Source organism: Monomorium pharaonis, chromosome 2 (assembly GCF_013373865.1).
Source record: "Monomorium pharaonis isolate MP-MQ-018 chromosome 2, ASM1337386v2, whole genome shotgun sequence".
In the NCBI taxonomy this organism is placed as follows: Eukaryota; Metazoa; Arthropoda; class Insecta; order Hymenoptera; family Formicidae; genus Monomorium; species Monomorium pharaonis.
Genome location: NC_050468.1, coordinates 12640496 through 13160495, shown reverse-complemented (window position 1 = coordinate 13160495; position 520000 = coordinate 12640496). Strand labels below are relative to the sequence as shown.

The following is a 520000-nucleotide window of genomic DNA, read 5'->3' as shown; positions in this document are numbered from 1 at the left end:
CGTTAAACTATAAATTCCGTTTATCTACGTATGTATGTACAATCTACGTGCGCATCACTAGAAAGTGTAAAAAAAAAGGCCCGGGTCCAATTTAGATCGTAGTGTTATTGAAATTAGAATTAAAATAGAAATACCGTTATATATATGTATTGCGTACCAGAAAGAAACTGATTTATGAAATTTCAAAAAGTAATCCTTAAAAGAGAGTGAAAGAAATATATCTTTATGAAAAAATCTCTTATTATTTGAGGTTTTAATCTTTGAAGAATACCTTAAATATATAAAATGCCTTGATAAAATGTAGGCGGATCTTTATTGCGTGTATTAAAGAAAAAAGATACCACGAAGCTGATGAATGGGTAGTTGACATTTTTGAGGATCTTGTATTAATTTTTTCATTGTTAAAAAAAAGGAAAAAAGGAAATTTAAAGAGTATTGGGACATTTGTCTTATATTATATTAATGTACAGATTTGTCAAAATGAGATAATATTTTCACTTGCATTTAAGAGGGCATATGCATATAATTAAATGAAATCTAATTTTGTAAATTTTTTGTGAAAGAAGATCCATTTAAATAGAGAAGTGCATGATCTTTACAATGAAATAAATATAGAATCACTTTTTAATTTTTTTCCGTTTTATTTTTACAAAATATTCGCCTAATTAGACCTCGTTTTAACTCGTGTATATGTTTCTCTTCTCTTCTTAAATTTTGAATAAACTCTTCTTTCTTAAATTGATTTAACATAGAAAAATATTTTCTACTTCTATTTAGAGTATTCTCATTTTTTTTGTAATTATGACTAATTATTGTCAAAAATTTTGAAAATGCTCCTTTTTTTAACAAATATTCTATAATTGATATAGAAATTATAAATACGAAAATCTTGCCATAGTTGATGCACAGTTGTAAAAATACTCTCGAAGGTGGGAATAGAGCAGGCGTCGCGTTGACAATAAATTTTACGATAACGTCTTCGATGCGAAATGACGCGATTACGTCATTGCCGAATGACAGGGCGAGGATGCACAAGATAATGAGGCTCATCCCGATCGCGCCTATCTTCGCTAAGCGACTGCGGAGGTTCTTCGGGATCATAGACAAAATTGATTATTCGTGCATCGTTTATTGTACCATAATATGTTATTCTTACGTTCTTACGTTCGTGATTACATAGCGATTCTGTGTAATTCCGCACATTGTAGAATCGCGAATCCGTGAAAAAATGACAGGCAATCAAGATAACGAGCGTTATTATGAATGAAATATTCAAGATAGATGACGGACGCTGGTTAACGTCTGTCAACAGATTATATACTTCGCGGGTGGTTCCCGAGACATGATTTCGCCAGCTTTCCTCGTTCTCACAAATGCTTTTTCATCCCTCCGAATGCACTATTTGAGATGATAATGGCAGTGTAAAGCATTGCGAATCCGCGAAGAAAGACAGCTGGAAGGCCTAGTTTGCCTTCAATGTCACATGAATAGCTTTCGAGGAATTATCTTGTCCGTTTTCTTATCGTGAAACAAAGGTTTGCACTCTGAGTACCTCTGCGCATTTCTGGCGCACATGTCTGACGCACATGTTTGACGCACATGTTCTCGTGTTCAGGGAACGCGATTATCGTATCGGACATTTATTTCACATTAAGCTAAACGCTATATTTTAATTAAATACGATGTTAAACAGAGTTGGAAAAAGAAGTATTGAAAAAACTGTTATAGAAGAATTATTGTTTATGTTTGTGATTATTTAATATATCAGTTGGAAAATAAGACGGTTTTAACCGAAATGCTGACTGGACGAGGAAAATAAAAAAAATGTTTTATTAGAAAAATTCTTCTAATTTTAGAGAAGAGTTCTTTTAATATTTCTTTCTTTTGCAATTATTTTTATCGAGTATCGATGGTCATATTTATTTATTTATTATTTTTTTTATAACTCTGGAATTTTTTAAAATAGAAAAAGAGGTCATATTATTTCTAAAATAAGTATAATAATGTACAATAATAGGTATAATAGGTAATAGGCAATAGCAACAATAATTATAATAATAACAATTATAATAATTAATACCGAATTTAATATAAATTATAATGTCTAAGGTTTATTTAATTTAAAGCAGCAATATTATATGTTTTGTTAGGTCTGTGTGATTTTTATTTTGTTATATCTATCTAATTTCGTAAGTTGAAGATAATCTTTGCAAATCCTTTCAAAGCCGAAGAGAGAAAAATATTTATATATTTATTGTTTTACATTCACATGTTAACAATTAAATGTTATGACGCACAATAAAACTTGTATCATACGAATTGAGAGCTTAAAGCTTTTTCACGAAACATGATGCTTTAGTGTAAGAGTTTCCATTTGAAGTGGAGGAAAATTTGTGTAAATATTCCGTCTCTCGAAACATTCAGTAGAAGGCTCGTCGTCTGCAATGAACGTGCAAAATGATAACTGCTGTCTTAAGTCAGTCTGTACACATATGCTGACAACATGATATCGTAAAGCGATAAAACTCGATATCATATATATAATCGATTCTGAAAAACTCCTGTCCCACGTGGATCCAACATGGTCCAATAGCGTTGAGTTAATCTTTCAAAATCTCCCGTCATATAATGACGAAGTTTATTCGTTTTATTTCTAATTGTGTATGATTGCGCACGATGTATAGTCGTATGTATTTACACATCTGCGTTTATATTTAAAAGAAAGGTAAACATTGCACATTAAATATTATCAAAGTTTACATGTTAATTGAATACTTTCAGAAACAAAATTATGAGAATTATTATTTAATGAGAATTAATTACCTTAATGAGAATTCGACAGTGAGCTGTAAGTTGACCAGCACTTTTTAACATGTTAATTATTATAAATTCTCAATCAACAAGAGAAAACACGCGCGAGAGAAAACTTTTCTTGAACATTTCACTTGTATGCGAAATCGTGCTTATCGAGAAGATATCGTCGTTGTCATCTCCGCAATTAAAGCGAAGTACCGTAATTAGCGAACGAATCATCGTCCAATCAAGCAAGAGATACGCGATAATCGTATTGCAACATTTCAAGTAGACAAGAAATGATTGTACAATTATTCAATTTGTAACATAAAGCAGACTCATTAAAAAATTGTATTACGTGACTTCAAAATTTTTACATTTATAATATTTTCTTTGAGTTTAAAAAGTAAAGAAATGAAACAAAGAAACGAATCTAAAAAATGAGAAAATGCATGAATAAATGACAAAAATCTTTTTTAATTTATTGCGAGTCTGCGTTACGACAAACTCGACAGTTACCGTAATGTTTTTTTAATTACGAGAAAGTTTCATAGATTGCCTTGGCAATAAAATTTCTCGAATAATACATAAGTCGATTATTATATCGTACGAAGCTTTTTTTATTGTTATCTTTGTACTTATTTGTTGAAATTAATGAAATTAATGAATAAAATTAATAAATTTGTTGACGTTTTCATAATAATTAATTAATAAATGCTTCGTATTTTTGTGAATCACGGAATTATTCTTGGATATGTTACGAGACCTTGTTTGCCGCTCGCATCAGCGGCTCGCGTGATTAGCTAGTGATCGACACGTGAGACGAGCCTTCCGACTTTTTCTTATCAGCTTTTATTCACGAGATCAGTAGATCGGCATGGGCAAACATCGAATCGCACGTGCTCAGAGTTAATCTCGTAATACGCGGGAGTGCGATTTAACAACCAGTTTTATTGCCAGTCTTTAATATCTCTGCACGAGATGTATGGCTCTTGGCGCAAGATAAAACTTTGTGGAAGTGATTGCAAATTTTCTCTATCGCCGAGAGTGGTTGTGTTTGATTCTTACTCGTATAAACAATTATATTTACGACGTTATATATATGTATATATATGAACAATGAAAGTGTTAGCTAACATTAGTTAATGTTGAGACGTGAAATAAGACTCCCATATAATCTAAGAGTTTTATAAAATCTAAATGTTGCAATTAAAGTTCAGGTAGTGTTATCTTCCCACACACAGAAAAATATTTATTCTTCTACTAAGAAAATCGATTACTCAATTTAATTTTTTCCTTGTAATAAGTAACGATTATCTTTAATAAAGAATATTTTCTTGATAATAATCTTGAAATATACTTATCACAAGTTTTAGAAAAACTCATTAGTATATACCTAAAGAAAGAATTTATATTTTTTCGAAGACTATTATAAAATTAAATTGAAAAAAAGTAAAAATAATGAGTAAATCGAATTTTTAATTTATTATTTTTAATTTTTAATTTTAAAGTATTAAATTACTCGAGATTTTTGTCATTATTTTTAAAATTTTAATATAATAAAAATATATAAAGTAAGTAAAATTAGAAACATTTATGTAATGTTATTACTTACATTTTTAATAAATTTATATATATATATATATAATTTATTTAAAATATAAATAATAACACATTTGTAAAAATAAGTGTAAGAGGATATTCTAGTAATCTAGTATAAAAGATTAAAATTTTTTCTTTGTATTTTCTCAAAGTATTTGATGTACTCTCTAAATGGTAATTGATGTATTATCACTGATGGTATATTTATAGCTGTGATAATTAGAAAGAGAAAGAGTGAGATTCACTGTCTTTTAGTGATTTTCACTTTAAAATTGTGCATTATCACTGAAAGATCAGTATATTTTTACTGATTTCAACGATTTTCCATCGATTGTAATTTAAAGAGTAGAAATATGTGTATGCAAGAAAATTTACTTAAAGTCATAAAATTAATAAAAGTTATACCAATTTGAAGAAAGACGCTTAATGTAGTTTTAATTTAACGTTATGTGCCCTATCTTAAATTATGTTTAAAAATAATATGATAAAGTAATTCATAAAATTTTTCTTTTTTATATTACTTTTTGTGAACATTTTAACGTTTTCACAACGTTGTAGGAACATTATGTTCTATACATATTTTGAGTTTACTTGTAAAAGCAATTTGGTTTTATTTATAAAAGTCACTCGACGGAATTAATTTAAAGAGTAATTATTGCATTATAAGTTTTATTATTTACTCGTTATTATCTTAACAGAATGTACAGACTACTTCAAAACAATCTGAAACAATCTTAATCACGATATTGACAATGGCGGGGAATCCCCGGGAAATTAATAAACATTTATCAAATATTTATTAATATAATTAATTTTATCGAGGCACTTATAACTCCTGTTTTGAATGTATCGAATCTGTATCGACACATCGATTTTTGTGATCACGCGATTAATTGATAATCAGTTGGTTCTCTCTCGATTACGTATTACTTTGACCGTGACTTTTGTTTCGAAAACGAAATCGCAAGAAAGTCCATGTTCACCGGCCGGAAAGAAACTTCGCTATGCGCGTGTTGGGCTTGATAAAATAGTTAGGCTACACAGTTCGTTTACTGACAAAAAGAAAAAGGACGGCAATACGTCGCGACGCTACACTTTCTCGTCGTTCGAAATGCCGATCCGATAACATTACGAACGCGCTTTCGCCGTGGAAACTTTTTTTATGGCACTACAAAAGTTTCCGTAAAACACGCCGTGAATATTTCCACAAAATACGCCGAGATGTTACATACATATATAGTCAGTATCAGTGTAACCTAATAATACACACGCGAAATCGCGTTGTACCGAGTTTATTGCATGAATCACGGAATTAACATTATGATTATAACACTGATAAAAATATTACATGCTGTGGTTATTTTTGACAATTTTTATTGGAGATACCAAGACGAGCAATTATGAACAAGATATCTATAAATAATAATATTAATGCGATTCTTACATTTACAAAATAAAGTTAGAAATTTCATTATTACAATTGAAGTACAATTTTCTACAAAAATTAAACAAGTCTGAAAATTTGAATATTCCGGAAACAAAAAACTTTTTATTTTTAAATCGTTTATGATGTAATTATGATAATTTTCTCGAGACGTATAAGATATGAGAAAAAAGTCGTAAATTTTAATTAATATTTTAAGAACCCATTTAAAAAAGCAATTAAAGAGAATCTCTAAATCTTGTTTGATTTTTGCAAAAATTTTCTATTTACTAGCTATTTATATTTCTCGTTTTTTTTATTATTATTAAATTGTTCACAATGTGATGCTAATGATAGAAAATAATTTGACATCATAATTAATAATAAAATTTTTTTAATGAATTCTGATTTGTAGAAAATGGTTTAATCCTCCATTGCTTTCGTGATAAATGCTTAATTCACATTTTGATTTTTTTAAATTGGATAAATGTGATATAAATGTTAAAAATCTGAAATTTTTTACTTACAATATTTTAGATTATATTTATATTTATTCGTTTAGTAAAATTTTTGTTAATAATGTAAAAAATGTGTGTTTGTTGAATAAGACCAATGATTAATTGTTTCACATTATTCCCGTTAACTGATATATTTACAAAGTTCAAATACATAAATTTGTCACATTGTAAACGTTAAAAAAAAAAAACTTAATCTTTGAATATGCACAGTGCCAATGTTATTGCATAATTAACTAATCATTCCATTGCGAAGAATGTAGGTACACGCTATCTTTATCACACTCAATGTATTCAATCTCTTTATCGTCACTTGAATAGGTAACAATGTTAAGAACCGGGATTGACGGAAGTGGAAGGGACGAATGGGATTGGTATAACTTGCTACCGGCAACAGCTCGGTCTCGTTGCTCGGACGTGCCAGTTTGTCGTGCCCGCTAATGAGGCCGCCGTGATGGGGTCTGTGGGTCACTTTGTGGCCCACCGTTGATGACGATGACGATGACGGTGACGCGCCGCGAATAAGAGGCTCCGAGAACGTCGCGAGTCATTACCTCGTGAACGAGTCTTCGTGCCGGGAATGAGTTACGATTCCGGTGTGGAGAAGTTGTTCTCGTTAAGAGAGGAGATACGTCCGCTTCGGAATTTCTGCGATTTAGCAAACTCACGCATGCAATTATCTTTCTGCGGAACCAGTAGCACATTGTGTTAGAACCCGGGATTTTCCATAAATGCTCTCTTGCACGTTTCACTGTGCACTTCTAAAAAAAACGTGCAACGTAACTTTAATAATTATCTTTTGTAATATTTTTTAATATTCTTTTTCGATCGACTATAACAGCGCGCGCGATATTAGAACAAAATTTTTTTATCGAGTAAGATAATATAACAGGATACGTCGGATTAATTCGACTATTCAGTGATTATTTAATTTATATCAGCCATATCTATCTGTCTGATATTCTCTTGTCCGATAAAAATTACGATTATTAATTATTTGCGATAAATATTGGCATAACTGTCTTGATGTCTTGCTTAGAATTGATCGCATTCCCGAAATACATTCGATGTTGATTTATTTAACAGTAAGGAATTATACAGCAGGAATTATAAAAAGTTATGTTAGCTTCAGTCTCTCATTTACATATGTAGAAAAAAATTATCTAATATAGCGGTGATCGATTTTTGGACTACATTAAATAAGGCAAGATTAATTACATCCAGTGTCATCACAAGTTTCAACTGAGTACAGAATTGTAACTTTAATAGCAGTCATTAATAATCATCCTAGTAGTTCTTCACATCAACGATAATTTATTTAGAAAAATGCAAAAAATCTACAGCCAACAAAAACGCAGTAGTTTTTTTTTTCTCAAGCCACATGTAATTGCGAGCTGAATTTTTTCGCCATACTGGTTTTCAGCCTTGGATTGGCACTATGAGTAGATTTGGCGATACGCATCGTTGGCAACGATGTCTACTGAGAAATGACTAACATTATTCTTTTTTTCACATTTCAATAATTATTTTACATAATTTCAAATAGCACAGAATGTCCTATGAAAGTTCATTTTATGTTTATTTTATCGCGGATATTTATAATGTCCCGTTTTGGTTATCCATCAATATTTAGTGAATTCATCTATTGAATATCCGGATTATTTTCATATTGAGGTTTCTACTCATATGGACCACTGCCGCTAGGTAGTTATATAGCTGGACCGCTAATAATTTGTATGCAAAATTCAGCACACTGTTAAGCCAAGCGGCGCAAACTACAGTAACTGTTTACGGCTCGATCGCAATGGTTAACACCCATTTAATACTAATATTTGTAATTTCTACATACATGGAATTAATGAATGAATTAAGGAAAAATGTTTAATGTTATAAATTTTTTATTTAAATAATATAATATACTTTCATTGAATTGTAACAATCTTATATTATCTTAAAACATTCCACAGAATATTTAAAACATATATAAAATTATGAGATTATATTAAAATACATAATAACTTCTCTCTTAATTTCATGTAAATCTGATCACGTATGAAAATTTTATACAAGAATTTGTGGCATATTATATTTTATGACAAATATATGAATTAATCCTGCATTTCATATTTATTACTCGTTTAATTTATATATATATATATATATTTTTGAACGTCTTTTTCAGCAATTAATAACTACAAATGCACTGGAAATTATGTTTATTTTAGGTTTTTGTTTTGATATTCTGTGAAGTTTGTGACAAAGTCTGAAGTTATGACATGAAAAAAAAACGTCTATTGGATGTTTATTGCATTTTATTTGGTTACTTAATAAATGTTCCAATATTAGAATTAAAACGTCTAAGGAACATTCAATAGTTATTTATGTGCTATCTGAAATATTTTATATGCCATAGATTATTTAAAGTTAACTTGTTTTACTGCATGAATTATTACTAATACACTCTTGCATTTTAGTAATAAAAAATTGATAGCGAAAATGTTGATAATAATAATGTGGCGCAATTGATAAACAATATGTTAGAAACGCATGTGGAATATTATCTTTAGCAATTGTGTAGAATAATTTCTAAGTAAGTACAAAATTTAAGAAAATATTTTCTGGGTTATTTTCTGTAACTGAGAAATGTAAAAATTTTGGAAATCTAGAAAATTCTTAGAAATATTTTAAATATTTAAATAAGATATTTAAATTTGGTATATACATATACCATGGTACACTAATGAATGGCGCGCGCCACACGCACACGCACGCACACACACACACACACGCGCGCGGAGTTTATTCAAGTTTAACATTTTTCTTTAAATTTTTAATTTCTGCAAAAACACTACTTATATTTTTTGATACGGTCAATCATTTTTTAGTTAATATAACTATTATTTATAGTTTAAAACATGATAATTGATTATTTTTTAGATTTCTGAAATTTTTATTTTTTTTTTAATTTTTATTTTTTTGTCATATTTCCTGTATTTTAAAAACACTTAAAAGTACTTTAGAATATATGTTTATGATTTTTTTTCATAAAATAAATCAAGGAATATTACATTTTTGTACTTTTGTACTGATTTAAGAATTACTTTATGTAATCTACATTGTCGTGCTTATTGTTAGTACTTGATCAATTTTACTGATGTTACATTTATTTAAATGATCTTGGTGCTGAAGTATTATTAATCATGATATTTTCGCAGAAACCTATTTTGAAGTCCTATTATAATATAAAAGCTAGCTTTAGAGAGCATACGATATCTTTGCAGGAAAAATTAATGTTGATAACCGTATTAATCTTATTTTAAGAGATGTGAAAGCTAAGTATTTCATATCAAAATTAATTCAGCGATAATCAATCAAATACTTGATTTTCTTTTTTTCATTTTTGATAATAATTTTATTTTTGGAAATTAGTATTAAGATTAAGATAATTTTAATTGAGCACTTTAAAAAAATGCTCAGGTATTTGATTAAAGTAATATGTATTATCTAGTCTTTAGTCAATTTGAAGTACAACAATCTATAGACAAATATCATACCTGCTGTTTTATTATCATTGATAACCTGCTAAAAATATCGAAATATTGACTGTATCTGAGGACGTTAGAACTACTTTTTTTCGACACTGTAAACGTGAAAGCGTCAATTAAAGCGTTTAATCAATGGAACAGATAATAAGCCAATAATTCAAAGGTGTTGTCACACGCATGTGACATACTTATTTTCTTCTTGTTTAAACAACATGACATACTATTCGTAATTATTTTTATATTTTGCTGCAATTATAAATTATACTTTAAGAGTCTCGATTGATTAGTATTAATAATATTAATACTAAATAATTAGTATTGATTTGTATTAATAATATTAATAATTTATTTTTATCTTTAAGTAATTATTAATCTTTTTTTTTATATATCCCCAATTTTTCAGTTATTAAATTAAGTGAGTTAATAGAATATTGATAATGAATTAATAATATTAATAAACAGCAATAATAAATTATTATTTTTATCTATTACATTCTTATATTTAGAATTTGGATTTGATATATAGAGTATTCAATTTTGACAATTAATATAATTTTTTTTTGTTTATCATCTTGATAACACACAATCATATCTTATGATATGTTATTCTTATTGAAGCTAGTTTTTCATCAAAAATTAAAATATATATGATTATATATGATATATATAATTTATTATATATAATTTTTATTAATTTTGTGACATTTTTTAATTTCCTCAGTTACTTCTAAAAGTATTGATGTTTCGTAACTTTATTGTTTAATCTCAAGTATATATTTTAATATTTTTTTATTTATTGTAACAAATATTTTATGTTACAGATTTAAAACTTATGGCAATTTATTCGATAATTTTATTTAAAAAACCAACTTAGATTGTTTGAAGATAAAGAAAGAATAATCTAAGAAGATGATCAAACAATTTTAATTCGTGAATAAACATGTCATATTTTTATAAGATACGAGGTGCATTCCTTGCGGGAGAATAGCCTGCTTCGCACCACTTGAAGATTCATGAATAAAGGAAATAGTCTTGAGACATTTTAATATATGTGCTGAGGACATGCACTTGTTTGCACGTCGCGAATGGTTCTGAATCTGTCTTTCTTGAGATATTCCACCATTGACACGGTTTATTTAAGACAACTTCTATTCTTCGTGTGCAGACTAGACTCTGAAGAGAATTTTATTTTTCCGTTTTACCTTTTCGGCTCACTGGTAGACAGGTGCGATTCAGGAAAAGCGCGTTGTGCGCGTGGGAGAAGAGTTGGAAGTTCCACCGGTGGGGCTCCAACGGCGTGGTCTAATTGGCCAACATGCGAGGTGTTCGCCTCTAAGTGTCGCGAGTACGTCCGTGTTTGTAACAGTGTCAGAGTGACCGTCGCACTGGTTGTTACACGCGGAACAGGACAGACGCCGATTTTTCGGACGGAGCTTTCTTCTTTGGAAACCCTTCAGTGCCGGCAGACTTCCTCGCCGATTGACCCTTCGTCATAAGTGGCAACATGGTCGAGAATGCTATGACTCTGGATCGAAAAAAATCGGAGATCAAGAAACCCGAGGTCTTCGATGTGGAAATTCCAGCTTCTACAGGTAGGAGCGTTTTATGATTACACCTTTCATGACCACGAGTTAACTTCGTAGCGGAAGTGCAGCTTCTAAATGGCCTTTCAAATATATAACATCAAGTATAAATAGGCAAATATATATAAGTTGTCTCGGTGAATTTTCGATCTTTGATTCGATGCATAAAATATACTTATATTTTGTGTTTCTATTATTATAAATAAATAAAGATCTTTGTATGTATCTAAAGAATTAAAATTTAAACTCGTTGAAATTACAAGATTTAAGTTACTATTGATTTTAATTTTATATGTATAAAAATAAACAATTTCTTGATATTATTTATTTAATATAAATAGCTTTAGGTATTTTAGAGTCTTTTTAGAAAGAAGATATTGCGTAGTATTGATGTGACTTAACTTTCGATGCGTGTAAAAGTAGGTTTATGTGGTAGAAATAGGACTATTAGAATGACAAAGTTTTGTCTATCTGTTTTAACAAAAACGTGCTATTTTGATAATAGTACATGCAAAATTTTAATATTCCGTGTAACGTAATACAATTATTTTTGCTTTACATGGAAATTTAGCCACATATTCTCTTTTTAAATAAATGTATAGGAAAGCTAAATAAAAAATAAGAAAATATTGATGACTCAAAAAAAACTATAAAACTTGCGAAAATTATATATTACGCAGCGCGTCTCACAATTACCGTTAGTTATTGTTACTTTTTTTACTTTTTATATCTTAAGAAGAGTAAAATTGTGTGATTATAATAATACAAGAAAATAAGATTAAATTGTTAATAATTTTTCCAACAGTTTAAATTGTTATTTAAATTACACAATTTTACTTCTTGACATAAAAAGCTCTCTTTCCAAAACATAAAAAGTAAAAAAAATATTATATTAATTTTATAATTTTATGCCAAAAATATAGATAAATTTTGTTTTTTAAATTTTAATGTAAAATTAGATTTAATAATTCTAATGATAGTAATTATTAATGCTATCATTAATTATTTACGTAGTAAAAGTCAGTATTAACTGTGAAAATCAATAACAAATGACAGATCGATACGCGCCTGTATGTAACTATCTAAGGTTTAAGTGTGCGAATTCTAAGAAATATTGAAAATAAGAACTACAAGAAGTATTCTAAGAAATATTATCTTTTATCAGTATAGTTTAAAAACTATTATAATCTCGAGACATTTTTGGATTAGGATTTTTTACTCTAGAATATCTGATGAAATATTTAATGATGATTATAAAATACTGTATGTACATGTACATAAATATATGTACATATATTTATGTACCTGTACACATTCTGTATGCACATGTACATAAATATATGTACATATATTTATGTACCTGTACACATACCCACACACGCACACCCGAGTGCACGCATACGTGCGCACGCGCGCACATGTATATATGTAATTTTCGCATGTTTGTATGGTTTTGTTTAATTTACATATATGAGAATTATTTTACCAGATCTATTACCCCTTTCCTCCAATTAAAATTAAATTTAATTAATTAATTGTAACCAATAATATTTAGATTGTGTAAAAAATAAATAAGATTGCGCCTTTTAATTATAGCAACTTTTTTGCAAATAGATGTTTAGTTTTTATCAATATCCATTTCTGAAAGATAAAAATAGTTATTTTTAAGGAAGCTTTTTTTCTCTTTTTAATAAAGGAAAGTTAATGTTAACATCTTACTTCGTTTTCTAATAGTATTTTTTAAACAGGAGCTAAAAATAAAATATTGCATATGTGAAAACATTTGTAAATTTGAAAGTGTTTTCTATTAGAGGGTATATTAGTTTTTATAATACTTTTTCACATTTTGTAACAATTAATTTTTGCAATATAACAAAAAATAAGCATCTAAAAAATTGAATATTAAAACATAATAAGTTACATTCTTTTTTTTCCAACATAAATTATTTGAAAAAAAACATTTACAAATTTAGATGAAAACTTCTAGAAGTTTTTTACTTTAATGTAAAACTCTTTTTCTTGATTATACAAATATCTTATATTATTCAGCAATTTGTAATACAGCGCGACTATACATAAAGATTAGATTAAGTTAGTTTCTAATAAATTTATTATAGAAAAAAGCCATGAATGTATGATTTATAAATTTTCATTTTTTAATTATCCAAGGTCCAGTTTCACAATTAACACTGGAGTTTAATTAACTGTATTCAGTAGCAACATTTGTTTTATATAAATCATCTATTAGACATTGTTAATTAAACACTTCCTTCCTTTGGTTAAAATAGTTGTAGAACTAAACTTGAACAGATCATGTTTTTAACAGTATTAGTATTAATATTAATATAGTGTGATGTTTATTTTTTGATAAATAAAGACGTATCGCTTTAGGAGGCGTATGTCAGTATTAGTAATTTTCCTCTATGAAATACAGTGAGAAATTTATCGCTATTACTTCAGGCGATCGTATTTCTCGATTTTATCATTATTTTCAACGGATGAAATCGAATCTTTTCATTAATTATTATAATTTGTTACGTAGTCTAAAAACGCTATTCTCACTTCTGTAAGGTCAATGTTAATGATCGTGTTGGAATAATTAATTAGCAAGTTGTCAATAGTTGAATAACTTTCGAGTTTCACAGTGTACATTCGAAAATTCCGTAGAATCGTGTGAATTGTATTTTGTCAATTTCGCATAGTTATCGCAATATATATTCACACGATTTGATACTGACGATTCAATTTATCCTACATTATCTATTCATTATAACTGACACGTTGTAAAATACGTATATTAAGTCAAATTGGTTATAATTTAAACTCGCAACTAATACGAAGAAATGATGGTTCTACATAACGAGGTCGGGAATGCTCCCAGATCTAAAAATATATTTCAAATTGATTTTACAATTTAACACTCCTCAAAAAACTATTTTACGTTTAAAATGATTTTTCCCATAATCTCATATTCTACATTTAATGTTTTACAACAAACATATTCCTCTTTCAATAAAATAAAGGATTCATCACAAATTTAGGATATATTATTTTGTTTTTTTTTCTTGTATTAAGAGAAATGTGTCTTATATAAAAAAATAGGTTAATTTAAAACAGAGGGCTTCTACGTGCAGCATAAAAGAAGCAACAAGTAGTGGATTCCTCTATTTGTGAATATTATGTTAATACTATCTTTCTCTTGATTTTGGGAGGGAAATTCTTTTGAGGCATAAATAAGAGTAAAATTATCTCAGATTTAGATAATTCCACGTTTACCGAAATTTTTTTGATGAATAAAGCTTATTTACTATATTTACTATATTTATATATTTTTCAAAATGTTCTCTTAAATTGTCAATTCATAACTTCATTCCTTGATGAGAATTAAAAAGAATGCAAACATATTTCTTGCTAGCGTTAGACTTTACGGAAAGGTGAGCATTATTTGCAGTTACTAATGATATGGTGTAAGACCTTGCATTTCACATTTGCGAAATGAACAATGATGCATGGTAAAATCGAGTTCATTCACGCTCATTACATTGGTACTTTTACATCGATCGATGCGAATCACTCAGTGGCACTTAGATGCATTCGCGCGTATCTGATCCGACCAGGAAGTAATAAGAGCACGTGATTTTGTTGGCATTCTCTCTTCACCTAGTGGAATTGCCTGGAAAAAACGATTTGAAGTCACCGGCAGTTTTACGTAATGTTAAATAAACTATGCTGGGGACAATTACGGGGGACTCTAATTAACTCGCCTTCGCTATGCAACCTCTCGTGCTGTTTTGCGGCTTACAGTGAAAATGTATAAACACTGCCTTATGTAATTTTAATTTTACCGCGCGGTTTTTCAAAGCGTTATCGCGAGCTCGAATAAACTGCATCGCGAATGAAAGCGAATACATAAACTTGGACGGTAAAAAGATAAAATATTATACTCGTGATAGATTATTATCGATTTACTGCGTTATTATTTTGTTAAAAAAAGTACTTTTAATAAAATTTACAAAAACCAAAATTATTAAACTATTTCTGTATCCATATAAATAATTTATTTCTTATAACTCTTAATAACTAAGACTTATTTAAAATCTTTAATTTTAAATTCATGGATTTTATTGATTTATTATTTGAAAACATTTTTTTTTATTTAATCGAAATCTATGATTATAAAATGTTTTATTTTATTTAACAAAGACATGTTGAAGAGCATTTTTACAAAATATATTCGTAATTATAGTGCAACTTTGTGAGTTTAATGCAATTTTTCAATAAGAAGAATAAAGAACTAACAGCCGTGACGGTTGGCGGACAGTAATCATAACATTAGGAAAACTGTAATTAAAATATGGTTAATAATAATAATATCAGATTTAAGGTGGAATAGCGAAATTCATAAGCTCGTGATGCAAATCTGCAAAGTCCATAGAAACTTCTGTTTTCTACTTAATATGTTTTCCGCGGTTCACTGAGCTGTCACGCCGACATTCCTGTAACCTCCTAAATCTATTATTACTTCTTCTTTTTCCTTTGTACCAAGACAATTCTGGATTTCTTTTCATTCCTTGTTATAACAACCAACAAGGTCCCGACAATACTCATGTACACTTTTCAAGCGATCATTATCATACGTTATCACTCATTTAATCTGTTATAACTACATATTTGACAATATTTAAATGATGAATTTATTGTTGAAAAATTTAAGACGATGTTCAGTTGGGGAAAAAGATAATTCTCTCAATTTTCAAAAGATTAATATTTTATTATTAGATTTTATATGATAAATATCTTCTGTATCTCTTATACATTTCCCTTTATATTTTTAATCAAACGTCCAAAGATTGGCTTGTTATTGTTTTCTCTGCTTTCATTCCTTTGTAAATCTTTTAAAGAAAAAGTAAATTGCTAACTGACATTATGTATTGAAAGTAGTCGCATTTCACACAAATTCTTCTCAATTGCACTGACAATAAAAGAATAGTATTTGGTATTTATCACCATAACATAATTATGGCTATAACATGTATTACATTAACAAAAAAATTGTTGCAATAATTTAAAGGATTACATTCTTAACTAAAAAAAATAAAAAAAACATTTCTTGTATTAAAAATTATTATTTACAATTTTTAAGTATGAAACCAAAAGAATTAAAAACAACAAAAATGGCAAAGTTGTGAGTAATAATGTACATAAATAATCACTTGAGAAATCACTATATTTTTTATCAATGTTGGAGATAACTTAAATAGTTTTCAATATTTTTCGATGAAAATTTGTATGTTTATTGTAACATATTTGTTTATTCTGTATATATTTGTAAAAAAAAAATCTTTTTTTTAATATTAAATTTATTTTATTTTCTTTAAAAAATGTATAGAAATTAATCATTTTTTGACGTCAAAAAGCTTCTTAAATAACTTGCAATCCATTTTCGATACCAAGCATATTTCAATTATAGTAATTGCAACATTTTTTAAAATGTAACATATTGTATGTTGAACTATTTTACCAATATAATAATAATAATTACAAAAATGGAACTCCTAATCATAATTATGTTACATTTAATTATATTTACAAATACTAAATATTTTTCTCTTAGTGTAAAAATAAGTCGAAATAATAAGTAGAAAAATAAGTGGAACAACTGTCAAAATTGAAAAGTAAAAAATGACAACTATTAATTAATTTGCTGTAAATTGAATTGGTTGTGCCTTTCAAATAATTCTTCAGAATTTTAATTGCTTGCTTATTGTAAAGAAAATATACGTATTTAAAAGTGCAAAAAATATTTTTTAGCTAATATGTATTATATATATTAGCTATTATCTTATATATATAATATATATATAAGAAATAGCAAGAGAAAACGCATAATTCTCTTTATTTGCTATAAAGACGATTAAAAAATCTCGTTTGGAGAGAAATATCTTTGAAATTTTAGTTATTTATAAATAAAGAAGAAAATTGATTGAACTTCTAATCAGGTATCCTAATAGACTATATAGTAGTATTCGTCAATAACCAAAAAATCTTCATCGCCCATGCTAATATTTATTTTTGCACTTTACTTTGCGGCTCTCACATACTTGCATGCTCTTATATACTTGGTGCTCGGTTTTTTAAATGAGTTTCTCATCGACTACATAATAGTATCGGTAGAATATTTTATCAATTTTAATGTCTAATGTTTCAAGCATTCATGAGAGATTCATGAGAAATCGATTAATCTGTAGATATTTTTCAGAGCTCTCTACACTTGTTTACAAATACACAAAACCGGTTTTGTTTTTTCTTACTAGTTTGCATGTGAGAAATATTTTTTAAGAATTCTAGGATCCGTACAGTGCACAAAAAGCTGATAGAATACAAAAAGATTGACTACTACAAATAAATCATATATCTGCCTCTGAATACAGTGTTTGATACTTTATGTAAAATACTATATTATCTCTTCCTCTCTCTGTCAATTTTGCTAAAACTTGAAAAAAAGCATTCTTGAAACATATCTCTCAAAAAAACTTAAAAAAATCGACATTTTTTCATAATTTTATAGTGGTTTTCCTTCTTAAATACAATGCTTTTGAAGTTAATTAATCGTGTGACAAAACCCTCGAAACCCTTGGTTTCAAAACAGCTAACGGTTGAAATTTAGACCTGAGTCAGATTCATTCCCCTTTTCAGGAATCAAGTTAATCATATCGAAAGAATTTCAATGTAACATTAATACACAAAAATCCAATTACTTGGCATGTAGATATGATAGAGTGCTGTAAACTTTGGAAGGCTTTGTGTAACATATTATCGAGTGTATGTCTGCGACAACTTCTTTGATAATGAATCAGTCATTGTCATTGGCAAGTATGTCACGTGAACCACGTGAAGGTTTCAAATCATTACAATATACTCTCATGTTTAGTAATCAAGCTAACGGCTCTTTGATCGTGTGTATCTTGCGAAAGACTCCATTTCTAATGTAGATTACGAATTAAGTTAGATCATAGGTCGACTTGTTAGATACGTATAGGATACATATCAATTATTAATCGCACTTTATTGTTAGATAAGCTCTCATAATCTCATATTATGCAATGTTTATACCGACTTGCTTATGTTTGGGTAATCAAGATAATTAATAAAAAATACTTTAGAGAAAAGTATCAAAACCTTCCCCTGAAAAGATAAATGTTGATGACGTTTTACATATAAATGATAACAAAAAATATAACATTTTAATTAATTAAATAAAAAAAATTTTTTTAATTACATCAGTCATCAAATAACTTTTTGTAAAACTCTTATAGAATGTTTGTCATTATTTAGTGACATAATCATAATAGTTAAATAGTTAAGTTTCATTATTGATTTTCTTCATTTTGTCATATTGATTATTTTCATTGTCAGCAGACTCTAAATGTCTCATAAACACTGTGTAGCGATTTTTTGCCATTCAACGTAATACGATGTTTTGTTTTATCTTCATAACCTTGAGACTAAATAAGAATGTTAATATATGCGTAGTCACATAAATGTTTGAATAAAGATTTTACTTAAATATAGTTTAACAAAAAATCCGGTTCCAGTTCTTATTTTAATGTGTATTTCCGTGGCGCAATAGAATAATTTATTTCCAAGTTTATTTTGTTTTTCTATGCACTTTTATGCACTTTATTCTTTTTGAAATTTGAAAATTTATATAATTCAACGTAGTTCGATTTTTGGTAAAATCGGTTTCTTAATATTGTAACGTACTAATAACAATCTTATATGTCTGAGTAAAATATATTATTAAACTTTGGAGGATCCGAGACTCCTTTAAGGATTTTTGCTCTATCGATTTTTGTTTTATAATTGTAGTATATAAATGTTTTTACATATGTTATTTCAGAAATTTTTACTCTATAATGACGAATTTTTACTCTATAATGACGTTAGACAATCATTCTAACAATATCTAATAGTATTTAGTTAAATAAACACAATCAAGGGATGTCATTCTTTCCAGACCGAAGATTTATTTATTCGACAGTGGTACAACCTTTTTCGCCACTCAATCCCATGACATTGACAAAAAAATTCTAGCTCTTAAATTAAAAAAGTCGAACAAAAACATGCCGGTCCTCAGAAGGTTAATAAAGGAATATATTGTTATATAAATTGTAAGTGTAGATTTCTTAATAATATTATTCAAATATAAAATTGTCTACAATTTTGTTAATTAATAATAAAATTGGTTATTTTGAATCACATGATTTAATGGATGTCTTGAAATTTGATGTTTGAATTACATGTTTAGCAAGAAATAGTAATACACGATAGAAAATCATTTTGTATTTATGTTAGCAAAACTGATAAAAAATATTCTCGTTTCGAATAAGACAAAATATGGACGAGCAATCAGATTGTTATCACATATAGATTAAGTTTATCATCGATAAATTTAAAATTATTTATCTTAAAATGTGTGGAGTTGTTTTCAACAAATGATTTATAAAACAGAAAATTCGCTAGTAAATTAAAAAGTGGACCTATATACATGGCGGTTGAAAAATCTAAACTGTCCTTCTATTAATAACTTATAGTAGAGACTACTAATGGGACTACTAATTACAAGGATATATATTATTATGTTTCGCATTAGACGCCTGTTTTATATTTAATATCTTTTCCGTATTAGTTTTTATATATATATACATACAAATTTTGCTTTATGCATATCTGCCAAATGTTCCTTGAATACAGTTATCCATTATTTAGTAATAATAAAACGACAAAAATGCAGAATTGACATTTTTATTTTAATCAAAAATATATATCCATATGTCTATTTTAAAAAATGAAAAAATGAAAACGCGTTCTAAGGGCTGTCTCAGATCCGTACGCGTCTCTAGATATGCGTATATCGGTCATAACTCTTCATTATTTTTCTGTTCGTCGATCAAGTGGCCGGCTCTCATTTATTTAATTGCATTTACATGTGCGTGAATCTTGATAGCAAGCTTTTTATACATTTAATTAATAAAATAATAATGATAAAGAGCGATTAATTAATATATTATTCAGAGCTATGCAAAAGTATGATATGGCGGCTGTAATATTAAAATATTTCAAAATTTAGATTAAGCTGTAATTTTTTTATTTCTAATTTATTTCCAATTTCCAATTTGTTTTTATTTCCAATTTAATTTTGTAATCAAATTGTATTTATATTTTGTAAAATAATTTAAATTTAATAAAATTTTTATTTTTATATTTAACTTTTTTGATATAATACTTACACGGTCTATAATTATTATTATCTATTTCTCTGTAATTTTTTAAATTATAATTTGTTTATTATAGTTTTGTATTCTATAATCTATATTTATAATTTTTAAAATGCAAATAGATTCTTTGCTGAATGAATTATCAATTATAGAAATAATGAAAATATACTAATGTTTGCATCAGTTCGATTATATCACACTATGAATAATGCATTGAGTTTTATGTTGTATATAAATCAACGAAATAAATTAAACTTTCAACAATATAAACTTTTCATGACATACTTTGAATGTCTTGAGTTATTAATATTTATATGGATAAAATTGTATTATGTGTTGTATTGTGAGATTTACTTTTGTTTTTACAAGATTATATTTTGAAACATAAAGATTTCTTGAAGTTAAATCTTTAAAATTGAGTTTCAAAATAAAAATAAATAACATATTTTGATAAAAGTAAAATTTACTTTATATAATTATATTTAAAAATTAATAAAAAATGTTGATATTTTTTGGAGATAAGTATATTAAAATATATAAATACATTATATAACATATAAATATATTATTCAATTGATTTTTAATGTTTTTAATGCATAATGATAATATGCATGTTTAAAAAACATAAAAATGTTTTCAAAATGTTTTTGAGTTATACACTTTTACATTTTAATGACGTTTATTAGACGTTTTGAAAGGTACATTATACATAGAAAACATATTTTAATGACATCTTCGAATTATGTTCGGTACATTAATGTCCATTATATATCGATGTCCATGCATAGTACATCATAGAAGAATAGTACATCATTTAAACGACCATACAACGTCAAATTATTGCTTGAGAAGTATACTTCTATTATATCTTCCTTTAATTAGCCGTTTACGTCACAGCATTTATCTGCTATATATCTCCTGCAGTTATAAATAATTTATCTCTCTTTTCCTGCGTAGCATTCTTTCCTCGTTTTAAAACAGCCTATCTTGTTGTATGCATCAGTTAATCGATCGTGTTGTTACCGATTGTTAGGTATAACACATTGTCTGCCGACATGTACTAAAATAAAAAATATTACACGTACTAGTAAGCTTTTTTGAGAGATAAAAATTGCATGTAAATAAAAAGTTATTTAGCAATTTGTATTTTAGTAATTTAATAATTTGGTAATTATTGTAATTTTTTCACTGATAATAAAATAGCTCAACTATGAACTCATTAAAAGTTAAAGTTAATTTGATAACCGATTATGGATTCAACAGAAATATAATTACATTCAAAAAATTTATTACATAATTATATAAATTAAAATGTAACTATGTAATGTAATATATTTATATAGACCAACTGCAATTTATGTAAACAATATTTCGCGCATAAATTGTATGTAATAAAACTGTTTTAATTCCGTCTGTTAAAATTATATATGATTTTATGTAGATAAATTAAAATTGAAAATTTTACCTTTATTTTATCTGAGATACATTTATATGTAATTGATTTGATCTTTAATTAGATACTTTTACGTTATCTAAGCATAATACATTATACTTGATAAACTATCAGTCGCAGTGCTCTAATATCTAGCTTGTATTAATGATGAAGAAAGTGTCAATGAAGTTTATGTGTCAGTTTTATACTCACGCAAATTAATTGTACTTCTTACAAGCTTATAGTTTTAAACAATTGTGTATAATCACTGCTACTATACTGAGTGCCGCTTACATAATTAATTGCAATTAATGGCAAGCGTGAATAACCGGTATCGACGGCAATTTTTACGTTGAACTAGTTACTATTCTGGTCTTTTTGTGTTCCAAGAATATTATAGCACGATCAGAGTGAATTTGCGACATATCACTAATGATATGTTTATAGAAATTTTCGGTGTACAGTTTTTGCGCCATATTTTATTAACAAGAATTATCCCAAGTAGCACGTAAAGTTGTAAAACGGCTGCGATAATGTTGTTGCAGTTTAAATCACAGCATTTTTGTCCAGCACAGCTACTGCCACAACATCATTATAACGTTTTGACAATATTGTAGCAGTAAAAATGGGATAACATTTTTAGGTTTTCAAAATGTTGTTGCTGCTATTTGGCTACAACCAAATTATGATAATCTCTTCACAGCAAAATGGTATCTGTCATAATAATGATTTCACAGCTATCAAAATAGCTGAAATAGCTGTTGCAGTATTTTGTCTTTTTTATTAGCTGTTGTAGCGCTTTTGCAGCTAAAAATTTAGCAAAATAGCATTTGCTGTCGTCAAATAGCTGTAAATTAAAGCTGGCCGAACGTTATAACATTGTTATAACCACTTTTTTGCTGTCGCAGCTAATATAGTTAGACTGCGTTACTTGGGATTGTACTGTTTCTAAGTTCTTCGTTCTTTCAGATATTTCTACGGAAAATATTATTAGGTTTTTTTCACATCTCAAGACTACTTCTTGAACGATTTATTTTTTCTCTTTTAATGTGAAAAAAAAAGGAAGATAAATTGCGTGCAAAAAATTCAATCTTGAGATCTAGGAAAAGAACAAGTTTGTGTCATGAAAATGAATGTACGTAAGAGAAGGAAATATTTTGTCGACGGAAAACCATTTTTCAAGATTTTCTCGTATTAAAACGACTTGACCGCAAAATATTCGTGGAGAAGAACACGTTATTTATGAGAATTGTTACAAAATCATGAAACACAATTGCAAGAAATCTTATCACAGCGCAATATCAAGTAGTGACGTTAGACATTTAATTCAGGATGGATATTGCATTGTTAACATAATTCTTATTATAATATTTATTTATGAGTATTTTTTGAGCAACATGGTATTATTATTTAAAAAATATATGAAAGATTAATTAACACATATTAATTCTTCTTCTCTCTCTTTCTCTCTTTTTTCTCTCATAAAAAATTTTATAGTTTTTTTATATTTATGATATTTCTTTAAAATGATTAATTCATTTTTTTGCATTCATTTTTTTGCATCCTTTATCCAATTATTTATTTTTATTAATTAACGATACAATAATTTATTAGGTATCAAATAGTTGTTTTTAATATCAAAAAATGTGTAATCTTGAGCATTTTTAATTAAATTATATGCAACTAGTTTCTCTTCACAGTAATACGTGTATAATATTGACGCGCAATATGCATTTGTGTGTATTTTTTTCTTTTGCTGCTATAATATTAATCAATTCCACTTGCTCATAATTCCGTGTTTTTCCATCGTATATTTAACTATATTTAACATTATGCTCGACATTAACCGCAATTTGATGAATAATCGACTATTACATATTTGATTACATATATAGCTTAACTATTAATAGATTATAGAACTTTACATTACTATATTCAGTGACTCATAATTCCGTGTTTTTCCATCGTATATTTAACTATATTTAACATTATGCTCGACATTAACCGCAATTTGATGAATAATCGACTATTACATATTTGATTACATATATAGTTTAACTATTAATAGATTATAGAACTTTACATTACTATATTCAGTGATTCAAAATTATTGTATTTCTTAAATTTTAACTAGAAAATTATTAGTGATAAAAAAATGACAAAGTGACATTTTTTGCGGACTTGATCTCGGGATTAATGGTACCGATTTTATTCGGACTGATCGCAATCAAAAGTTCGTATCAATATCATATAATAAAAGCATTATTATATTTTTCATAACAATTTTTATTTTTGTGATATATTTAAATCGAAAATCTGATAACAAAAACTTAGGCTAAAGTTATGCGCTTTACTAATGCTAGTAACGTAGACACAGAATGTTTCTTTCGATTTAATTATTTAATAATATTTTTGGCGTGTCGCAAGCGCTATTACGTCACTTGATAGTATATAATGGAAACTATAAATTAGTAGAATTGTAGCACTTTAACAAATAATTATTTTGATATGAAAATTTTAAAAAAGGAGCCGTGGTAGGTCTATTTAGACAATAGCATTCTTAAAAGAGTATAGCAAAATTTTATGCTATTGTTTAACTTTACATAACAAAATGCGTACAACCAAAAACATAAATAATAAAAAAGCATTCAAGTATACATACATACATTAATAATGCACCAAAGTTTAAAAAGAATGAGGAAGTAAGTAATGAATAATTCAAGGTTAGGAAAAATATACCTTCAAAACTTTCAAAATGCTCAAAAGTAAAATGTCTGAACAAATAGCAGTTGTTATGTACTAACATATTAGCGCCACCACATAATTGCGAGCTATTAAATAAGTGATTTCATAAGTAATCATTAAAATTCCTCACCTAATAACAGAAATATTACAAGTAATATATTACCTAAGTAATACCTATAAGTAACCAAATACCTGCTATAATATCACCTTTTTCTTTATCTTCTATCACCTTCTTTAATTGCACAAAATAGATAGTATTATTAAAATACATATTTATTATCGAGAGAGAAAAGATAATATTTTTGAAATTATTTTTAAAATTTTATACACACGTACACAATCATATAAGAAATTATACGATTATTTGATTTCTCTTCGAAAAGGACAAGATTGATCTGCAATGAGTTATCGCGTCGCGATATTAAAATGATATTTTATCGAAACAAAACAGATTTGCAACTTATTGCGACATATGCAAAAAGCAGTAATATTGCGCGATTTTTTGAAACAGGAAGAAACTCTTTAAAGGCAATTTTAAGAGGTATGATAAAGCTTATATCTCATAATAATATTCCTTTTAAAAACAATTTCACAAGAGGTTTGATATAAATTTCATATTATAGTAATATTCTTTGAACACGCACTAGCTTGTCAAATTAAAAATTATATACTTTATAAGTATCAGATTATACTCAGACAAATGATTAATTTCACAAGTATCTCTTCAAGACTTGGCTTACTGATTACGTGATTACTATGATGTCAATAAATAATTAAACAAACAAATTATTACAAAGAAACGATAGATATATTCTAAACTTATGCGTTAGATTTATTGTCTTTTGTCATTTTCATTATATTATTTGTAATCTTTTAATCTTTAAACTTAATAATCAATTTGTAATAAAAATTACAGCTAATTAACATTATTAATTTATGAAAACTTAAATTTTTGTATATATATAACATAAATTTCTGTATATATACATATATATATATATATATATATATATATATATAAATAACATTAATTCTGATGCAAAAGAATTCTTTTTGCATCTCAAAAAAAATTCATAATTTAGAGACATACAATTGAGTTCTTTTTGAACTCTGTGCTATCTGGAAAATTATCTCAAAAGCACTGAAATTTAAGTTTTCATAATTTTAATTAGCTATAATTCAAACTTATTAAGCAGTTATGTTGTTCAATGTGCATTAATGGAAACTTGAAGAGGATCAAAATCAAGGTTGATTGGTTTTATAATAAAAACGGAATTTGTCAGAACGTTGACTAATTATCATTTATTTATCGTTCATTATTACTGGCGACTATAAGTTTATCTTTATATATAATTAATATAAAAACCTGATAAAAATATCATCAACATTTGAGAACTATTTTAATTTGTCAACAAATCTTAATATCGTTGAATTAGAATCACGTGCTTCTCTTGAAACCTGAAATTTGCTTCAAGTAAAAATTATTTTAATATCGTTGAATTAGAATCACGTGCTTTGCTTGAAATCCCAAATTCGCTTTAAGTAAAAATGAATACCCAATCAATCATTGTTATCAATCAATTATGACATTAGTATTAATATTTATCAATATCGTAGCGATAAAGCATTCTTACGATAAAGATGCTATGTTAAAATTAATCAATGTAAAATACATTGAGATTTCTTAACGTTATTTAGTCTCTAAAAATTCTCGAAGCTATTTAAATCCCTGTAAGTTGCACTTAATATTGTTGAAATCGCGGAAAATGAAAGTAGAAAGTGTCGAAACTCTATGCTGTTTCACAGTTCTTAGTGCATCTAATTATATTTCTGAACATTGCAGTCTGTCTTTTTTGCGGTTGTAATTCTATTTGAAATACGTTTCTTAAATACTATGGAATAAAATATGATTTGCGTGAAGTAAAATAAATCTTTTATTTCATTAAAATAGAATTAAATAAATTAGAAAATCGTAATTAAATAAAATTTTCGCAAAATATCCAGATTTTTTCACATTTTACAAATCTGCAAAAAAATAGATGAAAAGAAAAGAAATTTAATGGAAAAATTTTTCAGACGTTTATTGTGTGTGTGTGTGTGTGTGTGTGTGTGTGTGTGTGTGTGTGTGTGTGTGTGTGTGTGTGTGTGTGTGTGTGTGTGTGTGTGTGTGTGTGTGTGTGTGTGTGTGTGTGTGTGTGTGTATAGCCTACTATACCAGAATTAATTATAAAATAAATAAATTAATTAATACAATTGTATAATTAAATATATTTCTATTTTAAACAACAAAATTTACAAAATGCAAAAATAGAATTAAACATTTGAAAAATAAAAGCAATTTAAAGATTAAAAAATTATATATATATACATATAATTATAATAAATATATAGTATAAATATATAATAGTAAATATATAAATATGTAATAGAATATTGTATACATGTATGTTCGAGTATTTTATTAACAATTAAGTTACTTTGTATTCGAAAGGTGCGAGGACGAATTCTGAAAACCCAAGCCGCGCCCTTGGATACGACCTCGCGCAAGGATCGCAGATATAGTATGACGAATTATTGATGCCGCACCTTGACATGAATCGTTTGTGCAGTTAATGAACCGTCTACATGAAATGAATAAGATGCAACATGCAAATTATTTTTTTTTAATGATTTTTATTCGCTTACCCTTCAAAAATATTTATACGCAAATTGTGCATCTCTTCTTATGAAGCAGTGCATTCACGACTGCGTGTTCTGCGCGCTACAATTTATTTTAAAAAAGAACAAATAGTTATTTAAATATATTAGAATATTTTGTGCTGTACAAAGGACTGTTTAGTGTAAAAGGAATTTTTGTGAAAAATTGTCAAAAAATTTCTAATAAAATAACCTCACAATTAAAAAAATATATAAAGATACTTAAACAATTAAAACAATTTGAAATAATTTGAAATAATGAAATAAGAAAGATAATTTTAATGTTGTCCTTCACTTAAAAAACAAAACTTTAAATATAAGAGAAAGTCTCATTTCTCGGTTGAAACCGGATTTTAGTATTTAATAGATATCTAATCTTTTTATAGCAATTATTAAATATCTTTGTTAAGTATAAGACGAAGGATTCGTATGCTCTTCAGCTTCCTATGCTTTGTAGACGTCTTCCTTGTGGCGTGATCGACGCTATTTTCCACTTAACCATAGTAGATAATGAATTTGAGGGCTTTTACGTTTCCTGTTGACGTTTTGAAACTGATGCAATCGTCATCCGGGTATTAAATAATGTAAAGGCCGCATTTAAACCGTCCACGTGTTATATTCACGTAAGAGTGAGTATAATCAGAAAATCGTCGACATCCTACTTCTACATTTTCAATATAATCTTCTATGGGAAACGTCGCTCTGCAGAAATTTCTGCGTTAAAAGAAAATAATACTTTTTGTTATTTGAACAAATCTTTGACTGTGGAACAATGTTTTCTATACTTTTTAATTGAGAATAAAAGTTGATATATTTTATATTTAAAGCTTTTACGACCATTGACGTTGCTTCCAATAGAAAGGGCTTCCGGAGCACATACACCGAAAAAAAAGTAATATATCCAATAAGATATGTAGTTGCGGTCTGCGAACTATAGATATACTCAATACAATAATATATGCTATTGCAGTATCAACATTGTACCTGCATTAACAGCAAATATTATTGTATTGAGTATTATATGTAGTATTATATGTTAGCAGTCCGCAACTACATATATTATTGGCAAAATTACTTTTTTTGCGTATATGCTGCGTCTTAGTACAACGTTACGTCAAGTTGCAATGTTATTATCTTATATTATTTTATAGTTTAGATATTATAATAAAGTATATTATCATTAAAAGGATGAAAATGATAGAAGCAGATAAAATAATGGTTATTGTACTAATGATTATGAAGAAATATGGTAATAATTTAAGAATCTTCTACCTTGTCATTTATCTTGATTATTTTTAAAAATTAGCATAGCAAAATAGAAAATGTTTCTGAATCTGAAACATAATAATTATATATAAATAACATTAATGAAATAGGAAACACGAGCGCGGTGGGAAACAAGACGATCGTCGCCCGCCGCGAGGCGAGGGGAGCGCAAACAAAATTCATTGCTATTCGCAACGTTGTTCGTAGCGATAAGCGATGGGGACTAAGGATGGTCGACGATAGCTCATAACTAAAATTTTTCACATAAATTTTTAAACTGTACTACATAAATTGCGAAGCTAAAAAATTAAAAGTTGATTGAAAACATTAAGAGAATCATTTCATAGTATTTTCATTGATATACTTGAATTTTAAATCAATGAAAGAGAATAATTCGTTGGAAATCCACTACAGCTTATGCTCTTTCGTAATTTTGCAAGCTTATCAGAACTGTTGCGTACATTGGCAATATTTCACTATTTTCCGACAATAATTATAAGAAATGTACGCATGGAATCGAAAAATTTTGGAGAGCTTTTCGTCTTCGATTTTCATGGGCAACACGATGGTATAAATATTATGCGAAGGTTTATTAACATCCTGTATACATTTGTTAAGAGAATAAGAGATTTATTTTACCGACCGAATTAATCTGCGTGTGTACGATAATATTAATTAATATAGTAAATATCGATATATTATTTCTATAAATTTAATATATTAATAATACATATGCAAAATTTTTTAATTTTTTTTTTTGTACTAAACTTATTATTAAAAACAGATCGAGTATCGTTTTATATAAAAATTTTATTTATTTATATTATACAATACATAAACAAGTATTATGACAACTCGACACGCCAGACATTGATAATAAAACTGTAATTTTTCTTTTTTTTATAAAGTCGGTGTGTGCGTGCGTGCGTGAGACTTGACTCTACATTATTGTCTATACTATAAAGTAGAGTTTATACTAAGTCTATACTATTGTCTATACTAACAATAAGAATAGGATTTTTAATTTTGTGTTAACAACAAAAAGATATACTTTGTAAAAACTATATTACACTTAATCGGTAAAATAGGTCTCTTACTGCACGTCAATTCTTACTGCACGTCAATTTTACCGACAGAAAAACTTACACACATGCATATATGTAATAATGATTTAAATAAAATAATATCAATATGATATAATTATTATATATATTTTCTATTTTGTGTAAGTATATGGCAGAATTTTGTATAAAGTAAATTTTGAACACCTTAACAACTCTAGACGTCTAGAAATAAATAAAACAAAACTAAATTTTTTAATTTTTTTCAGTATGATGTCGATTAGGTTTTGAACTATATTAATATATGCCTCATTAATTATGAAAAAAAATTGTTCGATTAATGTGATTATTTTCAATTCACTATATATAATCTTTTAACTGGCTTTTACAGAATTAAAAAATCCTTTTCCACAATTAAAGTACAGACAATAACGCAATGTGCACATAATAATTATAAAAACAAAAAGAAAAAATATGTATAAATATTTTTTTTCCGAAAACGTTACATACGCATTGTGTTGTCTGTACTTTAATTGTGAAAAAGGATTTTCAATCTTTTGTAAGTGAATCGAAAATAATCAATATATTAATCGGTAAAACAGAATCACGTTTAGTTAATAAAACAGATGAACGATTTTAGAATCCCTTTAAAACAATCTCGATCGGCATAATTTTAATATATGTCCTCAATAATATATGTATATTACACCCACACACACACACACACGCGCGCGCGCGTGTGTGTGTATGTATAATATGTATATATATTGTACTTAACAAATAATGCAGACAGCATTTCAATAATCAATTAAACGTCCTAGCACGATTGCAGACGTCCTACTCAGCATTATGTTTTATTGATCTATAAAATTAGCATAGTGATAGCATATAGTATGTTTTCATGCTGAGTACAGCATGTATTGTCGTGCTAGCATGCTTATCGGATTATAAACAAAAATTTCTCTCGATTCTATTTTATCATTGAAGACACTTTTATTGCAGGGATCTGTTTTACTACAGGAAAAATTCTGATAAATCTCAAATCGATAAATAATTAACTACAATTAAGAACGCAGATAGATAACTATGCGTAGTAGATTTTATGTCTTTTTTATCGACATAAACTGTAATCTACGTGATGCTTGTATTAATTGTATCATCTGCATTATGTGTTCGTTAGTTAGGCAGCATAATTAAATAATCACTATTACTTATACCGGTTAATATCTTTCAAGAAAATATTAAAACTTTTTGTTCAATATACTCGAATTATATTAAAATTTATTAGGAATATCCTTATACATTACGGTCTCAAATTGTTACCACTTCCGATTTTCACAATCATTATCACATATGACATTTATAAAGAAATCATATCATTTTTAACACATTTATATTTGTCACAATATTATTCGCAGATATGAATAAAAGTAAAAATTTAATTATATTTATTTTTATAAAATTTTGTATATAGATATTCAATCAGTTTTATATCGCGTACGTTTTTAATTTGTATTAAACGACATTTGTGCCACACCTGATATGCAATTATGCACATTGTAAATGTAATCGCTATTTTACGACCGTGCAACAAAATCATACAATATGTAAATCACAAACACAAGAGAATGCGCTGCGTCACAATCGCCAAACAAGTTATCGATTGTGCAATTACTCAACCTCTGATCACGTTTCGCGGAAACTGCCGCTGAGATAAAAATTAAATTAAAAAATTAGAAAGAAAAGAACTTCCGTGAATCCGTGCCTTTCGGAATTTACGGCTCACGCGTTCGCATAGATCCATGTTCGATAATTACGCAGTTCGCATCTTTTGAATGATCGGAAACATATGATTAATGTGTCCATTCAGTTGGATTGGAAGTGTATTCGCTTCTCGTAAATTACGTCGCACACTACTCGCTGATAAGAAATCGTTATAAAGGGAGCTCGATAGCTTAGTTGTCCGATAAGAGTAATAATTATTTATTAGATCTTTTAATTTTTTTATTTCCATCGATTTCTCTGAATTGCTTCGACATATGAAAACACTTATTTATGTATCAAGTATTTAATTTCAAAGAATTGTCATGTACAACATGTATATATGTACATACAACGTGATTTACGAATAAGCGGATATAGAAAGCCATGAAAACATGGTGTCAATTTATTTAGCTGTGGATTGTTTTAATTTTCAAGATTTTTTAGTTTAGGCTTCTTGATTAAGATTTCATCTAAAAGTTCTTTTTTAAATATGAAAGTTATAAATTTGAAAATTGATACATTTATTCTTTGATAATTGAATGTCTTCACAAATTTTTTTAAAATATATTTTTGACCATTATTTGCAAATCTGTATGAGCATATAAAAAAATACTGGCGCGCTACTGTTCCTAATTTAAAGTACAGAAATTATCCAAAACAAAAAATTAAAAAAATTCTTAATGTAGTTCTTGCAGTATAATTCTGACCTACAATCAAATTAAAATAATGATTTTGCAAATGTAGTTTAAATAAATGAATTTATAAAATATTAATGAGAGGTATGATTTAGGCGATTGGTACACATTTAGCAACTTTTCATTGTTTTCAATTAAGATTTAATTGCGGTATAGTAAGATTATTACGTGTCAGTTTATTTCCTAATCTACTATTACCTGCAGTTTTTCTGAATTTTTTCTTAACAGTTTTGAAAGCTTATACTCATTCTTTTTTAAATCTAATTTATAGGCTATAAGATCATAAATTTATTATACAACTTCAAGGACAAGCACCTAAGACACTTAAATATTTATTATCCAACAGACTATAAAAAAAAACATTGATCACAACATTCTTTTTCAATTTATGTTCTGAACGAATATGCTATTGAGCGCGTTTGAGCAATTTAAGGCGTTCTTTAAAAAATTTAACCAAACAATTGATCTTTGATATAATGCAAAACAAGATATTAAAATAAAAAAGTAAAAAATTACTGACATTGCAGGATACAAAATTTTCCGAATTGACTTTACAAAACTGAAAGTTAATTTCTTTACATAAAGTAAAGTATATGTAAGAATAAATAATGGAAGTAAGAGTAAAGTAAGTAATAAAACACTCGATTTAATCTTAAGAACAAAATTTATGTTCCATCGGTATAAAATTTAAAAAAGTAAAACATTAAAATAAATAGAAGAGTTATAGAAACTTACATTTTTAATAAATTTAGAAAATGAACATTGAGTTAAGTAATTAAGTAAATAAAAGGATTTAAACTTAAGGATTAAAATTTAATCGTATAATTTGATACAATTTTTTTTAATTATTTTTATTTTTATTATTTTAATTTTCAAAGTAGTGATGATATTTTTGATATTTTTTTTACATATTTTATCGATCCTTGCGTATAATTGCTTTGTCGAGAGGCTATTCTGCTTGGCCCGATTTATATAAGAGAGAGATCGGCAAGGAATGACAAGATAATTGCTAATTAACGTTAGATTCGACTTAAATTACTTAATACTTGATTAGAGGAAACGCATTTACGCGCTTGGCGACAACCCGCGATTTTGTCTGATTTGCGCGAATCGCACATTCCTGCACCGATGGCTTTGAACATTACATACATGGCAATCAAATCAATTATAGGCTGCAAAGACGACGATGACGACGATTCACGCATACAACGGCAAGCTACAAATTAACTCTGCTTGGAATCCCGTGGGGGTATACTCTTTGCGAGAACGTTAGCAACGGCGCGAATCCTGGGGTCAGACAAATATTTGCTCGTTACGTGTCTTCGCAATTTCCACTCTGGAAAGTCCCCGCATGCGTATCTATAGGTTTGTTTTTTATTCCTGCACTCCTGCACTGGTGCAATAAGTTAGAATAAGAAAAATATATTTTTTCTCATTCTAACTTATTACACTAGGGCAGCAGTGTAGGAATAAAAAACAAACCTTTTGTTACCCTGTTCGTAATTCTAAATCGGAAGTCCCGCAGTCGCGGAAAAACTTCGACTAATCCTTTGGCCCGACAATACTTTCAAAATATCGTCTGAAATTCCGCGAAATCTTTATTATTACCATTTCAATTTCTTTTATTATTATTTTCTTTTATATATTAATTTTGCGGTATGTGGAGGGCATTTCCTTAAAAAATATCTCTAAGTGTTAGCTTTGAAATTTTTTCGCTATTTAATTTTTAAACCGCTAGACAATTAATAAATATCGTACAATAATATTGTATAACATTTTTCTAGACAATTCAAAACAAACTCAATATAATCTCCAGACGATCAATAATATTGTGCAATAACATTGAGTGTCTAGAAGCTGATTTATGTATATAATATCAGAAAGTGTTGTGCAGTCTACGTTATCAAGCATAATATTAATATTAGCGTTTAAGAATGGGTTCTTCACGATAAAGGCAAATATATGCCGGAAAGTTATTCTCGATACCGCTATTATTGATATATCAGAAACGGCGTTTATAAACAGAAGAATTTTCGATTGCGCCCATCAATCGTTGATTGAAATCGCATATTTGAACGTGGCAAAGAATCTTATAATCGCCATCGGACAATCAGACTCTCAAAATAAAGTCCTCCGCGAAACATAAATACAACATCGGATTATTGACAATACTTTAATTAACATGTGCCGCATAAACTGATGAGCCATCTGTATTTTCTATTCTGACCATTTGGCGTTCTGAATATAAAAGAAATATAAGTCATGAGTGAAATACTTTCTGATATCATGCATGAATATCTAATTATGATGCATGGTGCAATATTACCGCTAACGGCGATTCACATGACATTGCAATCATTTCTTTGAAATATCGAATAACATAATTATAAATTCTCGTTAATCTTTTGCTTGATATAAAAATTATCAATTGATATTAGATACGTGCACTAGTCTGTACAATTTTTTAATAAATTAAAACATTTATAAGAATAAATTGCAAAATAAAAGTTGCATTGTTATAACTGAGTTTTTGCAGGCAAGATCTGTAGCACTTTATTATCGGTTTTTCTGAGGTGATCTGACCTCGGTTGATTATTAAAATCGAAATGATTGCTCCAGAAGCATCTATATTATTTTTCATATTTACTGATACGACTTTGTTACAGTATGTGTACACCAATTTTTATAAAATTTTCTTGTTATTCAATTTCATTTAAGGAAAGAAATATACAATAGCAAAAGTAAATTTTATCAAAACTTACTTAAAAACAAAAGCATAACTAGTAAACATCTGAACTAACGAAACTCAGAAAATTCTTTGCGTGCACTAACCAGATACTGAATAAATTACGTACACACATAGGCACACGTACGCGCACACACATACACACACACGTGCGCACGTGAAAGGAGGAGCATATGTATTTTCAAGTTATTGCTGTGCAAACTTTAACCATACGAATTTATGTATACTTACATATCTTAATAAGGATGTTATAACAAGCCAGTAAAATAATTGAAAAAAATTTATTTATAAAAATTGAAATATTTTGTAAGTACTGTCCCAACAAATTATATCTATATTTTAAAACAACAAAATGCCATCATGTTACTTTAATTATAAACTGAGTCTTAATTAAATAATTAACAAGTTTACTACAGAAACTAAATAAGTCTATTTTTATTATTTTTTATTCTAGGTTGTAGCGATAAATCATTCTCTGTTAGTAGCGCCACATTAAACAATATTGTTCCGACAAGAATTAAACAAAAGATTGAAAATATAAAAGTATACATGAAGAAAAGAATACGTAAATATAAAATATAGTATAGTAAATATACAACTTCCGCAAAAAAATTAAATAAATCCAGAGATTTTTATGTTTTTTAATAAGTCCTAAAAAAATCCGCAAGTTGTTAATATATTTACTATATTAATTTAATGATATCATACCTAGCGAGACTAGTTTTGATTTTATTTATTAGTCTCATAGTCTGTTTTAATCGTATTCCAAATTCTACTATAAATCAATAAAAATTTTGTTTTGTATTTTTGTTTTGTTCTGTATTACGTTTTGTACATTATAAGCATTTTTATGGTAATAATTTTTGTAGTTTTTTAATCATTATGAAATACATTTTATATTTTACAAATAATTATTTATAATGATCCATACAATGGACGATAAATCACATAAAATTAATATCGCTTAAAATGTTAATGCAATTTGATGCAATCGCGAATGCGATCGAATACCGATCGTAGCTCCAATATCGAAGTCTGCTAGCGCGTTTATTTTGCTGTCACAAAAATGACAGCCGGAAATACAACTGTTCTAAATAGAGTTCTAAATAGTTGATTTGAAAGTGCCAAAATTCACCATGCGACGTGTGTTGATTATTCCTTCTCATAATCGATCCGCTTATCTAATCCGTACTCTTCCGCGTGACGCAAGCTCAAATTGAAAATAAAAACGTATGAGATAAAGCGATTGTTAACATTTACTGCGATTAGCTATATTTTCCTATTAGATATGAGGACAGATGTTCATTGGATAAAATGATATAAGCTGTATTTTCCACTATTTCGAAAACTTTATCTTGAAAAGAACGTGAAATTTTGTTGCAATATTATGCAACTTTCGTGTTGCTAGCGCAAAGTATTAATAAAAAATAAAAATTCTAAAGAGTAAAAATAGAAAATTATGATATATAATTAATGTGTGTGAAATAATTACGCACCTGTGACCTAAATTATAAATAATACAATATTTATCCTACTCGATCGCTTATCTGATTAACAATTTTAATCAGTTTAGGAGTAACGATAATGATTTGCGTCATTCAGTAAAATACTTTGCCACCTTTTTGTTCGTGTAAGTAATTTATTTTGATCTGTTTGAAGATGAGTGGTGAAGACAAAGCGAGATAGAAAATTCCAATTAAGCATACAAGACGCAAAGATATTATTTTCGCAGTGACGCAATTTTTCCTACTTACTATATACGATGTAATTAGAACTGTTACGTACAACAATGAGATTGACAAATTCTACTGCAATAGCACATAATTAGTAATATTTTTTAGATCAGTCTTAGAAAAAGATTTAATATAATAATATAATAATTTTGGTCTAATTCATGCTTACATTTTTGTTTCATATTTTGCGAATCTTGATTCAATATATATTTCATAATGCGCATTTTTTCATAAAAAATATACAGATAAATAAAAATAAATTTAACGTACTGAACAAAAACTAAATTTTTTTATTGCTTACCCTTAAAAATGTAATATTAAGCAGTATTAAATTGGCTAGTAATTAATACATATTTTAAATATTAAAATCACTGCTGTTAGTACATTTAATATTCAAAATAAGTAATAATTTCTGGCCAATTTAATTGCCAATCTTACTGTCCAGTATTACATTTTTAGAAGGATAATTTTCTAAAAACAGATTTTATCTTCAACAAAGTTTCACGAAACACATCTACAAAATAATATAATTTACTTTTCTGACTTTTACACGGTTAAATGACACATTCTGTTTGAAATTGGCATTTTATTCTACTTAATGACCGGGATGTATGGCAAACAACTTTTGCGAAGCAAACGACATGCCGTATCCACGGCAATAATCCACTTAACTTTTGAGTCCAAAGGTCAGAAATGTAAATCATATGGTTTCGGATGTGTACTTCATTGTTGTGAAGCCTGATAGGTATTCATTTTTCTCATAATTGTAATTGTTCCTCAAATAGCATCCCTATTTATCACAATTACTGAATCACTGAATTATTTTCAATGACTTGTTAAAAAATAATGAATTGTCAATTTAACACTTATTAAAGCATATCTGAAGAAAGCTAATAAAAGTCAGTAAAATAAGAATAATACACCTTTTTTTAGTATTAACGCAAGGTAACTGCAATTTGTAATCGAATATTTTCTCTGTTATTTTCCCCAAACCCTTATTTTAGATGTAAAATTAAACAATTTCCACTTAAACTTCTTTTGCAGCTATAATTATTTTTCAAAGTGATTTTTAGAAAGTTTAAAGACATATTACTTTCAAAATAATAAACAATTAAGTCTCAATACTTGATTGAATATAACCTAATATCTACCAAAGATATGATTTTTTTAAAGACATTAAATGAATTGGATGACTAGTTCTGAATATTTTATAGCAACCAAGTCAAAAAATATCATTTCGAAAAGAACGCTGAAAAAAAAAACTTTTAAAGTACTTTTCTTTTCTAATAAAGTAAAAGTTTTGAATTATACTTTTTGCTACTCTGATCCATAGTTTATACAACAATTCCTTTGCTTCAGAAAAAAACTGTCGACTGCTTTTCATGAATCATTCTAAGCATTTGGCGGCTATTTTATTACTCACTTGTTGCAACGATACTTTGCCGTCCGTTTATTTCGTAGAAATTATAACTGTTTGATTCAATATTTAGATGCATCATTAATAAAATATTGTTATAGTCGTTGTGTCAGAGGCTGTATAAGCAACGTCATATCTTGTCGCTGAACATCGTTTCTTTCGGAGTTATTGACTAAATAACGGAATTCAAGTCTTCGTTATTATTTTTTGAGTAAATTCACCTTCGACCTCAGTCGTCTAAGAATGAGAGAGATTCCTTCATGGCAGTTTTTTTAAAAAGATAGTTTTATTAAGAATCTTATCGTATATTTTAGAAATAAAATTTTAACGAAAGTGGATTTGTCCCAAAAATAATAACAAAAGCTTTTATTAAGCGTTATTTGATCGATAAGCTTAGAAAACAATGATCGGCGGTAAAAGCAAAAGTCTTTAGTTTAATCTTAATCTTAAGTTAAGAGCACGTAAAAAATGATTGTCACATTGTAAAATATTAATTTGTCTTTATTGCGAATATATGCCTGTAGATTTGACTATCAAAATTCTATATTTCTAAGAAAAATAGGATTTTATTACAGATTATATGTTTTTATCGAAAATATAGAATTTTTCAGTGTCGTTAGGCAAGTTTTGAATTTAAAATTTATGATTAAATTGGACATTTTTTGCTTGACTTTTACTCCTTTGATAATCTTTTAATATTATATTTGACTTTTGATTTTCGGACTTTCTCTATTGTTTGGAAGAGACATCGGACTATTTTTACTTTATTTTAATTTCATTTCTATACTTTTTTAATGGTCGTACATGTATATACGTACTGAAAGGCATCCGAGCCTAGGATCGAGATGTTTACGGCAATATGTTTATTCAACCTTGTCAAATCGTTGATAAACTATTTTGCAAATATTTTCCAATGCCACGCACTGACATCTGCGGTGACTCACATTGATAAGAAAAAGAAAAATTGTCTGCTGATAAAGTCTTCTGTATATCTGAAAAGAGAAGAGGGATTTCCGTCCCTTGCTTGTCAGACTTTAAAAGCCACGCTAAACCATATAGCACGCTACTCCCATGCTCGCAATTCAAAATACGCGCCGCCAAGAGTAACTTTTGCCGCGCTGCGTTTTGATTAGCCGGACGCTCGACGTAGCTGGCTCCGGCTGCCAATCGGGAACGCGCATCGGCCGCTCGGCCCGCTCGTCCGTCGTTATCGGCGCGGCGCCGGCGAGAGCAGCCGGTCAATTACACAAGTCCCGGCATAACCAGTGCGCTTCGTGCCACACGGGGACTTAACCTTGCCTTCCCGGCCGCTGATACAATATTTGCCGTCGTGTGTCGCGTCCGCGAACGTCGTCCGCTAACGTTGCCTCGTGTGCGCCGTCGTCTTCCCCCGACGTCATCGTCGTCGCCGTCGCGGCGACGTGAGAGAGGAGAACGCAGGCGCGTATCACCGTGGCTCATTTCGGCGCCTGAACGAAACGAGAGCATTCGGAGGAGCGGCAACGGAGTGGGTGCGCGCGCGCGAACGAACACTTGGCGTTATCGCGCCAAACGCCGTCACCGTACGTCGTCGTCGTCGTCGTTGTCATTGTCATCGGGGGTATTGTGAATCGCGTTTGCCCCGTCACCCTTTTGTGTCTCTCACGTCCCGCGTGCTTTCCGTGCGATGAACAGCGCCGAGAACAGGGGACGAAATGGCCACGTGCTCGTGTGGGATCAGCCCGGGCTCGAGGAGGACGAGCGGGAAAGAAGAAGAAAACGAGGTACGTGCCACAGCGGATTCGCCAAATTTATTCGCGGAGCGAGCGAGCGTTGAAATCGAGGAGGAAGAGACGTTTCTCTGTCTCTCTCTCGCTCTCTCTTTCTCTTACGAGCGCAACTCGACCGATATTCTCGTCGCGCGAGCTGGAGTTTTCGGGCAGCTTCTGCTCGAGAGGCGACGAACGTCTCCGTCGTGACTTCGCCGTTGACATCAGTCTGCGTAAAAATAGCCAGACAGACGTGCGTACGAAATGGAACAGTACAGGGGAGATTGCGAGATTCCTCGGGCGGGAGGGAGGAAAAGAAGTGCCTTCATTCAGCGAATCTCGAAATTGGATGCCACGTCGGGCGAAATGTATATGTACTACAGAAGGATGGCGTGGCTCCGTGCGACGAGGTAATCCATACGGCTTCGCCGTAATAATTTTTTGCGCCGCGAAATGCCGTAATTCGAGACGAGGTACACTCGCGCCGCGCCGCGCCGCAACACGACGACGTCCCGACAGCGGCAGACCACGTGTTCGGTTATACATGTCGCGTGCTCCTTCATTTTCTTTCTCTCTCTCTATCTTTCTCTCTCTCTCTCTCTCTCTCTCTCTCTCTCTCTCTCTCTCTCTCTCTCTCTCTCTCTCTCTTTTCTGGCGAAGGGTTTTTTTCTGCTCTTCAACACGTGGGAGTGCTATAGTGATTTCCTACTGCTGAGTTAAATAGAATGTGACTTCGGACAAATTCCGATTACTTAATCGGCGATTACTTCGAACGACAGAGAGTTAACTTAAATCAAAGTTTTCCACTTGCAATCTGTTGTTGCCTGATCTGATCTTTCTTTTGTATATTGAATATAACAAAAAATTAATTCTCTTCATTTTTATGTGTATAATGAATTACTAATTACTCTATTCATGTCAGCGATTGCTTAAAGCAAAAAAAATTAATTACATTTTATCTTTTATAATTAAATTTTTTTCTCCAATCTCTTTCTTTCTTTGATCTTTTTTTTTAAATATAGTGTATAAACTATTTTTAAACAAATAGTTAAGTAAGTTAATTTTACTGGTACTTATATCCGTGGTAATTAATTATAAAGTATAAATTATTAATTTATCCAGTTGAGAATTGTTTACAACAAATTAAATATAATTCATTGTCCCTAACATAATTTTTTAATATAGTGATTTACTACTAATAATTGTAGCCTTATAAAAAAATGCATATTATCCGATGAAATTAAATTAATCGGAATTTGCTCGAAATCGAGCGCATTTAAAAAAGAAAGACTAATAATTTTTTGTCTTGTTATTTTGCTATTTAATTCCAGTTTCATACATGCTAAAATAGATAATTACATCGTATAATATTTCTCAGCAAATGCATTATAATTTTTCGCGATATATATCTGAAATTTACCGGAGGAATATCATAAATCTGCTATATTGTCGAGAGATTAACGTGAGAAACTAAGAACACATACACGTATAATTGAAGATTGCATTGTGCACTTTAGATGCACGAGATATCTTAAATAGGTAAATTTCCAAGAATGTTTAACCATACGGTTTTTTTTTTATTTTGCAAGGACATCGAATTATGCTGACTTTGTATATCTTGCAACGATTGTTTCACAGATAGTGCTTCATTCTCCATAATGTTTACGCAATTGTAATACATGACAATCAGCTACTTGTCAAGTTTCACGAGTCTCAAAAAAGCTGAGAATCTTTTTTTTTTTTTTTTAATCTTTTCGTCACCTAAGTACTTATTTCACAGATTTTATCGCACGCATCAGAGTGAAACTGCAAATATTTAAATAACTGCTGCTAAAATTGAATACGTATATTTTAAAATTTGTATCTAATTACATTGTTAAATCGCTCGTGACCTTCCAAAATGTTATTCATATTAAATTTTAAATTGAAAAACATTTCGGAAGATACAATTGAAATAAGGTAATGGTTTCAGCTAAATTTCATACTCTTTTTTTTTCTTTTTTTTCGTGGAAAATGGGGAAAGGACGAATTGCATAAGAAGTTTTTTAGTTAAAAAATAGACCTTTTGTGTAACAATAACTCTTAGAGAAATATATAAAATAAACTTCATATCAAATGCACCTAAAGCTATATTCTTTTTCAGTATAGAAAACCTTATAAAGAAACATTCATTATTGGGAAACAAAAAATTGATCAAATTTTGTTGTTTAATAGCCAATGAAATGGTAGCAAAATATAGCAAAAAATATTCTACACAGAACTCGCATTATCACAAAAGTCTAATCTAAGTCTGCGCACGATGAAAGAATAGATATTAGGAATAGAAATGAGAATTTTAGAGTCAATTTCCTCAATGAACATTAAACGTAACACACAATGGGTATGAATAAAATATAAGACATAAATGTGTCAGTATATAATTTATTACTTATCTGTAGTGTTCAATGAGGAAACTGATTCTAATATTCTAATTCCTATTCTTAATATCTAACCTTTCATCATTGTGTGCAAGGCCTAAAGAGTACATATTTTTCCGCATAAACCATATCGGAAAAATAGTGTGGGTGCACGCGACGGCAGGCACTTGACGAAGACGCATCGTGAAAACCGCCGCGATCTGGATAAAAGTATAGATAAGAAACGTCCGTTCTTCAGCGGAAACGGCTTTACCGCTTGCGTTATACATTTGATCCGAAGAATCGCTCGTTACGATCACAGAGGGAAATCACCGCGGGCGATTTTTCGGCGGGTGCGCAGACGTCAAAGAAACGTTCGAGAACAAAGTGCGTTTTTCTCGCGATACGACGCCAAGGTCGCCGAATGACTCGTGCATTTAGTCGTTATTGCGAAAATATTGTACAGCGTGCTGCACATTCGGCATGCGTAAGATGCCGTAAGTTCCCGCGGGGGGCTCGTCACTTTTTATCCTGTAAACACGCGCGTAACGATCAAACTTATCCTGACGCGAGATATAAATTTACTACTTAAATATATACGTGAAACACGATTTTTATAAGAATAAAATTTTTTTTTCAATTTCCAATGTTTGAAAATAATAATTTTATGTTTAAAACATGTTTCAATTTATCAATCACTCATAAAGGACAAAAATGCTTCACGTCAAAAACGTCACGAGTGCTTATCCGCGAGGGGTTATCCGCGAATTTCTTGATCAGAGATGTTGACTTGCTCTTTTTCTAACGGAAAAACTTCTAAAACAGATAGAAGCAACGGACAATCAGAAGTTTCACCGAAATGAGAAATTTCAAAAAGACAAAAACACAAAAAGCTTTATTTTTCATGTATCTTTAAATAGATTTTACTCTTTCGCGGAATTAAAAAAATTAATTAAAAGAAGAATGAAAAGAATTAAAAGTTTAATTTTGCAATAATACGTTACAATAGAGATTTTCACCGTAGGAACATTATGTAAATTTAGATTTGAAGAATCCGTGAATAAAAACGTTTGCAAATGTTTTAGAATGCTCCATATATGTATATTAATTGAAATTAACATATATGCTGTCTGTGCTCATGATTATGATAACTTATTATCGAATTTAGTTATCTTTGTAAATGCAATGAAGGAATGATACGTGACCATAAATCACTTCTGACGATAACAAAGTTTAAAACTGACGGTATTTTGACCAGATCGAAGTACAATCTTCGCTGAGACAAATTCTAATGTGAGAAATCGATAATGTTGTATTTTTTACTTCTTTATATATATAATTTTTATCTAATTCGATAGATTTTTATTTCGAAAAATTTTGACGAAAAAATATTTTGTGTAAGAAAGAAAATGTAATTTTTAATTTTTTTTGTATAGAGATGTATTATATATTATCACCCAAATATATTTCTACCGGCATGCTGTCATTTTGTTTTTTTATAATCACGTTGTAGATATTTTATTTGTCAGTTTATTTATTATTTTAAATATTCCCTGTCGCTATATTTTCGACAGAGAGATAACTCTTTAGGAAGTAAATTTTATTCTTCTCATACGTGACAAACTATTGTATCGTCTGATTGTGTTGAAACTTCTTGTACCATCATTGATTGCATAGTACTAATGCTTGCATGATATAAAAATTGTTTTGATTTCCACCTAATAGGTTTTCTATATTTATCTTTATTAATAATAGCGCTTCAGTAATGGCAAAGATTCATTTAGAAATTGCTTTATCTTGGATCATTAGGTCGAAAATAGTGAAGTAAACACTGTTCAATTAGTAAAAACAAAACTTTTTATATATAATAGACATATTACTATAAATAAATATGAACGATATTAATTGGAATTGCTAAAGATATATTGATTTCCATTAAATGTCTCGTAAACACTTTCAGCAATGCTTTGGCACATTTAACGTCAGAACAATCATTTTTAGGATTAATTTGATTTGACGGTAAGATAGCATATGACAGTAAGATGTATCATACATCAAAAATTTCATTCAATGATGAAAACTTCTTTACAAGATACCATATCTTTATTTTAAAAGCTCGCGTAATCATCACGCTGATGTGCGTGACGTGCAAACGCGCGTCATATTTATATTACCATTTCTCTCGAGGGATGCATAAAATGTATATTTTGGTTACTCGCGTTTTTTTGTAATAAATTATACAGTGTTGCTTATTACAATATGATACACTACGTACAAAAGTTTTAATTAAATATGTTACCAAATACCATATTCAATGCGTTTAATCAAATTTTTGTTGAGTGAAAAGTATAAAAATATTAATTATATATGTGTGTTACACATATTATTAATCTATATATATATTATTAATTGTTTTTATGTAAATGTATATATATAAGTAGTATTAGATAAATACATAGTTTTTAAAAATATCATGAATTATGATATATATGTGTAATGTATATGTGCAAAAGGATAACTATCAATTTAAATATGTATAAACTTATAGTCATTCTTTTATTAGGAAATAAATACTCTATTTTACTTTATAATGATTTATTATCATTGCAAAATTATTATGCTACTCTCGTTAACTCAACGAGTTCGATTACTTCGCTAGGTTCGCTCTTCATCTTTTCATCACTTTTCCAGTCTGATTTTCGTTCATCCGTATGCACCGCGCGACGCGTCGTACACGCAATGCGTCCTGATGTTCACGTATGTCGCAAGTAATCGTAAGAACGCGTGTTCACGTGCACGAGACACGGCTGTCCCCCTCTTTCTCTGCCAATTCTCGCGTTCGCTTCTTCTGCGACGACGACTCCCGTCTGACCTCTCTTCCGTCTCTTCCGTCTCATCTCTTCCAATCGTTCTTTCGGCGCTGTGCTTCTCTGTATTTCGCAACACAATGAAGACACACCACGATATCCTCTATAGGATTTTTAAAAAGTAAAGGTCATCGCTCGGAATTGGGAATTCAGAAACAAGAAAAAAGAGTTTGCATGAATATAGGTTGAGAAATACGTTTTTCTTTTAGTTATCGCCATTTTTATCCTTTATTTGTAAAGGTGATTAAGTAGACTGTACATACACTGATAGAAAAATATGATTTTTTGACTATAATTGCATAATAAGATTATTATAATCAGGAATATTATTTTTATAATAATTATTAGAATAATATTAGTAATAATAACTATATACTTATAGTGATATCAACTACGATATTATACAGCTTTAAAATATAATATATTATTGTTATTATATAGAATTATAGTCACAAATACAACACAATTTTTTATCAGTGTACCTCTACGCGGATAGTAAAGCAATCCGCAACTTTCATTTCACTTTAATTATGTTACAAAATTCATAAAAACTATACCTGCTTTAAGTTTGACAAAAAAATTCGAAAGCAAAACAATTTTTAATTTTAATATAAAAATGGCGGTCACTCTAAAATAACAGCCATTTCCAAATTTATATTCATATTTATATTCATAACTTTTTTTCGTTTTTGGATCTTTAATCACCTAAGCGATTGTCCTATACTTTTGGAACATCTTGTATATCGCGGTATGCCGGAGCTATTTCTACCGAACCCGACCACGTGCTCGACGGCTGGTGATGACGACGGACGATGCCGTAGGTGCTCGATGACGGTTGTCTTGGAAATGACCGACCGTGCATACGGACTCGACACACTTATAAACGATAATTGATTGATCGATTAATTCCCTGTCTCTTCCTCAGAATCTTCTCTCCTTAACTGGTGCCATTAGATTGTATATGTAACAATACACAGAAATAGCATAATAAATTATTTGAATTAAATATATTTGATTTAAATAAATATATTTGAATTAAGTAAATATATATCTCTTATTAAATTTAATAACTAGTAATTTAATACTTCAATTAATAACAATAAATTAAAATCAAAATATGATTTGTTTATTAGTCTCTTAGATTTTTTTCGATAAAATTTCTTTATGATCTTAAAATGAGTATTTTTTTTAAATACATGTGAATTTTTCTCAAATTTGTGATAAATATATTTTAACATTTAAAATTTTATCAAGCAAATAATTTTTCTTAAAGATAATCCTTAGTTAAGAAAAGAAAAGTAAATTGAGTAATATATTACTTTTCAGCAGAATTGACGTTTCTATGTGTATGGAAAATTTGTTGCAAAGTTATTTTCGGAAATATGAGTCTTAAGTGATAACTTAGATTATTTGCAGAATTTTTGATTAAAAAGCATTCTACTCATCAGGTAAATTTTCCAATGGCAAGAAAAATAATTTATCAGATTATTTAACGATCATTTAATAAAATAATCACACGCCTACAGATTATCTCTTTCGTGGAGGTATAAATTTCTATATTTATAAAAGTTTATCGTTGATAATACATTATTTATTAGATAATATCCTATATAGATATTTATTAGATAATATCCTATATTTTGAAATTATCGATAGTATTTTTTCAACGTATCGGTGATAATTCTCTTTTTTGTGTGTGACGCAATTAGACATATTTTGAATGCGCTGAGAACGGAAAATAAATTTAAATGACGCATCGAATATCGTCGAATTTGCTGAAACATTCGGATACCTTTGGCAGATTGTTTAGGTTAACGTAGCGATGAACGCCACTCGTAATTGTTATGTCTTAGTAATTTTTTTGCATTTGGTTCAATTTAAGCTGACATTGCGCATTTCTCGACATATCGAGATGCACGCGAGTGTAAGATGAAGTGCATCGCGGAATCTAGGCAGAAACTCATGCCCTAACTGTGAAAATGACATATCAGAGTTAGGTTGCGTGCAAGAATAGATGCAGACCTAATAATATCGAATAATCCATGACATCTATTTTCGTCATATGGTTTCTTTTACGCGATCTTTTTTATAACTCTTTTTTATAACATTATTAATGATATCTGGTATTTTATTTTGACTCGTCAATGTGTCGACATTTTTTCACATTGTGACTAATCATATAATTCTGAAATAATTGCGAAGAATGAGAACAAAACGAATAAAACTATAAAAACATTATATGTGATTAATAATATAGTATAAATTCTTTTAATTTGGTTTTTTATTTATAGATTTTTTTAAATAGTTGAAACACAATTAAAAGGAACTTATGCATTATTGAACATGTATAGCCGCATAAACACATAAATGGACTAACGTCAGCATTCGCCAAGCGTTAGCATTCATTAACTTATCTGCGCACTTATCGCTATATAAATATTAAGAATAGATATTACGGATTCGCGATTTTCTTTTTTGTAAGCAATCGATTATTATTTTATTTCGCAAAATTGATTTTATAAGCTCTATTTATAACTTATAATAACCTGCTAATTTTATTGCTCAACTTTATTTTAAGTATATTTTTGAAATATAAAAAGTTTAAAATATAATGATTTACATGACGAATTGTAAATCATTAAAAACTCTTAAAATTATATCTATAAATGGTTTATTTAACATTTTTTTGTCGGTAATAAAATTTAATGAAAAATAATTCCCTGTATAAACAAAAATAATTTTTAATCCCAAAAATTGCAACATTACAAAAATATTTCGTCGTAAGACTTCAAGCAGTATCTACAGTACTACTATAGCAGTATCTACTATATTGTATAGTGAACCAATTAAATAAGAATACCGCTACATTTTCTAACATTTTCGAGCTAATTAATGGCATTTTAGTAATGATTTGGTGTCATAAATCATTTAAATTTTGAGGTTTGATTCTATAAACTTGATTTTAAGAAACTCCTAAAAGCAAAAAATCAAAAGTTATCCAGGTGATTACTCAATTGCTTCTTGTCAATTTTTCAGGAAGTGTTAAAAAATCTCGTGCTTCCTTTTCTGAAACATGGAAGGATACTATCTTGCTAAAACAAAATTATATCAAAATTTAAATGAAAATATGGTTTGTTTTAGATCCAATATTTAGTTTTTTTCAGCCATTTTAAAGTCAAGTAAATGGTGATTAAACAGTATATACATACGTGATATGTTATATGAGATTATGTGATTTCCGTTACTAGTATTAATGACGGAATCTCACATACGTAGTAAGGATGTACTTAACGCTTGCAATGATAGAATTTTATCCTTATTTTATCTTCTTCGTTTAAATATTATAAATAAAATAAACAAGAAGAAAACGTTAGCAAGCGTTGCAAATGTTAAGTGGAAAAATGCCTTAATAATATCTGTAGTTGCCCATCTACATGTAAAATGGACTGCTGATTGCAAGAAGACGTAATACGTGTAGAGTGAGAGGCAGATAAGTTGATGTCACGTTCCGTCTCTTTTTGCGACTACAACCAATCAAATGTTTCATCTTTTTACTAGAAAGAGATGAAAATAACATCGACTTATCTGTCTCTCACTCTTTATACGCCTTGCTTCTCCTTTCACTGCAATCAGCGATCCAATCTACATGTCGATGTCACCGCCATTTGTTTAACTCTAAAAATACGGCTCTACTATTCTCTTATAAGTTGTAAATTAGCGATTTAATTATATAGATTTATTTAATTATATAGATATTTGTGCAGATCACATCTTATTAAGTATTCATGATGAAACAGGCAATATAAAATAACTGTTTTACATTCTTGTTTCCATTTCATGATTTGAATATATAAAAGAAAATCTATCAACTATCGAGTATGAAGCACTTTTGATTATTTCTAAAAAAAATGTGTTATTTTTTTCAATCAATATTTAACAAATATACTTAATACATTTTAAAATATAATATAATATAATTACATTTTAAATTTATAATTTTTTAAGTATATAAAAATGAAAAAAATTGTATTATATTTACAAAATACTTATAAAAGTTTAATTTTTTTGTGATCTCGGTGTGCTCGGATTTTCCCTATCTTAGAAGATAAGAAAGTATGAAGTATCTAGAAAATATATCTTTTATTTAAACATAAATAATTTATGCGTAACCTTTTTGATATTACATTTTGCGGCATTTTTGAAATAACCGATCGATACTGCTGTTTGTACTGTATGTTACAAGATATTTAAAAACCTTATGAAGCAGCGCGCACAAGGATCATTCGGTGGTGCAGTCATGGATAAAACGCGATTGGATCCGGGCCAATAAACCTTCCGCGTCTTAGCCTTCATTTTCACTTATCAGCGAATGTGCTTTGCTCTCGTCTCAATGGTTATTTTATCAATGATTCGCCCGTGGATTTTGATCCAAGCGAAGAAAATTCTCGCATTTACGTAAATATTGACCGTCAATTGGTACATTTTAATTCTGATGTATTTAAATCCTCACTCAATAATCTTCTTAATTATATAATCTTTATGAAGTGAATTCTAAACTTATGCAAGTTCAAATGACAATGATATTAAACCATCAATCATATCGCAGTCGTACTATGTATGAGATTATTTTCTTCTAATTAAAGGGTCTCTCGGAAAAATGACAATAAGAAGTAAAATGATAATTTTTACGTAACAATCTCTGTATCGAATGTCTGTAGAAATTGAAATTGATATATCTAATTTTGGAGTTGTTTAAAAAGAAATAAAATTTTTTATTTAATTTCTGGAATTAAAAATTAATAAGATATTTAATATTAGAAATCCGAAACTTACGAAGAAAAGACAATTATTTAAGCAGTTATTATAAAAGAAGTGGTTTTAAAATTGTATTAGAAAGATATTCTTACTATTATTACATGTTTGTACGATATATTATTTGTATCATAGATTCTATTATATTAATGATTCATAAAGCACAAACATTTACTTTTCAGATTTTTATATCTTAATAATTTACTTATATCTTCTAATTTTTTATATTTGATATATTATTGACGTCTGTTAAAGATTTCAAATTCAAATTTTACTCATTGTTACATCCCCAAGTTTTGATGTTGGAAGAAAGATGAAACGGCTATTTAGTCATTTCTACTACGATTATTACTAAATATATAATATCAAAAGAATTAGATAAAAAAATCTTATTATTAGGGTTAATTACAATTTCTATAATGATGATTTTTAATTTAAAGATTATAATTTAAAACAGTGATTTATAAATTTTAGATAATATAAGTAAACGAGATATTAATAAATATAATTATTGCGCATGTGTGTGTGGTTCTAAGAAAAATTAAAATATATTTGAAAATTAATAATTTTACGCAATGATAATAAAAGGAAAATAAATAAAATTTATGTAATATATGAACGTTATAGAAAATTTTTGTCGAATATTTTTGATACATTTAAAAGTTTGTTGGGTCAAAAAATCTATTTTTTTAAATTGCATTTTTGTAAAGTTGGCAATGGAAATATATTGTCAAAAACACTCATAGAAATACTGTAAAATAACGGAATTGTTTACCGAAATGATACGCAAGTAAAAATTAGGTGCGCCAAAGTATACAGGAGATGGTAATCTTAAGGCAATTCTTGATTTAACTTTTGTCATAAAAACGAATGAGTGCTTAAATCATGTCAAAAGCAAGTGATTAGACTTATTGTTAGAAACGTAAGAAAAAATTTAAAACTCGAAGGAAAATTCACAAAGAAGCTGATACAAGATGTTTCAAGCTATGGCTTAACAATAACCAGATATCTATTTTATATGTAAATAATATCTAAAAAAAAGATTAAAATTAATATATTAATTTATTTCTTTTAAACAAAATTCTTAAAAAATCGTGTAATTTTCTAGAACTGTTCCTTTATAAGACAATTATGGAAAGTTATAGCAATAGCTATAACTTTCCATAATTATAGCAATATATAGCAATAGCTATTTTTAAACTTTATCTTCGTGATTAATCAACCCTTAGCTAATAATCCTACAATCATATTGACGTAATTGTAAGGTCAAATTGGCTTGATCTCAGATAATGAGAGATCGCTTTCGAACAACGTAATGATTGATACTATAATTGGTTCCAATTTAGTAAACGATGTGCAACAACAAATGCGAGAGCGCCATAACTACAAATAAAGGTAATGTTCACACTTTTCGACCGCGTTTGTGCAATTTTTTCTTGTAAACTTGCTAATTGTAAACCACGTCGAGTATATAGATAGAAATCCGACAAAAATGTTTCTTTTTCTTTTTTTAACGTTTGGTAAAAAAATAAAAATATACATATTTTAAGTAATTATTCTTATTATATGCGTATAATAACTTAAAGATATTTTTCATTATTACATAAACCATTTAAACAATATATCATGTACATGTTTAAATACTTTGCAACATTTAAAATGAAATGTATGACATTATGAGAGCAATATATTTTATGATTATTGCCTGTGAAATTGTAAATGTGTTCTCTTTCATAATAAGTATATGTACGCGAATTTTTTAATTTTAGCCGCGGAGTGAGAGAAAAGACTTGAAAGAAGAAGAAACAAATGTGGTTTTGAATAATTTATGTGTGGGCCAGAGGTTGGTTAATTTAAACATCAACGAGAACGTCGTTCGATGTCAATTGACTTAAGCTGGTTTGGCAAGTAGGCGTCGAAATTTATTCCTAGAAACACTGCGCAAATTGAAACGAATCAATTCGATGCGGCGTTTCGCTGATCCTTCGATGTTCGTCTCCTATCTTATTTTCCTCCGTTTACTTTTCTTTTTGTTTGCTCTCTGTCGGCGATGTCTAGGAGAGTACGGTGCGACGTTAATCTGAGCGTGATAAGAGAAATACAAGTTGAGTGTAATCGGTCGTAAAGTTTTGTAACATCGACCGAGAGGAAATGAAAGGAAAAAAACAGAAGGAGTCGTTTGTTCTGTGCGATGATCATTTTCTGAGCGAATAACTAAAGGCTACGATAAAGTATTTATGTACATAAAGAAGCATAACAGGTATATAAAGATGATGATTCAAGATATAAAATCTAGAAATAATTATCTACACATAGAAAAATACATAAATTGTGTAAATATTGCTTATTATTTAATTGTTACTTAAATGATTAAATAAATATTACTTATTTCAAATATTTTATATATTCGCATATATGGAGTTCATATATTCACAAATCTAAATTTATCAGGAGCATCAAATTTATTTAGAATATCTTTTGAGTTCTAGTAATTTAATACTTCAATTAATAAAGCAATCAATTAATCAATCAAAAGAGTAAGAGTGAGAGAGAGAGAGAAAATGTTAAATTAAAAAATCAATTTACTTATTTTGGCTTTTTTTTAATAAGATTTTATAATATACCCTGAGAGAGTATAGATTCTTCTTGAGTACACATAGCAATGAGTTCATAAAATTTATGCTGAATATATTTTATATTCACCGCTTTATATGTATATATATTTTTATTTTTCTTAATATATTGTAAGACTATTATCAAAAAATATTCTTTGTTAAAGATAAAGTTAAAAAAGATAAGTATAACTGGGTAATTGCTTTTTCCTGTAGTAATAGAATATTTTTCTGCCTGTAGAAATGAGAAAAAAGTTCATCGAAGCATTAATTGTTTTCAGACCCTTGAAAAAATCTTAGAAAATTTTCCTTAAATTAATCATTTTTGTTATTTTTTTAAATACTTAAGTTTTGTTATAATGTTGTAGTTTTGTTGTAATGTAAGGACTCGCTTAATTACAAAGATATGTGGAATTAAATGAGATTTTTTTTTAATTACAAAGAAAAAGAGAGATGCTGCGTCAGATTTTTATATAAATATAAATCTACAGATTTCTATTTATATAAAAGCTTGACTTATCAAGTTAACCGACTACGTTATCGATTATGTGCATGTAGTATGACTCATGCCTAAATCACCGATGATAAATATCACTTGAACGGCGGTCTCTTTGAAACAGAGTACTTGTCATTCCTTGCTAATATCATTAACTTCGTTAAAAACCGACGATGATTCGCGTATCTTCAAAAGATTTCTCGGTCAAGTAAAACCGATTGTATTTAAACTTTGGGTACTCTTATTTAAAATTAATTAGATAATACTAGATGAATTCTGATTCACATAACTGTTAATCGCTGCCGTTTCCTCAAAACAGCAATCTTTAAATAGCACATGATCTAGCGACTGTATATTTCGTACGACAATTTATAAGATATAGATAAAATAATCGTTTACTAAGTTAATTTTAACTTGGTTTTTTTTTATATTTGATATCTAATAAAAATTTTTGAATATTGAAAATTGTGTATAAATTAACTCATATCTCTTACTTATTCATTATCTCTAACACTCATTATCTTTTTATCTAAAAATATATAAAAGCTTATATTAAAAGCAGATTTGTTTGATATTAATAATGACACCGATAACACGCAATGCAAAATATATATGAAAATACCGTTGCAAATTTGAGAGAAATGGCACTCCATATACTATAGCATTGCTGATGCAATTTCGATTATGGAATATTACCCAAAGCTTTTTATATACTTTATACAATGAAATCGTACAGTGTCTCCACATTTTTTTACGGATATTTGTCGCGACACTTGAATACACTAAATTACACGCACGAGCAATTCACTCGACATCTTTTTCACTTTCTCGTATCTCTGTGCCATACCATTAATCGGTGGTCGTCGATCAATTAACAGTAATACGATGACAAATTCGATCTTTCTATGTCGACTTTGATCAAGTGCAGTGCATAGCTCGTAACTTATCGATGTTACGAAATATTATGAAACTTCTGTACTTCGTAATTCGTACGAATTCTTGATAATTGTCAATAATAAAACCATCAGAATTATTACGCACGACGGCGGCGTTTACACATGCCTTACACAACTGATTACGATCTATGACTCACCTTCCATTGATTACCGTGCAAAGCTCGACAATTCTATTGTGAAATGATGAAAATTCTCGAGAAGCTTACCCGAAATTTGCACGAACTTAGACAATACAATTGATTTTGATTTTGCAATTTGGAAAAGAGTATTATATTTTCAATAAACTATTTTTTTGTCAAGCTGCAGAATGACTTTTTTTTAGATTTCGAAAGAATTTTGATTACGGCTTCAAAATACTAAATTTAAATCAAAAGTTTTGAACGAAAAATTGTTTACTCTTAAAATAATTTTATTTATTATTAATAATTTATAAAACAATACTAAATAAAATGTATTCTAAGTATAAAACTACTTATTGAAACATAAGAATTTTATAACGCTTTATATCACTTTTTACGTATATTGTTAATATTCTGTTAATAGCTCTCAATTAACTCGTGTCATAATCTTTTTTGGCGTAACCCTCACCTCGGCATTGGTCCCACGATTTGTCCTTCGGTTATTTCCGTGAAAGTTTGGCAGACTATCTGCTAATACACATTAGCAGTTACAGGACATGCTTTGGCAAATATTTCAGGAGCGTCAATTAATGATTGCGTTACTATTGCGTCTTTATTTGATTATCACGGTAATATTTAAATGATACACACATTATAGCGCTATGAAACATAATATAACATATATATATATATATATATATATATATACACACAATGCTTTTAGGAACATTTGCGCTTAAATAACATTTCAGGTAATATAATAGAATAATGTTAAATTTAACTCTATTTTCTGCATTTCTTCACACAATGTTTAACAGACACTAATGTCATGCCTCTTCTATCATAATAATGGCTATGTTCAGAAAACACAACCGTTGCACAACAGTTGAGTAATTTGCTAATATAATTGGTCTAAATTTAGAGATATAACAGTAAGGATAATCACTGACTGCTTGTGTTTTCTGAACGTAACCATTGACATAGCATAATTTGTTCAGTATCACATCTGCACTTAATTGCATTTAGTGCAAGTACATATGTGTATGTGCAAGGTTATGAACATGTCTCTCAATAATGTAATATAATATTATAATTTCCTACTCACTTAATGTAATTGACCCCTATATAGTGGCACGTATAACATTGCAGTAAGACTATTACTGAGTAAGATTATACTATTAAGGTCAACTTACTATTAATGAGATTTGCAATAGTTACTTGCGTGCGCTGTAATCTTAACAGTTACAAGTGAACAGAAATGTCTAGCTATACTAACTGCATTAGTTCAGAATGTGTCTTTTTTCCAACATAGAAACATGTGGCAAGAGAAAGATACATTTTAAATTAATGCAGTTAATACGGCCATGCGTTTTTGTTTGCGAGTGTACGCAATTGCGAATCGTGCAAATACGGGGATTGATAAGCTTGTACCAGCGCTGCTAATTTTGAAGATTTGTACCTGTACCTTTAACAACCCACGGCTGTGGAGGGAAAATGGAACTAAAGGCAAGAATTAATCATATTAAAGACTCGATAAGCGCTCAGTGATTCTTTAATATTATTGGTTTTTGCCTTTAATTTTTTTTTCTTCTCCACAGCCTTGGTTCAGTGGTAGATCCTTAAAATTAAAATATATTATACGTAGCTTTTAACGAAAAGATACAAATGTTTGAGTTGTCCTACTATTAATATTTTTAAAAATAATTTGTACAATGAAATTCAGATTTCTAATTCATGATTAAAATTAAGAATGCAGACTTTAGATGTTCTTATTGAGTTCTTATAATATAATACAAAATGTGTTATATAACTGTCTCACTTATATTGATATCACAATATATCTTTCTTTTTTTTTAGTTCGATTTGGGAAACGTCACATGGTGACTTTTATGATATTCCTTGGTATGGCAAACGCCTACATAATGAGAACCAATATGTCTGTGGCTATCGTTGCAATGGTTAATCATACAGCTATCAAGAGCAATGATGGAGAGATACAAGTCGAGAATGAATGCGGAGAATATGTCTCCAATGAAACTGAAGCTGCTAAGCGCGTAAGTATAATTCTACAATTTCTTTTTTCTAGGAGATTGCAAGTTTATACAACACGAAAAGATTGCAGAAACATTGCAAATGTATTTCAATGTAACAATGCAGCATTACAAAAACTTTGCAATGTTGCTGTAAGATTGCAGCAATATAATAAAACATTTACTTTTAAATATTGCAATACAATATTATATTAGCGCAAATTAATTCAATAACTTTACATTCAGTATTTTATAATTCCGGTTTAAAATTAAATATTTTTTTGCCTTTTTGCGAATTGTAAGTCCATATCACCAAATTCTTAAAATACTATTCACTTTAGCGGCGACATGAAAGTAGAACGACGCCGGTCAAAAAAGGCAACATTTGAGGCATTACATTCTTTTCGCATTTTAATTGAAAAAAATAAAGCTACAAAAATTATTTGTTCCACTTTGGGTCGACCATATACTGCAAAAGGGACTCAGGCTCTATTATAGATTGGACTGGAAAATTTTTCCTCATTCAGTTCATTCACCAAATCTAATTCTGTTCGATTACCATCGATTTCAGTCATTACTTGGCAGATACGCACTTTAAAACAATTAAAAAGGTCTAAAAAAAGAAGGTTATCTTGCACACCTTGTATAATATGTACTTTGATATGCGTTGATACATTATCAGGGAACTTTTTATATCAAGCAAAAACGCGAATTTTGCCAAAATACAATAAAATTTTTATATGTGCTAACATTTTTTGAGCAGCATTTTATGTCACGACGAAATGCGAAATTGTTCTCAAATCAAAACTTTTATCCCAAATTTTCGTTTTTTGCTTAATTTTTGTATTATTTCGTTCATTTAAATGCATATCCAAGTACATAAGGCACCAGCATTAAACTATAATATATTTGGAACAAACTCTGCCTTGTAAAGTAATTGTTATTGATGTCTTTGTCAGCTCATCGGACAGAAATAGTGAGCAACGCTCGTTCTTATTTGTTATAGCAGAGTTCAACAGACATCGATAAGAAAGCGTAGATAGTAATGATCATAGGCGCACGTTTTTGAATGATTTGCGTGGAATAAAATGCCACCAGTTTTCATAACAGCAAAAGAATATGAAAATGAAGAAATATTGTAGACAAAAAATTTAATGTAGTTTTGTTCAATGTTTGAAATTTAATAGGTAGGGAAAAGTTTAATAATCTTTTTTTCTTCTACATTAACATGTTACACTTTAAAGAATTTTTGTTTTTTATATTTTTTCAAGTTACATTGTTATTAATAAGAATTATTTTTTGAAAACCTTTCTCCCTCCCCCAAAAAACCTGTGCGCTAGTCATAAGTATCAGAAATCAATTATTCTTTTCGAACAAAATTTAAATCAAAATAATCAAATCGTGCGACACGCACGTAACAAAACGTAAAATTTTAGGTTTAAAATATGAAAAACGACATAACGCGAAAAGTTAAGTTTCTTGTACATTATTAATAGTGTAATTATTTTTTGTTTAAATAATGTAATATTTAGAATCACATTAAAATTGAATATTACTGTAAATATAACATTATGAAATAAAATTTGTTTTAAAAATTATGTTTAATTTTGTAGAAATTCTTACTATTAAAAAATTTTATAATTAGTTTTACCTAACTAATCATGATAAATTCAAAATTAAATGCAGTGTAAAACTCTTATATAAAATTGTTTATAAAATTAATGACAATAATATGAACGCGTACATAATCTTTATAAAATTTTAGCCAGTTATTTTTATTCTTACAATGTATTTAAAATATTGCTACAATGATTAAAATTACATTGCATATTTACAATATATTTTAAGAATATTTTTCAAATATTGCATTGCAATATATAGAATGTCCAAAAATGTACACATTTGGAGTACATAACGTCATGATACTATTAAAAGAAAGAACTTTTTCCTTCAGCAAAATTGCGTCTGACAAATTATTTTCGCAGGAAAACAGGTTAAAGCTAAAAAATTTACAAAATCACCGCGCACTTCTTATTCACTTATTTATTTGAAAATAAAGACAAATGTAAATTGTAATATGCTATATGAGCTGAGCGTTCTATTATTCTAAATATTGCACAATTACATATGGTAATTAAATATTACATTAAACGTATTAAAAGTAAAAAATAGTTTAATAATTAAATGACAATAACATTTACAAATGCCGAAAAATTAATTTATTGTGTAACGTTAGTGATTAAACAAAAATTTTTTTACATTTAAAAGAATTATCAGCAAAGTGTTGGAAACATAATTACAAAAAAATTTTTTATGTAAATTTTCTTATTTTTTGTACCAAAGTAATTTTTATCTTTTTATAATTTTTTAAAATTCTCTTGATACTTCGTAAATTATTGTTTTAGAAATATGTGATAAATTTTCAGATATCGATACATTTATTACTGAGATTTTATGTAATTATGTAATGTAATTACCATAACATTTTAAAAATTAAAGAAGTTTTATTTTTAAAGAAGTTATATTTTTATTGTTTAAAAATATAAAAATGAAGAGATAATTATCTCTTATAATATTACCTCAAATATTTTACTTTATTATTAATTATTATTACACACTAAATCAATTTTTTGGCATATATACAAGTTATATATTCTTATTTACCTAATAAACTTTCTTTATGTTTCATGATATTTAGTAAAATGATATTTAATTACTAATTATCATACACAATTGTACACTTTAGAATAATAAAACGTTTAGTTCATAAAGCATATATACATTTATTTTTATTTTCAGATAAACAAGTAAGTAAGAAACACGCGCCGATCCTGAGTAGAATATAGATAAGAGTATTTATTCATTAATTTCAATCTGTTCTCCTGATATTTTTGGACGTAATTTTGCTAAAGACAGAAAATAACGAAAATACACGAATTTCTGGACATTCTAATAGGATTGCAATGTTGCTACAATGTAATCTGTGTCATATAAAAGGAAATTATGGGAAAAAGCTGAAAAATGCATTTTTACAGAGCGCTGATGGACCATTTGTGTGGGACAACAAAGAACAAGGCTATCTCTTAAGTTCATTCTTCTGGGGTTATGTTATAACACAGATACCATTCGGTATACTTGCCAAACGTTACGGTGCCAAATACTTCCTTGGGATCGGCATGCTGATAAATTCAGTTTTTGGATTGCTTGTTCCAATATCTGCATACTGGGGATATTGGCCGCTGGTAGTTGTTCGTTTCATTCAGGGTTTAGGAGAGGTAAGTAATATCTTGAAACTTTTTTTATCATCTTAACATAATTGTTTGATTGAAACTCGAGAAGAGCGAGCGAAGATGAGTATGTGTGATGTTTCGGGATCGGTTATCTGTTGTCCAAATTCAAACTTTGGTACTTACAAACAACTTTTATTCGTTCGTAAGTATAACGTTTAGGAATTAACATTAAACAAAATTTGATAAAAATATATACATTACAAAATCATTATTATTACTTCTTTTATTTCAGTTTTTGTCTTATGCATATATAATAATTAATATTGAAAAACTTTGATTAATAAAATAAAAATATCTGTGTATTTGCAGAGACAGATTTATTACATTAGTGTTAACATTACTTTTTTACTTTTTTATTTTTAGCATAATTTTAGCATTATTATTAACATACAATAATATAAGAATATAAGTAATTATAGTCATAAGCTTAAAGGATTACTGATCCGTTTGAGTGAACGTTTTTTGATTGTACGGGTGTATTTCCTTCCCCCTAGGAATGGATTAATCCCTATTGCAGGGTCCTATTGTGCCTTGCACGCACGCATTGCTGGCGAAGTGGATACCACCTAACGAACGGAGCAGGATGGGTGCCTTTGTCTATGCCGGTAAGCTCGTTCAGTGCGATTTCTTTCTTTATGTAGCAATTTATCGCGTATTCAACCGAGAGCTAGTTTGCCGCGCGAGAATCCTCCTCTCTGTCTCTGGGGCATTTTGATGCATCAAATTGCTACTGTGTGTACACGCGCTTGTTGCTGCGACCGGATTCGTGGACCGTGGACCGTGGACCTTTACAATTTCTTGAGTTATCTTCTTTTTTTTACCATTTATGGAAACACATACATGGTTTTTTGTTCGTTGGTAAAAAAAGAAAGAGCATGAGGAGGATTGAACGCCTGATGACGATTACTAATCATTTTTTGCATTTTTCTCTCTTTTCCCATCAATAGGTGCACAATTCGGCACAGTAATATCTATGCCGTTAAGCGGTTTATTGGCCGATTGGGAATTAGTAGGTGGCTGGCCATCTATTTTCTACGTGTTTGGTATTATCGGTACCATCTGGTGCATAGCGTTTCTCATATGGGTCTATGAGGATCCGGAGCAACATCCAAGCATCACAGAAGACGAGAAGAAACTCATACTCAGTTCTCTTTGGGGTAGTACCGGCATATCTGTGAGTTTCTTCCGTGTTTTTTAATTTAATTTTCTCTCAAGTCAATCCTTGAACTCAAGATCATGATCTCCACTTGATGCATGCTTTCATATATGCTTTATAATAGTCTTATAATATCTTAGCAAAAATACTTTTGATGGTTTGCCATTGTCTGCATTTCGAAAAATGGTAGTTAATTAAAAATTTGATGTTCTGAGTAGATTTGAACCTGGATCTTTAACACAGAGAGTAGAACTCTTTCAATTAGTGTAACCCTTATGTTATAATTACTATATACTGTTGATTAAGCGAACATTTACTACATTTATTGCATTTAGCGATTGTAACACAGTGTTTATGCGTCTGCCACGTCAGAAATTCGGGTTCAAATCCAACGGGTTCAGATCAGAAACACCTGATTTTTATTGGATCGCTGCCTTTCGAAAGACAATAACCAATCACTGAGAATCATTTTGTCATGAACGCTCTTCTAAGGCCATTTAAAACCGGCGTTTGAACTAGATTGTAGATCCTGTATATATGTTTGTGTAATTGTAATAAAAGCGCATATCACAGAAATACGTTGATGAGTTACTACTCTTCTGACAAGAAGCTAAGGGCTAAGCAGATTATATTTATTACATTTTTATTTATTATATTAATTAGATTTTTATTTTAAGGAGGTATATACATCTATATAGACGAGTTAAAACAAGATTTAATTGTTTAATTTTTTAAAAAAAAACAAACAGGTAGAGAAGTCATGTTTATTCCATTATAAAGATCATATTTTTTCTATTGGATATTTGATTAAATTTTTTTAATTTTATTAAAAGATGATATAAAATGACTATTTAATCGCTATTTAACTTTTTCTAAATTACGTTTTCGAAAACACGTGATCACTATATCTTAAATCGACAACTCAATTAATTAATTTGCACGTTAACATTTTTTTACCACTAAAAACTAGTGGTTATGGAATTTGTTAATAGTACTTCATTTTTGTCACAACCAAATTGCAACGAGCAAAAATTTAATTTAAAAACCGTTATGCTGACTATGACTAGCTACCATTTTATTTAGATTGCAATGTTGCAATATGGCCGATATTATATGTATGAAAGGAAATAATAAGAAAGAGCTAAAAAATGCATTTTAACAGAATGCCAATGAACTATTTGTGTAAAACAACAAAGAACATAAATGCGATATGATTAAACAGCTATATGAACATTTATGTTTCAAGTTTGCATTATGAAAAGTATTTTCCTTTCTTATGAGTCCTATAACCAGCAATGCTTACCGCAACTTAAATAAAGATGCATCTTACATTATTTTTTAATAAAATTTAGTTTGTCATACATAGAGAAAAAAGTGATTTTTATGATGAAATAAACAACCTCTTTATTCCATTTCGTTTCTACACAAAAAATTCATAAAGTTAGGTTTTTTTTACTTGTTTATACTCTGTACAGCGAGAGAATTAGAGTTAACGAAACTTCTCTGCGCAAGGAAACTCACTTCCATACTTATTTGTGTTCCGTTTGTATTGTCTCGCTGGACAGAGATATATCTAAATTCTAAATCTATCTTTTCTTATAACAGATTACTTTTAATAACAGAGCTGAATAAGCTAATAGTCTTTCTTCTTTTAGTCATCACCTCCTGTACCATGGAAAGCGATTGCAACTTCGCTATCATTTTGGGCTATCTTGATGGCACATATGGGTCAGAATTATGGATATGAAACATTGATGACTCAGCTTCCAACATTTATGAAACAGATTCTCCACTTTAGTATCCAAGCAGTGAGTAATATTATTTATGGTGATATATTTAAATTGGAGAAAAAGTTGAATGGTTTTCTGTACGATACTAATCTATCTATATTTCAGAATGGCCTCTATTCGGCACTTCCATATTTAGCCATGTGGATTTTTTCCATGCTTATCTCTCACATCGCCGATTGGATGATCTCTTCAGAAAGATTTACCCACACTACGACTCGTAAAATTGTTAACAGCATTGGCCAGTTTGGACCAGCCTTGGCATTGATTGGTGCCTCGTATACCGGTTGCAATGCTTTAGTAACAGTAATCGTCATTACAATAGGAGTGGGTCTAAATGGTGCTATTTATTCCGGTTTTAAAGTAAATCATCTCGACATCTCTCCAAGGTTTGCTGGGATTTTAATGTCCTTTACAAATTGTATCGCCAATCTCGCTGGACTTCTCGCACCAATTACCGTTGGAGAAGTTATTGCTACATCGGTAAATATAATGTCTTTTAAAATGCTAAATGATTAAGTCAGAATTAAATTTACAATGTATTTACATCTGTGATACTTTTTTTTAGCCATCGCAAGCAAAATGGAGAATTGTGTTTATGATCTGCGCTGGTATTTATATCTTTTGTGCAACATTTTATATAATTTTTGGTTCTGGTCAAAGACAAAAATGGGACAATCCAGATAAGGATGACGATAAGAACGAGAAAAATCAACTGGACAGTGTAAGAATCGTGAACGAGACTCAACATTGACAATTGAATATTTTTATCGATAAGATCAGTGATGCGAAGAAATCGACACTGACGACGTGACGATTGTATTGGTCATTTCATTTATGCACATTCATTCCCTCCCTATATTATTTAGTCATTTGAAACAAGCAAGTACATTAAGACATTTAAATTAATCTTACAATTATATTTGTATTTTTTTTTTTTAGGTGAAGATGTAAAATTTTTCATGATAATTGTCACGATTCGCATTGTAGCTCTTCATATTTTTGTACTGAATTGCAAAAGTTGTAAATTAATTAATCAAAACAATTGTAAATTAATTGCTTTAATATTAAATCGTGTGTTTTGTGTGAAAGACAATTTGTAAGCGTGTAAGAGAATGAAAGAGAGGGAGGGAGAGAAAAATATATGTAGAATATACTCATATCCAAGCTATTGTTATAAGCTTCGGTCGCGTCACACACACATTTATTGTATTTTATAATTTACCAATTTTTACATAATAATTTCGCGTATTATGTAAAATTAGAAAGTCGCACTTTAAAAACTAGCATGTTGGAGAAACGATGGAAAAGTTGATTCTCAAAAGGAATTTAAAAAAATGAAAACTATTACTTGCAGATAAAAATTTTCATAAACTTGCCGAAAATGTCATGACAACAATTAAAGTAGATATGATTTTAACATATAAAAACCGTTTACAAAATTGTTTTTTAATTGCATATCAAAATTATCTATATGATTAAGTTACTAAATTACATATTGCTATTTCTCAAATATGTGGATTGTTTGATAAATTTAATAAATTTTTTGTGAAATAATACCATCATTTATTTGTTGATGTGACATAGAAAGTTCTATTCTTCAAACTCCCTAGATCAAATTTCAACCAAAAGTAGTAATGCGTGGTTTACGTTCGGTAATTTTTTGAAGCAAATGGTTGCCACAAAAATGGAATTTCTTTCCATTCGAACCAAGTCCGATTTTCAAATTTGGGAACAAGAAGAAATCGCACGAGATTAAATCTAGGGAATAGTAGATAAGAAATTAATCAGAAATCCAATTCATATAATTATTAACCATTGTGAGGGTTAGAATTCGTTTTTTCTATTTTCGTGGCAACTATTAAACTGCTCGCTTCAAATGGTTACCGAAACAATGCGTCATGTTTTACTGAAATTTGGTCTGGGGAGTCTGAAGAGTGAAACTTTCCAGACATTATATCAACAAATATATGCTCGCGCCATTGTGTATAAATTTACCGATCTATCAAACGACCTTCGTATACAATTGAGAGAGAAACAGATTAAAATTCTTAGACGCGATGTCAAATTGATTTGTAATATGCAATATTGCTATTCGCGTAATTCTAATTTTAATAGTATACTATTGAACTTTCTATTAATTCAAACATCTTTGCAGTTGTTTCACATTCGAATAAAATTTATTAAGTCGGTTTTCCACTTTATTTTTAATTACACTTTTTGCTATTTTTGTAAAATAGGATATGAATGTAAAATTTGTACAATTTTACATTTTAATTTAATTAGATTTATTATGATCATGCTAGAAAAGGATATGTTGTAGTTTCCTAATGCTTATTTTCAAGACAGATTTCATATTTGTCACTTGATAAACTTGTGGCAGCAGTATTAGAGCAAAGATCCTCATTCATTTTTCTTTAATACATCACTTTTTATTACAACTACTGCCATTTTGTATTGTGTGTGTGTGTGTGTGTGTGGTCTGGGCAAAATAGGTGATCGTAACGACAAATCCAAGTCGTGACTAAGATTAAATCAAAGATCTTCACCTATAATCCAGGCGTTGTAAACAGCGATATATACAATACAACAATGGTGTTTATATATATTGTAGATATTCGCATGTAAGAACCCTATTAAGTTATAGATATTAGATGAGTTATTGCTCGTAGTTATTTATATAGCGTTCATGAAGAACAGATCATTACCTCCATCCTACTAAAATAGAAATTGTCAAACTGAATGGTTTCGTTCTTGTGTAGTAGAATGCATTTTTTTCATAATTTATAAGTCTCTCTTTTTTTTAAGCTGCACAAACTAAATAATAATTCTAACGACAATTGTAGCTTCTTTCTCTGCACAGTCTCAAGTATCGAGGCCATTTATTTTGTAATCTACATTATTGTTGATTACTATCTGATGAAATACGCACAAGACACTTGTGAGCATAAGTCTGAAACAATTGTCTGAATTAAATTAGAGGAATTATTATAATAAATAACAGTGTAGTGAAAACATTTGTTAGATCATTCATCTTGCGATTTTATACAAAAACTTTAGAAGTAAGTTTAGATAACAGCGTACATTAGTAGAAGAGATGAAAATCTATGCAGGCGTTCTGTAATCGTGTATCTAAATGTGCCTTTGATAAGTAGCGCGTTTGTTTTCCTTTTTATAAACAATATCCTAAAATAAATCCTCACATTACTCTAACAAGAAAAATACTAAAATTTGCGAACATTATTTGTAACTCTTACAAGTATGCAAATAAATTGCACAAATATAAACTTGAAAAATGTCAATCAAAAATATCAATTGCAAATTACTTTGTAACGCGATTAATACAATTATGAATGTAAACCGTTTAGAAAATAAATTTGACAGAAAATATAACGAGGAAGTTAACCAGGATAAAAACGCTAGATGATAAACTAATTTAACACAAAATTTCACAAACCTATATTTTTATACAAATATTTATACATAATGTATATAAGACGATACACGATGTTACAACATTAAACATATTTTTATTGTTGGGATTGTAAAACATGTGATAATAGAACTGCAAGTAAATAAAAAATAAGATAAAGGCGTTATAAATTGTTATTTATTATATAAGTAACATTATAGTTTTATTAATATTACTTTTTTTAAACAAGATATTTGTATTTTCCTTGTAACCAAAATATTAATAGTATATTAATTTTGCAACAAATTCATTCGGCAACAGTTTGGTATAACCTGCGTCCACATTAAGTTCACGTTTTACAATTTAATGAATAAATTTATTAGATGTAATTTTATTATCGCAAATTGGCAGCAAATCTTAAACAAATGTATTATAATTCTATTACACCAAGAGAAAAAAATGGTTGTATTGGTATAATTATAATATCACTATAACTTATAGTCACTTTTGGACTCAATATTTTTATAGTTATTTGACAATATATTATGCTATTTCATTCTTTATACTATTTTTTATCGTTTTCTTTCTTATCTTTCTTATTTTAATGAAGTTTTACATTAAAGAATAATAATCAGAAATTATATGTTTCGATTTAAAAATAAATTGTATAAAAATATATATCAAAAAATTTTAAACGTTTCTGCATGTAAATTTCTGAAATTGCGATTCTTAAATTTTTTATGCCTTGTAATTTGAAGATGTTTTTATTTTTTTGTGTTCTTGTTATTGTAAAATTTAAATTCTCTAACACACACATAAAGTCAGCAATATAATTGAGTATAAAAAGGGGCATAAAAATTCAAGAACTGTAATTTCAGAAATTGTAAATTTTACAATTCGAATTAAAAATCTGAATTATTGAAGATGAGCAAGATATATGTATATATTAGAAGAATTAACATAATTTAATGTGCACATTTTGTGCACATAGAGGTACTGATAAATAAAAATACCTAAAACGACGCGATGACCGCTCTCAGGTTTTTCTCTGATATAATTGTTAATAATTATATGTAGTACTGATAGAAAAGATTGAGACATCCGAGAAGTTAGGAATGAAATTTTATCCTAGTTTTACTTAAAGATAAAAAAATTTAGTTTAATATCTTTTAGGATTAAATATTAGGGAAAAGCATATATGACTAGTCAAATATCTATGAATCCCGTAGGTTAATGTGCATGACTTTTCAGGTCTCTTTTACGCTATGTCCACGTTTATTTGGTTCTGTTTCATCTATACCCGTAAATTTTACAATTGTATGCATTCATATTTTAAATCTGTTTTATGCAAATGTGCATAATCGTGTTCTATAAATGTGCAATACCACATATATACATGATATAAATTTAATTAATTGATTTGATAAAAATTCACTCACCGATTGCTGTCGCTGCTCCTGCTGCTGATGCTGCTGCTGCTACTGCTACATTCCCTTTCCGGTTTTGATTCTGAAAATGTGATAAATGATTATTCCTAAGCTCAAACACAAAAGCAGATAAAGAAAATGTCACTTGAAATTAATAGTATATTTACCGAGTCGCTCCATGGATGCCGCTTTCTGCTGACATCATCCTGCTATTCTCGAACCACTTTTTACCACTCGAACCAACCATTATTCGGCACTCCCGATATTACGGAATATATCACACACGAGTAAAACGTAAACCGCGCGCGAGAATTTCACTTGGCGCGACCGTTACATTTGAAAAAGTGAAAAGGACGGCTTGTCTGATTGGCGGCGAAAATCAACCTGGCACGAAAGTGGCGTGACGTCACGTAACTTCGTAGAAACACAGGCCGAGGAAAACCGTTTGAATGAAAATTACGCGCCGAGATACAACGAACGGAGACAAATTCGTTTAGAGAATTTCGTATGCTCGCACGACAACTAGTAGCACTTTAATTGGCACTCGCGATATTCTACCGAACGTATCCTTTTCACACTTTAGGCCGAAGGCAGAGAACGAGACGTAGGTGTCGCAGTCGTAGTCGTAGGAAAAACATAAAGCCTCGTCTACAGAAGTCGCAAGCAGCCAGTTGCGACTTGCGACAGCCAATGAGCGCCTAGTTTCTAGTTAAAGCTCGACAATCATTGGCTGTCGCAAGTCGCAACTGGCTGCTTGCGACTTCTGTAGACGAGGCTTAAAGCCTCGTCTACATTCCAGAAGTCGCAAACAGCCAGTTGCGACTTGCGATAGCCAATGAGCGCCTAGTTTCTAGTTAAAGCTCGACAATCATTGGCTGTCGCAAGTCACTGCCGCGCTTTACACATGAATACGACCTCTGCTACATACGATCTCACATGGCTCGCGTATTGTTTGCTAGCACGACGGCACTCTCAACACATCACACAATTCAATTCTAAACACGCGAGACACGCACGGAGTCGACAGAACGTCTGATCGGCGCTGGAGTGGCGTACGTGACTGGAGCGCGGAGCAACATGGCGGCAGCGGCGCGGCGTGCGCAGGCGCGGCGCGCCGCTGCCGCCTTGTTGCTCCGCGCTCCAGTCACATACGCCATTCCAGCGGCGGCGGTCGGTCAGATGTTCCGTCGACTCCGTGCGTGTCTCGCGTATTCAGAATTGAATTATGCGATGTTGTGCAGGTACGGTGTTATGTTGAGAGTGTCGTCGTGCTAGCAAATGATACGCGAGCCATGTGAGATCGTACGTAGCAGAGGTCGTATTCAATGTGTAAAGCGCAGCATCGTTCTCTATATTATTATCTAAGGAGAGACAGAAAATCTATTAACCTCATCCCGTTAGCAGTTAACCGTGAGTTGTGGAACCGGGCCTAAGCAAATTAAAGTTTGCATAGAGGTTCAGAAGAAATCTTCCCTCCCTCGGGTACGACCTTGTCGTGGTGGGAGGGCTCAGTACCCCGAGGTCTTGAATGCCTGTGGGGGAAGCTAACTGTACCCATTGCACTTATTAAGTTTGTTTTTTATTCCTGCCCTGCTACACTAGTGCAATAAGTAAGAATGAGAAAAAATATATTTGTCTTATTCTAACTTATTGCACCAGTGCAGTAGTGCAGGAATAAAAAACAAACCTATTACGTCGTCGATCGTAAAATTGTAGTTCGTCGCGCCGTGTTAACGCGGTTCGGGAGTGCCGACCGATTGAATGGAAAACGAACCGTAGCCGGCTCGTCGTGTCGCGCGTTTGCTTCGGGAGTGTCGTTCAAGTAAATGGACTAAAAGGGCTGTCTAGTCTAATTAGTTCTACGCGCGATCGTAGTATATTCGGTTATTCGCGAGTGTCCTGTGCAACGAGAGGAGAAGGAGGCCTGGAAAAGGCATTGGGCCCCGGCAGAGCAACCTTGGGGTGAGTATGATTATTATTTGCATAGAATTATTAGTTTTCTTTCTATTCGGGTTTTCCTTGATAAATTATAAAGAAGATAACGTCACGTAAAGTTTTACCCAATTTTAATTATATAACCTTCTTTTCTTTCGAAAAATATTGATTATACGATGATTACATAAATAATTGAAAAAATAAAATGTTTAATCCGTAACAATTACTTCTCATCTAATATTAATAGTCGCGAGCTCTGTTTTAATTTGAATTTAATTTTGAATTACTTAATAAACACAAGTACAGAGTTGCAAACCGTTTTTTTTTTCAATATTAAATGTTCTTTCTGTCGTGCTTTAATTTGGACTTTGCATTTGTTTGTTACAGAATCACCACAGCAAGTGTTCAGTTGTGCAACGAGAGGAGGAGGAGGTCCAGGAAGGGCATCGGGCATCAGCGGAGCAACCTTGGGGTAAATATTTTTTATTTGCACAAATGATTTTTATTGTTTATTCATCTTAATATATAATATAATATTTAATATACAAATTATAAAATTTTCAAAAATATTTATTATTTTAAGCACTGTTTTAATTTGGAACTTATATTTGTGTGTTACAGTATCATCGCAGCTTCGTGGCCGAATAACTCCGCTCGTTGCGCATCGGATCGGTGAGTGACGATTTTTTTTATAAAACAACGAATCTATGAAATTTATATTAAATCTTTTTATTTATTATGTTTTATAAATAATACAGATAAATACGACTTTTCATAGATTCGTTGTTCTAAATGTTTTTTGTTTGCATTTTTTAAAAATAATATACTTGATCATAATGTATGTACGTGTTACTCGGTAATATTTTTTGTTAAAACATTTTTATTTAAAACAAGTATAAATGTATATACTTGTTTAATTCGCCATTACTTAAATGTCTTAAATTATCTGGCTGTCATGCAGCTAGAATGGATTTGGCCAGGATCAACGAAAGGTGAGTCCAATCTGGCCGGAAAAAAGAAGACATTTATCAAAAGGGTGTCAAAAATTAACGTAGGTAGGTAGGGATACGGGTAGGTAGGAATGTGTGAATAGGTAAACGAATAAATGGAAATACGGTTAGGCAGGAAAATAAATCTAGGGTTGTAGGGCTCGCAAATGTGTTGTTTACCACCTGTTTCAGACTTTTCCCGTTAGGTCATGTTATAGGAAAGAGGAGGTTTTAGTGGGTAGGCGGCGGTGAGGCTTTTCGTCCGACGTGCCTTCCGTTGAATCCCACACTCTCCTGGTCTTTCGGGGAGTCTTTTGAAGATTTCCTCCTCTATAAAAAAAAAAAAGACAGGCAAATACACAGTTAAAAAATATGTACAACTAAGCGGGGACAAGGAGACATAATTCGATAGTTCAAGTTATTAAACAGAATATATACCGTAAGTTTAATAATAATAAAGTTAATTACATTTTTTATGTATAATTTTTTAAATCTGTATTACAATATATAAACGTAATAATAATCCGAACAAAATTATCTTTTTTAAAAAAGGTAAAAAAAAACGCCAAGTGTGCGCGCCCCTAAAAAATCTATTATATTAAGTAAATTGTCTTACTGTTCTATTGTTTTATTGTCTTCTCTACACAAATAATAATATAAAGTAAATGCGTCAATTATAAGAATATTTATACAAAATTATTTGTTATAATTTTTTATTAAAATATTTACCAATAAATGGACTTGATGATTAAATAATTGAATGATTAAAATCAACTAACGGGATTATAGTGAAGCAAAAACTGGGCGTGCCCGGGTCGCATTTTTTCAATATTTAAAAGACTATGTTATTGATTTCAATAAGTATATATACAAGAATGCGATTAATGTAGCTTGGGTTTTGTTTTACTATCTATCAGTTTTTGCTTGATTATCTGTTATTATTGATAATATTTCCATTTTTTAAATAACTTTTTGATAGATTTTTATAAGATTTTTTAAGTCTTTTTATCAAATATATTTGGCTAATTGATCTCGTCTCATTTTTAAAAGTGTTTATGTAAAATTTTTGATGCATTATTATTTTTATTATTTTATTTGTACAAATAATTTAAATAATTTTTTAATAGATTTTATAAGATTTTTCTAAGTCTTTTTTTCAAATATACTTGTCTAATTGTATCGATCTTGTCCTATTCTTGAATGCGTTTATGTACTTGACATATTTTCTTTGTAAAATTTTTGATGGGTTATCATTTTTTCATTATTTTATTTCTACAAATAATTTCCATATTTTTATTGTTTAACATTGATAGTTCATTGCGTTTTAACGACACGCCGGACACGCCAAGTTTTTGCTTTACTATAATCCTGTTAGTTGATTTTTTTAATTACATCGTAATTAAAAGATGCGACATTGTCTTGCGCCTAATGTAGAAAGACACGCGAGATCCTTTTCAGCGAGTTAAGTTATTTTTTTAACACACAATTAAATAAATATATAATTATACATATATAATTTATATATGATAAAGAGCAATATATAATTTAAAAAATTATTATAAGTTTCTAATCGTCGGTCTTTAAATACAGTTATATGAGCGAACGGAAAGGGTATAAGAACGAGGGAATGATAACGCGACAATTTTTATATGAGAACGAGCGAGAAAGTAATGAGAGCGAGCGAGATGATTACGAAAGCCAGGAGATCGAGCGAAACAGTAATAGGAAGGAGCGAGATGAGAATAACAGCATGGAAAGAAGACTTCGAGGCTCGAGCGGCCCGAGCTCGAGCCAGCTAGAGTCTTTTTTCTCCTTCTTTGTATTGTTATTCTCATCTCGCTCATTCCTATTATTGTCTCGCTCGCTCTCCAGGCTCTCTTGTTGTTATCTCGCTCGCTCTCATTACCTTCTCACTCACTCTCATATAGCCATCGCTTCGTGTACATAGCACGGAACGCAACCAGAATTGTGCACATATGAGTTAGGGCCACCGCACAAACTCTTCCATAACGCGTTACGTTACGTTAAGTACTCCATACGAACCTAAGTTGTACTTAAAATTTAACTTAAATCAACGCACAAAGAAATCCTTAACGTAAGAACTTAAGAACTTACGTTAAAAGTTTCTTTGTGCGTTGATGTAAGTTTAATTTTAAGTACGAACTTAGATTTATGGAGCACTTAACGTAACGTAACGTGTTACGAAAAAGCTTGTGCGGTGGCCCTTACCCGCTCGCCCAAATGTGGACATTGGCTACGTTCATGTCCATTTTATTTAAAAGGCCCAGATGGCATATCGCGTTCGCGGATAACCTAAAAGGCGGCTGTATCGTCTCTCAGTCTTCTCTCTAATATATATAATACATCGCAATAACTTTTACAGTCTCAAGATCATAAATATCGTGTCTTCGTTTTATTGTCGCATAAAGTTTGGCGTTTTCAAACATTATTGACGTATATATGTACAAAACATACCTAACTTTTCATGCTAGTTACTTGCTGTTTAAAGAAAAATGACGGACGTGAGAATACCTACTTTTCTAGTGCTCTAACCCAACCATAGCCTAAGTTGGCAATACTGCATGTTTATGGCTGTCAGACACCATCAGATATGTCAGACAGAGTGAACTGGTGTATCGCACAGCAGTTGATAACAGCGTAGTATGTTTCTTAGGTATATTTATTGTTAAATCCGTCACATTTTTCGATATTATAATTTATGAACAAATATTGCAGGACAAAATTAATTTCGTTTCTTGCATCTTCTACTTTGCATTTTTTACTATGATTATTCTTAGGTTAAGTCACAGATAAAAAAATGATGTCGCTCGTTTAATACTTTATTACTCATCGCAATTACAGGATTGCGGGCAAAATATTTTCATACATTCCTCTTGATTATATTTGAAACAGTTACTATAAATTAAATACAATATTTGTTCTAATTTTATAAAATTCAATTCGTACGAAAGAAGTGATATGGGAAGTACGGGAACACTGTGCTTTTCAATAATCACCCACTTTCTGCAGTATTGTTAGAAACAAATTAAAAACATTTTTGCCATTTTTGTTATCTTTAATAGATTAAAATTTTTCGAAAACAAAACTAATTTACGTTATCTGTTGCAATGCAGAAAGCTGTGGTACACATTAATTGTATATTGAAGAATGTGGAAAAATATTTTGGATAAATGTTCATATTCGATAAGAATTTTGCTGTACGATTAATTTATTTTTTCAATTTTTATTATTATTTGAACAAGAAATAATAAATTAGAACTTTTTCACAATTTTTATTTTTCTTATCACATTGCAACATTATTAATGCAAACAAACTTTAATGATGACAATTTCCATATATATATGCATGCTTTTACTATTTACTGCCTTTTGTGGCTTATACACTTATTAAACAATGTAATTTAATTTATGTTTATGTAACTGAGGAAGATTGTAAAGTCGCAAATGTTATTCTATAAAGGTTTTATGTTATATTAAATATATAACTTTATTAAACTAACTTCAATTTTTATCAGTTTTATTGACTCATTATCAGTTTTATGACATTGTCATAAAAAATGCCTTAATGCCTCAATGCTGTATCAAAGTAACCTGAGAAATTAGGAAAGTTACTTTGTGATAAAATCATAAACTAATGGTTTAAGTCTTGTTTTAAATAATAAAGTTTCATAGAAAGAAACAAAATTAAGTTATAATTATTGAAAAAAGTAATTTAACTAACTCCATTACAAGTTAGTTCATTATGAGTTACTTTCCAACCCTGAAAGTAATATTTATTTTATTATTTTGTTTTCTTAAGATACACAACTATTACAGATTATTCGTTGGAATGTGAATTATGCTGTGGATTCGAATATTCGTCCATCTCGTTGCGCTCATTTCGGCGACGAGATGCAGCGACATAACATCCACTGTGTTTGGCAATGTGTTGGATGGCATGCCGGCAGCATTTGGTGATTTCAATTCCGATGAGTTAACAGATGTGTTCATGCTGCGCCAGACCAAGGATAACCAGACAGTGGAGATCTTCTTGGCGGCTGAGCAGGAGCCCCTGCTGCGAAATAAGTCAGATCTGAGTTGTCCATTCAAGGACCATGTGACTAGCGTGGTACCGGGTGATTTCGATGGCGACGTCTTCATGGACATCCTAGTGACAACATTCAATCGCGAAGAGAAGGTCACTTACGCGCACATACTGTGGGGTGGTAATGGTCATCTGAATTGCAGCAATCAATGGAACCCCCTTATAGAAATGCGCGATCAGCCATTGGCGTTGGATTATAATCAAGATATGATAATTGACCTCTTTGGAGTGGACAAACATGGCAGAAGGATGTTCTGGATATTTAATGAGAATAGGACTACTCCACGTACTGTCGAAATGCACGATGCTGATTTGATGCCGTTAGAGCCCATGAGAAACCCACACTCTAACGCCTTCCTGGATTTGAACAGTGACTTTTTACCAGATATCGTGGTAACTACGAAAAAGTCCTTCGAGATATGGCTTGGCACAGAACAGGGATTTGAATTTTCCCATCAGATCTACCTTCCATATAGTATATCAAGCGATAAGAATTTTAAAGGAGAATTTGGACAAACTCTCTATTTGGATGTCGAGTTAACCGGCAAGATGGCTCTCCTTCTACCACTGTGCTTCGATGAGGCCTGTACTAATTGTACAATAATGATGTACTTGAATGGTTGGCACAATTTGCGAGTGAACTTCCACGATCCCAACAACGTCTTGTGGGGTTTTGTAAAACCCAACGGTCATCGTTACACGGAGACTATCACTTTACGCGGCGGCGATTTCAACATGGATGGCTACCCAGATTTGTTGGCTACTTTACAGTCTGCAAAACAGGCGCAATCATTTTTATTGCAGAATGTGGCATGTAATAATAATTGTGCCGGCTTTAATCGCACTTTCGAAATCAGGTGGCAGGCGTTGAATCCGTTCTACAACGAGACCGCGATGGCAGTATTTTATGACTTTTATCAAGATGGTATCCTGGATGTGATCCTGGTTGAATTCGACAAGACGAATAACTTCTATCGTACCGCGGCATTTAAAAACAGTTTGGATTACGACGCAAATTTTGTCAAGGTGATGGTGCTCACTGGACGCACTAACAGCATGTATCCTATTTCACCGGGTTCGCTCGGTAAGAAAAAGAGAACTTATGGTACTAACTTGCCGGGACCATCAATTGCGTACAGAACCACCACACAGGATGGTAGCCCTCGTAATGCGATTGCCGCTCAGTTACCCCAGAGCGCACATTTCTCGCTTAACTTGCCATACACTACCTTCGGTTTGGGAAGAACGCCTAATTTTGTGGACGCTCTCACGATAGGGGTACGTAAAAATGTAGAAAAATTTTAATTAAATTTTGATGAAATTTCAATAAGTATGACATTTCCTTAAATTTGATGAAACCTATGTATGTATATGTAACAAAATTTTATAATTATAATTTAATGAAAAGATAATTTTTTGTGTCTAATGAAAAACAGGTGACATTGATCATTTCAACGAAAGTATAATGACATTTTAATGAAAAATTATTAATTCGATTTGAAAAAAAAGGAAATTGTATTGAAATTCTAATAATTTTTTAATGAAAGTACAACAAAAATTATAGATATTTTGTAGTAACGAATTAACATCTCATTAAAATTTTAATAATTTATCATTATTTTTCAATTGAAATTGATCGACTTTTTCATAAAATTTTACTGAAATTTTGATGAAACCATTGTCAAAATATTCCAAAATAAACATAAATTGAATAAATTCAATGAAATGATACCAAATTTCATCAAAATTATATTAAAATTTTTTAATTAGGGATAAGTACTTCATATTTCAGATTATTATTATTTACACTAATGGATGTATCAGGATATATCACAACTAATCAAAAATATAAAAATTTTATACATTGTTCTATTATTACGTTAGACTATTCGTCTAAAGTCTGACCATAATTCTCTTATTGGTTTAAGTTATTTAATTTTTTCTTTATTTTTTTTATTGATTCTTATGTAAAATAGCATTTTGTAGTAGCAATTTGTAAATTTGATGAGTAAGCATTATGAACGAGATCAAAATTTTTTACATATATTATTAAAACTAATAAATTCATATATTTGATAGTTTATTTAGTTTTATTCTTTGTAATTGGGTTTAAGGCTAAAATTCATGATCAAACATTTTGTTATTGACTGCAATCAGAAAAAAAATAATTTTGCCACTGTTGTAAGATTTCTTTAATATGATTGATTTATATTATATATTTAGATTTCGCAAGAAATAAGGGCAAGAATCAATCATATTCAAAAATTTTACATTAATTGAAAAATTACTTTTTTTGCTGAACGCAACCATTGATTGGAAAAAATCTAAAAAAATTGCAATTTTTAATTTCGATAACTTTTAGCTGCTATTGAATAGCTAAAACATTCATAAAATTCATAGATGTGACATTAGAGAGGTTTCGTTTTTATTTTACAAGCGAGATCACATAATATGACTACTTAAAAAATATTTTTTTTTCGTTTTCAGGTTGGCGGTAAGTCACGAGAATGGCCACAGATTATTCCCAATTCCCAAATGGTCGTGATACCAAATCCGATTGCCGAACCATCGAGATGGAAGGCCCAACTATTTGTTACACCCAGCAAGTTAATCTTATTAAGTGCGGCTGCCTTATCCGGTACTTGCGTGTTTATTACATCTCTAATTCTCGGTTTGTATTGGAAAGAAAGGAGAGAAGACAAAATCGAGAAGCTCCAAGAAGCGCACAGATTTCACTTTGACGCGATGTAGAAAAATGAATATAATAGGAGGAAAGGAAAAAAATAAGATCAATAATTAAAGTTTCTTTAAGATATAAGTTTATTGATATAATAATTTAGTAATAAATAAATCGCGCTTAATATTCTATTCAAACTCGCATAAAATCCTCATTCATCAGTCGCAACTTTGACAGCATATGAAATGTCATGTTTTTTCTTTCCATCGATCATAGAATTTTTACTTTCGATACAAGAAATTGTGCCGTTAAAGAATAAAATTAACGATTTATCGATTCTTCCTTGGCATTATTACAAAAACGACAAGACTCGTCGGTGTCTTCTTCTTGTCGTGGGGGAGAGGGAATTATCTCGTCCAAGCGCCATATATATATGTGTGTGTGTATGTGTATGTACACGGACGATTATTGCTAGAGCTTTTTCTTTTCATTTTTTGTTCGCTGCGAATCGTACGCGCCGTAATATGCTTTTGATCAGTTTAAGCTAAGAGCGATGACTCGCTATTGGCATCGATCGTTTTTTATGGCAGGGTTCAAGTCGTTGAAATACGGATGTGTCATTGCTTCCTCCGCCGACAGCCGTAGAGCCGGATTACACACTAATAATCTCTGTCAATCAGAACATCATACATTCAAGAATGACCCAAGACTTGAAATAAAAGTGCTTGTTATAATGTTATAACGATAAAAAAATTTTTTAATGATGTAACTTTTTTATTTCTATTTAAAAAAAAAGTGAAATTTAGAGAAACGATTTTCTTTTTAGATTTTAACTTGTTATAGTTCTTTTTAGTTCTTTAAGGCCCGTTTCTACCAACGTAGATTAACTTTAATCTCGGTTTAATTTACTTGTTATCTCATTCTAGTTCCAAAAATTAGAAAGAGATAAAGAGTAAGTTAATCCGAGATTAAAGTTAATCTACGTTGGTAAAAATGGGCTTAAAACTTGAATCGCAACATTTTCTTTGTGTGATGCGTGTGCGTGTATACGTCTGCATGTGCGTGTCTCTTTTTCTCTCTCTGGGTGCGTGTGTGTGTGTGCGCGCGCGCGCGCAATTGAAATTAGTTTTTCTTCATTACTTGTTTCTTCACTACTACGCTTTTGATGCTGTTCTAAATATTTGCATTCGCTAGTCCCATTCTATTTTTTATTTCGCATTTTTCTTTATTAAATTATTAGATTATTACATTATATTTATTAATATCAAATTTAATTGCTTATTGTTGAATATATATCTTCTATACATCAGAAATGTTAAATAACTATATTTGTTTCACAATTTTATTGTTTTAATGATTAAAATAAACGATAATTTACCTGGAGTAAGTCTTTGCCTCTTGAAGGTAGTTTGGGTGTAACCTGTGCTAATCCTTGCGTAGGATGATATTGTGGGAATGGTTTGTAATCGGGAAGTGTTGTTAAGTCTGGCCACGTCTCTTCAGTCGGTGTGCCCAGCATTTTAAATATTCTTTTTAATTGATCGTCTACATCCGATCCAGGAAAAAGCGGTCTACCGGCGTTTGCTAATTCTGTGACATATTAAAATAAAATATCGATATTTTATTCAGTACTTTCTAAAAATACATTATAAAAAATTAAGGCCTTGTTTTGAGAAAGAATTACATTTTTTTAATATTTATGCCTATACTAATATATAACATAAAATTTTTTGCTAATAAATGATTTCTTTAGATCAATTTTTTAGAAAAAAATCACAGAACAATTACCAGCGAATATGCATCCTGCACTCCACATATCAATGGACGTTGTATATAGTTTTGCTCCGAAAAGAACATCCGGGGGACGGTACCATAATGTAACAACTTCCGCCGAGTAGCATTTTACAGGGATACCAAATGCCCTTGCTAATCCAAAATCAGCGAGCTTCAGCTCCCCGTTCTGTAAACAATCCTCTATTTTACTCAGTAATATAATACGGACTTACACGATTAATAATATTGATTAATAATATTAAATCAACTGCATGCATTAATATTTATAACGATCCAGTACTATTGATATTTCAGCTCAGTTATATTATTTATTATAGAAACCTTACATGGTCAATAGCGTAAGTATCAACAAGTGCTGACAATATTATTAATCGTTTATGATTATAATATTAATGGATTGATAAAATATTGATGATAATTCGCATTTCTTGATTTTTAAATATCAGTATTTTTATCACATCGCGATATTAATGTTTAAGAACTCCAGATCATCATCAATATTTTACAACAATTCATTAGTGAATATTTATTAGAGGGACATATACACCTAACTTGTGCGATTTTTTTATATAAAAGAACTAGATCAACTTATATAATTATACACACTTTTTTAGATTTTAAAAATTAATTGTGGAGAATTTCTTTACAATACTTAGTTTTTTTATTACCAAAAATCGAACAAAATTTATAGTGAAAGACCGCGCTACATTGACAAACCAGCTGCCATTTTGTTCAAGTATAATAATTTCGAAAATCACAATGTCAAGCATTCTAAATTTATGCTTTAGTAATAAAGTTCATGTTCTATTTTGCTTTCTGATGAGTAGAATAGTGATTTTCGTAAACATTGTTTAAGAATGTTGGACAAATAATCTCACAAAGTGATGCAAATTGAGAGTATAAGAACTTTGGCATTTTTAACATGTATTTATGTTTCATAAAATTGACTTTAACTGCATAAATTAAACTAATAAAATTTTTGATAATTGTTGATAACATGTATTTTATGCAAATATTTTTAATTTCACTGTTAAAAATATCAAGTGTGACTGTATATTAAATTCAACTTAAAAAAATAAAAATTGTAAATTTAAAATAAAGAAATTATCAACGAATAATTAATTACAAAATGTGACAAACTCTATCGAAAATTTTTGTCAGAATTTTTAATATAATTTTTCAGAATTTTAAAATTTAAAATATTTTTGTATAGTTTTATAACTTTTTAGAAAATTTTTTCTCTTTTTTCATAATCTCTTGGAACTGTTTAGTTTTTAATTAGTATTTATCTTTGTAACAAGTACACAGTATTTATCTTTGTAATAAGTACTAATAAGTACACAGTTTTTTTCTAAATTGTTTTAAAATCTTTGATAATCAATTTAAAAAAATTTTAAAAATCAGTCGCCATTTTATTATTTTTTAGTGACTAAATTTAATGTCGTTTTTCACGAATTTTCATAAGAAAGAATAGCGACTTATAATTACAACAACTTTTTAAAGATTGTTTTTCTATCTATATATATAGCTAATACGTCTTTAAAACCATAATTTAAGAAAATTTGAATAACGATGCTATTTGATACAATTCTTTAAAAAAATTTAAAATATCAAAGAAAAGTACAATCTTTATAATGTTATAACAATGAAACAAACATGATATTTCTATCTCTTTCCATTTATGTATAAAAAATTTATAAAATTAAGCCTTGTTTTGATTCCTGTAATTTAGATATATGTTCTCCTAACACACAATCAATAATATTATCACTGTTAATACTGACATTAATATTCACTGTATAAAATCCATATAAGAAATATGGTTAGGTATAAGAAGATATTTTTTTCTTTTACAAAGAAATATTTATCTAAATTTATACAAATATCTTTGTACATAATGTAAACATCCTTGCATTTTTACCTTGTTGATGAGCAAGTTTTGTGGTTTGAGGTCTCTGTGCAGAACATTACGACTGTGACAGAATGCTAGTCCTCTTAATAATTGATATCTGAAAAAAGGTATCTGTGAATTTGTATCAATCTTCCTTCTAATAATAGTGGGATAAAATTGTTGAATTGGGAATATTATGGGATAAAAGTAATGCATTACCGTTACAATTACTTAAAAAGTATAATGATTTGTTACTTTTTTAGTTACTTTTTATGTCAAGCTAAAATAAAATTAATTTCAGTAAGAGATTGTGAAATTACACTATTTAATAATTAATATTAAAAAATTAAATCATTATTAAAACTTAAAGAACTGTCTAGCAAGTTTTTGTTTATATTAAACTTATCTAATTATTTTCCTTTTTATTTTTTTAAGTATACCTTTCGTTATAGAAATGTAAATAAAAATTCACAATTCTATTGTAATTTTATGTGTAATTTACATGTAAATATTTCATTGAATATTATTTTTATATTTTAATGTTATTAAGAATATATTTCAATGTTCACTGCCAGTACTAAAAATCTATATAGTAACACATGTACAGTATACTTTCAATACTGCATAGTAATGATAATCAGAATGCAGTCTAAAGTACAAATTATTTTTTAATATTTAAAATATAAAAATAAAATATATGTAATTGCATTTATAGCATGTAACTTTTGATATGTCATCGATTATTGTATCTTTTACTTACTAAAGTATGGAAATTTATTGAATAAGTATAAAAATAACAGGAAACTAAATAAGATAGAAGAAAAGTAATAGATGAATTTGTTATTTCAAAAATATAATCATTACAGACAAAAAAAAGTAACGGTCACAAGTTACATGTAATATTTTCAATTATGCAAATTTCTCCAAAATAAGTGCATCTTACAGAAATGATTTGACGATGTCCAGGTCGATCTCTCCATTTAAACTGTCAAAATACTTCTTGAGATCTTGATCACAGTGCTCAAACACCAAGGTGAGCTTCTTATCGCTATGCAGCACATCATAGAGACGCACTATATTCTTGTGTTTAAGTTCCTTCAGAAGACAGATCTCTCGTAGAGCTGACGATGGTACACCCTTGAGCAATGTAAAAAGCACACGAGCGATAAGACGTTGATATCAAGGAGACTGCGCCGGCCTTCGTCGTAGGGATTATTTTCGACGCGACACGAGGCGAGTGTTATAAATAAAGCGCACGAGCGATCGATTAATTAGATTAATCGGAACGCCGGTGTCGCGGCAAAACAGCAGGTGGGGATTGTAATAAGGGAGACACACAAGAGGGAGAAAAAAAGAGAAGGAAAGAAAATGACCGATCAACAAGCACTACCTACTTCATCATCATCGTCCAGTCGCACCCGCTTCAGCGCGACGATTTCGTGTGTCTCGCGATTCTTGGCTTTGAACACGGTGCCATAAGTGCCTGGAAATAAAAAAAGCGAGTCGGAAAGGAGTAGTTAGCGTATGGAGTACGGCACGGTATTGTGTTGACAGAATAAAGGGAGGGAAGGAGGAGAACAACACACACTAGGGGGATAACGTGTCACCGGACAGCGTCTCTCCCCCACAACTCTAACCACAAACAGCTCACCTTCTCCTATTTTCTCGAGCTTCTCATATTTTTGCATATTTTTGCTGATACCACGGGCGGAACGCGCACGCACGCACTGTTGCGCACAGTGTTTCACTACTGTGCGTTCGCGGCACAACGAACACTCAAATATGCTTTGACGTACAGTACCGCCAACCTAAGATCTACGTTACCAAGTGTTTCCGTCCACCAACGCCTCGACGTGCATAAAACGGGCACTTCGAATTACGCCAATGTCCACCGAAAGTCTGTAGATAATGTGTACAATTGTCTGGGTCTTTTCCGTGCTATGTTCACACTTACTTTTGATTCTGTTCCATGCTATATACATAAAGTGTAAATACTTGTAATGCATACTTGTAAAGAAGCTAAACAGCTATATGAAAAGGTTGAAACCAAACTATTCTTGCAAAAGTGTTTTACAAAATTATAGTAAGAATAGTATACTATATATCATGTGCGCGCAAATGTTTATATATCGAAGCGCAACCTAGACTGCTTTTGGTTATTTTTGTCAAACTTCAGATGGATATAGAATTTTTGGCATATTTATTATGTGTGCGGAGAGAGAGAAAAAATTTTAATTTGCCATTACTCTTATATTATCAAAATATGATTTAAATAATATTTAAGTTACGTGTTTGCTTGAAATTGTTAATCAAGATTTCGTAAAGATAATCATGTATCTAATATATCGCTTCTTTACTAGCATAATTTTCACGATGATAAATGCGATTATTGTATTATATATGTGTCAACGCGTAAGTTACAACTATTTTATGTTAAAATTTTTAACATATATATGAAAATATATATATTATATTCACCTTTTTTTATTAGAAAGTACTAATCATTACAAGTTGTAGACAAATAATATATGTTTTTTATTACAATGTTATAATTGTCATTTATTTAATAAATTACACATGTACATAATATCGTAATATTTCAGTTCTTTCGTGTGATGAGAGCTCATTATCAAATTATAGCTGAAGCTGAGAGATTTAATTCAATTGTAATACATATTTCTTACAAGGACAATCAATACATTCAGTTTTCTTTAGTTTACAAAATGCATATATTAATAACATTTTTATTTTGTATGAAATTAAGAGTATTAACATTATATATTGTTATTCAATTAGATTTCTGAATCACGTGCAAGTCTCAGTTACATTGGCTCGAAGGTATCCGAAGGAATGGAACAGGTATTTTAATTAAATTATCTTTACAATTAACTAACACAGTAAAATACATTAATTTTTTAATAATCTTTAATAAAATTATTTGTATAGATGAAAGAAGATATTTCCAGAGAATTGTTTATAACTGATCATTTAACGAATCTTAGTTCGAAAATAAGTCTGTTGCTGCATCATTATTCTGAATTGGAGGAAGGATTGATTGAGGTATAATTATATAAACGATAAAAAATTAAATGACTATGCTTTTACTTTTCCCATTAATTTAAGAAATAAAGTAACTTTAATATAATTTAATTAACTTTGATTTAAGTTAACTTTGAATAATTTGACAATGAATAATTTCATAATAAAATAATAATACGTAATACGTTACAAATATTAATGATTTATCTGTATACAATAGGTAGAAAAAGCCTTATGCCGTAAGAAATTGTCTAATTATAATCGATTATTTTTCTTACATTTTGTTGTAATTTGTTAATTCTTACGGCTACTATACGTCTTACTACATCTATTGTAGATAAACTTTAATGGTGTTATCTGACAAAACATATGTATATACATTGTTATTTGCACGTTGCTTCAATGTTGATATATTCGAAATTGTTGAAGACAAATATACAAGTTGCTTGCATTATAAACAATTATAGATTTGCGCGATTTTGTTCAGACACAGTTTGTTATTAAAATCGCTTGATGAGATCTAAGTAAAAGTATTATATTCTCTTATCAGCTGGTAAGAATGAACTATAATACAAAGAGTGTGCGAATCGAGACACCATCTGACCTTAACGAAGAAGTTAAGTGCATCCTTGCAGCGGCAAAAAAAAGGCAGTCGCAACAACAGCAGCAGTCAGATCGCCCGCGAACGCCGAGAAAGTTGCGAATGTTAACTAATATTTCCACGGAAGCAAAAGATTCTCAACCGCATAATTCCATTGTGAATTCGAAGTTTCCTACGTCACAATCATATGATACTGATCTCTCAAACGTAACAACGCCTGATAAACAAGAAAGGCCACGTACGTTTGTATATCCGGAAGTCCAGCTGTTGAACAATCCGAGATCAGTAAATAATGCAAAATCCATCGGTTTTCGACCATTTTAAAAATGCGAACCTAAAAATCGGATAGATAAAAATCGGACAGATTTGTTTTCGTATCTCTTTCTTTTTTGTTTTCCTTGTTTGTAAAAATACAGAAAAAATTGTAACTATGAAATAAATAGAGGCAAAGTTTTTTTTATATTTGAGCAGTTTTATTTTTGTACAATAAAAATATACACTGCAGGCCAAAAATTTGGAAGCGTTTGCAATTTTCTTGCATCTCACGAAAAGTTCAATATTTCGGTGATAAAAAACATACAGAAATTTTTTTAAACGCATTTTATAGAGCAAAAATAGAGTTTTAAAATAATATCTTTTAATTACGTTTCTGCGATATTTTATTCCTAAATTACATAAAATAAAAAATTGATATTTTTATATATATTTTACTTTGGAGCATTGTAGCTTGATAAAATATATCATCGGACATAATCTAACATAAAAGTATTTTAAGGATATTTTGGCTATTCAACTAAAAGTTATCAAAATTAAAAAACTGCAAACTCCTTGGTTTTATTTCTTTTTTCTTACTAACGAAAGAAGTTTTGCCCGAAATGCTCGAATTTTGATGAAACCTACATAGCCATGTCATTTGCAAACATTTACTTATATTTTACAATGCCATTGTAACAACGTGAAATTGCAACATCTATCTGGACCAATGCTTTAATAATAATAGATTAATTGCGTTTTGCTTCTGGCAAAGTAAACAGTATATGCATACAGCAACTTTTTCAGCTGGTCGGTTACATGCCTTTGAATGTCCTCTTTTTATCGGGTGTGTTGGAGCGTCTGTTTGCCTGCATTTGACAAGTTTGCATCGACCTTTCTCGCAATTTCTACCTTCTACATGGTAACGTGTCAACTCATTCGGCAGCAATAATTCGTCAGTTTCTGGCTCAAAAACACAATTGAGAACATTTAAAAGGTAGTGACCGACCAGCTGAAGAAGATTCTCGCAGAAGACTTTTTTAACGCTATGAAGAGGTTGAAAACACGTGTTCACTAATGTATTGCTTCAGAAGGAGTCTTTATTGAGTAAATAACCAGTGAAACTGCACCTGCTGTTGCTTATTTCTTTTTATCTTAATCTGGAAATTTATGTGTATTGTCACAATTTTTTTAGCATCAGAAGACCTTTTTCATTAGTTGATATCATACATGTCGTATGAGGATGCCTCTTTGAGTATATGTATATGCCATTATTTTCAATCTTCAAATTTTGTCACTATACAGAAAAATATATCGAAATATATCTGTTGGGTAGCTGTAAAAAAACAAAATAATGAAAAAATTGACTTTTAATAACTTGTGCAGCAAATCTGTTCATATTTTGTTATTTAAAAAAGTAAAAACTTTTAAATGAATAAATGAATTTAAAGAAACTTTTGTACAACCATTTATTAGAGTTATATATATATATATATATATATATATATATATGTACATATATATATACACACACACACATATATATATATATATATATAAATTTGACTTAATTTAATTGTAAATGCTACTTTTGCATTAAATTTGCAAGTAAGTTTTATAAAACGTGATTTTTACATGAGAATCAAGAGAGTAAACAAAAAATTAAATAACTTTTAAACCAATGAAAGAATTGTACTTAAATTTTACATAAATACTCAAATTTAACTTTTATAAAACGTAATACCGAGTAGTATTAAATTGGCCAGTAATTATTATTTATTTTGAGTATTAAAAGTATTAACAACAGTGCTTTAAATAGTTAAAATAAGTATTAATTATTGGCCAATTTTTTAAATACTGCCCAGTATTAAATATTTTTATAAGGACGCTAGCTATGTCTAATTTGAAAATAACTGTTAGAAACAATTTTTTTATTTCTGATGAAATGATTTTTTTTAGTACTTTTTTGTTCATAGTTTTGACGTGTGTATTCTGAAATGTCATACTAATTAATAAAATTTCTTTTACTTATAATGTATTCGATCAAAAATGACGTTTTTTAGATGAAATTAAACGTCTTTAATATGTATCATTTTGATATTTTTACGTTCTATTGATATTATGTTTTAATCAATAATGATATATCTAACGACGAGAAATTTACAATAAATCAACGTCATCGTATTAATTAAATAATTATTATTAATTTTTGTTAGTAAGTAATTTTTTGTTTTAATTAATGAATAACCTTGTTTTATATTTTGTTTATCTACGTTTTGATCAATACATTTTAAAGCCTAGTATGTAAAAAATACCTCAAGGGCGTAATTTCATTTTTTATGTCAAAATAACACTACTGCATGATATAATTATACTTTAAGAAAATAAATTCACATACTTAACCCTAATCCTACACACTATCAAATAATTCGGTATTCTAGGGGTGTAATACGTCCCAATCTCTTTAAATGATTATTACTCGTATATTATTAAACATTTTTGCTCAAAAAAAAAAAGTTTAATATTTTTTAAACTTCTAAAAATTATTTTGGGGCAATTTAAATTTTAAAACAGTGAAAAAAATTCAGCTAAGCAAAAAACTAAATCTAAAACTAAAGCCAAAAACCAGTGCGGTTTATTATACTCCAGGTGTAGAATTAGGGTTAAACGTGCAGCTTAACATATTTGACTGTTATTTTTATGTGAAAAACTAAATTGCATACATAAATGAGGCATTTTTTATATACTTGAATTTGCAGTGTTTTCTAGTTTTTTTGATTCGTTGTGTGTGTGTGTGTGTGTGTGTGTGTGTGTGTGTGTGTGTGTGTGTGTGTGTGTGTGTGTGTGTGTCGTAAAAAAAGTACTACATTGTATTAAAAAATTTCAAATTTTGCAGCTGTGTGTGTATATAGGAATTTTATACACACACACACACACACACACACACAGAGATATTGGAATAATACAAAGGAATGAAAATAATTAAAGATGACAAAAAAGGCCGCAAATATCATATTTTTAGAAAATAATTTATTAAAATATATAATATTACAAATACATGTAATATTTATAGAATAAAACATTACCGTCTGTAAAAAAAATTTTTATATAAATTTAATATAGATTAATATAAATTTTATTAAAATTAAATAAGATACTAATAAGATTTTAATAAGAACTTGGTTTTTAATTAAAACTTTATAAATATTTAATTTTGATTATGTACAGATCTATATTAAGTATTACATAGTCTTATTAAATGTCTTTATAAGAATTAAACAAAATAAATATGTATATTAAACTATATAAAATTCTTATTAAACTCTTATAAATTTTTATAAAGTTTTTATTAAAATCTTATTAGTATCTTATTTAATAAAATTTATATTAAATCTATATTAAATCTATATAAAAATTTCTTTTCACAGGCGTGTTTCTAAGAAAAGGCTTTAATTTCCTTATTTCAAATAATGTCATTTAAAGAAATAGGATTTTTTAACATTTTTATACTTGCGTGACATTTGCAACCATTTCATGTCATTTCTGCATTAGCCAGCGATTTATTATTGTTCCTTTTATTTAGACAGTACACTTTTGTATAATGATAGCACACACGAGTAGAGAGAACAAACCGTGATACAATTTATTGGATTTCTGATCGACCAAATTTCGTCAATGAGACGAAAATTTTAAATCATTTATGAGTTACAAAGAGAAGAGAAATATCTTTGCCAGATTTTGCTTTGGACATAAAGATATATTTGAGTATTTTGCTCAATAGAAACTCTATCATTTAATTAAAGAGGAACGACACACCATAATGTTTGTACTTGTCACTTCCTTCCTAAGATTTAGTTGTATTGAATATTCAATTTTGCACCATAATTCTGAGATTCACACACTGAGCTGAGTTAATATATACAATTACACATTAACAAATGTATATACGCCGTTCATATTTAGATGTAGTTAATTATTTTTATGATACAGCGTGTTTTGAAAAATCGTTGAAGACATAGCGAGAGTAAGAGCTTCTTTAAAAATTAAATTTACTTTATTTAAGAACTGTACTTTAAAGTAAATAATAATTAATTTGTTTTTTATTATTCTAGATATCTTTATCCAGAGAATCTTTTAATCAAATTAAATAATTTTAATGGCTCAATCAAGCAGAAGTAATTTTTGTGTATTCCTAAATTTTGTTTAATTTATACCAGGATGAACTAACAAATTTTGCCTGCCACAAATTATATTATTGTACCAAATTTTTTTTTTTATAGAAATGCAAATGTTTAATTTTTGCCATTAAATATTAAAAGAAATGTTATAGCTAAAAATTTTTATTAAAAAAATCTACCTTAAATGTAATTAATACGCGAGATAGTTTCTTTCCATTTCCAAACAAAAATTCTGCAGTTTTTTTATATTAAATACTTATATAATGTTACGAGTGAAACAATTATTTTTAATTACAATTACTTTCTTTCTTAGTTTATTCCTTAGAATTTGAAAGAGATATATTTAAAAGTTTTCTGTGTATCGAAAAAAGTAAAGATGTTAAATAATTTAGTCAAAAAATGATTTACAATTTTGCTTAAAAAATAATATAACGATTGCGCGATGTAATAAAAATTTGACGTAATAAGTTTGGTTTTTAATTTGGAGTCAGGGAACAGTAATGGCAGAAAGATAATTATAATTTGTGTCAAATATTTTTTGAAATATTTTTACGTAGATTAAAGTTTTTTTTCGTAAATAGAACAAATGTATGCAATTCGTGTATTTTGCGATGTTTCTCGCTGCGCTTCTCTTTGCCCTTCGCCCTTTTCATGCCCTTTATCTCGCTATTCTCACTCCTTCTATTCTGTGCAATTAACGTCGCTGCCTGTCTGTCAGATAATTATTGAACCTCTTGACGAATCCATCCCAACTAGCTCGATCAATCTCATCAAAGTTCCGTTTGAAGAAACTGTCGAATGCAGTATCAATTTCGTCGATGTTCCTTTTTGAGAAACGATCAAATCCCGATTGGTCGCTCTCATCGAAATTGATAGGCCGTACGTTCATCATGTTGGGTCGTCTGTAATAATAGATACGATCTGTAAAAGAATCTCGTTTACTCTTGTATATTTTATTTAAAAATAAAATGTTATATGAAATAATAAATAACATTTGTGTATGTGTGTGTTTTAAATTTACTTTTTCAATTATATAGAAAAATATCAGTTTTAGTTCATAGTTTTTACAAACTTTTTAAAACTTAAAACTGATTATTTTTATGTGTATATGACTGCATTATATTAATAAAAATTGTAATAAAAAAAATACTACATAAATACAATATATAAGTAATTTTAGACTAAACTGTCAAAAAGAAGGAGTTATCAGTGAAATTAGTCAGACGCAATGAAGAAACTGTGAATGCTTATAGCCAAACTAGTCAGAAGCGATTTATAGATATCCTTTTTTTTCGTTCAGCGAGCTTGAATAGCCGTAATTGAATATCCGTAACGATATCTGACATTTAGCGCTTATAAAAAGTGGCGTTGAAACGAAAAGATACAATAAACATACAGAAAATGTTTTATTGAATCACGGTGTGAAATAACAATCGTACAAATATCGGAGACACTTTATTCTGTCGTGTTCCTCATCGCATTCTTTCAATATTATGTTTTACAAAATTCATTTTTTAAAATGTTACTTATAAATAGTTTTATTAATACAATAAATCACAGTTACATTGAACAAATTCGGTTTGAGGAGGGAAGGTAAAGAAATATATATCGTTCATAAGTTTGTAAACGCTTGAGATTTTCCTACATTTTATGAAAAGTCAAGTACTTAGCTTACATATATAAAAAACTTACTCAAGCTTGCATATATTTAAAAAATCTTTAAAAATTTGAAAGTTTATGTAAATCAAGTATTATAACAAACATTTTCATCTTTTTCTTCTTTTTCCGTAAACTCTTTAATTTTAAAGTTAAACAATATTCTATGAGAGATGTGTTTTACATAAAAAGTTTGATACTATTGCAAGAAATCAGCGTACCAATTTTTTAAAAATTATTTTAAAGAAAACGTTTTCTTTAAAATATATTAAAAAATTTTTGTTTGTAAATGTTTTATTAGATTACAAAATAAAATAGCTTCAAAGTAAAATAAATTGGAAAAACTGACATTTGTGAAAAGTTAAGTGAATAGACGACGATCGAAGTCGTGTTTATGACCAAGTTAACAATGAAAACACAATAAAAAGAGCGAATATATCAAATTTGGTAAAAAAATCAATCTCTTTGTGTGTGATTGTTTAGTAAACGACATATGGCGATTTTCGTTGGAACAGGTAAAAGAATATGTATAAAAGTGACGAGATTGCGAGAGAAGAAATAAAATACGCAACAAGTTGTATATATTGTATAATTGACAATTTTTTTCTTTTTCTTAGAGAGAATAATATTATTCAAACGTGTGGAGAAATTGCGTTATAATTGTTTTGAAGATAAAATTAAACCAAAATATCGTTTACATTAAATAAATTCTAGCTACATGTTTTTCATTCAGACACGAAAAGTAATTTTAAAGCAGGTTTGAAGAGATCTCGTTATATCAGTCAAGAAAAATTAAATTACTTTGAAGGTAAATTAAATATTTGTGTATATGCAGAGCTGGAAGTAAAATGTAGCGAACGAGATACTTGACTTACATATATATAAAATGAGGTTGAAAGGACACAGAAATAACAATATAAATTTAAGAGATGTAATATATACACGTCATTATAAATATATGTGGTTCTATTAAATTAAATAGAATCAAATTAAATATTAATACTATGTATATATGTGCATATGTACACACACACACACACACACACACACACACACACACACACACACACACACACACACACACACACACACACACGTCTTGTGGCAAAAGTAACAAATTATTACTTTTGAGTAATAGTAATGATAACACATTTTTATATAGTACATTTCCAACTCTGTATAGTATATGCAATGTTTAATGGAAAATATTCCGATAAAAAGTTTATTTAATGGAATATGAGAGCTTTTAAGTTGGCTTTAATATTTTATTATCAGAGGTTATTTTATTATCGAACATATCGATAACAATTTAGTGAGGGAGATTACCTGAAAGGTATAAACCTCTTGCTTTCACCAAAGGTGGCTCCAGATAACGAATCCAACCCTCGACGTTCTTGTCGCAACAGATGGCCTCCGCCAACACCGTTTATCTTGTGGTTGCCCATACCTTGAAAATTTCAGAAAGCTGTATGTACTATGTTTACATTAATTTTAATAGGAGACTGGAGACAATATTATGAAAATTTCAAGATAATTGGAGAATAAATTCGTTTAGAAAGAATAAATGCATTAAAGAAAATTTTATTATCTTTTCATTTAATATAATGAAAACGGCAAAAAAAGCAATAGAATCACAATGTTTAAGTTGTCGCTTTCTTATAAGATAATTAAGTATTTGACAATTATTGTAATAAGTCAATGCTAGTTAGTTAAATTAAGCGTATTACGAATGAGTATTTTGGGAATTAAGAAGATTCTTTTATAGTGGAAAACATTTTTATATTTTAAGAATAATATATTTAAACAATTTTTAAAAGACATATGTTTAAAATTATTTGAACTTTTTTTCATTTTAATTTAAATAATAACATAAAACATATTTGTTCAATTTAATGTACATATATATATATATATATATATATATATATATGCTGTCATTATTTATATATTTTCTATATTGTCTTTTTCAGCTAAATTCCTCCATTTAAATGCGATGGATCTAATTTTAATTAAATCAAAATTATTATTTGCATGTTTATTAAATATAATAATGTTTAATTCTAATTCCTTACATAGTACATATCAGGTAATTACAATTCAGAAAGAACTACATTTACTGCAAAATTAAAATATATTATTTAGAATAATATAGAAGTCTTTCTTCATATACAATCACTTCTAAGATGTTCTACATTTGTTTCCTTATCCAGTACTAATCCACCATAATTAGACACTGACTAGATTTCTGGCAAAGTTATTTCAAGCTTCTCACAAGATTTCCACCACCGATCTGATCCAAATTTCGCACAAGATTTCCACCTCCAATTTCTAAATTTCTCAAGAGATTCCCTCCTCCAATCTGGTCCAAATTTCGCGTGAAGTGTAGCTTATCAGAGGTGCTTTCCGATTGATCAACACGATGTTTCGTCTCTGTATTCGGATAAATGAGGCTTCTAATCAAATTTCCGCCGCCAATCTGATCTAAATTTCTCAATAAATGTCCACCGCCAATCTGATCTAGATTCCTCACCAGATGCCCACCGCCAATATGATCTAGATTTCTGACCAGATGCCCACCGCCAATCTGATCCAGATTTCTGACCAGATGCCCACCGCCAATCTGATCCAGATTTCTGACTAGATGCCCACCGCCGATATGATCTAGATTTCTAACCAAATGTCCACCGCCGATTTGATCTAGATTTCTGATCAAATACCCGTCATTGGTTTGATCTAAGGTTCTCACGAGATGGCCACCACCGATCTGATCTAAATTTTTAACGATTCGTTTAATAGCCTCTCGCGCGTTTGGAACATCACGTTTGACAAGTTGATCCATAAATAACTGATTATTTGCTTGACCGGAACTGTATGGATGACTTATTGTATCTGCGAACGCTAGGGAGTTGATCGAAGAATTAATGAGATTTTCATTACGAAATTGATTAGCAAGTCCCTCTTGATGAATTGTATCGAATATTTGCTTGTCACCGGCAGAATTTAAATATTGAGTTAGGCCACTCTCTTCTTCGTTTAATAAACCTTTGAATTGCTTGTCCGTATTCCTGACAAGATGTCCGCTACCAATTTGATCCAAGTTTCGATTTGCGTCCTGGATTGTTCCTACAATAAAAGAAAGAAATTATCATAGCTTTCTTTCAAGGGTTAAAATTTCATTTTGGTGAATATTTATTACATATTGTTATAGTAATCGAAATATTCATATTGAATTTGCATTAGACTGAATAAATTAATAAACATGCAGAGTATAATAAATATGGAGGAATCAATTTAGCGCCAAAATCTAAATTCATTGAAATCGCGATACATGCTTCAGTGGTTCTAATTTTCATATTACGTTTATTTGCAATGTCAATTTGTGATTCATGTGATTACTCATGCCATGCATTGTAAATTATAATACTTATAAATAGAAAAAGATTACCAATACTAGAATAAGCCAGCTAAAGTGGGAGCTCTTTATGTCTTGGTACATAAATATAGTTACACTGTATTAATACTAATAGAATATATTTAGATAATTAAATAAATAAAAATCTATAATTCTTACATTCATGATTTTTTTCTACATAAAATATAAATCCAAATCTAATTTAATCTAATCTTTATGTATATTTGCCTTACATGTTACGTCTTGTAGAATAGCATAAAGTATTTGTATAATCGATAAAAGAAATATTTTACATTGACGCAAAAGGCTTCTAGGAATTCTCGTATATTAATTTATAAATATTTTTGTACAAATGATTCATATTAAATGAAAAGAAAAGAAATATGTAACCTATTATATTAGTTTTAGAACTAAATGTCTTATTTTTAATTATGTTGCAAAAATGTTAATTATTATAAAATATAAATAGTACTATAAAAACTGTTATATTATTGAATAAAAGACATTAGTTTATATTTATATTTTTAAAGTTTTATTTTTAGGTATTGTTTAAGAAATAAATAGCCAAAAACAAAATGTGAGTGTATTAGTAAACTTCCTTTATTTAATATTACCAAAATAGTCTTTTCATTTAATTTTAATTGCTGTTTTTTTTATTAAGAGAAAAATAGAATTTTATAGAATTTTATTATGTAAATATTGTTGATGTAACGAAAAAATAAAAATAGTGTTTATAAATACAATAAACGCATGCAAAATCGTGTCACATACCTAATATATGTATATGTAATCATCTCACAAGACATTTTTAATTATTATTAAAAAATATATAGAGGAGCAGATGGTAATACAATACCTATTTATATTTTGTACAATAATATTGTTAATAATTTGTATTTTTAGAAACGAGTTTAAAAAACGGTTTTATTTAAAAAATATAATTTATTAAAATTTATTGAAAAATTATAAATTAAAAAATTTATTCAAAATAAAAAGATATTGTAAATTACGCCTAATCTTTTATATAAACTGCAATACTTAAAATTTATAATATATGTAATATAAACTATATAAATTTGCAGTAAAATTACAATAAATTTATTATAAATAACAATTTTAATGTGAAAATCTCAAAGAAAGGGCTATATTAGACTTGTTGAGATATTAGTATGCTTAGTACGCTTAAGGGATTACATTAACAAAATTCCATTTTGTGTAACTTTACATAAATTGGAATGTATACAGTCAAATAAAATATTAAATAACAAAAAGAATATTTAAGTGTACATATATTTATGTGGTTATACGTTAAAAAAATAAAGAAATATATGTAATTTAATGCTAAAGTATACATTGAAAAGTTTTCAAAATGCTTAAAAATAAAAATGCTTTGTAATGTTGGTTGTTATGTAGCCTATTATTAGAGACTACTAAATGATTCCATAAATAATTATTAAAATTTCTTACTTAATAACGGAGATACCACGAGTGGCTATAATATCTATAAAGACCATAATACCACCTTTTTCTTTATTAAAAAAGTAATGAGAATATATTCTTCTTAATAAAACTATACAAAATTTCTTTATGTGAGCAAATTAATCTGTTTAATTAGTTATTTGTAAGCAAATTAGTTTGTTTAATTTAATACTATATAATCTCTTTTAATATTTAACTTTAATTTAATACTTAATATTTTGTAAGTAAAGATATTCAAAACAAAAATTTCTTTTTTTGTGTCAGTTTCTTATTATGTGCATAAGTTAATACGATGCATATAAACATGCATATAAAATTTATGCGTGCTATCAAAGTCGTCAAGGAATTGCGTGAGGTGAATTTTATCATGCAGTGGAGGTTTGGATAAAAGTCACAGGAGGATTTGTATCCACAGGTACAATAAAACTATACAACGATGAACAAGTAACATGCGAATCTTTACACCATGTTATCACGCTTACCTCCGTTGACAGCAACCGCGTGATTTTATGAACAATCCGTGCACAACATTTGCGTGTGGCAATTTTTCAGGAGAATTTTCCACACTCACACATAAAATTTCTTTCACGAAAATTACAAAGACGAACCAGCTAATTTCCCAGGTGTATTGTTTAAGCTTGGCCGTTAGGCGAACTTTTTGTTTGACACGAGATGATTATTCTGGAACCGTTGGACGCACACGTGCTCCAAGTGAATAATTAATCGCATGATTTAATATGGAAATACACAATGAATGATGAACGTATGTATACAGTATAAGAAAGATAGGAGTCGAAAGGGCGAAATAACAATGTGAATAAATGATACGAATTATTAAGTTTGGAATAGCGATTTGGTCATATCCAGGACTTTTTCAGGCAAGGTTTTCATCAATTCTTTGTTTGTAGTTGTTACATAAATAGCAATTTTTAGCGTTAACAATATATAATATTGATTTTTTCAATATTTTAATGCTTAGAATTTTTCCGTGTTTCTCTTTTTAAAAGTTCAAAATTTTCTCTTTAAATAAATTTTTTTTGGCAAAACTTGATACTATAATTTTTTTATTTAATTATACCAATCTAAGAAAAAGTTGTTTTTTTATACAAAATAATGATAAATTATCCATCGTAAATGAAAACAATATTAAGTTTTATAAATTATATCTTTTATTTTTTTTCTTGAAAAAATATCTATAAAATATAGTACTCAGTTAAAAAAAAAAACAGTACAATAAGAAAATAAAAAAATATTAACCAAAGTTTAATTTTTGTAACGCAGTAAATAATTATGATACAGATGTGTTTAAAGAACTAAAATAAATCTTCAAGTCTATACTTTGAGAAACTTTTAATGAGAGTTGAGTGGCATAATTAATTTTCTAATGACCAGTAAAAGAATAAAAACCTGCAAAATTGATAAGTAGAACGTTCACTTTTCAGAATTACACGAAGCGAAGCAGTTGATATAGCTCAATGGGATAAAAAGCACGTGAAAGTTTAAAGTCTTATCTTTAAATGATTTTTTTTGGCGGAACTCGATACCATAATTTTTTTATTTAATTATGTCAATCTAAGGAAAGTTGTTTTTTAATACAAAATAATGATGAATTATCCATACTCTCTAAATTACTATCAGTGAAAAATTACTGAAATCAGTGTAAATATACTTATAACTTGAATATACTTATATAACTTACCTATCAGTGAAATAAATACACTGATTTTTCAATTATACACTAATTCTAAAGTAAAATCAGTGAATACTCACTAATTATCACAGTTATAAGTATACCACTTCAAATCAGTGAAAACACACTGATTGCAATTTAGAGAGTATGCTACCGTTATATGTTTAAACTGCAATTCTGTTCAAGACGTATTGCATTGAATGTAAAATCGTATCTATGTGTATGTGTAAGTATGTGCATGCGTGCACACATGTGTGTACCGTAGAAGAGATAAAGATTCCACTGTTAGGCATTGTTGCAGTATGTAGTGGTTTGAACTGATAACGATGGCATTGCAATTGACAATTCATCATTATTTTGCATAAAAACAAAAACAACTTTTCTTTAGATTGACACAATTTAATGAAAAATTACTGTATTGAATTCCGTCAAAATGCATTTTGAAGAGAAGACTTTGAATACATGCTTTTTATTTCATTGAGTTACGTCAACTACTTCGCTCAATGCAATTCTGAAAAGTGAACATTTTATTTATTTATTTTGCAAATTTTCCCTCTCTTATTAGTGACTGGAAAATTAATCATGTCACTCAATTGGCATTGAAAATTTCTAAAAATACAGACGTCATATTTTATTTTTAGCTTTTAACATTTTAACTTTTTAGCTCTTTTAGCTTTGTTGACTTTGAAAAATTTTTTTATTTTCTTATTGTTTCTTTTTTTTACTAAATGTAGTTATATTAAAAATGTATACTTTTCATATTGTTATTGTATATGCCTCGATAGTGAAATTGTTAAACATCCGTACGAAATGTATAAAGAAACTCCACTTTTTAAATTACAATCAGTTTATTATCACTGATTTGCAATGGTATATTTATAGCTGTAATTATTAGTGAGTATTTATTGTCTTTTAGTAATTTTCATTTCAGTATTAGTATATATAATCACTGAAAAAACAATGTATTTATTTTATTGATTGACGAAGTATAAGTGTATCACTGAACATCAGTGCATTTTCATTGATTTCAATGATTTTTTACTGATTGTAATTTAGAGGGCAGGTTTGAATTTTGGATAAAGTATTATAATAAATTATTATAATAAACTTTTTATAATAAATTCTTTACAAGTTTTTTGAGAAAGCGATCTTATAAACGCTTCAGACCTTCAAAGTATTAATATAATTAAACTCGTTAATTTAATTTGTGAAGTTACGCATTTTAGTTTCACGGGATTCGCAGTGTTTTAAGCCCGACAAGAATTTAAACACACAGTTTATACCCAGACAGCACAATGTTTAAAATCGGGACATAAGATATTTTAAAGACATCTTTAAGATGTTTTTTAGTGATGTTTTAATTAGTTCCTAAAAGATATCTAACAGACATCTAAAAAACGTCTATTAGATATTTTCAGGAATTACAGAAACGTGAATTAATATAAGACCATGTCAGTCATATGATTTTCTGCTATTGTATTGCTTAATAATTTGTTAATTGTCTAATTTTAATTGGAATTAAAAGTAAAGATGTATTTTTTATAATTAAAAATAGAAAATTTAAAAATTGAAGGAATTTGTGTCCGCTAATTCTATTTTCGAATACGCTAACGGCGAATAATATTATTTTACTGTGATTGATTACATAACAAATAAATTGGATATTGTTCGATAGAAAATGTACAACTCTATTGTTGAGTTTAATTTATTATTTATATCTACATACACGTGCCTTCAGTCAAGTAAAAAAATATATTATATTATAATGCTACGTGAAATATTGCAACATGGTAATTCTGAAAAATTGATTTCCATCGACAAGTAATCCATATATCAATCAACAATCATATATAATACACACAATTTCTAATCTTTGAAGTAATAATCTTTTCAGAAAATTCTTATTTAAGCTCTTATTTAAATTGCTTTTTTTATTTAAAAATTTCCATTTGTTTGCCAGTGTTCAAAAATGTAAACGTTAGACATGATTACTTTATTATATATATGTGTATATATATATATATATATATATATATATATATATATATATATATAATATTCACGTCAGTAATTCATGTTTATACACTTTTCAAGTTGATTAAAGTTAAGAGCTAATCAAATTATTGACAATGGCTAAATTAACTGTTACGGTTTCTAAATAAGTGTGGGCGTTTTGTAGAAGTGTGTTTATAGTCTTTGAATCGCTGATCGTAATACACTCTAATCGAGCTATAAAATGCATTTAGAAAGATACACCATAATAAGCATCGTAAACTTTTATATACTTTTATCTATCAGGACAATATTTCTTGTGTACGTGTGTGTATTCTGATCTATTTTATACACGCATCATTTTTCAATTTAATTTTAATTATCTAATAAACCTGATGTATTAATGATTTCAAAAGTTTTTTTTTATAATTTACAATTTAAGTCTTTTTTTACTGGTTTTAATGTCATCTTAATTTTGTTCTATTATTACGTTTATATATCATTTCAGATAAGTCATGTGTAGTGATGTAATTTGCATAACATCACATAGCTTGTTATAATATTTATTCAAAAATAACGTCAGATGAATTGAAATGTCATCAGTGATATTTCGATGTTATTTTTACGTTTTATTGATGTTATGCTTTGATTATTACTGATATTACAACTATAATGAAATATTCAACGTCACTATTTGCTTAATTTTGTAAGATGGTTTATTCTATGATTGAATGTTCTAACAACTCTAAAATAATATTTAATTTTTATGTTATTTATTTAAAAAAACATATTATTCATAAACAACAATTTGTAGAAAAAATTCTAATTTCTAAATTAAAGAATTGTAATTCTATTCCATTTTAAAAATTCTAGAGAAATATTTTAGATTTTATTTTTTACATATCTATATTTTTTTCCTTTAATTTGCTAGTGTGTTTTCATATTTTTTAAACTTTTTTAAATACGCACAGGTCAAGGAAATTATTATTTTTTATTTTCTTGGAAAATATTGTACGTATCAGATTTAAAAATACGCAATGACAAAAAATAAAGATTATATTTTATATTCATATATAAAAAAAATTATGATTATATTTTATATTTATAGATATAAAATTTAACATTCAAGAATGGCAAAACTTTTCTTTGTTTTTAACAAGTTTTATTTTTTAATATGTTTCCATTCTGCAAAAACGTATTTATTTTATAAATTTTATTAATTTTAATTTTTTTATTTTAAAGGATTTTGATTAAAACAATTAGTTGACACTCCTATAAATAATTAATTGAAACGTGTGGTAAATATTGTGTGTATTCGTATTAGACCAACTACTTGACATGCAATTTCGATGACATCAAAGGGCAAAGGAATATGGTTTATGTATAGTAGCCTCGGTGCGCGGTATCGATCTCACATCGTTTTCTCTTCCGCGACAATACATAGTCCACTATAATTAGATGATGCGCCAGTATGTGTTTAAGATAAAAGTTAAAGTGGAGAATTGTCCCATGCATTAATCGCGTATAATTGCAAAAAAATTAGCAGCAAATTAATTTATAGAATAGAATGACTTGTGTGCGCGTTTTTTTTCATTTACGTAACGTAACAAATTAAACACAATTTATTTAAGTATTTATTAATTATTCATATTAAATTGATTCCAATTTAGTATAGTATAAATAGTATAGTATTCAATTTACTATAGTATAAATATTATTCAACAATGCAACAAAAATGCAAATGTGTTTATTGATATTTTCATGTGCTCTTATTTCAAATTTTATCATCGGTTATACTTATAAATATATAATCTGTCTCTATTGTCTATATTAAAAGAAATAAAAACATACAAAAGAGAAGAATTAAAAAATTTTAAAATAAAAATAATTTAGTTATAAATTATAAATGTATTAATGAATTGCATCTTACATTGTATATAATACACACATGTATCTTTACACTTTACATAATATACATAAATTACATAATATATATTCTGTTATAAATCTTGTATAATTTAAAATCTACTTGTAATAATTTATGAAGATTTTGTGTGTGTAATTTTATAATTAACATTTATTTGATAAAAGTTAATATTTGTAGTATACTATATATTAGTTATCTCTCTTTGGACATTTTCTCCTTTTCCATAATAAGTATAAAGTTGTCCTTTTTTTAAACTTACTTCGATCCTCCCAGTATCTTGCCAAGAGATCTGCCAATCCTCCATATTCATTCTGTTGCAGTGTGTTCGGTCCAGCCTGTAACCGTATAAAGAAAGAAACTTTTTAATTGTAGCCACAGGCTTTTTATATATATTTATTACAGGCATCTTGTTTGTGTTATACCAATAACTACATTGTTCGTTAATTATTACACGTTGCGTTATCTATGCTTCATTATATTAAAAAACATGGCAATAAAGTTTCTACATGACTTTAACTTTATTATTAATATTTTTTATTAAAATTAGGTAGAAATGTCATATGAGTTTTGTATCAAAAAATATTTTCGATTTTTATTAAAAGTAAAAATTAAAAAATGTAAAATGTAATTAAAATAAAAATCAATTTATTATATTTAATAGTAATATATAATATTTTAATATTAAAATATTTAATAATTATATAAATTACATAATTACATAAGTTACATAAACTTATATTTACATATCTTACATTCCTCTATATTTTTCTTTATAATTAGATTTTTGATAATAATTTCTATGGTGATAATTAGTTCTTCATATTCTTAATTATCTAAAAGGATACTAATAAAATTATCACAAAATTTAAAACTTCTATTTGTTTCTCTCCTTGTTATTATAAATAATTTAAATAAAATTGTTGCATAGAGAATTCTTTGAAATACGTACATGCTACATCACAAAGAGATGTTTATCTATTTATGTTTTTTAATTAAAATTGCAGAATGCATTACGTGGTTTTGTTTTATATGTTCTATTTGAACGTCAGATTATGAGTTCGCGTTGTATCTTTAACACAAGTTTGACGTACAGACTCAAATCTATCACAATAAACTATTTATTCTCATCGGAAATTTAATTATTTATTTCAGCTCTGTCTATTTGACATTAGGAGATCAATCATGTAACTTCGTGGAACTTTTCATTTTTCACTTAACTTCTTCACATATTAACTTTTCTTTATTATGTACGCAATTTTATTATTCATCACATGTAACTTCGTACAGGAAAAATACAAATCACTAAATATGATTAGTAAATGAAAATTAAAGAAAATTATTAGTATCGCGTGAATAGTAAAAGTTTTTGCGGAATAAATACAGCGAAAAATAAAAAGTTTTATAAAGTTACATGATCGATCCTTTGCACGATTGAATGAGCATTGCAGTGTAATCCATGTAGTAAGAAAAATATAATAAATATAAAAATCAACTTTCTCGAGTACGCATAATGCAAACCTTAAGATCGCGTGTAAGAACCATATGTTAAGTGCTCGACGTGACGACGGCACGTGTTTGTCGTTCTTATTGCAGATAGCTTATCGCACACTTGCCACGAGGTTGCGAGCATTATACTAATTAAAACTCATTCGTCGTACAGTGTTTGCCCTTACATCTATCTATTTCTTTACGCATCAATTGCATATTATAAATTATATATTATCTTACAGTTATATTCTGCAGTTTCAGTCAATTAAAAAGTGTATTATAATGGTTATGCATATTCAACGCATTTTTTGACTTAATATATTATTTCGCTATTGTAATACAAGCATAATGTTTTTTTTACATTTTCTCTTGCAAATATACTATTCTTTGTATACAATATTTTAAAAAATCAAAATTTGTATTGCTTTAATATTAGATACTTAATGTGTAATTTGAGATTTATTGGAAACTTTTATCTTTAAAATTGTGAAAAATTAATTTGTCAATTAAATTGTCATTCAGTTAAGTTTCATGAAAACGTTGAAAGACTTTTAATGAAAGTCATAACATTTCTGCTTATAATTGTTTTGTTTAATATTAATATCGTCGTCTGTGTAGAACTTAAGCGTCCTTTATTAGACTTGTAAGGCGAAGTAACCCGTCAAAATCGATTCTGAATGCACCATCTGCAAACTAAAGGTCGATATATTACTGTAGCTACAGCTCGTCATTACATCATTTACTTGACTCACACGACTAATTATGAAGGTTAAGGCCAACGTTGTATCGGAGATCTTGCATTTTTACTCAACGAATCGCCTTTTTCCCCTCAATCGAAAAGCATTCTTTTATTCTCGTCTAAGTACTTATCGTCCACTGGTGAATATTATTGGTGAATATTCGACAAAATCAAAAGCGTTATATAAACGATTAATATTCTCTTTCTCTTTCTCTCTGATTCTTTATCTATCCATCTTTTTTCTTTCTTTCTTTTTCTTCGTCAATAAACTGATGACATTTTAGCAATTTAATTGAATTTTACGAAAAAAACTTTTCGCTTCAAGATTTTCCGGAGCAGTTGCAATTTTCTATAACGTACCGGGAATGGTAAGCAAAAAGAAGAGAAATGAAATTTTGTGTACATTGCAAAACGCTGGAGAATGGAAAATTTTACAGATTTAATTTCGCTCTTAAAACCAAACGTCGCCGACGTCGACGGTGCAGCTTCGATCGTACTGATGAAATCTCATCACGCACCGTTACTTATTGTAACAACGTGAGCTGTTATTACAGCAGTTATTACCAGCGAGTATTACGGGTAACAGTTAAGTTGACAAAGTTAATGAAGTTTCGATTTATTTTAAATAAATGATTGACAATCAATCAAGAAAGTTTTTTTTTTTCAGAAATAATGCTAAAACTTTAGTTGAAAAATTTTTAAACATGAGATTAAGAAGATTGAAAATTAGAATTATAAGAACATTAAAATGTACTTCATTAAGAGTAAAGATTGCAATTATATGAAATATGATACTATTATTTATATATGTATCTAATATATACGTATACACTATAGTCTTGCGAAGTATCCGTTTTACATAATTCTTTTTACGTGGTTGAAAGTTGCAAGAAATAAAATCTGCTGGTAAAAGATATGTAAGAAAAAATGCTATATATATTTAAAAATATTTGTTTTATATAAATATATATATATATATATATATATATTTGCACGAAGAAATATTAAGTTAAAAAACAAATTTAATTTTTTTTAATATACCCCAAAACAATCAACTAATCCAAAAAGGGATATAATAAAAACCATTAAGTAAGAAATTTTAGCTCACATTAATATAAACCCATATATATATCGAGTACAGAAAGTTTTCAAAAGAATTAATCTTTCACATTTTATATTCTGAAAAAATTTGTAAAATGTTACAACAGAAATGTTTCTAAAATTCTGATGATTTGATAGAATACAGAATGGTTGTAATACAGAAAATTTTTTAATATTATTAAGTATATAATAAATGTGAAAACACACATGCATACACATATTTAATAAAATTTTCATGATATTAAAATGACGCCAAAAAGATACTAAAATAATTAGAAATCTTCTTTCAATCATGCACGATTTATTTTTATGTTATTTTGACGTATTTTGACGTTTCTGTAACTTATTGTTCTTGGGTATATACATGGCTTGTGATAATTCCAAAACAATAGATTAATACAATTACTTGTATTTTATATAATTGGACTATGAAACGGCAATACTAATAGATTAGATAGTATATAATAATACGTTAAAAAGCAAATAACATTTGTTGTAATATTTTAAACTTATATCTTTTTAATTTAGAAAGTTAATTTGAGTTTTCCAAAGAAAAAATAAATGTTATCCAAATATGGATTAAAAAATTTTATGTTATGTATAATAAAGTACAGGTACAAAAATTTTACGAAATTACATTCTAGAAACAATGCACATTTATTTCCCACACAGCACACATCTTTCAGAAAGCTTTCTGTAAGATATCGGAAAGATATCTTCTGTCAGATATCTTTTAGAAACCTTTCTGAAAGATGTTGTGCTGTATGGGTTAAAATTAATGAAAGAAAATTAATACAAAATTGTATTTGAGCGCGTGCAATTGTGCGAATATGTTTGTGCTCAATATTTTATCATTCAATTCACTTCTTTTTTTCATTCAACATATCAGATTAAATAAAAAAAACATTAACATTTCGATATGTTCAATAGCGCATTGCCACGAGATTGTTAGATGAAAATTACCTTGGAAATTAGGAAAATAATAATATCCTCGTTGCAATTACGATTTTTTACAACATAATTCTGATTGCTATCCCTGATATGTATCACACAGTTGCATTATAGATATCATTAGTATGCATGGGAAAACTTTTCGTGAAGGAAAATACGCGCAACCGCACGTATATCGTCCGAGCTTTAACAAATTCGGTTATCGCCGAGCCATGCGCGAACATCTCCCCGTCATCTGAAAGCCAACTACTCGCGAATGTCCTTGCAAATTACAATCTCGCGTGTATGCCCTACGTACCTGCTTCAAGTTTTTCATTACAGACAGCTGATAGTATCATCAGACATGAAATATGAAGAGGAAAGCGTTCTATGAGAAATACGTTATTCCCTCCAAAAGTCAACTGGTTGTATCTTACGCTCTCCTTCACATCTCCTTAAGATGAATGTCGTAGAAATGAAGATGATTCTTACTACGACAAAATTCTAAATGAAGTGACAGATAAAGTTAAAGTTAAAAGCTACTTTCTCTCAAGAAGAAGAAGACACGGACTGTAAAGTAAATTTTATTACTGATATTTTATTTGAAGTTTTAGGATAATAATATATAGGAATAATAATAGTATAATATATAATATACAGAGATATTAATAGGATAACAATACGATAATAATATACAGAGCAGGATAAATCATTAAAGATATCATGGATGTAATTTTGTTTAAAAGCAACGTATTAATTTTTACACGTTTCCTTTATTAATTTATCTCATAATTTTGTGCACGAAAGTTATAAGATATTATTATCATGAAGTTAATAGTTTACAAGATATTTTATATTTTATTACAAAATATGCCAACATAAAGTATAACTGTTTCATAATTATTGACTTTTATATATTTTTTTATATGGAGTGTTAGAGAAATCGTATTCTATAAAAAATTATATAATCTTATTTAAAAAATACAAAGATAGTTTTCAAAGCTATTCTATCTAGACAAAAATTAACTTCATCAAATAATGTTATCCTCAATACTAAACGATTAATAGAAAACAAAACACTCATATTTTGGTTAATTTTAAAAATAATAGCTTGTAGAATCTTTAGTGGTTTACCCTGCTAATGTAACTAAATACGTTATTTCAATACGCTATTTAATTTTTTTTTACTTTGTCTTTTTCGTATAAAATTTTTTTTCTTTTATCGAGAAATTCAATAAAATAGCTAAATACATTACATTTGCGTATTCTTTCTATATTAATTCTATTCAATTTGTTTTACGGCATGTCAGAAATATTAAAATACAAGACAATCATATTTTACAATCTCCGTCCGGTAATTTCGGAAAGCACTTCTAAAGTCGATCTTCACTTTAATCTGCATAAAATGACATGGTAAAATGATGTCTGTTTCGATATATCTCGTAATATGATCACGGCTTATCCAGCGGAAAGCTAGCTAGAGTCATTGAGCAGCCTTGTGTCAAGATAATGTCTCGACAAGAGCAAAAAGGTCGAGGCACGAGACTGGCAAGCAAAAATATACTATTTGGCATTGCATGACGCGCACCTTCAGAGAAACGTTGCGCGCGATTTGATGCAACAAGTTGCGAATGCAACGAGGTACATCGTGCTCCCTTCTCACGATGGATTATCAAGTAAAACGCACGACAAACAACTAACGAAAGTCCTTGAAGACTTAAGGGAGGATTAATATAAAACGAGATTGCTCTCGAACAGATTTTCAAAGTGAAGGCTGTAATTACACCGTAGGCATTGTAAAACGTTCCTTTTGTCACTCTTCTCTATAAAGAAGTTACCTGCAAAAAAAAAGTGTTCTATGCCGGCTCTTTATTTTAGCAGATTTCAATTCAAATAGCACATGAACGTCCATTAGACATCCACCAGATGTCGAGTTTAGACATCGACCTTTAAGTAATCAATTAAAATCTGATGTACATTTTATAAATGTGATTTTTTCACAACTTTTAATATCTATTGAATATTCAAAAAAGAATCTAAAATAAACATAATTTCCAATGCTTTACTATTCGTAATTGTTATTGTTGAAACTAGTAATTTATTAAAAATATTAGTTTTCAACTACCGAAAAAAAAAGATCAGGTAGAACGAACCAAGCCTTCGGGTTGAGTAAATTTGATTACGTTCAATTACAATCGAATAAAATTAGAAAAAAATTTAGTCTATTCAACAAAGCATAAGAGTACCAACTGAAAAATTTAATCAAAAATAAAGGTTAAAACAACTAAATTGTAGTTATATGGACATTAGATGTTTCAATTACCGTGAAGATTGATATAACTGCATAATAGGAGTAATTTTATTTCTGAAATAGTAATCTATCAATTCAATTAAATTTTTGTTTAATATAACTGTATTTTCAATTTATTTGACATAAATAAGATGTTACAAAAACCTAAAAATTATGTTGCACAAATTAAAATAGCTAATACACCATATACAACTTTAAAATTGCGTTCATTTAACTCAATTTCAGTTGCTAATACCGATCTCTTTTTATAGTGTAAGTGAAATTAGTACCAATACTTATAAGTTATATTATAAATAAGTATTAATACCTCATGAGTTTGCAAATACTGAGGCTAATTGATATTATTATAACTGCACAGTAATCAATAATCAATAATTTTAATTTGTAAACGTTATATTGTGTCAGAGAAAAATAACAGTCATTTTTTTCAACTTTTAATTTAATATTTCTTATTTAATTAAATTTTAATTAGAAGTAAAAAAGAAATATAAGCCTGTATTCAGAATACACTTATAACGATGTTAGCGCGACATTGCGTCATTCTATCTTTGTTTTATGTATAACGAACAATGAAGATAGACTAACGTAATAACGCATCACAATCTTTATTTTGAATATGGCTTAAATTTTTTTGAAGTTTTTATATTTGACTTTTTTTATATTTTTTTACATTTGAAGATGAGTTAAAATATTAAGGATATATATTATTCATTCATATGAATTCAGGACACAAGAGACTGTTCCAGTTAGTCTGAAATTGGATATTCCTTGAAAGTTTATTATGAGACACATGAAATGGTTTGTATCATTTTGACAGTATGAGGAGGATGGAACACTGTAAAGATGGCACAAAATTGAATCAAATGTCTGGAAATAATACATATTTAAGTATTAAAGTATTACATTATTTAAAAGAAATCTTGCGCACTTATTGCAATGTCTACTCTTAATTGCCCATTAAACTTTTTACAACTAATTAAAATTTTCAGGAGTCCTAATATATTGTTATTATTTTCTGATACAATAATTAAATTAATCATAAAAAAATTTTTTATTAAGTTATTTTAAATTGTTCCAAATAAATAATTAATATAACGTTACATTAATATATTGAATAAATGTAAAAAATAAATACTTGTTTTAAATTATTATTTTAATTTAAATTAAAATTAATATTAAATTAATATTGAATACATTAAAAAATATCTATCTATTTCTTCAAAGCATTATTTCTCAAATAAATAATTAATCTAGACTTTAGAGCAAATATTAAATTAATGTTGTATAAATGTAAAATAAATTTTTTTCCTTGTTTTTTTAAATAAATAATTAATATTATTTTTTATAATAAAACTGTAAAATTTATAATTCATGAAGAATAAATATTAAAAAAAGCATTTTAAAAAGTCATATTTACTCATTGTAAAAACTATTAAAACACTTCTATTAATTTTTCTCAAAACTTGTAATTTTATATTGCTATGAATTGGTCTGCTTAAATTCTTGAACAAAACTATTGCCAATTATTAGAGAATTAGACAATTATTAGAGAAGAAAATGATATTATAGGTCACGTAGGTATTACGACTATACAGAGAGAATTTTCTCTTAAAATTTACCCTCAAAATCTAGTAATTGTGGGATAATGTGTGACCTCGAGGAATTTTACTATACTTTTTAGTAAAATTTACTATACTTTTAGTAAATTTTATTAAAAAGTATATTAAAATTTCTCGAGGTCACACATTATCCCACAATTACTAGATTTTGAGGATAAATTTTAAGAGAAAATTCTCTCTGTGTACTGATACCATTTCTATTAGTAGCCTGTTGTTATGTAGTGGTGTCAATATACAACAGCCAATAATTGTTATATGATATTTTTATTTTTAAACATTTCAACACTTTATTATAATATACTTTAATATTTAATATTTAATTACAGACACACACACACACACACACACACACACACACACACACACACACATTCGTATTCTTTCTAAACTTAAGCGTATTAGCACACAAATGTATGAGTGTCTTTTTGTTAGGTAATTTTTTATTTGTTTGTACATTTTAAATTATGTAAAGTTAAATAATAACTTAGCGCATACTAATGTGTCAATGATTTGGCTAATATGATCTTTTTTTGAAGTTTTTATCAAAATAGTTATTCGATAAGTTGTAATTTTACTATTAATCTATAATTTTACTATTAATCTATAATTTTACTATTAATCTATAATTTACATTACATCTATTATATGGATACTCAGCATTGTAATCTATATGCTAAAGATTTATGTATACGTACATACTTTTTGCAGGTATTTTGTAATATTTTCTCTTTATTTTGAATGAATAAAGATTTGATAACAAAACATTGTATTTTTAGAATAAAAGTAAAATTTTTAATTCTTAATTTTTGTTCTTATTTTTATTTATTCACGTGAGCCTCTGTTCTCTTTTAATTTATTATGCACTATTACTACATTTTTATAAATGTTATTTAGTATAATAAGTATGTCATAACTTTGCATTTAAAATATTAAAAAACTTTTTGATAAATGTAATCGTTAAGTTTTTAATTTAAAACACTAATTTAAAATAGTAATTATTAACAAATTTATTACATAAAACGTAAATGATAGAAAGCATCATATACTATCTTCTTTTCTATACATAGTCTAAACATTTTCATGTCTGATTACATACAGTATACTACAAGGAAATGCCACAATTGAAATGTTTTTATAAATTTTTATAATTCTTTTAACATTTGGTTTGAAGTCTAAAAATTAAACTATACATTTTCATAAATATAATTCAAATCACACATTTTACAAAAACATAAACATAAGTTTTGGTTTTTATGAATTAAGAAGTTATCAATAATTGATAAATTTTGAAAAACTTGTGTAGACAACTTACAACATTAAATACAAATTTTAATTAGCCATAATATACAATAGTTGTAAAAACAAATTGGTTTTTGTTGCTACGTAAAAAGTTGTAATATTTTATGGAAAAAACAAGTTTAGATTTAAAGTTCTATAATTTTAAGACATAAATTCTAATAAATTTTTATATATAAATAATTGTAATATTCTAAATAAATAGATATTTTATAATTACTTAAGATCTTGTTGCTTTTCAAATTTTTTAAGTTAAATTTTTATGAAATATTATTTTTATCAATTTTGTGATTTTTTCTAAAATGTTGTAATTTGTGATACTTACTGTTATACTTTTACAAAGACATAAATATCAACGAAAAAATAAAAAATTTTTATAAATTTCTACTTTTAGAATTTTATACTTATTCATAGAAAATTTTCGTATAATTTTATACAAAATATAACGTCTCTAAAAAAAGACGTTCTCTCCATACTGATTATTATGATAAATATCTATATGTTCTAATAATTAAATTGCTAACACCATTACGGAATGAGAAAATTACAAAATAATTATAAATTTTTAAATATTATAGGTTAAAAAAGTACTATTTTTTTTGCTCCCTGGAAAAATACCAAACATAGACAACTAAACCAAAAAGTTTGTATGTAAAATAAATTTAAAAATGAGCGAAAATATATGTTAGAATGTACACAAGTCTTTAATTATACAAAAATAAAAGAACTAAAATTAAAACTAAAACTAAAACAGTGCGTATACGTAATGCATTAGATATTTTATACAATATTATATTGTTTAGCAAATTTTCCAACACTTCCCGACATAATAAATATTTTCTTTTTTTATATATGTCAATGAACACTGAGAATTAATTTTTTAGATGTCAATTCGGCGTCATTTTTGGATTCTCTTTTTTGCTGCTGTAATGCTTAAATGAATTTAACTAAACTGTACCACATTTCTAGAAAAAAAAAAACAGCGATTATAAATTTTGTAAGTTATCTTAATTTTATATGGTCATGTTCAATCAATTTACTAGAGTTTAAATTTATAACGTTTAATAAGTCGAGAATAATGATTTAATAATATGATTTATAATATTTATACTAAATTTCGTGTGAAATTGGAAATAAATATCATTCTTGCACGATCTACATTTTTATATAATATTCTTTCTTTAAAAAATTTTGTTTTAAATTAATAATTGAATTTATTATTGCCTTTATTACGCGATGTCGATTTTGGTTGTCCTAAATCAGTCACCTAGCGTGCGCTACTTCGTATCGCAAGTAAATCTCGTCGTACATACATATATCACTATAATTTAAAATTATTTTTGGATCTAATCATATTTTTATAGTTATTTAAAAATAAAATTTGTAGTCTGTTTTTAACTAAGGTACCTTTACCCAATATGCCAAATTGGGTACATGGTCATATTGGGTACAGGTACCTTATATTAAAGTTCTCATTAACACAATATTTAATCTATGCAATTTATGATATAATTGCTATAATTGGAGATTTTAATATAATAAGTTGTATCATAAAATAATCAAATATAAGCATCATTACAAGTATCTAGTTATTATTACCAATATATAGTAACAATTACTATAAAAATGTTTGTAACTGTAATTATTTTATTATGCAATTATATAATTGCAAATATTACACATTTTTTCAGCGTATCACTTTTTGTGTTACGAAATGTTTTTTTAGAGTTAAGATCAGAAAATAACGAGTGTTATCTGTTTTCCTAAATAAAAAAAAACTGTGTATTAAATCAATAGTCAAATTTATTGTTACTTCTATTACGCAATGTCGATTGATTGTTCGGAGCTTGGTTGCGTCGTGTACGCAACTTTGTGTCAAAATGTCGTCGTGCACTTTAACAGTTAATGTAATATTAACGTATTATTTATAAAGTTTTATATTGTAGGTTTTTTATATATTATGAAGTGCTTCTAATTTTAGAGTTAGGATTAAAAAATAGCATGTGCATCTGTGTTGCCTATTAATAAATTGATTTATATTGAATTTTTAGAAACAAATTGCATAGCTTGTAATTTTAAAAGACAATGATATGATGTTCATAAATAATAAATTTGGCAATTGAGTTAATTATACTAAAAGCAGAGTGTAGTCTTGTGCACTTTGTCACTCAATTACATTTGTTTTAGTGTGACGGACATGTTACAACGAAATTAATTACGTATCAATGGTGTATGTAGAGTCGAGTGAAATTCAATCTTTGCATATAACGCAGAATTGTCGAAATTGACAAATAAACAGTCTATCGACCGTGGCGCCTCGTTATTTGGAATTATAATGATCGGTAGAGTAAACACGAGCCTGTTGCATACGTATGTTGGAAATTAAAGCATACAAGCGTAATATACAATTTAATTACCAAGCTCAACAATTCACATTTAACGCGTGACACAATAAAAAATTTTATTTATATAACGCAGCAAAAATTGCATATGTTTATTTATTATGAATGACTTCCTTTGACCGTGCCTCAAGCTATTAATTTTACATTTGACAAAATGACGCAAAAAGCTTTTTTATGCGATGTTTGCACGAATTGCTCGTATAGTATAATATCATTTACGTGAAGGTTGTTCAATCTCTGTGCATTTAGCTTTTCGCAATATTGCACCGCTACGCATCGTTGTTTGCGAGAAAAGCAAAAATCTCATATTTTGACGTTCAATTCCTACGCATATGCATCAAATTTTGTGGCACAAAATAAAAAGGTATTGGGATTCAAAACTTCATCTATATGTACGCCCAAAATGTGACCAGTGTTTGATACGAAATTCATATATAAAATTGGAAAGAAATATTTTTTATATTTTTACATAATCTACATTTTTACATGATTAAATAACACTTTATTCTCTAAAATACCGATTACATTTAAAATTTCCAGTTGCGACAATTTTTACTTATTAAACGTTTAATGTAGGAATAAGAATCCGAAGTAGTAGCAGGTAAAAAATTCAATAATATATTAATAATGGTAATATGCAATAATAAAATTTTACTATTATGTATACTCATATACGTTGATTAAAAAATATGTGATATTTGCGACTATAATTGCATAATAAAATATTTATAGTCAGGAATATAATTTTTATAGTATAATATAATATAATATTATAATAATAATATAATAATAATAATCATATGTGCATAGTAAATACTTATAATGATTATTTTACAACTTATTCTTAAAAAATCTCTATTTTGATTGTGGCAACCATATCACAAGTTGCATAGATCAGTTATTATTATTATGAAAACTTTAATAGAGTTTAAATAGTCTATATTATTTTAATTTATATTTTTGAATAACTATAAAAACATGACTGGGTCCAAAAATGACTATAAGTTATAGTAATATTATGATTATACCAACGTAACTATTTTTTTTCTCTTGGTGTAATAGAATTTAAAAAATTACATATATGTATAAGAAACTTTCATAAATAAAAGTACAACTATATTTTAAATTAAGAATTTGAACGCATCAATATACATGTTTGTGAGGTTTGAAGTAAATCCCATTTAAATACTTAGCAAAGGAATTAATTAATAAAATACAATTAAAAGGCAAAAATCTTTTTTTTATATATAAAATTAATTATAAATAAATTTGTATCTTTACAATTTTTAACATAATTTTACAACAAATCAAAATTTTACAATAAAACGAAGTGTTTTTGTGAAAGTTTTTATAAAAGAAATATAACTAAAGTTATGACTGTGACATGTAAATAAAAAATATGTTTTACCTGAACAGGTCCAGCCGCCGCATAAGCGGCCACGCCAATGAAAACGATCACGATCGATGAACCGGAAAGTGCCATTACGCCACGACGTTTAAATAATGCTTGATACCAACGGATGCTGAGGACTCGTTCTTAAGAGAGAAACCGATCGGCTGCGGTTTCCGCAGGTTTGTGACGAACACGTCGTGAAAAACGCGTGGAGTGCTCCGAGTCTCGTGCTCCCGTGAAATATATAGAGGGCTGTATTCTCCCTCTGCTTAGGAAGGGATGCAAACGTCGCGCAGACGCGGCGTATCGCTGGTTTTCGTCGGCGATTAGACACATCTTTGCGAAATTCAACGCACACATCAATATCTGTCGCTGCAAGCATAAAAAACGAGATTAAAATGTAATCGTATTAAGGATATATTACGATTTTTTAAATAATTAAAAAATAATGAAAACATTACAGATCAGTTAATATTGCACATTTAAAAGGTTACATAAAAAATATATAATAAAATAAAAATATGTAATATAATATTAAAAATATTTGAAAGGTAATATAAAAAATACAGTAGCAATATTCTACTTAAATCATATACTTAAAAATTATTTTAATAAGAAATAGGATAATAGAAATGTAAGAAACAAAAATCTGCTTTTTTATATAAACATATTAAATATTTAAGATGATTATATAAAGTTTTATTGTGCTGCAGAGTTTAGTTGTATTCTCTGTAACTAAAAAAATTTATATTATATTTATTTACAAAACAACAGTTTAAAATTGCAATAAAATATAAATATTTAACAAATTTGTAGAAATATGTATGATCCTTAACTATAACGTTGAACAAATAGTAAATATATTGTTTAATGAAAACAAAATATTATAAACATAACTTTTATATTTACATTTATGTAGTTTAATTAATAAAATTGAAATGTTGATACATTTGTAGAAATGTATGTAATCCTCAACTATAACGACGGTTGAAAAAATAAATAGCAAATGAGTTTACATCTCCGCGAGATGTATATTCATGTTTAATAAAATTAATTTTGCTTGTGACAATGAAATGCGATAATTTAAAAACAAGTTATTTCCTCAATTATAACAATTTCAATTAGTATACAAATAAAGTACACAATTTTAGGCTTTAATAAATTTAATTAATTCTTGTTATATATTTTTAAATAACGGTAATTTGGTGAAATAGCAAATTTGTTATTTTATTGTGGATAAAGTGATAGTACTTTAATTAACTTGTCAGAAATCGCTCTTTAAAAAAACGAACATTCATCATGTCGTTATTCGTTATAATCTAAATGCTCAACAATCTAGACGAGATAAATGAGTAATAAACGTTTAATCCATCAAATCAAACATGTTTTCTGACCATTAGCAATTTTTGTTAAATAAAATGTAAGTATTTTTCAATAGCGCTTCAATTAACGTCAAGCTTCGACATTACAGTAAAATGCTGGGAAGACTGGAAGAAGAAGATTAATATCAGGCGATAAGCGCAAGATATACACAAGTTAATATCTTAAAGTAATATCACTTAAAAGCGAGATGATCAGGTGTTCGAAGTAGCTGAGATCTGCTGGTTTTTATTCTTTCAAGGACTCCAGAACAAAATTTTTAATAATCCTCAAGTAAAATATTTTAATGTATTTCTCTCGAGAAATCGCGAAATCAGATGAACGGTTAGGTCCTGAAAAAATAATTCTTGTTTTCCAACGGTACATAAATTTCTGAATTGTAGTTATAATTATTTCATATACACTAAAAGAAAAATATCAAAGTATTGAGAATCAAATACTTCTTATGACGTTTTCTTCGCTATTTATTTGTTATACAAAATTTATTTGTAAAAACAAATTTACATTTCATTTTTTTTGTTAATTTATTTCTTAGGAATACAATTTTTTAATGAAATATATATTGTTTCTCATAAAAAAAGTCTTTTTTTCTAATAAATGATTTATTTCAAAAGAACAAAAAAAAAGTTTCATAATACTTCTAATAAATAATTGATTTTTACAATTTGGGTGTTATCTCTTTATTAATAAGATATATTAAGAAATATATACGAATGGTATATTTTTAAGAATTATATTTCAGAAGCATATTTCACAAAATATTTTCTAGAAATGTATATTTTTCTATCACAAATAAATTTTTTTATTTAATAAATATCAAAAAAATGTCACCAGAAATATTTAGTTCTCAATATTTCGACATTTCTCTCTCAATGTAAGTATTCATTGTAAAATCTTGATAATTAGCTGGATTTTTAAAGAATTCTTTATTAATAATAAACATATTCTTAAAATAATAATTTTCTTTATATTTGTAATCCATTGTGCTTTGCATTTAACATTAATATACAATAATATATATTCTTTCTTCCTTTTGCTTGCTGTTTTTCTAAAAATCTTAAAACGTTTATTAAATCTTATATAAATCCTAAATAATGAATTTCAAATACTGTCTGTGTGCGACTTCTAAAAAAATCATGTTGACTCGATATTCAAATATGTCAAAATCCTTTCAAAGATCTCAAAGTTGTCAGCTTCTTTCCCGCAAAGCTGATTATAAAAGTTCTTTCGTCGCACTAATTTTGTGAACGGCTATCATCACATTTTAATTAAGTATATGTATTTGTGCGTGCGTGCGCGCGCGCGTGTGTGTGTGCGTGTGTGTATGTGTAGAGTTATTTTTGTAAGAGTAAGAGAGAATGAGTCTATGTAATATTATAATTTAAAAAAATTATTTAAAAAATTTGTGTTATATTTTGAATTATACAAAGTTAAACAATGACATAGAATTTTGTTAATATAGCCACCTAAACGTACTAGTAATATGGTCACTTTCGACCATCTTCATATAAAAAAAAATTTCTTGCTAAATCGATTGTCGCTCTATTGTTAATCATTAATTCGTGACATGTATAAATTATTATCGCGACAAAAAAAAGGTTACGTATAAACTTAAAAATCCTACCTTATTAAGTAAGTCTATCTACTACGTTTATCTTTCTTCACGATTGTACTATAATATTTTTCTAACCCAACAATTTATTTTATATAAATATATAATTTTGTAACAAAATATTGTGACTTTTTTAAACAAAACTAATTTCATACATTTATTTTTGTGGTGATCATTTAACTATTCCTGTTTCTCTTCAACCTATTATGCAGTGTCGTTACATTTATATAAATAATATGTAATATAATAAATATTTCATAAACTTTGAATCTAAAATCTAATGAACAATATTTTGATGAATAACCGTTAACGTTGAATTTACAACATTAATTATTAACAAAGTTATTGTTTAAAATATAAATGGGTGGCCATATCACCACCTTGTTCTGTATGATTAATTTTAATAATAGAGGAGAAGGTGGTATTATGGCCACTTGTATTATCTTCGTTATTAGCGGATGAATTTTAGTAATTACTTATGAAATCATTTGTTTAGCAGCCTACCGTTATGAAGTGACGCTAATATGACAATACACAATAGCCAACGTTTATCATAAAGCATTTTTAGTTTTGAGCATTTCTAAAATCTAATGAATAACACTTTGATGAATATAATCGTCAAGTTTCAATTTAAAATATTGATTATTAATAAAGTTATTGTATAAAATATAAATGGGTAACCATATTATCATTTTTCTTCTCTACTGATATTAAAACTAGCGTCTATGTATATACTCTTATCCTAAAGTAAAGAATTTGTTGTGAAAAATATTACTTTTCAGTCAAACTTTGAACTTGAATGTATATTCCGCGCAAGTGTCTTGGTTTGATCATCGAAGCATATGTTAATTTTCTTCATAATAAACATGTTAGGAAAATATTGATCAACGTAAGAACAACGTGCAAGAACAATAATTGTATATAAGATAGTGTATGTGTTTAACACAATTCAAATCGAGACGGGTAAATAAACAGTTTTATATAACATGTATATATTATTGTCCTTGTTAGCCGTATGCAGCATTCTATTACCGTTGTTTATTGCGAAGAATATTGCTATTTGCTTCGGTGATCTAATTGGCTAAGACATCCACAAAGAAAGGGAGATCCTTTCAAATCCTGAATAAGAGGTAATAATCTATAATAAATTTATTATTACTTTAAAGTGGAGGAATATAACACATACTATATTACTATGTATAGATGTTAATATAATTAGTATCAATATTATTAAAATTAATAATGTTTTTAATATTATAATATTATTAATCTCATTTTATATAATGTGATTACGTTTTAAGTCCAAAGTAACGGTGCGCAATTAAAATATAAAATGTATAAATACAATAAATATGATAACTCAAATTATTATTAAAACGCTTTATAATTAACATTTCTATATTAAAGCAAGCTACATTTAAAACATTTGTTTTTTTTTTGTAACAATATTTTGCTATTTAATTTTTACAAAATAACTTTTACAGATACAATTTTTTTTATTAAAAAATATGTATCTATTATTTGCTCTTTTATTTCTATTTTTATATTTTTGTTAATTTAATATTGAGTTTACTGTACGGGCAACTTATACTATGATGTATCAATTTACCCAGAAATTGAAGCTGGTTACAATGCTGTATGTTCATATTTTTCTTATTAAAAAAATTATACAATATATAAAATTGTTTTTGGTATGAAAATGTAAAAAAAATTCTCTCTACCATAAATATAGCTTATTCATAATTAACATCAATTTAATATTTACACCCATTCAAATTAAAAAGAAAAGATTTTGCTACAAAATACAAGTAACATAACTTTTTTCCAATTTTTTACACGCTAAATGTAATAAAGTCATACTAAAAATTATTTTGATAGCTCAAGATTAATCATTGTGTCATTTTATAAAAGAAAAAGACAATTAAAATCTGCAAAAAAACATTTAAAAGAAGAGGTTTCAAAATAATTTTTTCGTCAAGTTTAAGCGATTTAAAAGTAAATTTTTAGCACTTTGAAAGTGATCTCTATATAAGTGATCTCTTTCCATTTTTTAATATAATGTGTAATGCTATTTTTATTAAGAAATTATATGAAATCTCTATTTGTACATATAATAAATGCATAATTAATATTAATTAATATTATAAATCTAGATAATTATTTTTGACATAGAAAGAATTGTTAAATATGTTGATATGAAGAAGTGAAATAGATTAAAATATTATTAAATATTTCACACTAATGCCAATGTACACATTTCTTATTATTCTTGATTATTCTAATAAAACGTTACAAAAATTAGTATTTATATAAAATTGATGTTATTAAAACCCATATGCAAAGAGTTAAAATTTATTGAGAAAATAAATCGATATAATTATTATTTACAATTAAAATATAAGCTTATAAATTCTTCAGATACTTTTACATTTTATATTTTTCTCAAAGTTTAACTTTTTATTAAGTTATTATTATTATATAATTAAAATAAATTAATAAATTAGGATTTATTTTATTAATTTTAATTTCTTAGTTTTCATTAAATTTACAATACACAGTTTTATTAACAATTTCTACAAAATGTGTTCAAAATGATCACCATTGCATTTAATGTATAATCTTGCGCGTCAAGAAAGATCAAACATTGCATTACTGATAATTTTAGGCGTTACAAACGCAGTCTTCATAATTTAGCTTTTATATCTTATTAAGATATTTATACTTCATTATACAAGTATTTTTTTATGTGACCTCATGATAAATAGTAACAATTAAAATTAGCTCTAACATTGCAAGTGCGCTGATAAGCTTATATTTTGACCCGTAAACAAAGTTTACGGTCAAATAAGCTGTTTTAATTGCACATTTATTTTAATTTAGAGCAAAATTAAATTATAACTTACAAACCTTTCTGGAAATTTTTTTGTTAACATTAACCATACAAGTTGCGAATTATGTAGTGTTTTTGTGAAATATTATTTCTTACGTATATTTCATGGAAAATCTTTTAGTAACCCTGGTAACTTGTTTATTAAATTAATATAATGTATGAAGCTTGATAGGTCTTGTCTGTAATTTAATATTAAAAATATTTGTACATAAATATACTTGTGTATACATACATAAATATTATTTTTAAAAAGTACTAGAATATAAACATAAAATTACTATTGAATTGTGCAGTATTTTGGGCTATAAATTTATATTAAAACGATGTCTAATAGTATACTTTAAAATTCTTATTATTTTAAATATGCAAATTATATAAATTAAATAAATTAAATAACCACCTCGCGTGAAATAAAGATCATAAATAAATAGAATCTTTTGTGGAAAACCAGGCTTTATACTTTTTCACGTACTAACAACCGTGTATAAAAGATTATCTTTTCTACATAATTTTTAAATAATAGATTCTGCATTTTTGTAAAATGATAAGCATATGCATTTTGTTATCTTTTAGAATACGTTGTATTGTGTTCTTCGACAAACATCAACAGTTTGTTATGTATATATGTTATATGTGTATATGTAACCTAAGATGGATCTTCCTCTGGGTCCAATAAACGTGTCACTTTATTTTCATTTGTACAAACGTGTCACTCACGACTGCCGCCAATATATTTTCTCATAAATATCACCAACCTTGTTTCTTGCAACTGATTAATTAAACGTAAAAACGTTTACATTTGGCTCTACGATTTGGAAAACCTATACTATATTCCTGTATGGCACCAGCTGCAAATTTTAATCACATTTAAAATATATTTTTAATATATTATAACATTGGCAAGTGTAAACTTAAAAAAAATTATTCTATTCTTATTTATCAATTATCTAATTATTTGTTTCATGATCTAAATGCATTATTTTACAATTAAAATTGAAATTGGTTAAGCTTCTTACGTATATTGTATACAAATATAGAATAAAATACATTTTTTTTAATAAATAAGAATATTTTCATTGTAAAATTTTTGTATAAATAATTGTTTAATGTTTTGGTTTGTTTATACAATATATTTGAAAAAAATATTTTTATTTTAAAAAATAATTTCATCTTTTAAATGATTTTTAGACTGTAAATAAAATTTTCTACATTTTTTGTATTTATTTGTGTACATACTCCCCTTACATTTGTAATGTTTCATCAAAATCTGAATTGTAACAGTTAATCTTTCGTATAGATTACAAAGAAAGTAAATAAAAAAAAAATTTTTTTTTGTAAAATAATTAATCAAATAGGGATACTGTTATAAACTTCCACATAAAATATTTTTTTGATATTTTATTTAATTTATAAGATATATTTTTAAGAAATCAAAAGCTCTTTATCTTTGGGAGTAGTTTCGCTCGTTTAAATCATTTTTGAGTCATTATAGAAATTTTCATTGAAAAATATATTGTAAATTTTTCACAAACTGTACAATCAATTAAAAAAAAATTATCAAAATGAATTTAACTCACTTGCAGTATACTTTATTTAAGGGATGTACTAGATACGTCCTTAGGATCTTCATAGATGTTTTCTAGTCCTTGTAGAACGTCTCTCAAAGGTGCTATATAAAAATGTTCATTTTATAATTAGAATTTATTTTTAACTTTCCGTCTCATACGTAAACATTTTAAATTAAGAGAGAATATCTACAAAATAAGATTTTGCACATTTCTAATATATAAAATATGCACGTTTAAAATTATATATGTATTTTTAAAACGGTACAATAAAAATTAATATAAATGTTTTCCAGATATTGTTAAATAAATTTGTTCCAAATATAACTACCTCTCATATTGTATAGTTATACAGACCATTTTATATTGCATCAAACGTTAGAACTTCTTTAAGAATTCAAGAAAGAAACATTTCATACTAACTTTTTTGTAAAGAAAATGATATTGTAACATATGACAACTTTGGAATAGATATTGGAACATTCTCGTGTGTCATTAGAGCATGATTAACCTAATCCAATGATCCTGTGCACGCACATAAATGCAAAAACCGCAAACTGCGTGCAAGGATGAGGAATGACTGCCCGCAATCGATTCTGCTTTCTGGTGCAGAAAATAATTCTTGACCCTGAAAATCGCGTCTATGTGCATCATTTATCGTTAATATTTGTCGCGCGTAAGCAGTGCGGAAATGATGCAATAGCAAACGCAAATGGGAGGAAATATGAAACGAAATTGAAATACGAAAGTATTTAGTACCTCGAAAATGGCACACTAAAATGCAAAAGCAAAAAAATATTTGTGTTTTCTCTTTACAAAAATATTCAATTCACATTTCAATTATTTTAGATTGTTTATGTAAAAAATTCTATGTTAAATTATATCGTTTTTATTAAATGAAGAGCCTAAACAAAATAATCTAAATACATAGAAAGTATTACTATTTATTTTATTAATAACAGTTTAATTTTTAATTTTTAATTATAACTAATTACTTTTAAAATAAACTTTTATTTATTAAATTTTTTCTAAGTTAAAAGTTTATCTATGTAAAATTATAAAAGAAAGAAATTATAAAAGAAAAACAACTTTTACATACAAAATAATATTTTTTTTAAAAATAGAATTTGACAAAATTGTCAATGTACTTACATATAAGAAGTGCCAATGCCAGTCTTGTAGTAATTCTGCGGCGTATCTTGATGCATAATAATAATTTCTCTGAATTTTATCTCCAACCCTCCATAAAGTGTGTGCCGTATTTTTGTCGATCTTGAAACACAGTCAGTGATGCATGAAGTCAGAATATGTAATTTTACCAATTAAATTAACAAACAGTTTAATATTTTTAATACTAACATCTATAAGATTTTCCCTTCACGAAAAACTGTAAATAATTTATTGCAAAAAATAACTTTATTGGCAATTCTTATACAAAAAAATTTAATTTTTTATTGTTTTATATGTAAACTTAATTTTAAAATATAATATCAAATTTACTTGATATTCTATATTATAATTGTTTTAAGTAATAGTCTAACTTTTAAGAATACAAATACAACTTTTTGATTTAGTATAGAATTACAGCACCAGTGAACAAATATAATAATTTATGATACATATTTATCTATAAATTAAATAAGAATAGTAATATTAAATTGATATTTAATAATGTTTAGTATTTTAATAAAAGAATATAAAAGCTTGTAAATATCTGTCTATATTTTTTTATTAATATAGGCAGATGCTTCACAAGTTTCTATATTCTTTTATTATTAAAAAAATAATAACTTTGATTTAAAAAATGAAAATGATAAAAACTACCAATAAATGACCGATAAGCTAATGCATTTAGTAAATGACCATCGTGCAAGTTTTTATTTAAAAAAAAAAAAGAATACATATACAAAAAAATATTTTAATTAAAAAATAACTTTATAATAATAATAATAATTACGACAATAATAATTTTTAAAAGTTAATCAAAATTATAACAATTAATATTTAGCTATGTGAATATAATTAAAATATAACTTATAATCTGTTGACACTTGAACGTGAATGATCGTTCACTGTTGAAGCGCTTTCGCTAGTGAATGATCGTTGAAATGTAATGAATGCTTCCTTATTGTATTATATTACATTTTCAAATAAAAATAAATTAAATTTATATAAAAATTATATAAAAATTATTATTTTGATTATTATTGCTTTACTATTTTGATATTTGTCTTATTATTTTAATATTTTTTTTAAATAGTCATTTATTGATGACTAACAATTGGTATAAAGACCTCAAATAATGCTTTTTAAAGTAACATTTAATTTAAATTATATTAATTTAATCTTAACGTATCTTTTAACTAAATTAATTTTTTGTTCTTGTAACGTTTAACATAATTAATTTTGTAAGCTATTAACTTTAACTTTTAGTTAAAAAAATATTAACTTACCAAGTCTAAATACACACACACACACACACACACACACACACACACACACACACACACACACACACACACACACACACCATTTTTCGGAATATCTTTTGACAGAAACTGTTTACAATTCTTCACAATAATATTTAAATTAATTAATTACGTTGGTCAAAAAAACGTTAAAGTTTTCAATACTGAAATTTTAAAAGCCAGTACAACAAGTAAATTTCTTCTTCTAAATATTACTTATATAAGTATTAAAAGATGTTTTGCTTAAAAAAAAAATAGTACAACCAATAGTTTTTTAGGAAGCCCTTTCTGGAAGCAGAAATGGTACAACATTTTATGATAAGTATTCAAGCATCGTATGATCTTATTCCAAAAATGGAATTGTCTGTATTAAAAACAAATAATTAATCTCTCATTAATCAAAAAGTAAGATATTTCTAGATATTTATTATTTTTTCCATCTTCTATATACATATTTACAAAAAAATATGATGGAAAGATATAATTAACATTAAAACACGATGTAAACAGCTAGTGCTGTATCTTTAATCTTGATTTTTAATCACATGTAATGTCGAGGGGGTCGAGGGTGAAACATAGATGGTAAGATGATAAAATACAAAGTTGTGCAGTGCATCTGATACTCACGAATTATGCACGATATTCTCTAAAGAATGCTTTCTATCTTCAATATTGTTTTAGCTACGATCAATTTCTTTTAGCCGGATCAATCATTTCGTACACTAAAAAAAAATGCAATATATCCAGTAAGATATGTTGCGGACTGCCAACTATAGATATACTCAATACAATAATATATGCGATTGCAGTATCAACATTGTACTTGCATTAACAGTAAATATTAGTGTATTGAGTATTTTATGTATATAGTTGGCAGCCCGCAATTACAAATGTTCTTGGCTATATTACTTTTTTTTTCTGTGTATAATTTAAATGATTATTATTTTTAATTTATCATGTGTATTATTGTTAATGCATCAAAGACAGTGCTGTCTATTAGATATTAGATATTATAAATTATTATTAGATAATAATTTATTAGATTATTATTATTAGATATTATATAATCTTTTCATAAGTTTTTTAATTCGACATAATCTCGTGCAACGAGAAGCATTTAATAGAGAACATTGGAAAGCATTCCTACGATGGTTACGCAATTTGACGCACGTCGCAATTTGGCTTGCATGACTCCAAAATGCGTTGCGTAGTTTCATCGCACGCGAATCCCGTGAGCGGTAATGAGAAGAGGACCTATATGTTTTCATTACCTCTGTGTACGCATGTGTGTATGTGTGTGTACATTACCGCAAGGTGGAAACGATATCTCGCGCTTGGTTAACTCATACTAATATCACTCTGGAGACAGCGATCCCTGCAAATTCTGATGTTCCATTGTTAAAACTTACGACGTGCTCGTTAAAGACAAGCTTCAATACTCATGTATCGGTGCACGAAAAGAACAATTTTGATGCCAGAGAGAAAGTAAAATAATTTAAAAATTTAGCTAGATACAAATCTTAAAATAATTTTGTTGAATTACCAAAATAATTCTGGTCATTTAAATTAATTGCTAAAAAATGTTAAAACTCAAGTTTAAATAAATTAATATTTTCTTAACTAAATCAAGTTAAAGTTAATGGCTTATAAATTTAATTTAGTTATGTTAAAAATTACAGGAATAAGAAACTACTATAAATTAAAAGTCACGTTAAGATTAAATTAAATCAAGTTAAATCAAAAGTTTGAAAAACACATTATATATATTAAATTAGAAAATTATAATTTAATCAGATTACAAAACAATTTTATGATTATTTGTTGGTCCAATATTTCTCTACAGGTTCCATAACTGCAATTTTTTTTTCTTTTTCAGTAAATTGTTAATTATATTCGTTACATATACTTAAAGAATTGATAACTTATAACATGATTTGTACTCTATGAAGAACTCTATGAATAACAACTTGTATCAATAAAAATTATGTCACACATAAATATTTACTGAATTATTTAAATAAAACGAAAAGGTACTTCATAACCGCTTTCTCTCCTTCGATGATATAAATTTTAATAAATAAATATTTCCAATAGAACTTCCAATATAAATTTAATAGTAATTTTAAATAAATGTTTATAATAAATATATGTAGTTTAATACATTATACGTACCAGTAAATGTACTAGACCAAAATCGAGATACCGCGAAAATATCTCACATTTTGCGAGCGAAAACTCTGTTATATAGCTTGTTTGAAAACTGCAGGTATGAGCTTTACCTCGAGAGTCATTCTGCATCACTTGCATTTCCGAACGCATTTGTCAATTTGCTGGTACACATAGTTTTACGTCACGGTAGTAAATAGCGGACAGGTATCGTGAAATTGGAGTTTTATATATGCCGACTTTACAACCACATTGCAACGTTATCCAGCAGTAGCATTGGAGCAAATGTTTCGAATAAAATAGGTGGACGCCCTTATATGTACTGTGACCTATTGTCGGTCGTAAGGGCCGAAGATTCGAACTCTCTCAAGGAAACTGGTACTGTTACTTATTGTTAGTGTTGGAGGTGAATAGAGACGAGAGAAACAAAAGACAAATAGATGCTGCGTAGCTCAAACAAAGGCTGCTTGAAATTTACGCATCCCCCTCGGACAGATATCGAGTAGCATTAATGGCATCTTGACGATGATGTAATAGAATCTTACCTATCATTGAAATATGGGGCTATTTTATTTTCATAATTTCGTATATAAAAGACGGATATTAAAAACAAGTCTCCAGTATACGGTGATAACTCGTGCGAAACGTGTCCTGGAAAGAGGATGAAGCTTCTTATTTTTTTTGTAAGCATTAGATACGATTGCGTTGCGATCCTCCTGTAATTTATTATATTTTACTTGTGTTTGTATAAACATAATACTTAATAATACTGCTTAACATCAATTTAAAATACATAGAACATTAAATAGAAAAATTCTTTTTTCATTTCAACATTTTAGACAATAGATTTTGATAAATTAATGATTTTTTAAATAATTTTTCTTTAGGCAAAAATTTGGTTTTCTTTGGCAAAATTTTAGTAAAACTGTATAAAATTTTAATAGTTTAACACTATATAGCAAAATTTTTCAAAGTTTATGCTGACCTACTATCAATTTTGAGAGCAAATTCTAAAAGAAAAGTTTCTCAGTACATAATTCGAATCTATTTCTTAATATTTTAATTAAGAAAAATTTGATTTTATTTCTATAAAAATTTTATCATTAAAGTTAAATTTATTCCTATAAAAGAAAAACAATTTGCATGTGCTATTAAGATTAGATACATAATTCCAATAAAAAAATATTACACACGCAATATAAATAAATCTTACCCTAACTAATTATTTTAATTACAACGTATTTAAATGATTAATCAAATCAGGTAATGATCCACGGTTTGTCGGCGAAGAGCACGGAGGAAGTCTTATCAATTGGCCGGTGGAAGGAGCAGGTTATCGCACCGGAGTTTCTATTAAACACTCGCGAAGATGTCTCCGAGAGCAACCGGAACGCATTTTTTTACGAGGACAAGCGTAACTTTCGTCCTGAGGGACTCGGTGAGGTTAAACGAATCACCGGTGCCGAGGACATCGATCTACAACCACGTCTTGTAACGAGAGTACGTTTGCATAATTCGTAAGAATTTTTCTTCTTTCTTTTGCGAACAAGTGGCATCGTTACGCGACACGCATCTCACGCGATACACTTCAGCCAAGTTTAGATTACGAATTCATCATTTATACCCGAGAAAGTTGAGTGCTCGCTTCCACTGTGACACCAGACTGTCAACCGAAGTTGTTTCTTTATTTAAATAATTCAGAAGAGAATAAAAGGATGATGTACAGATATTTTGGTTCTACTGCTAAAAGTATTAAAGTTATCGAAATTCAAAAACTCAAAGCTTTTTAAATTTATTGTTTTTTTTTATTTTTCAGTTAATAAAAAAAACACTCAAATTTTTTATCACAAATATCTGGTTTTCTACTCTAGCTGCAAAGAGAACAACAAAAAATTTGATATTAATATATTTAGATTTAACTTATAATAGTTATATATATATATATATATATATATATAGTACAGGAAAATAACTCTATTCTGCTGCAGTTTTAAATAAATGACTTAAACAAGTCAGAATCAAAAGGTAGAACCAAAAGGTTTATTAAACGTCGCGTAAAGTTTATTAAATGTGTATAATAATTTTCTAAATAAAAGTTTTTCGCATGGGCCGTCAACATTAATGGTAAAGGGTATCCAGATTTATGTAGAAATAACATCTACAAATAAAATGACTTTTTATGCTGGATGAAAAATTCTATTTACTTTTTGCAAGTCTAATATGACATTAAATATGTTCTGAACTTCATAAAAGGTGATCATCACTTTTTTCCATTTAGTTATCCATTTAGTTTTAGCTTCGTGTAACTTGCTTTGCAATTGGTTGAAGGCAATAATAAAATAACGAAAAGCGTAACATTCACTTTACATACACATGTTGCATATCATATGGAAATTCATCTCGTAGAAAAGTCAAAAGTAAGCTCATTACAAAAGCTATCAACTAACGCATGGTAAACACTGTACATCTCTTCGTGTATTTAATTAATTACTTTCATCCTAACGAGCTGTTATCTTGATATTTTTGTATTGCAGCATTCCACTATTTGTACGTGTGCAACATAAAAGATATTAACCCCGCACATTATGGCGGAAAATATAATTTAACTCGATGACAAATTGATTTAATTTAACATATAATTCTCAACGTATAATTTTCACGATATTAAAGAAATACTTTAGAGCGAAAACAATTTTTTAACATGTACATACTGCACATACTCTTTTATGTATTTACACATCTACTTATATAAATTTAATATCTACAAATTTTACGTAAATTTAAAATTGAGAAAAGATTTGCCATTGATTGCCTTCCATCTTAATTGAAACTAAAAAGTTGAGAAAATTTTTTAACTATTATAAATGGCTATAGTTTAAATGGCTATAGCTAAAATAAATAAAAAATATTGCAAGTTAAAATGAGATGGTTAAAATAAAATATAAATTTTTTAATCAAAATCTTTTAGTTTAATTTTTGAAAAAAAGTTATTTTATAGACATTGCAATAATCTTACTGTTAGTACACGCAACAAACAGACACATATATTTTACATAAACGTAAAAACTAAAATTGTTCAGTAATGGTTAAAAGATTATGTTAATCAAGTTAAAAAACGTGTTTATTTTTAAATTTGTGTATAAAAACTAATAAACATTTAGCCAAAATTTATATTAAATATGTACAAATATATACATAAATGCAGAGAAAAATATTTGCAGCAGTTTTCTTTTAAAAAATTTCTAAAAATAGGCCTCTCTCTTTCTTTTGCGCGCGCGCTGAAAATTAAAATATTTTTTATTATTATATTATTATTTATTAGAATATTATTCTTATTGTTATTATTATGATTATGATTATTATTATTATTATTATTATAACATGTAATCATCACTTGACACATTGCATTCACAGTCTCTGTCATGCATCTGCGAAGCGCAATATGAAATAAGGGATCTGGGCGAAGGACACTATCCGAGATACCTGACCGCGTCAAGCTGCAAACAGAAAGCCTGTTTGAACAAGTTTAATTCCTGCCGACTGCTGCACTACATGGTAAGATCGCATGACAATCGATAATCTATGGTAAGAAATAGCGAAGCTTGTTCGCCGCCCGTAAGTGCGCCCAAGTGGATGTCGAGTATTGTGCAAGTATACACAACTTTAATTACCGCCGACCGCGTAAACTCTCAGCTTATTGATCACCGGACGTCCCATCGCCATCCGGATAAACATTGTCATCCGTCGCGGTGGTGAGTCGCGCCGCCTCGATCGCGATATCAAACAAGTGTGCACGTTACAATTATATAATAGACGTACGTTTAATTAAGGTTTACGCGTTTAATCTAACACGTTTTGATTATGCAATATTAATCTTATATCAAATACAACTATATCAAATACATCTAAATCCTATTTTTATTTCACTAGAAAGGTAATGTAAAGTAAATATCGATACCTGTTTGCTGTTTCTGTTACTTTCTAATAACGTCATTGTATAATGTGAATTTAATTGTTATTGACATTTGCAAAAAAGTATACTTGCTAAGGTATAAATAAAGTCTTAATTTTTAAAAAATCTATTAAAATATAAAAATATATAACACAGTTTTTATTAAAAAACACAGAGATGTGTAGTTTGTAACGAAAAAGACAACATTACAATGCGTAATGTATATTATTTTCTGCGCCGTCTATTTTTATCTATCAGAGACAGGGGAAGATGCTGAACAGAGTACAACATTCAGTAGTAGCAGTTTCACTCGCCCAGAGCAATACGCATTTGTAATTGCATTATTTGCAAGAAATGCCGTTAAAATCGTTAATATTAAAGATTAATTAATTTCAGTGCAGTGTTAATATTAAAGGTTAATTTATCTCAGTGCGATGTCCGTTACATTCATAATAAGAATTTATCTGCCAGTCAATTCTAATTAATAGTATTAATTTACATGTGATTACTCATCCGAGACTTGTTATGGATAACGAAACAGTAAATGACAGAACAACATGGTATAACAGCTAACAACTAGTCCTTCATATCATTAATTATTTTTCACGAGAGATCAGTCACAATTGTCTGGAACTAGTTTTTTTTTATCGTATTGTTGGACATAAAAATCTGAGAAACACGTATTTTTTTTTATATTGGTCCAATTTGAAATTTAACACAGACTATTCTAAAGTATTTATAGTCGAATTTTGTTTCAATAACTTCTTAAGTAATATCTTAAGATTCAATTCCAATCTTAATTGATATCTTAAAACGGTACTTAAGACACTCATAAATATAAAAATTGATTATGAATACCGATTTAAATTTTATTACGTACATCATCTAAATTTAACAGGAATGGCTATGTTTCAAAGGATTTTTAGCCTGCAAAAGAATCTGAAAGAATCTTGATAGACTCTTTCAGTATTAAGGAATACGTGTTGTACAATTATCTTACCTCAACGTTTTTTACTTTTTGTGTATATATCTGAATTTAAGTCAAAATTAGAGGGTAATTTAAAGTTTGGTTCTTTACATCCCCATATGATTTGCGAAGAATTAAAAGATGAAATAACTCCTCAAAGCTAAAGAAGACGGGAGTATTTTGAAAAATATTAAATTTTTGACAAATTTAAATATATAGTTATAAAGTATTTAAAAAGTTGTGAGTTTTGTTTAAAATATTTACTACTATATAACCATAGCCGATTGAATCGAGTACGTAGATTAAAATCTTATTTATTACAACTTAGGGAAAATGTGTGTTCTCGGTCTCAACAACATATTTCATGGAATCAAATCAGTTTTGAACAATTGAAACTATTTCCTTGTCAGAAATACAATAAATTTTGAAATTATTATCGCAGTATTTACAATAAATTTGTAAATATTTGCACAATAAAAAGCTATTTATAAAATTAAAATTTTTATAATATATGTATATAATGCCCAAAAATTTAATAAAACCAGTAATCGGGATTTTGTTGTTTTTATACAGGTTCACGTGTTAAGTCAACGCGATTTGAGCGAGTTAAGTGACGATCGTTATTCGGACGATAATGAATTTCCGGAAACACCACTTCCAGAAGCTCTCCGTCATAGGTGGCAACTGAAGCCGATGAGAATCCCAGTTGCGTGTGTGCCGGCGACAGGTAGAAGAAAATAATATATGATTAGAGCTTGGACGTATAAACCGACGGAAGAGATAGAATTTAACAGCTTTTATCAAACACGTTAAAGATTAATAAGTATTTGGCAAATAGATTCGTACGATATATTGAATTTTACGCTTCTGCTTGCGTACAATACACGGCTTACAATACAAAATGTAAAATATAAAAGTGATAAATAAATAACTAGATTGTGGATTTTGATTGTGTAATTTTTTTCTTATTAATCTTAATACTTAAAACTTATGTTTAGCAAAATTACAATATTTCTACTGTTAACAACAAACGAGATAAAGGAAGTTTATCAGAAAAATAATTAATTACAATATAATGTAAAACAATTGATTTTCCAATCTCTCACAATTTTTCCATTGCATCAAATCGGATTATATCAAATTTAAAAATAAATTACTATTAATTCAATAATTTTTCATGTTTTTACAAAATAAAAATCTTTAATAAAGTATCATTAAACTAACAGAAATCAATGTTATGATAGAACATCTAATAAAATCAATAATATGATATTCTATAGTGTACTTTTGAGAAAATACAATTTAATTCTCACTCTGTTTATAAATACTATATAAATAATATATATATTTTTTTTTAACATCGGAGTGTAGTTCACAGTTTTATGTTATATAAAGAGACTGAATATCAGCAACTTACGCAAAACGAATGAAACAATTTTATGATGCAATTTACGGTTACGGTTAGAGCATCAAGAAGATAAAGAACTAAATCCAATTGAAACGTTAATGCTGCAATCCATTTCACAAATTTGCTACAAAAACTGTGCTTTTTAATATATTAATCTATTATTCATTTGACATTTTAATCTATTATTCATTTGACAAATAAATCATTTCATTTTTTTTTCCAAAAATGCAATATTAAAATTAATTTAAATTTAATTTGGTGCTCTCTAAATCAAAACCAGTAAAATCTTATCGATTTGCAGTGTCAAAGAAGAAGGTAGGTTAATTATGGTCTTTATAGATGGCTAATACCTGTGTTATAATTATATACAAATTCCAGTAATATTATTTATAATTTTGTAGAATTATTTGTTTAGTAATCCGCAGTTGTGCAATAGCGCTATGCTATACAACATTTATAATAAATCTTTTTTACTTTTGAGCATTTTAAAACTTTTTCCATATATGTTTTATATGTGTGTTGAATTACACACATACTATCTCATCCATTTTAAACTTGGGCATGTTATATTGCGCAAATATATGTACAATATATACAAATATACTCGTAAATGTTTTTTTTTATTTAACATTTTATTCATCATTCAAATTATACTTTGTAGTTTAGCACTTTATTTACCCAGATAGCCAAATCTACGAAAGCACAGCATGTCTATTATCAACTGTTAGCGAAAAAATAAATTGTACAGACCGAGTTTATAATATCAAAAAATGTCGGCCAATTGCAGTCATTTAAAATACGACAAAGCTTGTTTATTATGTTATGCCAACAGATTTTTGGTAGTAATCGAGCAAGATTTGCGATTTCTGTTCGATTTGTGCTGTCAATCTGCCATCAAATTGCTCGCACATGTAGATTCTTTTCGATTTCTGCTACCAAACTGCTATCAGATTCTGTGAGCAGGTTCTGCTCACAGTAAATTGTAAACATAATGTTGAAATAACAGACGCCATCAACTTTTCAAGAAATTTATTGCCAATCTGCTAGTATATTGCGTGCGTTTTGCTTACAAAGTTAAGTACGCAATGAAAGTTTAATGCACAAAAAACATTACTGTTTACATTTATTTCTATTTTGAAATAAATAAGTGAGAATTCAATCTTAAGCCATATAGACAGAAACGCTTATTCGCTTAAACGTTTATTAACTTAAACCAGTTTATTGGACACAATTTTACCAAGGAAAGAAATTATTTCTTTTAGCATAAGTAAGTATCACATCTTGTACACCGATCGGTAGGAAATTGTGTCCCTTGTCAAACTTCACACAGTACCCGGCAGTAGTAGGAAACACGCCGATATTGCATCCTTAGCAAGGAAGGAGAGTGAAGTTTGGGAAGCGACATTCCTGCCAGTTAGTGAACTCATTATGCATGAATTTCCGAACACCCTGTATAATTTTATTAACAAAACACTGTATTTTTTAAAACAAAATCTATTTTTTAAATATATTGTAATTAAAAAGTCACGTTATTATTAACTTTTTTATTTTACTAGACAACACAGACGCGTGCTAATTAACTTTTTATTTTTTAAAAATAAATTGCAACAATAATTATATAGATAAGATCTATACAAATCTGACAGCTGTCAGAATTTAATTGCAATGACAGTTACTCTTGCAACACGAAGTAAACGCAGCAAGAAAACCAATCAACATTGCTGTCAACAATAAAATCACTTACATGGATTTTTTAAAGAGGATTATGCAGTATTGTTATATTTTTATATATAAATAATATCTTAAGTTTAGATTTGATTATTTGAATCTAAAATCAATTAAACAACATATTAACAGAAATATTAAGTTTTTAATTTAAAATATTGTCAACACTTTATTAAGTCATTGTATAACATCTAAATAGAAGAGGAGGTCATAATATCATCTCTGCCTCTATATTTATAATTGCAATTATCTATTCAAAATTTCTCAATGATTATAATTAAAAGAAGATTTACTGGAATAGTATTATCAGTGTATTATCATTGAAAGACAAAGAATATATTGTATTACTAATTGATATACTGATATTTGTAAGGATAGCACTGAAATCAGACTATTCATTATTTTTCAGTGAATAACACAAATTCCGGTTTAAAGAATAGAATTTTTTGCAATATATCGAACGTATGTATGCAACAAGTTATATTCAGCACGCGACATAATTGAACAGGCAAGATCGATCGTTCGCTTGCTAGCTAGGGGCTCGGCTCGCATAATAAAAACCTTCCTGTGTTTCCGGTCGTTCTAAAGTTACCGAAGTAATCAACGCGGCAGCACGAATAGCAACGCGCAATGAAATCTGCGCCGTAGAGGTCCAATTCCGCACAATTAATCGTGCGGTAAAATACCCGATTAAAAGGAAGTACAGGAGCGTGTTAACGACAGCCTCTGTCTTTACCGATAGATTTAATTTTAGCTATACTTCACGGCAGATTTTTTTGCATCTCGTAATTTTGATTCCTTCGCGCTTATAGGAAGAAATTATTCTAAAATTACATATAATTTTGATACCACGAGAACATATTCATTCTCTCTCTCTCTCTCTCTCTCTCTCTCTCTCTCTCTCTCTCTCTCTCTCTCTCTCTCTCTCTCTCTCTCTCTCTCTCTCTCTCTCTCTCTCTCTCTCTCTCTCTCTCTTTCTCTGTTAATAAAGACAATATTACTAATGTACCATAAAATTATTGTGTTATTTAACGAACGTTTTTTTATTGATTGTTTTATATACTATTTACATATACAATATATGTACATGACATTAATTTTAAGTAGCATTGCTTGTCTTATATAAAATGTTATTAATAATAATAATAATAATTTATAATTAATATAATTTTTCTTAGTTTTTATAATAAATGTCATAGAAGGAACATAAAGGTATAATAGAAAAAAATTGTTAATTATTATATTATATTTATGTTTATATATATTATACATATTAAAAATGAATTATAGAAAAAATAATTTAACATTAAACATTCAACGTTACTATTTTTTTAAAAATACTTCTAATTAAAGTATTTTTAAACTTAATTAATAGTTAATTAAAAGACGAAAAAGATTTAAAATATTAAAAAAATAAATTTTTTATTTTTCGCTTTTTTAAAAGTATTGTTAAAAGTATTTTCTCATTAATAAAAATAAAAACATTTTTTAACTTAAAATTAGAAAAGCAGAAAACGTAAATTGGTGTGTAGCGAAAGATATGAAGGTAATCATGCTGTGGTGGCGCACAGCTATAAGTAATAAAATAAAACTAAAACGCTGAAATATAATCACCTCATAATTTTGTTCATAAGATGTGATAAAACTGATCTTTCATGCTTTTTCCGAGGGTAAACTGTAGTCGAGATGTACGAAAATTTTAATAAAAATGTTAACGAAAGTTTTTCTTTTAATTTTATTAAAAAATAGATTTAAAAAATTGTTTGTTTAGAGCTGAAATTATTACTATTGTCAGTGCAATATTTAATGATACAAAAATATGATAACTTGATATACTGAGCTTTCTATTAATTAAAGGTGAACCTTATGTCACGTAGATAATAAGCACATAAAAAACAGAGATCGACGTACTATGTAAAAAAAGTCAAAGTCGCAGAAAAACTTTACTGCTACTGACGAAAAGATATAATTAGAAATTTTACAAAGCAGACAATTTTTGATTAACGTAACGTTAAATACATTTCACATACATTCTGAGGAATTATATCAATGCTTTAAACGCGATTTTCTCTCAAAATTGCGTTTTTCAATGATTTTACAGGAATAAGTCAAGTGAATAAAGATATTATTTCTTTTTTTTATTGAAGGACGTTACATTTTCAATAGAACTATGCGCGCAGAACAATCGTATAATTTTTATTACAGAAATTTTCATACTTATATATTTCACATACCTATAGTCTTTCTTTTGTCAATACAATTTCAAAAAGAATTCTTGTTAGCATTGCATTGATAAAAAAATTATATATATGTATATATATGTATAAAATATAAAATGTTTCATGTATTGTAAAATTACATAATTGATTTCGTGACTACAGTCAACTACATACTATTATTTATTAACATTTTATGGCAATTAAAAACACTCGATTCTTTATTCTAAAATATTTTAAATTTTCTTATATAGTAGAAAACTTTTAAAACACAATGCCGTTTGATTTGATTAACTATTTTAATCATTGTAACTAAATTAGTTACAATTTCTGCAAAACCACAATTCTGTGCAATTTACATTGCGCAATGAGTTATACTGCAGCAGTTTCATAAATTAGTATTCTGTAACTTGCTAAATAGTCTTTTATTATTAATATATAGTAGAACAAGCTTCTAAAAAAGATTTCGTATTCAATTCATTATGTGTGTATTGAGTCAAAGTTTACCGAGTTTTCGCGCATTTAAATCTTTCTATTCCTCTTAAGCTATGTCGGTGTGTTATTAATTTTATATTAAATTTAAAAGTAAATCGTGTAATAATAAAGATATAGAAGATGTGAATAGTACAAAATCGATTAAACTTGTCAAGATATTAGAAATGGGTGAATTTTAATTTAATAGAACAAAGTCGACTGCGTTTCAATGAGATTGTTCCTTTGGTAATAAATTGTCCTTTGCATGAGAGTTGCTTAAGTATGGCAATTTTCACGTCAACTACATGGAATTTCTAGAAGCTTCTAGAAATGAAAGAGAAGTTTCTCTTTGTGAATCTCAAGTATCTATTTACTTCAGTAACAAACTGTAAAGGAGCAATTGACATACTCTTAAGATTAAAGACGTTCGGTTTACAGATTCGGAATATCGCAAGTATCACGTGTTCTATGAATTTATTAGATGAGCAATTTCTTTTACGCAAATATTCGAACATTGGAAATAAATTACACTTGTCTGAAGCCGTTATTGTCATCGTTTCAATCACAAACAGATAAATTACAATATTGAAACATTTTAAAATTGTATTTCTCTTTTATAATAACATCAATATGATATGAAAAATGTAAACGATATTAAATCTAAATCAAATTTTAAATAACACATTGCAAACGCATAAGAAGAATGTTACATCTGTGTTATTTATTAAATGTTGCATTATATTAAAAAAATTAATTAAAAAATAAAACAATTTCAAATGCAAAAGGCCGCACCAGAAATACGACTATTGCATGTGTTTATCGTTTCATTTTGTTTTTCGAATATTTAAAAGAATTTTTAATTAAATAGGTCACTCTTCTCGCAGATTGATCGTATTGATCCTATAGGAATAAGAGTATATTCACACCAAACTTAGTGAAACCACCAAGCGTCTTAAAGCGGAGTCTAGTTTACCATTTTTGGAAACCGCTGCATTATGTGCCTATAAACCCCTAAAGAAATACAAGCTATATCCATAAAAAGGACAAGCCACCGAGTCTGTGGGTGTCCATGATGTGTTACGCACCGTGGCTTGCGTACACGAAAAGCCAATACTGCCAAGTCGGTCAAAGCTCAGTCTTGAAAGCCAACAAGCTCGAATGCGCACCTAATTTCATTAGGTACGTACATGTATATCGTTACAACAGTTAGATGTACCATTTAACGATGAACCTCACGTAATAAAGTAACTCCGAAGTACAAGTAGTTAGCTCTTTCTTACGACGATTGGTAGTTTCGATAAAAACTACCAATCGTCGTAAGAAAGAGCTATCATCATTGACCGTACGTTTGAAGTCGTATACCATTAAAAATTGCGCTCTTTAAAAAAAAAATACACCGTTGTAAATGAACAAATACGGGATCTTATTTTTCATTTAATTTATTAAACGTAAAAAAATTTTTACTTTACTTGCGTCACAATAATTAAACGTTCATTGAAAAAAAGAGAAATAATTTGAAAAGATCAGAACCAATCATAGATTAAAAGTAACAAGATAGATCTCGTATAAAACAATTCTAGTGTTTAATAAAATATCAGAGTTAAATTTTTGCTACTTCTGTTTATTGAGTATTGGCAAGTGTTTTATTATCGCGTGAATATTTTTTCATGAGAATCTCTTGTAAAATTATTTTGCACACCATGGATTTGCGTATCGCGATTCCAAATAACATCTCTATCTCTTTTGCAAGAGAGTTTGCAAAAATAAAAAAATATAGATGATCAAGTGCATGCGATCCGCTTATAGCAAAGTCATCTTTTACAATATCGCGCGTGCGACGCAGTTTTTTCAAACTTTACAGGGAATTTATTCCGGCCGACTGTGCCGAACGGCCCGTTCATCACGTCACGTAAATTACGCGTGCATTCGTCGGTCGATGAAGCGTGGTTAAAACCTCGCTTCGAGAGCGTTAACGGTTTCCAGGAGCAAACACTCGAACGCTGTTTGCCCTCTTGCCTCGATAATATTGGCCGCCACTTGGTATCGGTTCGGTGCCTGCATTCGTCTTTACTTTGCTCTCTAACCGCACGAGATCACGCATAAACCATATGGGAGAAAAGCAGATGAAGCATATATTATCCAAATTATATCAACTAGAGATGGAATTAAGCTCAATGTATACTTAAAAATCCTAATCAAATCCAGTAAGTTTTATTTTTTCAAAAATTCGAGTATATATAAAAAAATATAATATTTCATACATCATACTTGCAAAGTAATCAATATCAATTAGTTATTTTCAAATTTTAGAATAAATATATAAGGATTTAAAATTTATTTATAAGTAGCGTAAAGAATCGAATCTTTTACGAGTAATACTCGAATCTTAAGAATAAAATTGCTAGTTAACATTATATAATTATTACATTGTAACGTTATATCGTAAGATACTCAGAATTAAATTATTTATGCAAAGAAAGAACTAGCAAAATAATATCTCAAATGAAAATATAATATTTAATATAATATAATAAAAACAAGCATAATAAAATTAAGCATAAATAAAAATGATAAATACATTCAAAATAAATTAAAAACATATTAAAAACTATGCAAAGTTATTTAAAATGTTCCACAGTAAAAGACAAATTATAAAAAGATTTGTTTGTTATAAAGATATAATAGAAAATTTTTTTGATTTATATATCTGTTACAAATTTTGCAAATCAAAAATTTAATTAAATTATCCTTAACTTGTAATGCATTTGAAATATTTGCGGTCTACTCCACATGAGTAACCAGTGAATCAACGTACATAAATATTTACGCAACGCATACGTTTACAAGTACGCATTGCAGATACATAACTAACAGTTGATGGACAATGATGCCAAAAGCAATACATATATGCAATGTACATGAGAATATTATACATGTAGTAACTATGAAAATTGCGGAAACTGTGTCGTTAAGAGTCTAAGGAGATAACCATTAGCTATATTTATTTTTAATCATATATTTAAATTTATTTAATATATTTATTATTTAATATTGTTTAAATTTATTTAATAATATTTAACACGTCCGGCACGGCGTCAGTACCAGGGGACGATTTCATTGAACTTTTCGTTTGGATGGCGTCAGTCCCTGAAACTGACATTATACTTTTCGTTTAGCCGGCATGGATCCCTGGCGACTGACAGTGTCAAACTTATAAAATAAATTTGATAATTTATACAATATATAAAAATGCTTATTTTTTAATGTAGTTTGAAACATTCTAAACATAGATGCTCTCAAATTATGTCTTTACTTTTTCGTTGTTTTGCTCACAACTGATCCCTTGGCCATTGCTTTTTTACTGTTTTTAATCTTGTTATCTTTTGTTCATTTATTTTTAATGTTTATGCAGTGACTGCACCTCCTGTCCATGGTTTAAACGGAAAGTGGAACAAAAGTGTTATCGCATTACCTTCTGTTTATACATACTCGTATGTCCTAGCATCCGCTGAACGCTGTCCGACGGCTGAACGTAAAGCATATCAAAATCAGCTCCGTGCCAAAGGCGTTAAAGTTAAATTATTGTATATTATAGTATATCTTACAAATTTTATTCTATTTAAATATTAATCCCTCTAAATGATCAAGTGAATAAAAGACACTGTAAACGGCATATTTTTGGAAAATTGTTTTTTCCTCTCAATAAGCTTTTTTATATGTCAAAGTCAAAGATACCATGGTGGAAGATTTAATAACTCATTTATTAGAACAGCATAACAAATAATCATATTAACCTTTTATATGGCTTTTTTTGTAAAACAAGACGAAGAGTGCGAAGAGAATCCTTTTTTTTCGAATGTCCTCAAAATGAATTTGATGTCATTAACAGAACCAGCTGAAAATTTTGTTTCTGGCATTACGGCGAGGACCCTTTAAGGGATATTTCAAAATAAATACGCGCGTGGTTACGGTTGGCTACTTTTCTTGTTTATTCTGACCCTTTTCTGCGCTCACGCACGCACTGGCTATATCACCACTTCGAATGACATTCCGGCCCTCGAGCGCGGATATAGCCACTCGAGCTACTGTTTGCGCTCCGGCTGATCTTTCATTTACCCTACAGGTAGGCGTGTTGCCGGCGGCTTAGCCGTACTTCGCTTCCACTATCTATCTAAACATCGTATTATTCGATAAAAGTGACGGTGACGCGCGTCGCGTCTGACACGGAGCGTGGATCGAATCGTACTACTCATTTGGCGATCGATAATCGACTCTGGACGTGTTAGTTTACTGAATATAATAATTCAGAGGCAAAAAGTATGCAAAATTAATTTGAAATTATAAAAAGCATAAAGTTAATTAATTGATGCGAATATTATTACAGTTATTGTGATATCTTCAATATAAACATGTTTGCATTTTATTTCATTTATAAAATAAAACCAATACTGCAATTTAAAAATTATACATAAATTCTTATTGAACATTTAAACAATAAAAAATGATAAAAAGTTAATTTTATCAACATTGATATATATTTATTACACGTTTAATATCAAAAAAAAGTTAAAATATTTATAAATGTTTTTAGAAATATAAACTTAAAATTCAAAATAAAAAATATATATATTTAATATCGCCGCTACAAGCCAACATTAGACGTTTGCGTGTATGATTAATTGTTTAAATTTATAATCACCAGCATATACTACGCGCCGATAAATTTATTAGTCTTGAAACATAGTTCTTAGCCGGAGAATATAATATTACAAATTAAATTGACTGGCAATGCTTGTTAGCATCAAAGATATTAAATTGCTCCAAGTAAAACTGGGTTAGTTTTTTAAAGTGAAACCCCTAGCTTGCCTCTCATTTTTAAAGTGCTTTTTTAATCTCTAAAGAACCGGCCCTTTTTTGGACGACTAACAAATTTATTATTACATAATAATTATAATTTCAGTGTTAATTTATGATATTTCATTTACCATAAGATTAAAAAAAAATATTTAGACATAAAAAATTTCTTTAATCTCCTTCTATATTGTTTAAAAGAGGTACCGTTAACAAAAATAAATTACCTTGAAATGCCTATCTCACTTCAGCCTGCAAATAATAAAATTTGTAATATAAAACCTAAAAAAGATGAAGAAGCTCTTGATAAATAAAGAAATATTATATGTTTTTGATTATCTTATATCTTTAATTACATATTTCTTCAAAGTTAATTATGAATTTCTTTGAAGCATGTAAAATACAACGTTTTATTATTATATATATATACAATAAAACGTAATAAAAAATTTTATTGTAATAAGATTTTTGTAATTATTAATTTTAATTAGAGAAAATTTTATATCAAAATTTATTATGTACGCCAAAGTAACTGCCATAAAAAAGACCATGAAGAAATTATTAAAATTATACAAAGTTTATTATGATTTCTCATTCAAAACGTAGTAAAAATATTTAATAGTTTTTGTATCCGTGATTGCTGCTATACAGTAATTTTTAATATAAAATAATTGTTTTCATGCAAACTTAAAGTAAACTTTAGTTAACTTAAAGTAATCTTTAAAACATATTACTTATATACTTAAAGTTTTGTTCAAAATCACAACTAATTTAGTAATTTTTTGGATAAACTTGTAGTTTTATTTTGAGTTTTTTAAAATAGATTTTTCTAAAGGGATATCATTTCTGCACATAAAATATCGTCCAGCAGATTTGTTAATCTTCTGATGGTAAGTTTGAAAAGGAAAGCTGGCAGTAATTCCTATAATAATTCCTACGTAACATGAAAAATATTTTGAGTTAAGTATCAATTCATCAATCCTATTTGATGAATTCTATTATCTAATCGAGTATTTTTTGTCTCTTTTTTACCTTTGCTTGGTATCACGTTTGGAATATATGTATATATTATTACGTGAATTAATCATTTTTCTTTTGTTTACACAGCTATTAACTTTTATACAATTGCAAAAGATTAGATAAATGTTTCAACGTAGACAAAATTTTTATTACAGATCAAATAACGTAATAAATTCTCTTTAAACTTTCCTCGACTAAATAAATAATTTCGTTATCTTATGTTTTATAAAGATATTTAAAAAAATGTAAATTTTATATCTATAGTAGATACCACAGACGCACGCTTCGTGCGCGTTATTTGATTATTATTTTTCAAAAATAAATTACAATAATAATTGTATAGATAACCATCAATTTTGTCGATATAAATATTTTGTTATTCATTTTATTTAAAATTAATAATTACAATCAAAAGGTATAGTAATTAAAATTAAACAAAAATGTTTAATTGTTGCAAACGTAATTTCCTTCAAAACACAACGATCGTATGATTCGTGTGACAAATAAACTCAGTATTCGTTACACAATTGCACACATAACACTTCTGCGCGAAATACATCAAAAAATCACCACCAATCCAGTACGCGGAAAGCCGTTAACAATACGTGCGATATATTTGACTCCGAACATCCACTTCAGGGCCAAAATGAATTTTTTTTATTATGGATTATGACATATTAATATCTTTCTGCGTATGATTAATAATTAAAAAAAAATTGATCCTATAGCATCTATTATTAGTCAATTGATAATTTTTCGAATTTTCACTATATGTATGCTCTTCTTTTTTTATATGTCTTTATTCATTTTATTTACAGTGTCTTTTTTCATGCAGATAATTGTGTTTATTACACGTAATTAAAACTCGCTGATGCATTTCGCAACCTCGCTTTTGCGAAGGTTGTTCCACATGATTTCAATTGTAATGATACTGCACATCGTGGGTGTGCGCGAATCTCATCCTTTCACAGACATTCGGATTTCGAAAATCGAGGTCTCGTGCAAGCAATTATGCAGCTTCGACAATTATTAACGAACGATGTTTATAAATGCATGATGCGTTTATACGAAAGGTCGGACAGGACGTAAATCCTAAGCTACATTGACAAAAGTTTTCTCGTCTATTTTGGTGCCTGTGTGATCATGAATATTAACTGATTCTCTACACCCACGATATAATTTTACTGCTTCGCATCAATTATTAGTATTGTAACATAAAATAGACGTATATTTACATGTATATGTATGTGTGTGTGTAACAGACACATACATATACATGTAAAAGAGTATAACTTAATACTTTTATTAAGCAATATATATTTTATTAAAGCATGCAAAATATATATCATTGCCTGACAATGATTCATTTTTGGACATCTTTTCTCGATCTAGCGACTATTTCGTAGCGATCAATAATTAAATTGATAAATATGCCCAGTTAGCCGCTGTTGGATAATTGCGCCATGACTATAACTTTTTACGTTCCCCTTACACCGTGAAGGGTATAAACCTATGAATGAATCATTGTCGGGCAGCAAAAAAAAATGTATATATATATATATATATATATGTATAAATCGAACAGATTATGTTGCTTTATAAATTTTAATTTTGATATTATTGTTATAAACATTTTTTTGAAATTAACACTTGTTCTTTTTTTATTTTTATTCTAAGAAAATGATTATTAATTGTTTTATCAATAGAAATTAATATTTAAAAAATATATATATATTCAATTAAATATCTTCTAAATTCTGCTTTTTGCAAAATGTCAATATTTTTTAATTTTTTTCAATCAGACGTTTTATACAGGGTATTTAAATATAAGTATATATAAACAATAAAATCCATACAGCACAATTAAATTATAAAAATATCCCACATGTTTTCTAGGCTGTACAAACTCTAGTAATCATTTTTTATATAACTAATATTCGTTAGTTTTTTTAGTGCAAATAGATAATCATGTCTCGCTAAGTGGACGCATAAATGCAATAGAAATAATTATTGTCATTAAAGAGGAACCTGAGAGTGATCATCCTGTCGTTTCAAATGTTTCCGTCCACCACGTGCGCCTCAACGTGCATAAAATGTGCACTTCGAATTACGTAACAAAGGTTCGTAGATAATGTGTACAATTGTCTGGGTCTTTTCCGTGCTATGTTCACACTTACTTGGTTCTGTTCCATGCTGTAAATATTTGTAATGCATACTTGTAAAAAACATGGTCGATTAATATGCAAGATGATTAATATTGAAGCTAAACTGCTGTATAAAAGTTGGTTGAAACCAAACTGTTCTTGCAAAAGTGTTTTGTAGTATATTAATTATACCATAATTATTAATGTGCGCGCGGATGCTTTGGAGAATACATAATTATTATCTACGATTTTAAACCAAAGGAAAGGAATATGAAAGAATGTAAAAAAATTGTCAACATATAATCATATTCCAGAATATATATTTTTTATAGCTTTTTTAAAAAGAAGCAATGCGAAAATTATTTTTTAAATTAATTTCTATCTTTTCAGTATAACTATTATTTTTTTATATCAAACATAAATTTTATAAAAGAAAGGAAACTAATATAAACATGTATGAACATATTTTATATATTTATATATGTTTTATATAAAACATTTTTCCCCGGGAGTCTATGAACCATATGAGTATTATACATCACTGGATTTCATTATGCCGCATTGCACATGCGCAAAAAAGCGTGATCCGAGATCAACACTGACGGCGTGACGGCAAATGTCAAATGACTTGGTGCGACTAAAATATTTGATATTTATCACGTTTGCAGCGGTTGGAGCACGATGTCCCGACTGGTCTTTAGCTTCCTAATTTGCGTTTTCGTAACAGCTAGCTTCGTGGATATATACGGATATAATGGTATTATAAAATATTTTTTTAATCTCCTGTTTTCATGTTCGCATTTCTAACCTTGAAATAATGACTAATTGTAAGTCCCGGAAATTTAAGCACGATCCCGTGTTTGCATGCTTGGTATGGCTGCGTGAAGCGTACATTTTCTGATATACATTATGTGCACATTATGTGTTACGTTCAGCAAACCGCGCACCATATTGATAAACATATATACACACATACTTGCAAGCAATAATACTCAGCGCACTACCTAATAGGATCTTGTACAAATTTCTGGATCCTAAATAATGACAGTTCAATATTTTTTACGCCTTTCTATCAATGTATTTTGATAAATTTTGTTCTAAAATTAAAGTTTTTTATGTTAAAAATAAAATTAGTTATAAACCTTTAACTAGAAGCTTATCTATAATGTCACTTTTTTCGAAAATAGTATACATTTGTGATGTTAACAAATAATTCAACTTTTATATTTAAATAAAACAATATTAAGTTGCATGCTTTATTTTTTTTTGAAAAATATTTTAAAATAACATTTATCTTTTAAATGTGATTATCTTTGATTATCTTTGAATAAGCTAAATTAATTTCTCGATTATAAAATAATTATCTTATTATAATTTATTTTGCAGACTATGATGTGCGGGAACAAAATGTTATGCAAAAATTGCTGCGTATATTAGACAATAATGAATATAAGGAAAAACGTAGGAATATTGAAGACAAGTTTGAGAATTGGAATGGACGTTGGATGCCTGACAGACCAGGTGACCCAAAACCACCACCTAAAATATTGCCAATGAATCAGCCGCAATATGAGTATGAATCTATGATAGATTTTCCTCACGAGATGTTTATGGGTCATGTGTCACCAGAATGTGATGATGCTAAGGTTATTATAATCTTCATATGCATAAATTGTCTTAACCCTTCATTGCTTTTGATGAAATTTATGAGGCAAATGTTCGGTTTACATTAAAATTTTTTTTAATTGCACAGACATATACAACATAAAAGTTAACTTAAATTTTCTAACTTTTTATTTACAACTTCTAGAGTGTATTTGTATGATTATTTTCTCAATTTCTTTTCTCAATTTCATTCTCAATTTCATACAGTTTTTGTTAAAGACTTAAAAAATATTCGTTTATTAAATGAGGGCAATGGATGATTAATTGAAAAATACATTTAAATATTTCTTATCAAAACGTAGCAAGTGTTTTAATAATAATAAAATTTCAGACAAACTTAACTATTGATTGGGATTATAGCCCATCAGCATATACGTGTTATGGTCATAATATCATACCAAATAAAATTACACCAAAGATTTATTGTGAGAACATCCCAAAGACATATAAGGTAAAAATATCTCATATTGTTATTAAATACTAATATTCAATAGTACACATTTTTAACAAAGTATTTTTTCAGGCTGCTCATAAATGTATGACCCACAGAATTGAATATGATGATGATATTCCTCTTTAGTAAGTATATGTAATATTATACGTATAAACAATCCTTAATAATCAATAATAATAATTTTATATAAATTGCTTAAGTAAATTACACAAGTATATAGAGAAGGGCCAACATTATATATATAGTTGAAATTTTATTGCTTCATTATATAGAATATTCCAAAAAATTGGGACTAAACTTTTACATTATCTTAATAAAATCGAATAGATAAAAAAAGTTCATATAAATTTATCTAAAAATGCTTTATTGAAAGGGTAATGATATTTAAAGATTTTTATCAATTGTTATAATAAATATAATAAATATTTAAGAAATATTTTGAAAGAATTCGATAATCAATTTAATGATTAGAAGCATGCATCTAGGAAGAATTTTCAAATATTATAACTATAACAATTGATAAAAATCTTTCAACATTTATAACTTTTTAATAAAGCATTTTCAAACATAAGTTTATATGTTTATATATTTTTCATCTACTCGATCTTATGATATATAACTCCAACTTTTCCGTATCCTAAAATTTATATATAAAGAAGGATGTCCAAATTGATTCTCGAGTGGACACGAATTTAACCAAGATGAAAAGATAATATTCTTTTAAAGATTCCTCGAATACTCCAAATTTGTCCCTGAGCACATCTCTAATTTTAGTCTGATACTTGCCCTATCTTAGAAACCAGATTACAATCGATGTGTGTGCGCAGCACCTGACTATCCTCTTTTATTGATAGCAATACCTATAAAGAAAAATTAGTAAAAAATTCATTAAACAATTTAAAAATCGAAATAACCTATCATGTCACAATACCACATAAGTTCATATCAACCTCACCACCTTATTTTTCTTTCAAAGCCACACTTTTGTCTGAAATTTTTCGAAAATGCATTATTTACTATATATTTTATTTAGGACACTAGATAGAAAAAAAACTTATTGACAAAATTGAATTACAAGTTAGGAACCATGATTTGGCATATGTTTGACCGCTATTCACAGGAGACATTCTTATTTTGGACATCTATCTTTAAATATCTTTTCGGTTCTAAACTACGTACTGATTACCATTAAAACTTGAAATTGGAGTTGAAATGTAATTATAATTGAAGCTGAAAATAATATCTTAAATTAAGTTAATTGTCAATTTGGAAATGTCCCGATTGATCACGTTGCAATTGACCACAATCATTTACAGTAATAAATGCTTAGAGTTTTTCTGTTAGACTGCTAATTAGAAAAGTTATGTCAATTGGGACGTGGTCAATCGGGGCGCTCCTGTCAATTTTAATAACGATGCTCTAAGTATCTTAAAACACTGTAAAGTATTTATAAATCCTTAATAATGTTTATTTGCAGTGGCCCACATAGACCTTTGTGGCCAGTTTATGGAGAATACAAATACCTACCTAAACAGAGATGGCTGCATAGTCTTGAGGTAATTCTAATATCAACACAATTTATTATCTATAAATTTTACATCAAAATTTTTTACATTTTTTATGTTATTGTTAAAAGCATGGTGCAATCGTCATGTTGTATCATCCATGCGCAAATCCATTAGAAGTAGAACGTCTGAGAAATCTCGTTAGTAAATGTCTTTGGCGACATATCATTACACCATACAGTTATTTGGATGAAGAACGAGTAAGTATACAAAATTATGGATAGTTTATGTCAATACACGTTTTTTTCAAAAATTTTAAAAATATTTTAATATATCTATATTTATTATGAGATTAGAATCATTATCAGAACTTTTATGACACTCAAAAATCTGGATTGATCCAGAACCAAAACTAATATGCGTTCCATAACCTTTCTTTAATCGGCTTAAAGTCATAAACCATATAAAAATTCGATCAAGTTTATGATACTGAAATCATAACTGAACTTTAAAGGAGATACCAGATTCTCTCCTTAAACCAAACTATAAATCGTATTAAAATATAGCAAAGTTTATGAGAAATCATGACTAGATTGATAAAATTGTTCTTGCTTTGTGGTTTTTTTCAGTTCTTTAAGATTCTCGAACTTAAATAATGAACGAGAGTCATATGATTTTTTTCTACTTTTTAATAAAGGAAAGAAAAGGAAAGTCATTTATGGCAATATTGCCATTTTCTACAAAATAAATAATAAGCAAAATTTAAACACTAAAATTTAAACCCATATTCAGAACGCGCTAACAACAATACAATGAATCACTTCTTTATTTAACATTGACAACATGGATGAAATAATTTACTGTGTGACACTGTTTTTTACTGAAAAATGTCTATAACTATTACGGAATTATATATTAATCCAAAAACATTAATATCATTTACATAAAGTATCAAGACCAAGTAACAAGACCAGTTTAAATTCTGATAATAAAGAAGCATCGGCAAGTTAATTTAGCAAAACAATGAAAAAATGTAAGACAAAAATAATTGTAGAAGAGCATAACTGAAAATATCGTGATTTAAACTTTAAAATTTTCCTTATTAGCTAAGAAATCGAAACTGAAATAGTTATTGTATTTTTTATGAAATCATAATTGTAACTAAAATATTCTATTGATCTAGATTCTTGATTACACTTGGTATTTAAAAAAATTTAAGTAGAAGAACAACGCAAATACCTTTGGTAATTGTCTTTCGTTTCGTTTGAACAGCCCTTGGCACTTCTATCCTGGGGATGCAGATTGACCATGTCTTATGTGAATCCTACAGTGGTGAGTCGTTTTATACAGAAAAGGGCTCTTCGTGGTCCGGAAAAGATTGCTACAGATGGTCAATTCGAGGTCGGTCTGCTAAGTCGGTCGAACATAGTAACGGATGAAACTGATTCCACACTTTGTCCTAATACGTAAATGAATGTATATAATGAAATAGCGTAATATCTTCCTCATTTACTTGCAATTTACGTTTATATTTTGTACATATTATTTATTAAACACATGTAATTATCGTTGATTTTTTATTATGTGTAATGTTTAGTGAGCGTAATTTTATTTGTGATTTTAAAGTTACTCAATAATAAGTGAGTGTTTCCTACATATTGTGTAAATTAAGCCTTACAAAATATAACAATAAATTGTATGAGAGTACAAAAACAAGCCCTTTTTTTATGACAACGTTATTTTCGTCCATCATGATACATCTCGCAAAAAAGGACAGGAGATGCTGAAAGGATCCAAGAAATCAAGTTACTCCTTTTTTTTCTTCTTTTTTTATTCCCTATATATTCATATATTCTTCACCCTTCGAAGAAGATCATAAATACATTGAACATCGTGTCGGTTTTTTGAATTTTCCTTGCGGATCGCTTATCTACAGATGTATAATAACTTCACTGCAGTGCTGGTTATAATCTTTATTCTTGCGAATTACTTATCTCCAATGATATATAAAATTAGGAGTTAAAACGAGTGACACGCTACTGTTGTTATCGGTAATGCAAAATATGCTACCCGACTATTCAATTGCAAGTCGTTATAACGTAAAAGAATATAATTGTACAGTGAACGCTTGACTTTTCGCCTCCTTTCTCTTCTTTTTCCGTTTTTACGGATGAGTGTGTGAATCGAATATCGAGAATCATTATTCTTATATCGTTGATGTTTTTTTTAATGCGGCACGAGCGGAAGCTGGCGATTCGCGCCAAAAGAAGCGGAGATCGCGTCTTGCCGAATTGGGACTCTTTCCATGAGAAATCTGTTATCAGTCAGATAGCTCAAATGCTTAAAATACTGATTGTAAATTAGTGTTTTTAGACGACTTTTTTTTAATATCCCAATTCTTCAGATGCTTTACTTTTTTTAGGCAGTCTAAGTTGTTTTCTGATGTCGTTTGGACGTCTCTTAGATATCTTCCGAGTTCACAAGCCACCGTGATATAAGACCGCGATCTCGAGGCCAAAAGTTGCTTCTTCCTGACACAAGCCGCTACTTCGAGTCTCGTTGGTCGAGAGTAAACGCATTTTTATTTTATTTTTTTTTTACTTTTCGTAGTGTAATCCGGATTTCAATTTCTAACTGCATTCGATACACCGAATTTTGCGATAAATTTTCTTTTGTCAATCATATCTAAGAATTATCAGAGTTATGTACATACACATTCCGAAATGATGAGAGCTGTAACGATAATAGTACTAATTTTCATATAGCAAAAATTGTACTGCGAAAGCCACAAGCGAATATTTTTTGTACAGCTAGCAAGATGAAATTATAGTTTTGAAACGATGTTGTCGAAAGCAGTTAGATTTCTTTGCCGGACGCATAGCTATAAGAGGCCTACTGCTACGCTCGTAAGGAAATTTTATCTTTGTGCTTAATTACACGACAAAAGGGCACATTCACTTGATCACGATTCTCTTTACTAAATTAATCCCCATTACATTCGAACAACGTGAAAGTCCGAGAAATATCTTCGCTGCTTGACTTCATCAATATTAGTTGATTCTAAATGATAATATAAACGATCATTATCTTTTCTTTGATTTCATGATGCTAGAAATAGAATAATTACTTGAAATACGATCAAAACCAATCAACAATTTTTTGACGAATTGTCGAAATCTTAAAAGTGAACTTGTCGAGACAAGAAAAATGACAAGAATAGTGTTTGTAGATTATGTCATTTAATCTGCGAGTGATCATATTACAGAAAAAAATATTTTAAATTAAAAGCACAATAAATTATTTTAATAACTGAATAAATATATAAAATATTTAAATATATATGCTTTTTGTGCTTATACATTTTTTATAATCAAAGTTTATATAAATTTACGTATTCTATTTAATTGGCATTTTAATTTTATTTTTATGTATATTACTGTATTGTTTATTTTACTGAACTTCTTTAAGCTGTTCTGATACTTTCTTCGATTGTTTATTTTTATTTTTTACTTTCGTAATTTTTGTAATCGTTATGTAATAAAACCGATAATAAAATAGATATCAATAATAATAACCACTCGTAGATAAAATATTTCTAGTTTCTCGGATATTTCTTAGATGTTTTCATTGTCAGAATGTTAATTTTATTTTCTTCAACTCGTAAGATTTAGCCCTTTCTGGCTGTAAAACCAGAAAGAAAGACTCCTTCGGAGCCGATTAAGTGGAGCCTTTCCACCTTATTCGTACCTGAACGAATGGTTACATAAGATAATGATTTTAGGGGCGGGTCTCTTAAAATTATTGCCGACTTTATACAATGTTAATGATGATAATGATGATGATAATGATGATGATGATAATAATAGTAATAGTAATAATTAATCATTAGTCAGAGACAAAACGCAAAATTCGAGACAAATGCCAGATTTATATTGATGTGTCTGCTGTCATTTTTATGCCCTTTTTTGCGACTTTTTGTTTAACATTAAAGTGTCTTATACGCGAAGAGAAATTACATAGCGCTCGCGAGACGTCGGATATATGTATAGGCAGAAAAAACACCGTTGACCTTAAAGTTTCTTTTTCAATAAGTGTTCCTGTTAATACGGTATGTTTTTTTTTATTTTTACGAATCTCATCTATATGAAATAACTACAATAAAAAGTATCCATTATCTCTGTTACTCCTGCACGTGCTACGATTTAGTTCTAACTTTTTTACCTTTTTTATTTTTTATTTTAACATCTTTTTCTCATTCATTTCTTCTCGCGCATACATTCTTTTCTATTTCTCTCTCACTCATTCTCTCTCTCTCTCTCTCTCTCTTTCTCTTTCAAACACATGCTCTCTTTCACTCCTAATATTTTTTATCAGTTTCGATAAATTAAGTTTATCAATAATCTCACTTTGCCACGCGCGTGATACGCGCGTGCGAATCTTATTTTTTATTTTAAACTTTTTAAGATTCTTCTCATTCGCGTTTGACGTTACATTACTTCTCTCCCTCTCTTTTTCCGTTTTTTTTTTTCATTCTTTTCTCTTATGATTCTCACAAAATTTACACTTGAAATTGGAATTGACACTTATAAGGTTATTGAAGTAGCTTTTCGTATTTAATAATTGCACCAACATGACCTACATGTTCACGGATACAGATTCTTCTGTGCTCATTGTTTCTTTTTCTTCTTCTCTCTCTTCCGCGTATGTTTGGAAATGTATCGCACGTTTGAAGATCCCTACGTAGATCAATCTGCATAATCTTTTCTATCCTATTCTACGTACAAATGCAATGAGATAGCATTAGACTTAATGAGTAAACAATATTCTTTTCCTTCTCTTTCTCTCTCTCTCTCTCTCTCTTTCTATTTCTTTTCTATTCGAACTCCTGCAATATATACTCCGACTAATCACAATGAATAAATATAATTCACGGAAATTGTATGACTGGATTTGTCATTCGTTATGTTTCTCATAGTTCGTCCCTCTCGACACGTTTGCTGTGCTTTAAATGCCGCAATCTTGCATGCACCTAAGACAAAAAACTCTATTCTCAAGGAAGACGTGTCAGCTTCCGCAATTAACTACCTAATGAGATGTTCGCAGGGGAAACATTCACATTATGCTCGTGACGTTAAAATCCGACATTCACCAATGCGGTACTGAAATGTGTCCCGAATAACGACAGAGCTACGAACGTTATTTCAGTTCGTTGCTTTTTATGTCGCCAAGTAAAAAGAAAAATGCTTTTTCTCATGCTTTAACTGATAATAGTAACAATGAAATTGCGATCATGAAAAGAATTCCGAGTGAGATCGAAAGCAATAAAAGTGAACAAAAAATTAAACAGAAAGATTAAAAACAGCAAGATTAACCCTCCATTGTTTTCGTTCAACAAACGAATATTGTACTCTCGAATAATCGCCGCCTACATGTGTATCACTGTATTAGTGCGATGTCATCACATAATTTTCTGAGATTACATAAAAATAATCGTTAAGAGGAAAAAAGAAAATAACAAAAGTAAACAGTAAAATATTAAAATACAGCCTGTACATAAATGCATTAATGCAGTCTTGTAAAAACAAAAGGATGAGATATCGACCGCTTCGTCGACTCATCGCAGTAAATTAATAATAAAGTTAAACATCAGCGCGTCGACTCTGCATAATTGTTCTTGCCATGTGAGCATCAAGCTCAGATAAATACATCATGGCCGTTCTACAATAAATTGTTAGTTATTAGTCAAATGTCGGAAACAAATTGGAAACGTGCTATAACTTAATTGGTCAGTCATATCCTAATCCTAAATCGTAAGTCATAAGAAACTGACATTTGCCAATCACTTATGATCGCCGACTTGTGATTGATTATGACACGGTTGCAATTCGTTTCTGACATCTGATTAACAACTCACAATTCATTATAAAACGGCCATTACATAGGGTGCGTTTTTAAATTCGCAACGAATGCACTGGAGTGTCATTCTATCTTTGTTCAACTTTCCGTAAGTAACAAAGATGAAATGACATTCTGGTGTATCTAGCTGCATCCGTTGCGAATTTAAAAACGCACCCATATTGACACTTTCAAAGTCTTCGACAAAAATTGTATGAAATAAAATAGAAAAAAAAGTCAAAAAGTTTCGGAGTTAATTTTATCACTATAAAAAAAATTAAACCTGAATTAAGCATTTGTAATACAAAAGCAATAGAGAGTTAATACATTTTAACAGATATCCTTAGTCTAAGGAGACTAGAACAGTCTCGGATGAGACAAGGATGAACGTTGATTGATGATAATGAGGAGACGCGACGTTTCTTAAACCTTTAGGCCAAATTCGTTTAATAATATCGTCAACTGTTATGCATCGACGACGTTAGATTCTCTTAAACACTCTCTTTCTCTCTCTCTTTATCTATCTATCTATCTAGCGATAAGAAATTGACGACGATAGGTTTTCTTTCTCTCAATTCCTATCGCGAGGAATTTTGCTATAAAGTTAAAGTTACGAGATCTGAGGCTGCGTTGTGGATTTCTGCGAAAGTGGATACATCGAGTGGTCCGAAAACTCGTCACAATCTATTATGAAAATCAATTGATTTCAGAAAGCAATCATACGCAAACAAGATTGCGCGAAAGATTGATATTGAAAGATGAGAAGAAAGGAAACTCTTGCGTTTGCCTTGCAAGGCATCACGCGATACGTTCAGTTAGGCGACTTGATGGAACAAGAAAATATGAATACGCTACCGAAAGTGGATATAGTTTGAAAAAAGACCCAGTATAAACATCAATTGATAATAAGTTATAATATAACATTAATGTTATAATTTTCATATTCAACAATATAAATGTAATACAACATGTATGTAATGATTACAATAGGTCTGTTCGCAAAGTTTGCACCTTTTTGCACTTAAAATCTTCGTTTCCTTTTCCTCCGACGTTCAAATGTATATTTATCTCACTTCAAGTGCAAAAATTTATGAAGAAATTTTAAGTAACGCAGATTTATTCTTGAGTATGAAATTATAATATTGTTGATGTTATATTACTATTAGTAGTATTTACTAACGAAAAAGAAGTGCCTTCGTGCGTTTTTTATTTGTCTTCACCCCTCCTTCGATGACCGAAAGAATTTCTCTTTCTTTTCTTTTAAGTAACAGCCTTTCGACACGAATAAAGCATCCTCTCTTCAACGAAATCCATTGATCAGCCAGATAATTAATATTAGATAGTAGTGTACCTATCAACGACCGCGTGGTAACTCATGATAAAGGGCGATTAAATCTTAACTATCTTAATCATACTAGATTGTAATTAGATAGTAATGTATGTAATGTATATAAGTAGATCGTAATGTTTGTTCTACCTAAACTAACAATTATTATGCTTTCTGTACAATGCAAGGTGTGATCTTAATATCTTCTTAACCATCGTTATTATTATTTAACGTTAATTATTACAGCAACGCACAAATCGTTATATCATTTTCCTCCTTTTCTCTCTTTCCCTCCATTTTCTCCTTTTGTTTAAACATTAACTCATAATCTTCTGTAGAATGTCCGCACCTCTCAACGTTCGTAATAATTATAATATACTCAACAAAACATTAACATTAACGCTGCCAGCACTTCGCCTGATATATTAATTTGTCAAGGAATATATATAGGCGGTGCCAATAATAATAATTATTAAGACCCAAGCAACAATTTGACGTCGTACGAATATCCAAACAACATCCCGTTCTCTATGCGCGATGTCCATTTCACGGAGGTTTTTTTTATGTACAATAATTCGTCTAAAAATGTCCACTAAAACATCGTTAGAATGTAAGAGTGTCAAGATGTCTTCACGATGTCTTTTAGACATGCATTTTATTGTTATTACGTTAAAAAATACAATTAGATAATAATTATATTAATACATTTTGATATATATATTTATTAGAATATCGAATTAATTTTTAAGTAGTACTAAAAAAATTTATTATTAAAGTACATTAATAAATAACTTCCCTTAGAGCCGAATTTCGAGGAAAGATTTCGAGAAGAACTCAATTTTTTTTTAATCTTTCTGTTTCAAAACATACTTTTGTTAAAACAAGAGCGAAAAATCCTGATATTGCCTTTTGTTCTTCTATATATGTATTTTATTCACGAAAAGTACAACTTTGTCGTAGCCATGTTAATTGTACGTGCTGCTATAAACGAGACATCATTTGAATGTCCTTTAAATGTTCTAATCTATTGTATAACATTAAAAATATCATATTTTATAAGTATTACCGAAACATTTATAGGCCAAATATAAAATAAACTTATCCAATATTATTGAATAAAATTAAAATTCACTAAAATGTAATTTTCACGAATTAAAAAATCAAACCTATTAACAATTTTGGATCTAAAAGGTCTAAATATTTTTATTATAGGACGTCCAAACGACGTCCTTAGGACATATTTTAAATCAGTCCAATCTTTTAATGACAAAAATGGAACTTTTCATGAATACTTCGAACGTCCTGGGACGTCGAATTATTGCTTAGGTAATATTTTCTTCTTCCTCTTCTCATGATACTTCTTTCTACCTACCTATCTACCTATCTATCTATTTATATGTATATATATATATATAATTTTTTATGTATATGTGTATACATCGGTGTACATACAGTATCCTTCATTCTTTTCCTTTCCGTCAATGGGACTATCCTTTAATTTTTTTTTTTTCCATAACACCTATAATTATATTATTGCTGCAGCTTAGTGGCTCCTTTTCTCTGTTTCTCATGTATACGCACACATACATACACATGCATTCGCACGTTCTCTCATTCTCACGCAACTCTCTTGCTATCTCTGCACTCATTATGCCCTCTGTTACTTCGTCCACATGTTGGGGTTAATCGTTTTGAAGATAATGTACCTTTCGCGTCGGTTTTAAGAATCCACGTAATTCAATAAAGAAAATTTAAGAAAATTTCGTGCGCAGGAAAACTTAGAATTATGATTATAGTACTATAGTTAAGGACATGTTTTTAATAGCGTCAGAATTCATATGCTAAATTATAAAGAAAAATAAGAAACTGTATGAAAGTAATGAATGAAAATTTACCAATTACAGATATAATTCAAAATCGAATCGATCATTCGCGCAACCGTGATATATTCCCATACGGCACAGGACCTTGCAATTAAATTGCAATCTTGCATATCGCAATCTAACGTTTTAGAAACTCTGTTAAAATATAGATGTGCAATATGATTTTTTACTAATGTCATAAGATTAATTATGTTACAGCAATATTTTAAACATATTAAAATAAACTGCTGAAATCTTATGTGTATTTATATATACGTGCATATTTTTTCTGATCAACCTTATAAACAATTTCATACAAGAATTTTGTATTGCACTTAAGCAAAATCTACCGTGATTAATCACGTGTAGCTATTTTTGAAAATGCTTGGTAGTAACAATTTCCATAATAAAAGAAATTTTTTTAAATCAAAATATAATTTAAGTTTTGTATTCACAGCAAAGTTTTAATATTAAATTTTAATGTGATTCTAAGGTGTTCTAAAAATTAAAACGTTATTTAAATCATAAACAATCTATGAAACATATATACAAATGCTGAAAATTAAGAAAACAATTATATAAATATGAATTTGCAAGTACGCTAGTAATTAGTAATACGTTATTAATATAGCGCATTTCAAATTTATTTATAATAATGATTTACTTAATTTTTCTACTCGTATACATATCCCATAGATTATTTAATTAAAAACACTTTAATTATATACATATATATATATATATATGTATATATGTATGTATATATATACACACACACACCACACACACATATATATATATGTATATATGTATATATATATATATATATACACATATATTGTAATATTGCTGCAATATTATATCGCAATATTTTTAAAAGAGAACATTTTACTTTACTGTATATTTTAGCAGTAATGTTAATGTCTAATTAACAATGTAGCAACATTTTGTATCATTTTTGTAATGTTGCAATGTTGCAGTGAAATAATTTTGCAATCTTTCTGAGCTATATGGGTTTCCATAACTAGCGAAATTCAAAGAAGAATTTGTTAAACGAAAATGCGCGAGAAGGGACACCGGGCAAATTACTTTTGCCGAATGTCCACCAAAATTAAAAAAAACAAACAATTCTCGTTCAAGACAAGAATCACAGTTAAGGATAGTCATCATACCCAACACCTAATGGTGCGTACCATATGTATTATATTAAAACGAAATCGAAGACTGCAAATCTATGGATTAATGATGAAACAAAAAACATTGACTAATTAATGATAAAAGCAAAAACCAATCTGTTTAAGTATCTTGCATACTGTACAATTAAGTTATTATTACTTTACAATATTTGTGACGGACTTGAGCGTTTATCGTCGCTTCTGCTGGTCACATTCTGTAACGACGTCTCATTCTATGTCTACGTAGAAAAATACAATCGCTTCGTCTACACCTCACTATATCGCGATTAATATCGCATTAATTACAGCTAAATAGAAATACTGGAAGAAATTGATTGCTTCTCTCACTGAACACCTATTGGTCGAGATACCTTTTCGAGTGAGCTATCGTTAGAACAAACAAGACACAGTGAGTGTAAACATTTTACTAAGTAAAATACCCGTTATAAAAATTACATTGCTCACATTAAGGCCTTTATGCTCATAAATCAAACAAGAGCTGATTGTGCCGACAGTATTGATTAATCAACAGCGAGTAATACCAAGTTTAAGGAGGCTGCTCATTTATGTGCATTGAAATAGAGGACTTTACCAACCATGATTATCCAACATCGACCGCACAATCTACTCTAAGTTACTTTTTCAAATTTGATCTTCAAAATACGTATTCGACATGCCATTTTCGGCGAAGAAGAAACATCACCTAGCTAATTTCTCATAACCGTCCAGATATAGAGAGGTGTAGTGTAGAGATGTCGAAAACATTACTCAAAACTGGTGTGATATGTATAGTCGAGAGTTAAATCGCTGGTCGAGGTAGAACTTTACGAGCATTATTTAGCTGCTGTTAATTCTTCGACTTAAGTAATATTTGTTGAATTCTTGATAAATGTGATTTAGTCGCTGAATATTTTAACTTTTCAATTTCGGAAAGGTTCGTAAACTTTGTTTAAAACTTGGAACAGTCTCTGCGCAAAGTGTACCGTAGAAATCGCTAAAAATTATTTATCAATATAATTATTAATATCAATTAGTACTATTTATCTAATATACCACCGTGAAAGGGTTTACTAGCGAGAGTTACAAACTATCTGGACGATGCAAATTTGGCGTACAAATTTTTAGTCAGCGGTTTATCTCTCGTATGTATGAGCGGATATACAGATCGAATCAATGGGCGGGACGCATTTTCAGAATGTGACTTAGCTCGTCCAAGGTTTATGCTTGCAAATCACAGTCGAAAATAGCTTTGCGAACGGCACCGTGCATGCGTCGTTATTTGCATTGTCATGACGAAGAAAATGATAACCGCGAGTTATCGTCTTCGCTTTTAGAAGCACCATTGTGTGTTGGGCTTTGATCGGGAACGAGGCGGACGTCGCTTGCGAAGATCGCATTGCACGGATTGCCGATTCCCGGCGACAATGTGCAATAGATATTATAATGACATCTCGTAGGATTCAACGGAGACGTTTATGCACGCGCGGGAAAAGGGAAAGAGAGGAAACACCGGCAGTGTCCTCGTGTTAATGATCGTCCTGCTGATAATAGGACGACGTTGTGTTACAGTGTCAATCGGGAATGTCGCTTAGCTGATGATGCATGTATATCTCTGATCAATAGTTCTAGTCGTATTCTAAAGAAACGAGAGCGCTTCTCGGTTTTCTGTTCTATACGCAAGCCGTCCTGTCGTCTATTGTATTGCCGTGTGATCCATGAGAAGAGAACGGGCAAGAGGATGCAGGAAAGGGAGAAAAAAGACCGATCAAGACGCACGCATCGAAAGAGTTAACATTTAAAACTTTGTCGTAACGAGCGGAACAATTAAGAGCAGAAGATATCAATATGAACTGAAAAACTGCTAAAAACGAATCTATCAGAAAATTATCGAATTAATTATATTTGAATAAAAAATGAGGGATAATTATTTTTTCCTCCCTTCTTTTAATACTATTTTTTCGACCAAACGTGACTTAGCGCAATAGCTCAGAAGATTTTTAAGACAAAGATGACGCAAATGCAGCGGTGATGACGACGACGATGACAACGACGATACACAATAATGAAAATAATGATGACGACGTCGATGATGGCGATGATTCTTGACGGCGATGATTTATCTCTTTGGTTTTCTTCATGTCGAGCTGGAGAACGCACGTAATAGAGTGATCTAGAGTCTAGCGATGGATGTTACGACAGAAATGCGGCCGATGATAGCACCTTCGACAATGACGATCTCCTTTTGTCCGATGGCAATCAGCTTCACGTATCGAAGTGATATGAGTGAATGCTGACGCTGCCGGCGGTTCGAAATTAGGTACACGATGCTGCTGATGTCTTTGAACTTTTCTGAACAAAAAGATCCGTGTTTGTATAGTAACTAGACAATTGTAGATACAAAAATCTTATCTATTTAGCATTAGAACCGTAATGCGTCACTTTATGTTAGAGGAAAGGTACCAATATTATAAGTTCTTAAAGCGGCTTCCGTTCATTTCTCCAAAATTAAACATTACACTGTATAAATGACAATAAAATGAGCTGCTTAGATAAAGAAAGAAAACGCAATAATTCAAGATAATTGAAGGAAACCTAATAATTTATTCATTATTTTTTTCTACCTAAAATCTGCTAAAAACAAAATCTTCAAAAGTGAGAATAAAATTTGTACACTTTTCTTTTTGTAAATTGCATAGTTTAAATAATAATAAATAAATTATTGATAACATTAAATCATGTTTGTAGCTTTGTTTATATTTTTTGTTATAACCCCCCCTTTCTCCTCTATTCATTTGATAACGTTCATTCTCTATCTATTGCTGTAAATTTGATTAAAACCAATAAAGACCTCCTCTTGTAAATAAAAACAATGCAAAAATAAACATTATAGAAATTATTATTGTTTGAAGAAACTTTTTTCATTTTGTATTTGTATTTTTAAATATTTATTTTTAGCATATTTATTTTTGTTTGAGAAATACCATCCTGAAATAAAATGGTATGCTGATATTGATATCTTTCCTCTACTATTAGCAATAGTGAGTAAATTTGTCATTTGAAATGGTGAAATGCAATAAAAAGTGAATTTTAAGAAACTTAAGAGAATAAACTGGAGTGACAGTCAAACTTGATCAGGGTCGATAATATAGAATCATTAATGCACATCATTAACTAGATTATGTACGTATTTCTTTTATAGATTTGAAAATTCTTCTTTACAATTAAAGTATACATATTAATATTAATCTGTAAACTGGATTTTATAACAAAAAAAGTCCAAACTTATAAAAGAAATATATATAAAATCTTGTAATATATACAAAAATTACTGTTTAATCGGTAAAACAAACTGTCTCCAGCATCCGTTTAATTTTTGAATTTCAAATTGGACATATTGTTACTCTGGAATAGCAGCAAGCAATCAAATTACAATTACAACGTGCGCTGTTTACCATTAATGAACCGCAATTCACCTGCGGTATATTCTTATCGTTATCTGGACATTCTCGATATGATAAAATGTCAAATGTCACGTAACGTTACGCGTCGTACTGGAACGTACCTGTTTTTGGCGTTCACAGTCCGAAGTATCCACCGATGGTGGTAGCGACGACAACGCCCAATACAGCAAGGCAAATCATGATCATAATCTTCTTCTACACTCGGCATTAACAGAGATCGATAAAAGTTTAATAATATATTACAAAGCATTCTCTCCTTCTCGATTCTCTCCCCTAAATCTCTCTATCCTTGTGTATTTCTCTCTCCCTCTATTTTCAATTCTGTCTCTTAAACTCGAATTGCTTGTGTGCTCTCGATACCTCTGTTCAATATTATTACACTACATATTACAATTTGTTACTTATCGATCTACCATGTCGTAGAGCACCTGAAAGAAATTGGATCTTGCTTGTTGCCGGCAAAGGTGATGTACGTAGTAGCCTGCATAAAAAATAATGCATAAGTATATATATGTAACTGTAATACACATGTGGCAGAAATTACATCTGAACAAAAGCTAATTCTCGTAACACATAAACTACTGATCTTAAAGTTGAATTGTGTCTAATCAGAATATAATGTTGAATTATAATAAATATACTGTTGCTCAAAAGTATTTGCTTATCTTGATTTTTACATATATTTCTTTGCTACTAATTCCAGTCTAAATTTATTATATTTTCTTTATTGATAGTATGAAAATCAAGTACATTTAAGATCATCAGTATGTCTTATCCTACAATTTTGATAATATAAATATGTCTTCCCTCTATTTCGAATAATTCGAGAAAAACGTTTTATCAGATTGATCTTGTAACATATAAAATTTTCAAGATTGTATTAAGTTCAACATATAGAAGATTAAAAAAAAAGATTGAACTTTCACTTTTCTTCAAAATTCCTATCGTTTAAGATTATAATTAAGAAAGACAAAGTAAACAAATACTTTTGAAAGTGTATCTTTAACTTGTTATATGCTGTTGATTTTAATAATTTTATTTTTAATATACATTTGGCAGAATGTCCTATAGCCGTAACAACGGTTCAAGAGTAGATTCCTGAAATAATTTTGAAATAAAAATCTGAATACAAAAATATCGAAGCTACAAAAAATTTATTTAGAATTAAAAGTTGTATTTTTTATAATCAAAAATAAAAAAATAAAAAAAAATTTCGAAAAAAAAAAGAGTTCGAACTCACGAATAGGCATAAAATTTGGTGACAATATTTTTTCAATGTTTATTTATTCAACTTACATAAATAAACATTTAAAAAAATTATGATTTTATATATATATAAAACAATGTACAGTCAATAAAAAACTTTTAATATCAGAAATAATTAAAAAATTCAGAAATGATAAATGCAAGAAATCTGGAATGCCTGACTAAGAAAAAGAAATGTAATTCATCGCAAAGTTAATTTATGTTTGTTGTTTGTGTTTTCTGTATTTAGAATGTAAAAATATTTATCTCAATATTTTATTATAGTAATAATAAAAATCTCGTAGCCTTTCCTACAACGTACTTTTAGAAGATAAAAATAAAATAATGGGAATCGAAAGGGGCAAAAAAAATCAGCATCAATCGGAAAAAATACAGACCTTTATTAATCGACACCATTTTCTTCAGAGTTTCCTCTTGTTGCTGTGCAGGTTCAACGGTGCATTCTTAACTCGGTTCGCTCCTAATTTGTCTTATTTCGTGTGCCCCTCTCTTATTCTTCGCAGCAGTGTAGTACTCCGCCAAGGAAATTTACACCTAGCTGGTGTCTACCGTGAATCGATCATCACGAGCGATTGGACGCGCTACCGTTGCTTCTCTCTTGTATAAAACGCGACGCGAATTATCTTTTATTATCTTCGCGATTCTCATTTCGTACGATCTCAACGCTAATTATTATTATATCTCATTTTACTTGTGCCTGGTTTGTTACTAGCAAACAATTTCTTTTTTTTTCCTCCTCTTCCTTTCGTCGCATCCTCCGCGAGGCAGCAAGTACAATGAAGATGACAGAGAAAAAAAGGCAGCGTGCCATGAACAATGCTGCCACTTTCTTACCTAACAGTTTCTTTTTTTTTTTCTTACGCTGAATACATATCCGAAGAGAAGAAAATTCCTACTACACTATCGGCATCAATGATTAATATTGTTAATGTTTCTTTGCACGTTACTCGTCATTATTATTATTGTTATTATTATCATCTGCTCTATACAAATTGCGATTATTTACATGTACAATGCGGGCGCCGCGCCGCGCCGTACCGTGTCGCGCGGTCTGCACTGCGACGACGGTGATTATTAGAGTTCGGGCGATCGATATCTGTTCATCGGAGCATGTGTATACGTATCGCGAGATACGTCGTCATCGCGCGGATTAACATCCCCGAGAGCGGAAAACTCTCACGTCGTACTAAAGCACGCAGCGCGAGGAAGGTGGCGACTGTCTTTGTTGCGCATTTTCGCGCACGAAACGATCGATCAGTTTTGGGATAAATCCGGAAACGTCCCCGCGAGCTTTAACTCGCGACGCCGGTTCAGCCTGTCGCCGTGCCGCGCCAGTTCAGATTGCTCTCTTTTTCCGTCTCTCTCTCTCTTTCTGTTATCTAGAGAATATTGCTCAGACTTTATAATATTAAACGAATCTGCGGCGACAACAAACATCAACTTTCGACGAGAACGAAGATTGATAATGCGAAGTTGAATATCTTCGCACTGCGTTGTGCTATTTCAAAACCGTCATCCTCGAAGATACGCTCGAGCCTTAGATGATATATTGGATCTTCGCAAAGCTTGTGTCACACTACGTATTGTGGACGTGGATCCGATTGGGATCATGGATCAGAATTTAGCCAATCAAAGTGAGGCAGCTTCGGACCTGGATTGCAGATCACAGAATATGCGGGTTTCTATTTTTGCGATACAAATCCGCGATCCGAACCAATAAAATACCGAGTTTCAATCACATGACCTGTTGTCACGACCTATACACTTTGCTTATACGATTCGTGGTCAGCAATTTTTAAAAATAAAAGACAAATAGGCCGGTATTCATAGTCGAATCTTATTTCAAAATCATCTTAGGTAATGCCTTAAGATGCTAATACGCTGGCTCTGTAATTGGTTGATATCTTAAGACAGTACTTAAGACGACCTTAAATATAAAACTCAATTATGAATAGTTTTCTTTTTCCATGTACTAATTAAAATTATAATTTTGTAAGCTATACATTGTTATACATATCAGACGAAAGTGCACATATTGCAATCTGAATCCATAATATGAATAATAAATCCAAATCCAGTAATTCGCAATCCCAATCCAATCCGCGCATTCGTAATACGAAGTATTGACATGGACTTAATGGAGCAGGATTTGAGATTTTGTGCCTTCTTCTTCTTCTTGTATATTGGTTCTCATTCCCTGATGAACGGAGAACGATTCGATCACGAGACAAATCACAAAAAATATGTTGCATCGAATAACTTTGTTTTAATAATTAAATGGCACACATAGTTTCTTATAATTTCTAAGATATTTAAAGTTAAAAATATGTAATCAAAATTGAAATCAAGCATTATAAAGTGTCTTAAAATGTTATTTTCTTATAATATACACATTATATTCAAAAACAGTGAAAAGTAAATGTTATTTATGTTCCTTTGCTATAATTGCTATTCTTTGAGAGAGATAAACAAGTGGATCTTGTTCTATTTTTAAAAACTGTTTGGAAAACAACAATTTTATGATATTACTTCTGTTCGGTCTTGTATCAGTTAAGTTTTATTATAAAAGAGGAAAAATATTTAATTTTTAAAAATATTAAACATTTAGATTTTTTTATCTAACGGCAATACATATTAGATTAAGATTATCCTAATATGTTTCTTAATGTAATGATTTATCACCATAAACTTTAACTTCAAATATCAAAAATTAGTAACTATATGATACTACCTTCTAATTATTAAAAAGGCAAAATTATTTAGAAATGAATTGAATATATGTCAAGATTAAGACCGAAATGTGCAAGTTTTTTCTAAAGACTTACTAAATTTAACTTTTTGAACTTATTTAATTTGTATAGATCTCCTAATTTAATAAATAACTGTGTGCCATATTTAGAGATATGTCTTTAAATTAATTCTAAGTTTAATGTGATAATTTTTGCTGACTTTACTCAATTCAAATAATTGCACTAATTTTTCGCTAATAAGCGGACGAGATTGAAAATTTCGACGTAAAATATTTTAACGTCTCATTTTAGTAATTCTGACTATTACATGTATTACTGATTTATTTAGCGATGATACTTGAAATCGATTATCAATATTCGTTGGTAATAAACATAGAAAAAAACATGAAATAAAAAGTCACGAATAGTTTCAGCTTGCTGTCGCTGCACTTTGTATTGAATAATACGAGAATTTTTCGTCAGAAATTAACGAGCTTCGTCTGCGAACGATTTGAAAAAAGGTGCACGTGTTCGAACTCGCGTGTCGCGCATGATTTACGATTTGTGCAATCGTCGCCTTCGTTATTTGCTTGCTTTGGAACTGGAACTACGAACGGTGAAGCGGCAAAAATAATGAAAGTAAAAAAAAAGGCAGTGCGAGGGTGCGCCCGAATACGAGGAAAGGCGGCTATGCTTATTCGTTATAAAGAAAATACCAACCTCGATAATTTTTCTCGGTTTTTTTTTACCCCCACATCTACGCAAACTTATGGTACACGACAGCGCATTTTAAGCAAACACAGTGCTTTTGTGTACGAGCACCATATTTTCTTGAACATTTCAAGAACCATCGCTCCACAAGTTTATAAATTGTTGTATCAATTTTTTCTTAGCAAAAGACAGTTCCTTCAACAAAGTTTAATAGAAATTAACATCGTGATTTTGCGCGCTTTCTGACGTATCGAGGCGCAATAGAAAAAAAACATTCCGTTGCGAGTCTTCACTAAATGATAATTTGCTTAGTATAACCGAGACTCGCAACACACGTGTCATCACCGTTCCCAGTTTTCACTTCCCGTTACGACGTTCACGATACCTACGAGACACATTCTCCGGGAAGTCATGTTCGCACGATGGATTCTGAGCATCGCCATACTCGATATACAATTAATTAATCCGAGGTTAAAATAAGCGTGAGAGATCGCAAAAAAAATTAAGAATTCATTACGACTGACAATAAATAAACGTATAAATACGTAAAATTTATTAAGAATCAATAATAAATAAACGTAACGGTCTTGTGCGGGATATATCGGCGATATCTCGGGAACCGAATGCGTGTCCGAACTTCCCGACAAAGATTTAAGATTGATGCGATCAACGTCAATCTCCATTACGATCCTGACTTGTTATCAGAGGGACAAGACAAGAGTGAGGTATGGCGGGCATTTCAGCAATCTAAATACCTGTCTCATCCCCGATTCGATCGATCCATTTTGCTCCGTTAAATTCTGCGAATGTGTTTATTTCTTTTTTTTTTCTGTCGCCAATGTCGCGCGCGCACGCTTAAACTAACGTAAAGAAACTGCCAGAATGATAATCAGAATGATGACCGCTATTATCACGCAGATCGCTATCAGGAACAATTTCTGCAAAATAAAATAATTCCGTGACCGCTTGGAAAAACAAGGAGAAAAGAAAAGAGAAACGGAATGATAGCTCTGTGTGACTGAAACCTATGCGGATGAACGTTCGAGATGAAATGACAGTTCCGACTTCGAGCGTTTAATTAATATTATTAGATACTTAATTAAAAAGTGTCTATAAAAGCTACTATTACGCTCGTGTTTATCCAGCTAGCACATTTGTCTCCCAAATCTGTGCTGATAATATTCTTCCGCTATCTCCTCCACGTTTTATTGCTTTGATTCAATGACTAATAGATATTATATTATACAGAACGTTCCATATTTATCTTTGCAATCTTTGGATCTCTTACTCGATATGGAACGAATATCCTGACAAAAATTTTATTAAATTTTTTAGTTTTTAAACATTATATCGTTATCGATAAATGGCAGATTTTGGAATTGCCTTAACATTCGGATTATTCACAGAATTTATAGATAAAAAAAATGTAACAAATGTAGCAAACTTGGAGACGAGATCTAATTAATCTAATAGATTTACACGTGTACGCGCCTCATCGACGAATTTTGATAAGTATTAGCATTATATGCGTATACACACACATACACACACATTACAAGTATGTAAATATACTCGACAAATAGAAAGGACTTGAATCAAAGTGCTGCTAAATACATTATCCTTCGCCAATTAATTTCGTATATCTCGAAGTACGGAACGAAATTTTCGTTACTTTGTCAAATAAATGGCAAATGACGAATGTGTATGACGATAAACGATTTTCGACGATAATCTCGAGTTTCCTTCAGAAATCGGGCCATTTCCACGTCTTTACAGTTTCTATTTGCAGTTAGTCACAAGCACAATTATCGATTATTCGCACAAATAAAACTGATAAGACGGGGAATGCCCGGGAATCGAAAATTGTCACTTCTCGGCGAGATCGCATTGCCATTTCAATATATCCACGATCCGAAGGAACGTCGAGCGTTGTAATGAAGTGTACTTACTGTTAACGAAATGAGCGGATGCGATGAGTGCGAATTATTATACGTTAATTAGTCGTTCATTACAGAGATTAGTCGGAGAATTATCATCGTAAGATTACGGAAAGACGTGTGTTATTAGGATCAGCGCGGGACATTCGTTTTATTATTTGCATTTCTATTTCCCTTTGTTTCTTTCGGCTTAGCGCACGTGCGATCTTAAGGACGTTCACAGCTCTCATAGGCGACCGCCACCACAATTATTCCAACATCTAGCGTTTCCCTCCTACCCCGAAACTTCTGATCACACTGCACATCCGATCGATCTCGCATATTTTCCCCCAAGTTAATCGCAATTAAATTTCTGCATTATTATTGTTATTTTACTATTATTATATTATTACTATTATTAATATTACTCTTAAGACGTTTTTGCTGCCGCGTTGCATTTATTTTTCTTTTCTCTCTCTGCCTTCTTCGAAATTTCGAAATCTCCCGCGTTTGCCTCCCCCCTCCCCCCTCCGTACCCTTCCTTCTCCCACAGAAAAAACACCCCCCTCGGCCGTTTAGCTTCCCGGAAGGCACCCTATTATTATGGCGACTAATATAACCGCCGATATTAGGACGCAGATTATGATGAAGATCATTTTCTGTGGACATAAAAGCAGAATAGGCCATGTATAAGGTACACAAGTATGCACCTCGTCTATAAAGAATTGAAAAAATTGACAAGAGAGAAAAAGATGGTGAGAGGATGTAACGAAATAACGTTACGCGGCGTGCTTCGTGAGCAAATTGAAGAAGTTGAAAAAGCCGAACACGTAAATACGTATCTTAGAAAAATCGAGAAAGTAAGAAGAGAAAAAGATTTTCGAAAATGGCGAAAAGATAAAATAAGAGAGAAAGAAGAAAAAATCTTGCAATTGTACGAATGCAGTGGATCGAAAATCAAACTCGAAACTCACGGGAGAAGCGGTGGGAAAAAGCGTGTGAAAAGCGAGCATGTGATTCACGTATTCGCTCATGCTGACTTGCATATGTATGTATTTATGTATTTATATTGTATGTGTGTGTGTTTTACCTTCCTTTGTATGTATAACGTTTTTCCATAGTATTTTATATTTAATGTGTAATTTTAATTTATGTTAAAAGGAAGAAATAGAGAGAAAAGGAAGAAGTGAAAAGATTATAATTAAGTAACTAACATTACTAATATTAATATTTAAACCTAAAGAAGAAATAAAGAATAACCAAATGTAAAATAAAGAGTAAAAAAGGACACTTTGTTTGAAGTTAAAGAAAAATAAATAAAAGAAAGAAAAAAATGCAGTAAGTAGTAACACCCATTAACACAACATTATTACAATAATAAAATTTTATAACATTTAATATTTTTGAAAATGTATTTCTTAATTTTTATATAACGTTATTATAAAAAAACATTTTAGTAAGACATTAAAAATGATATATTTTTCACTGTAATTGTAATATTTAAGAACATTACGTTATTCCACTCTTAAAAAATAAATAAAATTGATAGTCATATCTATCAAAATGTCGTCATCGCTTTTCTGCGACGCTGATTGGTTTTCTTACTGCAATAATTTCGTAAAAAATTGCCATCACGGAGTTAGTAAAAGTTAATTTGTATAAATGATTATCTATATAATTATCATTGTAATTTCTTTTTAAAAAGTAAAAAATGAAAAGCTAAATAGCGCGCGCGACTGGGATCTAGTAAAAATTAATTTAGAATCAAGCAACGATAATAATTTCCTTGTAACGCAAAATAAAATATTTTTTGTGCAAAAATTTATAGTAAAATTTAAATTAAGAAGAAAAAGAATTGAACGTTTGATTAATAAAAACAATTTCTAATTTTAATAAAATACATATTTTTATACCATCATTTATACGTACACTGATCTCATTTAAGTATAACAGTAAAATGCAAATATTTTGAATAATAAAATATATATTAACCAGCACAATAAATTATATTAAGGATTAAATACATTTGCCGTTTAATATTTATGTTGTTTATATATTTGTATTGGACACACATTTTTACGCAAATTTTGTTGTGTTTAATGTTTAGCTCCAATATTGTAACGATAAAATTGCCATAATAGTATAATAATTAAATTTTCTAAATTTAAAATCGAAGCTACTAAACTTTTGTGTCCTTTATTCTTTTTAGAATTAAAAAAAATAAATATTTAGATTAAATTTTTAAATTAAAATGGAGCAAGAATAACATATATTACTTAAAAATAATCATTACTAATATATAAAGCATATTAAAAATGAAAACTTTTAGGAAAGAGAAGGCAGTTGTCAATTATAATCAAGCACATTCCTCATACAGCTAATGGTGCGGGTGCGTTCGCAAATTAGTTAATCACAAACACCAAACCATTCTACCAGACTACAAAGACTCGTTTGCCGCTATCTACTTCATTACATCGTCTTTGTGCAAATAACAGTGCATTCGTCTATCGTTGTACTATTAGTATTCTACTTGACATTGACTACACTTCATCTCTTTTACCGCGAGCCCACGATGGACTTTGATCGCGAAACTCGCAAAACGTAACACAAAAAACAGTAATGATTAGCACAAGTGCACTATACACACTAAACACAAGAGATTGAAGGTCAATCACAAGGGTCGGATCCCACTCGATGCGAGGTGCCTGATCGTAGGTAGTATCAGAGACGAAGGAAATTATTCCAGGAGCAAAAAGAAATTTCAGCAAATTAATTCGCCTTGGATCGAGGATCTTTAAAATCAAATGTTTAAGACAAATATTTGCTAAATTTGTTGTTTCATCAAGATCATGTTACATCAAGATTGACATTAAAATTTTTTATTTTCTTTTACATTCCGTATATTATAATTTAAAATAAATTTTGATAAAATTTTGTTCTTCGTACATGTAAAAATTCATACTTTCTTGAACAAAATTCTTAAATCGTGAACTAGTAAGTTTTTTTTAATATTTTTAACATCTATTCTCTAGGCAAGCGGGTTTCAATTGAAACGTATCCAAGTGAAAATGTTCACTTTGAGGATCACAATAGATATAGAGAGGTCTAAATTCTACGCGAAAAGCGCGCGGCATGGAAAGGAGAAAATAACAATGCGAGAAAAGAATGTCACTCCGCGATAATGTTTTGAAGTCCGCTGTCGCACTTGATAAAACTTGAAATGAATCTCGAATCCCCATTGAATAAGCACTTATTTTCTTTTTGCTCCTTTTTGTCGGGCTTCATTCGCGATGTCGTCTTTTGATGAACGTCGCCAAGTGAAACGATTTCTTATCGCAAGAACCGTACTTTAGAGGCGTTCAGTAAATCCTCTGAGTCAACTCGTGGGAAAAGACCACACTTCAATGGAGTCTAAAGAAATTATTATCTTACGACTCAAAATTTACGATGCCGGCGAACAAGAGAAAGGGTGAAAAGAAAACGCATTTCTTCAATGACGGTATTTTCAAATGAAGAATCAATAAACTTCTCTCTAAATTTAATCACGAATTAGCAACGTTCATGTCAGCCGAGCTGATCCGAAACTCGTAGAATCTGTTTCTTGTCTTGGAAAAACCTTTCGTTTCTCCATATTATGCGAGAAACAGATTTGCCCAGTTTCGGCCCGAGTCCTGCCCGTGTGCTTGTGTTTGGTGTTTGATGTTCTTTACCTTACGAGCCTTGGTTCGATACTCTTCGGCTTTGATCAGCTCGCCCCGGGCCTGGCCTACGTGGTCGCCGGTCTGATTCACGCAGTATTCAATGCTGTCCATCATCTCACCCTGCCGTATCGCATGTGGAACGAAGGACAGGATTCCAAGGATCGGGACGGAAGAGAAAGGAGGATTTCGAGGTGGAACCAGGTTCGCTTGTCGAGGGGAACAACCTCGGGTGCACCCAGGGTTACATTTATGTACACATAAACGGCGAGTATGGAGAGAGAGAGAGAGAGAAGCAGCATCCCCATGGCAAGAGAATGCCAGAACCCCAGCGTCGTACGTGCGTGTTGTATGCGCAGGCACGTACACGTCGTGTTTTCACATCGACACACAGTAATACACGCATCCGTATAGTATCGACAGCATAGAGATTAATACGCAGGGTTAGTAGTATGAGTAATAATAGTAAACAGAGCAGTTGATGGGCAGAGGCACACAATTAGCACACCCATGTTTCGACAAAGTACAGAGAGCGATACACAAGTATATGTATTGGGGGAGAAAAAGAGAAAAAAAGAGAGATTATAACACGCACACATATAATGGTATATATGTATATAATATAATATAGATATATACAGTTACGCATAATTTATGATCGAGCGCGAATTGACACGAATATGAACGATCGACAAAAGTAAAATGTAAAAAAATATACAAGAGACCCACAAAGCACCGTCGTCAGTTGCTCACGCGTCATAGAAGGACGGGTAATAATGTAGAGCAGATGTACACCGAGTAATATAGATTAATACAGAATTACAGCGAGATACGTATTAAAATAGAAGCGTAATAATTAAACAGCGGATAACATAAATGGAGTAGGTAGAGAGGGTTCGAGAGGAACGAAATTAAAAATGGGAAACATTGATGACAATAGGTTGAGGATAGGGGATGCGGGAACGATAGGGAAAAAAACAAGAGTGACCAATTAGACGCGAACGAAATGGTTTCGGCGGATGATATCTGGGGAGGACTCACCCGTCGGGCTTTGCTTTGATACTTGAGTGCTTTTTTGGTGTCCTGCGTGGCTGTCTGCACGTAGTCCACCGCGTGTTCCACATGGTACTCTATGCGATCTATCATCTCGCCCTAATGTAGGTAGAAGGCGCGGCGCGAATCCACACAGCGTAACACAGGGGAAGAGAGAGTGTTAGTCCTCAAGAGTAAGGCAAGGCCAGTAATTAAACTGTTCGCCAATTTTTCTTTTCTTATTTTCATGCATCAGCTCATACACCGACATCTAACGAGAAAAGTAATTCGCCAAAAATCGACGGCGTTTAAAGTTACGCCCGATTTATAAAAGAAACAAATAATAATTACGAAAAAAATGCAATAATGATCATAAATTTTTTTGAAATAATTTTATTTAAAATAATAATAATTTTTTTCCCGTTATTGATTATTAATAATCCAATAATAGAATTGTCTCGAGGCATTTGTGATTCTCAATTGAACAGTATAAAATATTTTTCTATATAGAAGTAAATTATAAATTATCGGGAGTTATTATAAGGAAGAAAGGTAATTACTTTGTCTCGTACGAAAAAAAGATATCGAATTTGGACAAACTTGTACCATGATGAATTATAATTATTTTTGTTATTAATTATTATTAATTAATTATTATCATGCAGAGAAAGAAAGCAATGAACCAAAATCTCAAGTTTTTCGCGGAAAATAAAAAGTTTTAAGCAAACAATGAAGAGAAAAACAAATAATAGTTATAATAATAAAATAGATAAATCAAATAAATAATTAAATTTCCACGAGAAAACTTGAAACATTAGTATATTTCCCTTTAATTAGCAGATAGTACACGTGTCGCATAATGCGACTTGCTAAGAAACATTGCTGAAGAGAAAAGGATTGTTACACTGCGTCGCGCTACGCTCCTAATTTCTTATGGATCATCGTTGTAAACTAAAGCAATCGCGGGCAACCAATACAAAAATAATAATTGAGACGAGAGTACTCTTCAAATTATAATATCAATTAAAATCAGCAAAACGAATTACTTAAATGTAACCTCTTATACAACCTATTACAAGGAACGATGCTGCTCAAGCATTTCGATATAAAGCATCTCATTCGTTTGTCAAATCGATAGTTGTGAGTCGAAAAATAAATTGAAACGTGCATTTGACAAAGCAATCAAAATAATTTTTCTAAATAAATAATTAAACACATTTATTTGCTTAGAATATTTTAAAAAACTAAAATTATATAAAAGTATTGTTATTGAAAATATTGTCAGCATTTTAATTTTTATTTTACCATAAAAATTAAAATTAAGTTGTTCAATGCGGGTCTTTCTTTCTAATGTTCTAAAGTTTTTAACATTTAAATTAAATTTCTTCTCTTTATTAATTATCTCTTCAAATGCATGTATCAATAAACTTATATTACTATTAGATACTACTATTTAAAAATGTCGTGTTTTTATTAATTTTTTAATTGTTTAAAAATTCATAATAAATTCATAGTAAAATTCATAAATTTTTTATGTAAACGATTGTAACCTTACACAAATTAATCCAGCTCTACCAGCAATGTATGTTTAATTACTGTTACAATTAGGTTTTTATCTGTATATGCCATGTAACAGCACATTAATATTCATAATAAGTATCTTTAAGATATTTACGATATTTTCACAATATATAAAATATACAATTTACATGTAAGTATCTCGCGACAGAGTATCCGTTCTGTCGTACATATCACAAATAAAGATAGAAAGCTTTTATGTCAAAATAATAATAAAAAAGCAGAAAATCATTTACATACAATATCGATCTTGTTACATTTCGTAGAAAAAACCTTTTACGCAAAAAAAAGAGAACTGATTTAATTATCCTTTGCTGTTTAGATAAAGTGTTTCGGTGGTAAATTTGCATGAAGCTACTCAACCTTACCTGACTCTCCACCAACATGGCCATGTCCATGAACATGTCGTGCAACTCTCTGATGGAGTTTTCGAGTTTAATGATGTCAGCGTGACGCGCCTCGATGTCCGCAAGGGTTTGTTTTGCTTGTTGCGTTTCCATGATGATCTGTGATAAGATTAATCATGTAGGAAAGGCGATTATTAACACTTCTCACTTAGTTAGTATACGCGAGAGTAGAATCATGAAAGATGTACCCCTTGCGTAAAGACGGCTGGATTTCCTTGTTCCAGCATCTCCTCGAGTTCCTCATTGGTGGTCGTTCTCCCCGCTGTAAAAGAAACAAATTTCATTTTGCAAACAGATGCGATTCAAATGCGGATGAAAGCAATTGCTTGAGTTGTAAATATCGATAGCGATCACAAACACTAATTTCATTATTAGTCATAATTATTATGTTTACAAGCTTATTTCACGCGTTTGTATTACAGCATGTAAAAAATTTAAGAAAATTATAAATATAATAAATATAAGCTTTTGTGTGTGTGTGTGTGTGTGTGTGTGTGTGTGTGTGTGTGTGTGTGTGTGTGTGTGTGTAAATCGAAAATTCGCAATAATAATAAGAAAATTAAGTTTAAAATAAAATATTAATAACAACTGCACTTAGCGCTCTTCCAATTTTTCTTCAAATAGAAACAAATACAAGCATTAAATTGATGAACGCGTACTTCGAGGTGGACTCGACGTAACAACAGATTGGAAATGGTTCTTTTGCTCGAATAGACATTCAGATTGCAATGCGGCTATTCACGGCACATATAACTTTACTCACTGATCTCGAGCTGTCGTTGTATTCTCCCCTTACACCGCTCCCTGTAATCGGTCTGTGTCCGATTATACTCCGTCATTACCTCGACAAACTTCCTGGACAACGTCGAGTGTTGAGTTTTGCGTATCCTCAGATCCGCCGATGATTTGTTCGTGTGCTCCTCTTGCTCGATATTCTGCTCTATTACTAAACACACAGGAAACAAGACTCGGGTGTCGTAAATGTGAAACTCTCGACAATTTTATTAATTGCGGATTGATCAATAAAAGTCGTTCAAAAGTATTTGCCCACTCTGAGTTTTATGTGTATATTTCTTTTATGCGTAATTTTGTTCAAATTCTATTATATTTTCATTAAATATGTAGAATGTAATATTTTTAATCACCAAGATAATTAAATTCAATAGATAAGATTCTAAAAAGAGAATTTAAATTAACTCTTCTTAAAAATTTCATCATTTAATTAAGAAAAACAAATACTTTTAAGCGATAGTGTACACCGCGTCACGTGGATAAACATCTCTGCGAGTACTTACCCTTTAATTTGGCTCTCACTTTGTTAGCGGTTTTCTTAATGTCAGACATCAGGTCTTCGAGTTCTAGTTTCACCTCTGAAATTGAGAAATCGAAAAGTTATTTATATGTAATGTGTCTCGGGTTCAAAGATCCATTATTTTCTAATACGTTAAAGCAGGTTAGAGGCTTTATTTAAAATCTAGAACAAGTCATAAATGTTATTTTGAAGTTTTGGAGATAGTGATACAAAAGTGAGTGATGCAACGCATTTTTCATCAAACATATAACTTTCAATAGTACTATATAATATTTATACGTAAATACGTATAACTCTCAAGATAAAATAAATAGAAATATATTAGTTTGCTTTTATCGATCGCGTAAGCTCATCAATAAATTTATGCATCTTTTATAAAATTCATTAATTCGTCAAATTGAACATTAGCCTTCCATTTCTTCAAATACGGTTAGAGCAAGAAGTACGCACATTCGAAAAGCACATTCTACGGTACAGACTTATATTGATCGACGAATAGTCCGTGCACTCTGGTCGAAGCCACCGCTACATGTGCAAACTTCCAAATTCCCATAAGACAGTACTGGTTGCCACTATCTGTTGTTTTTTGCAATAATTTACAACTCGCTTTGTTTCTCCGTTTCAATAATTCTTATTTCGTTTATATATGTATTTATTATCTTGTAACTTTTTCCTGCTTTCGATACTTGCTTTAAATTACTTTAATCGCCAAATTTGCGATTTATTGTGGCTATATTTTGTATCCAAGATCATCACAAGAATACTCTCTGACCGGAATAATTGTGAGACATCTGTTATGATCCATACAAATTCTATAATGCTGTCAATTCTCAGTTATGCTGCCAATTTGTAATTTTTAATCCTACATTGCTCTCGTTTGACATGTAAGAGCTCTCATATGAGCGCATTGCGCTTATATATGTATATAGATGTATCATATGTTGTTTAGAGAGAGAGTGCGACGTTGCTAAATAGTTTTTTGTGATCACATGGGGATAATCATCGAGAGAAAAAAAGAAGTTAATAAAAGAAAAAAGTAAAACACAGTCACGCGCGTGCGTCGTACCCTTTACAAGGCAAAATATTATAAGGTTTATATTGTAATTGTACTGTTCTACATGGATTTCAACTTTCCACGCGAAGTGAGACTCATCTGATACCCTTCTGCTTATAAGATGAAACAAGAATTAGTTTTGAAGTAGCATACCGTCATAATTTCGTATATATATACTGTTTCACATCGTACACTTTTTAAATTCCTTTTTTTAAAACAATTTTTGATTTATAATTAAAAGAGAATGTTAAAAATGGTATGATTTTTGCACCGAAAGGTGTAGGTAAAAGGTATAGTATTTTTTATAGATTTTGACCTCCTAAATACATTAATATAAAGTTAATATCGTCAACTTTCTTGTTGATAACTTTTTAACGAATAATGGGCGATAATTGAAATCTAAAGATTTTATTACATTATATGTTAAGCTCATTGAAAGTGGGTGTTTTTTTATACTAAATAATTATTAAAAAAATAAAAGTCTTTTTTTTAATGTAATAAAATATTATAGAATACCTCCTTAATATACCTATTACACATTAATAAAAATTACATAAACTAAACGTTTTTCATGTTATATTTGCTCAGATCTACGTTTAAAAATAATTACAAAAGTGTCATTAAAAAAAATTTTTTTTTCCAAGATCTTTTAGTTCAGAATTTAACTATCTTTTTTTATGCAAGCTGTTTCGTAATTTTCCCGCTAGACGTAATTCTGGATTGTCGTAACCAATTAGCGTGCCCATTGATTCCGACACGGATCTCCGATATCTAATTACGGACGAGTAGAAGAGAGGTCATAATCCTCCTTGTAATATCAAGTTCCAACATTCCGTAAAGGCATCCCACGCATATACGCGTTTATTCATGTCCTACGCAACTAATGCCACGTTTCGAATCTCTCTAAACTTGTAAAAGATTCTCTCTTTCGATAGGCATTTATATGAGCCACTTTTCTATTTTTTGTGTAAAACTAGAACACAACATTGCGCGCGCTTCGCGCGCGCCACTTAGCATTTTTATATTGAACATTGCACTTTTTTTTCTTCTGTAATATTACTCTCACACACTTTATCATATTTAATGCTCTTCTCTATCTCACGCTCTTTCTCCCACTCTCTAAATTATTAATTATAATATTAATGATATTAATTATATTATTTTCATATTGTTCAATATTACTCTTACACTTTACTTTCTTATTTAATCCTCTTCTTTATCTCTCACGCTCTCCCACTCTCCCCCCTCCGCCCCTCTCTCACTCACTAAACACAAATTAGTGATTATATTATATTTTCATGTTTCTTCATATCACTCTTACATACTTTATCTCCATACTTAATCCCCTTTAAATAAATTAAAAATTATAATATATTATATGTAATGTTACCTGTTAATTTTCAATCAATTTTCAAAACTTTCACTTTCTGGCGAACTCTTTAGAAAATTATTCTACGCGTCCGGAACGATAAGAAAACTGTGTTAAAATAAATAGAATTCTCGATATTCGATTAGCATTTCCCGTCAACCCTCAAAATTCAAGTTTTCCGGAAAATATAATTGTTTAAAAAATGTTTTAATTAATTATATCACCTGAATTCTATAGCAAATTATTGTACGCGTCCGGAACTATATGAGAATTACGTTAAAATAAATAGATCAGTCGATATTTGATTAGCATTTCAGGTCTAGCTTTAAAAATTCAAGTTTTCCGGGCAAAATAATTGTTTAAAAAATGTTTTAATTAATTATAACACCGTAACTTTCCAAAAACTATTGTACGCGTCCAGAACTATATGAAAACTGCGTTAAAATAAATAGAACTGTTGATATTCGATTTGCATTTCACGTCTAGCCCTCAAAATTCAAGTTTTTCGGGCAAAATAATTGTTTAAAAGATGTTTTAATTAATTATATTACCAAAACTCTTTAGAAAATTATTGTACGCGTCTGAAACTATATGAGAACTGCGTTAAAATAAATAAAACTGTCGATATTCGATTAGCATTTCACGTCTAGTCCTCAAAAATCAAGTTTTCCGGGAAAAATAACTGTTTAAACAATGTTTTAATTAATTATAACACCGTATCTTTTTAAAAAACTATTGTACGCGTCCAAAACTATATGAAAAATGCGTTTAAATAAATAGAACTGTTGATATTCGATTAGCATTTCACGTCTAGCTCTCAAAATTCAAGTTTTTCGGGTGAAATAATTGTTTAAAAAATGTTTTAATTAATTATATTACCGGAACTCTTTAGAAACTTATTGTACGCGTCCGGAACTATATGAGAATTACGTTAAAATAATTAGATCTGTCGATATTCAATTAGCACTTGTCGTGTAGCCTTAGAAATTCAATTTTTTCAAGCAAAATAATTGTTTAAAAAATGTTTTAATTAATTATAACACCGTAACTTTTTAAAAAACTCTTGTAGGCGTCCAGAACTATATGAGCATTACGTTAAAATACATAGATCTGTTGATATTCGATTAGAATTTCAGGCCTAGCCCTAAAATACAAGTTTTTCGGGCAAAATAATTGTTTAAAAAATGTTCTAATTAATTATTTCACCTGAACTTTATAAAAACATATTGTACGCGTCCCGAACTATATGAGAATTACGTTCAAATAAATAGATCTGTCGATATTCGATTAGCACTTGCCGTGCAGCCTTAGAAATTCAAGTTTTTCAGGCAAAATAATTGTTTAAAAAATGTTTTAATTAATTATATCACCTGAACTTTATAGAAACATATTGTAAGCGTCCCGAACTATATGAGAATTACGTTCAAATAAATAGATCTGTCGATATTCGATTAGCACTTGTCGTGTAGCCTTAGAAATTCAAGTTTTTCGGTCAAAATAATTGTTTAAAAAATGTTTTAATTAATTATATTATCTGAACTTTATAGAAACATATTGTAAGCGTCCCGAACTATATGAAAATTACGTTAAAATAATTAGATCTGTCGATATTCGATTAGCACTTGTCGTGTAGCCTTAGAAATTCAAGTTTTTCAAGCATAATAATTGTTTAAAAAATGTTCTAATTAATTATATCACCGGAACTTTACAGAAACATATTGTACGCGTCCCGAACTATATGAGAATTACGTTAAAATAATTAGATCTGTCGATATTCGATTAGCACTTGTCGTGTAGCCTTAGAAATTCAAGATTTTCGGGCAAAATAATTGTTTAAAAAATGTTCTAATTAATTATATCACCTGAACTTTATAGAAACATATTGTACGCGTCCCGAACTATATGAGAATTACGTTAAAATAATTAGATCTGTCGATATTCGATTAGCACTTGTCGTGTAGCCTTAGAAATTCAAGTTTTTCAAGCAAAATAATTGTTTAAAAAATGTTCTAATTAATTATATCACCGGAACTTTATAAAAACATATTGTAAGCGTCCCGAACTATATGAGAATTACGTTAAAATAATTAGATCTGTCGATATTCGATTAGCACTTGTCGTGTAGCCTTAGAAATTCAAGTTTTTCAAGCATAATAATTGTTTAAAAAATGTTCTAATTAATTATATCACCAGAACTTTATAGAAACATATTGTGCGCGTCCCGAACTATATAAGAATTACGTTAAAATAAATAGATCTGTCGATATTCAAATAGCACTTGACGTGTAGCCTTAGAAATTCAAGATTTTCGGGCAAAATAATTGTTTAAAAAATGTTCTAATTAATTATATCACCTGAACTTTATAGAAACATATTGTACGCGTCCCGAACTATATGAGAATTACGTTAAAATAATTAGATCTGTCGATATTCGATTAGCACTTGTCGTGTAGCCTTAGAAATTCAAGTTTTTCAAGCAAACTAATTGTTTAAAAAATGTTCTAATTAATTATATCACCGGAACTTTACAGAAACATATTGTACGCGTCCCGAACTATATGAGAATTACGTTAAAATAATTAGATCTGTCGATATTCGATTAGCACTTGTCGTGTAGCCTTAGAAATTCAAGTTTTTCGGGCAAAATAATTGTTTAAAAAATGTTTTAATTAATTATATCACCTGAACTTTATAGAAACATATTGTACGCGTCCCGAACTATATGAAAATTACGTTAAAATAAATAGATCTGTCGATATTCAAATAGCACTTGACGTGTAGCCTTAGAAATTCAAGTTTTTCGGGCAAAATAATTGTTTAAAAAATGTTCTAATTAATTATATCATCTGAACTTTATAGAAACATATTGTACGCGTCCCGATCTATATGAGAATTACGTTAAAATAATTAGATCTGTCGATATTCGATTAGCACTTGTCGTGTAGCCTTAGAAATTCAAGTTTTTCAAGCAAAATAATTGTTTAAAAAATGTTTTAATTAATTATATCACCTGAACTTTATAGAAACATAATGTACGCGTCCCGAACTATATGAGAATTACGTTAAAATACATAGATCTGTCGATATTCGATTAGCACTTGTCGTGTAGCCTTAGAAATTCAAGTTTTTTGGGCAAAATAATTGTTTAAAAAATGTTTTAATTAATTATATCACCTGAACTTTATAGAAACATATTGTAAGCGTCCCGAACTATATGAGAATTACGTTAAAATAATTAGATCTGTCGATATTCGATTAGCACTTGTCGTGTAGCCTTAGAAATTCAAGTTTTTCAAGCATAATAATTGTTTAAAAAATGTTTTAATTAATTATATCACCTGAACTTTATAGAAACATAATGTACGCGTCCCGAACTATATGAGAATTACGTTAAAATACATAGATCTGTCGATATTCGATTAGCACTTGTCGTGTAGCCTCAAAAATTCAAGTTTTTTGGGCAAAATAATTGTTTAAAAAATGTTCTAATTAATTATATCACCTGAACTTTATAGAAACATATTGTAAGCGTCCCGAACTATATGAGAATTACGTTAAAATGAATAGATCTGTCGATATTCGATTAGCACTTGTCGTGTAGCCTCAAAAATTCAAGTTTTTCGGGCAAAATAATTGTTTAAAAAATGTTCTAATTAATTATATCACCGGAACTTTACAGAAACATATTGTACGCGTCCCGAACTATATAAGAATTACGTTAAAATAATTAGATCTGTCGATATTCGATTAGCACTTGTCGTGTAGCCTTAAAAATTCAAGTTTTTCAAGCATAATAATTGTTTAAAAAATGTTCTAATTAATTATATCACCAGAACTTTATAGAAACATATTGTGCGCGTCCCGAACTATATGAGAATTACGTTAAAATAAATAGATCTGTCGATATTCAAATAGCACTTGACGTGTAGCCTTAGAAATTCAAGATTTTCGGGCAAAATAATTGTTTAAAAAATGTTCTAATTAATTATATCACCTGAACTTTATAGAAACATATTGTACGCGTCCCGAACTATATGAGAATTACGTTAAAATAATTAGATCTGTCGATATTCGATTAGCACTTGTCGTGTAGCCTTAGAAATTCAAGTTTTTCAAGCAAAATAATTGTTTAAAAAATGTTCTAATTAATTATATCACCGGAACTTTATAAAAACATATTGTAAGCGTCCCGAACTATATGAGAATTACGTTAAAATAATTAGATCTGTCGATATTCGATTAGCACTTGTCGTGTAGCCTTAGAAATTCAAGTTTTTCAAGCATAATAATTGTTTAAAAAATGTTCTAATTAATTATATCACCAGAACTTTATAGAAACATATTGTGCGCGTCCCGAACTATATGAGAATTACGTTAAAATAAATAGATCTGTCGATATTCAAATAGCACTTGACGTGTAGCCTTAGAAATTCAAGATTTTCGGGCAAAATAATTGTTTAAAAAATGTTCTAATTAATTATATCACCTGAACTTTATAGAAACATATTGTACGCGTCCCGAACTATATGAGAATTACGTTAAAATAATTAGATCTGTCGATATTCGATTAGCACTTGTCGTGTAGCCTTAGAAATTCAAGTTTTTCAAGCAAAATAATTGTTTAAAAAATGTTCTAATTAATTATATCACCGGAACTTTACAGAAACATATTGTACGCGTCCCGAACTATATGAGAATTACGTTAAAATAATTAGATCTGTCGATATTCGATTAGCACTTGTCGTGTAGCCTTAGAAATTCAAGTTTTTCGGGCAAAATAATTGTTTAAAAAATGTTTTAATTAATTATATCACCTGAACTTTATAGAAACATATTGTACGCGTCCCGAACTATATGAAAATTACGTTAAAATAAATAGATCTGTCGATATTCAAATAGCACTTGACGTGTAGCCTTAGAAATTCAAGTTTTTCGGGCAAAATAATTGTTTAAAAAATGTTCTAATTAATTATATCATCTGAACTTTATAGAAACATATTGTACGCGTCCCGATCTATATGAGAATTACGTTAAAATAATTAGATCTGTCGATATTCGATTAGCACTTGTCGTGTAGCCTTAGAAATTCAAGTTTTTCAAGCAAAATAATTGTTTAAAAAATGTTCTAATTAATTATATCACCGGAACTTTACAGAAACATATTGTACGCGTCCCGAACTATATGAGAATTACGTTCAAATACATAGATCTGTCGATATTCGATTAGCACTTGTCGTGTAGCCTTAGAAATTCAAGTTTTTCAAGCAAAATAATTGTTTAAAAAATGTTTTAATTAATTATATCACCTGAACTTTATAGAAACATAAAGTACGCGTCCCGAACTATATGAGAATTACGTTAAAATACATAGATCTGTCGATATTCGATTAGCACTTGTCGTGTAGCCTCAAAAATTCAAGTTTTTTGGGCAAAATAATTGTTTAAAAAATGTTTTAATTAATTATATCACATGAACTTTATAGAAACATATTGTAAGCGTCCCGAACTATATGAGAATTACGTTAAAATAATTAGATCTGTCGATATTCGATTAGCACTTGTCGTGTAGCCTTAGAAATTCAAGTTTTTCAAGCATAATAATTGTTTAAAAAATGTTTTAATTAATTATATCACCTGAACTTTATAGAAACATAATGTACGCGTCCCAAACTATATGAGAATTACGTTAAAATACATAGATCTGTCGATATTCGATTAGCACTTGTCGTGTAGCCTCAAAAATTCAAGTTTTTTGGGCAAAATAATTGTTTAAAAAATGTTTTAATTAATTATATCACCTGAACTTTATAGAAACATATTGTAAGCGTCCCGAATTATATGAGAATTACGTTAAAATAAATAGATCTGTCGATATTCGATTAGCACTTGTCGTGTAGCCTCAAAAATTCAAGTTTTTCGAGCAAAATAATTGTTTAAAAAATGTTTTAATTAATTATAACACCGTAACTTTTTAAAAAACTCTTGTAGGCGTCCAGAACTATATGAGCATTACGTTAAAATACATAGATCTGTCGATATTCGATTAGAATTTCAGGCCTAGCCCTAAAATACAAGTTTTTCGGGCAAAATAATTGTTTAAAAAATGTTCTAATTAATTATTTCACCTGAACTTTATAAAAACATATTGTACGCGTCCCGAACTATATGAGAATTACGTTCAAATAAATAGATCTGTCGATATTCGATTAGCACTTGCCGTGCAGCCTTAGAAATTCAAGTTTTTCAGGCAAAATAATTGTTTAAAAAATGTTTTAATTAATTATATCACCTGAACTTTATAGAAACATATTGTAAGCGTCCCGAACTATATGAGAATTACGTTCAAATAAATAGATCTGTCGATATTCGATTAGCACTTGTCGTGTAGCCTTAGAAATTCAAGTTTTTCGGTCAAAATAATTGTTTAAAAAATGTTTTAATTAATTATATTATCTGAACTTTATAGAAACATATTGTAAGCGTCCCGAACTATATGAAAATTACGTTAAAATAATTAGATCTGTCGATATTCGATTAGCACTTGTCGTGTAGCCTTAGAAATTCAAGTTTTTCAAGCATAATAATTGTTTAAAAAATGTTTTAATTAATTATAACACCGTAACTTTTTAAAAAACTCTTGTAGGCGTCCAGAACTATATGAGCATTACGTTAAAATACATAGATCTGTCGATATTCGATTAGAATTTCAGGCCTAGCCCTAAAATACAAGTTTTTCGGGCAAAATAATTGTTTAAAAAATGTTCTAATTAATTATTTCACCTGAACTTTATAAAAACATATTGTACGCGTCCCGAACTATATGAGAATTACGTTCAAATAAATAGATCTGTCGATATTCGATTAGCACTTGCCGTGCAGCCTTAGAAATTCAAGTTTTTCAGGCAAAATAATTGTTTAAAAAATGTTTTAATTAATTATATCACCTGAACTTTATAGAAACATATTGTAAGCGTCCCGAACTATATGAGAATTACGTTCAAATAAATAGATCTGTCGATATTCGATTAGCACTTGTCGTGTAGCCTTAGAAATTCAAGTTTTTCGGTCAAAATAATTGTTTAAAAAATGTTTTAATTAATTATATTATCTGAACTTTATAGAAACATATTGTAAGCGTCCCGAACTATATGAAAATTACGTTAAAATAATTAGATCTGTCGATATTCGATTAGCACTTGTCGTGTAGCCTTAGAAATTCAAGTTTTTCAAGCATAATAATTGTTTAAAAAATGTTCTAATTAATTATATCACCGGAACTTTACAGAAACATATTGTACGCGTCCCGAACTATATGAGAATTACGTTAAAATAATTAGATCTGTCGATATTCGATTAGCACTTGTCGTGTAGCCTTAGAAATTCAAGATTTTCGGGCAAAATAATTGTTTAAAAAATGTTCTAATTAATTATATCACCTGAACTTTATAGAAACATATTGTACGCGTCCCGAACTATATGAGAATTACGTTAAAATAATTAGATCTGTCGATATTCGATTAGCACTTGTCGTGTAGCCTTAGAAATTCAAGTTTTTCAAGCATAATAATTGTTTAAAAAATGTTCTAATGAATTATATCACCGGAACTTTATAGAAACATATTGTACGCGTCCCGAACTATATGAGAATTACGTTCAAATAAATAGATCTGTCGATATTCGATTAGCATTTGTCGTGTAGCCTTAGAAATTCAAGTTTTTCAAACAAAATAATTGTTTAAAAAATGTTTTAATTAATTATATCACCGGAACTTTACAGAAACATATTGTACGCGTCCCGAACTATATGAGAATTTCGTTAAAATAAATAGATCTGTCAATATTCGAATAGCACTTGACGTGTAGCCTTAGAAATTCAAGTTTTTCGGGCAAAAGAATTGTTTAAAAAATGTTTTAATTAATTATAACGCCGTAACTCTTTAAAAAACCATTATACGCGTACAGAACTATATGAAAACTGCGTTGAAATAGACAGAATTGTCAATATTCGATTTGCATTTCACGTCTAGCCCAAAAATTCAAGTTTTTCGGGCAAAATAATTGTTAAAAAAATGTTTTAATTAATTATATTACCGGAACTCTTTAGAAATTTATTGTACGCGTCCGGAACTATATAAGAATTCCGTTAAAATAAATAGAACTGTCGATATTTGAACAGCATCTCACCTTTAGCCCTCAAAAGTCAAGTTTTTCGGACAAAATAATTGTTTAAAAAATGTTTTAATTAATTATATCACTGGAACTCTTTAGAAAATTATTGGACGCGTCCGGAACTATATGAAAACTGCGTTAAAATAAATAAATCTGTCGATATTCAATTAGCACTTCACGTCCAGCTTTCAAAATTCAAGTTTTCCGGGCAAAATAATTTAAAAAAAAATGTTTTTATTAATTACAACACCATAACTTTTTTAAAAACTATTGACACACGTTTAATCGGCATCGCGGAAAAGCGACAACAATACTTCGAGAGATGCGAGTATCGATGCCATGCCCTTTTTTAGAAAGGATTCTTACTTCTCCCCCCCCCCTTTCTCTCTTTCTCTCTCTCTCTCTTTCTCTTCCTCTCGTATATTTTTTATTTGGCTCTTTTTTCTTTTTCCCTGATTTCTTGTAATTATTTCAATCAGCTATCAAAAGTGACAGTTTGACAGCTGAAAATGACACGAAGTAGTTTGACAGCTGGAAATGACACGAAGTGAAGACAGTCACAACGCACTTAACAACTTTATAGCGAGACAGCCAATCAGCATCTCGGAAAAGCAGCAACAATAAATTCGATTCGATTTAACATCTCCTTTTTTAGATAGGATAAGATGTATCACGCTTCATGAAGAAGATAACGAGCAAGAAAGAAAAGGTCAGAGGATTCCCTCTTTCGATCGATTATTTCTTAACCTTTTATTATATAGTGTCACATACATATACATATGTGATACCTAGAGCTTCATAATTTTTTTTATATTTTTAAGTATTTTATCATTGATTTATGTAATATATTTTGTTATGTTCCTAAAACTTGTACAAGAAACATAAACATATAATTATTTTATACTAACAATAAATTATAAGCAAAAGATTAATTAAAATTGGTGTTCTTTTACCATAAATTTATGCTGAAATTAAAATAATAATATACATGTTTTGAAAATTTCTACGTTAATATTTTTGGGGTCGCTGATTTCATATCTGCACTTATAATAAGAAAACTTTTTAATGTAAATCCAATATTTAATCAAAGTAATTATCAAAAAAAATATTAAAATTTGATTTTAATAAAACTTCATATACTTTTAAAATTATTATTTTTAAGATTTACAATCAACGATCACGGAAACTTCCATATACTAAAATTCGGCAAAATATGTTTAACATAAAAATTTGCGCAACAAAGGATTAATATCAAACTATTCAAGATAAGTAGGATTGCACAATAAAAAAAATTAGGAAAAATAAAAATCTCTTTCAGTGAAAGAAATATTGTAATGTTTGAATATGTAGCATGCTCATGATGTACGCTATTATTGCAAATATTATTAATATGTTTTGAATGTAAATCTCATATATGTACCAAGCAGGTTTGTATTATCCATCTATGCCACATATTTCCTGTGTGTGTTGGAATCACTGACTGTGCCAAAGCACCCTCAAGTGCTTCAAATCTAGTTGCTGTGAGATTTAGTGTTCACCATCGGAACGATGTCGCGTTTCCCTTGGGAGCTCTCGAAAACGTGAGTAATAAGACGTTTCTTCGAAATATACGTTCATCTTTATTTTTTGCGTAAATGATTTAAGTAACGTAATCAAAGCTTAGCTTTTACCAAATACAAAATATTAGTTTTGTTAGTTTTAAAAGTTAATTCTGGTTTTTGTATTAACTTTTAATCTGGCATAACTTGATTTTGTAAAATATAGCATTTCTTAAAAATCTAATTATCATATTATACTTTTATTCACATTTCTTTATATTAAAAGTATATATTACATTACGTATGTTAAAAATTTCTCCTTTGTTACGTAAGCTAGTATTTGCTTATGCTAAGTTTTTATTTTTTATTTTTTGCTTAATTCTGTTCAAATTTTACTATAACTATCCTTCCTTACGTATATAGAATTTTTGCCATTAAAATTATTATAAAGTCAATATCTAAGAGATTATAAAAAAAGATTGGAATTCACTCTTCCTTAAAATTTCCAAAATTTAATTTTAAAAAATTGAGTATATATTTTTGAATAATTTGTAGATAATATTAGAAAAAAATTAACGCTTCGGGATTTAACTAAAAATATTACTTATTATTAGGTTGCATAATGCTACATGTTATAATTCATATTTAAGAAGTTAACAATTTTTATCAAAATCTGTTATGGCAGAAAGGCTCTTGGGATAAAATTTAACTATGTAGTTAATTTATGTACAACTAACCCTGTAATTTACTATTACCTCACGTGCAACGTTCTGAATATTCGCTTTTCGACGAAATTTCTTGACTCTGCTTAAAATGCAAATTTGTCTTAGGTGTATTCTTCGCGCTTTTATCACACCTATCGCATCTAGATTTACTAACATCACGCCGTAAGCGCTGTAAAAGTCAAATAAGACCGAATAAGAACGAAAGTGTTTGAAAAATCTGCCCTCACGCGTGTCTTTCCAGTCACAATCGGACATTTAGTCGCAACGTGATTTAATGGTCGTTATCAAACGCGTGTAAAGGGCATCTTTATTGCATCAGATAAAAAGAAACGAAGAAACAGGAGCCTGTTTAGTTTGATCGATGTTGTATGAAGAACATAAGGGAACAGTTCCGCTTGCTAGTTTCGCTTTATAGCTATTTTATCTGCACATTTTATATATTTCTTTTTAAAAAATACGTTTGTTTTATCTAATTCGTCACTTCCAATCAAAGTTTAATACTAAAAAGAGAAGTTACATCCATTACATATTGATGGATAAATTTGCGGATAAAGAAATGCACGTATCTAAACACACCAAAGACAACTGTATTGAATCGAGATAAACGCAATAAATCGATTCGCCATAAATCACAAAATCACTAGATAAGTAAACATATAGTAATAATAAATTAATTATTTAATCAATAAATGTTTTAAGCATAAAGATAAAGTTAAGATTGTCTGTTTCGGTTTGCAGCAAATCTTGGTGCTAAATATAATTTTTCTATTATTTTAATATTCTTAACTTATGTAATATAATTGTAGTAAACATACAATTTGATTCTTCGTAGATCACAAAATAAGCAATCAGAAAAATAAGCATAGAGAGAGAGATTTCACACACGCCAACACGCCTCTTTAAAACGCGACTCGAGAAGCATAATATTTTACAATGGAATCGTTCGTGTTTATCGCTTTAACATTACATGCATGTTTGGTTTTGTAGGTATATAGGCTAGCATTTCATTTGAGAGAACATGTGTTATTTCGATATAATCTGTTTCGGTGTTCTCACAAATAAAATGGTATCTCACACGTCTTATACCTGCTTAGTACACTGACTAGTTATCGCGTTTTTGACAAAACACAATCCTATTATTCCAGAATAAATTTATTTACTTGCTCTTGACTCAGTCTTTAATATTTTCAATTTACGTAACCATACCGCCTCTTGACAACTACTTGATAGTACAAAATACTCTGGTTCCACAATAGATAGTACTATCGTACTGTTTTTTGCTTAACCAAGATATTGGTCCCTCGCTTCTTAAAAATATGTAATTACGGAGAGTATCTAGTTTCCGGGTCGTTAGCCCAATTGCCATCATGTAACTCTATTTTATTTCTCGAAACTTGACTTTATTTTAAGCTTTTATCTATAGTTTTTTCAAGTACCGCATTATTCTTTTCATTGCATTCCATTCAGTGGAACCGCGAGGATTCTTACAAAATCTGCTTACAACTTGTACTGCAAATGAATGCTACGAATGAATAAATTCGATCGCGTGATTTAACTTAAATATAATAAACTTCTTATCGCCTCTTTGTATAGTTATTTATTGTATTTCTTATTTTTTTAGTTAATTTAACATTGAGGTTCACAGAAGTGGCTGTGGGATTTACAATCTTTTCCATACCGAATTTCTATATAACTTCCTACATATTTTCTTTATTTTATATTTATTGAATTATTACATTTATCCCTTTCGATACATACAGACAATTTTGTACCCCACCTAAGTCTTTCATTTTAAAGTTACTTTCTAATACTTGTTTTGCTCTTTTAATTTTTATTATTTAAAAAATAAGTAAATTACTTACATAAGTAGCATTTATCAGATTCAGCTCCCTTTTGCTATAATATGTACAGGGGTCTGCTTCAGATTTAAAATTCATACCTCGTAATATAATTTTCTATTTCAGACTCTGTTTTAAATCATTCATAACCTCTTTTAGCTTCCTACACCTTTCATTCTTGTTTGGTAATTCTCTTGAGAGAAAAATGTATATGTCTCTTTGTTTAATTCACCATTTAAATGTCGTACTAACATCCACATGATGGATTTCAAGATTCTTTTCTACCGCTGCTCTTCTACTGATAAGATGTGTCTTATCAAACTGTTTTTACAACCAGCGAATAAGTTTCTTCATAATTTATACTTTTTATTTGCGCGAATCTTTTCTTTACTAACCTAGCTTTGTATAACTCTCCGTTTTCACTTTTGTTTAATTTAAAGATTCATTTAGTGTTAAGGACATCTGCTTGTTTTCGTCTACTTATGTATTTCCACGTGTAGTTCCTTTAGAACGTTTTATATTCATCTTGTACCGCTTTGAGTTAATTATCCGTATTTGTATTATTCAAAGCTTCTTTTGCGTCTTTTATGCTTATTATTTGATGATTCTGCGATACAGTAACTTACATATCATTTTCTAATTACAGGTTTTCAATGTCTAAAAATGAATTCAGCGATCCCTATTTTCCTTAAATCATATGAAATGTATATTTATCTTTCTGATTACTTGTTTTAATCAAAAGATAAGAATATAAGGAAGGGAAAAAATTATTTAAGAAAAATGGGTTAAATTCTGTGATTTCGCGCCAATTCCTTGAGATTGAAAGCTAAGGTAAAGTGAAATTTTCTTGCTGCATATATACGCAGAAGAAAGTAACAATCAAGGCTGTTTACACTGAACATCGATTATAAGAAAAAGCTAGCAAGTAGTAACCACATGCAACAACCTGGGGATATATAAATTCACCCTTGCGGTGGAAGCAATGCTCATAACGAGTTTACAACATATAAAAACTTCATGTATAATAAAAGCCACCTGAATTTCTGGTCTAGTTTTGCAACGTAATTCAATACTAAAACATATTTTTGTATGGTATCTAGGATTATCTGTAATTATATATCTATTTTTGTGAACCTCGTGTATCTCTAATATCCCAACATGTTAGGCTGGCATATTTTTAAATCCTTCATTTTTTCTATCGCCAACTTTTTGTAATTTTCTCTTCTGCCAAATAGTCACACTAAAAACTTTTCTTTCTTTAATTCGCAGAATCGAGCTCTCTTCCAGATCTTGACAACAATGTATTTGTGTAAAAGGATTTTTTTATTGAAATGTTTCCAATATGATAAAGAAGAGCGCAGTGGTAATGTCCGTGAATAGTCAATTCGAATAAATGTGATTTATGGCATCATATATACACATATACAATATTATATACAAAACTGTGACTAGTACTTGTAATCCAAGTGTGTGTGTGATTTACTTTCAGTTTTACAAATCGGAAAGCTCACAGTTTCAAATATAAAATCTTTCTGCCAATGACCTTTTCATCACAAAGTTTGGGAGATTCTTTTGGGCGCTAAACTTTTCATTTTTAGCTTAAAAATAATGAATTCATAATAATATTCATTACCGTCCGAATACTATAGGTGAAAAGAATTAAACAAAATTTCAGCTGTTACAAAAATTAAATAACGCATGTTACAAAAAAAAAATTGTAAGTTTTTCAAATAATAATTTATGAAAACACAAAACACAAATTTATGAATCTGATACAAAACACACTAAAAATTAAAAATAATATACGATTACTTTTGACCGCAAATACTATTTTTGACATATAATATCATAACTTAATTTTGTATTTATCTTAAAACTCGATCAGTGAAACCAGCCAACTGATATGCGTCGCGTGCGATTCCACCGCGTTTGATTTAACAAAGGTTTGGCTTAAGCAACTCTATATCTATATATGGAGAGGATAATCCGACCTATCTCGGCTTTTTGCCTCCTTCGTTTCAGCTCACGCCAAGATTCTATTCTCTTGCACGTGCCCCGGCACGAAACTAGTTTCTCCCGCCGACGATCGTAGCCGCGATAATTTCGACGATTCCGAAAATCATTTGCTGGAAAGCTTTTTTTGTTGTAGTCGACGGCAGATATAAAAGATTATAGAAATGAAGAAATTCTGGACGAGGAGGGTGAACGTAAGTAATAAAAAGATATATGGGAAAGTTGGCCGTCCGCCAATTGCGAGAGAAAGAAGTGTCGTTAACCCTTTATTGCGGCTATGACCATGACGATAAAGTTTTGGAGCGTAAAGTAGCGAGAAAGCACCTATTTAGAGATGTAATATATAAAGTTCTGCTTAAGTTACTGTGTCGTGATATAAGACGGTTTTAAATATGCTATTATGTTTGATACACGTGCACACTTGTACACATAGAAAAATAGTTTTAACTAGAGTAATTGTGACTAAAAGGTACACTAAAAAAAAATTGCTAGATACAAATAAATATTTTTTTGAATAGTGCTAAGAATATATTTTATAGAAAATTAATAATATTTATTTCAAACAAGTAATATTTTCTAAATTATAGAAAACTAGTACTTGTTTCAAATAAATATTATTGATTTTCTATAAAATATGTTCTTAGTACTATTCAAAGAAATATTTATTTGAATCTAGAATTTTTTTTTCAGTGTAACTTCGTATGTATGTATTATATTAAAAAAAAAAACTATATATACTTTATATTATCTACTACTATAAAAAATAGAAACGTGAAATATTTATTCTTTTATATGTAAAAAACTTTTAAAAACTTTCGCATAGATCCTGTAGAAGTAGAATATATGATCACTCATATGTGAGACATACTTATAAAGTATTTATAAAATTCATTGGGAAATAAAAACAATAAATATATGTACCAAATAATAATAAAATATTTAAAAAATTGATCCGCACAAATAACAGTACAGAGTTACAAATATGTGCCTTTTATATGCTCCGCACAAGTGTTGCTTCCCAATCACAAAACGTCTATGCTAAATAATAAAAATACATTAAAAAATTTTTTTTTAATATTAATATTTATTAATATTATAAAATAATCTTAAAATCATTCAACTTTAAAAAAAACTTTAAAAAATGTATTATTTGATTAATGATTGTTATTTTTTCACAACAAAATTATTTACAATATTTGGATGGAAAAGGTAACAGATGCTTGTTAGCATCATTATTACTAAATTAAAATTATCAATTTAATTTCGTAATATTGGTATTTTTGTTCATCTTATAACTATGTTTCTAAAGATCGAAAATTTATTTAGAGCGGAGTTCGATGAACTCGGAAAGAGGTACATATATAAAGTCACACAAGAAATATCAGCTACGAAAATCTAGCTACGACCATGTAAAGCTTTATTAGTTTTATGATATTAATTATTATATTCTGCATACTTTCTTATTATTAGTATTTAAAAAAATTTTCCTTAACTTTCTCCTATTTTTTGAACGATATTTACTTTGAAGGAAAATAACCCATTTTTCAAAATAGTGTTTTATCCTCTAAGAATACATAAGTGGCACGTATAAAAAATTTTGATACAAAATACATCTTAATGTCTATTTTCACCAATACAAATTAACTTTAATCTTGATTTCTTAGAAAAATAAATAAACAATACATTAAATCGAGATCAGAATTAATTTACATTGGAGGAACATCGACATAAAAGCTCAAAATTGGATTGAAGTATTTCTGTTTGTTTCCTTTGTAAGATATAATTTAATAATTCTTTTAATTATTTATGAAACACTACAAGAATAATCAGAACATAATCTAACGAACCAAAAACTTGAAACGCAAGAACCAACGTTTCGTTATTATCATGAATCGTGTTTAGTAAAGTAGGCCAAATTTCTCATTAAGTTTTAATTAGCACGCGTGATTCTTTGGGGAATTGAGACGTTAGTTTGCAATCTCGTTCGGTACATGCCGTTTTTTGCAAGAAAGTTCTCGTATGCAAATCCGTCGCGTATAATTTTGACATCGGGAACGTCGCAAGCAGGATGGAACATCATCGCGAGCACGGCGGAGCAATTAGCAATTAGCAATTAGGAAACTCCCTTTAATTGCCCTCGACACTCCCGTAGAATCGTGATCTTCCGAGAACGAAGAATGACGTTCTATCCGTTTCCAAGAGAAATTTCTTGAGCGAATACTGACGATTAATGTCATCCATCAGTATATTTAGAGGCATCCGTTATTCCTTCGATTTACCCTGATTTCGCCTTTAAATTGACTTCGCATACAGCCAAAGTAATCTAATCGATTTTGCCGAGAAAGTAAATTAACTTGCTCATGCGATCTAATCAAGAATTCACACTAATGCGATATCCTTTTCTTTCTTCCTATTCTCGTTATATATGGAATTATCGCGAGTGGTGCTTGCGAAAAGAATAGAACAGATAACAAAGACTGTCAAGAAAACCGTAAATCAGATAAGATTAAAAATTGGTGATTTAATTAAAGAAGAATGGACTGTGAGTAATTAATATTTGTTTCTTTCTCGACGCGTGTTTAATTTACGATGTCGTTAACGAGTTATTTAACATTCAAAAGAGTTTACCCTGAGTTTTTAATTAAGCTCTGAAAACCTTGCCCGAGACGTTATTACTTTTACGATAACACGAAGTGGACTTAAACAAAAATTTCATTTGAAACTTAATTGGTGGTATACTTGTGTAATATCGAGATTGAAAAGATGCAAAAGCAAATGCCACGCGACGCATAATTCGCGATTTTCATTTAAACTTGCAATTTTTCTTTGTAATTTATAATATTCCTTTGCTGAATTTTCCCATTGACAAGCATCTTAGGATAAACCGGCGGCTTTGCAATTTTACAATCCCGAGGTACACGCAATTACGATCCACAAATTCACTTGCGGTATCTCTGAAAACCAATTTCGTAAAACGCCAAGTGAAAACGCATAAAATGCAACGTAATAGCGAAACGAGTTTCTTCTCGGTTTACGAGATCTCTCCATAGTTGAAAACTTAAAATACAAAGTGAAGAGAAGCATTAATACTTACGAGCGGCGAGCGCAACTTTTTTAATGCGGGTAAAAATGGAAGTTTATGATGGCTCAGAAGATGTATCAATATGTTAAGTGTTAATCCGTTTATCCGGCAATGCCTCTATTGATTTTTTCAACGCTACTGTTCAACGTTTGATCGTTGGTCATCAGTTATAAATGCATTACATGACAATTAGCAGGCATTACACACGGAACACAGATAATAAAGCCACATCGCGTATTATTAGCGGACTCAAAGCAAAGTGGCCGAAATTGCGGGCATTAAATAACGGCGATTAACATTTCCTCTTCCCTTTATGCTACCGCACGACATTGGTTCCAAAAGCAATCTGATCGAAATCGCTTTCCGCAGAAATGCAGCAAATATTCCATCACGTTCGCGTAACCGCTTCGCTATTGTTGTCAACAAGTAATTTTGCAAATTAAAATGCCTCTAAAGTTTCGCGGCATCAGAAAGGCCAATTAGAAGCTATAAATTGAAATGCATAAAATAATTATTTTTTGGAAAAAAAAAATCTTTTAATAAACTAAAAAAAATGTTACAAAATAATTATTTTTGGAAAAAAAAATTTTTAATAAACTAAAAACAAATACGTTATACTGTGCAACATAAAATTTGACTTAAAGTTTAACAAGTCATTTTTTTATATATGTTTAGTTGTTAAACACGAATCTCCATCATAAAATATCTCTTATCATATAAAAATTTTGAGAAATCTGCTACAAAAATTATTTAAAAAATTACAATATTTTTCAATAAGTAATAACTCTAGACTGGAATGTGCTTCAAAATTTAAACCTTAAAATGGAATAAATTACTGTTAAAAAATAAAAAAAATAGATTAAATAAAGATAGAAATTCTTTTAAAGTTATATCTAGTTTTCATTAAAATTGAATTTTTAGAATTTAAATTTGAATTCGTGTTCAGCAACCTTAAAATTAAAGCTTCACCCATTCTGATTGATGAAAACAGGCAAGCTTCAAGAGAAAGTATAACTTCTGTAAAAAATAATCATAATAAAATATTCCAGAAAATATTTTACAGCTAAAAACTTTTACTTTAATTTTAATTTTTAATTTATTTTAATTAAATAACTTAGTAATTTTTTATAAATTGCTAAGTTCCAAAACACGTAAAAATCGTGCATAAATGCAGCTTAAAAATTTTGAAACCATAAATCTTTATCTTTAATTTGTATTCTTTGGTAAGTGTTACAATTTTTTTTTTCGACTTATTCAATATTGAATTGAAGAATACCATTCTTGCTTCAATGTTGAATAATTTTGTGACTTCAAAGAGGGATATATCTTCCGGAGAGACTGCCACTAAAACGTCCTGTGTATAGTGTATAGTGTTCTTGGCAAGAAAAATATCGCGACAAGGAAACTGGGAGTCAACCTTAAGAAAGTAGAACTTTCTGCTTGCCGAGCGACTGCTTTTTCAACTGAGCAGTCCAAGGCGATACTTCTCTCGTTTGTTTACTTATTATTTTGAGAAAATAAATATTTAAAAAATTTTGAAATTTAACGCATCTCATTTGTATCTATGTAGCTTCGTAAAAAATCAATAAATAGTTTATCAATGTACCAATCTCAAAAATAAATTTCAAGCTGTAAAATGTTTTTTGAAACATTTTATTATGGTCAACTTTTATAAAATTATACTCTCTTAAAGTTTGCCAATTTTTGAAATTCAGAATAAATAGTGCTTTAATTTTGTGTTGTGTATATAATAAAGAACTTGTATATATTGTGGTTCGTCCTTTAGTATTAAATATGCCCTTAAACAAATTCTTAAATTAATAAGTTATTATAGGTTTAATAGATTCAAATAGACCAACTTAAATGATATTAAGTATAAAACTATTTAGAATTTAAATAACTCTAACATTTTGTTCAGTCTATTTTTTATGTTACAGTAATTTAAATCTTTTATTTTAAACCTTGAATAAATTTATAGCTTCTAGTTCAGAATTAATTATTAACAAATAACAAAACTAGGATTTTTTGAAACTTTTGTGGTAAATTTCTCAAAATTCTGATATTTAGCAGTTAAAATCTTACAGATTAAATCAAAGTTCTTTTTACTACAATACTACATTAAAACAGTTATATGTATCACCATTTTCATTTTATAAAATTAGAATATTCTTTTAACAAATTTTTAAGAGTTTGCTCGAGTACTTTGTTTACAAGTCGATCGTCACCACAGTCTAGAAATTTTGATTAAATCTTGATTCTCGAGTCGAGAACGAAAAAATTTTGTTCATTCTTTTTCTTCCACCTTGAAAGAAACAGGAAGCTGAGAAAATGTAAAGAATAATAGATAAAAAAGGATAGAATGAGAAACCAAAGAGGAGAGAGAGAAAGAGAGAGGCTATTCCCAGAGGAACTCTACAAAACACACGTCGCACACTTTCAGGTGTCTTGGGCCTCTTTCTAGATATCTCGACGTGTTATCGACTTCGGCTGACCTCACCACTTTTGACCTCGACGGTATCGCAATCTATCCTGCCCTCATTCTCACCCCTTCATCTTTTAGTCGATCCAATTCTACGGTCCACATCCGCAATCAACTGAATCGAAAGAATTGACGTAGCCGACACGACATGATGCTCAAGTCACTTCCGATTCTTTTCACGTTTCCGGAAATAACCCTTTCGAGACGCAGAAGATAGCACAAAACACAGCTTTTTTTTACAATGAACTGGACAATCGTTCCGTATTAAATATCGAGATGATTAACCGGTCATCGACAACTCTAGGTTTAGAATTCCGTTGCGGGCATTCATTCATTCATTCGTTTGTTCTTTCGATCAAGTTCAGTCGACGCTCGCGTGATTACAACTGTGAATGTGTAAATTGGGTTAATACCACATGGAAACATGCCAGACCTTCCGGTTATTTGACCAACCGACCGACCAGAAGGATGGGATGTCGAACTTTAATGAATTCGAAAGTAACATAATGTTGTTAGAAACACTGACCATGATTTTGCAATGCTCCGATAAATTTTCGATCATCTTCACTTTTTGTCACGTTTACCTCGTAAACCTTTCTTGCAAACAGTTCGTTAATAATGTAAGTTCTTACATAAAGAATGTTGAAAGAAAGTCGCAAAGCGTCAACATGCATTAAACAGTTATGTTATTAATCCGTAAATACACTCGCACGGGATCAAATAGAGACGATTGGGTCACTGGTGAGAAAATTTTCTTTTATTAATTATTGAAGTGCATAATTTGTAGATAAAGTAGGTATGTATAATTATTTATTTGAAAATGTTAATTTTTGTATATATTATTACAAAAACAATTTGGGGTCTAGAGAACACCCCGCGCAAGTAATTACGTTACAAAAATCAGCGCGAGTACTTACAGGTTAAACAAACTACTGACGAAATTTTGTAGAGCAATATATAAAATATAGAATATTTCTTCTACAGTTAATTATAGTTAAAACTTGTAAAAACTTTTTTACAAGTATAGGACAGAGTTGCTAAAATTCTATTGAAAATATGTTGTATTATATTTCTCATTTAATACTAATTTGCATATGAATTAATATTAAAAATAGCAGCTTGATGTTTCTAAATAAAATCTATTCATGTTTAATTTTTTGCCAAAAATAAATCAATTTGTTATCAATCTTTTTATAACATATACAAAAGATACGATTTAAACAACTAGTCTTTAAAAAAAATCAAATCTATTGATTTCACACCTAAAAACGCACCTCTTTTAACATGTTATATGCCACGTCAATCATCGGTGACCAACGATGAACTTTCCGTTTAGGCCATGTCAATCACCGGTGACCAACGATATAATGTTAGTATCGTATGGCATAAATGAAAAAATATATAGAAGAATTCGGCGCTTAACGTGTTATAAATAATAATTCTCAAATAAAAATAGTAAAAAATATAATAAATAAGAAACACAACACACACACAAAAGTTCAATAAAAATAAAATTCAAAAAAATAAAAAATGATTAACGAACCGTAATAAGATCCGGATTAATAAATAATTGAATATCATTGTAAATTGATTTTTATTAATTCAAATTATATGTAACTGTGGCCCTTTTATATATGTAACTAATTGTTCTATTTAACTGCGTTCTATTTAATTGTGCGATTTAATTATTTTATTTTTTATTTTTATCACTAATAATAAATCAGAATGGTCAAAATCTTTGATTTTTGTAACATATCAATTAATTCGATATCAATTTAAAAAAAATAGAGTTGAAAAATTTGTACATATTAATATGTTTTAATATGTATATATGTATTAAAACTTTTATAATAATTATATATATAATAAAATTAATATAAAATGTTCTTCAATAAATCTATTTTCAGGATTGAAAAGTAACGCATTACTTGTAACGTCGTTACTATTACTTTTCTTTAAGTAATGGTCGTTACCTTTTTTCCATCTGTAATGATTAACATTGTAATATTTTTTCAATAAGGGTAACAAATTTCATCGTTATTTTATAAAAACATACGATACATGCGTATACCATGTTGCGATTAAACAAAATCTATAAACGTATTAAACTGATCAAAGAGTGACATAAATAATTGGATGTTTAAAAAAAAAATCATCTCTCTAATATTGAATTTAATTTAATAAAAATTACATATTACTTCTTACATTGATTTATGTATGGCTTTAACTGGTGCATCTTATTTTATTTATTATAGATAACGGTAACGGTAAGTTGTTTTATAAAGTTTACGGCATTATATTATACATATATTTTATATATAAAGTAATGATTTTCTGCGATCCTGTCTATTGTTAGATTAAAAACGTAACATTGCAAAATACATATAAAACCATATTCTTAAATTACTATAGGCATTGATTCGACAACAATAAAAAAATATAATTTAGATTTTTTAAACATTTGTATCATGCATAAATTTACCTAAGAATTTTTCTATCTATTTCTCATTATTTATTTCATATTTTATTTTTAATAATAAATTTATCCTTCAACCAATAAATGTTTAAATATAAAGTTAAGATCGCTAATTTCGGTCTGCAGCGAATCTTGGTGCTGAATATAATTTTTCTATTAATTTAATATTTTTAGTTCATATCAACTGCGTGCCGACAATTTTGTCAGTTTTAAAACACAGTTACTAGCTAGATATCAATGCCCTCTATCTATTGCCATATTTCTAAAATCCTTCTTTTCCTTAAAAAAAAAGAAACTAAATAATTCATTGCACAAAATAATTTTATCTTTAAATATCACTTGTATTAAATAATAAAAAATTTTTTTGAGATACGTTTGAGGTAAACTATACCACATTAGCACAACTCTCATTTATATAGCATGTGATAGATGCAAGATTCTTCAACATCGGAAAAAGTAAACATTTATTTAAAAAATATGATTCTTGCATATTAACCAAAACAAAATAAAGTACAACGTGTACAAAGGTTCTTGATCTTTCGATCACTCGATTAACTTGTTATACTATTCTCGACAACCATGTATTGTTATAGTAGAGTAAACTCGGGTAAGATGGTCATAGTTTTTTTAAGTGCAAAAAACATACTTTTATTTTTATTATTTTTTAATAGCGTTTGGTATATTACTTCACTGAAGCTTTAAGTATGTAAAACTATCGACTTTAAAGAGAAAATACTTAATAAAATTTTTTTATTATCAAAATATTTAAACATGAACATTGGCCTTCTTTCACAACTTTTAGGGAAAGGATGGCCATAGTATTATAGAACAGTTGGCTATACATTTTTTATGTACTTAACATTTACAGAATAATAAAAAAACTTATAATTTTACATATTTAGTTTTATTGCCACATAATATCACATATTTAATTTTATTTTTAAACATTTTTAATATTAAATGTTCACATAAGTTTAGGATCAATTTAACTCATTGTCACTATTAAAAAAAAAAAAAATGTATATATATATATCAAATTAAAATATTAGGTGCACAACTTATAATTTTTGTCTTTTTTAATAAAATATATACGTAAGCACCCCGAAATGTCATGGGCTATCTTGCCCAAAACTGTGAAAGAAAAATAATCATAGACTTTATTTAAAAAATAAAAAAGGAAATAACAAATATAATTACATATTACAATTTACATACTTTTGTTACGTGGGTAACGTTCATTGCGACAGCACAACTGTAATTTATTCGACATTGTGGCAATTTTTAATGAACACGTAAAAAGTTTTGCAGACAGTCCAAAGTAAAAACGTGATATAATATCCACAATATCGTTATTTCGAATAGCATACGCACATAAACTGCAGTAAATATTGATTATCTTTGAAAATAATTACAAGAACACTTTATTTAGCAATTATTAGAAAAATTATAGCCATTGACCATCTCTTCCTATGGCCATCTCATATCCTTACTTACTCTAAGGCTTATTAAATTATCAGTGTTCTCAATCGCGGGCGGCCACCAACGGAACAGTTGGCTTGGTCGCACGGCAAACACGATCGACGCGATTGTAAACCAACACGGATACTTTCGATCTACCAAAGGGAAAAGGTCCATGGCGCGTCCGTCCTTCGTGCAGGTGTTCATGAATATGTATTGTATAGCCAGGGCAAAATTACAGAGCTTCTGTATGGGCATAAATTGAACGGAGCGATACCTTTGACCTCCGTTAACTGGCTCTAACGTAGAAGACAGAGATGGTGAAAGAGAACGCGGGGATGCGTGCATCCTGATTGCTGTCCGCTTGTTTTTCGTGTCAATGTGCCAGGAAATGGAAGTTAACGCGCGTTACAGATACAAGAGAAACAATATACGAATTATAAAACAGTCTCTTGCAGAATTTTTAATTTTCACGGTCATCACAGATTTTTTAATTCGCGTCTTTGTTAGAAGAAGCATTGAGAGGGAAAAACACTGGACAAAGTACTTCTTCTTTATCGTCTTTAATCACGTAAAAGTGTCGTGTTATCGCGGTTATAACGATGGATGTCGAGAGTGCAAGGTATTTATTTCCCTAGAATGAGAACAAGCTTCGCTCGCCATAAAAGCGGAATACAAACTTTTATGGTCTCATAATCGAGAAGAGATGCGTCCGGCCATTCAATCGTAAGATCATACGTACGTAATCCGATAGTTTTTCGTTCTAACGTCGATAAACGGCATGCAATTCCAATCATAAGACTAATCAAATCACAGTACACACAGGGCAATGAGGAAATTGAGATTTATGGCTCTAACTGTAGTTGTATTTTGATTAATACACCAGAATCATATTTTTGAGAGAAAATTCTCGTTAATGTCATTTCATTTTATTTTTAAAAAGTATGGTAATTGTTACGCAAAATTTGTTTCAATTGATTTAATAAAAAATTGTATCATTCAATTGTTACTCAATCGATCAATTTCTATTTATTCATCTGTGATGGATGTCTAATCGCTTTGTCCTATTAGAATAATTTTATTTATTGCAATGTATTTACTCGCCAATAGATGCACAGAAGGACGGTACTTTTCAATATTTATGCTTTATTTAATTCTCATGTCACGTAAGTTAATTGGATTGTATGAGAGTGTCTGCATAAAGTTGTACAAAAAAAATCACAAAGAGATGTGAACCGCATAGAAAATTAAATGCATCCAGGGCTTCGCTTGGCGGCAATGAGAAAAAAAAAACTAACATCGGTTCTCCTTTGAGTCCTAGGAAACTCGCCTATACACGGTGTCGTAGAAGAAAGGTCATAGTTCGGCAAGTAATAGAATACGTACGAGTAAAGAATCTTCTATGTGAGCGATCGATTCATATATATAAACAAGTAGGAAATACTTCTTTTCGTTTGACGCAGTCCAACAGTTACAGCTATTTCTTAAGACTGGGGAAATTGTGTAGTTTAAATCTAATAACACATAAGCTTTTTAAGTGCTTTGCAATTTTATAAAAGTATGTTTACATGAGAAATTTTTTATCAACTATAACCTCTTGAAGGATTGACCTTTCCTGCCAGAGCACGGTGTATGTAAATGGATCGAAAGAGAAGCGTCGGCGGGAAAATATCGGGTGTGCATCTTTCTTACGCGGAAAAATAGTAAAAGTGCCTGGAAAAGAAGCACGTGACCGCAATAAAAGCGACGAGGTCGCCTACGCGACTTAGAGGCACGATCAATTTGTATTCCGCGGCGGAAGAAAACCCAACTGTGCACCGCAAGTTACTGCAAGAGAAAGACATGCGAGAAGGGTCCATCTCTCTTTCTCAATTGCCGAACGAAAGCCCGGCACGATTTCAATTTTGACTCGTTAAGAAAAATTGCAACTTCTCTTCGTCGCTTCGCGAGTAACGCAATTTTCGTGCATTTGCATTTGGCATAAATGCACAACACACTCTCAAAATTGTCACCACACACTTCGATCACATCACTGCCATTCATGTGAAGTTCCAAATTACTGATAAAAATTAAGTGAAAATAAATCTGTTCGCGTTATTAAAAAGCCAAGACGTTTTTGGTCTTAGTGTATCATAATTTGCATTATTTTTACATAACATGTGCTTTATGAGTTACGTTCAGAAGAATAAACTTACGGAAGATTGGCTTCTAAAACATTATTTTAAGTAATATTAATTTTCATTTCTAGGAAGTATGATTAATGACATGTCAGCGAATGCATTTTGTAAATTATTGTTTGAAGAATCTATCATAATTTGAAATTCATAGCGTGTGACGGATAACAAATTCTTGTTTCAAGCGTGTTTTTAAAGAACAGAGCATAAATATAAAATCATTTTTTTGTGTGATGATAAATTAGTGCGAACGACGTAAATGGAATGAGTTTATTGCCTCGATAGAGTTCATGAATCACACCTGATTTATGCGCGGTTAGTCGTTAGCCTAAAAGCAAAGACGAATGCTGCGCTGAATATCTGCAATGAACATCGATCCGCTTTTTCTGTTGATGTAAAACTGTTAATCGATATTTTGATATTTCTGACTACCAATCGTATACAACTCCATTTCAAAAAGTTTCTTTACGATTTCGCATGTGTGTGTGTGTGTGTACGTTTAAATTAAAAAAAATTAAATATTATACAAACGAAATAAAAATTAAACGCTAAAATATAAAATGTATTGTAATATTTCTTAATATATACAAATTCAAAATTGAATTCAATATTAAAACTTCGACTTTAAAATTGTTATTTCAATTTATAAAATGTAATTATATTGAATTACATTTTCATCTTTTTCTAAAGAAAATTTTCAATCCTTTCTAGCACATTTTCTTTTTAATTGAATTTAATTATTCAAGCGTATTCAAAGAAAATCTTTTTACGCTCGTTAACATCTTTTCTCGAATTCTCTTCACATACTTCGATAATTCATATCTACTTTAAAATACCGGTAGCAAATGTAGGATTGAATAATAACCAATTAAAAAGTTAAAAATTAATAACTTTAACTTAACTTTTAACTTAATTTAGATAATTTTAAATAATTTAACTTTAACCTTCAACAAATTATTTTTAAAACACTATGTATGTATAAATTCTAGTTTATTAACCTTCTTTTAAATTAAATATTTATGTTTAAAAATTATGAAAAACACATTTTTATATAAAAACAATATTTTTTCGTTATTTTATATAAACTTAATTTACATTCAAATAAAATATTAAATTTATTTAATAATTTATATTATATATATAATTGTGTGTTATAAATAATGTAATTTTAAAAAATTACAACTTTCTAATTTAATATATATAAATAATTTCAAAATTATTTTTCAATTTAATTTAATCTTAACTCATCTTTTAACCAAGTTAGTTTTTTGTTCATTTTGTGATTTTTAACATAAATAAATTAATTTTATAAGGCATTAACTTTAACTTAATTTAGTTTAAAAAATATTTTAACTTACCCAAAATCTTGATCAAATATTATAATAGTTTACAGAAAATGAATAAGCATAAAAATATTTAAATATTAAATTATATTTAAAAAATTATAAGCAAAATTATACAAATTAAAAAAACAAAAATTAATAATAATTAGAAGTGACTTTCAAGAATGCTTTTACCATTAAATCTAGTTTCCTTTAGAGTTTAGATCATTAGAAATACATTTCTACAAATGCTGCAGTGCAAGTTTAAAAGACAAACGTAGTGGACAGAATCGTTTTTCTGCCGAGCGAATATTTCATTTGCATTAAAAGTTCGAATTCGTCGACTGAAATGCAATCGTTTCTCTGCGCTCATAAACTGCTTGTCGCTTAAACGCAATGCGGATCGATCGAACGGAAACGTTCCTGACGGTATTGCAAAATGATGCTGGACGAGTAAAAGTGAGATGGAATGGGATGCGACAAGAATAAATCAGATTATCGTGGCGGGCGGTGAATAATTTTCAGCCTCCGCGTTGGACGCGACAGGAAACAATTCAGCACGATATTTCGAAAACAACGTAGATCCGAAAATTGAAATTTTTTTGCGAGCGACAACTGCGCAGTTTTTTTTTTCAAATTTGAATATAAATTTTACATGTGAACAGAATATGATTATAAACGATAATTTAAAATTATTATATCTTTACCAACCCGCGATGTTTCATATACATAATGTTTATTTTTATTATGTAGTTTTATTTATTTACAGTGCACAAAGTGTTTCAGAAATATATAGCCAACTTTAAGAGCACATTTATTATAAAAATAAAAAAAATATATATATGTATATAAAGATGGATTTAAACACACTTCCGGGGTACAAACACTTTTTGACAAAGATTGACAAAAATATTTCGTAAAAGAAATTGCTAGAAATGATTTTTTTCCGCAACAAAGTATATTGCAATGTCTCACAATCAAAGATGATCAATAATTTTTGTAATATTTAACTTAGTCATTTGAAAAATATAAGTCAGAGTTTAATTCAGATTTTTGCCAAGTTCCAACAAAGGTGTCAAAATCATTCCAAAAGAATTTTAAGGCATATTAATGGTAATAGATGGGGCGCCACATGACTTATGTAACAAGTCAAATAATTATTTTTTTTCATTTTTAACTACTGCGCGAGCTATTTTCTAATGATTACTCTAATGACCAGACTATATGTATATTATAAAACTTGAATTTGTTGATTTGTATGGAATAAATCGTCACTTTTGGAACAATTTCAATATTAGATTTTTTGGAGTGTTTTTGACAAGCTTGTTGGAACTTGGCAAAAAAGATTTTTTTCTATTTTTTACAGTGAGTAAAATGCAGTGGCGCGCATGAGTTGTGCATCTACTCTTTGTGCAAAAGATCCACGTTCAAATTCGAAACATCAAAGTTTTAATTGATTGACCTCTATCATACCAAAAATATCTAGTTGCATTTTAATGGGAAATCTGATAAATTCAATCACAATCAGTATATCTGTTAAAAAACAAATTTTAAAAAATTGAAATTTTTAATGATTTATAATACAACTTAATTTCTAATATAGTTATTATTTTGAAATTATCGTATATAGCAGAGGTTGATTATAGATATATTCCATATTTTATGCATGACGCGCGTAATGTATTATTTGTTCATCGAATGTTAAACAAGATTAAATAATGGATCATGTGTAAAGCGGAATACATCAATAATTTAATCTATGTGCGGTAGTTACCTAAATATTAACTACAGAAATCTAAATTAAATTTATATTACAAATCTTTAAAAACTTCTACGTATTTTTCAAAATTATATTGGCAAAAACAGGAGACGTTTTCTCATCGACTATGCCACATATCACTTCGTTTCACTTCACTACAAGATAAAACGGCATGAACGAAGAAAAAAAGGCACGACACAAAACAATGACCCGTGTTCACTTGATATGTATCAACTTGCATAACAATAGAACTATTAGGATACAAGGTTAATGTTAACCAGAATTCTGGTTATGTTGTACACATCTAGTAAGTATAACTTTATAGATCTAATTGGAAAATATTAAACAAATCCTTATTAGTAAAGTCTATCAAACATTCTACAATAGTTATAAGGTTTTGAATCCTGTTATAACTCATACAGCACAAAATGAGCATCCTAAATATTCATGAAATATTCTAGGATGTTCATAGAATATCTTGTGCTGTGTGGGAATAATCAGAAATTCTATTTAGTTTCACTAAAATGTACTTAATCATGTATGTCTTATTGATATAATTATAATCAAATAATTTTTCGATGTATTTATTAAACTTTCGGATTTGCAAATTAATAAAAAAGCTTTATTTTCAGTGAGCAAAAAAACTGTAAATAGTACGAAGCAAGCAAAACTGTCGTTCTATACTGCGCTTTCTCATGTCAATGGTGTGAAAGCTTGTCGCAAGAGATAAATCGTTCACGCGCGCGAAAACTTTCCGCCAGTTTCCTGAAGATCTGACCTAGATTTTGTCGGATCTGCGATATTAATGACGTGACGATGAGATGGTCGACTCTTCAGCTAATTTCGCTTTAGTAATCATTCGCGAACTAGAGATTATTATCAAAAGCTTAACAGAATACATTATAATAAAATCAACTTTATAAACCATAAATATAACATATAAGCTAATAATAATGCAATAGTAATGAAAGAAATAAGACAGTTTTCTAATCGACGATCACTTTGAAATGTTCAATTTTTTTTTTAAACATAAAGTATATTCATGATCGTATAAAGAAAAATGGATAACTGCATGCAAACGACAAGTTGAGTTTGGTGCGAGCGGAAATGGCTCACGCGCTTCACGGTATATAATCGTTCTCGTTTGTGCGGAATATTTCAACAAAATCCCAGGAGCAAATGTGTCGCACCGCCATCCATGGTCGATCTTTCTCCTGTACCATGACCCACTTAATCCGCCCCAGATCAGTTTCCGCTGTGCCTTCAATCCCCGTCGCATTCCACCGACTATTCTATATTGTGGTTTACCATTCTCGTTCATCTTATTAGACTCGGTAGGGAGACACGCGTCTTAAATATATTAAAGGCCCCAGCGGATTTTCTTCCAATGCGCAGCAGTTATAAAACACCGCCGTACATTTTTCAACGTTTCTAAGAAAGACGACATTTTAATAAAACACCTAACGATAAAGTAAAATTTAATTAATCAAATATATTGATCTCACGAGTAAATTTATTTCGCGATAAAGTAGAACATGAATATGTATCCTAAAGATTGTAAGAATAGTTAGGTTATTGATTTATAAATTCCGGCAGACCGAGAAAAGTGTCCGAAGTGATTATTTCAACGAAATATTAGTAAGGTAGAGTACATTTTGGTAAGACCAAACAGAATTTCTAGTTACCAGTTCTGGACTTGATATGCTGTAACCATGCAGAATATTTAATAGACTTTACAGTTTGATAGATTTAATTATACAGATTTGGTTAACATTTTCGGTTTTTCAATTAGATTTTAGAAATTTATAAAATTTCATAACAAAATTCTATTTGTCGTAAGAAAAAATTATGTAAGATAGAAAAAAGTTTAAGCATTATTCTAATAAAATAATTCTTTGAATGCCAATCCTTAAAATTAAGTTCAAAGACGAAAATAAGTGAGAGAGACGTATTTTGACAGTACAGTTTTCAGTTCTATGCATAAAAATAAATTTTAAAAAATATATTGATAGATAATAGTACTTAAAATATTATTAGAAATATTATTAGAAGAAAGAATTATGTCGTTAGCGGTAACTCTCTGTAAGGAAGGTATATTATTCGATAAAAATGCTTAAGCTGTAAACAGAAAAATGAAATTATGTAACATCGAAGCTCATATAATAGCGTTCGCATATTATAAAATAAAATAATAATATAAATTATAAATACTGTTAAAAATATATGTAAAATTACATAAATAATATTTGTAAAATATTATACAATTTATCTTGTAAATATATAAAATTTTTCAATATTTTTATCTTTGCTTATACAAATATCTTTATATTAAATGGAAAATTATAATTGCATGTACATATGTGTGCACAGGAATAAAATATTAAAAAATTATATATTTACTCTATAAATTATGTAATATATTTTACAAATATTAAATTTAATTTTCTTCCAGTGTATGTGCATATATATACATATATAATCAAGTCTTTTTGCGACAACATCGCTTTGTCGTACATCAATGCCGAACAAGTATATCGCGTGATAAGTAGCGACGTATTATTCGCGCGATACAATATAATTTCTGGTTGCCCGGACGGAGAAATGAGATTACACGTGTCGCGTGCCGGACTAGAAGTATAACAAGCAAGGACAATAGTCTTGCGCGAAACAATGGTGAGTAACGGGAGAGCCAAAGCAGGGGGAGGTCTAATTCATTTGCGAGGTGAATTTGTCCAGGCAAGAGACTTCTCGTGCCGTTGAAAGGTTTTTTAAACGGGCGCATACGAACAGATTATCTCATTTATTTCTCGCAGCAATCGTTATCCTCCTACGCGATCCACGAGATTATGAGTTGCAGTTAAATGCACTGTGGTCATAGTGCGGGCACTCAATGACAGAGAAGCAACAAAAGCGCGAACGCCTCGTACTCGTATTCAATTTTATCAATAAAACGTTGCGGTTAAGAGGAAATCGACATTCATTCATACCTACGATGAAACAAATAAAAACAATATATATTAGTCATAAATATCAGCACGGACGACGACATTTATCTCTACTGAAGTTCAATATAAAATAGTAAAATCGTATTAATAAAACATAAATTAGAAAAAGAGAGGTACTATAAAACAGTATCAATAATCATTTTAATTACAAAAAATTATTATGAGAAAACTATGAGAAAAACAATACCCATTAAAAGCCATGACAATCCAGATGATAATTAATAACATCATGTTTTTGTATATTAATACCTAATATTTAGCATGTATTAATATTTTTATATTAATTATCAGGATTGAATAAGTTAATATTTTTTAAAATTAAATTAAGTTACTGAGTTAAAGAGTGGATTGCATACTGGTCTGTCACATTGAAAGTCCCGTGTTCGATTTCGATCAAAACTGAAAAATGTTATACGTTCTCCTCTTTGATTGGCAGGTCATCAAGAGTACCTATTCTAGGCCTCGAAATCTTTATCTTAGCCGTTCGAAACCAGCGACTCTGGGTCTCAACCTATGTGTGTACTACGTAAAAGAGAGTAACAAGGTTGTGTTTACCCGTATAAAAAAAAATATTATATATATATATATATATATATAAAATCAAATTTTTTTTTATATTTCATAAAAATAAGTTTCTATAAAAGTTGATTCATTCCCCCCCCCCCCTCGTTTCGAGAATTACACACTTTTCCGGCCTAATCATTTTCCGGCTTGATAATAGATCCCGCGGACTAACGCGTATTAACGAACAAATCCGTGGGCTATGAAGGCGATCATATCTAAATAGAAGCGACACAGTGGCAAAATCGATGTGACAGAAGAGATAGAGCGGTACGTTATACATTAGCGTCAATAATTGAACCGAGTTCTCTCGAGGATCCTGGATATAAGTGCATATTAGCTGCCATGCCTCCGTTTTCCGTTTCTTTTTCTCCCGTGTGCCATCTGCCGCCTCCTCGCGCTTTTCTCGCGCACTTTCATTTCCCTTGCTCTTGATATTCAGCGCCAATTTCTGACTTCGTAGTATAAATCTCGTCCTATATTCCCTTTTCTCGTCAAGCGCGCGCCATACCGTTCCCTCGTTTTCCTCCCTCGAGTATACTCGTTTCCGTGGCGCGTCTTGCTAGCGGCGAATCAGTTCAATCCCACAGGATCAGTGTGCGGAGGGTGGAAATATCGCTGCCGGTATCTATCGGTCTAAATAAGGAATAGAACTGCCTCACGGGTGTTTTCGTAGAGGAAGAAAAGACAAAAATGAATGATGCGGAATTTTGTGAGCGAACGAGAGGGAGAGTGATGTCGATCGATCTCTGAAATAGCCCAATCTTTGCAAGAGGGTTGCCTTCGCGTCACTGAAAGAAATTGTGTCAAGTTGGAGACAATGTGTGTCTCTAATTTTTTTGAGAGAATATACGAGGAAGAGAAATCAGGAAGCTTCTCGCAAAAATAGTCGCAAATTGAACATTTCGATTAAAAGAGTTAAGATAAGAATAAAATTATATAATACTTTCCAATCAACGCGTGATATTTCGTTAAACTTATAAGAACTACTATTAAGAACGTGTATTAGAAAAGAAAAGCCTAGAAAAAAAAAACTGCGACTATTAGGACAGTAAATAAAGATTATAAAAATCTAAAAAAAAAAAAAAAACACCCTTGGAACAAAATGTACATCCACGCGAATTCACTTTATGCTAAAGTCTAACTGCATTTTAAAACGATCGATGCTGAAACGCGCTGGATAAAGACGTAAAGGCAACTGATATAGATGCTTCCGCGTACTTTCTTCGCAGAATAGCACAGATAAAGAGAGACGTAAATCTTCTCCTAATTGTCGAATGTGGGTGAAGGGGATCCACTCTCGAGAAGCGAGATCGAAGAATGAAAATTGGTCAAAGGAGGAAGAAGTTTGCACTCCGCTCACCTAATAACTAGCTGACCCATCCCATCGTTCGCCACAACGAAGCTCTTTACATTTTATGCTTACACGACGGGATTACTTTGGTGAGGACGGTATAGATAACAGGCAGAGAGAACTTCGCGAATACTTCCCATTTTACCCCCTCGAAAAAAGACGTAGAGAAAGACAAACAGGAAAAGGAGCGAGAACCCTTCTCATCGTGGACGATTCTTCCGCTCCAACGACACGATTTTCCTGACCGTTATGAAAGGAAAAAATTCATGCGCCAACCTGCACATTGACCAGTTGAAATATTTCCTTTGAACATGAGTACGGAGAATATGCAAATCTCGTAAAAAGAATCCATGATTAAGATTGCATCCTTGAAAAGACATTTTTCTGAAATTTGTTTCAATGACGCAGTCGAGGAAACGTATATACATATATACCAGGGTTGGCTGGAAAATTCCAGTGGGTGAAAAAAACCATGGTAAATTCCGGTTTTTACCGTCCCGGACTTTATCCAAGTGGAATAAACTGGCAAAAACTAAAATAACTAAAATAATATGCGACACCGGCGAAAAGTGGAATTTTGCCGACTCTGATATATATATATATATATATATATATTCATTAATTAACATTGTTCAGGTTCCTATAGGGTGTTTTAAACATGCTAGTAATATGATATGCTATTTTTACAAAATGGCGAATTTAACATAATAAATAGATGCAATAAAATAGCAAAAAATTATTTCCTGGCTTAAGGCATAAGATTTCAGAAAGACTATTCATATTCTTACAGCCTCTTCAGTCTCTGAATACGACAACGTTCTCTATCAAAAAGGCCAAGACTTGATCAACAATTCATCGAAATTTAAAACTCGAGGGGATTTTAGATGACGCGTGAAATTATGTTACTTTTTTCACTGGCCATATGAACTAACAAAAAATGCAACGTTCTCTAGACTTTAGAAATACTATTTTAAGTTAAATTTGACTAAAATTATTACTTAAGTTCATATATCTTACAAAATGAGCAGTTACATCGTAATATGTAGTAACATTTTTATGATATTCTCTGATGCATTTCATAAATTTCTTTTGCAATGTTTTTGCTTCTTAAGGCGTATTATAAGATTCCATGACCTAAACTGGAAGAAAGTTTATTCTAGAATAAATAAATGTGTTTATTTAAGAACAAGAAAGCACAAACCTAGATATATAAATTAAAAATGCATAAGAAACGATGGATCAATAAAGGCATTAAGTTATACTTCGGGAATGATCGACACTTCGAAAGGAAAGGCTTTTCGAAGAAAGAGATAATAATTCGCCATTCGGAAAGCAAGTAGGATCAAGCGCGACAGAAAGAATTCCGCCGATTAATTTGGTATCTCACAAAAGCAGTGGCAATGCTAAGAAGGCAATTGCCCTAAACTGACAATACGCAACTTCACGAAATTCAATACGCACATTATCCACGATCTTCGAATTGTTACCACATGACAGTGATACGATTAGACATGGCTAACCATATCAGATCAGATAATTTTATTAACTAACAACCAACAAAGATTTTTCTCGTCGTGAGAAATTTTATATTTCGCACTTATTATATGAGAAAGAATGGGAGGAAGAAATAAAAAAAATAAAAAATGTTTCTTGTAAAAAGATATACCATAGATTGACTAGTTTAATCAAAGATGAAATAACTTTTTGTCGCCAGTAATTAAAACCAAGAATACACAAATTTTAAAGTCGACACACTGACAAAATCTTTATTCAGTTTCCAATTACAACTTAAGCATGGAATTTGGTCCTTTTCAAGTGTAAATTACAAATGTGTAAATTAATAATACATTTGTAATTTACACTTGAAAAAGACCAAATCCTAAAGTCGAAACGTTGTGATTGGAAACTGAATAAAAATTTTGCCAGTGTGTCAATTTTAAAGTTTGTGTATTCTTGATTAATTAGTTTATTAAAAATTTAATCTAAAAATCATTTAATTAAAATTTCTCAATCTCTTCTAATTTTATAATAAATTTAATATTTTAAAATGTTGATAACATAATGCATTTTCTTTATTCGAGCATAAAGTTTATTCGAGAAGATATATGAAAGATTTAATATAAGATTGACATATTAAAGAAATCAACAATTTAAATCAATTCACTAATTATAACATAGTATTTGCATTCAAGTACTCTATAGATTTTCGCCTTTCTTGTCGATTAACAAAAAATACTTATAAAAATGATGAGACAATTACGACTTAAAAATTAAGACAAACATTTTCCGATATGAAAAGTTTTCTGATATGAAAATGAAAAACAATTCATGTAAAACAACTACAAATGCTTGTTAGTTATTGCCGTCTCTCTTTCTTACTTTATAGATATTAAATTTGTGAATTATATATATTCTAAAATTACAGAATTAATGTAGATGTATACTTGCTCTCTTCTAAATACACAGTTACAAATTGCAAAGAACACAAATTCCTCTAATGACTGCTTAATTTGACCATTTGGCGTCCAATTCAGTAATTTATGGCGAATTCACCCGTTTATAAGATATAAATATTTTTAATATTTATGTTTAAAATAAATGCATTTTTAATATTTGTACTCAAAATAATAGAAGATAACGACGCATTGATAGATAGGTCTTATCAAAGAGAAAGGAGGGTAATAAATATCTCGATAGTGTAAAGACAAGGGAACATTTGCTCGCAATATTGTAATTTGTTTTTATAAACGAGGCAGACTGACTAATCGCTTAACTAATCATCCTCTTCAATCAAGGTCACCCACGCAATTTGATACATATCGCGTACAATCTGTAACCTGCAACCACTCTCACCGAACTGTGACAAGCACGATGACACCTACGTTAACCGCAAAGACCATCTGGCACGCGACCTTTCGACATAGACAAAATTTTGAGATGACGATTGGAACTGGAAAGATATAACAAAACGCCCATCAATATATATCTCAATATATACAATCACGAAGGTAATTGTCGGAGGATGTAAATATTCATTTTATGCAACTAGATATTACAGGTTTTTAGGGAAAACTCGATTGAAAGTGAAAACCCTTGCCAGCAATGCATTTCTATCAAAAGCAGATTTGTATTCCAAATAAAGATTCATTGTTCTGTTATTAACAAAAAAATTAAGTCAAAAGATTTAAATATAAAATAAAATTGTATGAAAGTGCCGATTCTATTTTTTATCTTAAAAAAGATTGTGACGAAATAATATTACGTAAACAAAATAATCTTATATATGTATATAGGCATAAAAGTAATTGTGTGACCATATAAAATATTGAAAATTTACTTTATTCTAAACATCTCAAAAACAAATACTTTTAAGAAAGATGTATTGTTGACAAAAATTTTTGCTTTTAATTAAGTTTCTCGTAAAAAATAATAATATTTAATAAGAGAACATAGATCAATATATAAAAGTACCACTATTAACAGAGAATAAACCTTACAGCAGAATCTTCGTGCTAATATTTATTATATCATTTTACATACTATACAAAGTTCACTGTGTGCCAAATAGATTTTTCGGTATTTGAAATTACACGATAAATAAGAACAATGTCAGGATATTAAAGTACGTAATAATCAATTTCATAATAAAAATAATAAGCATCTGTTTTCCTTCCCGCCCCCCCCCCCCCCAATATACTGTAAAAAAAATTGTATCTCTTGTTAGAAGAAAAATATTTTATTTTTAAATTTAAAATAAAATAATTTTGCTCATTAATCCTAATAAAAAACGTATGCATAAAATAATTTTTTATTTAGCATTTATTTGTAACAATTATATTACATCATATAATAAAAGTGCAATTAGATGTATAAATTTCGTCAAAATCAAATCAATAATTAAAATTATCAATATATATTACTTAAAAATGCTAGACGGAAAATAAAATATGCAACATCCATATAATCTCATTACAAAAAAAATGATTAAAGATCTATATTTATATAATAAGTTATAATAATTTCATCTCAATCGCAATCCCTTTAAAGAACAAACGCAATATTGAACTAGTAACTTTAGTTAATTCACAATTTTCATTTTATTTTTCAGCCAACCATTTACACAAATAATAGAGGTTTGAATGGAGACCCTACGTCCTTTAATATATCCGGATAACACCCACGCTAAAAAGAGTCAAATTCATTGACGACATCTGATCGTTCGATAATGCTCGTCCGTCATTTTTTGTTTTATGATTAGAATGGATTGAACGGAGAAGGTTGCGGAAGGTCGGTGTAGGATTTGCGTGCTCGACCTTCTAAATAACCTCTGACCTTCCGTTTATCCAACTCCTCTCCCCCTCCCTCTCCCTTTCGCATTTTCCGCACCCGACTTTTCCGAGCGCTTCCTTCGATTATTTCCTAGGAGTTTTCGGAACCTAGTGTCGGTAACAAGGTAGAGCTTAATTAGAAGAGCTAACTTGTAGCACGAGGACATCAAATTAGCAACAGTTGGCCGACAGCTAATTCGAGGTAATACGAGCTGCCCAATCGGAAAAACCGGTTCTTTAAAATCCATTCTAGTTCTTTATTTTTAATTTTAATTTTAATTATCGAGTCAATAAAATTGTACACGCAATGTTGCATGTATATGAATTTATTATTAACTCAATAATTAAAATTAAAATTAAAAGAAACTAGAATGAATTTCAAAGAATCGGTTTTTTAATCAATTTGTACAAGCAATGCTGCGCGTACGAATTTATTAATTCAATAATTCAAATTAATTAAAAAAAAAAAAAGTGTGAAGGATTATTGATTAGGTGACAAGTGTCATAAGATCAAGAGGTAAATTGGTAAGTATAAAAGTGGTTAGTTATTATAATTAGACCGCGAAAAGAAAACAACTATTGCTGTTAAATACATTAGTCCTGCAATAATGACACCGATTGACACCACTTTTTTTTTTAATTACGCAAAAAGAATGTATTGTATAAATTTTCAATACAAATAAACTTATTTGTAACTCGTATAGCGCAGCATGCCAATTGCGTTCCGATTGCGTAACATGGTTCGTCAAACAACCTGAAGAACTAGCGCATCGCGTAAGGACTTTTCTATCCACTAATATCCTTATGGAAACGTTATTGGAGGAACATTAGTAAGCATACCGGATAGCGACATTCTGTCGCATATGCAAACTGTTTGCGGATGATACACGGATACGCGATTATTGCCATCTGACCAGTCGTTATAAAGCTCCCACGCATTCAAATAATAACTTAAATTATAAAAACTCGTTTTATGTTCCAATAGCTTTCTACAATTTATCAAGTTACAAATCGCATTTTATAATATTATAAAAGAAATTGCTATTCCGTTCGAAGACATAATTGATTTTATTAATAATAAAAAAAATATATTTTGTCCGCAAAATACATTAAAGTTATAACAAGAATTAAAACTTGATTAATTTATCAATTTTGTTTTAAATTAAGTGGAAAAGTCTGCATATTGCTTTGATATTTCGTTGGAAAGGTCAAAATTAAATGTCGAGATCAAACAATTTGTGATTGAAATTAAGTAAAATTGTAAAGTTATAAAAACATTTTTATAGAAAGTATTTATGTATGCCAGCAACTTATTTTTTAATTTTCTAGAGCTACAAGAGATGTTACTGTAAATGAAAGGTAGCGAATGATTTTTACTCTTTTATGAAAAACTACGTTTGGAAAAGACGGCAACGATGTTGTCGCTCTCCCGAGGGACAAAGAAAAAAATAGAGAAATACGCTTTCTGCTTCCAGAAAAGCTCTTCTATGATCAATGCCTTTTTTCTGTTTGATTATAATATAATAAGATCGCCTTCATTCAGAAAATATGGAAAATATGGAAAAAATTCGTCGGTATAATGCTTTTTTAGAATAGACAGGCGGATGACGAAAACCAGACAGATTTACCGACGTGAATCAGAATTCATAAAATACAAAGCAATACTTTCATCTCCTCCGTAGATATGGAATATCGAAAACCAATCTGTTCTTCTATTAACCGAGAAAGAGAGAATAGAAAATATACGAAAATTTAAAGAGAATAATTAAAAAGATAATATGTAAAAGAAATCTATATACATATATATCAAATAATTATATACATATTAACATCGGTAAAAGTTGCAAATTAAAAATAAATAAATATTATGAAAAAAATGTAAATTCAATTTTATAGAATAAAAAACTTATTTTAATTATATTTTAATAATCAAACTAATTTTATAATATACGGCGTTATTTGAGGTAAGCATTCTTAACGGAAAAGAGGTCATTAAACTGTGTGTCCGCTGTTACCTCGTTCTCGTCAATAAAATTAGAAATTAAATTTAACTTTTGGATCGAACATAAATTTAAAAAATAATGAAAATTAAACAATATTATAAAATACATAAATAAAAACAGAAAAAATTCAAAACTATTTTATTAAAAATACAAAAATTATACTTATATTTAAATATTTAATAAAATATTAATTGTTTGCAAATAACATATTACATTACATAAAAAGCTAAAAAATATGTGTAGACGTAATAAAAAATATATAAAATATGTTAACAAAATGTTGTGATCTTAATATATCTGTTTATTTTGGATATTATTTTGTATATAAATACATAACACACACACAAAATATTAATTCATCTTAAAATTACTATCTACTTAACTTCAAATACTCTATTTAGAAGATACACTATATAAATTTTGTAAAAAAAAAAAAAATTTTTTTAGCCAAAACATTAAAATGGAAAAAAAGTTACAAATATTAAATATATTATAAAATAAATGTGTATGGCACGTTCTAATTTATACCATTTATATTTACTAGCTTGATTCCTCCAAAGTTTCATTTCAAGTTGTTCTTGACAAGAAGTTCAAGCACCCATTCCAACCCATTTCAGATTACAAAACTTAACTTTAAACCACGTTTCTTAACTCTATAAAAAAAAGTCGATCTTTCTTTCATCCATATTTTGCAAAACAGACACATTCACCAAATAAATGTATACATATTATTCTTATTTTTTATTCAAATATTTTTAATTTTGTTAATGTTACCATCTTTTTACATTTTATGTTTGCTTTCCTCAATTGCAAAGTACTTTCTCTCGTCAGAATAAAGAATGAATTATTTTCTAGAAATTGCTCATCAGCTAGTCCTGTCCGTACGTGGACACGTACACTACATGATATGATGTAAGGGTTTGTAAATCCAATCAACGCACATACTCTCATAGATCGATACGTAAACTTTCACTCACCCTTTCCCACCTTCATACTCGAAGAATTCCTTCACACGATTCTCCATGGCATCGCACTTTCAGCCCTCGATCTCTTTCCCCGGTATTTTTTCTAGTACACACGCTTCCTCGCACCCACGCACCTACCTACACAGGTCCGACTAAAAGAGCCCTCCCTCATTCTCATTGTGAGTCCCTTCATCCCTTCATCCCTCATCTACACGTGTATTAGACACTTTGCTTGAGCTTCCTTCCTGCTCACGCTCGTGGTATTTTCCTTGGTAAATATCAGCCAGTATCAAGTCTGTTCTGGTAATTCTGGTTTCCTATTCAATGTAATAACGAACGAGAGAAAGGTAAACATTCGCAACGTGTGCCAAACGTGATATTTGCGGGATATTAGTGAGACGAAGAGTCGTTGCAAGAAATAATTAATCTTCAATGGTTATGGCTACATTAAAATAAAATAAAGTAAAGTAAAATGAATTAAAATATATTCGAAAGATACTGAAAATATATTCGAAGATACTGTTATATGTATATCGTAATATGTACTTTAAAACAGTACTGTTTAAGATTTATGAAGAGACACGACAGTGGTTTGTGTGATAGTACCCATAAATAGTACCCTATGTATATGTATATACTTGCAAACATCCAAGATTACCAGATCTTAATTACGACTAAATCGATCAAATTCTGAAAGTTTAATCGACAGAAGTTTAAATTATATTAAAAAATGTTTTTATTTTTTCTCTACGCGTACAAATAGAGATATCGAGATGCAAAGTCCAAATCTAAAAATTTACATTTAAGATACGTCATATTGTCCATTTAGAATTTATATTTTTGACACAACAAAATTTTTGCAATATATCTTGCGTGAGTACATATTAAGTTCTACTTATTCTCTTTTGAACCCTTTTAATGCTATTTTGCTGCATATAGATTATCGCGAAAAATTTATAAAAAAAGATTTTCCTCTTACAATCAGAATTATAAATTTCGTCTACAAACAGTCCTTTACACTTTGGCAACATTTCTACAAAGTATTTTAAAGAAAAACTTGTCATTACGTCCAGCCAAAAGATTAATAGTTTCGAACTTAACGAAAAAACTTGTGACACAAAGAGTCGTTACTCACCACACACACACACTCACTCTCTCTCTCTCTCTCGTTTGCTCTAACGTTTAAATAAAATCAGTTGTTTAAATTGCACAGAATCTTATGTTAAACAAACACATAGATTATTAAAAAATAGAATCAAGAGCACGATAACAACCAAGGTAATATTTTTGTTGTACACTGTGAAAAAAAATTGTGTGATATTTGCCACTATAATTGCATAGTAAAATAATTATAATCAAGAATATCATTTTTATAGTAATTATTATTATAATATTGATAATAATAACCATATGCTTACAGTGATTTTTTTATGGTACAACTTACTATATTAAAATCTCCATTTTAATTTTGGCAACCATAAGTTGTATAGACCAACATTATAAGAACTTTAATATCGTTTAAATAAACTATAATTTATATTATTAAGTAATTGTAAAAATATGGTTGGCTCCAAAAATGACTTATAAATTATAATAATATTATGATTAATGCAACTACTTTTTAATTGGTGTAGGTCTTTTCTTGATTTTAATGGTGTCAATATTTAATATTATAATTTTTACCTCGCAATATAATAACAATATCAACAACGTATCAAATAATATCGTGTCAATTATTTTCGACTCTTTGTTAATTATTATTGAGAAAGAAATTATAAATGTCAAATACAATTTAATTCCAAATGGTCCTGCATAATATCACTTAACCTTTTATATTATAAATATTATATTAATAGTCATTCGGAATCGCGTCAGGCAGCCTGGGCGTGATCAATTATTTAAATGTTATTGTTACAAAACAAATGCCGAGAAATCTAATTATGTAAATGATCGATAGCAGTCATTCTTGGATCAATATTGCAAGCGATATACCAAGTGAAAATTGGCCGGGTTGGCATGAGCAGGACAAGAAATTCGATGAATCGGTTAGATAATATTGTTATCGCATTGAGCATCACCTCAGGCACCGTTATGATACATAGAAGTGAACAGATTGGCGAAACATTTTCCAGATCTTCCCGCCGAGTTATATAATGTCGCAGGGCAAACCGAGATTCTGCTATTTCTATCGAGACAGCTCGACATTTTTCGTTCATATCTCGCCTGTCATATTGGCGATTGACCTAAAAGAAGAAGAAAGAAAGGAAGAACCGCCGTAAATTCGCGATTTAAGTCTCTTATGTTCGTCGACAAATTGACACACTAAAAAAAAGACTTGTTACATTAATTCTGATAGATTCAATTAGTATGTCAGTTCAAAAACAGAACAAATCAGAAATCTCATAGAAATGACTAAACTGATTAAAGTAAAGTTTATCAAACGTTCTAGTTATAAAATCTGAAATTGTATTATAATAACCAAAAATTCTGTTCAGTTTCACTAAAATGTAATTAATATGTATCTTGCTAAGATAATTAAAAATAATTTTTCTTATTCTTGCAAATCCGAACGTATTAAATTGAATACAATATATATAATAATCAAAATTGTATTCAACCTAAGTATAATTTCAAATATTCTAACGAAAACTCACAAAACTTTTGCATGTTATAATGTATTTTAATAATATCAGCGGTCACAAGCTAACTTACAAAGAAGTCATTAAAATGTGATCAAAACAAGCATAAAAATTAATATCTATAATTTAAGAGTCTTATTTTCTCCAACTACTGCAATTAAGTTTCTAATCGCCAAAATCAGTTAGAATTGTGCATGACCGATCGAGGGTATTATCTTTTCATTAAAGAGTCAATCCGCGGAGAATAATAACGTTTCTCTTAGTTAGAAATGTTATTATTCACAGCAGCTCAATGTGCGACATATCTCTTTTCGTTCCATAATGTCGTTTAAGGTTTTCGTAATGCGAATGTATTCTTAAGCTGCAATAATAATTAAAAGGACAACATCCTTGCCTATTCAAAGAAATCTTTTTGAGGAGAAATGTGTGGTTACCACAGTAATATTAAATATTTTCGTGAGTCCCGTGAGTCTGATTATATTTCCTTTCATTAGTCCAAAAGCAGCCGCACGAAATTACGAAGTCATACCGTACTGTTTGTTTCATCTCTCAAAATACAGAATGTCTGATACGTATTTAAAAATCTTCGGTCAATTAATTTTATTCTTGCGAATTCGTATTGTTGCGACTCTATTATTTCTCCTTCCGTCCTTTTCTTCATGATTTTAAAATTGTTTCTATAATATTAAGTAAAATTAATATTCAAGTTCAATTAATATTCAAAATTAATATTCATTGATCATAATAATTTTACAAGTCAAACAATATCGATTTACTGATGTAACTGTTATAGATACTTGTCAGAGATTACGTTTCGTTAAAAGATAAATTTAGGCGCTACTTCAAATTGAATGGGACAAGTCTGTAATTTGTAAACGTCATTTTTGTCACATTCCTGTCATATTTGAGACGGATCTTACAAACTATGGACTTGTCTTATCCTCATGAGTATCTCAATCTCATCGAATGTAATTGATGAGCCACAGTAGAAATTGGATCGCACGCGTCAGAAAGATTAAATGTCACGGCCAATATATTTTTCGGTACGAGAGAGAAACACATATCGTTATTTATAGCTCCCTCGTATCGCTAACAGTCCTCCCACGTCCACGAATTGCGTAGGACCGCGGAACACATTGATAACGGCATTTCTAACTATCCTGATGACGCGAGCAACGCCGACAGCTTTCGGATATGATACACATTATGCCGAACTTGCGCACTTTGCTCCAACGAGGAGGACGATCTAATTGTTCGCGAAAGTAAACTTTATTCGCGCGAATTAGATACATTCGTGATATCGACTCGTTGCTCGTCGCAACCTTGGGTGAATTCCACAATCGTGAAACAAACACCATGCTTATTGTCATAGCAAATGCGCAAATGTGCAGGTGTACACATCTGTGCCTTTTATTTGCATAATGAATTACAGCAACGTCAGTAGGAAACTATAATGGTTAAGTGGAATCAATAAACTTGGCAATGAAAAGAATATAATATTTAGAAATCAACATCGCATTTTATGAAACTATATCGCGTATGGGATGCAAAATAAAAGAAACATGTTAAGAACAAAAAACGAAGTGCAAGATATTGCTTCGCAACTCATTGCGTCGATTAATGACGCTTAATTAAACTGCTTAATCTTCCGCAATTTTTCTTTCGCAACGGCGATTTTGTACGGGAAAGTCAGGGATCTGAAACCATTGCTCTCGACTTCACCTTTATCATTTTCTTTAATATGTTGAGGTATTTACTGGACGTAAATCATCTTCCTTCTTTTTCCACTCGTTTCCGTGAGAGCGACTAAAATAATAGGAACAAGACAACTGTACATCTCATGAGTAATTCCACCTCGATTGTCATTGACCGAGAGATGATCGGTTCCGGTCGATGTGGCGGATGCCAATGGCAAAAGTCAATTTCTTGTCGGAAATGAAAGTAAAAAAGAATTCGATCAACCTCCTCCGTAATCGTCTTTAACTGCTAATCAAACATCACAAGGCGGAAATTGATTCATCGTCGTCGAAAGAGAAAAATCATTTCACGTTTGCAGCAGAAATAATTCAAAAAGAGATATAACTCTCTACTTTTCGTGAGTCGAATATATTTCAGTGCTTTACGGCCGTACAAATGACCATCTATCGTGGAACCAGAGAAACACTTTTACTGAAAAACGTATAGTCTCGTATTATATGGCACTCGCTCGATTTTAAACGTATCGATTTACTCGTTACCGTGACAGCCTGTCTCGTGCGGTTTACGCGGTTTTCTCCTGCGACTTCTATCGTATATATTTTCAAATGATCACAATCCGCGAAACACCGTCTGTTACTTTTTGCAAACTCTCGAAATTCTAATACACAAAATTCTTCTTGTGATAATTTTTATTTCATTAAACAATTTTTTGTTAGTAAAAAATATGTGGGTACCAACACATACATATATGTACGTACATATGTACGTACACACACGCGCGCGCACGCATACACACACACAATATATAGTATTCAAATTATTGCGATTGCAAAAAGAAGAATCCTAAGTACATTAAACTTTAACGATGTAAATAGATAACATTTTATGTTTGACTTAACTTCAAGTAAAGTGCAAACAAAATGTTTATAATTTAAATTTAATTTCATGAATTAAAAGAAATAATTGAAATTTTTGAAGAAAAAAACAGCAAGTTTAAAAAATCATATTTAATTGTCTAAATAAAATGGTGTTTAATTGTCATTTCTGTCATTGCTATTCTCATATTTCAGTACACAATATATTATAATAATTATTATTATTTAAGTAAGATTAAAACATAAAAACCTAATTACGCAATCTTAAAGATTTCTAATCAAAGATGGAATTTCAGAAAATAATTTCCGTTCCTCTTTGTTATGAGCGGCCTAAAAATAAAATTTTTGCGTCAAGCAAATAGCATCGACGTGATGCATCTGTGTACATAAAATGTAAAAATAAAAAATGAGAAATTAAAACATCAAATTCGTGTCACGTGTTTCTATACATATACATAAAACAGGTTTTCGCACTTCGAATTTCAGTTACGATAAACTTAATGTTTTCATGCGTCAGAAGCTCTCACGCAGTATATTAAAAAGTAATAATAAATTGACTTCAAAATAAGAATGAAGAGTTAAGGTGATTTTTTTATTGCTTAAGATACACTAAAGAAAAAGAAAAGAAAATATCTATCATGTCAACTAAAAATATTATACATTCTATAATGTAAATATATTTTCTAAAAGTCGATATTGATTAATTAGAATTCTTTCTACACTCGCATACAATACAATACTGTAACAATACTTCTTTATATATAAAAAGAAATTATGAAATTCCTTTCTCTAGTTCAAAAAGTTGCACTATTATGCATTTGTTCTAGTTTTCGTTTTCTGAACTCTCTTGCATTTGAGAAAATGTGCAATAATTCTCGGCAGTCATAGATAAAAATTTAGAAAAACTTATGATGTTATTTTCACTCGATTGAGAAGTTGCTCATTTTTTAGAAATTTTGTATAAATATAACTATAAAAAGTAATTTTATTTATATTACATTACAATCAAAATTAGTACATCAATATATTTAAAAAAAAATACTAAAAATTAAAATTGTGACTTTTCGAAATTAAAACCAATAAATACATATTAGGAAAACTAAGGCTCGTTAGTGCAAGAAACAAATTAGCAATGCGTTCCGTTTATATATTTACGAAAAAATGGATAAGTCTAATGCTTTTTCCAAGTGAAAGAATCCTCATAAATTCCTTCACGTATATGTCCAAACAATATGCAATATTGTCATATACAAGATTGGACAGGAACGTCGCGTCAGAATCAACCTAGTAGCGTCGAGCATGAATTATCCGCCGACCAAGCTTAGCACAGCGATTTGTTGCATATGGTATGACTGTCGCGCCTGCATCTGCCACATTGACAGACAGCGACTGGTTAATTGTGTATATTTGCGTAAATGTTCACTGCAAGATAACTACTCTATTCGAATGCGCATATTAATATTAAAATCTATTTCTAGTTAACATATACATATATCCCACTTCAATGTCAACGTTAATGAATTTTGACACTTGTTTGTTCTGCTTCGTTCCCTAGGAATGCATTTGAATAGATACATATGTTTCAATATATATTTGACATTTTGTATCAGAAGTTTTTTATTCACGAGAAATAAAAATATCGCATTTATCTGATGGCGATAGTATGCTAAAAAATTAGTAAATTTAACCAAAAGATATTAATCAAATTCTTATCATCATATCTGATAAATGTTTTGGCATCAAGATGTATGGTTTTGGTTATAATAACTAGAAATTATTTATACTAAAATTTCCTTAACCAAATCTTGTTAATATCTTGTTAATTCAACCGATTGTTTTTTTTCATGCCTAAAAAACCAATTGTAATAATAGGCCTATTTTTTGTCGCTGCACTGCTGCACTGGTGTAATAAGCTGGAATAAGACAGAAATATGTTTTCCCTTTCTAACTTACTGCACCAGTACAGCAGTGCAGCGACAAAGAACCTATTGCCACACAAAGAAACTTTTATTGTAAAAGTTACTATGTATAATAATAACCGCAGACTATAAAACAATTGTAAAAACTTTTACTATGTTTTTCCAATCAAAACATAACAAAAAATGTTTTATAATTCCTTCATGGTCCGCGATTATTGTCATATATATTTCATGTTATACAATTTTTTCCGTGCATAAAAATATTTTTATAGCGGCATAGGTGCAAACAGATCATATAAATCATTTTTTTTCGGTAGTTAGATTTTTCAATAGCAGAAAATGAGAAACGAGTACTGTAAAAGACTTGTAATATATATAACGGTCACTAGGCTCTGCTATCCATCAACGTCAACCTGTTGCAAGTTACGTTATCCCTAGCTGGGACTAAAACCTACTTTACTCGGAGAAAAGCCGGTTGGTGGTTTTAATCGGTTTAGTTCAATGTCAAACAGGAAATAAGAATTAAAGAAGTGCATCTGGCAATAACCATGCGGATAAGAATTCTCACGTAGATTCTCCGTTTAAAGAATCGTCAAATTACCTTTGTCAAATTACGCAGGAAGTAATTAACGAAATTAAATCTTTCTCTTTTCAAATTATAAGAATTAGATCAACAACGTATAATAAAACTTGGTAAATATTAAATATAATTTACATAAAATTACTATGTGACTTTCAGCCCGTCTCAATATTTATCATGTAATTGATATTTAAGATCGATAGATGCAAGATTGCGAAAGACATTTAAAACTGATCGGCACAACTATGGTTCCACAGAAACATTTCAATTAAAATTATCATGTCAAGAATCGTTCCATTCAAATGGACCTCAAAAACATCTGTTTTGTCACAGTTGCCGTAGTTAGAAACGCTTTCATTCTCGCTGATTTGCGGCTGTTGATAATAGATCGAATAGATAAATGATGCCGAGTAACTTTTCCATACATTGACTTTTTAAACTTTTTTAGCTATTTTCAGCGCAGAACTATTCTCGTGATAGTATTTAGTAGATATATAGTATTAAAAGTAGGTAACATGTACGTTCATATCAATGTTGTAACCACACAGGAAGTACGTTGTATTACATATTCAATACTTTTTTCACAGATTTATAATTGCGATGTGAAAACGGATGCGCGTTTGAGACAACTTTATAATTGCATATTGCTAAGAGAATTCATTAATTATACACGGGAAAGCGAAACGCAATGACAATTAAGTCTTAGGAACAATCTTTTTACTTTGTAAACATGCCACACATGATACCTTCAACAAAGTCAACGTTGTAATTTCGCCATCTTTTCCGCGTCTGATTATTTCGTTAAGTTTTTTCTTTATTAGTATATGTTTAATTTAATTAAGATGCGGTACTAAAAAAAGTTTTTATACAATACTCGTTTATACAATTCACAGCTATAACCATAATTCGCTGACACGAGTCACAAATTTATGTGTAATTGCACTTGATAAGGGCCCAAAGCAGGGGCCGAAACGTCGTATTTGTAATTATCTAATAAAATTTGCCAGTTGTGTCAACTTGAAGAAGAAATTAGTCTCATTTATGATACCTTCAGTAATTTTTTATCTTTACATGATAACGCTATTACATATTTCCCAAAAACATAATTTTCATCACAGATAATTCTTTTTCTTCTTTAACCAAATTTTCACCAATATTATATACAGTTATAGAAAGTATTTCTACATTTTATTTATGTGTTATTACATAATTATTCACCAGAATTCTGGTTAATCTCACCAGATATTTTTCTCAGTGTGTAATATTTGTAAATATATTAAATAATATAATATAATTTAATTTAACTATTCTGCGTGCAAGATTGTTCTTAATGGCGAAAGTAAATATAGCAAATATAAAACATTTAATGTGAAAAAAATGTAAAGGCGATTACAGATTCGTTAAAAATCTGTTTTATATTGTCCTTGCATGCCAAAATTTTTCATATAATGATATGCAAATTGAATTGATACATAACGATGATACAACTCACAAATACGCACCAAATCTGTCTAGAACTACATCTTTTAAACATTGAATGTCTTTTAGAATATTATAGAATTTGTTTTACTTCAATTTTATTTTTCTATTTAAATTATTTATATCTTGTATACATTATATTTTATATATTATATTTTATATACTACTTATCTTTCACAGCCAACAGTCCCATAGCTGTACCACATTTCTCTTTTACAGTTCTCTATATTCCTTATATTATCTTATTTTTTTCTTTATACCTTATTTCTTTCTTTTTTTAACTTTCTCTCTCTCTCTCTCTCTCTCTCTCTCTCTCTCTCTCTCTCTCTCTCTTTCTCTCTCTCTCTCTCTCTCTCTCTCTCTCTCTTCTTTCACAATTTCCACGGTACATCGTCTTTGTTATGTATATATAACTTTTCAGTCCATATCTTACTGCACATTTCTTCTATTTTTACTTAATTCATCGATCCAATTCTTTGTCTTGTTGCATTCTTCTACATAGTATTTTTAACCTTTCTACAAAATGCAGTTTTGTAGAGAAAACGCTTCTTTTCATTTAACCAGTACTTATTCACCTTCTCTATATTAGCGCATCTTAACTTAATTAACACTCTCTCCTATGGTTAAATTATTTAAATGTTCCTTCTTCTAAGATAATTAAATTTCTTTCCCTTACTCTTAAATCTCTATATGTGTATCTTTTATTATACCAATAAAAACTATTATTCTCCTATTGCATCTATATCTCTTTTTTCTACTGATTATTTCTTCTTCTAAATTATAATCATTACTTCTTAACTTCTTCAACACTCTTATACCTTATCTATTTTTAATATAAAATTTATTTCTATTCTATATATATATATTATATATATATCTTCTTTATTCATACAACTCCTGTTTCTTCAAACAATTCCTTAAAATCTTCTTCATTCTCTTCTAAAATCTCTTCATATATCATAACTCATATTACTCAGCCTACTCTAAGTTTATCTATGGTTAACTCTCTTGTAATCACATATCTTGATGTACAGAGTTCCAAACATTTATTTTACCTAATCCATCATGATTTTTTAAATTCTTCCTTTTCTATCCAGCCCCAAATTTCTACTCTATATGCCATAATACTCTGTAAATATACTTAAATAGTAATCAAAATGTAAAATCTATATAAAATCATTTTTACATCTTTTTTTACTTTATTCTCTAATGTACTCTTTATAATTTTTTTCCTATTAAACAACCCAGACATTTATATTCCTCAACTTCTATTTAAAAAATTTTCCCATTTCCATTTTTCCTTACGTTATTTAACTTTCTTATAAAAAATCCAAACTCTTGTTTTGTACATCATACTAACTTTCTCTTTTTCAAAAACATTCATCATATCATAAAGCTTCTTTTTTTCTTGCTAACAAAACAATATCATTTGCATTATGTAAAAAGTGCAATTAAACAATGTTCAAGTAAATTATATGCATTTTCTTATGTGTCTAAACGAATTGTGTCCAAATGAACTGTGTGCAATTGAATAGTGTCCAATTGGACCGTATACAAAATATCGTGTTTATTTGCATGTTCAATTACACTACACAATTATAAGAGTATAGATCCCCGATTTAAGATATATATTATCCATCGTTGACCTTTCCTTCCGAAAGCCACTTTGACCATCTGCTATCACTTTCTTCTCCTCTAGTCTATTCTTTAAAACTTTTGCATATATCTACCTAGGTACACAATAGAGAAATATCTCTATAATTTTCAATAGTTTCCTGATCCCCTCTCTTCTACAATAGCACTATTATTCTCCCTACACTCTTCCTCCAGTCCGACAGTATTGAATCATTCTTCTATATTTGCTTCATCAATTCCAACAATCTTCTCCATAATACGTTACCTACATACCTTCACGCGTCCATGGGAATTTCATCCATGCTTAATGTCCTTTTTAGCTTCATTCTCTTTACAGCTCTTCTAATTTCTTTTTTCTTGCAATATGTCAACCTCTTCTACCATTTCTCTTCTTTTTATTTTCTTCTTTTATTTTCTTTCTTACCGTAATCTCCTTTACCTACCTGATTAATTCTTTACCTTTTAAAAATATTAACAGTGCTTAATGTATTACATATGATATACATATGCACGACAGTACCAAAGAAAGAAAAATCAATATTGCAAACGAGGCGGAATTTACATTGTAAAATTTCCGCTAAAAATAACAATCTCCAGCGGTCTCCAGAGGTTAATTAACGAACTGGAAGCCAAAAATACGAGGAAATGGGTTACTAATTAAAGCGAATATTCGTAGAGGACAATACGCGCGATATTGCGCGTTGTATATTCAATGAATATCATTATTAGCACGTAGAAATACGTGGCAGCGATTCAAACTTATAAATAATTTTTACATTTTATAGAGAATTTCTGATCCATGAGCGATCAAATAAACGCGGGTAGAACAACAACGATCCACAACCTCGAGCGCGTAAATGATATGGGAACGATCAATTATTGAATCGTTTGGTGTAACAAATGCATATGCTGCTGATCCTACGATTTATCGTAGAATCGTCGTTATTACCCATAATCCGTGCGCGTGACTATAACGAGACATTCGGTCGACTTAGTTCTCAAACCATTTAACCGGTTTATACTGAAACCGTGAGCGGCAATATCGACGTGCACGAGGCCTAATTATCTTCATCTCGTTCACGTATATGCTTCTATCCGCGATATGAATAATCTTGTGTATTCAACAGTAATTTTCACCGTTTAAAATTGAAAATGTTAGATGCATTCTTATTAATTTTACTCTGACTTATTTAGAAATCATGCAGCGTTATAAAAAAATATATATTTAATCCTTATAATAATCCTTATAAAGAAATTATTATCTTTTCGTTATAATCAAATTTTCAATGTGCAGCGCAGCATAGCAAATTACTTTATAATTTTACAATATACTTTACAATTTACAAATTTTATTCGATCGTCCGCGTGCAAGTATTTCTCAGAAAAAACTTAACTTTTTCAAACTTTATTTTCATTAATAAACAATCCAAAGACCTTAATTCTGATAAATTTTTATCAATTGACCGGATGTCACAAATTAAACTGACCGCGATGCAATCCGGTCAGATTAATTTTAACATAACTTTATTTTTAAAAATGGCAATAACCTTAATGTAATTAAAAAAAAAAGATTTTTTAATTAATTTTACCATTACATATTTCTTCGCCTTTAGATCATACAACTTTTGTTTAAAACATAAAAAAATTTTTTTTATATATTTCACATATTTAACATATTTAAAAGATATATTGATATTTTGAAGCATAAGTAATCTGAAAAATTTAACGGTAAAAGACAAAAGCATGAAAATAAAAAAGATACGGTCTCTCTCTCTCTCTCTCTCTCTCTCTCTCTCTCTCTCTCTCTCTCTCTCTCTCTCTCTCTCTCTCTCTCTCTTCGCGAAAACACGTTTTGTATCCTATCAACCAGCTTCCACACGAGATCTTCTATCGTAATCTTGCTCGCTCGCAAAAAAAGCTCGTCGTATAATCTACGCGAAAACCAGTATTATAAACAAATTGATACATTTCGCGCAATTGTGTACCGTGATAATAGTATACCGTAGCAATTCGAATCTCGCAATTCTGCTAAATAGGAAACACATTTTGTATGCACGTTCTCATTTTTTGCTACTGTTTCGTTCAAGCTCCGATGATTATTGTGATTTCCTTGACAATTGCGTTGCGAAAAGTTATAATAAACGTAAATACGAAAATGCGTTTATGTACATATAAACGGACGAAGAAATCTTTTTGACGTATCTAGGACTTAGCCGCATCGACGTCAGAACTTCTCAGGCAGACAGAAGAGCAAAGCTGACAGAGACCGAGCGACAGAAGGCTATAGAAATGCATGTATACTTGTATCCTGCTCGAATAAAGAGACTGATATGATGTACGGTTGAGAACGTATGGTTAAAGAAATCAAACAATAAAGAGAATATATAATGTATTAAATTATTTAAGTTTAAGCCTTGGCTTTATCATGGAATTTCGATGTATAAGGTCAAGAAATTAATGGTAATTAGCAGATATTTCTCTCCTCTCTCTCTCTCTCTCTCTCTCTCTCTCTCTCTCTCCCTCATATAGGATATTACTTAATCCCTCAGTTGCGCTAGGTTAATCTACTTGCTCGAAATTATCGACAAGCTACATATGTACGACGAGACACGTACTGTATGTTTGCGTGACATTTACCCAGATTTCTGAATACAAATTAACGTGAAATAATATAAATTAACGTAACAATTATATTCTCCTTTTTATCACTTTTCAATATTGATTTCTTATTTAATATAATGTTAAAACCTTACGATTTTGCATTATCAATTTATGTATATGATTTAATTACTCTTAAAAGTAAAAATAAATAGTAAGGAAATCAATTATTTTTATCAAGACATATTTTATAAGTAGCTTTAAAATCTTAATTAAAATCTTGATAAAATAAAGCATCGGCAGAAGTACTGTTAATAATCTGCGGCGAACGCTGGGGCAAACTTTGATTCATATAAACAAAAGTTACGAACTATAGTCGTTGCAATACGCGTGTTTGTTCATCGTACCATGAAATAAAAGTGCAAGAGATATATGACAATCAAATCCCCAGCCACTGGCAGTCACAATAGCAATCAAGGCAAGGACGATTACCATCAGTTTTTCGCTTTTCTCTTTCCCCCCTCCCTCCCTCTTACGCTTCCCGTATCCTCTCTCGTGAATATCTGGCCACTACCTCTATTATTTCTTCTCTCCTGCAATCACCTTTCAAATTTAACCAGCATTGCATCTCCTGCTATTGAATTTGGCGGTGCCGCGCTTGTTGGAATATTGAGGCTTGATTATCCTCGTGTAAAACTACTAGAGCCAATGATTTTTCTTTTCTCGCAATGCGAGAGAATTATATAAAATAACAAGAATTTCTCTAGGAGAAATTATTTCGTCCTTTCAATTAATGGACCGCTCAAGTTTTCATCAATTCTTTCGATTATACTTTACACTAACGCCAAAGTTTATAAGCTTCGTTAATTCGTTTCTTAATTCGCATTTAAACCATCAGTCATCTCAATACACGAAGTTATTCTTTCTAATAACGTGTATCAGAAAATCAGAATATTTTATATATTAAAAATTTGGTAGATCCTAGATTCCCTTACATGCGTAAGATTCTGAAAGCTCCTTGTATATTACACGATGCTCCAATAATAAAACGTCGCGCAGGAATATCGGATTTTGGCATAGTATGCTCGACTGGAGGGTGTTTTTGGCAAGTAACACATGCGTTCGACCGAATGAAATATTCAGCACCAACGTTCGAAGATGAGAGGGATGTATCCTGCTGAGGAATGAGGGCGACCAACCGGCTTGAAAGCGTGGCAGTGTCGAATCGATCCGAGAAAAACGGATAAGTTCTTGAATTATGTACACCGAGCAAATTTGAATTTTGACTCTTAGCAACTCCCTGGCGGACGGAAAAGGAGAAGCTCGCAAAAGATCAGCGATTAATTGGAAGCAAAGCGCTGATTCGCCCACCCAAAAATTCTCTACGCTTCTGACCAGGGGAATCCGAAAAAACAACTGTCGATGCGTTATATTTAACAATGTAAATGCAATTGCTATATAATTATAACTGCTAAATAACAATGAGAAATAGATCATAATATATAATATATATTTGATTTTCGATGTTATACTATACTTGTAACTACAAAAAAAAATTACAACCATTGCCTCATCTCTGTTCATTTGACAAATAAACACAGAAATTATTTTCATCCAGCTGCATATTAATGAAGTTTGCAACGACCAAAACTATATCAATTTAAATTCGATGATATGTAATAAATAATTTAAACAAAACAAATACGTCGGTGTTAGTTACATAATTGCGTTAATATTTGATCAAGCCAGTAATTGTTTCATTTAATCTTTAAACTGACCGTTTCATAACCAGATATTTCTGAAAACAGAGATTTTCACATAGAAAATATAATCTCGCTTTTTGTCTGCGGAACGTAATCGAGCCCGCTGGTAGCAGCCGCGAGGATATATGCGATTTCGCGTAAGAAATAAGATAAGTAATACAAGGTAATAAATTAAACTCACTCTCGTCAGTCTGTGGTGCGGAGAGAATGGCGCTATGCTTTTTCTTCACATCTTCCACATTCGTCTGGATCCTATCTATCATTTCGCGGATCTCCTCCACCTGTAGAAAAACACATGTCAGAATCAGCAATTAGTTTAAACTTTGTTAAATGCATTCATGTTTCACAAATTCGATTATTAACAAGCTTTTCACATATTTATTGAGCTTCAAAAGGGTGATTCAAAATCCGTTAAAAAATCCAAGTTAAAAAATTTTGACACAGGATTAACACTATATTAATCTAAAGTGACATTTTATTTTTAAATTTATATCTCTCAATATAATTTTACACAAATTTGCAGAAAAACATCTAAATATCCCTTAAATTTTTTTTTAATCCTTAGAAACCCTCTCTCCTTAAAATAACTTGAAATTATAATTCTTAAAAATAATTTACTACCAGCTGTGCTAATACATATCTGATTATTGCACACACGCACACATATAAAGTACATAATAAAATAATAAAAATGCATTCGCACGCATTGTGTAAATGCACATTGACAACAAAAATCGTCAATCATTGATATGTTAATAAACAATATGTTGACAAACGATTATACACACACTCTCTCTCTCTCTCTCTCTCTCTCTCTCTCTCTCTCTCTCTCTCCTCCTCCTCCTCCTCCTCTCAAAATAAATAAATACATTTATCTTTCAATAATTATACATTAATTCAAAAATATCACTAAAAATCAATGGATACTCATTAATTATTACAGTTATAAATATATCACTGCAAATCAGTGAAAATACACTGATTGTAACTTAGAGAGCAAGTCGAGAATAAATTCATCAAATACTATTTATATAACATAAAAAAGTTAAAAAAACGCTTAATTGTGTTGCTAATAAACAATTAAATTAATTTAAAAAGTCGAAGTTAAAATACACTATATTAAACGTTACTATATTTAACTGTAGGTGTAGTAATGTAAAGAGTAGTGCTCGCCGCAAGTAGTTCAAATCGCGCTTGGTCAGACAATCGCACATATTGTTCGCATATTCACACATCCTCTAAAACTTTTAAAAAAGATTCAAAGTGTATAAAACTTAGAAATCTAAATATTTTAAAAGAATAATCTAGCTTTTAAAACATTTTGTGCTCACCTAATTTTAAATAATTTATCAATTATGCCATTATAAAAATGCAAATAAACTTTCAAATATAACAATTTTTCACATAGTTATGTTTATTTGAAGTTATGGGAATTTTGATATAGATTTATTTATCTATGCGATAATTTTGATAAGTATATAACGATGTAATAAATAAAAATTGTAATTACTGTAAAATAAAAAAAAAATATATATTTATACATAAAAATGCCTGTGTTTTCGTGAACAATTATTTCAAAAGCAATAAAAATTTTTATATAAAACAAGAAATTAAAAATTATAGTAATGGTTTATACTGTTTATAGAATGGAATTACAGTATTCAATATTTGAAATTAATAGACTGATCATAGTGCCACGTAAATCATCTGGAACAAATCTCTTCCTCTAGTCCTTAATCTCTTGTCAGAATATAATAATCCTTCAGCGCATTTCTATAAAGACGTGTTGATGCCGGTTTTGGTAATCCGTCCGTGTGAAATAAAGGGATTTGAAATAATACTTTCTAAATTGCAATCAATGTATTTTCACTAATTTGCAGTGGTGTACTAATATAACTTGTCAATCAGTGAAATAAATATCCTGATCTTTCAGTGATAATACACTAATTCTGAAGTAAAAATCGCTAAAAGTCAGTGGATGCTTACACAAAAAAGTCTTGTTAACTAATTAAAAATGTGATATGTTCAACCAGATTCTGGTTGAACCTACCACATTTCTAATTAATTCAACAAGACTTTTTTTCAGTGTACTAATTATTACAGTTATAAATCAATGATTTTCACTGATTTCAGTGATTTTTCACTGATCGTAATTTAGAGAGTATGCTGGATAATCAATGATTTCAGTGATCAGCTTTATTGATATATATTTCTCATACAATGATGTGTGATAAATGTGTGATATGTGATGATGTGTGCTAACGGTCTAACAGCTTGGATGTGAGTCATGGTTCATACACTAAATGGCAGTGCCATACGCAAATCTTTTGTTCTTAGAGAATATAATAGATAGGCATATACATATATCAATAGACTATTGTGTAAGGAAGAGATACCATAGACGTAACAATGCGTCTTTCACAGATTTTAAGCTTTATTGATGTATAATGTGTTATCATGTGGTAAAAATTAATTTTTTTTATAATAAGTATGAAAGTTCAAAACAGATGCATATCTGTTTCTTAGGTATGTATAAAAATAAAGATGATTAAAAAAACTATTATTTTTGTAATTTAAGAATGCGATTTTCTATTCCAAAAAAATTTATTTCGATATTATTAATAGTTTCCTTTAAAAAAATTCATTATTTTTTAACACGTTACATTAAAATACCTCTTTAATGCACATACGCAGCGTAAAATTAGATAAAACCTCATCAATTTGTTAGAAAAGGATACACCCCCCTTCTCTCTTTCTCGCACATCAATTGATGCGATTTTGTCTGACTCATCAAGATTTTTCGTTACTTTATCGTAAGACATATGAAATAATATTGGACGTTAGCCAACGTTATCGTCATCGGGAACAACACTAACAATCTGGGATTCATCCGAGAAACGCACCAAAAAGAATTCAAATGAGCATATAAGAAGAATAAATGTTAACTACTGTCTAGATATAATATTTCATACCTAAATGGGTCAAAACAAAGCTTAGTTTTGCAAATTTTGGGTGAAAAAATGGCAATAATTCTTAGTTCCTTCTTAGTACAGCAAAAACTATTTCAAAATTAGCAACATTCTCGAATCCTAAACAAAGCGGAATTTATCATAAACTTTAGAAGTTTGAGTAAATTCAATAGAATCATCAAGATACATAAAGATCTTAATCAACATTCTCTAACAGCAACGTAGTTTATAAGATTCAATGCAAAGATTGCGACGCTTCATACATATACAACAAATAAGACATAATTAAAAGCGAGAATAAAAAACGTAAGATTTTAAAGTCCTTGAAACTTTCTATTGTTTCAGAACATCATGTCCTACAAACATATATTCAGTTGGGACAGTGTAAAAGTATTTGAATCTGATTGTGAGCAAAATTTTTATAAAAGAATTACATAAAAAATGCTACATAAATAATATATATGAAAAAATAAAATAGCTGAAATTTTTCAATACAGACACAGAATTGCTTGATACATTCTACATACTCAATAAATTTGAAATTCAAATCATAGATATATCAGAAACAGTTCTGTTTTTATCACAATGTATAAAATTATTGTATACATATTAATAAATTAATATTCTATCGGCAGTTACTTGTTAAATTTTGTAATAAACAAAAGGCTACAGATAAATATCAAAAACAATAAATTCACCATAAATATAACCATACTCTCGATTGTAATAATTGCGTAAATTTCTTGACATTTTAGACAAGACTAAACTCTAAATTCTGTATTAATGTTATACTTAATTATGCTATACATTTTTATCTTATCACGCACTATTTTTAACAGTTCACTTTACTGTTGACAATTCTACACAACCACCTCTGACTTAATCCGTTCTTACTTCGGAATGAAGAATAGATTATAGATTTTTGTTATTTAATAATTGATTTATTTAGTTATTTTTAATTAATTGTATCTTTACATTTAATTAAACAACTTCCATATTATATATCTTTAATTTTGTATTTCTAATTTTAGTATCCAATATTTGTTGAACTAATAAAAACTACGTATATTGTTTGCTTATATCTATGTTTTCTAATTTTTATATTGGTCTTTATTTACGTTATGACATCAGAATTATTTCATTTATAACGTACCCATTGTTTCAATCTATTATTTCAATCTATTATTAATTTATTTATTTTCCATCGCTGAGAGAAACATTCTGTGTCAGTCAAAACGTTTGCATTAATTTGAGATATTTTTAATAAATACATAATAATTTTACACTGTATATTATCTTATTCCTCTTTGTTGGCCTAATTGTTTTCTATATTGCTTAATTTGTATTATTTATTTGTCGTAATTTATTTTATTATTAATTTTAATATAATAATAAATATTGAAAAAGGGAAATAAAATCGCGACTAAAACATTTGCAAATTGTTTTAATGTACATATAAATTACTGTAAATATAACACTTCACAATAATTTACGCATTGATATGTAAATTCGGGTTTAACTGTGTAAGCTTTTTTTAGTATATATAAAATTCTGTTCTACATAATCAATAGAATTACCTTAAATTAAGTAAATCTAATTTTAATAAATATATTTACTCAAATTAAAAAAAAATTTTCTTGATATATGTTATACATCTTATTTTTATCTACGTGTTATATTTGACGTGTGTTTCTAACTCATCAAATATAAAATTAGTACTCTGCTAGATATAGAATAATGTCAATCGTAGTATCAACTAAGTAGATAAAACAGAACAAATGGTCTCATTAATGAAATACACAGAAACGATACACTTTAATTGCTATATCTAATTCACGCCTTCTAATAGAAAGAATAGCATTAGTATCTATAAACGTACGTGTGTAAAAATACAAAGATTATAGAAGATTTATAGAAGGTCAAATTTAATGAGAATCTATTGTAACGGGATTAGTAATCGATATCAAAGAAAGTGTGAGCTCCCGTCGAAAGCTTCTTGCCAATACGCAAAGCGATATTCCATACATAGGAACGTGTCTCGTTAGTGCCATCCTGCATCATTCGCGGTAAATTCTTGCAAGCGCGCCGTTTTCATCCCGTTCGATTGCACGCCAGGTGGCTCGCTATTCGAGTGCTTCTCATTACTTCCACCCCTTGTGACTGCATAGTGCATAGACTGCATCGCGTTTACATATAGGGCGCACGAAGGTGAGCTTCGTAGAACGGATAGTGTAATAGCTGCTACGAGAACACATTTCGGTATACCTGAAACGCCCACGATATATCACGGCGATGCTATGTATCAATTTCGCTCTCTAAAATCAATATTTTTTGCACTGTATAATGGGCTGGAGACACATCATATTAAAATTATAAATTTTAAAGCTTAGTCTTTGTATGAATATGGAAATTGTCTGTGTATGTCTGTAATATATGTTTATAATAAATGCATAATAAAGAGATCTTGAAAGCCAATAATTTCAAATATGACATCAAAATTCAAATTGACGGATATAATATGACAATTTGCAATAAATTATTATATTCAAATTGTTAAATGTTAACTGTAAAGAGAAACCTATTGACACCTATTGATTCTGCGGAAAAAGCAAAAGAAAATTCTTTTTTTTTCCCATTAACCTTACTAATCTAGCTCTCTATGAACTAAAGCGAGTTTTTAACCCATAATTTCTATATTTATTTCTATATTTACTTTTTTTACATAAAATCGAAGAAAGATATAAGAAAAAATTATACGTGTTTCTTATTTAATTATTACTTTCTTGTGTAAAGAATCAAATAGTATAAATTTCTCCCTACAAACAATATTAAATAATTTATTTCTAACAATTTGTTTCAAAATTGATTTTCACAATTCTTTATATTCTTTTATATTTTTACATGCTCTGTTAATCTTACCAGTTTAATCAATTGACTTTAATAGAATAAAAAACAAAAATTGAACTTTATTTGCATTTCGACATCCTCAGCTGAGATACATTTTTTTGATCAAAATATATCTACTTTAAAATACCATTTAACATAAAAAAAAACTTCAATATCTTGTTTAGTTCAAGATATTTAAATATAACATTTATAAAAGTTGAACATCCTGTCCCAGACAGCACACAATATTTATGATAAATATTTATAAATATTTATTTCTATTTATTTTTTAAAAATATTATATAAATATTTTATACATATTTTATATACACAAAAAAAAATTTTTATTTAACATATTATTAAAATATACACTAAATATTTTATACAATATTTATGGTAAATAAAAAATAAAGATTTGTAGTAATATTTATATTTATATTTATATTTATGATACATCTTTATAATCTGTCAAATTTAAGACCAGAAAAATAATTATAAAATATTTAGATAAATATTTATAAAATATTCAAATAAATATTATAAATATTTTGTAAATATTTTATATAAATATTGTGTGCTGTCTGGGGTATTTAATAAAAAATTTCTTAATAATATACAAAAAAGTGAAAAAAATGCAAACCAGTGTTAAAATTCGGAGATCCTATAAAATACAATAACAATACTTTTCCAAAAAAGCCGTAGGCTCCAAAAAGACTTGTGGAGCCAAAAAGAAATATAGATAATATAAGCAAATCAATATATAACAATACTGATTATTAAGCATTTAACTTTTATGAATATATTACAAGCTTTTTCGTAATCTTGTTTCTTTCATACAGATAAATAAATGTATATAGAGGCATTAAAAATTGAGAACTTCTCAAATAAAAAAAGTATTTTAAATATCTATTTTATAAAACTTATAATTTTACATCAATATTTTAAACTTAGTTTTTGGTTACTTTTTAGGATATCTGGGTCCAGTGTGTAATGTCTGGGTCCATTAAAATAAAACTTTCTCAATGTAATTTTCGATTCTTACACACCTTACAGAAAATTTAAAGAAAAATTTAAAAATTTTATATACATTTTTATATATTCTTTAAATTATTATATTTATTATTTTGTTTTATTATTATGTTCTTTATCATTAATATACATTATTGATAAACAATATATAAGTACGTAGTTATTAATTAATGTAAAATTAATACTTCTTTAAATAATTATGAAACACGAGTTACATTATTCGTACGTTTCCTCGAGCAACATCAATACATATTTATTATCATGCTCCATTTAATGTACTTCGTAATTATGTGCTTCATAAAGCGTTATTTCACTAAATTACGTTATCATTTTTAGGCACTTATTAGTAAATGGAAAATTAGTATCAAAACAATTATTCAACTGGAATAATAAAAATGCTGAATGTAACTTAATAACTGAAACGATATAAAATATTAAATAATAAACTTAATTTACCAACAGACACATCACATACTTTCTAAATTACAATCAGTGGATTTTCACTAATTTGCAATATACTTTTAACTGTAATAATTAACAATTATTCACAGATTTTTAGTAATCTTTACTTCAGAATTAGTGTATAATCACTGAAAGATCAGTATATTTATTTTACTGATTGACAAGTTATAGATATACTGATACTACTGAAATCAGTGTATTTTCACTCATTTTACTGATTTTTTACTAATTGTAATTTAGAGAGTGTAGTGAACTACAACAATGATTAGTGATATTGCAGAATTTAACGCTACCAGACTACTTTCTTTAAAAATATTTAAAAAATTACATTTATATCGGAATTCAATGAATAATCGATAAAAATTATATGATTCAATTATCGAAGCAACCAATATCTCCTCAAATAATACGTAATGCCAAAAAAAGTTAATTATGGCGAGTAAGATTGAATAATGTATATTGAATAATGCACAATTCCAACATACACACACATTTGTTATAATAAAATTATACAATAAAATAATTTATTATTATTAAAACTTAAGTTACAAAATTTATTATTCTTTTAAAATAAAGTAGCTTATTTCGATCAATTCATGAAGTAGTCTTATTCATTGTAAAGAACATCTGTAAAATATGAAAGTAGCAGTAGATTTCTGAAAAAAGTTATCTAAGAACTGACACTTTATGTATTATGTAATAACATTTTTTTTTCGATAATATTTTCAATAATATTCAATAATTATGTGCACAAATAGTACATAATATAAATATCACTAAAAGCAATCTTACTTTCTTTGCATTTTACTTTCTTTGTAATCTTATACAAATATTGACAAAAGAAGTAACATTCAGCTTATGAATTATACATTATGCCATATCTGAACGGGCAAGCTTTAGGCAGATTTATTTGTTAACTATAAATTCAAAAATTATTGTAATCTCACCATTTTGCTATTATAATTTTCATTTAAAAATAATTTAAAAAATCTACCCTTAAATGTAGATGCTTAAAATTTATTGTTTTTATTCTCTAATAAAGTTTTTTATTAGAAAAAATACATTTTATAAATTATTGTGATATAAATTATATGTGATTTTATGTCTTATTTATATAAGCATTTATTTATAATTTATCTAATATCTGTACGATACATTTTACACATGAGTGGTTGCATATCCCATTCCATATGGAATATATTGTATATGGGATATATAGCAAAAAATGTGTGCAAGAGCTTCTTAAAATTTTTTAATATAAAAAATAAAAATTTTGTATTTCGTGTATTTTTATAATAGTAAAGTATATAGAGTTTATATTAGAGAATAGTTAATTTTTCTGAAACATGATAAGTATTCGATAAATTAAGGTTTTCAATAGGTGATCAGTTTTCTATGGAATTATTTAATACCTCAAACACATACTTCGCACATTTCAACATTAAAATTACAAAATACAGTTACGATCAAAACATACTGCAAAAAAAATATTTATTCTTCGGATTCTATTTAGAGACGGAAAATTCAAGTTTACTTCGCGACCCTAAGTCTATGCGCAAATTCTGCCAGTGCGCTCTCAAAGTTCGTAAAAACAAATAAAATTATATTAAATGCTTAGATAATTATTCATTTTATGAAAATCATTTTGGATGACTCAAACATATATTGTTAAATACACTCTCGTGAGTGATCTTTAGAAAAATATTTGGGCGCTTGTAATTTATTTAAAAAATAATAACAAAAACGTTAACGGTACTAATATGCGTTAAAGTTATTAAGTTTTGTAATTTAAATTTTATCTAACATAAATAGTTCATTGTTTGCATACTTGCACATTTAAACAAATATTTGGCGGTACATAATCTACGCTCTTCTGTACCCTATCATGAAAGAAATATAACCAAATTTTAATTTTGAATTAAAAACTGGAAAGTTTGGAAAGTCGAACAACACAATATGCGCTTGTGGAACAATACAATATAAATCTAGTTTTCATGAGATAAACATGAAGTGAAGGAATCTTGCTCCTATAATTTAGTCTAATAAATTGTACTGTTTTACATGAGTTTTAGATTTTCCATGCGAAGCAAACTCCATCTTGTATTTTTCCCTCTGCATATGAAAATAAGATCTACAATAATTGTACTGTACTACACAGATTTCATTTTTCCATGCAAAAACCATTGGTTACATTAACTGACAAAAAATATAAGTTCTCTGATTTTTTGATATGTTAAAATATGAAAATAAAAGACGCGTATTGTTTATTTATCTATATAAATAAAAATGTAAATGTTTGTCCCTCATCTAAGATTTCCGTAAGTTTTTCACCGATTGCTTTAAAATTTTGACACAACGTTGCATTCGAAAACGGGAGTATTTTTATGGGGTTTGATTTTGGATATTCCAGTGTTTCAAGAATTATGGCCATAATTTAAGTGTAAAAAATAGTTTTTCATTAATATTATTGAAATTTTAATACATTGAGACGGGGAGAGACGGAGAGAGACCGAGAGACGGGAAGAGACCGGGAGAGACGGGGAGAGACGGGTAGAGACGGAGAGAGACGGGGAGAGACGGGGAGAAACCGGGAGTGACGGGGAAAGACGAGGAGAGACCGGGAGAGACGGGGAGAGACGGATAGAGACCGGGAGAGACGGAGACAGACGGGGAGAGACCGGGAGAGACGGGGAGAGACCAGGAGAGACGGGGAGAGACCGGGAGAGACCGGGAGAGACGGAGAGAGACCAGGAGAGACGGGGAGAGACGGGTGAGACCAGAAGAGACGGGAGAGACCGGGAGAGGCGAAGAATGTTTCTATTGTGTTTAAATTAAGGTAATAAGAAAAATAAAGATGGCTGTTATTTTATTGAAAAAAAGGAACTTATTTAAAACAGTCTTTTGAATGGATTTCTAAATCCATGGCAGCTTTTAGAAAAAAAAAGTTAGAAGTACGTGAATGAATGAATATTAGATTTATTAAAGATAGATAAATGCTTATTCAAAAATAAAATAAAAAGAGCAACAGTAAAGCAAGACTCTTGAAAGTTAAACAACGAAAGCAAAGAAAATTTGAAAAAAACGTTAAGAATAGAGAGCCACAGCAACGCGTGGCAGGGCATGGCTAGTATAATTATAAATTTAAAAACTAACTAATAAGATCTAATTTAATATAATATATTAAACTAAGTTTATAAAATTTAAATGTTAGAATAGAACATTAAAAAAATAAAAGCAATTTACAGATTTAGAAATTAAAAACAGTTTATTTAAGAAATAGACAATTTATTTAAAATAAAATGTTATATTAGAAACTTAAGAAAGAACATGCTTTGGCACTCACAGTGCTGCGACATATATTATACATGGTCTATACACGAAGGTAGCTCACAAAGGGTGCACAATAATTTTATGAGAAAAATATTAAGAAAAATACAGAAGAAAAAATATAAACAAAAAAGTTTTAGCTATATATATAATAATGTAATATTATTAATAATATATTCATTATTGTTTAAAATTATGCAATTCGTAAAAGAATATCGTGCAAATTTTATTCTTGCTTTATAAGATTTCGCTTTTAGCAGATTTTATATACCTATAAAAGTATAAACTATAAGTTTTTATTTCTTTAATTATCTAAACAGATTATATTTTTTTATCAATATTCATACAATGCAATATTTCTAAGAAATAAAGGGAGCTTATTTAAAGAGACTACTCAATAGAAGTAACTGGCCCCTAATTTTTTAACAAATCATAAGTGATGAAACTTTTTGTAGGTTATTCAAGAAAGTCATTGACAATATATGTCGAGATCAAGATCATCAAAAATTACTCTTCTAAAGTAATTATCAACGCCCGTAAGGACGATAATAAACTTGCGCGCGATTACACACACGAAAGAATATTGTGTCGATAGAGTTATAACACTTTATGTTCACTGCGTTTCGCTCCTCTTACTGCGCAAAGTACTGTAGAAGTTAATTTCACTAAGAGGATGAAAATACAGATTTAACGGCGAAAATTCAAATTTAGAGGCATGTAATAATTGTAGATGCGTGCAGCGTTCCAAAGAAACTTATGGCAGTTCGATGATTCAAATCTATTAATAAAACGATCATTTTTTTCCCGATCTATTAAGTATATAAGAATAAAATTATAGACTTTAATTATTATTTTCAAAGATTAAAAAAAAACAAAAAAGTTTTTATAAAAACAGCAACAGCAGCAACAAAATTAACATTACATGACATACAGGTTTCAATGTAAAAAAATAAAACCAAAACAAACAAAAAAAAAAATAACAACGAAAAACCCGGGTAATGGAAAATCGTGGCAAAACAGCGAAAAATAAAAGATGCAAAATAAAACAGGGTACGAAGTAAGCGAAATGGCGACGTAACGCTGTGAAAATCAATCTAACTTCCCACGCGCAAGCTTTCCGTGTGCGTTTTTACAAACATCCATTTACATAGGAACGTGGCTTTTCACCCAAAGATTCTTTCGATCTGCTAGAAAATATCGGAAGAAAATCAAGCAGAATTTTGGTATTCGTATGTGTCAACGGTCATCACCGATAAAATTTTACCATCGAACCATCGCACATTGTGGCTTTATTAAGAATATAAATATGTGGCCGTCGCTGTATGCTCAGCAAATCATGAATTATTTATCGATGCGTAACAATCATTCACACAATTTGTGACAAATTTGACGTGGATGACAAGTATGCGTTATGCATAATATTTAACGACTGACGTTCAGTTTTACATTTTTATATTTTTAAAATATATATAAGCAGATAGTCTGCAAATTTTTTAAATTCGGAGGACAGTTATAATTTCTTTCTAAATTTTCTTAGCATCGTATATGCATAAATAAAATTTGTACAGAATTAGAGTAGTAAAAGCTAATATAAAAATTAATACAATAAGTCTCGGCAAATACATAAGAACATACATAAATATCAATTTCTATAGAATATACGTAAACTTTTGTTAGAAAATTAAAAATAAGGCTTACTTATATATGTTTCCAATAAATACGCAAAGAACGGATCAAGCTAAAACAACATTAAATGACATTACATTTATTGTAAGCAATTTGAAAGTATAATGAAACTTAATATAACGCGTTTAACAAATAGATACTGCAAAACGATTTCTTTTCTATGAAGAAGTTCAATTGAATCGACCGTAGGTTTTGGTCCTTTTCAAGTGCACATTTGTTACATTTCATTTACGTTACACACAACAATGATCTATGACATATGACCAGATATAAATCATCTAAACAAGATCATCCGTTTTTTAAAAACATATTATGCACCTAATAAATCAAAGTCAATGCAATAGTACTTACAGATAATGTACGTCATAAAATTTACAATGGCAAATTAAAAAATGTCTAGTGGAAACACTATATTGTATGTGTTACGTTCGTGGTAAGATATGTTAAGTCGGTAACGAATGGAGCGAAATTGCCGAATCGACAACGAAACACAATGACATAAAAACAAAGTCAAATAAAATAAAAATGTCAATTGAACTATAAACTAAGCTGCTTTGATTACTCTGTCATAAATACTGGTCAAATTTTCACTATCGGTTTGCAGATTGATGGTATGCTCATATTCTTTAATACACTATTAATAATTACCCTATACACTTCATAGAAAAACACACTCGCTCTCGCGTTAAAGAACTCAAATATGCACACCAAGAAAATACGATTATACACAATCTAAGTCTAAAAATTTCGTCACTACATCAAAGGATTAAGCGAGAACATCAGGCGTATACTGGGTGACTTACAATTTAGAGTCGTACATACTGTGCCCAAGAAACTTAACTGCTTAATAAAAAGAGGTAAAGATAAAATACAACACCTTAAACAAACTCAACTCTTATATGATAGATTGTAATCAGTGTGATGCGGTGTATATCGGGCAAAATAAAAGACATGTAGGAACGTGTATAAAAGAGCATCAACGGGATATTATAAAATATGTGAATAACCATTCGGTGATTAGTCAACATCGACCTACGGACATGATTTTAAATGGTCACAACCTTATATACTACATAAAGAGATAGTGACACGAAAGCGCGAGATAGCAGAAATATTTTTTATTAAAAAATATGAGCATACCATCAATCTGCAAACCGAGAGTGAAAATTTATGACCAGTATTTATGACAGAGTAATCAAAGCAGCTTAGTTTATAGTTCAGTTCATATTTTTATTTTATTTGACTTTGTTTTCGTGTCACTGCGTTCGTTGTCGATTATTCGGCAATTTCGCTCCATTCGTTACCGGCTTGCTAAGGGGCTGCTGGAGTTATCTGTTTTACCAACAAAAAGACAGTAATTTTTGTTTCGCAATATCTTTTTATTTCTTTTATAGATTGGAAATCCTCCAGAATAAAAGAATACGCATTGATACCAGTCTGTGGAGTGGAGTTTCTACCAAAAACGGAAAAAATTGTTAATTTGCTGTCACATCATAACAATGTTTGCTTAATATAAAAGATCTAGTTTGTACTTACGAAATTCGTATTCACAGACTAGTAGACGACGAGAACAAACAGTGTCGAGTTTCGAAAATTATATTTTAGTGCCTAATTGAGACGAAATTACAAAACGAAAATTTAGGTTATATGTATACGCGTAAAAAGTCGATAAGTAGAGCAATAAAAAAAAATATTTTTCGTTCTCGATATAAAGTCCAATTCACAGATGGATATTAATATGTGTACTTTAATTCTGGAAAAGAATTTCCAAATCTATAAAAGAAATATATACGAAATCTTATTAATGATGCGCACGAATGACTACATTATCTGTCCCGATCAAGTTTGAGAGGCAGCATCCCCTTAACATCTTACCACGAACGCAACACATACAATATAGTGTTTCCACTAGACATTTCTTAATTTCCCATTGTAAATTTCATGGCGTACATTATCTGTAAGTATTATTGTATTGACTTTGATTTATTACGTGCATAATGTTTTTAAAAAACGAATGATCTTGTCTTTTAGATGATTTATCTGGACATATGTCATCGATCGTTGTTGTGTGTAATGTAAATGAAATGTAACAAATCTGCACTTGAAAACGTCGAAACGTAGTGCTATAATTTGAATTAAATCTGGCCAGTTAGGTCAAAATTAAACTAATTATTTGAGTCGTATTATTGGGCAATTTTTCATTGATTAATTGGAGAGATGCCATTACGCGAGTAACAGAAAATGTATAAAATGGTATCAATTAACTCATAATAACTTGTGGTAAAAGGACAAGTTCTATTGCATATATGATCATATTTATTTTCTGCGTAGCACTGCATTAATACAATATTACGTTATTTATGTCAATAATGTACGCAAACAAAACAAGTCATCGGTAAATCCATTTTCCGTTGCCACAATGACACATTACACGAATATTTCAATCTTGATCGAATAAAATGTATTCGAATACATTAATCATCGCAGTTAGCTTTATGATAAAAACTAAATAAAACGCTAAAAATACAAATAAACAAAGTTCAGTTCTCAAAAAAAATCCTCTTAAAGAAAATAAGTTTTCTCTTGAAGCAAATGTCAATAGTATAAAAGATATAATAAAAGTTAAGTAGTTTAAAGAGAGTACTTCGTAATAGTGATTAAAAAATTTTAATAATTTGTAATAATAATTATAAACACAATAATAAAATTAATAAGTTTAATTAATAAGATAAAATTAATAAGGTCCAAAAACTTGGACTAATACACATTTTGTATCTCTAAAACCTTTTGTTTAACTTTAACTCTCATTTATCGGAAACCTAAAGTGACTTAATTGGTGTTCAAATGATACGGAATACATAGCCTCTAACGGGCAAATGTCAACCTCACTTTCTAGTAGTGGACATCGTTTAAAGAATACGACGATCCAATATTTGAAAGAAATTTAAATTTTGGGACTTGGTTCTCCAGATTGGCGGTTAGGCGCAAGGCTAACAGCCCGCCAAAAACAAATTGTTTAGAAGCTTGAAGAACAACATTGGCTTTCAGCAAGCTATCTGAGCTCGTGTCTGAGCTACAACGCCATTAAGAAGAAAAAATTGTATGACTTGATCTTGAACTTATATTTTGAACGCGTCAAATGTATAAATCATATTTTATAAAAAATACTAATTTCTTTATTTTCATCACTTGTTCTTTAAATTGTCCCAAATGTTTCGTGCGTACTTTGATATATCGCTAAAAATATTTGATTAATTTTATCAACTTAATAAACTTATTAATTTTATTATTGTATTTATAATAATTATTATAAATTATTAAAATTTTTAAATCACTATTACAAAGTATTCTCTTCAAACTACTTAACTTTTATTATATCTTTTATACTATTGACATTTGCTTCGAGAAAAAACTTATTTTCTTCAAGAGGATATTTCACCCTTTGAATGCGAAAGAGCACACATAAAAAATTCCGTGTCCTTTATTTTAACCTAAAATATAACTCATCAAAATCAGAGGGAGACATTTCTATGGGTTTTTTTGTGAGAAAATATAAATCTTTTCCCAATAAATCCAGTACACGAAGAGAGATTTTTTTTCATAATAAAACAATATAATATTTCGAAGAATTTTATGTGACTTTCTCTGATTTATTAATATCTTTCACAATATAAAATGCAAGATAATTAAATAATAGAAAATAAAATTATAAAAAATAATAATTAAATATAAAAAAATGTCTTTTTGAGTCGATGCGTATGCGTGAGTTATATGTTTCACACTAATCCATATTTACAATTAAACACAAATTCAAATAGAACAAAATTATGCTGTTCGAATTTAATTCGCACAATAGCATCGATAGAAAAAGGCATTTTTTATATTTAAAATATGAAATATGTTTCAAAATTTACTAAAATATATAGTGACGTTTTTCAAAATACTTTGTTTCACAATTATCGTAATTTTAAGATAAATTTAAAATAAGATTTTCTGTGCATAAATAAAGACAGAGAGAGAGAGAGAGAGAGAGAGAGAGAGAAAGAATTAATTTTCTAAAGTTGATCTAAAATTGATTATAAGAATACCCATATCAATGCAAATCAGCATTTCTTGATAATGTACTTGTATTTCCTCACAAATCATCGTCTGCATCGCTAATTGCATTGTTATAATCCAACTTTTTCGCAGTTTAAAATTACAAACTTATATAGTTATATAATGCGAAGCGACAACGGTGCTAATCACTTATCATAACGCTTATCAACAAAAACAAGAAGCAAATAATGATACTTCTCTGATTCTCTCTCTCTCTCTCTCTCTCTCTCTCTCTCTCTCTCTCTCTCTCTCTCTCTCTCTCTCTCTCTCTCTCTCTCTCTCTCTCTCTCTCTCTCTCGCTTTCTCATTCACTCACTCACTCACTTCATCACATCTGTATTTGTCTGATGGGTAAATCAATCTTCTGAAAAATCATTTCTTTTGCATCCAATTTGATTTTTAGATCAATCTATACAGCTTCGATTAATCCAATAAAACGTACAATATAAAGATTGATCTTGGAAATTAATATGCATAAACAGAAACAGATATTTACAAAAAGATTCCAAATAGATTGACTTTTTGTACATTAATTTGTTAATAAAATGTTAAAATGCTTCTCTCTCTTAATTGAAATAAATTCAAATAAATAAATTTAATACTGAAACAATCAAATCCGTCGAAATAACCGATTACAGATTTTTTAATTATATTACAAAAACCATTAATGTGATTTTTGTTAAATTTTTTTATTTTTAGATTACTTAAATATTCAAGAAATTAAAAATAATAACAAATATATTAAAAAATTAAAATTTAAAAAGATAAAAATATAGATATACATTTATGCCGGTTATTCTAGTAACAACTATTCAAGTTTCGTATACTTAAAAAAAATATGTCATAAGTAAACTTATGAGATGCACATTTAGTAATAATATTATTTGAAATATTTGATTGCTTTATAGATAAATATAATAATAGTAACAAAATAGTAATAACAAAACGTTTAGTAATAATTACAAACATTTCGTTGCAATTTCATTATTTCATTATAATTACTTTATGCTCTACTTCAGCAACTACTATTTCACAAAGGTTAACTTTGATCAGAGCTAGATTATTATAATAAAGCACTTTTTCAGCGTATTTCTTTAATAAAGAGATGCATTAATACATGCAAGTAATTTATTTACAGTATTAAATATACTTGTATTCTATTTTCACATAATGACTAGCTTACCATTACATGGCATATCTACTCAATTGTAATTTCGAAATGTTTATTATGTTAAAAATTATTATCAAATTTATTTACACAAATAATTATAAAATATGAAACATAAGTTACCATAGAATTTTGTTCTTATTGGTATCATAATTTTTCTGAAGTAATTTTCTAAAGTAACTATCTTAAATAACATTTAATATTCTTTTATAAATCGATTTTTAAATCAAATTTTGACAAATTGATTTTTCAGGTTTCAATGCAGACCGATCCAAAAACACTGAATTTTTTTTCAAATTGTTTATCCCCATTGCCTGCACTCTCACGATCGCGTCGCGTATACATTTAACCACATTAAAAGTCAATGTCCACGGCATCCCTCCCCTTCTCTCTTTGTCCAGACCAGTGGGCTGCACGAGCGTTGTTTTCTATCGTTAGAACTACCGAGGGACCCTCGTAAACGTCAAATGCACGCAACCACGAATGTCGACGAAACGACCGCGTGAGAAATGGCGCACCGTTCGCAATAATTATTACCTAGCCACCACCAATAAACAAAATTGTATGCAATAATTACAATCGGACGTTTGTCTTGGCGCTTCGATGCTTTTCCCTTTGTCAATAATGAGTTGATTGTTAACTCGGAAAATTCATCAAAATTTAGATATAGAGATAACTTTTAATCATCTAATATTAAAATTAGAAGAGATCACACAATATATCGGGGAAAAAACCAGGCGAACAATAACGGGTGATGGATTATAAGAAACTTTTGATGAAAAGTGGATGCAGAAGTGCAGAGAAACCCAAAACAAAACATTTTATATTTTGCAGAAAATCCTTTTATTATACTTTGCAACATTTTCCCGAAAATAGTTCATGTAAATATAAATGAAATAAGGCTGTAAATTTATTTCAAAAACATAAATTAGTTTTTGAATAAAAATATTATTACATATGATTAATTTATTTTTAATAAATACTCTTTCTTTTAAGTGAATTCTTCTCTCGTTTATTAATTTCCGATAAAATATATTTGTTGCAATATTAGCATGACATAACAAAATTAATCAAAGCAAGATAAATTTATAAAATGTGTAAATAAAAACTTAACAAATTTCATAAAAATTTATAAAATGTTGTAAAAAATTTCAAGTTTTTACAAATGTAACGGTTTTATACATTATGTAAAAAATAAATATGTAAATTTTTCGTTCTTGAATTGCAGCTACTAAAAATATACAATTAATTAGATTAATTAGAACCATTTTCCTTATTGATTTCGAATTTTTTCTTAATCCAAGAAATAAAATGTTTTTTCTGCGATAATATTTTATATTTTAAGAGAGAGAGAGAGAGAGAGAGAGAGAGAGAGAGAATGAGTAAGTGAGTGAGTGAGTGACAGACATCTCTTATCTATGACAACAAACCACTCGCAAGAGAAATGGCGTATCGGATAAAAGAACTTTTTAAACGCATTTGAGGAGAGGGAGAAAAGCTCCCTATTATCGCGGCGTGCGAACACAAAGCTCATGTATGCAAAAGACAGTCATGTGTCCGTTTCGCCATTAAATTAATGTATATAATTTTATATTTTTAAAAAACATACGTGGTATTTTGCAAACATGTTTATACTAAAAAAAGCAAATATTTATTAAAATAAATAAAAGCAATGCAGAAAATAATCCATTTTCCACGAGATAATTATTTGATAATTCTCGAAATTTACAATAATAAAAAAATAATTATTCGAAGACAAAGTTGTGTTTTTTAACGTTAAAACGTGCGTCACTTTCGGCGCGTATTTACAATTCTACCGTAATTCCCGCATAAACTGGTTAAGCGATACGATTGATGTGTGATGCATACGGCCGATAATGCTTGTTAGAGATTTCGCTTCGATAAATTACATGTGAATTACAAGGATCGATAGCCCAAACTGTAAATTCTACACTTGAAAGATCTAAGCGCGATATATCTACAAGAAAGCATCTTGTTTCTTGGGCAAATGCATTCGTATGAGTAAAAACATTTTACCGTGGAACAAGGAAAAGCTTGCGAGAAACGCGATCAATAAGACATGAAAACCTTGTGCAAAGATTCCGGTGTGGAATTTTTACGAAATGCCGTTTCCCCCGAGTTATTGAGTTTTATATACGAGCTTTTCTTTGTGTTACCTTGCAATATTCGTATCTACATGAAAAGAAGCGAGAGGAGGAATTATGCATTATTCTTATTAAGATTGATATAATCTTGCTGATACTGGTTTAACCTACTTTTGATTGTCGGCATTCTTTCATACTTTTAACCGCTTTACAGCGACAGAAATGTAATTACCGCAGCAAAAGATTAATTCGTCACTCACCTCCGCAAAAAATTCCGTCATGAAGTCATCCGGCGCCCCGACGTTGACGGACACATCGTCCGCCACATCGTCGTCGTCCGATTGGGCCTACAAGAAATACAATCATTTATTAGAAATGAGATACTAAAAATTATATTTCCAGTATTAAAAATAATTTTTGTAATACAATGATAACAGATTAATAAATAATAATGCAAAAATATGTTATTCTATATTGAAGTAATTTAATTCTGGGTAAGGATTGACAAGAAGGATTAAGAAGGCAATCGGAGGCAAATTTCTGTTCAATTAAATTATGGTTAAAATATTAGGTACACAAATAATTTCAGGGCCTTTACCTATAATCAATTATAATATTGGGTTTAACTGTAAATATCTTCCCATTTAGTGAGTTTTAAAGTACCAAACTTTAAAATTTTTAACGCGCTAATAGTTTAGTGAAGCTGTCAACATAACTTCACAAAATAGTATAACTCTAAATAATGAAAATTATGCATTAATCTTGGTTAATCATTGACATCAACTGCAAAACTCAATATTTATGCCAAAAAGAATAATTGTCTTTTTGGTGGGATTATAAAGAACGTGATATAATTTAATATATTGCTGCAATCTGGTCAAACAATTAATGCTATAATCACCAACAACAACTCAATCATTTAAGTGATAAAATAGAGAAAAAAAAACTGTTTACTGACCGAAACACAGTATGCCATCTTACAGCATGATAACATTCGACCGCACCTCGTAAAAAAAGAACAAAGGATACTATATTCGTTGGTCTAGCTCTTTCTCATGTGGTTTATTTACCGGATTTGTCCCCTTTAGATTACCATCTATTTCAATCGCTCTGGCACCACATAGCTAATACATACTTTAGAGTATGAAAGAAGTTCGAAAATGCATGAACGCTTTTATCCACTCAAAGCTATCTCTCTCTCTCTTTTTTTTTCCCCGAAAGAAATTTATCAACTGGTAAAGGGAGTAAAATTAGTAAAATAATAGAAAATAATGGCAAATATTTCAAAAATTAAAGAGACACTAAAGATAGTCTATTTCATAATTAAATATTAAATAATATTTGTTATAAAAAAAATTTTGTGTTATAGAAAATTTTATTATTTGTGTAAAATATAAAAAATGTTTCTTCGTTCTCGATATAAAATCTAGTTCACAGACTGATATTAATATTTCAATTCTTTAAAAAGAAATTTCAAATTTATAAAAGAAATACATACAAAACACACAATATGTTTATTTTCTTGATAAAAAAAGTTCAATCTTTTTAAAAAAGACACCAAATTTTTTATATACTTGATACTAAAAGAATCTCATTTTAATTGCGATATTCATAATCAGAAAAATTGTTTGTTCTTATATAGAGTAATTTAAAAAAAAAAGTAAAATAAAATTGATTATGATATCTCATTTGATCTAATAAAGTTGATATAAAATAGGGTTGAATGGGATTGCAACATTCGAATAAAAATATCTGGAATGAACGTGCTATTGTTCAGAGAGAGAAAGAGAGAGAGAGAGAGAGGTTTCATACATTTCATCTCTAATTCAAACACATATTATTTTAGTTAAATTAGGATAATATAATTTTATGACATCATTATTTTTAAAAAATTAAAGATATTACTACTCGGGTTTTTGGTATAACAATTTTTTAATGAGAGAAAGCACATATACTTGGCGCTTTGTTATCTTTCTTTAAAAAGATAATTTTGTTTAGATACCATATGTATTTTGCAATCTTAAGGCAAGAAACACAGAACAGAAAAATGATTATTAAATTAAATTAAATTGTCATTTTTTTACGCAAAAGTTTCTAAAAAAACTAATTAAATTTTCATATCGTACTAATCAACTTTAATATTTTGCGGCAAAAGCGATTATGGAATAATTAAGTATCAAATAAAATCATTAGAAAATCAAGAACGTATCTTACTCAATAATGACAATGTAATGTAACTTATTATATGTAACAATTATTGAGTAAGAAATTGTGTTCAAAAATTAATCATCGGTAGTTAATAAAGAAAATATGTTCTAAATCAAATCTCAAAAACACTTCGCAAAAAAAATCTTAAAGACATTTTATGATTTTAAAACTTTGTGTCATTTGGATATAGATCTATATATTCACGCGGATTAAATGATCGGAGACAAGAATTTTTGTTCTATAGAAAAGTAAAGACAAATCCGACTAACTACTTTTGCATAAGTTCTTTGCATCTAGTTGCCAATATATTATGTTCATATTCTCTTACACTTCGTTCGCGGACATAATCTATCATGACCGTGATCGTGTCACCGGCGTCCGGGAGAGTATATTTCCGATGGAATCCCGATTACCGATAAACTCTTGGATCAACTTTTCACCGGTCATTTAATCCACGTGATAGATCTATACCAGTGGTTTCCAACCTTTCTTTGACCAGGGACCACTAGGTCTTTTTTGTTCGGTGCAGGGACTCCAAGGTTTAAAATAAACATTCCAAGAATTTGAAAATAAATTTTAATTGAAAATCAATGTGACTTTATTTTGCGGACCTTAATTTAGTTCTCACGGACCCCTGATGGTCCACGGACCACTGGTTGGGAACCCCTGATCTATACTCAAATGACACAAAGTTTAAAATCGAGTCATAAAACATCTTTAAAATTATTTTTGTGAAGTGTTTCTAAGATGTCTTATGACCTGATTTTAAACTGTGTAGATACGTTTGCTGAGTATAATAACAATCTAATTTATCGGTCTAATGTAATTAAAATAAAGCCAATATACTTTATTTTACAAAAATTACTTTTATTCCTTTCTTACAATTCTATTTTTTTTAGAAATCACAAACAAAATATTGTGATAACAGATTTCACACGTAAGATTTATAATCGTTCACAGAATAATCACGCTAGTCAAAAGAACTTCACGTTGACAGTGGCGACATAATTATAAGTGGTAAGAATAAGAACAGACAAGAAAGTGACGTGTTGATAACCAAACTTCTTAGTATTATTACGTGCAATGTGTTTGTAAATCACTTAAAATACGCTAAAAATTAAATTTAACAAAGTACATAAAAAAGAAATGTTTTTCATACTCTTTTCGACAATTATCAAACCGTTTACTCTCCGAAATAAATAGGCATCATATCATATTTATTTTATGAATCTCTGTTAACGGTCAAAGCAAATTTTCGGTATTTTACAAATGTGCTAAAAATAATCTTTAATTTTTTGACCAAATATGTTTTTATTTGCTAATAAAACGCAACGTTTTAGCACATCAATTTCTCGCCTCTGGCGTCATATTCTAATATAGCCGAGATAAATATCCAGGAGTCTTAAATACCAATAAAATAAATCAGTATATCTTTATCGTCTTATTTTATCTAATCTTATCTTACTATCTGTTTGTGTTGTACGCCGGTAATTAGATTATTATCAATTGTATCTTAAGAAAATCATCGATTACTCAATGATTCATTTTAAAAGTTGATGAAGATTCATTAATGCATTTATACCAGTATATAACTTATTGCTATTTCATGTTACACATATAAAACATGTAAATTTCTTATTCTCTTAATTTACTAAATCAGAACTTAACTAGTACACTTTTTTACTGTAACTTTAAATTTAAATAATAAAAAATAAGAAAAATTCCATTATAAATTAACCTTTAGATTGCCGAGAAAGCCAGTTTTGTGATATCTTAATATTAAGCTATCTAGCCAGCGTAACTTTTTTTGGCTGGAGCAAAAAAATTTGTTTGTCACCAAAAGACAGCAAATAATAAGCAAATAATTACACAGCATTATAATCAATTTGAAGTAAATTGATTTAATATTATAAATTGCCTACATGACAAACTCAATATTAAATTAATAATAATATAATAAGAATAAAAAACAAATCTTATACTTCTCGGTAAAGATTTATATCTGCTAAAATTATTTTGTAATGCAAAATTCAATAGCAAAAATACTGTTGTAGAAAACAAATATAAACTGCTTTAAATGTACAACTGGCTTTAATATAAAAATATGTATAATATATAAAACGTTTTGTAATAGTTAAGTTACAATTAAGTGTCTACACTAATAATAGCAAATCAAGATAAGCTTACTTTAAATATAAGCTAAAATACCTTATCCTTATATACATTTGATTTCAATAATTTTATTATAACAAATTACTATTAATCAAAATAAGTTGTTGTAATATACAGTAATCAAAAATTTTCTTTTAAATAATGATATATTACTTACAAAGATTTATTCCCTCTTAGAAAGATAATACACACACACACACACACACACACACACACAAAATCAAAATATACGATAACAGTCACAAAATTAGCAAAAGAGCCAATTAGCATCATAGAAAAGACTTGACAACACTTTAAGACTTTCGAGAGTACTTTGATATATTTGAATATCGATTTAACATGCCTTTTTTAAGAAGAAAGTCATTATAAATTTGTCATATAATCCAAAAATTCCGAGACCAAGATTTCTAACATTTACATACTTTAGTTTAGTAATCGGTTAAATTAATTATATAATCAAATAATGTATTATTATATAATATTGTAATTTATAATTATCACTATTATAATTTTCTTGACCACATACAAATAAATAATATAAACTGTATTATTGTTCAAAGTTTATGATAATTGTCTCATAAAAAAGGGTGCAAAGAAAAAAAAAATTTTAGATTATTTAATCAATTTATTTTACATCACGTTATTATTGTGTGTGTGTGTGTGTGTGTGTGTGTAATATACTTACAAAAATATAAAAGAAAATATTTCATCAACACTACTAAAAATATAACTTTTCTTTAGCAAATGTATAGTATAAAAAATGCAATTGGCTAATTGCTCACGGGAAAATTTCTTTCATTACCAATAGCTACACAGTAAACTACTGAGCTTTCTTTCATTATGAGTTTAATACTGTTATATGAAAATGGAAATTCCACAGAACAAAGTATTTACAGAATGTCATTACACTGTTCCTGTTACTTGTGGAAGATTTTAAATAAATATTAATCAAAATAAAAGAATATTACATAATATTATAAATTTATAAACTATTGCATAAAATATTAATACATTACATCTTTATATATATACTTTTAAAACTATAAAACAAAAATAATACTCATGCATACAGAAAACTCCATAAAGAAAATAATATCGTATCATACTAAAGTAATCATGCATAGAAGAGATTTCTATATCAATTTATGACAGTCTTCCGTTCCATAAATTACATTTCATTTTATCATTATTTATATTATATATGCCATTATTCATAATTAAGTATAAAGAACGGAATACAAAATAAAGGATAAATAAAACTAACGTTTTTCAGAAAGTTATAAAAATGATCGATGTGCAATTTACATAATCTACATTTATATCAGTATTATACAGCTATGTACAAAATTATTAGGCACCCTAACATATTTTCTGTATCTTACAATAAATGTTTGTTAAAAATAAATAAAACTAAAATAATAAATAAAAGTCTTTATTTGCAATCTACTAATATTTAATATTCAGTTACCGCCCATTTAATAACTTCTACAATTTAAGCATTAAAATTTTACTACGAGATGTCATGTGGCTTCGTGTGAAAACAACGGATTCGTAAATAACAAGTCGTAAGTTTAATCGCATAGATAGATTTTTAAATTAATACTTAACGGAAATTAAAGAAGAATTCTTTAGATATGGATAACGTGTAAAGATTAATATACTCTTCAAATCCGTTCCTGTTATTACTACTAAAAACTTACCCAATTGGAAACACTGACTTTTTTCAAACTTGGCACAAACATGTAGAACTATGACAAATATTTCACCTATATTTTTATTTTTACCTATAAGTGATTTTAAGAGCATTACTATTCCTTCATTTTTTATTTTCTCACATCTACGAGTATAATAATATATAAAAAACAAAATTTAATATAGGAGATTTTAATCGCTAATTATAAATATAAGATCAGATTTGCAAAATTGTTCACTTAAACAAAAAAGTTTTTTAACAAATTAATAAAAAAAATGAAAAAATACAGTTAGGCAATATACATATATTAAAAAAGTTATTTGGTTAAATTATTTTAAACATAACATCAAATTAGTAAAACAAATTGTTTTAATAATAGTAAATTTCGCCAACCGATGTTTTAAACATATCAATGAAGTAGATTGCCTATTCGATTTGCATAGGATTTTGGTAATAAATATAATTTAGCAATTTATTTAATATTCTCACCTCGTAATTGTTTTAAATTATTTAAAAAATAAATAGTTTAAGTAAATCAATAACATAATTCAAAAAATTTAATTAACGTGTAATAAGTTATAGAAAACTATTATGTTATACTGATGATATTATTAATATAAACTTTTTTAATCTTATTATACAAAATCTATTGCAGTAGAAAAAAAATTGAAATTTTAAAAACTGAAAATTTTTAATATATTGTTTTTAAACTATTTAACTTTTCTTTTCAAATATAAACACTTTATAAAGAACCATTCCATCTTTTTCTCGCGTCTATGCTCGCCACCTAGAATGACATTCTCATCATACTACGTGGATTAAGGCTATAATATACAAAATGAACAGTGTGGCATAAACACAAAACCGCTAAAACAATGTGCATCCAGCATAGGACCGTCATACTAATTTACATAGGATCTTAGGTGAATTTACTTAATTATTTTAAAACCAAAAGTAGCAATACATAATTCAAAAAAATTAAAAAATGTATGTAAAATTATTAAGCAATAATGTTTGAGCAATAAAATCAGGCTATGACTGCTATTGGCTTCTTTCGATTTTATTTATATTGTACACATCAAACTCTTATTCCAGTTATTATTTCTATAATATATTTCAGTAAATTTTCTTACAATTTTCTGCGATAAAAGATATTTTTTGTTATCATAATTCTTCTTTTGAATTGTATTCTCAATATCGAACCTTTCTTCAACAAACTCTACAAATGTTTAATAGAATTAAAGTTAGAATTTTTGAAGAGTTTATCTTTATCAAACCACAATTTACCCGTGGCATATAACACAAAGTATCATATAAGGAAAATGTCTTTTGACAATAAAAAAAAATTTTATGAAAACCAACAAAATTTTTTTTTCATATTATAGTGTACGTAACACTGAATTTGTTATACCAAAAGTACCTAACCATTTCAAACATGACTGTACATAAAATGCAATTTACCATGATATAATCAATATAATGTACAAATTTATAAAATTAATTTGTTTTTCATATTCAAAAATTAAATCTATAATACTAAACTAAAATCTAAATAGTCGGTACATAAAATCATATTTTCTTTTCTCTACTGTCATTTAAAGATTTCTTTTATTGTTTAATACATAATTTTCCTTGCAAACAAACACCACTTGCCAAATTTGCCGTACATGTTTTTTGATTGCTCCAGTTATCGTTCAAGTGCTTTACGTGCGCTTAATCGATATCGATATTTGCATACAATTAAGAAATGATTATAGGCGTGGTAACACACGGTGCGAGAAAAGAGCCGAGAGTGCGTGTAGTTCTCCCGATCGATTTCACATTTCCATGCCGGTTAGATTTTCGTGGTAAATTCTTTTCGCGCACACAGCGAGCAGTTGTACATAAAATACAAATCATAATACCTAAATGGAAGATATTCCGTGGTTTGAATGGTGCACCACTATCAAACAAAATAATGATGTTATCCAAACAAAATTTAACTCCACGACCGAACGCGAGAAATATTTACCAGTTTCAATCCGCGGAAACAGAAATGTTTCCATGGCATATGCAAGGAACGAAATTGAAACTGGTATAATTCAGGTAAGAATCAATAGTTTCGATGCTATAGATATGAACATGAACTTTATGTTTATATTATACAATAATAGAAACGTAAAATAATTACATATAGTATACTTATCAACTGTATTATAGCATTACAGTTTCATACACTGAGAAAAAAGCAGTTAAGTTGACTAAATTTTTCAACTTGATTAAATTTCTTCACTAAGTATTTATGTATTTAACTTAAATACGTAAAACACCAAGTAAAACACTAACTTTAATTCAAGTATTTATATTTAACTTAAATACATAAACATTTAAACTAAAAAAATTTAATCAAGTTGAAAAATTTTGTCAAATTAATTACTTTTTTTCTCTCAGTGTATTTATTAGCATAACCGTTTCTAATTTCGCGAATTTAATTACTTACAAAAAACATTTAATTACAAATCTACATTTTTCAATACCCAAAATATATAAAATATATAAAATATGTAACATTTTTTAATAATTCAAAATAATTTTATCAACTCTGCTCGACTGTATTACATGGATTTAAAACGTCCGAAACAAAGTAACATATACTCGTAACTATAAAATCAGTAAATCTCTATCTGGCACATTTCTCTTAAAAAAGTAGGTAATAGAAGAGACTGAAGGTCCCTAGAAGAGCTTCGGAGCCATTACGAAAGACCAATATATTACTAAATGCATGTAAAATCTCGTATAAATTATGTATCAAATCCCTATATGACTTTTTCAATATATGACTTTGTCAAATCTATATATGACTTTTTATAAGAAACAATGTGATAGTTATTATTTATAAAAAATATGTTTAGTCTACACAATATCTCCTTAAAAGATTTTAATAAATCGTCGCTTTTTTATTTAGGTATTGTCAAAAAATGGAATACCGGACGATATACGAAGTCCGTTACTCACTTCAAAGTTTATTAAAAATAAAATTCAATAAACAATGTTTATCAAAATAACTACAAAATCTTCAACTTCTGAGAGATAAATTTTCAGTTTTTTTTTAAATATTTTAAGGTAAGAAAAATAGCGTTGGATATGATCAATACTGGAGAAATATTGAAAAAAATATAACTAGAGAGAATTCCATAGCTTGAATTTTCAAACTAACTAAAAATAATATAATTTTAACGTTTTATTGTAATCTTTTTTGTAGTGTTCCGGATTGTGTACATTTAGATGTTATTATACGTCCAACGTAATTTTCACGCGATCGATCAGCGTTCCCGTTTTGACTTGTACTGTGCTAAAGCTGAATTGCACCAACTATTACAGTTAAAATATCCTGATTTAGCTACTTACTGTCCCTTTCTGGATTACGTGCTATGGTACAGACAGTTCAAGACAATCATGTTGAAAATTAACGCTAATCAACATTTGCTACAATCGGATTTATATCTCACATGTAAGGTAATAAATTCATATTTATTTCAAATTACAATATATTTTTATAAATAATTCACAATATGTTATTCATATTATAATATAGATAATTTATAAAATTTTATTCTAAATTACTAAATCATTATATGTTCAATTACAAATGTAATTAATATACATACATACATACATAATTACACGCGCACGCGTGTGCAAAATAATTCCTAAATACATAAATGTAATGGAATATTTCTTATAACATTTTTTATTTAAAAAAAAATTTTATAATTATATGCCCTAAACTCTATTAAAAACTTAATTACCATAAGAACGTTTTTAGTAAACATAAAAACATTTTATGTTTATTAAAACTCGGTATTAAAAATTAATCTTATTACGCATATCAAATTGAATAAATTTCTACCGTTTTCTAAATTTTCTAAATTTTTATATATATTTTTTCTCAACTTTGATACTTTTATTTTTAAAACAAAGCAACGTTTTATCTTTAAGACATGTTCATAAACTTTTTTCTTCTAAAATAAACATAACTAAAACTAACCATATGCTTTTCAATTTTTTTTACTTAAAAAATTCCTTTATAAATAACATATGTCTATATAAATATTATATAAATCTGCCTATAAATAATATTACATTTTTATAGTAATAACAATTTAACCCTGCTACTGTAAGTAAACTTTTATCAAAGAGCTAATTTAAGTTTAATACAATATTTAATATAAAAATTTTGTACAATATAGCTTAAAATAATATTTAAAAAAATTTTTACATTAAAATAGTATTAGTTCAATTATTTTAACATCTTACACTGAAAAAAGAGTCTCGTTAAATTAATTAGAAATCTGGTAGGTTCGACCTTACGGTTCAAATTCTAGTTACCTACCAGATTTCCAATTAATTCAACAAGACTCTTTTTTTCAGTGTACAACTTATATAGTTATAGGGTATTAAACACAAAAAATGTGTACAAAAAGTTATTAATTTTATGAATAAATTTTCACCCAAAGTAATGTTAATATTATGTTAAATGTTAATATAAAAAATACAAGCATTCCCAGGCAACTGTTAGCTGCTTAAATACTTGCGCATTTTTATATCATTTTTATTTAACAATAATAAAAAACTTCAGATAAAAAATCATCAAAAATTGAAATCGTAATTTTAATGGATTCAATCTTTGATGGAAAAAATACAAATTGATCTCTAATAATTGAATTAATAACAATTAAGAGATATTTAAATTAAAGTAAAATATATATTTCTATATTTTCAATGTTGCATGCTAATCAAAAATTTACCGACATTATAATGATTTCAACCGTATCTTTAATGTACTATATATATTTATGTTAGACAATATCTCACGAGGAAAACATTGTAGATTATTCAATAAATATCATTTTCTCCGATTTTTTAGTGACACGAATAATTTACTGCGTTTTTTTAACGTACAAAACGTAGTCGAAGGCACGAAGTGATTTGAGGTGATTAACATCAGAATCGTTACGTAAATGCAAACCTGTAGTAGGGATAACCTTCACGTGCGAGCGAAAAAAAGAGTAAATGCGTGCTATCAGGTCAAGGAAGAAGCTAAAGAATGAACTGTTCTCACTGAAAGGATAAAACGTATCTCGTGGTACGGAAAGTATGATTGAACTAAAAAGTCACGTGTACCTGTTGACATTTTAAAAAATGTGTCGCAAAATTTTATAAATCAATCATTATTAATTGTAAATAAAATATTCTACAATAATATTATTTACTATTAGCTTGGCTCATTATATACGTATTCTATTATTTGTTAATTTAAATTTGTTAATTTAGCAGTTTAAAAAAGCTATTAGTTTATTAATAGAAATAAAATTTAAAATTAAATGTTATTATTCTTAAAAAGATAGTAGAATTTCTTAAGCAAACAGTTTTTATTTTATTTATTTATTTATTAGATCACACGTAACAAAAATAACAATAAAATGTAACGAAAAAGCAGAAATAATTCAACTTTCCTTTTTTCTCAATATGTAAAAATATTATAATAAAAGATATATCCGCAAATGTTTCAAACATTCAATATTTTCGTAATTTTATCAAAATAGTTATTAAGTTATCTAATTACATAGAGAAAAGTTACCTAAGTACAGCTTTCTTAGAGTAACATTCCTTTATTTCTCGAAAACTGAACATTGCACTATTAATACTAATAAAAACATAATCTGCTAAGATAATTAAAAAAATTAAAACCTATAGTTCTTATACTTATGGCTTTTTTCTATATAAAATTTACTAAAAACAAATCTAACCTAATCTATCTAACTTTTATACATGTCGCACTACATTTTGCGAAACAGCATGAGATATTTATATAATCGATAAAAAATATTTTACATCGAAGTGAAAGATTGCCAGAAATCCTCATATACATTAATTTATAAATATTTATAATTTACACATTTTGTACAAATAATTCACAACAAATAATTGTACAAATAAAAATGAAAAATGTAAAAAAAAAGAGAAGAAATATGCCTGTTATACCAATTTTGAGAACCAATTTCTCGGATGTTCATTTATGTTGCAAAAACATTAATTATTATAAAACAGTATTATAATATAAAAACTACTATTCCATCTAAAAGATAAAAGACTGACAGAAAACATTTTCTAGTTTGTATGTATGTTTTCAAAATTTTATTTTTAGCTTTTGTTTAAGAAATACAGTCCGAAAATAAAATGGTGTGTTGGTAATTTTCCTCTAATATTTACGTATGTTTTTTCTTTAAAATGTCTTTCATTTTTTTATAAACAATACAATACTCTTGATCGATACTCTTTTAAGAGAAGGAAAAGAATTTAGTAGATAAAAGTGTTGCAATCAGCAATAACACAGAAGCTTCGATAGCAAACACAAAAGATTGTAACATACTCACAATGATATATTGACGTGACACGCGAATTACAATTATAATAAAACGCACAATTATTTTCGAGAAAGAATTATCTCATATCGCTCACAGAAAAATGTTTCATGATATATACTCTCTGTATCTCTTCATACAGAAATCTCGGTTATTTATAGAGGATATTTGCATTTTTTACATTTCTTATGCAGAACAACGACGTTGAAGACGGTGCCAATGACAATAGCCATGCAATGTGCAATACATATTTCTTTTTTTTGCATTAAAACACAATTTATACTTTACATTGAAATATTTAAAGGTCATTGGTAATTATTTAAAATAAAAACAAAGTAAAAATAAGTATATAATAGTATGATGAAAAAATGCGATCTGCGATTTACAAATGAAAATGATTACTTCATTTACATCATTCTTAATTTAAAAAGTACGTAAACAATCTTCATATTACTTATTTTTCACATTTAGATTGTTTCGTCGCATTTTGTTCTGTACTTCGTGATGCAATTATTTAAAATTTCTTTTAAATTAAATAAATCCTAAAATAATCCTATACATCGAATACATCTTCTATAGAACAAACATTACAATTGTTACTCGTTAAAAATTTCTAACTATAACACATTACATTCTATCGTATTTCATTGAAAGAACTTATTTGTATCAAAAATGACGTAATTTTAAGTTTCAAAATACCAATTGATCTATACGGATTTTAAATTTATACTTTCCAAAAAAATTCAAACGACTTCTGATACCATAATTAACAGGCTAATGGTGACGATAAGTTAATAATAGCTAATAACAGATGCAAGGAAATCCGTTGGATAGTGAGACGTTGGTCAGATTTTACGCCCATACGTGCTTTCCGCGAATACTACCGACTAATGAGTCATTGGTATCAGCTAGCTGCTAGCATAACATTCGATGCGCGTCATGCATCCTTCACGCATTGGAGAATCAGACGTATTAATTGAGAATGAAGAACAAAAAGAAAGTCGGTCGGACAATTTCTGCTCTCGTTACTTTGCCATTGTTACTTATTACGTATGACGTAAACTAAAATAAGGTAAAACTGTTTGCTTAAAAAAAAAATTATTTCAAGATATATAATAATATTTGTATTATATCGCGGATATAAAATGCTTTGTGAGAGAAACTTCAGTGACAACGAGAAAAGAATTAATCAATTTCGATTTTGGATTATTTTACGATGTTTTAAATGACACGATGAATTAAAAATTCGATTCAAAACAATGTTTTAAAACAATTACGAGGAATCACATATTAAGAAGCTATATATTAAACAGATTCCATATATTAGAAAGCTTCTATAAAAATGGAGCTCCTATTATTATTTAAGCGTTTGCAAATACGAAATACTTTCCTCTCGGTGCACACATTTTATGTTACCACCCATTTTCGTTTATTCATCAGTAATGTTAATAACATATTTCACAAATATCTTTGTGAAATATCTTTTGTCCGATACTCCACGGGAGTCGTATTTTGATTTAATCGATACGTTTCCTGCTTTCACGAAGAACACGAAGGAGTAACATCGCTACGAGGTGTTATCAACGATATTATTGACAAGTCAGCTCGTTGACACAACGACAGCATTACCGTTGTCAATTAAAAGCGTGAATCTCGGACGAATTTCGAAGCCGGCTCGGCACAATGCGCGCTCGAACATTCGACAAGTGCAATCGCGCCGCATTTAGGTGACAAATTTCGCTGCATTGTACCACAGCACCGTACTCGCGATTAATCTTTTCATATGGCGCGACGTACGTTTTCGACTTGAAATGTCCGCCGTCGTTAATTCACTGAAGCCTGTCGGCTGAAGCGAATAAATGGGCGCGAATTTTTCGCCCATAACTCTCTTGGCTACGACATTGTAAATAATCGCGAATATTCCGACGCGTGGCTCAGCGTTTCGGGAGCACATTGTAATAAGTAATTTTCCGCGGTTGAAAAAGCTCGAAAACGGCTGTAAATATTTACGATACCGCATATATGACGAAAAAAAATTGGTGCATTATGAATCAAAGCGACCTTTATATTTTCTTCCTTTGAAAATCTCCCTGCATTTTTCATCCCCCTAAGAAATATCCCCCGCGATAGTCAAATCCAAATTTTTGGGAGGGGGGAATCACCCAAGCTGAAGTGACTCGGGGAAAGCTCGGCAATAAACACGCGATTACTAGCCGGGAATTTAAACTGTAAGGTCGATAAATTCAACTTTCGATAGTACGAATCTCTGAAAGGTTAAGCCGATCAACTCCATGAAATGAACGAGGGAAAGGAATGACGCAATTGTTAGGCGTGATGCACGCACTTTCCGTTCAAAAATCACGACATTTTACAAAAAGCGATCCCGCCGGATTCCCCCCGGGCGGCGGGAGGGGAAGAGTCAGTCCCACGTCAATCGCGTGTGGCGTGGTCGTGAATGAACGTGGACGTCATTCTCGCGCGTATACAACATCCGAGGATGATCCTCGCCGGGATAAACATCGGAATCCCGGAGGCAATGAAAATACGTTCTTCATTCATCGGCGACTCGCCAATAAGTGACAAGGTCGGCCATGGTCGCCATGGACCCGGGTGCGACACACCGGCTCGGTGGTCCGTGACGACGACGACGACGACGACGAAGACGGAACAATCAACCACGATAAAGGGGAAGGCGGGGGGGGGGGAGGCTGATTGGTCATTCCGGCAAGTATGTACATTCGCGAACACCTGTCAGCTCGGATGCCGAGGCCGAGCGGACGGACGGACGGACGCCTGTCATTCGCCGGCTCCGCGGTTACGCCTTGTCGGCGACGGAGCCTCCGTTTCTTCCGCTTGTCGCGCGACGAGAGTCCGCGGGGACTGCTGGAGGAGCACCGCCGTGTCGTAACACGCGCCGTAAAAAATTAAGTACACGCGCGCGTAACTCACGCACGATCGTAGGGCGTGAGTTACGCGTGCACGACACGACGGCGACGACGACGACGACGACGACACGCGTGTGTCGTCGGTGTAACTTGGCTATCTGGTGCACCAGAGCATCGTATACATCGTGTACGAAAGGAAAGGGAGGGAGAGAGGGAGGGAGAGTGAGACAGAGAGCGACGAACTAGGCAAGAGTAGTCTCGACCGGATTCACTCACCGCGACGAGGGCCGCTAATCTATCCTTGGTCATGATGAAGGGTGACGAGGAATTCCGAGTCAACGGGCGGTGTACGGAGCGGCGTGTCTAGCGGGTAATCCCATTCACAGTTTTATCCATGTACGACGTGCACGTCCACTAAAAAACTAAAGGAAACGACGGACGCACTGACGACGCGAGAGAGGCACGATCGTAAAATCGATACACTCGCAAACTCTGCTTCTGCAGTGCCGTCCCAACGCGGCGCGCACGCGCCGATGACGTCAACTTCGTCTCGCAGGTGCGGACAACGCGCGCCACGGCGCCCCGTGCGAAATGCGAATTAAACCCCCGTCAACATCGTCTCGAGAGCCGGACCGAAGATGAACAACGGGAGAGTCACAGAATTTTTTTCGGGTCCTTACGTCATGTTTACACTCATCGTGTTCCCGAACGCTCGATTGGCACCAATTTCATATTTCTGTATTCAATAATGTGATATAGATTGACGTCGTATTTTAATTCACTTTTAATTAATTTAATATAATTTTTGTTTAAAATAAAAACGTTATAATAGATTTTGTAACACTTATATTTAATTGTAACTATTTTTATAAGTAATATTATATATTTATTCAATATTTGTACACAGTATATTTGTATATAGAAATATTACAGAATAAAAATTAAAAATATTATATTATGTTGCAATAACACTCATTGCAACGCTTATTTTTGTTAATGGCAGATAAACTTAAATTGTGATCTCTAAGTTAAATGTATACAATAAGATAGTAAAAAGTGATTAACAATAACTTAAGACTGTGCAACTGATTAATAATAAGACTGTGTATGTGTACTTTATCTTTATATAACTTTCAATAGAAAAGAAGCAAACTTGTTTAGTTTTTGGAAAACAAGAAGAAATTGCTATTAAAAGCCTATTATGCGAGTATTGGCAACCTTTCTCTATATAAAATAATAATTCAAAAGCGATTTCAAATTTAAAAATGTGAATATTGACGCGCTTTTTTTCAAACTTAATTATTTGCTTTCCGTTGTCACATTTTAATATTTTAGGGCCATTTGCACCAAACTCTGATCAACTTAATCGTTGATTAGTCCATTGAAATTGACCAATCGCATTTGTTAATTTTGCTTAACGACAAATACGATTGGTCAATTCCAATGGACTAATCAACGATTAAGTTAATCATAGTTTGGTGCAAGTGGCCCTTAATATTTTAACTTCAACATTTCACATATATAAAATATATATACACAGGAAAACTTATTTTAATGTATATATTCAAATAAATTTTTATGTATTTTTTATGTATTTGATTAATAAACAAATATATTCCGCAGTTTAAGCTCAAAATACAATTAAATTTGAACTTTATTTAATATATTAAAATTTTGTTATCTAATTTGTCAAATATCCACGAATGAAAAAAGACATTAACCCTTTCACGTGAATTAAATCGCATCTGTATACATACAATCGATACGATTTTCTCAAGTCCAAATATGGTGTGGAAAATATTACAATAACTTTCTCTCGCAGAATTCTTTAAAGGTATTATGTAAGTTGTATCAAAGTTAAAATTTTTGTGTTTAACTAGAGAAATCATAAAAAATCATCAAAAGAAAAGTGACGCTAAGTTCTTTTTAGGTTAAAATAATTTACAGAATGGCAAGTAAATATAATTTGCTCAGAATGTTACCACTGTGAATCGTCAATATTATTATCTCATTACATATTTTCTTATCTTTTATATCTTCTTTTTTCCTCAGTTTTTTCTTTTTATAATATTAATATCTTTTATACATAAAAAATACATTTTCTATTCAGTCAAAATTTTTAATGAAAATTTCAAATATTCTCAATTCTCATATCCTCTTAAAAATTTAACTTTGGCATAGAACGAAAAATATGCTGTTATTTTAAATATATATGTATATATTAAATTTCCTTTTAAACGTATAATTTTTTCAATTTTGATAATTACAAAAAATGACAACTGATTACAAAAATATGTTTTCTTCACGCAGCGTTTTAATCCATTAGATTTTTAACTCCATTCAATGATGTTTTATAAATCAATAATATTTTAAATTTCTATTAACTTTAACTTTCTCGGTTTAAATTGTTCTTTATCTCTTCCTAGTTCTAAGAATTAAAACACGACGGTCCCTTCACAAAACGTTTTATTCGCTCTGACGAGATAATTTTTTCTTCTTACATTTGACGCTTAAAATGATCAATTAGTTTCGATAGAAATCAACACGTTTCCACTCGCGGAAACGTTGATACACTTCACGAATTCGCGCGCAATCAGGTTTGTTATTCTCCACCTGTGCATTTCTTTAAACGTTTGCCGCCACAAGACGAGAGCGCGGAGAGTCGCAACTTGACGTGACGTGCACCGCGTTGTCGCGCAACTGCACCATTTTACCACGTACGGCGCACGTGTGCACGGTTCTCGCGTGGTGCATGGAGAAGGAGAGAGAGGCACAGGAGCCGCATGGCGCACCGTGCGTAGATGTCGCTGACCGCGCGCGTTTCCGGCAACCCGTCCCGTGTCCACGTCAAGCGAGAGCGACTGCACACCACGTCGAGACTACCGCGTTCCACCGAGAGCCGAAATATACACGAAAAATCGAATTTGATTTTTTCCCGTCGATCTCGACCCTCCGGGCTTGCATCCTCGCGCCACTTCGATTCGACGAATCGGCGTGGTGACATTGCCTCTACTCGACCGCCCAGAGGAACGCCATTATAAGCCATACTGACTGTGCAGCGCGGTGAGTGATACCGTTCATTTTCACGTGCATCATCGCGTACCCGGGAAATTTCGTATACGCGCCGTCCCGTGCACGATCTGCACGCGAGAGCGACGACGGGGCGACGGCGATTGTGACGCGCGCGGAAAAATCGCGTCGCGAGGAGCCACCGGTTACCGGGACAAATCGGAGGGAAAACTGCCCGGCTCGCGGGCAACACGACGGGCGCCATTCCCCGCCGGCGCGGTAGCGAGTCAGCCCTCTCCGATTTGGTGGCTTTCGATCTTCGGTACGGCGATTCGACCGGCTTTTCGCTCCGATTCTCTCCCTCTGTCTCTCTCTCTCCGCTGCCGAACATCGGAGCGCGCGGATTCCCCTCGTCGAGTATCGTTGCCGCGAATTCCACGACGGCATAATCGGGATCGTCCACTGTCACACTCCGGACGCGTGATCGCAGAGTTCTCCAGCATATTCGATCGCGACGTTGCTGGTCGGTTTTTCCCTCGGACCGCATTCCTCGTCTGCCCCGATTCTTCTGTGAGAGCGTGGCCGCTTTTTGGAGGCACTCCACGAGGCGTTCCCGCGTGCCGAATCCGCGCCGCGTGCACCACGTCTCACCCGTGTGCCCTTTGTGTTTTTCGCACGACTGTAACCGCACAGCCACCGAGCCGCGGGTCTATCTAACGTTGTTTGTCATATTGCAGAATTGTGCGTTCCCGAACCTACGGAATAACTTAATCGATCAAAATGGCAAGCGAGCCATGTGCCGATATGCCCACTTTCAAATGCGTACTGGTCGGCGACGGTGGTACTGGCAAGACCACTTTTGTCAAACGGCATCTAACTGGTGAATTCGAGAAGAAGTACGTTGCCACTCTTGGAGTCGAGGTTCATCCACTGATTTTTCATACCAATCGAGGACCGATCCGCTTCAACGTCTGGGACACGGCTGGCCAAGAGAAGTTTGGTGGTCTTCGCGATGGCTACTACATTCAGGGACAGTGTGCCGTTATCATGTTTGATGTTACATCCAGGGTAACATACAAAAATGTACCCAATTGGCACAGGGATCTGGTCCGCGTCTGCGAAAACATCCCGATTGTCCTATGCGGCAATAAAGTTGATATAAAGGACAGAAAAGTTAAAGCCAAGAGTATTGTATTCCATAGGAAGAAGAATCTTCAGGTAATTTATGTGATAACTAACTACATATTTATTTCTCTTCATACATGTACACATGTACATACAAATTATTTCATTTTATTTTTTTCTGTAATCACTTGATGATTCAGTGATCTGATATAAAGTGAAGATATTACACTGTCCCTCTAATCTGAGAATCTCATTATATCAATATTGTATGATCTTATAGGACATATGAAATATACAATCTTTTTATGTTGTAGTACTACGATATCAGTGCAAAGAGTAATTACAACTTTGAGAAACCTTTCCTATGGCTGGCACGTAAATTGATTGGAGATCCAAACCTGGAATTCGTCGCTATGCCCGCACTCTTGCCACCAGAAGTTACTATGGATCCACAATGGCAGCAACAAATCGAGAAGGATCTCAAGGAAGCTCAAGAAACAGCTTTACCAGAGGACGACGAAGATCTTTAGTTTATTTAACATGGGGATGGCCTTTACAAAGTAAGGCCTATTATACGAGTGCTCTTTGGTTGTATCGCGCACTCGTACATCTTTATAGAAATCGAAGATTCTTTCTTTAAGAACAAAAAATAACTTATACGCAATACTTGGTTGGATGCTTTCTGGATACAGAACTTCTGTGAATTTGCATATTACATGTATAGCCTTAAAGATGGGTTGCTTGAATGCGTTATAATGTGAATTGCGCAACGTGTGTATGCGATTTGCACCTGAATGTTTAGATTTTGTAAAATTCCTTTGTAATAATGGTGATATATTATCACATAAATTTGTGAATTATAAATGGAATAAAATAATGGAAAAACTGAAGAAATGACTTGTGATACGAATTCATAAAACACAGCCTGTTGCTAAAGCTGATACGATACAAAACGAAAGTTGAGAAAAATTCGCTTCATTTTCCGATTCACTTGTTTGTATAGATGTGCGTGCGTGCGTGTGTATGTACATATATACATAAGAAATGGGATTGTACAAGATGTGCTGTATATTAAACACAATCGCGGTAAAACCCACTTTAAGGCATATCAAAAGCATTATCTATTTATTTTCATATTTTCCTAATACAAAATATAGAATAAAAACTGCCAATTCTGAAATCAGTGAACTAAACTGCTGTCCAGTTCAATGTAGCGAATAGAAATTACATTCTGACGCATAATACATGTCTTTCTCTTAACAAAACTTCTATAGCAATTAATAGATTACTTAACTACAAAAAAATGTTCGATGCAAGTCACTTCAATTTCGCTATAATAATACAAGACAACATATTCATTCTCGATTGAACATAAATGTATATAATAAATCCAATATGAAAGGATTTGTTTACAAGAAAGAATCTTACGATACACAAAATTAATATTAGAAGTCACCGTTTGCATACTTAAGTATGAACAGCAGAATAAAACTGGACTGAAGTATCATTTAAAAAAACTAACTTATGCCATATATACACTTTCTTGATAAAATTACTTAAAAAACTTACTAGCGTGTGAATCGAAGGGTACGAATGTTGAGAGAGCGACCATCTTTCGTAAGTGTCTCCAATGATGGTGTCTTCTAAAGAATGTTTTGAAATGAAATACAGATTCGTAATCTGTTGCGTCTGTCCATTTTGACGAAGACTGTTTGCTATTTTTATAAGCAAAAGATGAATGTATGATTTGTTCAACTTAAATTATATGTGAACAGTTTTTTTCTATACTAAAACTGTTCTTTTAGGGATATGTGAAATTGTGAATCTTTTCCTTTAAAATCCTCGTTATTATCGATCGAAAATCCAATAGAGAAAAATACATCACGTGTAAATTAAACCACTGAATATCTAACATAAAAGTTAGGAATGGCACATCGCAACATGTATGTTTAATTCTTATATACTTCTAATAGCATTTCATTATTCTGCTTGAAGCAGATTATATCGCGCAGATGTATGGATTTTAATAAATTATCAAACTGTTTTTAAAGATATATCCTTAGATCTATGACAATCGTGCAATTCGTTTTTCACTAATCTGTTATTTAAAATTAATTGAATAATACCCCTTGTTATATGCTTCATATGTGAAGGATGCTTGAAAACTGAGGAAGGTATGGAACTTTGATAAACACACATATCAATCTTCAAATTAAGCCACATTTGGTCTTTGTTAAGGAATAAAATTATAAAATTTGTAATGTAGCGACAAACATTTCTTTAAACAATTATGAAATTATATAATCTCTATTATTATATAATCTACACTGGTATCTTATCTTAAGCAACTACCAAATCTATCGATTCAATGAAATGTCGGATATTTTGGTTAGACACTCATTTGAAAGTTTCGATTAGGATCTGACTCTGGATTACTTTTTTTTTTATTATATAGCACAATTCTGTTTTATTCTGTAACAAATACTTATCGACTCAACTAATTTTTTTGTGCTTTTTTTTCCTTTTTCTGTTGCCCTTTCCTGCCCTCGAGAAGTTCTTGTCGCTCAAGGTCCGTAAGTTTTTTCAAGGTATTAGTGATAACGCCAGTTCCTAGAGTTACCATTCCATCTCGTAACGTAAAACGCTGTCCTTTCTCCAATACCATTGGTCTTATCAATTTTAATATTAATCTGTAGTAAAAATATAATAAATATATAAAAATTAAAAAAAATAAAATTTTTGGAAAGCAAACGAAATATCTTACGTGCTATCTTCTCCTGGCATAGCCAAGTCCTTCCCCACTATCGTACACTGGGCTGCAACGTCCCATGTTCTACAAAACATCTGTAGTTGTATCATATTCGCAATCGGTTTTTTTCTGCCACCTTCTTCCTTACTCAACATGTACACTTGTGCTTCTATATGATCATATGCCTTCATAGAACCGGGTTTGCACATTATCATACCTCTCCTTATTTCATCTCTCTTTAAACCTTTCACTAGAGCACCAAGTTGATCTCCGGCGTGTGCTTCCTCCAATATTTGATGGAACATTTCTATACCTGTGATCACGCTTTTAAAAACTTTATTGTAACCGATAAACTCGCAGTCCGTTCCCTTTTTTATTTTTCCGCGCTCTAATCTACCAGTGACCACGGTACCTCTGCCAGGAATAGAATATACGTTTTCTACCGGAAGTAAGAAAGGTTTATCCAGTTCTCTTATTGGAGTCGGAATATGTTTATCTACCAGTTCCAACAGGTGTAAGATAGCCTGTGCACCTATTTCAGGCTTCTTTCCTTCGAGCGCGCAGAGTGCACTACCTTTCGCTATCGGAATATTATCGCCGTCATAACCCATTTCTGAAAATAACTCTCGTACTTCCATTTCTACTAACTCTACCATTTCTTCATCAGCAGCATCAATCTTGAAAACATTAAATATGAATTAAAACTGCATTCATTAATATATTCTTAAAATGCCTTTTACTTCTTTATAACAGATACCTTATTAATAAATACAACAATGTGCTTGATACCAATCTGTTTAGCAAGAAGCAAATGCTCTCTAGTTTGTGGCATTGTGCCGTCCGTAGCAGCGACGACCAATATAGCGCCATCCATCTGAGCGGTTCCTGTGATCATGTTTTTGATATAATCGGCATGACCTGGACAATCTGTGTGTCCATAATGACGATCTTCTGTTTGATATTCGATGTGTGCAACGTTAATGGTAATACCGCGAGCCTTCTCCTCAGGAGCATTGTCAATCTCATTATATCCTTTAGCTTTTGCTAACTGCTTCTCAGACAATACTGTTTATAAAAAAATTTTCTCAGTTCATGTTCTTTTTTACACGATAATTAACTCTAAAACGATATCGATTATAAATTTAATATACAGATACCGAAATACTCCAAATATATAATATGCTACTACATTGTTATAAAAAAACATTGGACTATCACATGCCATCACAGCAAGATTGCTTATTCTTTCCTTTTAAATTTAAATTAAAGCTCCTAACCCCTCATTGCAGCCATATTGAATTTGTGACGAATCACAGGCAAGAAATAACACGTTGACAAGCCCAATTTTTTGTAATTGTGCCATTTACAAATAAAAATAAATTTGGAAAAAATAAAATAACTCATAAGATCATACTTTAGTACACTTCTAAAATATGGCAAATACTTTTTTTTGATAGATCAATACGTAATCATAAAATAAATAGAAGATTTTCATTTATTATAAAAAGAGAACCTTCCTTTTAGTGTATAATCGTTATTATAATTAGCATTCACATTGTATTTTAAGAACTTTCATAAGCATGTCACAAATTACAGCACCAGGATACATAAATAATTACAATATTTAATTTTTAAGTGTTAAAATTTTCTTTACGCTTAAAAATAAAAAATTTTTATTGATGTAAAATTTTTGTTTTCGTACAAATTTTAATTAAAAAAAATTTTTAATTCTGTAGTTAATTTGAAGTTATTTTATAAAAATTTGCTTTTTAAAAAAAAATTTTTTTTTCAAGACTTAATCTTAGTTTCACTAATTTTAATTACACAATATTCATAGATATTATCCCTACAAATGCCTGGTCTCATTTTGTACATATGTAGCATAGATTTTATATTTTATGCAAATATTATCATAAGGTAACAGCAAATATCGCAATAATATACTAAAATTAATTTTTTTGTTTCTTATATAAACTCAATCATTCAGCCCTACACTTTTGTGTATTTTTCTGTAAAAGTAATTCTGTAAATATAAAATTCTGTAAAAGAATTTTATATTTTATAAAGCAAATTAAAATTACAATAAAAAATATCAGTAAACTAGACAGCTTTGGGATTCCCTTAAACAATCATTCAATCACAATTGAGAATCTAAAGTAGTAACATAAGCGACAGCAAATCAAACATGTTGATTTCCTTATTATTCATGTTTTACTGCTTATATTTTTCTATAAAAGAGAGGAAGAATAAAAAAGCAAAGTATGATAATTTTAATCCTGGTTATACTGAATATTGATGCCATTCTAAGGTTAACTACCCCATAAATAAATACCTTTGGTAATAGCTGCTGTTAAAGTGGTTTTGCCATGATCTACATGACCAATAGTGCCTACATTGCAATGTGGTTTATCACGGTTGAATATCTTCTTCTCTGCATAGAATCTCTGGCTCGTAACAGTTGGAAGAAACAGTCGACTGTTCAATTGGCGACGCTGCTAAAAAATCCATCATTAAACATAATTAAATAATTAATTTTTTATAGTAACAAAACATAAATAACATTAGCCCTAAAGATAACAAATAGAATAAAAAATAATTTTTATAAATCAGTAAAATCAAACTACATATTAATATATAGTTTAGTAGTAATATAAAGGTATTGCAATTTTTATTAAAATGTTCATCAATGCATTCAAATTTTCATAGAAATTTAAACACTAATTCTTATGTTACTATCCGCGATTGTTATCTGCCATGAGTCCATAGCCGATTAATGGATCATTAATAGTAGTCATTCGCTTACACATTTCGGCAATTGCTTCGCAAAGATAATCTGCCTCAGAGTTTGCCTCAATACTGAAACAAAAAGAAAATAGATTTGCGTAACGAAAACGAAACATTATTACTATTTGCACCTAACCCTATTTCTTACGAGACGATTCGGACTCGATAATCGGTCAGAGATTTTAAATAAGATAAAACACAGAATGATCAGTAAAAGTTTGTCTTAAAATCGTATCGATCACTATATATCATAAACATATTTCGCATTTTGCATATTACTCTTACCGGGGCTAAAAATTGCTCTTGTAGAAATAAGCGCCATGACTTCCAACGTGATAACCTAACCTAACTTTGCTAACGTTAAACACGTCATAAATTTTAAAGGCCCCCGCACACACTTTTGCATAACGCATAACATAAATGTATAAGAAATTCGATTGGTTGAATTTCTTATGCACTTTGCTCATGGACCAATCAATTTGCTTATGTACATACGTTATGCGTTATGCAAAAGTGTATGTGGGGGCTTTAAAGGCCTCCGTACAGACTTTTGCTTAACGCATAGGACCCCCGCACAGATTCTTGCATAACGCATAACATAAATGCATAAGAAATTCGATTGGTTAAATTTCTTACGCACTTTACTTAGGCCCGGGGGCTCGATTCTTGAATTTATTCGCAAGAGAAACGTATACGCAAATACTCGCTCTAACAGAAAGTTGTAAGTTTATTGGTTAATAGCCATACGATAGCCAATAAATTTCTAACTTTTCTGTAAGAACAGAATTTGCGAATACGTTTTCTTGCGAATGAATTCAAGAATCGAGCCCCGGTTCCACAACTCACGGTTAAATTAACTGGCCAATTATTCCATTGAAATTGACCAATCGTATTTGTCGTTAAGCAAAATTAACAAATACGATTGGTCAATTCCAATGGAATAATCGGCCAGTTAATTTAACCGTGAGTTGTGGAACCGGGCCTTAGGACCGATTTCACCAACTCCGGTTACCTTAATTGGTTGGTTATTCCATTGGAATTGACCAATCGCATTTGTTAATTTTTCTTAAAGACAAATACGATTGGCCAATTCCAGAAATAAAATAACCGGCCGGTTAAAGTAACAGAGTTGGTGAAATCGGCCCTTATGAGCCAATCAATTTGCTTATATATATACATACGTTAGGCCGAATCTACAATAGGTGTAGTAAGCCTTATGTCATAAGAATTTGACCAATTATAATCGAATATGAGAAGAATAATCGAATATAATTTGTTAATTCCTTATGACATATGGCTTACTACACTATTGTAGATCCGGGCGTATGCAAAAGTGTGTGAGGGGAACGTATGTACATAATATGTACATAAAAGTGAATAAGATATTTAACCAATCGAATTTCTTATGCATTTATGTTATGCGTTATGCATAACAAATTCGATTAGTTGAATTTCTTATGCACTTTGCTTATGGACCAATTAATTTGCTTATGTACATACGTTATGCATTATGCAAAAGTGTGCGGAGGCCTTCATTGTAAACTACGCCTTAGGCGTTATGCAAAAGTCTATGCTCCTGCCTTAAAACAGACACCATCAATCAGATTGCTGAATTAGTTAAAGTTAAGATAAATCTATAATTTGATTGGTGGTGTTCGTTTTACACTATGCGCATCTAGAACTCACTCTTTATTAATACCACAATAAAAAAGACCAAAATATAATAAGAATTTGTTATTTTATATATACTATAATATAAAATGTACAGTTACTAAAGGGTTGCAACTTAGTTTTTGACGAGTTTCAAAACGCAGCTTGTTCACCGAGTGATTGGTTCTTATTTATAGATCTAACCAATTACGTTCAACCGCTCCATAAAATTGGTCACACACACTTTCCGTAAAACGTAACAGTAAGGTTTCGATACGATTGAATTGGGCAACCGTAACTATAACCAACTGAATCGAGTATGTGATTGGTCGAAACTGTTACGTTTTACGGAAAGTGTGTTTGAAGGCCTTAAGCAAGGATGCATTTTGAAACTTGTCAAAAAATAAGTGTTGCAACCACAGCTGTCAACGTGATCAAAACAAAAAGTTAAAGCAAAATAGTCACATATATACGGGAGGTCTAAGTTACTTCTTTTAGGAATCTAAGGGATATACTAAAATAGTAAAGAATACTATATTTTATAACAAAACAATTATAATTTATAAAAAAACACAATAATACTATAATTTGTAAAATTTGTTAAATAAATAAATAAAAAATTTGTTTAATAATTCAACGAATCATAACATTTTAATAATGCTGGTCTAATATTAATTGTTTTCTCAACTATCGACGCTTCCGATTAAAATTGAATCGTTGGCTATACAATATATATGCTGTATCGGGCGTATAACAAGTTTTTTCTTTTCATTTTTTGATGCAAAAAACAGAAATACGCAGTCTAATGATTATACATTGATGAATCAAGTTTAAAATTAAAACGCGGAGTTCCTAAATAAAAGTTATTTTATTTGCGCGAATGTTAGTACGTTTGATTGGTCGCCATGTTGAGATTCTGCTTCATTGATTGCAAATACAAGCCACAAAGAGCACCCAATGCGTACGGTAACGGACACTAAAAGTCGAAGTGACAAAAAATACAATATAGTCATTCTGACCCTTGGGCGAATCGCATAGACAATGCACTTCTTATAAATGCATGACACAGCATTACCCGATTACGATTACATATTGTAGATTTTATGAATGTCACATTGATATGTGAAGTGTATAACTGTATATGCTCCCCAGTTCTTCAAACGTAACAGCCCAGCATTTACGCTCGTGCGTATGCGTGTCTACTTAATGGAATTTACGATTCGCTATGCCACTATATTTCACGGCCGTGGTTTTTCTTAGAAACAACAAAGTTGACACTTTACTATTCCGTCTTTACATCATCAAGCACGTCGGCTAGTTTTCCGTTACGAAATAACACGGTGTTTCGTAGTCATCTGCATGGAGTTTCGAGGAATACAGTCGCTTACACTTCAAGAGTTTGAAACTAAATTGTGTATGTAGTGAGACGCGTTCTCTGTTCCTCTCTCTTTTACCGGTAATTACATAATTAGCGACAATAAGTGGTAATATAAAACAAAATAGTACCGTGTTGCGTCTCGCGACACACACAGTTTGTTTATGATTGTGATACTGTTTCCAGAATTAATATAACTTGACCTATATAATACAATTGGTAAAAATTAACCAAATTTTTATAATTAAAAGATTGCCATTAGATTATACAATAAAGTATAATTGCTATTATGCAAAATGCAATCTTTATTATATTTGGTTACCTACAGCAGAATAGATAAAATTAAACTTGGCTGCTTAAGAAACAAATTAATTTAAACAAATATTAACAAAAATGTTATTTTTTTAATTAAAAGATCCGGATACAATATTTTAAATATTTATTTATTAAATTTCCACAAGTATTATACCGTCATTGTATTAATAATCTTCCTTATTTAAAGAATTTTTTAAATAAGGAATCAGTTTCTAATTTAATGTTTTGATTTATATATAATTAAGAAAAGCTTTATATTTTAAAGACTAATTATTCTAATTAAATAAATTTTAATAAATTAAATTTATTTACTAAAATTTAAAAAAATTGTAAGTGTATTTTACATTGCACAATTAAAATTCAAATTTTTACACGTAAAATGTAAAATCAACAATGAAACAATTATAATAAAATGACGATCTCATCATTAAATATGGCAGAGAGCTAATAAATAATCAATTTAATTTATACATATATCGGAATTATGCGATATAAAAATAATTACAAATTGATCAAATATGATATCTTTATTATTTATATAAAAAGTACGTTAAATTTTATATCATAAAAATAGAAGATAGGAATTATTCGTATATCGTTTATTTTTATTTTATCATCCAAATTTTTTGGATAATAAAATAAAACAAAAATCTGCCCAAAAGTAATATATGTAATTCCATGAAAAAAGGTCATGCTATTCCTTTTTTTTATTTTTTGTTCATATAACTTGTATTACTGATAATTGACTTTGAAACAAAATGACAAGATAGAAGCACAATGCGATACTAGCGCACGCACACATGCACACACAGGCTTAAAAAAGAGATGCTAAAATCAACGAGTAATAGACCGAACGGTACAACATATTAAAACCGCGAGCGAAGAAAAATATTTTTTCTCCATTAGCGCTTATTGAGAGCGGGTTAGCCGCTGGCCGGATGGTATACTGTAAAATAAAATGCATGCACTGCACCGTATCAGATTGCACGACGCATCGTATCGTGCGTGCGTGCGTGGTGGTTCGCGTTAAACAGAAGTGCGTGTCTTGCCGGTCCACAAAGTTATAATTCATGAACACGCCGGAATATCTCAGAATTACCGACCGGCCGACCGCTGGAGAACATTTGTTTGAAATTGTAACGGTGTTTATAGCCGTATAAAATGCCGCAAACCGCAGGCCGCTGTGTCTGTCAAGACTGCATTATTATTATTCGCATTGCGCAACCATCGATCGCAGATCAGCCCGATTTCGGCGCGTGTATGCACATACGGATGTTTGAGGAATTGACTAGAAGTTGATAAATTAAGGAGACTTGTGTCTCCCGGCAAACGCGAATCAGACTATAAATGACACTACACGAAGATGAGAAACTTTTTATAGGGAAAACTAATGATCTCAATCATTATCTGGATTCTTTCTAGGATAAAAATGCATAAATTGCGTGTATTTTTGCGTAGTAAAAAAAAGTGATGAATTACCCCATACATAATTGTGCTGTTACGTTTTAGCAAGAAATCCCAGAATAGTGTTACTAAAATCCTTCGAATTGACGTGAAATCGACGTGGAAATCATCGATATTATACCGTGTTGAAATAATCCTTGAAAGAATCTTATTTCGAAATCTGTGATTTATAGGTACAATTCTCCGAGTAACTCAAATCGGCGTTTGAACAACAAAAATAATCACTGGTGATGACTTTTGTCGAGGAATTATTCCACCGACAATTGTTGCACATAAAATAGGATAAAAAGCAATAAGCAAGTGCTTATAAACTACAAAATTGAACCGCTGATTGCTGATGAGCAATTTTGCAACAAAAATTATCACGCGATTACTTTTATCACTTAAACAACCGATTCAAGTATAAAATTATAATTCATTTTTAATTAAAAAAAAAGATTACTTGTGACATGTATTCATCATTATTTATAAGTAAAAAAATTATATATTTTCTAATATATATATGTATAAATGACATCAATATTTCATTATTTCCATTATTTCGAAGCTATTTTGATTTACTTTTTACATTATCACGTTTGATATTAAATAAAATGCAATGTGAAGGAAATTTATATATTAACAAACATGAATATAAAAATATTATAATTTGTACATAATAATTACGTTGTAATATTAATTTAACAACGTAAACATAATGTTAGTTCTTCTAGAATAGAGAATCAAAAGTAAAGTGTAAATAAAAAAATAAAGAAATAATATTTTTTTTATAAAGAAATATAAAATATGATTAAAATAATTTCAAAATGCTTTCATAAACTTACAATTGTTAAGAATAATTGATTTGTAACTAATATAATTAATAATAATTTTGATATTGTAAGCATCATTAATATATATATATTTAAAAAAAATAAATATATAGTTATTAATATTTCTTTCAACTTTTAATTTAATTTTTACTGCTTAATTACATTTTTAATTAAATTTTAGAAATGAAAGTTGGAAGTAGAGAAATATGACTTCTTTACATTGCATTATATAAAAACATTCGATTGAATTTTATAACTGTAAAAATAATTGCAAATGATTACACGATCAAAAAACTACAACAACAAAGATTAAGATCCATTAGAAGATTAAAATCTATTGGTAGCAAGAAAGATTAATTTTATGACAATATTCAAGCTTTGTAATATTTTTTATTCTAATAACAATTTTAATCTTTTATGCTTTAACTATAGCTTCTACAATTCTTGAATTTTATTTTCCCCGATATTTATTATATATAAGGATCGATCAGAGAATCATTGTCCGTAGCCTAAAAAAAGAGAATTGTCTGTAAAAAAAATTCAATAACTGAAACTATCTATTGATACTAAAAATAGCCATTTAAAAATATGTTTACGCATATCTAAGCCACAATGAATCTCACTCATCCCGCCGTGATAATTGAGCGTTTGATACGCTACTGTAGGCTTGTTCTTTTTGCTGCATTACTAGACCGAGGCAACAAGTTAGAATAAGACAAATATATATGTGTCTTATTCTAATTTATTGCACCACCAGCGAAAAAGAACAGACCTTATGATACACCCTTTTCCCAAGATAAGTTATCGGAACGTCGCGCGTCGTCGTGAAACAGTCAACAACCTACCACAAATGATACATCAGGATTTTTTTATCAGGAATTTCTGCTCTAGATTCACTGGCGTGATCAATTACGATCGATTAATGGAAATAACCGAGCATAAGATACATCATGAAAATTTATGAGGAATTTATGCATTAACGAGATTGCCAGTTCAACGTAACTTTTTCTCCGATCGGTCAGTTTTGCAAGCGCACTTCCTCTCCTACCCGTTCGGCGTTCTGTTTCGTTCTTGTTATAGACCGCTTCGCAGTCCTTGCGCGGAATCTCCATTTGCATTCCTACGTAGTTCAAGCCGCGCTACTTCCTGCTCATCAAAGCGCATTTCTTTACTCGTCTTCGCGCCTTTCGAGTTGCCGCGATTCTACTTGCGATGCGCCATAAAATATTGCGTTTAGCCGTCAGTTTCTCGCTGCTCTTCCGTCTAACGTCTGTGTGTCAATTTTCTTGCGTGTTGCTCGAGTTGCGATTATTATCAGGACGGATTAAATCTCACCCGTTTTCCAAGCGTAACGAAAATACTGCGATTGCGTTTATAAGTATACTTAATATTTTTATTGTAAAGGAAATTTATTCATAAATGAGCTACCACTTTACTTTTGGGTAGTAATTTTGTTTCTGTGTTAAAAAAACTAAATATAAATTAAAGAAAAACTTTTGCAATATAATTTGAGCATTTGAGAAACTGGATCCTATAAGTGAGATAGTAGCTAGGCAGTAATGATAGTAATGAGCCAGGCAGTAATTACAGAATTCATTACTCCGTAGCAGAGAGAAGTGTGTTTTATATAATTATAAAATAAATTAAAAAACTAGGTAATAAAATATATTTTAATGTATCAAATAACAAAATTTATGAAATTAAATGCTAAAAATAAAAATTAAACATTAGAATTAAATATTTAAAAAACAATTTAGGAATTAAAAATTAAAAATAAATTTTTTACGTCAAAAATAGTTATTTATCGATCTAGTAATCACGTTAAAAATAATTATTTATCAATGTTACCACAAAAATGTTTATTATACGGGATAATTAAATTTATTTTACAATGTCATTATTCATTATATCTACTGAATTAATATTTTGTGATGTGATCCAATATTAAATACGCATATGTAATGTACAAATAGTAGTTTCACATAGAAGCAGAAATAATTTCTTAATAAAAATATTTTTGCATATTTGTATGAAAATCTTAACATTGTTCAAAGAACTTGATTCGTGGTTTCCACTTTTATCACTTCTCATAACACTAGGCGTGTGAAATAATAGTAAGTTAATTATTTGACCGATAAATGTTTTAAACATAAAGTTAAGATTGCCTATTAAAATTAATAGAAAAATTATGTTCAGCACTAATATCCGCAGATAGAGATAGGCAATCTTAACTTTATGTTTAAAACATTCATCGGTTGAATAATTAATTTACTATTGCATATACACGTCAGCTCATAAGGGACGTTCTTTTAAAATATATATATATATATACCGATTGTCACAAAGAATAATACTATATGCCTCGGTAGTCAAATTGGAAAGACACCTCACAGGTATGCAATAGGAGATCCAGTTTCAAATTATAATTGAGATATTATTTTTCGCAATAAAATTATTTATGAATTAAACTCACAAATCAAATTATTAATTTAAGTTTTTCGAGAATAAAATATTCCGGAATTAACATATTTATTATTAGTTCGCGATTGAAGGGTCTTCATTACTTCATTCGGCTGAGAAAGTCGAGATCAAAGGCGAAGGAGACCAGGAAGAGAAGGAAGAAGAAGCTCGGAAGACAGGGAATTCAAGACCGTGGCGAAAAGGTGGGAGCATACGGGCCCCATCTTGGCCACTTTTCCGTTCCTCCTGCTACTCCCGCGTCAAAAGCCAGGTCGACGGGGGTCCGTTCAGTCTTGTTTCAGTCATCCTTACGCACGCGTAGACGCACCACATCGCGGAGCAGACACCATCGATACGCGTTTGTTTACATCCTTTTAGTGCAACTACCCCTCCGTCTCCTTCGTAACGCATCGCAACGCTAACGATCGCGCTCGTTATCGGTGGTGTGATATACGCGTATATACGATCGCAGGTGAAGCGAGAAATCGATTCGATTCGGAGAAGCCGCGTGACCAGCAAAGCGGAAATAATGCGCGGAAGTCGTGGGACGATTCTCGTTTTGTGCACAATGATGAATTACTTGGTGAGTTCGAATTATTTCTACAAATGTCCTTTGAATTTTAGTATGGCTCGCCGGGCTTTCCCCTCTCTCCGTCGGAAACGAGAATGAACGCCGAAGCGTTTGCGTGGGCGACTCATTTGTCACATAAACGCGATTTGCTCGGCATACGATTATCTGTAACACACAGTCTGTGTTTCTTGCATATAACGTAGCCTATTAACGTTATAAATAAGCGCCGAATATTATAAATTGGCGCTTTATTGCGCAATGGTATCCTTAGGCGACCAAATTCTAATTAGAAAATATATTTCAAAAAACTTTAGTTAACATAGCACGTTGCATAAATTCTTATGCAATGTGCTATGTTAGATGATCAATAATATCGTACCATATCAATTATGGTGCAATAATATTAAGCTGTTTTAATTATATTAATGCACAAACGTACTATTTTGTAAATCAATAGAATATGAAAGAAAAAAAAACTTAGTTAAAATCTTAGACAAAAAAACTGTTATTTATATTATACTATATGTTTATTCAAGTAAGTGCGATATGTTTCAACTTTATTCTATTATCATTAGCTGCAAATAAATCAAAGTGTAAATAATTATTTAATAATACATTAGAAATAATAAAACATTGGAATAGATAAAACAAAAAAGAAACTGATAGTATTGATACACACACACACACACACACACACACACACACACACACAAATTACATCGCAGATCGAACGCGTAAAGTTATGATTACAATAGATGCGTACATTGACGAATTTTTGTTCTTATGAATTCATTCAAACTATTCAGCAGAAATAAGTAGTTACAGTAAATGTGCGTAAAATCACAATGCATATTTTAATGAAAAGTAGTCTTTTTGTAACTTCAAAGTTTGGAATTTTAAGAGTTTAATATCGCAACTCAACACAAGGTAAATGATTTGTATTTTTTAGAAAATTCATTATTAAAGATTTTAGAGATTAAGAAAAAAATTAACAGCTCATGAGATTGATTTGAAATTAAAATAAAAGCTATATAATATAATATAAATTCATTTAAAAAATTATTTACTAAAACAATTAATTAAATTTGATTTAAAAACTAATTTAGTTGTATATTCTTAAATATTTATTCTAAATAAATTACATTTTGTTGATTAAAAAAATGTTTCTTTAAATTAAAAAAGTATTTGCTTGGGAAAAGACACTTAATAATTATAATAAAAAAAACAAATGTTAAATATAAAAAAATATTTAAGTTAAAGAATTTTCTTAATAAATTTAAAAAATAATATCCATAATTAAACTAAATAAAATCATAATTAAATTTAAAAATATTATTTAACTTGCTTATAACTCAGGCCAAAAACAAACGAGAACAGTACATATAGATTGAATGTCGATTGAAATAAGGGATCAGACGGACGGGTGACTTTGTCACGGCATAACATAAACGCAATTGCCGACTTGTTCATACTAGACATCTTTGTTACACGACAGTCTTTGTCTCGTTTAGATTTCGCGCTACTTTTCTGTCATGTCATGAAGTCGTTTGAATGGGTCACTGTTTGCGTTTACGCTGCAATTTAGCCACCCGTGTGAACGAGTTAGCGTTTGGCGTTTACATCACGAGACAGAATCGTCTCGTGTCAATAGGTCAGCGATTGTATTTCCGCCGCAATAAAATCGTCCATTTGTCTGAGCCCGAAAAATACGATCTTTTGACGAGCACATCGAGTGAACAAAAATAAGAATAGTCAAGAAGCTCAAGTGCCCTTTATTACATTCATTTCATTTCGTTGTTTTTTAATATACATCTTAGAAATTAATCTTGTAAATGTTTAAATTTTTTCCAATAATTACGCATATTTTCTATCACAAAACTCGAATAAAACTAATTAAATTACGTTATTAATAAAATGAAACCAACGTTATCTTAGAAAACTGTATTAGAAATTTTTTTCTTTGGATAATAGAGTTTTTCATACTTTTTTCGGCATGTAATTACAATTCTTCGATTCGTTTATCACACGATGTATATATATTCTCTTCACGCTATAATATATAAAAAAAGAACAGTTTTTCATTCACCGACAATCCGCTTAAATTATTATTCTTGTGCTTATTCACCTACGTGAAAAAATGCAAGATGTCGAACTATAGATTCTTCTTATTACACATCCCACGTAACACATAGGTGGAATCTCTTTTAAGCTAACTTTAATGATAACTTTTTATTCTTCTTCGAGTCAAGGTCATTCTAGGCAAAGTTAAAATTCTATCAATGTCAACTGTTGATGCGAAGTGTTAGGCTTTCTAAGCGGATGAATTTGTCAAAAACCTTTAATTATCCCTTTTACCAGACGACTCCATAATTAGGAACCCGCCGCGCAAGTCTTCCGGCAGGACTACGTTCGTCTGTACGCATGTAGAATCACAATAATTCTTACCTGACCTCGTGGGTCGTTGTACTCGACCGTGTCGTTGTCGAGATGTCGTCCGTTGAATATGCGAGTGGTGTTAAATAGGAATGCATTCCGGTCCGCAATGGTCTCCTTCTATCGCCCGGGTTCTTTCTCTGTTGGAAAGTAAATATTTTACTTTAAACATACAAGCAAGATAAAGTATTATTGTCCTTATATTTAACCCGTTTTAATAGCCATAATAAAACTCTTGTCTATTAACGGCAAACGAATAGCGGACCAGTAAAAATTTCTTCTTACTCACCGTTTTACGTGTGTGGTATTGCGCCTTTTATACGTCTATTCAAGAAATCGATACATTACCCATTTTGACACTGTCTGATTAATCGGTACATCTACTTTTTTAGATAACTCTTAAACTATGTTTTATTAATGTAATATTATAGAGAAAATAGTTTTGCCTGTTGTTTCATTAACACGAATAATTAATAATCATAATGATTTATTAATGTCATATTATCCAGATTTGCTCATATATGTAATAGGATTTGTTTCCAGTTAATTAATATCTGGTTTTTTTTCCCGTTAGTTTTTGTGTCCTTTTGTGTAAAAACACATAAAAAATTAAATTCTATACGTATATAAAAGTTTTTTATTTAATTTTAATAAAACAAAAGTATACATATTTTTTGATATATTATAAAAAATATAAAATTATTTATACAGTTATAAGTATGTATAATATACAATGTAAATATTAACTCAAACTGGAACAACTTTATTTGAATTTGGAACATTGGAACAAATGTTTTTCTTTTTTCGAATACTGAGACTTTTTTATAATTTAACATTTTATTATATTTTTGTGCGATTAATAAAGGCAATTTATTATATAGTTTTTAAATAATATAGATATTATTCTACAAGATAATCAAAAATTTCTTAATTTTGTATAGTAAAAATATATTAATAAATAAAGTTGTATTTTTACTCTTTTAACTATTGGAACATTTATCTTATAATTTTGATATATTTCGAATGAAGGATATCAATTCTTTTTAAGGAATGTTTTATCTCCTAAAAGTAAATGTAAAAAATACATGTCCTTTATTTTGATCTAGAATACGACATATTAAAAGTTTATCAAAATCAGAGGGGACACCTCAATAGATTTGCTTTTTTATTTATCCAACGTTTAGCATAACTAAGTTGACATAAGCCATAGATTCATATCTAGAACGTTTTTACAATGAGGTTAGTGCTTCTGTAGACTCTTAGATGAAAACAAGGATAAAATGGCAAAGAGGACATTAATAATAATTTAATTTAAAAAATCATTAACTTACTCAATCTTAGATATATCTACGAAGTACATAATACTTTCGGATACATTCTGTAATTCAAATTCAAAGAGTCTAAGAACGTAATTGTTTCCACAATTTCTCTCATAGCAAAAATATTCTGTGGTATTCACTGACAACAGTCAAGTCCGCGTTTCATTAGTTAATCGCCATAGATCCACTCATGCTAACAAGAACAGACCTATTGTTTTGTGAACAAAGCAGGGAAGAGAAGAGAGGAAAATAGATTGGCCACGACCACGGGGGCCAATTTGCAGGCAAACAGAACTCGGAGAACTCCGCCTCCTCCTAGTTTCATGCAGCAGTTGCAATCCCATCTGCAACGATGCGGTTGAATATTGGCTCGTTTCTTTCCTTTTTCTCGTATTATACAGGATACCTTCGCCTTTTGAGTCTTTCTTGCTGTCGCATCTGTTATTGCGAGCGACTTCATTCCGCGTTCAAGAACGAGTGGTTTCATGAGTCTGATATCAATGCTCTCGTATACAGGACGAATCAGAAAATGTATATGAAAAGTATAAATAACTAGAGCGTATGAAATTTAATCAAATTTATTTGTAAATATTTTTATAACATCTTGTTATCAAGAATTTAATCAATATTTGTAATCTTGTAATTCTTTATAATGAGGTAGTTGTACTTCTTTATAATGAAAAGAGATTAAAATTTTGAGAAAAAATTTATATTTATCTCTATAAAAATTAAATTTGCAAAGAGCTGCGATATTTCACAATAGCTTATAATTCAGAAATTTTTCGTTATTTTACTTTTAAACAAAAAACTCATTTCTAAATTTGTTAAACAATTGTATTAAATATGTATTAAAATAAAGAAAATAGGTATCTTACTTAAAAAATTTCTCATTTATCTTTCTCTTACTGAGATTAATTCTTTTAATTATTTATTTTTCATGTTTGTAAGATACCCTGTACACAACTGGAAAATAGTCATTGCAAAACAAATACATAATTAACAAGGAAAATATATTCCAACATACTTGCCCTATTTGCATACGAAAAAGATTGACAAGAATATGAACGATTAGAGCAAGAAGGTTCGTCTCGAGAAGATTGCAGATACAAGCAACGATAATTAAGAGTACCATAAGTTGAACAAGTCATCTTTAGTTTTCGTAATTTTTCTTTCAATGAGTTTTTTTTCCAATTGCGGACCTTTTTTCCCATCTTACCCTTTGCTTCACCCTGAGTTATAATTCATGGTACACACGTATGAAACGCGATTCCCATGTACGGCGAAAATAGATAGTCGGGGAAACGCTCGAGTTACCGATACATGTGTTGGAAACCAAGTACCGGTATCTCGTGAGATAATTGCGACGGTTCGATGCTTCCGTGCATCGCAGTATGCGAATAGCATTGCCATACCTTGTAATTGACGCCCGATAATTATTTTCGCGGCAACGATTGAATTTTTCGACGCGTTTTCTGAACCGATAGTGCGATTCTGTAACTTGTTGTGAGTCTTTTTTACCATGTAAAATATCTGCGCAACAACTGTATAACAATACCGATACCTCTTAACGAGCTACAGAATCGCACTACAGAGCGCTAATGACCACAAGATGCTCGTTACGTCGAGAAAATTGGCGTTTATGGGGCATGTAATTGTTCGAAATCGATAGGTAATGCACCCAGTTTGATGTATAAGGATACATAATATTCGTTTTGAGAAAAATTAATTTTTTTGTTTGATGAAAGTAAAAAATATATGTATGATATGTGACGGTAGATTGAAATCTTTTGCACCGTAATAAAACGACTTGAATCGCTACTCGTGAAAATGATTGTGTTTAATTGCGAAACTTTAGAATATTCAAAGCCGAGTTTCCTAAACTTATATAACTTATATAAATCGCAACCTGCGATTTTTTTTTAAGTGGCAAATATCCACAATTTATGTAGCTTTAGTAAATATACACAAATAAAGAAGGAAATATATTATTTACTTATGCTATTATACTTATACCATTTTACTCCTCCTTTTTTTATTTTTACCGAATATAATTCTATAAATCTATTTTTCTAATAAGGTATAATGCAAGAGATATATTTTCTATTTCTGCTGCTATAACATCAACATTAATCCGAATCATTTTCATGTGAGTTTAATCATTATAATGTATTTTAAAATGTGATTTTAATTTATAAACAGATTGTCACTAAAAAAATTTTTGCGATTTATGGACACTAATAGATCGTGGCTTATACCTTAGAAATTCCTGCTTTAGAAATTAAATTTTGAAGATACAAAATTATCGATCTATATATATAATTAACACTTCTTCTATCTCTATTTTATGCTTACCAACATCTTAATATGCATAATACTTGAAAAATAATACTTCAAGTAAAAAAAAACTGTTGATTCAAGATAAATATTCATTTAAGTTCTTGCAAAAAATCGACCTGCAATAAATAGAATCCGTAAATGAAAATTGGAATAACTAGGATATCTTGTTTAAATTAAGAAAGTGCACGTGGATTTCCAGAATTATTCAATTCTAATATCACGTAAAGATTGCGGCCATTGCGTCATTTACATTCAAAGTAATATTATCGAGTGTGGGCTTGAAACGTGAAAATTATTTCGCACGTTATTGACTGTGAAATTGTTGGCATAACAGCAATGGCACGTATTCTATCGTTTGAAACACGAATATTTCTCGATTTGCTCGTTGCAGCTGTTATAGAATTTACAGCTGCATTAAAGGTGCATCGTACCACGTAACCACATTGCAACAATCATTAACGACGTCGCGTTAAATTATTTCAATTCTCTGAAACTCCGCCGCGCCGTCTCGATTGTTTAATAAATTGCCGGTTACGGTTGTGCTGGATATTGGCATCCGCACAATTCACGTTGCTAGAAAATGCTATGGAACAAGGACTGATGCAATTGCAAAAATAAATTTCGAGTGCGAATGTTTCTTGTCTCTTATTCCTGGCGATTCTCAGACTCGTAATATGCTGTGGCAATTTATCGCATAAATCTTGAAGCATTTGAATATTTATGCGATTATAATTGGCATTTAATATTTTTAAATGATCTCCAAATTCCTTTTAGTAACAATTTTTTGATTATGTTAAACTAACTGATTATATGAAATTAAGAATGAAATGAGAATTTAATCTTTGCCCATTTGCGGGAAATAGTCTGCAGGAAATAATAATTGCAAAAAAGTTAATATTAAATCCCAGGATATTTATAAGTACGAATGCAATGGACGTTCAAATAAACATGTAATCGTTAATGTATGTACTTTATCTCAACCTTTAAAAATCAAACATCGGCAAATTTTCATAGAGGTCACATGGGGTAAAATATACCCAAAATTGTTAAGCAATGTTAAAAACAATGTTAAAAAATGTTAAACAATTGCGGAAAACAATGAATTTTTACAATACACAAAGTGTTGTAAAAAATAATTTCTGCAATAGGCTGACAATTGCAGAAAATATCGAATTTTTACAATACACAGAGCATTGTAAAAATTATTTTCTGCAATAGGCTGACAATTGCAGAAAATATCGAATTTTTACAATACACAGAGTGTTGCAGAAAATATCGAATTTTTACAATACACAGAGGATTGTAAAAAATAATTTTTGCAATAGGTTGACAATTGCAGAAAATATCGAATTTTTACAATACACAGAGCATTGTAAAAATTATTTTCTGCAATAGGCAGACAATTGCAGAAAATATCGAATTTTTACAATACACAGAGCATTGTAAAAATTATTTTCTGCAATAGGCTGACAATTGCAGAAAATATCGAATTTTTACAATACACAGAGTGTTGTAAAAAATAATTTTTGCAATAGGCTGACTATTGCAGAAAATATCGAATTTTTACAATACTCTGACAAGCGAACTTTGCGAACCCGTAAATTTTGATTTTAATGAAACTTGGCATAAATGTAGGGTGGTTTTACTCTTTCAAACCGTTTTTGGGCACCAATTAAAAATTTTCAAATTCATGTATTCACCCCCTCTACATTTATGCCAAGTGTCATGAAAATCTGAATTTTCAAGTTTGCGAGGTTCCCTTGTGAGTAAAGTTCAAACATTTTAAAATAAGGAACAATAAGTTTTCTTAGAAATCGTAATTTCAGTAAAATAGTGAAAAAATTCGAGAAGCAAAAAACAATTATAAAAAGTGACCTTTTTACTCAAAAGCTTATAACTTTTTTAACTTTGAATATGTTTATTTAAAAATTTAGCTGGACACTACTTTTGAGATATTTTATATTAAAAGGAAAATGTATGCTATAGCTCAAAAGATATTTATTTAAAAAATTTTCTATTATTTTAAGTAATTTGTTTAAAAAAATATCAAATTAAAATTTGAATTATTAAGGCCAAAAAATTTTGCTGAGATATTCTACATTCCAGTATCTTTTAAAAGTTAAAAAAAAGAAAATGTTTATATCTTTTCTGGTAATGACTTCTATTATTACATGTGTTCCATTAATTAACACAGTTTTTTTCTAATATTTCATGATTACCATTGTTTTTATGAAAATTGGTGTGAAAACAGTGATATAATTAAAATTATTTAAATGTAATTCTATACAAAATGCCAAAGTAACTCAAAAGATAGGATTGTTCAACTTTGCGTGCATGCACACTCTCGCATATAATTACGATGCGTAATAATGAAATTGCGATTTGCGGAGAAATAAACAATTATATAAAGCTAATTTATGTGGGAGAAGTAATCGATAAAAAGAGGAATCACTATCGAATTGTGTAAGTTATTGATACTAAGAATACTTTAATTTGAAATGATTAGAGATATAAAATTCGTAAAAATAATAGAAATATAAAATTATTTTCGGATGCATCTAATAATATAATAAAATAGATAATAAAACAATTAAAGTCGATTACATGATGGGTCGAAAGGAAAGAATATCGAAGAATAGATCTTTAGTAATTTGACTTACATACATTTCTTAGTTGAAAATTTCAGAACGCAGATAGTAAATATGGTATCAGACGATAACGGATACCCAGAATATTTCTTATTCTTTTTCATATTTTATAGACTTATGTAATATCGATTCAATAAGAAATATATCCAGTTTAGTATCTGCACTGTGTAAATACAAGTATGGCGATTGCACGATCTATCTTTTTTACGCTTACTCTCTGTAATGGAATTATGTCCAAGCGAACAAAAGAAAAGATCCAGTTCGCATTCCATGGTGCCTATATTGGAAAGAGAGAGTTCCGCGTGATTATACTTAACTGAGCCATAATTTAACTACCGCCATAAAGCTTCGAGAGAAAGATGCGCGAGAAAACAACAAAATCTGCGTCTTACACGTGCGTTTTGTTTCACGAATATATGTATAACAAACGTAAACTCTTATATCCGAATTCCTTCAGATACGTTTTTCTTTGAATTACAAAAATTTATTTATAATAAACTCCGGTGTATATACCGCATTATATAAAACTTAATTTATAAAATATTGTTTATTATGTTTAAGGAAAATGTACTATATCAATAATAATTTCCAAGATAATACAGGATATCCTATAAACTTTTATTTTGTATATTTTTTTCTATTTTATGAATGTTTATTTTGTGTACATTTTACGTCTTCACGTCTGTGGACATGAAATGAACGTGCGGATGTAAAATGACATCATATGTCCTATTTCGGACATCCATAATTTGGACATCCATATTTCAATATTTTGGACCTGTTTCTATATTGAGATCACTATACACTCATTATCTCTAGGTGACTAACTAGAGCGCTAATAGCTCATACACAAAGTTCAGAGTATTGAGGATTTAAGACCGTGAGATGTGAACTTTAGGAGCTATTCATGATTCAACCACACTAATTAAATGCTCCTTTAAAAATATTATACTAATATTTTTAATTTCTGAAATTTCTGAATACATAAAACTTATTATTAGGATAAAGAAAAATACTTAATATAATGAAATTATAATTTAAGTAAATCTCTTTTACTTATAGTCACTACCCAGCAAACACAAAGTTACATGTAACGTTCCTGTTAGTTGTAATTTCCCACTCAACAATGTAATTGTAATATAACACACGTGTTATATTACAATTACATTGTTGAGTGGGAAATTACAACTAACAAGCACGTTACATGTAACTTTGTGTTTGCTGGGTATAATATAAATTCTGCACGCTAAAAATACTCGTATCTTAGATAGATAAATGGAATATAATACTTTAAAAAATATTAAACTATATATATATATATATATATATATATATATATATATATATCAGCGTTAAGTACTTTTATTTTTATATTTTATCCTTTATTATCTCTCTATCCCTTTATACTCTATTCAGCGAAAAAATATAATTAGAGTGTGCATAAATAGGCAGAGTGGGAGTAATGTAATGCACCGTATTAGTAAATATCTAATAAATATGATATAAAAGAGCTATTCTGTCGAAGTTTTCAAGTGACAATTAGTGATTTTGGTGGCATTCACAAATCGACGATGTGCAGAATTATAAAAAGGATTTTAGAAATAATAGTTGTTTTGGATTCCTAATATATTAATTTAATTAATTCAAATCAAAGTCTAAGGAACACAAAAGAAAACAGTAAGAGTAACAATCAGTAATAACTGACATAATAATAATGCAGCATGATTTCTGAAATAAAGTGTCTTTACTTACAAGGCATATACATTATACAAAATAATCTTAAAATACACAATATGTTCAATATTTACTTGTCAGTCTTACTTTTTATTATCTCTTCAATAAGAGCTAAAATTATTTGGACAGAGTGTTTGCAAAAACGAAACCGTCTTATAAATTTTGTATTATCATATTCGTTAAATAAATCAGAACACGCATGAACTGTATATTATTTACGAGTCATCACTATTTCTTTATCAAATTTTTTGTTATTTTTTTCACCATAAAAAATCGATTTTCGAACAATTTCTGTTTTATTTTCTATGTACAAATTCTTTATAACATTAATATGCAAACATTTTGGATAATCGAATCAATACATTTCCCATATGCTTTCTATCTTCATCATATTTATTTGTCAGATAAGTGCCATGTAATTTACCTTAGGTATACTAAAGAAAGATCGAGAAAAACAAACCAGGTTGAATGATTCTGGTTACGACAACTGCAATCAAATCAAATTAGACAATAATTTAGTTTGTTCAACAATCTGATATAAGAGTTTAAAGTAAATAATTTAATTAAAAGTAAAAGGTTAAAACAATTAAAATGTAGTTATATTGCCATAATAGATCTTTCAAGTACGGTAAAGGTTGATCTAACTGCATAATACAAGTAATTTTAATTCTGGAATAGTAATCTATCAATTCAACTCAGTCTTTGTCTAATATAACTGTATTTTCAGTTCATTTGACACAAATAACATGTTACAAAAACATAAAAATTATGTTGCAAGAATTAAACCAGCTAGTTAGCCATATACAACTCTGGAATTGAGTTCGTTTAACTTGATTTCACTAATCCTTTTTTACAGCGTATAAATCATTTACCAGAGAGATCAAATTTATTGACAACCTGAACAATGCGCATTTTTAACCTAACTAAATAAATTACCGTAGTTTACCTAAAGGTAGAACAATTAGGTAGAACTGACCTTTACTCTAATATTTGGCATAAAATTGAAGGTAGACTTCTAAAATAAAAAGTAAAACAAATTGATTTTTTAACCACAGTATTCATAAGATATAAAAAACTTTACAAAATTTATCTTATTTAAATTTAAATAATTTAAATAAATTTTAACTCTGTTGACTATCATTAAATTACAAATGATTAATGTCAAATAAATTTGTTTTGTATAAATGCAATTGATTTTGAGTATACCTTATGTTTTTTTATATATCGACTTTATAAATAATTTATTTAAAAAACTTTTTAAATATTTTTTAATTAAACGAAGGACGTCTTTCCGCCAGCCTTCGGGGTCTTTATAGCTAAAGCGCGAACGGAATTTCCGCGTGGGAACCGGCGTTTCAGATCGCGATCATCCTCGACGTGCTTCTCCTCGGAACGGCTGTAGTTGCTCTATTCTGCGTTTAAATTAGCTCAACTCGTTAGGCGTAATTAAGAGCCAGCGGGAGGCACTTGCGTTGAATATAAAATTCCATCTTGCCACCCTTGGGTGCAGCGCTACGCACGCTAGACTCATGCACTGTATTCCACGGCATTGCATGCAACGGCCGATTAACAAACACACACAACACGCATATACACACGCACGTGCGCACGCACACCTACATCCTTTCTTTCTCTCTTTCTCTTTCGAAGACACGGATTAATTCCTCACTAATGTTCTATATTTGCATGACTACTAAGCGTGACTGTTACTTACTAAGAGACGAAATGTACACACCCTGTCGTGTGTTTTGCAGGAAAAATAATAAATAATGGTACAAATTAGTAAATAATGAGCTCTTACGCTCTGCGAAAACCAAGTGTAACGCTTGGCGGACGCACGTGTCTTTACTTTTCTTGAGAGGATGTCATCGAACGTACCAGTACGTCGTCGACGTTGAGTTACGCATCCATTCAGAAGAGTGCATCCATTAATCATCAACAGATGACTGCGTTCGTTCGACGAATCCACGATTCCGCCTTCCGCTCGAGCGATACGTTTACAGATTATCGCCGTCAAGCGTAGGACGGCAGCTCGTGATTCAGAATGCATAATAATTTTGACTCTCAGTCTGCACATGGAACACGTGTAATACTTGTTTCAGAAATGCATTCCCGTTGTGCAAATGCATTGACCGCTGAAAATCGTCTGCTACGCATGACACAACGCAAATGTTATCCCGTGAACAATAAATCGGAAATGTTTTTGAGTTTACGATATTTACGCATATGATATCTGTACTTTCTGAAACGAGACAGTCAAAAAAATAAAATCTCTAAAAATCATATAACAAACTCGTTAAATTCGTGTTTGATTATTTCCGGAGAAAATCTTTAAATTCTTTATTTATATATATATATATATATATATATATATATATATATATATATATATTAGACATCACAGACGCGCACTTCGCGCGCGCTGTTTGACTTTTTATTTGTAAAATGTGAATTGCATTAATTAACATTTGTTTAAGTTGATGTACACTTAGTTGATATACATATTGTATCCGCACAGTATGCAGATATATATATTAATATACATTTTTTTATATCTTGATGTAGAAAACTTGCTCCATTAAAGTTTCTTCTCTTATTTAATAATATATATTTTTATATGTACACCTTATTTATAAAATATACATATTTATATACAAATTTGTATACTACTTAAGAAGTCTTTATTCTTCGTAAGGTATCCCTATGAATAGGTTTCTTTTTTTCTTTCTGTTTTTTCGCATCTTTAAATATAATTGCTATAATATTAGCAATATACATATTACTTAAAAAAATAAACAGAAAAATGTAACCAAACAAAAGAAAACATTTAATCTCTCTCTCTCTCTCTCTCTCTCTCTATATATATATATATATATATATATATATATATATATATATGCTCGTGTCTTCTTGAAATGTTTAATTGCGATTAAATTGATTATTTGATTTAATTTAAAGATAATACCTTTACTAAAAAAAAATAATCTTGCAGTTTCAGCAAAAATGTATGTGTGTAAAAATTAGCTGTAAAAATTTACAAATTTTATATGTGATAGTCAAAATTATAGCAGATATAAAAATTAGCAATACATTATGATTGTGATATTAAGAAATGTTTATATCAATAAATTTTTTTTTTCTCTGCTGCTCTCTTTTTATCTGCGTAGGTAAGATGCCCAGTACTTGCACTTTTAATACACATATAGAAAAAAATAACCAGAATTCCATGGAAATCTTCTAATTAATTACTATCAATTACTCTGCCCATTAATTATTTGGCAATTAAAAATAGTTACACACTGTTATATGATAGTAACCTATGTTTCGAGCAGTTTTCAGTTGCTAAATAATTAATCGATAGTAATTGAAAATGATTAGATTTAGCTTAAAAAGAATAAAGACTTCTTATTTAAGTAGTATGCAAATTTGTATATAAATATGTACATTTTATAAATAAGGTGTACGTATAAAGCTATGTATATTATTAAATAAGAGAAGAAACTTTAGTGAAAAAAGTTTTTTATATCAAGATATGAAAAAAATGCATATTAATATATATATCTACATACTGTGCGGATATAATATGTGCATTTACTAAGTGTACATCGATTTAAACAAATGTTAATTAATGCAATCCACATTTTACAATTATTAAAATACAATTAGTAAAATCAGTTAACTGCTTTCTATCATTGGATAAATGCATATTATGTGTGATAGTAACCTGTGTTTTTTTTTCCGAGTGATTGTCAGAATAATTAATCAACAAAGTGATTAAAGTGATAGTTAACTAATAAATATGTTAATAAATTTTTCGTTTTCCTTAATCAAGTAAATAATTTAATATAAAATTACTATGATTAAATTTATTAAAAGAAATTTTTGTTTGAACTCTGTGTGGTGACCTAACAGGAAATCCATCCATTTTTCTCAAGGAACTAAGGAAACAGTAGTATGATATCATTAAATTATCTTTACAAGATAATGGGTGAGAGAAAGAGAGAGAGAGAGAGAGAGAGAGAGAGAGAGAGAGAAAATGTTAACAAAATAATTTTGTCTTTAAAATATAGTATGTCTGATTTAATTTAAAATTTCCCTCCCCCCCCAAAACGTGTACTAAGATATATGCACATACTATGAATATTATAGGTATAACTATTGGTTAATCACAGTAAACGCCTCGCATATGCCCTTACAATTAACGATAAATTACGTCATCTTTGTTTCTCCTTTATATCTCTCCGTAATATGATAACTTTTTTTATAATTTAAATTTCGAATAAATTTTGGAAAAGGAAAAATTGTTTTAAAGTTAAAAGTATGACATTTGAAAATTGTTTTGAATCACTCTGTACAAGATATGAATAAGGCAGAGGTTTGACCAATTTCTCGATATGGCAGTCAGTGCATTGGAATTGTTAATCAATAGCGATGCGATTACATTAAATGCTGAGGTTTGTCAACATTCTGTGTAAAAAATACAACCTGATGTTGATCCACTGCTAACAATTAAATATTGATGAACGATATATGTTCGACATAAAACTTTTACTGAATACCTTAAATAGAATAGGGAAACTTGTACTGAATACCTTAAATAAAATAGGAATCCTATTCTATTTAAGGTATTCAGTACAAGTTTGATATCAAACATATATCGTTCATCAATATCTAATTGTTAGCAGTGGATCAACATCAGGTTGTATTTTTTACATAGAATGTTGACAAACCTCAGCATGCTTTATAAACTTTTATTTCGTATTCAATTACGCACGTCCATAAACATAAAATAGACATCTATCCCATTTTGGACATCTATCTTTAATATTTGAATATCCATAAAACATTCGATCTTGGACTTGTTTTTATATTAAGATTTCCACTCATGCAACCTGTTACCGCTAGCCAAAACCGCTAATTCGTACGCTAAAAAATTCAGCACGCTTTGGATGTAAAACCGTACGGCGTAAATTTCAATAACTATTTACAATTCGAGCATAATAGTTTACATGCTCTGATATTTCTAATATTTTTTATTTCTGAATATATGAATTTTATTAATTTAAAAGAAAATATTTAATAATAATTTTAAAAAATGTTTAATAAATATATTCTTATATATATATATATATATATATATATATATATGTATGTATATATAAATGTGTTTAAAATTAGTAAATATGAAAATTTATCCGCTTCTTTTATGCGCATGCACGTCCACATTAATATAACGTTTTTATTAATAAATATAATTATAAATATACAATAATTTATACGTGGTTTATTTTTAGTGAAAGTGGAAACTATTATTAATCAAATTTTATAACTATTTAGTTATAAAAAAAGGAAATAGCACATTTTATTAACTTATTTACTAAATATTTATAAGACAGATTTTAAACAATAATTAATAATAATTTATTTTAACGTGTAAAAAAATTACATCAATTTCTTGATGTTTTAATGGTATTATTGAACACAAACAGTGATGATACAGCAAGAGCCTGAAATCATATTAAGTATAACAACAGCATCGCTAAAAATTACCTATACGTTAACTGATACTGGGCTGATATTATCATACTAAAACAAAATTGTGATATATGATGTTGATAATTCAGTACTGTGTCAAATTTATCCCAATATAATATTGATACAATCTTGGCTTATTGGTTTATAAATTCACATTTGAAAATAGTAATTGTTTCGACAATAAAACCTTATGATTATCTATCTATATGCTGCACCATGCGGCCATGCTTGTTGACAAAATTCGTCGACTTTCTTCCGAATAATATTGCTTCCGAATAACATGCCACCCAGTTTGAAACACATGGTACGCTAACGGTGTATACGCGCGCAACGGATGTCGTGTCACCTTGCGGTGCTTAAAGCAGCGCATGCAGCTGCGAATCTACGCGCGATTCTATTTCTATTGCCACTTCCACCGTAAGTACCGGAGACCGATGCCCTGCGTTTCTCGCAGTCACGAATAATATTTCCGTGTTCCTGTGAAAAGAAACGATGTGAATAAATGAAAGAAGAAGAGTACGGCGCGCAAATTTATTTTAAAAAGCTGTGAGGGAAGGGGGTTTGTATCGTCATTTGAAAACAACGTAAGTAAAAAAATCTCACTTTTGGAGACTAAAAAAGTTTAGTTTTTACAACTGCAATGCTAAAAGTAGGTAATTGAAATTATATAAAGCAGATTTTATTATGTCATACATTAAATAAGAGGAATATATTACTTTCAAAATTTATTTCTAAAAACAAAACTTTTAGTTTAAAAACTTTTACTTATATCGGTTTTCAATAAAATGAATATTTTCGTATATATAACAGGTTTTTTTATTAAATAATTTTGTAAATATAATGACAAACTCATCTAAGAGTGTTATAAAATAACAAGTTCTAAGACTTAACTTGAAAAATACGCAATTCTTAAAAAAAGTACAAACTCACTAAACATTGAATTTTAATATACTAACGTTCATAATTGAGTGTATTTTAAAAAATTGTAAGCTAATAAAAACACAATCATTCTCTCTGATTTATGGTGTGTTTGATGTGAATAATAGTTTTGTAGACCTGATATTCAGGAAAGAAATACTTAATTAATGTAGTTATTTTTAAAAAATGTGTATTTTTTCCTGCTTTCTGAATTCTCTAATATCTCAATTTTTTATAAAACAACAATTAACTTATGTTATTTTTAAAATTATTGATTTCTATATATGAATATTATTAAACAAGAATATTATTTTTTTCTAATTTTATTCAAATGAAAAAATTTGGAAATAAAGGAAGATACTAAAAATTATAAAAATCAAATTCATAAAAATAAGATTTACTTCGTCAACATAAAATAAGTGTAATAATTACTTAAACATTCTCTCATTCTTGAAAAGATCCGTTACCTACCTATTGCCCAAACCTCGTATCGATAAACTATCACTTTTTTTCAAAATTTAGACAGTTTTTATTTTGAAAAATTAAATTTGTAAGAAGCTATTGAAAATGCTTTCTGGTGACTTTTCCAGTACACGTTCATCAGACTTCTGAAAAAACGACATAAACTGAACATAACGTTGAGATGTGTATCGACAATATAAATACATATTTTGATTAAAAATAAAATATTTGTCTTAAAAAAATATATATTAAACTCTTATTAAAAAATGACAACTTTATAATAAATGAACTTGATAATAGAAAACTAAAAAACGTTTAGGCGTTTAAAAAGCGTTATTTCATTGTTATAAAGTTTACTAAAATAATGTACTTAATAACATATACTTTAATGTATACCTTAAAGCACGAACATAACATCTATTTTAATTTGCACTGGCACCTTCCACCGTCTCGAAAGAGTTGCACTCGGTGCAATTTTTTTGCATTAATTTTGTCAAAAAAGTTGCACTCGGTGCAATTTTTTTGCATTAATTTTGTCAGTAGAACATTAAACACTGAAAATATGTGAACTGATTTTCACAGTGGAACAATAAAATTGCACTTAGTGCGCACCAGTGTTGCACTAGTTTTCCCAGTAGAAAACGCTATTATTCTCTTGGATCTCAATGCAATACTTGTTTTCGTAGTATAACAATTGCGGAAATGGCTGCTAAAAGGTCACGAAACGTGCAAGTAAAATGCATTTACCGTAAAAAGCGCCAGAATGCATGTCGATCGAAGTGTCTCAGCCTTGATTTCTGATGTATTAACACATGTGGGTTACGAATATTAGCAGTTATATAGTATATTTTGTAGACTTGATCAAATTAATTTTTTATTAGTAAAACTTTGTTCACATTTCAATACGCAAAGTTTTGAAAATGAGAAAAACATTTAATTTTCCAATGTACGGTTTGTTGCATAAACAGCTCTGCTCAAAGATACCAAAAAATTGATTTATGTCTATGAGGCTCACCCCAGAATCTAATAAAAAAATATTGCTAATATAACAGACTCTATCAAATAGTAAAAAATATAACAGCTGTATTCACTTTCACTTTAATTGATGATACTTGTTGTAGTTTAAAATGACATTAATATGATTGTAGAGCAATACATAGAACCAAAATATGTTAGTTTATTTATTAGTTTATTTATATGAAAACAACTTAGATAACATAGTGATATACACATATTAATAATTAATTTGGCTTTATGGATCATGTTTTTTTATTTAATAAAAATTCTGGGTATTATTCTTTTAAATTTAATAAAAAAACTTTAATAAATTAAATATTTCTTCATATTTAACTTGTTTTTTATTATAATTATTAAATTTTTTTGTTAAAAAATATTTTAATTAAAAACATTTATTTAAATCAGTAAAATAAATTAATTTGTTTCAAATAAACGTTAAGAGTATACAAATAAAACATTTTTATAAAATTAAATAACATCATTTTTTAATAAATAATCCTCTTAGTGTAAATTATTTATAATCTAATTTTTATTGTTTTATACCAAAAATTGTTTTATTTTTTTTCTAATGTTAAAGTTTATGTTAGTCGAATCTAAAATTATAAATGCGTACATTTTGATGACAATATATATTTAAATAAATAGGCACACAGTTCTTACACGTGTAAAAAATTATATCTTGATATTAAAAAAAATTTGTTTGTAAGTCCTCTATTAAAGTCAGAAAATATTTTTCTCTAGTTTCTGTCTAACTCATAAAACTAGGTTACTAAAACAGTTCGTCTTCGATCTTTTTGTAGAGATTGACCTTATCTTCACCCATTTCGACTAGCGTGAAACTAGGTGACGAGTGTAACCGAGACCAGGAATGCGAAGTCGATATTACTAATAGCCACTGCTACTTGGGTTATTGTCGATGTCAGCCCTTTTTCGCCGGTTACAATGGAACTTATTGTCTCGAATGTAAGTCAAAGTATTTTTTTATTTCTTTCAATTACAGTCCTTGTCATTTCTCGATGTCCTTAAACATTTACTTTACAGCGCAAAAGTCTCCAAGACTTAGGAATAATGTATATTTTCTAATATTGCAGCGACTCTGCTGGGCAATGATTGTCTTGTGAAGGAACAATGCTCCTTGAAAGTAGCAAACAGTAGCTGCCTTGAGAACGTATGCAGGTGCGAGGAGGGACATTTGCAGTTTCGTAGGCATACTTGTCTAGGACGTAAGTGCATGTTAATTAATATTAAAATCTTAATTAAGAATCTTTAAATACATTTTGCAAAATTACGGAAATTAAAATCAACAAAAACGGAAAACTTACAAGTAAAGTATCACAGGCGTCAATTTTATTCTCCATGAAATATGTTGTTAAACACAAAAATCAAAGAGATACGTATTACGTATTTTTTTTATGCGGAATTTCATGTTTAGAGGGTAAAACACCCCTTTAAAAGTGGGGATATTTTGTTAAACAAAAAAATTAAAAATTATTTTCTTTACAACTTCAAAATATTCTTGAAACTGTACAACTTTTATGTAAACAATTTTTTTATCTCTTATACTTCTGACGGTATTCGCTCCGAAAGTAAAAAATCGTTTTTTTTTTCTAAGGGATGTTTCATTTTCTAAACATGAAATTCCGCACATAAAGAAATACGTGTCTCTTTGATTTTTGTGTTCAACAACTATTTTATGGAGAATCAAATTGGTGTCGGACGCCCGTCACACTTGCATTATTAGCTTTGTATATATGTATATACATACATACATACATACATATATATATATATATAGTATAATATATAACTAGGTAGATAAATAGATAATATATAACACTTTAGACGAAAACAAATAAGTTATTTATTTATCAAAATTTTGTAATATTTTATTTCCAAGAAATGCAATTTTTTTACTGTTAGTAAAAATTATTAACTTGATTCTGGATTTATTCTGGATATACCAATAAGCAAAGAATTGTATTCTTTTGGATATAACAATGGCAAACAGAATTGACTCGTAATGTGTGCAAATTCGTAAATTAAGAAACGAATTTATTTAATTTGCAGCGGCCAAACTCGGGGAAGTATGTTACGAGCACGCCCACTGTCGTCTTTGGGACCCCGAGTCGCATTGTGATTTTCTCATTCCGGATTTATTTGGTCGTTGTCAATGTACCGCTCCGATGCGCCGTGAGGGCAATGTATGTCGACCTGACAATCTCGTAAGGCCTGCGCCACTTCCAGAACATTTGTCTTCTACTCAGGAGCCGATAATAGAAGACGTCACTGAAAGGGAACGCGATAAGGGAACTGTCGAAGAACAAAAGGGCGAAACCGAAGGAGAACAAGATACAGGTACAAAATCAAAATTGAATCGAATATGTCATTTATGTTGTTATAAAATTTATAAATAATTTCAATATATTTCTCTAAAGAAATTAATATACAAGTATATATAAAATAAGAGCACGCGTAAAAATTAACGCTATGGTATAATCATAATTAAATTGGCAAGTAATCAATATCATAATTAAATTGGCAGTAATTTAATAGCGTTGATATCAAAGAGCGTTTATAGGATTTTCTTTAAAGAATATTGTAAAGAATTTATTGCGACAATATCCCACATTCAAGTTTTATGTATTTTATATATTTTTAAATATAATATAAATACAATTTCGAAATTTTGAAAAATTTAATACAATACTTAATACAATAATAAATTTAAGTATTTTTGTATGTTTATTAAATGACTAATCATTTATATATTAATATTTTGCTTTGTATAGTCTTGTTATTGTATTGTTAAATATTTAACACATTTCAATTTTTAGCTTAATGTATAGGAATAAAAGAAATAGTTTTCCTTTTTGTGAAACAAAATCTAGATTTTAATAAAAAAGCAAATGCTTCAAGCGATGTCATACATTATTCACATTTAAACAAAATTAATTATTTTTTGTAAATGTGTGTATTATTGATTGTAATTTATATTCTTTATTTCCTATGAAAAATATTTCCTGGAATCCTTTTATTTTTATTAAAAAATGGTAAAACTAACAGAATTTTAAATTCGTTATCAGACTCAACGTTCACATAAAAAGAATGTATGCATGAGGATCACATATTTCTTATCATAACAAATCTTAAAAAACATTTTATTCTAAATAAATTAGTTTTATTTTATTTATATATTAACATTTAATAATTGTATAAAGTTGTTTTGTTTTCTTATTATTAGAAAAGATTTACTTCTAGTATAAAAAAAATCTGTATTTTCTTGAAGTGTGAAAATAATACTTTGAGATCATCACGTAATTGAGATTGTATTCTATACTTTATACTTCATCGACAAACTTGTAACAAGCTAATATACATACCTGACTTTGCTATAAAATCACTTAACATTCCCATACAGTAATGAATCCTTAGACGTGTACATACGTGGTACGAGAATTGTATCAGATTGCATCATCACCTCTCTAGCTTTCACACGTCTTTTATCTATTAATCAGCTTTTCCGCGTGTACATAGATGCAACGGGAATCCATGAGACCAAACGGTTTCGTATTCCAACCCGAATACACTCGAGCAGATTAACAAGATGAGGCCATTTATGTTATTAATTAGTGCGATATTATTAAGCAAACACGCGTAACATTTCTCTATGTATGAAGAAAATCTGTACATGTGCTACGATTATAAACGATCTTCATATACGAAATCGTATTATCTTTTATTCATTTCACAAATTTAACAATGTTATATAGCTAATAGTGCTTTAATTATAAGATAATAAATACTGTGATTATTTATTATTTTATATTAGCTATAATTATTAATTATAATTATAAACGATGCCTTTTCGAACGTCTCCTTTTTTGAATAGGCGTTCAGATATCTTGGTTAAAGAACGCAACGATGCTTCTATCGACGGAACCTCCCAGTCAATTGATACCGGTGAATCTGGTGACGAGACCGTCATTGAACTTGCGACCTGGATTCAATAATCGTCCCGGGCCAAACGAACTTCCTGACGATGACGATGCTGTCATTATCGAGGCGGAAGTTACCGAACTCGCTCATGTTACAACGACCTCGACAACTACGAGTAAAATTCATGTTGTCATATTTGAAGACATATTTTTTAATAACAAAGAATTAAAACCAAGTTCCTCTTAGCGTATTTAAAGTGTTTTAAAAAGCATTGTAGATGAATTTTCACTCAAATGCTAATTTAAGCTTAATGCATATTCTGTTATTAAAATTTTGATAGCTCAAAATAACTTTACTAAGATTTTACATTTGTTATTAATAAACTAATATCAAAATAGTGTTAGTTACTCTAACACTTTGAAATCTATAAAAAAAGACAAAAAAGGCATATGCAAACAAAAAAGTATTAAGAAATTCTTAATTATGTAATTAAATTTCTATCCCGAGTAATGTAAGAAAAACATGAGTAGTGTATTAGAATTAAAATTGTCGGATTCAAACTTCGGTACCATGACTTTCGACCAATACTGCAATTTAGCTTGTTTTTTTCTGCCTTTCAGCGCCAATAAAGACAGACCGTCACGAGAGCACGATAATGACAGCTGTTAGCCTGGGGCTCCCGTGCGTCGCCGATTTAGAGTGCCGTATGGCCGATCCGATGTCGCGATGCATAGGCGGCGTGTGCGACTGTAGTTTTCCGACGAACGGCAGTTGCAATGCGCGGCGGACCGGCTGCGCGCCGGGTACGTTCCAGTGCCGATCGTCCGGAAGCTGCATCAGTTGGTTCTTCGTCTGTGACGGCCGTGCCGATTGCGCCGACGGCTCCGACGAAGAATGCACCGGTTTTCGTTGTCCGGTGCAAGCATTCAGATGCTATGATAGTAACGTTTGCATATCAAGATCCGGACTGTGTGATGGCAACCGTGACTGTCCTCACGGCGAGGATGAAATCGGATGCAACAATCGACGAAGTTAGTATTCTCGTGTCTTCCACACATTTCTTTTTTAAATACTAGCTATGCCCTGCCACGCGTTGCTGTGGCTCTCTATTCTTATGCTAAGTTTTTTCAAATTTTCTTTGCTTTCGTTGTTTAACTTTCAAGAGCCTTGCTTTACTGTTGCTCTTTTTATTTTATTTTTGAATAAGCATTTATCTATCTTTAATAAATCTAATATTCATTTATTCACGTACTTCTAACTTTTTTTCTAAAAGCTACCATGGATTTAGAAATCCATTCAAAAGACTGTTTTAAATAAGTTCCTTTTTTTCAATAAAATAACAGCCATCTTTATTTTTCTTATTACCTTAGTTTAAACACAATAGAAATATTCTTCGCCTCTCCCGATCTCTCCCGTCTCTCCCCGTCTCTCCTGGTCTCTCCCAGTCTCTCCCCGTCTCTCCCCGTCTCTCCCCGTCTCTCCCGGTCTCTCCCCGTTTCTCTCCGTCTCTCCCGGTTTCTCCCGGTCTCTCCCCGTCTCTCACTTGCGATTAAAACTATTTAAAAAAAGAAATACACATTAGGCGTAATCACAGTAACTAACTAGATGTTTTTTTCTTCTTTCATAAATATTAACATTATTATATTAACGATTTATTCGCGAACTTGATCGTAAAATCAGGCATTTACGAAAGAATTTGTCTTTCATCATTATTAATCATTACCGGTTAATTATTCGGCGACTTGAAATCACTTGAAGGAAGAAACATTACATACACAGCACTTAACCATGAGATTACTCGACAACAATTAGGCAGTTATGTTACAGTGAACTAACAACTTACCTGATTATTATCATCGAGTAGTCTCCTCGTCGAGTAACATGCTCTATATGTTGTAAACGTTTGTTTTATCAATCAAAGTTATAAAATTTATTTAAAAAAAAATTTCTAGTTGATTATTGTGATTACTATGATTACGCAAATACGTATTTGTTTTTTTCAAACATTTTTCAGTTGTCAACTATTCAAGCGATAGTGATTAATAGTACTGTACCAATGAATTTGTTTGTAAATCATTCAAGTGCGTTATGAGTAAATCCAAAAATATGTTGATATGATACAATTTATAAAAAAGTTCTGCCTTATTACTCTTAAAAACGTTTTACATAGAACGTAACCACGGTTGCTAGATTTTAATCAGTACCCTGCTGAAAATTGCCTGTCGGAAATTGTCGAAGAATTTATCACCGGAGATCAATTACTATTCCATATCAAACTACTATCTTAATTGTCAATTCTCGAAAAAGATTATCGGATTTGGCCTTTCTACCAGAAACCTACTATTCTGATCGAAGATCAATTCCTGCTATTTAAAATGTCTACTTTCTTACAATATCTCTCTAAAAGGTCATAACAATTTTAGAGAATTAGCTAAAAAATTTTTCCGTCCGTTAGAGAGCTGGATATTTATTTAAAAAATCGGAGTCTGCGGCTGAAAACATGATAACCGTATATGTAATTTTATTGCTTATCCATGGTCGTGAAATTAGTCATTTGTCAAACTACTACCAGTATAAAGATTCAATCTTTACATTGCTCTGTGTGAAAGAAAGAATGCGTGCGTGTGCGTGCGCGAAAGAAAATGTGTACGCACGTGTATGCCCCTATGGAGTTGATTGGAGCAACTACCCCGTGTAATCACCTGCGTCAAACGGTTGCGCCGCTCCTGCTTACCATCTGTATATGTCCCGTAATTCGCTAACTATTTCTTCTTATAATTTAAAAACAAAACTTTGCACAAAATTTCAGTAAAGAAAAATCGTCTTATGAATATAATTGATTCAGAAATACAATGTAAGGAAATAGACACACTAAAAAATTTGTACGTAATCCTTCATGTTTCATTTTAATTCACTTTTCACGTGAGATTTCTCTGTGCAGAATGTCCTGAGGGTGCATTCAGATGCAACAATGGTCAGTGTCTGCCAGCGTATGAATTTTGCAACGCGGTGGTTTCCTGCAGGGATGGCAGCGACGAACCCAGGGAAGCGTGCAGGACGCGCAATCGCGGCCGAATCACAGTCGCGAGACACTGTCCGTTCAGATGCGGCAATGGAAGGTGTCGTTCTGATGCTATAACTTGCAGTGGTCGGGATGGATGTGGTGATGGTTCGGACGAAAAACACTGTAGCGTTTGCAGTAAGTACTTTTGTTAAAGAAAAAAGTTTTTAAACATGTATTATAGAAAAATACATTATAAAGTTTCAGGCGATTATCTGATACTGTATAAGTAAAACATGATCTGTTCAACACGTTAAGTATAAATTCGTACAGCTAAATCCTTTCTGGAGATTTATATTTTCTGTAATTAGAAGCACTTTTATAGTATAGTTACAACTAAATAAAACGTTTACAATTGATTAAGAAAAACATTATGTGTTAAAATTAATACTTATTTAAACAGATTTTTGAAACAAACTCTCTGAAAAATATCTCTTTTTGTTGTTCTCAAATAGGATTGTTTATGAATTGTTTGCATTCTTTCCCTGAAACTTTTACCCTCAATGATCGCTCAATGATATTTTCTTTACATTGAACTTTTCAATATATGATTCGAGTAACAATTATTCGTAATATTCAATGCCATCGAGAAGCCATCGTTAGATCTGTACGTTTCTTCTCAGAATCTAACGCAAGGCGAAGTCACGCTCGCGTATAATTAGAGCGGGATGCATCGATTACGTTGCTATCTTCCGCAATAATCTCTCAACACGCATCCGGAAGAATACAGTGAAAAATTACATAAATGAATTAGTCATAAAAGAGCGTGTATATCTCAAGACGGAAATAATACACGCACTTCGTATAGGCAGATTGCTTTTCTCGTGGGCTATTTCACGCGACCGAGATAGGAATAATTACTCTTATAAGCAATAACTACTACAATAGGAGAAAATAGTAAAACATTTGCAGAAAGAAGAAAAGAAGAAAGGATACTTTTATTTCTTTTTTTTTTTGCTTCCGTTTGTCTTATTATTTATTCTTTATTTCAACCGTTATTTCATTCCGTTTAACTTTTTGCTCGCGTTACTTTTAGCCTTAGATATGTTACTTAATATTATTAATTCCTCAATTAGTTTTAATTAAATAAAAATTATTTAATATTTAGGGGAAACCGGGGCTAACCCGACCTAAGATTTTTAGGTCATATCTCGTTTAAAATAAAATGGATTGCAATAAATAAAGCACTATTGAATAACTATTGCCCGGTGCCACTTTTTACGATAGTTGGCGGTATAGTACTTATTAGTTCTGAGATATAATAAAAATACTAATCTCTTCAAAACCCGGGGTAAATTCGATCGCCGGGATAAATCCGTCCTCTAGTCGGAGTAAACCCGATCCCCTATTATTTTTTATTATTTAATTCTAACAATGCCTCTAATAGCATTTTCCTTTTTTCTATATGTGATTATCTTTTTGAGATAATAAGGAAGATCGGATTTACCTAGAGGTCGGGTTAGTCCCGGTCTCTCCTACCATTTACACATTTTCTAATTTTATCACAAACAAAACACGCACGCACGCACATTTAAATCACATTTATCCTATCAATTTTAAACTACTAAAAAACTAGATATTACGCTTTGCGCGCGCTATTTAATTTTTCACTTTTTACTCTTTACTTTTTAATAATAAATTGCAATAATAATTATCTATACAAATTATTTGCTAACTCTGCAATGACAGCCTTTCATGAAGTTAGCAAGAAAATCAATCAGCGTCGCGGAAAAGAAATGACATTTGATCGAATATTGTTCTTTCGTGTCCTTTTTAGAAATGGATTGAAGAGATGTTAGAAACAGGTCTGTTTTACTAATTAAACAAAATAATTTTTATCAAAAGAATTTATTTTATAAATTTCGATATGCATTATTATTAGTCTGGATTGTGGAGTTCACGCTAAAATTGACAGTATTTGAGACACTGACAATAATTGAAATATTTACTTTATTTAAATAAACAGACTAACCCATCTTTTTTCAATGGCTGATTGTATTCACGCTTGTGATTTTTCATTTTTAACGTAAGCACATTGTTTTATATTAATATTTTGCAACAGGATGTTGATTATCAAATTGATATGTTGTAGGATGCGCAATGATCTAAACACAACTATCCAATCTTCCGTCACATTGTTCGACAAAAGAAAAAAGAGACGGAAAGAGAAAAAGAGAGAGGGAAAGAGAGGGAGAGAGAGAGAGAGAGAGAGAGAGAGAAAGATAAGAAGAGGAGCAAACTACTAACCGGTTCGTCGATGATTTCGCGAAATAAGTGCCCGAGAATTGAGTTGATGGACATAAAAGTAAGTGTGACCAAAGATCATTAAACCGTATCGCAATGACTCCAGCTTTCAACGGTCTGCGATTTCGAGACTGAAAGGACCGTTTTTACTCGAGCCAGGTACTCAGCTGTAGCATCCAGAATGAACACAGATAAAGAAAATTTGCCGTCGCGCCTCTTATGTGAGATCTCGCGTTAAGTCGAATCGGGCCAGTGACCGCCATCGTAGCGAGTCGCACTCTCTATGATTCTGCTCGTGTAATAATGGGACTTAATAATCGTATATAGTAATATCGAGTATAGTAAATAATATGACGAGTATAGTTTGTATCAAGGAATAACTTAATTGTCTCACGACCGATAAAAGCGAATACTCAAAACTTATTTTTAAAATATTTGACGATAGGCAAAGTATTGTATGTCTGAACTTCCTATACTCTAACGTCTAACAAGTCTGACGGATAAAAAATTAAGAAAATATTCTCGCTTTTGATACTATATATATTTTTTATTAGTTTTAACTTTAAAAAAGAGAGAGAAAGCAGATTAAAAGTTTCTGCATAGTGTTAATAACGTATGAACTGTTTGCAATTTTAAAGTGTTTTTCTTCAAACATTTTTCAAAATTGTTGTAACGATTACTTATCTGTTTTAAATCTAATGTAGATAACTAATATAGTTTAAAAAATATACATATATGTACAATGTATTTACAACTTTTACATTTTTTATATTTAAATGTTGATCTATGATTGAGTGTTTCCTTCTAAATTGTACATTTTAATGTTTAAAATTTTAAGAATTTATAGAGAAGGATCAATATTGGCATAAATCTCTTAAAGCAGCATCTTTCTTATTTTTCGGAAACTAAATATTATACTGTATTTTAATACCGCTAAAAAATAATCTACTTATAGATAAATAATTAAAGAAATAAAAACTCATAGTTTATTTCGCTTTTTATGACTTTTTTATAAATTCTGCTAATAAATTCTTCAAAAGCAAAAATTAAAATTATTTCTTTTGCCGGTTATATTGTTTAAACAATAGTAAGTATATTATTAATACATATTAGACCATTTTATATGTTTGTAACTTCTAAAACTATTTCGTTATATATATTTTTTTTCCTTCTTTCATGTTTTTTTCATAATGGTGGTATAAAGAACACCGAGAAAAATATTTGTTAAAACAAAACAAATTTCTTTAAATGTTTTAAGTAAAAAAAATATATTAGTTAACTTATCTAAGCGTTACATATTTATTAATATTATAAAAACTGCTACACTATCTAAAAGAAGATATTTTCTAGTTTATAAAACATATATGTTTTCAATATAGCATTTTTATTAATTTTAAAAAATATTATACAAAAACAAAGTAATTAAGAAGAGTAATTCAGTATAAGCAATTTTTCTCTGCTTTTACCATTCTCGACTTTTTCTTGCATACAAATCATAAATAATTGAAAAAAATTTAATGATGGAGTTTTTCATTATTGAATCTATTTACAACGTTATATCAAATCAAGAAAATTAATACATCAGTACAAACAGTACATCAATACATTGACATACGATCAATCGACTCAACTTCCTATAACGTATTTTTTTATTATAATTTTATTATAATTATTGTATTTCTTTTTATTTTATTATGTAATTTTTAATCATAAAAAATTGAAAAAAACTAAGTACAGTCAAAACAGTTTTTGTATTTTGTATTAAAATTTTCGTTAATATTTAAAAATGTAAAGGATTTATTATTTTCCACCTAATAATGCTTATCCTAAGTGACTTTCTACGTTTTTGTTCTAATATTTAAAAACGAACGGAATATATTTTATAAATTTAGAAAATACTATTTACAAAGCGTATTAGATGAAACACTCGGACATGGATCAATTTATTTTCGATATAGATTTATGTTAGAAAAGGATAAAATCGATGACAAAACGATAGTGCCTTCCTCTTGTGAACTTTAGGATAAATTTTGAGTACATTTTATATGTTTAAGAAATAATTTTTGATATTATTTTAAAACAAATCAATCAATTTAAAATTTAAATATTTATTATATCGCTTAATCGAATTAAGGTAGACTGTTTATGAGGACCAAAACCCTAGATTGGAGTTTGTTCTTTTCTTTCCTTTGTGAAGAATACCCTCTCTTACCTCATAAGCAGTCTATCTTAATATGTTTATAGTTGTATCATACATTTAGAGCATGGAAAACGTAAGATCATAAAGTGTCATTAAAAAACATATATACTGGCAGTATCGACGTATAGCATTTAAGACGTCTAAAACGCATGTATTCAAATTTAATATTATCCGGTGAAACGTACCAAAGTCAATAATACATTTTTTGTTTGAATCTAAATGACGCACTTTATTTATTAACATAGATAAGAAAAAGATACTTGAAGAAAAAAATATATATGTCATAAATGATAGAACTATATACAAATGATATGAAATTATTGAGGCAAAAGACTACAAACAACTACTTTTTTACAACTTTGTATTGCTGTCAATTACTGTTTTAGTAAAATATTTGATGAGTTTCATGTATTTATCTTCTATGTTATACGTGTTAAAATATGAAAAAATGTAAGTTAATAAATTCTAATAAAATATAAAAATTTTTATTATACATTTATTATTTCAACAAAATCCACCTCGAAAATTAGGATGTGTCACTTAAGAATTTTTTTCACTTACAAAATGCGTCACTGTGAAGTTGGCACCACAACTTTCTGCACCGCAAATTTTAACAGCAGTTCTACTTGCACCCCAAATAGTTCTAGAGTTCCTGATAAGTTTTAGAAATAGTTCCGTTGATTTAGTTAAGAAAATAAAATTTGAAAATATAAGGTGCTAATTTCGCGTGGCACCTCATTAATGAAAATTAAACATTTTAACAGCAGTTCTACTTGCACCTGCAATAGTTCTAAAGTTCCTAATAGATTTTAGCAATAGTTCTATACATTAAATATATTTAAACAATTTTTTAAATTGGCTGCTGGCACCACATCACAAGAATAAAGTACCACTCATTGGCGAGTTCCAGCCAACTTTATGGCATTCTCTAACAGTTCTGCAATAGTTTCAAAGCTCTTTGCAGGTTTCGTCGACAATTCCGGTCTTTAAGCATTTTTAAACAATTTTTTAATTTGATCCTGGCACCGCGCTATAAGATATGAATACTACGTTATGTATGGTATTTAAACTGAAGCCAATTTTATGGTATCTGATATGTATGTGTTAGTAATGTAATTAACATCTTTTAATTTTAGAGTTGGGTTAGTTGATCTATTTTTTAAACTAAGTTAATGAAAGTTAATTGATCATGTAATTATAATTCTATTATGTTAAAAGTTACGTAAATAAATACTAATTTTATTAAATTTACGTTAAGATTAATTTGGTTCTAGTTAAAGTAAAAGTTAATTTTGAGAAACTTTTTTTATATTAAATTAAAAAGCCATATGATTTATTTAAGTTAAATTACCAACATAATTACAGTATTGATCGTCAAATATATTTAATATTAATATAATATTTTATTTGTAAATTAACTTACAATATTAATTATAAAAAAAATATTTTATGCAGAAATGTATTTTTATTTTATAATTTTTTCTTTTGCCCAGATAAAATTAAACTAAAAAAAATGTTGATATGTTAAAGTATATATTTCAAAAATATCTAGTTAATGTTAAAAATTAAATCAGTTAAAATTAGCTAAATTAAATTAAAGTTTATTAACTTTTTAACTTTATCATTAACTTTTTAATTAGTATTACCAAACGCTGCTTACATTTTTCGAATAAAATTGTGTTTAAAAAATTATTTATGTATGTTGTATTAATTTTATTTTAATATTATATATTATATATTATATATTATGTAGATAATAAATGTTTTGGATTAAAATATATACATTATACGTTTTTATTCATTATTATATGTGTATATATAACAACATATCGTCATCGAGTGAACTATTGAAAAATGCTATGTAGTCGTCTGGAATTCGCTATAAAATGATAGTTTACTCTTGTAGTGCGGGGCCGGCGGTCTAATAAAACAATTGTTTAAAAATGCCTAAAAACCGAAACTGTCGACGAAACCTACAAAAAGCTTTGGAACTATTGCAGAACTGTTAGAAAATGCCATAAAGTTGGCTGGAACTCGCCACAGAGTGGCACTTTACTCTTGTGAAGCGGTGCCAGAAACCAAATTAAAAAATTGTTTAAATATATTTAATGTACAGAACTATTGCTAAAATTTATCAGGAACTCTAGAACTATTTGGGGTGCAAGTAGAACTGTTAAAATGTTCAATTTTCATTAATAAGGTGCCAAAGGAAATAATGAGGGAAATTAGCACCTCATTTTTTTTAATTTCATTTTTTTTAACTAAATCAACTGAACTATTTCTGAAAATTATCAAGAATTCTAGAAATATTTGGAGTGCAAGTAGAACTGTCATGAAAAGTTGCGGTGCAGAAAGTTGCGGTGCCAACTTCATAGTGACAGTTTAATTCGTGTGTCGTAGTGATTTCGGCCATTTAAAATTATGTGCACACGTTTAAACAATAGAACTCTGTTAAAAAAAAATAGAAAAACACAGAACTATACGAGAACTGTCAAGAATTGTCGCCAGATATGTCAAAACGGTCCAGCACAATTTAATTAATGTGTCGTGCTGATTTCGGGCATTTAAAATTATGTGCACACGTTTAAACAATAGAACTGTGTTAAAAAAAAAATAGAAAAACACAGATCTATACGAGAACTGTCGAGAATTGTCGCCAGATATGTCAAAACTACCCAGCATGACAGTTTAATTCGTGTGTCGTGCTGTTTTCGCGCATTTAAAATTATGTGCACAATATAAACGATAGAACTCTGTTAAAGAAAAATAGAAAAACACAGATCTATACGAGAACTGTCGAGAGTTGTCGCCAGATATGTCCAAACTATCCAGCACGACACAAAATGCACAGTAAAATAATTAAGTGTATATAACGTTTTAAAGAAAACGAATCTATCGATTATATGACGATCGATTTTGTAGCACAATTTAACAAACGTGAATTCTGTACCAATAAGTTATATTGTAAACATGTCAAGAAAGATTGGGTTCATTATAAATCATTGTATCCACGACGTCGATTCGTATAAAAACTATGAAGACTAGCAACGAGATATTTACGCGGAGCGACTTTTATCCATATTTTAAACAAACGTCTTAATTCATTACCGAGTTCGCTGATAAAAATCCTGATTTTTTAAATTGCTGCAACTTAAAATTTGTAGACGCTAATGAATAAAAACACTAAAACGCTGGCGACTTTGTCAGCAACGTGTAAATACTAGCAAATTTTGTCGATAAAAAATTTATTTTGAAAGAACGATAAGCTGGCGATAAAAAACGCCAGCGACAAGCATCCAAAGTCGCTCCGTATAAATAATGCTTTATATACTGTGAAATTCCAATAAGATGTACAAATTATCGATAAAAGAATATTTTGCTGATTCTAACCGTAAATAGTGCCTAATAGTAGATCATTCGAATATTTAAAAATACAAAAACTATATAGTTTATTTTGTTCAGTGACACGTAAAAAATTTCTGAATTTTGACATATCATGTACCTCTATATACGCAGTCCGATGTTGGTCGATAACATTTGGTAGGTGTGCTGGTGTTAATCCCAAATAATTCCGCAACTGTACTGTCTGACTTCGCTGATGATTGTTGATAACTGTCCACACAATGTATTTCGTACAGCGTGCCGCATCAGGTACGTACTTTCACAAGTAAGCTTGAACTCTAGAACTCTAGAAATCTATGATTCAAATTCTTCAGTTTTCAAAATTTGCAGTGGAAATTGAACATTTTTGTTACAATAATAGATTAAATATTTGATAAATGCTAAACATAAAGATGAGATTGCCTATTTAATCTGCAGCGGATTTTGGTGCTGAATAATAATTATTCTGTAAATTTAATATCTCTAGAACATACCTATACAACACTAAGGACCGGTTGTTTCAACTGCTCGATAAACTTAACTTAATCAGATAAGCCCGCGTCTATCTTCATTTTTTTCTTAAATACATAAAAACAGACACATATTTATCTGATAGGTAAGTTTACCAAGAAGTTGGAACAACCAGTCATAACTCGATTATCAATTGGCAGAAAAAATCTAAAGTCGACTTCAAAGTTAGACTAGATGTCGATTTATAAATTTGCTGAAATTAGATTCAGTATCCCCACAAATATTGTTACGATGTAACAGCTCCATCCGTCATATTTGTTTAAGAAATGGTAAAAGTATTGTAAAATATATATCTTTTATTTTTGGCAATAAAAACTATTATATTATATACTTTCTGAAAAAAAATGTCTGAATTTATAAAGGCAATAAAACAAAAGTCAGACACAAGGAGACATTTCGAGCTTTAAAATACCTAAAAAATCTACAAATTTTAAAAAGTAATTTAAAATATTTAATAATATTTAAAATAGTACATATGTAACAAGGGTGTAAAGTCTTTTGTATGCCTTTACGATATGCAACATGATATTTTGTGAGTTGCACACCATATTTTTGATTACCATCTTTTAGTCGTATGGACAAGACTATAAGACGACTAGTAATGATGCATCTGTCCTTTATTAGTCAACTTTTCTTTCACTAAAAGTCTTTATAAAAATATTATCATCTTTTAGACTTGATATTATCTAAGCAATTATCAACGTAATAGAAAATTTTGTTTAATTTTCAAATGTTTGATAATATTTTGACATGTAATACATCCTTATAATACTTATATCTCAACGACATATATTCTGTGGAATCAATATCATTTTTATGTAGACAAACATTATTGATAAAACAATTCTTAAATGACTAATAAATTACATAAATTAAAAAATTAATACTACAATTGTTAGTCACAGTATGGAACTGGAGATTTTGTGGGGATGCGTTCTGGTGAGAAATCGCGCACATTGCGACGTCGCATTGGGGCGGCGCGGCGCAAGAGTAGAGGCATGCTGGTGGTCGTCGTCGTCGACGACTACGACGACGTATGCGCGAATCTCTATCAGTCGGCAACGGAGTTGCCTGAGTAGCACGCGCGCGCGTCGACCCGGCCAGCTCGATTCGATTAAACTTTCGCTGCTTTGCTGCAGCCCTCGCCACGAGCGGGGTAAGACTTCGTGTCGTGACTCGTTCTGCCAAGCTTCATCACCCTCTCGCACGTCAGACGTATCGCGGTACGTGAAATCGGGATAGACGTCGCGATTCACGCTTTCATGCCCCGACGTTGTACCAGGGACACGTCAAACCGTGCCACGATCGACCGCCTCCCATTCGACACGCGGATACGAAAGGATTAAAGGGAAACTCGCGAGACTATTTCTCGCAATCATTTTATGCGTGCGAATGGTGAGATGTACGTGTACCAATCGCGTTCCAAGATTATTGTCATCCTTGTGCTAAAAACGCATCCTTGTGCAAATCTTTTGAGTACACGTTGATTTAAAAGTTCCCGACTTTCCGAGATATCAATCTCGTGAATTGTCATCTAGTTTTCTGTGTCAAGGTTTTTCACACTTAAAACACAAAAATTCTCGAGTTTATTGTTTTTCACACTTAAAACACAAAAATTATCAAAAAATTGATCATAAATAAAAATACAAATTATTCTTGCTTATTTCTAAAGCTTAATTAAGCAAAATCAAGAATGTTTTAAAGAAAAATTCAATTTATTTAAAATTTGTCCACGATTTAAAAAATACGCTATCCTAACTTCATGCAATCAAAATCATACCACATAATATTATGTTTTAACATATTTCGCTAAAACTTAAATTCTAATAACATCCTTATTTTATTGCAATTCTCTGTAAAAATACTAAAAACGTCAGACTATTTATGTGAGTCTACACGCACATATTGATTTATTGAGACATACTTTCTTTATATTTATGAAGCAATTTGTGTCACATTTTTACATTTTAATACTACTTTTGTCGGCTACTGTAACGGGCAATGTGACCCATCATTCAACATCCGATATTCAATTACACACCTACGCTTCCTACAGAAGTGGTACAAAGGGGGTTTATTTTATCCGCTTTCCGAAGTTATGAATATTGTCATGATATTGCGTATCAGAAGACGTTATCTCCGTTTCAAGGGAGTCAAGGATTTTTTATGGAATATAATCAAACGGAAATGTGTTTATCTTGTCCCACTTTATTCTGTCGTATTAGACAGCCCTGATTCAAATATTAAATCATTTGTTAGATAGCAATAACATTGTTTCAAATATAATGATAAAAATATTGCTGATCACTGTTAATTTACTCTCATCTATTTTATCGATTTTTTTGTCGTTAAATAATGCGCGAGTATAATAGAGTATACATTTCTTGCTCATTCTGTCTGTGTATGTGTGTGTGTGTACACAAATAAGCGGAAGGTGCACGATCAAATTATATCCATATAGATTGATGACAAAAACAAGAATTTGAAACTAGTAGAATATTTTTCTTTAGACAATGAAAAAATGAAAAAGATATAATTCATGCGCATACAATTTCGAATATAATCTATACAGCATAACACCTTTCAGAAAGTTTTCTGAAATATATCTGACAGGAGATACCTTTCAGGTATCTTTTATAAAGCTTTCTGAAAGATGTGTGCTGTATGAAAAATAATAACAAATGTTATTTCATTATTAATCATTAATAATTTAAACTATTTATACTAATTAAATTATATTATAAGTAATTTATACAAATACATGGAGATGTGCTAATTACGATTAAAGTTGGATCTTGATGCCTAATAACATTTTGTATGTAAATTTTTTATTAGTCTTTAATTAAAAATAAATTTTTTAACAAAACATCTGTGTTTTTGCTTATTTAAAATTTATAATTGACAAATAAATATTATAAACAAATATATGTTATAAAATAATTGAGAAATAATTTAAAAATTCTATATTGTTTTATCTCGTCTATTGAAAAATGAAAAGAAATTTTATATAATAATTTTTAAAAATAGTTTAGCTTTAATCAGTTATCTTTTTCTTTTATCTAGATCTTTATTTTAAAATGTTGCCTGTATTTATCTTTTATAATATTATTTTGTACTTATCCTGTACTTGTCTTTATCTTTAACACTTGCAATTGATATTATATTTATTTATTATTTAGAATAGCAATTACTTTATATTATATGTTTATACAATTATTAAGCACATATTCTTCAATAAAAATTAAACAAAAGTTATTAAAAGTGTATGTTTCGAATCACATTCGCAGCTATTACCAGAACATATTAATTAAATACGCTCGGTTACCAGAAACTGAGCAAGATGAGATCTTATCAAGAGTGCATCCGTCAAAATGAAATTGAAACCAGTTTGCAACAAACTTTATATCGCACACAATTACTGGCCTCAAGAGGAGAACATATCCATACAGCATCGAAATTTTTAGGTATTTCAGAAACATTTCAGCTAAAAAGTTAAATATTTGCGTAAAAGTTGTGAAATATGTCTGCAACAGTTTTTGAAACAGTTTCAGAATAACAAAATGTCGCGATTCTTGCACTTGAAATCTTGTTAAAAAATTCCTAAAAGGTTATTGAAAAACTCATTAACTTCTCTAAAATGTTATCAAAAAGAAATTACTGAAATTTTTTTCAAAATATTGTTGACTTTTCTTTTCTGAATATCATAAATTTAAATATTATTTCTAATATATATAATAAAAGAATCTATAATGTATAGGGTAATGATATTTTATTTGTGTAATATTCTATTATTAATAGGGTGTAATAATTAATATAAAAAAATAGTTGGAGCTAAGGTTGCTTCTGCGTCTTGAGTTATTAAATGTGATTGAGTGTACATTACATTAATTACTATATACATATTAATTGAATACACATACGTTTCAACTGATTTCAACCTTGAGAGGATGCTGAAGACGTCTATTTTACTGACAAAAAAACAACAATTCGAAATTCTTTTATTTCTTTTATAGATTTGAAAATCTTTTTTTAAAATGAAAGCATACGTATTAATATTGCATTGATATTACGCGGTAATATCAAAATGGTATAAAAATAAATAATAAATTGATAAAAAAGTGATTTTTAATAATTATTTTTACGTCTAACATTTTCGAAATACTGACGTCATTTTCATGTAATAATAACTTTTTATTCTTGATTAATTATTATGTGGATTTAAATTTATTGTGTATGATAGATTTTAGAAACATTTCTGTTCCATTTTATGCCACGAAATTTTAGAAACATTTCTGTTACATTTTATATAAAATTTTGCAGAATTCTTTTAGAATTGTTGTACATGAAATCTTGGAGGTTGAAAACCTTTTTGAAAACTTTCCGCGACAATCAGTGCTGTATGAGAGTTCATCGCAGTACAAGCGGCATTTATCTAATCAGTTTGATATTTTGCCACTTTAACCCTTAAGTGATGACATAGAAAAAGTCGTCACAGTTGGCGGTGAAATATCTTTCAGATCACTTGCAATTTCTTTAAATTCTTTTAAAATCTATTTATAGATATTATGTTAATTACTTTCATCTAAAATATCTAAATGTTTAGAAATTTAAATAAATAAATAACAAATTATCGCATTAATGTTAATATCTTTAATTTATCATTTTACAAATAAGAACTAAAAAAAGATTGAGTTCAATGTATTCTTTAAATTTTATAAAGTAAAAAATTACTCGAAAATGTTCTTCCCAACAACTGACTAACTTAAATCTTATCGAGTCACTGTGAAGTTTTTATAGAGTAAAAAGCATTTTCTCCTCCAATATTTATGGAGTCATCGTCAAACTTGATCAGAATCAATAATAGTGTGCATCATTACACAAGATTTTATATGTATTTCTTTTTGTTTCCGATATAATATCCGGTCTACAGACTGACATTAATACGTGACTTTAATTCTGAAAAAAATGTCCAAATCTATAAAAGAAATAAAAATCTCGTTGAAATAATTTTCGTAATCACAAATTTGTCAGATTTTTTAAATACAAAACGGCTACAATATGGCGGGCAAACTTTGATACTTTTTAATTAATCATTTTAAAGAGTTATTTCTAAGAATTTAGTGTTTTCGTTAGTTATGACTCTCAAAATAATTGCAAATTTTAATCATACATCGAAAAATAGTTATAAACAAAATTTTGAAACTACTGTCAAAAATAGCAGATTTGTAATCAACGACTCCAAAAATCAAAATTTTAGAAATTAAAAAAACTGTCTTTTAATGTTTTGTAATTCTATTTTTAAAAAATGTCTTTTAATGTCTGGTTAATGTTACAGTATTTACATTATTTTGTCTATTCCCTATATACAACAAAAGAGTAATAGTACACGTATAGTATGTGCGTCGAAAGTGGTCCTTTTCTCACCTGTCAATTCAAGGGCCACACTTCAACGCACAAGTAACAAAAAATATCGTGTGTAACATGTGCGGATGGGCTATTGCTCACTTGTGCGTCAACTTCCCTTATGGACAATAGTAGATTCACCGCATTTATTACACAATATACTATTTCGTTACATGTGCGTCAAAAAATGGTCGCTTTCATGCCCGAGATATTATGAGTGTAAACGTGCTAATGTTTCATTTCTTATGACAAAATGTTGAAAATAACGGATTCTCGATTTCAGAACAAAGTTCATCAATGAGATACTCAATTACATGTTAGCATTTTGGCGAAATGCGACGACTGCTCGATGACTATATTTCCTTGTCAAGCAGAAGACGAAGAAGCTGAAGAAAACAGTGATTCGCGAAAAGACGGATGTCGCCATCAACGATGTCGTACAAAAACAAGGGACATGTTGGGACAAATAAAATTGGCGAACAATTGAGACGTTCTTGACGAGAATAAACCGAAATCGTAAAATATAACAAAATTAACAGAAGGGGGACGATACTTGCGACGACATTATGTGGAATTATTTCTGATTTTCCGTTTCCCCGAAAAAAAACTGATCGCGACAATATGATGTGGAACGCGAAATGGTCACACTTCTCCGAATGTTTCTGTCGACGTTCAAGCCTTGTTCTGGTTCTGCTGCCATGTCTGATCTTTGTCACCAACTACCTCGTTTCCAACGATGAGTACGAATATGACGTCCTACAATATCCGTCCTTCAAATCGTACAACATCGTTGAAGGTGAGTGTTACATTCTCTTGTACAATCGTCATTTAAGTTCTGGCAAATATTTTCACTTAACATTAATACAAGATATATAGGACACTTCGTCGCTTTCGCGAACCTAACGTTGACTAACTTGTCAATTCGTAAGGGCTCTTGATACTCGTGCTAGAAAGGCCGATTTCCCGCTTTTGTTACACAATATATTATTTCTTTCCATACTTTCAAGTATGGAGTTTTAATTTGCCATAAATAAAACACTATTAAATAATTAGTAAAAAAAATACAAAAATAAAAAACAAAAAAAAACAATTCTGCTGTTTTAAAAATGAGTTACCCAAAATGGGATATCGTTTACAATATAAAATATATAGTTCTACATACTAATAATATAAACTTTAAAACAAAATCAATTTCTAGATTTTACTTTGAAAAAATATTTACAATAAAAAAAATTAAATTTATTATTAACATATGACAAGCTTGTTATAAATCAAGTAACTTGAAATTTTGAATCTTTTTTTATTCATATATCTTCTGATTGATCATTTTTCTCAACTTAGAAGAAGATGCCACTTGTTAATCAAAATATTACAAAATGTGAAATCTGCTGTCTAAAAAAAGGTATATAATATCCAATATTGAGAATTTAAATTATCTTGTATTGAAAAGTCAAGAAGATGAATAAACTGCAGTCTTTGATAAAAACTTATTTATGTTATAAATACAACAAAATATGAACATGCAACCGGATTGTTATTAAACATAAATTCAGAATATATCATCAAAAAATTCAAAGTTATTTGACGTATAGAATTGTTTCTAAAAAATGGTCAAAACACAATGTTAGTGGCAGCTAACACCTGCAAAGCTTGGGGCAACCATGTAAATCGTTTCCAAATCGTTTACTATTCCTGTAACTTTTTTAATACGATTAAGCAAAAATTAATATTAGTCTGTTGAGAACTTTTTTCTTCTCGTGTCATGAAGATATTCTCATTCTTTGGATAAAGTGTATGTTATGCTGTGTATGTTACCAAAAGCTTAATAGAATTATATCGTATTACATTTGGTGATAGGTATGGTGGATGGTTACCTCGTATGGAATCCGAAATGTCACATGCTCTCCAAAAAGCCTCTGGATCCGTCCATCACGAAATTTGTGAGAAAGGAAAAATTGGAAAAATGTCCTAATGATCGCGTCCTCTCGCAAATTTTAAGGGAACCTAATGGCAGTGTGTTTCTTTTTCTCGATTCCGCCATAAAGACTTTGCATAGCAACGTCACTTGCTGCTGGTCATCCGTAGTCAGGCCTAAAGTGGATAAGCCTAAAAAGAACAACTATGACTCTATAATAACGTAAGGTTTTTCATCGTCACTGTAAGCACTGAGAGTTTTAGAGTTATTTTAAGATATTCGGGTGGTTTAACAAAATTAATCAGCTCAAAAAAAAATTAAATGACAAAGAATTAGTTTGTCTATTCATTCATGATGTAAAAAATTGTATTTCAAAAAATCAAAGCAAGCTATTTAGCATATACAATTAGAATTTTTCCTTAAAAACACTTTTCTATTCCCTCTTCTCAATAGAGTGAAGCAGTGCGAGAACTTGACGGGACAAGTGATGCTTCCGCGTGAAGTGGAAGTAGCGTACGTATCATGTAAAGCCAAGACAAAGTCGAAGCCTAAAGCGAAAACGAAGAATACAAAGTTTTCGATAAATACGGTATATGAAAACGTTCACGCGATCTTAAATCCAGAGAAAGTACGCGAACGCATAGACAATGGCAGTCAGTCTGGAAACTTTTCAAGAAAGCTGAGTGTGCTTGTCCTCGGCATAGACAGCGTTAGTCGACTAAATTTCTACCGAGCTATGCCGAAAACTGAAAGTTATCTGCGCGAAACTGGTTGGATTTGTTTGAAGGGCTACAACAAGATCGGCGATAACACATTTCCGAATCTAATGGCAATTTTGACCGGTCAAACTCCACAGCAAGCATACTCGCGGTGCAAGCCGACAGTGGCCTACAAACTCGACAACTGCCCCTTTCTTTGGCACAATTTCCGCAACGCCGGCTACGTCACGGCCTACGGCGAAGATGAAACCACCCTCAACACGTTCAACTACCTCAAAGTCGGCTTTGTCGAACCGCCTACAGATTACTACCTAAGACCTTATATGCTGGCCAGCGAAAAACTTCTCAAAATCAAAAAAAGGTAACAAAATTTAACTTCTAGTAATTAGTATCCAAGGAGCAATCTGATCTTTGTGTCAACTAAAAATATTTTTGTTTATACTGTTTGCAGATTTAATATGAAGTACTGTACTGGTCCTGAGTTGAGTTTCGAACGAATCTTTAACTACGCTATAAACTTTGCCCAAACCTTCATTAGCGTGCCATATTTCGGTTTTTTCTGGACGAACACGATCAGCCATGATAACATGAATGGTATTTCATCGATGGATACTCGCGTGTTGAAGAAATTTATGTTTTTGGAACAAGAGGGAATATTGAACGACTCGATGGTAATCTTTCTAAGCGATCATGGCATGCGCTGGGGAGAGTTTCGCAATACCTTTGCCGGTTGGTACGAAGAGAGATTGCCATACATCTACATCTGGTTACCTGAATGGTTTCGTCAAGAAAACCCCGAGACCTATCGAGCCCTTGCGGTGAATCAAAATCGACTTACCTCACCTTTTGATTTGTATGAGATGTTACGCGATGTTCTTATCAGTGGAGGTGGTGATGCTGATCCCAGTTCAGGATGTTCCACCTGTCAATCTCTTTTCACGCCTGTTCCCAGAGAAAGAGGCTGCCAGGATGCGGGTGTGGCTCATCATTGGTGCACTTGCACAGCGTTCAAGTCGATTAACGTTAACGATAAAATTGCCATTGGTGGCGTGCAGAAGTTTCTGGATCATGTTGAGAGTATCGTGAAAAGTTATAAGGACAAGAAAGGTCGACGACTGTGCGCACGACTCAAACTAAAGAAGGTGCACCGAGTGGACCAGGTGATTGAGTTTGGTATGAATAATTCATCTAGCGTCGCGTATTTCTACATGATTCAGACAGTACCCGGCAATGGCAACTTTGAGGTAACCATAAGGTATTTTGGCGACGGTAATTACACTTTATCTGATAGCGAAGTTAGCAGAATCAATCCTTACGCTACGAGTGCCAGGTGTCTGAATCGCGGTATGAAGCAGTACTGTCACTGCATAAAGTAGATGTTACAAAATCACCGAAGTTTCGGCTTTGCGTTATCGCAATTTTGTACTTCATTAATTTTCCGATAAATTGATCGCTGCAAAAAAGAATACATTTTTTTAAGCTAGAAAATTTGTAGTTATTTTAAAGAAAAAGTAAAAGCCCCAAATATACACGGGAAAAAAAATTATTCAGATGTTATTTTAAATAATTTTTCTTGAAATTCATGTAAAAAATCTCGCAACATATTTACATAATGTATCATAGCAAATACTTGTATTACACGTGTCTTTTCCACAACGATCGATTGAACTTAATTACTTTATTAAATATGTACTGTCTTACAATTCCAAATCGATTTTGATTTAACACACAAATGCGTGAGGCATAATTCTATGGATACGCTTTGATACGTATCAAATAAAAAAATTGTTTGCTTCATCTAAAAAAACTAGGGACCTGAGTGTAAATATATTGAACATTCTTTCATTTACTAAAAATGGCTAAGAGATCTTTCTAAAGCCGCAGCTTGACAGTTAAACAATATGCGATAATAATCGGCTCGATATCAATAAATTTCATTGATCTTTTCAAATAAAATAATTGTTAATAACAAAATGAGAAATCAAGACAAGCTAAATGCTAAATATTATGAGTTACAAAAAATATTGCTCATTTGCTACAATAACTAAAAAATACTGAATTTTTTAATTTCAAAAATTTTAAATCATTAAAATTTTGTAATATTATTTTTAAATGTAATTTTGGTATAATAATCTAGGTTTGGAAGTAACGTGTTTGTAACATAATTACATTTTTACTATTTTCTTTCAGTAATAATTTCGTTATTTTTTTGTTTGTAAAGACTAACTTACGGTTGTAAATATACCGATAACATCGTTACATGTTTAGAGTAATAAAAAATTTAGCTGTTACTTTTGTCGTTACTTTAGTTCCTTATTATCTTTATACCTATTCAATAGATTCACACACCTTTTCTGTGATCAAATACATATAATGCAAAAAGTTACAACACTTATTTTTCGATTTCAGAACATAGTCTTGCTTGTCGAGCGGTACACGTAATTGATTGGATTCACAATAACCAACCTTCCTGGGTTGGTTATTGTGAATCCAATCAATTACCTGCATTCCAAACCTTGTAAGAACCTGCATTCCAAAATTCATTGAAAAATAAAGTATGGCAATCTTTTTGTGACTCACTGTATTGTACAGTCGCTGTATGTACAATCACAGTTCAATTGGCGTGCTAGATCAAAGATGCAATTATAAATTTTATTTATTTCTATATTTTTAACCTTTTTTAATATTAAAAATATTTTGTATTTTAAATTTTAGACTGCGCATCATAAATATATACGTAAGAAAGAAAAAATAAGCTTTGAAGCCTATTACACAAAGAAGAAGAAGTAATTAATTAATCCTATTTCCATCACCAACTCTCTTTGGTCATTTTATCTCTATACATTTGCTTGTTTATTTATAATTTTGTAGATTATTTATACACATTTTTAATATGTATAAAATTTAAAATAAAAACCCACATGTTCGTAATTTCCGTGATCTCCGTGTAATTTCAAAGTTACTAATTTTATACTATATCATATCTGTCCATTATCAGATCCTTTAACAGCGTGACATTCAATCTGTTCGCGTTTGTATTTTTTGCACCTAGCAGACTTTGCTTTCTCTCTTCGAACTCTCTAGAATATACATATAATTCTTTTGTTTCAAGTGTAAAAAATTTTTGGAGATTGCAACGGGAATAGAACTATAGAAGATTATAGTGCCATAAATAAGATTATTAGACCTGTAATCTTTGTAAATACAAATCTTTTATATCAAGCAAATATTATTATAATGTGATAACGCTACATGTCATTTTTTATTGAGAAGTGATAAAAATACTGTGAATTATAAATTTTTTCCCGTTTTCCACATAAATTCCACAATTTATACTACTAATAATGCATACTTTCATTTTGGAAAAAAATTTCCAAATTTATAAAAGCAATAAGACATAGTCGTTGGACAAAAATTACTGCATTTTATCGGTAAAACAAATCTATCTTTAGCATCCTCTTAAATTACACTACAAGAAAAATATGATAAAGAAAAATGTAAACAAAGCAGTTCTAGAAAACTACAAACAAATAAAATGATCTAATATTATGATTAATTTAGTTACTGTTGTTTAAACTATGCAATTTGCAAGAGAAAATTGTGAAAATTTAATTTTTACTTTTAAAGATTTTGTTTTTAGCAAATTTTCTAATTAAAAAAAACCATAAATATACGAACTACAAGTTTTTCTTTCTTTAATTATTTATAAGCAGGTCATGTTTTTATCGGTTATTTATATAGTACAATTTAGTTTCTGAGAAATAAAGAGATGCCATTTTAAGAACTTATGTCAATATTGGTACTTTTTCTCTATGCGCAATTTTCACATAATGTTAGACTTATTTAAAGTTAACACATTAAAGTTTATATATTTTTATATAATATTATAAACTCTTATAGTTTTTACAAAATACTATAAGATGTTTTAGGATTAACTAATCACAATTAAAACAGTAAAATACTGTTTAAGTTATACTATTTAAATTTTTCCATATGCCCTAGCCTAGAAGTAAAATCTGCATTGAAACATCGATATGAATACAATACACATATGTAAAGAGATAATATAAATTGACGTGCTGGTGATAAAAGTGGAATTGATTAACTACAGAATAAACAAATTAAATACATTTGTTTAAGCTAAAATTACCTAAAACTTTTACAATAATAAAAACGTTTTTGATAGTTTAAAATAAAATTCTAATAGAGCCGAAAATCTTATAAACATCCCTTCCCTTTATAAAAAGATATACCATATTATGATATTTAAAATGTTATGTACGCGCAATTCTGGATACAATTTTTGACAGTTGATTGATATTTGTATCTACTCTTCATTACTTGCGTAGTTTAACTGTAAAAAAATGTGAGAGAATGAGTATGCGTAGAAAACAAAACCGAATGCTACACTCTAGTAATTTGTTATGCAATTAATAGTGTACTGCTATCATATCAGACGTATTGTCAGAAGCGCTTATCGGACGAAATAATTTTTTCCATGCAGCTTTACATGTCGATCGATTGCAAATGTATGTACAACACATTTCGTTTGAATCGATATACCTTAAAGATATGAAGGCTAGGTGAAGTATAAGCACATAAAAAAGCTAACAGCGTATTTGAATTTAATGTATTTTCGTGATGATATTGGCGATATATAATGTTTATTTTTTCACTTACAGCAAAATATTGCTGCAAAATTGCAGGAATATTTTAATAATGTTCAATATTACTATAATAATTTTAATATTTTGTAGAAAATATTGCAAACTATTGGTGCCACATCATAATTTAATCACGCATATAATAATATTTTTGAAATATTACACATATTATATACTTTTTTGATAATACAATTGTGTTGTCATGCGCTACCGCTAATTAGGTGGCTAGTAATTTATAAGCAGGCGCATGATTATCAGCAGAAGGAAGGCGTATAAGATTGCGTAACGCAATTTTCAGCAATCAAAAGTTACTATTTTACAACACATTCCTTCAGTACTAATTTACAGCATAAAAGTTTGAAAAACATCGTAAAGATTGTGAAAAACTGCTTTTCTACCAACTTATTATGAATTATAAAATGAAAAGAGATATTGTGGCCGCAAAATAGCAATTTTATCAGTAACTATTCACACTCAACCGCAACAGTGAATTTTTATAATACTAGAAAAGGTGATATTATGTCTCCCCTTTTCTTTCCTTTATATAGTAATAATTAACGTTTCGAAGTATTATTTATTAAATTCAAGTTATGAAATATTTATTACATTAAATATTTGTAAAAATAGATATAAGTAACACTGCATAATGGAGTCAAAGAACAGGAATGGTAATATAACCGTCCACAAAAGTAAATGTAAAAAATTAAATTTGTTTAAAAAAAGATAACCTCTTTACAAAATTATATATTTATTTAAAATAAGTGTTATAAAAACTCTCTCTTTCTCTCTTTCTAAAATTATATAATTACAAAGTTTTAAGATAGATAGAGGTAAGATAGATAGATACTGGATTTATTTCAATTAATTCTTCAAATCATTAGAATTCGCTTATAGATATTTAAAAGGGCTATTTATAGCTACAAAAGCCATAATATCATTTTCTTGTCTATTGATTCCTGAATACATTGATCAGGAAAATAATTTATGAAGTAATTAACGTTGTTTTTTGGACTTTTGTGCTGTAAACTAATACTATGCGATATGAAAAAAGTCTTATTTTTTAATATAACATAAGAAGTAATGTTCTTTTAATATCACACAATATAATTTCAGGATATGATTTTACCCAGTAAGCAAGAAACATTGATCAACGTTTTTAAAATATTGATTTTAAATAAATTTTCTAAATATTGTAACTTAATGTATCATAAATATTTTTAAATATTGCTGTCCTAATATTATTAAAATATTTTTTAAACATTTATTAAATGTTTTTTTAAATGTCATTAAACATTATGTCACAATGATGTTGTATACAACGTTAAAAACTACATATTTGGAAACGTTACTATTTTAGTGAATAACATTATAATAACGTTGCAACAATGATTTTTTGCTTACTAGGTAATGTTTTTTAAAAATATTTTAGGAGTATTTTGAAAAATATTATAGAAATATTTTTATTTAAGAGCGAACATGGAAATATTATTCCAAACTTTGTAGAATATTTCATGAAATGTTTTAATTTGGCAAAATAATATTCCTGCAATATTACAGTACACTTTCGTGCTGTAGGTATCTTTACAATGTGTACCACAATGTATTAACTGTTTGTAAGCAACGTGTGTGCCTGTCTTACAAGAAGTGCCAAATTCATTTTGTGCTAACCGAAGTTTGAAATAAACTTTTCTACTTTCTATACCAATAATCATCCATAGATTTTATTTTACGGTATTTTACGATGCATTGCAGAATTATGTGAAAACAAAAGCAAGATTGTTTGAACCAAAATTGTGTTTAGATAGTAACGAAAAAATGAACATGGATTAATAAATTTATAACATTTTCTATCTATAAACCCAAATAATTTTAGACAAATTTTTTTTAATTGTTTCCTTTACAGAAATTTTAGCTTTCCAGAATATTGCATATTTACAACCTTAAGCACATTACATTGTAAATAAGCACATTAGATAATTACATTACATTATAAATATTGTATAATAATGCCACCATAAATTAATAAAAGTTTTATAACGATTGCTTTATATGTATACTTATATATACATATAAAGCAATCGTATATCTATATTATATATACATATTGATAAGCAATAATGCAGAAGTTTTGTTAGAATAAAATTTCTGTATATTTGTTGAAAATTAAACAAATCAAAATTTGAAGCATAAATATGTTACATTTCAAAAACTGTTCGATTTTTTATTAAAAAATTTTTACCTTTACAGAATGTATAAAGTTTCTATATTATAATTTGTTATAATATTTCTACCTCATAACTTTAAAATAATTGCGTATTTTTTAAGTGTATATATATATATATATATATATATATATATATACTTAAAAAATACATAATTATATATATATATATATATATATAGGTTAATACAAAGATATAACTTATTGTCGTTAGTAATAACTGACGAAAATAAACGGTTTTTTTTTTTTTTGTCAACTTGACTGGCAAATTTTATTTGTTAACAATTACATTATAACGTTTTGACTTAGGGTTCAAGTCCTTATTAAGTACAAAATTACATCAATTTGACTATTTGCTCTATAGAGCAAATACAAAAACATTAATGTTCGGTAAGACTGCATTGATTTACTATAAAAAAATTTCTTTATTATATAAACTTTTGAAAGCGAGTAAAATTCTATACAAGCTCACAAACATTTGTCAAAATATGTATGTAAAATATATGTGAAATAAAATTTCACAAGTCGCCAAAGCAGAATAATCACATTTTCTGCATGCAATACTGGATTCCACGAGCTTCCAATTCGAAGGACAATATTACAAGCAGATCTTTGGCAGTCTCATTTTAAAATCTTATTAAATAAAACAATTTTTGGTAGTAAATCAGTAATCCGTAGGCACGGACTTACCAAACGTTAATGTTTTTGTAGAAAATGGTTAAATCGATGTAATCTTAAATTGTACTTGATATGAACATGAACCATAGGTCAAAACGTTATGGTGTAATTATTAACAGTAAAATTTGCCAGTCAAGTCAACAAAAGAAGGCTATTTTTATGTATATAGATTAATTATATGTTTCTAAATGTTTTTATACATATAAATATGTTTAAAATTTATTTTTTCCAATTATTGGACAATTACCAGAAAACATCACACAAAACACAGGAAAAAAAGGTCTCACAGTCAATCAAATTGCATAAAAATTAAATATGTTGTAATTTTTGACGTTCTGATTACAAATTTCACGATTAAAACCTTAGAATGTATTTTTTTGCTAGAGGTTCGAAGAAAATATTAGATTTACGTACGCTGAAGATGTATCGATTAATTCAATATTGCATGTGAAAATATGCGTGTATATTGATGTATGATGCGAGGAAACGAAAAGCACGCGCGCGCGCGCGCGCGTGTGTGTGTGTGTGTCTGTGCTATCTTTTTAAAATTTTTTTTTTTTATATTAAAGTATCTGTGAAAATCTTTAGGTCTTAGAAAATCTTTAAAACAATCTTTAAACTAAAGCTTCCACTTGTCAAAATTGCAATGTCGAATTAATAAATATATTTTTAATGTACATAAATTCAATATTACTACCTTTAAACATCTCTAATAAAAAAGATAATCTATAAAAATTTTAACTGTGAAATTTATAATCAGGACGTCAAAAGCTACAACGTAGCCAATTTTTATATAATTTAACTGGGACTTTTTTATGTGTTTTGCGCCTTTTAATTTTGTAAATATACCATTAAACAGAAAATACAACCAAGTACTTCTTTCAGATTTTAATAAGTTTTGAATATATTAAAGTACATTTAATTATAAATAAGAAATATCCCTAATAGCAAAATACATTGGCAGTATATTAAATAATATCAACTAAAATATTGATTATATTGGAGTGCATTGGCCAATGTTTTCCCAATGTTTCCCAATGTAACACCAATAAAATATTTCGAATTAGGCTGCAATTAATGTCCAATATAAAAAATTGATTAGATTGTTGAACTAATATTAAAATAATATTGCTGCTTAGACAAATTAGTTAAATAAGGTGAAGCATCTGTTTTATAATATTGGATCAATATTGGACTAATGCTTTTATATTACTTCTTAATATTGCGCCAATATTTTGCGATACTAGGGGTATTTTTTTTTACAAGTTCTTATATGTTAAACACACATATGTATATATAATATATATTTACACATGTATATACATATACATACATATATATAATAATAAAAATAATCTTTTAATAAAAATTAAAAACATTTTTTTTCAATTAAAACTTAAAAAAATGTTATTATAAAAATTTATTATAAAGTACTTTTAAAACTACTTACCCTTTATTTAAAAATGTTTTCTATCTTTTATAGTTTTGATAATATTTGCTTAAAGAAGAAAGCAATTTTTTCAAAGAATATTTTATTATTTTAATATTTTTAAGACATCTTTCAGATATAAGTAATGTTTGAGTTGTAAGATATGAGTTACCATATTGTTATAATTTTACTGTAATATTACTTCAAAATTATTTACGTAAATACTAATATTTTTAACCCTTAGACCCTACATTTTATTTTTGTTCCTACCTATACACACTTAAATTAGCGATGTAAAAGCATTGAAACATTCTTTTTAATTGAAACTCTATTCATTAGAGAAAAAATAATCTAGGGAAAGTTTCATAATATTTAAGTTCAAAAAATGTGATCCTAAAGTCGTTTGTTACATCGACATTCCCCATTTTAAACTATTCTCGTAATTAGCTTTATAGAAATGTAAAAGTCTTATAGAATTAAAGTATGCATAAAAATATAAAAAAAAATAATCGATTTATATTAAAAACATAATTTATTTTTAGTACTGTCGATAATTGCTATCACTTTACGATAGTATGTATTTGCTTAATATACAAAATCTACATGACAAATAATATTGTAAATACAAATAATATTGTAAATTAAAACTAAGATTAAAAGCCCACAAAAAATTTAGAACAAAACAATTTCAAAATATTTTTTTATAAAATATCTTTGAGTTGGTTTTATGGAGCTAAAATTTTTTATTTTTTGTTCAAGTTTTTTCAATTCTTAGAAACTCTCAAAAATACTTGGAAATATTCAAAAATTTTCTAAATTAATCAAAATTTTTCATTTTTAAAGTTTTTCTGAGAAACGTTTCAATTCTTATAAAAAATCGGAATATTTATCAGAAATCATGAAAAAAATTTTTTTAATTCTGACAAATTTTTTTACTAAAATATATTACGATATCTCAGGAAATCTTTTGGACATCCTCTGGATATCGTTCGAGATATCTACAGGATGTCAAATCGGTGGACATTTGTGCATCCTTTGGATATCCCTTGGATATCGCAGACGGTCCACGGATATTCAACGATATTGCGATATCCCAAAATGACATCCCAGGGATATCCCTAGGATAAAGTGTGCTGCGTGTATTGACCTATGGTCTGTTCTTTCTAGCTGCACTGTTGCACTGGTGCAATAAGTTAGAATGAGAAAAAATATACTTGTCTTACTTTAACTTATTGCACCGGTGCAACAGTGCAGCTAGAAAGAATAGACCAATTGTGTGCTTTCCAGCAAGACACAGTGTAACACAGTGTCCACTAGTGTGAGCGAGACACACTGACATGTTCTTTCTCACACTAATAGACACTGTGTTACACTGTGTCTTGCTGGAAAGCACACCTAGTTTACACCGAGCACTTGGTACGCGTATCAAGTAGTGAATTTAAGCTGATCAGCCAATGATTAAACACATTCACTAGTTATTTACTATTTGATACGCGTACCAAGTGCTCGGTGTAAACTAGGTCATACTGTAGATTTTCAGTACTGACAGGAAGTCCCGGTCTACAATAAGTTGTTAGTCGTTGATCGTAAGATATTTAACCAATCATATTCGCTTATTCTTCTCTAAGATCAACTGTGATTGGTTACATTTCTTACGACCAACAACTAACGACTTATTGTAGACCGGGCCTAAATATCAGAACGCAGCCTTTAGCCCGGATCTACAATAGTGTAATAAGCCTTATGCCATAAGGAATTAACCAATTATATTCGATTATTTTTCTTATATTCAAATATTATTGGTCAATTTCTTACGACATAAGGCTTACTACACTTATTGTAGATTCGGCCTTATGTGCTTTCACCTTTAGATCAGGGGCCCGATTCTTGAAGTCATTCGCAAGAGAAACGTATTTGCAAATTCTGATCTTACAGAAAAGTTGGAAATTTATTGGGTATCATATGGCTATTAACCAATAAACTTACAACTTTCTGTTAGAGCGAGTACTTGCGTATACGTTTCTCTTGCGAATGACTTCAAGAATCGGGCCCCTGGGCTGCGTTCGGAAACGTCACCCGAGTGCTCTCGGGTATCATTCTATCCTTGTTGTTCGTTCTATGTGAAACAAAAATAGAATGATACCCAAGAGCACTCGGGTGACGTTTCCGAACGCAGCCCTGGGCCCCTATTCTTGAATTCATTCGCAAGAGAAACGTATTCGCAAATTCTGTTCTTACAGAAAAGTTGAAAATTTATTGGCTATCGTATGGCTTTCAACCAATAAACTTGCAACTTTTCTGTTAGAGCGGGTATTTGCGCATACGTTTTCTTGCGAATGAATTCAAGAATAGGGGCCCTGGGGCTCGATTCTTGAATTCATTCGCAAGAAAACGTATGCGCAAATACCCGCTCTAACAGAAAAGTTGCAAGTTTATTGGTTGAAAGCCATACGATAGCCAATAAATTTCTAACTTTTCTGTAAGAACAGAATTTGCGAATACGTTTTCTTGCGAATGAATTCAAGAATCGAGCCCCTGCTGTAGGAACTTCGTGGTTGTAAACGCGCGGGAATTTCTAATATGTCGTTCACAGCTTCTCAGCGAACCAGCAGGAAGCATCCTACGACTTCCGCCCTTAGTCAGGATGAGGAGATATGTCGCCCAAAGAATAAATCACTTTTGTATAAAATACGTTTACTTCATCGGACACAGAGATACAAAAATGTTAGCTTAAGGGCCTAAACACAATGCCAGGCAACAGGCAATAGAAACAAAAATAATGAAAGAGAGAAAAAAAGAAAAGATCTTCTCTCTTTCTCTTTCTTTATTTCCTATTCCTATTGCTTGTTGCCTGGCATTGTGTGATGGCCTTAATACTCGCAGTCGATGTTACTTTTCCGAGAGCTCAACAGGGAGTGCTGCTCTTGTTATCAAGCGCATAGGCGCCGCAGTCGCTATCGCACGGGCATAGAGTCTGAGAATACTAGGTAGGAAAAAACTAGGGAAATAACGGTACGTTGCCTACACTGCGCCTTTACTTAGCATTATCTGTCCATCGACAGACCTTGCAGTTGCACCAGAGAGGAACCTGAGAGCGGCCACCGTGGCTTTTTTCGTGCGACCAATATTTGACTAGCATCAGCGCCAAACGTGGATGTAAAGCCCGTTCTACATTAATTGCAGTCGCCAGTTGTAATTTGCAACACCCAATAAATGTCGAGCTTTAACTAGAAACTAAGCGCCTATTGGATGTCGCAAGTCGCAACTAGCTGCTTGCGATTAATGTAAAACAGACTTTACATCCACGTTTGGCGCTGATGCTAGTCAAATATCGGTCGCACGAAAAAGGCCGCGGTGGCCGCTCTCAGGTTTCTCTCTGGTTGCACTAGCGAGCACTAGCCTACAAGCACCTACACAAGCAACGAAAAAGAAGATATAAATCCCTGACACGCAATCACATATGAATATAAACGAATGTCATTGGGAATAAAAACCAAATCTACAAAACAACTAAAAAGATTGCATTTGTCACGCATGTGCAAGAAAAACATATACCATCACTGAAGCAGTGTTGAACAGTGTTGGTCAGTGTTGGTTTATGTGCCGATGTGAAAATATGGCAAGTTCATCACGGTAAGCTCTCCGAAAAAGTGAATATCATTTTTTGAGCGTTAAATATGTAACAGTCGTCATGACTTGCATTTGAGATCGTATCAGTGTCGTACCTGAAGTAAAATTTAATATCGCATATAGTCATACGATTTCACTATATGCACATTTTTCTCGTCAACATAGAAATATATTGCGACGAGGCTAAGCTATGTGATACAAACCTTAATACTAAATCGGAATTAATTTGTATGATCGTGAAGCGATTAATTCATATATTAATGTTTACAACTATAAAAAATAAAATCAGGGTTAAGAACTTAATTGTCTGTTGACATTTATGTGCGTAGATCTTTGTATAAAAGATTTAAGTAATGATAGCTCTCATACAGTATTTAAATAAATCTTAAAGAAATTCAATTTAAAATCTTTAGTGCTTGTTAACATTAATCAATGATATGTAAAAGTAACCAGAAGATTTGAAAATTATTGCAGCTAATAATGCGCAATATAAACGTAGCTAGGTTCCAACTTAGATTTACTTCTGTATTGAAAATCTACAATTCTGATAATGTATATCAAACACATAACCAATATAATATTTCTTTAGATAAAATTACATGAGGTCAATTTCTTGGTAAACTTACCTATCAGGTAAATATATGTGTCTATTAAAAAAAAAGAAATTGGACACATGCTTACCTAATAGGTAAGTTTATCAAGAAGTTATAACAATTGACTATTAGTTATTTTTTTCTTAGAGAACCTATGTTCTAACCCTAATTTGAACTTCTTCAGCATAAAAACAGTAAACATAGTAGTTTTGTGTTTCAGTTCTGTTAAACATAAGATAAATTGTATTACTTTTTATTTGAAGAAAATGGCTCAAATTAGAGGACTAGAAACATACGTTTTCTACAACTATGTAATTTTATTTAAAGAAACATTTTGATAAAACATTGTGTGAAAAAATAACAAAAGAATAAAAAAAAAGCAAAGAGTACATTGTAAATTAGTTTATATAGCCAACTTTATTATATTATTTTTATTTATATTTAATGCACACTTAAGCAACATTTAGCACGTTTATCCACATAACGTTTTATTACATGGACATGTATCGAAACACTTGTAAATTTAGTACATGATACTGAGAATGATTGGACTTGAAACATATATAGAAGTTTGAAGAAAATACATTTGAGATAATATGCACGAATAATGTACAGTTTATTTTCCTTGACCTTTATTTAAATAGTTAATATTTTTTATATTCATATCATGATCAGATCTTATATTTAAAGTTTCCTTGAGTTCATCTTCAGATATTCTACAGATCATTTTATTGGCTACATTGAATATATTTTAGTCTTAAAATTTTTTGATTGAATTTCTTTGTTTAAGTGACATTGAATGTATAAAATGTTAGCAAAAGAAATTTATTCTTGAAATTTTTTCTTTATAGGAATGCAACAAACAAAATTTGTTGTTATGCACATCCAGATGCTACACTTATAGAAGATTACAGAGCAGGGGACCAGATTTGTTCAGAATGTGGATTGGTTGTAGGGGATAGGTAAAAGTGCTATAGATACAAATTATCTGCAATAGATTTGATATTGATTTCATTCAGTAGAAAGAGCAGTTTTACAACTTATTATAGGATTTTAATAAAATTATAATTAGGTCTTGCTTTTGTCGGATCTAAATGTACAAGTCATTAAATTATATTAAAGAATCTTACAACAGTTATAAAATTGCTTTTTTTTAAGTGACATTTATATATATTTTATAGAGTGATAGATGTAGGCTCAGAATGGAGGACATTTAGCAATGAAAAATCAGGAGTGGATCCATCACGTGTTGGTGGCCCAGAGAATCCACTTTTAAATGGCGCAGATTTGTCTACAATGATTGGACCAGGAACAGGTGCCGCATCTTTTGATAGTTTTGGTACTGCTAAGTATCAAAATCGACGTACGGTTAGTATTTCTTTTCCTAATTACTTTGTTTTAATTATTACCAAACAAAAAATAGAACATTTAATAAATTAGACAAAATTTTATATAGATTACAAATTTATTACAATCTATATAATTGTGTAAATATATTTACAAAAACAGATGTAGAAAAATTGATTTATCAAATATTGATGTTTGTGTGCAATTAATATCGAAATTTTGACAAAATTGTAACAATATAGTGAATTATCTCAGTAATACGTTTGCAATATTGGAAAGAAATTGTTCAATAGAATATTTTATTACTTTATTAGAAATTTTGTATTATGTGTAAAACAATATATATATATATATATATATATATATATATGCTTAGAAAACGCACAATTCTAAAAATATAATGTAGAAATATTGTGACATGACATATATATATACTTTCAATACGGCAAAATTTTTAATAAAAAATTAACGGTATGGAAATAAAACATTTATATCTCAAATTTGGATTTGTCTAATTTTTTACAAATATTACTGAAAATTTATTTAGAAATTTTTTCATCAAAGTGCTACGTATCATTTTTACATAATTATTGCGAAATTTTTGTTAATTTATGATACTATTATTTATGTACTATTTGCTTTTCCCTACTTAATTGAAAAATATATTTTTTCTAGATGAGTAGTTCCGACAGAGCTTTACTCAATGCGTTTCGTGAGATCAACGGTATGGCAGATCGTATCAATTTACCGAAAACTATTGTGGACAGAGCCAACACGTTGTTCAAACAAGTGCATGATGGCAAAAATTTGAAGGGTCGCGCAAACGACGCAATCGCTTCTGCGTGTTTATACATTGCCTGCCGACAAGAAGGCGTACCACGTACATTCAAAGAGATTTGTGCAGTCAGCAAGATAAGCAAGAAAGAAATCGGTCGATGCTTTAAATTGATTCTCAAAGCTCTCGAAACCAGCGTAGATCTCATCACCACTGGTGATTTCATGTCCAGATTCTGTTCTAACCTTGGCCTTCCCAATATGGTACAGAAAGCTGCCACACATATCGCTAGGAAAGCAGTGGAGATCGACATTGTACCTGGAAGATCGCCCATTTCTGTTGCTGCTGCAGCAATTTACATGGCATCACAGGTATGCGAAATTACGGGAATACTACATTCCATAACTAAAGGGGCATTATTTTATTTTTACAAATTTTTATTGTACACACAGGCATCAGAAGATAAGCGATCGCAGAAGGAAATTGGCGATATCGCCGGCGTCGCGGATGTCACGATCCGACAATCGTATAAATTAATGTATCCACATGCGAACAAACTCTTCCCAGAAGATTTCAAATTTGCCACACCGATCGATCAGTTACCACAGATGTAAAAGGAAAGCTTCACTTTCTTCTTCCAAAATCCCTTTGACCTTTTAAATACTTGTTTTCCATCACAAGTATAACCGATTATGTGTAATTTGATTGTTTATTAACAGGGTACATTTCTGTAAATAATACGATTCAATTTTTTTTTTATTTTATGGCAAGTAGTGGCATATATTAATTTTTTTTCTTTTTTTTTTAATTTAATTCAGGATCTATTTTTCAAAGATGTACTGGTGCTTAAATGGAATAGTTCAATATTTATATTCTACTTTATATTCTACTCTTATGTTCTGTGGTATATGTATAAAAATTACCTTGTGCAGTACACACTTATCCCATGTAACAACTTTGTTTTTGGTTATTTTCTTATATTTGTAAAAGTTCTTTAAATTTAGTTACTGTACTTTATGAGAAGAATTATATTTATAATTAAAAAGAAACATGCTTGAGAAAAAATCTATTCAGCACTGTTAAGCATTGTTATAGCAGATAAGCCAACTATTTTTTCAACTACATTGTTAGAAAACAAATTCTTATAAGGTAGCCTTACGTTATTTGAAATATGCGCGCGCACGCGTGCGTGTAGTGTTGTGTAAGAATTTATAGTTGAGACAAATAATTATATAATTAACTCTAGTTATATATTAATTATATAATGATACAATTTTTTATAAATTATACTACATTTTTATGTGCAGACGCGCGCGCACACACGCGCGCGCGCGCATATACGTATATGCGTAATTAATATTTATATTATTGCTTATATTAACATACAAATGTAGTATAGATTTCTTAGGAGGCGTACGCAAGAGGGAGAGGAGGATAGAGAACACTGTGCGTGCGCGCGCATTCGTGCGTGCGTGTGTGCGTGATACATACAAAATTCTGTTTTCAATACAAAATAATTATATTCCCTCGAACCAGTTCATTATTATTGATTCTGAATTTTCTCTTTTCACATATATACAGAATAATTTGGCAAAAAAACTATTGTAGACATTTTGAACAAAAAAAATTATATATTATAGAGCAATTTGATTCAATTGAGATGTAGATAATTTTTTATAATGTTATAATAATTTTATTACAACATAAGCAAAAAATATCAGACATAACTTTTATTGATTTCACTATTTTATTATTTTATTATGTAAATATTATTCTTCTTATTATCATATTGTAATTTTTCAAATAAATAGAAAAGATGACCCTGTATAGCACAATGACTAGTATAGTAAACGGAAAATGGACATATTTTGAATAAGGTTAACTTGATACTACAAACACTTCAAAGCATTCGTTAATTGGTCAGTTCGTAAAATTTTTGTTTTTTTAATCAATCAAACGCTTTGAGTTTTGAAGCATTTGTAGCATTATGTTTACCACATTCTAGATAACATGATTAAAAGAATTCCAAGGGCTCGATTCTTGAATTCATTCGCAAGAAAACGTATGCGCAAATACCCGCTCTAACAGAAAAGTTGCAAGTTTATTGGTTGAAAGCCATACGATAGCCAATAAATTTTCAACTTTTCTGTAAGAACAGAATTTGCGAATACGTTTCTCTTGCGAATGAATTCAAGAATCGGGGCCCAGGGGCCCGATTCTTGAAGTCATTCGCAAGAGAAACGTATACGCAAATACTCGCTCTAACAGAAAATTGTAAGTTTATTGGTTAATAGCCATACGATAGCCAATAAATTTCTAACTTTTCTGTAAGAACAGAATTTGCGAATACGTTTCTCTTGCAAATGAATTCAAGAATAGAGTCCCTGTAGATCAGTGAGCGCTCAGTGATTCTTTAATATGATTGGTTCTTGCCTTTAGTTTTTCGTTGGATTTAGAAGCAAAAACCAATCATAACCGAACGCACTCTATGCTCTAGTTTACACCGAGCACTTGGTACGCGTAGAGATACTATGGCTTTTCGATGGCGGTTTACTCTGTTTTCTTTTGACAGGTGACAGGTGACAGGTTAGATCGGCTAGGCTTTCTCTGTCAGTTATATCTATCTTTCTCTCTCATACTTCCGGTTATACCCCAAGCGACAGGAGCCAATCAGAAATCGTTAACGTATTGGCGAATCTCTTGAGGTCTGTTCGCGTCGCATGCCCCAACATGCTCCTATTCACCCCAACGCACTCCAATACGTTGATTCCGATGACGCCAACCTATTAGAATGCGTTGGAGTGAGTAGGAGCATGTCGGAGCATGGCGACGCGAACAAACCCTTTGTTATAGTATCTCTAGGGCCAGTATTCATAGTCGGATCTCATATTTAAGATCATCTTAAGTACTGTCTTAAGATGCCATCAGCCAATCACAGAGTCGTATTAGCATCTTAAGACATTGCTTGAGACGATCTTTAAATAAGATTCGACTATGAATACCGGCCACAGAGCTGTATTAGCATCTTAAGACATTGCTTGAGACGATCTTGAAATAAGATTTGACTATGAATACCGGCCTATATGTCGGTGTACTAATGTGCTGTCAGCCATCATTCCCTCCAGGCTCCACATACAGCCAGCGTGCTGTAAAAATGTGTAAAAAGCTTCGATCTCCATTGATCTTGCATCGCTGCTTCGATTAAAATTATAATATGCAATAACTTAATCGCTGATTAAGAAGTTGTCAACATAACAAAATAATTCAGTGCGATCATTATATTTGATTGTATTTTTGACGAAAGATTAGGTTAGGCATAGATCTTGTGTGATTTCTAACAGTTCTGACTAAAATCAAGATTCGAATTGTTAGAACAAGAGAGCTCAATCAATTTAGTCCTTATATTTTTGTGGAATACGCTTCGTACATTTTTGGAAAAATAAGGATAAAAAGATCTGTGCATTGATCATGAAGGATTAATCTCAGACACAAGTTTTTTTATTAATAAAAACAAATGTAAACTGAATTAGCAAATCATATTTGATCTAAACAAATATCTAATGCTCTAATAGCAAAGCATATTTTTATATTAAGAATTAAATAATAGCAATTAATTCTGTTGTGTTGCTACTTACAACTATAAAATGAATGTAACACCTCCCATCAAACCACCACGAGGAATTAAGCCAACAAAAGAAACGGCAAGTAAATCTTATTAAAGATTCTCTCATTTGAAATTCTATTAACACACAGATTATTGAGTAAATCTTCATGTATCTTTCATGTTTTACAGAGTGGTTTGCTGATTTCGGTGATCCGCGCTTTATCAGCAAGTGAAACAAATGAGCAACGTGAGATTGAGAAAGCAAAGTTGGAAAAGGAGTACAAACGAAGCGATCAACGACTAGAAGAATTAGTTTCATCGCATGATCAGGATCTTATGGAAGTTATGCAGGTAAATGTGAATCACTAATGTCTGAATTTAGGAAGAAACTTGAACAGTTATTGTTACAAATAGAGTTGTGCTATAAATTTCAAAATTATGCATATATTATTTACGTATTGTATACACATTTTTTCATGTAAACACCATGAGAAATGTAAATTATTATAAATTGAATAATACAATACAGAAAAAAATAATTAAAATTGGTAATATATTTAATTTTACAGTATTAATGAAATACTCAGATAGCAATGTGTCTGTATGTATTTTTGCTGTACAAATTGCATTAAGTAATTCATTCATAATATGATAACTTTGGATAATAATTTATCAGCAATTTGCTAACAAATTTCAAACTGCCATCACTAAAAATTTGTTGCTGCTATGTTGCCACAATAATTTATGAGACCAATACAATGCTGTTATGTGTAAACTTTGGTGCTTCTATCTTGCCGTTAAACTACCGATGATACATATTCACAATTACTGCCTATGTGTTGGTTCAATGATGATATATTCAAAATTGCTGAAGACAAATATAAAGCAATTTACCATCATCATAAGCAATCACAGACATATTTGCTTTGTATCTGAGTAAAAATATATGAATGTAAAAATATATGAATTTAATATGTATTTCGTACATATTAAAAATTGAAACAAAATATAATTGTTACTATTTTTAACGGATTATGAATTTTCGATTATTTATAGTTCACCATTTACATAGACGACATATTTAACATAGTTTACATAATTTATATTATATACATGTAATGTAAATTATTTATATTTTGTAAATTTATAGTTATGTGTAAATTATAGTTTTTGATACAAGTATGTATCATCTATTACATTATATACATATATTCATAGATATTTAGCGCACTGTCCGAGAAAGTTACATCATCGCGAGAAAAAATTCATGCAGTGAAGGAGAATCTGAATGCCTGCAAACAATTGCTGAGATGTAAACGAGAGGAATTATTGAACTTGTGGCTGGAAGGAATAGAACATAAACAAGTCTTACATCTTCTAAAAGATGTGTAAGTTGTATCGACATGAATTTGTAATTCTAAAAATATTGTTTCTTTTCATTTTTTAAAATCCAGATTAATTTTAGATCATCAGATTCATGTGGACGTATAATAACAGAACCTGAGTTATTACCATTAGCCAACACATCGCAAGACACCATAATAGATCAGTAGTCATAAGTGTTATTCTACTGTATAAAAATATATAAATATTTAGTTTATAAATCTTTTCTAATATTTACATTGTTTTCATTTTTAGTATAAGGCAGATTCATCAATTTAATAAAACAAAAGATTTTAACAATTCAAGCTGATGTGAATTAATAAGAAAACCTTGTGTAGGAATTTTGGCTTTTTAACAAAGTTGCTATTTTTAATATTTTTAATATATACAGGGTGTCCCAACGAACATGGGTCATTGCTCGTAAAAAGGTAAAAGGGATCGAGATGAACATAAAAGTCCAATATTGTCTTTGGTTAAGTCTTGATTTAGGTCTCGGGTTAGGTCCACCGGTAGTCCAATCGAAGTATTAATTTTTCAAATTATGCGAATAAGAGTGCGCCGAGGGAAGAGCTCGATCCGCATGAGCCATAACACGGAAAACAATCTATCGTAAATGTATGATAAGCTTTTATTATTTACTGTTCACAATTACGATAGAAATTGATTAGATTATTTGCAGATTCCATACGTTAATATCTCGATTATTTGCAGACCTAACTCAAGATAATATTGGACTTTTATGTTCACCTCGGTCCCTTTTACCTTTTTACAAGCATTGACCCATGTGCGTTGAAACACCCTTATAGACTCATCAATTAAGGTAAACGTCTCAGTGGCCAGACATGTACTTATATCCAGATACTTACACATAAAAATTTAATATTAATCTCAAATGTTCTTTTTTTAATAATAATAAAATTTAATTATAATCTTGAATATTTAAAGATTACAATTAAATTGTAATATAGTAACAAAAGCATTTGAGATTAATAATAATAAATTTTGTGTAAGTATGCAGATATAGGTACATGTGGCCACTGGAATATTTATTATTATTACACAGAATTCCACTACAGGATCCGAGTAAACTTTCGAAAAAATTTTGTAGTCCTGTGTTATTATTGATAGTCTTATTTTTAGGGCGGGTTTATCAATGCTCAGCTAAGTTAAATTTGACTAATAGTTAAATACTAACTGTAAGCTATGTGTTTATCAAAGCGGAATAACTAACAGTTACGCATAAACTGTTGGTTAAAGTGTTTGTTACAAACACTTTAACCAACAGTTTATGCGTAACTGTTAGTTATTCCGCTTTGATAAACACATAGCTTACAGTTAGTATTTAACTATTAGTCAAATTTAACTTAGCTGAGCATTGATAAACCCGCCCTTAATCTTCAAAACTTTGTTGATAAAATACTTATCCATTTCTATTATATATTTTTTGCACTTGGAAATAAAATATAGTAGATTTACATTCAAAATAGCTTTTTTATTACTAAATCTTTGTTATTTCAGTAATGTACAATTGTTGACACATTTTTTTATATTAATATTTTATTGCACATCTAACTTTTTATCTCTAGTAACAATAGCTTCTCATTACATAGGATATATGTAAACTTTAGATTCTAGAGTATGTCTAAAACAAATCTTTTACATACAAAATAACATTATGAATAACAATGACTAAATAGCTTTGTCAAATGGCTGTATAAGGTTAAAGTTTGTGTCAGACGGGCTCAGCATTAGGGGGACTTATATTACTAAGAAATAATGTTTTTATAAATAAATGTAAACAGTATGTCATATTCAACTGCAAGTATACTTGCTATAGCAATAAACACAACAAAAAATTAAAGAACTAGGATTGGAAATATTCCATTGGACTATTATCTTTTCTGATCATTGGAGCATTTCTTATTATATAAAAAAGCCGTGTAAAGCTGATTTTTCAACATTAGAAATAAGCGATTATAGAACATATCCATATAACACAAAAATATATTTCATCGCAAAATTTTAACATTGCAAAAATATTGTTACAATATTGTTACAACATACAACAAGGATAAAATGTTCGCTTTCAAAAATATTAAATACAATATTGCAGCAATATGTTTTGATATTCTGATAATGTTTCAGTTATCATTATAACTATATTATCACATTTTGGCACAGATAACTTTCAGGAATATGTGCCAAATTATATGCCATCAAATTAACTTTTATACCAAAAAACAAAAAATGTACTATTAAAATATATCTCTTTTACTTTTGTTTTCAAATTCAATTTTAGAAATTCACCTTTAAGGTAATATTTTCTAAAAAGGTCATAAGTGAAAAATATCATAATGCTATACATTTTTTATGCTATTTAATTTTATATTTTTTAATTACAAAAAAATATAATTACGCCACGTTCATCTGACGGCAGTACGATACAAAGCATAAGTTATTATTTTTCACAATATCTTTGAAATGTAAAGAAATTTTTTTGCAACGTCTCTGTAACATTGTAATATAATATGAAACATTGCTGCTGCAAGCTTTTGTACTATATGGATAATGGCAATTGAATAAATTATATTAATAAAATTATTTTATTAATATAATTTACTACAACTGTTTATATTATTTATAAAAATGATATTACTTTTCATATACCTAACATATATTCACAGAATATATCCAGACAGCAACGTGTCCATGTTGACATTTATAACAATACAATTAGAATTGTAGTAACTGAGTCCACATTTATTGGCAAATTGATGTCTTTGTGATACAATATATCTTTTGGTAATAAGTTTCCGATAACTTATACCATCATCTCATTTTATTTAAAATTCGTTGCCGTTATATTGCCATAGTAATCAAAGAGTTTTTTTTTTACAAAAATAAGTCAATTTTTTCAAAATTTGGATTATAGTTTTAAATCATTTTTTTCTATCCATGATTAATTTTATTCTGCCAAGGATCAAACAGTAAAAAATAGAAATATAAATTTCTCACAAAAAGCAAATATGTACATTTAAAGATTCTTTTCTTTTAATAAGTCCTCAAAATATTAAAGTCTAAAATTTTGTTCTTATATTTGTTATATGCCCACATAAAAACTATCATATTTATATAAAGAGAAATAAAAGATTTTTGTAACTAAAAAGTGAAAAAAAATTGCTTTCTACTTATTAAAATAATTTTTTTTGTCTTTACCTTTATCATTATATCAAGTTGTTTGTAAATTAACCTTAATTTCAATTTAATACAAAAAACCTCTGGATTTATTTGGTTTTATTTATTTAGTTGCACAAATTTTATATGTATTACTTATTATATTTCTTATTTTTTATTTCAAATTGTTCATTTGTTCACGATGTGACATTATTGATGGAAAATTCGGCACTCCAGATCTTGAATAATCCAAATTTTGAATAAATGGACTTACATGGTTTTTGTAGACTAAATAAATAATAATATAAAATTTCCGCAAGAAACCAGTCCAGAGATTTTTTTCCGGTAATTATTTACATTAGCAATTCCTCACCGATTTTGATGACCTTTAAATATGTTTTCAGGGTCATTATTCACAACTTTCCTTTATACCGCCACTCGGTCTTAGTTTCTGAGTTATACACACTTATTAACAAAACTTATTAACAAAAAAAGTTTATTAAATACGATACGACACACGCTGTGGCCACACGCACGCACGCACGCACACACACACACCGGGGGCGGCAAGGGGAATCTTTGGCCCTCTCCTCTCGCACTCACCCTGTCGGTAGGGGTGCCTTGGGCAGAAGTGTGCAGAAGTACGGTGCGTACTTCGTTGATTGTAAATTACGACTTAATTGACATAGTTATTTCTCAATAAAAATACGCACCGTACTTTTGATCACTTCTGTTTGATCACTCCAGGGCACCCCTACCAACGAGGTGGATGCGGGAGGGAGACCGAAGCTCCCCTTGCACCCCCTCCCTCCTCCCGTGTGTGTGTGTGTGTGTGTGTGTGTGTGTGTGTGTGTGTGTGTGTGTGTGTGTGTGTGTGTGTGTGTGTGTGTGAAACCACACAAAGAAGTGTTGGTTAAGTGTACTTCTCGATCATGTAAAGTTGTAGACTGTCAATGTTTACTATTATTATTATACCTTATTATTATACCACATGAAGCAAAACAACGTTTGTGGCTTTCCATGCGAAACGAGGTCTACCCACACCTCTCCCCTGCATGCTTACAGAGCAGAGCAGAGGGACGAAGCCTCTCTTCCTGTACCCCACCCAAGCGTTTTACGCACCCTACGCTCCCACCTGTTTCAAAACTAATGAAATCGAAGCAAGAAATTAAATAACTCGAAAACTGAGGCCGAATGGCGGCAACATATAAGGAAAAGTTGTTCAGAATAATGACCTTGACAACATATTTAAAAGTGAGGAATCAAAATTGATGAGGAATCGTTAATGTAAATAATTGCCTTTTTTCCTTAAACGACACACACACACACACACACACACACACACACACACACACACACACACACACACACACACACACACACACACAGTATGGCAGGAAACTTAAAATGCATAAACTGTATATTGAAATAGAAATTTATCTTCTTCAATTTAAAGATGAAGATATACTTTCCCTCTTTCCAAAATTAAAAATTTTGCTACACGCAACCTATTTCGTAAAAGCTACTACAAATACTTTTATTACAAATTGTGAATCCTGTATATATTTATACAAAATGATATTACAATTGTGTGCGTAATATTTGACAATAAGTATGCTATAAAATAGGTTTATTGTAAAAATACTATTTCTAAAAATATATAATAAATCAAAGCGTAAACAAGACAAGTCTGCTACAACAGAATCTTACTTAAACCATTAGTAACAACTTTCCGCAAGCGCACACAGTTGTAATTACAAGTATGCTTTATAAGTAGCGGTCATTTGTTCGAGGAAAATAAATGTCAAAACCGTGTGAGGCCCTAGACGCGCATAATACGGGAAGAATCCTTTCCACAATGCAAACAATCCTTCGTGTTTTATAACTTTGGTCAGGACATCAATTGCACCCGTGAATTCTGGTTTGCCATTTATTGTTTTCATGTTTTGAATTCTAAAAGAATTATTATAAACTAATAAATTTAATGCTGTACTAAAAAATAATTAAATTTTTATTAAAAATTAATGAAATTCCTAACTATATAATACCTTGTTTTAGCTATATCTACAGGCATAGAGGCAGCAGTGGTGACTAAACCGGAAATCATAGAACTTGCAAAGTGTAATACAATATTTTCCTCAAAATATCCTATTTTAAAATAAAAAATTTAAAAAGTGCAAATAGTAACACATTTACATAATTTTATAATAAATATGTAATAACCAGGGTTGAGTAAGTTAATATTTGTGTAATTAAATAAAATTAAAGGAATCCTAAAGTCACAGAATTATGTTACAACAAAATTTTTTTCGATAACATAATTTTTATACATTTTTAAGTTTAAATATCTTGCGATTCTTATGTGTACTATACATATATAAGTTGTTAATTCTGTAAAGTCAATTTAACAAATTTTGTATACTATCAATAATTTCTTTAGAAACTTTTTACAAAAGACAATACCATGTCACTCTTAATTGAATTTAATAATTATCGTAGTTTTTAAGGGGATCCTAAAGTCGTCTGTTTTACCGACATTTTTTCATTTCATCAAACTAATCTTTTAATTGGCTTTATAGAATCGCAAAACTCTTTTACAAAATTAAAGTACGCACCAAAAGTTAAGCGAATACGGTCGATTTAATATCAAAAACGAAAAAAAAAAAAACATTTTTGGTACGTAGAACTGTCACTTGATGACAATATTTGCTTTGTATACAAAATCTACGATAGATATGTACAAAATAAAACCGTATTCCTCTTGGGATAGCATATACGAACAATATCGTGTAATTCAAACTAAGATTAAAAGTCTTAAAAAAAATTAGTTTCATGAACTTTTTATAACTGCAAATTTAGATATAGGTTAGAAAAAGAGCAGTCTGAAAAACATTTTGTTTATTCTCGGTATAAAATCCAGTTCATATGATAATATTAATACGTATACTTTAATTCTAGAAAAGGATTTCCGAATCTGTAAAAGAAAAACATACGAAATCTTGTTAATAGTATGCACGAATGACTGCATTGTCGACCCCGATCAAGTTTGACGGGCACTTTAGGATTTCCTTAAGCGGACTAATTACAACCATTCCACTTTTTTGAAAACAGGGATAAAGTTCCAAAAAGCGCAAACCCAATCGCGCTGAAATTTTAACCAAAGTTTACCCTTGATTAGAGAAGAAAGTCCCTAAAAGGATTTTTGGCGACAAAACCTCGTTTGCCCCCCAACCCCCTTCAAAGTTTTTACAGTTCTTACTAAATATCTTCGAAAATATTGATTTTAGAGAAAAAAGTTTAAAACAAAAAAATGAAGCTCATAAATAGCTCTACAAAAAAGATTATATACATTTTTTACGTAAACTTATTATTTTGGCTGTTATGACCCAAAATAACTCGGCAGAAGTTAAATTGATCCCGTCAAACATTTTTTTTAATTTCTGTTTTATTAAATATGCGAAAATTTTTTAATTAAAAAATTATATATATTTATTTAACGTAAACAAAAGTTTAATTATAAATTTGAAAAAAAAGTAATTTTTTTACAATTTAACATAAAACAAAATTTTTCTATCCGCCCTTCTCCTGCACCTCCTCCCCATAATTTTTTCTAACCTAACCTAACCTAACCCTAACCTAATCCACACATTTTAATGTCGATATTTGATTAATGCGAAAACCACGAAGTAAGACTAAGGAGACATATTTTCTATAGTGTATAGCGAAAAAGTTGATTACGAAAAATGTTCCGTATGTGGCCAGGTAAGCTTTGGTTAAAATTTCAGCGCGATCGCAGGTTTGCGCTTTTCAGAACTGTACCCGAAAACAGCTTTGGAGGAATTAGCGATAGATCTGTTCTACTGATTAAATGCAATATTTTTCGCACAAGCAATCTTTCTTGATTATACAGAATTATAAATCCTTTTCTATGATTAAAATATAAATAATAACATAATTAAAGCGCGAAAATTTCATATATAAAAGAATTTTTAGTTTAAGAAATAAAATTAAAGTTACAATATTTACGTGTTTTAAAAATAATAAAATAAGTTGAACTCATTTAATATTGACTAAGTTATAAACTATTGACGCTTTTTATCTTTATTATTTTATTTTTAATTTTATATTGAGTGTACAACTTGCTTCCGCTGTTTTTTTTTTTTTTTTTTTTTCGAAATTCGAGGCTTTATTGTGGAAAATTGGTTATACATTTACGATTCAAAGTATTGTCCATTGCTGGCTACTACTTTCTCCCATCTTTCTGGCAGCATACGAATCTCGCGTCGAAAAAACTGGTCGTCTTTTGAGACGATTCACGAATTGATCTAATTTTTCACTTCTTCATAAGAACGGAAGTATTGGTCAGCCAAGCCGTGTACCATTGATCGAAACAAGTGATAGTCAGAGAGAGCAATGTCCGAAGAATATGGCGGGTAAGGTAGGACTTCCCATTTTCAAGTATATTTTGACGGACTTTGCGACATGGGATCGAGCAGTCATGCTGTAACATCACTTTATCGTGACTATCATTGTATTGCGGCCGTTTGTCTTTCAGTGCTCGGATCAAACGCATCAATTGCTTTCGATATCGATCGCCTGTGATTGTTTCAGTCGGTTTTAGTAGCTCATAATACACTACGTCGAGCTGGTTCCACCAAGGGACCGTGGTCGGTCTTCGACGTCAAAATCACCGTTCTTGAAGCGTTGAAACCACTCTCAGCACGTTCTTTCACTAACAGCGGCCTCGTATACCATACGTATTTAAGAGCATTCAATGAGCCTCAGCCAGATTTCTTTATATTAAAGCAAAAAATTAAAATCTCCCGCAAATGACGAGAATTTAGCTCGTAAGCTGACATTTTCATTCGAGAATAACTTTATGATGCAGACACGAATCGACTAATATTTCGATGGCGTTATGTTTACAAATGCCTAAGCTTATTGTATGATGTCTACGATCTATTTATTTTGTAAGATATTCGGAGTCAGAAGGACTCGTGTCGATAAAATAGAGAGAATCCTGTGATTCTAATTTTGGGTTTATAAGCGTACAAAACATAAACAAGAGCAGTTGGAGTCGTGTGGACTAGCAGTGAGAGAGCTATCGTGTGGAACAAGGGATCCCGAGTTCAGCCAGCGTTCTTTTAATTTTTCAGTCGCTTACAATTTCGACCACCACTTAACGCTACAGCCTATTGGAAAACGGCAGAAGCAAAGTTGTACACCTAATAACTAATTAGTACCCAACCCTGTTAATAATAAATGCAATGTTTCTACAAACCTGAATCTAATAATGCTTGTTTCGCTTGAGAATACGATGCCAACTGTGCTGCGTTTACAACCATAGCTCGTCCCATTGTAGGAATAGCACCGCGCCATAACGTAAAAAGACCTTCCTCTCTAATTATACGGAATAATGCGTCGAATACGTTTTTGTAATTGCGTCTATCAGCTGTATTTAAAGCATTTGAAATATTAAAACTGTATATTAAATATTTTAAGTGTAATATAAATATATGTATATATATCTTCATATATTTATATATATTTATAATATAAATGTTTATCTTCTTTAAATATTTTAATTGTATGTGGATATGCACTATATGCAGTCACGTCTAAAATTATTAGATTAATAATATTTTTTGTGTCTTAATAGCTATACATATAAAATGCCCTAATATTTTTTTGTATCTTAATAGCTATATATATAAAAAAATGAAATCAAAGTTATAAATACAAGTCTTTATTTTCACTTTATTGATATTTTATGTTTTATTACCTGCCTTGTGATTTCTGAAATTTATTTCGATAAATTTTCCATTAATTTTCTATAGTTAAGCAAATATTTTATCTCGTTCTTTGTTTGTTATAATTCTTTTTTTACATTGCACTATAGATTTAAAACTTTCTTTTTCAAGATCATACAATATTGTATTACAATATTTCTAAGAGTGGATATTTTATCATCGTTGCAATATTATTGTAACATTTTGCAACGTTTTTGCAGTATTGCAATTTTGCAATAAAAAATATTTCTATGTTTCGCAATTTTTTTGTTCTGAATTTTTCTAACAATACTAACGCGGAATTTAGTCGTTACCGAAGATGTCTAATAATTTTAGACATGACTGTGTATAATGGCTTTGCTAATAATAATATATACCTCTTAAAATTATATCACTTTGTTTTTCGGAAACTAAACACTTTATTATATTAATACTGTAATAAAAAAGACACGATTCATTTTAAGATAATTAAAAAAGTAAAAATCCATATATAAGCCATGTATGCGAATATATGAATTATATTCGCATATATCGCTTTTTCTATATAAAAAATCTGCTAAAAACGAATTCTTCAAAAATGAAAACTGCAATTTAAATAACAGTGAGTACATTATAGACAATATTAGATTAGTTTAAGTATTTATATTATACTTTTAAAGCTTTCATGCTGTTCTCTTCAAGAATGCTAAATAGTTTACAGATTATCTCCATGTTTTAATCCATCGTGTCAACGTTTTATGAACATTCATTAGGGCAAGAAGGAATCTGATACAAAGTTGTTCCTTTGGAAGATTTCATTTATATATGCCGTTTATAGTTCGCAGAACAACAATAAAAATACAAAAAGCTCACATAAATGTAACAATCACTAATCTTCTTACTTAACATTTTCAGAAATTTATTTGACAAAATCCTGTCACCTAGTTTTTGTGCTCCAATTTCGCAATTTCGCCTAATAAAACCTCAAAGAAAATCTTGAATTAAATAGGGTCATCCATTTAGAAACTTCCACTAAAACAAGCAAATAACATTCACAAGTAGCCAATATCCTCCACAAAGCCAAATCTCTAAGCAAGAATACAGTTATTACCATACTTTCAGCTAATAAAAGCAACACTGCAGCCATATAATAATCTACCAAATTATCGAACAAGATGCTACTCATCGTCCTAGATTCTAGAATCGCGATAAAATTTTAAAGTTTACTTTATTCAATATTCAAGTAAAAAAAACCCTATTTTATTCTATTCTACAATATTCTGTAAAATAAAAGTAGGCAAGCGAGAGAAGTACCACAGTGTGAGATAGCTTAATTAGGAAGAACAGTTACTCGGCAAGCAGAAGGTCCTGTATTCAATTCCCGGTCTAGTCTCCTCATCTTAAGATAGATTTTTCTCGCCAAGAACACAGTACGCGGCGCAACGGTAGCTTTCTCGAAGATGCGTCTATATTTGGACGTAGGTTGGTATTCATAGTTAATTGTTATTTCAAGATATCTCAAGTAATGTCTTAAGATGCTAATATAGCTCTTTAATTGATAACAATTTAAAACAGTACTTAAGATGGTCTTAAATATAAGATTTGACTATGAATATCAGCTGTAATCATAGATTTAAATTACAAAAAAGCCCTCCTATTATATAGGATATACAAGCTTTAATAATAAAAATCCAGCAAACACAATCTCGCAAAGTACTAAGCAAAAATGCAGCAAGAAAAACAACAACATTAAATCAATAGTAAAATCATTTCCCATCAAGACTATACTGCCAAAAATACATAAATTCAATAGGAAAGAGAAAGAAGGGGGGAATTATATTAGTTCTTCACAGTTGGTAGATGGCATTAAATAATATTACATGATAATACATTTGAGTTTGCTTCCTTCCCCCCCTCCAGTTCCTTTTCGCCCTGATAAAGTTAAATTGCAATGTACAGGGTGTTGCAGCAACATACAGATCAGTATGACGGATTGCTTATTCGTGCAGGCGCGCACGGTAATCCACAACTGATGTCATTTTGATGTCATTTTGACTTCATCATGACTTCATGTTCTGCTCGTGCAAATTTACTGTCGCTACTCTCGCGACATAATGCGTCGAAGCCTACGCAATTGTGGATTACCGTGCGCGCCTGCACGAATAGGCAACCCGTCGTACTAATCTGTATGTTGCTGCATACAAAACATTGGCACTAATGGATTAAGACCAAGGGTGTAGCTAGACTCATCGTTATTTTTTACTGAAAATTAAAACAATTTTAATACAATAGAACAACAAATGTAATAATAATTAAGTACTTAACTAAAACATGGAAGAACAAATTAAAAATAATCAAATACTAAAATATGTAATTTCAAATAATTTCAAGAAGAACAACCATCTTTTTAGATAAAGGAATTATTACATAGCTTTATCTTAGTTTAAATTTGACATAAATGAAAAATTAAAGAACAAAAATTAATATTTTAAAAATCAAGAGCCCTTAGTATAGAATTGCATATAAACTATTAAGAAATGTGTAAGGTATAGAGATAACCTGTAGACACGGAGATAATCCAGTTAATACATTTCTAGCTTATCTTAAAACTGTTTTTTTTCTGTCTTGTTTTGATGTTTTTTTTCTTTTTCTTGTTTTCATAGAACCGTTTTAAATGTAATTTCTCTGCTTGATATAAATGTTAGTTCACATTTGACAAATGATTTTTTATGTATTTGATTTCAAAAAATTTAATTTTTTAATTATTTGATTTTCTAGTTTTTAAATTGTGTTTATTTGTTGTATAATGTTTAACTCTAATCTTTTGATTTTATAAAAATGGTTGTTTAATATATATAAATATATTTTATTATAGTTTCTTAATTTACTTCATAATTAAATCCTTTTTTACAGGACTGCATCTGAATTCTGCTATTATTATTTACTGTAGGTTTGTTTCTTTCTACATTCCAGGATTGAATTTCTTGCATAATTTATATTTTTTTCTCTTTCCAATATGAAAAGTATAAGAGTTAAATACATAGGATATAGAAAAAGAATGGGTTTGGATTGTCAGACTTATATTTTGTTATCAAATAGTAATGATTGCAAAATGCGAAACAGTACTATAAAAACTGCTATATAATTTGATGTTACTTTCTAATTTATATTTATATTCAGTTTTATTCTTAATTTTTGTTAAAAAAATATAAACCAAAAATAGTATATTATTAGTATTATTAATAGTATTGATAAATAAAATAGGATATTATTAGTATTAATGACTTCCCTCTATTAAATTAATAATATATACAAAATTACTAATCCTGTTGCATAGAAAAAAATAAAAATTACCAATAGGTAGTCTTCCGTCTGCTGTCATCCTAATTAAAGCTACTTCGGCAGGTGTACCTACAAATGCTCCAACACAACCAGCCGCCATACCGAGTAATGCCTTTACAATAAAACTTGGTTGTGCATCTTTTCTAAATAAGGCAAATATTCTTAATACAAGAGGCAGCTGATAAATAATGCACACGTTTGCAGCGTTAACTTCTTGCAGCAGTAAGATGCCATACACTTGAACTTGCAATTACAATCTTCAGCCACAATAGAGGCAAATTTTATTTTTTTTCCCTACAGTAATTGCAAATTGGTGCCTGTTAACATAACATTGTGTGATGATGAGGATATGTCAACAAAGTTCAATCAACGCACAATGTTTGAATTTTTAAATATTGAAAACGTAACGCCAATTAAAATACATTGCTGTTTAAAGTTTATGAAGAAAAGACTTTGCAGAAGTAAAACTGATTTCATTAGCTGTTGTTCAGTAATCAATGGAAACTGGTCTTCCACTGCCAGATTTGTTGACAATACTGACATACCCTGATTCACAATGACAAAATTTCATAGTTTGCCAAAAATTTGCTGACATTGTAACTGAACATTGCAACTACAAGTTCATATTATAGGCTCATTGTTTCTTGCTGCTACAAGTTTACACTACATACATGTGCATTATTTATCAATTGTCCCATGTAATAAATTTACATTTTATTTTTACATAACTATAATATCTTGATTATGTATAATAAGCACTAATACATAAAAAATTAACTTACGAAGCAATTTCCATAAGCCAAGTATATATACCAAGTCTAGTAGTAGTATATGTGGCCTGTCGCATTAAACCAGCAGATAAACCTGAGTATAATGCCAGGACACCTTCATTTTTAAGAATTGATGATGTAACATTTAATGTTGATGTTTTTGTGCCACTTAACTGCATACGATTCTTTATTAAATCCAATGGTTGCACAAAACATGTTGCTGCCATGCTGTAATGAAACATTTTATATTCTTTATCAATCTTAATCTCATGGAAAAAAGTATAAATTCTAAATTTATCAGATAATTTCAAAACTAAAGAAATTATTACTTTTCTGACATACATAATTAAATTTCCTAATAATATATAAGAATTATATCATAATTTATAATAAGAGTTATATTTAATAAAAATTAGTTTTCAGAATATAAGTGTATTCTGATATTTTGATTCATTATTGTAACAATTTAAATAATTATTAAAATTAAAAATTAACATTTTTCATCTTTTAAGAATTAAATAAAATCAACTAATGTATCAAAATACTTAAAAAAATATGTAAAAACTAATAAATAAATATTATTTCTGTAAATCATTAAAAATTATACGCTGTTTTACAGCACATCCAATATGTAAAAGAATCTGTACGAACTTGTTCAAAGTTATAAATCTATTTATAGTATACTAATAGAATACACACACATGCGCGCGCGTACATACACGTACACCAGCATCAAAAAATTAAATTATTTTTCTACTTTTTATTACAATGTCAGTTATGTAATTTACAAGAAACACTTTTGATAAAAATTAATCTTGACCTTTAAACTCGAGCTTAGCGATTGCGAAATCTTTTCATAACTATTAAAAAATAATATACATTTATTTTTCAGAACTGTCTCGTGACTACCTATTTACAATGACGTCACATATATCAGGACAAATGTAAAAAAAGGACACAAACCCAGAAGTCCCACCAATGAGGAATTTTACACCGTTCGGTACTGTCTTTTGGTTACTCATTTTAATTAAATTGAATGAACTTGTTCAATATCGCGTTTATATTAATCGTGTTATATTAAAAACGTGTATTTGCGTATATAATAATTAATAATAAACATCGAAAAAAATCAAATAGTTAAAACCGGTCTGTCGAAGGACCCGTTGTCCTGCCAGGTACACCACTTATGAGCACGGAAAAAATTGGAATGGTAGGAATTCTGTCGGAATCGGAATTAGATATCCGCGATCGTCCTTCGGACATAAGTACGTGTCATATGTCATCAGCTGATACGGAATTTCAGAAATAGCCAAAGCGCCATCTTTCTGTGGCATTGATATAGCTCCAACGATATCCCGGCACATGGGCTGCGTTCCGATGTTCACTATACTGAAAATCATTCACACACACTTGACTAGAAGTGAACGTTTTTTTCCATAATTGCTATGTGTAATCGTTTGTATTTTGTATGAAGAGGTTTGAAGTGCAATTAAAAAGGTTTGTGAGTTATTCGTTTATTTGTAATTAATTAATTATTTTTTCACTCGATACTTAGCCGGAACATATTAATTGAACAAAGTTATTATATGGAATCGTTTGAAGTTTGTATGAAAAGTTATGAAATTTGATTAAAAAGATTTGTGAGTGATCCAAATACATTTTATTTAATTCGTGAAAGTTAGCCGAAATTTACCGACAATATGTAACGGCATGCGCAGCGGTCACATTTGCATGCTCTTTAGCTATAGCTCTAGTTTACGCTCTTTGAGTATATTATATATACATGGAGGAGGAATTGCTATGGGGCCCGATTCTTGAAGTCATTCGCAAGAGAAACGTATACGCAAATACTCGCTCTAACAGAAAGTTGTAAGTTTATTGGTTAATAGCCATACGATAGCCAATAAATTTCTAACTTTTCTGTAAGAACAGAATTTGCGAATACGTTTCTCTTGCGACTAAATTCAAGAATCGAGCCCATGGTTTCATGTAAAGACCTATAATCAAAGCTCTAGTTTACACCGAGCACTTGGTACGCGTATCAAGTAGTGAATTTAAGCTGATCAGCCAATGATTAAACACATTCACTAGTTATTTACTATTTGATACGCGTACCAAGTGTTCGGTGTAAACTAGGTCATAGCGTTTGACGCATGCGCAGAGAGAGCAAGTATCGTGATATACCTTTCTCTCTCGCACAGATCTTGGACACATTTTCAGTGCTGGCATTCCTCCTCCATATATATATATACTCAAAGGCTCTGACTCATTCGTTCATGTACTGTTATCGTTGTGCAAGTTAAAATTGGCGTTTAACATCAATATATTTGAACGTAATTATTGAGTGTTTAACTATCTCAGCTCAAAAAATCTGATAGAAAAAAATGCCAGTCGCTTTGGTTTATGAAACGAAATACTGTTAAAAATTGAGGTTAGGAAACTTGTTTTTACTGACGAAGTGCACCGATGGAACATGAGGTTTGTTTACTTGCAGATCTTCTACACGATGTTTTTTTTCCAAAAATCTTAAATCTTATATCTTGACTTATTAATTTATATTATTCTGCAATTTTGTTTGGTAAATTTATATATATAAACTTCTTTCTTTAAGAATAGGTTAAACTAAATGACATTAAATCTAAATGACATTTACAGAACTCAAATCATATTTAGTATCTAAAAAATACTTTAATTTAAAAAAAGCTTATTAAAAACTTATTTAATTTATCTTAAAAATAATTAATTTTTGTTTTATTTATTCATGTACCTTGTATATGAATAAAATAATAATTTAGAAAATTCGTATCTATTGACTAAAGAGTTGTGCATGAACCTCCTTAACTGTTTTCCATTGAAGTGGATTAAATTTATGAGAACAAAGCTTGATTTTGATATATTTGTTTAATGCACATAAATGAATAAATAAATAAATGAATAAGTCATTTTAAAACTTTAAATCACTATTGCAATACATTTTTTAGTTATATTTATAAGGTTTTATAACTTCTTTTAAAATTCAAATTTGATTTGCATTGAAATAATTTTACCAATAATGAAAAAGTGATTTTGTTATATGTGTACATGCGTGCGTGAGCACATACACACACACACACACAAAATATTGAAATTTAGTTGAATATTACATCAGTAATTGGACAGTTATTAAGTAATTAGGTAATTACTGTAGAATTTGTAAAATAATGATTAATATTTTACTTTACTGAGCAGGCCCTTATGCAAAAATACTGTAGGACTTGTGAAAAAATTATTGAAATTAATAGCGAACAATATTAGAGGCAAATGGTTTTTCAATCATTTTCAATAGTTCTTTTCGTGTGTCCAATAGTATTTTACCATAAAAGGAGAGATATATTTTTGTTAAATTCTGTAGTTTTTTATTTAAAAACATGTTTAATGAGGCAAATGGTTTTTCAATCATTTTCAATAGTTCTTTTCGTGTGTCCAATAGTATTTTACCATAAAAGGAGAGATATATTTTTGTTAAATTCTGTAGTTTTTTATTTAAAAACATGTTTAATGAGCACAATTTTATCAATATAATACTTTATCAATATGATGCTAACGAATGATGCATTATCTATAATTTTTAAAACAATTTTTTTTGTTCCAGAATGTAGCTGTTGCATGATAATTATTGATTAAGAAATTTCAACATGATCAAATTAGGCTAATTATGTTAAAAAAGAAAAGAAATCATGGCTGGGGAGAAAATGGCTTTGAAGATTGGGTGAGTATATACAAAATGTTCGGCAACCAGTTAAAAGAAATTTTAGAAAGTAATTTTGGATGATAAAATAAGATTAAAATAAAGAATAACAAATTTTCGATTAAGGCTCCATTTTTTTAATTACAAATGTCTAATATTTACGAAATATTTAGATATTTTTTAATACGAATTTAGATATTTTTTATGTGAATATTTAAACATTTAGTTATATTTAAAATAATAAATTTACCCAGTTTGACTAGAAAAGAGCTTCATCTTTCTTAATCTTGTTAATTTTTATTTTGTTATTCTTAGTTATTGTCTTATTTGATCATTAGAGACCTATTTTTAAAATTTTTTTACCTATTGAAAGCATTATGCAAATTATTAATAATTATTATATTTATTTATTCTCTTACACACATGTCACATACACACATGCGCACACATACACACATGCATATTTTATATACAGAGGGATTTAAAAGGTTAATGCCAAACTTAAGAAGTACATAGAGAGATAAAATAGAATAATTTTTTATTAAAAATCTATTTTCCAAAGTAACCTGAGCTAATACCAGTTTTTGAATGTATAAAACTTGTTTTTATCATCTTTGCTCGTGCTTCTTATTCGGGTGTCCACAGGTTTACCAAAAGTAACAAATTGAAGTTTATCAATAACACATAAACAACAATCTGTATTCCTTTGCATAAAGTAAAATATTTTGGAGAGTGCCAGAGTTTTGATCGACGATGCTTGCGTGAAGGTCGGCGATTCTTTGTAAATTTAGTGTGTAAATTAATATGATCCTTGAAGAAAAACAAAATAAACAGTAGAACAACAAATTACAATTATTTCATTGATATATTATCTAAGTTCTATATATTCAAAAGCTGGTTTAGAATTACTTTGAAGAATATAGGTTATTATATTTTGAAGTCTGGGGAATAATAACCTTTTGAATTACCTCATGTAAGATAAATATAACAATAAATATTAATAATTATGTGACGATTTACTTTATATCTATGTATATAAAGTACAGTCGGACCTCTCATTTAGCATAGTCACGGGACCAAATATGATAAATAGGAGGTTCGTGTTAGCGCCGCCCAAAACAGGGCCGTACATGTCGTCAGATTCAGTTTCAAATTGTGGAAGTTAGAATGTGGTTCTTGCATTGGCAAGTATATAAAGACTAGTATAGAACCAGGAGACCGATCTCCGTGGTTTTGAGTGAGGCAAAAATCTGTACTGTAAAAACTAAGCTAGAGCATAGGCAATACCAAGCGAAACCGTGTCCATACTTCTCTCTCTAAAGAGTCCGGAAATATGTTTCGCGCATGCTTGCACATATTATACATTGAAATCCAATGATTGGATACGTTCTGGTCACGGATCTAGTCACGTGTTTTAACTTATTATGTGTATATATGTATATGTATATACATATGTATGCATGTTGTGCTGATATGCGCGATAGTTATTTCCGGTAACTTTAGAGAAAGAAGTACTAAAAAGTCTGTTTCTCTCTCGCACCTCTTCTGGACACCGTTTCTATACACAAATTGTAGGCAATTGCCGGTCCATATCTGTAAGGTCTATGGGTTTTTGGTATGCTAAATGGGAGGTCCGTCTAAAAGTGCGAATTCATGCAGCGAGAAATCGCTGGCGACTTTCCCCCTCTACGTAAATATTGTGTAGTAGCGACAAATCGTCGGAAGTTCGTCCTGTCTGAACAGTATCAAGTCGCCACATCACGCCTTTCAAGGAGCAATATTCGGATATACACGGAAGAAAGGAGAAGAAGGAGCAATATGCGTGAACACTGCTTCTTTTTGTAATCTCGCTTCTTTTGCGTTCTTTGCAACTCCAACATTACAGCAATTGCAATCGCTTCTTGACGGCTCTTCCCCCAGATAGCACAAAATATTATCATAAATATTTATAAATATATTTTACAAATTTATTTTCAAAAAATATTTTTTAAAGATTATATAATTATTTTTCATAAACCATTTAGAAATGATACAAAAAATATTATCGACATTATATAGAATATATTTTTAAAATGTACTGAAAAATATTTATGGTATATATATGAACTTGAAATATTCTTTGATAATAATTAATGGTATAAATATTTGTTTTCAATATTTTCATAAATGTTTATCATAATTTTTTTTATACCTGACAAACTCGGACATAAAAATATGTACAAAATATTTATTATAAATATTTTTCCTTTTTATAAATATTTTATAAATATTTTGTGCTATCTGGGTTGTTATAGCTATTTTCAAATTATTTGCACACTGAGTAGTATACATTCCGTTTGTACGTATTGTCACCTTTATTTTTATTTACTACTCTTCAATTTTTATTACAAACAATAATTATTTCTCCGCAATTATTAGCCTTTTACTGACATTGAAGTCGCTAGCGATTTGTCGTCACATGAATATGTACCAGGAGAAAAGCGACGGATACTTGTCGCTGGCGTCACTTTTCACCCACTTCTCCCAAGTCGCCAGCGATTTCTCGCTGCATGAATTCGCACCTTAATGCTAGCGCCACACTATGCGCGTATTCGCGATTCGTAATTCATAATTCGCGATTTATCTGACCACTCGACCAGCGAATCAGTGCGAATGACGAATCGCACATGATGAATCAACGAATTTTTTCTCCACACTATTCATGAACGTCAGATAAATCACGAATTACGAATTGTACGAATCGCGAATACGCGCATAATATGGCGCTAACATAAGGGTGCTGTCCCATGGCAGCCGGAATTCGGAAAACGGAATCTCGGAAAAGTAATAGAGAGAGGATCAGCCAATCAGAAATTTTGCGCGTTTCTCCTAGTAGGCAGTCAGGCACATTCAAAAAACACAACAGATTGATTTACGAGGTTAACGAGATTAACTTTTTATTTTATTTGACAATATTTTCTAAAATCTTTCACCACGAGTAAAAACATATCAGTGGTAAATTAATTTGATTATTTTATTTACTGTAATTATAATTTTTTGTAAGATACGTATTTCTTTTAATAGAAATTATAATAAGATATTTTTGTAAATATAAAATAGGTTATTAAATAACCGATATATTAATATAATAATAATAATAAAAATGTTAACTTTTTAATTTTTAGAAGCAATTCATATGCAGCTACTGTAATTATTGATGATTATGGAATTTATTTCCATTTAATAATTTCTTCAGTTAAAATTATCCTTATTTTTTTCCATTTCATAATGTAGTTAGGAAATAAAATATAAATATACAATTTTATATAAATAGTTATCAATAATATATCATATTGTGTCACAGGTTCAAAAATTGCCGACTTGTTAGTCCGGAATTTTTATGACTGGGCTCCTCATGTACCAATATTTTCGGAATTTTCAAAAGTCGGAAAATTTATTTTTATTATTTTAGAGCAAAAAAAATATTTATCGTAATAAAAGAATTAGTAAAAAAGTAAAATTTATATATATTATATTATATGATAATAAAGAAATTTTTTTAAATTAAAAACAATTTTGAGGTCGAATACCCTTCCGAATTTCGTAAAACATACTCCATGGGGAAGGCATTAAAAATTCGGAACAATAAGCTGATTCTGATTGGCTAACCCTCTCTCCATTACTTTTCCGAAATTCCGTTTTCCGGATTCCGGCTGCCATGGGACAGCACCCTAAGTATGTATATATATGTTACATTTATCAGGGCGGTTACATGGCCGCGAAGAAATTCAAACTGGAGGAACAATTTCACGATACCGCCAACAAAGAATTTAAAGAATCATCAAAACTGTTTGAAGGAATTGCGATATTTGTTAATGGGTACACAGATCCAACGTCGGATGAACTCAGACGTCTAATGATGATGCACGGAGGAATATACCATCATTACATGCGTCCTAAAATTACGACTCATATCATAGCATCTAATCTGCCGTATTCCAAAATAATGTTATATAAAAAGAGCCAAAATCCAATTCCTATTTGTAAGCCGCAATGGATCATCGATAGTATAGCAGCTGGAAAGATTTTGAATTTTCAGAATTATTTACTTTATTCTAATAGTACTGAAGTACAGCCTCAATTAGTATATAAATTAAATAATAAGGATAAAGATAATGCTAACTCAATCACGCATAATAAATCAAATACTGAAAAACTTGAAACTTCAGTGAACACTGATTGCACTGAAATTGATATGAATAATAGAAATTCGTTAAAACACAATGTATTTAATAATACATCGAAACAAAACGCAATCAACTCATGTCAATCTTCAAATACAAAAACGAATGCACAGTCTACAAAGGATGCCGAATTTCTGTCCACATTTTATAGTAATTCAAGATTGCATTACATCTCTACTATGGGAACCACGTTCAAAGATTATGTGAATGAATTACGAGATAAAAGCGATGAGGTATTTTCTGGCCTTGAGCGTTTAAAAAAATTAAGAAATACCAAGAATGCTTTAGCTTCAATTAACTGCGAATCAGATTTTGAAGAAACAATTTGTTTTACAGATAAAATTACAAATGAAGCAAATCACAAGCAAGTTATAATGCACATCGACATGGACTGTTTTTTTGTATCCGTGGGAATCAGAAATAGACCAGAATTGCAAAATATGCCAGTGGCAGTAGCGCACGCAAAAGGCAATGCGTTTTCAGCGAATTATGATGGCAAGGAAGAATTTGGATCAATGTCAGAAATAGCTTCATGTTCGTACGCAGCGAGAAAGGCTGGCGTGAAAAACGGCATGTTTTTAGGAGAAGCGTTAAAATTGTGTCCAAATTTAAAGACAATTCAATATGATTTTGAGGGTTACAAGAAAGTTTCATATATATTGTATGACACCGTGGCATCCTATACTTTAGATATCGAAGCGGTAAGCTGCGATGAAATGTATGTCGATTGCACGAAAATTCTTGAAGCATGTGGGCTTTCACCATTGGAATTTGCTACTGTAATTAGGAACGAAATAAAACAGAAAACGAATTGTCCGGTGTCCACGGGATTTGGTAATAATAAGTTGCAGGCGAGATTGGCAACGCGAAAAGCTAAGCCTGATAATCAATTCTATCTCACCAGTCAAAATGCAGAGACATATATTCGAACTTTTAATATAAGAGATTTACCAGGTACATTTAAATGATCAATATTATATATTAATTGTTATATGTAAAACTGTATTTTATATTTAAAAAATGACTTGTTAAACAATTATATTAGATTTATATTCTACAAATATAAATACTTATAAATCCTTAGCTTTAATTTTTTTAGAGTTGAGCAAGTTAATATTTTTTATAAATTAAATTAACTTAAAGTTAATAATATATAAAATTAATTTAGTTACGATAAAAGTTGCATAAATGTAAAATTTACTCAGTCAAAAAATTACATTAAAATTTAAGTTTAAAAGAAATTTAATTGCAAAAATTAAAAGTTATAATTTTGAGAAGCATTATTTGTATAAAATTAAAATGTAGTAATTTTTTAAAATTAAATTTAAATAAAGAAAAAATTACAATGTGAATTATTTTAAATAAATTAAATATTTTATTTCTAAGTTATATTTACATAAAACAAAATTGTTTTTTATATGGTGTGGAAATGTATCTTTTACATAAGTAGATTTTTAATTTAAGAAGAAAATTAATAAGCTTGTGTTTCATAAACAACTAGTTAAAATAAAAAATTAACACATTCAAAATTAGCGAAATTAAGTTAAAAAAATTAACTTTATTATTTAACCTTTCAACTTGTTACCACCCAATCCTGATTTTTTTTTCATTAAATTTATTAGCTTTATTAAAATTAATTTACATAATTTTTTTTTTGTTTTATTTGTAGGAGTTGGGGGAACAACTACATATAAGTTACGTAAAATAAATGTACATACATGTGAAGATTTGCAGAGAATCTCGTTGAGAGTTTTACAAAAAGAATTCGGCAAAAAGATTGGAGAACAGTTGTATAAGATGTGCCGTGGAATAGATGACACAAAATTGAATCTGGAATACATCAGGAAATCAGTGTCGGCTGAAGTTAATTATGGTATAAGATTCCAAAATAATGGCGATGCTGTCGATTTTTTGAGCGAATTATCTGTGGAAGTGTGCAATCGATTAACAGCAGCACGTGCGAAAGGTAGATGCATCACACTAAAATTGATGATTAGAGCTGATGAAGCGCCGAAGGAAACCGCGAAGTTCATGGGTCACGGACTTTGTAATTACATAACAAAATCAAAAAATCTTATAGCGGCTATTGACAATGTCAATATCATTAAAAAGTGAGTTTTTGCTATTAATCTATTAATTTTGTATATAGAGTGGGACATTTATAATTAAAACTCTTGAATCTCTCGAAAAAAGCATTTTAGAAAAAAAATGTTTTCCATAAAAGTTATTTATATAGAAAGGAATAAAACTACAATTAAAAAAAAATTGTTTTTTTTAATTACATGAAGGTTATTACTTAAAAAAGTATTATTCATCTAATTATTCTGCATATAAAAAGTATTAAGATAGAGTTATTGAAAGATCAATTTATAAGATATTTTATATTTTATATAATAATTTTATATTATAAATATTTTTTATTATAAATATTTTACGACATAAAATATATTATGATGTATTTTATTTGTTATATTATGTTATATTATGTTTTAATATAAAATATTTATCTTCACTTTAATTGAGGACTGTGTTTTAAAGTCGATAAATATGCATTGCGCAATTCGCATATTAAAAATTTACACAAAGTATATAGTATAACAAGTGCAATGAGTCTGCTGTTGCCTGAAAGTATGAAAAGTGAACGCACGAATCGAAGGCGAGTGAGCAATAACTGATCCATGTTGCATACAATACTTTTTGTTACCTGTGCGTCGAATACTTCTTGTGAATTGGCAGATGAGAAAAGGACTACTTTCGATGCACAAGTAACGAAATAGTACATTGTGTACCAAGAATGGAAAGTCGGTTTTTTCAACACTAGCGGGGACGCACGAGCCAAAAGCCAGTACACTAACACAAAGCAAATAATAACGAAATGGCATACAAGAATAAAGTTAAAAAAAGAACTTTAAAATATAAAAAATAAAAAAGAGAATCTCCTCATTATTTTTAGATTCAATAAAGAGCGAGACAAGATTATTTAGATTAGATATAAGATTATTGAATCAGTTTATTGTATTACAGCCATTATGAATTTTAGTTTTGCTTTGGATTTGTTTTCAAAAAACACGAAAATCTCTTGTCTTATCTTCAAAATTAAAAAAATAGCTTTAATATTATGGGTTTAAATAAAAGAAGCTAAATTACTCATGCTTATAAATATAAGGAATAGTTTCTATCCTTAAATATGCTTTATGTACGAATAACAATAAGCCAATCTCGTTTACCGTTATAAAAAAACACGTCTATAATGTTTGGCTACTTTACAAATATATCAGTTTCATTAATCTAAGCGATTACTTATTAGCTTATTGCAATATTTTTCCCTTTTATAAATATTTAAAAAAATAATTAAGTGAACTTTATTTAGCATCTTATTTATTCCCTTTTAGATTATACAATTTTCGAAATATTTTTTTAACTATCAAGATTTCTAATTTTTTAATGCTTTTTTCAAGATATTTTACTGTTTTTATTAAAATGGTAACTAGTATTTTTTATGAAATTAAGCCATTAACGCCCAAAGACACGCAATTTCTTGTTCATTTTTGAGCTTCATTTTCAATAGGAAAAATGGGAAATGTTTTGACCAAATGGATGGAATATCAAAAATATCAGGATTCTTAATTTTTAAAAATCCATCATATTGGATTCGCTATTTTGAAAATCTGTTACTAGATTCGGACTTAGCAATCTTAGAAATTGTTATTATAGAATAATTTATAGTAAAAGCGTACAAAGAATACTTTTCTTTGGCCTGCATAGCTCAAAAGTGTTATAGTGATTATAATTTCAAAACTTTATGATTTTATTTTCTCAAGAACAACGCATCCAATGAAGAAATTGACAATACTTTCTTCAAGAAATTTTTTGTAGAATACAATATTTTTTTCATTTGGAAATTCTGACATTGTTTATATTCCATTTACCATATTGGATCCGCCATTTTGCGGTATCCAAAACAAAAAAACGTACAAAACTTAAGGCAAGGTTTCAAAACTTCTGTTGCCAATAATCACGAAAAAATTATTTTTTTAGTTCTCTGACCGCCATATTAGATTCCCCATTATTAAGACTGTAAATTCTGATAAAATATGAACAGTGATGTTGGATTTACTCAAAATTCATATTATAAAGGAAAAAAGCTTGACAATGTTTGATTTTTATAGAATTAATAAGAAAAAATCCATATTTTATTAAATTTCTTGCAATTTCCGCCATTTTGGAAAGGTTACAATGAATTGGAGTTAAAAAAATTTCTCATTAAATTTCAACTATTTGATCCACCTTCAGACACGATTAGAAATGGATCCTAATACTTTTTCCACTAAAAACACAAAATTTTCAATTTTTGATATTTTTGACCCCGGAAATCAAAAAAGCACGTCTAAAAATAGTAAGATACTTGGTTTTGGTTAAAACATTTTCCATTTTTCCTATTGAAAATAAAGTTTAAAAGTGAACAAGAAATTGCATGTTTTTGGGTGTTAATGGGTTAAGTAAATATTTATTTTATATGATCCAGGGAAGTTATAAATATTTGGAATCAATTACATTTAACACCTGAAGACATGAGAGGAATTGGAATACAAATATCTAGACTAGAAATATGCAGAACTAGGCAAGCTGAAAGCAACTTAATCAATTTTTTAAATAAAAAAAAAGAATCACAACAAACGTTTGATAAAATGTTGAGAGATGATAAGAATCATTACGTCTCAGATCTCAACGAGAAATCTAAACCAGATTACTCTGAAGTACCTTCAACAACAAAATCATTACTAGCAATAAGAAAAATTTGTGATACAGAAATTAGTAATCTATCGGTGAAATCGTTAAAATCTTCTGATTCAATCGGTGTTGCAATTCCAGCTGATATTCAAGTTGAACCGTCGACAGTCGCAGCTGAATTAACAAATAAAAAGTTACAGAATCCTAAGATAAATGAAAATGTGAAAGTGAAGGATTTGCTTGAAAAATCTAATAAAAAAGCAATACAAAGACAAATGTCTCAAGAACATTTCTTTAAACAAGTAAAACCAAATAGCGGAAAATCATTGAAATACGAAATACCACAAATACAAGATATCGATATGTCTGTGTTGATTGAATTGCCTACAGATATAAGAAACGAGATATTAGACGAATACAAAAGAAATAAAAAACAATTTCAAGTAAGCACTGCGAATACCGTTAATTTGAACCAAGTATCGCAAAATAATGTACAAAATTGTTCGCAAGTCGATCCGGACGTTTTATTAGCTTTAATGGAAAGCGACTTGCATCCTGATGTGCAACGCGATGTACAGATGTACTGTAATATGAAGAAAGAGGTAAATAGAGTGAATTTTACAGAAACAAATGAGAGAAGTGATAATAAGCAATTGCGAGAAGCAAATGCATATTTAAAAATCAGTGATATTAAAGAAAATGCAACTATTGTAAATAGCACTTCTATAAATAAAGCAGAACATATAGTACCAGATAACACAATGGATGCATTGAATCAATTGTGTGAAAAACGTGATACCGCCGAAGACAAATCTACACAGTATCAAATCAATTGTGTTAACATCTCACACAATAATGTTGCGATGGAGAAACCCGATATCTTTATTTTACAGAATTTAAGTACTTTACATAACAATGAAAACTTAGACAAACATCAAGAAATGTTGATTAATCTTGTGAATCATCTCTTCACTCTTCCATTACAACAGGTACCATATACTTCTGTATATTACTTTATTGTGACAGCTCATACAGTACAGAAACATTGCAAAAATATTTCATTAATATTGCAAGAATGTTGTGGATTGTGGGACATTATCGCAATATTACTGCAACATTGCACTGTAACAAAAAGTCTGTCTTTTTGCAATATCGCAATATTGTAGGTATATTATAATATTAGGTGGTGAACTTAATTCTTGCTGCTTGCTACTAAAGAGCGCTGGCCCCAATAATGATGAGTTTCGGTAAAGTCGCATGTCTTTTATAGTTTATACATTGCTGAAAGTTATTCAGTCCTCACAGATTAGATTTCTCAAAGCCAAAGAAATTTTCCAATTGATTAAAAATAAACCGCGGTAAGTTGTTTTTCCAACATGTGCTTCTTCACTACTTCGACCTCAAAAAAACCACAGCTGAAACACATTGCTAGCTTATTATTCGAAGTGTATGGTGATAAAACTCCATCTAGAAAGAACATGTAGAGTTTGATTTGAATGTTTTCGAAACGATGATTTTGACGTGAGAGACAAGGAACGTCCCGGACAACCAAAAAAATTTGAAGATGTCGAGCTACAAGAATTGCTCAATGAGAATTCAGCTCAAACGCTTTTATCGAAAGCGTTAAATGTTGCATGTCATTTTCCTGCCAAAAATGGCAGGAATTAAGTTTGCCATCTAATATAATGTTTAATGTAATATCAATATAAAATGTTTCTAATAATATTTCAATTGCTACTATATTAACATATTTTGGCACATGTAACTTTCAAGGAATATCATATGTTCCTGATTAATATGTATAAGACTGTGAATAAGACAATTAAAATCGAGAAAAGGCGAACAACGGTCATAGCGGATCTTAACGTTCAATGTATGATTTTATATAAATTTTCTAGTTCTTTCAACAGTGTGCCATTACTCACGATCTTGAAACGCAGCTTTTGAACTAATTAACTTAGAATAACATCACAATATTAAATTGATGATCAATACCGATTTAGATACGTTAATGCTCACGTATGTGTGTGTTTTTGTTGGAGCGCAAAAACAAAGAAGTTGAAGAGAAGAACTTTTCTTTTTTTTGTGTGCCTGTGTAGCGTTGTAGAATGCAAACTTCGACCTCTCATATCTTGGAGATAAAGAGTGGGCTCAATCTGAAATTTCTAGGGGATTAATGTCTTATATATAACTATTGGTGTTCAGCACCAAATTCAAGTCGGAATTCAAGGGTGGCGAAAGAGGCGATTCTTGGTTTGTTTTTGGTCTCACTCTTTTGGTAATGATTTCAAAGCTGGCGACAAATTGTTATCCAAAGTTGTATCATGAAGGCATCAATTTGCCAAATACACATTGAGCTGCTACAATTCTAATAGCAATTTATAATATGATTATAAGCAACATGCCAGCAATAATAGACACGTTATGTCTGGGAAGTTACAAATATATTGTTATATGTTATACATTTTTATAGTTTTTGCTAATTCATTCCATTATATAAAACCGTGACGGTAAAAAAACAAAAAACCCTGTCTACAATTATATTGCAATTCAAATTCAATATTAATAGTGTAAAATTATTTCTCAATAAGTAATACAAATTGTTTACCCGTTATTGCTATAATAGCAACATATTAAATGCATCAAAGATTTTTTTTCCTTATATGTACATATTTTTGTCAGATTTTATATTTTGTAAAAAATAAATTCTATTCAAAATGTATCATGTTTTTTAATCCGAATATTTCATGTATTGGTATTCAAATCCTTTGATCTGTATATAGAGAATTATAATTGAAAAATATATTTTTTTAATTTATAAGTGTGTTAAGCGTTGTATTTATGCAGAACATGAAATAGTAACTGTGACATTGACATAGTAACGAACAATGCTGGAAAAAATTGAAATAAATTCAATAGAAATATTAATTTAAAGGATGTACCTACAAAGAATGTCATTTGAAGTATTTTGAGTAGTAATTATGAAAAAAAAAAGAATATTTAATATTTATATACGCATTTACTTAAAAATATTTATTTTAAATTATTTTAAATTATGTATTATGGATAAATATTTTTTAAATTTTCTATTAATTATTTTCTATTTTGCACTTTTAAAAGAGAAAATATCTAACTAATTAGGACATTAAAAGTTAATTAGTAATTTTCATCTTAATTTAAATAACAAATTTTTTATTTTAACTAAACAAATTAGTAATTTTTAACTTAATTTAAAAAACAAATTTTTTATTTTAACTAGTTAGTTATTTTTAAACACACTAATAAAATGAAAACTATTTATCCTTGATATATCGAAATGTAAAATCTTATTTTAAGTATATATTATATAAATGTTAAATACTCTACTTTTTACATTTACTTTACAAAATACTTATTTTATATATTATTAGATTTTTTAAATATTGTTATTACTATTTTTTATTTCAACTTTTTTCCAGAATATTAAATTAAATGAATTAACGAGTAAAATTATAAAAAACTCTAATCTAATTATAAAAGAAATGTTAACATGATAATCAGTACTAGTAACTTATCACGCAGCACAATTTTATTTCTGTATTTTCCGGTTTAAATTTATTATACACATTCGGAAATGACTTTGAAAATTTAATGCTAGTTTATAAACCCAACGTGATATGAATTAACATATACATATAGGGAGATAATATCTACCTGAAATTAATAACGTTCTGATTTCTATAAGATACGTGTACTATAGAAATCTCAAAACGTAGCTAACTTCAGATAAGTAGGCATTATTATCTCCGTGTATACTTCATGTGATTATAATGAATATAATAATACGAAATAAATACTAAAAATATTCAACTTTTTTCTTGTTATATTAATTATATTAATTAAAAAAGAAGTTAAAGGTTAAAGGTTTTGCATTTTAAAAAGATAGTAAATTATTTTTCAAAATTCGATGTTTTAAGTGAAATTTGAAAATATTCTATTAAATTATATAAATGATCTTGTATATGCAATACATTCAACATTTTTTTTTCAATATTTTTATCATAAAAACAAAATTTTTTCTCACTTTTTCGATAAACGTTTGGAATGAAGAATAGTGTATCGTTTCTTTCTTTTTCTTATGATTTTAGATAATTATATCAATGAAAGCTGCGTTCCAAAATTCACTGTTAATACTGAAAATCTGTAATTCGCATCATGTATACGATTTTCAATATTGACAATAAATTTTAAAATATGGTCATAATAAAGAGAATTGTTTGAAAAATGATGTATATTACGTGAAGATAATTTTTTTTATCTCAACTAAACATGACTTTTTTTTTTAGATAAAACTACAAATACAAATGTGGGTCACTAAATCTAATATTGTGAATGAAGTGGATTTTCTGTCACTAGCGACGTTTCTTAGCATGCTTCCGGAAAAGAAACGCATTGAAGATTTACATGTTTTGCTGAAAACTATGTACAGGTCATTTATCTTCAAAATATTGTTATAATAGACATTTTTTACTTTATAACAAATGGATAATAAATAATACACGCTGCAGATTTTAAGGAACAGATATCGCTTTACTCGCTTATAATGGATAAATAAAAATATTCGACATATATGTTACATTAAACATACTTATAAGTTTGTTTTTTTTTAGATGTACAACAAAAACTGGAAACTGCATTTGGCATAGAACATATAGAAGGACCGTGAAACATGTTCAACGTTATATGCAAATTGAGTACAATAACAATCTAATGGTACCATTGATCAGATGTAATGATCCGAGATGTAATAACAATAATTGAATACAAAGTCTCAAATTTAATAAATTAAATTTCTACTAATGTGTGTAATATAAGAAATCTATTTACAAGCGAATGTGATATCTTTTTTCAATCGAATGTCGTTCTTTGTCTAGAGAAGCCAGTAATACACGATTCGTTTAATGTAATGCTTTTGGAAAAGTTTGCTCGGTTTTGTATAAATTAGTAAGAAGTGTCAACTTCGAATTCGTGTATTTCTTTCGTAATATATATATATATATATATATATATATATATATATATATATATATATACATATATACACATATACATATAATTTTTTTCGCTTTGTAATTGTTACGCGCGCAAGGATGGTGAAAAAATAGAAAGGGGCCAGATGAGCGTTTACTACTCCCATTCGGTTGTTCCTGGTGGTTTAGACGTTAGGTCATATAAAACACGTGAAATTCCGGGCACCGTGGATATTTCAGTTACCATTTTTTTCACCACCTAAAAAATATAATTTATCTAAATTATATAATTATTTTTAATATTACTAGTAGATCTGAGGAAAAAGGGAGTTTAGGATTAATTTCCTCTTCCAAATTAAAAGAAATTACTCTTATTAAATCAGTTTAAAAAATTGGCTAAAATAATCCATTAAACGTTAATGCAGATCGATCAACGTAGGCGCCTGCATAAAATAAATTTTACGCAGGATTTATACTGCGTTCGATGTGTGATATATGATATAGTAATATACGACCCCCCCCCCTCCCCTCAATTGTCGACGTTAGAATCCGCTAGTACTTAATATGTTTAATAATTAAGTGCATGCTTACATGTATATACGTGTCCCTAAACTGATATATGATATTTTAATGACAATTTTTTTGTAATACTTTAAGATGAAAATTCTAATATGAAAATATCAAAGCTTAGTTTTTAAATAGTAAGAGTCGTGCGGTTAAACTTTTCTCATTTAATGCAAGTCTTAATAAGATTCTTATTGCATATTTGTATAGTAATTTTGTTGTCATAATTCGATTCATAAAAGTATTTTATCATTATCCATTTTGTCATCCCTGATTGTACAGAATTCTAGCTCTTTTATTCATGTTCTAATTTTCCATGTGCACACAATACATTTCTTAGCTATTAAGAATCTCTTTACGGTTTTAATAGCTGGGAATATACCATTATTTCAAAACTATTTTATACTTTTTATATGACATTATTAGCAACTGAGACAAGTGTCGTAATTTGCTACATATTTTTACAGGTTTCTCTCTCTCCCTCTTTTTTATGTGTTGTTTGACTGCAAATTGTAATCGTAGTATAACTAGTATGGGTACTTCGAGGTTTCCTGAGGTTTACGTCGATCCGTTCTGCGCATCCGCCATGTTTTTGGGGGGAATTAATCAGACAATTTTTGTACATGGTAGTGTGAAGTCTGTGAGAGAGGGTTATACCAGGTCCCGAGAAGCTGACGGGTACAAACGTGTCTCACTTATATACTTGAATAAGTCGCTATTAGCGCATTTTTCTTTCGCCTCGTCTACATACTTTTTGAACATTCATTTCTCAAACATCCCTGTGGTTCACCTTCTTGCCGTACTAATATAATACAGGTTCCTTAAACAATTGATACGTTACTGGATATTAGTCCAAAAACATGGCGGAATACCACGTGATCAAAGACAAAAAGATCAAAGTGCTGACAAGAAGTGCCCCTACTAGTTATACTATGGTGTAATCTTCACTTGATGCATGCATGCTTCATGGTAACTGTCTTGGCAAATGTATTGTCGGCGATTTGCCCCATTACCTTTTGAAAGGTAATCATTAAAAAATCTGATATTTGAGTAAATTTGAACCTCGCCTTTGACACAGAAAGGAGATGCGCAATTTGTATGTCATGATCACTACTTATAAGTTTTAAGATTACGAATTAGGCCGGATCTACAATGGGTGTAGTAAGCCTTAAGCCATAAGGAATTAACCAATTATATTCGATTATTCTTCTCATATTCGATTATAATTGGTCAATTTTTTATGGCATAAGACTTACTACACCTATTGTAGATCCGGCCTTATACTGTCAAAGTTGAATAAAATATTTTGCAATTGTTCAATTTAGGTCATTTTTGATGATCTTGATCTTCACATGTATTGTTAAGGACACTTTAAGTGACTTTTGACTTGGATAGATTTTACAGATTCAGATTTTAGCTGTTCATGGTTATTAAAAAGTTATTAACAAAAAAATTGACAATATAAACATATGTTAAACTCTACAATTTGAACTTTACCTAACTTAAAAATAAGATCTATTTCTCCCTCTACATTCCTCTCTTTGAAAAAAGTTAAATTAACCCAAACCAAATTAATAATTTCAAATTAAAAATTGTTTCACGTAGCAATTCAAAACATGTGTGGAGCACAAATATAAACTTATTAAACGAAATTATAAAAGTGGTTCGCACACACACATACGCACACGTACAACCGGTTTTTTCTTTTATACAAGACAAAAGGATTAATAATTATGTTCCACATGAGTTTTCGAAGTTCCATGTGAAGCAAAATCTATATATCAAGGTTAAGATGAGATGAATGAACCGAATAGCCATATATTTGTATATGCTGACAATAATTTCATTACTGCTAAAAATGTTTCATGTAAACTTTTGTCACTGATTTTATTGTTTAAATGTGAAAAATTCTAGCCTTGACATTCGTAATCTTTAAACACTTCTTATTTGAAAATTATTCAACATTTTTGTATTCGTCTTAAAATGTTATAAAAAAATTATCATTAAAATATTTATCATAATCAATTCAGAGATGTTTGATATAATGAAAAGCTACATAAACTTACATGTATCGGCAAATCTTTGCCAGGAATGGCGGGCATGCCAGTCATGAAATCATTAGTACAGAATGGCCTGAGAACAACAGAACGTTGACATGATAACGTTCGACATGCCGTGTCACGATCAAAGTGTATCGGTATTAGAACAACGGGCATCTGACTAATGGCTCCTATACAGCCGTTAGAAGCCAACACTTGATTAGCTAAGTGGTCCGCCTGTCGTAGTGTTGCTATCACATTCGAGGTGAGATACGTAGGCGTGATATCCTGGATTGGATGGTGAAGTTGCGATCCAAAGATGTAGCACACACGGTTCACATTGTGACACACGCGTGGAATTAGTTTTGCGAGGAATAACATATCCTCCCACTCCACACCTTCGGATACAGTCTCCTCACATGATAAACCTACTACATAGCTATAAGTTCTTCGATCACCCTACAGAAACCGACAATGTTTTAATATATCTGGCAAAATTAGAAATCAAATATATTTACATATATTTCGATAATAACTGTTCTTTCTTTTATATTCTTACCTGAACCCCTACGCTACGAATAGGCAAAAGGGTCGCCGCGATGTGACGATGACTCGAAACTCTTCGAAGCTGCTGACGCTCGGCTTCGCTCGTCGCGCCTTCCACGCGATTTAATAACGCATGTTTCTTTTGAAGCATCTGCTCGTACTCGGCCATTATTTTTACTATGACCTAGCATAAATAACAATTATACATACATATAAAAAATAAAAAATTACCCAATCCTGAATATATATATATAGTCAGAGTTGATAAATTAATATTTTTTAATTAAATTATATTAAGGTTAGTAGTTTAAAATTTAATTACATTAAAAGTTACATAAACAAAAAACTTAGCTAACAGTGTTAAAATTATATAAACAAAAAACTTAGCTAAAAGTGTTAAAATTAAATTAACCCAAATTAAAAGTTAATTTTAAAAGGTATTATTTATATTATTTATATTAAATTGGAATGTTATAGTTCTAAAAAATTATTTTGAATACAATTACAATATAGTTCATCAAATAAATTTAATATTTTATTTGTAAATTGAGTTTACATATAAAATAACAAAGAAATTTTTTATATGAGAGAATATTTTTTATATGAGAACGTTTTTTTATTTATAATTTATATAAATTTTTAACTTAAAGAAATTAATAAATTCGCGTTTTAAATATAAAGTTAAAAAAATTACATTTAAAATTTAAAAAAAAATTAATTTATTAACTTTTTAACATTTAACTTTTTATTTTTTAACTAAATTCTGGATATATTTAAATTTTTTATAATTTATATCAATTCTCTCTCTCTCTCTCTCTCTCTCTCTCTCTCTCAATTCTTGAATAAACAATTGTGAATTCCAATACTTTTTTTATTTTACGTTTGTAGTACCTGTGTTTCAGAGAAATCCTTTTCTATGTAAGGCTCATCCGCGCAAAGAATTCGTACCGCGAGTCCAGGACCTGGGAACGGGTGACGCGTGACAAGCGTTGCTGGTAATCCAAGGTCACAACCCAACTGTCTTACCTCGTCCTTGTGGAAATCTTTCAATGGTTCAACTACATATCCTTGCGATCGCAATGTTCGCACAAGTTCACTGTCATTATGGTGTGTCTTTATGGCATCCGCTTTACCTAAACAAATAAAAAAATTCGTACTTTAAAATAGGAGTTTACTATTAACAGAATATTTACTAAAATGTAAAAAAATTTAATTCCCTAAGAATTTCCGACTTTTCCAGAAATTTTTATTCAAAATTCGAGGTAAGATTGTAGAATTTTTTAATGTAGCTTTGATATAAATTTATTTTATTATACCTTTTAATTATATTTCCTTTTAATGTTCCTTAATCGTACAATCATAAAGCCACTTGAGTTTTGAATATTAAATTTGGGAAAGTACTGAAAAGAAATAATATAAACTATAAATATGGCATATAACAATCTATGCGCAATACATGGAGCTCATCAAAAGTATAGAATTCGAAAGATAGTTAACATATAACTCCAATTTAAAATAATGTGTTGTCTTCTTTTGTAACTTTTTAAATAAACACTCACGAATCACGAGAGAATGTAATTGAATGTGTATGCCATATTTATTGCTAATCATCTTTTTACATTAAAAATTAAGAAAAAAAAACCACAAAAAACCAGTTTTGTTAGATAGAATTAAAAAAAAAGGTTTTCTAAAAACTTCCCTGGGTACTAGTGACATTTTAAAAATCCATAATTTCAAAGATAAAAAAGAAATTCTCTGAAAATTTCATATTTTGTGAGTAACAAACATTTTGATTAAAAATTATAAAAATAGCACTTACCACTGACTAAGGCGCTTGCACTTTCTATTAGATCTGGCCTGAGAGTGCCTTGCCCAAGGAAAATGTCGTCTGGTTTCAATCCCATTTCTGCCATCGCTTCATTTGCGACCCTTACAAAAACATCTCCTATAATTTTTCTCTTTTCCTCTGGATTAGTAGTCTCGCATAACATCTTGGTTAATCTTGTTCTGGGGCTACTCGCTGTACCACATATTCCTTTATTATTCGTGATATTAGTATTCATTACAGGCGCGACATTGTCCAATGGAACAGTCGTCGTTCCCTGCATGAAATAACGACCAGCATTTACTACTCTTAATGTGACACACAATTGGGCTAAACTTTGTTCCACGAATTGCGTTTCTCCTTTACGCATGAAACCGTTATTAATATGTAAAGCTATAACTTGCTCTTTACTTAAAGCTTTTTGTAACAGAGCTGCACACACTGTCGAGTCCACACCGCCGCTCACTAATAACTGCAATAATTTAAATAAAACACATTTTTTTATTGCGTATTTAAAATACTACAACTATAATTGAGGGGTTTCCTACAATCATTCTCTATCAGTAGCGTTATATTACGAGTAATTTTTTCCCACAAAAATCAAACAGAAAAAGGGAAATATAAATATAAATAAACAGTAAGATAAATTAAAAAAAATACTAAAGAAAAAGTCACTTTGATAATTTTCTTATAAATCAGAAATTAATTATTCTAATTTCGTATAAGTATATACTGTTGGAAGATTATAGATATATAAAAGAAAATTGGAATATTAAAAATTTATAATTTTAGAGAGAGAGAGAGAGAGAGAGAGAGAGAGAGAGAGAGAGAGAGAGAGAGAGAGAGAGAGACAGAGAGAGAACCATAATTGTACAATAAATTTTTTAAAGACAAGTTTTTGTTTCTTAGAAATATAACTTTTTAAACTTCTTGGTTTGTATAAGAAATCTTTCAATTGCATATTTATTGTATTATTTTAAGAGCTTAATTCATATTTTGAATCATAACTAGAACAACACAGGCGCGCGCTATTTAGTTTTTTACTTTTTAAAAATAACAATTGCAATAATAATTATCCTTTCTAAAAAAGGGCATGGCAACGATACTCGCATCTCTCGAAGTATTGTTGTCGCTTTTCTGCGATGCCGATTAAATGTGTGTGAAGTTAGCATCTCAAAGTTTGGCATCTCAAAAAATACTGCAGAATTACTTGCATCCAGCATAGTTCTACAGTTCTTGATAAGTTTCAACAATAGTTACGTTGAATTACGTATTTTAAATAAATTTTTATAAATGAGATGCTAACTTCCAAAATCACATAATAACATCTCACTGTATTTCGAATATACGACCACAATATGTTTAAAAAATGTTTCAATTAATTATATCAACTGAACTCTTTAGAAACTTATTGTACGCGTCCGGAACTATATGAGAACTGCGTTAAAAGAAATAGAAATGTCGATATTCGACCAGCATCTCACGTCTAGCCCTCAAAATTCAAGTTTTCCGGGCAAAATAATTTTTAAATAATGTTTTAATTAATTATATCACCGGAACTTTTTAGAAAACTATTGTACGCGTACGAAACTATATAAGAACTGCGTTAAAATAAATAGAACTGTCGATATTTGAAGAGCATCTTACGTCTAGCCCTCAAAATTCAAGTTTTCCGGGCAAAATAATCGTTTAAAAAATGTTTTAATTAATTATATCATTGGAACTTTTTAGAAAACTACTGTACGCGTCCGGAACTATATGAGAACTGCGTTAGAATAAATAGATCTGTCGATATTCGATTAGCATTTCACGTCTAGCCCTCAAAATTCAAGTTTTCCGGGCAATATAATTGTTAAAAATTGTTTTAATTAATTATATCACCTGAACTTTATAAAAAATTATTGTACGCGTCCAGAACTATATGAGACCTGCGTTAAAATAAATAGCACTGTCGATATTTGTTTAGCATTTCACGTCAAGCCCTCAATATTCAAGTTTTTCGGGCAAAATAATTGTTTGAAAAATGTTTTAATTAATTATATCACCGAAACTCCTAAGAAACTTATTGTACGCGTCCGTATCTATATGAGAACTGCGTTAAAATTATTAGAACTGTCGATATTTTAACAGCATTTGACGTCTAGCCCTCAAAATTCAATTTTTCGGGCAAAATGTTTAAAAACGTGTTAATTAATATCACCGGAACTTTTTAGAAACTTATTGTACGCGTCAGGAACTATGAGAACTGCGTTAAAATAAATGGAACTGTCGATATTTGAACAGCATCTCACGTCTAGCCCTCAAAATTCAAGATTTTTGGGCAAAATAATTGTTTAAAAAATGTTTTAATTAATTATACCACCGCAACTCTTTAGAAAATTATTGTACGCGTCCGGAACAATATGATAACTGCGTTAAAATAAATAGAACTGTCGATATTCGACCAGCATCTCACGTCTAGCCCTCAAAATTCAGGTTTTCCGGGCAAAATAATTGTTTAAAAAATGTTTTAATTATTTATATTACCGAAACTCTTTAAAAAATTATTGTACACGTCCGTATCTATATGGAAACTGCGTTAAAAGAAATAGAACTATCGATATTCAACCAGCATCTCATGTCTAAACCTATAAATATAAGTTTTACATCTAGATAGTTGTTGAAAAATACTTTTAAAATTTTTAAATTAATTAATTTTGTCTATCTGAGATGCCAGTTACACCAAATCCACGTGCGCAGACGTACACGCATATATACGTATGTTTTGTAACAAAAAATTATTTTTTCATTTATTTAATCATCAGAACTATTGATAGGACGTCTTTAAACGATAGAACTCTATAGATTTAGTCTTCTCTGTGGTCGTATATTCGAAATACGGTGAGATGCTATTATGTGATTTTGGAAATTAGCATCTCATTTATAAAAATTTAATTAAAATAGATAATTCAACGGAATTATTGTTGAAACCTATCAAGAACTTTAAAACTATGCTGGGTGCAAGTAATTCTGCAGTATTTTTATGAGATGCTAAACTTTGAGATGCTAACTTCACACACGTTTAATCGGCATCGCGGAAAAGCGACAACAATACTTCGAGAGATGCGAGTATCGATGCCATGCCCTTTTTTAGAAAGGATTTATTAATTACGTACCAAAACTTTTTTGTCGCCTACAGTCTTTCTGATGTATTCGATACATTGTGCTTCTCGATCGCGAAGCGTGTAGTTACCCGTAAGGCCAGCGATACCGAATAAAAAGTTATGTAGCATCGATTTTCCATTAGGCGTTAGATCCACTTCTGGATGAAATTGTACGCCATACAAATTCATCTTATCGCTCGCTATACCTGCTATAAAGCTTGATGATCTGGCAGTAGTACGAAAGCAGTCAGCCACCCTGTCTATGCTATCTCCATGGCTTAATAGTACCATTTGTTCCTTGTCCAAGCCCCTAATAAACAATGACGCTTGTTATATCTATCTTTATATCTTTTGAACATTAGAAAATATTTCACACAAAATTTTTATAAATCACAAAAATAAGTATTATTTAATTTTATGATTTAATACTTTTTAATATGACTGAAATTTACATACTTAAATAACAGGCACTTGGTATCAACTTCAATGGGAAACTGACCATCCTCTCGAGTCTCCCTTCTAGTTACACTACCACCGAATTCCTTATTCATCATTTGCATCCCATAACAAATACCTAATACAGGAATTCCTATTCGGAAAATGTCGGCATCATATCTGGGTGCATCTTCCGCATACACAGAACTAGGACCACCAGAAATTATAATAGCTCTAAAAAGATAATAAAATTAATATTTGTATAATGCATAAGTGTAATTATAATAATTAAGTTAACGACATAATTAATTTAAACGTGTATGCCTTACTTGTATCCTTTCTCCTGAAGAGTAAATGCAGGTGTGTCAAGGGCCAAAATTTCACTATGAACATTTAATTCGCGAATCTTGCGGTCTATTACCTTCCCATATTGCGCGCCTGCATCTAAAATAGCTACTTTTTCGTCGACAATATCCATAGCTACGTCATCGGCACCATTATTTCTCTCAGCGCGAAACAGCAATCCATCGGCACTTTTTTCCATTTCAATATTATGTTTGTATATGTTATAATATCGTTGTTACGTTACTATACCTGCAATGATTTAAAAGAATAACATCGAATACATAAAGAATGATTATAAATGATAAAAAAAAGTATAAACTCAAATCTTAAAGATTCTCAAAAATAAAATAAAATTCAACAAAATAATAAAAAGAATCAATAAATTGTAATTATAGAATTTTAATTAAAGATGTTTTATTTTTATAATACAAATCATATAATAATAACTGTATTTATAGCTTTTATAATTGTTTTTTGTTTCATCAAACTTTATTTTATATACAAGATATTTATTCAAATTTTTGTAAAACAATTTCCTAAGAATTTTCATGGATTTTTCAGGATTTAAAATGTTATATGAGATTAGAGAATTTTTTAATGCAACTTTAAAATAAATTTATTTTATTATACGTGGTTTTAATGTTCATTAATCATACACTGCCCAACAACGATTCGTTCTTAGGTACCCCCGACGTAAGAAAGACGTAGACTTCTCTCTATCGACTATTTCGCAGCGATCAATAATTAGATAGATAAATATGTCCAGTCAGCCGCTGCCGGCTGATAACGCTATGACTCTACTTTTTATATTTCACTTACTCCATGAGTGGTGGCTAGGAACAAATCGTTTTGGGGCAGTGTACAATCACAAAGAAAAACTAATTGAGTTTTGAATATAAAAATTGGAAAAATATTTTAAAAAAATGAATTATAAATAACAAAATGTAAATAAATAATATCACATAACATTAAAAAAGTTTAAAATTTGAAAAATAATAAAACACATTGTTACTATTATAATAAAAACATATTGTTATTATCATAAATTATATATGTATATAAATAGTTCAAATAAAATTAATCTAAAAATTAATGTACGTTATAAAATGCCAAAGCCTTAATATTAAATTTTTGATTATAATATAAATGTATATATTTTATTTATAGTTATTATTTATTCTATTTAGTTTCATAAAGCTGGCCAAATCAGCAAAATCGAATGCGCCTTAATAGAATATTTAGCACTTTTTTGTACTATTTTGTACCACAAAAAGTAATTCTTGCGAAGGAGGAGGGATAATGTTTCTAATTGATATAGGGATTGTTTTAAGAAAATAACAGAAATATTTTAATGTGTTTTGAATGGTACAAATTAGTACGTATTCAGTACTAATTAAATCTGTTTTTACTTTTCAATAATCTTTATTCTGTCAGTTTCGTATTAAGTTAGCAAGACCACGAGTTTTTCTTAAAAGGTACAGGGTACAAAATTAATTTTGGTGGTACACGATAAGCACAAAATAGTACCATAAATTCAATTCGATTTTGTTCTTAAAAAATTAGAGGAGAGAGATGTTTCTTTAAGGCTAATTGCAATAGGGGATGTTTTAAGGAGATGACAAATATTTCAACGTGTTTTGAATGGTACAAATTAGTACAAATTCTGTATTAATTATATCCGCTTTATTGTAATTTTTGGAATAATTTTTTTATGGTCCTGCTATCTTCATATTAACTTAAAAGCGCTATGATTTTTTTCTTAAATGGCACAGAGTACAAAATAAATTTTGATGGTACAAAATAGTATAAAAAAGTACTAAATATTCCATTAGGTCACATTCGATTTTGCTGATTTGGTCCTGCCAGCTTCATACAGCTTATATTTATTGACAACCAATTGTCGATATTTTGTATTGGCAAGAAAAAAAAAAAACAATTTTATTTATGTTCTTTTAATAAAAAACTAAAATCCAAGTAAACCTTTAAAAGTAAAACTCACAAATGATATTTTTCAAAAATATCTACAAATTGTGCCAATTTAAAAGGGATAACATATTTGTATATATTTCCTCGAAACATAATTAGGAAAAAGAAAGAAATTCAAAAATAAAATTCCAAATATTTCCTTGTGTGTGTGTGTGTGTGTGTGTGTGTGTGTGTGTGTGTGTGTGTGTGTGTGTGTGTGTGTGTGTGTGTGTGTGTGTAATGCAATAAAATTCTATAAAAATCAATAATTTTCAGAAAAATTTCTAAAAAATTCCAAAGTTTTCCCATTTTTTTACACAATAAATATACATGAACACAATATAAATATTTTGTGTTGTATAAATTAAAATTTAATAGTTTCGTATCACGATATAAAAAGGTACAATAAGTCTATGTATTTTATTCAATTTTAGTTCAAAGAAATGTCATCTTCTCATTTAATACATTAATAATACTCTATTTTATTTTTATTTTTGCAACAATGTAATAGATATGTATTTTATTTTACCTCTTATAAAAGTGCTTTAAATATATTAATCCAATGTTCACTATTTATTCCTTAATCGTTACGTATTATCAGAGAGTTATGTATTATCAGAGACATCTCTATCAGAGACATTGATAATAAAGTTTAGTACGTCAATGCAGAAAATATAAATAACAAAACTAAACGAGATAACTAAATATCTTAGCACACATTTTAAATACAAACAAAAGTTAATATTTTCTATATATTATACAGGGTGTCTCAAAACATGTGGGTCAATGGTCATAAAAGAGTAGAAGGGATCGAGATGAACATAAAAGTCCAATATAGTCTTGAGTTAGGTCTTGGGTTTGGTCCACCAATAATCGAGGTATTAATTTTTCAAATTATGCGAATGAGAGCGTGCCGAGGAAAGAGCTCGATCCGCTCGAGTCATAACACGGAAGAAAAAACCTATCGTGAATGTATTTATTAATTTACTGTTCACAATTACGATAGAAATTAATTAGATTATTCGCAAATTCCATACGTTAATAACTCGATTATTGGTAGACCTAACCCAAGACAATATTGGACTTCTATGTTCATCTCGATCCCCCTTCTACCTTTTTACGAGCGACTCACGTGTTTTGGGATACCCTGTGTATATATATATTTTTTAACTATTATATAATAATCTATATATAATATATATATATATATATATATATATATATATATATATACATACATACATATATACATATACACAACTATAAGGTACATAATACCATTAAAATCAAGGAAAGACCAACAATGGTCATAGCAAGTCTTAGTGCTTAAATAATATTATATACATTTTCTAGTTCTTTGAACTGTACATCGTTTTGGTCTTAAAACTAAAATAATATTCCGATATAAATTAATAATCAAATCATACTGATGCTAACAAACATTTAAAGATCTAAAAGAATTTTCCCTCTTAAAAAGTTTATAAAAAATTTGTTACAAAAAATATTAGCTGAGCCACTGACAAGATACTATTCCATAACCATCACCTCTGTACAAATTTTCATCACTACTACAGAGGCCCTAAGGGGTCTAGCAGTAATTGAAGAGCAATGGCATTATCGACTATAAATAGAAATTTGTTATTGTTAACATAAATTATTAAACAATACATTATTAAATTCGTAACTTTTTATTATATAGATGTTTTGTAAATAGTATGCATACATCTAATGCTGTAATATCATATATATTACTGAGTCACAATTCTTTTCAGACAATTATTATATCTATAGACAATTAAATTTGGATGATAACGTTAAAATTTACTGTTCACAATATTACAGTTTTAAATAAAAATAGAATATGATATTGAATTGAAAACACACACACACACACACATACACACACACATGCGCGCGCGTGCGTACACATTTACAAGACACCATAATAATAAACCATAAAATTAGTACATCATCAATGTCTTAAGCTTTCGGCACACAATACCATTTTTCATGCTAGATCGCATACGAGGCGTCTTACTACGTATCCTCATTGGCTTACGATTGGTGACATAATCATCCGAACCAATCAAGACACGTATTAAGATGCCTCGTATGCAATCTAATAAAAAATCATATCGTGTACCAAAGGCTCTACTCTCAATCACGTAAATTTTATTAGTGACGTAAACTTCCGTAAAAGTAACAGTCTTTAATAATATTTCTCATTAATGCCTTAACCAAGATTTGAACCTGCCTACAATCCGCGTTTTAGGCAGTTTGATCAACAAAGCATATAACAATATTGATTATAACAATCGATGATGTTAATACATTGAGAACCCAACATATAACAAGATTTGGGTGTACTTCCGAAAGCGACAATCCTTCGATTTTGTTGAAATTTTGTATATAGCTTTTTTTTATCTAGTAAATAAGATTCCCAAATGGATTTTGGGCGATGCGATCCCCTCGCCCCCTTCAAAGGTAAAACTGTTTTTGTTAATTATTTCAAAAAGGCTAAATATTGACAAAAGGGGATTCAGCTTCAACCCTTGACCTTGACATGTTATCAAGGTCACTGTCCTGAGTAATCTACAACAAATTTTAGCCGTCGCTCGTTGTTTATTAAAAAGTTATTGACAAAAAAAATTTGTAAGAATTAAAACTTGTACGTAGTGTAACAGTGCAAAACTTGATAATAAAACTTTTACTTTGTATTGGAAATCTGCAAACACATGTGAACTTTACTTTGTTTGCAATGTGTACATGGGTTAGCGACTTGGACGGGTTGGGTGCGAGAGGGAGGCAGAAGGTCCCCCTTGCACCCCCCCGTGTGTGTGTGTGTGCGTGCGCGCGCGCGCAAAGCATTCTCTGCACCACATGGGTTTGCGACTTGGACTTTATAAATGAAAAAAACTATGATTTTTATGATTTTTTCGTGATTTCTGCCATTTTCATGGTTTATGCATATATAGATATGTGTGTGGTAACGGTGTTAACACTTAAGGGGATACTAAACTGCTGTTTTATCACTAATTTTTCGGACACTGAAATCTTTTTATTGATTGCATGGAATTGAAAATCCTTCTCTAAAATTAAAGTACAGATAATAACGCGGTGCGCTGCGATCAATTTCATACGAAAAACGAAAGAAAGTTTGAAAATTATAGTTTTGTTATCGATTTCTATAGTGACTCTTGAAAACATTTGCTGTGTATAAAAATTTTAGACTTTGTACGCATAAAATAAGCATGAGGCGCACTTGGCATTTTAGCAAAGAATAATACTGTGCTTTTAGAATGAGCCTAGGAACTTTAGAAAAAAAGTTTTCTGTGTTTAAGGGGATCCTATCTGTTTTATCGACAGAATTGTACAATTTGTTCCAATGTACAACTTTTTATTGCATATACAGAATTAAAAACCCTCAACAATTAATTCTGGAAAAGGATTTCTAAATCTATAAAAGAAATAAATACAAAATTTTGTTAATGACATGTCCAAATGACTCTACATTATTGACCTCGATCAAGTTTGACGAGCAGTTTAGCATCTCCTTAATAACTTATTTTACAATAGTTTTATGATAATAACAATTAAACTGTTGCAATTACGTAAAATATGTGTACAATCTTATTTGTAGAACTTTTTACGAGCTTCATTTTTTGTTCGACAACTTTTTCCACACAATTAATACTTTATGAAATAATTAACAAAAACAGTTTTACCTTTGAAGGGGGCTGGGGGGCGAGGGAGTCGCGTCGCCCAAAATCCACTTGGGAATCTTATTTACTAGATAAAAAGAAGTTGTATACAAAATTTCAGCAAAATCGGAGGGTTGTCGCTTTCAGAAACTTATCCCTGAAATTTCATTTTGGTCCGGATCCCCAATGTTAATACTATTTTAAACGTGTGTGTGTCCGCGCGCGCGCTTCTGTAAAAGTTGGACATGTTGTAAAAAAGAGACAAGTCAACACTTGTTCAATTTCATTTTATGTGTGAATTATGTTTTAAATGTTGGACTTTGAATATAAAAGATAAGTTAGAAAAAAACAAGATAGTTTTTGGAATGTAACATAACACCATTGCAAATTAATATTTATGTTACTTATATGGAACTTATATAAACAAGCAATTTGTGTGCTTAGCTTTAAATTGCTTAATGTAAAATACTGCTATAAATAATTAATTTTAAAATACACGATTTTTATTCTCTCAAACATTTTATTTTTGTGACTTGTGTCATCTTTCGTGCAAGTAAATAACATTTTCTGCTAATAAAATATATTCATGCATAATAAACTAAAAATTTTTATGCAAAAACGTTTGAATTCAAGTAAAACTGAAAAACTACCACATATGTATATTTGACTATTGTTACAAGTTTATGAATAATCATCCATCAAGAATATTCTAATCTAAATTATAGACTTTTAAGGCCCTTTTATAATAATGTATTCATAATCATAAATAGTTGTAAAGTATTGTGAGATTGCAATTGTATTTCTCAATTAACGCGAATTAATTTTATCAAACGTAAATTAATTTTCTTGGTTTTTCTTATTCTTAAAACAATAAAAGATAAACAGAAAGTCAAACTGAAATTAAAGTTAATTTACATCAGTTAGAAATAAATGAGTCTTACAATCACTTACAACTATACTTATGGTATTATAGAATATATATGGAATGGCCCTTATATTATAGATATCAGTTTTGTAAGATATCTAATATTACTTATTTTCCCACAAATTGTACAAACAGTGACAAATAAAGCCAGATATTTATCTACAAACGAACACCAAATGTAAAAGTTGTCACTATTGTGCAAATGTAGCATAAATTTTATTGCAATATATGTACCGATAGAACATCCGATAAAATGCTGGAGCATTTAGTGCAATAAAAAAAAAGTAATGACGATTTATAAACACGGACATTAATATCCGAATATTCACATTCGCTATTCGTTCGCCAAGTGTATATTCAGCTTAAGAGGTACAGGTGACGAGAACATTACCGCCTCACATGTTGATGGGTATTTCAATGATCTACTGTATGTACATTACGACAGTTGGATCAGCTGAATGTTTCATTCGACGCACCCTATGTATGTGTCTGGTTGATCGCGCTCGCAATTTGAGCAATAATCCGTGAAGTCGCCAGTTGGTTATTTAATGAAAAACAATCTCACCGGGCGTACAAGGTGCGGTACGTTTGCGCGACAAATATAGCAGACTGTAGATTATTTCGAGCGTCGCCATCCGATCGGAGGATTATTATTCAACTTACCAAATCGTTTAACAGGAGGCACCGCTCGTGAGGATCACTGAACAAAGTAAAACTAATCGCAGAAGAACAGAACGGACAAATATCCAACGAAGCGGCCATTCGATCGCCACAATGCAGCGCGATCGTTGACTACTTTCAAGTAGCGGTCGCGCAAGTGCGCCAATTCTTGCACAATAAAATCTCCAAAACTAGGGATTGTGAGATCACGTAATTTTTTGCGTGATAACAGGGAGGGTCCCATATTGACCTATGGTCTGTTCTTTCTAGCTGCACTGTTGCACCGGAGGCTCGATTCTTGAATTCATTTGCAAGAGAAACGTATTCGCAAATTCTGTTCTTACAGAAAAGTTGAAAATTTATTGGCTATCGTATGGCTTTTAACCAATAAACTTGCAACTTTTCTGTTAGAGCGGGTATTTGCGCATACGTTTTCTTGCGAATGAATTCAAGAATCGAGCCCCAGTGCAATAAGTTAAAGTAAGATAAGTATATTTTTTCTCATTCTAACTTATTGCACCAGTGCAACAGTGCAGCTAGAAAGAACAGACCACTAGTTTACACCGAGCACTTGGTACGCGTATCAAGTAGTGAATTTAAGCTGATCAGCCAATGATTAAACACATTCACTAGTTATTTACTATTTGATACGCGTACCAAGTGCTCGGTGTAAACTAGGTCTATGAGGGTGAGGTCCCATGGAGCGGATTACGCGGAAGCAGAACGAGCGGATCACCAATCACGAAATCGTTTTGACGGAATTATTAAAAGGGTTCTATCAGAACTAAAGACCTAGGGCTCGATTCTTGAATTCATTCGCAAGAAAACGTATGCGCAAATACCCGCTCTAACAGAAAAATTGCAAGTTTATTGGTTAAAAGCCATACGATAGCTAATAAATTTTCAAATTTTCTGTAAGAACAGAATTTGCGAATACGTTTCTCTTGCAAATGAATTCAAGAATCGAGCCCCTATAATCAAAGATTCGCCAATGGCAAACACAATTTTGATTGGTCACTTGAGTCACATGGTTTATCCGCCATTGCGTACCCACGCTGGGCGAGGAAGAGGAGAGAGCTCTGTGTTGAGCAGTATAGGTTAAAGGAATATATGTGTCAGAAATTATAAGGTAATTCAATCTCTGCACTCTCGAGGGTTACTATATTTTGACGATACACTCAGGAAGAACAAGAAAAATTAAATTTGCATCTGTTATATGGCTGCGTATAACTTGGAGCAGGCTCGCATTGTTTACTATCTCCACTACTCCAGACCCCAGCCCTCGGCCCCAGCCGGCCAGCCCCCATCCAGTCTCCGGGTACGTTCGGGGAGCTCACTATTAGCGCTACGCAGCACTGCGCAGCACTACCGTTGTTCGCGGAGACGCTGGATAGCGCTATCAAAATTATGATGACGTCACTGTCCGTAGCGTTTGACGTCATAAACGCGCGCTATCCATGCTACTGCTTCAGAGGTAGTGCATGGATAGCGTTTGGCTCAATCCCCACCATTGTCTGTTTAAACATCACGTGCTATCTCTCTTTTAAGGTTAGAGAAAATTTATGCGTGATCTTGAAAGAAGAAAATAAGAAATTGTTTATATGTCCTAATGAAAATATTTAATTAAAAATCTCTCTTCATTGAGAGAGAGAGAGAGAGAGAGAGAGAGAGAGAGAGAGAGACAAAGAGGAGATCTGTTTCATTAAAATTTATTAAATTTATTAAAATATATTAAAATTCCTTAATATATACTCATTTAAATTTGTTAAAATTTCTTAAAATTCATAAAATTTATTTTATTACATTGTTATTTATTATATAAATAAATTTTATAAATTTTAATAAATGTTAAATATTAATTTTTAATAAATTTTAATGCATTTTAATCAATCTTAATAAATAATAAAAAGGGATTAAATAAAAAAGTTTCTGTGAAATATTTCATTAATATATTTCTATCAAGATGATCAAGACTGGATCTTTGAGTTTAATATATTAAAATAATATATTATTTTTCATCAAAATATGTATATAATAATATATACTATTTTGATTCATTACACTGCATGTACTGTTTGTCTTAAAATGCAATCCTTTTCTGTACCAATTGCAAATATGTAAACGACTTAAGTATCATTATTATCAATTAAATTAATAACGTAATCATATATTATTTTAAAATTTTAGTTTAAATAATTAATGCAATTCAAGAGCGACAGTATACGACATAGTGCAAAAGAACATAAATTTACATAAAAAAATTATATTAGGCATAAGCTTTAAACATATAATATTATGTAAAATAAATATAAATTAATAATTAATTAATTTGATTTTGAATTGAGATAGAAAAATGGAACAAAATAAAAATTTATAGGAAATTGTTTAAATTATTTTATTTTATTACATATAAAATAATTTTAATTAAAGAGTAATATATAGGACTTATTAATTATTATTTAATTTATTTAAAAATTAAAAAATTTATTTAATAAGATCGTAAATAACTTTAATAATTTTTATTTTGTGAACTTCATTAATTTCAATTTTCATTGAAAAATTTAATTGTTTAATAATCATTTTATAATTATTAAAATATTGAATATAAAATAAATGTAAACAAATAAGTATCATATATATATAAAGAAAAATAATAATAAATATACTAAGTAACATTGTTAACATAAATAATTATTAATATATATATAAACATTTTGTTAATATTGCTGGCAGTGGCTAATCAACTGCCCAACAGTGTTTGCTACGCTATAGCTGTTCACGGAACTCGCTATCACTACCGCGCTATTGGCTCCACGAACAGTTCAGATAGCGTTAGAGTTTGTAGTGTTAATAGTGTCTCCCCGAACGCACCCTCCGTATAAGTACAAGATGGTGGGGGGCCATTGGCGCATCTTTGATTATAGGTCTTTAATCAGAACGATCTCATGATTGGTGATCCGCTCGTTCCGCTTCCGTGTAATCTGCTCCATGGGACCTCACCCTGAGGGTGCGGTCCCATGAAGCGAATTATGCGGAAGCGGAACAAGCGGATCACCAATCACAGGACCGTTTCGACGGAATCTTTGAAAGAGTTCTAAGAATGATCCCGCGATTGGTGATCCGCTCGTTCCGCTTCCGCATAATTCGCTTCATGGGACCGCACTCTCAATGTCCGAAATTGTGACAAACGTATATCTCATGGACGTCTATTAAAGGACTTTCTATGAACGTACAAAGTTGTGCCAAACGTATATCCTATGGACGTCCATCGAATGTCCGACGGACCTTATTTGGACTCTTAATGGACGTCCGAATGTCCAGAAGCGGATATCCATTGGACATACAGTGGATGTCCTTGTGCTATCTGGGGCGTTAGAATGCGTACGGTCTTCGAAGTCAAGCAACGTCGGCGATGGTTGACACTTGGATAGGTGACCGTTTTTTCAGATATAGAGATTAAACATGCTTTAACGGCTGTGGCTTGGCTGAAACATATTGTTGTTATAGTCTTCTTCCTCTTACAAGATTACCGTAAAAATAATTAGAATTTTTTATTTTTTGTTCAAGTTTTTTTCAATTCTTAGAAACTTTCAAAAATACTTAGAAATATTCAAAAATTTTCTAAATGAATCAAAATTTTTCATTTTTAAAATTTTTTCGAGAATTATTTCAATTCTTATAAAAAATCGGAATATTTATCAGAAATCCTGAAAAAAATTTTTTAAATTTTGACAAATTTTTTCACTAGCGTATATTACGTCGATATCTCAGGAAATTTCTTGGATATCCTCTGGATATCGTTTGAGATATCTACAAGATGTCAAATCGGTGGACATTTGTGAATCCCTTGGATATCCCTTGGATATCGCAGACGGTCCACGGATATCCAACAATATTGCGATATCCCAAAATGACATCCAAGGGACATCCCTATATAGGATAAAGTGTGCTGTGTGGATATTTGGATGTAATAGGATATCGTAAGATATTATAGAATATCTTACAATATCTTATAATATTTTAAGATATTTTTTGGAGATATCGAAATATATTAATGGGTTATCATATGATATCTTAAGATATTTTACGATATTTTAAGATATTTTTGTAGGATATCTCATTGAGATATCCGTGGAATTGCCTCCGTCTGTCTGGGATAATTTGGGATATCCTCAGGATAAAGTGTGCTGTGTAGGATGTATATTAAAAAGTAGGGTACAAGGTGAGAGCAATTGATAACCCGCACGCATGTGGCACTCACGCGTGCGAGTCATATAAGCATCAATTGAGGACGCATCTGTCTAGCACCACACCGTGCGAATTATCCGCACGATGTGCATGCATTGTGAACTCATTTAGCGGGCATTTTGTTATCTGGGTTGCGACATACTTTTTTAAATTTGTAGTCTTTTCGTGCTCCTGAGTCTTCTAATACGTTTCATAAAAGTCTTAATTTATTTTTATACTCAAATAACCATTACATGAATGTCTATTTAAAGAGTTTCTAATAAAGTACGTGCCAGTTGAGTCGACTATTAAGTGGGGCGTCCCTTACGGAAAAAACACTAAAAATAACACTTAAAAAAGTACTCAAGTTGAGTATAATTTGGGACAAGAAGTAAACACTCAATTCAGTGTAAACACTCAACTTAAGTGTTCGCTTTTTAATTTACTTTTAATTAGAGTGTTATTATTCTCAACTTGAATGTTCGCCATCTAATTGAGGGTTAATTTCAATGTTAATCCTAAATTTAAGAATAACACTGAAATTAACACTCAATTAGATGGCAAACATTCAAGTTAAAAGTAATACTCAAATTAATACTCAAAACCAGCTGAATACTCTATAGTTGAATATTTATTTTAGATATTCGTTTTATGTCCATTTCTACCAATGCAGATTAATTTTATTCTCGGTTGAACTTGCTTTTCTTGCTTTTGTTTTTATTTGACATTTTCTAATCCAATGTTTGAGAGTGCACACTCAATATTAAGTGTATACCTTCAACCGATAGATGTTGAGTGTACATTCCCAACGTTTCAGTGTTCACACTTTATGTTGTGTAGTATACACTCTTTTATTGTCTTATATCCAAATGTTGAGAGTATACTTTCAAATATTCAGTATTTAAATTCAAACTTTGGCATGAACACTCAATCATTGGATGTACACATTCAATGTCCGAGTATAAACACTCAATCTTTAGAGTAAATACTCAAGATTTGAGCGTATACACCTAAATTTGAGAGTAAACTCTCAAAATCGAATATTAACACTCAATTTGAGTGTAAACTCTCAAAATTAGAGTGTTTTTTCCGTAAGGAATATCCTCAGGATAAAGTGTGCTGTGTGGGTGTATATAATCTTCACTTTCTTTATGTTTCGATGTTTCAATTTGTGTCTCTTAGAGGTTTCATTTATAGCTTTTAACATTCTCATTATATAGATTCACTGTTCCTTTACACTTGATTTATGCTCCATAATTAGTAATTAGCTTCCTAACCAAGAGTCAAATATTTTTTTAAAAATATTTTAAACTTTTTAAATATGAAATAATTACATAACTACATAAACATTAAATAAATGTTACATAAGTAGTATTTTAAACAATTTATTAAAATGTCAAGTTGATATTATAAAAACATCAATTTAATATTATATATATATTTGTCCTAAATCATTATTTTAAATGATTAATTATTGTAACATAAATATTAAATCACTATTAAATCAATATTTTTTAAAATATCATTTTAAACAATTTTTTTAATGTAAAATAAAAATTACATAAATATTAAATAAATATTACTTAAATAATTTTCTTAAATTATTATTTTTAATAAAAAATTAATAATTTATAAATATTAAATAAACGTTAGATAAACGTTTCATAAATATTTTTTCCAATTCATTATTTAAAATAAATAATTAATGTAAAAAAATGTTTAATAAATATTAAATAAATATTATTTATACAACAAACGCTAATAATGTAAAAATAATAAAAAATAAATATTTAAAAAAAGTTAAAAAATATTGTGTATGTAACAAACTCTTTGGGTATGTAACAAACTCAATTTATTTATACCATACACTGAAGATAGCCGAAAACAATGCGCCGAAACGTTTGTAATTAACATTTATAGATAATTGTATACTTAAGCAACCAACATCTAGCTTTGGCTTTTGTTACACTTTTTTTCCATATTATTTTAACAAAAGTTTTAACTTATTATACTGTAATATATTATTATTTCATTTTCAACCTATGTGTATCAGCGGAATATTCTGGTGTGTGCAATGTGTATGGGCGCAATAATGTCATGTGTGCAATCCTACTCTTGTACCTTAATTATTTTCGTGTGTGCAAACGAAGCTGTAGGCAATCAAGATTGTAGGCAATCGAGCAGCTCTGCTAAATTTGTGTGCAAACAAAGCTGTAGGCAATTGGGATTGTAGGCAAACGAAGCCCTCTCAATCTTTATGGTAAATGTTTCACAATTATTTCAACATCATTTATAAAAATATTTACAATAAATATTTAGAGAATATTAACAAAATATTCATAATAAACGTACGTATAATGAGCCCAGATAGTTTTACCGCACTCAGTGCGCACTGAGAGCACTTTGCACTCCAATGAAATGTTTAACACTTAGAACTTACTCATTACTACTCCCAATGAAAGACGCTTTAAGCACTCAGTGCTGCTAGTGCTAGCGAGTTTTTGCCCATGGAAGACACTATAACTTACAAAAGGAAACACAACAAAGTGCTTCCATCTTTCCAATTTTAATAAGCTTTGGATGTGTTAAAATACAGATAAAAATAAGAAAAAATAACGTTGTACCAGGACGCAGCATGTATCCGGAAGCCCTTTCTATTGGAAAAAATAAGAGACATGAATTTTTTTATAAGTGCGTTCTCGCATGTAAAGGGATAAAATACTTCTTGTAAAAATCATTTATTTTCTTTCGAAACAAATATCGTTAAAACTATAAAAGATAGAAAAAATGTTCTAAATAAAAGTTGAATGGTTTTAGGATTACTGTTTAATAGTGTTAAAAATTCTTTTATTTTATCTTTTAATACACCCAATTAAGATTTTTTCAAAACATTATTCAAAAGTACTTTTGAAACCAGTCAATTTTTATTTAGAACGTTTTTTTCAATTTCTTACAGTTTCGACGATATTTGGTTCGAAAAAAAAATAAAAAAAATTTTTAAAAAGATGTTTTATCTTCCTTAATGTGCAAAAACGCACTAACAAAAAATACGTCTCATATTTTTTTCTATATTTTAACATGTCCAAAACTTATTAAAATCGGGAGACACTTGGTTGTGTTCCCTTATTAATATTTTCAAGGCCAGATTTATATTCAATGCACCCAAGTTATAGCAAGTAGTAAAAAATACTCATTCTCTTAAAAATCTAAAAACGATAAAATTTTAGTGTTAATTGTGCCATGTCACGTAATGAAAGGAAATTATTCATGACTCGGTGGTTAATTATGTAGGACATATACTCGGTGTTATTTCCGAATACTGTATTCAGTGCAAGAACGAAAGATACGATTACGAGTGACATTGTACATGAGCCAAGACAAACTGTATTACAGTATTTTCATAGCACGAAACAAGCAATTTTAATTGAAGCTTGTTGAGGACTCTTGATTTTTGAAAGATTGCTAAATCAACATAGGATATTTGCATTCTAATGACAGTTTTACATGAGTGAAGTAATCGAGGATTCCGTGATCTCGCACGTCATAAACTCATTAATTAATTCCTCTTGGGTTAGAGTTTTTTTCTGTCCTATCTGTTGGAAACATATGTAATTACAATCAGTTTGACGTGTAACGACTATTTACATAGTATTTACGTAAGAAACGGCCCCCAAGGGTAAGTAGAAACTATAAAAGACGTATCCGTTCGAATAAAATAGCCAGTTTCGCGTGGCATAAATTCTTGACAATACTAACAAAATTATGAGATCGAATTTCTGCTTACTAGCCATTCTGGCTGTTTTCCTGGCGACTGTCGTTGCCCAGGAGGAAAAGTACTCAGACATATTCGATCACATCGATCCCGACGATGTTTTACCGAATGACGAGCTTCGAAATCAATATTACAATTGTTTCATGGATACTGGCCCGTGCGTGACAGAGGATCAGCAATTTTTCAAACGTGATTATACCTTATACATTTTTATTATTTTATGTAAATTTAAATTTTGTAAACAGAAGATACAACTTATATTTAATATTAAAAATAATATTATTAATGCTCTAATAACATTATTATAACATAGAAATTAAAAAGATTATTCCTTTAATCTGTAAATGATGTAGAAAAGTATATTGTTTTTCGTAAAATATAAAAATGTATATTGTTTACACATATATATATATTGTTTACGCGCGCGCGCGCGCGCGCGCGCGCGTGTGTGTGTGTGTGTGTGTGTGTGTGTGTGTGTAAAATAGACAATACATTATATATTTAATATACAAAAGCCTTTGACACTGCCATATTAAAAATAATAAATATTTGCAAAATTTTAGTAATAAAACAATGATTTATTTAAATATGTTTTCTTTATAATTTTGATGAATATTGATATAAAAAATAAAAAACATTATTTATAATAATGATTTAAATATGTAGGTATATAATGACAAACGACGTTGTCACACTTTCACTAATGTGACGTTACAATGACAAAATTGTATAATTCATAAAAATTTTTCCTTTATACAAAAATAATATTTGTAAAATTTCACTTTTTTAAAAATATTTGTTATAAACTCCATTCTTCTTGAACAGTTTTTTCTTATATATTTGTTTGCAATTAAATTACTTAAATTTCTCTTTTCTATAAGATTTCATTTTATTTGAGAAAGTTATCTGAAGAAAACTACACGGATTAAAAAATTTAAAAAAATTCAAAAACATCTATATATTGATCATAAATTTATTCTTAAAATTTGATCAAATTTTTATATTATATAAAACTGATGTATATTTTTAAATTAAGATACATTTCTCTATCAGATATTTAATTAATTAAATAATTATGCGTTCTTGAATCTTTTTTAAATTTTTTGATCTTAGTTTTCTTTAAAATTCCAACACTACTTTCCAGTTAATAGTTAGTCTTAAACTTATGTTTAATACACGATTAAAGTAATACTATAAAATCATTATAAGCTTAGATAATACTCTTACAAAATTATTATCTACAATATTTAATTCATTATTATTTGTTATTAAATATTTTAAAAATAACATAATAAAAATGATAAAATATTTATTTAACATAATTATAACACCAGATAAAGAAACAAACATGTCATTTATTTATTTTATCTTAAAAAATAATAAATAAAATATGATCTCAACAAAAAATGTATAAATTAACATTTTTTATCATAAATTTATCGTATTTTTATGTTAAATACTATATAGAAAATTTTCGTAATATTTAGTAAATTTTGGAGAGGCAAAATGCATATCTTTTGCTACAAAGAAATTTTATTATTATAATTTATATAAATAAATAAATTTATTTATTTAATTATTTATCAAATATTTATAAATAATATTGGAATGATATGTATGTTTATGAGTGCGAGCGCGTTTAATTTTTTGATAAAATTGTCATAAGAGCTTGAATAATAATTTTACAATTTAACATTGTGATGTTTTTACATTAAATTTCTAAATTTTAAATTTCTGAAATGTATTCAGCAATAATCGTGCTAAGATAATTCTTTTTAATACTACAATTATGTAAGCATGTATATTTCAAGCATCAATTTTTTAAAGATTGCTATACGTTACAATAATTAAAGATCAATAGTTTTTAGAATTAACAATTTCCACAATTAAATTTAGACTTATAATACAATATATTACATAACACATTACATTTTAAAATAAAAATAATGTAAACATTTTTCTGCATGCGTTTTTATACATTAAATTTCTAAATTTTAAATTTTTGAAATGTATTCAGCAATAATCGTGCTAAGATAATTCTTTTTAATACTACAATTATGTAAGCATGTATATTTCAAGCATCAATTTTTTAAAGATTGCTATACGTTACAATAATTAAAGATCAATAGTTTTTAGAATTAACAATTTCCACAATTAAATTTAGACTTATAATACAATATATTACATAACACATTACATTTTAAAATAAAAATAATGTAAACATTTTTCTGCATGCGTTTTTATCCTTTCTGAAAAAGGGCATGGCATCAATACTCGCATCTCTCGAAGTATTGTTGTCGCTTTTCCGCGACTGATTGGTTCTCTCGTTGCGCTTACTTCGTGTTGCGAGAGTAATCATTGCGATTGAATTTTGACAGCTGTCAAATTTGTATAAATGGTTATCTATACCGGAAGAGACGGGGAGAGACGGGGAGAGACGGGGAGAGACGGGGAGAGACGGGAGAGCAAAACAATATTTAAAAAATGTTTTTAATAATATTTAAAAAACATTTTAAAAAACATTTCTAAAAACGTTAAAAATGAGATAAGTTCCCTTTTTTAAATTAGAAAAACGTTTTTTTAAATGTTTGGACAAATATTTTTTTAACATTTAATAAATATTTGTTTTAAAATTTAATAAAATGTTGTTTTGACATTTGGTAAGTGATATTTTAAATATTTATTAAACATATTTACAACAAAAGCAAAAAATTGATTGCATTATTAAATAATTTTGATAAATTTAACGTAACCTCACCAATCTAATAAATTTCTACGATAATTTTGTAAAGGAAAGAAGACTATACATGTTTCAGCTAAGCCACAGTACCTGTTTAGAACATGTTTAATTTCTGCGCCTGAAAAAACGGTCACTCATCAAAGTGTTAACCACTCCCGACGTTGCTTGACTTCGAAGATCGTACGCATTCTAATGCTTCGTAATGATCCATGAATACTTTATGTTAATGCATACATATTTGTTATAGATTATTTCAACAGATATTGTCAGAAGAATGAAACATGTATAGTTAACTTATATTTTTATAAATAAATATAAATATAAAGTATTACAATTTTTTACTGATTTTCACATATGCGAAATAGTATGTGAAATATAAAAAGATCTATTTTTGTTCTGTTCGTAAAAAAATAAAAAATAGATGTCATTTCTTATAATTTTTAAATATTGTTAATATGCTATATTGTTTCAATAAGTGCAATGTTGTCTTAATCTCTATTTTCTTTATGTTCCGATGTTTCAATCTGTGCCTCAGTTTTATTTATACGCTTTTGTGACTCTTTCATTACATAGATTCACTTTCTCTTTACACTTGATTTGCGCTACATAATTAGTAAAGTTTCCCAACCATAATTTAAATATTTTTAAAAATATTATTCTAAACAACTTTTTAAATGTGAAATAATTATTATAGAAACATAAAATAAGTGTTACGTAAATATTATTTTAAACAATTTATTAAAATCTTAAATTAATATTAAAAAATATTATTTAAATATTATATAAATATTTGCTTCAAATCATTATTTCAAATAATTAATTATTGTAACATAAATATATATATATATATATATTAAATCAATATTAAATAAACATTTTTAAAATATTTTTTTTAAGATTTAAATACATATTACATAAATATTAAATAAATGTTATGTAAATATTATTTTAAACGTTTCATTAAAATGTTAAATTAATATTAAATAAATATTAATTAAATATTTAGATATTTGCCCTAAATGATTATTTTAATTAATTAATTAATAATATATATATAAATATTAAATTAACATTAAATTAATATTTTTTAAATATTTTTTAAATATTCTTTTAAATTTAAAATAAATTTTAAATAAACATTAAATAAATGTTACATAAATAATTTTCTTAAACTATTATTTTTAATAAAAAATTAATAATTTTTAAATATTAAATAAACGTTAAATAAACGTTAAATAAATGTTTAATAAATATTAAATAAATATTATTTGTACAATGAACGCTAATAATGTAAAAATAATCAAAAATAAATATTTAAAAAACATTTATAAAATATTGCTTGCTGATTGGGTTTATGTTCATCTCAATCTCTTCTACCTTTTAGCGTTGACCCACATGTTTATATATGTTATTTAACACAATCATAATATTATTTTAACACATTATATACAGAGACATCCTGTATATAACGTGTTAAAATAATATTATGATCGTGTTAAATAACATATATAATATGTTATTATAACACGTTATATATGTTACATTAAATTATTATAATGTTAAAGTAATATATGTTACATGTGTTACTTTGACATAATTTTCTCATTAAATTGTTACATAAAAATTATGTCAAATTATAAAATTTATATTTACTTTTATGTTAAAATATAACATAATATTTATGTTGCTGTTTAATATATGCTTAATATGTTAAATTAACAGAAAAATTTCTGTGGACTGTTTGGGACAGGCGATATTTGTTAAATTTAACACAATTTTTTTTACTGTGTATGCATATTTAGTACAAACAGTACAATGCGCTTTTAGGTTCAAAAAATATTTTAAAAATATTAAAAAAAATTAATTATTTCAGGTTATACATTCAGGGTAAAAAAGTTGTACTGTGTAGAAGTTACACGGTTGGATTTATATTTCTGTTGTGATGCGCGCGCACGTAAATACACGGGCACACACGCACACATACGTACACACGCACACACGCGGGCGCACACACAAAGGATGTCAATTCAACTGTGCAACCTTCAAGGAATACATTTCGGATAACGTTAATGCTCTAGCATATAATTTTCAAGTTTATAACTAGAAAAATACTTAACGGAACTGAGTTTGTATATATTGTTTTGAAAAATTCTTATAATTAGCTACAGGAATAGCAATAAAAAAATAGATAGTGCTATTAAAAAATAAAGTTCATTTTTATTTAACTCTGACAATGCCGCGCCTATGGTCAAACTTATATGTATAACCATTGAATATATATTTTTAAACTTTATTACTTTTATTTAAAACATCTAAAATGTATTGTTTATGAGATATTCAATAATTTTCCTAAAAACCTTGTGTGTGTGCATGTGTGTGTGAGGGGGGGAGGGGTTAGCCTATGTTTTATCAAATACTAGAAATTAAATAATTTTTTAAAATAGCAATAAGAGAGTCTTGAGAAGAAGAGCCTTAAGTAATTTAATCACAAACAAAATATAACAAAATATAAAGATGTTGAAAAACTATATTCGTATACAATCTTATAAAAGTCTTATGAAAATTATTTTATATTTGTTTGCTAATATATGAAAATATTAATAAATAGACATAACTGCTACGTAGCTTATACATAAAAATAAGTATTTTTTCATCTACAATATTATATGCTAGTTATATTCGTGGTTTACTGGAATTTCTAAATATGTATTATGACACACACACACACACACATTATGGAATTAATTGAAATTTAATATTTTGTAGGACATATCGCTGAAGCGTTTGCAACGAAATGCCAAAAATGTACGGATCAACAAAAGAAAAATCTAGAAAAAATAGTCATATGGTACACCGATAATCGTCCCGACGAGTGGAATGCAATGGTTCGAAAGCTCTTGGAGGATGCGAAGAAATTGAACATTTAACTCGCTATCTGACATTGTTGTCAAATAAATAACACATTTCGCGTTGTCATGTATACTTAATTGTGAAATAACAAATAACGATTTTGTATCCGTGTAGTTTTCCAAGATATAGCTACAATATACGATACCGAGTATGTAGACGAAAGCGAGATTTAGCAGTGTTGCATATACAATTTTAACTGACAATAAAAGCCGTTTTCTGAGTTAAACGTGTGTACCTCTCGACGATTACATCGGCAATCCACTGATCGTAAATCATAGCAGTATTTACTGCATATCAGTGAATGTCCCCGTGGAGATCTAGCTCGTGAAATCAAGGAAAAAAGTAACGACAACATCGAATTTTTGTCACGCGTTTCTCCATCCTTGTCGCCATCGGCCTTACGCATGCGTCAGAAAAGTATATTTCATTGCAGAGCGCATGTTCTACAGCAGCGGAGGGGTGATACTTGGTTGATACTCTAAGTACCGGCGATATCATTTCTGCTAGTCACTAGATAATGCTCAGGGAAGAGACGTCTGTTCTCGATCGTCAGTATTCGTACTGTTCTGACTAAAGTGTTCCGTCTGTGATTCCATTATGAACCATTGGTCACCCGTGTGGCGATCAATACGGGGGCGGTGAAACGGGGTGACTACTGCCTGTGAGGGTGATTACTATCGTGACGTGTATGTCACGTTTAGTTCAACGAGAATCCTTCTCGAAAGCGAAACAAAATAATTCTTGTAGGAGAATATTGTGGTGTCGCCAATAGCCAACGATAATCCATCAATTGATAACACAAAAAATTTTTCTAACGCTTTTCTATTTCGTGTAAAATAGTTAGCACAGACGTGCTCTCAACGATTCTACCGGTGTCAGAATATACAGCTTATGCTTTAAGAATTTTACACACGCGTTTCGTGCATTCGTTTGAGCTTATCTCGAAAGCAACGCCTCTTTTCCACGCGACAATTTTGACCGTAGTGTCAGATCAGAGTACGAGTTAGTATGAAACGCATTTTCGTTCTGGATGGAAAAAATTGGAACACAACCGAGTTGTTTTCCAATTGTCGCTGAGGTATTCCATTAACTGATTTAATTTTTTCGTCGCGTGTAATGCGGCGTGCACGAGCGTGACATAATGTGAACGAAAATAAAAAAAAAACGAACACGCAACACAAAATCTATTCCAGATAAAAATAATTCACACATCGTTGAATACTAATTTTGTACGTTATCTTTTGTGAAAGAGATAATAACACTGTCATATTTGTGTTAAATTATGATGACTGGAGGAGATACTTGACACGAAAGACAAATTGTGCAAAGATAAATACGAAAGGAACTTACGAGCGAGTGCTGTAAAGCAGGTATTTGTTCCATGATTTGTTATGAGATATTAAAAAGTCCTACAATTTAACGTAGATTCTCCTCCTATCCTCTGAAGACTTAATCTATTAAATACCCATATAGCACTGAAATTAGAACTCAGACAAAAAGATTTAAACATGTTGAATATTCGATTTGTACAAAAGATTGACAAAAATAAGCAGTCTATCGAATATTACAGAACAATTAAAATTTGAATAAGTAATCTGTAATATAATTGTTTCATTACATCTGAAGTTTGAACAATAAAAAGGATTAAAAACTTAGTATGCATTGGAAACAAAAAAAAAAAACAGAATGTACATACATACATCTTTCTTTTTAAGACTGTATAAAAATCATAAAAAATTATTTTAAAAAATTGAATACTGAATTATTACTTAGATAAATTTCATAATAATAGAGTGCAATTTGCAAAGAAATATTAAAACATATTTGTCTGCAACAGTTTTAAAGATATCTCGAAATAATGTAAAATATTTGTGCAAATGGCAAACACATAAACATTGGTCTGAAGTTTATATGAAATGTAAATTCAGGTTTTATATAAACTATCAATTTTTTTAAAAATGTTATTAATTTTTCAAATTTTTTAACACGTACTTTATATATTTTTTTATATATTCTTTCGGAAATGAATATAAAAAATATTTTGCATTTTTGTTTATTATTCTATTATTTATTTTATTTATAAATTACTTTTATCCTAATATTGTACTCAATAAATTATACCTAATTAAAAATTTTAAAAAATTAAAATTGTAAATATGTATATTATTACTATACATTATTAGAGAAAAAAGTAATATATTATAGTCTTTGCAAATATTAATGGTCGCTTGTAATATCTCTGTTATTTAAAAAATTCTGGTAATTACTTATGAAAGTTATGAATCATTTGTTTAGTAGTCCATATCTAACAATGACGCTAATATTTGAATATATGTATAACAATCATTATAAGTTGCACAAAATAAATATTTTAATTTTGTAAAAAAATAAAGTTAGAAGATTCTCGAATGTACTAACAATTTGTTAAGATATTCTTATTTTTGAGCATTTTGAAACTTTTTCAAGGTTATTTTAAAATTTAATTACATATACATCCTCATTCTTTTTAAACTTGGACGTATTATCTATAGATAGAAGATAAATAGAAAACCCAACATGCCAGCATTCCTTAGTTTAAAAGTTTGGTTTGACAGAACGAAAAGAGAGGCAAAATATTGATGAGTTTGTATTCTTTTTTGTCTCTAATCCACTACACACATAGGTTGGGTTCGGAGAGCACGCTTTTGGCGCTGTGAGCGTGCTCTATCTTTCTTCAACATTCACTGAGCAACAAGGATAAAATAATATTTTTAGCGCTAATAGTGTCTTCCCGAACTCAGCCATAGTCACACTCTATCTTCTATGCGTGTTCCGTCCTGTTATACTTACTTATCTGCGTAGAGAGAGAAAATTCTTTAAATAAAAATTCCTTGTTTGGCTCTCTCTTCGTTCTGTCGAGGATATGCGTAAATTTATACTCTGCATCTATAGTATTATCACGAGTATACACAGTGAAATATTTTTTTTCATTATTTAATATTTTCCAATGTACACATTTCGAATGCAAAGTTGAACAATAACATTTTGCCAATGTAGCTCCTAAGCGTGCTGATACCTCAACAAACCTAACATAGCTTTTACTTCAAAATGTTTATATCAAAATAGTTATTCGATAAGTTGTAATTCTACTGCTAATGTATAGTTTATATTACACAGACTTTTAATACTGCAATCTATATGTATGCATATTAAAGAGATTATATGTACGCACATATATTTGCATATATTCTTTAATATTTTCTTTTTATTTTATAAAATATCTAATTTTATTAAAGCATTGTATTTTTTAAACAAAACCAATTTTTTAAATCTATTTTAATAAAGAGGTTACATTATTATTCTTTTTCTTTTCGATACACACTGAGAGAAAAATATCGAAGTATTGAGAATCAAATATTTCTTATGATGTTTTCTTCGATATTTATTTGTTATAAAAAAATTTATTTGTGAAAACGAAATATATATTTCTATGAAATGCATTTTATTTTTCTCATTAATTGGTTTATTTCTTAGGAATAAAATATTTGGAGTAAAATATACGCTATTTCCCCCATTAAAAAATTTTAAGTATTTTTATTTAATAAATGGTTTATTTAAATAGGGCGAATTAAATGTTTTATTTCTAGCGGATAAATTATTTATTTTTTCGCATACTGTTATCTCTTTAAATAAGGTATATTTTACAGAAATATATTTTAGAGATATATTTCACAGAACATTTCACAGAAATGTATATTTCGTTTTCACAAATAAATTTTTTTATAACAAATAACTAAGAAAAGAAACATTTGGTTCTCAATACTTCGTCATTTTTCTCTCAATGCACTATGCAATGTCGTTACATTTTTATAAATAACATATATATTTTTAATATTAGATATTTAATTTTGAGTCTAAAATTGATTGAGCAATATATAAGCAAATGAAACTGTTAAGCAGTGAATCTTTATAAAACTTTTAGTATATATTTATAAATATTTTAAAAGTAAAAAAAAATAATAGTAAAATAGCCACAAAGACTGCCTCGTGAATCTGTTACGTACTCCGGGTTTTCAAAATCACTTTATTTAAAACTTTTCGTAACACTCAATGTTTTCAAATTTATTGAACGTGATAGATTTTAAAAACATTTCTGTTGCAATATTTCACATCACATATGCAGAGTTTAATTTATATTTGTTGCACATAGAACGTGAAATAATTGAAACTTTTTTGAAATTTTTCTGCAACAATCGGTGCTATATGGGTAATACATTCAAAAAATGAATAATTTTATTTAAAGTTAATTGGCATAATTTTTCTTGCATTTTAACGTGTTGTATATATCTTCTCTCATATATAAATTGAAGAAATAATGTAACATATCGTATAATGTGTTATAATAAATCACATGTGATCCCCTACAATCATACGCATTATATATGATTTGCTTCAATCATTGTTCTTGAGGTTTTATATCGCGAAATGAGTTTAAATGCGATGAACAATTTTCTGATACGCTGACATATGAAACTTGCATTCGATTTTTATACATGTATATTATACTTTTGTATAGTTAAATTAATAAAAAATAATTTTAAATAAATAATAATGCACGCTTTTCTCTGATTCTTTTTTTATCACCGCGTGCAATATAAAAGATCTATTCATCGTGAATTACGCGATAAAATAATCTAGACAAATGCGAACATTTAGTAAACTCAGCTGCAATTATGAGTTTTTGAAACACTTATCAGAAATTATCAGCTATTGTTAAGATTACTTTAGTGATAAAGTTACGGGGACACTGATGTCTTCTCACACAAAGTTGCACTTATATCGGAACATACTTGATACGAATGTTTCATCTCTATATTCATGCATATGAAAAGAGACGGAATACGCTACGTATGTTCCTTCTCTCCTCAATCAGAATTGGAAAAGTTACTTTTTAACTTTAAATAACAGGAATAATGAGTCCATAATGAGTCACTAAACTAGATATTTTTATTTTAAAAAGCCGGCATTTTTCCATTAAAATTTCAAATTTTTTTCATGTAACTTGCATTATCTATGTAGTTTTTAAGCTTGTTGCTGGCTCATATGAACCATCCCGATCTGATTCAGTATGACAGATATTGGAAATTTTTAAAATTTGAACTTCGCTGTTTTTGAGGGTTTTTGATACTGTTGATCACGATTTAAAGATCAGATTATCAAAATTTTGCACAAAAATTTGAAAAAAAATTTTACTTTTATTTTTTTTCTCATATAAAAGTTAAAAATAGAAAAAATAGGAAAAAATATAAAAAATAATAAAAAATTTATAAACAAAAAAAAACAAGCAAAAAGCTACAAAAATTTCTACGTCCACGTCGTTAGATGTCAATAACGCAGAAGGAAAGTTGTTTGTACATAATAATGCAACTGCTGTTATCCTATCTTAAAATAGAGATAAAATCATTGATACTTGAAAGTCTCAAAGTATTGTCTCTGTATATTCTGTATATCTGTATATTATCTCTTCCGTGCAGTGCTTCCAGTTTCGAATTTTTTTATAGCAGCGTGCTGTAAGTGGAGGGATAGCGAACAGCTTGCTCGACGGCGCTCGACTATTTGTTGTCTCCTTTTTTCTTGAGCTGTCTCCTTCAAGGAAAGGAAAGAAAGATAGTCGATTATTGATCGCTCGCTGCTGTAAAAGATTCGAGACTGGAAACACTGCTTCCATGATGCTGATTGGTTCTCTCACTGCGCTTACTACGTGTTTCAAGAGTAGCTGCCATTGCGATTGAATTTTGACAGCTGTCAAATTGGTATAGATATTATCTATACAATTATCGTTGTAATTTATCGTTGTAATTTATTTTTAAAAAGTAAAAAGTAAAAATTTGTCGTGTCAGTTCACGTACTTTACATATCTGACAGAGCAAGCATTTTATTTAAAAGAGAGAAGGATGGGAAAGAAATTAGAGAGAGAGAGAGAGAGAGAGGAAGAAGGAGATGAAATAAGAAGGTAAAATATCAGGTAAAATTATTTGTTGTGTAAGGAAAGGAATTTAAAGACTGTTTGTTATAGAAGATTAGGAAATAAAGTAAAGAAAAGTAAGGAAAATTAATTTAACATTTCGCGTACTTTTCAGGAAAGTGAAGATACATATAGAAAGGAAAAGAGAAATATGGCACAACATAAAAATAAAACATAATTTATAAGTTAATTAAAAATTTTATACTTTAAAATAATCACAAAAAATATATAATAATAATATCTTAAAAATTTTTTAATTTTTCAGAAAGAAAAAAGTAGGAAAGGAAAGAGATAGGTGGATAGATAGATTAAGAGATAGAAAAAGAGAAAGAAAGATTACGGGAGACACAAAAAATTAAAAGGAGAAACAGCGATTTTTTCAGAAAGAAGGAACAAAAAGAGATAGAAAGAAAGTTTAAGAGAGAAGACATTATGAGAAATATCAGGTAATAATAAAATAGTAAATAACATTGCGCAGTGATGTCTGTATATGTATGTTTATATACATATTTTTTTAAATATATTTTTGAAAAGTTTTAATTATAAAATTTTAAGTTGTTAATTTTTATAGAAGTAAAAAAAAGAAATAGATAGATGGATAGATAGAGAAGCAGAGAAAAATAGGGAACAACATTAAAAGATAATATAATTTAGAATTTAATTAAAAATTTTACTTTATAATAGTACATAAAACATAATAGCATATAATAGTATATAATAGTACATAAAATATATCATATAACAATATGCTTAACATTTTTTAATCTTTTAGAAAGAAAAAAGAAGAAAAAAAAGAAATAGGTAGATAAATAGATTGAAAGAGACAGAAAAATAGAAAGAGATAGAGATTACGGGAGACAAGAAATTAGAAGTAGAAACAGTGACTTTTGCAGAAAGAAGGAATGGAAAGAGAGAAAGAGAGAAAAATAGAAAAAAACATTACACAGTAATGCCTCTATATGTATGTTTATATATGTATATTTCTTTTAAATATATCTTTAAAACTGTTTAATTATAAAATTTCAAGTTGTTAATTTTTATAGAAGAAAAGAAAAGAGATAGATAAATAGATAGATAAATAGATAAATAGATAGAGAGGAAGAGAGAAATAGGGAACAACACATTAAAATATAACATAATTAGAAGAAACAACGATTTTTTTAAGTAGAAGAAACAGTAAGAGAGTGCAAAAAAGAAAGAGTAAGAGAAAAATAGAGGGTTAGAAAGAAGTAATAAGGAGAAATATCTAGGTAATATTTAATTTTTTAATAACATTATTCCATATTGTTTGTATATGTACGCAAGGGGAGCGCATATAAAGAATGTGATAGGTCAGGCAGCCAAGAAAAAAAAGTCTTCTATTTTCCACCGAAAGCCGTCCCAATCGATGTCTATGCGGAGTAATATGTTCATCTCTCAAAGAGAGAGAGAGAGAGAGAGAGAGAGAGAGAGAGAGAGAGAGAGAGAGGGGGGGGGAGAGAGAGAGGGAGAGAGAGGGAGGGAGAGAGAGAGAGAGAGAGAGAGAGAGAGAGAGAGAGAGAGAGAGAGAGAGAGAATAATAGGGAAGAAATAAGAAGGAAAAATATCAGGTAATTATAAAATAGAAAATAACATTAGAACACTATATAATTTATAATTTAATTAAAAATTTAATTTAAAATAATACCCCGTGAAAAAAAATTTTATATAGATTTAATATAAATTTTTTATTAAAATTAAATAAGGTACTAATAAGATTTTAATAAGAACTTTATAAGAATTTATAAGACTTTAATAAGAATTTCATATAGCTTAACATAAATATTTATTTCGTTTAATTCTTATAAAGACATTTAATAAGACTGTAATACTTAATATAGTATAATACTTAATTTAATAAGACTATATAATACTTAATATAGATCTGTAAATAATCAAAATTAAATATTTATAAAGTTTTAATTAAAAACCCCGAGTTTTTATTAAAATGTTATTAGTATCTTATTTCATTTTAATAAAATTTATATTAATCTATATTAAATCTATATAAAATTTTTTTTACGGAACATAAAATAGATTATATAATTATTATTTTCCTATATAAAATCATAATTATTATTTTAGTTTATAAATTTAATTTTTTTGCAATGAAAGAAACAAAAAAATGGTACAATAATAAATAATAATATTGTATAATGATGTCTATGTATGTATTTATGTATGTCTGTATGTGTGTACGTGTGTGTATATTTTAATATTATTATTTAAACCTGAAGAAGAAATATATTGATATTTAAACCTAAAGACGAAATAAAGAACAGTCAATGTTCAATTAAGAAAAAGAGAGGAAGAAAGACTTTGTTTCAAGTTAAAGAATAAATAAAATAAAAATAAAAGTGATTCTGCCTCTGACTACCAAACGTTACACTCGTTTTAACGCTTTGTCGAATACTCTGCGTGTTTGTTGCTCGTTTTAATATTGTCTGGTATCAACATATGTAAGTTTATCGTTTTTTTACAATAGGCATATCAGTTTATGTTATTCATAAATTACACGTATTCCATCGATCTTAATATAGATTTCTCGACAAGACTTTTTGACTATCTATTCTGTCCTTTTAATATAAAAATCGACTTGCAGAAAAATTTTATTATTCATTTGTATTATTTTTTCGTCCACGTTTTTATTTGTTATGACACATTTTTATAGACGATATACGTTGTTTTACGGTTGTTCAATGGTCATCATTTTTTAACTGTTTAATTATATTTTTGTTTGCGTTTTTTCACTCATGTTTAAGTTCATAAATATGGGAAATTTGTTACAACTGAAGAGGACTATGTATAGTCGATTATGTATAGTCGAAACGTTTCGAAATTTGTTTAACATTTTTTAACACAGTGATTTTTAGTCGCGTTTATATATATTTTTTATTTAATAAATTATATATTTTTTATTTAATAAATTATATTGTATTAGGATAATTTGTTTTGATTCGATATATTGACCTGTTTATTGTATTATTTTTGCTTAGCATTAATGAACTCTTTATATTTGTTTGTTTTTTAAAAATAAAAGATTGAGCGAGGAGAGAAAGATAAGAAGTGTGAAAGGAAGAGAGAAGGGGAAGAAGACCGAAAGAAAAAAGATTGCTCAGTAAACAAGACTTTAACATAGTATTATTACAATGATGTGATTTTGTAGTATTATACATTTTTAAAAATGTATTTTTTAAGGAACAAAAAAATAAAATCGATTTTATATAATACTAGAACACTACAGTGCGCACGCTTCGCGCGCGCCATTTAGCCTTTTTATATTGAACATTGCACTTATTTTTCTTCTGTATTTATATTCAGTTTATATGCAAATAATTTTATTCTCGAAGGTTTTTTATTTATTCTTATTTCTTATTTCTTCTCTCTTAAACTCTCTTTCTCACTCGCTATGTTTCTTTCTAATTACTTGCCAAACGTAATCTCTTGCTCTATATTTTTATGTTGTTCAATATTACTCTCACACACTTTATATTTAATCCTCTTCTCTATCTCACGCTCTCACTCTCTATTTTTCACGCTCTTTTACTTTCTCTCTTCCTCTCCCTCTCATCCCCCGTCTCTCTTTCTCTCTCTCTCTCTCTCTCTCTCTCTCTCTCTCTCTCTCTCACTTTTTAAAAATCTATTAAACCTTCAATCAATGTCTTAGAAACTCTCTGTTTCTCAAACAAAAGTAAAAATTGTCAAATACGAAGAACTGTCAAAAGTTTAACAGCTTAACAGTCTGTTAACAGTTTAACAGACGACAGTGTGAAGCGAGTCACACAGCACGAACTTGACAATCAGCAACCAATCAGCATCGCGGAAAAACGGTGACAAAATAAATAACTAATTTTTTTTTTTAAAGTAAATTGTCAAAAGATTACTTAGTAAGCAAGACATTAACATAGTATTATTACAATAATGTGATTTTATAGTATTACACATTTCTAAAAATGTATTACATTTTTATTTACAACACACATTTCTAAAAATTTTTTATTTTTTATATAATATTATCAAAACATTTAAAAAGAAATAAAAAAATAAAATCGATGAAAAAAAGTAACTATAATAGTGTTAGCACGGTTACTTCTCCATCTGGTTCCGAGATGCATGAAACTTTGTGTGTATATACTAAAGACATTTGTGTGTACTTTGCAATACTGTACTTACGAGTCATGTTCTTACGAGGCATATTCTCATTCAGCAAGCCTCTTCTGAGTTATGCTATCATATGGTTATTTCGTAATTATTTTTTGTACGCGATCGAAAATAAACTTTTCTGTTTGTTTATTTTCTTTTCTTAGCAACGTTCACTCGCAAATATATTATTTGCCCCTGCAAAAATTGCATATATCTAAAGAAACAAATATAATACTTTCTTGCCCTTAAGTTGGTTTTTATATATGTAATTTTTATCTAAAAGTATCTAACACATAAATTTTAATATAACAAAATAAAATACACTTGTCTCACAATCAATAAAGATTGTATACACAGAAAGAACGGTTTCTCTTACCAAAGTATCTAATCTTATATAAAACTGTTTAAACTATAAGAAAATGATATACAGCTATCTAAAAATTTAGCGGACAGATGCGAACATTTTAAAAATAATTTCATTGGAACTATCACAATAATTGAAGGACTTCTTGTAAACACCAAACAAGTCCAAAAAATTGAATTTTTAAGAAACATAAAATCTTTATATATTTACGACTTTTTAAATATAAACTAAAAATGATTCTAATCTAATCTTTATATGTGTACATAATCGCGCTATACATATATCTTGCAACAGCATAAATTATTTGTATAATCAAGAAACCAAAAATGTTTTATATCGAAGTAAAAGACTTCTAGAAATTCTAATACATTAACTTGTAAATTTGAATATTTTTTATTGTTAGCTATAACTTCTCTGCCTGTAATATAAGTGAATTCCGTGATAAAAAAATAATCATTCTTCGAAGCAATCCATTCATCAAACAAAAGTTTTTTTTATTTCTTTATATGTTTTAAATTGCTAGTCAGAAAGCTCGTGCTACATCAATAAATAATAATCTGGAGGAGCACAGTCTGGTGAATACGCGGTATGTGATAAGACTTTCTATTGAAATGTTGATAACGTATCTTTAATTGTGGTTTTGCAACGTATGATTAAGTATTGTTGTAAAACAAAATTATTTTGCATTTTTTTTGCTGATGTTTCTAATTTAAAACACGATTCAAATCGTATTTTAATTATGTTGTTGATAATGACCAGAACAGTCAATGACTGATTTGGTTTCAGCAGCTATCTTATGCACAAATTTTACATCTATTGATGTTACGTTTGGTTCTTACAAAGATTTTATATTTACTACTTATTTATACTTATATATCCTATTTTCTATTTTTTACAAAAAAAATTGTGCACAATATAACATTACTAATAAACAATGATTTGGCTTTATAACTTGAATTTTAAAAAGAGCATTTGCCTGGTTTTTATAAGAAATCCTTCAACATAGAAATCTCAACCTGATTGCTATAATGTAAAACTTCTTATTGCTCATCATCCTTTATAATTATTTTGATAATCCAATAAAAATATTTTTAGATCTGTATTCAGCTATATATGTATATTTAACTATATATTTATACTTTAGTAAAATCGTTGTCTTTTTATAAATCATAAATCATATTTTATATATATGTATGTATATATATATATATGTATATATGTATATATATATATATATATATATATAACGCTATCAATTTTATCTCAGTATAGCATAGTCCAATGAGAAAATCCATAAAAATGAAAAAGAGATTATTGTGGTGCGGTTTCGCTTTCGCTGTCGTGCTTCTTATCCTTATGATTTCGACTGAGAGCAACATCATTCAAAGGATACCATTCCTCGACGTAACGACGGTCAACGATATCAGATGCTACAATGAAGATTCGACCACAAAAGGCATCGATGATTTCGATTCGGAAACAAGTACGGAAGTTACTATTCAATTTCATACATATTAACAGTTCAAAAAAGTAAATCGTTTCTAAACATAGCATACACTTGTGTAAACTATTACGTTTACAAAAATATAATAGTTATAAAACACATAAAAAATATATATCTTCAAATCAAGTCATTTTAAAGTTAAATATCAAAATTCATACGTTTTAACACATTCAATTATCAGAAGTTTATCATATCTGTCTAATTTTATGTAATTTTATTGTAATAATATCGGGGTGATATATGGCTCCACATAAAACAATCAACTTTGGCGAATATCATGTTCGATCCTGCAGATGTTTATCCTACGTGCTTTGATTTCATACATGAGATTGATTGAAAAATTGAAGGTGAATAGTCAGTTTCGAGAACCTACATTTTAATTTTATAAACATTATAAAAATAAAATTTATTTTTGTTTATATAAATTTTGTTTTTTTCATTTTAATGCTTCAAATTATTTTTTATATTAGCACTAAACAGTTTAACATAATCGATTTCTAATCGATTATGTTAAATTTTTTAACATAATCGAGTTCTAACCGATTTCTTTTCATTGAGATATTTTATTGTATTGAAGAGTTGCGTACTACATAGTCACCCAAATGCATATGAGTCGCCTAAATCGTATCTTAATATTTTTACTTAATACAATATTTAAGAACAAAAATATGAGACATATATATATTTAATGTTGTCGCTACAAGCCAACACTGATTGTTCACGTGTATAATCAATCGTTTAAATTTATAATTACCAGCATATATAAACTGCACATTGACAAATTCATCAGTCTTAAAGCACAGTTCTTAATTGGAATATGTAATATTACAAAATATAAGCAATTTAATATATTTGATGCTAACAAGCATTTATAAGATTCATCTCCCACTTAAGGGGATGCTGTCGTCTGTTTTACTGACAAAAAACAGTAATTTTTGTTTCGCAATATCTTTTTATTTTTTTTATAGACTTGGAAATCCTTCTCCAGAATAAAAGTAAACGCATTACTATTAGTCTGTAGTAATGCGTTTGAGAGAAATCATCATTTCAATGTCGATTCGACGTTGAATTGATGTTGAATTCATTATCGTTTCTCGCTGGGATATACATATATGAAGGGTGATCTGTTAATCGTTTCAAAATATATTCTTAACATAACAAAGTCCAGATATGATATATATCGGCTAAGCTTGAATGTTCAATTCAATGAAAATCTTACTTCTGACTTGTATCGTACAAAGCGCTATAATACTCTACTAATTTTCAATCACGTTTATAAATAAATAAAAAATTCTTGAATAACTGTTATTTTTTAAAAATGTAAAAAAAGAAATATCAATTTTTTCATCCTTTAAACTAAACTTCAAACTGTGGACAATATTGTCAGCAATTCGAGCTAACTTTAATGCTGCTATTTTACATTTAAGGACCACAGTTTAAAGTTTAGTTTGAAGGATAAAAAAATCAATATTTCTTTTTTTACATTTTTAAAAAATAACAATTATTCAAGAATACTTTTTTTATTTATAAACGTGATTGCTTGAAAATTAGTAGAGTATTATAGCGCTTTGTACAATACAAGTCAGAAATAATATATATATATACATAGAGAGAGAGTATATATATATAGTATATATATACATATATATATATATATATATATATATATATATATATATAGTGTTATAATAGCATCTTATAAATGATAAATATTAATAATATTATGACGGCAACATAAGAGCAATAACAAATTTTTATGAGAATTTTAAAGGAAATACTGAAATGTTACTGGCATGTTATTCAAAGCCGTTATTCAAAGTTGATATATCGTGAAAGCATTAATTTATCAATAAATGTGGATTCAGTTGCTGCAATTCTGATAGCAACTGAAACACATGATTACGAGAAACTTTCCAACAATATAGACACGTTAATATCTTATATTAATGATTATATTTGATTTCAAGCAGCTGTAAAAATATTTTTATAAGTATAAATTAAATGAAATTAAAATGAAACAGTAAGTTATTAAGAAAAAAAGATTAAAGATAACGAGACATGTGGCTTAAGTGGAAAAATTGGTAAATATTTCGATCAAGGGAGACCATCCCGATGACCTTAATATTATTATGCTTATATACATTGCACACGTGACGCTATTGCACACGTGCACATTGCACACGTTATATTATGACGCTCATACACATTGCACACGTGACATTATTACGCACATACACATTACACACATGACAATTACCACATAGGTTTGCGACTTTCCCGGCTCCCCTACCGAAGGAGTGGGTGAGGGAGGGAGGGCGAAGCCCCCCTTGCACCCCCTCTCCGCGTGTGTGTGCGTGTGTGTGTCCACGCTTCGTGTTCCATATGGATTTGCGACTTTCCATGCAAAGCGAGGTCTATCTACTTTTTTATTTTTAACATGCTATCCCAAGAAGAAATGAAAGATCGGATAAACGTCTATTAGACGGGGGCTAATATAATTTATAAATTATATTAATTTTTTTTTGTTTTTTATATAAAATTCTTACGTACGTATTATGTTACCGTCTGTACTTTAATTGTGGAAAAGGATTTTTAATTCTGTAAATACAATTAAAAGATTAGTGAATTGAAAATAAGCAAAATAATCGATAAAACAGGACAGCTTTAATTAGCATCCCCTTAAGGGGGAGTGGGCGCTTCGCGACTGGTTAGAAGAAATTATATATATTCTATTTTATTACACCTATAATTATAATAAATTTATATACATACTAGTGTAAAGTATCCGCCATTACCCGGATATTTATAATTTATATTTATTTAAAATATTATATTTAAAAAATGTTTTTTTATAAAAGCAAAACAATATGGGTCGTACTGTCAACTCGGTCTTCACATGCATGCGCGCACGCTTATTAATTAGCTCAGATGTTTGAAAAAATAATCTATATATACAAAATAGAATATCAGTCTGATTAAATTGATATCACTTTATTCTGCTAAATATATATATATTTTTTTTAATATATCTAATTTATTATTCTAATGCTTTCCATCACACAATATTTTTAGTTTTTCCCTCCGGAGCGAAAATGTATAAATGTTTTAATGTGCCTACTCATGTCTTTTTAATTAAAAAAATAAGATTTAAATGTGCTAAAAAAAGTTTATTTGCATGTAATCCAGATGAAATCATTTGTAATCCGATGCAATTATTTGTAATCATATGAAATCGTATGAAATCAAATAAAATTATGTAATCCGTGAGACAACATTTTAGCTAGTGGTTACCCCCTCGGTATGAGCGCAATGATATTATGTGTGCAATGTGCAACGTGTGCAATAGCGTCACGTGTGCAATGTGTATGATCGTAATAATTTAACGTGTGCAAACGTACTTTTGCACCTTGATTATTTTCGTGTGTGCAAACGAAGCAGTAGGCAATCGGGAACGTAGGCAAACGGAACCCACTCCTAAAAAAATATATGATTACAGAAGTAATATGATTACACTATTTCTTTGAATTTAATATATGTATTTGTTTGAATTATATTTGTTTCACTGAAAAAAATTATTTTTTACAAAATATTGTTTTACTGCATAAAAATTTGATTGTTTTGTTCAAAGAATGTTTTATTTAAAATAAATTACTTTGTTTAAAAGTCCAAACAATTATTTATTAGTTCAAACATCGACGTATACCAATGACCAAATTTGTTTGACTTAAAGAAAATTTATTAAATCTAAAGAAATTCTTTTCTCTCTATGTATATATAATGCATTTACACATACACACGCGTATGCGCGCACGTGAATGCATTATTTTATTAAATAAATTTTTCACCGATGAAGGAAAAAAACGAATTTTAACTGTTTCTTAAACATTTTTCTTCTATTTAAAAAATGTTTTCCTAAACGTTTTTGGAGTGGACATTTTTACCAATTAGAAACGTTTCCAAGAGTCGGTTACAAAACGTTTCGAAAAAACATTTGTGAAACGTTTTTGAAACGAGTATGTGCTACCTGGGAAAAAAAAGGTACTGCTTTTTTATATAGATTATAAAATTATGAAGTTTTATTTCATCAAAAAACTTATTACACTGTATAATAATTTTTAAACAATAAACAGTAAGTTGTATCTTTCTTTCAAAATAATTTAAATAAATTTTTGTTCATGCAAAATTTTGTAAGTCGAGCAAAATTATACATATATACAAAATTTAGATATAACCACCTTTTTAATATAAAAAATATCCATTATTATAATATATTTTTTATATACATATAAAAATAAAAGTGTGTGTGTGTGTATATAAATTCTTAATTGTTTAAGATATTTAAAATAATTTTTTTTAATTTTTACAGATGTAAAGCAGTTATTTCTTGAACAATTATCTGAACACATTGCGAAAAACAAATGTGTAGGAAGGAAATCTGAACTATTATTAACAAATAATTATTAATTTATCGATTAAAATTATCCAAAAGTTGTCAAAGTATGTAAAGGGCGTAAGTATATTTGAAATCTGAATTTTGAAACATTGAAATTCTAAGTATGTTACATACAATGGCACAGTCAAGTTGATGTTACAAATACCTTAAAGCTTTCTCTGTTTGATCAATTATAGCAAATTTAATTAAACTGCATTTATGTACATTAATGTTTACTGAGATTACTGTATTTAACCTAAGTATAATATTTCACATATCCAGTCATATATTTTTACGTTGTTTTGTACACGACGACCTTGAAAAAATTCTTCCACACTTGTACTTAAGATCACCAAGTTTGATTTGTTGAAATCTTACAACTTATGTCTGAAATAATTTCTTTATTTTCCTATAGGACAATAATTTCGGAGATAATTGGCTGTAATCCGGATTTTTAAACTCCGAATATATTTATAGAATTCTAAATTTTTTAACATTTTTGTAAAGTGTTTTAATTCGTATAAAAAATCTGAAAAGTTGTAACATTGTAATATTAAATAAACAATATATACATTTTTACTAATTCTTTTATTTTAAAAATTACCATGATTACTGCATGTCTAAGAATATTGTCAAAAAACCCTTAAAGAACGTTAAATAAGTTGTCTAAAAATTGAAAAGTAAAAAAAACGTTTTACATTTGTAAGAATTAAAAACATCAGAAATTTAAAAATAAGACATCTATAAAATGTTTCTAAAGATATCTTTCTGATAATTATAAGACGTCTTAAGACGTCACAAGAATTTTAAAATGTCTTTTATAGACGTCTTTAAAATATCATAAAATTATCTGATGTATTTTACGCCACACGATGATTTATGCCGTAAAAAAATAAATCGAAAGAATTAGCGTGTGTAATTTATAAACAATCTCTCTTTTATATGCTTTTATGTTATACAATGAACCCTGCATTTCACACCGAGAGAAACAAATAGTTATAGTAATCATAATATCAGTACAATTTATAGTTAGATTTGGACTAAAATATTATTGTAATTATTTAACAATATAATTTATAGATTATTTAAATTATATTAAATATTCTCATAATCATAGTAAGTTGTACCATAAAACAATCATTATTAGTAATCACTATAAACATATGGTTATTATTATCAATATTGTATTAATAATTACTTTAAAATGATATTCTTGACTATAATTATTTTATTACTATAGTAATTTTTACATTTACATACGACTGTAATTGCATATATGCATATATGCAATTACAGTCGTATGTAAATGTGTGTAGTTGTGTAGTAACCACGATTGTTGCTCCCCTAACCGCTATGATGTGTTCATGCAGATCTTGTACGAGATTATGATTTTTAGTCTAGTTTTTATTAAATTTAGTAGTTAATATTTTGAAAAAACCAAAAAGAAAATTCTTTATATATAAAGACAAGATTTCTATTCTTGAAGAAATTTACAAGGTATATTTTAAAATTATATTTGTCTAATACTATAAAAGACAAATACAAGATTACAATTTTATTAAATAAATTAAAATTTAAGAATAAAATATGTAAACACTCATGTAAAAATGAAAAAATAGAATAAGTTAAATATGTAAAAATCAATAATTATAGTTTCTTCAAGCAAGAGCATTGGACCAATTAATATCAGGATCAATTTTACAAGCAAAAGTTTTACAATTAAATGAATCACTGAAAGACTCTGCAAAAATACTTACTTTTAAGTAACAAATAGTTAATAAATTTAGTACATAAGTCGGTCATACATGTTTAAGCAAAGCTGTCAAATATGTTTGTCAAATCTGCTAAAATGTATGTATCATATTTGCGATAATCATATAGTTTTGTCATCTACATATTTCGATAAATCGCTACAGATTTAAATTTTATCATTTAAAGATAAACTTCCAACAATGCGCTTAGAACTCCACGCACTATTGCGAGATTACACAGTATTAGTGTTATATTGTGATTTCAGTTTTTTACTGTTAATATTATCAAAATCATAATAGTTGAGTGAATTTATCAACATAATATGTAAATCAACTACGTATTATAATCTATACATTGCGTGCGCTTCGCGCGCGCCATTTAGCCATTTTATATTGAACGTTTTACTTATTCTTCTTCTGTATTTATATTCAGTTTATATACAAATAATTTTATTCTTGAATGTTTTTTATTTATTCTAATTTCTTTTTTTTTCTCTAAAATTTTCTTTCTTACTCGCTGTGACTTTTTCTAATTACTTGCCAAACGTAATATCTTGCTCTATATTTTCGTGTTGTTCAATATTATATTACTCTCACACACTTTACATTATTTAATCTCCTTCTTTATCTCTTACGCTTTCTCACCCCCCCTCTCTCTCTCTCTCTCTCTCTCTCTCTCTCTCTCTTTCAAATACAAATTAATTATATTATATTTTCATGTTGTTCAATATTACTCTCACACACTTTACCTTCTTACTTAATCCCTTTCTCTATCTCTCACGCTCTCTCACTCTCCCTCTCCCTCTCCCTCTCTCTCTCTCTCTCTCTCTCTCTCTCTCTCTCTCTCTCTCTCTCTCTCTCTCTCTCTCTCTCTCTCTCTCTCTCTCTCTCTCTCTCTCTCTCTCTCTCTCTCTCGCTCTACATTTTCCTTTCCTTCTCTCTTTTAAATAAAAATCATCCTGTGTTAAAAATGTAAAATACGCGATCTGTTAAAAGTTTAAAAGATATATTAAAAAGAAATATATATATTTATTTAAAAAAACTACCTGTTATTTCTCCTTATTTTTTCTCTCTAAAGCTCTCTTTCTCACTCGCTGTGTCTCCTTCTAATTACTTGCCAAACGTAATCTCTCGCTCTCTCTTTTTCAAATTATTAATTTATCTATCTATCTCTTTCCGATCAAACTTTTTTCTTTCTGAAAGATATATTTTTTTAAATAAAATTTTTAATTAAATTATAAATTATAATACATTTTCAGGTTGTTCCTAATTTCAAACTTTCTCTATTTTTGGTCAATGTATACGCTTATAACTATGTATCAAATTATCTCTTCCCTATCCTACTAAGGAAAGAATACAGAAAGATTATTACTCGAAATGTCAAATTCTTAGATACCTAATGTTATACCTTATTATTACAGCACCTTCTATCTCTTACACTCAAACTCTCTCTTTCATACTAATCTCTTTTTTTTCTCTATCAAATTTCTTTCGTTTCTCAAATACGGAAACTGGCTCTCTTTCTTTTTCTCAATCAAATTTTGTTTCTCAAGTATTTCTTTCTTTTTTTAAAGAATTACTTCTTTTTTAAATTAAATTAAGTTTCAATAAACATACTTTTGTGTTAATTTTATATGTATGAATGTATGTATATATATTTCCATAATCTAATATACTTTATTTTATTTGTTCTGCAAAGAATATGAATACATTTTTAGCATTTTGAGGCCAGTTGCATTTCTCTGTACTTAAATAATTCATTAACACTGCTTTTTGCGCAGTGAAATTTGCGTCATGCGGCACGATTCTTTATGTATTTGGCGTCGAGCCGCTTGATTGTAGGGAGTAAAAAGGTATATACAAGCGCAAGTCTTAGGGAGTTCTCAGTTATAAAATATCTGTACTACTACATAAACCTTGCGTACTAAAAATATGTTATATTCTGTATATTTCAAACAAGAGGTATACAAGATATCAACCCTGGCGGAAAAATTTTCTACAAAATTCTAAAAAACTACAAAAATTGACAAAAGTGTTCCAATTCTAGAAACTACAAAAAAATGCTAGATTTGGAACACTTATTTTGTAAATTTTTGTAGTTTTTTAGAATTTTGTAGAAATTTTTCCACCAAGGAAGCTGACCAAAAATTACAAAAAAATTAGTATTGGTATCTTGCCATATTCTGTTTTTTATTGTCCCTCTAAACTTATATGTATTGTGAAATAACTATTAAGCTCTTTACACTATCTACAATATTCATTTAGGAGGGCTCCAATTACCGACAGATTAATTGTTAACAGCATCGATTGCCAACACATCGTTTGCCAACAAATCTTTTGTGCACAAAACCGTTTGCCTACAGCTCGATTGCCTACAAACTCTTTTGCGTACAAGATATTCATTGCACACATGACACTATTATTGCCTACAGCTCAATTGCCTGCAGCTCGATTGCCTACATGGCTCGTCCATTGCACACATGATAGTGGGCCTGTTCGCGTTACTTGCACTTTTCGCACTCGACATCTTCGCTTTCTCTTTCTCCAGTGCTCGAATATATATTTATCTCGTTTAAAATGCAAAAAATTTGGGGGATTTCAAACGCGAACAAACCTATCCACTCGGCAAGTAATGTTGTTGAAATATTGTAATATTTGAAAATAGTACATAAATATTTCGTTAATATTTTAATTGTAACTTTGCATGTGAAATATTTTAAAAATAAATCTGCACCATATTTTTATAATAATGCAAATGCAATATTTCTCAAATCTTTGAGAGAAGATAAAAAAGTTTGCTTTTATTTGTATGGTTCTGTAATATTACAAAAGAAATGTGACAAATACATTATTTCAAAAATATTATTAATAAAATGTAAATTTCGAGAGAATAGTAATAAATTAACTATTGAATTTTAAACTTATTCAAAATTGAAACATATGCGTAGTGCAAACATTCAGTATCAGATTGTAAATTGAGACTATTTTTTGTAGGCAAATGTTTAACATTTCAGAAGTCAATCTCTTCCATAAAAACCGTTCATTATCAAGAATTTGGACATTCTCCCAATTGAATTCGTGATTCAAATCGATCCTATGTTGAGTTATTACAGAAGGATTATTAGTGTTTCGGTTGATGTGATTACGATGTTCCGTAATCCTCGTCTTTAATTTTCTGTAAGTCTGACCCACATAAGAAGCGTCGCAGTCTTTGCATAGAATCTTATAAACCACGTTCTTCTTACAATTAGATGGGAAGACGTCCTTATTGACTCTGATAAATATGCTGAGTTTATTAAGACTAAAAAAGATCATTCTGACGTTAAGATCCTTGGTAATATATTTGAACTTGTCTGATATCAACGGTAAGTAAAGAACTACAAACCACGGTAGTTTTTCCGCATTTTCGTCATTATTAAAACTGATATTGTTCTGTTTAAACGGTTTTTTGTGGATTAAAGATTTTGAGCGTGCATTAATGGTCTCAAAAATAAATTCAATAGAATAATCATTCATCAGGAGAGTCTCGACAATTAGTTTGATGTTTTTTTCATGATATCTTGGATGAGCAAGTAGGAAAAACCTATTATTGCCTACAGCTTGATTGCCTACGCTTTTTGTCCACAAATTAAAAATTAAGAGATGCCGTACGTTTGCACACACAAACTTTTGAGCACAACCTACATTGCACACATGATACTATTGTCTACAGCTCGATTGCCTACAAACTCTTTTGCGCACAAGTTCAATTGCACACATGACACTATTGCCTACAGCTCGATTGTCTACATGGCTCCATTGCGAACATAATATTGCTTACATACTCTTTTGTGAGTATATTAGTATTATCAGATGTCTTCGAATTAATTAATTAATTAAATAATTAATGAAATAATTAATTAATTAATCTTAAAATATGCATATCTTGAGAACGGTTGAAGATGCGAACTCGGGATAAGCACTACTATCATAACACTTCAGAGAATCAATGCGTATCTAAAATTAATTAATTAATTGGTAATTGTTTAAACCGGGGCTTTTCTTAATTTTGAAGTTTTTCAAAAACTTTTTATAAAATAGTATATTTTGTTGTCAAGTTGAAAAATCGCACGGAAAAGATTAAAAAAACAGTGCTTTAGGTAAAGCGCGCGCGAGCACGCGCGCGCACGCACACACACACACACACACACACACAGAGGGGCTTTCGCCCTCCTCCCCCGCACCCATCCCGTCGGTAGGTGCCCTGAACAGAAGTGCGCAAAAGTACGATGCATACTTTGTTGAGAGATAACTATGTCAGTTCCCTAGTAGCACAAGATATTGGCGCAATATTGGGAAATGGTTGAAAATATTTGGGTATGAATTGTTAATAAAATTAAAACAGTAAAATATGCAATTTTTTACGTAATCTTCGAACGCAATTTGTTGTTAGAAAAATTAAATCTACAAAAAAATTAATAATTGTATTAAAAAATGCAAACTTTCAACTTTTCAACGCTTTTGTGCTGTACGTTGATTTGTTCACGAGTAATAAGCGATAAAAGTAAAAATGACTATTTTTTTCTTAAAATCTCAATAACTCCGTCAAAAAAAATCGCATAACAATGAACAACCACTCGAAATAAAGGAAAAAGATCCTGCTACAAAATGCAAATAACAAAAATTTTTTATGGTTTTTTTCACGCGAGATGCAATGCAGCAGAGTCGCATTAAAAATTTTCACTAGCTTCTTTATTGTGCCACGTTCGTAAAAAAAGAATAACTAAAATCGCTAAAAAGTGTTTGAAAGAAGTTTCAAAGTCTAAAACGCTTTTGGGATTTTGTTTCTGTGATGATTTTTCGCTAAGGTCCAGCGGTTTGATAATAGCCTAAAATTTTCGGTACATAAAAAGTGTTCTCTATTTTTTTTAAGTAGTATTTTTAGTAATGTATAATTATTACAAGCGTTATGTATTTCTAATTGCATGTACATACATACATATATGTGTGAATTATAATACAAATTATAAATATATATGTCTCTTATATTTCCGGCATTTTACACACACACACGCACACACACACACACACACACACATGCACACACACACACGCACACGCACACGCACACACACACATATATATACATATATGTATTGCAAATAGTCGTGTTAATCGGTAAAATACATAACATAAAATAAATTCTGAAATAAATTAGTAATATCATTGTATTAATGTCCTGTTTAAATAATTTTAAGTTTAAAAAATTAGTAAATAAATAATTTTTTTAACAAAAAAATAAATAATTATTTTAAAAAACATGTTTTGCTAAATTTTGGGGAGCGAAAAATCCGGGAAAAATGGTTTCTTTACGGTGACTTAAATTGAATGGTGACTTAAATTTTTGGTAAAAAAAAATAATAGATATTATTTATAATCTATTAATGTTTTTAAAACTTTAATTCAAAATACTTTAATAATTATTTACAATAAGTTTTTTCAAGATACGTAAAATTTGAGAAATTCTTTTTAGGATAATATAAAAAATTGACTTTTGTACAATTAATTTTAATACAAATATAATTCTGATTTCACACCTAGTTTGTATATATCCTAAGAACTTGATGAGATTGAGAATACCACAACAGATATATCTATAGAAAATCGCAAAAATTGATATATTTTAATAAATATATCTTCGCATATTAATACATCTGTAATAAAATTATTTATATCTATTACGCTTTAGATGTCAACAAACCAGTACCCGGTAGAAATATTTTCTTCCATGAAACTTCTTGTTTCGGCGAAGAGGGTTTTACGTTAAATGCTCGACAAGCCTGTGCCGTGGAATCAGCTGCGCGGATGAATCCATCGATGACCGTATACCTGTTGTTCATCAGCAAGTTGGACTTCTCGAACAGCACGCGTGAGATCGTCAGGCATCTTTTCAACTATCCCAATGTCAGAATCCAACATATTGATTCGCAGAGATACGTCAAGAATACACCCTTGGATGCATGGTACTCCAGCGGCGTCCTTAAAAAAAGCCATTGGCCAACAAGTCACATGTCCGACATGCTGCGTTATTTGACTCTGTGGAAATATGGCGGTATCTACCTCGATCTGGATGTAGTGGTCACTAGCTCGCTAGAAAATCTAACAAATTTTGCCGGCGCTGAAGATTCGGACGACGTCGCTGCCGGTGTCATGGGCTTCGATATGTCGAAGCTAGGTAGGCGCGTGGCTGACGCTTGCGTGCGTGATTTCAAAAAGAATTTTCGCGGCGATGTCTGGGGTAACAATGGACCTGGAGTTATCACGAGGACGCTGCAGAAACTTTGTGCAACAATGTATGTGAGTATCGAGAAAAAATTTGAAACAATAACAGAAATTCACCGTTCTGTTCTAAAAAATTTAAGACAGAAGTGAATTAATATAATTTTTTACAATCACTTTAGATATACAGAATGAATAAAAAGTACCGGATTATAATAAAATATTTTGAAAACAAGTCAAAAATTGTTTTAAATAAAAATTATATGGTCTTAGAAATAAGTAATTTTTTAATGTCTTATGAAGAGCAGTGTTTTCTAAATGGAATTATATTATTTCTTTAATTTTACCTTTTTAATAATTTTCTTTTATTCTACATAAATATTAAGATATAGTTGCCAAATGCTACTTTTGTCCATTATATTTTCAGATTTTTATTTAAAAAAAGTTTCCCGTGCTTTACTGGCTAAGAAATACTATATCTAAAAACGAAATGCCCGTATTTATTATCTTCCTCTACTTGTTGCTTAAACAAACAAAGCGCATGTGTGTGTTCAAAGTAAAGAACAAAGCCTACGTAGTGAATAAGAGATTCGCTTCGTTTAATGAAATTTAAAATTCGTTCACCGAATATTTTGCTCTCTTAGCGCAGTATTAAAGATTTGGATTTAATTTACAACAGATTAAATATATTAAAAGAATTTATTCTTGTTTGTAAATTCTTGTCAATTAACATACAAAAAATTAATATAGTAAATATGCACTATTATTAAAATTGATATAAATAGACAACGTAATTAATTTTTGTGCAGTTTTATGTGTATAAGATGCATCCTAAATACCAGATACAGAATTTCGAAACATGCGATACTATATCTAATGCAAATAGCGCAAATCACAAGCACTGACATTTAACAGATAACAGATAATAGTGCTATAAATAATACTTTATACCACTATTCTTGTCTTACTTGAAGCGCATTATTTTTTATTTATATAATTTAATCTGATTGAACGCTTGTGTGCATATCTTATAAAGTACCTAATTCAATATGACCATGTACTCAATTTGGCTCACCCCCCATTTTTAAATAGTTACACAATCGACCCAGGTAGCACGAGTAGAAAGATACAACTGTATGCAAATAATATTTGACAATTCTTCATGTATAGTGAATTAAATAAAGACGCTCTCTATTTTTCGCTACATTTGTGTTCTACAAAATTATTTTAATTCTTGCATAATGAATTCATCAACAAATGTCTGCCAAAAGCATTTTACATGCATCCTACTAGAATAATTTCAGAAATATTTATCCATAAATTTTTAAAAACCTGTTCAAGATTAACACAACAAAATAGAAAACCTCCTTAATGTTATCTTTTTTGTGAAAGAAAATAAAAAATAAATTTTTGAATAATATTAAATAAAGAACAAAAAATAATTTTTAAGAATATTTATCTGTTCTAAAAACTTTTTCAAATGAGTACAACAAAGTAGAAAATCATATAAATGTTATCTTTTGTAAAAGATATAACAATTTTGCTTATAATGACATTTCACCTTACAAACAAAAATTAAAAAATTACACATACTTTAATATCAAAAAATTTAAGAAAATTTTTATACTTTATTTTATAGGCACGTGATATGACGACCGATCGTTGCCATGGCTTCACCGTATATCCACCGTCAGTTTTCTATCCGATTCACTACAAAAAATGGAAGAAGTATTTTGAAATAAAAGACAGTAACGCAACTTTGAAGATATTGAGTAAGGCGAAGGCGATTCACGTATGGAATAAGTTGAGCAAAACCGAAAAGGTTCGAGTAAACAGCAATGTACCATATGCCGTTATCGCACGAAATTATTGTCCTTACGTTTTTAATAACTACGGTAAAATATTTTAAATCTAAACCTAATTAGAATAAAAAAGGAGGTTCTGTTCGACCGACATGATATATTGGAAACGTTCCACACGCGATATCTGTAGAACGAGTTTATCCGATGCAATTGGAACAGCGATGACATTCGTCAAATAAAATTTAACGAGACAAAGGCTGATTTAGAAAAGTATTCCATTCAATGTTTTTTCTGTAAGTATATATAAAGAATATACTTATATATTTGCAGAGAAAAATGTTTCTTTAGATTTAATAAATTTTTTAAATTCAAAAAAATTTACACATTAGAGTTTACGCATATATTTTACATAAATCAATGTTTAAATTAAAATATGCAATTATTTAATTTAAAAATTTATCTCAAAATAATTGTTTTTTTTTATTAAATTTTATTTTTATTTTTAAAATGTTTACAAAATAATATTTTATTTAAAGTAACATTGTTATCTTGTGAAATAAATGTCAAAATTAAACAAAAATAGAAATACTTAATGTAAAGAAATGTTTTTCTCTATATGTAATATTTGACGGAGACCAATGCGATTTTAAAATTACAAATAAATTATCACGGTTACTAAATATTAAGAACAAATCGTTGCCTTGTGTGATTAATGCAGTTGTAATTTGCATAATTTTATATGTTTAAGTTATTAGATGTACAAATTAATATGGTGTTTTTAATACGCAATGCTTTATACTTTATTTTAATTAAAATGAAATTAAATATTTTCACGTTTTTTTAAGTGTTTTTTAAAATGTATAGTCCTAAGTTTTTAAAATATATATTATAAACTATACTGAAATGTACATAATAAGATTGGAAGAGACATTGTGATGTGTTAAACTCGTATATAGAAAATGAAATAAGGTGGATTTGAAGAACAACTCAAAAAATTTTTCCTGAAATATTATCAAAAAGTTATTGAAATAGCTGAAATTTTTACAAAATATTTTTGACCGCAATTATTTAAAAATAATAAATTTAATTATATTATTTCTAAAGTATTTTAATTTTATTTATTAATAAATAAAAAATATTTCAAAATTAATATTTAAATTGACTTATACATGAAATAAAAATTTTTAATTTATATTTGGATAATATTCAACTTTTTCGAAAAACTTAAACTTTTTTAAATAAAAAAATTGTAAAGTTAAAACACTATTACAAATGTTATGTTGCTGTTTAACGTACTACTAAATACGCTATCTAATTCATTAATATAATTATTGCTGTCCCAATTATACAAAACACATATAATTGTATAAGTATGTTACTCTGATCACAAATCATAATTTTTTAAGCAAAAAGACAAGTCACAATACTATAATATCAAAATGACATAAAAATAAAATCGTGATCGAATAGTTATTTTCGATAATTTATTTTGAAACTATTTTAATATCATTTTGATAATATAATAATTTTTATTCTGCTTGTGTTTTCAAATTTACTCTATGTGATAACTCTAAGAAATACTTCTGCTGCATGATATTTTATACGAGATTTTGCAGAATTTTTTCAAAATTGTTGCACATAAAATATGAAAAAATTTTTTTAAACTTCCATCCATACAGCAACAATTGATGCTGCACAAAAGGTTTCGTTTCGATCCAATTAAAAAAAAATTGTTTTTTGTTCAAAATCATTATGGATAATGAGAAATGAATAATGTATAACAATTATAGCACAAAAAATCCTGGATAGATTCTAACCAATCCTATCGACTTCGAAATCCAATATTTATTCACAAAAATGTGTATATCTGGTGGAATATGAAAGATGTAGTATATTATTGTTGTTGGATTTTGGCCAAACTATCTAAATAAATTATACAATTATATCACCTTTCATCTAGATATTTTAAAGCAAAACCATCTTTAGCTTGTCTAAAATAAATTTATGAATTTTCATATCATCTCTATCTAGATGATTTTAAAACCATAAGCGTAATATTGTCGATAAATAAAGCAAAGTCGTCGAAAATAATAAAAATTATTTTTCGAACATTAAACATGTATTTGACTTTTTGTGAATAAACTTTGAATTTCATAAAAAGACACCGAATTAACTTGCACATCTAATTGTTGAAGATAAGATGATCTCGATGTAAATCAGATTGAGGCTTACCATATTGATCGCGTGTACAGTACGAACTAGAGCTATTACTTCGAATTTGCAAAATTTCAAAAGAATTTCGAAGACGCTTCAAATATTTGAAGTCAAGAGTAAGAGCCTTAGTATAAAATAATATATATAAAATAATAATTAGTATAAAATAATAAAGCCTTTCTCCTGTTATGGAGAAGTCTATTTTTACACTTAAAGGGGGTTGTCGTATTTTTCCCATTCAAATAAAATAATTTTGCTGATTCCTGTTTTACAGGGTTTCCTGAAACACACTCAGCAAATATAGATAATTATTATATTATATATATATATATATATATATATATATATATATATAATATATATAATATTAGAAGAAAGACACCAAATTTGAAACAGTTTCCTAAATTGGAATTCCTTTATTTTTCGGAAACTAAATATTGTACCATACGAATTCTGATAAAAATATGATCTGCTTAGTTAATTAAAGAAATAAAAATATATTTCATACATTCATATCCTTTTCTATATAAAATCTGCTAAAAACAAATTCGTCAAAAGCGAGAGCTATATATATATATATATATATATATATATATATATATATATATAATATATATAATATTAGAAGAAAGACACCAAATTTGAAACAGTTTCCTAAATTGGAATTCCTTTATTTTTCGGAAACTAAATATTGTACCATACGAATTCTGATAAAAATATGATCTGCTTAGTTAATTAAAGAAATAAAAATATATTTCATACATTCATATCCTTTTCTATATAAAATCTGCTAAAAACAAATTCGTCAAAAGCGAGAGCTATATTTGAACAATTATGTCTCTTAGGCAAGTCTAATGTAATAACATATTGTTTGTAGTAACTACATAATTCATGTAAGATGCATAAATTAATAAAGTGTAACATTAATACTTCAATTGTATATGGATTCTAAATTAGGCGCCTAATCGTCAATTAACCTTTTTGACATGTGTCATAAAAACATTAATTATTTAAAAAATACGAAACGGTATTATAAAAATTACTATATCATTTGATAGAAGATACTTTCTAATTTATATTTATGTTTTCAACATTGTTTTTCTAACTATTATTTAAGAAATATTGTTCAAAAACGAAGTGGTGTTTTAAATTCGGTGCCTTTTCCTTGCATCCATATTACATAGCAATTATATTTGTGATTTACTGAACTTAAAATTTTTCACATTCAATAAATTTTGAAAATTTTATAAAATAATCCATCTTTACCAAAAAATTAATAAAAAATTATGTCATAAATAATATTAGTTTTGCGCATCTGAAATTGATATGTTTTATATGAAATATGTTACAGATTGTTCTAGTCTACCATACTTGCTGTAACGGTACACTAATTATCGGATTAAAGTTTTTAAAGTAAAATCAATTATAATATCAAAAAGATTATTGAGCAATGTGAAACATTTATATACCATATTGTAATATAACAAAATTTGGAATATCTCAAACGACAATTATGTACATAAAATGGATCTATCAGTACAAAACTAATAAAGACAACTAATTATTACTAATACTACTACAATCAAACAGTTCAGCATGTAACAATAATTATGTCGATCTTTTAAGAATTCGAAGGCCTTAATTAAAATTACACTTTATAAACTTAAGATTAATTTTTTAAAGAAATTTGATAAGTTGCCATTATAAACTGAAGCTTTTGATTGTATTATAAATATAAGTATTAATGTTGTATAATAATAATTTTCTGTACGTAAATAAGCAGTTTAAATACCAAACTATTGTAATTTCATTGAAATTTATCTTGCAAACGACTTTGTAAATTGTGAACGATATATACTATATATATATATATATATATATATATATATATATATATATATATTGTATATATATGTATATATATAATATTATATTATGTAAAATATACAATATTATTAAATATATTATACTATATCTTGTTTCTTTATTAATTTTATTAAAATGTCTGCATAACCCATGGACAGACGCGAGATCGGATAGACATCGAGCAGACGTCTATCAGACGCATCTAATCTAAGCTAGATCGATAGATGCATCTAGATAGACGTCGAAGTGACTTTTTTCAGACGCGTATAATAGATTTATCTCTACACGGAGAGAATTTTTTCTTAGAATTTACCTTTAAAATCAGTGGTAGTCGTGGGACTTCGAAGAGTTTTACTATACTTTTAGTAAAATTTGATAAAATTTTATTAAAATTTAACCAAAACATTTTACATTATAGAATAGTTTAGTTAAATTTTACTAAAATTTTACTAAATTTCACTAAAAGTATAGTAAAATTCTTTGAAGTCCGTGTTGTTCCACGACTACCATAATTTTGAAGGTAAATTCTAGAACCAATTTATATACTCATTAATAAATAATACTAATTTATAATACACTTTTTTTATTCCTTTAAATACAAATACTATTTTTTCTTTAATTTTTTTTCTATTTTTTCTTTTATAATATTTATGATAAATCTTTATGATCTGTCAAATCTAAGACCACAAAAATATTTATACAATATTTATATAAATATTAATAAAATAGTATTCAAATGAATATTATAAATATTTTGTAAATATTTTATAAATATTGTGTGCTGTCTGGGAATGAAATCTTTACGATCTGTCAAATCTAAGACCACAAAAATATTTATAAAATATTTAGATAAATATTTATAAAATAATATTCAAATAAATATTTTATAAATATTTTATAAATATTGTGTTGTCTGGCAATAAACAAAATCGCATTAATTATTTAAAAAGTAATGCGACGTCTCTTCAAAATTATTATCATTCACTTAGACGTCTATTAGATGTTTATTAGACGTCGAGAAATGACTTGCAGCTTAAAATAATTTTTTATTAATAATTTATTGTTATTGTATAAAGACTGTTACTATAAGGTTTTAAACGAACACAATAACACCAAATCACGTTACATTTAAATCAGATATTTCTAGACGTTATTTTAGATGTAGATGGCTTCGACGTCTAATAGACGTTTATCCGATTTTTCATTTCTCCTTGGGTTATAAATTGAGTGTGATTTATCTGTACAAAACAAAAATGAGAAAAACTGAAGTAGTTAGTCATTTGGTAAATATTTTCTATCTTATTTTCGAAATCTTTATTCCACAGATTCTATTTCCCTGTGAAAATTTTTCTTAGAATTCTTCATATAATCTTTCAGAATTTTTAATATAATTTTATATTTTTTTATAAAATTTGTTGCATTTTTTTATACGAATTGGAACACTTTTCAGAAATGTTGAAAAAGTTACATTTTTTCTAGAATTTTTCTTATATGTGAATTATTTTAAAATTTATTTTATAATTTTTTGAAGAAAATTTATAAATTTTGAATGAAGTTTTAAGGTATTTTTTAGAAACATTTATAAATTTAAAATATGAAAAATTTTTTTTAATATTATGAGATATTTTATAAGAATTTTTTCGCCAAAGTTGTAGTAAATTTTAAGTAAGTGCGAACGTTTTGATGCAAAAATCAAAAGGCACACGTACAAATCAGAAGTCTCAAAAATCTCCTTAGAAGTAACGTGTATGCAATGATGTCGAGTCTAATATTAGAGGTCGACTTGACATCGAATATATGTCGAGGGAAGTTCTTAGCAGTACGTCCACAAACTAAAATTTCAAAATTTTAGGGAAAATTCTCTTCCGATAGTCAATATATCACAAATGGATTCTAAAAATGCCCAGAGCAGGAGACGTCTAAATTGCCATATTTCTAGACATACATTTAGATAGACGTAACCCAGATTTCTTCGATATCGGTTAGATGTCGAATCGACATCAGCCTTCTCCCTCGGTTGAATATCCCTTGGATATCGCAGACGATATTGCGATATCCCAAATTGACATCCCAGGGACATCCCTAGGATAAAGTGTGCTGTGTGGGTTATGCCCGATTTCTTCACTTCCCAATAAAGTTATCCGGAGGATAAATATCAAGTTTAACCAATCACGTGCATGGATCTGGTAATTTATTATCTCCTTTGAGTATTATATATACATGGAGGAGGAATTGCTATGGTTTCATGTAGACCGAAAGTGTGTCCAAGATCTATGCGAGAGAGAAAGGTATATCATGATACTCGCTTTCTCTGCGCATGCGTTAATATCATTATCTGCACCGCAGTTTCAACACTTCTTGTGCACTTCTTGTGCACTTTTGTACTTATTTACGAATTGTATGTGTATGTGAAACATACAATGCCAGCCATATTGTACATATAGCGTTTGACGCATGCGCAGAGAGAGCAAGTATCATGATATACCTTTCTCTCTCGCACAGATCTTGGACACACTTTCAGTGCTGGCATTCCTCCTCCATGTATATATACTCAAAGATTATCTCCTGGATAATTTTAACCGCAAGATAACTGGACGTGAAGAAATCGGGGGCATTATGGCCGATTTCATCAACTCCGGTTACTTTTACTCCGGTTACTAAGGACTAAAGACCTATAATCAAAGATGCGCCAATGGCCCCCCACCATGACTCCCACACAGCAATGTAATATTTCAGCAATATTGCAACAATATTACAATATTGCAATAATATTATGTAGTAATATAGCAGTCATATTACAGAAATATTGCTGCAATATTAAATGTCCGCGAAAATTCATCGCCAAAATATTATTGCAATATTGCAGTAATATTACAGAAATATTACGATATACTATGGAAATATTATAATAATATTATTGCAATCTGTTTGTAAAATTTCAGTAATATTTCTGCAGTATTATAATATTGTTGTAATATTGCTATAAGGGTGAATTTTAGTGGACGTTTCGGCTTTTTATCATGAGAAATAAATTACCAATTGCAACCTTATATATGTATGTGCATATGCCGTGCATGTGTGTATTAAGGTTGCAGTCAGTAATCCAATTTCCATGGTAAAAGGCCGAGACATCCATTAAAATTCACCCTAGGTATAATTACGAAATAATTTTATTACATTATTACTATTTATTTATTTTTTTATTTTTATTAATATAATATAGAAAATCAGAAACTTATGTCTATAGTTTAAAATATACGTACATGAATATATATATATATATATAACGTGTATGCCTATAATGTATATAAAAAAATATAGAAAAATATAAATGTATATATATATTATTTTACGGAGAATCTAATTCCTCTTCATCTTGGTTAACATTTTCTTTATTTTTATTAGCTTCTACTTCTTTCTTTATTCTGTAATACAAAATTCAATTATTAATATATAAAATTGTAATATCAAAAAAATTGAGGCATATGTATATTGTGCATATATTAACCTTTCTCTCAAAACTCGTGTTGGAGCATTTGCTAACCAATTGCCTATTTTTTTTTCCACATCGTGTTCTTTAATGTCTTGGTAAGAATGTGAAACTGCCTCTAAAAAGTTAAAATTCTATATCAATTTTTTTGACAATACTACTTTAACATATATATTTTTTATATATATATAAATCTCGTTATTTTACATTTTACTTTACTATGTACATTTTTAAAATACATATATTAAATGTTAAAAGTTAATAACACATATTATATTAAACAATACATTTTTTACTTTGTACTTTTAAAAATAGATTTACATGTTAAAAATGTTATTACTTTAAATAACAAATACAGTTGTTTCCCTAAACAAGCGATAATCTACAATTATACTTGCCAATAATACATTTGGTGATTTTTAATTCGGATAAAGGCTTCTTTTTCTGTTTTCCATAATAACTATATTGTGCAGCAAAACTGTTTGTGAATACCTTCGCTAAAATATTGGTTGCAAGTTCATATGCACTTCGCCCTCCTCTTTTGGTTAACAATCTCATCTGTAAACATAATTTCAAGTTATAACTACTAATAATTAACTATTTTAAGATGCTGAATTAACTAATACTTCTTAGCATTATTGTCAATTCAACATATTAATGTAATTCATCTTTCACACATTACAAAAGTCTTTTAAACAATAATATTTATGATACTACATAAATTAAAATAATTTAAAATAATTCTTTGATATATATGCATACTTTCAAAAAATGTAATAAAATAAAAAGTAACATTTCAGCAAACATCATGCACGTCAATAAAAGTAACTTGCAAAACTTGCAAAGAGTACATGTTATATATAATATATTTGTAATACAAAACACAATTTACACAAAACAGAGTATTTGTTTCTTTAAAAATATCTTATAAAATTTATGATTTATGAAACAATGATATACATACTACGTACTGTTTTAAAAACTTTAATTAAAACATTGCAAATTTTTACAGGTTTCAAAGAGGACAGATAATTGTAGAAAAAAGTTTATTTGGAATAGTAGAATGTGTATTGCCAAAGTTTACGTTAGATAAAACAATTTTATAGTATATTTTATACTCACTATAGATTTATATTGTTTTACATATAACATGTCACAATATGCATCTAAAGGACCATCATAATGTCGTTTTTCAAGTAAATAGGAAAATTTCATTTTTGTATTTTTAACAGGCAAGTCATATTCAATTATTCGCCGCGCAATTTGTTGTAAAGGCTTTTCTCCTTTTCTAACATATTTCATTAATATATTAATGTAATTTTCGAACCGAAAAGAACTAAAGTTATCTAACGGTCCATGTTCTCTAACATCTGCTGCAAGATGCAATAAATTATGCACATTGTGGCTAATGTATTGCTCTCCATATAATGTCTCAAACTGTTCAGTAAAATTCCGCAGCAAATCTTCTGCGTACGTGATATTTAAAGGATCTGAAGACAAACTTGGACTTGCTAAAATTGTGATTGCAACATGCAAAGTTAAAAAATGTTCATACAAGTTTTTTTGTAATATGTTTTTTAAAACCACTGGTCCTAAATACAAAAGGAAAAGACGTAATTCTGTTGCCTTCCATAATTTTATATATTTTAATGTTCTTGGTTTTCTGTTGAAATCTAATGGTATAATTTTCCTTAACTTGATTAATCTATTGGATATTTTGTTTACATCATTTGCGGAAAGTTTTACAGTAAGTGGTCCATTTAACCACAAAAATAATAATTTTCTCATGATTCCTAAACATACAAGATGCATGTAATCAAGAGGAACATTTTTAACAAAATCAAAATGTGGAATTTTCGTTAGAATAGTTTCACCTAATTGATAGTCAAAATTATAAGCATAATCTCGAAACTGTTCATTTGTTCTTAAAGTATTATGTGCACCTCCAGGAAAAGTCACTCTATTGTTTATATAATCACCTTCAACAACGCATTTTGTGCAACTGTTAAAACCAGTATGATTTTTCACTTGCAACACATATGCCTTAGCAGGAGCATCACATATTAATGCTTTTAACTTAATACTGTAATGATTATTATTGACAATAATACCATTATTAATTAACTCTGTTGCTTCATGTACAAATTTATTAAGAAATACATTACAATTTTTAGGTTTTCCTTCTCCATAAAATATACCGACTACAGCAACATTTTTTGAAACAGTATCAGAGCACAAAATTGGCCACATGCTTTTTTCTGTACTTTTTCCTAATGTTGCCCCATCAATGTTTATCAAAAGATCAATGTGTCTATTTTCTGAATAATCAGTTTCCTCACAGTTCATTAACAGACGCATAATTGAATTTTTTAATCCGTAATGCCAATATTGGCCATTGTCAATAATAGCCACTTCCGTACACGTAGGAGTTTTAAGAAGGGTTCTATAATCATTCGGGAAAGCTACATTTGTATGTTTTCTTAAAATTTTCAGAAGGGAATTAACAGTACTTCCTGGAGGTTTACATTGTTTCACCCATGTAATAATATCTGCTAAAAATCTATCGTTATGTTTCATATTGTTGCATTTATCTAATATTTCAGATTGTTCATCTTCACTTGAGAATGTATTATCCCTTGATGAAGGATATCTATATTCATCATTATACATATTTGCATCAACGCTATTATCTTCTAACGGATTAGATATAAGTTGTGTCAAATCTTGAGGGGGACAAATTATTTCTCTTTGCGCAACATTTATTTTCTCACTATCATTGCACACTTGACGAAGGCAAGGTTCTCTTTCCGATATTGTTTCATTGAAAATTCGTTGCAAATCCGAATTTGTTTTCTTTTCAACGAGACGACGGATATGTCTATCCGAATATAATCGATTTTTATTATATTCCATGATCTGAAAATCTGATTTTTATTGCAATGCCTACTATAAGTATACGACTTGAATCTAACCTACATAGAAATTTATATAATAACGTAGAGACTTACCAGAAGTACTTACATACAACTTTTTCTCCAAAAGTTCTCGATCGAAATTCTTCAACACTTTGGAAAATATTCTAGCGTTAATTTCGTTTTATTCGTACACACTGATTAACACTAATGTACACCGATCTGTACACCACCGTATATATACATTAAAGTGCTGCCACATATCATGCGCTAACATGCGCTGACATGCGCATGACGCACTGACCTATGTTAATATGTCGTATTTCGAATGCGTTCGTAAAACGATTGCGGCCGCGTCAATTACTGTATCTTTAACACCCAAATGATCCGAGAATACATGTCGAATTATAATTATTATTAAGTAGTGTGTAACATATTACATTATAATATTTCTACAATATTACAGTAATATTACAATGTCATATATCGCATTGTAGTATGCGTAAGATATTGCAGTAATATTATAATACGATATATCACAATGAAATATTGCAGTAATATTACTAAAATATTACAACGTGATATATCACAAAACAATGTTTCTGAAACATTGCATTGTGATATATCGCAATATAATATTTTAACAATATTTTTGTAATATTACATCGTGACATATCGCAATAAAATATTTTAACAATATTTCTGTAATATTACATCGTGATATATCGCAACACAATATTTTAACAATATTTTTGTAATATTACAATGTGACATATCACAATACAATATGTCAGCAATATTTCTGTAATATTACATTTCCGTTGAAATATTACTGAAATATTATAATATTACTGTGATATTACGGCAATGTTACATGCTGTGTGGGCTGCTATCCACCATCTTGTACCCATACGGTGACTGGATGGGGGCTGGGGCCGGGGGCTGGGATCTGGGGCTGGGGTCTGGAGTAGTAGAGATAGTAAACAATGTGAGCCTGCTCCAAGTTGTACGCAGCCATATAATAAATGCAAATTTAATTTTTCTTGTTCTTCCTGAGTGTATCGTCAAAATATAGTGACCCTAGAATGCAGAGATTGAATTACCTTATAATTTCTGATACATATTCCTTTAACTTATACTGCTCAACACAGAGCACTCTCCCCTCTTCCTCGCCCAGCGTGAGTACACAATGGCGGATAAACCATGTGACTCAAGTGACCAATCAAAATTGTGTTCGCCATTGGCGAATCTTTGATTATAGATCTTTAATAAAATGTGATTTGTTCATTTTGTTTACTCCCAGGGGCTCGATTCTTGAATTCATTCGCAAGAGAAACGTATACGCAAGTACTCGCTCTAACAGAAAAGTTACAAGTTTATTGGTTAATAGCCATACGATAGCCAATAAATTTCCAACTTTTCTGTAAGATCAGAATTTGCGAATACGTTTCTCTTGCGAATGGATTCAAGAATAGAGCCCCAGTTTTTAATTGGTCAATTGTTACTCTTACTCCTTTCTCCAATGGTATATCCACACAACTTGCGTAAGCGCATAAGCATATACATAAAGAAATTGATTGGTCTACAAGCACTTACATAAGAAAATAGACTAATCGAATTTCTTATGCATATGCTCGCTTATGCAAGTTGTGTGGATATACCATTTTACTCCTGCTGCCATTGTAGATCCCGCATAAGTACAAACACATGCTTTTGAATTTAATTTGAATTTTTTTTAGAAGAAATCATAACCTATTTACAATCTGAATGAAAGTTGGTGTGCCAAAATAGCCATTATACTGGAGTAGGCGCAAAGCACACCACAAATAACCACAAAAAAAAGAATGAAAGCCGACGAAGATGATAGAAATCCAGTTTGGTACGTGATTTTTATCTTTATCAAATATCTTGTATTTCAACAAAACTTGATTAAAATTTCTGTGTTTTCTATTTTATATTAAGTCTAGCTATGTTATTTAAATTGTCTGTTAAGAAAACCGTTCAACGGTTCTGAAGGATAAAAATATTACTATTAAGCCGGTATTAACCTTACGTTTGACACATTACTATTTATCTATGAACGCTATATATATCGTAGATGTACTAATTTTATTAAATAATAAATATTTTGTACTTAAAGGTTCGAGAGAAGTCAGATACACAAAATGACCTCATTAAAACGGATAATGATCTATGGTTCGTTGGTGCCATTTTTTATCATGCTCACTGTGCTTTATGTTCTTGGAGTTGCAAGATATGTCACTGATTTTGAGGAAAATACGTGTGAGATGACATATATGTTTGAGTATCCGCAGTACGTGGTATGTAAATGTGCGAGTCATATATGACTATTACCCAAACTTGCTAGAAATAGTACCCAAATGCTTGCTAGATAGTTTGCAAACAAAATGACATTAAATTGGACACCAATTTTGTTACATAAGATGATGTCAACAAATTGTTAGTGGAAATGTAATAAAATATGTTTTTTTATAAATTACCAGCAAATAATCACCAAATCTTAAGCAAGATTTGATGATATATTAGTTGCTAAATTGTCAAAAAATGAATTTGCATAAATGTGAGTTGCATATACCTTGCTTACTTTTTGTCAACACTTTGCTGTCACGTTACATCTGTAAGCATTGCCAGTGAAACCCAAACTTTTGGATATATGTTATAACTGATAACTAAGTTTTAAGAAAATTTCTTACAAATTTGATGACAAATTGCTACTGGGTATTTAAGTTCTTTATGTTAGTTTTTATAATCTATCAGAGGTAGTTTGTTGTAAGAGTAGAGATTGCAATTTTAAGTGTATTTTGACTCCTGTATTTATTCTAATTTTCTAAGTTCTTTAATTAAACTTGTCACTCTTTCTTTACCTTTTTATTAGAACGTTAGGAATGATATAAATTTGTTCATTTATAAAAAATAAATTTGTTAAACAAAATTTTGAATGTTTTACACATTTGTTGGAACAATTACATAACTAAAAAAAAAAAGCGATAATTTTTAATTATTTGTAAAACATTTATTGAATAAAAAATAAATATTAAAATTTTTTTTAATCTTATTAGATCCAAATTGAATTTAAAATATTACAAAATTATAATAATAATTGATTTAAACCATTAAAAATTTTTGTTTTTTATATAATATAAATGAGTTCTATTTAATCAGTTCACTGGTAATGTCGTATATATATGTGCTAAAAAAAATGGTAATGTTGTATATATGCGCATTATGAGCACTTTCTTTCAATTTTCAATGGATTTGCATAAAGCTAGGTACCCCTATGTCTTTTTGGGTCACTTAAACTTTCATATAAAATACATAATTATTAGCTCTCATCAGTTTTGGCACAAAACATTGATTTTGGCCCATCAGTTAAAGTAAATCTTGATGTCTAATATTGTGGTGGTATTTTTGCACAGGTTTTTCTATTAAAAAAAAATGCGATAGAAAATGACAAACGCATTTAAACTTTATCGAAAATTTATCTAATTTTAGTAGTGTTATTGTGTTAATTAGGCTTGCATGCTTTGAGCTACTATAATGAAATTACCTATTTCTATCGTTTCTTAACAATATCTTATTCAATTAATTACTACTCTAAATGCATTTCCAAATACATTTCTCTATACAACTTCATAAATTTGTCTATTCAAATAGGAAAATTACAATTTGAAAAATGATAGATAATTTATATACATACACATACCTTATATGAAAGAAAGAAATATTAAAATTATTCATATATAAAAAGCATAGACTCTAATAGTAAAATATTACATAATATATCATACATAAAATAAATTAAAATAGAATAATATTAATTTTGATCAAACACGATTAAATAAATATTGATTAAAGATTATTACTAAATTATGTGCTAAACAACATAAAAAACATAAATCTGATATTTACAAATCGAAAATACACAATAGAATTGTATAAATTTTTTTTATTTAATTCTATTTGATTTTTTAAGCAGCAAGGTAACTACATTAGTCATTGCATTATCAATAAATAACTGTGTAAGAAAAATATTAAAATATTGAGACTTAAAGAATAAATTTTGAATTGATATTTTTGTAGATTTAATTTTTATATAGATTTGATAAAATATCTCTTTATTTGAAAATATAATACATAATAATATTAATATAATTTATATTGAATTACGGTAAGTAATATTACTAAATAAAAAATATATTATAATAAATGGACCTATACTTAACAGAAATTTACTATAAGCAAAATAAAACATACATATTATAAGAAATAACTTTTACATTATGTACATATTTCATTTATTTCAATGATATTAAGTCTAAGTTAAATCCGGGTCTTCTTACATATGTTTTTGATGCATACACAAATATACAAGATCTACAGTTTAATGTTGGTTCCAAACGGCTAAGATATAGAGATTTCAAAACATAAAATATTCTTGATGACCTGTCATTCCTTTGTGGAGAAAGAGTGTAAAATTTTTTTTAGTTCTGTTCAAAATCGAACTCAGGACTTCTAATGTAACAGATCAGTGTGTTATCCACTGTACCATGTTTACTTTCATGTGAATATTTAAACAATTATACTCTTTCTTCAATAGAATGGCCATGAATAGTATTCTATGGCTTGAAATTTCTCCATTCTAGCCTTTCGAAACTAATATCTTATACTGTAAGTCTCATATATCTATGTACAATCTTAGTGTACATTAGAATCACTCCTTAAATTTTCTCTCACTTGTTATTAAATATTTTATATAATAATATATTAATATTATTAGATATCAAGATTTGTTTTGATCAAATAGGCTTTTTTTGTTTATTTGTATTATTTGCATTTCAGTCAACTTTTATTTCTCTCTCTCTCTCTCTCTCTCTCTATTCATTGTAGTAGATGAGTGACATGTTTAATTTTTTTTGTGAATTTTTAAATAATTTATTATATATTTTAGAGAATATCTTTGAAAAATGACATAGAAGAGAAATATCCACGATTTGGATTGTATGCCTATGGAGAAGGCTTTCTAACAGAAAAATTGAGAAGAATGCACTTCACTGGTATACCAGTTCTTTTCATACCTGGCAATGCTGGTTCTCATGAGCAAGGTTAATATACTTCATTAATACATTATTATATATACTTATTCAATTTGATAATAAATTGTTATAAGAGAAGAGAAGAGAAGAAAATTATATCTATGTACTTGTATTTTTTTCTTTAGTACGGTCTATTGCTTCAGTAAGTTTAAGAAAAAGCCGAAAGACTTCCTTTCACTTTGACTTTTTTACTGTTTCATTTAGTAAGGATTATTCTGCATTATATGGAGGTATACATAAAAAATAATATTACAAAAATTTAATAATATATTTGTGTACAAAATATTAATAACAATTTATTCATGGAAGGTGTGCTCATGGAACAAACTGTGTATGTTTCACATTGTATAAAAGCAATATTAGCTTTGTACAATGGCAAGGCAGACAATGTCGTATTGATTGGTCATTCTATGGTAAGAAACATAACAGATATACAGTGTCTAAAAAAATTAGGGAACACTTGCGATTTTTTCGAATTTTACGAAATTGAGCCTGCGTTCCGATATTCATTGCCAGTACTGAAATTCTACGGTGTATATGACGTAAACTATAGATTTTCAGTACTGGCAGTAAATATCGAAACGCAGCCTAAATATCTTGGTGAAAAAATCATAGAGAAGTTATCAACCATTAAAAAAAACGTTTTAAAGTAGAATTTTAAATATATGTTTGAATTTAGTTTCTATGAAATATTGTTCCTAAATCACAAAATTAAAAATGTTTTTTTTGCAATATTTTCGTTTTGAAGCATTGCAATTTGAAACATTATCAAAATTTAATATAAAAGTATTTTAAAGCGAGTTTTCTAAGTTTTAAAATGTTTTTTGAAAAAATTGATATAATTTATAAACATCAATTTTTTATGTAAAAACTTATTTTGTATAAAATATTTTTGAAACTAAAGGATTTATAGAAAAAAAGAAAAAATGTTATAAAGTCCTAATTAATACCAATTAAAAAATCTTTTAGAAATTTTTTTTGATCATTTTTTATTAAAAAATATATTTTGTCTATAATTTTTATAATTCTTGTAATAAAAGTTTTGATAAAAACTTAGATAAATTGTATGAATCAGATTTATTTATTTGAAAAAAACTTAACATTCTTATGTCTTGCTATAAAAAGGGAGCTTTTGAAAATTATTGGAAGCTTGGGAAGAAATTTCAAGAAGCAATTAATTATAAAACTGATTACAAGAATGTTAATTGAAAACTGTCATTAAATATAAAGAAATGTTTTTAACGAAAAAAAAGTTTATACAGAAACAAAGTTTGAATACAGATTTAAAGCTTTATCTTTGTTCTTTAAAATGGTTGAAAACTTCTCTCTGATTTTTTTATTGAGATATTGAACTTTTCATGAAATACGAGAAAATTTCATGTTTCTTAACTTTTGATCAGCACTGTATTCTGTATATTTTAGAGAAATTGAAATTAAATTAACTGGCCTCTCTTTCAGGGTGGTATTGTAGCGAAAGGAGCTCTGTTGCTGGCACCAAATATGAACGTTTCGTCTGCAAGTATGATAATAAACTTAGCTTCTCCCTATAATCCCTCTTTAGTTCTCGACAGTGTCTTCGCTAATTATTATTACGAACTAGAAAAACATTTGCACGAAATTAAGGATGCGGGAGTTAAAGTAGTATCGATCGGAGGTGGACCACGTGATATACTTGTACCCGCTGCGCAAACTTTTGATCATACAGCAGATATAAATGTTCTTTCTACGAGTGTACCGACCGTTTGGAAATCTACGGATCATTTAAGTATTTTATGGTGTAAACAATTAGTGTTTGCAATTGTACGATCGTTGTTTGATTCCGTGGATTATTTGGCGAAACCACCTAAAATTACATCGAGTTCCGATTTGAAAATGAAGTCCTTATCCTATCATTTTTTACAAGTAAGTAATTATTGTTAGTTATTATCGTAAGTTATTATTGATACTGAAATAAGAGTTTTGAATCATACTGTACTCGATTGCTTGTACAAGGTGTTGGTAATAAGTGAAAAAAAATTTAAGGAATAATTTTAGATAATAAAATAAGACGAAAATTAAGATTAACAACATTCTAATTAATATTTTGTTTTTTAATTATTAATTATAAATATTTAAACATTTATAATCTAGAATTACTTAAAATTTTCTCTCATTTGTTGTCGAACATCTTGTATATGATTGTCATAACCGTCAGAATGGTCTAATAACTAGTTAAAAAATTAAAAATTAATCACTTTTAATTTAGTTTTTTTAAATAATTTTTAACTTTAATTATTTTTTAAACATAAACTTTAGCTTATTAAAACGTGAGATAAGAAGTGCTATTTTTCAGTCAAAGAGGATCTTGATGTTTAATATTTCCATATCAATTACTAAATACATTTTTTAATTCTATAAAATTTTATACTGATTAGTTATCAAACTTAACCTTCCGTCTGTACACTTATTTTCACTAACACGGTCTGTACACTGATCCCTTTTTGTTCTGTCCCTTTTTTTTAAATGTTAAATATATGCAAAAAATCTGAAAAAATTCCTAATTTTGAGTGACTACATTTTAAATTTTGATAGTTATTTTGGTCATTTATTAAATATTTTTTTACAATAACAATTTAAATTGGCTGAAGTTCCAAATAGGTCGAACCCCCGATTTTTTTCAATCATGAATTCTTACGTATTTTGGCGTACTGATTACGAAAATGATAGTGAAAATTGGCGCAAATTTAATTTTCATGGCGGAAACCGTGAAAAAACCATAAAAATCACAGTTCTTTCCATTTATCTCCGTAAATAATGAGAATTTTGAAAAATACTTCAAATAAAAGTTGTATAGCTCATCAAAATATTTTATGTCCTATTAATTTTTGCCATAAAAACGAGTTTTTGAGAAAAACGACGTTAAATGTTCAAAACTTCGTATAACTTATTATAAAAAAAGAAGCATAATTATTTGCATGACTGAAAATAACGTATTTTTGGGGTAATGAGAATATAATAAAATGGTAAATTTTCACACAAATCTTTTTTTATTATAAAAAAATTATAGTATATTATTACAAAAAACTTAATTATATATAATGTAGAATGATCAAAATTCTATTAATGAAGAAATAATAATATTAACTATGTTTTTGTGCGCAATCTAAACAGAAAATCGTGCGATGATAGTCGCAAATTGGCTCGCCACATACACCACACAAAACCACGTTTTTTTATTATCTGCGGACGGACATACAGAACATCTTTTCCGTTTGTTCATTTTTATTATAATAGGATTAAAAACCTAAGTAAAGTCATCACCATTATTTAAAATTTCTTGAATTGTATGACACAAATAGTTTCTTTTAATGTTTTTATTTCTAAACAACGTTGCAAATGTGGTTTTACTAAACTGAAAGCCAAATCTTTCAAAAAGTCACGCCGATTAAAAAATAGATTTTCTTGTCACAAATAGTATAAAATTGACGAATTTATGCCAGCACAAATATAGCAGATAAAGCATGCCATAGAGTATATGCAAGGGCCAGTGATCAGACGTGTCCAAAAGGCCATTGTGATTAAATTGCCTTTATCGATTAAAAAAAGCAGATTATGCTTGTAACTTAAGTAAAAACATCATAAAAATAACAAAATAATTAAGAAAAATACAAAAATCAAATATTTCTTACTGTCACGAAATACTAACACATTCTGTACACTGGATCTTTTTGGGAACACTTGAAAAAGTTTACATGCTACCGTTTTAACAACAAGTGTTAGATCGAAGCGTCCTTTTGGGTACGAGTATCTACTATTACTAAGTTTTTTTTTTAGGGAGGGGAGCCAAGCTTTGCCTATCACCAGTCTTGTGGCTACACAAGTGAAAAATTTCGCTTGTTCATTTTTGGGGTCAGTGTACAGACGGAAGGTTAAAACTCAATCAGAATTTGAAATTAGATAATACTTTTAATATTATTATTATACATCTCTTAGTATTATTATTTCTTTTAATGGTACATTACACATCGCCTGAGGAAGATAGTCTTCCTAATTATTACTAATTATTGCGATAAATATTACCATCTATCGAATTAACATAGTCAGGGATAGAAGATTCAAATTCTGTTTGGGGTAATATTGTTCGCAAATATGTTAACTTTTTTGATACGATTGATACATATACAACTATACCAAGTATAGTTTAAATTATCAGAATATTTTTATACACTAATTGAAAGCATAATAGTTATAAAATAACAAATAAATTTCAAATATATTAAATATCGGCCTAAAAGGGTTAAATAAATTAATATTTTACAATTTTTAAGATGTTTAATGCATTATTAAACTTGACGATTAAATTAATTATTTCTGAAGATATTATTTTTAGCTTCAATTTGCGGTTACGTTTTAAGTTTAACAACCATATTTACCGCAATTTATAGAACTGAAAATGTATTAAATAATTTGCAAATATTATTTTAAGTAACTTCTGTGTTGACAACAAGATTTGTATCGATTAAAAAATGGTATAAAAGTACTTGTATTATTTACATATTAGTCTAATATTCAGTTTTTTAATATAATTTATTTTAATAATCAAAAAATTTACTTATATGTAAAAGAAAAAATTACAAAAAATACATTCTCACATAAAAAACTTCTTTGTTATTTAATATCAATTTTATTTACAAATAAAATATTAAATTTATTTAATAATCTACATCTATATTATAATTGTTATTTAACCCTTTGAGGCACGAATTATTCTTATTTAGCAATTTCGATAAAACTCTATATCCAGGGGTTTTTTGGGTCGTTGATTACCAATCTAATCAGATTTTTAAAATTAAAAATGACGAATCCAATATGACGGACGTAAAACTAAAAATTAAACCAAATCCTGTGAAACTTAGTATCTAGGGATTTTCTGGGTGCTGATTATGAATTTGTTATCAGATTTTCAAAATTAAAAATGACGGGTCTAATATGACAAAACTCCTAGATACTAATAGCAAATTCGGTTGCTTGCACTAGTGCGCACTGAGTGTATATTAAGGCTTGTTTATAGTCAATTTTTATATTTAAGAATCATCTTAAATTCTTAAAATACTTCTTAACCAGTAAAATGATCTGTACAACATCTATAGAATTATTTTTTTGGTTAAATAGTTTTTGAACATGTATTCTTAAATATAAGAATACTGATGTAAAGTATGTAAACAAGCCTTAGTGCGCACTAGTGCAAGCAACCGAATTCGCTATTAGTTTCACAGAAACTAGTTGAATATTTAATTTTATGATCGCCATATTAAATCCACTATTTTAAATTTTGAAAACGGATTCGTAATCAACCCCTTAAAAAACCTCTAGATACTAAGTATTATGAAATTGATTAAATTTTTAATATTTGTGTCCGTCACATTGCACCACCATTTTCGAAAATCTGACAACAGATTCGTAATCAGCGACCTAAAAAACCTCCAGATGTAGAGTTTTGTAAAAATTGGCACTTTTCTGTGAAAGAAAATAAACTTCTTAAAAAAAAAAAAAAAACAGCAAATTTTTGGTATTTGTTTATAGCAAGTAAATAATTACAAATTTGTGGTCATATAAATTTTTTAAACCTACCTCAAGGTATCCCAAATTATCAGAAAGCAAAAAACCGACTTTAAAAGGTTAAAAAATCATTAAAATAATAAAAAACTATAGAGACCTTGATGGGTTACCCATAGTGACCCACCATGACGTAAAGGGTTAAGGTAATCTAATTTTAAAAAATTACGACATTCTAATTTAATATAAGTGTCTTTCAAAATTAATTTTTAACGTAACTTGATCTTAATGCAATTTTTAATCGGCAATGTCTTGTGAGTTAGTTTTTCATGCAACTTTTAAAGTAATTAAATTAATTTTTATAAGCCATTAACTTTGTTTAGTTTAAAAAATCTTATTTTGTGTGTAGATGTGTATACCTAATTTTAAAAATATTAATAATCCCAAATGTTTGGATTGTTAATAAAAACATTAATAAATCTTATTGCAATTTTAGCATACTTCGGGCAAGAAGCTATATCATTATACAGAAAAAGTTCAATTTGAAGCCGATGGCGAATGGGTGCGCATACCTCAACAATATGTCTGGAATAATAAGAACGAAGTTAAAAAATCATCTACTATATATCTTGCAGTGGAACTATTTCACAAATCTGATTTCTTAACTATTGATGCGATAAATTTACAAAACAAGGATTGGCTGTTTGTATGCTCGGCTTTCAAAAAGCAAGGTCAACAAAAAATTTGGTAATACTGTTATATATTTATTGTCAGAAAAATAAATCATTAACCAATAAATTTTTAGATGTATTTTATTGATGTATTTTAATATGTAATACATATTAATATTTTCAGTGAATGGGGTTGGAACTTGACAAATAAAACAAGACTTTTACCTGACCCTTTATACCGATCAAGAAGAACTATTGATTTAGATCTAAAAGAGATAAAATATCCACATATTACGCATGCCATTGTCAGAATAACTCCGGATGATTTGGAGAAATATCTTACAGTCAGCTTTGATTCCTATTTTTACAACAATCGAATCGAATCTACAAGAAATAGATTTTTACATCCTAAATATCTCTTTGGCTTTCGTGGGCCTAATTTAATTGAAACTGTCAAGAGAAGTATAAGATATTATATAACACTTCCCAACATCATAGACGCAGTTACAATTGAATTGAAATCGCTGAATTGTCTTAAGTATCACGCCATTGTTGAGTTGTTAGAGTCATCAAATGTAGGATCGACTCAATCGAGAATCTTTACGAACACGTAAGTATATTCTGCAATAAATCGTGTTTTATATAAGCCCCTTTTATATTTAATTACGATGCAGAGATGATGGTCCGAAAACGATGAAAATGCAAACACTCTATGGACGTTTCAATGATGTAGCAAGATTGAGAATGACGTTAGAACCAGAGTGCGTTTATACGATCAATATTCAACCTGGAGGGATTGTTGACAAGATTTCTTGTAGAATACGAGACCGTTGGCCATTGCTTTACATGGCTGTTATAAGTTTACTCCTACTTTTCATCTCTATAAGGATACATTGCGATTCGGATACATTACCGACGATAGTCATTACCATAATATTGTCCTTTGTTTTCAACGTTACTTACGAAACCTGCATCGCTTTATGTATCATTGCTATATCTGCCATTGGTGTGTGTTTCTCTGTCATATTTCTTGGTTCTGTGGCACATGGAATAGCTGTCAGGTATAGATTTTATGTATATTAAAATAAAAATATTTTCTTGTATTAAGAGATTGTATTAAGAAAACTAATTTGAGAAGGATTTGGGGGGGGGGGGTTAAAGAAAAAATTAATGAATAAAGTAAAAAGTTTATTAAATATAGGGTGCGTACGGTGAGACGCTATATATATATACTATCTTCATTACTTATTAAAAATAGACCAAGAATAGACTGATGTTGATAGCGCTAATAGTATCTCCCCGAACGCATCCATAATATATTGCTTGGTAAAAAATTCAATTTTGTTGAAATTTTGATGTGAATGTAATATTTCATTAAATTTGATCAAATTTAATAAGTATGCAACGAAATCTTAATTATACTTGTATATAGAAAAATTAGTCAACTAGATTGCTGATTAAAATATTTTGACAAAAATCACTTTTTTTTAATAGGTTTATAGCACGTGCAATAACATTCTCGATAATGTGGTCAGACTGGTTATTAAGTGGCTTAAATCAACTACCATTTATTTTAACTGTTCTCGTGTTGTCTTTAATTCCAACAACATGTGGAGCTCTTGGTATGCTCATTTCAGTATTCCTTTACTTTTTGAAGTTGACAAGAATGTACGAAGATTATTTAGAGGATATATTAGTGGCCCCGCTTCAACATTTCAATTGGTTTAAACGTTTGAGAAGAATAAAGAATAAAGAAGAAAATGATAAAAATATTAGTCAAGAGATATACGACCATCTTATCTTGTTCTTATTGTGTACTTTCGCTGCCATTCCAGCAGTTCCGTCTGTCCTAGTTTGGGCAAAAAATTTCAGGTTAATATCATCTGTTAATCAATCAACGAAATTAAATGTACTTATATTAAATATTTATATTACAGCTATGACACTAGTCTCTCTACAGAAGATCGTATCCTTATGACAAGTTGGACAATATTAGCTGTATGCGGTATGTTAGGTATCGTACATATTTCTTCTAGCCATAAGGGATATCGTTCGCTTATATTAAGCAATCTATTACGTTTCACAAGTTGGGTCATTCTCTCTATGACAGCAGCTCCACGTCCATCTTTTTATCAGTGGTGTATGCCACCTATTACTGCCATAGTAATAACCCTTATCACACTAAATTCCATGATTCCTCATGAACAATCCGATTAAGTACAATTTGACATTACAGAAATTATATTTACAGTATTTGAAATACGTTTACATGTTTTTTTTTTAATATTTATTTTTTGTATAAAAATCTGAATTTATAGCTGTAGCAACATTATTAAAATTTGTGTCATATATCTCTAATATTATAATAAATTAAACGACGATAACCACATACGCTAACATAAATATTATTTTATATAAGAGTAATCAAAATGTAATTGTGCAAATAAGATAAAATTTAGTTTAAGGCAGCTGTTTAGTACATATACCATTAACAATTGTGAGATAGCCAAAGGATAATACTTATGATACAAAAGCTCATTGTGATATGTATGTGATATAATATAAGTCTTATTCAAATCAATATAACTTGTTAACCAAAAAATTTAATCCTTGATTTCCAATTTAAGGGGAGAACCTCATGTAAATGGCCTGTTTTTCAAGAATTTTTTTGGAAAAGCGTAATGCGTAGATTGATTTGAAATTTAAGGTACAATTTATGGACGTTACAATGTAAAAACATTTTTTTTAAACTTTAATTTTCAATAATAACGGTGCAATAGTGGCTTGAAAATGTGCCGTGCAATGTGCAGATCGCAAAAATGATCTAAAACAGAAAATTCAAAATGGGATCTTTAGTTTATGCAAAAATGCTCAGCATTTTTATTTTATTAAAATTTGCTAATTTATAAAAATAATGAAGTTTTGAAAAAATGTCTTTTGTCATACAATTGTTAATAACAAATTTCATAAAGATTGAAAGATTAGTTTTTGAGCATGTTGTACGGCATGCGAAATTTTGCGTTTCAAGTACAACGCGTTTAAAGTTTGAGTAACAAAAATCGTGAAAAAATCGTAATTCATTTTAACTTACCGCAATTTTTTGCTAATCTGCGATTCCATGGCCATAGAACAGATATTTATGTTTCACGAACATTAAATTAACATTAAATTTATTACAAAGGGACCGAAAGGTCGAATGTCCGGTGAACGCTCGTCTACCTGAGTGCTTCGCCCCATTTTTTTTGAAAATAAGTTACAAGGAGGTCTCTGATCACTTTCTAACTTTTCCTATCATATTCTAGAGGAAATTTCCTATCAATTTAAGCAGAATTTGAGAATTGCTAAAAAAACTTATTTTACACAAGGTTTCGTTTTGAATAACTTAATCATTTAATTATAATACCTATTATTGTTTTACATATGTAATAAAAAGTAACAAATAACTTGTTAAACATGTTTTTTGCATTATTGTTAAAATCTTTAGTATTTCAGTATTTCTATATATACATCTTTTTTTCTAGAAAAAAATTCTACAGATAAAAGTTTATTCTACAGATGTATTTCCAATGTCTGTATTCTCTATACTATACACACATATCTTTTTTTTAGTGATTGGATGTACTCCATAATTTACAACCATTCCCATTTGATGTTGAAGAAAGTCTATTGTTTTTGTTGCTAAAATTTTATTATTTGCATGTACTTCAGGATGTTGCATGAATTCATTTAACTGGAAAAATAATATAAATTTGTAAATTGTCAGTTAAGTAACACTTCAAGGGATATAGATGTGTCTTATGCATCAGTACAATATAATGTTATATTAAATAAGTTTTGATACTTGCAGATTTTTTGTTAAATTATGTATAAATTATAAGTATGCAATATAAATTCAATCTAAATATAATTTTTTTAGTAATGCGAGAGAAATTTTGTGACACAATTTTTACCTTCATCCATTTGCAATCAAAAATCTCTCGTTTACATTTCTCAATTTCAAAATTCTGAGGTGTTAGGTACGCAACCATGTATATATCCGAGCATCCGAAGAAATAATCATGCCCATGTCTAAAAGATATCAAACATTTGAATTCTGCCTGAATTCCCGTTTCTTCCAGAACTTCTCTTTTAGCTGCTGCTTCAATATTTTCTCCTAACAATTATAAATATACATGCACATATGTAACTAATATATGAGCAGTGTTGAGCATTAATCAATAAATTTATTTATTAACTAGAATCAACTAAAAATTTAAAATATGTACAAGATATATGGTAGCAGAAAAATTTAAACACTAATTCTAGATAAAATAAAATAAAAATTAAGAATAAAATTACGATGAAAAAAACACGTGAATTTTTAATTGGTTATTATAATCAAGAAAGTAATTATTAAATGAAATAGAGATTAAAAATTAATTTTTGCCCAACACTAATATACAAGACATAAGGATTTTGTTAGTACACCTGGTTCTACGTAGCCACCTGGAAGTTTCCACCAATTTCCTGTAGTGTATTTTTCTTTAATAACAAGAATTTCATTTGTATCTTTGTTGAATACAAATGCGCCAACACCTAAAAATGTGTGCGCATATTTCGGAACATTACATTGCTCGTCGGTGGGTAACCAACGATATAACATGACATATTCTTCTTTCGCATGATGAAAGATGAATCCCTGTCCCGTTAAAATCGGAACCCACTCGGTATGCGGAATGTGCACGCGAAACCATATAGTGCGTTTTCTGTCCCTTGTCCATTGTTCTAAAGAATCTATATATGAAAATATTTATATATTATGGCCTATATACAGAATAACATAAAAATGCATTAACATCTTTATAAGCTCGTTCCAAATACGGATCTTAGTATATGATACCCTCTAATCTCTATGTATTATTAAATATAATACATTAGTTAATATGTTAATATACTTAATTAATATAGATAGCACAAAAAAATTATCATAAATATTCATAAATATTTTACAAATTTATTTTCAAAAAATATTTTTTAAAGATTATATAATTATGTTTCATAAACCATTTAAAAATAATACAAAAATTATTATCAACAATATATAGAATATATTTTTAAAATGAAAAATATTTATGGTATATGAACTCGAAATATTTTTTATATTCTTTGATAACAATAGTATATTTATTTTAAATATTTTCATAAATATTTATCAATTTTTTTATACCTGGCAAACTCGGACATAGAAATATGTACAAAATATTTATCATAAATATTTTTCCTTTATAAATATTTTATAAATATTTTGTGCTATCTATATTAATATAAATTGTGTATACAATATATGTATATCAAGCTTATAAAAATATTAACGCACTTTTGTGTGTATGTGTATGCGTATATGCGTATCCGTGTGCATACGTGTGTCGTGTATGTGTGTGTAGTATTGTTTTATTTTATTTAACAAACTGCACTATAGTTAAATCAAAATTTTACATTCATAATATTTTCAATATTTGCCATTTTTTAATAGATACTATAAATATTATATATTATATATTATATATTAATAATAAATAAATATTGCAACACTTATTTTGCGTAGATTTAATTAATTATATTCTAAGATATGAATGTTTTTTCATTTATAGGAAAGTTTGTTAAAATGGTTAACACAGCTTGAACATTTGTTTTCCAAAAACAAACCTTGTCCGAGGATAAATTTTAACCTGAGAATTGTCTTCGGAAAATGGAGACATTTATATAATTTTATTTTATTTTGTATTTAAAAATTATTAAAGTTAGATTAAGTTAGGCTAGATTCTATGGAGAAATACTAAATATTAAGAATACGAATTCAAATGTTAGAATCGGTTTGTTCAATGAACACAAGTAAATAATAAGTTGTGTTATGTCTTGTACAACACAATAACTTACATCTTAAATCTTATAATAAGTGTAGCAAGTCTTAAATCATAAGAAACTATTGAATTTTATTTTATTATCATTAAAATTTACTACACCTATTGTAGATCCGACCTTACCAAAAACAAAGACTCAAGTCATAAAACTTGTTTTAAAATTGTAAGTTAGCCATTTTGTTAAGACCGGAACTATAATAGATGTAATAAATCTTAAGAGGATGCTGGAGATGGGTATGTTTTACCGATTAAACACGATTGTTGTTTTAGTAAAAAATCTTATTGTTGATTACACAAAATTAAAAATCCTTCAGAATTAAAATATAGATAATAACGGAGTGCGCTGTACATAAGTTTATATGAAAAACAAACAAAAATTAAAAAATTACAGTTTTGTTATCGACTCCTGCGGTCGACTCGTGAAAATATTTGCTGCGTATAAAAGTTTTGACTTTGTACGTATAAAACAAGCCTCGCACATTGCATTACAAAAAAGAACAGTTATGTGCTTTTAGAAATAAATCTATACGACGCTTCAGTATAATGATTTCTTTCGATGAAAATTCAATTCACAGATTTATATTAATATGTGTACTTTAATTCTGGAAAAGAATTTCCAAATTTACAAAAGAAATATATACGAAATCTTATTAATGATGTGCACGAATGACTCTACATTATCGACCCCGATCAAGTTTGAAAGGTAGTCCAGCCATTCCATAGTCCATATAGAGTCATTCGTGCACATCATTAAGACGATGCTGGACTGCCTCTCAAACTTGATCGAAGTCAATAATGTAGAGTCACTCGTACACATTATTAATAAGATTTCGTATATTTTTCTTTCATAGATTTGGAAATTCTTTTCCAGAATTAAAATACACATATTAATATCCATCTGTGAATTGGATTTTATATTGAAAAATTAAAGGAGCGCTGGCTGGATTTGAACTCGGAATCCCTTGTTCCTAACGATAGCTCTCTCACTGCTAGTCCATACGACTCCAACTGCTCTTGTTTATATTTTGTACGCTTATAAACCCAAGATTAGAACCACAGAATTCTCTCTATTTTATCGACACGAGTCCTTCTGACTCCGAATATCTTACAATATCGAGAAAAAAAATTTTTTTATTGCTCTACTTATCGATTTTTTACGCGTATATAACCTAAATTTTTGTTTCAGAATTTCGTCTCAATTAGGCACTAAAATCTAATTTTCGAAACTCGACACTGTTTGTTCGGGTAGCACTCACTTGGACACGGTTTAAATGGACACGGTGCTTTTGGACATAATATCTTGCGCACGGTTTAAATGGCTACGGTGCATTTGGACACAAAAAAAAATTTATTAAAAATGTATACCAGTTATATGCACACGTAAAATTTGACCACCAGATATTTGCACACGAAAAAATGCCCATCGTTCACTTGGACACGTAAAAGTTGCACACCATTCATTTGCACACCGCTCACTTGCCCACCACTCATTTGCAACTGAACGGTGTGCAACTGAACGGTGTGCAAATAAACAGTGTGCAACTGAACAGTGTGCATCTTTCCGTGTGCAAATGATCAGTACGCATCTTTCCGTGTGCAAATGATCAATGCGCATCTTTCCGTGTGCAAATGATCAGTGCGCATCTTTCCGTGTGCAAATGATCGGTGTGCACTTTCCATGTGCAAATGATCGGTGCGCATTTCTTGGTGTGCAAATGAGTGGTGGGCAAGTGAACGGTGTGCAAGTGAATGGTGTGCAACTTTTACGTGTCCAAGTGAACAGTGAGCATTTTTTCGTGCAAATATTCGGCGGTCAAATTTTACGTGTGTATATAACTGATGTACATTTTTAATAAAATTTCATTTGTGTCCAAATGCACAGTGTGCAAATACATGGTCATTTAAAACAGTGCGCAAGATATCGTGTCCAAAAGCACCGTGTCCATTTGAACCGTATACAAGTGCACCGCTCCCATTTGTTCTCGTCGTCTACTAGTCTGTGAATACGAATTTCGTAGGTATAAACTGTAGATCTTTTATATTAAGCAAACATTTTGTTATGATGTAACAGCAAATTAACAATTTTTTCCCGTTTTTGGAGGAAACTCCACTCCACAGACTAGTAGTAATGCGTATTCTTTTATTCTGGAGGATTTCCAAATCTATAAAAGAAATAAAAAGATATTATAAACCAAAAATTACTATCTTTTTGTCGGTAAAAACCTCTTAAGGGGATGCTGGACTGCCTTTCAAACTTGATCGGGGTCGATAATGTAGAGTCATTCGTGCACATCATTGATGAGATTTCGTATATATTTCTTTTATAGATTTGGAAATTCTTTTCCAAAATTAAAGTACACATATTAATATCCATCTGTAAATTAGACTTTATCTCGAAAACGAAAAATATTTTTTTTATTGCTCTAATACTTATCAACTTTTTACGCGTATATAACCTAAATTTTCGTTTCGCAATTTCGTCTCAATTAGGCACTAAAATATAATTTTCGAAACTCGACACTGTTCTCGTCGTCTACTAGCCTGTAAATACGAATTTCGTAAGTACAAACTGTAGATCTTTTATATTAAACAAACATTGTTATGACGGACAGCAAGTTAACAATTTTTTCCGTTTTTTGGTAGAAACTCCACTCCATAGACTGATAGCAATGCGTATTCTTTTATTCTAGAGGATTTCCAAATCTATAAAAAAAATAAAAAGATATTGCGAAACAAAAATTATTGTCTTTTTGTTGGTAAAACAGACAACTTCAGCAGCCCCTTAAGTTTTGAGAAAATAATCGATCACAATTGAATGTAAAAAGAATAATCGAATATAATTAGTCAATTCCTTTCGGCTTAAAGCTTAATACATCTATTCACAGATTAATAGACAGATAGCCAATGGTCTGAATTAAGGCTCCAACACACAATAATTGCCCCGTGTCTCAAGTCTTAAGCTAAAAAGCGATTCTTTTCGTGACTTAAGACTTGAGACACAAGATAGTTAAGGCCATTGCACGTAACCGTAAGAAATTGAGCAAATAATTGATTGATTAATTCGATCGGTTACGGCTAAATTGAGTAATGATTGGTCGAAATCTTACAGTTACGATTACAGAAATGTACGTGCAATGGCCTTTATTGTGTTATTAAAGACAATAAGATTCAAAGTGTAAAACATTGTCTCCAAGTCAACTGTTCTATTCAATGTTTACACATAAACATGTAGGCTGCTGGAGCTGGAATGACGGTCAAATTAAATCGGGATAAATAATCATTAGTACACATTATTAACAAGATTGCGTATGTATTTATCAGTACCCCGTAAAGACGGGGAGAGACCGGGAGAGATGGAGAGAAACGGAGAGAGACGGGGAGAGACCGGAAGAGACGGGTAAAGACGGGAAGAGACCGGGAGAGACCAAGAGAGATGGGGAGAGACCGGGAGAGACGGGGAGTGACGGGGAGAGACCGGGAGAGACGGGGAGAGATCGGGAGAGACGGGAAGAGACCGGAAGAGACCGAGAGAGGCGAAGAATGTTTCTATTGTGTTTAAATTAAGGCAATAAGAAAAATGAAGATGGCTGTTATTTTATTGAAAAAAAGGAACTTATTTAAAACAGTCTTTTGAATTGATTTCTAAATCCATGGCAGCTTTTAGAAAAAAATAACAAAATATTGATTCATAAAATTAATCAATAATAAATTAAATACATACACTCTAAGGGCCAGTTTCACAAACGTCGGTTAACTGCTAACGGGAGGTTAATAGATTTCTGTCTCTCCTTAGATAATAATATAGAAAAAGATAGGTAATCGATTAACCTCCCGTTAGCAGTTAACCGACGTTTGTGAAACTGGCCCTAATTCAAAATGCTTAATTAAAAAAAATGGGTATTTTAAAAAAAATTCGGTTTTTTTAATTGAAAATTATTTTAAAGTTTTAATAAAATAAGATTTATATTACATTATAATAAAAATACAAAACAATAAATAGAAACAAATAGAAACAATTAATTGAATACAGTGCTAAAGGCAATAAATAAATAAAGTAAGTTAGAAGTACGTGAATAAATGAATATTAGATTTATTAAAGATAGATAAATGCTTATTCAAAAATAAAATAAAAAGTAAAAGCAACAGTAAGGCAACTTTTGCAAGTTAAACAACGAAAGCAAAGAAAATTGAAAAAAAACGTAGCATAAAAATAGAGAGCCACAGCAACGCATGGCAGGGCATAGCTAGTTTTTTAAATAAAATTACTCAAAACAATCATAAGATGACAAAATAAATTCAGTATTTTATTTGTGAACTAAGTTTACGTAGAGTAACAAAAAAACATTGTTTCTTATGTGGGAATGTAATTTCCTTTTTATAAATTTTTAACTTAGAAAAAAATAAAAATAATTTTAAAATAATTAATAGTAAAGTTAATAAAATTGTTTAAAAAATTAAAGTTAAAAATTAAATCATCCAAAATAAATTATATAAAAAATTAATTTTTAATTTTATTATGTAACTTTTAACATTTTAATTACTACTTACAAGGGAACCCAAAAATTCAAATTTTACTGAAACTTGGCATAAATTTAGAAGGGATAAATACATGAATTTAGAAATTTTTTGTTTGGGCTCAAAAACAGTTTGAAGGGGTAAAACCATCCTTCAAAGATTAAGATATTTTTACCTTTTCTCAATATATCTCATAAAATATCAAAATATCAAAAAATGTTTTATACAAAAATTTTACAGCATAAATCCCTCTATTTAACTATGCTATTCATTTTTTGAACAAAATCCCCAAAATAAATAGCATAGTTAAATAGAGGTATTTATGCTGTAAAACTTTTGTATAAAACATTTTTTGATATTTTGTTTAAAAGATCGAGAAAAGGCAAAAATGTCTCTACCTTTGAAAGATGGTTTCACCCCTTCAAACTGTTTTTGAGCTCAAACAGAAAATTTATAAATTGATGTATTTATCCCTTCTACATTTATGCCAAGTTTAATTAAAATCAGAATTTTCAGGTTTGCAAGGTTCCTTTGTTAACCTTACTCTATACATATATATTATGAAATAGCCACTAAATCTTTTATACTATCTACAGAGAAAGTAATCATTTTACATAGATTGTAATACATCATTGTGTTAACACTGACCAAATGTATAATACTAATATAGCATAAAGATTTATAAAAGACTTATAAAAATGGAACAGATGCAAGCATTTATTCTCTACTTTTTTTAATCTCTACAGCGTAAAGCCTCCTAAATAATGTAAATATTGGAATTACTTTATTTACTATTCTATTGTGCACAGGTCTAACTTACACTTAAACATCAAAAAGTATTTGTAAAATTGGCCTAGTTTACATCGTGCATTTGATACGCGTATCAAATAGTAAATAACTAGTGAATGTGTTTAATCATTGGCTGATCAGCTTAAATTCACTACTTGATACGCGTATCAAATGCACGATGTAAACTAGGCCACTATGTATTAAAAAAACTGTATATAAAAGTTTATATATATATATATATATATATATATATATATATATATATATATATAATTAATCGTATCTCTATAAATATGAAAAGATTCAAAAGAAGGAAAGAGATGCGTCTACCTTTGAGACGCTGTGCGAATATTTTATTGTCGCAGGCCTCCTCAACCGAGTCGATCGTAATACCATTATAGTGATCGTTAAGACCTTTAAAGATTTGGCGAGCCATTGTTGCGTCCAACATGCCCAATTGCCCAACATGTGCACTATGCGAAAGAAGAACGAATGAGTTTCGTGCTGTTAATGTTCTCGAAACACGAAGCAATCTCGCACTCTGCATCGAGTACAATCAAATGACTAAGTGCAAGAACAGATTGTCAAGTGGCCATCGCGCAATTTCACTTCTGAGAACAAGTCGGATTATTGAGATACGCACATCACCAATCGTACGCAGTTGACGTAATTGATAATTTTTTATTACTTTATATTTCTGTTTACGTATCACCAGCCCCACGTGTCATCCAATAGCAACATAACATAACATAACCTTGACGCGTCAAGCCTTGATTAAACTTTAGGGCTCCCGCACAGACTTTTGCATAACGCACAGTGGGTGCGTTCGGGGAGACGCTATTAGCATTATCAGCATCATTGTTTGCTCTTGGTAGCTGCACTGCTGTACTGGTGCAATAAGTTACTGTCTCTTTCTATTTGACACCAATAGAAAGAGATAGTTACATGAAATTTTTCACTTTTCACGTTTTCGCCCTAAGAAAAAAGTTACATGATCGCTGCCCTCGAGTGTGCGACGGCTCACGCCGATCGCAACCGAGCGCGCGTGCCTCACGGATAGGGGGAGTGCGATGTGTGCGTGAGTGTGCCCGGGCTTGAAATCGCATCACAGCTTCCAGTTCCAGTAGAAACCGATATTAAATTCGATTCGCACCGGAATAGGATCAGATTGAAGACTACGGTGGAAACTAGACCTATGGTGACGTATCATATCGCGGTACGTGTAAATTCAGTAAATTGTTGCAAAATGGAAAGAATGCTCGAAGAACGGAAAGCAGGAGAGAGTCTAAGGGAAAGAGTCTGCTTTGGAGACAGAGACGGCGTGGAAGAACTCTTGATTCTAGGCGTCGACGTTAACACGCGAGATGTCAACGGATGGTACATACATTCCAACCTTGATTTAGGGAGCTTTCCAGCAAGTGACAAAGTGACACAGTAGTATTTTTGTCTTTCTTTGATATTTAGTAAGAGACAAGGACAAAATTACTGCTGTGTCAATTTGTCTTTGCTGGAAAACTCCCTTAGTTATCTTTGCATATGCAGAATCACACACAAATCATGTTCCTTTCACATAGATTTATTTCCAAGATTTTTAAAAATTCTATATACATAAAGCCAGGGTTGGGTCAGTTAATATATTTTTCTAACTAAATTAAATTAATGTTAATTATAAAATAATTCAGTTAAGTTAAAAGTTACATAAATAAACAACTAACTCTGTTAAAATTACAATTAATTTAACTCAAGTTAAAGTAAAAGTTAATTTTAAGAAGCTTTATTTATATAACTTATTTCAATCAGATTACCAACATAATCATCAAATATGTTTAACATTTTATTTATAAATTAAGTTATAATTTTAATTACATGAAATAACAAAAAAGTATTGTTTTCATGCAGGAATGTATTTTATTTTATAATTTTTCTCTTTTGCTCAAATAAAATTTTTAATTTTGGACAAAAGGTAATAAGTTAAAGTTTATACGTTTCAAAAATTACTAGTTAAAGTTAAAAATTAAATTACTTAAAATTAAGTAAACTAAATTAAGTTATTAACTTTTTAACTTTATTATTAACTTTCAACTTTTTAACTAGTTACTACCCAACCCCAAACTTATGCTCACTTGTATTCATTAAATAGAACCCCGCTATTGCTTGGGATACCACAATCTAATGCCAATGCGAAAATTAGATTTATTTATCAAGATACACATTTCTAAAACTGAATTGTTTATTCTTCGTTCATTCGTGTTTCTCAAGGACTGCTCTACATTGGGCATGCAAAAAAGGATACATGGATATTGCTTTCTTGCTCTTGAAGTATGGTGCCGATAAAAATCTACGATCCGAGATTGGCGAAACTCCTGCATCTGTTTGCAGCAAACCATTTTTATCTGATTTTGAACGATTGTGTATCTTACATGATTCATCATTACATGCAGTCACATCCACGTATGCTCCACCAGATTTTTTGCGAGCTGCAAATTCCTCCACAATTAGAAATAATATACATGACAAAAGCAGACTCCTCACACCATTTCAAGATGGTTCGATATATATTGATTTAATTCCTTTAGTTAGATAACAGTTATTTGTTCTAAATTCACCTAGAAAAAATTAAATTATAATCTTTTTTATAACATTATATTATTAAAAAATTTGTATACTTATATCAATTTACTCAACTATTAAGTTTTGATTATTATTGTTATATGTATTTAACTTAAAATAAATGGTATTTAAAAAATAATTTTTAAGGGAATATTCTTGCTTTTGAATTTCAAAATATAATTATTTTTTAGTATTTTTTAATAATTTGAATTTTGAGAAAAAAAACAGATTAAAGGTAAGAGAGTTGTAGAAATTTTTATTAACATAAAAACTGTTTACAGAATTTTAAATGTCTCAAAATTGTCACAACTTTAAATTTTAATCTGATTGACTCAAAAATTTTACAAGATATTCACATTTTCTCATCTGACATTTTTCATCCTTAAATAAAAAATTCAAACCTTTTAAGTTTTTTGATATTGAAAAAAAAACTTAGAATAGCAAATAAATTTTTTTCCAAAGGTTTGCCATTTTTGAAAAAATCAATTTTTTACATATGGTTATATATAATTAAATGAGAATTTTATTTATGTAGATTAAAAATTTATTGAACATTTTACTTCAAATAATTACTGCATCTAAAATCATGACAATACTGAGTCAGTATTTTTTCTATATTATTCATCTGGATATGCTCATACAGATTTGCAAATTATCGCCAAAAATATCCTTTTTAATGTATAAAAAAATATTTAAATGTCAAAGAATAAATGTGCTCAGTTTCAAGTTTTTTAATTTAAAAAGATACACAAGTGAACTGAAAGCAAGAATATATGCTCCCTTAAGAAACTAGTCAATATGAAGTATTTATTATATCATATACAATTTCATTTCAATGTATTTTTAGAATTGGTACTAAAAATCCGAGTCGCCAACACATCTGATCCAGATTTTATAGAAGTAGATTTACCCCGAAGTGAATTAACATATCAGGCCCTATTGCATCTGTGTTGCAAGGAATTGGATTTGAATTTACAGCAAATTCACAAATTACGAAAATTACCTAATACCAAATTGAGAAGAGACAAGGATATTCAGAGGCTTCAGAACTTTCAAGAGGTCGAAGTTGTCATAGATACGACGAATGTATACAAGAATATGCAAAATACCAATGGTATCACCAATAGTTTGCCAACGTTACCAGCTAATGGATATCAGAGTATATCTAAGAAGGATCAGACTATTTTGTATTGACTATTTGCACCGAGAAGAATTTTTTTCGCATTTCAAGAGAATTTCAAGAATTTACACATAATCTAGTATATTAATAAAAAGGAAACTATTTGTTAAACAATAAACTACATTTTTTTACCAAATAATATTTAAGAGACGATATGTTTCGAAGTAATTACATAATATTTAGTCTGCGTTTTGATATTCCCATCAAATTAAAAATATTAAAAATCTAAACTTCATGTTGTATATATTATAGATTTTCAATACTGATTTTGAAATATAATCTTAATATGCTTCATATCTAAAGATAATGATTTTTCACACACTTAAAAGAATTATGGAAGTATTACTTTAATAATAATTCATCTAGTCTACTTTCCGATTTTTAAAAGATTTTCCTGTTTTGTTCTAACTTAGAATCAAATAAAAATGTCAGTTCAAAATGAAATTCCGCGCATAAAAAAAATACGTGTCTCTGATTTTGTGTTCATATTTCATGGAGAATCAAATTGGCGTCGGACGCCTTTGACATTTTTTTTGTTAGTAGGACGAAAGTTACGTTCTTTTTAAAATGCTGATAGATTTTCAATTGTTAAAATTTCTCTAATATTTTTCCTAATATTCGAAATAAATTTTGTAAAAAAAACTAAATGTACATAGTTTCATGTTTATAACTTTTATATTTTCCCAAAAATTTCGAAAAATAAAAACGTCAATATCAAAAGCGAAAATAAGAATAAAGAGATGATTTTCCTGGATTAAAAAATTAGAAAGATTATAGTCTCAAATGAAAAGATCCATATAAATGTCAAAATAAGTATTAAATATCAAGTAAAAAGTAATAATAGACAAAAATCTTCATGTAAATGTGTAAAATGAAAAAATAAATGGTAAATGATAATCGATTGATGAAAGAACACAAATAAGCGAAAATAACTATCGACCAGAAACAATTTCTGTTCACGGAATACCTATAAAAATAATTTGTTAAGTAACAATATATTTTTAATATTCAATACTAGTGTTAAAAAGATACAATGATTAAACAATGACAAAAAATATTTAATGTTAAATTACCATTTAAATTATTCAAGTTTAATATATATAATATTATATATTTATAACTATTTTTGTGATTATTTCTTTTTACAAGATTTTAAATTAACATAACAGAATTTCCAATTTTATCTTAATTCTTAGTTTCTCTTTTTACAATTTTCTTATTTCGTTGTTTCTTTGTATTTTTAATGATAACTGTGCCTTCAGGTTTAACGGTGACCATGGTATTAGATACGAATGTTGAAAGATCCCCTTCTACATCACGATAAGCTTTTGGTCTCTTTGGCTGTATCACAATCATACGTGAATCAACAGTGTTCTTATTCTCTAAAATGAATAAACATGTTTAAGAGAACTATATCATTGATAAATTCAATAAACCATTTTTTCAAGAACTTACTTAATGTCACATAAAAGGGCAATGCTAAGCCAGTTGTTCCTTTTAATCGGAGAGCTCGTATGTTTTCCCAACCACCAGGATACATTTTGGCCAGTTTTTTGCAGGCGATTAGTACATTTTTCAAAATTTTTTTCTTATCCATAGCAGTGTTCCCAATTTGCATTGAATGAGTATCACCATGAGAATGAAGTTGCATACTGGTTTTCCTCAATGCATAATCAATCTCGTGCTTTAAGTCTTTGCTTTCCATTCTTATCGAAGTCGGCAACTTCCTTCTTTTGGAGAAATGCTTTCCTAACAAGTGAGACATATGACCGGCGATTCGGCCATCGACGAGAAAGTGATCATAACTGCCTAAAAGCTTCTTCTTTAATTCAAATTGATCAAATTCGGTTTTTACTCGATTCATGGGTATTATCTCATTCACGCAAGTGCACCCATGTTTGTCCAACAAATTTCTATAGTGTTCTATCGTTGGTTCATAATCCTTTCTCCTTCCTCTTTCCAAATCGCAAACAAATAAAGCTATTTCATCATCTGGAGCCACTATTGAATATGGTAGCAATCTGTAAATAAACAATTTTAAAGGAATAATGAATTCAATAAGAACAAATGTTTTACTGCACACAAGGTATCATCATTATATAAATTTATAATCAGAAAATCTCATAAGGATCCATTGGCAATTACAAGATATAATCATGTTAGATTTTCATTATAAAGAAAAAGAGAGAAAGAAATCCATTTTACTGATAAAAAATGTAATTACTCATTTTACTTTTTTTTCTTTTAAGTAAAAGTATCTTTAATAAATATTTTTTTGATAATAATCCCAATATAGCTGTTCCAAAATTTACTGCAAATACTAAAAATCTATGATTTATATATCCTTATGTATACTATAGATTTTCAATACAAGCAGTTTTAATATTTATCGCAAATTTTAGAAAAATTCATTGTCATGTACTTAAAAAATAATTTATATTCCTTTAAGAATATTGTAAAATTGAAGAAAAATAGATTAAGCAAATCAAATTTTTATTTAAATTCAATATTCTTGATTAAAGTGTTAAATTATTAGAGTTTAGAATATAATTTAAATAAATTTATTTCTATGGTATCTTAAATCAAGTAATTGATGTATTTTGCTGTGTATAAGTAAAAATTGATTAAGGCCTACGAATTCACTCACATTCTCATTTGCCTGCGAGGCATTTCTGGGACTCTAATGCTAGTCACTTGCATGAATATCGGCTGAGCTTCTTCGGCGAGAAGAGTGTTCTTCTTCTTTAACTGTTCTTGAGTCAAGTGAAAAATTGCAGAAATGCACTGTGAAATTTGCTTTTTCGATAATTCCTTTAGATCAAATTCCTTTGTCTCCGTTTTTGTTTCGGATTCGGAACTCGTCCGTTTTCGCTTACACGCAACATGTGATTCTGGATTTTTTCGTTTCATCTTTTGTATCTGCTTCATTTTCTGTATTTGAATAAATCTGTTTCATGCATTTGGCATACCTCTATTATTTTTTTTATTAATCTCTTCTCTCAATTTAAGATCGTGTAACCACGTGGCAACTAAAAAGTTAAAACTCGATACCATTGGATACCATATGAAGACTAGAACCAGAGAGGACCTGAGAGCGGCCACCGCGGCTTTTTTCGTGCAACGTGCAACCACAGTTTAGCTATAACCAGTTACGACAGTACAGTTGGAACCTTTGATGGTTATGTTACTTGTGGTTTGTTCGCGTCGCCATGCTCCGACATGCTCCTACTCACTCCAACGCATTCTAATAGGTTGGCGTCATCGGAATCAACGTATTGGAGTGCGTTGGGGTGAATAGGAGCATGTCGGAGCATGTGACGCGAACAGACCTCTAGTCACGTGACCATCCGCCATGTTTTGGATTGTAAGAAAGCGCGTTATTCGAAGATATAAAACAAAAAAAGATAGTAAAAATATTTCTTATGATTCGTGTCAAATTGTTATTAAAGAGATAAGTGAATAAATAAAAAAAATTACAGAAAAAGTTAAAAAAAGTTAAATTCTGAAATGAGGTTAAACAATAATAAATAAATAGATTTTTTGGAAAACAAAAAAATTTTATTCCTGCGTTTTGTCCAGATATGTTTTTACACATGACACAGGAAAATCCACCTTTACTAACTTTACTCATTATTATAATTTATTTCAAAATAAATGATTATGAAAAAAACACTGAAGATGATCTTCATTAATAATCTTTTCAAAATAATACCTAATTAATATCGCTTAATATCACTAAAAAATTATTCACACAATATAACCTCTAACACGCAATTATCACATGTCTAGCTCATAGCTTCGTACCGCGTGGCTCGCCATGTCCGCCATATTTTAGATAGTACAGTTGACGCATGCGTCGTAAAATATTATACGAAGAATTTCGCTGACTGTCGTAACTGGTTATAGCTAAACTGTGGTGCAACCAATATTTGACTAGCATCAGCGCCAAACGTGGATGTAAAGCCCGTTCTACATTAATTGCAATCGCCAGTTGCAATTTGCAACATCCAATAAATGTCGAGCTTCAACTAGAAACTAAGCGCCTATTGGATGTCAAGTCGCAACTAGCTGCTTGCGATTAATGTAAAACAGACTTTACATCCACGTTTGGCTGATGCTAGTCAAATATCGGTTGCACGAAAAAGGCCGCGGTGGCCGCTCTCAGGTTCCTCTCTGCCGTAGGAGTTCTATAATGGGTGTTTACGATAATCTATTAATTTACACCGAGCACTTGGTACGCGTATCAAGTAGTGAATTTAAGCTGATCAGCCAATGATTAAACACATTCACTAGTTATTTACTATTTGATACGCGTACCAAGTGCTCGGTGTAAACTAGTGGTTTGTTCGCGTCGCCATGCTCCAACATGCTCCTATTCACCCCAACGCACTCCAATACGTTGATTCCGATGACGCCAACCTATTAGAATGCGTTGGAGTGAGTAGGATCATGTCGGGGCATGGCGACGCGAACAAACCATAGGTCTGTGACTTGCCGGAATCCGACCTGTGCCTGGTTGCTGATTGGTCACCGCATGCGTTTGCCGGAGCTCACCACAGACATGGAGTTTTAGCATATGTCATTTCGTGTGTGATGGCCCTTATGCAGAAGTCTGTGCGGCGGCCCTTAACATCCATACACCTGCGAGCTGTTTAAGGCAGTGCGGACTCATCGCCGAAAAAATTTTCCACCAAAACATCGTTTTATTTCTTATTGTGGAGGACACGGGGGTTAATTTTGCGATTGCTTGACGTCGCGTGAGTTCTTCACCCCTTCAATATGATTATAACGTTGAAAAACTTACAGCAGCAAACGTTCACGATAGAGATCGACTCGTCGCAAACTGTAAGTAATATCATAACCGAGATTGAAGGAAAAAGAGCCGATTTTTGCGATTAATGATCAAGATATTTGCTTGTCTCGTTATCAGGTCAAAGATCTTAAGGAAAAGATCGAAACACAGAAAGGTTTTCCGGTCGAACAACAAAAGTTGATATATGCTGGTAAGTGATACAGTTAAATAACCTAATTTGTCAGGAATGTTATCTGCGTCTGGCGAGTTCGTCGACGTAGTTGGTAAAGAATACGCATTATAACTGTGTACTAAATATCGCGTGGCCAATGTATGTTTAAATATAGCTTCTGCAAGATAGGAATGATATTGCAGAAACGCTCATAGGTTATGTTTTCTGATCCTGCACATGTTTAGATTCATTACAAAATTTTTTTGTTATTCTCGAGATCGTAATGATGTACAAACGCTTGCAGGGAAAATATTAGCGGACGAGCAGCCTTTAACAGAATATAATATTGATGAGAAGAAATTTATAGTTGTTATGGTAACAAAGCCTAAGGTTGGTGCTACACCTAAAACAAGTGAAGAGCAGCGCACAGAGGGTGATAAGAAGGAGGAGTCCACTAGGTAATTTGAGACTGTAAAACATTTTGCGTATGAAGCATGATACTTGCTTTTGGTTGCAAAACTTATTGCGAAATGTTTATTGTGTCAAATATTAATGACGACTAATGTTCTTAATCCGAGAAATTCCTAAAAATTTCTGAAAACGAGTTTCTAATTTTGTCTTTGCTATTTTTGAGTGTTCTTTTTTCTTTCAAGATGTCATCTACATTAATAGTTTTTAAATTTCTTTAACATTTAAAAGCTTTAATAAGTAATTTATCAAATAAACACATATTAACTTTATTGATTTGTTTTTATTACGGTATTTTTTCCATAGTTTTTAGAAAAATTAAAAAAAATCTGATTTTTTAATTTTAGATTTCCAAAATTGAAAACACTATTATCATGGTTTAGTTCTCTAAAAATATTTTTTGAAAAAATAAACAATCTAGGCTTTTTCCTCAATTTTATCAGAAAATTAAGAAAACATATGCTAAACATATGTAAAAAATTATTTTAAAAATAAGTGTTTACTGTTTTTAAAACATTTGTAAGAAAAACAAATGTTTTAAAAAAATTTATTTTTTATTTTTCAAAATTACACATGGATTTTTATGGGATTTTATTAGCATCCTGGTGAAAAAATTTTCTACAAAATTCTAAAAAACTACAAAAATTTACAAAAGTTTCAATTCTAGTTTTTTTCTGTAGAAACTACAAAAAATGCTGGAATTGGAACACTTTTGTAAATTTTTGTAGTTTTTTAGAATTTTGTAGAAATTTTTCCACCAGGGTAGTCAGAGAAATTTTTGGAATTTTACTTTTTAATTCCATTTCTTTTTATTGATAAAATATATTTCTTTGATTTTTTTTTAATGTAAAATGATTAGCAATAATGGATAGTTGGAAAATATTACTTGTAATGCCAATATCATTCTTTTTTTTTGTAATGGAATAAAAATAATTATACTTTTTTACATTTATATTATATTTTTTGAAATTATAACGCTAATAGTTACGTTATTTTAATAACATTTTACAGTTACTAATTCTAAAAAGTAACTGTTATCGTTATCTCTGTTATCTTTATCATTTTTTAGATATTTGTGATAATTTTTGTTATATGCTCAAATCCAGTCTTCAAATTGTATTTGTCGTGTATTGTTTAAAACCATTTTAAATATTGTTTTAAAATGTCATAAAAACCCAATTATATTGTCTTATATATTTTAAGAACAATTTTGAGTTTAAAATTATGTCAAGGTTTTTAAACACAAAATTAAAAATGCAAAAAAGTATAAATTTACTATATTTATAAATTTAATAGAAACTAAAACTTTTATTTGCTTATTAAACATTTTTTAATTAAAAAAATTTTGTGATTTTTTTGTATTTAAGAAACTAATATTGTTTTATTATTATCTAAACAGAAAAATAAATGTTACATTAAATTTAATTTAATGTTTCTCATTTTAGTAAAAAATAAAAGGAAAAAATAGCAAATTGTTACTTTTTGTTGTTACTTCTACAATAACAGTAGGGAATTACTTTTAGAATTAGTAACTAGCAACGGTAATTAATTACTTTTTTGATTCATAACGAGTAACGATAATGTAATGAGTAACAAGTTACCTTTAAAAATAACTTTCAATCCTATATATGTATAGTGTGTACATGTAGGAATGTTCAAAAGTTTTTAACTTGAAAAGAAATGTTGAAAGCGACACATCTATTTTAACTCAAGGTTAAAACTACATGACTTGAAATGAAACAATGCAATTGTATATAATAACAGCAAATGTTGGGTTGAATGATGAAGTTAAATCCAGTTTTGAGGTCTTAAAGTGAGTCTGGCTAAAAACATTTGAACCTTGCTACATTCATATATGAGTTTTTTTTAAATAAAAAATGACAATGCATTGTTTTAAACACTGACATGTATTTGATCACTTTTCAAATTTATTTCTTTCAGTTAAATCCATATATATTCCTACAGATTGTTATTTGTCATATTTAGATTATATTATTATTATTATTTTTAATACTTTTTAAAATTCAAATTTTTTCAAAACTGAAGTGACTTTTCTTTGTGATTGTATACTTAAGAAGAGAAAAAGGGAACATTAAAAGAACATTAAAAAGCATAATAAAATATATTTATTTGAAACTACATTAAAAACGCTCTAACCTTACTTTGAATTTTAAATAAAAGTTTTGAAAAATCCAGGAATTCTTAGAAAATTTTTTTTATAAAGTTTATGTAAATACCCTGCAAATGTTGTTGAGGCGATACAATTTTTTTTCCAGATTATGACTGCTTTCCTTTTAGGGAACACAATCGACACAAGCATTGTTCTATCTTTTTTTATGTTCAATGAGTAACAAAGATAGAACGATACTTGTGTCGATTGTGTTCCCTAAAAGGAAAACAGCCTATGTACCCAACAGAAATTAGTGTCCTCATATTTTTTTATCTTTCTGTTGTAGTTCAGCAACTACACAACCTAGTTCAAACCCTAATGTTCAGGATACTACACGAGCAGCTAGTAATGTGCAAGAGCAATCCGCAGCAGCTGCACCAGCGGCTGGTCAAGCAGAAAGTGCCTTGCTAATGGGAGAAGATTATAATACTATGGTAAACAACATCATGGATATGGGGTATGTATAGAGATGAATGACATGTTGTACTGAAAGCGATTCATTATAAATGATATACTAAGAATGTTTAGTTGTCTCCACATGCCTTGATATATTATTAATATTAACTTAAAAAAACATTCACAGTTGATATGAGCTGGAAATATTAAATTCACAGAAAAATTATTATTTAGCATCAAAATTTGCTACAGATTAAATATGCAATCTTATTTTTATGTTTAAAAAATGATTGATTGATTAATTTTCGATAATCAGACAAAAAAAGTGTAATATGTCATAGCAATTTTCTTTTTATTACCTCCTTTTCTCCACTTTTGAACATATATGAAAGAAATCCAGAAAGAAATAGTTTGATATCAGGTTGTCTCTTATTCTGATGGTGGATTGCAATGTTCAGGAAATGTTGACATTAATGATGTATCAAGACATGAAAATCCGAAAATCTCTTAGCATTTTTAAAGAAAATATTCGTGAAAGCCTTAAAAATATATTTGCATTAGGTACGAACGTGAGCAGGTTGTACAGGCGTTGCGTGCGAGTTTTAACAATCCTGATAGAGCTGTCGAGTATCTCCTAACGGGTATACCGGCGCAACTCTTTGAGGACCCACCCGAAGATCCCCCGGAGGCTCAAGAGCAACTTCAGGATCAGAGTCAAGATCCGTTGGCCTTTTTGCGTTTGCAACCACAATTTCAACAGATGCGTCAAGTCATTCAACAAAATCCACAGCTGCTGAATAATCTTCTTCAACAAATTGGTTCCACTAATCCTGCCCTCTTACAGCTTATTTCTCAAAATCAGGAAGCGTTTGTACGCATGCTCAATGAACCTGGTTAGTCTCTGTCACGTATACTTACAAAAATCGTAGTTTCTTTTGACTTAATATAATTGATAATTTATAATATTAATTTACGACTTAAATTAAGAAGGTACAACCGATCATCACTAAATCTTAATATTTCTTTTGTGAATTTATATATAGTTACGAAATTAATTTTTTAGACATGGGATTAGAGAATTTTATATTGCAAATTTAAATATTATAATTTTTTAGGAAACACTTTGATGGAAATGCATCATTAACAAAGATTTTTACTTTTACTATCAAGTTTTTCTTTAAAAAAGTTACAATATTTAGTGAATTTATAGCACAAATTCCTGAATCTTATGTCCCTAGAATTAGTTTAGTGACTGTACATCACCTAGTTCTTCAAACGACGAAATATCTTGGGTCTTGAAACACAGTTATATAATTATAGATGCTTATTGATATTATTATAATTAATTATAATAATAATATTAATAAACATTATCGCAATAAAACTCCCATTATGAATGTTGTAAAGAATTGGTTATGAAAAATATCTTACTGAGAGAAGAGAAGTTTATTGCCATCATTGTCAAAATAATTATTATCATATTATTGTATCATTAAATTTAGTTATTAAAAAGTTATTTAATTATAAATTTTATATTGTTATATATTTTAATTTATTATTTAGATTGTTATATTATATATTTTGTTTATAACTGTATTTTAAACTAATTCTTAATCCGAAAAAATTCTCAGCAATTAAGGGAAAAAACAATTTTGGTTCTTCTCGTTCTTTTTTCTATGCCTTCTGTTTTTTTCTTGTAAAATAGTGTCACTATTATTATTTGTTTGAAGCAGAGTTTGAAGAAACATATCACCAAATAACTTATATAAATTCACACAAGAGATATTAAGTACTAAAATTCAGTTGTTAGTTTCACCTTTTTAATTTAATAAAGTATTCTCGCTTTTGATTTTTATAACTTTTTTTTAAGATTTTTTAAGTTTTGAAGATTTTTAATAGATAAAGCTATAAATTTAAATTTAAATTGATATATATTTATTCTTTGTTATTAGAATGTCCTTTATAAATATTTTCAAACATTTGGAAGGATATTTTTGGGTATCTTTAAAAAATACCGATTTACTGTTTCCACACATACATACGCGCGCGCGCGCGCGCGCGCACACACACACACACACACACACACACACACACACACAGAGAGATTAAATAAATTTCTGCATAATATTCATATCATCATGTAGTCTACGAAAATCTTTTGTTGAAGACAAAAGCTCTAACATTTTTTTATTCCATGCATACAACTCTTATAATTATTGTTGAAAAATAGTGAAATACGACCAATGAACACACAGTATAAGGTATAACAAGGGGATATCTCTTCTCACGTGCAGCGACGATTGTCTTGTTCTCCACCGCGCTCGCACTTCCGTTATGGTATGAATATTATGCGATTTATTAACTGTATATATAAGGTGCATAAATTATTGAAAAAACAGCCATAACTATACTAAGATATTAAAAATAATCGATTTTTTAACTCCAAAAGCGGGAACCCTCTTAAATTGTTCATTTATAGCGATCTGTAAATTATGTTATTATTAATTTTTATAAATTGTCTTGTTTTCTTTCATATAGTGGAACCTACTACGGGAACGGGGGCACGAGTTTTGCCAACATCCGGAGGAGGCATAGCACCTGCGGCTGCTGCTGCGGCTGCAGTGGGAGGTGCTGTGAACGGTGGAGCTGGTACAGGTGCAGCGGCGTCTGGTTTAATACAAATAACACCACAGGACAGAGATGCCATCGAGAGGTTGAAGGCATTAGGTTTTCCAGAACACTTAGTCGTGCAAGCGTATTTTGCCTGTGAAAAGAACGAAAATCTCGCTGCTAACTTCCTACTTTCGCAAAACCTCGACGACTGAATCACTCGCATCACTGATTTTGCGCGTTTACGAATAAAAAAGAACAGGACTGACAGAGGGTGGATGATCGCACCATTATCATTTTTACCTTTATAATAATCATCTTTATTTTGTATATAGATATACACAATATCTATGCTATTTTATTTGTTGTGTAGATAAAGCCCTGGTGTGTTTGGTAAGCGATCGAATCTGAAGATAAGCGTTACCACAACATTGCATATATATCAACTCTTTTAAGCATTGTTTCATACTTTTAAAAAATCATTTCATTTAATATGTAACACATGTTTATAAGAGAAGAATTGTTGCTTACAGCAGACGGTGTTATAAAATCCATCCTTACAGCCTACAAGTGCTCTAAGATCTTATATTTCTTTAATATATATATATGGAGCAATATAACTACATTTTTATATGAGAAAGCCTTACAAGCCTTACTATGCAGAAGAATATCTTGCAGTAGTTATGTATTGAGGGTCGGGCATATATAAATTAAAGATGTGTTCTCTCTCGCGTTAAGGTATGTTTTATACATATCTAAATGTTCGCGCATGTACGTATGATAAGTGCGTTTTGTACATTTCCTGGCTTTCTGATATAAAAATTATAAAATATATTTGTTTGGGCATGTGTACTTGCGTATATTCGTATTTACGTGTGTATGTGAAAAAATTTTTTTACTTTTAAATGATAATATCAAAAACTGATTTAAAAAGCTCTCTTGCATGCCACATTTTCGTAAATTGTAAAGTTGCCGTAAAAAAATAACATTCATAAAGGAGGCCTATTTGAAGTTTTGTAAATAAACGCATAGAACATTGGAAAAATTATTTGTGGTTCTATTGTGTGCGTCAATTTTTATAATGTTATCGGATAATTTTTATTTACTTTATTCCGATAAGTTATTTTATTTTATCGGCAGTAAAAGTAAATGTTTTGATGTTTTTGGAAAAACTTATATTGATTCATTATTATCAAATATAAAAAAGATGTTATCGTTTGCATTACTAATCTACATAAATTTCAGACATGTTTTTTTTAATAAAATATTTAATATAGAATAATTTTCTAATTTGTCTGTTGTATTTTAAAGTCAAAATAATGTTTACTCTTACTGCCATCAAAATCAAACAAAATCTAACAACTCAGAGAAAAACTAAAATTTCTCTAATGAGAATTATCAAAGATAACGTAACAAAACTACACAAATGATTTTTCTTTGCAAAGTGTTATCTATATATTTATTTACAAAACTTCAGAAATAATCCTCATATATAATTTTTATCTCAATTTATTCGGATTACTTATTTTGATAATAGTTCAATATCACTTATTGTTAGATTTTGCTAATAGCAATGTATTTTGCTTACTCAATAAAAAAAAATTAGAATTCATAAGTCAAATAAAACAGAATAATCTTGAAATTATAAGTACTTGAATATTAATTGTTACACATACATATATTACATTAGAATTTTATAAAAATTAAAACTAAGATAAAACAAGTTATTAAAAACTTTAAAATGCCCAGATGTATTTTTCTTTACATATTTTTCTTACAAAATAAGACAATATTATCATGTTTTTTTACAAGAACAAATTCAACTTGCGTGTCACATAATGACATACATACATATGTACGTATTTATGCAGTTACACAAATAGGAAATTCTTAATTTTTAAATTTGTACCATACAGTTACTTATTAATATCATTAAAACAATCATATTGAAAAAATTTCCATCGCTCTACATATTTAGTGCAAGAACAATATAAAAGATTATTCGTTGAAAAGTTATAGTAACAATGCATAAAATTCTAATCTGTTTATTATGACTCGAATTTTATCCCCTTCTTTTTTTTTATAAAAATAGAGAAATTATTAATAAAGAAGAGCTGCTGTTAAAACAGAACACAATCTCTGTTGTGTGCTCAACACACTTGTAATACATAGTATAAATGAATAAATTACGATTTCCACAAATACAAGTTAATCCATTATATTACTGCTAGTAAGTACCCAGTCAGTAAAATGTTAGCAGAATATCGGCAAACTGGTAACAGGTTTGATTGAAAATGTTATAACAGATTGAGAATATTTTCTTTCAAATTACAATCTTCAACCCATCCAAACTGCACGTCGCATATTTGTTGATCTTGAAACACAGTCTTTAGTCAAGATAGGTAATATTTAATAATTAAATTTACAAACACCTTAATAATTTTGATTAATAACTATCTATAAAATTCTTGTTTCCTTGAATCCTAGGCAATTAAAATCACAGATCTTGCGCTGGGTACATAGCGCAATCTTGGACAGGCTATATTTTGTAAAGAAACGGAAAGGGGCCATTTTAAGCACATGCTGATAAAAATTTAATAAATCTAACATTATATGACTGTCACATGTTAATGTAATATTTTCAATCATTTGCATGTGCTTTTACATAGTATAGCTTAAATATATTTGAATTTTATATACCAAAAAATAGGTCAAAATATGTACAGATATAATAAAAAGCTCCAGACGACTTAAAAAAACAACTTAACACGCTGTGTTAATAGAATCAAGAGTAATGTACAAGTCTATTGTTAATAGTATTTTAAATTTTTAGCCGCATAAAAATGTTTTTTTAGTCTTAGGTTAATTTTTAATGTTTAAATTTTTATGTACTATTTTTATATGCCAAAGTATAAGTAGAATTTCCCTTTTTGTAGAATAGAATTTTGAAAATATGAAAAAACAAGTAAAAAAAAGAATTAATATATATCATTATGTTCTACATAGTAGACAATTGACACATAATATTTGAAAATTTTTACTATCACTTCTCTTGCGGAAATATAATTATATGTATAATTAAGACAATAAAAAGATGTCTGAAAAATATTAAAGATTATAAAAAATATCTAAAAGGTTTTAAAATCGATTAAAAGATGTTCACAATCAATTCATCTTTTAGTTGTCATATGGACAAATCTCTAAATGACTAGCGAGGATGCGGCCGCTCAACATAATCAACTTTTTATTGAATTATATTCTTTTACTAAAAGATATCCATAAAAATTTTGTTGTCTTTTAGTCGTTTTTTATACTTGGTGTTGTTTGGTAAAATTCTAAATTCTTTTATACATTTAGAAAACCTATAAAAGTAAAGATGATAAAGATAAAAGAAAATTTCATACCAATAAAACAAAAAACTTTTAAATATACATATTTTAAAATTTTTTCTTGATTATAAAATTGGTTTAATAAAAAATCAGCAATTTGTTCTAAGATCTCCCTAAATAGTATTTGTATATCCTTCTATATACATAAATTTAAATATGTAGTATCAGTAAAGTAGAACGGTATTACCAAAGTTGTTATTAAAAAGTTAAAATACTTTTGTGTATTTATTTTTTTGTTTGCAATATTGCATAAACTATTATATTATAAATTTTACAAATACACTGGAACCCCGCATTAGCGTACTCCACGTTAGCGGAAACTATCCCCTCCATATGCACTCGGCCCACATGAGTAGCGTGTGTAGAGGATAGCAATGAGCAATGCAGTCGCGTGGGAGTCCACGGAGTGGGAGTGAAACCAAGCAATAGGAGATAACCCCGCGTTAGCGGATCAAAGCCCCGAACAGTCCGCTAACGCGGGGTTCCAGTGTATGATTATAAACATGTGTATCTATATAAAACTTCAAAAAAGTTCATGTGTACAAAAAATCATATATTTGAAAAAATACAAATTAAAATTCTTATTAGTGTTTTTTAATTTAAATTATTTACAGGAATTTTAGTAAGTTGCATTGGTCCTTCGTAATGTTACGTTTTTGCTCTGAAGATCCTTTTCAGCTTCTTCTATTTGCTAAAAGACAAAGGAACAACATTATTATATACAGATATTATTTGAACAATAAAACATTTTTAGATAAAAGAGAAACCAACTCGCTGAAGTTCAATAGCTGCACTTTCACAGGTGTTAAAAGTAAATACCCTGTATAAAATTACAACAGCTGCATATAATCCAAAAAGAAATAAGAAGATAATTGGAAGAAAGAGTATAATTTCATGCCATTCCTTGACAAAGGCAGAGTTACTTGTAAGTATGGCAAACCACACGCCAAAAATTATAGTCGTACATGACAACCACTCAAGCAGTTTTGTCATCTGTAAAAAAATAATGTAATATTCTCAAAATATTTATTATTCTTAGAAATAAAAATTAAATAAAGATTATCTGATTCTATAGAATTATATAAATAGGTTTTAAAAATAATCAATATATACATGTGCAAAAATGTCATTTTATGGACAATATATAATAAAATCATATAGCAATAAGATCAGGATATCAATAATATTCTTTTAATTAAATTAAATTAGAATTAAAGTCTTATAAAATTAATATTAAGAGTTATAAAAAAATAGCTGTTAAAAGTTATGTTAAGATTAAAATAGAAAATCGTAAATTTTCAAAGTTAGATTCTTTAAAACAATATGAACCATCAAATTAATTTAATATTTTGCTTATATATCAAGTTTATATAAAATAATATAGATGTTTTTATGTAAAAATATTTTTCTCTCATAATCTTTTACATAGACTTTTTAAGTTAGAAAGAAATTAATAAATTAAAGTATTTGTTTTAAAAATAATAAAAATTTAATTATTTTAAATTAACTAAGTAAAAAGTTATTAATTTTTAACTTTTTATGTAGCTACTATTAAACTCTGCATATCAACTTTACTGAAATTCTTGTATCATATTTGAATACGATTATTAAAGTATTAACAGATTTTCATACTTTTCTAACCTCAAAAAATAGAACATACGCACACACCATAAACAAATCTTCTTCTTCTTATTAGTTTGCGTCCCTGCTGATATGGGACGATACGATCATGGGGGGGATGATATATGGTTTGTTCGCGTCGCCATGCTCCGACATGCTCCTACTCACTCCAACGCATTCTAATAGGTTGGCGTCATCGGAATCAACGTATTGAAGTGCGTTGGGGTGAATAGGAGCATGTTGGGGCATGTGACGCGAACAGACCCATAGAGTATCGGAGTAAGTTGGTTAGTTGGTTTTGAGATTGGAGTATGTTGTGGCTGGGACATAGGCCTAGTTTACATCGTGCATTTGATACGCGTATCAAATAGTAAATAACTAGTGAATATGTTTAATCATTGGCTGAACAGCTTAAATTCACTACTTGATACACGTATGCACGATGTAAATTAGGCCATTGAGCTTGTGTATTAGAGCACTAGAAAAGTAGGTATTCTCACCAACATGACAACGATCTGGGGCTCGATTCTTGAAGTCATTCGCAAGAGAAACGTATACGCAAATACTCGCTCTAACAGAAAGTTGTAAGTTTATTGGTTAATAGCCATACGATAGCCAATAAATTTCCAACTTTTCTGTAAGATCAGAATTTGCGAATACGTTTCTCTTGCGAATGAATTCAAGAATAGAGCCCCAGCAGCGCTACCAAATACTAAAAACCCGGGAGTTTTAAATGCCATGAGGTTATGTTTAAATGTGTGCGCAGTATAGAGATTTATCACATGTGTGTGTCGTCTACGAGCATAAAGGCCTAAACACAATGCCAGGCAACAGGCAATAGGAATAGAAATAATGAAAGAGAGAAAGAGAGAAAAGATCTTCTTCTCTCTTTTTCTCTTTCTTTATTTCCTGTTCCTATTGCCTGACATTGTGTTTAGGCCTTAACGTCACAGTATAGGTATATATATATATGCACACTATCTGTGTACATTAGTTCGCCGTTCTCTCGTTTGGTTTCTTGTAGGGCTGCAGATGTTGACTACGGGCTGCTAGCAGTCCATACTTAGGCCCGGTTTCACCAACGCGAGTTAATCTAGGCTGTTCCAAAATTCACTGCCAGTACTAAAAATTTATAGTATGTGTAACGTGAACTATAGATTTTCAGTACTGGCAGTGAATTTTGGAACACAGCCCTAATCGGTCGATTATTTTAGGTTATTCCATTGGAAATCACCAATCGTACTTGTCTTAAATAAAATTAACAAATGCGATTGGTCAATTCCAATGGAATAACCCAAAATAATCGACCAATTAGAATCTAACTCTAAGGCCCGGTTCCATAATTCACGGTTAAATTAACTGGCCGATTATTCCATTGAAATTGACCAATCGTATTTGTTAATTTTGTTTAACGACAAATACGATTGGTCAATTCCAATGGAATAATTGGCCAGTTAATTTAACCGTGAGTTGTGGAACCGGGCCTTAGAAAACTTAAATTAATGCTAAGACTCCATGTATGCGGTGAGCTTCGGCAAACACATGTGGTGACCAATCAGAATTCAAGCGCTTGCTGTGACTTGCCAAAAACCCGACCTGCGTCTGGTTGCTGATTGGTCACCGCATGCGTTTGCCGGAGCTCACCGCAGACATGGAGTTTTAGCATAACTCGCGTTGGTGAAACCGGGCCTTATATAGTCAAAGGACGACGTGGTCAATCGGGGCGCTCCCGAAACTTCTCACTTTTCACGTTTCCGCGGTTTCCGCCTTAAGAAAAAAGTTACACGATTGCTGCCCTGACGAATCCTGTCGGCGCGCAGTTTAAAATAAAGCTAAAAAAATTAAATTCAATATAAAAGAATTATATCCATCACTAAGATCCGATGTAGACCGAATTAGGCGATTTACAATTCATTGATGTTTAATATATTACGGTCGAAAATAATGTACTATTATAATATTTCGTTGTACATTTATTAAAATTTCATCAAGTTTAATGGAATATCAAGTTCATCGAAATTTCATCAAAATTTTATTAACATTTTCTATCAAAGATGAACAAATCTTATTCTTAATTATTCAATTTTTATATTAGTAATCTAAATTATGTTAATAACTTATAAAATATTTTGTGAAGAAAAAATACAAAGATGCTTTCTTAGATATTTTTTCGTTATTTATAAATATTTATTAAACCAAAATTTATCAAATGGTGATATCCATGTATGACAACCGAGCATGTTATTCTGAACCATATATTTCCAAGTCCAAAGATGTTGATTGTTTTCTTCTAACCATTTCTCTTTAGCTGCCTCTTTATCCAAAATCTCTTGACTCACAGCTCTAGCTTTGAACGGTAGCTGATTTGCTACCTGAGTCAATACTTTCTTTACCTAAAAAAGAATTTTCTACATCAGTGCATTCTCACAATTATTTATAATAGACTTAAATATTATTCAAGCATTGTTTTATAAGATGTTATCTCGAAAAAAATTTTCAAGAATTATATTAAATTATCATAAATTATTAAAATAATCATTATTATTATTCACATATTTCATAATCCTAATTTTTTATAAAACGCTCATTGAAATAAAAAATGGAGATTTTTTGGAGATTTTGTTTTAAAAAAATTAATATTTAAAATTTTGTGTCTATGTGCGTGTCAAATTTAATTTTTGGATATAACAGTTTTAAATGGTTTTTTTAATATTTTTAAATAATTAACTAAAAATAATTCTTTTAGAAACTAATATTTGTTTTCTATGTTTTATAATAATATATAATTTATATAAATATAGCATCATATATAAAAAACTAATCCAAAGAACAGATTTGGAACTAGACAAAAGCAAGAAAAAATTTCTTTTACGAGATGTAAAATATGATCATAAGAGTTAATTAGTGGTATCTAATATATTGATATGAATTTATAATAGGAGCATATTATTTTGTATAGTCACTATTAGTAGAAAATAAATTAAAAATATAAAACAATTATATCCAAAAAATGGCAATTCTAATTTTTTGCATTATTCATAAATCTAATATCCAACTTATTACTGTATTTCCATTTTTCAAATTTTTTTATAAAACATATTAGAGTCTATAACTAGACTCGCCTTTGCTAGGATAGTTTGAAGGATTTTCTACTCTAACAAAAATTTCTGTTAGAAATAAATAAAATTTTTGATGATATCTAATGGAATTTGTTATAATTGCAAACTTAAATAGAAAATTCAACTTCTATTTGTTTTTGTAAGAAACACTATTACATCTACAAATACAGGTAGAAAATACAGGGTGTCTCAAAACATGTGCGTCAACGCTCGTAAAAAGGTAGAAGAGATCGAGATGAACGTAAAAGTCAATATTGTCTTGGGACATCGAGATATTAACGTATGGAATCTGCAAATAATCTAATTAATTTCTATCGTAATTGTGAACAGTAAATTAATGAAAGTTTATCATACATTCACTTCAAACATTATCATACATTCACGATAGATTATTTCTTCTGTGTTATGGCTCGAGCGGATCGAGCTCTTTCTTCGGCGCGCTCTTATTCGCATAATTTAAAAACTTAATACCTTAATTATTGGTGGACTTTACCCAAGATCTAACCCAAGACAATATTGGATTTTTATGTTCATCTCTATTCCTTCTACCTTTTTACGAGCGTTGACCCACATGTTTTGGGACATCCTGCATACTGGCGTGTAATTATATCGAAAAGAGTTAAATAATATATTTTGTATATTTGATTACATAAACACTGCATGTAATAAATTGATGCTATTTAAAGAATATAAAATAGTTAATCAGATAACACCATACAAAGATGTAAAACTTGTACTTAACGAATACTTTATATTATAACTCAAAAACTATTCATTATTGAGCCTTATATTTATAACACTTTTTGTTCATCATATTATATATATAAGCTGTATCATATATAAAAACTAATTCATTTAATCAGAACTTAATTTTCTTTAAGTGTGGATTTTATAATTAGCGTGGATTTTTAAAAAATTCAATATATCTTAATTGGTAAAACTTAATAAAGTATCAGAAAAACATCATATTTCGAGAGAAATAGCGTTATTTAAAATTTTAAGAATTAAAATTCGTAATTTGGGGGATTTGGAATAAAAAATGGAAACTCAAAAAGTGATAAAATATCAATGGAAAAATCTAATCAGCAAAGAGATTGCACTGCTTAAAATTCTAAGACTTTAAAAAATGTCTGTAATGTATATTTTGGACATGTGTGTCATTTGTATAAGTTGTTTTGAAAAATAAAATTAAAAAAGCTGGTACAAGTATTATCATGATACCTGGAAATATTCGCAATGGCCACCGATTTCTACAATAACTCGTCCCGCTTTAATAGGAGTAACATAGTGGTCAATAGAACCTTTACCTCCACCCATACGATGTCCTTGTCCCTATTACAAAGCATAATATTACAAATCATAATTAATGTATTGAGAAGATAGTTTTTTTCTAATATTCCATATTATATACTCTATTATTTATGTCAAACCTTTTTTGTTACTGGTTGCCATGGTGGATCCACACGCCAAATTGCAAACATTCTGTCTGGATCAATTTTTTTACCAATTGTTAAGCGTATCATTTCGAAGTGACCGTATTTCAGTCTACCTCCTGCTGTAGCCTAACATTCAAGAAAATTATATTTACAATGATTTTCTTTGTCATTACCCAGTAGGCCTATTCTCTAACTCAATAACATTTAATATCATCATTGTGTAGATATTATATGGCAGAAGATGCAACAACAATGTCAACAATACTAAACGGTTGCGAAGAATTACAAATTAGCCTTACAAATAAACAAATTTTAATAAAATTTTGATAAGATTGATAAATTCTTTATTTATTAAATTTTAGGAAATTTTATTAAAATTGTAAATTTTTAATAAATTAAAATAAAAAGATACTCTGTATTGACAAATATTTTATTAAAATTAATAAGTTTTGTAATAAAATTTAAATTTTTTCAAAAATTTATTACAATTTAAATAAAATTTTCTAATATCTCATTCAAATTTCAATAATCTATCATTATTATTTCATTATAAGTTTGTTGAATTTTTCATAAAATTAGTAGTAAAATGCTCTAAACAAACATAAAATTTAACAAAATGTCATTAAAAAATAGGATTTTGTCAAAATTTCATTAAAAACTACAAGAAATAACGAATGTACAGACTTACAATAATACCAAATTGCCTATACATAAGAAAATTGTGTATGGGCTCTGGGCCCCGCATGTATCTTAATCGCTTTTGCATTTTAGGAGGACGCATTCCTGGTGGAAATTGTGGAACTTTCTCTACTACTCTGAGTCTTGATCTCTCTGGATATTCAATATCTAACAAACATATTTCTAATTAGTAATTTTAATAATTACAATGCCATATATTTTTAACATTATAAGTGTAATTATACAAGGAATGAACAACATAATGCAAATACCTAGAAAATACATTACTTTGTTTAAATAAGATATTAATTCACAATTTGTCTTTAATACAAATTTTATCTTTGTTGAAATAGTCATGCAATGTTTGGTTTGATTAGTCACCAATAGAATGTTACACTATAATTTTTTGTGGAATCTTTTAATTAATTATATATTGTTAGAGAAAAAAATTTGCTTTGCACACTATTTTTCAAAATTGCCTTCTGTTCTTGAAAGTTTTTGCCTAGCCAATGTAATTACTACATTTAAATATTATCAAATCATTGTAAGCAATTTAAAGATCAGAGTAAAAACAATTTTTTTCTCTTCAAATACCAAATAAACATTTTCAAATATCTTTTAAGATATTCTGCTAGAAAACTCATATATATTGTATTAATGATTAAGTATACTTTATTACATTGTACCTTATTTCAAGCAAAAATAAAATCTGTGTTAAAGACAAATAATGGATTAATCTTTCATTATAAAATAAGTAATGTATTTTCCAGGTGTTCATATCATTTCATATACTTACCACCAAATTTTATTGGAGGAGGAAAGGTCTTTAAACCAGCCATTGGTGTTACAAAAATAGACTGCCATACTGTAAAAATATCACAATGTATACGAAATCAAATTAATAATTTTTTGTTTAATGTCTTCTAAAGATATATTATATAAAAAATACTTACTAGAAAGTGAAGTACGTGCCACGTTTCTAGACACTTGTATCATTTTTAGGTTAAAAAAATATAATTTTTTAGTTCACAATTGTACAAATCGTGATTTTAAAGAAATAAATAATCAATACTTCAATTATCCTATAAAATGTATGTTAAATAAAGTGCGTTAAACAAGCTTACGCACGAGTAAACATTTCTCACAGTTCATTATCACATAAATTATGCTTCCTCATACATCCTCAGGCTGTGTTCCGAAATTTACTGCCAGTACTGAAAATCTATAGTTCATGTTACGTGTACTATAGATTTTCAGTACTGGCAGTAAATTTCGGAATGCAGCCTCAATATCTTCATATATGTAAGAAACGTAAAGGTGCCTTTTCACGCTGACGCTTGACGCTTATTTTCATTTGCACACACTTGACCGGAAGTGAACGTTTTTTTCAATAATTGCTATGTGTAATCATTTGTATTTCGTATGAAGAGGTTTGAAGTGCAATTAAAAAGGTTTGTGAGTCATTTGTTTATTTGTAATTAATTAATTATTTTTTCACCATGTAAAGCCCGTTTTACATTCCCACCGAGCGCGTCACGCGTTGCGTTATCCTTCGCGTCCAATCAAAACATCCATTATATTTTATTATAATAAAATGGAACGTTTTGATTGGACGCGAAGGATGACGCGCGCGTGGCGCGCTTGGTGGGAACGCATCCTAAGTTGCGAGAAGTTTTTGGTTGTGGCTGGCTTGTATTGCCGTCTTCAATGTCCGTTGTGCATACATATATGATGGTGTTGTTTTCTTTGTTGAACTTTTATCTTATAATTTAATATTTTGATTGACACATGAAATATTAAAAGCACATAAATATTTGACCATATATTATAGTCAAGATGGAACAGGTATTGTACACATACTATGATAAATATATTTATAAAATGTTTAAAAACTTTCTTTGCATTATTGAATAAAATTATGTTGCTATTAATGCACAATGTTTAGAATAAAAGAGTAATAATTACCTTTTTATTTGTTAATTGCATATCAAAGTTTGTATGCACTACATGTCGATACTTATGTTTTTCCAATGTTATTAATTTTCAGTACACATGTTCTTTGATACCTTCCCTATATACAATTAGATTACAACACTTCTGAGTCAATTTTCATTATTTTTAAAAATAAAAAAATCTTTAATTACTTTTATATATACATTAACATCTTTAGAAGGTATTTGTATAATGGTGTATTTAAAAGAAATATATATAACATAATTGTATAATTACAATGCTCCTAATTTTTCAAATGAAACAAATGTATAGGATATGAATCGTCTTATTAAGTGTTCAGAGGATTAAAATATAATGCTTATTGAGATATAATAATTAAAAATTGCTGTTTTTTTTGACAATTATTTGTATAAAATTATAAATTTTAAAAGCAATAATATATTAAAAAATTATATATTTAGTTTTTTATATATTTCAAAATCCTGCTTCTTATATGTATGTTTATTTTTATAGGATTTGAAGTCTAAAATTGATCAAGCTTGTCGCACTGCAGAAGAATTTACTAAATTATATTATGAATATTTAGATAAGCGGAGATATGTAAGTAATAATAACATTATATATTTTTTCTTGATTGTTCATGTTAACTGTATATATATTTTGTTTATAGTTGATTTCGAGAATGTATATGGACACTGCTACTCTTGTATGGAATGGAAATGGTGTAACAGGCAAAGATGACATACAAAAATTTTGGACAGATCTATTACCTTCCGAACATACAATTAATATTCTTGATGCCCAGCCAATCACAGGTGAATACTAATTAATTCATTGTTCTAAAATAAATTATACTTACATTTTTTATTGTAAAAATATCAAACAAATAGAAGGTTATAAATATTAGATCTATATATGTATTTTTCTACTTACAATAAGATTATATTCCGAGACCGTACTTAAATTGATTCTAAGTCAAATAACATTTGTATTTCATATTTTTGATAATAATTTTAATAATTCTTTTATTATTAAGACAATTATAGCCTTTTACTTTAAGTGAAACACACCATTAAATAATTTATAATATTAACGTAAAAATATAATTTTGTTGAAATTTGAAATTATCAAATTCTTAATTAAAGAAGATTAAATTATATATAAGCAAGATAATCTTATATATTGTTTTATATATAATCAAAAGTATAATTTTAACAATGATATAAATATTTAAGTAGAATATATTAGGTTTAATGTCATACAAATTTTTTTTGCTGTATACAATGTTTGAATAGTTACGGAATTGTACTATTTTTTTAACATTATTATTTAATTGATTATATGTGATGTTGAAGAAATTTGTTTCTCATACTACTTTCTAAAATTGACCTCTATTATCCAAAATTTTAACATTCCTAATCAACGTAACTGTCTGACTTAAATATCACCAAGTTGTCGTAAACGATTTTAAAAACAGATACATTGAAAATTACATTTCTTCCTGCAGTATATCTAAAAAAAAATTCTATTAAAACAATGGTATAACATTGTAGTAGTGATCATTTAAGCATTATATGTAAATAAGAATAAAAATCTGTAAAGAAAAATAATCTCTTATTAATAAAATAATGCATTTCCTTAGTGTTTATTTTGTCTGTACATAACATAATTATGTTTTTATGTCATGTTATTAATTATATATTTTAATATTGCACGATACTAAAAGTTTGCAATTTAAATTTTTTTTCTGTTTATAACATGGTAATAATAGGTCCAGACGTAACCAGCCAATTAACGTTTCTCGTCAAGGTCGGTGGTCAAGTGAAGTATGATGAAAAGACTCCAAAATCGTTTAATCAGACCTTCTTAATAACGGCTATGGGCGATAAATGGAAAATTGTAAGCGACTGTCTTCGAGCACAAGAATTATTAAATAGCAATATAAGTTAATTATATTATATCAAATAGGTGTATTAAATAATTATAATAAATGTATTATTTTATCTATGATGTATAATTTTTAAAAATTTCTCTTCTGTAATGTGGAATACATATAAATACATCTTATTCATTTGCTATAAGAATGATATAATGCTAAAATTGTAATTTTTTAACGGTTTACTAAAAGAGAGAATTCTGATGAAAATTTAATGTATTAAGTGAGGGGAGTCAAACTGGAAAATTTTATTTTTAAGTGGGTATTGCAAAATAAGCGATATACATGTGTACGTCTGCACATTTATTTTAATATGTGTATATATATATATATATATATATATATATATATATGTATATGTAATATTACGAATATATATATTTGTTTAAATTCTATATACAGGATAATCAGCAACAAGTGACAAAAAATGATAAGATAAAGATCAAGAATGACAAAACTGCAATTATGTTTGTTTTTTTAATTACAAATGTTTAAATATTCACATAAAAAGTACTTAAAGGACAAATATTTAAATATTTTATGACTAAAAAATGAAATATAGATTAAATTTTGTCATCTAAGAAATGATTCTACATATTTTTGATTTTTTAATTTTATCAAATAAATTATTTTTTGTTATTAATCGTTAAATACCTATGTATGTACAAATGTACGAATATATTTAAACAAAAATATGTTATTATTTGATAAAATTGTGCACAAACTTAATTGAAAATTTTGTATATTATTTTCATTCTTAATTCATTTTTAATATTTTTAATATTTTATAATAATGCATGAGGGCAATATCAAAATTTTATATTACTAAATTAATATATTAGTCAATCATTTTTAAGTAGATAATTTTGCGTAAAAGGTTAAAAAATACAAGGAAGGAAATACAAATAAATAAAATTATTGTATGTGTGCGTGTGTGTGTGTGTGTGTGTAAATAAAAAAATAATAGAATATAAAATAAAATTTTTTCGTATTATAGAGAATTATAGAGAATAAAACTTTATTTTTAAGATGTATTTCAAAAAAAGTAAACTCCCAGTTTTACCTTTGTAATCCATAAAATATTTACCAATTTATGTTATTCTTCTCGAAAACAATGCGTTAAAAACAACGCGCATTAAAATCATTAAGGTCAAAGACAAATCGTTAGAAATAAGGTAACTTTCGTTTAGTACGCAAGGAAGTTTGACATCGAGAGAAACATCGGTTTAAAGAACATTGAATTTTTTAGAAGAAAAGATATAATAATATAATTTATTTTAATTTTTTTGTATTTTTTAATTTTTTGACGCAGTATTGTTGAAGTGTATACACATACTTTTTAAAAATTCTGATAGTGCAATTCTGAATACCACAATACGAGAAAGAGATAATAATTTTACCAGTAACGGTATTTTTTTCTACCATATTCTACGATTTCTTTTCTATAATTGATTGTTAAATGGAAATACATACAAAAAAAATATTTACAGATTTATTTTGTAACAATATTTTATTATTAATAATTTTTGTAGAATACTTTGATAAAAATTATCTCATAAATTTGTGAATATTGCGTATGTTTAATTAGAAATTAATTTTATGCTGAAAATATATAAAATTTTAAATATATATTTAATTAAAGTTATTTTTTTATTATAACACTGAGAAAAAATATTGTTAATTTGGCAAAATTTTTCAACTAAATTAAAATTTGGTCAGTTCAAGAATTTATGCATTTAATTTAAATGTACAAATTTTAGTTCAAGTATTTATATAGTTAATTAAAATATATAAATATTTAAATAGACAAAATTTAATTTAGTTGGAAAATTGAGTCAAATTAATATTTTTTCTCATTGTCAGTGTAATATTTATAAAATGTAAATTTAACGATCTTTATTTGTTGAGTTACAATAAATGAAATATTTGATAGGTCGTGAAGGGCAACTTACTTTTTTGTGTGAATAATAAAATATCATGAATATTTTTATTATAATTATATTGGAATTAAAAAAAAATTCGTGTTACAAGTAAAAAGAGTTAATTTTTGTATCATCAAAAAATAGACCATAAAGTAGTGTTTTTAAATCGTATTTTAATTTTATATATGAAAATAAAATTTTGATCCGGTTTTTTCATATCTCAGAAGCATGTATATTTCAGAATGTATATTTCACAAAACATTTGATAGTTGGCAATGTGTGCCCGAAATTCGTGACTTGCGATACTTTTAATTTAAATAAATATTTTGAATGTATATATTTATTGAGTGATATATATTTCGCACGCCATAAAGATGCCCCAACATTACAATTAATTATACTTGAATATTTTAATTAATGATTAAACTTTTTCGTTTTAAATAAAATAATATGTTCTAGAAGATAAGAAAATTCTTTCAAACATGACGTGGGTGACAAAAATTTTTATTCGTGAAATAAACAATATCCATTTGCCATTAAAAACTGCGCAAGATCGCATAAGATCAATTAGAAATTATACGACAATATATAATGAAAAAGGGAAAATGAATAATGAAATGCAATATGCACGGCCGACCAGAGATATTCCTGGTCCAAAAGCATTGCCCCTAATTGGTAATTTGTTTAGATTTATGCCTCTTATAGGTAAGATTTATTTCATCTAGATAATGAAATCATTCATATCATTAATAAAATTAATTGTTATTCAAATTCATATTTATATTATCTCAATATTTAAGCAAGATTGAAGGTGTATACTTTCGTAGGTAATAAATAATGAAAAATGTTATAAGTATCGATGCGGTAATATTTTAATTTTAATTTTATCGATATACAATATTATTCCTTTTAATATGTTTTTCAAAATCGTATAAAAGGTGTACATAAATAATATTAGAACCGTTACAGAATCAGATAATAAATAGATTCGATTTTATATATTTAGATTTTTGCTTGTTATATGAGACGTACGTCTAATAATCTTTTTTGACCGCGCGCGCGCGTGTATGTGTGTGTGTGTGTGTGTGTGTGTGTGTGATATTAAAAAAAAAATAATTAAAACATATTTATCTATTTTATGGTTTGCTTATTAATTCTAAATTTATGTAAATTTTTAAAATTTGAATTAACTTTAATGGAAATTTTTTAAATTAAAAACTTATTTAACAGAATGTTATTCTAGATTATCTTATTATCTGTGAAAACAAATATATCGAATATTTAAATATTTTAAAATATTTATTTAGAAACATATATAATATTTTCTCACTCTCTCTCAATTTCTCTTTTTTTACGTCACATAAGTAAAAATTAATTATTGGTATAAATGCAGGTGAATATTATAATATGAATGTTCTGACATTAATGCGGATGTTGCGTGATAAATATGGCAATATTGTCAAACTTGATGGTTTCGCACAAAGACCGTGCATCTTTTTATTTTGTCCAGAATTATGTAAAAGTATGTATCAGTTGCAAGGTAAATGGCCAATACGGATATCCATGGAATCCTTACTTTATTATCGTAAGAGCAGAAAAGATATCTACGGCGGACAGTACGGTCTCGTGATAAGGTCAGTAATGATAATTAAAGAATAATACAGTCAGGAAGAAATATAGTCAAATTTTTGTATTCTTAATTAATTCGTGCATTAATAGCAAACAATCTCTTTTATTTTTGTATACAGTATTATTATTTTTATATATAGTGATTAAATTAAGTTTGAAAACACTTATAATTTTCTCATTAATTAAAATTAAATAAGTCTCAGTGAAGAAAAATTAAGTAAGTCTCAGTGAAAAAAAAAATTTGAAAAGGGTTAAAAAATGCATTAAAATGGCAAGATAGAACTTTAAGTACTTCTTTAAGTAAGTCTTTCAATTTCGTATCTACGATGTTTTGTTTCTAAATAGTATAAAATTATAGACTAATATGTTTTTACTATTTTTTTAAAATTTTAAAGTATTGCAGCTTGATGAATCAAAAAATACGAAAAAAATTATTTTAAAAATAGGTTCTTCCTCCTCTCTCTTATAAGGTTTAAAATGCTTTTTTAAAATAATTGATGCTTTGATTTTTTTCACAATGCTATCAAACTTTATGTGTAAAACTTCATTTCTTATCAACTATTTAAAATGAAAGAATTTATAGTAGAAAACGAGAAAAAAATTAATTTCTATAAAAATTTTCCAAAATTCTTAAAGATTTTTTATATTTAATTTTTTATGAAATGCGAGAAAATCTCAAGCGTTTTAATAGTATGAATAATGACATGCTTTTTCATCAGTTTGTCTTTCCAATATCTATTAAACTTCAATATCTATTAAAGTACAATATTATACTAAACCAAACACGATTTATTTTTTTTCTCATTCAACACTTTTTGCTTTTAGTCAGGGAGAACTGTGGCAAAAGTTTCGAACAAAAGTTAATCCACATATGCTGCAACCGCAAATAATTAAACCACATGTCGTACAGATCTGCGAAACAGTCAACGATTTTGTAGAATATATGCGAGTATTGCGAGATCCCAAAACTCTAGAACTGTCAAACGACTTCATGAACGAATTGTATAAGTGGAGTTTAGAAAGTGAGTATGCGCATATTATGCGAATAGCTTGCAAAAAATGCTAGCGATATTTTATAATTCTGTTCAAAAGCAGGAGACCTGGCAAATAATACAATTATAATAAGCTCCGCGCTTATAACAATATTGAGATTATGAAAAACAGAATTTTAGAAAAAAATTACATTATTTTATTCTTATAACGGGCATACATTTCATTATGGTTGTTATATAATCTATTACATGTGTAATTAATAGCAATGTTTTCAATCGCATTGGATTATCGTCTGGGATGCTTAAAGCCTAATCTTGTCATGAATTCGGAACCGCAAATAATAATTAATTGTGTAAAGGAAATGTTCGAACTTCTCTACCGTTTAGAAAATCCATCGCCATGGAAAGCGACCAATATGCGCAATCTCAAAAAGCTGTTCCAAACGTCAGATATAATTAATGAGTAAATATCCAAAATTATATTTTATGTTATATTATAATGGAGAACTTTACATAATTTCCCCCAAATTTTTTATGAATACGCAATTATTTATTTATTACTCTTAATATTACTATCTGAATATATGGAGAAAGAATATGAAGATTTATCTATTTCTCTGATATTTTCATGTCACAAGTAGTTGTGACTTATTGCTTATCAAATATCATGTATCATCCTATGCTCTAATCATTATATTTTTATGTTTAAAATTAAAACTAACGTATATTTTATTTTTACAGTCACTTTTATGTGCACTTTCTTTACAAAAATTATTTATTTTATATTTTAAAAACAAATTTTAAAAAATATTTTATTTCTCTTAAAATTCATATTTTTGTCTATAATATAATTCATGGTATAATTTCTTTTAGAATTTCTAATAAATATATCAAACATGCTAAAACCAAATTTTTGGAGACATCAGATAACACGAGTCTAAAAGACCGTAGTATACTGATGAGACTCTTGTGTATCGATGAACAAATAGCTTATGTAATGGTTTTGGATACACTAACGAGCATTGATACGGTAAATATATCATTAATATTTCTACCATAATTAATATTTTTATCATCATTAATATTTCTACATACTCAAAAAATACTTTGCTTTATGTAGAAATATTAATAATAATAATGATCGTAATAATAATGATAATAATAATAATAATAATTTAGATTATTATATGTTATTTATATGTACACACACACACACACACACACACACAAAATATTAAAAGTAATAGTTATATGTAAATTTTCGTAAAATTTATTCTGAGAAATATATAGACAAGATATAGTGTATATTAATTACATATATTTGTGCATTAGGATTAGACTGTAGAAATAAAAATCTTGTAATAGAATTAATAGGATTAATAATACTGCAATTAAATGCACATTTAATACATTTTTGTAGACTAGTAATGCAGCTGCCGCTTTGCTATATTATGTCGCAAATAATGTTAAGAAACAAGAAAAATTGCGAGAAGAAGTAATGTCTGTATTACCTAGCAAAACAACGCCTATTACACATGATATGCTTGAGCGTATACCGTATACTAAAGCATGTATCAAAGAATCATTGCGAATGTTTCCTATCGCTAGTGGCGTTCAAAGAACTATACAAAGAGATGTTCTCATAGGAGGATACATAATACCAAAAGAAGTATGTATCTAATATTGTTTTAAATTGCAGAATTTAAGGTTTACCTTTATTTAAAATAAAAAATATATTAATACTGTTATTAAAATATTTTTTGTTATTACGACATTTAAAAAATTCAAAAAGTATTAAAAATGATTTAATAAAAAGATTTATACATATATATGTATGAATGTTAATCTTTTTAGATAGAATGACGAATAAATTTCGTGAGTGTCACAATCGATGAATTAAATATTCCTTAAAGAAATATTCTTTAAAAGCATTCTAAAGTCATCTGTTTTGTCGACATTTTATAAATAGTAATCTTTTAATTGACTTTATAGAATTAAAAAATTTTTTTATAGAATTAAAGTACGCACTAAAATAAAGCGGTCAATTTATATAGAATATAAAAAATAAAAAAAATTGAAAATCTTACTAATTTTTTATACGTAGAGCTGTCACTTGACGAAAATATTTGCTTAATACAAAAATTTACAATATATATGCAAAATGGGATATATGCGGGCTAGGGACAGCGTGAAAGAACAATATCGTGCAAATGGAACTAAATTAAAAGTCTGAAAAAAAAGATATATATATTCGATCTCTTTTAAAAAACAAATTTTTAATTATGAAATATTTTTGAAATGGTTTTATAGAATTAAAAATTCTTTTACACAATTAAAGTTTACACAAAAATAGTAGTGTTTCAGATACCGAGATTCTGTTTTCAAATCAAGCCTGAGACCGAGACCATTACGCCGAGAGTCTTGACGAGACCGAGAATCTCGGCTAGTCTCGTCGAGATTCTCGATTTTTTAACTTAATTATTTATTTTTAATAAATTTGTTTAGTTAAAGTTGTATATATATGTAAGTTATAAAATTCTCGACGAATTCTGCTAAAAAGTCTTATAAGCCAAGACAATTGACATGATAAGCAGATACATGTCATTTTTAACTGATTTTGAAATTTTGTTAAAATCCATAATTCTTTAATTTTTTTATCTAAATTTTTTTAAGTCGTCAAAAACTCTTCGAAGTAAGTAAAATAACTATATTATAGAAACATCTCAGAACTACTGTATCTTAAAATTGAATTTTCAATAATTTTTAATTTTTTTTAAATAAATGAAAAAATTTTTTATGCTTCAAGAACTCTAGATAATTGCAAAATGAAGCTATTGAGTCAGTCAGAACTATTCGATCGAAAATTTCGATAAGAAGTTAGCACCCCATTTTTTAAATTTTAATTTCCGACTGTTAATCAACAGAACTCTTTTTCTAAATTAGAAAGAACTTTTTATTTTTTCAAAATGAAACGGGAACTCATATCAGAACTACAGAATTTTAATGTGTGGGGGTAAACTTAACACACGTCGAAAGAGGCGGCCGCGTGGGTACACGTCTTCTTTTCGCGTACCGAGGCCTGCTCTACTGGACGGAAAAGTTGTTCGCGAAGATCAGTTGTTTTTCGCAACAAAACACGTACATAAAAATGGTCGAGACCAACGAGACTCCCGACTCGAGATCGAGACCAAGACCGAGACTTGATCGGGCGAGACCGAGACGATACAGAAGAATTTCGAAAACAGACCGAACTCGAATCCGAAACCAAGTTAATCTCGTCTCGTCGAGACGAGACCGAAACACAAAAAAATAGAGAGAGTAAAGGGCGATTTTACGTCAATAACAAAAAAAGTGCATTTTATATTACAACGTAATAAAAAAAATTACGTTGTGATATAAAATGCTTTATAAAACAATCTATAACTTTTATATTTTTTTTATTTTAAAATAATATATTAAAAATATTTAATATATGTGTAGTACATCCCCCTAATACAAAATTTTTGAAACCTCATAAAGCTTTTTTGATAGTTATTTAATTGCATATATTTAATATTGTATCTATTCTGGAAATTATCCTCTATTATTTATTTATACTTCAAAATTTATACTTAATAATTCTTTGTATAACAATTTTTTTCCCTTTTCAATCATTTATAATTTATAATTTTTTTCTTACAAAACATGAGGAAAAACAAAATTTTGTTAGACGTACATTATAAAATAAATGAAGTAAAATTTTAATAACTTTATTAATTGTCAATGACTTTTTCTTTATGGCATTCATTCAGTCATTCATTATTGCTTGTCACGGACTTTTTTCAATGGATCCAACATATTTTCCACTACCGGAAGAGTATATTCCCGAGAGATGGCTGCGAAATAGTCCCGAATTTTTATTGTACGGAATGTCGCATCCTTACGCGTATTTGCCTTTTGGTTTTGGTGCTCGCTCCTGTATTGGACGAAAATTCGTTGAGATGGATCTGGAGATATTACTTTTGAAAGTTCGTAAACTCTTGTTTTTTTTCTAATTTCTACTTTTTTTACTTTTTTCTCTTTTCTACCCATTTTTCTACTTTTTTTTTATCTTTAAAGTCAATTTACCTATATTCGTAACGTGACAGTGCCGTATCCACTCAGTTCGTGATTTTCCGTCAGTGTCAGTGATGATAAATATTATTTCTTTGTTTTTATGGACATGTTCACACATATCCAACCATGAAAATCATGAACTGAACGGATACGGCACTGATACGTTACGGATATGTGTAAATTGACCTTTATAATTCGGTACTAAAAGATCTGCTATAAACCGATGTAGGCAATTCATATTTATGTTTGGCATTATTATTGACTTTAATTTTTGTTATTGTTAAATAACATAGTTAAAAAGTTAATAATTTTTAACTTAACTTTTTAAATAATTTAATTTTTAACTTCAACTAATTATTGTTAAAACTTTAATTTATTAATTTGCTTAAGTCACACATTTATCACTACAAGAAATAAATTAGAAAAATACCTTATGTAAAAATAAAATAGTAATATTTTTTGTTATTATAAACTTAATTTAATTTAATTATAAACATAAAACATTAAATTTATTTAATGCTCCATATTGTTTTGAGTAATTTAAGTTTAAAAAATTACAACTTTATAATTTAATATAAATAATAATTTTTTTAAATTAATTTTTAATTTAATCTTAATGTAAATTTTAATTTAGTTTTTTTTTCATGCAACTTTTAATTAATTTAATAATAATAATATCTTTATTGGCCTTTCCCTTGTGAGGTACAGGACTCCCGCTCCGCTTACAAAAATACATAATATCGCTTTCTCCGCATGCGCTTCGCCTATACTTTGAGAAAGAGAGAGACCACACTTCCATTTATCCATCCACTCCACATTCACTCTTGGACCTCCGCTTCCTCCGCTCCTCCATTCATTCATCTATTCGTCATCTTTTGTCTTCATTCACACCTTGCACTCTTCTCCTCCCGACCTTCTCACCCTCTCCCTTCGCTCTCCCTCTCTTCCCACATGTTGTCTAACATTTCCAGCCACCTCTCTCCTTCTCCCTTCTCTCCTAGCACTTCATCCACCATCTCCTGCCATCCCTTTTCCTCCCCCCAGTCTATGCATCCCTCTCAAATATGCTCCCATGTCTCCTCTCTCCCCACCCACAAATTCTACATCGCCTCTCGTTCTTAATTAATTTAATATTATAAGCCATTAACTTAAACTTAATTTAATTTTATAAAATTTTATTAACTTATTCAATCCTGTGTATAGATCATACGAAATTTCCGGATTGAATGGCATTACGGACCGCTTGAGTATAAGAGTGAAATTATAAATATGGTGACATCGCCATTGGCATTAAAACTTATCGATGTGTAGATTATTTCAATTCCGTAATTCAGTCATTATCATTTTGTGAAATACATCAAGATTTTATGACAATATTGCTAGTGGTATCCATCACATTGGAAGGAACGTTTCTTTCAAATATTTTAATATTTTATGACAAATACTAATTATGAGAAATACTAATACATGTATAACAGTATAAACACATTACATACAAGATGTCTAAGATATGAGTACATAATAGGTACAACGGAAGCATTTACTAGATAGATGCTCAACCGCTCATCAAGTAGCAATTAAAAATAAATGGTTCTTACCTTTAGATTAAAAAATTATTTTTATTATAGACTCTATAAGATAATACTGCAGTATGATCTGTATATTCATTTTTAAGACCATCTTAAGTTCTTTTAAGATGTTATCAATCGATCATTATTTGACTGTAAATACCGGCCTGTATATGTGTATTTTCTATATAATATTATGTAAATAAAGTATATACAATTTTCATGACATTTTATTTTTGACACATTTAATATTAGATACATTTATACATTTATACACCTATATATATATATATATATATATATATATAATATAAATGTACAATTTAATACATTTATTTATTAAATTACATTTAATATACATTTTATACATTTATATACTTATTGTAATTTTTAAATATTTTTTGATGAGATAGACATATCAATTTTACCCTAACGCTTATTTACCTTAATAAATTTTTATTGTAATGACAAAAGGTAACAAATGTGAACAAAACTATTTTGTATATTAGCAAAATTCTATGGAATCCTCCCTTATGAAAAAATCCGTGTGTACCGCAAAGTGTAAAATATATCGTAGCTAATATTGTTGACCATTTTCCACGATCCTGATTGGTTTTCTCGCTTGGATCGCTTCGTACTGCGAGAGTGACGTAATGTCATTACAACTGAATTTTGACAGCTGTCATGTGAATATGCAATATATTGATGTGCACATAACAAATCGGTTATGTGCATATTATTGCACATTCTTAGGAAATAAGAGAAACAGGAAAGAAACATATTATCATATAATTGAAATTTATGCAGAAGAAATTACGATTGTAAAAGCGTGGTAATTATACAAATTATTTAATAAGTTTAATTTCAATTGGTTCATAATCTTTTGCTTTATTAATATATATATTATTAATATTGTTAGTATTAATAATCTTTTTCCATGTTTCTAAAAGGAGGATAAGAATAAGGAGGTTCAAATCGATTTGAAAAAAATTGAGCATATGTAAAACATGTCTAGTTAAGGCCTGAACCTACGCATAAGTCTGTAAAAACTTCTGTTTTGACCCCCCCCCCCTCAAAATAAAATAGCTCCTTTTTAATAAAAAAATTTTAATTTTGTTGCTTTTTAAATAGATTCAGTGCAGAAGGAGGTCCTATAATATGGAGTGCCAAATTTTCCAGGATATTTTACAATTTAATTTTTTATGGTCAGGATCATTGCAAAACCATAGCGGCACCAGAAAAACCGCCTATGCATCAGAAGACTATAGGGCCGTCATATATACATATATATTATTAAAAAAAATTTTTTTACTGTTTATGATGATACTAGTAAACATTATCTAAAAGTACTAGTCACAATTTATATTCATTTCCTTGTACTTAATTCCCCAAAAAGGTAAAAAATTTTACCAAATCTGAAAAACTACCCAATCTCTTTAAACAGTTATTTATTGTAAATTGTTCAGCAACTAATGCTATTGTTAAAAAAAAGTATTTTTAGATCATTTTAGCAATGTAATAAATCTCTCATATGTCTCTAGCAAAATGCTAACAATAAATAAAACGTCGGTTTGTTACCTCAATATAGAGGTAAAACTATTTTTTTGTTCTATAGAACTATTTGAATAATCGTGAAAAAAATGCTCATTAAATATTTCGTTTTGGAATATCCCTCTACAATTAAGTAAGTATAATAATATACATGCAGTTGATCTACCCTTACGAAAAAAACTATAAGAATACGAAAAAAATTACTGGTATATACTATTAAAAAAAAACTGAAGTTCTTCAATAGTAGTATACCAATAATTTTTTCATATTCTTGTAGTTTTTTTCGTAAGGGTACTTTCGTCGATGATACGCTTTCGTTAGTATAATAGGACTATTACTTATTGACAATTTCAAATATTCGAAGATTCGAAAAAATTTAAAGTCAAACTTTTGTAAACTTTGAAGATTTTAAACTTCGAAACTTCAAATTTTTCAAAACTTCGAATATTTGAAGTTGTAAAAAATAATTAAGTAACAGCCCTCATTAGTATACTCTAATAGATTATTATTGCTGTGTCTCTAGCTCGGACATTTAGGTTCTTTTGGATTTCAGAACAATTTTTCGACTAGCGTGAATCTCGAGAACTCTCGTCATTTTTCATGCATTGTCCTATAATGTCCTTTCTCCTTGGTCTCCTTCTCCTCAATCCTGACTTGGATGATTTTTTGAGGATTCCGAAAGACGCGTGTTTCGACTGATAAAACATTCTCGCGTTATTTTATACAAATAAAATTCAAATAACATATGAACTTGCGTGCTGCGAACTTTGACTATATAACTAAAGGCTGCGAATTTCATTTGCATGAAATACTTTTCGCGCGCGTAACTTCGACGCCTTTGACGACGCCTATTATTACTGCCTACCGCGCGTTCCAAAACTTATCAAGAAAAGGAGCGTCGTTTCAATGCCGTCGGGCGTCGGGCGTGTGTATTGTATGCGCGCTCGTGAACGCGGGTGGTCGTGATTGCGGCCGCTCTGCGCGTGGTGATCCTTCGGGAGCGGGACGTAGAATGTGACGGCGGGTGTGGGTGCGTGGATATCGCGCGCGGAATCTCGAATTCTACAAGGTTTGGCGAGGAGTTTGGTAATCGCGGGCGTCGCATCGCGTGGCGTAACATCGCGGAGAGAGGGAGAGTGGGCGGATCGTCATCGCATCTCGTCCGCGGGTCGATGGTCGTCGAGGATCGCACGTTCCGGTTTGACGTCTACGGAATCCAGGAGGGATGCTGAGGTTCCTGTCGCGACGGCGGGCGCGCGGCGTCGGCGGCCAGACGATCACCTCGTCGCAGATCAAGAATCAGAGGCTGCCCAGCAACAAGAATGTCGTGCAGTGCAGGGTGGTACTGCTGGACGGCACGGATCTTCCCATAGAGCTGTCGGCAAGTTTTTTCCTTTTTGTTTTCTTATTTTCGATTATTTTCATCGATTCTCCTATGTCTGACGTTTCCTCTGTGTTTTCACGAAGATTATACTACGATCTGATTTTTGTTATAAGTTGCCAAGTGTCGTTGCATCCTAATGTAGCTTAACTTTGAACTCGGTTTAACTTCTTTTCTATATTTTTCTAGAATTAGAATTTAATATCTACTTCCACCCATGTAGAATAACTTTGATCTTAATTTTAATTACTTTTCATCTTTTTCTAATTCTTAAAACTGGAAAGAGATATGCAAATAAACCTATGTAAGGTTGCAAGCACAAGACAACTCGTATCAGAAATTCTAAAGTAAACATGAACATTGGTACTTGAATTGCAAATTGATATCCAACTGGAGCATGATATCTATATGTTAACCGAGCTTTTGTTAGCTTTAAAAAAAAAAACTTATGAAGATTATTTTATGGAGTAAAGATTCAGATTCTTGCTTTAAAAAAGGCATTAGACTAGAACAAATCACTTAACATAAATTCCATTTACGTATGTTTGCATTATGTAATTTCTGATATTTTTTTTACAGAAAAAAGCATTGGCTAGTGACTTATATGAGCAAGTATTTTATAGCCTTGACTTGATCGAGAAGGATTACTTTGGACTTCAGTACACAGACAGCAATAATGTCCAACACTGGCTAGATCCAACAAAACCCATCAAGAAACAAGTTAAAAGTATGCATCACATTCTTCAAATTATGTTGTTCTTTAAATTCTTTCAAAAATAAAAGTGTGAAATATCAAATATAAAAATTTTTATTTAGCATATAATCTTTTGTTATTTTTTCAGTTGGACCTCCATACACACTGAGATTAAAAGTGAAGTTCTATTCCTCCGAACCGAATACGCTGCGTGAAGAGTTGACACGGTATCAATTCTTCTTGCAATTGAAGCAAGATGTTCTGGAAGGCAAACTTCACTGTCCTCACCAGGTCGCAGTTCAGTTAGCTGCTTTGGCTCTGCAATGTGAGTATTTTTACATTACCTTATCTTTAATTAAAATTAAGCTACAATTTCATTATGATTGTGTGTTATTTGAATACTTTATATTAAACTTATATATTAATAGTTTTTTTAGATCTATCTATTTGCACCAACGTGCAGATTAAACTGTAAACTCGATTTTATTTTTTATATTTTTTTGTAGTTTTTTTAAGAATTAGAAAAAGGCAGAAGTTAATTTATACTCTTGGGACCTTAGGGTTAGTTAAAACAATGATGAATAAAGGAACAAATAACATGAAAACAATGTAGTTAAAAAAATTTTAAGATAAATGAATAAAATATATTATTTGTTAACATATTATAAAAATTTTACTGAAGACATATTTCCATAATCTGTTGTCAAATTGTGTCAGTCTTACATTTTTTTATATAATACTCTTATTATTTTTTAACATCTTGTGCTAAAATTAACACGAGAATTTGAGTGGATCAACAATGTTACTATATGTGTTAAGTTTAACATAAATTTTGCAAATGTGTAGCTGTTTGAATAAATAATAACGTAATTAAAAGATGGATTTTTTAAAATTCTAGCTGAGCTGGGCGATTATGATTCTACTATGCACAGCGCTGCGACAGTGTCGGAATTCCGCTTTGTACCAGGTCAAACGGAGCAAATGGAATTAGAGATATTGGAAGAGTACACCAAGTGTTCCGGTCTTAGTCCTGCTCAGGCGGAATCTGCGTATCTGAGCAAGGCCAAATGGCTAGATATGTATGGTGTCGACATGCATATTGTCCTTGGCAAAGATGCCTGCGAGTACTCTCTGGGCTTGACTCCAACTGGTATTCTGGTATTTGAAGGCACGCAGAAGATAGGTCTTTTTTTCTGGCCAAAGATCGGTCGTTTGGATTTCAAGAAGAAGAAGTTAACGTTGGTGGTGGTAGAAGAGGATGACGAAGGTAGAGGTGAACAAGAACATACCTTCGTGTTCAGGCTCGTGAATGAAAAAGCTTGCAAGCATTTGTGGAAGTGTGCGGTGGAGCATCACGCCTTCTTCCGTCTGCGTGCACCAGTCAAGGGTGCCAGTGGCCGCCAGAATTTCTTCCGTATGGGTTCGCGTTTCCGTTATAGCGGCAAAACGGAATTTCAAACGACCCAGTTGAATCGGGCCCGTCGCACCGTGCAATTTGAGCGACGACCGAGTCAGAGATATGCGCGGCGGCAGAGTCACGTTCTTCGCGAAAGGCAGCGTCAACAGCAACAAGTGGAGCAGCCGCAGCCATCTCCGCCTTCAGGTGAGTTGGATACATGGAGTATACAATTAGTGTTTGGTAAATACAGCCTTGTATTTTAAAACCTAATATTTTGCATTTTATGTTATTTGAATATTTTATTTAAAAAATTATTAAAAGAAAAAATGCACGAAATGCACTTTAAAATGAATAAAAAATATGCTTTAGTTTATTTGAAAGGAATTACAGTTTGAAAATATTTGGAAAGATTTTTGTTGACACATTTTTAAAAATGAGACATTACCTTAATTATTTATTACAAAAATTAAGAATAAGTATTTATATTTAACTCTTAATGGTCACATTTTAGTAGAATTTTATAATAGTCACATGGAGTCCAAGGATTGTGAATTCCTCGATTAAACTATCAATTGTTTTAGGTCAACAAAATTCCTAAACATTCTTCAAACATTGTAATTTGACTGAAATAATTTTCTTCATTAAATTCAATTTTAAATATAAAAAATTGCAAAGCAAAAATATTGTTAAAAATTCCCCTTTTTAACTAAAAAATCGTAACTTCTTGAATTTTTATTATTTAGAAAAAATTTAAAGTTATACTTTACAGATATGATACTTTAAGAAAAGAAATTAGTACAATGATAGTACAGTTTCAAAAGAAGTATTTATTTTGAGATATAAAGAAGGATAATTTAAAAAAATCAAGAAAATTAGGCAAAATAAGTTTTTATTTTTATTATTATAAAAATGCTATTATATATTTGATTGAAAAATACTAATGGTAAGATAAGTTAGAATTATGAAAAAAAAAAATCAAATAAATTTAAAACCTTATTATTCTGTGCTTCAATTGCAATCAAGGTAAATAAGATGATCGAGACATATCAGGCGCACACAAAACAGACATACTTCTTTCATTTTTAAATTCTTTTTTCTGTCATAAAATACGTATCGTTTTTTTACACGCGTTTGAAATTGCTTGTTGACGATCAATACCAAGGATTTCTGCAATACCTAGTTTAATATCATAATATATTATTAGAACGGCGTATCATTCACGCAAGTACGTTATTACGAGATGGAGTTACTACTGCTTCCTCGGATCGTGTCAATGCTTTTAGGAGGGCGATATTGTCCACTTTCCAGAAGGAACCTCTGCGTTAAATCAATGTAAACTGACCCAGCGTTTCGAGCAATACTTAGTGCTAGGTCATAAAGAGTCGAATTAAATCTGCCATTACTGCAAGATGGCGAAGCAAGTCCAATTTTGACATTGGAAGTTGGAATAAATTGGAGTAAATTAAACTTTTGTTAGAATTTGAAACAAACTTATTGAACCTGAGCTTTACTATATAGAAAAGGAGATGAAGAGGACACTTAAACAGAAATAATCAGCACAGCACTGAATGCACACGAACGTGGTGCTTACTTATTTATTTTCGTATGAATGAGATTCTGAGGGATTCCTCATGACCTTTAAGAATTAATTTTAACAATGCTAATAAAGGAAACAATATTATGATTCAATTTAATGATATGAATTAAAAATACTTTGAGAATATTTTGACAAGGTTTTTCTTGAGATATTTGGAATTTTTTAGACTTTGATAAGGGAAATATTCAATTAAATTTTAATAGAAGAAAAATTATTTAAACTACACATTGAGATTCTTTAATTTTTTCATTTTTTATATTAAAAAAAATGTTTCAGCCGATGGAGAACCTTTGCAACGTCAGCCAAGTCGATCCAGTACAAAGTCGTCGGATTCCTCGAGCGTTCAGGGCACGTCGTCGCCTTTGGTGGATTCCCTATTGAAGTCTCTCGCCAAAGATCAACAACCATTGGAAGCCAGGAATCAGACAACGGTCGGCGGTAGTGAGAAAGAATCAGAGCCTATGAAGACCAGTCTGACAGTTGAAACTATCGCCAATCAAGTGCAGTTAGTGCCTAATAATCAAGTGGGTGGAACATCGTCGTTACCCCCTCGAACGCCAATTCCGCCCGAATCCCTAAAGTGCAACATATTGAAAGCGACTCTCGAGCAAGGAAAAAACTCGAATTTAGTTTCCATAACATCTACCGACAGCTCTGGAGTAACCGCGAAAAAGAATCAACATTCGGATGCAGCGACTATCGTTTCCGTGGTAAGTATCACCAAAGTATCCCCAGCTTTATGTATTTTTATAGTTTTCTGTCCTGCTTGGATTATATTATCCGTCTTTTGTGTATATTTAATTATGTATATTTCTTTTGTTTATTTTATATCTTAAAAATTTTAGATATTTTTGCCTTAATATACAGAAAAGAAAGATTCTCAACTCGGAAAATAAAAAAATTGTAAAACTATTATATAGAGGATAACTTAATATGTAATATGTAATAACTTAATATGTAATATGTTTTATTTCTTTTGTTGCCCGATTTTATTCTGAAGTAGGTTTGAAAAGTAAAATCAATCAATCTTTAAAATTTTTTTTTATTTTAAAGTTGATTTCTTTTAATGAGATTTAAAAAACATCAATTGTTTAAAGAATTGTTTAAAGAAAAGAAAATATTAATAAACCAAAAGAGAAATATTCTGATATTTTTAATGTGGCTAAAGAAGTTATTTAGTTATAATTTAGCTATAATTTATTATTTATTAAAATATTTTGTATATATTATTAAAGTTTCATAATTTTTTGAATTTCTAAGTTGTGGTCTATTGAAATACACAGAAAAAAATATTTTTAAAAAATATATTTATAATATAAAATATTAAATGCTAAACGAAGATTATGTAGCATAAAACAGACATGACTTACTCTTACATAAAGAAATTTTGTATAGTAGCATTAAGAAAAATATATTCTCATTAATTAATAATAATTTTCATGAGTGAAAGGAAAAAATAATTGGATAGAAGACAATATTTTCAAACCAAGGAATTAGTGTTTTTTAAATACTATTATTAACAAAATGATCATGTGTTTTGTGCTCTTTAAATGACTGTTATAATAATGAAATAAAAATATTTTGTTGGAACTTAAGATTATCAAAAACTCTTTAAGGAAGATTAAATTAAATTATATATAAGCAAGTATAATATAATTATCACTATTTCTTAAACATAGAATTTGTTCCCTGTATGTGGAATATGTTAATAATTGTTAAATATACAGAATATGTTTAGTTTTAATTTGATAATATTTTTCTATGTATTTTTTTGTGTTTGCATATAAGATTGAGCACTATGATAGTTTTGCAGACTTATTAATCAATTTTGTCAAGATTATTTGCTAGTTGCTATTGTGTTCATGTTTACATTATTTATTGTGCCTGCTTTGTATCGCTAGCTGCCAGCTATAATGTGTTTGCTTTCTTGCTTTTTTTTATCAAATAGGGTGGTGACAAACTGACTCTTTCTGTGAGTGGAGCGACAACAGCGGTGAATCCTTCTATGGACGACGCTGTTACTGTAACACATTTTTCATTGGACAGTTGGGGACAAATCGAACAAAAGACCACGCCGTTAAGCCCGAAAATATCGAATCAATCACAAAATCCTTTTAATCCGTTCACTAACGATACCAACAACGATGCGCCTAACACACCCGAAGCTCCTGAGGAGGAAGGGAAGCTAGAAGACGACAAGAAGAAGAATACCAATCCATTCATAGACTCGAATCCATTCCTGGGCATACTCAATCCCTTCAAAGATTTGCAACCGGTTACAACAGAAAAAAAAGGCGAGACGGATACAGAAAAAACCGGAGCGCGGGTCGTTAAAACCGAAGAGATACAAACGACCACCACAACACTTACACACAAGGTCAGTTACATTTTTTTTTACGCTTACAGGCTGATGTCTCGTCTATTACATAAACGTTCTGGTTTCATCAAGAACAAAAAATTTACTTTTAGAGCAATTCTAAGAGATTTATTAGCGCGCTAAAATCGTAAAGAAATCGTAAGACTTTATTCTAGGATAGTAAGCTACATCAGTTGGCGAAAGCGTAATGACAATTTGCTTTGTGTTTCATGTGAAAGTTGTCTCTGTGTGTGTGTTGAATAGTAAAGTATTATAAAATATTCATCACATTTATTATTTAAACCATTAAAATATTACTATTAGAGTCAGTTAATGTAAACAATATTATCAATATTTTATATAATTAAAACTTTAGAATGCTATTCATATTTTTCTTACATTAATACTATTCTAAATAAAAATGTATCCTTATAATTAAGAATTTTTTTACATTTTTTATGTCTGCTTTGTCGATTAAAATATATTTAATTGTTAAATTAAATATTGTGAAATTGCAAGATGGTAGACTAATTTAACTAACCCTATTTTAATATCAAAGTCATTTTATTATTAAATATTATTTTAAATTATTAAAATTTAACTAAAAACTTGAATTATTATTTGGGTGAAAATTTATTCACAGTATTCTAAGGTTAAGTTTGTGACAATTTTTTAAAAATTATTATGACTAGGGAAATTAAGTCTAAGAGTCTAAGGGAAAAATTTAATTCAAAATACTGTATTAAGATAACTCTTTTACAGGATGAGAGTCAAGCGGCGTCGGATATTAGTCCCTGGCTGGTAGCAGATCCATCGCAAAGCCCAGCACCTGAGCAAACACCAACTAAGCATACAGTAATTACGAGAAAGACGGTAATTACCACACAATTATAAAATATTTATTCAATATTACAAAGGAGAAATAACTTCGATGTACAATTCGCAAGAAAATA

The 520000-nt window shown here is 29.2% G+C and overlaps 31 protein-coding genes and 5 long non-coding RNA genes across 66 annotated transcripts in view; 23 read left to right on the top strand and 13 right to left on the bottom strand.

The window, feature by feature from the left end:
• Positions 1-10293: 10293 nt before the first annotated feature.
• On the top strand, positions 10294-66163 carry LOC105830488 (putative inorganic phosphate cotransporter). The gene is given in 9 exon segments (XM_012669834.3): positions 10294-11360; positions 11363-11470; positions 56159-56355; positions 59367-59606; positions 60139-60226; positions 60569-60795; positions 62433-62585; positions 62673-63047; positions 63133-66163. Coding segments are annotated over 9 exon segments (1971 nt in total). The 5' UTR covers positions 10294-10963; the 3' UTR covers positions 63319-66163.
• Positions 66164-68722: 2559 nt separating this feature from the next.
• On the top strand, positions 68723-70673 carry LOC118644596. The gene is made up of 2 exons (XR_004962365.1): positions 68723-69810; positions 69960-70673. It is a non-coding gene; the product is annotated as an uncharacterized LOC118644596 (long non-coding RNA).
• Positions 70674-72876: 2203 nt separating this feature from the next.
• On the top strand, positions 72877-78496 carry LOC105828514 (T-cell immunomodulatory protein). 2 transcript variants are annotated; one of them, XM_012666874.3, is made up of 3 exons: positions 72877-73001; positions 74165-75710; positions 76920-78496. In XM_012666874.3, the coding sequence occupies exons 2-3, from the start codon at positions 74187-74189 to the stop codon at positions 77181-77183; spliced, it is 1788 nt and encodes a 595-aa protein (XP_012522328.2). In that variant the 5' UTR covers positions 72877-73001; positions 74165-74186; the 3' UTR covers positions 77184-78496. The 2 variants fall into 2 exon arrangements, with proteins under 2 accessions (XP_012522328.2, XP_012522329.2); XM_012666875.3 differs by having other exon boundaries at positions 72906-72988.
• LOC105828515 (cyclin-dependent-like kinase 5) lies at positions 77235-82581 on the bottom strand. Its single transcript, XM_012666876.3, has 7 exons — positions 82446-82581; positions 82189-82277; positions 81738-81931; positions 80825-80912; positions 78898-79069; positions 78488-78699; positions 77235-77778 (listed from the first exon to the last, which is right to left on the bottom strand). Exons 1-7 carry the CDS (start codon positions 82480-82482, stop codon positions 77671-77673), a joined length of 900 nt encoding a protein of 299 aa, XP_012522330.1. The 5' UTR covers positions 82483-82581; the 3' UTR covers positions 77235-77670.
• Positions 82580-85815, top strand: LOC105828513. 2 transcript variants are annotated; one of them, XM_012666873.3, is made up of 5 exons: positions 82580-82691; positions 83398-83460; positions 83591-83653; positions 83741-83854; positions 84384-85815. In XM_012666873.3, exons 2-5 carry the CDS (start codon positions 83410-83412, stop codon positions 84756-84758), a joined length of 603 nt encoding a protein of 200 aa, XP_012522327.1. In that variant the 5' UTR covers positions 82580-82691; positions 83398-83409; the 3' UTR covers positions 84759-85815. The 2 variants fall into 2 exon arrangements, with proteins under 2 accessions (XP_012522327.1, XP_028050047.1); XM_028194246.2 differs by lacking the exon at positions 82580-82691 and adding an exon at positions 83102-83206.
• Positions 85816-88239: 2424 nt separating this feature from the next.
• On the bottom strand, positions 88240-114547 carry LOC105836186. The gene is made up of 5 exons (XM_012680043.3): positions 114315-114547; positions 101280-101355; positions 92777-93643; positions 91847-91967; positions 88240-89766 (listed from the first exon to the last, which is right to left on the bottom strand). The coding sequence occupies exons 1-5, from the start codon at positions 114387-114389 to the stop codon at positions 89559-89561; spliced, it is 1347 nt and encodes a 448-aa protein (XP_012535497.3). The 5' UTR covers positions 114390-114547; the 3' UTR covers positions 88240-89558.
• On the bottom strand, positions 102163-105860 carry LOC118644373. The gene is made up of 2 exons (XR_004962190.1): positions 105598-105860; positions 102163-105534 (listed from the first exon to the last, which is right to left on the bottom strand). It is a non-coding gene; the product is annotated as an uncharacterized LOC118644373 (long non-coding RNA).
• A 7439-nt stretch (positions 114548-121986) lies between the features above and the next one.
• LOC118644542 lies at positions 121987-126893 on the bottom strand. Its single transcript, XM_036283245.1, has 3 exons — positions 126387-126893; positions 122899-123018; positions 121987-122374 (listed from the first exon to the last, which is right to left on the bottom strand). The coding sequence occupies exons 1-3, from the start codon at positions 126531-126533 to the stop codon at positions 122258-122260; spliced, it is 384 nt and encodes a 127-aa protein (XP_036139138.1). The 5' UTR covers positions 126534-126893; the 3' UTR covers positions 121987-122257.
• A 92-nt stretch (positions 126894-126985) lies between these two features.
• On the top strand, positions 126986-132242 carry LOC105836183 (prothoracicotropic hormone). The gene is made up of 4 exons (XM_012680039.3): positions 126986-127063; positions 127644-127880; positions 129795-129935; positions 131873-132242. The coding sequence occupies exons 1-4, from the start codon at positions 127043-127045 to the stop codon at positions 132038-132040; spliced, it is 567 nt and encodes a 188-aa protein (XP_012535493.1). The 5' UTR covers positions 126986-127042; the 3' UTR covers positions 132041-132242.
• Positions 132243-145708: 13466 nt separating this feature from the next.
• LOC105836185 lies at positions 145709-150477 on the top strand. Of its 2 annotated transcripts, XM_012680042.3 has the most exons (7): positions 145712-145894; positions 146524-146783; positions 147134-147253; positions 147326-147381; positions 148734-148812; positions 148893-149021; positions 150034-150477. In XM_012680042.3, exons 1-7 carry the CDS (start codon positions 145819-145821, stop codon positions 150229-150231), a joined length of 918 nt encoding a protein of 305 aa, XP_012535496.2. In that variant the 5' UTR covers positions 145712-145818; the 3' UTR covers positions 150232-150477. The 2 variants fall into 2 exon arrangements, with proteins under 2 accessions (XP_028050080.1, XP_012535496.2); XM_028194279.2 differs by lacking the exon at positions 148893-149021 and having other exon boundaries at positions 145709-145894.
• Positions 150478-159944: 9467 nt separating this feature from the next.
• On the bottom strand, positions 159945-271494 carry LOC105836184 (syntaxin-1A). Of its 4 annotated transcripts, XM_028194281.2 has the most exons (10): positions 271357-271494; positions 255979-256065; positions 236170-236269; positions 177114-177188; positions 176582-176764; positions 176007-176080; positions 175780-175917; positions 173843-173953; positions 162583-162676; positions 159945-161369 (listed from the first exon to the last, which is right to left on the bottom strand). In XM_028194281.2, the coding sequence occupies exons 1-9, from the start codon at positions 271387-271389 to the stop codon at positions 162596-162598; spliced, it is 882 nt and encodes a 293-aa protein (XP_028050082.1). In that variant the 5' UTR covers positions 271390-271494; the 3' UTR covers positions 159945-161369; positions 162583-162595. The 4 variants fall into 4 exon arrangements, with proteins under 4 accessions (XP_028050082.1, XP_028050081.1, XP_028050083.1 ...); XM_028194280.2 differs by lacking the exons at positions 159945-161369; positions 162583-162676 and adding an exon at positions 164589-169762; XM_028194282.2 differs by lacking the exons at positions 159945-161369; positions 162583-162676 and adding an exon at positions 164589-168125.
• On the top strand, positions 265882-272150 carry LOC114255482. Its single transcript, XR_003626735.2, has 2 exons — positions 265882-271450; positions 271585-272150. It is a non-coding gene; the product is annotated as an uncharacterized LOC114255482 (long non-coding RNA).
• Positions 272151-274011: 1861 nt separating this feature from the next.
• On the top strand, positions 274012-277268 carry LOC105838998 (GTP-binding nuclear protein Ran). 2 transcript variants are annotated; one of them, XM_012684977.3, is made up of 3 exons: positions 274012-274143; positions 274827-275307; positions 275529-277268. In XM_012684977.3, exons 2-3 carry the CDS (start codon positions 274870-274872, stop codon positions 275742-275744), a joined length of 654 nt encoding a protein of 217 aa, XP_012540431.1. In that variant the 5' UTR covers positions 274012-274143; positions 274827-274869; the 3' UTR covers positions 275745-277268. The 2 variants fall into 2 exon arrangements, with proteins under 2 accessions (XP_012540431.1, XP_012540430.1); XM_012684976.3 differs by lacking the exon at positions 274012-274143 and adding an exon at positions 274166-274411.
• A 146-nt stretch (positions 277269-277414) lies between these two features.
• LOC105838997 (elongation factor Tu, mitochondrial) lies at positions 277415-281170 on the bottom strand. Of its 2 annotated transcripts, none has more exons than XM_012684974.3 (6): positions 281033-281170; positions 280767-280819; positions 280296-280458; positions 278721-279028; positions 277979-278640; positions 277415-277904 (listed from the first exon to the last, which is right to left on the bottom strand). In XM_012684974.3, exons 1-6 carry the CDS (start codon positions 281067-281069, stop codon positions 277712-277714), a joined length of 1416 nt encoding a protein of 471 aa, XP_012540428.1. In that variant the 5' UTR covers positions 281070-281170; the 3' UTR covers positions 277415-277711. The 2 variants fall into 2 exon arrangements, with proteins under 2 accessions (XP_012540428.1, XP_012540429.1); XM_012684975.3 differs by having other exon boundaries at positions 280296-280455.
• Positions 281171-289113: 7943 nt separating this feature from the next.
• On the top strand, positions 289114-317608 carry LOC105830000. The gene is made up of 8 exons (XM_036282592.1): positions 289114-289406; positions 308598-308760; positions 308889-309020; positions 309865-310152; positions 311687-311908; positions 312354-312764; positions 314675-314932; positions 316887-317608. The coding sequence occupies exons 1-8, from the start codon at positions 289353-289355 to the stop codon at positions 316901-316903; spliced, it is 1545 nt and encodes a 514-aa protein (XP_036138485.1). The 5' UTR covers positions 289114-289352; the 3' UTR covers positions 316904-317608.
• A 6568-nt stretch (positions 317609-324176) lies between these two features.
• LOC105834636 lies at positions 324177-333239 on the top strand. 9 transcript variants are annotated; one of them, XM_028190367.2, is made up of 6 exons: positions 324178-324306; positions 326479-326614; positions 328837-329349; positions 330411-330690; positions 330922-331548; positions 331639-333239. In XM_028190367.2, the coding sequence occupies exons 3-6, from the start codon at positions 329175-329177 to the stop codon at positions 332561-332563; spliced, it is 2007 nt and encodes a 668-aa protein (XP_028046168.1). In that variant the 5' UTR covers positions 324178-324306; positions 326479-326614; positions 328837-329174; the 3' UTR covers positions 332564-333239. The 9 variants fall into 9 exon arrangements, with proteins under 9 accessions (XP_036138484.1, XP_028046168.1, XP_012532728.1 ...); XM_012677274.3 differs by having other exon boundaries at positions 326438-326614; XM_036282590.1 differs by having other exon boundaries at positions 324178-324373.
• A 10286-nt stretch (positions 333240-343525) lies between these two features.
• Positions 343526-348056, top strand: LOC105830164 (transcription initiation factor IIB). The gene is made up of 5 exons (XM_012669335.3): positions 343526-343812; positions 345254-345364; positions 345584-345770; positions 346425-346895; positions 346977-348056. Exons 1-5 carry the CDS (start codon positions 343778-343780, stop codon positions 347136-347138), a joined length of 966 nt encoding a protein of 321 aa, XP_012524789.1. The 5' UTR covers positions 343526-343777; the 3' UTR covers positions 347139-348056.
• Positions 343836-345007, top strand: LOC114254191. The gene is made up of 2 exons (XR_003625559.2): positions 343836-344413; positions 344498-345007. It is a non-coding gene; the product is annotated as an uncharacterized LOC114254191 (long non-coding RNA).
• Positions 348057-349532: 1476 nt separating the features above from the next.
• Positions 349533-351748, top strand: LOC105836705 (exocyst complex component 4). The gene is made up of 4 exons (XM_012680929.3): positions 349533-350225; positions 350318-350479; positions 351347-351516; positions 351594-351748. The coding sequence occupies exons 1-4, from the start codon at positions 350169-350171 to the stop codon at positions 351679-351681; spliced, it is 477 nt and encodes a 158-aa protein (XP_012536383.1). The 5' UTR covers positions 349533-350168; the 3' UTR covers positions 351682-351748.
• Positions 351749-354863: 3115 nt separating this feature from the next.
• LOC105832217 (mitochondrial 2-oxoglutarate/malate carrier protein) lies at positions 354864-365847 on the bottom strand. The gene is made up of 6 exons (XM_012672958.3): positions 365529-365847; positions 364578-364793; positions 363808-363938; positions 359967-360137; positions 356734-356833; positions 354864-356638 (listed from the first exon to the last, which is right to left on the bottom strand). The coding sequence occupies exons 1-6, from the start codon at positions 365585-365587 to the stop codon at positions 356440-356442; spliced, it is 876 nt and encodes a 291-aa protein (XP_012528412.1). The 5' UTR covers positions 365588-365847; the 3' UTR covers positions 354864-356439.
• A 72-nt stretch (positions 365848-365919) lies between these two features.
• On the top strand, positions 365920-382085 carry LOC105834206 (DNA repair protein REV1). 3 transcript variants are annotated; one of them, XM_036282337.1, is made up of 7 exons: positions 365920-366062; positions 368197-368313; positions 372035-373469; positions 374185-374626; positions 377041-378235; positions 381572-381714; positions 381896-382085. In XM_036282337.1, the coding sequence occupies exons 2-7, from the start codon at positions 368260-368262 to the stop codon at positions 382044-382046; spliced, it is 3420 nt and encodes a 1139-aa protein (XP_036138230.1). In that variant the 5' UTR covers positions 365920-366062; positions 368197-368259; the 3' UTR covers positions 382047-382085. The 3 variants fall into 3 exon arrangements, with proteins under 3 accessions (XP_036138230.1, XP_012531964.2, XP_036138231.1); XM_012676510.3 differs by lacking the exon at positions 365920-366062 and adding an exon at positions 366764-367043; XM_036282338.1 differs by lacking the exons at positions 365920-366062; positions 368197-368313 and adding an exon at positions 370562-370836 and having other exon boundaries at positions 371984-373469.
• A 256-nt stretch (positions 382086-382341) lies between these two features.
• On the bottom strand, positions 382342-398553 carry LOC105838947 (GMP synthase [glutamine-hydrolyzing]). Of its 2 annotated transcripts, none has more exons than XM_036282339.1 (9): positions 398407-398553; positions 391137-391401; positions 390829-391041; positions 390385-390682; positions 387224-387701; positions 386296-386537; positions 385418-385588; positions 384886-385317; positions 382342-382514 (listed from the first exon to the last, which is right to left on the bottom strand). In XM_036282339.1, the coding sequence occupies exons 2-9, from the start codon at positions 391349-391351 to the stop codon at positions 382413-382415; spliced, it is 2151 nt and encodes a 716-aa protein (XP_036138232.1). In that variant the 5' UTR covers positions 391352-391401; positions 398407-398553; the 3' UTR covers positions 382342-382412. The 2 variants fall into 2 exon arrangements, with proteins under 2 accessions (XP_036138232.1, XP_036138233.1); XM_036282340.1 differs by lacking the exon at positions 398407-398553 and adding an exon at positions 398220-398392 and having other exon boundaries at positions 382409-382514.
• Positions 398554-406335: 7782 nt separating this feature from the next.
• LOC105836652 (ejaculatory bulb-specific protein 3) lies at positions 406336-412278 on the top strand. The gene is made up of 2 exons (XM_012680830.3): positions 406336-406591; positions 411909-412278. The coding sequence occupies exons 1-2, from the start codon at positions 406393-406395 to the stop codon at positions 412067-412069; spliced, it is 360 nt and encodes a 119-aa protein (XP_012536284.1). The 5' UTR covers positions 406336-406392; the 3' UTR covers positions 412070-412278.
• A 214-nt stretch (positions 412279-412492) lies between these two features.
• LOC105835340 (lactosylceramide 4-alpha-galactosyltransferase) lies at positions 412493-442116 on the top strand. 6 transcript variants are annotated; one of them, XM_036282674.1, is made up of 6 exons: positions 412493-413422; positions 417593-417844; positions 418322-418502; positions 423849-424064; positions 435997-436604; positions 438166-438621. In XM_036282674.1, exons 4-6 carry the CDS (start codon positions 423863-423865, stop codon positions 438433-438435), a joined length of 1080 nt encoding a protein of 359 aa, XP_036138567.1. In that variant the 5' UTR covers positions 412493-413422; positions 417593-417844; positions 418322-418502; positions 423849-423862; the 3' UTR covers positions 438436-438621. The 6 variants fall into 6 exon arrangements, 5 of the variants coding, with proteins under 5 accessions (XP_036138567.1, XP_036138568.1, XP_036138569.1 ...); XM_036282675.1 differs by lacking the exon at positions 417593-417844 and having other exon boundaries at positions 412495-413422; XR_004962137.1 differs by lacking the exons at positions 417593-417844; positions 418322-418502 and adding an exon at positions 441894-442116 and having other exon boundaries at positions 412497-413422.
• LOC114254517 lies at positions 426682-429966 on the top strand. The gene is made up of 3 exons (XR_004962138.1): positions 426682-428123; positions 428452-428595; positions 428933-429966. It is a non-coding gene; the product is annotated as an uncharacterized LOC114254517 (long non-coding RNA).
• Positions 442117-445709: 3593 nt separating the features above from the next.
• On the bottom strand, positions 445710-448590 carry LOC118644414. The gene is made up of 4 exons (XM_036282956.1): positions 447021-448590; positions 446297-446456; positions 445917-446016; positions 445710-445833 (listed from the first exon to the last, which is right to left on the bottom strand). The coding sequence occupies exons 1-4, from the start codon at positions 448566-448568 to the stop codon at positions 445758-445760; spliced, it is 1884 nt and encodes a 627-aa protein (XP_036138849.1). The 5' UTR covers positions 448569-448590; the 3' UTR covers positions 445710-445757.
• Positions 448591-450446: 1856 nt separating this feature from the next.
• On the top strand, positions 450447-462732 carry LOC105836816 (GPI inositol-deacylase). Its single transcript, XM_012681108.3, has 11 exons — positions 450447-450689; positions 450951-451131; positions 453780-453933; positions 454050-454154; positions 454234-454337; positions 455383-455826; positions 459956-460206; positions 460315-460740; positions 460805-461191; positions 461625-462002; positions 462068-462732. Exons 1-11 carry the CDS (start codon positions 450655-450657, stop codon positions 462345-462347), a joined length of 2745 nt encoding a protein of 914 aa, XP_012536562.1. The 5' UTR covers positions 450447-450654; the 3' UTR covers positions 462348-462732.
• An 854-nt stretch (positions 462733-463586) lies between these two features.
• LOC105836818 (nucleoside diphosphate-linked moiety X motif 6) lies at positions 463587-472160 on the bottom strand. 2 transcript variants are annotated; one of them, XM_012681109.3, is made up of 5 exons: positions 472023-472160; positions 471665-471945; positions 464598-464903; positions 464081-464283; positions 463587-463860 (listed from the first exon to the last, which is right to left on the bottom strand). In XM_012681109.3, exons 2-5 carry the CDS (start codon positions 471879-471881, stop codon positions 463675-463677), a joined length of 912 nt encoding a protein of 303 aa, XP_012536563.1. In that variant the 5' UTR covers positions 471882-471945; positions 472023-472160; the 3' UTR covers positions 463587-463674. The 2 variants fall into 2 exon arrangements, with proteins under 2 accessions (XP_012536563.1, XP_012536564.1); XM_012681110.3 differs by having other exon boundaries at positions 471665-471807; positions 471978-472119.
• Positions 472161-472379: 219 nt separating this feature from the next.
• On the top strand, positions 472380-475418 carry LOC105829011 (ankyrin repeat domain-containing protein 40). Its single transcript, XM_012667623.3, has 3 exons — positions 472380-472711; positions 473594-473880; positions 474792-475418. The coding sequence occupies exons 1-3, from the start codon at positions 472530-472532 to the stop codon at positions 475136-475138; spliced, it is 816 nt and encodes a 271-aa protein (XP_012523077.1). The 5' UTR covers positions 472380-472529; the 3' UTR covers positions 475139-475418.
• An 851-nt stretch (positions 475419-476269) lies between these two features.
• Positions 476270-478321, bottom strand: LOC105829012 (ribosomal L1 domain-containing protein CG13096). Its single transcript, XM_012667624.3, has 3 exons — positions 477772-478321; positions 476580-477145; positions 476270-476506 (listed from the first exon to the last, which is right to left on the bottom strand). The coding sequence occupies exons 1-3, from the start codon at positions 478050-478052 to the stop codon at positions 476310-476312; spliced, it is 1044 nt and encodes a 347-aa protein (XP_012523078.1). The 5' UTR covers positions 478053-478321; the 3' UTR covers positions 476270-476309.
• A 1394-nt stretch (positions 478322-479715) lies between these two features.
• On the top strand, positions 479716-487936 carry LOC105829731 (UV excision repair protein RAD23 homolog B). Its single transcript, XM_012668824.3, has 6 exons — positions 479716-479969; positions 480055-480127; positions 480393-480546; positions 483013-483183; positions 483684-484015; positions 485661-487936. The coding sequence occupies exons 1-6, from the start codon at positions 479904-479906 to the stop codon at positions 485945-485947; spliced, it is 1083 nt and encodes a 360-aa protein (XP_012524278.1). The 5' UTR covers positions 479716-479903; the 3' UTR covers positions 485948-487936.
• Positions 487937-489653: 1717 nt separating this feature from the next.
• Positions 489654-490916, bottom strand: LOC105829484 (dolichol-phosphate mannosyltransferase subunit 3). 4 transcript variants are annotated; one of them, XM_012668392.3, is made up of 3 exons: positions 490763-490916; positions 489893-490114; positions 489654-489812 (listed from the first exon to the last, which is right to left on the bottom strand). In XM_012668392.3, exons 1-3 carry the CDS (start codon positions 490790-490792, stop codon positions 489741-489743), a joined length of 324 nt encoding a protein of 107 aa, XP_012523846.1. In that variant the 5' UTR covers positions 490793-490916; the 3' UTR covers positions 489654-489740. The 4 variants fall into 4 exon arrangements, with proteins under 4 accessions (XP_012523846.1, XP_012524017.1, XP_012524092.2 ...); XM_012668563.3 differs by having other exon boundaries at positions 490790-490900; XM_012668638.3 differs by having other exon boundaries at positions 490754-490855.
• A 1988-nt stretch (positions 490917-492904) lies between these two features.
• LOC105840625 (39S ribosomal protein L16, mitochondrial) lies at positions 492905-497227 on the bottom strand. The gene is made up of 6 exons (XM_012687611.3): positions 496928-497227; positions 496771-496839; positions 495985-496142; positions 495291-495422; positions 495082-495192; positions 492905-493134 (listed from the first exon to the last, which is right to left on the bottom strand). Exons 1-6 carry the CDS (start codon positions 496968-496970, stop codon positions 492919-492921), a joined length of 729 nt encoding a protein of 242 aa, XP_012543065.1. The 5' UTR covers positions 496971-497227; the 3' UTR covers positions 492905-492918.
• Positions 497228-497659: 432 nt separating this feature from the next.
• On the top strand, positions 497660-500016 carry LOC105833750 (NTF2-related export protein). The gene is made up of 4 exons (XM_012675715.3): positions 497660-497819; positions 498441-498527; positions 498598-498742; positions 499699-500016. Exons 1-4 carry the CDS (start codon positions 497811-497813, stop codon positions 499875-499877), a joined length of 420 nt encoding a protein of 139 aa, XP_012531169.1. The 5' UTR covers positions 497660-497810; the 3' UTR covers positions 499878-500016.
• Positions 500017-503098: 3082 nt separating this feature from the next.
• Positions 503099-511741, top strand: LOC105833749 (cytochrome P450 CYP12A2). 2 transcript variants are annotated; one of them, XM_028194541.2, is made up of 7 exons: positions 503099-503419; positions 504240-504436; positions 504671-504869; positions 505280-505436; positions 505827-506075; positions 508198-508413; positions 509705-510279. In XM_028194541.2, exons 1-7 carry the CDS (start codon positions 503193-503195, stop codon positions 509810-509812), a joined length of 1353 nt encoding a protein of 450 aa, XP_028050342.1. In that variant the 5' UTR covers positions 503099-503192; the 3' UTR covers positions 509813-510279. The 2 variants fall into 2 exon arrangements, with proteins under 2 accessions (XP_028050342.1, XP_036138727.1); XM_036282834.1 differs by lacking the exons at positions 508198-508413; positions 509705-510279 and adding an exon at positions 511201-511741.
• Positions 511742-512511: 770 nt separating this feature from the next.
• The window catches only part of LOC105833754 (band 4.1-like protein 5), an 8611-nt gene continuing 1122 nt past the window's right edge, over positions 512512-520000 (top strand). The window contains exons 1-7 of one of the 2 annotated variants that reach the window (XM_012675729.3): positions 512513-513001; positions 513581-513728; positions 513844-514020; positions 514594-515298; positions 516968-517401; positions 518640-519068; positions 519810-520000. The exon at positions 519810-520000 is cut by the window's right edge and continues 1122 nt beyond it. In XM_012675729.3, the coding sequence (XP_012531183.1) occupies positions 512846-513001; positions 513581-513728; positions 513844-514020; positions 514594-515298; positions 516968-517401; positions 518640-519068; positions 519810-519941 (2181 nt within the window). In that variant the 5' untranslated portion in view covers positions 512513-512845 and the 3' untranslated portion in view covers positions 519942-520000. Of the gene's footprint in view, positions 513002-513580; positions 513729-513843; positions 514021-514593; positions 515299-516967; positions 517402-518639; positions 519069-519809 lie in introns of both variants that reach the window. The other variant, XM_012675730.3, reaches the window with a different exon arrangement.

Coding starts and splice junctions, on each gene's coding strand:
- LOC105828513 (XM_028194246.2), top strand. CDS start 83,126: ATGTATCTAATATATCGCTTCTTTACTAGCATAATTTTCACGATGATA. Junction 83,207..83,397: donor TATTATATATGTGTCAACGC/GTAAGTTACAAC, acceptor GTAATATTTCAG/TTCTTTCGTGTGATGAGAGC. Junction 83,654..83,740: donor TATCCGAAGGAATGGAACAG/GTATTTTAATTA, acceptor TTATTTGTATAG/ATGAAAGAAGATATTTCCAG.
- LOC105828514 (XM_012666874.3), top strand. CDS start 74,187: ATGCTGTGGATTCGAATATTCGTCCATCTCGTTGCGCTCATTTCGGCG. Junction 75,711..76,919: donor TGGACGCTCTCACGATAGGG/GTACGTAAAAAT, acceptor TTTCGTTTTCAG/GTTGGCGGTAAGTCACGAGA.
- LOC105836816 (XM_012681108.3), top strand. CDS start 450,655: ATGAAAGCCGACGAAGATGATAGAAATCCAGTTTG. Junction 455,827..459,955: donor TATCCTATCATTTTTTACAA/GTAAGTAATTAT, acceptor TTGCAATTTTAG/CATACTTCGGGCAAGAAGCT. Junction 462,003..462,067: donor GTTTGGGCAAAAAATTTCAG/GTTAATATCATC, acceptor TTTATATTACAG/CTATGACACTAGTCTCTCTA.
- LOC105836185 (XM_012680042.3), top strand. CDS start 145,819: ATGTCCCGACTGGTCTTTAGCTTCCTAATTTGCGTTTTCGTAACAGCT. Junction 146,784..147,133: donor CAGAATGTGATGATGCTAAG/GTTATTATAATC, acceptor ATAAAATTTCAG/ACAAACTTAACTATTGATTG. Junction 147,382..148,733: donor GATGATGATATTCCTCTTTA/GTAAGTATATGT, acceptor GTTTATTTGCAG/TGGCCCACATAGACCTTTGT.
- LOC105833750 (XM_012675715.3), top strand. Junction 498,528..498,597: donor ATTTAGATAAGCGGAGATAT/GTAAGTAATAAT, acceptor TTTTGTTTATAG/TTGATTTCGAGAATGTATAT. Junction 498,743..499,698: donor TGATGCCCAGCCAATCACAG/GTGAATACTAAT, acceptor TGGTAATAATAG/GTCCAGACGTAACCAGCCAA.
- LOC105830000 (XM_036282592.1), top strand. CDS start 289,353: ATGCGCGGAAGTCGTGGGACGATTCTCGTTTTGTGCACAATGATGAAT. Junction 289,407..308,597: donor GCACAATGATGAATTACTTG/GTGAGTTCGAAT, acceptor ATCTTTTTGTAG/AGATTGACCTTATCTTCACC. Junction 311,909..312,353: donor AACGACCTCGACAACTACGA/GTAAAATTCATG, acceptor TCTGCCTTTCAG/CGCCAATAAAGACAGACCGT.
- LOC105829011 (XM_012667623.3), top strand. CDS start 472,530: ATGGTGACGTATCATATCGCGGTACGTGTAAATTCAGTAAATTGTTGC. Junction 472,712..473,593: donor ACGCGAGATGTCAACGGATG/GTACATACATTC, acceptor GTGTTTCTCAAG/GACTGCTCTACATTGGGCAT. Junction 473,881..474,791: donor CCTCACACCATTTCAAGATG/GTTCGATATATA, acceptor ATGTATTTTTAG/AATTGGTACTAAAAATCCGA.
- LOC105828515 (XM_012666876.3), bottom strand. CDS start 82,482: ATGCAAAAATATGAGAAGCTCGAGAAAATAGGAGAAG. Junction 82,278..82,445: donor GCTCGAGAAAATAGGAGAAG/GTGAGCTGTTTG, acceptor TTTTATTTCCAG/GCACTTATGGCACCGTGTTC. Junction 77,779..78,487: donor GAGGCAAAGACTTACTCCAG/GTAAATTATCGT, acceptor TCTGATTGACAG/AGATTATTAGTGTGTAATCC.
- LOC105835340 (XM_036282674.1), top strand. CDS start 423,863: ATGAGAAAATCCATAAAAATGAAAAAGAGATTATTGTGGTGCGGTTTC. Junction 424,065..435,996: donor TGATTTCGATTCGGAAACAA/GTACGGAAGTTA, acceptor ATTACGCTTTAG/ATGTCAACAAACCAGTACCC. Junction 436,605..438,165: donor AACTTTGTGCAACAATGTAT/GTGAGTATCGAG, acceptor TTTATTTTATAG/GCACGTGATATGACGACCGA.
- LOC105836652 (XM_012680830.3), top strand. CDS start 406,393: ATGAGATCGAATTTCTGCTTACTAGCCATTCTGGCTGTTTTCCTGGCG. Junction 406,592..411,908: donor GGATCAGCAATTTTTCAAAC/GTGATTATACCT, acceptor AATATTTTGTAG/GACATATCGCTGAAGCGTTT.
- LOC105833749 (XM_028194541.2), top strand. CDS start 503,193: ATGAATGTTCTGACATTAATGCGGATGTTGCGTGATAAATATGGCAAT. Junction 504,437..504,670: donor GTATAAGTGGAGTTTAGAAA/GTGAGTATGCGC, acceptor TGTAATTAATAG/CAATGTTTTCAATCGCATTG. Junction 504,870..505,279: donor ACGTCAGATATAATTAATGA/GTAAATATCCAA, acceptor AATTTCTTTTAG/AATTTCTAATAAATATATCA.
- LOC105836184 (XM_028194280.2), bottom strand. CDS start 271,389: ATGACCAAGGATAGATTAGCGGCCCTCGTCGCG. Junction 256,066..271,356: donor GATTAGCGGCCCTCGTCGCG/GTGAGTGAATCC, acceptor TATTTCTTGTAG/GCCCAATCGGACGACGACGA. Junction 236,270..255,978: donor TGACGGAATTTTTTGCGGAG/GTGAGTGACGAA, acceptor GTTTTTCTACAG/GTGGAGGAGATCCGCGAAAT.
- LOC105832217 (XM_012672958.3), bottom strand. CDS start 365,587: ATGAGTAACCAAAAGACAGTACCGAACGGTGTAAAATTCCTCATTGGT. Junction 363,939..364,577: donor TGGCTTATGGAAATTGCTTC/GTAAGTTAATTT, acceptor TGCCTTATTTAG/AAAAGATGCACAACCAAGTT. Junction 356,834..359,966: donor ACAAGCATTATTAGATTCAG/GTTTGTAGAAAC, acceptor ATTTTAAAATAG/GATATTTTGAGGAAAATATT.
- LOC105838998 (XM_012684977.3), top strand. CDS start 274,870: ATGGCAAGCGAGCCATGTGCCGATATGCCCACTTTCAAATGCGTACTG. Junction 275,308..275,528: donor ATAGGAAGAAGAATCTTCAG/GTAATTTATGTG, acceptor TTTATGTTGTAG/TACTACGATATCAGTGCAAA.
- LOC105836705 (XM_012680929.3), top strand. CDS start 350,169: ATGAATGTAACACCTCCCATCAAACCACCACGAGGAATTAAGCCAACA. Junction 350,226..350,317: donor TTAAGCCAACAAAAGAAACG/GCAAGTAAATCT, acceptor CATGTTTTACAG/AGTGGTTTGCTGATTTCGGT. Junction 351,517..351,593: donor TTACATCTTCTAAAAGATGT/GTAAGTTGTATC, acceptor GATTAATTTTAG/ATCATCAGATTCATGTGGAC.
- LOC105829731 (XM_012668824.3), top strand. CDS start 479,904: ATGATTATAACGTTGAAAAACTTACAGCAGCAAACGTTCACGATAGAG. Junction 479,970..480,054: donor AGATCGACTCGTCGCAAACT/GTAAGTAATATC, acceptor TCTCGTTATCAG/GTCAAAGATCTTAAGGAAAA. Junction 480,128..480,392: donor ACAAAAGTTGATATATGCTG/GTAAGTGATACA, acceptor AAACGCTTGCAG/GGAAAATATTAGCGGACGAG.
- LOC105840625 (XM_012687611.3), bottom strand. CDS start 496,970: ATGATACAAGTGTCTAGAAACGTGGCACGTACTTCACTTTCTA. Junction 495,423..495,984: donor ATAGGCAATTTGGTATTATT/GTAAGTCTGTAC, acceptor CTTGAATGTTAG/GCTACAGCAGGAGGTAGACT. Junction 495,193..495,290: donor GGCAACCAGTAACAAAAAAG/GTTTGACATAAA, acceptor GCTTTGTAATAG/GGACAAGGACATCGTATGGG.
- LOC105836186 (XM_012680043.3), bottom strand. CDS start 114,389: ATGGCACTTTCCGGTTCATCGATCGTGATCGTTTTCATTGGCGTGGCC. Junction 101,356..114,314: donor CGGCGGCTGGACCTGTTCAG/GTAAAACATATT, acceptor ATACGGTTACAG/GCTGGACCGAACACACTGCA. Junction 89,767..91,846: donor AAGAGGTTTATACCTTTCAG/GTAATCTCCCTC, acceptor CTATTATTACAG/ACGACCCAACATGATGAACG.
- LOC105836183 (XM_012680039.3), top strand. CDS start 127,043: ATGAAGCTTCTTATTTTTTTT. Junction 127,064..127,643: donor TGAAGCTTCTTATTTTTTTT/GTAAGCATTAGA, acceptor TAATCAAATCAG/GTAATGATCCACGGTTTGTC. Junction 127,881..129,794: donor AACCACGTCTTGTAACGAGA/GTACGTTTGCAT, acceptor TTGCATTCACAG/TCTCTGTCATGCATCTGCGA.
- LOC105838997 (XM_012684974.3), bottom strand. CDS start 281,069: ATGGCGCTTATTTCTACAAGAGCAATTTTTAGCCCCG. Junction 280,459..280,766: donor CGAAGCAATTGCCGAAATGT/GTAAGCGAATGA, acceptor TGGATTTTTTAG/CAGCGTCGCCAATTGAACAG. Junction 279,029..280,295: donor AACAGCAGCTATTACCAAAG/GTATTTATTTAT, acceptor TTTTATAAACAG/TATTGTCTGAGAAGCAGTTA.
- LOC118644542 (XM_036283245.1), bottom strand. CDS start 126,533: ATGCGTTCGGAAATGCAAGTGATGCAGAATGACTCTCGAGGTAAAGCT. Junction 123,019..126,386: donor TTGGTCTAGTACATTTACTG/GTACGTATAATG, acceptor CTGTGTTTCAAG/ATCGACAAAAATACGGCACA. Junction 122,375..122,898: donor GGCATTGGCACTTCTTATAT/GTAAGTACATTG, acceptor CGCGATTTTCAG/GGTCAAGAATTATTTTCTGC.
- LOC105838947 (XM_036282339.1), bottom strand. CDS start 391,351: ATGGAAAAAAGTGCCGATGGATTGCTGTTTCGCGCTGAGAGAAATAAT. Junction 387,702..390,384: donor TAGGCGACAAAAAAGTTTTG/GTACGTAATTAA, acceptor AAATTATTGCAG/TTATTAGTGAGCGGCGGTGT. Junction 382,515..384,885: donor GCAAAGATTTGCCGATACAT/GTAAGTTTATGT, acceptor TATATTTTTTAG/GTGGTGAAAAAAATGGTAAC.
- LOC105829012 (XM_012667624.3), bottom strand. CDS start 478,052: ATGAAGCAGATACAAAAGATGAAACGAAAAAATCCAGAATCACATGTT. Junction 477,146..477,771: donor CCTCGCAGGCAAATGAGAAT/GTGAGTGAATTC, acceptor GTTTATTTACAG/ATTGCTACCATATTCAATAG. Junction 476,507..476,579: donor GCCCTTTTATGTGACATTAA/GTAAGTTCTTGA, acceptor TATTCATTTTAG/AGAATAAGAACACTGTTGAT.
- LOC105829484 (XM_012668638.3), bottom strand. CDS start 490,792: ATGGTGTGTGCGTATGTTCTATTTTTTGAGGTTAGAAAA. Junction 490,115..490,753: donor TATTTTTTGAGGTTAGAAAA/GTATGAAAATCT, acceptor ATTTTTTTACAG/ATGACAAAACTGCTTGAGTG. Junction 489,813..489,892: donor CAGCTATTGAACTTCAGCGA/GTTGGTTTCTCT, acceptor TTTGTCTTTTAG/CAAATAGAAGAAGCTGAAAA.
- LOC118644414 (XM_036282956.1), bottom strand. CDS start 448,568: ATGTATAATGATGAATATAGATATCCTTCATCAAGGGATAATACATTC. Junction 446,457..447,020: donor TAAAACAATATAAATCTATA/GTGAGTATAAAA, acceptor TTATGTTTACAG/ATGAGATTGTTAACCAAAAG. Junction 445,834..445,916: donor ACACGAGTTTTGAGAGAAAG/GTTAATATATGC, acceptor TTTGTATTACAG/AATAAAGAAAGAAGTAGAAG.
- LOC105834636 (XM_036282591.1), top strand. CDS start 329,175: ATGATGTGGAACGCGAAATGGTCACACTTCTCCGAATGTTTCTGTCGA. Junction 329,350..330,410: donor ATCGTACAACATCGTTGAAG/GTGAGTGTTACA, acceptor ATTTGGTGATAG/GTATGGTGGATGGTTACCTC. Junction 331,549..331,638: donor CTTCTCAAAATCAAAAAAAG/GTAACAAAATTT, acceptor TACTGTTTGCAG/ATTTAATATGAAGTACTGTA.
- LOC105834206 (XM_036282337.1), top strand. CDS start 368,260: ATGTTAAAAAAGAAAAGAAATCATGGCTGGGGAGAAAATGGCTTTGAA. Junction 374,627..377,040: donor AATGTCAATATCATTAAAAA/GTGAGTTTTTGC, acceptor TATATGATCCAG/GGAAGTTATAAATATTTGGA. Junction 378,236..381,571: donor TCACTCTTCCATTACAACAG/GTACCATATACT, acceptor TTTTTTTTTTAG/ATAAAACTACAAATACAAAT.
- LOC105830164 (XM_012669335.3), top strand. CDS start 343,778: ATGTGCCGATGTGAAAATATGGCAAGTTCATCACG. Junction 343,813..345,253: donor AATATGGCAAGTTCATCACG/GTAAGCTCTCCG, acceptor TTTTCTTTATAG/GAATGCAACAAACAAAATTT. Junction 346,896..346,976: donor CAATTTACATGGCATCACAG/GTATGCGAAATT, acceptor TTGTACACACAG/GCATCAGAAGATAAGCGATC.
- LOC105836818 (XM_012681109.3), bottom strand. CDS start 471,881: ATGCAGAGTGCGAGATTGCTTCGTGTTTCGAGAACATTAACAGCACGA. Junction 464,284..464,597: donor AGGTGGCTACGTAGAACCAG/GTGTACTAACAA, acceptor TATAATTGTTAG/GAGAAAATATTGAAGCAGCA. Junction 463,861..464,080: donor TTGATTGCAAATGGATGAAG/GTAAAAATTGTG, acceptor TTATTTTTCCAG/TTAAATGAATTCATGCAACA.